Source organism: Heteronotia binoei, chromosome 1, assembly GCF_032191835.1.
Source record: "Heteronotia binoei isolate CCM8104 ecotype False Entrance Well chromosome 1, APGP_CSIRO_Hbin_v1, whole genome shotgun sequence".
Taxonomy (NCBI): domain Eukaryota; kingdom Metazoa; phylum Chordata; class Lepidosauria; order Squamata; family Gekkonidae; genus Heteronotia; species Heteronotia binoei.
The window spans coordinates 182,819,308-183,396,023 of NC_083223.1; the positions used below are offsets into that span (position 1 = coordinate 182,819,308).

The 576,716-nt window shown below is 43.5% G+C and overlaps 4 protein-coding genes across 4 annotated transcripts; 1 reads left to right on the forward strand and 3 right to left on the reverse strand.

Moving 5' to 3' along the window:
- Window positions 1-1,627: 1,627 nt before the first annotated feature.
- Window positions 1,628-351,169, forward strand: DAAM2 (dishevelled associated activator of morphogenesis 2). Its single transcript, XM_060245049.1, has 26 exons — window positions 1,628-3,098; window positions 120,262-120,467; window positions 182,791-182,880; window positions 215,556-215,630; window positions 221,425-221,519; window positions 236,252-236,585; window positions 248,907-249,017; window positions 253,764-253,867; window positions 255,366-255,432; window positions 260,158-260,275; window positions 263,570-263,708; window positions 264,035-264,093; window positions 264,600-264,784; window positions 265,661-265,978; window positions 278,172-278,279; window positions 282,694-282,726; window positions 283,577-283,683; window positions 307,586-307,670; window positions 308,621-308,727; window positions 309,367-309,455; window positions 310,739-310,907; window positions 311,289-311,396; window positions 313,052-313,112; window positions 323,333-323,464; window positions 343,645-343,815; window positions 348,730-351,169. Exons 2-26 carry the CDS (start codon window positions 120,294-120,296, stop codon window positions 348,946-348,948), a joined length of 3,258 nt encoding a protein of 1,085 aa, XP_060101032.1. The 5' UTR covers window positions 1,628-3,098; window positions 120,262-120,293; the 3' UTR covers window positions 348,949-351,169.
- Window positions 33,722-34,315, reverse strand: LOC132575225 (protein Tob2-like). The gene has a single exon (XM_060243856.1). It carries the CDS (start codon window positions 34,313-34,315, stop codon window positions 33,722-33,724), a length of 594 nt encoding a protein of 197 aa, XP_060099839.1.
- On the reverse strand, window positions 34,956-35,525 carry LOC132575299 (C-type lectin domain family 2 member B-like). The gene has a single exon (XM_060243992.1). It carries the CDS (start codon window positions 35,523-35,525, stop codon window positions 34,956-34,958), a length of 570 nt encoding a protein of 189 aa, XP_060099975.1.
- Window positions 351,170-375,342: 24,173 nt separating the features above from the next.
- Window positions 375,343-455,901, reverse strand: MOCS1 (molybdenum cofactor synthesis 1). Its single transcript, XM_060245063.1, has 11 exons — window positions 455,662-455,901; window positions 418,776-418,902; window positions 417,488-417,655; window positions 415,060-415,224; window positions 396,202-396,263; window positions 394,865-394,976; window positions 393,889-394,004; window positions 390,227-390,337; window positions 388,944-389,064; window positions 388,088-388,135; window positions 375,343-380,220 (listed from the first exon to the last, which is right to left on the reverse strand). The coding sequence occupies exons 1-11, from the start codon at window positions 455,818-455,820 to the stop codon at window positions 379,355-379,357; spliced, it is 2,055 nt and encodes a 684-aa protein (XP_060101046.1). The 5' UTR covers window positions 455,821-455,901; the 3' UTR covers window positions 375,343-379,354.
- Window positions 455,902-576,716: the final 120,815 nt, after the last annotated feature.

Sequence of the window (576,716 nt, forward strand, 5' to 3'; positions counted from 1 at the left end):
GTGTCAGCTTGAGGGCCCCCAGTAAGGGTTCTCTGACAGCCAACACAGTACAACTTAGTTTCCCCTGGAATGACTCTGCTCTACCCTTTCGGTTGCAATCTCTGGCCTCTTTCAGACAGCCTTTGTAATCTGTTTTAGTAACAGGTTGCAAATAGTTTTTTTGTGTCAGTTCAAACACAAGCACAGATTACTTATAACTTCATACAAAGCTGCTTGCATCCTATTAGCAAAGCGGGCCTGAGCTGTTTTTTGAGGGAAACTGCCCTCTTCTGTTTCTCTTCTTTTTCACTGTACGATCTTCCTCATCCTTTCCCCCCTCGAATGTTGTAAGTTCAGTGCTATAGCGCTAAACCAATATAGCACTTCAGTGTTAAAGCTGCACCATTAAAGTGCCTTGACACCATTGAGGCACTAACTATATTGGTTTAGCACTATAGCAGAGTCCGCATCTGCACTTTAGAAAGCGACTCTAGCCCCGGGATATTGAAAGCTAACGGGCTCCAGTTCTCCCCTTCCCCTCTGTTGCTGCCTCCTTAAACAGAAGGAAAAAAGAAAGAAGAGAACAGAAAGAGACCACCCCATCCTTCTCTCCTGGCCAGAGTGTAAGATTTCTTGTTTGTTTGTTTTTTAAAAATCAAGCATGTTCCTTATTCTTAGACCTTGTTCTAGTTCCTGCTCTTGTTAATGCAAAGAGTGACTGTGATGGAGTTTACTTGCATGTAAATATGCACAGGACTGTAGCCTTAAATTCCCTCCTTCTCCCTGATTCTTCCACTGCAGACAGGCCTGGCATGTCCGAGTAGGCCAGGTAGGTGGCTGCCTAGAGTGGCACCTGCCCTACAGGGACACTGGGCACCCCCTCCCCACTCAAGCAGCCTTTGTGGGAGACTGAGCCACCAGCACGGCTTCCCCAACTGTGTTGAGTAAGCTCGTAAATAAAAAACAGCTGGTGGCAAGAGGCGGTGCGGAGGGAAGGAAGCACCGTGCCCTCCTGGCCTTGCGACTCTTGGCTCCTCTCCACCACCACTCCACCTCTTCCTGCCTGCCTTGGCTGCATTGGCAGCTGGAGGGGCCTCTTCTTGCCATTGCCACTGCCAAGAGAGGGAAGCAGGCTGGAAGCAAGAGAGGAACCACCTGCCTCTTCCTGATGGGGGTGGCAGGGCAGCACAGCACAGTGGCAGGTGCACTCCAGTGAGCCAACTGGGGCCTGCCACCACCACACTCAGGTAAGGGGGAGGAAGGGCGCGTGAGAAGTCAGGGGCAGGGGGGCACCTTGCCTGGGGTGCCAGCACCCTAGCACTGGTGCTGACTGCAGATGCAGGATTCTGATCATCTGCCAGGACTCATTCATTTTTTCAGAAAAGAGAGACTGTAAAGGAAGAAGAAAGTGCTTGCTAAGAAACACACCTATGGATGCCATGGTGCCTATGAATGCCAGTGGGGGAAAAACAATACACCTGTTAGCTCTAATCAGCTTCTCCCTCCTTTTCTGAAGCAAGAGAGTGTGAGAGTTTGCAAAGTATGTGAGCTAGATTTCTTCACATTTGTCTCATCCCATTTAATGTTGACATAAACTAGGTGGTTGCTATTTGAAAAAAAATCACAATGTGCTCTGCGTAAATAAGTAAAATCTGTTCTTTAATAATCCTACCCATTTTCCTTTAATGTTTCTTCCTAACAAAGAATTAGTATTCTTTTAAGGGATGGTAATGGGCAGCTGATAATACTTGCTTTTGATCAGGGTCACATGGGAGATTAGAAGGAATTTTTGGGGCCCCATGGTGGCTCTCAGCAATCCTGAGAAGGCCAGCAGCACAGGGATGGCACAATCTGGTTGAGGGAAGCCAAAGAATGCTCATGTAAATTGGCCCACAGGGGACAGAATTTTCATGGTTGGTTTTCAGCAGGCCTTGCAAGCCTAGAAGAACTGTTCCCCTATGTCAGATGCTCCATGCTGTAGAAAGCTGCTTCTGTTGATTTTCTGCCTGTCATGCAGCTGTGAAAGACACAGGGAAATAAGGCTTGGTGCATACATACAAGAGAATGACATTGTAAGGGAGTGGAAGAATGAACAACACCACTTCAGCCTGCAGGTGATGAATTCCAACTCTGCATGTTCCATCGCCATGCACTAGAAAACTAGCATGGTAGGGAGAAAACTTCTGCATCTCTCTGGCTGCTCCGTGTTTGTTTCCTATCAGCATGGAGGTGTAGTGGAGCATCTCACTGTGGTGTAGGGGTTAAGAGTGTCATGGAAGTATCTGGAAGACTCAGGTTCGAATCTCCACACATGCCATGGAAGCTTGCTCGGTGGTCTTGGCCAGTCACACACTCTCAGCCAGCCGACTTCACAGGGTTGTTGCAAGGGTTAAATGGAAGAAGAGAATGAGGTAAGTCTCTTTGCCCCCCCCCCCAACCTGGGGGAGAAAGGTGGGGTATAAGTGGATTAAGTAATTTGTAAGAATCCAAAATGCGATTCTCCAGCAGCAGTCTAAGGCGGGAGGCGGCACAATCCATTTTCCTACCTCAAGTCTTTTGCCCCACCTCTCCATTAGTTACTCTTCTAAACCAGAATGGCAAGGTTGATCCAATCGGGGGCTGGCAGAAGGAAGGAGTGAAGCATACCGGCCATCCCCATGGGGTGATCCTGAACAGCCAGGACTGCTGAAAATCCCGTTATTTTTCCGCGAGCGACCTGAGCATCCGTCGTCGACGGTGGCTGAAAATGTAATTGTATCCGCGGCGCCGCGTTGAGTCGTAGCTTGTCTCTTTAAGAAAGTGTAGCACGGTAGCAGCAGAGGCAAGTCCTGCCGCCTAACTGAATGCGCTGCACTGGAACCGGTCACTAGAATAGCGAAGCCGTACGCGGCGCACGCAGACGCAGCCTCCCGACGTCCCCACTTCGCTGGCGATTAACATCCCGCGTGGAGGGAGAGCAGCATTCGGGTGCCTACTGTCTGGCTCCCTGCTCTGGGATGGTCGTTCCTGAGCGCTGAGTTCAGCTGCTGGGAAAAGCCTTCAGGAAAGTGACACCGCCGGATAAGGTTAGTCAGTCCCAGGAAAGTCACCTTCTACTCCTCCTCCCCGCACTTCTGCTTGTAAGTGTCTTCTTATTTTATTATATGATCTCTCTCGCGGACAGTTTTATTCTCTCCTGAGCAGAGCGCTTGGGAAAACACGAGGGAGAGTCGAGATTTAGGCATTTGTTTTTCCTCCTGATTTTTAAAGATGGTCTCTCTACATTATGAAGCTTTTGCAACAAGAGCGCAGAAGGGAAAGAGGACAAGTGCAGGTTCAGGGAGAAGGTGATAAGCAAAGCGCTTCATGCTGAAGTTCAGACAATATATGTTGCTTTAAAAAAAACCTATTTTAAGCGGCTTTGCTGTAAAGCAATTTGCCACTCGTCCTTAAATGTTGAATCGTATGTCGACACCCCCCCCCCCCGAAAGGGCAGTTGCAAATTGGTGAAGCAGATACAGATTATGTGCAATCAAGAGCGTGAACAGATTTCCAAATAACCTAGAGGTTAATCTGTGACCGCAGTTGGAATAGGCGGAACTGAACGCATGGACCGGGGAGTGGGGAGGGACAAGAGCGTCTAGGTGCAGTTCCAACGTGCATCGGATAGAGGGCACTGCTGCCGTGCCTAGCGATAATCCTCTGTAAAATGGCCTGGAAAGTTGGTAAAACTCAGTTAAGTGAGTAATTCAGTGGTGATAAGCTGGTAGAGGAATGATTCATCAGCTGAGCAAGCTCTGCAGTTTGGTGCAGCATCCAAAAGGCAACCCATTCACAATTTTTTAGTAGACTAAGTCCTCTGAAAATGTCATGGGAAGGAAGCCTTGACCAGCCTAAGCAGAATTTAATTAGGACTTTGAGAATTCTCATGAACCTTTATGCAGCATTGCACACAGAACTGCAGCATCTCAAGGCCCATCAAAGCAGCTCTCCATGGAGATAAGGAGGACTGCACAGGAGCAACCAGAACTGTGTTTCTGTAGTACTGTTTTGTGGCTGCATTGTTGATCAGGACTCTTGGGTTGGCTTGTTAATAGCTCAACAGATATTTTTCTCAAGGATACTGAACTACATATTTTGAGGATGGGGAGAAGTGTGATAGTAGAAGGATATGCCTTTTGTTAAGGTAGACAAATGAACAGTTTGTCTCTGCATTGCCAAATCTGATTGACTAGGTGATCTTGAATACCCATGCAGACATGCAGGAGATGTTTTCCATTGCCTGTGTGTGAGGCTTTGCACATGTAAAGCACACTTGAGATGTGGTCCCGCTCTGCAGCTCTATCCTGATTTGTGTTTAGGTTTCCTGATGGTGTGATGTTTGGGCAACAATCTTTTTGTCTGCTTCCTCTCCTTTGAAATAAGCCTCACACCCAGTATTTTATTCCATGATTTATAGCAGTAGACAAATGGCCTTTCATGCAAAAACCATTGAGGACTGGAATAAAAATATCCTCATTGTAGACATGAATTAATTGAGAGATACTCACATGAACTGAACCCCAAAGAACTGTTGCTGCAGTTGCTTAGTAGGAAAAGGCATCCAGAGTTACAGACTTAAAATAGGCCATCAAAATTTAATTGCTGTTGCAGGATCAGAGGTTTTGGGGACAAGCCTGTCTAGGACATTTTAGATGTGTGTCAAGCTTTAAAGTTACTAAATTGGGAGTGGATTTATGAGTCACTGTTGACAGCATGAGCAGGTTGTCTCTCATTCTTGGAAAAGCTGATAAAAATATTTTATGAGATCGGCTCATTCAGATGCTTAGAATTAGTGATTCATTGAAGATTTTTCAAGCTGCTCGTTATGGCTGCTGGATCACTCATGCACAGGCTAGTCTGGACACAGACATCCTTTCAGTTGTGTATAGAAAATTAGCAAGATGAATAAGTTCAAGCCTACCCAGGTTTATTAGATGTTAAAGAAATGTGTGTATCTGGATTCTGGAACTTATTCATTCTGTACTGCTGAGGAAGGATAATTTTGGAAGCCACCACAAGAAGTTCTGAGGAAAAAATGACTTTGGCATGCTGATGTCTGCTAATCAGAGGTATATTGGGAACTAGATGAACCATAACTTCTGTCACATTTTCATCCATGTTGTGAATAACTGGTCTTTTGAGATGATGTTTTAAACTTCCTCTTCTTATGGAAGAATCATAGAGTTGGAAGGGACCTCCAGGGTCATTTAGTCCAACCCTCTGCACAATGCAGAAACTTCACAAATACCTCCTTGTACACATACATCCTCAGTGACTCTTGCCTAGAAGATGGCAAAAAACCTCCAGGATCCTTGGCAAAACTGGCCTAAAGAAAAATTGCTGACTGACCCCAGAGTGTCAATCAGCATTTCTCTGGGTGTATAAGAAAGGGACACAAGACCTAAGCACTGATGCAACCCTTCCTCTCTCCTTCTCATGATCTGCCTAATTCATAGAATCAGCATTGCTGTCAGATGGCCATCTAGCCTCTGTTTGAAAATCTCCAAAGAAAGAAAGTCCACCATCTACCTAGAAAGCCTGTTCCCTGGAAGAACTGCTCTGTCAAGAAGTTCTTCCTGATGTTTAGCTGGAAACTCTTTTGATTTAATTTCAACCCATTGGTTCTGGTCTGACCTTCTGGGACAGCAAAAAACAATTCTGCGCCATCCTCTATATGACAGTCTTCAAGTACTTGAAGATGGTGATCATATCACCTCTCAGTTGTCTCCTCTCTGTGCTAAACATACCCAGCTCGTTCAGCCTTTCTTCACAGGACTTGGTCTCCAGACCCCTCACATCTTCATTGCCCTCCTCTGGGCATGTTCCAGCTTGTCTATATCCTTCTTAAATTGTGGTGACCCAAACTTAACACAATACCCTATGTGAGGTCTAATCAGAGCAGAGTAAAATGATGCCATCACTTCACTTGATATGGATACTATGCTTCTCTTGATACTGCCCAAAATTGCATATGCCTTTTTAGTCACCCCATCACACTGCTGACTCATAGTCAGTGTATTGTCCACTAAGGTCCCTAGATCCTTTTTGCACATACTACTGTCAAGACAAGTCTCCCCCATCTTATAATTATGCATTTGATACATTTATCCCCATTAAAATTCATTTTACTTGTTTTAGACCAGTTTTCCAGCTTGGCATGCAGAAGGTGCTGGATTCAATTCTCAGCATCTTCAGTTAAAATGATCTGGGAGCAGATGATGTGAAAGACCTCTGCCTAAGACCCTGGATATCTGCTGCCAGTCTGTGTAGGCAGTGCTGTCAAGATCATTCTATATCCTGTCTCTGTCTTCTACTGTATTTGCAACCCCTCCCAATGTAATATTATAATATAGTGGGTTCCATGTGATGATGAGGTGAGGTGGTAGTGATCATAGCTCTTTTATTAGATACAGCATAGTATAGCGCTGCACTCAAAGACTGAAGACTGGGCCAACTATATATACACTCAAAGTTCCTGTGCTAGCATGCTATTGAACCATTCAAACCAGCAGGGGACTCATGACTGGCGCAGGGCAGCAGGGATTTAGATCCTGCTGCCTATTGTTCCTGAGTCCCCAAGCTCAGTCCTACATGCTCCAATGAGCCAGGCAATAACTCCATATAATAGTCACAATTCAGATCACATATACAACAAGTTTCATTTGCAGATTTAATAAGCATTCCCTCTATTCCTTCATCCAGATAATTTATAAAGATGTTTAACAAAACAGGTCCCAGGACAGATCCTTGAGGCACTCCACTTGCCACTCCTCTCCAAAAGGATGAGGAACCATTCACAAGCTCTCTTTAGATGTGATCTGTTATGTTTATATTGGCAAGGAAGAGCTGTGCCTTTCTTCTATGCCTTTTTACCTTGCAGATCATCAGTTAGAGATTCTTAAACATACTTGCACAATGTTGCACTCACTAAGCTCAAGGTAGCCCACCAGGCATGTGCTGTGGTCTGTCAGAGGCTTGATAAGCTCTTGGCTTTTGTAGTTGAAAGCAGACGGGAGACTTGTCAACCCACGCTGGAAAAACATAAATAGTTGGTGAGTTACTTTTGGATTAATAGTAAAAGTGCAAGCCATCAAGCTGTCAGCATCCCTTTGTAGCCCCAGGACCATGGGATTTTCAAGGTAAGAGACAAGCAGGGGTGGTTTGCCATTGCCTTCCTGTGCATAACAACCCAAGTCTTTCTGGGTGCTCTCCCATCCTCAGCAGGCCACAAACTGGGGAGATGTACTCTGGACCCAGTCCCTGGGAAGGACCACTTTTCCCAGTCCATATACCAAGCCATAGGAATGGTAGGCATAGCAACAGTACTCACCCCATCACCATCCTCCAATCCCTTCTCAATGTTGTCCTGCTTTAAAACTAATAGCTGACCAGAGCTATACTTGTTCTTTTACCGAAGCTATCTGATCATTTATGTGACCGCATTTGCATTTCCATACTTTGTCTAGGGTTGATGCTCTGAGCCAGCTTGTCTCTGCTGAATGGACCTGACCTAATGAGTATTCTAACCTGGGAACCTACAGCCAGAGGGGGATATTACACTGGAGAGCCATTGCCAATCTGAGTAGACTCGGGGAGAGGGAGGGGGGGAGAGAAGCTTGCAGTGCCTATTATATTGTTTTCCCAGGCTCAGAGCATTTTATATTTTTGTTTCTGCTGTGATCCTTGTGCTTTTTCTTGATGTTTTATTTCAAAAATTGCATTGCCAGATCTCATTGCCAGATTTGGGAGGGACGGTGGCTCAGTGATAGAGCATCTGCTTGGGAAGCAGAAGCTCCCAGGTTCAATCCCTGGCATCTCCAAAAAAGGGTCCAGGCAAAGAGGTGTGAAAAACCTCAGCTTGAGACCCTGGAGCCGCTGCCAGTCTGAGAAGACAATACTGACTTTGATGAACCAAGGGTCTGATTCAGTATAAGGCAGCTTCATACGTTCATATGTTCACTATTCTTCACCTTTCCGGTAAAAAAAATTGGAAGAGTTTTAAACATGTTTGTATTTTAAGTTAAAAATAATATATTTAATTGAATTTGTCCTTTATAAAGTTTTTATCTCCACTACCTGGATTACATTTTATGACATGCATGGCCCAGCCCCACAGAGTCCCATTTGTGCCAGAGCCAGCCCTCCTAACAAATGAGTTAGACACTCCTGCTTTACTCTGTCATAGTTAGACCTCACTTGGAGTATTTCATTCAGATTTGGGCTCTGCAGTTTAAGAAGGATGTTGACAAGGTGTAATGTGACCAGAGAAAGGCAATGATGATTGTGAAGGTCTGGGGACCATCCTACAAGGAAAAGTTGAAGGAGCTGGGTATGTCTAGCCTGGAGACACGACAACTGAGAGGTGATATGATACCCATCTTCAAGTATTTGAAGAGTTGTCATATGGAGCGAAGTTGTTTTTTGTTGCCCTGAAGATCAGACTAGAACCAGTGGACTGAAATTAAATCAAAAGAGTTTTCAGCTAAATGTTAGGAAGGACTTCCTGACAGTGATTTCTCAGTGGAACAGGCTTTTTCAGAAGGTAGTGAACTCTCCTTCTTTGGAAGTTTTAAGCAGAGGCTAGATGGCCATCTGACAGCAATGCTGATTGGGTGGATTTAGGCAGATCATTAGAAGGAAGGCATAAAGGGATGAGTCAGTGCTTGGGTCTCATGGCTCTTTCTTACAGGCCCAGGGTAGTGGTGATCACCACTTTGGGGTCAGGAAGGAATTTTCCTCCAGAATAGACCAGGAATCCTGCAACTTTTAAACCTTCCTCTGGGCATAGAGCAGGGGTCACTGGGGGGGTGGGGGGTGTAGTTGTGAATCTCTTACATTGTGCTGGGGGTTGGACTAGATGACCCTTGACGTCTCTTCCAGCTGCATGTTTCTGTGTTTGAATTTGTGTTTGAATGTGTCTCCTGCTGATACTAGTCTTAACAGCCTGATTGTTCTTCCAAATAAGGATATGTAGAGCAACTTGTTTCTTGACATTATGCCCTGAAAAGAATCAATTTAAAATCCTTACTTTTTGCAGCCCACCACCTGTTTTCTTCACTTGCCTGCTGGTTATTGTTGTATGTGTCCTTTATTACAGTCCTGTTCTTAAGTACTGTTTTGATCATAGCAAAGGCATTGGCTACAGGTTTCTGTCCACTGAAGAGCTGTATTTTTAGCAAAAGAATAGATTATAGTTTCCTAGAAAAAGATTTTGGAAGCTGCGTCTCTTTGGATTTAACATGTTCTGTAGTACCACAGATATCACCATAAGTCTGCAAGTGTAGAATAAATGTTGCTCCCTGCTGGGGATTGTGTTGATAAGTTCAAAAACACCACACCTTTTCATTTTCTACTGGTGTGCAGTATCATAGATTGACATTTGTTTGAATGGTTTCCCTTAGTGCTGAGACCTTAGAGGTCACCAAAGCTTTTCCCCTCAGAAGTTGCTGAGAAGAGATCAGATCGACCAAAATGGCGGAGCGGAGCGGCAGGATTTCGGGCTAGCTCTGAAACCTGCCGACTTTTAGCCTTCAGGGGGGCCTCTCCGAAGGTCCGTACTCACCCCGTCGGAGGGTGATAGTACAAAGAAGGGGCGAGGGGAAGGAAGAACCAGGCTGGCTCTCCGTGTGTTCCCCATACCTTATTTCCCGAAGGCAGCAAGTGTCGCTAGACGTTTTAGCTCCAGCCACTGGTCACGGAGGTTGTGCGTGGAGGTCGGATGGAAGAGGCATGAATTTTTCTTTTTCTTCTTTTCCTCTATAAAGGCTTTTTTTCTGGACTTGATTGAAAGTGGGGGCCATGCTATTTGGCGGGTGCTTCTTGTCTGATTGTGTTGGGAAAGACTTCAGAACGGAGTGAGAGCTGGGCGGAGGCGGCGTGGGAGAGCTGCCGTGGAGCAACGCGACAAGGCAACGTGCAGGAGAACTCTTCGGTTTTTTTTTTTTTCTTTTTTTCCTTTCTTTCCCTTCGTTTCTTGCCTTTGGCTTTTATGCTTATTTGGAGTCGGCGGTGAAGGAGCGGCTTGGACTTATGCTGGTTTGTTTGTTTTGGCTGATTATCTGGGGCGTTGGCTGGAATGCGGAAGTAACAGAGAAGAGGCGACGGTGGCTCGGAGAGCTCACTTTGAAGCGAGAAGAGCAGAGAGAATAGGACAGTGATTTGTTGAGCCGGTGAAGGAACTTTAAGGAACTTTAAGGAATAAATCTGCCAAGTGGACTATCGGTTTATAGAACAAGAAAAAGGACTTTACCAAAAATAAGTTTTTTTTTTTTTTTTGTTTTTTTTTTTTTATAAGTAGGCTGTGTGACGTTATGTGAAGTTATTTTGGTTGGTTGGACATTACGCTGCTGGTTGGACATTACTTACTTGATAAAATTAGTGGGAAGTACAAGATATAAGAAAGCTCTAGTGAGCTGTGGCAGTGGGGTTTAGTCCACCCTGCTTGTTGTACTGAATGTTGGTTGTGTTATAAGTTTATAAGTTAAGACTGTGAATTCTTAAATGTACTATTGCACTATTGAGTACGATTAGCGCGTTTAGTATTGTGGGAGGTATTAATTGGAAAAAAAAAAAAATAAGTGTTAAAAGAATTTATTTTGACTAGCGCTGATAAAGTGTGATTATAGATTGATAGGATGTCTCAACAAGGGAAATTTAAAGCCTCTCCAGGGCAACCTAAAACGGTTGGGGCTGCAATTGCACAAGACTCAATTAAAGAGCTACAGCAGAGTTTTGCCGAGGCACTTAATCAAGTACAAGTTTCACTGTCTCAACAGATACAAGCGCTGGGAGAAAAATTTGATGGCCTAGACTATAAAGTTACGGATACCAAAAAAGATGTAGCAGAAGTGGTTAAGATAACTAAATCAATAGAACATAAAATGAAACAGACTGAAATTAAAATGGGAGATCTGGAACAGAAACAGAATGAATTAAATAATAAAATAGCCCAGATGGAGATGAGACAGGCTGAATATGTGCTCAGATTTTTAAATGTGCCTGAAGAAAAAAGTGAGTGTCTACTAGAAATGATGGCGGATGCATTAACAAGTAGTGTAGGTACAGAGAAGGAAGAAGTGGGAAAAGAGATTGATAGTATTTATAGGGTCAACACATTATATGCCAAAAAGAATGATCTCCCGCGTGAAATACATGTGCGATTTGTCCGAAGAGTGATCAAAGAAAAGGTTTGGAAGGAACTTAGGGATCGTCAACTAACGATAAAAGGAGTTAAAATCAAAATTATGAAAGAAGTGCCATGGGCAATAAGGACTCGAAGAAAAGAATATTCAAAACTAGCTGAATTTTTGCAGTAGAAAGGTATAATTTATAGATGGCTAATCCCTGAAGGACTAGCCTTCACATACACCAACTCCAGATTTAGAATAGACTCACTTTCGGAGATGGAAGAATTCATTAATAAATATGCAAAGAATATCCAGGGAAAGGGCTGGTCAAAAAATCATAGAGAACCACAAGAGGGAACCCCACAGTTTGAATTTGATCAGTACTCAAAAGAGCGGGAAGAGGGAGAAGTGGGCCAAGAAGAAGAAGGCTATTATAGAGAAACTAGGCTGCAGAAAAAGAAAAAATCTCAGTGGAGGGAGTGAAGATCAAATTTTAAAAATATAATAAAAATAAATTAAAGGCTAGAATTAACTGAACATAATGAAAATAATCTCAGTTAATATAAACGGCTTAAACGGCTTAAATCTGCCCCAAAAAAAGGAAACGTGTCTTTCATCAACTCAAAAAATTTAAGGCAGATATTATCTGCCTACAGGAAACGCATATAAAAAAGAAGGATGAGCATTTATTATTGAATAAGGGCTTAGGGAAGGCTATTTGTACATCTGAGGAGGGTAAAAAAAAGAGAGGATTGGTAACCTATATTTCAGGTGATATACAAGCGGAATTAATTTTTGAAGGGAAGGATGCCCGTTTTCAGGGCATTGAGATTGTTAGTCATGATAAATTTCTTCTAATAAATGTTTACGCACCCAATGAGTCACAAGGTACCTTCTATAGAGATTTATGTCATAAGGTGAGAAATTGTGAATATGAAAAGATAGCTATTATTGGAGATTTTAACGCTGTGAAAGATCCACAGCTGGACAGAAGTGTTCTGAACAAGGATAGGGGGAAAACTAAAAGGAAAGGAAGTAGTGTCCTCCCTCAAAATTTTATTAATTTGGCCGAAGACTATGGCTTGACCGATATTTGGCGTATATTAAACCCAAACAGGCGGGATTACACATACTTTTCAAATAGGCACAATTCCTGGTCAAGGATTGACATGATGTGGCTTTCAGCGGGTATGCTCAAAACATTACAAGAGGTAGAAATCCTTCCCTCAACGATTGCAGATCATTGTCCCTTAATGTGTGAAATGAGAAGTAAGGAGAGGAGATCTGGTTGGCGAATGTACCATAATTTAACTAATAATAAGAGGTTTGTGGAATTTATACAGAAAGAAATGGCGTTCTTCTTTCAAGTAAATGCACAGGCTGAGGTGTCTCAAACGACGTTGTGGGAAACAAGTAAGGCTTACTTTAGAGGATTGGTTATTAATTTTCTGGCAAATAAGAGAAGGGAAGATGCAAGATTAAGAACCGAGCTGACTGATCTAATTAAAAACAAAGAAACCCAATTTAAGCAAAATCCCCTACAAAGGGGAATTAAAGAGGAAATTAAGAACCTAAAACATAAACTACATTTAGTGATGTTGGAGGAAATGGAAAAGAAAATAGCATATTCTAAGCAACAGTATTTTGACAACGCTAACAAGCCAGGAAAATGGTTAGCCCATAGAATAAGGATAGAAAGGGAAAAAAGAATAATTAAAGTGTTAAAGGATAAAGAAGGAAGACCTAAAGTCGGTTTGGAAGACATAAAGATGATAATAAAAGAATTTTATTCAGCGTTATATAAAAAGGCGGATATTTGTAGGGAAGAACAAGAAGCTTACTTGAATAAAAAGCCATTGATGGAAATACCGGAAGATAAAATAAAAACTTTAAATGAGCCAATTACTATGTTTGAATTAGAGGAAGCCTGGTCTAAGTTAAAGAAGAATAAAGCGGCTGGCCCGGATGGTATTCCGGCAGAATATTATATTACTTTTAAAGACCTGATAATTAATCAATTCAAAAGTCTAATACAGGAGGTCTGGTGTTCGGCAAAAATACCGGACTCCTGGAGATGCAGTAATGTGACACTCATACCAAAAGAGAAAGGACAATTGGATGACATTAAATACTACCGTCCAATATCTTTGTTGAATGTAGATTATAAACTTTATTCTTTAATTTTGGCTAACAGGCTTAAAAAGATCTTACACACCACAATCCACCCAGACCAAACGGGATTTTTGCCATCCAGATACTTACGTAATAATATTCGTATTCTTGCTAACATTATGGAATATTTGGATTTATGTAGGGATAAGCAGGCTGCTTTTATTTTCATTGATGCTGAAAAGGCGTTCGACAATCTTGACTGGAATTTTTTATTTGAAACCTTTAAGAAACTTAAGTGTGGAGGAGATTTTTTTAGAAATATTCAAGCGATCTATGACAAACAATTGGCTAGGATTGTGGTGAACGGAGAGCTAACAGATGAAATAACACTCGAGAAGGGTATAAGACAGGGTTGCCCGTTATCCCCTCTGCTATTTATTTTCTCTTTGGAAGTCCTGAGTAATTCGATTCGGATGAATGATAAAATTAAAGGCATTAAAGTTAAAGGAGAGGCGTACAAGATTTTGACGTACGCAGATGATATGGTTCTGATTTTGCAGGACCCTCTTGATTCAGCTGAGGAAGCCTTAACAGAATTAATTAAATATGGTGAGGTGGCAGGCTTAAAAGTTAATAAACAGAAGTCAAAAATTTTAACGAAAAACATGCCTGGTTCAGCATCTTTGGAATTAGAAAGGAAGATGGGCTGCAAATTAGAACATAAAATAAAATATTTAGGTGTACACCTCACAAATAGATGTAGTACCATCTATGACAATAATTTTATACCGTTGTTAAAAGAAACGGAAATACTGCTTAAAAAGTGGAATAATTTAGGACTATCATTTATGGGGAGGGCAGCACTGATTAAGATGTGTATTTTACCAAAGATTCTATTTCTGTTACAAACGGTGTGTTTCGCTGTTAAGAAGCCGTTTTTTGCTAAAATGAATAAACAGTTCAGATCTTTCATATGGCAGGGTAAGAAACCCAGAATTAAGTGGAAAATTCTGTTGGATAACAAGCAAAACGGAGGTTTAGCCCTCCCGGACCTGGAAATATATCACCTAGCCTGCACGATTTTATGGCTTAAAGATTGGGTTCTTTTAGAGAACAGGCGGATATTAGCAATAGAAGGCTTCAATCTCCAGGCCGGTTGGCACGCTAACCTTTGGTATGTGGGGAAGCCACAGACTTATTTTAAAAACCACTTGATTAGAAAGTCCCTTTTGGAAGGCTGGATGAAAATCAAAAATAAGATTTATAGGGGGAAGACCCCTAGATGGTTATCACCGGAGGAAGCAGTAGTTCAGCCTAGCTTATGGAAAGTCACAAAACCAATTAGATATACTGATCTTTTGGATGATATGGATAAATTAAAAAATAACGAGGAGTTGGCCAACCAGGGAGTGAAAATTGACTGGTGGTTAATGATGCAGATTACCGCGAAATTTAACAGAGATAAAATTTCAGGATTTACTAGACCGAATTATGATTTTGATAAACTGCTACTATCAGGCTCATATAGATTAATTAAAAGGGTATACAATTATGTTTTACATATGGAACTAGAAGAGGAAGCAGTCAAGACCACAATGATAAAGTGGGCGCAGAATCTGGAGAAAAACATCATGTTAGACCAATGGGACATTTTATGGAAAAACAATTACAAAATAATCAAACCGGTCAGCTATAGAGAGAATTTCTTTAAAATGTTTCATAGGTGGTACTTTACTCCGTCCCGGTTGAGTAAAATGAAGACGGAAATGTCACCAAAATGTTGGAAATGTGAAGCTAAAATAGGTACTTTCTTCCACTGTTGGTGGACATGTGAACTAGCAAAAAAATATTGGGTTATGGTTTATAATTTATTAAAAGAGATCTTAAAGGAAAACATACAGCTAAAAGCTGAGATAATGCTTTTATCTTTAGTCCGGGATAATGTACCAAAAGAAGACGAATATATCACAGTTTACATTCTAACGGCCGCCAGAATCCTCTATGCCAAGGTCTGGAGACAAAAAATTATTCCCCAAAGGGATGAATTAATACAAAAAATTTTGAATATTGCGGAGATGGATATTCTCTCTAACATGATCAGAGGTTTATCAAAAAAAGAGGCAATTGACAAATGGAAAAAATTTCATGATTGGCTTGATTTATTAAAATGAATGAGGAAAGAGTGTAATAAGAAGATTGAAATGTTGAAATGGTTGCTAAGATAATGTATGTTGGAATTATCTATGTCTGTATACGCCACAAGCAACTTCAATTCGTGTAATGTATTTAGATAAAGTATTTTGTGCTCTAAATAAAATCTTAAAAAAAAAAAAAAAAAAAAAAAAAAAAAAAAGAAGTTGCTGAGAACTTGGCCCTGATGGGAAGACCAGCCTGTCCTCTGTTTGAGTGGCAGACGCACACCTCAAAGCCAAACTGTCTCTTCAGAAATATCACTGGGTACAGTCACTCTGAGGGTTTTTTTAATGCAGATGGACCATATTTAAAAGCTCTCCTTCAATAATTACCCCCACCTCTGAGCACAGAAAATTAGCATATCAGAATAAGTAATATTTAGACTTTGTTTTTGGCAGAGTGTTATAAAATGAAAAGATGAGTAAAGCAAATTTAATGTGTTTTTTTCCATGAGGAACAGGATTCTGTAAAAGTGACTGCAGTCTTTCCAGACCAATGGTCAATCCATCAAGTTGTGCTTTTCTCTCCCATCCAAATACCCGTTTAAGTCACTTTATTGGAAAGTATCTGGATGTTGCAGAGTATAATTCTGTGCATTCGGGCATAGTTCTCTACCTACCGGTCCACCTTTGTTCAGCTCATTTACCCTGCATTCTCCCTCAGCAGAGAAACTCATGTTTCCTAAGAACAGGAGCAAAGAACGTGCTCTTGTAGAGGCACTTAAATAAGGAATAGTTGCTACACATAGACCGATTTCCCACTAGCTTTACCTCACTGTCACTCTCCTCTTCTCAGCGGGGCTGCCCTCAGATTTTGCACAAGCTGCCCGAGGCTGCAACTTGCTCCGCCTCTTTCGCGCAGCAAACAAGATCCTCTAAAAACCAGTTTCTGTTTGCACCCAGAAAAAGGCGAAGCTAGCTGCAGCCCTGGAGCAGATAGTGTGAAATCTGATGGAAGCCCCATGGAGAAGAGGCGCTTTCGAGCGAGGTAAAGCTAGTGGGAAATTGGTCATAGTCTGTCTGGTGGGGAAAAATCCCCTTTTCCTCTAAATGAGGTGATCTGTTAGATGAAGCAAGTTTTTCTTTACTGAAGTTCCCCCAGTAGAAAAAGTTCTAGCATATCAAGGCCAGGCAGAGTCTTCTCCAGATGAAGGCTTAGAAAGAAGCAATTTCCCCCTGTCTCCTTCCGGTCTTCCATGCTACCCACACCACCATTCTCTTTGGACTTTAATGCCTCACTTGTGGTAGCTGAATTTAAAGAGCTCTGCTTCTTGGATCCAGTGGCCTCTTATTGGGAGGAGCAGTTCTGACATTTTTCGCTTAGACTTACCTCCCCGTTTCAATGGCCTGTTTGTTATTATTTAAGGTAGCTATAGCAAAATTGCTGACTTGTGATGCGGAGCATATAGGAAACACAACTTCAGGCCAGAACCGTCCATCATGCATAATTTTCTGCTTCCTGGCCTTTCCCTCCGGGGTCTCACATTTGGTCCTTGGCAGAGCTGAGAAGTTTAGGTGGTTGAAAGATTCTCTGATCACTGAATGCTCTGCTGTCAATGCTTAATGCAATATCCATGCACAATAAGGTAGGCTAAGGACAGGCTGGGAAGGGGGGGGGGGAACCTCTTTCCTGTTTGGATGGTTTTCTCATTGGTGTCAGCTGCATGGCTTGAGCCTGGCATTTAGTGGTTTAACAAATACACAATGTGGGTGCCATGTAGCAAAATATAGCGGGGTGTGCCGAAGTGTATATAGCTCTGTGGCCGGTAACCTTACCTAGATCTGGCTACTCTGCAGCACGATCGTATGGCTGTGTTTATTTTGAAATCTGCTGAAAGTCCTGCAAGTTCAGCTCTTGGAGTGAAATTTTTCCAGCAGCTGATGAAGCTAGAACACTCCCCAGATGACATGCTTTGGTGTTATCATTTTCAGTTAATTAAAAAATAAACCTTCAAATCCCTGATAGGGACAATTTTACAAATACTGTATATCTTGCTTAAGCTCAGTGCTGGCTACCCGCCCTTCCAGGAGAGTGCTGTCAGCATTTTACAATGTGGCTGAGGAGGAGAGAGGAAAATAAGTTGTTTCTCCTCCAGGCTTATTAAATGTGTGTTTGACTAGAGCTTTAAGAAGTGGCCAAATCCAGAGAACATGAACTGGAAACTCTTAGCCTTCAAGTCAGTTTCTGATGGAAATATTTTAAAGGATCAATTTTATCTTTGGGCAAGGAAGCAAAACGTTTGTGTAGCAAGCTGATAATACCAGTAAAATGAGTTTGGCCTGAGTAATTGGGCCTTTTTTGTCCTAAGCTAAAAAAAAAAATTAAATTTGCATTTTAAAGAAACAAGGAATGGTGGAATTTATCTTGATAGACAAACACCACTTACATAGAATGGCACTCTCATGCTCAGTTAATGTAATGTATGCAGACTCAAGTGAGAACTGAATGCGTGCTCCTGCCGGGCTTATTGGAGCCAGACAACCAGAGCTTGGGGACTTGGAAACAATGAGCAGCAGGATCCAAAACCCTGCTGCCCTGCTCCAATCACAGGCCTCCTGCTGGTTTGAATGGACCAATCAAACGCTTGCGCTGGAACACGGGTGTGTATATAGTTGGCCCTGTGGGCCGAGTTCATCAGTCTTATGCTTAGCCTTACTATGTAATCTATAAAGAGCTGATACTTCACTACCATCTCGCCTCATCGATCCATAGAACCCACTATATTATAGTTAATCAGAAGAAACGTCCATCCTGTAGTCTCACAGGCACATTCACTAATGAATCTCAACCCTGACTTCTCCCATAGGCTTTTAATTGAAAAAGTGAAGGAAAACCATTCTGATTCAAATTATTGACCTGCATTTAGTGCTGCCGATGACCCACAGTTGGAGTAGAATGTAAATTGCAGAGATTTATAGTGATGATTTTTCAGGAAAACTGTCCAGCATTACAGAGCGTGCTGACATGAATTGTGGTGAGGTATGCCAGCACTGGGACCAGTTGACTCAACCATGTAGATGCCAGACAACAAATGCAGCAAGTCAGCTAACCATCTCAGAGATGATGGCTGTCCTGTTTCCAGCTGCTGCCATGATAGAGATTGCTGACAACTCACTCTGCACTCTACTGCACAGTAATCTCTCCCAAACATGATTGGGTCCTGGGGAACACTTCTTGCTACAAAAATGGAAAAGCTTTATGGGCTATGCTTCCAAACAAAGCAGCCAAAAATACTTTTTCCATCTTCATATCTGCATTTCCACTCCTGTGAAAATTTTGCTTTGAGTTTTGAATGGCAGCAAGTGGCCTGATTGTCTTTATAAAATATTTAAATTGCACAATGACTGGTTAAGTATTGCTGTAGTTATAAATATGCAGGTGTGGTAAGGTTTTGGCAAGGACACTGGTGGATATGGTGGTTTGTAGAGCATTGTGTATGAGTACGGGTGAGTGGAAGGCATGGGAAATTACTGTACATACTTGGTTTACCGAGCCGTTCTTTTCCTAGTGTCTGAAAATGTTGATTAGCTATTCTGTGTGGTGACCCAGAACAGAACCACAGTTCAGTGTAGGTGGTTCTGCCAATCTTTTGGGAATGTTTGTCTGGTTTAAATGCCTGAAAATGAAATGTGTAATATAGGACTGTAGCTTTGAGATTGCATGGAAGAATGGATGTTGCGTGCTTCTGCTACAGAAAGAGAAAGAAGGCTTTCATGCATAGTATTATGATTTTTAGATGGATTCTTGTCTTGAATTTCTCAGTAGAATAGAAAGGGGCTGACTCTACAGGTGTCTTCTTGGTGGCACATTCCCATTCCCATTATGCTTCAGCATCAATGTATCTTGAAACATGTTTGGATAAACATATGGAGCAGAGGTCCATCAGTGGCTATTAGCCACCGTGTATTATTGAAACTCTCTGGGGTAGTGATGCTCTGTATTCTTGGTGCTTGGGAGGGGCAACAGTGTGAGGACTCCTGGTGTCCTGGCTCCACTGATGGACATTCTGATGGCACCTGGGTTTTTTGGCCACTGTGTGACACAGAGTGTTGGACTGGATGGGCCATTGGCCTGATCCAACATGGCTTCTCTTATGTTGTTAATCTAGGAGCCTTCTGTTCACCAAGAATTGTTAAAGTATAATTTGCTTCTTATCTTCCTTGTCTCTCTCCTTTTGACAGTTATTCCATTCAGTAGTGACTAGGCTCTTCTTTCATGATTTGAATGGGTAACAATTACATTCACCCAACCTACCTGCATATTCATCATCTATGTGATATAATGGTTGGTAGTTTATTGGATGATTCAAACTAAAATTCTCACTCTGCGTGGTACTTGCTGGGTGATCTTGGACTCATCACTCTGAGCCTCACCTACCTCACAGGATGGTTATTATAATAATATGACGTGGATGGAATGATGTACTCCATCTTGAGCTCTTTGGAGGGACAGGTGGAATAAGGTATTTAATACGTAAATACAAATGTGAACTCCACAAGAAAACAGCCTTCCATTCTGCAGGCAAGAGAAAGGCCTTTTCTGTTTATAGTCCAAATCTTTATGGTTGTAGGGTTTTTCCAGACAGTGGAAAGATACAGAAAAAAAAGAATTCAAAGCTATGCTTCTCAAACTTCTTGAATCCACTTCTAAAGTCACTGTACTTCACTTAGGTTAGAATGAAAAAGAAATGGGTGAAAAGTTTCTGGTTGTGCATGAGATTTTTTATTAGCTTTGTTTGCTTCAGTCTGCCTCATCTCTTGGATATGTAAAGAAATCAGGACTTGCAGCGAGTTCAGCGTGTGTCATCCCAGGACAGCTGATCATGTAAGAAGGGCAAGAATAAGCCCTGAATAATAAATAGCCATCCCTGGTAAATTTGATGCATAGTACTGTCAAAGAGTAGTGCACTGAACCTCTCCCTGGTGGTCTCTACTTTGCATTTCAGCCTAGATTATGTTGACCCAGAGGCAAAAGTTGATTGTGAAAAGAATGCGAGACAGTTCAGGGTCCAGAGAGAAGCTGCAGGCATTGCCCTTCTGGTCTCTACATTCTGAATGGCTGTCAGCAAGATCTATATCTTGAAAAAAGAAATAAGATTTATTGAACTACAGTATCCCAAAGAGACAGAAAAGATATAAAACCATGCCAAGTAAGTACACTGTAAAAGGATTTACCCATTGCATACTGTCCAATTAAGCATAAAACAAGAATGTCAGCACTGAGTGATTCTCATTTTACTTCGAGCTATGCTGTTGCCAGTTCCATTCTTTGTACAACTCCTGAATATAATGGGCCAGTCTTGTTTTTCATTAGATGTTAATTTCACCAAAATGTGAATCTTTTACTTTCAACAGCCAATCTTGAATATTGGGCAATATGTTTTTGTTTCCATTTCCTGGCAAAGCAAGATCTGTATCTTAATGGATATGTATTCCTTTTGGTATCTATCTAAAGAACAGCATAGGGCAACGGGTCAAACAGTACCCCCTCCTGGAGAGGTATTTGATCTTGAGAAAGGCAAGGTTTTGCTACTGGTTCCAGGGATAAATGGGGAATTTTTTTTGAACTGCTGGTAAATCCGAACAAAGTTTTTAAATTCACAAGGAAAATATCCAAAAGTAGAGGGAGTCTGGAAGACGAAGGGAACAGTGGTTTAAACTAGCTGAAGTCAAATGAATTTCTGTGCGTTTTGTTTCTTTGGAATATCTTCTTGTGTAGCTTTTGGCTTTTTGCCTCCTATGGCTCAGGACTTTCTTTTATTCGTGCTCTGAAAGAGAAGGAGTAGTGTAAACTTGAACTCTCAAGAAAACCAGCAAGGCTATTTTCCCCTTTAAGCCTGACTCTGCCTGCTATGATCCCTCCTTTCATTAAATTATGTGCTCGCTCAGATCTGACTCTGCCAGAAATATAGCAAAATAACTTCTAACAAAATCCCCAGCAAGTGTAAACCTTTTGCCCCATAATTTCTGTCCCAGTGGGTAATACAATATACAACAAAAGCTTGAAGAAGGAAATTCTGTTTGTCTTGTCAGCTTGAATGAGGCACAGCAGGGTTTTGCTGAGAATCTGTGTGTATGTGTCAACTATGGAGACTACGTTTGCAGACATACTCCAAAATCTTCAAAACAGAGGGCAGTAGTGTCTTGCATGAGCTATGGACTGAGGTGGCCTTTCAGAGTAGTCTTTAACAAAGTGTGTTGTCATAGGCATTTTCCACTACCATTGAAGAGGCTTTTGGAGAGGAGGCAGGAAGCTGCTTGGTGACCCTCACTAATGGACTCTGCTCAATTAAATCTCCTTCTGAGGAACATTTATATTGAATTTTAATGCCATTTGTCATATAAAAAATATTTTATGTGGCTAGTCAAAATAAAACAAATGGGTAACTGTGACTCAAGCCACATTTCAGTGCAAAAAGATGCACTGTACTGCTGATGTTCAAATCATTTTTTTATTACACGAAATATCTGAGAGTTCTGGAGAAATTGAGTGCATTGAGATTTGCCATCAAGCCTTGCTAACTTTATCTACTTTCTCCACTCCTCTGGTAGCCACTCCAGCTCCCTGAGTATCTCTTTTCTTCATCTCAGTGGACACGAGCAGAAGCCTGCTTATTCTTAACCCCAGTATTGCCTTTCTTCGGGGTGCGGGTGGGGAGAGGAAAGTTGTTCTGCCTAGGCATAATGTAGAACAAAGAGCAGAACAGATTGATGCATTGAGGTATGTGGAAGGAGAGGGGATAACAAGTGCTTGGGTTTCCATTTTTGAATGTGTTTGAGAGATGAAAATAACTTGTAGTCTTATGTTCTGTTATCACTTAGCAGGGAATGAGTGGAGGAAGCATTGGGCTTTATGAGTAGAGGGCTAATGCTAGTGGTCATTTAAATAATGAATCACCCAGACACACATTTACATAACGGGGCAGTCCTATGGTCCTTCCACACATAGTAGCCATTTATACTAGAGCTAATATCACTTGTGATGTTATGTACTCATACCAGAGTTCACAGTAGCTATAGAAATAAAAGTTAATTGAGCACAGGCCCATAGTTATAGAGGACCTGAGGGGCTGAGCCCCTCCAATTAACCCCCTGCTTGAACCTTAGGGCCCCTTCAATCGGAGCCCATCGAGCATGGGGGCCAGGGAGCATGCCGAGTGAGGGTGCTGGCGATCAAGCTGGAAAGCAAGCGAGGGGGTCTCCTTCCTTCCCTCACGCCTTTCCTCCCATTTGCCCCCCCCCCCCCCGCAAGTGCTGCTGCTGCCAGACCCACTTGAGAGGAGTAGCAGCAGTGGAAGCAGCAGAGCCATCCCTGCCAGGGGCAGGGGAACATGCCAGATTCCTTTCTCTTCCCCCAAACAAGCACAGGGCTGCCTGGCAGAGAGTCTCCCCTTCCTTCCCTCCCTCCTGCCTTCCCTCCCATCCGCTTCCCCACCCCCTGCTGCCAGGCCTGCCCAGCATTGCTGCTTCCCTCATGGCAGCTGTTGATGGTGCAGGGCTGAGCTGGCTGTGCTGCTGGGGCCCCGGATGGCTGGCTTGAGTGGGGAGAGGGAGCTCTTGATGCCTCCGTTGCTGGTGCACCAGCCTGGGGGTCTCGATCTGGAGTGTCTTCTTTCTCCTCTGCCTCTTCCTGCAGGGCCGCGAAAAGCCATCTCTCTCCCCTCCCCACCCGCTAGCTTGCTTGCTCAAGCAGTGTGAGTCCCTTGGGGGGGCGATGGTGGCGGAGTGGCGGTGGAGACTGCGGAGCTCCCTGCCACTGGATGCGGGCTCCTGCTGGCCCCACTACCTTAACATTTCTCTCCTGGACTCCTCCACCCAAAATTTTCTGACTACGGCCCTGAGGAGCAGCACCAACTTCAACAGTATCTGTGAAAGCTTGGCTGTCACTCATCACCTACAACATTATTCACTGGCTACACTCCCACATTAACCATGCACAGAGATAGTGATGGCCAGTCAGCCCTTTCACATCACCCAAACCAGTGTGCATGCTCTGTGGCAGACAGCCATGGGGACAGCATAACTTACCTTAACAAATCCACCCTTGTGTCTGCATGGGGAGGCCATAAGCTTCCCAAATGAAGGTCTGTCCCAAGAACTACAGCTGCATTTAACCATTTGTTGTAACACTAAATATGCCGCCTCTATAAGGAGAATTAGAGTTTTGCATTGGAATGGGATGGGAAAGGGTATGTGTGAGTGGGATATGCACAAGAAAGAATGGAAAAGACCAGAGTTAGCTCACAGCAGGCAGCATGGTACATTCCTTAGTATTGTATAGCCAGGGCCAGAGAGCAGGACATTTTCAGGGTTCAGACTACCCAAGCAACCACTTGAGGCCCTGCAATCCAGTGAGGCAGTGAGGCTAAGAAGAAGATGACGACTGCAGATTTACCGGTATATCCCGCCCTTCTCTCTGAATCAAAGACTCAGAGCAGTTTACAATCTCCTATATCTTCTCCCCCCACAACAGACACCCTGTGAGGTGGGTGGGGGCTGAGAGGGCTCTCACAGCAGCTGCCATTTCAAGGACAACTCCTGTGATAGCTATGGCTAACCCAAGGTCATTCCAGCAGGTGCAAGTGGAGGAGGGGGGAATCAAACCCATTTCTCCCAGATAAGAGTCAGCACAGTTAACCACTACTCCAAATTGGCTCTAACTCCCACACAGTGGTGGAATAGGGGGAAGTGATGAGCATGGCTTACACTTTTTGTCACCTCTCAGACCAACGCCACTGTTCTGCCTGGAAGATAGCAGCTGGTAGTACCACTTGGATGATATTTGTGGTTCTTGGAGCTGGCATCAGTACCATTTGCAGCCAGTTATATATTTGACTGTGGGCTTGTGTTCTTTATCTTCTGCCCTGAAGAGAGTTCTTATGGGAAATCTTATGTGAGTTATTTGGATGCTTACTGGATCTTTTGTACATCACTGTGGGACTTATTGACTGTTGTTTTTCCTATTTGGGAGCATAATTTCTGGTTGGCCCATTCCTTCAAGTGGTCTAAGCCCCAGAGCTCTGCAGTCTGTTATTTTCTCCCTGATTCCTACAGGGCTGGCTATTAATCAGAAAGGCTTTGTGATAGTCTTACATCAGAGCACTTGCTAACAAGGAATATGAGACTCTGTGGTTTTCAAAAATTGAAACTGACAATTATCTCCCCGTGTGGCTTTTTTCCCCCTGTGAGACTAGTCTGGAGTTGTGATCCACCATAGAAAAGATATAGATCTGATGGGGAAAACTGAACTTCAAGAAAGCATTGACCATGTTTAATTTCCTCTTCTTCCTTCTTTGTGCTCAAACATTACCTGCATTCTTTGCAATCCATAGGGTACAGAATATTTGGGAACTATATTATTTTAACATATACCTACATGGAGAATGAGTGAAGCCTGCCTAGTTAGAGGAGATCCTCAAATAAATGACTGGTTCTTGTTGCTTTAAGAGCTCCTGATTGATTAGTTAATTTTTCCTTCTTCTTCTTCTTCTTCTTTTTTTTTTGCACATATGGAGCTGCTTTATTATTATTTTTTTTAACTTTAAACATTTTATTAAGGCATAAAAGTAGCTTACAATCCATAGCGCAAGAAGTTTACCGTCAAGATTAACAGAAATAACATCGTAAGCTTAATAGACAGAATACAGAGCAAAAATAACCTTTAAAAACAAAATACAAACTGAAGGTAATAGTAATTATAATTATAATAACACAGTATTTGAAAATAAAATAAGATCAGGGAAAGGAAAAAGGAAGATATAATACACTTTAAATAACTTGAAATTAACTTGTTAAGAGAATTTTATAGCAAAAGGAAATCCTTATACATTTTATTTTTAGAATAAGAGTTAGCATAAAATGGATCGGTGTCAAGCTTTTCTAGAATGGGAAGCCAAGTTGCCAGATATTTAGCGTAGGCTTGGTATGGGTCTTTGTGGTCTATGGCTGCCTGAATTTTATCCATTACAATGTGTTCCCAGACTTTAAGTAGCCAGTTGTCAAGTGTCAAATTCAATGAGTTTTTCCAGGACTGCGCAATCGTGGTTTTAGCAGCTGTCAGGAGTTTAACTATCAAGGATTTTTTAGAAGATGAAAGACGGGTATCGGACCAATGATTGAGAAGTATCCTTGTTGGTTCATCTGGGATCAAGACCCCAGTTAAAGAGGAGAGATGGGCACAAATTGAGGTCCAGAATGGTCTGATTTTGGGGCAGTCCCACCAGCAGTGAAAATAAGAGGCTTTGAGCCCACAGTTTCTCCAGCAGTCTGAAGAGCCTAACTGGGTCATATGGAAGAACTGGTTAGGAGTAAGGTACCAACGTGCTATCAATTTAAAGTTTTGTTGAGATATATTTATAATGGTAGATTGTAGGGCATCACTAGCCCATATAGAGTCCCATTGGTCGGGAGAAAGGATGATGCCACAGTCTTTATGCCATTGGGTGGTGTAAGAGGGTAAGGTTGCTTCGAGTTTAGACAATAAGATTCGATACAGCCGTGAAATGAGACTTTTAGGCGTTCTCTCTTCGTGAAAATGAAGAACCAGATGTTCGTAGTCAGATGAAGGGCGAGAAAATGAAGAGATCACTTTAGGGTCCTGAAGAAAGTGCCTAATTTGAAAGTATTCAAACCAAGGTGCTGGCTTAGTCAAAACTTGGTCTAGATCATTTTTAGGTAGAAGTTGTTTAGAAGATGAAAGAAGATTAAAGAAAAAAATGTTTGAGGAGTCTCTCCAGACCTTGAAAGAAAAGGGTAGTTGGGCAGGAAGGAAATATTTTTGTCCTATAAAAGATGAGATAGTAGAGAGTCCTGGAGCCAGAAAATGACGCTCCGAATCCCATACTGACAAGAGTGCCCTGAGGAATGGGTTCATGAATTGCCACGGTGGGCGTTCATTTTTCTTGAGCCATAATAGTTCGTAGTATTTCAGTGGGGTAAAGTGAGCTTCCTCTATGGGCGTCCACGGCGGCGGGGGATGTTAGTACAATATTTTGGTCATCTGGGATAAAATAGTAGCTTTATAATACTTTGCAATGTCGGGAACTGCTAGGCCACCTTTTTGTCTTGATCGACATAAAGTTGAAACTTTGATTCTAGGCTTTTTATATTTCCAGATAAAGGAGGTCAGTATTTGTTGCCAGGATTTTAAGGTAGGCTAAGAGATCTCAATAGGAAGAGCCCGAAAAAGATGTAAAAACTTGGGAAAAATAAAGGATTTAATTACATGGATTCTTTCCATCCAGGATAGTTGCAACTTATCCCATTGCTTTAGCGTGGTAGTAATCTCAGAAGCCGTGGCCGTGTAGTTAGTTTTTAATAGGCCAGCTATATTTAAGGGGATTTTCAGCCCCAAATAGGACCAGGAATCAGAGACCCAATGAAAGGGGTAGTTTGCAACTATGTCTTTTTTAGAAGTATCGGAAATTTTAATCGGGTAGAGAATTGATTTCGAGTGGTTAACTGAAAGACCTGAAAGTTTACTATAATCAGACAGGAGAGAGGAAACGGCTTTAATAGACTGTAGTGGATTTGTAATATATAAGACTATATCGTCGGCAAATAAACTTATTTTAAAAGTAGAATTTTGGACAGAGATACCAGAGATCTCTGAAGAAAGCCGTATCAAATTTGCAAAGGGCTCTATGACAATGGCGAATAGCAGTGGTGATAGGGGGCACCCTTGACGAGTCCCTCTTTCTAGGATAAGTGAAGGGGACTGTTGACCATTGATTTGTATAAACGCGGATGGACAGGAATACAAAGAATCTATAACCGTTCTGAACCTAGGTCCGAAACCCATGTGATGTAAGACTTTTTTAAGGAAGAGAGGTTCTACACTATCGAAGGCCTTCTCTATATCTAAGGCAAGAATGCAGGAGTCGTATGGCTGAAAAGTGCAATATTGAATTAAGTTAATTGTTTCTCTAGTATTGTCCGTGATATCGCGATTCGGAATAAATCCTGATTGGTTGGTGTGAATATAGAGCCCTATGATTGTGTTCAATCTAGCAGTCAAAATGGAAGTAAATATTTTATAATCGTTATTTAGTAAAGAAATGGGGCGGTAAGATTTAACATTTAATGTGTCTTTGTCTTTTTTGGGAATCATAAGTATTTTCGCCTGGGACCAGGAGGGAGGCATACAGCCAGAGTCCAGAACAAGATTGCAAACAGTGGTAAGGTGAGGTACCAGGGAAAGATTGAATTTTTAATAAAATTCTGAAGGTAGTCCATCTCTACCTGGGGTTTTATTGATTTTGGAGGCCTTAATGGCGTCAACGACTTCAAGGGAAGAAATCGGAGAATCTAAAAAGGCTTGGTGTTCATGGGAGAGTTGGGTAAGGATCTTCTGGTTTTGAAAAAAGTGGTCTATTAGGTGAGAAGGAGGATTGGACGAGGTATATAGCTGCTGGAAAAACTGATGGAAGGTGTCCAAGATTTTTTTATTTGATGAGTGTATTTTGCCAGAGTTGCCTCTAAGACATTTAATCTGTCTCTCACCTAGCTCTTTCCTGAGTTTCCACGAGAGTAGCTTCAACGAACGGGGGTGGTTATACCAGTATTTTTGTTTCACGAATAGTAGATTTTTTCGAATATTAGATGTTTCCAATAAGTCTAGTTTCTGTCTTTCGAGAACAAGTTTTTGGTAAATTTTATTAGAGCAGGTTTGCTTGTGTTTTTGTTCCAAGTGTTTAATATTGTCTAAAATAAGTTGTTTCAGTTCTAATTTTCTTTTTTTGTAGGCCGAATGCAGGGAGATACACTTGCCTCACAGAACAGCTTTCATTGCGTCCCACACAATTTCTTTGGAAACCCCACAATCCAAATTGTTTTTGAAATAAAGATTAATCTCTTGCTCTAATTGTGTACAAAATTCTTGGTTCAGAAGGAGTGATTTATTTAATGTCCAATTAAATGAAGGCCTGTCCTGAGAACCAACATGCAGTGTGCACTCCAACCAGGCGTGGTCGGAAAGTGTCCTGAGGCCAATATTGGTGTAAGAAACCTGGTTCAATAAGGAGGGAGAAATAAGAAAATAATCAATCCTTGTAAAGGTATTGTGTAATGCCGAGAAGTAGGTGTAGTCCTTAACCCCCGGGTTATGCAGTCTCCAAACGTCACATAGGTTAAAATTTTGAAGGACAGATTGCATAGGTGCTGGGGAAGAAGTCGGGGGAGAGTGTGGCTTAAAGGATCTGTCCCACCTGGGGTCTATGATTTGGTTAAAGTCCCCCCCTATAATGACTGCCCCTTCTTGGAAAAGGGCAAGTTTAGAAAGCGTGTCTTTTATAAAGGTAATTTGTGAGGAGTTGGGAGCATATAGAGAAACCAGAGTGAAAGGAGAGTCATTAAGTGTACCTTTTATAAAGATATAACGTCCTTGGGGATCGACTTCTTGAGCCGACAAAACAAACCGGGTATTTTTTGAAAGTAGAATGGCGACTCTGCATGATTTAGAAGAACCAGGAGCTACGTACTGTGTATGGAACCATTTAGATTGAAGTATGGTGGAGCTTGCCGACTTAATGTGGGTTTCTTGTAGGAAAAGAAGATCAGGTTGTAATTTGGTCAAAGCGGAAGAAAGCCGCTTGGCTTTAATAATGTTGTTAAGGCCTCTGCAGTTGAGAGAAATTAACTTTAAGTCAGACATAATTTAGGTACATTAAAGTAAAAAAAAACATTGTTAAGATCCATATAACGCCTGTAGAACCCGGACTGGGGCTCTGTATAACAATGATGAGAAGAAGTAGAAAAAACAAGTAGCAATGACCAGATTTCCCTTGTTCTCACAACACAGAATAAACAAAGAGAGAACTTTGGGGTGGGAGTACCAGGATTGGTGACCTGACTGCAAAAATCTAGGTTCCCAACGGCAACCATATTTGTCCGAACCAAATTGAACAAACACAAACCACTTTTCAGTATAAATGTAAAAATTTCCAAAACCCCAAACACCGCTAAAGGGATCCACTGAGTTCGTGGATCATGGCCAGAGTATACCAGAACATACCAGTGCTGGTCAAAAAGCACCGTCTGAAAAGGGCCATAAATAAACACCAGTAAAAGGTACCTTTTCCCCTTAAAAAAACAAATCAACAATATTAACAACATAAATCTTACTAAACTGTTCATTGTTTCCAACCAGGAAACAATGCAACTTTACTCAGTATATAAGAAATATACAATCTAATATGGAGGGAGCAAAAAGAAGGAACATCCCGGCTGTTCCCTTAACAATGTGACATAATAAGAGGAAAGAAAGACCCCGCTCCCTTAAACCAGAACAAGATGGCATGGGTAGTGCAAATACAACTGTTCAGAAGCAGGAGATGGAAGTAGCAGGAGGTGAACTGAACGTCCGTGGAGAAGTCAGCGTCGTCTTCTTGGCTTGAAAGAAAACGGTGGGTTGGTTGAACGAGATGAAGTAGCCCTACTTGAGTCAGGAGATGAAGGAGAGTCAATGTTTAGTTGTTTAAGAAGATCACAGCCGGAGGTGAAATCAGAAGCTGTTAGCCGAAGGCCCTGGTGAACAACCAGTATCTGGATAGGAGAAGCCCAGCGGAAGCATATTTTGTGTTCAAATAGTGAGTTTAGAATCGGCTTCATTTCTTTTCTATGCTGCAGGGTTTCCGGTGAAAGATCAGCTAGAACCAGGATCTTTTTTCCCTTGTAGAGTAGACCCTCTTCAGATCGGGCTCTCTGTGAAATCAGGGTTCTGGTCCTGGAGTCTGGAACCGTGGCGAGTATGTCTCTTGAAAAGTCTTTTGACTTGGGCTGTAATGCCCCCAGACGGTAGGCAGAATCAATAAGAGGGGCGACTCCATCTTGGAGGTGGAGGGCTGAAGCAAGCCATGAGGCAATGAAGATTTTTACCTCCTGGTTCTCTTCCGCCTGTTCTGGCAGGCCTCTAAATTTCAGGTTAGCAGCCCTTAATCTGTTATCCAGGTAAAGCACCTTCTCATGGAGCCATAGGTCTGAGCTTTGCAGGGCTTGTACAGCCTCGTGGGCCACCGTAGCCATTTCCAGCGCTGAGTCTGCAGTTTGAGTGACTGCTGAAAGCGTTTCATTAATTTTTTTTAGTTCTAATTGTAAGGGGGTAATAGCTTTGCTGATCTTCTCCCCCATTGTGACCCCTATTGAGTCCTCCAAGCGTGAAATCGCCGCTTGAAATGTTTGGGTCGTTAATAAAGAGCCCTCTTCCTGAGCAGGGCCGGGGGAAGGGCTGGACTCCATTTCAGAGAGAGGTAAGGGCCCGGGGCTCGTTGGAAGAAAGTTTAGTACCTGCTGCGTCGGTGTGGCTTTCGCAGGAGTTTTCTTGGCTGCCTTGGTGTTCCCTGCAGTTCGTTTGCCCATGCCAGGTGAAAGAAATAGTTGGGAACGGGAACGGGAGCAGGAGAAGCGGGAAGGGACTGTGAGCCGGGAGCTGCCGCTTCAAGCGTCCACCATCTTCCGCGTCGCCCTCTGCCTCAATTTTTCCTTCTTTATGTATGTGTGCAATTTTAGTTTTAGATAATGAGAAATCATTTGGCTACCCAGCAACTTTGGCATTATTCTGTGCCATCTGAAAACCCTTGCTGATTCTCCTCTAAAAATTCTGTGCCTCTATTTCAAAATACATTTTGTTAATGTGCATTTTAACTTCTTCATGGCAAACTCTAATTATTCTAATGATGTTCTGGCCCTTTTCATGTTAACTTCTATAATATCAAAAATGAAGACCTACTAAATTGTTTCTACATAAAACCCGTGCTGCAGTGTAATTGCAAAGGACCTACACATGTGTAACTGGCACTAGTTATAAAAAAATCCAAGCTTTCCCCAACTAATGTCAGCCATGTGATTTATGTAAACACTTTGGGAAATCAGGCATATTAGTGCAGTATTGGAGGCAGTATCTGTCTAACTCAGCTGACAGAAAAATGTCAGTTACATTCAGTGTTCCCTCTAAGCTGAGTTAGTGTGAGCTAGCTCACAGTTTTTTAGTCTCTGGCTCACAGAGTTTTGTCTTAGCTCATGAAGAATGGCTCCAGAGCAAACTAATTTATGCAGTAGCTCACAACTTTAGTGCTAGTGTAGCAGGGAAACCCTATTTATACATTACCAAATTCTGCCGGATCAATAACGGAGGCCGCGGACACGAGGGATCAGGAAAACAGCTTCTTTATTTAACGTGCATAAGCGCTCTATACACGGGCATCAGAGAGAGGGTCTGAACTCTCAGCTCTGAGCAGCGAATTACAAATTTCTGCTTCTTTTTATTGGGTTTCTTCTCCCCAATTGCCAACTCAATATACTACGTCACAAATATACTACGTCACATTTTTCACCACAATTCGGGTTGTTTTTCAACCGTCAGGGCCTCTATTAGGGCCTTTCCTAGGGCCTCTGTAAACCCTGGTTCCTCTTTCTCTGGAAACATTTCAGGTTTCGTTCTATGTTTTTCAGCTTGTGGTTTTAACAAGGTCAATGACCTGTCACAGTTCCCTTTTTGCAAGCTAACACTCCTTTGTTTCAAGCTGCTATAGAAGATTATTTCTCAAAAGCACTCTTACATACTTCTAACATTGCTATATTGATTAGGTATTGGTATTAATTATTGATCCACTGCTATATTCCCCTCTTTCAAACGGAGTTTGATTACTTATCATTACATCCACAAACCATCACACACATACTAAAATCAACCTACTTAAAGCCAAACATCAAACCCATAATACATTTGATAATCAATCAGCTGGCTGTTGCTCGAGGAATTTCTTCTTCTTCCCGGAGTGTAGAGCAATCGAGCTCCCTAGCTGCAACCGCACAGGAGTTGACCGCTCCACGCCAAGGGAGAGTCATTTCTGATGCCTGTGGAATCCTGCCGTTTCCGGTAGGCCAGGATCCAGAGGGCGTTGCCTGTGGAACCTCACTACTGCCGGTGAGTGAGGTCCAGAGGTCGGGCTTCAAGCAATCACGTCTGGGGCCGAAGCTGCACCTAGAAAGCCTATCTAGGAAAGCTTTGGTTAAAATTGCATAGTAAAACAAAATCTAGTTCAATACAAGCCTATCCTATCATCGTAACATTTCTTTCCAGGGCTGGGTTTTCTCATCTTAACAATCTTCCAAAGGGCTTCTCATGAATAAAATCACAAAGAACTAAACCTTCTTTCTTACTTAAGCATCACAAGATATGAGCAAGGCACTAAGCAATGTGTCAAGCTAAAACTAGCTCAGAACACATTTTGACTACTTAACTCTTCCCAGGGACCAACCTACCTTTTCCCTTCTTCTGTGGCGAGTTCTTGCTAGCAAAGGAAAGGCAATATTTCTCTTTATTATTATTATTATTTTAAGCGCAGAAAGCAAATGAATCAAAACTACTTCAAAAGGGGTCCCCTCTTCGTGACTTCACATCAGGGTTTTAACAGGTGGATCCTCCTCCAAGCCTTCTTCTTCTTGGAAAAGCTTCTTGAGGTTCAAAAGGGCAGAAGCCGCTGCTTCTTCCTGGAGAGGCTCTTGTGGACTCACATCTATCTCAGGGGCCAGGCCGGCTGCTTCGTCTATGTCTTCTCCGTTTCCGTGCTCGTCTCTCTCTGGTATCGCCTCAATTGCAGCTCTTACGTCTGAGACCTCGTTCCAAGCTGTGTGGTTTTGCTTGTAGGGGGCTAGATACCATCCTGTGGCCACTCTCATGACTCTTGGTTCACGCATTGCATGCCAGTGGTGGTCGAGCACTCCCCTTCGGCCTCTTCCTCTGTCGCGGAATTGGGGAGGGGCGTCTGGGCACGAATGGATCCAGTGCCCCCTCCCGCGGCAAAAGGCGCACTCGTCGCGTGCCAGTGAGGGTCTCATAGCCCTGGGCCTACCCGGAGGTCGGGGCATCTTTTCTTCTTGATCGTCTGGGGGTCTTCTGCCTCTACCACGACCCTTTGAGGTCTTCTTCCCCGTTTCGAGGTCTTCCTGGGCATCTTTAAACTCTAGGGCTTCATTCAGCTCCTTAAACATCAGAAACCGTTCATGACCCTTGATTTCGAGGTTATAGGTACCCTCGTAAGTGCCGAAGGTCTTCGCAATGGTCTTCTTCCAGTGCTTCTTCCCAGCTGGAGCCGCTGTCTTTCTGGCTCGTCCCTTACGACCAACTTTAGGGGGACTATCTTCCTCCAGCTCCTGGTTCCAGTCAAGGCAGACGTCAATCTGGGCCTCCTGCGGCGGAGGGGACGGTGCCATCTTCTCCCACTCCTCCAGCAATGGCGTTTAGCAACTGTACAAGAGAAGAAGCTTATTTAAACAATTCTCACAGTCAGCCCTTTATTTTCCTGGGCAAGCAAGACCCCAATTCAGCCTTTTGCTGCTTTTCTTCACTTTTGTGGAGCCAAACTTGGTAGCTGCAAAAGTAGCCACGGTGAAAGTCAGACCAGAAGATTGGTCAGCAGATGGAGGTGGGGAGCCGGACAAGAAGGTTGTCTGACTCCTAGCGGGGACAAAAGCCGGAGCCTCAGGGTTGAGCCTGCTTCTGCTTTTGCTCTGTCCCTTGGCTGTGCTGCAGCCTTTATTGTCTTTCAGATACACGGTCTCGACTGGCCCTTCTTCCCCAAATCGGTAGGAGACTTCAAATGGGTCAATCCACACAGTCAATTCTGCAGGAATGCTGTCCTGGACATCCTCTACAGTCAGTCCACTTCTTCTGGCAGCCAATTCTACTACAGAGTCTCTGGTCTTCCCTATCCAAATACAGCGATAGGCGGACCCCCTTAGGGGTGTCTCTGGGTACCAGTGGCCTTCATATTTCCTCTCAAGTAGCTGCTCTAATTCTTCCCTAAAATGGTCAACCCTTCTCCGTGGGAGCCAATCGTACAGGTAAAAGGTGATAATACTCAAGGCTTCCTTCACCTCCTGATACATGCCTAACGGAGGTAGAGGTTGCCCTGAATGCCTCCAAGCCTAATCATGGGTCGGAAGTTGGGAAAGGGCATCACATGACTAACGTGGGTTTCCTGTGCCAACTGATGCAAGGGGCAGGGGTCTGAAGGACCAAAAAGGCGGGGAGCCTTGCATTGGGCTTAAAGGACCAGCTCCCTACAACTGAGGGCAGCAGAAAACACTGCTCCATGTCTTAAATTTAATTCCCAAGGGGTTCCTTAACTACAGTGCCTTGTCCAAGAGGTGACCATTCAGAGATGCCACACCCGGCAACTGCATACCACTCAAGCTACACACCCATATTCAATTAATGATGTGCAAGTTCAAGTAATACGCAGCCGCCGGATCCCTATGACATGAGCATGGCAATCCCATTACAATCATAAAACAAAGTAAAGCATAGTTTTCCTGGTTAACAGATAGCATCTTTGGGGTTCTCCAGGAATCTCCTGGGGTAAAAACACATACATTTTCATTGCCAGTTGCTAGATAACTGATTCATACTGGCACTTCCCGTTTTTCTAAGGGAGGGTTACGCAATACTGCAGAAATATTTCACATCACCACAAGCGGCCTTTTACACTGCCCTGCTGCTTCTAGTAATGTGAGGTTGACTCTGATCTTAATGTCTCCCTACACTTCCAGCACAGGCATCCGCCTGGCTACAGAGGAAGTTTTTCTCCAGGGAACACCTGGTACTACTTACACCAGTATCATCCAAATAAGCACATACATTATCTCCTCGCACAAGAAACTGATCAGCAAACTCTGTGCCATTTTGCCATTTCCACACTGGGCCTGTCTGTTTGGAGAGGCCAATCCAGTGGTGTACAGGGCGAGTCAGGTTCACTAGGAAACTCAGATCCCATTGTGAATCAATCAATGCCAAAGTGGCACCAAATGCAGAGCATTTAGTCTCACTGCTATTCCAATCCCTTTCATCTTCAGATTTATAATAACATTTCCCATGGTACCCAATCCAATGTTGTGGGCAGGCAGTGATGCCAAGAAAGGGGCATGGTGAGCAAGGCTGTGTCTTTTGGACAGCCATTACAATGATAGTTATAAGCAGAACTGCACCCACTACGGGGACTGCTAAAAACTTCTTCCACAATACACTTCGGGAGCCCACAGCTGCTGTACGCTGCTGCGGGGACCCTTCTGGGACATCTAAAAAATCCAGACTCCTCATTTTCCTCCAGGAGTCTATCTATGCCACAGTCCTATTTATAATCCACCCCAAACTCAGACCAATGATTTGACAAGCTGCCCTTGACTGCATTAGTCTGAGTTTGAAATAAACCAAAAAGGCGACTCGTCAAATCCTTAAAGGCGGCCCAAGGCTGGGTGGTAACTCAACCTCTAAGCTCCCTGGGGTGGCTGTCCGACCTTTGATCTTCCAAGCCAGTAGGGGACCCTCCCCAGTTTTCCTTAGGAAGCACCACCGTGTGCGTCCTACGCCTCCAGTCGGGCCCCTGATTTGACCTCCTAGCAACCAAGCAGTCGTCTCCCCCTGTTCTCCTGCCCACAGGCAGATATTATGCCTGTGCCTACGGGGCGCTGGAGTGCGCCAGCAGAGGGTCAGTAATCCAGGAGTGTAGACCCAGGGTCCTACCAACCTACGGAACCTCCGACGGGGGCTCCAGTGAGGCTGGTCCTGCAACTGAAAGTCTGGGGAGGGGTTCATGCGGTTGTATTAGCGAGGTATCGTCGAGGTACTGGCCGACTAACTGGCAGACCACCGCTTTGGTATTAAAGGGGTCCCATCCAGCATCCAAAGTCGCTATGTACCAGGCCAGTTCAGGCTCGACCTGTGAGCTAAGGCTAAGTGAGCTCTCTCCTTCAGAGCAGCGCTTACAATTTCGTGAGTGAAAATCCTTCACAGCTAGTGGGTGCTGGGCAATCAGAGGGGACCAATTCACCGCCCTCTTACTGATTACTGGATGGGCAGTTTGGGACTTAATCTTCCAGGCACAGATGCGATCCCCCTCTTTTTGTCTAAGAAAATACCACCGCGCCCAGGTGCCACCCCCCCCAGCGAGAGTCTTCGCTCGTCGCTTAAATAGCCACCCAGTGGTTGTATCGTTGGACCCTTCCCACAATTGGACCCGAAGGTAGGGGCAAAGGGCCTCTTCCCAACAGAGGGACAATTTATTTGGGGTGCGCACCCAGGGACGAACTATATAATAGAACTTATCGCCTGGAGCCCGAAAGTCACAATCTTCCCAATCGTAGAAATGCCTCCCCTCTTCCCTGGTAAGGGAGGGAGAACACATATGGGAGCTTATTCAGCCACTTCTCTGTGGTCCCGGCCCACCGTGCTTACGCAGGCGGGAAACGCGGTACTGACAGATCCACTATCCCTTCTTAAGTAATGATGAGGCACAAAAACCCTCCTTTCTTTCCCCACTTTTCGAAAGCTCTGAAAGAAGAGTGGGGCACCCTGCCAAAAACCTATAGCAGGATGGCAAACACAAAAAACAGCAGGGGCGTCCCCCAGAGTAGAAGTGCAGTTATGGTTAACCAAACAGGCAAAACATGTAAGACATATTGGACACACAGTTTCCCTAAACATTAAACACAGAATTTTCCCCAAATGGAAGAAGAGGCGGCCGCTCCCTGGCGGGTGACTCAGCCGTTTTATTTTTCTTCTTCACCCAGTACCCTACCTATAGGAAGCAGAAGGGTCGAAATCGTCCCTTCCCCTCTTCGAATGCAGCCCGTAGCCTAGTGCAGCGGCTGCATGCGGAACCGACTAAGGCCCGCCGGCAGAAGGGGCTAATACCTTCCCTTCTCCGTCGATCAGACACTGTTAGGAGGCCGCAGGCGGAAGGCGACTATGTCCCTTCCCGCTCTGTGGGTTCTGCGAGCGCTGCTGAAGCGGGGTGTTCCTGCCCGCCCCTCAACGGAGGTGGGCTGTCAGGCGACCCGGTATGGTCACCTACCCGACCATCTCGACGAGGTTCGTTACTGCAGTCAGAGGATGATACAGAAAAAGCTACGTTGAGCACAAGGGCCGAAAACAAAGTTGTCATGGCCTTGTGGTCAAGGTTCTAGGTTGGGGTTCAAGACTCACGCCCCGGGGTCTTCTAAGCAGGGCTGGTTCCTGGTGCCCCGTTCCGCTAGGTCGATTAGGCGTGGTCGAAGGCAGCCGGCGACGGGGGAGACTGAGGACGGTCAGCCCAAAAGAGGGCTGGTGGCGCCACTACCGTTGCTCTAGTCCCACCAGTCAGCAGCAGCCGCAGTCGGCCAGGCTAATAGAACCGGCCCAATGCACCACAATATGTAGCAGGGAAACCCTATTTATACATTACCAAATTCTGCCGGATCAATAACGGAGGCCGCGGACACGAGGGATCAGGAAAACAGCTTCTTTATTTAACGTGCATAAGCGCTCTATACACGGGCATCAGAGAGAGGGTCTGAACTCTCAGCTCTGAGCAGCGAATTACAAATTTCTGCTTCTTTTTATTGGGTTTCTTCTCCCCAATTGCCAACTCAATATACTACGTCACAAATATACTACGTCACATTTTTCACCACAATTCGGGTTGTTTTTCAACCGTCAGGGCCTCTATTAGGGCCTTTCCTAGGGCCTCTGTAAACCCTGGTTCCTCTTTCTCTGGAAACATTTCAGGTTTCGTTCTATGTTTTTCAGCTTGTGGTTTTAACAAGGTCAATGACCTGTCACAGTTCCCTTTTTGCAAGCTAACACTCCTTTGTTTCAAGCTGCTATAGAAGATTATTTCTCAAAAGCACTCTTACATACTTCTAACATTGCTATATTGATTAGGTATTGGTATTAATTATTGATCCACTGCTATACTAGTAGTTCACAAATTTAATGCTGGTAGCTCACAAAGTAGAATTTCTGCTCACAAGACTCCACAGTTTAGAAGGAACATTGGTTATATTATCTACTAATTTGTGTCTCCTTTCATGTCATCACTTTCACTTCCATGATCTATAAATCTATAAACTTATGCTTATGCTTTGCTTATGCTGATGACATGGTGATTGCAGTGAGGCACAAATCAATTGAAAGGACTGAGGAAATACTGATTAGGACCTCAGACTTTTGACTGACTACTATCGTAAATGGCGGATTATCCCAGGCCCAGGAAGAAAGAATGGTCTTGTTTCCATCTCAATAACAATATTGCCAACTGTGAGCTGAATGCCCACCTTAATGGCAACCAGCTTAAACACAACCATATACCTAAGTACCTTGGACAGGACCTTGAGTTATAAACACCATCTTCCCAGTGTAGCAGCAAAAATACATATATGAAAAACATTCTCCAAAAATTATGTGATACAACTTGGGGTGCGTCTGCTACAACACTAAGATACTCAGGTTTGGGGTTGGGTGTAATAATACTGTGGAATATGGTGCTTCAGTGTGGCTCAACAGCTCCCATGTCCACAAACTTGATGCCCAACTCAATACAACAGTGAGAACTATCAGCTGATGTATTAAACTCACCCCAACATATTGGCTACCCATGTTGTGTCACATCACTTCCCCACATCACTGAAGACAAGATGCTCTTCTTCATGAGTATAGAAAGAGCACTGAAAACAGAGTTGACGATTCACAACAACTTGGCTGACATGGGCCATTCCAGACTAAAATCCTTGTGGCCAGGAGGCTCTGCCTGCTTCTGTGGGAGAACCCTGCAAAGAGTAGTGGGGTTCCCAGTTTGGAACCAAAATGGATGCTGCTTGTCAGAAACAGGCCAAGTGAAACTACTTTCTGCAAAGGGTCCGAGAGACATGTCTGGGCTTATTCTAATTACAACATAAGGTATCCTCCTGGCTGGCTCCTCTCCCCCCTCCCAACAGAATGTTCATAACAATGGAGTCCTCAGGTAAAGTATGACTCATGATCTAATCACTGGCTAGCTGCTAATGGCCCATCTTCCTATCTTGCTACAACTGAGCTTCTTTTGTTTACCTCTATGCTAATATAGACCATGCTGCTAAATTCTTTGTCTTCTATTCTGACCCCTCAGAGTATTAAAACTAAATTAATACCAACATTAAACCCATCATCTTCAGTTATTGTCGAGCTGGGAATTCATTCAGGTACCCAGGAAAGACACATTTATGACCATCAGGGGTGGAATTCTAGCAGGAGCTCCTTTGCACATTAGGCCACACACCCCTGATGTAGCCAATCCTCCAAGAGCTTACAAAAAAGAGCCTTGTAAGCTCTTGAAGAATTGGCTACATCAGGGGTGTGTGGCCTAATATGCAAAGGAGCTCCTGCTAGAATTCCACTCCTGAAGACCATTAAGAGCCATCATAGCTCTGGGAGGGTCTCCACCCCTCCAAACCTTATTTAAACATGAGAGTAAGCCACACCTCCTTGTTCAATCTGGGCACATGGGTTGTTCCCCCATTACTCTAAGTAATGGGCCTCAGACATGGCACAATGGCAGTGCATGTCTCCATTTTTAATTTCTAAATGGATGTCTGCACATCTGGAACAGGTAATATCACCCTCTTTAACATTCCGTAAAATTCCCTATCACTCATATCTGTTTTTCTAGCTCTTGGTTGTGTGTTTCTGTATTTATTGCCTGCGTGTGTGTGATTGTATTCTTTGCATCAGGGGTGGGGAACCTTTTTTCTGCCAAGAGCCATATGGATATTTATAATACCATTTGCAGGCCATAAAAAATTATCAACTTAAAAAACAGTGCTCTGCTGAGGGAGAATGATTCAGGACAGCAAAATTAATACAAATAATTGATTTTCTATTTGAAGTCATATGGGGAGAGCCTAATCTGGAGCGCGCGCACACACACACTCAGTAGTATATTAGACCACATCCCCTAATATTAGCATATTAGGTCACACACTCATTAGCATATTAGGCCACACCATCTGGGATAATCAAGTGCAAACTGAACTGTGAGTAACTTTTCTGGGCCCTGCAGTAATTCTGGCCAGGCAGCCAGGCTGCCAGGCCCTAGGGAGGCTGTCACACAGTACATCTGAGCCCTGTGATCCCTGCCTGGCCCTGGGGAGGCTGCTGCACAGCGCAACTGGGCCCCACGATCCTCGCTGGCCAGCCAGGCCCCAGGGAGGCTACCACATGGCTTGGGTTGGTTCAGCAATCCCCAAGGGCCACACCAAGTGACCATGAGGGCCATATATGGCTCTCGGGATGGAGGTTCCCCACCCCTGCTTTACATATTTTTCTTAGTAAATATTTTTAAAACTATATTTTAGCTCTGGAGTTTTCTTTCTGAAACAGGATCTTCATATCATTGGTAAAAGATCCCTGCTACAAAATAGCTCTACCTATGTTCTTCGTCTGCTAATTCCCCCCATAAAAAGAAGAGACCCCCAGCATTTCCAGTAACATCCTGATACCAAGCAATAAGATCCTCAGAAATCCTGCAACCACAACATTTTGATCTAGGGAATGAATGGTTGTGAATATGAAGGTAATCTGTTCCACCTGATATCAGTAACCTGATAAACACCAATGAAAGGCCCTCAGATTTGACTTGCCATATACAGTATGGAAGATGGCTAATGGAATATGAACAGACTTTGCAGTTGTGCAGACTGTTGTTTAAATGGGTAAAAATACCAGGACTCAAATGCGATTGTGCTATGGCCTGTCAAACTATTTTCCATCTGTCACAGGAATGTGAGTATTGTGCTTTCCTGGGAGATGTGGAGCTTTTTGAACTCTTGAGTGGATTGAAAATCTAGATATTAATATTTAGGGGGATTGCCTGGCATCCACATGGCAGAATAGCATATATATGTATATATATATATATATATTACTGAAAGTTATCAAATATTATTTTTCCCTTTTGAAGACATGAATGAAAATGCTTCTCTCATTTAGTCACTTCATTTCCTAATATTAGAATTATACACCAGATTCTAGGTAGATTTTATTTTAAACTTGTTACTTACTATCAATAGAGTTGTTTGAATTGCAATATAGATTTTAAAAAGCATCTTGAGTTATTCATGCAGCACCATAGCTTGCCTCTGCTGTAATACGGTAATTAGTTCAGAGTGAGGAGGCTAATTAGTTAATAGGGAGAAGGCTGGCCACTTTGGCACTAACTGAAGCCTCTTGGTAGTCTTTAGAAACAGTTACATGGAGAGTGAATTGCAGTCGTAATTGTAAGAATTACATTTTTAAAAAAGGTCTACCTCTTAAAGATAAGATCAAATACTTTCTCAACAGTGCTTTTATGCAACATGACTACCCCAAAGACACAAGCGCATCCTGGACCTGTTGTCCAGAAACAGCAAGTATGAGTGCGTGATTAGGGACACTGAAACCCCCCCCCCCACTAAGGTGTAGTGGGGTAAGAACTGGGGATTCATTTATTAATTATTGAATGACTGGTAAGATCTGTAGTGACTTTTTCTTCGTTTATAGTGAAGCAATATGACATACTGACTAGTAATAAATGCTCCATCCAATAAGGCTATTCCATTTATCAATCATTGTGTCAAGGCTCTTCTACTTATGATAGTGTCTGTGAAGCTTATTGTTTGGTGCTTAATGCTTTCCAAACAGGATAGGAACAGTATCTGTGGCATCAGTTTCAGAAAAAAAGTATGCATCTGTGGCTCAGTTCAGATTTGGTGTGAAACCTTGGTTTAATTAAAGTAACTATGATTAATTAAGGTTCATCAAGCCAGAATCTGGAGTTGGTTTATTCACCAGATAGTGTTTTACATGATGTATGAATGCAGACACCCTGGCGTCTTCTTTGTGCCTGCCCCCTCAGGCTACAGAGAAGGCAATGAAACCAGACTTTGTCAAAGCAAACCAGCATTTGTGTGTCTGTGAAATGAATCCTGGTTTTACAGATTAACCATTTATTTTGTGTGTGGTTTGATCTGAGCTTGCATGTGTCTCTGACGGAGACACTTCACGTATCTTAAATTTGTTTCAAAATGTTTAACTGGAGTGGCCTTTAACCAACAGAGGGTTTGTGGCTATAGCTTCTAATTCCTTGTTTTAAATAGATGGCCTCTACAGCCTTTGTTTTATTTGATGGCTGCAGAAAAAATAAATGTGAAAGAAAAGGAGTTATCACAGGAAGAAGGCCATTGAGCTCCAGTTTAACCACCAAGTAGATTAAGAGCATGGGACACATTCAGGATCCACTGTGTTCTTTTAATGCTCTAGTTCAGGGGTGTCAGACTCATTTGTTATGAGCATGAGATCTGACATAAATGAGACTTTGTCTGGCCAGGCCATGTGTGTCATAAAATGTAATGCCTGGTAGCAGAGACATAAACTTTATAAAGGACACAAACTACACAATTAAAGATTTTTTAAAAAAATAAATAAAATAAATCATGTTTAAAAGATTAGCACTCTTGTAATATTTTGTTTAACAGTCTCTGACAACTGATACTTCTTGCTCTGAATTATTGCATCAAAATCTGGAGACAATGTTTGTGCTGTAGCAATCTTGAGTATGCTGTTCAGGTATTGTTCAGTTGTGTAGGCCAGTCAGTCTGACTTCAAAACCGGGAAAGTTGGTGGAAACCATTATTAAAGAAAGAATTAGTAGGCACATTGATGGACCTTATTGAGGAAGACTCAGTTATTGAGGAAGACTCAGCATGGGTTCTGTAAGGGAAGATCTTGTCTCACTAATCTGTTACAGTTCTTTGAGGGGGTGAACAAACATGTGGACAAAGGAGACCCAATAGATATTGTTTACCTTGACTTCCAGAAAGCTCATCAAAGGCTCCTTAGAAAGCTCGAGAGTCACGGAGTAAAAGGACAGGTCCTCTTGTGGATCAAAAACTGGCTAATTAATAGGAAACAGAGTGAGTTTAAATGGGCAATTTTTGCAGTAGAGGGTGGTAAGCAGTGGGGCACTGCAGGGCTCAGTACTGGGTCTGATGCTTTTTAACTTGGTCATTAATGATTGGAGTTGGGAGTAAGCGGTGAAGTGGCTAAGTTTGCAAATGACACTACATTGTTTAGGGTGGCGAGAACCAGAGAGGACTGTGAGGCACTCCAAAGGGATCTGTTGAGGCTGGGTGAGTGGGTATCAATGTGGCAAATGAGGTTCAAAGTGGCCAAGTGCAAAGTAATGCAATTGGGCCAAAAATCCTAACTATAAATACAAGTTGATAGGGTCTGAACTGGTAGAGACTGACCAAGAGAGAGATCTTGGGGTTGTAGTAGATAACTCACTGAAAATGTTGAAAAAGCGTGCAATAAAAAAGGCCAACATTACACTGGGAATTATTAGAAATGAAAATTATTTCAATTATTACAATTGAAAACAAATCAGCCACTATCATGATGCCCCTGTATAAATGGATGGTGTGGCCTCATTTGGAATACTGTGTACAATTCTGGTCACTACTCCTCAAAAAAGATATTTTAGCATTGGAAAAAGTGCAGAAAGGGCAAATAGAATGATTAAAGGGCTGAAATACTTTCTTACAATACAAGAACCCGTGGACATTCAATGAAATTGCTGAGCAGTCGGGTTAGAATGGATAAAAGGATGTACCGTATTTTTCGCACCATAAGACGCACTTCCCCCCCAAAAAAGTGTGGGGGGGAAGTGTGTGCGTCTTATGGAGTGAAGGTACCGTACGTACCTTCCTCCGGGATGGGGGGGGGGGCGATCCGCTGCCTCTGTCCCCGCGCTTCCCCGGCTGTGGAGGGGGCGGCGTGCTTTCTTCCTGCCTGTTTGCATGGCTCCAGCTCTGACGCTTACAGCAAGCGCCAGGATCGCTCCCTCCGCCCTCTGATCCCAGCGCTTGCTTTAAGCATCAGCGCTGAAGCCATGCAAACAGGGAGGGAGAAAGCACGCCGCCCCCTCCACAGCTGGCGCTCGCGAAGCGCTGGGTTTGTGGAGGGGGCGGGTGCTTCCACTGTGCCTGTCTGCCTGGCTTCAGCTGCTGCTTATAGCAAGCGCCGGGATCGTAGGGCAGAGGGAGCGATCCTGGCGCTTGCTGTAAGCAGCTGAAGCCAGGCAGACAGGCATGGAGGAATCACCCACCCCTTCCGCAAACCCAGCGCTTCGCGAGCGCCGGCTGTGGAGGGGGCAGCGTGCTTTCTCCGTGCCTGCGTGCCTGGCTGGGAGACAAGCGGCGAGATGGCTCCCTCCGCCCCATCGCAAACCCAGCACTTCGCAGGGAGCGATCTCGCTGCTTGTCTCCCAGCCAGGCATGCAGGTGTGGGGGAAGCAAGCCGCGCCTGCGTGCCTGGCTGGGAGACAAGCGGCGAGATCGCTCCCTGCGAAGTGCTGGGTTTGCGGTGGGGCGGAGGGAGCCATCTCGCCGCTTGTCTCCCAGCCAGGCACCTGCGTCTAATGGTCCGGAGCATCCAATGGACCGAAAAATACGGTACTTCTTCACCCAAAGGGTGATTAACGCATGGAATTCACTGCCACATGAGGTGGTGACGGCTGCAAGCATAGACAACTTCAAGAGGGGGTTGGATAAACATATGGAGCAGAGGTCTATCAGTGGCTATTAGCCACAGTGTATTGTTAGAATTCTCTGTGTGGGGCAGTGATGCTCTGCATTCTTGATGCTTGGTGGGGGGGGGATTCTAGTGCCCTGGCCCCACTGATGGACCTCCTGATGGCACCTGGTTTATTTTGGTCACTGTGTGACACAGAGTGTTGTACTGGATGGGCCATTGGCCTGATCCAGCATGGCTTCTCTTATGTTCTTATGTGCATTTGTAAGTTGCAAACCTGCTTTTGATTTATTGACGTTCATTACAGAAATCTCATGGTCAATGCTTTGAGCCTAAGACCCAGAGGAAAACATGAAATGGCTAGGCATTTCGAGCTTTTGTACTTAAGTTGCTTCTTGTGCTGATAAAGAACATGTGAAGGCACCATGACATAGACTGAGGGCTAAATCCAATATCATCTTCTTCTGTTTGTTTGTCTACAAAACTATAGTTTTCCCCAGAGAAATAACTACAACTTCTATGTGGCAGTGCAAAAATAGAGAGACATCATTGTGTAAGTGGTCAGTATCAGCTTACTTATACGGGAAGCCTAGGTTAAAATCTCCAGTCTACAAAGGAAATGTGCTGGATGATCTTGGTCTGGACACATACTCTCAGCCTAATCCACCTCACTGGCTTGTTGTTATTCCTCATCTAAATAATTCACATTTCTTTCCTACTGAGAAAGACTGGATCATGAAGGCATGACTACAGAGAAAAGGGAGAGGCAAAACGCAGCTGCTCCCAGGGAGAGCCCTGGCATAATGAGCCCACAAAGCACATATGCACTCTCATAGGCCTGACAGGAGCCCTCTGGGGGCCTGATCTGGCCCCTGAGCCACACATTTGACACCCTGCAGTTGATAGTGTCATATACAATTTAATGTGCTCAAACCGCTTCTGTTTTTATCAGAAAATGACTGGCTTACATGATAAATTTCAAAAGTCCCAGTTTGTTAATATAGCAAATGCAAACTGGATTAGAGCCTACCTTGCTCACAGCTAACAAATTACCTCATTGTGGTTTTGAGCTATTGGAGTTCATGAGACCATGGGTTTTCAAGATTTCTCTTGGAAGATGTTCACCCTGTGATTAGGCATTTATGTTCCACTCTAGTGCATGTTTTGCTCCCTTGCCCCTGTAGAAATGAATTGAGTGCTATATTCTGGAATGAGCTATTACTGCTTGCCTGTGCTATGTGCCAACATTTGTAGGAAAACTTTAAAAATCTATGGAATGATGTTCCTTAGTAAGGGGGTTTATGGGCCCTTACTGGGCTCACTGAGCCCCTCTGGATCTCAAAGTCCTTCCTCCTCCAAATACCATTGCATCTTCTCCTGTTTTCTGTTGCTTGTTGCTATTTGTTTCTTTGTCTTTGTGGCTATATTTCCTTATCATACTATGGATGTGAATATAGAAAGGTCATGTTACTGGTAGGTAAATAAGATGGGAGATAATCTCACATCTGATTAACACTGCTGTAGAATATCACCTGTCCTTCCTGTTTATGAATGGTCTTATATGTGTAATACCCAATACATCATCTTGTGAAGTCTGTCAAATGCACTGATGCGTTCAAACATATTTGGAGTATAAGCTTGAACATTTGCACAGCTGGTTTAATGTGCTCAGGCATTTTATTCTAAATTAGGATTTACAGACCAATGGCAAATGTATCCCAGTCTGCAAGGATGGATATACATTCCTTTGATGTTATCTTAAACAAAGATCCTAAACCATAGAAAATATTTTAGGGATGGTATGTTAAATCTTAGAAAATAATCTGATTGTATGCTGTCCCCCCCCCCCCCCCAAACATCAAATCAGGCATTCCAATTTATACAGAGATATCCTGACTGAGACATAGGAGTGATCCTTGCAAGACATCCATGGGATCTGGCCATTTTCTTTGAATGTGTACCATTGATAGGATGTATGTGAACAGGAGATTCAGCACAGTGTTTCCAGGAACTACATTCTTTATGATGGCCATATGGGCCGAGTGTTTTTATGATGTTGACTGGGTGATAAGCTTTGTTGCTTGTGCTGGTTCTTAAAAATGTTTATTGCATTTTGTTCTTACACATAGTTTCTTGTCTGCCAGAGCTGTAATCCAGGAGTTCCAACGTACACAGCATTTTGGAATGTTTTGTGTGTGCAGTGGAAACTTGTGTATGAGCAGTTTTTTTCTCGTAGAAAAGAACAAGATGTATGGGGTTGGTTGGGTTTTGAGACTAAAATCTGGAAATTCATATCTGTGTCTCCTGATTCCTTGAGAAAGGATATAATAGAGTATTTGAGGAGACTTTATTTTGCGCCCTGTAGATAATAGGTCTCCATTCCTTGCTTTATGTTATGGGAAATGGAGTTCAGGGTCACAGCTACCAAATCTGGAATTCAGTTACCTTTAGGGTTGCCAAGTCCAATTCAAGAAATATCTGGGGATTTTGGGGGTGGAGCCAGGAGACTTTGGGGGTGGAGCCAAGAGACATTGGGGTGGAACCAAGATCAAAGCTGTGCCAAGCATAATTGAACTCCAAAGGGAGTTTTGGCCATCACATTTAAAGGGACGGCACACCTTTTCAATTCCTTCCTTCCATAGGAAATAATGAAGGATAGGGGCACCTTCTTTTGGGGCTCATAGAATTGGACCCCCTGGTCCAATCGTTTTGAAACTTGGTGGGTATTTTGGGGGGAGGCACTAGATGCTATACTGAAAATTTACCCCAAAAACAGCCCCCCCCAGAGCCCCAGATACCCACAGATCAATTCTCCATGATTTTCTATGGGAATAAATCTCCATAGGGAATAATAAGAGTTCCCAGCAGACATTTCCCTCCCCTCCCCCCGCTTTCTGATGACCCTGAAGCGGGGGGAGGGCCTCCAAACCGGGGGATCCTCTGCCCCCACCTGGGGATTGGCAACCCTAGTTACCTTCTAGTAGACTTGTTTCTTTTTGGTTTTTACTCTGATGAAGAATTGTCAGTTTCATGCTGCTGCTTTTCTAAGTGTGTCATATCCTGTAACTTCTGCAGAAACCTGGCCAGCCTGGGTTACCAAATGAAGATGAGGGTGGGTTCTCTTACAATCTCTCTTTAATCCCAGTGTTCTTATAACAGACATTCCCAGATGCAGTTACTAGGGAGCTAGTATCTCACTTCTGCACTGTTGATGTGTTCTGCATATATAAAGCCCCAGATGGACAGAGAAATTGGAACTAGAGGTTTCCTTTGAAATGACCCATCTGACTACCACCAACATAGAAATCACTGTGTGTTAACTATTAACAACCACATGTTAAATGACCATTTAAACTAGCTTCTATTTAGCTACCCTTGATATTTCAGTTGACCAGGATTTTGTGAGGTTGCATATCCAAGACAAACTGAAACAATCAGATAATCGTGCCTCCCAGTGAAGTGGCACCTGCTCCTTCAGTTTTGTTCTGCTGGGCTCTCTTACGGGTAGAATGCACCTGGTAGATAAGAAAGGCCTAACACATGATAATTGTAACAATTTCCATGTTTGAAAATTAAAAAATAGAAAGGGTAGTTGAGAGAAGCCTAGATGATGAATCTGTAATAGGAAATTTTTCTGTGTAATAAGATATTGGTTAGACACAGACACTGAAAGAAGTAGGCATGCAAAAGGTAAACTGGAATACTGTTTCCCTGCTCTACCAGTATAGCCAGTTGGATCTATTCTGTTCCTCCTCACTTTGTTTTCATTCTCCCTATTGTCTAAGTCAGTTTTGCACTGATGTACCAGCATAGCTATAGAACTCAAACTACTGTTTACTTTGTTTGGATATGTATATGTTGTTTCTCCTGTCCTAGCAGCCAGCTGGGCCACTCTAGAGAGCCCATTTTTGAGGACATGGCCTAGAAGATTATTGCTCTCAGCCCATAGCTCAGATTCCTAAGTGCTTCTGTCATTCTTTTCTAAACAGAAGTGACAGAGGGAAAATGTGATTTTGTTTCCTAAACCTCTGCATTGCAGTCTGCCTGTCTGCTGTGAAACGTATCGTTTTCTGTTGGGTTTTATGCTGTGTCTAGCTAAAAAAGTGATGCAGATGCTATAGCATGAGATCCGAAATGCACTGTGATAAATATCTTTTTGAGATCCAAAGAGCGCTGTGAGACTTGTAAGTGCATTCTATGCTTTGATTTTACATTCCCTTTCCCCTTTGTCATATCTCTCCTGTCTCTCACCATCATTGGAATTGTGGACAAGGGATGTTCTTGATACCCTCTTGTCAGTGACAGAAGTAGTAAGGTTGCCTTGGCAAAAGGACATCAAGCTCTATTTAACAAGTATTGTAACAAAAATGTTTAAAACTTCATTTAAGCATGAGTTGAGCAGAGAGATGAGAGAAGATTTGAGACTTTGCAGGTAGAAAATTTCACTGGTAAAGAAGCTTGCAAGGGATGCACTGAGGAGTCCAGCAAGCCCTATGATTCAGGTTCCTTTACAGCAACCTCAGCTGTGAGCTCATCTTTGCGGATGTGTGGGGCCCTCATTATGTCAGAGAATGTGAGTAAAATGTGTGAATGAAAGAGTTTGGGGAAATGTCTCACTATAAACTCTGGCATGAAACTTCTCCAAGTGATTTGTGCTGTTATTGTAGGTCACATCCCATGTTACATTTTTAGATGTACAGCTAAGATGTTTTATGCATACTGTGCACCTGAAAATGTAATGTGTGAATGCAATAGATATGCCTTGATTTTTCACAGTGTATGAAATGAGCATGAGTCACACAGTGCACTGAGCACTTGGGGATGATTTGATGCATCCTTTCTGGTGGTTTTGAATTCCTGCTGCTGCTCCCTTCTCCACAAGAGTCTCATAAAATGTTGTGAGCTGGGTGGAGACTATCCTCTTCATTTTAAACTTTGAGGGTGCTGTAGAACTACAGTAGAAGTGCTTCAGACATTTCTCTTCTCTGATTTTTTGCCTGGAATTCAATTCTGAATTACCTGATCTTACTTCTGTAGTAGAACTGGTGCATCAGGAACTCTCAGTTTTAGTGTTATTTGTTTCTGAATTATCTATGTCATCATTTGCTGCAACTTTTTTCCTTCAGTCATTCTTGTCTTTTCCCTTCATCTGCATCGACTGTTGTGCAAGAGCACTTTGATATAATACTGCAGAGAGCAGTCTTGGTGTGATCATATCTGTGTATCGACATTCTTTTGTTTTGGTCAGGAGAAATCAAAAGAATCCTGCTGTAATTGTATGGACTGTTGTGTCAATATTATTTTAGTGTCGCATTTTAGATGTGCACAGAAGCACACATACATATCACTAAAACACCATTCCAAAATAATTTCAATACAATTTTTGTGTATGATCATATCTAGAGTGATGAAATGCTGCAAAAGCCTCAGTAGTACAAATAATACTTGAAAACTGTGACAAATTGCAGATGCTTCGATTCCAGGATTCATTTTAGAAGTTCTCCTAGTTAATATAGAGGAATAAAATTCAGGACACATCAAAGTTGAGGAACAGTAAAGGAACCAAAGAGGTTCCGTGGGATCCCTAAGATAAAATCCTCAACGTAAATCCCTTACTTGTTTATTGAGAGAATGAGGAGCTTTGATGCATAATGTTCAAGTTTCTTATAATGCTTTTTGTTTAATTAGGCGTTTGTATTGCCTTGCTAGCTTTATGGGGTTTTTTTTTCAAAAATAATCTATTTGCAAAGTGAAGTAATGCAAATGCATATACATGCCTGGTTGGATGAACAGTTCATTTTACCTTTATATGGATATGAATACAGAATCTTCCCAACATTTGCACTGAATTAATGCAGAAACTTTGAGTGCTTCATTCTCTAGCAATGTCCAGTTTTCCTGAATGAAAGTCTTTATTACTTACTCTGGATAATCCAGAACATTTCTCTAGAGGCCATATTTGCTTGTTAATTGTACAGCCAAGTACAATGTTCTTACCTGTGGTTTTGTTTAACCCCTCTCTGGTTTCTATTTGTAAGTTTCCTTCTTTTCTTTCTGTGGTTGGAACTGGCATTACTGCGTGTCTGAGGGCAACTGAAACGGAGATTCTTGCAAAACCATTACTAGAAATAGGAGCCAAGCCATAAAGGCATGACTGTACTGATGCAGGCATTGCCAGAGTCATAAAACACCCTGCACACCCTCTTATCTTTTACCAGAGCACAGAGCCAGATGGTTGACAGAACAGCATAACACTCATACTTCAGTGACTAGTGCAGCTGCTACTATTTGTTTGCTAAACATAAACAAAAGACACCATGCAGAACAATGCAGTGACACAATCTGTGTTCCAGAATGCCCATCATTTAACAGGTAGATTCAGGTGGGTAGCCGTGTTGGTCTGAAGCAACAGAACAAAATTTGAGTCCAGAGGTACCTTTAAGGAAGGTTTTATTAAAGGTTTAAGTTTTCATGTGTATGATGCACTCAAAATCTTATATATACCCTGAATAAAACTTTGTTGGTCTTAAAGGTGCCGCTGGAATTTTTTTCTATCATCTAAGAGGGTTTCCCAGAGTTTAACACAGATTAATTGCTCCTTATCACCCTTTAAACTCTCTGCCACTGAATGTGAACACAAAAAAAGACTTTTCCCGATGCTTTAGGACAGGGATGTCCAACCTTTTGGCTTCCCTGGGCCACATTGGAAGAAGAATTGTCTTGGGCCGCATATAAAATACACAAACACTAACGGTAATAATAATAATAATAATACATTTTATTTATATCCCGCCCTCCCCGCCGAAGCAGGCTCAGGGTGGCTCACAACATATAAGTTTCAATTTACAGTAAAACATCAGTACAATTAGATAGATAATTCATTAAATAAAACCCATCATATTTAAAACCATCATTTACAATTAAAATCAACATTTGTGGTGCTACATCTCAGATGTTTTCTTCAGTAAGTTTGGTGGCTGGATATGTCTATATTTAGGCGAAGGCCATTTTAAAAAAAGTAGTCTTGCAGGCCCTACGGAATTGATCAAGACTTCATCTGGAAGTTGATTCCACCAATGTGGAGCTACGATTGAAAAGGCCCGTTCTCGTGTGCTCTCCAATTTGGCCTCCTTCGGCCCAGGGATTGTCAACCAGTTCTTTCCCCCTGATCTCAGTACTCTCTGGACTCATATGGGGAGAGACGGTCCCTAAGGTAGGCAGGCCCTCGACCATATAGGGCTTTAAAGGTAATGACCAGCACTTTGTAACGAACCCGGTATACAACTGGCAGCTAGTGCAGCTTGTGCAGCCCCGGCTGTATGTGCTCCCACTTCGGGAGCCCTAATAGCAGCCTAACCGCCGATAGCTGATGATGAGCTTTAAAAGGCCCATGCATAATTTTCATGATATTTGCCACCACATATAAGCAGAAGCGGGGGCGGAATCAGTAAAAAAAAAATCATTCCATCCCTCCCAGAAACACAGGGCCTTAATGTCCTTTCTGCTTCCAAGTCCTGTTGCAGATGGCCCAGAGCTGAAGCAGGAACCTCCAACCTTCACAGAGAGGGGCCAGCAGCCCCCTAACTAGGAAAACTCCCACCCCACAAGTCTACCCAGGAGTTTGGGAGACTGGCTGTGCTACTCCCCAACTTTCCTAAAGAGGGGCCCACAGCCACCCCTGATACCTCCAGAGCACAGCCAAGGGCTCTTTGTCCTGGGTGAGAGATCCAGAGGGGGCACAGCAGGAAGAAAGAAGAGCTGGAGAGCACCCAGGAGCAAAGGAAGAGCACTCACACACAAATGCCCTGAGTCAGCTCTGGCGCCCTCTCTGATGGTGGGGGGGGGGGGGGGGGGAAGCAAGCAGGAGAAAAAAGCAATGAGATGTAGTCTCAGTCCCAGGATCTGCTGCCGCTGCAGAACACAATTCCAGGTGCTGTTTTAAGGAAGTTTATGAGTTTGTGTTGGGGCTGCATTCAAAGCCATCCTGGGCCACATGTGGCCCAAGCTTGCTTTAGGATATGCTTATGGGAGAAGCTGGGATTTTGATTTTTTGAGTTCTTCTACAATGGTTAACATGGAATATGGCAATATGTGTGGTGGATGAAGGGGAAAGAAGAGGGCTTGATAAATAGTAGTAAACACTGAGCCAAGGAAATTATAAAACGAATGTTGCTGATGCCAGCTAAAAAAGAAAGCTCACTAACTGGAGACAGTCACCTTTATTTATTTTTAAATTTATAGCTTGCTTTCTTTGCTGAGAGTCAAGGCAGATTACAGAATAAAAACAAGGAACTCATACTATGTAGGACAGTGGTCCCTAACCTTTTTGGCACCAGGGACTGGCAACGCAGTGCCTCCCTCTGTCGCCCCCCCATCAGAACATGCCTCGGCGGCACCTCCCACCCCCCTGCCCGAGCGTGCCTTGCTGTCGCCCCCTTGCCTGAGCATGCCTCGGTGCCTCCCGCCAGAGCGTACCTCAGCACTGCCCCCCGTGATCACAGCGCGCAGTGCTTTCAGCCCACTGGTTGCAATGCAGCATGCATCTTATTGTTCTTCGAAAAATGCACTGGAGGATGCTTCTCCCCCCTCCTTTCCAGAACTGGAAGGGAGGGGGAGCCAAGTGTCTTCCAGCGCATTCTTCAATGTTTGTTCTTATTTTTATGCTTTATGATTTTAAACTTTCAAATCAGGTTTGTTCAGTGTGATACCATGGTATAAAACGGGTGTCACGCTCATTTTGTTATGAGGGCTGGATCAGACATAAATGTCAGTTTATTAGGCTGAGCCATGCATGCCATACAATGTAATGCCAGGTTCTGGAGATATAAGCAATTGGTTCCTAGCAGTGAAAGCAATTGATTTACTGGGGAACCCACAAAAGCCTGGCTCTCCTAGATCCCCCCACCCCCAGTTCTCATCTTCTCCTGTATTTCCCATAGAACTGGCAGGGCTGAGGGGAAGATCTGATGGAGAGCCTGTTTCCCATACCTCTAAGGGGTCCTTTTGGTCTTCGTGCAACCCCTTTTCCTTCACAGGCTGAGAACAGCACTAATTGCTTAAGAGCCCTGGATGGGCCTGCTTCAGCCCATGGACTGTATGTTTGACACCCCTGGTAAAAGACTGGTCCTGTTTTTATACTGTATTCCTGCCCCTCAGGAAAAACAATGCACCAACATAAGAACCATTATTAGTATCTCATGGAAGGATTTTTGGCATGGCTACAGTTTTCATCAACTTCCACCTAATAATGGTTGTGAATTTTCAGACTTTTATAGTGGGGGAGGGGTAACAATCACTATCTTGCTGAATTTGATTAGCTGTGCTTGGATAGATAAAAAGGAAGATAAGGAAAAAAAGGAGTGGGGGAGTGCTTCTATCCAAGTGGGCTGGATTTTACATAATTTTCATTAATTCTGTTTCTGATAAACAGTATCTTCTAATATAACTATTCAATGCCTTATTCAACTTTTCAGGTAAGAGTGTCCAATCAATCCATTCAAGAAAATTCTTTAACAAGCTATAGTATGGAAATTCCATTAAATAAATTATAAAACTATTATAAATGATTGTAAGTTTATTTCTTTTTTCCTTCCCTGAATTAATCTAATCTTATTTGTTAATTTTTCAGGTACCACTATATTCCTTAGTTTAGTGTGCCACTTGCCGAAGGAAATAACTTTAGCATTCTTCTACCATTGAGTAATAAGTATCCTAGATGAGACTAAAAAGAGAGTAGACACTTTTGTTTACATTGGGAGTTTTCATTGATAAATAAGTTGAGCAGGGTCCAATAATAGGGTTTATTTGTTTCCAGGTTATTTTAACAATCTCTGATATTGATTTCCAAAATTTTGCTATAACTAGACAAGGCCACCACATATGAATAAACATCCCTTGTTCACTGCTGCCTCTCCAACAAGTTTTACTATCTATTTTCATTAGGCGGGCTAGCCTAACAGGAGTGAAACACCACCTTTGAGACTTCTTTAATGCATGCTCTATAGATCTCTTGAGATTAATTTGAAAAGCAAGCATTGAAACGTTTGTACCCAGTCCTTATTAAATGTAGTTTTCAGTTCTATATCCCAGTTCTTTTTAATTGTCTGCATGAGAGTTTGTCCCTGATTTAATAGTACCATATATATATACAGGGCTTTTTTTGTAGAAAGAGCCCAGCAGGAACTCATTTGCACATTAGGCCACATCCCCTGTCACCAAGCCAGCCGGAACTGCGTTCCTGTGTGTTCCTGCTTTTTTTTTTTTTTTTTTTAAAAGCCCTGTATATATGTGTGTGTGTGTGTATATATAAATAATTAATTTCTCCTCTTCGTTATTTATATTTTGAATTAATTTTTCAATTTTGGTTAATGGTCTATTTGATCTTAAATTTTCTTTTTTTAAAGAAAACTTAAAATTTGATGTTTCAGTAGCCATCTAGTCCCTTCAGGAATCCTTTCTTCAATCCAGAGTTTAACACCATTATTTAAGAGTGTAATATTTGCATCATTAATGTTATTTGATTAAGAAAAGAATCTCTGCACCTGGAACCATAGTTATTTGTACCTCTAGTAATCACAGCTGTTTTCTGCTTTGCTCATCTAACTAGAACCATTTTTCTCTGCTTTCATTTTTTTTATGGTTATGTTGATATATTTTATTTAGGTTTTTTGGAGTGGATATTCCAACATATATAAAATGTTATATTTAAAGTACAAGAGGATGTCAACTGAATTGTAGGAGGAATATTACAACATAGCATATTAGATTTTGCAAAGGTTTACCCTGATGCCAGAAATTTGATTGAATTTTAAAAGTTCCTCTTTTAAAGATTGTATAGCTTCTGTCAGATTTATTAGAAATAACAACATATCCACGTACATCATTAACAGATGTCCTTTTCCTCCACATTTAATCCATCTAATATCTTGGTTAGATCTTTGTTTATTAACCAAAGGCTCCAAAGCTAAGATGAAAAGCAGAGAGGAGAGTGGGCATCCTTGTTTGGTACCACAATATTTACTAAGTCGGAAACACAATTATTTACTGTTATGCTATCACTATATGGTGAATAAATAGCTGACATGGCATTATTGAATTAATTTTCAAATTAATACAAATGTAATACTTTTTCAAAATAATCCTAATCAGGGCTTTTTTTTGTAGAAGGAATTCCTTTGCATATTAGACTACACCCCCCCGCCCCGATGTAGCCAATCCTCCAAGAGCTTACAGGGCTCTTCTTACAGGGCCTACTATAAGCTCTTGGTGGATTGGTTACATCAGGGAAGTGTAGCCTAATATGCAAAGGAGTTCTTGCTATAAAAAAGCACTGATCCCAATTAATTGAATCAAAGGCTTTATAAAGATCCAGAACTATTAATGTTAACTCTTTCCTCCCCTTTGTTGGAGTGAAACAGAAGACCCACAGCCTTCCTGAGTCTGCAGTAAAGTGTTTAGGAATAAATCCATACTGATCTGGACTTACAAATGTTGGAATACAAGCTCTCAATCTGAAACATAATATCTTGGTAAGGATTTTATAGTCTATATTCATCAATGAAATTGGGTGATAAGATTCCCTAGATATAGGATCCTTATCTGATTTAAGTATTCAAATTAATTTATTTTCCAGCCAAGAAGGAAACTATGGAGATTCCTCCATGATCTCATTAAATAGAGTAAGAAGATGGCAGGTCAAAATATCTGTATAAGGCTTGTAAAACTCTTGATGTGAACCCATCTAAACCAGGCTCAGATTAGGGTTGCCAAGTCCAATTCAAGAAATATCTGGGGACTTTCGGGGTGGAGCCAGGAGACTTTGGGGGTGGAGCCAGGAGATATTAGGGGTGGATCCAAGATCAAGGTTGTGACAAGCATCATTGAACTCCAAAGGGAGTTCTGGCCATCACATTTCAAGGGACGGCACACCTTTTCAATTCCTTCCTTCCATAGGAAATAATGAAGGATAGGGGCACCTTTTTGGGGGGCTCATAGAATTGGACCCCCTGGTCCAAACTTTTTGAAACTTGGGGGGTATTTTGGGGAGAGGCACTAGATACTGTGCTGAAAATTTGGTGCCTCTACCCCAAAAAATAGCCCCCCCCAGAGCCCCAGATACCTGCAGATTAATTCTCCATGATTTTCTATGGGAATAAATCTCCATAGGGAATAACAGAGTTCCCAGCAGACATTTCCCTCCCCTCCTCCCCGCTTTCTGATGACCCTGAAGCGGGGGGAGGGTCTCCAAACCGGGGGATCCCCTGCCCCCACCTGGGGATTGGCAACCCTAGCTCAGATCCTGTTTTTAATGAATCTCTTCTAAGGTTATAATCATACTTGAAGAATCCCTAAACCCAGAGTCTGCTTTCAGGAGAGCAATGCTGTCTTTTATACGGGATTTACAGATGCAGGCCAGCTTGTACTATCTTTCATTGCAGAAAGGATGCAGCCTGGTGGTGATGCCTACCTGGAATCTCTCTGACCCATGGCACTGACACATGGAGAACAGTCGACTTGAGTGCAGAGGCCCCTGCCCAATCCAGCCCTTGAATCAGGGGGATGACTTGCCCCAGACTGGCAGTATGGGCACACAGCATGTTGGTGGTGTCTTGGAAAGGCTTGAGGACACACTCCATTTGGGAGAGGGTCAGCCAGTTGTTGGAGCTGATGCTGAGCTCCATTTTCCCCAAGCAGGATGGTTATGGAGGAGATGACATCCTGGGTGTCAGTCTTCTGTTCTACCAAATGCACAAACAGAGTGTAGGTGGTATTTCTCAACCCCCTGTCTCTTGTGCAGCAGATGGGCAGACTTGATGCTGTATGAGAAGTGAGTGGCCAGGTCTTGAGCAAAGACCACATCTCAAGGGAATTTTCTATTAATCATGAAGTCGCTAAAGGTCCATATAAAAGTTTCCAATATAGATGTGAGTGAAATTCCAACTGGAACTAATCATGCTTACTCCAGGAACGTTAGTTTCTACAACTGAAGGATTGCTTACTTGAGACTTCTGCCAGCTCAGGATAGTGTTTCACAGATGAGTTTCCTCAGGAGTTGTTCCTTAGCAAACTTCACAAATTTTTACAGTGTCTACATTCCAGTGCACACCATAGAATTCTCAACTGAATCTTCCTCTGGCACAAGATCATACAGCATCTTGAAGCTGTTTCCTCTGTACCTGGGAGTGCATTCATGAATTGCTGAAACTATTGATATAATTTGTATGGTTCTATGAAAAAATGAAATTGATATTTATAAGTTTGTAAACAAGTTTGTTTTCTTTGCAGTTTGTGTGCACAGTTGTTTTGTTCTCCTCTCCTCAGCTTGTTGGCACCAGCGTCTGTGACCATATAGCCGTGGATGATGTTGCTGCCATCCACCCACTCCCTTAGGCTAATCTTTATCACACAGTGGAGATGTTTTGTGTTGTGCGGTTTGCATCCATTCCCTAACCATAGAGCAGAACCACTTTGTATTCTGGTCACAGGACTGTCCTCTCCTGTGGCCTAGGTCGTGCCCTGACAGTCTTGCAGTCTGCTCCAGAGGTGTGCCATAAAGTGCATGGTTGTGGAGACCTGAGCCTTGAGCATTGCCACTGCAGCTAGCGAAAGGCTACATCTTCAATGAGAGAGAATGATTGACCATCCAGAGCAATAACCTTGCAGATAATGAGGCAAGTAAGAACATAAGAACTTGAACTAGGTTTCCACCACTTAAAGGAATCCTTCTTACCTTTTACAGCTTCCATTACTTTGTTTGTTAATCATGCAGGCCTTCTCTTATACCTGTTTGTGCCTTTCCTAACTTGTGGTATATATTTTATCTGAGCTTCTAGGATTGTAGTTTTAAATAGCCTCCAAGCTTCCCCAAGGGTTTTGACTATATTTACCTTTCCTTTCAGTTTCCTCTTCACATGCCTCCTCATCTCAGAGAATTTACCCCTTTTAAAGTTAAATGTGGTTGTGCTGGTCTTTTGGGGCAACTCCCTATTTATACAAATGGTAAAATCAGTAACGTTATGGCCCCTGCTCCCAAGTGGTGCGATCACTTTTACATCTCTCACCAAGTCTTGGGCATTACTTAGGACCAAATCCAGGATCGCCCCGTCCCTGGTAGGTTCTGTGACCATCTGCTCCATAGCACAGTCATTGAAAGCATCTAGAAACTCAATCTCTTTCTCTCAAACTGAACACATATTGACCCAATCAATCTGCAGGTAGTTAAAATCACCTATTACGACACAGTTTTTACGTTTAGCCACTATCTTTAATCCTTCCATCATATTATAATTGTCCTCTATTTTTTGATTTGGTGGGCGATAACAAACTCCCATAGTTAAATTTCCTTTTGGGCCCTCTATTTCGACCCAAAGCATTTCTAGAAGGGAATCAATTTCTCTGACCTCAGTCTTACTGGACCGTATACTCTCTGACATACAGAGCCACCCCACCTCCAACCCTTCCCTCCCTATCCTTCCGATATAACTTATATCCAGGAATCACCATGTCCCACTGATTCTCCTCATTCCACCAAGTTTCTGAAATTCCCACAATGTCTGTTTTCTCCCAACACTAAACATTCCAACTCACCAATTTTACTTTGAACACTTCTAACATTTGTATACAAACATCTATAATTTCGCAGGCAAGCTAGGCCCACAACTTTCCTCCTGCTGCCTCGAGACTTTGGCAGGCAGCCAATACTGTTTGTCACCATCTCAGTGGACAACTCTGATCCATTACCCGGTAAAAAAGTAACAGCTAACCCTTCATCTCCTTGAGATGAGTCCTCCCGAACCAGAGACATTTCATCTCCTGTCGGCTTTCCCCCAAGATTTAGTTTAAAAACTGCTCTGCCACCTTTTTGATTTTAAGCGCCAGCAGCCTGGTTCCATCTGGGGACAAGTGGAGACTGTCTCTTTTGTACAGCTCCCGCTTGTTCCAGAAAGCATCCCAGTGCCTAACAGACTTAAACCCTTCCTCCCTACACCATCGTCTCATCCACACATTGAAACTTCTAATTTGTGCCTGTCTCTCCTGCCCTGCACGTGGAACAGGTAGCACTTCTGAGAAGGCTACCTTGGAGGTCCTGGCCTTAAGTCTCCTGCCTATCAACCTAAATTTTTCCTCCAGGACCTCAAATCACTTCTTCCTCCCTCCGTCTGCCCCCTTCCCTCCAGTGGCAAATGGTGTTCCATTTGCAGGTGCCAGCAGGTGGCGGAGGACAAATGTTGGGCGTTTTTGTTCCTCTGGAAAGGGATGTGGCACACATGGCACTCTGCCACATAGGGGTCACTGGGGAGGGTGTGGAAATGTTTTCAAACTGTGGGTTCTCCCATACCCTCACTGCTGTCAAAGAATGTTAGCAACTTGTGGTTCTTCTGGGCAATGCTAACAACTCTTTTGCCTCTGTAGATAGCCCTAAACAGATCAGAAAGGAGGCTCCAAGACCTCTGGTGATGCCTTGCTAGGACTGGGCTCCAGTGGCCTGGCAGGATGGGTTTGGTGCCCTGGGATGGGGGTCTCTGGTACTCAGGGGGTGGAGGACTTCTTCCCATGATGAGTACCCCTTGCATCCACTTTCACCCTCATGGCACACAGAAGTGTTCACACTCAGGAGGGGTAGGAGGATATAAACATGGGAGGCCATTTTGGGGGGTCTGTAACTGGGATCCCAGAAATGTAATTCACTCCCAACTTCAGGAGGTTATTGAGGAGCCAGTCCTAACATCCAAAATGGAAGCAACCCTAGAGGTGCATCTATTACTTAGGAACATAGTCCCTGTATATTAGTTTTGTTTATGAACATGCATCAGCACTTCAATCCATAAACACTTGGTTGGGCAAGAAACTGTAAACAGTCTGCCTTTATTATGCATCACTAGTTTGCATCACTAAGGATTAGTGCATCACTAAACACAGTTTGCATCACTAAGGATTAGTGGAAAACTATGATTCCCCCTGAATAAAAGCAATCTAGTTTTTATATGGCTATATATTGAGATAAAAAGATTCCTGATGCGCAGAGTGGAAAAAGCTGCAGTACTGCAGTCGGAGCCCTCTGCTCACGACCTGAGTTCAATCCCAGCGGAAGCTGGTTCAGGTAGCCGGCTCAGGTTGACTCAGCCTTCTATCCTTCCAAGGTCGGTAAAATGAGTACCCAGCTTGCTGGAGGGAAAGTTAGATGACTGGGGAAGGCAATGGCAAAGTCTGCTGTGAAAACGTTGTGAAAGCAATGTCACCTCAGAGTCGAAAGCAACTGGTGCTTGCACAGGGGACTACCTTTACCTTTATATTGAGATATTTCCGAACAAATGGAAGCAGCCTTTTAAAACTTCTAACTGAATTATTTCCATTATTCTACAACTGGCAAGGGCACAAAACCAACATAAAGTTTTAACTTGCATTCACTTCAATGGGTCTTGTGTGAAGAATCTCACAGGAATGAATGGAAACTGTACAGCAGCAGTGCTCTTAGGATTGCTCCCAGTACCACAAAATATGGTTTGTGCATTACAAAGTGTTAAAAGCCACTCCTCTGCTTTCTTCAAATTTCATTTTGAACAGTTTTATTTTGTACAGTCAAAACATTCATTTTATTAGAGCTGAAATCCAAGTTCTTGGAGCATTTAGAACCACCTGGTAATTTAATCAGGCTACAGTGAGGTTGATGGAAAATAATAGGTTGAGAATTGGAGTTGCCAACTCCAGCTTGAGAAATTTTTGGAGAGCTGGGGGTGGTACCTGAGGAGGATAGAGATTTTTTTTTTTGTGGGTGGGGGAGAGTTTGCTGGCATTATTTATTTCATAGAGCCCACCCTACAAAGCTGCCATTTCTTACAGAGTAACTAATCTCTGAGCCGCTCCTTCTCTTTGCTCACACTGAGCAGTGGGGGCTTAGTTGCTGGGTGCCTTGGCTAAGGACCCATACTTCTGAACCTGTGCCTGACCTTTTCTCCAAAAGCACTTTCTTGCAGGTATCTTCTCTGGGGAACCATAACTCAGACCACTGCAGCTGATGGGTGTGCTCTGAACCTGTGTGTTTCAGCCCTGAAAGGGGGGCTATGAGAGTTGTGGGCACAGTTCCATTGCTTGTGTGGTGTGGCATGGGTGCCTGCCAAGCTGCCATGGGGTTATTTTGGGGAGCCCTGTCAGAACTCTTGGGATGTCTGCCTTTATATCATTCAAAACCTGCCTTTGGAGACTTGAAGTTGCAAGCATTTTCCCCAAAAACTTTCCTGGGGTACCTTCTTTGGAGGGGGGGGGCATAACTCAGACTACCTAAATCCAATCTGCACATGATATGGAGGGCATCTAGAGGAGTATCAGGGGGAGGTGCCCTGTGTGTTTAATGACTCTAGCTTGCATAGAGTCCATTCTATACATTTCTGAAACTCCTGAACCTGCACCTGTCATTTCCCCAGAAAGTGCTTTCCTGGGGCCACTTTCTTTTTATTTATTTATTTATAATTTATATCCCGCCCTTCCTTTAAATCAAACATAAAATTTTAAACATAAAATCAAACAAAAATTTTTAAGTTAGGTATCTAAGATATTTAAACATTTAAAACATTCAAAACATTTTTGGGGGCTGTAAATTAGTAATTTAGACTCCATAAATCCAGTACTCACAAAACTTGGCGGAGAGGTAAAGGAAAGTTAGCAGGAGATCTCCTGTGAGTTTGGTGTCTCTAGCACACCGGGAGACTTTTCTTACCATGTCATGAACCTCATGATCTGAGTTGGTTCATTTAGCCCCAAGACTTTTGTGATGGTTCATGGTTCATGAACTGAACACTGTTTCCTGATTTGTGCTCATCCCTAATCAAGATCCTCACTGAAATTCAGTATTGTGCTGCTGAATTGGTTTGAGTTTAGGATTATGCCTAGAGTTCTTTGTTTTTGAAAGTCTGACATGTAGTTTTCCAAGTATTTGCTACTTTATACTAATTTTTGGTTGTCCTTCAACTCTGGTAATATGAAATTTAAGGATCCCATTCCTGACATAATATGGATGCTTTTAAAAAATGCTGTTCTTTCTGCTGTTTTTGTTACAGAAGAAATAGGGAGGGAGATGACGTAAAATGAAGGGATGCATGTTGGGAGAGGTGTGATGGGGAAGAGCTGCAAAACAAGAGCAAACACAAACCAGAAGATTATGAAAATAACTTCATTTTTTAAAGTGTGAAATTGTAGTTTATAGAGGTTTATCTTCATCATGGCAAGACTCCACAATGTCACAGGACACAAGAGTTAGGGTTGCCAAGTCCAATTAAAGACAAATCTGGGGACTTTGGGGGTGGAGCCAGGAGACTTTGGGGGTGGAGCCAGGAGACATTGGGGGTGGAGCCAAGAACAAGGATGTGACAAGCATAATTGAACTCCAAGGGAGTTCTGGCCATCACATCACAGCACACCTTTTAAAATTCCTTTCTTCCATAGGAAATAATGAAGTATAGGGGCACCATCTTTTGGGGCTCATAGAATTGGACCCTCTGGTCCAATAGTTTTGAAACTTGGGGGGTATTTTGGGGAGAGGCACTAGATGTTCTACTAAAAATTTGGTGCCTCTACCTCAAAAAATAGCCCCCCCAGAGCCCCCAATACCAACGGATGAATTCCCTATTATTCCCTATGGGAATCGTTCTCCATAGGGAATAATAGAATGCCCAGTAGACATTTCCCTCCCCCCCCCACGCTTTCTAAAAGGGGGGAGGGCCTCCAAACCAGGGAATCCCCTGCCCCCTCCCTCACACACACACACACACACACTCTTACCAGATCTTCTTCCGGAGAACTCTTGCTGTGAAAGTGAAAGCAAAAGAAAGGGCGGGGCTGTTCTCCCAAGCCCTTCCTGCTCCCTGCCCAGCCTTAAAGCGGCAGACATTTTACAAATGGCTGAGGAGCTCTATAATGAAGCCTACAGGTATGTTCTCCCCCCCTCCACCCCCCACCCACCCCCACCCCCCACTTCCCACTTCTTGAAGACCGGGAGATGAGGCTGCAAACCCAGGGGACTCCCGCCAGAGCGGGAGGGTTGGGAAGCCTAACAAGAGTAGCTTAGAGATGGGAATTACAGTCTGTCCAAATTTTTGTGGAAGGAATCCTCTTTAAAATTGTTTTGTGAGAAGCTTTTAAAATCAAAATAAAACAAAACGAGGAAGCCTTCATTTTTCTTTTCAGTTACTCAGCTGGAATCCCCTGAGAATCTGACAGATGGGTAAGTGGCTGGGAAAGTACAGTTTGTCTTTTAGGAACCAGATTCAGTTCAGCAGTAAATAGATATACCATAGGCTCCTGAAGCTGGATGCCTTCCACTGCTTATGTTTCAGAGCTAGATTCCTGGCATGAAGAGTATTGTTGTTATGGAGTTATGATCAAATTATTTTCAATGCAAATTTACCAGTTTACCATTGTAGTAACTGAACTGTCTGTGGCTAACTGATTTCTTTGACCTTTTGGCTATAAGTTTTGTGTGTGTGTGTGTGACAAGCTCAGGATGGCACCCTCAGGTGGCTCCTGTTTAGGGTTTTGCAAGAAAGTGTTGCTATGGTAATGTGAGCACAATGGGTGAGGTTGGGTTCAAAGGCAAGTTAATCCTTCAGAGCCAGCAACTGCTGTAACTGATCACTACATTGAGAGCACAAGAGAGTATATTTAGGGTCAGTGTACATTTGATATGCTGTCTGAATCTCATAAAAGAATGTCATCATGCAAAGTCATTCTTATTGTTGGTTATCAAGCTCTAACTAGTAGGTTGGTTGATGTGGTACAAAAGATGATACAGTTGCTGCTCCCAGACAACCCTTTTATGAGTATGTTCTGTGGGATGACCAATAGCTAGCCACATCAGACTTTTCCCACATATGGACAAATACCAGCTCTGTCCTCAGCTACCAGATACTGCTGTAGCTGTGCAGAAGCCAAAGTCATATTAAGCATAAAGAGTATTGAACTGGAATGTGCAAACTGCCTGGAGTATGGCATTTCAGATACAAGACTCATGTCTGTCAATGCAGTGAATAATTGTGCCTGGAAATACTCTTGGCCAAGTCTAATTATCCTGAAAATCCCCACCCCTCTGTCACTAGAAACAGTTGATAACAAGTGATCCTACTTGGGTTGATGTAAACTACTCTCCTATCAATGAAGACCCACATAGACAAGTGTAGAAAGTCTTAATGAAGATATTTACAAGGTGTTCAGCTGACAGACACTTGTAGATATTATTTTTATATCAGTTCTATCTTCTGATACTGTGTACTTCACAGCAGAGCAGTGCTAAAGAGTTCCTTTGTTGTAGTGAAATGTTTAATTGCAATGATAGTTCATAACTTTCCTTAAACTGATGACAAGATATATTTTTTGAGTAAGATATATGTGTATTTTTTTAAAAAACAAATTGAACAGTTAGGGTAGTAGGAAATTGACATGAGTCAGTGGATGCTGGAGGTGTGAAAGGCCAATGCAATTGCCAGGTCTGTGGGCAGAAACATAGTGAATAGTGTTGGCATTAGGGATGGACATGAACCGATCCACGAATCACAATTTATGCATGAATTGGGCTGATTTGTGGTTTGTTTTGGACTAGTTTGTTTGCTCATGCCATGCCTGAACTGGGAAACAAACTGCCTTTTTCCCTTGGTGGTTCATTTGGTTCATTTTCCCAGACAGCCTGGTGCTGATTCAGTCAATTCCTAGGCAACGCTGTGGGTGAACTTTTGGGAGCCCTAGAAACACCCATAGCAGTTGTCCATAGCTTGATTGTAAGCTCTGGGAGCCAGTCACAGAACTCCCCTTTTGCTCTCTGGGAGCAGACACCCTGACTCCGCTGCTTTCACTTTGCTGCATGAAGAGAGAAGAGTTAGTTGTTCTGAGAGCTGAAGCTGTGCTTTCCTGGGGGCACCTGCTTTGGGGAGCTATAATTTGGACATCCCAAATTAAATTTTTGCCAGATTTGGAGGGCCAGTGGAGGAGAGCCTGCTGAAGGCTCCTGGTGAGTTGTACAGCTTCTATACCAATGAACCAATGAACCACAAACTGGTTCAGTCAACCATATGAATCATAAAACAAAATGAAGCACTGATTCAGGAAGTCAAACAAACCATGAACCAACATTTTCCCATTCTGTGCTCATCTCTAGTTGGCATATATGATATATTACATAACATCAGATGCAAGGCTTATTTCACTAACACAGCTTCTTAATAACTGCAGTTGTGGCAGCAGTATGACCTGATCCCAGTCTTTTGGGCTTAATAAAGACCATTCAAACCTTCTGTTGGTGTGATGTAGGATAGATTTATAGATTTTTGTCACGTGACAGTGAACCATGCCTTAAGAACGGTACCCAGAAAAAAGCCCACAGGAAAAAAGCTCACAGAAACCCCCCCACGGTCATAAATGCTCACAGGAAAAAAGCCCAGATGGAAAAATGCCCATATGGAAAACAGCCCATGTGGAAAGAAACCCACATGGAAAAATACCATGTAAAGCACCATAGATATTTATAATTGTGGATAAGCATTCACCTCCATTTATGAGAATGAACAGGTATTACCTATATTTGATGTTGTTATTGTAGAATTAAAATATGTCAGATTCACATACAACAATTTGTGTTGTGATTTTATCAAGTGTAATTAAATAATAATTTTGCTAAGTTATTTGTATATTTGGTGGACTGCAGAGGGACCTGGCTTGCCCATGGCTGGTATGTGGGAGTAGGTGAGGTAGGCGGTGGCCTGGGGCACTACCTCACCTATGGGGTGCTGCTAGGTGCCCCTTCCCCCACCCCGCTACTCTTGGCTTCCTGGATCACAGACCTGGGAGCTGAGAGTGGCTGGATGGTGCATTGACGGGGCTCTCCTCTGAGCCTGGCTTCCCTTGCAAGAGAAGTTGGGCTCAGAGGAGAACACACCCCACCCAGCTGCTCTTGCCTTGAAAGTGAGAGCAGCCAAGCAGGGCACATTCTTCTCTGAGCTCAGAGAAGAGTGCACCCGGCCTACAGGCAAGAACAGCCAAGTGGGGTGCCTTCTTCTCCTCCAAGCTCAGCTTCTCTTGCAAGGGAAGCCAAGCTTGGAGGAAAATAATGTACCAGGCCTCACCTGCTCTTGCTTTCAGGGCAAGAGCAGCTGGGTGGGGCATGTTCTCCTCTGATCCCAGCTTTCCTTACAATTGAAGCCGAGCTCAGAGGAGAATACCTGCAAGTGCACTCTTGGAGGCGTTCCAAAACTGCCCTAAGAAGGGCAGTCTTGGATTGCTTCCGAGAGCATGGGTGTGGCTCACCCAGAATCCTCCCTGCACTCCCCTGCCGCACCACTGCGTCTGCCCTCCCTGCAGGCAGGGGTGTGGCAGCAGGGTAGGTGCAGGTGGGGGGTGTCGGGGCAGGTGTCAGCCTGGGGTGCCTGAGGCCCTAGCGCCAGGCCTGGGCTTGCCACAAACTAACACTGGCTAATGCACAGGCAGGTCGCCTAGAGGTGAAAAAGAGGAAATATGAGGCACTACATGACATGGTTGCCATTTCTGTGTAGCAATATGAGCGGGTGAAAGATAAACTTAATTACTCAAGGAGACTGGCTAATTTGCAGTGAAGAATTATATCTGAGCTATTATTGTTGTTATTGTTCTGGGATAATTGTTGCTTTTAGTCTTTTGTTATGGTCACTGGGTGTGCCACATTGTATTTGTTAAAATATAAGTGGAGGGAAACTGAGCTAGGAAATTGACTTATTTTAATGTTATCTTATGGTTTTAATTTTTAATAACAAAATAAGTAAATTATTATTTGAAAAATTTTAAACCATATAGTTATTCAAAAGCTGTGAATACTAGACAGTACTTTAGAAATTACTTCATACCAACATTAAAAAGGTTGACAAACTTTAAATTTATTAAAGATTTCAGGGATTTCAGGTTTTCACGGCTGGTAACATCATTAGGGTTTGTAGAATCTTTCGGGATCAAGTGCCGTGTTCTACTGGAGAAAGTTTTCCTTCCAGACGTTTCGTTCTCAGCTGCGGAGAACATCCTCAGTGGCGTTGCAGCCGGAGCAGGCGCTCAGACCTTCTTGGCTGCTGTGCATTGAGTGGGGCCAGGGCTGCTGGAGAGCTGCTATTTCTAGGCTGGAGGGGGTGTGATGAAAGGGCAATTGGTTTGTGGATGAGCCCATTGTTAGGTGGGGCTTCCTGGAAGGGTAGTGATAAGGAAACTGGCTGTTGAATGTGACCATTGTTCCATGTTAATTGCTGGGAAGGTTGGAAGGGGTTTGAAGATAAGGAAGATGGTTGTTGACTGTGCTTATTGTTCTGTGGAATTTGCTGGTTGTTCTGAGACTTCCTGCAATTTATAGTCTGTAGGGTGTTTTGCAGAGCTGGGTACCAAGATTGGTGGATTTAAATTTATTAATTTACAATATTTAATTTTATTTAAAAATATTTCAATATAGAGTTTAATTTCAGTTATTATTGTTTTTCCTTCTTAATAAAGTTCATTGATAACAAAATGTTCACTTTTATTTCCTGTATTTTCCCTTCCAAACCTTTATACTCAGGAGCATTAAAACCCTCTTCATACAGGCCACTTTTGTATAGTAATGAATTAATATAATAACATAGTAAAATTATTATTTAATTATACTTGATAAAATCACAACACAAATTGTTGCATGTGAATCTGACATATTTTAATCCTACAATAACAGCATCAAATATTAGTAATACTTGTTTATTCTCATAAATGAGGGTGAATGCTTATCCACAATTATAAATATCTACAATGCTTTACATGGTATTTTTCCGCATGGGCATTTTTCCACGTGGGCATTTTCCAGCGAGGGCATTTCTCTGTGTGGGCATTTTCCCTGTGAGCATTTATGACCGTGAGGTTTATCCTGTGGGCTTTTTTCATGGAACCCTTAAGAACACATGCAACATCTAACTTATAAATTAGCCCTGAGAACACTGTGCCTCACAGGCATGGCAGTAAGGCCAGATGAAGCCCCACCTATTGAACCAAAAGCAGCAGTTGCTTCAGGACAGGACAAGGCATCAGTCAAGAAGACAGTAGCAGTCTGATGGTCCCGGCAGGAGTGGGGATTCACCACTTGCAGGAGAGTCCTCCCCACACCAGGCAGCGGCTGAGCATAGCAGCAGGGGCAGGAGGTTTGCCAGCTCAGGGCATCAGCCAGGGGCATGGGGACAGCCAGGACCTCAGTTTATGCCTATGCAAACCCAGGTGGGATAGGGCAAGGTAAGGAAGGAGTTAAGAGGTAAAAAAGGCACAGAGGATGGAAGGGTGGTGCTGGGCTTGGCCAGCATTGGTGTAACCCCAGGGATAAAAAGGGAGATGTCAGAAGGATGGGGGAGGAGAAGAGGCAAAACTAACTAGGAAAGACTGTGAAGGGAGTTGGAGGAGGAGGAGCCTGAAGGAGGAGTTTTGGGTCTTGCAGAAAAGAAGGCGGGCCTGGTGAAACTGTCCCCCACAGACACATGAAAGAAGAGTTGGTTTTATACCCTGCCCTTCACTATCTGAAGGAATGTCTCTAAGCAGCTTACTATTGCCTTCCCTTCTTTTTCTCACAACCGGCAACCTTGTTATGTAGTTGCGGCTGAGAGAGTTCTGGGAGAATTGTGACTGGCCCAAGGTCACCCCACAGGTTTCATCTAGAGGAAGGGGGAATCCAATCCACTGCTCTCCAGATTAGAGTCTTCCACTCCTAACCACTGTCTCATGATGGCACAGCTCAGCTTCCTGAGGTTTTAATGGGCCAAAGTGGGTATCCTTCATGTGGATGCATGTGTGGAATTTGCTTTTTTGCAATAAAGAGAACCTTAAGGATCACCACTGAGTTTGGGATGAGCTACTGCTGCTCTTGGACATGCAGGGTGCTCTGTTGCCTCTGGGCAAGCCACATACTACCTTTTAGAGAGGATGCTTCCAGCAGAGATAAGAGCTCCATTGATGTGCTTCCCTCATAAGGATAGGATATGCATTGTAGAATTACTCTGCATGCCGTAGCTGGTATAGCACCATTGCCTTCTGTTGGAATAATGTTGTTTTGGGTTGTAAAAAAAGTAGAGAAGTGCTATGTGTTCATGAGGAGAAGACAAGATGAAGACTTAGATGGTCCAGGGTACGATGTTGTGCTGCTGTTGAAGCTGAAGTACGGTAGGTCTGACTTATTTGGAGGCTGCCTAAAAGACTACATCAATGGCTATTAGCCACAGTGTATTGTTGGAACTCTCTGTGTTGGGCAGTGATGCTCTGTATTATTGGTGCTGGGGGGGGCACAGTGGGAGGGCTTCTAGTGTCCTGGGCCCACTGATGGACCTCTTGATGGCGCCTGGTTTTTTTGGCCACTGTGTGACACAGAGTGTTGGATTGGATGGGCCATTGGCCTGATCCAGCATGGCTTCTCTTATGTTCTTAGTTGAAGGCCCCTTTCTTGTCGTTCTTCAGGGTCCCTATCCACCAGGATCAGCATCAGTGGGCTGCACGTGAAGGAAAGGGCGGGGAAGAACGTTCTAGTTAGCTGATAAAAAATTTAGTCTGAATCTAACCCTATAATTTCCCAAATGTTTCTAGTTAGTTGGCATACCTTATTTTGAGGGGTAAATAAAACATAACAAAGCTCACACAGCTGGTGTGTAGATTTTAAAATAGAGAGTAAATTTAGAAGGGAACAATGTGAAATAATTCAAGATGTTGGGAAGTTTTCAGTTTAGAAATCAGTTTCTAGTTTAGAAATTGAACCTTTGGTTCTGAACAACTCTGACTCACATCCTGATTTTACCCAAGGTGTGTCTTCTGATTGTCTCCCTTGCTAGGACATGTTGACTTTTGTGGTGGTAGAACAAGTACAATCAAGGATTCATCCAGATGTATGAAATGTTGGCAGTCCCACCAGTATAGATGTCACATTTTCTCCTATGGTTCCAAAACCATGGAGTGTAAATGAGGAAAAGCATCCATCATTTGTCTTTACTATGTAACCACTTATGTGAGTACCCTATTAATATTACATTTCAGCTGGGATTCTGCTACTGGTTGCAGAGGGGAATGTATAAAGGAGTAAAATGAGGTAAAGAATGCTAACAGATGCCTATTAGACAGCTGCAAGAGATGCTTCTGTCCTGCATGTGAGGAAAAAGCAGAGCTCCTCCAGAACTTGCTGAGACAAAATTTATGTGTTCTGCTAAGGCACTCAATAATTATGCTAAATCTTGCAGCTTTCTGACCAAAGGGGAATTTGAGGGCACAATTCACATCTCAAATGCATGTTGTTTTGAGTTAAATGTTATATTTCAGCTCCGGTGGTTTACATCTAAAGAGCATTGAAAACTAAGTACAATGGCACTCTTGCAAATTGAGCTATTTTCTGCTGTCAGTCATAGATAGAGTTCTACTTTTTCACATAGACAGCTGAAGCTATTTTAACTATGCATAGATAGAACATGTTGCTTGCTCTCTGGTTAGTTCAACTGAGGAAGATGAAATCCCTTTATCAAAGAATGGGTTTTTTTTCCTACGCTAAGCCTATCCTTAGCATATTACTCTGGAGCCATCTTCTGAGCCAGTTTAGAATCATTCAATCAAACCAATTGTACTACATATCTTTGTGGCATTCTTGGACATTTGCAGAATCTTCTGGGAAAGATAGTCAAAGGTGACATTTGAATCCCTGGTGGGCTTTCATTGCTTCTCTAAAGTGACCATAATAATATTCCCTTCTTTTTCCCACAAGCACTCTCTGAGCACCTAGCTTCCTTTAATGCTCAAGAAATCATGTACTGGTATGATTTTTATTTTAAAACTTTCCTGCTTTCTCTAGGGAGTTTGCGTTGTTTGCAGAGAAAGGCAGATGAAGTCCTGATGCCATGATTCAGGACAGGAAGTGGACCAGATACTGCTTGTTTCATTACAATCAAAATGCATGCATGGGATCAATGAACAGTTATTGATGACCTGGCCCCAAAGGGTACATATGCCTACCAATAGAAAATGCTTTCTTATTAAGTGTTATAACATTAATTACATATAACTATTTACAGTTTTAAAGAATGTGAGATGGGATGTATTGCTTTGTAAGTGGGCTGTTTCCTTTACCCCAGTTTTTTAAATTTATTTTTTAAGCCAAGAGCACTTAGCTTCTGTTAAAAGAGAGTGCTAGGGGAGAAGATTGGCTGGAGCCCCAGATGGTTCTATTAACTTAGCCCATACATGTCCCATACTGACACCTTCCACTAAATTATAGTTGAACACATACAAATCAGATGGGGCTGGAGTGTGTAGTACACGCACAAAGGGTCAGCCAGAGAGTGATATTTTTGTTTATTTAATGCACAGGGTTTTTTTTTTTTGCCTATCTAGACTTTCAAAGCATTGACAGGATAAGCAAGACTGTTCTTCCTTCCTTCCAGGTCTGGTGTTGATATCCATTCCATCTTCACATTCTATCTAGAGGCCCTGTTTGAACCCCAAGGCTTCTGGATAGCACAACACACACACACACACATCTATTTTCTATATTTCACAGTGAGGTGAATCTAGACTAAACTTGCAGTTTCCACTGATCCCCCTTCCCACTGCAGTCACCCTCCTACCATTCTTTGTGACCCCAGCTCCCCAGGAACAGCACTTAGTGCAGATCTGTTGGCTGCAGAGGGAGGGGGCAGGCAGGAACGCTGTGTTCCTCTTTTGGAAAATTTAGTCTGGATCCAACTCAGTGTCATTGGGAGCTGTGAAACATGCTGGGAAGACTCCTTAGAAGTAACTCACTTGTTTTATTTCAGAACTTTTCATCTGTTAGGGTTCTTTAATACATTATAGTACAGGGTTGAAGAGTGTCTTATATTCTTCACAGTTCCCTTTATTGCTGTATGATGTCTGAAAAGGGATTTTGTTTAACTGAGAAGTGCATGTGAGGAACTTATGTTGTTGCTCTGCTGGGGAACATAAGCCTTTCTTTTTATGGATAATACGGTATTTGTAGTGAAAAGCAGAATCACGTGTCCCTTGCACATGTGTTTTTCTGCTACATGTTGCAAAGTGGGAAAAGAGCCTTGGGTAGTCAGAATGTATGATGCATGATAACTTAACAAACAACACTGGTGAATGATTAAAATGTAACTATAGGTTGAAGGGTTGTACGCAAACTTAATATTGGAATATGAAAGATGAAACAAAAATGATTCTAAAATTATCTTTACTCTTCACAGCTGGGCCAGTTGTGGGTAAAACATAGCAACTGTAGAGCAAAGTAGCACAGAAATCCTTGAAATGTCATTTGCTTGTGTTGTTCATCTATTCACCCCCTTTGGGAAAAGTATTTTGTGTGAGAGAGGTGGGGCTTGTTCAAAGGCAGTGACAGTTCTGTGGTGGAATTTCTCAGTTGTGCTCTCATAGGGGGATAGATGTTACTGGGCTTGCTACACTCTCCAGCTTATATTGCTGCCTCACCCACCTCTAGAGACCTTGCATCATGGTGACCTTTTCTGCTCTTGCTTTCTCCCTTTTCTAGAGTGACACAAAGAGATCTAATGATTATTATCACATTATGAAATGCTTAGGAGGAAAAGCTGGATTCTCAGAGTCTAAGAAATCAAAGGGAAATTTAAAGCATGATTAGGCATGCTGAAAGATGAATGTGAAAATACATTAACTGAGCAGAACAAAATAAAAAATGGAAACAATGCATTGAAGAGAACTGTTCAGAAGAGATGAAAGGGTGACAGATCCCTCTCAAGAAGAATCTTTTGAAGAAGATTAGAAATCTAATTGAAAGCTGCACTCAAAGCAATAAGAAAAAACAAATCGGCAGCAGTAGATTGGATACCATTAGAATTATTTCAAACCACATAAATTGAGTCCATCAAAATCTTAACAAGAATATGCCAGTTATGGAAAACAAAACTAGAAATTCTCAATGTATTCCAGTTCTGAAAAAGGTTATGTCGAAGACTGCAGCAGTTATCAGACCATCACATTAATTTCTTACATGAGGCAAGTGGTGCTCAAAATCTTACAGTGAAGACTGTTACCATATATGAAATGAGAAATTCCAGATATTTAAACTGAGTTTAGAAAAGGAAGAGGTAGTAGAGATCATATTGCAAATTTACATTGTTTACTGGAGCATATAAGATAATTTCAGAAGAAAATAAGTTTGTTTCATAGATTACAGCAAAGCTTTTGACTGTGTGCATCATGAAAAATTACAGTTGATCTAAAAAGAAATGTTGTGCCACAACCTTGGATTGTTCTGATACTCAACCTATGGTCTAGTCAAGAGGTTACTGTTAGGATAGAATATGGAGAAACAGAATGGTTTCCAGTTGGCAAAGGTGACCCACAAGGATGTATTTTATCTCCCTATATCTTCATTCTATATGCACAACATACAAGGAAAGCTGTATTAGATTTAGATGAAAGTGGGGTGAAAATTGGTGGAAGGAACATTAATAATTTGAAATATGCAGATCACACCATATTACTCACAGAAAATAGTGAAGATTTGAAACAACTATTGATGAAGGTTAAAGCAGAAAGTGCCAAAGCAGGATTACAGTTAAACACTAAGAAAACAAAAGTAATGATTGCTGAAGACTTACACAACTTTAGGATTGATGATGAAATTGAAATTGGTCAAGATTTTCTACTCCTTGGCTGTATCATCAACCAAAAAGGAGACTGCAATCAAGTAATCAGAAGGAGATTGAGGCTGGAAAGGGCAGACATGAAGGAACTAGAAAAAATTAAGTGTAAGGATGTGTCACTGTGATGACAAAAATCAAAATGATACTTTATTTTTATTTATTTATTTATTTATTACTTCCCATTTATATCCCGCCCTGTCCGCAAGCGGACTCAGGGCGGCTTACAACATTATAAAAACAATCAATCCAATATAACTTTAGTATTCCCCCTTAAGAACATAAGAGAAGCCATGTTGGATCAGGCCAATGGCCCATCCAGTCCAACACTCTGTGGCCCCCCCCCCAAAAATATATATATATATATATACACACACACACACACACACACACACACGCACGCACACAAACACACTGTGGCTAATAGTCACTGATGGACCTCTGCTCCATATTTTTATCTAAACCCCTCTTGAAGGTGGCCATGCTTGTGGCTGCCACCACCTCCTGTGGCAGTGAATTCCACATGTTAATCACCCTTTGGGTGAAGAAGTACTTCCTTTTATCCGTTTTAACCTGTCTGCTCAGCAATTTCATCGAATGCCCACGAGTTCTTGTATTGTGAGAAAGGGAGAAAAGTACCTCTTTCTCTACTTTCTCCATCCCATGCATTATCTTGTAAACCTCTATCATGTCACCCCGCAGTCGACGTTTCTCCAAGCTAAAGAGTCCCAAGCGTTTCAACCTTTCTTCATAGGGAAAGTGTTCCAGCCCTTTAATCATTCTAGTTGCCCTTTTCTGGACTTTCTCCAATGCTATAATATCCTTTTTGAGGTGCGGCGACCGGAACTGCACACAGTACTCCAAATGAGACCGCACCATCGATTTATACAGGGGCATTATGATACTGGCTGATATATATGGATGAAAAAGTTGGACAATGAAGAAAGCTGTTTCAGAAGAAAGTTGATTCAGTTGAAATGTGGTGTTGGAGGAAACTTTTACAGATGGCCAAAAAAGACAAGTGGGTTCTAGACAAAATCAAACCTGAACGCTCCATAGAACCCAAAATGACCAACCTGAGGCTATCAAACTTTCATTGCAGTGAGCTCTTTTGCAATTTCATTTTCATTGCTTGTGTGCCCCCATTACTCCAGTTTTTTTTCTTTTTCATATGTGTTTTGCTCCATCTAGTAGTTGCTTCAATATTATATCACTGCATCTCCAGCATATTTCCCTACACTTTAAAACTGCTGTGAAATATGCCAGAGATATAGCAATGTAATATCAAAGTGCCCACTAGAAGGAGCAAAACAAATGTGGAAAAGAAAAAGAAAACCAAAGCAATAGGGAAACACACAAACAATGAAAATGAGAGTGCAGAAGAGCTCATTATAAGAAGGCAAGAGTCTCTGGAAAAATCAATAATGCTTGGAAAATTTGAAGGCAGCAGGAAAAGAGGAAGTGGGCTGACCCAATCAGGAAGCCAAACCCCTCAATTTGCAAGGCCAGAGTAAGGCTGTTAACGATAGGATGCTTTGGAGAACATAAATTCATATGGTTTTTCCATGGGGTCAGAAGTGACTTGAAGGCACTTAACACACATACATTTCAGCCCTGAATTGAAATAGCAAAGCAGTACAAGCCAAAATTAAATATAGATTGCCTTCAGTTATAACATCTCCTGGATGATTAAAGGAAGTTCTCAGGAATTACAAGGACCACTCCTCTTGTACTCTGGCAGAATTATTTGAATATGAAAAAGCAGGGTTTGTTAATATTTTCCCCTCTTGCCCTCTTTCCTCAGAATCATGGCCTAAGCAAGAGGGATTCTTTGACTGCTAATCAGGTGCTTTGATGGCCTCAAGGACACCAGCAGCTGGTGCAGTTGCCACTTCCTTGCGTTTGCTTCCTAGGAGTTAGACATGGCCTAATCATTCAGATAAGTTAGGAGATGCTGGTTTGAAAACAGCTACTTTGTACATGCTGATTGTTGACTTCATTGCTGTACCAGTCAGATCCTCAGTTCAGATAATCGCTTGCTGAATATCCTCCTTTTTGAAGGTCACTTCTTTTGTTAAAGTAGCTGTGAAAGGTACCAAGGAGTTCTCCATCTTTTTGCATGCTTGTGACTCTCTCTCTGCCTTTCTCCCTCTCTGTCTGCCTGCCTCTGTCTCTCAGAAATAGTGATTGCCAGGCAAACACACTGTCTCCTTCCTTTTGCTGAGACAATGAAGAATACAGGGATGGGGAGACACACGAGCACACAAAGCTGCCATATACTGAATCAGAATACAATCTGAGAGAGGTCACTATAATGGATTACACAACCAAAAATGCAAGCTAGTGACCAATTTACTAAGAAGTATATAGAAATCAGTCCAAATATCCAAAACATGTATATTCAAGTCCCAAAGTAGTGTGGTGACAAGTCAATCGATTAAGTACTTGTTTCTTTCCAGTCTTCATCAGACCTGGGACCACTAACAAAAGAAAATATTATACAAAAATATCAGAAGGACATTCAGACACCACCAACCCTCTTCCAGTGAAAAAATATATCATACTTACATATTGAGTCAATTATATAGATTCTTTACACAGTTTTCAAAAAAGGAGGACGCAAAGCGTCTCCAGCAGCAATTTCACATCGGCTACAGCTCAGTATATGGCTTCTTGAGCACCCTAATGGTGCAACTAACATGTTTAAAAAGGCAAACATCTCATTTACAGCTGCCATTACACAAACCTCTTAAAGGTAAAGTAACATATTTCTAATGCAACATACTAAAAGATACAAACACCACAAACTATATCACAGCAGATACAACATACTACTTTGTCACCACACTACTTTGGGACTTGAATATACATGTTTTGGACATTTGGACTGATTTCTATATACTTCTTAGTAAATTGGTCATATACTGAATCAGGCCATTGGTCCATCAAGGTCAGTACTGTCTAAATGGTAGCAGCTTTCCAGATTTCCTGATATCTTGCTCATCACCTGTTACCTGATCCTTTTAAGTGAGAGAATTTTTCCAGGGACCTGCATACCAAGCAGAGATACTCTACAAATGAGCCATGGCCCCACTTAAGGTATTTATAGATAAGGCAGGCAGAAGGGAGGGTACATATCTCCCTGCAGTTGCTGATTTACAAATAATCTTTGAGGCAGGTTGTTCTACCCAGATGGCTTACTTCCAGTGTTGGAGTATTGCTGAGGGAACAAAGCCTGTAAAAATTACTTAGAGGGCATTTACAATCTTTTAGAGTAAAATAAGTTGATGGGGAGGGTAAAGATCTTTCTTGCCCCTGCCAGTAATTCCTTACTGGGTCCTCCAGTTCCCACCTTAATCTTACAAAGGAAGTACTGAGTTGGGAGCATATGGTGGCTGTTGAATCCCCAGTATAAAGAAATGGGCACAGCCTCTGAAGTAAAGTTGTTGTTGTTGCACACGTGTGTGTGTGTATGGTGCTCTAGATTCAGGTGGGTAGCTGTGTTGGTCTGAAGCAGCAGAACAAAGTTTGAATCCAGTGGCACCTTTAAGACCAACGGAGTTTTATTCGAGATATAAACTTTTAGGTTCAAGCACTGTATCTGAGGAAGGCGTGACTGGACTCAAACTTAGTTCTTTTGGTGCTCTAGAAATACAGTTCCCAAGGTTTTGGATAGGTCATGTGACCAAATGAGATGCTTTATGCCTGTTTTAATGCTGTGAGTCTCTGTCTGAACGACAATGCAAACCAGCTTTACGTCCAACGTTCTCTCCATTGGCTTTTTCATGCTTTCTTAAAATATAGGCCACAGTTCTTTGGAGGGGTGCTATCTTTAGTTATGATTATGAAATAATTTCTGATTCAGGAACAAAATATTGTAATTGTTTGTTTTTATTATTATTTACTGTAAATTTAAAGAGAAGCTTGCTAGTTTGCTGTTTTCATCCTGTCTTACTGGAAGTTTCCATCAATGTATGATTTTTCTCTTTCACCCTATAAAGCGCAGGCATCTGTACTGCAGTTATTTTACGTGGTTCTGGACAGAAAAAAAATAATGTGTTTTCTGTTTGCTATAGTTTCTCCAGAAAGTTAGGGGGTGGGGAGAGAGAGAATCTGCTGAAATGCTTTTTCATCAGTAAAGGAGGCTTGAGTGTCTGAGGCCTCAATACTGTGCATCTGCTGGATCAGTTTAAGTAAGTTCTCCCCCTTCCCTTCCATTAGGCAAGCTAGATGAAAAACAGAAGCCATTGAGTAAATAGGAAAAATGTGTAGCAGAGGAAACCCTTGCGATTAGGGAGCTGTTAACCAGTTAGTTCATGTCCGGTTTTCAGCATATTTATAAAAATGATCCTCTTTAGTGGCAAGAATGACTATAAATGGTGTCTTCACTGGCATTTTTCCCAAATAAGAATTCTTCTCCATTTAGTTTTTATCTGTGTTCCCGATGCAATTATTAATATGAACTGAATTCAGTATTATCAGGTATTAAGGCAGAGGAAGGCTGGACTTAAAGTTTGCTCTGATGTAATTTTAGGCTTACCTTTTACTGATAACTGTAATTGAACTGTCTACTAAGGAACATGCTAGACCTTGCTGGTGGCCAGGTGTATCCAACAGCCCACCCTCAAACTACATTTCCCACAGTTTGTTGGAGGAAGAGAGGTATCAGTTTTAAGCCTAGTAGAGCAAATGTACCCCAAATTTCCATGTCCATTCTCTTCATAATCATTCTGTTAAAACAACTGACAGATTTTGATTATTGCCAGCTGGTTAGGGAATCACAGAGAGGATTGTGAGACCTGAAATGCAACATACATGCTTTACATTGATCATAAACATCTGTGGTATGACAGCAGACACTTATAAAGCCCCCTTTCGAGATACTGAAGTGTTATGTATGGTTTAGGTCAAGTGGAAATGACATTTTCCCATCGATTTTGAGCATTTTTATTGCTGTGTTGTTGTTGTTTTTTTTAAAAAAACACCCAACATAGCACATGCTAACATTAAATGACAGAGGTGGAGAAAACCCAGCCCATGGGCAGAATGCCAGGGATGCTTCTGCCTCCATTCAATTGGAAGACTTAGTTGCATGCTCATATTGCATATAGTTTTACACCTGGTTGTGTCTGTCACGAAAGCAAAGTCCAGTCCTCTGGAGAATCCCCAAATTGCTGAGTTTGGCAGCACTGTGGCATTCTTACCATTGTCATTAGAGATATTAATAGTGTTCAGGTTGCCTTCTGTACACTGGAGCTTTAATACATTTTAGAACAGAGAATCGTTGATAGGAAGACAGGAATCAATACATAGTTTCTCTTATGGTCACAGTGGATAATCTTTGTCTCTTGCAATGCAGATCATGTAACTTTTGTATAGTGCATATATTCAGTTTGCCATTTGCATGCATATATAAAACTAATAATATAAAACTAATATAATGCCTGTTGTGGGGAGAAATACGGATGCTAGAAATTTGCTATGGGTGAGTGTTATGGCCTTGGGGGAACTGGGGAGAAAAGGGAAAGCTAGAGGGAGGCAAGGTATGTTGAGAAGGCAGCTGTAACCATCAGCCTACCTTTATCTGCCCCTCCCTGCAGCCTCCACTTAGGAAAAGGACAGTCTTTCTCTGCCGTGGGGACCAAAGCAGCTTACATCATTTTCCTCTCTCCCTTTTGATCTGCATAACAACCCGGTGAGGTAGGTCAGGTTGAAAGTATGTGGGTGGTCCAAAATCACTCATTCAGCTTCCACAGTAGGAATCTGGGTCTGGCTGATCCTTCTCTGAAGCACTGTCACATCACAGTGGCTGTCATAAGGGGGCTGCTGTTGAACAGGAGCAACCAGCAGGGCCTGGTTAAATCTTGTCAGTCAGATGGCATGAAGTCACCCAGAGGATGCTGCCAGGCTTAGGGTAGGAAACTTCCAGGTGGAGGTTGAAGATTTCCTGGTATCATGATTGAACTCCAGACAACAGATCTGTCCCCCCATCCTGGAGAAAATAACTACTTTGGAGGGCAGGGCCTCTCCCCTCCCAAAAATGTGGCTTCTGCAGACTCCAATGGAAAAAGCTCCAGGAATTTCCATCCCTGGAGCTGGTAACTGTAATCAGGAGTGGCCCAAATAGTTCTTCCTCAAAGGCCAAAATAGTTCTCCCTCAAAGGCCAAAATAGTTCTCCATCAAAAGCCAAAATTGAAAGGGCCTCCACCCACCTTATATTGACAGAACCAAGTTGGTTGGCTAACAACAGTGAAGGGAAAGTGAAGGCAGCTTCCCCAATATTAAACACAGGATGCCATATTCTCTCTTTCTTTCTCTCTCTCTTTCCCTCTCTCTCTGTATCTGCAATAAAACGTTGTTCTGCTTGGAAGGGATGCCATTTTTTTTGCCTATATCTCTTTGGCTGTTTGGTTCCCCAGAGGAGGAGGGGAGGAGCCCTCAGCCAATTGAGGGAAGGCTTTCTGTGGCTGCTTCCCTCCCCCCTCTCCCTCAACCAATCTGGGAAAGGTTTTCTCTGCTCTGTGAAGCAGTGCCTCAATCCTCAGCCAATGAAACGCAACAGACCTTGAGTGGCAGTTGATGGGGTAATGGTTGATGCACATCCCTCAGCCAATGGGAGACTTGCATTTGGCCACTCCACAGCGAGAGTAACACATATATTAATATTAGTCTTGCCAGCTTCAGGTTGGGAAGTACGTGGAGATTTTGGAGGTCAAACCTTAGGAGGCAGGATTTGAGGAGGGGAGGAACTTCAAAGGAGTATAATGGGCAATAGAATCCACCTTCCAAAGCAGCCATTTTCTGTAGGTGAATTGATTATCTGTCACCTGGCGATCAGTTGTAATACTAGGAGATCTCTAGCCATCGCCTGAAAGCCTACTTAATATCCTCACATTCCAGGTAACTTAAAGCCTGCTAAAATTAGGGGAGGCACAGAAGATTTAAAGATGGAGTGAGTCTTATAGGAATGAAACTGAAAGGCAGCCATTCAGAATGACTTAGTATATGCACTTTCATTTTGGAGAGGAGAGGGCAAGCTTTTTTGATCATAGATCATGGCGGAGCATGCTTAAGTGGGCAGTTTTATTTGATCATAGAGATTAAAGTAGAATTTAAGGATGGGAATGGTCCCAGATGCTCATGTTTTAGGTCAAGACCAGCACTGTCACCTTGAGGATAATTCATAACTTTGTACTTAGGTGGAATGCCATTTGCTGTATTTTTGTTGCCCATTTACTTGCATTGCCTAATGTGGATTCTCTATATTGAAGAAGAGGTCACATTATAGTAGTCTAGCGATAGAATTAAGAAGACATAAGTGATGATAATTAGGTATAGAAAGGGCCATATTTTTTTCTGAAGAAGCAATCTGAAATCCCTGAATATGGGGAACAAAGAAGAATCAAAGGCAATAGAGATTTAAATATTCTTTGTTCAGCCTCTGATTAACCCTATATCAAAACTTTCCTCCCACATGGATTGTCTGTGGTTTTGATGTGACTCATACTACCATTTTCTGTTTTAATACTGAATTTAAAGTTCCCATTGTGCTGGGTCACTCAGTAGGACATAGAGCGTAAAATACCGTAATTTAGTCTTTCTGGTTGTCAAATGATTCATGAAATGCTGGCAGAGATACAGGGTGATGAATGAAGGCACTATGGATTTCTGTTAAAATGTGATGTTTTATTTGTGGTTCAATACAATATTGGGGAAAGCCTCAAGTTGCATCCAATGTGTTGTCAAAGACTTTTACGGCCGGAGTTCATTAGTTGTAGATTTTCTGGGCTGTATGGCTGTGTATGGCCATACATACCAGAAAATCTGCAACAACTACTTGTATCCAATGGCTCAGGGGAATTTTGGATAATGTAATGAACACAGCCAGTACTCTCCTAATATTGGTAGAAGTCTGCCAGTAGCTGACACTCTCCATTCATGTATGTTTGATCATTATTACTTCTCAACGTATTTTAAGTTTGCAGTCGGGCAGAATTTATCTAAAAGCACTGAAACATGCAAAAGTGCTATTGTCAGCAGTACTTGGAATAAAGATATAGAGGAGAAAAAAAAACGAATCAGAAATCTCTTTTTCAAGTTTGATGGCAGAAAACATGGAGCAAGCAGACAATCTTGCACATGTTTCCTCATAAGTAATCCCCATGATACAAACAAGTGACTTTCCTATTACTGTTGAACATATGAGTCATACTGTTGGTTCAGTTAACTTCGTATTGTCTCCTTTGACTGGCAGTGGCTGTTTACAATCTCAGGCAGAGCAAGGTCTTTTCCAGCACCCACTACCTGAGATCCTTTTAGTGGAGATGCTAGGGGCTGAACCTGGAACTTTTTGTGTGCAAAGCAAATGCCCTGTCACTAAACCAGAGCCCCTCTCTAATTATAGTACATGAAATGTTGTAGAATATAAATTGCTCATTAGGCTCTTTTCTCCACTTTTTACACAAGCATCTAGATCTTCTCAGGTATTGCTGATCTTAAAGTCATGGGGCAACATTAAGAAAGTCAAGAGAATTAAATTAAATTCCTTGTGATTGAGAGAAGTATTAGCATTTTTGTTTTGTAGCAGTACTTTGTTTTATGATCAAGGAGCACCTTTACATGTGGAATTAAAGCAGTTTAGAGTAGAATGTAAGCCAGTTTCTTCATACAGAATTTAGGTCAAAAGTTACTGATCGAAATCCAGGAAGGGCCTTTTAAATTTACCCACACTTTTAATGTCATCTTCTTGTTCCTATATTGGACTTTTAAAAAACTTAATAACTTTCTTAGTTCACCAGTAGCCCTTGAGATCACTCATATAAACTGACATAGTTTGCATGCTGTCAGAAGCAATTGGGATGTATTTGTCCAGCATATCTGAATCAAAGCAATAGTTCTTATTTCCCCCAATGTTGAAGAGGAAGGTAGAAAGGAAAAATAAAAGTGTAGTATGTTCAACATCCTGTTCAGTGTTGTGTTTGAGTTCTGTTGATGGAATAGCTCAGCTTTACAATGTTTATTTCCTACTATATCTGCAATATAAACAGGACATATTTGGATGCTAATTTTGAAGGACAGGAAATGGTCATGAATTCATACATTAGGCTGTTGGTAAAACACAAGGTAAAGAGTTTTCAGTGGCCTGGTAGAAAAGCCTACTGAAGGTATCAGGATTTTTTTGATGTATAGTGTCATGCTTATAACCCTCTGTATGACTCACTATTACCTCTCAGTTCAAAGTCTTCACTGTAAAGATGGCTTCGAGTATTCCAAAAAAGCAGTAATTCAGAGAACATCAGGATATGTGTGCTTCAGACACTAACAAAAATTTGCTTAGAAACAGCACTTTTTGAGCAAACTGTAGCTACCAAGTAGAGAGAAAAATGCACCCTGCACATATTGGAGGCACTTTTGTTAGTCTTACATTTTTGGGCGAGCTCTGGCAGTGACGATTGGCACCCAGGTCTCTTGGGCTCTGGTTTGACATTCTAACCACTTCACTACACTAGCTGCCTAAAGATACCCACAGGAACACCTTTAGTATGGTTCCCCCACTCCCACGGATTATAGCAGAGTATCCTTTAGTGGTAGTTTAGGGAGACTGCTTCAGCTACTTCCTTGGTAGAATGCTGGAAAGAGTTTGGGAAGTATGAGAACAAGGTCAGTTTACTAGAAAAATACAGGCTTCTGGTCTTTCTTTCATGATATTTCTGTGGAATCAGTCTTGATTACATAAACTGTTAAATAGTTGGGGAGGTAAATGCCACTAAGCAGGAAATCACTTGCATTCTTTGTGTTCTACACAGCAAGCTCAAGTTAAGCTCTGCCAAACACACTGTTCTTGGACATCAGGGCCTGAACTCTGGAAAGGGTGGCTACTTTCTTTGCTGCCGTCATTGGGTGGCTCACATCAACACTGACAGTTTCCAGGGATTGAGTCTGTGAAGCATTCTGAGGTCACAGAGTGGGAGACACTTGATCAGCTGGCTTGAAGCTTTCCAGTGTCTTGTTCCTAGGCAAGAATATTTCCTTTAACTCGGTTTAGATTCAAATGAACTTGAGGTGGGCTCAAATTAGAGAATGGAATAACTGAAAATAGACAGTGTTTTAAAATCAGCTGTTACCTATGATATTCTAGTAATTATTATTATTATTATTATTATTATTATTATTATTATTATTATTATTATTATTATTATTTGAGCAAACAGAAGTACACTGCTTGCTTAGTTGGAAAACTCATGTGGCTAAAGGAAAACTAAATAAACCTGGAGAAAACCAGAAATACTTAAAACTTCTTATATGTCTACCGTAAAGTTATTGCTTCTTCTGTTGTATTTGGCATGATTTTTCATAAATAGCTACTTATAATGCACAAAATCAGCACCCAAAGATGGTAAGAGAGGCCACTGATGACAAAATGAGTTTACCTCATGCTAGTGTTAAGACCATGCTGTAATGTTAAAGCAACTTAAAGAGACCATTTCACCCTGTTAGTTTATTTATCACATACTGGAGGCATAACAACTTTCCACATGCCTTACAGTGCATTCTGAAGAAAACTTTATCCATGGTAATTTTGAAAGAAGTGACCTCATAATAGTCTCAGCACATCAATGTGAAAATCTTGCACAGAGGAAAATGAACATCTAAGAGAAAAATGATAACTTTATGACATTGGAAATATAAGAAATGCCTTAAAAGATGTCACTTCCCCTGAAAATTGCTTGCAAGCAGGGCATATCTCCATAATAAATTCTGCAGTGCGTCTTTCAGAAATATCCAGCTTACTGTGGTAATACCACTGCTAGAGTACTCTCTATTCTTCCATTTTCTGCACTTTTCTTTGTGTGACACAATTCAGTATTTGCTTGAACTGCATATCCTCCTAGGCTTGGCATCTTAGGAGAACAGAGTTTGGGGAGGAGAAAGAGCTCAGTGGGAATGTGATCCCTACGGTATACCATGGTCTACCCTCCAAAGCTGCTGTTTCCTCCAGGGAACTGACCTCTGCAGTCAGTTGAGGTTGGTAATCCTGTATGCTCCAGAGACCGCAAAGACATACTTGTGAGATTCTGCTCAAAATCATCCAGTTCAAATATACCAGTGGTCCACTTTAAGCTCCCAATAAGTACTCCTCTGACCTTTCTTTTTTAAAAAACATTTATTTCCACCTTATTTGATTCACATTCACTCCCTACTCTTGATGGTGTGCTATTAGCACTAACACTGAAGTCAAGAGTCTGGGTGTGATTCTAGATGCCTCCCTTTTGATGGAGGCCCAGATCACCTATCTCAGTTTAGGCAATTGGTCCTCTACCTGTTCCCTTCTGACTTAGCCATGGTGATCCATGCAACAGTCACATCTAGATTAGACTACTGCAACTCACTGTATGCAGGGCTACCCTTCAGGCTAGCCAGAAAACTCCAGCTGGTCCAGAATGCAGCGGCACAGGTTCTTACTGGAATCCCAGCAGGTGCTCCCAACTAGTGCTCCGCCAACTGCATTGAAAACTGGATCAGGATCAGGGTTTTGATATTAACCTTTAAAGCCCTAAATGGTCTGGAACCAGCATAACTACAGGACTGCCTCTCCTGGTATATCCCCCAAAGAGCATTGTGCTCAACCGACAATAATCTGCTGGTGATCCATGACCCAAAGAATGTTTAGCTGTCCTTTACCAGAGCCAGGGCTTTTTCAGCCCTGGTCTGGTGGAACTCTCTACTAAGCAAGGTCTGGGCCTTGTAGAATTTGATTCAGTTCTGCAGGGCCTGTAAGATGGAGATGTTCCGCCAGGTCTATGGTTGAGGACAGTGACAATTTTAAATTGGGTTGATTTCCTCCTTCCTTTTTCTCTCCCCCTTTCCCCCCTCTCTTACTGCCAGGATATGAGGCAGTATTTGTGCTCTCTTAATGTGCCATCTTACTGATTGCGTTAAATTTTAGAGTTGTTTCAAATGTTAAAGGTTTTAAACCTAAGTTATTGTTGTTGCCTGCCCTGAGCCCTGCTGTGCAGGGGATGGTGGGTTATAAAACCAAGCTATAAATAAATAAATGAGAACAAGTTATATGTTCTATTAGTAGTAAGCAGAGCTTTTATTGAGCAGGAACGCAGTTCCAGCTGGCTTGGAGTCGGGGTGTGTGGCCTAATATGCAAATGAATTCCTGCTAGGCTTTTTTTTGTAGAAAAAGCCTTGTGTGAAACAATAGTTATGTCAGGGGGGGTGTCCTAATATGCAAATGAGTTCCTGCTGGGCTTTTTCTACAAAAAAAGCCCTGGTAGTAAGTATGATGGAGTTTTGGAGTTACTAGACCAGCTACTCTCACAATAGTTGCAGAGTAACATTTCTGTCTCAGTAGGAATTTATGGGTATTTCTCCACTGTTTAGTTTCAGTAACCAGAAGACTTCTGTCATAAGAATATAAGAGAAGCCATGTTGGATCAGCCCAACACTCTGTCACACAGTCCTTCATGCAGCTGCTTGCATCATATCCTGCCCTTTTGTCCTCAAGTGTGCAATTTTTTTTGTCATATCTGATCTTGTATTCCCCTTCAGCAGTCTTTACTGAACTGCCATGCTCCATGAACCTCCCCACCCCAGGTTTTTTTTTTTTTTGTTTAAAGCCTATGACTGACTTTTGGCTGTTTGATGTTAAAATACAATGTAGCAGCATTTGCAAAACAATGTGCTGAGAAATTCCTTCTCTTTTTAGCTCCCTTTGCCTTAAACATGTATTTAAATTCATCATTCACATGTCTACATCTAGTCAAAAACAGGGTTGCATGGAATAGCACTGGCTGCTGAAACTAGCAAGAGTAACACAGCAGCATACTCTGAAACACAGTCTGCATGGGGCTATCTTCTTCATGCTCTCCAACACTTCAAAATGTGTCCAACTATTTACTCTCTGGGGACAACTGCTTCAATCATATAACACCAATTTTGAGCCACCTTTGTTGGCTCCCACTTCATTAATGGACTCAATTCAAAGGGATGGCTTTGATCTTTTGACAGTTTAGGTATCAAATTACCTGTGGGACTGCGTTCTCCTATGGGATGGTGAAAACATTGTTCTTCGTAATACTGCCAAAAGACATTTGTTAAGTGTCCATATATGATTGGGTCTTTTTGGTGGCAGTGCTATGATTGTGAAATGGCTTCCCCGTTCTGAATCATCCCTTCAAATTTTTAGGAGGTTGGCTAAAACTTTTTGTATTTTTGCAGTCCTTCAGTTTAGTCTATTATTTTGTGGTGTGGAGTTAGTTTAACTTTTCCCCTCATCTGATGTGTAGTACTATTTGGAGCATTTCTATAGTACCACATTATCTTATTTTTGAAGGGTGTCGAGGGTTGAGATAGTGGACCCCATGTTCATTTCTTTTTCTCCCCCCTCTTTCTTTTTGCTTTATCCCACATCAATTTGAAGACAGAGTTGGCTTCCTTTTGGAGTTAAAAAGTAAGTTAACTGTAGCCCCATTTCTAGTGCTGACCTTCTCCAAAGACCATAGAAATAAAACAAACATAGTAAAATCTTGGGGCTGTATGGTGACACATCATTAATACAGGGGAGTCTAGAGTAGGCACACAGTTTATTGTTGATATAAATTTTCTTTGTGTCATACAAAACTTGGACAGTTTTCAGAAAAATCATGAGCAGAAAAGAGGTCTCTCTAAGTGTGTATAATTTCTTTATTATAACTTATCTGGGATCCCTAGAAATTTAGTAACACTATAATAAGTTTTTATTATAACCAGGGGCTGTTTTGTAGAAAAATAGGAGGTGGAGCTCATCCAGGGATTGTTATGCAGCTGCACATACTATTCAATGGACAAGGAGTGGAACTCTCAGAAAGGTTCAGGAGCTGTGCTCCTGTGAGTTCCCACTGAATCTGAGGCCTGATTATAATTTATCTGAGAGCCGTAGAAGTATCCCCTTTCTTAGCATTAATCCAGAGATTAGATAAGGGATTCCCTGGCAGACTTCCTTAGCCTAAATATTTGAAGATCTTATTGCAAAGTCATGAAGTCAATTTCTGATTTATACTAGAGGCTTATTTGACCCATTTGTGTCACTTCCACATGTGGAAGGGAAAAAAGTCTGACTGCAGTATCCCCATTAAGGGCAGCAGCTTGCCAACCTGATAATTGATCTTTTCTTATTTCCCTTTGATATAATTGCCTGTGGATAAATGGCTTCTCTTTTTCAAAAGCACAGAGCACAACCCACACACCTTTAACTAGGACCAACCAAATGACAAACAGTGTGCAAGCTTTCACGTTCTTTAAAACTCCTCTTCAGGCTGGCTGTTAATAGCAAAATAAGAAAAATAAAGATGCTGGGACATGATGTAAAGTCCTGGTGTAGCTTGCATTGTCCTTAGATATTTGATATAGATCTGGTGCTGATATCCAGCTTTCTTTATGAGCAGCAGGCCATAAAATACTGCTTAGTGTGTTCTTAGCTTTCTCCTAAAAAGAGAGAGAGAGAGAGATGCTGGAGCCATGGTGTTGTTTTCTCTGTGTAATGTAACCAGATGTACATTAACATCTAAACATAATGCAGGCTGTACCAGGATTTTACATTATGTCCCAGCATCTTTATTTTCCATTATTTTCCTTTTTTTTTTTGTTAACATCTATCCTGAAGAAGATATCTGGAGAACTTAAGATATTGTATGCAGTTCTGTGTCATTTGGTTGGTCCTAATAAAAGGTATTATGTAGGCTGTGTTTGGGTTTTTGATTCTTCTTGTGGACCAGCATGGCTAAGAACTCCTTTATCCCCCCCCCCATATATTTTGTGACCTCATTCCTTTGAGGCACTTGTTCTGCTTCAGGCAGTTTGTTTACTTGGTCAGGAGTATCACTCATTTGAGATATTGGGAAACATCATTGCCAAGATGTCAGTCACATTAACCCACGGTTCATAAAATGAAATTTGACTGAATCGTGGTAAGTTGTGTTTTTTATATAGATGGTCCTAAAAACTAAGGTTTGACAAATGGTGCAATTTCTCTTTACTTTATCCATAGCCTGCCTTTCTCATTGAGACTCAGGGTGAAATACGTGGTGCAAATCAATGCAGTCAGTAGGATGAGACTTCTGATAAGAAATTTAATAAGACTGGGATTACAGCAATTTGAAATACAGTATAGAGTATTATGTGTGAAACAATGCAGAAAACATTGTTACATAAAAACAATGCATCAAGAGTAGGATAATACATAAAGGAAACAGATAATGCATACTATACTCAGAGGTATAGGTCAAAGTCTCATTCTCAAAGCACCTTATTGATTGGCTTTATTATAATATAGCCATTTTCCCTTTATAAAAATGCCCCATCTGAACAAGTCTGTTTTACATAGTTTGTGGAATGAAAGAAGTGTTGGAGCCTTCAGGACCACCTCAGGCAGACCATTCCACAAGGTGGGGGCCTTAACAGAGGATGCACGTGGATGGGCAGTTGATGATGATGTGTGGTTTCTTGGACTGAGAGAGAAGTATAGTAATATGCCTGCTGTCCAGCTTTGCAGCACGGAGGACAAGAGGCAGAATAACCAGGTTTATGCACAGATTCTTTATATGCTTCAAATTCTTTTATGCTTCAAATTTTTCGTAGACGAAGCAGGATGTGTCGCATGAGCCATGGAATATACAAACCATAATTTATCATGAGAATCATGTTTGAGTGTGGAGACAACATTGTGTTCTTAAGCTGTTGAGAGTGGGGAGAAGTAATATCTCTTAATAAAAAAGGCCTTGCTGAAAATGTTTTCCTTTCTCTCCTGCATTCATAAAAGAAGCTATACATTAAACCATTAAAACAAAAACATAGTTCCCAACAAAAGAGACAATAAACCCATTAATGGCTGAATGCCTTTTGGAAGAGAAGAGTCTTGCATATCCTGTGAAGAGGAGTCACAGTGGGACTCCTGAACCTCATCTGGAACATCACTGTATAATTGTAGTGCCATTGCAGAAGAACCGCCCATCCCCCTCAAGAGGTTTAGGGAAATGGTGGTGTCATGACCTTATTCTGGCTTTACTTCCTCCTTTACTCATTCTGGATTACTTCCTCCTAGACTTTAGGCTTCCCAATAAGGAGTGCCAGGTAGGCTGCACCTAACCAGGGTGAAAAGTATAAAAGAGGCAGAGGAAGCCATAGCAAGGGGTCTTGACTGGGCACTTGGATCTATAGGAAGAGAAGTCATTGTAAGAAGTTCCCAGTGACCAAAAAGGATGCAAGAAACTATATATTGTGGCTTATTTTTATTTCTCTGTAGTTCAAACTATATTTGTGTTACCAAGGTTCCTTGCCTCAGGAAAAACAGTGATCACTGGGAGTGTGGTATAACAAATAGAGCAGGTCGTATCTGCCATCCTGCTGGATTGAGAAGATCACCAGTTGAGTTTCCTGGGAAGACTGAAGCTGGTACATAGGCTCGTTCTAGGAGAGGCAGCCCTTCAAGGAACTGTTCAGGAAACTACTGTGTTTGATAATGCCTGAAAGTAACTATGAAACAGAATTGTTCCTACTTTGTCTGAGGAAGGTTTCCATGTCATCGTGTGGTGGAAATAGTAGAAGATGAGGGGGAGACTTTATGGGAGTATTGTAAATACAGTCTGTTGTACCAATAAGCCTCCTGTTAGTACATAAGTTTGCAAAACCAAAATTGGAATGTATATTGTCAGTGTACTCCAACAGATACAAAGTCAAATCAAAAACAAACTTTTTTAAAAAAAATACCAAATGTCCTTATAATACAAACTTTGCAACTGAATCCAATGCATGTTTATCTCCTCCCTAGTAAGTGTGAATATTTATTTTGCTTTCTTTATACCTTGTCTTTCTCCCAGTGGGGACCCAAAATGGCTTAGATTGTTTTCCTCAATTTCTTTCCTCACAACAACACTGTGAAATAGGTTAGGCTGTGAGTATAAAACTGGCCCAAGGTCACCTGTTAGCTTCCATGGCAGAGGGGAGATCGAACTTGGGTCTACTAGACTGACTAGATTGTAGTTCATACTCAGTCCACTATCCCATACTGGCTCTCTAATTGCAGCTGTCACTTGCTGCCCAGCCAGTTAACTTGCCCAGGAGACTTAAACATTTTTGTTTAACTCTCTCCCCACTCCCTCGTATACAGACAATGCAAGTCTAAATCTATTTGACAGGACATTTGCAACCAACAATTCATCACCAAGACTATTTAGGTTAAAAGTTCAACATTTTTACCAAGTTGTTGGCTTTAAGTCTAAACTTGCTTGCATAATATTGAGGTTTCAGGGTCATTGAACTTAGATTATCCCTTGTCAGAATGCTCAGTGAAAATAAAAAACTGTGCAATAAAATGCTTTGCTTAACCTTTTCTTAATAGTTTAATTTGTATATGGAATGCAGAGTTGGTTCTCATTTTGAGAGCTTTGGATGTTAGCATTTTCTGTTTATTAAAGCTATGGCTATACTTGATGGTACATGGAGCCTTAGATATGTTTTGTTTGCCTTTATATGCAGAAATAGCATCTAGGATTGTCTTGAGGTAATAGATTGTCCAGTTCATTGAATTCTTGCTGCTTCTGCTTAAGTGGACAAAAAGATGTCTGGTGATATTATTCAAAGTTTCATAGTGTAGCTGGCAGCTCTCAACCCAGTGGATTTCAGGAATAGCTCTCCTAGCTCCATGGCTGTATGAGAGAGGAAGGGGAAAGACAAAACATTTCTTTTCAATGAGAGTAGGATGAGAGTTGGCACAAAACAGAATTTTCATAAAATGAAAATATTTCCAAAAGAAAAATCAAGTCCCACCCCTGGCAATTCAAGTCAGATCATACAGAACATGTATTTTGTCTTAAGTATTGCAGGTAATTATCAAGTAAGTAGCAACTGAGACCAGAAAATGCATGAATCTGATGGTAAGCCATATTTCCAGTTGCAAAGGAGAGGGAAAGTTTGTATTCTCACTGCAAACAACCAGCATGGGCCAACCCCTCAATAGCTTTGCACTCTCCCAGTGAAGGAAGATGTTATAGTTAAAAATCTACCTTCATCTGAGAGCTGTCAAGGTACTGGTTATTCAAGAGTCAGAGTAGGAGATCCAGGTTCAGAGACCCAACTGTGTCATTTGCTTTTTTGTTGTTATGTATCTTGATGCTAGATCTTCATCTGGCTGATCTGAAAGAAATTGCCTGTCTGATTTAAGTGGGTGGTCTAAAAATGCTAGTTTATTGCACTTTTACTCAAGTCATCTGACCTTATAAATGGTAAGGATATGTAGATTCCTCTTAGCTATAGCTCAACAGTTGATGGCCTTGTCTTCAGAAACTATTCTATCCTTCTGGGCAGTTATCTGTAGCTAGGTGAAAAGGGATCTTGGTGAGTATTAAGTACAACCTTTTGGCATGTTCCTGCTTGAAGAAGGTCCATGCTACCTCATTCTGAATCCCTAGTCTTTTACTAGAGCAGCATTCTTTAGGAAAGAATATTCAGAAAGTTGAGTCCCTTATTAAAATGTGACAGGAATCACCTTGGTAAAGCACCTTATCAACCCTGAGCCCAGTTGTGGGAATGGCGGGTTATAAATCTAAAATAATAATAAAGGGGCAGTCCTCTCCTGGATGTTATTTAACATCTATATGGGCCCCTTTGCCCAGCTACTGTGGAGGTTTGGACTGGGATTTTATCAGTATACTGATGACACCCAACTTTACCTGTTGATGGGCGGCCAGCCAGATACCATCCTAGAAAATTGGGCAGAGAGATTGGAGGCTGTGGTGAGATGGCTAAAACAGTTGACTGAGACAATCCTTGTAAGATAGAGGTTCTGCAGCTGGGGCAGGGGCAGGGAGATTCGAGCTTGGGGTGTCAACTTTCAGCTCTTGATGGTATGCTGTTGAGATTGGCAACCACCATCAGGAGTCTGGGTGTGATCCTGGATGCCCCCTTGACAATGGAAGCCCAAGACACAGCTGCTCCCCTACCTGTCTTGCATTGATCTCTAGCAACTGTAATCCAGACTGTATGACTATAACTTGCTCTATGTGGGCCTACCCTTGAGGCTGACACAGAAACTCCAGCTGATACAGAATGTAGTGCATGGATCCATTCTGTGCTATATGAGTGGTATTGGCTTCTGGTGGAATACAGGATCAGATTCAAGGTGTTGGTATTGGCTTTTAAGGCTTTTAACAGTCAGAGACCTCCTCTCCTGGTATACTCCTAGAAGAGCATTATGCTTGACAGATCAGAACTTACTGGTGGTTCCCAGCCCAAGAGACATCCAGCTGTCCTTGTCCAGAGCAGGGGCTTTTTCTGCCTTGGCTCCAACCTGGTGGAACTCTAATGAACAATATCCATGCCCTGCAAGCCAGAGATGTTCTGTCAGGCATTTGGTTGAGGAGAGACGTAGCCCTATCTTGGCACTCCCATCCCTCTACCCTCTTCTCCTGGTGAGATAGCGGCACTGCTGTGGGTTTAGTGCCATCTTTAGGCACACTGCTATGCTTTTATTGTTTTATTTGGTGTTTTTATGAGATTGTGTTGTACACTGCCCTGAGCCTTGGTCCAATGCAGAAAGTGGTTGATAAATTAAATAAACAGTCTACAATCTTTTTGATGCAGCAAGAGGCAGGGAAAACTTTGGGGGGGGGGGAGGGGGGTGATAATTACAGTGTTTACTTTTGTGAACTCTATGTGCTAGGTTACATGACTTTATTTTAGTACATTTCTATTCTTTCCATTCCCCATAGGGCTCAGGGTGGAGTACAACATATAATAAAACAGTAAAATACAATAAAACATTTTATAAACAGATGGGAGGTGTGAATTACACAGGCCAAAGTTTTCATAACAAAAAGCAAATGACTTTTGATATATTGACGGAGCCTTGCATATTACCCGTTTCAGTTCCTTTTCAGGGTGGTTGTCATTAAAGTTGTTCCATCAAAGATGTATATAATATGCATTTAGGCATTAAAAGGATGTCCAAAGGAGAATGGGTAGCAAACAACTGAACTGCAGAGGCTTGTTTGTGTCTGTATGTTAAACCTATGGGAATTATGGCTTTGCCACAAGATTTCTTGCTTCAAGTCAAAAGATTCTGTTTTTCTGGAGAGCACCTGAATTGACTTCAATTGCTTGTAATGACTGTTATAAGGTTGGGTTAGCCATCAGGCAGCATCTGTGGATCTGTGGGAGTTCCTCTCATTTATTTGTGTTTTGTTCTCAGTGATCCCTCAAACACAGAGGTCCTGCAGGGAGAACAGCAACCATATTCAGTGGGTGCCTGGTATTTAAATCAATTTGACATATGTGGCCATGACAATACTTGTATTAGTTTCTTTCCATTGCAAAGCATGAAACTATTTCCAAGCATTATGTAAACTGACTTTATACAGAACTTGTTGCTATATAATTTCTGTTAATTTCTGTTTCTCACAATAAGTCATTATAGGGGTGTGATCCCCAGTGGTTACAATTTTAGGTGATTGTATTTGACTATATCTGCTGTTTATGTGTAGCATGACATCGTTCAAAACCAAGTAAGAACCACAGTTTGAAATTGTTGGTAAACAATGGGAAACTGTGTAGCATGATAATACTTTGTCAATAAGGAACAATTATGACAACAATTTCTGTATCAAACCTGTAATATATTGTAATAAAGAAAATAAATGTATTTGACAAATAGGCACTGTCCGTAAGATTAAACAAATAATGTCCATGAACAATATCAATGTACAGTCCAATACTATTCCAAAATTATCCTGAAGTGGATCATTGAAGAATAATAAAGGAATGGATGCTGCAGCCAAATCAAGAAGCTCAGGACCGGTTTCGGTAAAGACACCTTCTTCAACTTTTAGGTTCCACCTGCAGCCATTACAATCATGAATAGCTGTTGACTATGGAAGCTCCAGTCTATATTCATTCAAGTAGAAATAGTGCAAACACTTTGTAGCTAGAATTGCTTCTCTGTCAGGCAGGAAACAGACTGAGCCTAGAATATGTTGCTGTCTTGACAAAATTTATCATTGAATCAATTAGATTTAAGGTTTAATTATTTCTGCAAGAGAAGAAACTGGTGGCCTTCCAGGTGCTTTAAGATTCTAGTCCTAAAAGTAGGATGTGCAGAACCTGACCAGATACATTTAGCTTCACTTATTGAAATTATTTCCTTGTATTTTATTTAAAATAAAAAATAAACCCTTTTTTGCTTCATTTCTTTTAAGTTGACTTTCAAATTTTGTTTGAAATGGAAATTGGTGGCAGTGATAGATGCCACATTGTGTTGCATAAATGTGTGAGAAACTGCCTTGAATGACATTGGAAGCTCAATAAAAATTACTTAAAATTTAATATAGAATGCTCCATTGATCTCTTAATGACATGACTTTTTTGCAGCTTACTGCTGCAGTGCTGGCATAAATGAGTAATCCAATGATGCATATTCTGTCTTGTCTTAATAGCGCTGTACTGGATGGTATTTGAAAAACAGTGTTCTACAAAATGGTTTTTGTATTGGATGGTTTTGTATTAAATGACCATTGAGTATTCATTATACAGGATCAAACTAACTGCATGAAAAGACAAGGCTCCTACATATATGTTCCTCACACAAGGACTAAAAGATATAAAAGATCAATAGTGGCACTTTGAATGTTGGTATAGTGTAGGCTACTAGGACTAAGAAAATAGTTGAGATTCCTACTTGGTCGTTATTCTCATTGAATGATCTTGGGCTATTTGTCTCTCAGCTAATGTACCTCACAGGGTTGTTGTTAGTAGAAAATTGAATGAGAGATTATGAAGTGCAGCACCATGGAATCCTAGGTAGAAAAGTGGGCTATAAATGTAACAGATATTTAGTTTCCACGAATGATTCTTAAATGAATTTTTGTAGTTCTGTTTTGTAGTTTCTGTAAATTGAATGAAATAGCAGCATTGCTTAGGACAGGGGTGTCAAACTCATTTGTTATGAGGGCCGGATTTGACATAAATGAGACCTTGTTGGGCTGGGCCATGTGTATCATAAAATGTAATGCCAGGTAGAGAACATATAAACCTTATAAAGGGCACAGACACACAATTAAAGATTTTTTTTACTTAAAATAAAACATGCTTAAAATATTAGCACACTTGCAATATTTTGTTTTACAGTCTCTGATAAATGTCACCTCTAGCTATGAATTATTGCGTCAAAAACTGCGGACAATGTCTGTGCTGTACCAGTCTTGAATATGTGTTGTTCAGGTGTGCACATCTGTAAGTTGCAAATCTACTTTTGATTCACTGACATTCATTACAGGCATCTCATGGTCAGTGCTTTGAGCCTAAGACCCAGAGGAACATGAAGCAGCTGGGCATTGTCAGCTTTTGTACAGGAGTTGCTTCACATACTAGTCAAGAACATGTGAAGGCACCATGGCATAGACTGAGGACTATGTGCTTGTCTACAAAACTATCATTTCCCCCAGAAAAATGACAACTAAAAAAAAAATACAACTCCCCCCCCCCCAAAAAAACCAGCTACAATAATAGAGAGACAGCCATGTACAGTGGTCAGTGTCAGGCTACTGTCTGGGATGTCTAAATTCAAGACCTGCCATCAAAGGAAAATGTGAAAGAAAAAATAAGGAAAATTTGCTGGGTAAACCTGGGGTGGAACACACACTCAGCCTAATGCCGATATTTCTCTTCTAAATAGTTCACATGCTTTCCTATTGAGAAAGACTGGAGGGCATGAGTACAGTGAAAAAGAGGAGGGGAACCCAGTTACAACCATAACAAGCCCAACAAAACTCTCTCTTTTTCTCTCTGTAGCAAGGCAAAATGTTCATACCTTCACTAAAACGTTGCTAGTCTTAAAAGCACTCTTTGTAACTCTCTTGATGGTGGGAACTGGCAAAGGAAGCTCTGGCTCTTTCTTTCCTTCCCCGGGGCATAGGGTTGCCAAGTCCAATCCCAGAAATATCTGGGGACTTTGGGGGTGGAGCCAGGAGACTTTGGGGGTGGAGCCAGGAGACTTTGGGGGTGGAGCCAGGAGACACTGGGGTGGAGCTAGGGGGAGGGGGGGAAACAGCGCCGGGGAGCGTGGCGAGCCGCCCCGTCTCAGAGCGGGCGACGCCGCTGCGCGGCTGCCGCCTCTTCTCCGCTCGCTGTGGCTGCTCCTCCGAGATGGGCTCAGCCTGAGCCCATCTCGGAGGAGCAGCTGCAGTGGGGGGGCAGCGGCGCGGCGGCCTTGCCCGCTCTGCCTCTGGGGTGGAATCGGAGGGGGGGGGTGGAGGCGGGCCGGGGGCGTGGCGAGCCCCGAGTCAGGGTTCTAGAAGGGCCCAGATTCGCAGCTCACCATGCTCCTGGCCTGCCTCTGCCCTCTCCTTCTCTGGTTTTGCCTGCGCTGCTGCCGCCTCTTGGCTGCTCCTCCGAGATGGGCTCAGCCTGGGCCCATCTCGGAGGAGCAGCTGCGGTGGGTGGGGAGGGGGCAGCAGCGGTGCGGTGCGGTGGCCTCGCCCGCTCCGGGATCGGGTGGCTCGCCATGCTCCCCGGCGCCGTTTCCCCCTCCCCTGCTTCCATTTTTTGGGGGAGCGGGGGAAGAGGGTGGAAAGCTTGGGGTCCCCCGCCAGGGCGGGAGGGTTGGGAAGCCTACCGGGGCAGGAGAAGGGGGAGGAGCCTCAGCCATTCATTAGAAGGAAGAGAGGCTTGTCTCAGTAGCTCTGCAGGGTGATTAATTGAGCCCGACAAACTTAATCACCCAGCAGAGCTATAGAGCCAAGCTCCCTCACTGAGGCTGCTCCTCCCTCCTCCTCCTCCCTTTGGGAAAAGGGAGGGGGGAGAGGGAAAGGCTGCTTTGCTGCTCCGGCTTATTTGGGAAGAAACACAAAATGGCGACCGAAAAAAGCAGGCAAGGGAAGATGAAGCAGACGACAGTCAGTTGCTGGAGGGCCTGATGGGAGCCCTCTATGGGCCTGATCCGGCCTGCGGGCCATATGTTTGACACCCCTGGCTTAGGATGTCGCACAATATAAAACACTTATTTTCAGTTTTACGTAGCATATTAACAACACTGCAAACTAATACATGTGCCACACCAATAGGTGATTTTAGTGTGACATGGAAATGTCTCAGGCTATTGGAATGTTTGAGTAAAACTTTTGAACAATCAAATTATTTTACAAGTAGTTCCATTTTCAGATTTCTATTTTCAGTTCTTTCTATCTAGATACTCATGTGTATCTATATGTTCAATCATTATGCTGCAAATAACTTCCACCTCAGAATGAATGACTTCTTGTGCTTTCTGTAGTGGGTTAAGATTATGACTAGGGGCATAATCTTTCAGAAGTGGCCTCTTGCACTCTTTTTACACTATTCATAGTTCATGAGTCAGGAGGAAGAGGAGATTGGATTTATATCCCACCTTCACTCACTCTCAGGGGGTTTACAATCTCTCTTCTCTCAAAGATAGATCCAAGTGGGCAGCCGTGTTGGTCTGAAGTAGTAGAACAAAGCAGGAATCAAGTTTACCTTTAAGACCAATCAATTTTTATTCAGAACGTAAGCTTTTGTGCGCTCTCTTAAGCACACTTCATCAGACGAGGGGATCAGGTATTGTGAGCTGAAATACAAGCAGTCTGGCAATCTAACTGGTCACATGGTCACATAAAACAGTGTGGCTAGGCCATTTGGTCTGGATAGCCATAAAAGGTAATAAAATTCTCTGCCAAATGGTGTTTCTGCAAATCTAGGTGAATCACAAAAGGACATGTATATCCAGCTTGTAGTCCACCCAATCAACTTATCAACATCAGTCTATACACATTAAACATCATTCTAGTCTGCCATTAGAAAACAAGAATACATAAAATGAAAATGGGTTAAGTACATGTAATGAGATAAATAGCCAATATCCCTTATTTGAGTATGTCAGTATAAAACATTATTCTGATACACTATTATAAAAGAGAAATACATTGGAATTTTTGTGGATGTATAGCTATACTCACGGAGAGTGGGTTTAACATATGTAATGAGATAAAAAACCAATGTCCCTGTTCAGTCCTGGAGAGGTGTTTGTTCCAAGTTTCATAATAATTTGTAATTCAACAATTTCTCCCTCCATTCTGTTCTTGAAGTTCCTTTGCAGTAAACAGCTACCTTGAGGTCACCCATTGAAAGCTTTGGAAGGTTAAAGTGCTCTCCCACAGATTTCTCAGTTTTGTAATTCCTAATGTCAGATTTGTGTCCATTTATCCTTTGGCGTAGGATAAATGTAGAGAACTAAAGGGCATTGTTGGCATTTAATGGCATATATAATGTTGGAAGATGAACAAGTGAATGAGCCTGAGATTGTGTAGTTAATGCTGTTAGGCCCAGTGATTGTGTTGTCTGGGTGTATGTGGCAGCAAAGTTGGCACTTGGGTTTATTGCAAGCTTTGGTACCAGTGTCCATGCTCAGTTGTGATGCTGTATTGTTGTGGGTGAGGAGGAGTTTGAGATTAGATGGCTGTCTGTGTGCAAGAAAAGGTTTACCCCCCAGTACTTTTGAAAGAGAGTTGTCACTGTCCAATAGAGGTTGTAAGTTGTTGATGATAGGTTGAACTGTTTTAAGTCGAGAGTCGTGGGTGACCACAAGTGGTGTTCTGTTATTATCTCTTTTGGGTCTGTCTAGTAACAGGTTTTCTCTGGGTATCATTCTGGCTTTGTTCACCTGTGTCCTGACTTCATCAGGTGGGTACTTAAGTTTCAAAAAGGTTTGTTGTAGATCTCTCAAGTGAGAATCTCTGTCAGCAGGATTGGAGCAAATGCGGCTGTAGCATAGAATCTGACTGTATACAATGGATCGTTAGGTATGTTTGGGATGGTAGCTGGAGGCATGCAGGTATGTTTGTCGGTCAGTAGGTTTCCGGTATAAGGTGGTGTCAATGCGTCCATTGTTTATTTTTACAGTTGCATAGACTGGTTCATTGTCAGGTTGATGATGGGGTGAAAGTCATTGAAAGCCTGGTGGAATGCATCCAGGGCTTCTTTACCATGTGTCCAGACCATAAAGATGCCATTGATGTAATGCAGGTATAAGGTATGTAGGAGTGGGTGGGAGTCTAGGAAGCACTGCTCCAAGTCAGCCATAAAGAAGTTAGCATATTGTGGGGCCATGCGGGTACCCATGGCTGTACCATTGATCTGTAGGAAAAGTTCATTGCCATATCTGAAGTAGTTATGGGTGAAAACTAAATGGCACAGTTTGGTGGCAAAGTCAGCTATGTTTTTATCAGAGATTATATTACTTACAGTTTATAATCCATCTCGGTGTGGGATGTTGGTGTACTAAGATTCCACATCCATGGTGGCTAAGATAGTATTCTCTGGAATGTTGTTCAAAGATTGTATTTTCCTCAGAAAATCTGTAGTGTCACGAACATAACTAGGGGCACTGATGGCATAGGGTCTTATAATAGAGTCCATATATGCAGATACCCCCTCAGTGATAGTGCCTATCCCCGACACTATGGGACGTCCCGGGTTGCCTGGTTTGTGTATTTTGGGTAGAAGATAAAGTACTTGGTCGAGGTTCCTATGATGTGTCTGACAGGATCTGTTCCTGAATGCTCAGTGGTAATTCCTTTGTAATCTTGTTTAGTTCTTTTTTATATTCCTGTATGGGGTCTGAGTCCAGTGGTTTGTAAAGTGAAGTATTAAAGAGTTGTCTTTGAGCCTCCTTGATGTAGTCTGATGTATTCATGATGACAACAGCTCTTCCTTTCTCTGCCTCTTTAATTGTAATATCCATATTGTTCCTGAGACTGTCTATGGCCTTCCTTTCAGATGGTTGAGATTCTGCTGTGCGCGGTGTTTGTTGATCACATCAGTTTGAACTCTCTGGCGAAAACACTCAATGTAGTGATCCAGTGTGGCACTGCAACCCTCAGGCGGAGTCCATGTGGAGTTTTTTTTCTTGTAATGTTTTATTAGTATGGTGTGGCAGGTATCCTGTTCATTGTTGGGTTGGAGGGACGTTAAGTGTTCTCCAGTGGAGTGTGTATTGATATTTTGTGAAGACGTAGCATGTTCTTCCTTGTTCTATTCATGCGTATGTTGGAAATATTCCTTTAGGCGAAGATGATGAAAAATGGTTTCTAGGTCCCCACAAAGCTGAATCATTTGTGTGGATTTGGTGGGGCAGAATGAAAGTCCACGTGAAGGAACTGACTCCTCTGGAGGGCTGAGTCTGTGTTGTGACAGGTTGACAATATTCTTGGAGTTCTTGTCGTTGTTTTTAGCAGTCTGCAAGTTAGAAAGTTTTTTATTCTTTCATCGTTTCAGCAGTTTCAGTTGGGAGTGGTAGATGGCTTGTCTTGTAGAAATTTTGCCAAGTAGGTTGATTCCTTGTTGAAATGTCCAGTTCAGAGAGTTTGTCCTTGATCAGCTTCTGTTTCTGGTACAGAACACTGATTAGATGTTTAAGTAATTTCTTGGTAGGGTGGCCATAATGTCTGAAGGCCATCCAGGGACACCTTTGGGGGGGGGGAAGGTAGGGGCGCGCGCGCCGCCGTAAACAGGAAGTGACATCACTTCCGGTGACGGCACTTCCGGCGATGTCATGCGACCACCGGAAACAGGAAGTGACATCACTTCCCGTGTCATCATTTCCCCCGTGCCACCTGCCGGAAACAGGAAATGACATCACTTCCTGTGACATCATTTCCCCGCACCACCTGCTGGAAGCAGGAAGTGACATCACTTCCTGTGACATCATTTCCCCCAAATGACATCATTTCCCCCAAATGCCACTGCCGGAAACAGGAAGTGACTTCACAGCACTTCCTGTGACGTCCCCAAAAATCCCCCAAATATCACCGCTGGAAACAATTTTGTTCTCAAATCCTGTATATACTTCATCAGTATATGGGATAAGGCACTTTCTCAACTGTGCTGCATAATGCAGCCTATTTATTTTGTCCTGTTTGCTCTGTTGGCTCTATCTGCGCCACCTTCATCACTTTCGGGGTGTGGATCCCCCAGTGGGGTGGTCTCCCGACTCCCTTCGCCGGCTGTTTCTGATAGCCCTGCGCCCCCTCTTTCATTTGATATGTGTCCCGTGCGGGTGCCACCCTCCCGCCGGGAGATGCCGCAAAATGAGCCCCCTTGAGGCTTATGGCGACAGGGCTCGGGGGAAGCGAGCTAGACTGCTGTTCTTTTGAGGGGTTATAGAGTGTTTCGAGCCCGTCCCTGTGGCATCGGTCCCATCGTTGTGGGACCCAGGGGGCCGGCGCAGCGGCACGCCGAAGCAGCCTGTCACTAATAACACAGGTCGAGATGCAGGACAGGAACCCGGAAGTGACCGACAGGCTGCTTCAGCGTGCCGCTGCGCCGGCCCCCTGGGCCCCACAATGATGGGACCGATGCCACAGGGACGGGCTCGAAACACTCTATGACCCCTCAAAAGAACAGCAGTCTAGCTCGCTTCCCCCGAGCCCTGCCGCCATAAGCCTCAAGGGGGCTCATTTTGTGGCATCTCCCGGCGGGAGGGTGGCACCCGCACGGGACACATATCAAATGAAAGAGGGGGCGCAGGGCTATCAGAAACAGCCGGCAGAGGGAGTCGGGAGTCCACCCCACTGGGGGATCCACACCCCGAAAGTGATGAAGGTGGCGCAGATAGAGCCAAGAGAGCAAACAGGACAAAATAAATAGGCTGCATTATGCAGCACAGTTGAGAAAGTGCCTTATCCCATATACTGATGAAGTAAATACAGGATCTGAGAACAAAATTGCACCAGAAGACACAAACACAAAGCTCCCTTACACTGAATCAGTGCTTGGGTCCACCAAAGTCAGTATTGTCTAGTCCAGTCACAAACACAAAGCTCCCTTACACTGAATCAGTGCTTGGGTCCACCAAAGTCAGCATTGTCTAGTCCAGTCACAAACACAAAGCTCCCTTACACTGAATCAGTGCTTGGGTCCACCAAAGTCAGTATTGTCTACTCCAGTCATAAACACAAAGCTCCCTTACACTGAATCAGTGCTTGGGTCCACCAAAGTCAGCATTGTCTAGTCCAGTCACAAACACAAAGCTCCCTTACACTGAATCAGTGCTTGGGTCCACCAAAGTCAGTATTGTCTACTCCAGTCACAAACACAAAGCTCCCTTACACTGAATCAGTGCTTGGGTCCACCAAAATCAGTATTGTCTACTCCAGTCATAAACACAAAGCTCCCTTACACTGAATCAGTGCTTGGGTCCACCAAAGTCAGTATTGTCTACTCCAGTCATAAACACAAAGCTCCCTTACACTGAATCAGTGCTTGGGTCCACCAAAGTCAGCATTGTCTAGTCCAGTCACAAACACAAAGCTCCCTTACACTGAATCAGTGCTTGGGTCCACCAAAGTCAGTATTGTCTACTCCAGTCACAAACACAAAGCTCCCTTACACTGAATCAGTGCTTGGGTCCACCAAAGTCAATATTGTCTACTCCAGTCATAAACACAAAGCTCCCTTACACTGAATCAGTGCTTGGGTCCACCAAAGTCAGTATTGTCTACTCCAGGGGTGGCCAGAGGGAGGGAGGGAAGGAAGGAAGGAGGGAGGGAGGAAGGAAGGGAGGAGGGAGGGAGGGAAGGAGGGAAGGAAGAAAGGAAGGAGGGAGGGAGGAAGGAGGGAGGGAAGGAAGGGAGGAGGGAGGGAGGGAAGGAAGGGAGGAGGGAGGGAGGGAAGGAGGGAAGGAAGGAAGGAAGGGAGGAGGGAGGGAAGGAAGAAAGGAAGGGAGGAGGGAGGGAGGGAAGGAAGAAAGGAAGGAAGGAGGGAAGGGAGGGAAGGAAGGAGGGAAGGGAGGGAGGGAAGGAAGGAAGGAGGGGAGGGAGGGAGGGAAGGAAGGAAGGAGGGGAGGGAGGGAAGGAAGGCCGGCCGGCCGCCCCCCCCGCCAGCTGCCCCCCCGCTTACCTTGTTCCAGGGCGGGTGGCGGCCTCTCCTCCGGGCGGCTGGTGCTGCTGGCAGGGCTGGCGGCGGCTGTGGAGGCCGAGGAGGCGGCGGAGAGGCCGGCGCTGGTCTCTGGAGGGCCTCCAGGGACCAGCGCTGGCCTCTCCGCGGCCTCCGCTGGCCTCTGGAGGCCCTCCAGGGACCAGCGCCGGCCTCTCCGCGGCCTCCGCTGGCCTCTGGAGGGCCTCCAGGGACCAGCGGCGGCCTCTCCGCTGCCTTCGCGGGCCTCTGGAGGGCCTCCAGGGACCCGCAGGGGCCTCTCCGCTGCCTCCGCGGGCCTCTGGAAGCCCTCTAGGGACCCGCGGGGGCCTCTCCGCTGCCTCTGCGGGCCTCTGGAGGCCATCCAGGGACCTGCGGGGGCCTCTCCGCTGCCTCCGCGGGCCTCTGGAGGCCCTCCAGGGACCCGTGGGGGCCTCTCCGCTGCCTCCGCGGGCCTCTGGAGGCCATCCAGGGACCCGCGGGGGCCTCTCCGCTGCCTCCGCGGGCCTCTGGAGGGCCTCCAGGGACCCGCGGGGGCCTCTCCGAAGCCTCCGCGGGCCTCTGGAGGCCCTCCAGGGACCCGCGGCGGCCTTCCCGGCCTCCACCACCGCCGCCGGGCCCCGCGCACGGGCGGGGAAGGCGGCGAGTGAGGGAGCCAGCATCCCTGCGCATGCGCACACCGCCGTGCGCACGCGCAGGGACGCTTGCTCCCTCACTTGCCGCCTTCCCCACCCGCGCGCGCGTCCCGCCGGCTCCCCGCTGGCTATACCGGGACTTTCTAATGGTCCCGGTATAGCCAGTCCGGGAGCCGGGAATTGGGGGCCAGAACCGGGAAAGTCCCGGGAGACCGGGACGGTCTGGCCACCCTATTTCTTGGACAATGTGAGACATAGTCTTTCTGCATAGTTTGTAGGATAAGTGTTTTGTAGAGGTTTCTTAATTCTCAGTCCCTTAGGTATAATTTCCAAGTGTTTGCATTTTGTAAGAAAAGAAATATCAGTCTGTACCTGTGCAAGTTTCTTTGTATCTATCCAGACCAAATGGCCTAGCCACACTGTTTTATGTGACCATGTGATCAGTTCGTTTGCCAGACTGCTTGTATTTCAGCTCACAATACCTGATCCCCTCGTCTGATGAAGTGTGTTTAAGAGAGCGCACAAAAGCTTACGTTCTGAAGAAAAATTGGTTGGTCTCAAAGGTGTAACTTGATTTCTGCTTCCTTTCTCTCAAAGTTTCAGAGGGGTTTACAATCTCTTTTCCCTTCCTCTCCCCACAACAGACACTCTGTGAGGTAGGTGGGGCTGAGAGAGCTCTTTCAAGAATTGTGACTGCAGCAAGGTCACTCCAGAAATTACATGTGAAGGAGTGGGGAATCAGATCTGGTTCTCCCAGATCAGAGTCTGTGCATTTAACCACTGCACCAAACTGGCTATCTGAAGGAGTGAAGAGGCTAATTTAAGCCATTTTTTCTGAAGAATTAAAGGGGCTTTGTTGAGATAATGGAGTCCAGTGTTTCCATATTTATTAATAGGTCTTTAAGCACTCCTTAATTTTCTCCCACTTAGAGAGAAGCAAGACCTGTTCAAGCATTAATTTAATCAGATAGTGATGGACAAGTAAAGCACTATGTGATCATGTACAAATTCATACCCTTGTCATTGTCTTAACACTCACAGATAAACCTGGATCTGGAATTAGGTTACAGTTTATACTTCTCTCACTTAAAAGTTTCTTTGTAACCAATTCCTGTCATGCTGGCTAGAAAACAGGCTTAATATAGCAACAGGTAATTTTTTTGGGGGTGGGGGGAGGGATAACTCATGCATAAGTGTTTTGTACTTATTTTGATGTTCTTTCATTTATGTGGTCATATGTCAAAAACCTCTGCCATGTTCTTAACCTTTTGATGGCTCTCTTATTTGTGACTCTGAACCTTCTCAACATATTTAAAGAGCATGAGACATCCAAATATGTAATATTTCATCACATTAAGGGGTACTCCAAAAACACAAAACACTTGGGTGGTAGCTGAAATGGTCAAATTAAACAATGAAATGACCAAACTAAACAATGGTGAGCATCTTTTATATAAAACTGTTGTGTTGTTCAAAGGCCATGACTTCAAGAAAGGTGTAGTGGAGAATTCCTAATGAATGGTCAGTTCTAAGAAAGAGAAGATAATTTTGTTTTCTGGCTAGGGTATATGGGTGGTGTCAGAAGTGGAAGTGCCCTGCTCTTATGGGCACTTGGAATGGCTGTCGTCACATGTGGCTAAACCATCTGATAAGCCTTGTGGAAATTGCATTAAGCTAATTGTATTTGGTCACTGGGCCAATTGGATTAGAAATGAACACGTACTCCATGTCAGAGGAAGAGGATGTTGTTATAATTAGAACCCGGCAGAGGTCCAGGCTTCAGGCTGACCTGGGCCAGTCCATAGTCTTGGCTGAGATTGAGAAATAACAGGCTAAGAAAGGGTGGAAATGCTAGCCCAAGTGCAGTGAGCTGTTGTGTGTTGAAAGGAACACAAGACTATGGAGCCAAGAACAGTTCAGAGGTGCCTATAGTAAACAGACATTTCCAGAGGGAATTCCCATTGCTTATATTTCTAGAAAGTTGTGGGTGGAAATAAAACTCATAAGTGCTTTAGGCATGCATCACTCCTATACCCACAGTGGAAACGAGTGCCAGTTATTTTGACAGGAACAAATATTAAACAGCCAAATTTTGGGGGAAATGAAACATTCTTGGAGCAACATAGGAAGCTTTTAATTTGCATAGATGACAGTTGGTGAAGTTCTTATCTTATTAGTATGAACAATATCAAATACTCCCCAAATTCAGCAGTGTTTTTCTGTTTACAGTATTAACTTGTTCTGGACATTTGGTGTCCTTAAAAATAATAATTGTTTGGTACTATTGTTTTTAAAATACAAAAATCAAATAAACAGTAGAATTTACAAAAAAGGAGGAAGTAACTTAAAAGTGATCAACAAGGATTACAAAGGGACTAAATGATAAACCATACGAAGAAAGACTGAAGGACTAGGGAAAACTTTTAAAAGAAGATTTCTGGACATTATTCAGATGCAAAAATATTGGAGGGAGGCAATACTCAATAGATTTAAACTGCAGGAAGGTAGGCTTCAAGTAAATATTAAGAGAACCAATTAGGACGGATATGTGTGGGGATATTACAGAATCTCCTTTCGGTTAGCTTTCAAGTAGAATTCCATCCAACAGTTCCAACTTTTCATCTGGTCAGGTCCCATCTTAGCAAGATCTCACTCCTTTACTTTTATGCCCCTCAATGTCTTGTATGGCCTTTCTGAGGAAGTCCATAGAGCACCATCCCTTGTTGCCTTCTGCAGTGCTCATAAGGCTAGTTTGCTTCAGACAGAATTTGGAGAAGAGTGGTGAGGGTGATGCCTGACCACCATTACTTTGTGAACTCTGTTATCTGGTGCTGCATCCACTTGTTTGTTGTTTTGAATTATTTTACTGATAATATGCAGATGGATTTAGCAAAGCATCTCTGCAGGTGCAAGGATTTTTGCTTGCAGAGGGTTACTTTCTTGGCTCCCCCCTCCTGTGGTATCCTGAGATTTAAAAAAAAAAAAAAAAGGTAAAGGTAGTCCCCTGTGCAAGCATCAGTCGTTTCCGATTCTGGGGTGATGTCGCATCACGACGTTTTCATGGCAGACTTTTTACAGGGTGGTTTGCATTGCCTTCCCCAGTCACTTCCCCCCCAGCAAGCTGGGTACTCATCACTGATATTTGGGGTATCGTGGGAAAGGGGAGCCAAGAAAGTTGTGTTCCAAGGCCAGTGGTGTTTCCACCCCTGGAAACATTTTTCTGGATCATGCCTCTGAACAATACATTCCTGATTTTTTACATACTGTTTCAGACTTTGGAGAGGTTATACATAGATGTTTAAATAAATAAATACAATTAAGATATGCTGTAGATTGGAGCAGCCTTGGATGGGAAAACCTGCCTCAGTGCCTTGTACAAAGAACCACAAATCTGGGTGATTTACACACTTCACCTTTAATTTGTCCCTTTTCCTAACAGTTTTAAGAAGTAGGAGAGGCCATGTTGGATCAGGCCAATAGCCCATCCAGTCTGTGTCATGTAGTGCCCAAAACTCTGGTGCCATCAGGAGGTCCACCAGTGGAGCCAGAACTCCAGTAGTCCTCTGACTGTTGCTCCCCAAGCATCAAGAATATAGATCATCACTGCTCAGATAGTGTTCCATCTATATCTTGCGGCTGATAACCTCTGAAGAACCTCTCCTCCATATGTTTATCCAGTCCCTTCTTGAAGCTATCTATGCGTGTAGCTGCAACTACTTCCTTTGGCAGTAAATTCCACATTTGTTTCAGAGAGAATTTTTTTTGTTTCCTCTTTAATCCCAACAGCAAAATAATTTCTGTAGCAAGGTTCTCTCTTCTACTACCCTATCCCAATTGGCTTTCAGTGCAGGACAGAAAATTAGGGAGAAGTCACTCAGATAGGTGATTGGCAATCATTCCTAAGAGTCCTCCCCTCTTCTCCAGGGCTCTGAACCCTGTCCTTATGATTTAGGCCTCATGCAAATGCAAGTGATTGCCAGCCAATCATAGCATATGGTAATCCACTGGATCGGAGAGGGTGAGCCAGCCTCAGCTTAGGAAGGGTAAAGACACCCCCCCCCCCCCCCCCGTGGCTAGGGATTTTGTGGCTCTGGAAAGAACACAGCTAGGCTTGTATTTGGATTTTAAGTTAGGATTTGGGAGTTGGGTTAGAGAAGAAAGCTGATTTTAGTGGTGTGAGTAAATTCTGTAATGAGGTGCTCTGTGAAAGAAAAGAGCAACCTTGAACCTCCTATGGTAAACTGTCCAGAGAAAGGTAAATCAAATCTCCTTTCAGGGGTTATTTACTTTATCTGAGAATCACTTACGTTTTACACACTTCATTTTTACCTTATTAAATACTTTATTTTCTGTTAAATAAATCTTTGCTGTTCATCTCCAAGACTGGCTGTCAAGTTAAAAATTTAAGAAGTAGAAGTCTCTATTTACCTCACATATATGTACAGCATTAGTGTGACAGGTTTCCAAATAGGAGACCTTTAGGGAACAGAGTGTAGTACTGATCTTTAATTAAAAGTTTGTGTCCTCTTTATAATAATAATAATAATAATAATAATAATAATAATAATAATAATAATAATAATAATAATAATAATAATAATAATAATAATAATAATAGATTTTATTTATATCCCGCCCTCCCCGCCTAGGCGGCTCAGGGCAGCTAACAACATTTCACACAATTAACATAAATAGATAAAACTTTAAATTTAACAATTAAAAAGAAAGTAAACATAAAAACCAGTTCATTAAGTTAAAATACATAATTCAAATTACATTAAATATATCTGGCAGCAATAAAATTGTTTGGCGCTGGTTCTGCCAGTTTAGATAGTTCCGTGATCGTATTATAGATGGCGGTTCTTTATCCTTAGCAACTCAGCAGTCGATATCGGCATAGGCTTGTCTGAAAAGGGCGGTCTTGCAGGCCCTGCGGAACTGGTCAAGGTTCCGCAGGGCCCGCACTTCCTCCGGAAGTTGGTTCCACAGTGCCGGAGCCGCGGCTGAAAAGGCCCGTGTTCTGGTGTTTTGAAGTTTGACCTCTCTCGGCCCAGGGATGGTCACTTTATTTTTACCCATTGACCTCAGTGCCCTCTGGGGTTCATATGGGGAGAGACGGTCCCTTAGGTAGGCTGGTCCTCGGCCATATAGGGCTTTAAAGGTAATAACCAACACTTTGTACTGGACTCGGTAGGTAATTGGCAGCCAGTGCAGTTTGTGCAGCCCCGGCCGTATGTGCTCCCATTTCGAGAGCCCCAATAGTAGCCTGGCCGACGCGTTCTGCACCAGCTGCAACTTCCGGGTCCGGCACAGAGGTAGCCCCAAGTAGAGGGCATTACAGTAGTCCAATCTTGAGTTGACCGTTGCATGGATCATTGTTGCGAGGTCGCAGCGTTCCAGAAAGGGGGCCAACTGCCTCGCCCGCTTCAGGTGGAAGAATGCTGACTTGGCAGTGGCTGCTATCTGGGCCTCCATTGATAATGAAGGCTCCAGTAAAACGCCCAAACTCTTTACCTGGCGCACTGGTTTCAATGGTGCGCCGTCGAAGGTTGGGAGAGCTATTTCCCTTCCTAGCGCACCGCGACCCACACAAAGGACCTCTGTCTTCGCTGGGTTCAATTTCAGCCCACTCAATCTGAGCCATGTCGCTACAGCCTGCAGCGCCCGATCTAGATTCCCTGGGGCGAAGCCGGGCCGGCCGTCCATTAGCAGATAGAGCTGGGTGTCATCTGCATATTGATGGCAACCCAGCCCAAACCTCCAGACAATCTGGGCAAGGGGGCGCATATAAATGTTAAATAACATTGGGGAGAGAACTGCTCCCTGAGGCACCCCACAATCAAGTGTGTGCCTCTGGGATCGCTCACCCCCAATAGCCACCCTTTGTCCCTGACCAGAGAGGAAGGAGGAAAGCCATTGCAAGGCCAGCCCCCCAACCCCTATGTCGGCGAGGCGGCGCTTTAGCAACTGATGGTCGACTGTGTCAAATGCCGCCGACAGGTCTAATAACATCAGTACCGCAGTGCCTCCCCGATCCAGATGTCGCTGAAGGTCATCTACCAAGGCGACCAGCACCGTCTCCGTCCCATGGCCCGGTTGGAACCCAGACTGGCACGGGTCGAGAATGGAAGCGTCATCTAGGAACCTCTGCAGCTGCAACGCCACTGCCCTCTCAATGATGTTGGAAAGTGGGGTATAAAGAATCTGTAGGAGAGGCTGTGTGCGTGGGGGGGGGGGGAATGAATTGGATAGTCTTCATTCCAGAAGGCATGCCTCTCATCCCATAGCCACCACAACTTACCTTCTATGATTTGCAGAGGGATGTGTAGGATGAGTAAGAGGCTCTCAAGCTAGTATGCACATCTGTTCAGGTTTCACAAACATTATTCTTTAACCAAAACCTGTTAGTAGAGTCTATAGGGTTTTTTTTAAAAATCTCTCCTCACAGAACCACATTTTTTGTACTGTAGTAGTTTGATTTCTTGCTTCTGCAAAGAGAGAGTGTGTGTGTGTTGTATATTTCTCTTTCCCTTTTTACAATATATAGACATGTTCATTATTTTGATTCTAACCAGCCATTTTTGGGGGACATTACATATTATAAACTGTGTAACCCTACACAATCTGTTTGCATTCATACATTGCCAGTAATGTACTCCACCCTGTGATTCCTCCAGTGGTCTGTATTTTTAAACCCCCAGACACACACTTATATGCCTACGCTTTACAACAGTCAAAAGGTTATACTTTTCCTAGTGAATGCTGAGTCTTAGTGTGGTGGTGGGCTGGATGCTGGAAAATGTTAGTGTTTCCTAAATATAGATATGTAATAGAGAAGGATGCTGTGAAGACTTTATAGCTTTGCTTCTTGCAGTAACTGTGCTACTTGTGTGAGCTTTGTAGACTTTTCTCCAATAAATGGCTATAAAAACACTTACTCTAAGCCAGATAGCCACATGCTACTTATCTACATCGTTTTCCATGTCCATATTCTCCTTTATTCTATAGTGATTAAAAACTGCTGGAATCTGATGTACCAATTTGCAGATGTGAACTCCATGCAGAACTCCGTTCAGATTTGGACCGTGATTCTGTTGTCCTTCCCAGGAATAGGTGAATAGCTTGGGAACTAGGAGCAGATAGAGTATCAGAGGTGGGGCTGCTGTGGATCCTTCCACTGCCAGGTATCCAGGAAGAAATGGATCAGGATTGGTATTGTTTAAGGTTAATTGGGTCAGTGCAGATGCCTGTAGTGATCTGCAAGATACAAAAAAAAGAGAGACAAAATGATTCAAAGTTTTGACAACTGTTACAGTTTGGAGATGGAAGGAGAACAAGGACTAGACTGAGACCTTGGTGTTGGCATGATAAAGTTTGTTGTAGCTTGCATGGAGAACCTTGTGCTGTTGCTACCTGGATTGTAAAAGACTCATGAGAAAAAGGCATTTTTGAATCTCTTCAGTGCTGAGCTCACATTCTCATTCTGAGGGGGAGGGCATTTTTAGCCTGGCAATTCCCACCAATCAGTTAAGGTCTTAGTTTCAAACTGCCTGTCCCAGCAGGTGAGGATCATCCTACTCCTCAGTTCATTCCCTGCCAAGGAGTGCAGGGGTTTTTTTTGGTGGGAGCTCCCAAGTTGGGCCCCCAAAGTCCATTTTCTTCTTCTACATAGTTCCCCCCCTCTAATTCTATCTTTCCTCATGCTCCCTCTCCCTTCTGTAGAGCTATCAAGCTGAGGCAGCAGAAAGAAAACAGACTTTGTGGAAGCTATGGACAGTCTCATTTCCACAGAGGATGGGAACACCCTGTTCCTCCCCATTGTGTGCTGCTGTAGAGAGTCTGATGTGCTTGAGCCCCTCCCCTTGAGCACAAGCCCTGGATGCACAGTAGGAATTGCAGGCTGGGGGAGAGTGGCACAGGATGCCAAGACTGGGAATCAGCGTGGCCTAGATGGGAAAAACCCTGCAATGTGACAGTGTGCAATAGCACTGTATCTTCAATCGCATCTACTGCAGGCCAACCTGGTGTCTCTCCCAGGGGTACAGATGGGCACACAGGAGTGAGCATAAGGGCTCAAAAGCTCCACAACACCTTAACAGCTGCTACTGTTGCAAGTAGCCACATGACTCTGGAAAGCAAAATGAAGGAATTTACATTGTTCCTGGCAGGCACAGACCTGGCATCCTCTAGAGGGTGCCAGTGGCATAAAATTAAGTGTTATGTCCTTCCCTTCTCCTCGCCCCCTACCTCTTTCCCCTTGAGACCTGGAAATATAAGGGCAGATGCTAGACCTGGGGCCAGACTGCAGGCCTGTCTCACAGCATGAATCTAGGAATGCCGGATAAGGGGCAGTGCTTTTCCTACAATCCCCAAACATATGTACCTCTTCAAAATAACTCTCCACTTATGTAAGTGGCAGTGGCACAGGAGACCCTTTACCTAGCAGTGCTATGGATCTCTTACAGCTTCTGCTGAAGGTTGTATTTATTGTAACCTTTCTTTTAGGAGCTCTCTGGGATCATGAATAGTGAAAGTCCACAAGATCCATGAGTCATTGTAAGTCAACATCCCTCAGCTGCGTGTGGGTTTTGGTACTGGAGCCTTAACAATATCATTCTTTTCTGTCAGGACATGCATGTCCTGACAGATTTGAACTTCCCCAGAACAATGATCAATATCAAGTGTGTTGAATTCATTCATTATTAGGGCTGGATCTGACACAAATGAGGTCTTGTTGGGCTGGACCGTGTGTGTGTCATAAAATATAATGCCAGGTAGCAGAGATATAAACTTTATAAAGGACACACACACAAAAATTAAAGATTTTGTTTTAAAAAACTTAAAATATGCTTTAAAACATTAGCATTCATTTGTCTTAAAGGTGCTTTCTTTGTGTCTCTCACATACAGACCTGTAGCTACAGGGGTCTTGGCGGGGGGGGCTGGCCACTCTATTGAAACCCGTCTTCCCTCTGTAGGGCTTCTCCATTGGAAAGAAGAGAGAGCGCGAGAGAGAACATGGGGAAGGATGGAGCGGCCTCCCTTGTGAAGCCCAGTAGGGCCTCGCTCACGGATTCACCCTCATTCCAGCGGTGCCTGTCATGTTCTGGGGCCTGCCATAGCATCTCCAGTGCTGCTGCCGCACCCCAACTCATCCTCCTCCTCCTCGTTGTCCTCCCCCCCCCCATACTTAGCACCAGAGTGGAGGAGGTGCCTGGGGGGATGGGAGGTGCGCCTCTCTGCCACAGCGGCTGCTGGACATCCCCGACCAGCTGACCAGTGTACTGCCTCCCCAGAGGCAGCCACACTTTGCTCCTGCCCTCTGTCTCTGCTTGCCTGGGCCCTTTCCTGCATCTCCCCCACCCCAGATTCACCCCTGCTCCTGGGCTCCTTTCTGGCGGCTGCACCTCTGGTCTGTGGGGTCCTCCTCCCAATCTCTCTGGGTGCCCCTGCTGCACTTTCCAAGCAAGAGAGTGAGGGGGAGAGGGAGAGAGAGAGCTGGGCAAGAGCTCAGACAGGCCTCCTGCTGTTCTCTTTCTCACCTTATGGGGTGAAATAGGGCTCGGCGGAGCTGGCCTGGAGGAGGAGTGGGAGAGTGAGAGAGTGAGGGGAGAGAGAGCTGGAGCCTGGCAGGCCCCCCACTAGTTTTTTAATCTCCCGGGCCTCTCCACCCAAAATGTTCTGGCTACGGGCTTGCTTCCATGGGATCCAGGCAACTGGGCAAAGGAAGCTTTGGCTCTTTCCTTCCTTCCCCAGGGAACCAGGAGGTGGAGGAGCCTCAGCCTGTAGATGGAAGATGGGTTTGGCTCAGTAGCTCTGCTGTGTAATTGAGAGAGCCTGGCAAAGCAAACTATCCCACCCCCCTTCCTCCCCAAGGGAGAACCCTCAGCCAATGGAGAAAATAGAGACTTTGCTCTGTAGCTCCTATGTGATTGAGCAAGCCTGGCAAAGCAAGAGAGAGAGAGAGAAGGAAGCAGTCAACAGCCAGTTGCTCAGGGGCCTGATAGGAGCCTTCTGGGGGCCTGATTCAGTCCCTGGGCTGCATGTTTGACACCCTTGATCTATATTCTGTACCCTTGATGTGGTTGTTTTTCTGAGACTGACCAGATCATGGCCTGGTTGGTGCCTGGAGAGGGGAAACCCATGGATGTTGCCTCAGGTTCCAGGATGAAGATCAGGGTGTATATGTGTGTGTGTCTATATCTTTTATTTATTTGTTTGTTTGTTTGGATTTATATCCTGCCCTCCCCACCAAAACAGGCTCAGGGCGGCTCACAACATGTGGCATACAATAAAACATTTACATTGAAAACATTAAGAACAGTTTAAGAACAATTTGGTGCTAGTTTCAGTACAGATTAAGATGGTGTTCAGTGATCTTAAGCATCCACTAGATCTATCGATCTATGTGTCTGTCTCCTAGCTTTTTTTTGTAGCAGGAACTCCTTTGCATATTAGGCCACACACCCCTGATGTAGCCAATCCTCCTGGAGCTTACAATAGGCCCTGTGATCTTTTGAGTCCATATAAAATATGGACTCAAGAAATGGGGTCTGCTAAATTCAGGCTTACATTTTGGTTCATCACACTTCCAAATTATGGCTTCCAGAAGGTTCCCTGTACATTCTATCTTACCCATTGTCAAATACTAACTTGTGCACAGAAACAAAGCACATTTCCACATAATACTTCTTCACATGATCTGGAAAGTACTGCTTATGAGGTGGAGTTGTTCATCTATTTAGTATGTTCTAAGTCTCACAGTTTGCTTTTCTGCCTGTGATTACTTAAGAGTTTTTGCTGTGAACTGTAGAGTATGTTCTGCTCACATGGGGTACTGACCATGGTACTGCTTCCAGATTTGGCTAGTCAGAGTAACAACTCAAGTGGGGATGTCTTCTTTTAAGTTCCATCAGTGTTACTACTCTCCATTAACTCTGTGAGGAAACTGGACCCTTGGAGCAAGTGACCCCCAGGATAACAGAAGAAAACAAACTTGTAATGCCATTAGTAAGTATAACTGGTGTGACAACATCAGAGTAAACTCAAATATACATAGCAGCAGAGAGTCTGATTATATTAGCAAGTGTCCTTCTTGAAGATTCTATCTTTAAAGGATAACCATTATGTAGCAGCCCTTAAGGACCAAAGTGTGTTCATTTGTTTCCATTTGTCCAGGAGAAACACAGAAGGGCAGAAAACTAATTGCCATCTGTAATTGGAAAGAAACAGTACTCTCTTTCCCTTCCTAGCTGCACACATTATATTACAATACTGCATAATAACAGAGGCACTATGCATTTTTCTGTATGGGTTCTTGGAGAAATCATGATTTCTGGAGTTTTTTGCACTTCATTTCCCAGATTTGTAAGAATGTGCCTTGAAAGCCACTGAAACCATTCATGCTGCCTTGAAGCAATGAACCACACTTAGGCATGATTAGGTTTTATGACTTTCGTATTAACTGTATAAACGTGTCACCTGTGTTTTGGTAGGGATTTTTTTGCAATCAAGTTTCAACTAACTTATCATGACTCCACAGAGTTTTCAAGGCAAGAGATGTTCAAAGATGGTTTGCCATTACTTGCTTCTGCGTAGTGCCCCTGCTATTACTTGGAGGTCTCCCATCCAGATATTAACCAGGGCCCACCCTGCTTAGTTTTCAAGAGGACAAGCTCAGCTGTCCTGGGCTATCCAGATCAGGGCGATCTCATGTTTATGAATGGAGTAAAGAAGCATAGGGTATATTGACGGTGGGTTATGGAGAATGGGTCAGAGAAGCTGAGTCAAATAAGAGTATGGCTGCACTTTGAAAAGCTGGCATACTTGGCTATCCCTGGGGTGCAGTTCACAGTGGGGTATGTTAGTGCTGTTTTTTTTTAATTGGTTTAATTTGTAAAAACGAATGTTGTTAGCTGCCCTGAGTCCGCTTGCGGAGAGGGCGGGATAGAAATTTAAAGTAATAAATAAATAATAAATAATACTACTGTGAAGCTAACTTTTCTAGCCTGTGTGCTTTGCTTTCATGAGTGCACGAGGCAGCCTTGTTGAAGCAGATAAACAAGACAGTGTGTCCTGGGGCAGGTTAGGGTGAACCAACAAGGGCACCCTGCCTGACAAAACTCAGCTGTGTTGCTGTTGATATGCCAGAGAGTGACTCTGCTCACCTGCCATCTTCTGCCTCTGTCAGACGTTGGAGCTCAAAGTAAACGGACCATCTTTTGTTGCAAAAGTAGTAGCGTTTATTTGGTATCTCAAAGTTCTGAATGGGCAGTCATTGGAACTGATAGCAAACATTGAAACATACATGGGTTTTAAGGCCTTACATCAAAGCATTCATAAACAACCCTACATTCTCACACTCTAATGTTGCCAGTAACACTTTCCCTCCTTCTTATCGCTTGCGTCTCCCTTTCTCACAGAGGAGCCCTGCTGGCTCTCCTTGAGGTTTGCTATCTTCAAAGAGCTGTTGCTTTGTTAGTGTTATGCAGAGGAATTCACAGCCTGGGTTAGTAACATTTCTAAGACCGTTTGATATGCAAGGTCTTCTGCTTCATAGTTAGTAATAGGAGTTCAAAATGGAGTTAGTCATGTCAAGGAACAAGTTAGAGAATACATTCAGCATAATGACACGGTAATACTCTCCAATGTCTGACAGCCTCCTCCATTTCCTCCCTTGTACTTTTGAAAGAACACTGTAATTATTTACTCTCAAAATATGGTTTATTCAGCAGATTAAGTGAAAAAGATGAAGCTCCTTGGAAAAAATAATACAAATAAACTTTCAAACTGTCAAACAACAAGTCCCTTAAAAGGGCAAAATATGCAGCTTTTGTATGGACTGCACAGATCCTTCCTTTCAAACTCCTGGCAGGAGACTTCCTGTTTGTATGAATGGCTCACAGCTAATGTTGTGTGCTAAGATCTAAGGGCTTCCTTCTCTGCCCCCTCCTACCCTCTCTGTCAGCAGACTGGACTCCTCATGCCTGGTCATCAAGTGTAGATCCAGCACTAAAATGTTAGGCGCTGAACATCTCATCTTAGCCCTGCGAAGCATTGTCAGACCTTTGAGCCATGCAGTAACCTCCAGTTTTGTATGTGCATTGAGGAGTGCTGAAGAAATTGGCATAAGTCACATGACTGCATGTGGCTTGAAGACTTTCTTGTATCTAGAACTGCAGGGGGGAGCCCAGAGTTATCTGCCACAGGCAATGTGACTGTGATTTATCTGCAGAACAAAGCAGAAACTTTACTGTTACCGTTTTCGCACACAGCTTACCTCGCAGTCACAATTCTGTTCCCTCCGCAGCGTCTGTCGGATTTTCCACCATCTGCGCCAGAGTTACAGGAAGTGCCGTGGCTTTTGCGTAGCAAACGTAAACTGGGTTTTAGCGGTTTATGTTTGCTACGCAAAAGCTGCGGCACTTCCTGTAACTTCGGCACAGATGGTGGGAAATCTGACCAAATGCTGCGGAGGGAACAGGATTGTGACTGCGAGGTAAGCTGTGTGCGAAAACGGTCACGGTTGAACATTCTCAGAGTGACAGGAACAGGCTTCTTTCTTTCTTTCTTTCTTTCTTTCTTTCTTTCTTTCTTTCTTTCTTTCTTTCTTTCTTTCTTTCTTTCTTTCTTTCTTTCTTTCTTTCTTTCTTTCTTTCTTTCTTTCTTTCTTTCTTTCTTTCTTTCTTTCTTTCTTTCTTTCTTTCTTTCTTCTCTGGAATAGTTAGAAGCATGGAGACTGAGGATGTGCATTCATATATCAGCTAACCTAAACCAGTAATGACAATGATGCTGTTCATGGAGGTAGTAGTTATAGCTAATCCAAATGCAAAAAATTAATGATGGTTGGTAGTACTTGGAAATCTTGATGTCTAACTGTTGTTGTGATACCTGATCATTTGGCAGAATTCAAGATCAGAGGAAAGCGGGGAGTGAGGACAGTGTGATTCAGATGTTATTGACAGGGTTGTTTACTAGTCAGCAGAGCAGCACACAGATCTTGCTACAAAAGGCTATTGTGGCAAAGTCGTGTTTATATTATTTTTATATTTCCAAAGTGTTTATATTATAATACTGCTGCATCACTGATTTGGGAAAATCCTCGAGCGGTAGTTGATTTGTATCTACTACAACTTTTTATAAATCTTTCCTAACAAAACCATGAGACTTGCTTGTAAATTTTTCCTAACAAATCCATGGGCCTTTTAGGTGGGATACATTTTTTTCATGTGTGCATGTTCATTGCAAAAGATCTCCCAGTAATGGAAATGCTATATTGCTAGTAGTTTTCTGTGCATCTCGTACTATTCAGACTTTGTCTTTAATCATATTTGCAAGCAGTATGCAAACTGAGTTGTTATTGTCAATACTTAAGAAACCTGGATCAACTTCTATTTAAGTCAGTATTAGAAGCAAGTGCTTACTGGATCATGCTTGGCGTAAGAGGTCATAGATAATTTAGCATGATCAGAATTTTTAGGAAGGAAGAGTAGTACTTAAACATGTATTTATTAGCTTTGATGTTCTCAACTGCTGTTAAGCATCTAAAAGACTGAAAACAATCATCATAACTATTGGAGCTTCTGTTTCTAGAGTTTTTATATGACTTGTACTTTACCACAGGATTTATAATCTATGAAAGCTATCAGTATGTCTATTACTGCACCTGTTACATTGACCTCCTTTGATTGCTTCCCCCCCCTCCGTTTCCAACTTGATGTAAGAGAGCCAGTTTGGTGTAGTAGTTAAGTGCGTGGACTCTTATCTGGGAGAACCGGGTTTGATTCCCCACTCCTCCACTTGCACCTGCTGGAATGGCCTTGGGTTAGCCATAGCTTTGGCAGAGGTTGTCCTTGAAACGGCAGCTGCTGTGAGAGCCCTCTCAGCCCCAACAGGTGTCTGTTGTGGTGGGAGGAGATATAGGAGATTGTAAGCCGCTTTGAGTCTCTGATTCAGAGAGAAGGGCAGGGTATAAATCTGCAATTCTTCTTCTAAAACTTGTTATACTTAATTTCATACCAACTCTTACAAAGAGGGAGGGTCTCTTGTTTAGAAAATGAACCCTTGAAGAGCCTACTATTACTTTGATAAGTGTAACAGAAATGTTGGTTTAAAAAGGAGCTGAATTTGTCATTCTGTGTGATCAGTTTTAAGACACATGTTTCACACTCACATGCAACTTTTTTTTTAGTTTTTGGTTATATTGAAAAAAATCTTATTTTCTCCCCCCTGCAGATCATGATTGTTAGATAGCACTCTACACCACAATGATCATGGCTCCGAGGAAAAGGAATCGTCATGCTTTGGGGTTTCTTTGCTGCTTTGGGGGCAGCGATCTTCCTGAAATTAACCTTAAGGATAACAATCCCTTGCAGTTCTTGGAATTCTCTGTGCCAGTTCCACCTGCAGAAGAGCTCAATGCAAGATTCTCTGAGCTTGTGGTGAGTTTTTGCTTTGATCCTTATGTTTTATGGGAGGTCATAGTCAAAAGACATCCATAGGTGATTTGGTAAGTTTGCCTCTCTTTCCATGGTAAGGGGAACTCATGTGAATATTGTCTTACCCATTCCAGTGAAGACCAAGTTCATGTGAATATCATTTGCTTCTACTAGGCCAGGAGAACAACTTAAACTCAGCAGCTGGGAGACTAGTCATTAAGCACAAATCGTACCAACTCTTACAAAGAGGGAGGGTCTCTTGTTTAGAAAATGAACCCTTGGTACTCAGAATCCAATTTTGTGCTGTTTCCCAGAATATCATCACACAGCTCAACATTAGTCTATTGAACTGAGAGCCAAAGTGCACAATATCAGAAACATGGTACTGTGACCAAAATGGCAGACCTCCATATCATGTGTAGGTCAGTTGACCTCAGCTCCTTGATATCATCACATGGAAAGCCTCTCTGACTTAACCTGCAGCTGGCAATGTGTAGTAGGGATAGGGAGATACACAGGAATGTCATAACATGCCATATTAATTACTGAGTGGGGGAACTTTTCACAGGGCCACTGTTTTGGGTGGCAGACGCATATTTCTGATTCCTATGTAGTTCTTCCATGAAATAGGAGTTTATCTTTTCTTTAACAGAAGTCCAGCTTTGCTCAGTGTACAGCTTAAGGAAAGCATTAGTTTCTTCATAACAACAGCTTCTGCAAGAACAGCTAGAGTAATTTCTTTTGAGCAAACAATATCCAAGCCTAAAAGTGACCTTTGGTTAGACAGACAGTAGCATTTTGTTTACTTGACGCAAACTCCAATCTTCAGCATCGCTTCACTGGCCAAGCCTCTACTGTCAAGTTCGTATGAGCTTTGTCACATTTAGAATACTCATGCTCTATTTGTATTTCTCAAATCATATTTTATGTGGGCTTTTCCTCTATACTAAGATGATCTCCATGTAGGAAAAAGTCACATGTGAAGCAGCCTCTAGCTATTATTGTAACCTGGACTATATCCAAATGGAAAAAGCAGCAAATGTTTACAGTGGTAGATTGAAATGGAAACTAGTGTTGTAGGTTGCAGAGCTTGCCTTCTGGGCCTGGCTTGTCCTTAACTGTGTCCGCTGTTTTGTAGATATTAAAGTAAATCAGGCTACATTTGTATTGATTGGCTGGCCTGAGACTTTAATTGAATTAGAAGGGTTCAGTTTGAGTATGCCAGTGTAAATTGGTGACCTGGAAATGTTTGAAAAAGCCATGCATTGTATACTAGCAACTCAGTCTAATGTGTATGAGTATACATTGCAAAATCATTACATAGAGGAGGTTTTGAGATGCTGACAGAGAATCTCTAGTAAGCCAAGAATTTTGCTGGGCCTCTTGAACTGTGCCCAGAGGCTACAGTTTTTGATATCTGCCATCTCTTGGTTTAAAAAAGAAGGCAAAATAAAATACTGCTGCATTGTATGGCATTTATAATTGCGGAAGTCATAAATATACGGCACTAAGCACTAAAATGTGGGTAAGTGCTTCTACCTTTTGGTTACCATGTCAACAAAACCCTAACTTAACTGTACTAGAAGAGCCCCATAAACATTGTGTAGTCTGATGTTTTACCTGAGTTCCTGGAAAAACCTAAATCAACTCTTCTTGTGGTAGGATATGTTACACCAGTTCAATATCTTTTCTCTGTTGTATTTATCAGTTTACTTCTCCACAAAACCTTGCATAGACTATGAAAACTTTACTCTATGGAAGAGGAACACATTTTCTTTCCTCTGCATATAGTAATCAAGATGCCCTAAAGACTGACAGTTAATAGGAACTATTGCTATGAAATCCAGGATCTTTTAATCAGAGGACAGATTTTTTGCCCTTCTGCATAACTGCTCAAGTCCGTGCCTTTCCCTGGATTATAATTTTTTTTTTAAAAAAATCATCTCATTCCTGCTTCTTTATGCTTGTTGAGAGGCATCAGATCATATGATGGGAAATTAAGCCACTAGGTACTTTATCCTGTGTAAACATGCTATAGTTTCCCATTTCTTTTGTTTATCTTTTGAGAATTTTTCTCATCCCTTTTGTCTCCTAGTTTACCTATTTCTTCTGCTATACCATCATTTTGATTCTCCTGGTGCTAATCCAAATTTTATGACTTGTCACATATATGTCATATCCTCTAATAAGTGATGACAATGTAGTACTGTAAGGAAATGCCCCTAATTTCCAGAACATCATAGTCGCCCGTCTGGTTGCCAGAGTGCCTGGAGAGAGAGCTCTCACACATCTGCCAGAAGGACGTGGGTTTGTCTACCAGAATGGAAAGGACTTATGAGTACTAACAGCCACAATGCTAAAGCAGTGCTCCGTGTCCCTGGAAGAGCACCAGCAAGGAGAACGGATGGTTTCCAGTTGCTTCGGGCGAACACCATCTCTATCTTGGAGCGGAAGAAAGTGCGCCATTAGGAGCTATCCAGGCCATGCGGTTTTCAGCCTTGACCATAGAATCCACTTTGGGAGGCTAATACCTGCTATCTTCCAGCAGTGCCAAGACTCCATTTCAGCGCAGCGGGAAGCACACATACGCAACAGATGTTACCCACCCATGGAGCCATCAAGCTTATCCAGGTGTAGGCCCTGCTGAACCACTCAAGCATTTATCCAATGGAACCCAGGACAAAGACTGGTGGCAAGAAGAACACAGAAGAAGAGGAAGACTACCTTCAGCCACAGCCAAGCTCCTTTGTGTAAACCGGGTGTCACCTAGGTAGTAATTTGGCCATCTATTGTCACCTTTTTAGATAAGTTTAATAATCTTAAGCACCTCTCCACCCAGTAATTTCTCCCATTCTCCCCAACTGTCATTCTGGAGCCTCCTCCTTGGCCCATGGTTACCTGTACAGCCAATCAGGTAACCCGGGCCCAAGCTTGTTCATTGGTCAGTCATGGGTACCCAATTAGGTGCCACCAATTAACTTGCTATTGGCTACTGCAGAAGTCCAGCCCTTATGGTCACTGCAGAGCCTCCTCTTTCGCCTCCCTCATACCACCCATCCCCTGAGGGTCCAAGGTAGTCTATTTAACCTCTGACCCAGCTCTACTCATGTGTGAATCTAGCAGTATTCTATCTCCGCTGTCTAGATCAATCCCTGATTCTTGGCCAGTTGAGGGTCCCATTTCCCCCGTTCTCTTACGTTGCCATTGCAGCCTTCCTGGAAGACTACGATCGGTAATTATCACCCTGTTTGTCTACCCATGTGTTGTCGCTATATCTCTCTCTATTTTTCTTAGGACTGTATGGATGATTTTATGAATATTTTATCTTGTATGTAAGCCTATTTTTTTTGGAATAAATTTTAATTGTTTTACTTAATTAGAGTCCCTAATACTTTTAAGCATTAATTTCTGGACGTGGAATCCTGTATACACAGGTAAAAGATCCTGATTAAGCCAGGTGCCCACCTGACAATTTCCCATCCTCGTTTTGAGGGCATTTTGGCTTATAGTATGGACTATAAAACTACCCACCATCCCCAATCTCTGGCCAGTTTCTAACCTAGTCATTTGCACCTGCAAGGGATAATTTCTGTCTGCTATGTTTTACTGAGTATACGTCTTTAAGCATTCTAAACATCTTGTTTATGATTTGATCTTATATCTTGGGCTGTATACTTCAATACATGCATTGGCATTTGTGACTCAAGTAACAAGATTGCATTTCAAAATGCTTTAGCATTGCCTGTGGGTAAACTGTCATCCTTGAGTTTGCCACTTCTCTCCATATCCTAGGGGGTGGGGGGATTGATAACCATTTGAAATTTTATCTGAATTCTCTGTACTTCAGTCTATTCTGCGGACATGACACAGGCTACATATCTGTACAGGCTGTGTGGAATGATCTGCTTGAGTTAGTATTTTTTTCCTCTTCCTTTCCCCCCTTCTCTCTCTGTTTTGTGGAATAAATAAGTAAGGCCTCCCTGTACTTTAGGGAATGCTGGTATGGTAGATATGTACCCCATCAAAGGTGAAACTGGCCCACAGCCATTATTCCAGTCTGCTTTGGCTTCCTCTCCATTTTTCTTTTCCCATCTGGCACCGCACATTCTGCTTGTAATGAAGTGCTGCTGCAGTTGGTGGTCTACAGAGCATGGGCCAAGCTGGTTGTGTGCCTGCTGGCAATGTGGGCTATTGTAAGAGCATATGTTTTTCTTTGCACAGATTTATTGACTGAGCAGGAAACAGAAGGAAATCTGGAAGAACTCTTAAGATCAGCCACAAAGCAGAGAGAGAATTGCTCCCCAAATCCCTGGCCTCTTTCTCCAACATTGAAGGTGCTATAAGAGGACATAATTGATGGAGGGGCTGACTCTTTTTTTTCATGCCATGGGGGGGATATGTATGTTTGTGACAAGAATTTACTGTTTTGAGATCTTTGGGGTATTGCAGTACTCACAAATTGAGTTGATCACTTACTCCAGTGGACTGAAGTATGAAAGACTTACAGACTTGAGTCACTCAATGGCAAGGAATGTCCTTTAGTAGCCAACCCAGAAATATAGCATGATTCTTGATGAAGGACTGGGTGTCAAGAGACTGGCAAAGTGTAAGGATTAAGATTAACAGGGATTAAGGTTTTATACTCCTAGGCCTTCTGGCAATAACATATCTGTTTCCGTCAAAACTTTGAGTTTTCTCTTTTAAAAAAAAATTGAAGAAAGCAAGCAAGAAATGAAATATAGGCTGTTGGTAGTACAAATACAGGACACATTTTTCATAAACATCAGTGGTGGAACAAAAGCTAAACCATAATAATGGTATCAAGGGTTCTCAGTGGTTTAGAAATCATTTTTCCCCTTTCTTTTTGTGGTCCATCAAGCAAGTAAGGACATTAAATGTAATGTAAGTAGCTTTGCTACTGGCCCCGTGTTCACTTGAGACACTCCCACCCCCACGTCGGTAATTCTACCCATTGATTATTTGTTACAAACCTTTCTTTTGAATGGAGCCAATATGGGTTGATGGAGAGAAAAACCTGCCAGCTATAAGGCATATGCTATGGTTTCTCCATTTCTATTCTATTCCGCTTTTAGGAAACTCAGAGTAATTTAAATGGGGATCCCAGGAAACCTCCCTTCTCATATAGAAATCTTTATTACTTTAAAAGCAAGGTATGACAATTAATTGTTTGATTAGGCTGTAAAAGGCAGATTGTAAATGCTGCAAAATACCTGATTTTAGATCATTTTAATATATTTTATTGCTTTGACCACTGCTCTAAGGGCCTTCTAAATCTGAAAAGCAGGGTAAAATGTTTTGATAAGGTAACTGTAAAACTTCTGATTGATTAAAAAAGTGGCCCTCATTAAAAAGTGGCCCTCTAGAGAATTCTCTAGATTAGGTAAAGATGGCGGCGCGGAGCTCCGTTTTGAAGCTCCCACCATAACACCACAATATCGAAAAAACCTCGAGCTACACGCCTTTTCTAAACACCTATTCCACCTAACTAACTTTGGAAAGTTGAGACGACTTTAGAGTCCATCCTGCCTTCCCAACCGGTGAAAGAAACAAGAAACCTCCTACCAGCCGAGGCCAACGCCAGGACGACGCTGAAACCGCTGAGGCCAACGCCGAAACAGATGCCGAAGCGGGGAAGGGCGGCACGGCCTGAGAGCGAGAACCAGCGCGGCCGGAGGACGCAGGTTGACCGGGACCAGCTGTGACTGTGGGCTGGCTGCTGGGGCGCCTGGAGCCGGAGTTCACTGGTTGGGGACTAGGCGCAAGTGAGCGCTGGGCGCGGTCGGTGGACCAGACGAGGCCGGCAGCAAGGAGAGATGGGGCGACGCAGCAGAGAAAGACGGGGCGAAGTACCACGGCAGCCGGGCTGCTAGTGGGACGACGGCCCCCATCTCCCCCCCCCTCTCCTCCCCCCCCCCGTTGGGGTTGTGGAAAAGAACTTGGAGCCGGAACTGCTAGCGGGGTGAGCTGTAATCAGGTCGGTGGACGAAATACCACGGCAGCTGGGCTGCTAGTGGGACGACGGCCCCCATCTCCCCACCCCCCTCTCCTCCTCCCCCTAACGAGGGTTGTGGAAAGAACTTGGAGTTGTGACTGCCAGCGGGGTGAGCTACAGTCAGAGGAGCAAAACGGTCTGACAATACGCTGCACTCTGAGTAAGAACTTAGCTCCCCCCCTCCTCTCAATAGTAAGAACGAAGGGCTCCCTGTACCTTATAGGAACCCTACGGACACTGATGCACCTTAATACTGCTGCACTTTGAAAACTGATTAACTACAAGAACTAGAACTTGCACTTTATGACTATTGTTGTTGGCACTTTCCAAACTATAACATCTTCCTAAACTATAGCACCTTCAACCCTGAGAATTTTAATTGCCAATTTTTGTGACTGATTATTTATTAGTTAACTGCCATTCTGTAATTAAATTATTTATTAGTTATTTGATTCGTATTTATTGATTAAGCGGATTTATTATGGCAAATTAATTGGAGATAGAGGGTGGGTAAGGTTTTTAAATTAAGGAGCCAATAGATGTTTAACTAAATTATTGTTAGCTAAAGAGTTATAGGTGATTTTGGGAGAGGGATTCAAATTAAATAACTAGGGATCATTGGTAGTTGGCTAGTGGAAGGTGAATTGCTATTGGCAACAATAGGGCTGAAGGGGAAGAGGAATAGGTTGCATACTGCTGGTTGAGGAGCTGATCTCCACCTGTAGGAGATGGCTGGCCCGGGGATTCCAGTGCTCCTGGGGAGGGGAAGGTATGACGGTGGGAGCAGGCAGCTCTATAGGGGAAGGAGGTCGAGACATAGCAGTGCTCGACCACCTTCCTGCCTGCGTCCCATCCCAATGGTGACAGGTAGTGGGGCCAGGCGATCTTACCCACCTCCGACACTGGTGTTATGTAATGCCAGGTCCATTAATAATAAGACCACTGTCCTCCGGGATTTCCTACTGGAACAGGAGGCGGACCTGGCATGCGTGACCGAGACCTGGGTGCGCGACGGGGAGACCGTAGCTCTCTCTCAAACGGCGCCCCCGGGATACTCGGTCTTTCACCAGTCCCGGACTAGTGGGTGGGGGAGAGGAGTGGCACTTCTCATACGAGAGGCTTACTCCTTTAGGGCCCTCCCGGCCCCGGAGATCAGGGGTGTTGAATGTGTCGGCCTGATGTGGGACGTTGGGGAGGGGTTGGCGATCTGGCTGGTGTACCGTCCGCCTAACGCACCGGCTGGCGCCTTACCATCCCTGGTGGAGGCCGCGGCGGGCTGGGCGTTAGAGTACCCAAGGCTGTTGGTCTTGGGTGACTTCAATGTTCACGCCGATGACGCGGCCTCCACTCAGGCGTTGGACCTGGTGTCATCCATGGCGACACTGGGACTCTCCCAAGTTGTCACAACGCCCGCCCATCAGGCGGGGCACATGCTAGACCTGGTCTTCGCGGCGGGAGTTTTAGTGAACGATATTACTGCCAGAGCAGTGCCATGGTCGGATCACTATGCCCTCAAGGCTCGTGTGGGTATGCCACCCCAAACCTGTTTAGGCGGAGAGCGTATTTTAGCTCGCCTACGGAGCCTGATGGACCCGGAACGGTTCCTGACGGCTCTGCGGGATCCTGGGCCCCCTGGCGACTCCTTGGATGGCCTGATAGAGTCCTGGAACGAAAGACTTTCCAGAGCCATCGAAGAAATCGCACCTAGGCGTCCTCTGTGCCCCCGTCTGAAGTCGACACCCTGGTATAACCAGGGGTTGCGACAATTAAAACGGGAACTCAGACGACTAGAGAGGCAATGGCGGCGTACTCGAGACGAAGTGACTCGAACATCTTATAGAGAGATTATGAAGTCCTATGAGGTGGCAATCAAAACCGCAAAGAGAACATACTTTGCGGCTGAGATTGCGTCCGCAACATCGCGCCCAGCACAACTGTTTAATATAATTTGGAGTCTAACAACACTGCCGCAGGGCAGACCAAATTGTAAAGAATTGGAGATTGGCTGTGAGGCTTTTGCGAACTTCTTTGCGGACAAGATCGCGTCGCTCCGCCTCGACCTCCCTGCCACATTGGAGGCAGTTAGCGAAACCGAGGCTCCGGGCCTGTCTTCGGACTATGTTCTGGATGGTTTCAGCCCTCTCAGCCTGGAGGAAGTTGACAGGATCCTCTTATCTGCACGCCCAACAACCTGTAAATTGGACCCGTGCCCCTCCTGGCTTATTAAATCCTGCCAGAGGGAGCTTAGATATCCTGTACGGGATATCATAAATAGATCCCTCACGGAAGGGCAATTTCCAACACAGCTTAAAGAAGCGGTGGTCGCCCCCTCTTGAAAAAAACATCATTAGATCCGGCCCAATTGGCACACTATCGGCCGGTCTCGAATTTGCTCTTTTTGGGCAAACTTATCGAGAGGGCAGTGGCGTCGCAGCTACAGACTTTCCTGGATGACGCTTCTGTCCTTGATCCCCTTCAGTCCGGCTTCTGCCCGGGCCATGGGACGGAGACGGTGCTGGTCGCCCTAGTAGATGACCTGCAACGGCATCTGGATCGGGGCGGCTCGGCGGTACTGATACTGTTGGACCTATTGGCAGCGTTCGATACGGTCGACCATCGGTTGCTGGCCCGCCGCCTCGCCGACGCGGGGATTCAGGGGTTAGCCTTGCAATGGCTTTCCTCTTTCCTTGAAGGTCGGGGACAGAGGGTCGCTATTGGGGACGAGCTGTCCCGTAGGCACTCGCTTGATTGCGGGGTGCCTCAGGGTGCTGTTCTTTCCCCGATGTTATTTAACATCTATATGCGTCCCCTCGCCCAGATTGCCCGAAGGTACGGGCTGGGTTGTCACCAGTATGCTGATGACACCCAGCTTTATCTGCTTATGGACGACCGGCCAGTCTGCGCCTCAGAAAATCTGGACCGGGCATTACAGGCGGTGGCTGGGTGGCTCAGGCAGAGCGGGCTGAGGCTAAATCCGGCGAAGACAGAGGTCCTTTGCTTGGGCCGTCGGGGTCCGGGAAGGGAAATACCCCTTCCGGTTTTTGACGGTGCGCCGCTGAAGGCGGCGCATAGAGTCAGGAGCCTGGGGGTACTTCTGAGCCTTCCTTAACAATGGAGGCCCAGATAGCAGCCACTGCCAAGTCCGCATTTTTCTATCTTAGGCGGGCAAGGCAGCTGGCTCCCTTCCTGGAGCACGACAATCTAGCAACGGTGATCCATGCTACGGTCACCTCGAGGTTGGACTACTGCAATGCCCTCTACATGGGGCTGCCCCTGTGCCAAACCCGGAAATTGCAGCTGGTGCAGAACGCCGCCACCCGGTTGTTATTAGGGCTCCCAAGGTGGGAGCACATTCAGCCGGGACTTCGGGCTCTGCACTGGCTGCCAATATCTTACCGAGTTCGATACAAGGTGCTGGTCATTACCTTTAAAGCTCTATATGGCCTAGGACCTGCCTACCTGAGGGACCGTCTCTTCCCACACGTTCCCCAGCGAGCACTAAGATCAGGAACCCAAAACCTCCTGGTTGTCCCCGGGCCAAAGGAAGCCCGCTTGAAAGTTACAAGAGACCGGGCCTTCTCCGTAATGGCTCCATCTTGGTGGAACCAGCTGCCGGAAGAGGTAAGGGCCCTGCGGGATCTTACTCAATTCCGCAGGGCCTGTAAGACATCCCTCTTCCGGCTGGCCCACAACTAATCAGCACTGAGTACTGAATATCGAAGACTGAACATCAAATACTGAACTTGTAACCGATGAGTGTAGCTGTAGGACCGCCGTCTGAGTTTAATGTGTATGTATATAACAATTGTTTAGATTTTTAACTGTAAATTGTGAAATGTTTATTTTAATGTTTAATTTTAGATTCCATGTTAGTTTTATATGTTGTAAGCCGCCCTGAGCCACCTAGTGGGAAGGGCGGGATATAAATCTTAGATAAAATAAATAAATAAATAATTGGGCAGCACATTTTTTAAAAATTATTTTAAAGACCAGTGTTTATAAAAACTTGGACAGGAGAAACTGTCTCTTTTAAAATAGTAACTCCTGTGGCACCTCTATAACAAGAGAATTGCAATGCTCTTCATAATATAGAAATTTATGAAGGTTTAGTTAGGACTCATACAATTAAGCAGCTAAGATTTTTTGAACTGAGTGGCAGCCTTACTTATACAGGTCTATGCTTAATATGCATGCATTATGATGATTCTTTTCTTCTACTGGTCCCTGCCTCCCAAGATCTGGAAATGCTTGGCTCCAGTCTCTGAAATCAATTTTTGTGAATTTGTTTTTGTCCTGCAGCCTCTACACTTCACTTCAGCTGTACATTCTAATTAATAGCTAAAGAATCTATGATCACATGACAGCACCTCTACCCAGCCTAGGTCACGCATATAACAGGCTTCTGAGGACAGTGTAAATATACAGCCAGCATGCATACTGCTAACCTCATTCCTTACTGATTGTCCCTTTATCCCATGCTGTTCACAGTGGCATTTTTCTTGAAAGGAAACTCTAAAGTAACAGTGAAAGCAAAATGGGTTTCAAGAAACTCAGAACCCTAAGCACATGGTATCATTTTCCTTAGTTTTCCTCATATGCCTAAGGACTAATTTTAAAAGCTCTACAAGTCAGTTTTGACCTCTGGGCTTCTCTTATGTTCTTACAATTAAAATTTAAAAACTATTCCACGGTGCTGTACCATTACTATGTTGGCGGTTCTGATTTTCAGATAGTTGGTCACTGGGAACTCTAGCTGATGTCAGGTGGCAGCTCTCTCTCAGTTTAAGTATCGAAGACCTGTTGAAACAATTCGGTCTTACAGGCCCTGCTGAATGTAGGAAGGTCCTGCAGGGCCCTTATGGCCTCCGGGAGAGCATTCCATAACTCTGGTGCTGCCACCGAGAAGGCCCTGGCTCGTGTCAAACGCAACCTGGCCTCCTTTGGTCCAGGGGTGGACAGCAGATTTTTTGTCCTTGAATGCAGTGCTCTCTGGGGGATATATGGGGAAAGGCGGTCCCGCAGATAAACAGGTCTCTGACCATAAAGGGCTTTAAAGGTCAATACCAACACCTTGAAACGGATTTGGAACACAATAGGTAGCCAGTGCAGCTCTTTCAGCACTGGCTGAATGTGCTCCCATCGAGGGAGCCTCATTAACAGCCATGCAGCAGCATTCTGCACTAACTGTAGTTTCTGAGTCAGCGTCAAGGGTAGCCCCATGTAGAGAGCATTACAGTGATCTATTCATGAAGTGACTGTAGCATGGATCACCATTGCTAAGTCATTGTGCTCCAGAAAAGGAGCCAGCTGCCGCACCTGCCGAAGATGAAAAAAGGCAGATCTAATAGTGGCTGCTACCTGGGCCTCCATTGTAAGGGAGGAATCAAGGAGCACGCCCAAGCACTTGAACTTAGGGGCTGGTATCAATGGCATCCCGTCTAGAGCTGGCAGCTGGACCCCTCCCCTTGGACCACCCCGGTTTAGATAGAGAACCTCCGTCTTCGTTGGATTCAATTTCAGCCGACTCAGCCTGTACCAGGATGCTATGGCTTGAAGAGCCAGGTCCAGATTTTCCGGGGTACAGTTGGACTGGCCACCCATCAATAGATAGAGCTGGGTGTTGTCTGCATATTGGTGACAACCCAGTCACAACCTCCTGACAATCTGGGCAAGGGGGCGCATATAGATGTTAAATAACATCGGGGACAGAACCGCACCCTGAGGCACACCACATGTGAGTGAGTGGCTCTGGGATGACTCCTCCCCTATCACCACCCTTTGTTCTCGATCTTGGAGAAAGGAGGCCAACCACTGTAAGACGAACCCCTGAATCCCCACGTCGGCAAGGCGGCCAGTCAGTAGCTGATGATCAACCATATCAAAAGCGGCTGACAGGTCCAATAATAGCACTGCTGAGCCGTCCCGATCCAGATGTCGCAGGAGGTCATCCATGAGAGCAACCAGAACAGTCTCCGTCCCGTGACCTGGTCGAAAGCCGGACTGGAATGGATCCATTGCGGAAGTGTGCTCCAGGAATCCCTGTAGCTGAATTGGCACCGCCCGCTCTATAACTTTACTCAAAAAGGGAAGGTTTGATACTGGCCAATAGTTCGCCAATACGGCCGGATCTGCAGATGGTTTTTTCAAGAGGGGACGGACCACAGCCTCTTTAAGGGGCGTGGGAAAGATCCCTTCTATCAGGGATCTATTGATGATACCTTGCAGTGGTTTACGTAGCATCGCCTGGCTAGCTTTTATAAGCCAGGACGGGCACGGATCCAACCTACAAGTTGTAGGGTGAGTGGACTGAAGGAATCCAGAACTGGACCAGAAGACGTGCTCGGTGCCCAAAGTTCTTTCACTGTATCAAGTATGGCAGGAAGGTCATGTCGGAGCGACGAGACTTTATCTGCAAAAAAGCTCGCAAAAGCCTCACAGCCTATATCCAATTCTCTAATATTTTGTTTACCACGCTGTAAAATTGTTAGTGACTGAATTATACTAAACAATTGTGTTGGGCGCGAGGTTGCAGATGCAATCCAGGATGCAAAGTAATTCTTCTTTGTGGCCTGGGCTGCCATCTCATAGGTCCGCATAAATGACCTATAGGATGTTCTTGTAGCTTCGTCGTGAGTATGTCGCCATTGTCTCTCTAGTCGTCTTAATCGCCGTTTCATTGATCGCAGCTCCAGGGTATACCATGGAGCGGATCGTGAACAAGGATGAAGAGGACATCGGGGAGCGATCTCGTCGATGGCCGTGGAGAGTTCTCCACCAGTTCATCCAACGAGTCGCATAGCCATTTGAAGCCGCAAAGGGTCCATCTGGCTACATGGGTGAGCTAAAACTTGTTCACTGCCTAGACGGGGTAGAGGTGGCATAGTCACATGAGCCCTCAGGGCATAGTGGTCAGACCATGGCACCGCCTTGGCAGAAATCTGATCCACTCCAACTCCCGCCGCAAAGATCAGGTCTAATGTATGCCTAGCCTGGTGCGTGGGCGCTGTTACTATAGCAGCGCCCGCCTCACGGCCTCACTGGATCTCTTTAACTCAGTCTCTTCGGGGTATTTTATTTTTGTATTATCTGATGGAAATAGAATTCTCTTCGTAGGGGACCACAGCAGCTTTGTAGTTTTTCCCAAAAATATAGTCTCTCAAGAACTTTACCTCAAACCACAGATTTATTATATCACAAAGTCTTAAACTTGGGGATATGGGAGATATTTACACAGGCTAACACGTTGCTCAGTTGTTTCAGGCTTTACATTAACTTTTTCCTTCTTTCTTTGAGTCTCTCAGTTACACAGTTCACAGTTTCCCTATAACTCACTCTCCACCTCTAGCCAAGGTCTGGCCTCTTGGGAATGATGTGCCAAGTCTCACCCCTCGACTGGAGTCTCTCCTCTCAGCCCTTCTGGTGTCTCAGACCCACATCCACTCCCTCAACCACCTCACTAGATCTTCAGAGTTGTCTATAGGTGTCTGTGACCGTTCAGGTCTTGACTGACTCACACTTGTTCCTCACACACAGCCCTCTTGGCTGGTTTTGTCGAGCTTCCAGTCTCTGGAAGACTTTCCCGTCACTGTCTCAAGCTCCTTCACAGGATCAGCTGCCCCCTCAGCCTCGGTCAGGCACGAACTGACCCACTCAGTCTCTGTCAGGCCCCAACACTGATAGACTTCTGACAGGCATCAACTCTGTCAGACACTAACTGACTGAATGACTGCCCCAGCAGTTTCTGTCACTCAACCACTTTCCCTCCCTGAGAGCTCCGAGCACTTTGCCCCCACCCTCAGGTCACCTGACGCAGGTCCTGTGCGTCTTCAGTTTCTGGTTAACCTCTAGCTTTCCGTCACATATTACATAACAATGGGACTTGTTACCGAGTAATTCTCTTTGGGACTGTAGTTTAAATATTACTGGAGCACTGCAGGAGACCCATAGTTGTTTTTCTTAGGGTTTTACAGATATTTCCCCAATTATTTACATTAAAGTTACAGTATATGTGACAATTTTGAGCAAAAACTGAAAATGAGAGGCTCATTTGTGAGGATTCCGGCAATGCTGGCTCTTTGATTGTAATTCCAGATGGTTACCAGTGTCAGTCCAGTAGCACTTTAAGAAAATTTATACTAGCATAAGCTTTTGAGAACCAAAGCACCCTTCATGCATCTGACTTACAAAACTTTGTGCTGGAATAAATGTTAAGTCTTCAAGGTGCCACATTGTGTTCCTGTTTTATTGGATTCTTAGATCAGCTATTAGAGCCTAATAATTGAGAACCTGCAAGGACTTACAGGAGACATCTCATATCCCCCTCCCTCAATATTTCCTATTTCCCTTTCCTGAATAAATTTTCGTAGTCTCTTCTTTTTGTGCTTCCTTCTCCCCTTCCCACCCAACAGCCAACCTACATTTATCTGCTGTTTGCCTTCAGGTGTTTCTCTCCCCCATCCCCAGCAGCCTCTACTTAGGAAAACTATGGCCCAGTTGTGTGGTGCTGGTCACGTGCATGGTAGGGAACCCACAATGACTCATGGGGGGTACCTTACTTTCCCCTATATCCTCCTCCTCACACTATTTCCTACTTTCCTCTTTCTGTCAACCTGCATATCTTCTCCCCTTTCCTTGCCTCATTCTCTCCTTCTCAGCCATTCATAGAGTTAGAAGGGACCTCCAGGGTCATCTAGTGTAACCTCCAGCACAATGCAGAAAATCCACAAATACCTCCCCCTTACACTCCCAGTTACCCCTGCTTCATGCCCAGAAGATGGTAAGCCCCCCATCACCTCCTGAGGAAGCCTGTTCCACTGAGGAACCGCTTTGTTCCACTGAGGAATTGCTCTGTCAAGAAGTACTTCCTAATGTTTAGTCAAAAAATCTTTGGATTTAATTTCAACCCATTACAGGGTAACAGAAAATATGACAGCCCTTTGAGTACTTGAAGAGGGTTATCATATCACCTCTCAGTTATCTCATCTCCAGGCTAAACATTCTGAGCTTCTTCAACCTTTCCTCATAGGACTTGGTCTCCAGGGCCCTCATTGTCTTCGTTACCTTCCTCTGGACATAATTTTCTAGGTGAGGTCTAACCAGAGCAGAGTAAAGCATTGCTATCACTTTGCATAAACTGGACACTATACTTCGGTTGATACAGCCCAAAATCGTATTTGTCTTTTTAGCTACCACATCATGCTGCTGACTCATATTCAGTGTAAGGTCTACTAAGACCCCTAGATCCTTTTTGCAGATATTACTGCTCATACAAGTCTCCCCCATCCTATAATTATGCATTTGATTTTCCCTACCTAAATGCAGAACTTTACATTTATCCCCATTAAAATTCATTTTATTTGATTTAGCCCAGTTTTCTATCATCAAGATAACCCTGTATCCTGACTCAGTCTTCTATCGTATTTGCTACCCCTCCAAAGTTAGTATCATCTGCAAATTTCATAAGCATTCCTTCTATTCCTTCATCTACATCATTTATAAAGATGTCAGCAAGACAGGTCAGGAATTTATTTGACCTTTCATTTTTAGCAGAGTTGGACTTCCAACAGATATCTGGATAATTGAAATCTCCCATGACGACTGTGTCCAATCTCTTTGAGAACTTTGTAATTTGTTCTAGGAATGTCTCATGTAAGTCCTCTACCTGGCTTGGTGGTCTATAGCAAGCTCCTACCATAATATCACTATTATTTCTTACTCCTTTTATTTTTACCCAGACTCTCAGATGAACTTTCATGCTCAGATTCATGTACTTCCTCACAAGTACATATAAAGCTACTACTCTGCCCTTCCTTGTTTGTCCCTTTTAAACAAGTTGTACCCCTCAATCCTAATATTCCAGTTATGAGTGTCATCCCACCAAGTTTCAGTAATGCCTATTAGGCCATAGTCCTGTATTAGATCTTCCAGTTCCTCTTGCTTGTTTCTCTTATTCTGTGCATTAGTGTAGAGACAGCAGAATCCATGGTTTATGTGCCCTGCGGTTTTCATTTCTTTACTTAACTTGCAGGTAAATAAAGAAATGAAAACCTCAGGGCATATAAACTATGGATTCGGCTGTTTTTACACTGTTTCCTAGCATATGTGCCACTCCCTGAAAATCTTTTGTGTTGACAGTTACTGGCAACATACTAGGCTTTCAATTTTTGTCTTGCTCCCCCATAAGATTTAGGCTTGTAAGGCTCTTACCAAAGACATTTTCCTACCCTCATGAGGTGCAAGTTGTCTCCCAATGGGAGAACTTCATCTTCACCATTCACCAGCCTACCTTTTATCTTCCTCCCATCTTCAGCTATATTTGTTATTTATTTACATAATTTATACCCCACCCTTTTCCACAGTGGAGATCAAAGCAGCTACATTATTCTCCTCTTCTCCTTTTTTCTCCTCACAACCACCATGTGAAGTAGGTTAGGCTGAAAATATGTGACTGGCCCCAAATCATCCACTGAACTTCCACAACAAAATGGGGATTCAAACCTGGAGCTCCCAGACCGTAGTGTATTGAGAACTTCAAGTTTGACCAACTTCCCACTAGCTTTACCTCACTCTCACTTTCCTCTTCTCAGCAGGGCTTCCCTCGGATTTCAGCCCTGAGGCTGCAACTCCTTCTGCCTCTTTTGCACAGCAAACAAGATCCTCTAAAAACCATTTTCTGTTTGCTGCGCGAAAAAGGTGAAGCTAGTTGCAGTGTGAAATCCGACCGAAGCCCCGCAGAGAAGAGGAGCGTGAGAGTGAGGTAACGCTAGTGGGAAATTGGTCTTTGTTTGAGAGGTTCCTTGCAGCTGCGCTCAAATTGGCTGCTGTTGTGGAGCCAGCCAATCAGGTAACCTCTGTGGACTAATGCTCTAACAGATAGGATTTCCACAGCACCTGATGTTTCTCTTGGTGGGTTTGTATTCTGAGTTTTGGTGGTGAGTTAGGTGTATATAGTTATCGGCCTGCCACATGTGTCTTTCAGTGGTGTTTTTGCTAATAAAGAGCTATGCTGAAGTCACTCTAGCATCTGAACCCACTGCTTTACACAGGCCTGCTCTGATGCTCTGCTCCACCACTTTCATATGGGTCCCACCAGATTTGCTACCTTTCCATCGGACCTGTAAGACAGAGCTGTTCCACCAGGCGTTTGGTTGAGGCGGGTGGACGCCCTTTGTTTTATTGCCTATATTATCTACTATCCTCCCTCACAGTGATCTGTTATTGGATGATTGCATCTGGGCCACTGATTATACTCTGACCTACACTGTGAGCCCACCTTCCTTTGTATACTGTACTGTGTTGTGTTGCTGTTTTAATTGTATTTTATTGGTTTTATTGTATTGTATTTGCTTGCTTTTATTTGAGTGTAATCCGCCCTGAGCTCGCCTGGGAAAGGGCAGAATATAAATTAACCAAATAAATAAATAAATAAGGCATATGGTTTTCATAAGGTGGCTGCTGATGAACAGTTGCAAGCAGTCAGGCCTAGGTGAGACATGCAAGTCAGGTAGTCTCAAGTCACCTGGTGGTTGCTGTCAGACCTGGCTCTGATGAGTTTTCACTCAGAAGCCAAAACAGCCCTGGAAAGGACCCCTACCGTCCCCCTGCTTTTTACTCAAAGAAACCATGCCTTGGAATACTGTGGTTATCTAGCAACAGCCCGAGGGAACACATTTATTAAAGTTACAGGTGTTCCTTGTGTCATTTTGGTTTTTTTTTTTTAAATCCCCTAACATTTGTTTGTTTGTCTTGAATTTCAGATTTTTCTGCAAACCTGGGACATTGTTTTAGTTGTGGAAAGTTCTTGCCCATTCATAGCTCCAATGACCAGATATAACTATCCCCAAATTTGGTCACCTTTACTATTAGCCTATATGATGGCTGCATTTCTCAGTAATGATTATAGAATAGTATGGATTTCTCCTGCTGAGGACTGGTTAATTCACTTTTGATAACCGTTATTAGACCTCTCAGTCTCCTTTCAGCACTTTTACGAAATGTTGTTGGAGATATTTAGGGGTCACCCAAGGCCATGTCCTACTGCGAGTGTTTTGCTCAGCAGTTATTTAGTAAATAGGATTCAGGCAAGGGGACTGAGTTGCTGAGGAAGTGAGAGGGTGACACCAGTGTCCTGCCCAGGAAATACAGCCTGCTTCTGGCACAGGGCCCTAGCTAGGATACTGTGATTGACTTCCCTCCCTAAGCCTTTCCTGGCCCATGTTCAGTGCCATGAGCCAGCAAACTTTTGTTTGAACAGGAAGTGATCAGAGGGGTGTGTGCCTGTGTGCTTTGGCTGCAGCCAAAGTGAGAATTTGCCTGAGCCTTTTCTGAACTTATCAACATTAATGCTGAGCAGAAAAAGGTTGTCAGAGAGGAAGAGGGTGGGGGCAGGGAAGCCAGAAAAGTAGTGGCGATTTCCTAATAACCTTTCCCACACCTAGTTTCCCTAATAAGGGCTCATCTGAAGGGCTCCGGCATAAGAAAACAACAAGGGAGGGAGGGGCGGGAAGGAGAATGAGGGAAGGCTGAGGGGGAAAAAGGAAATGAAGGGCGGAAATAGAAGATTTCTACTGAAACAGCAGATGTTGTTCTACTACATTATTATTGTCCAGGGGCTTCTGTGAGATCAGGCAACACCACTTTGTGTTCAAAGCCCAGTATTGTTAGATGTGCTCCTTGCATCAGAGAACTGCTCAACTGTAATGGCACATAGAAATAAGCAACACATTTTTGATTCCTGGAACTGCTGGGCTGAGAGCTCTGGGGCCCCTGTTTTGGACTTTGAGCTAGCAACTAAGTCTCCAATAAAAGGCAACAATTTGGCTCTGTTACACCCGGAGTCTGCACTTCATTCCTGAACTGCTCCCAGTCAATCTAGATGTACCTGGAAATTAGAGATTGGCTCTAACTTTGAAGCATCATTCACAGGCTGAACTCCCTTCCCATCAGTTCTTTATAGGGTAGTATGGACATGGGTGAACATTTGATATTTTGAAATAAACAACTTTTAGCAAGCTAGTTTGAATACTCGGGGCTAGAGCAATTTTGTTGTAGGAACAGATTTTCCTGTGTACTTAGTGTTTCATCCCCACATGCTGCTCACTTTTTGTACTTACAAACAGAATATTATAAAGACACCCTCACCCTCTCTTCTTCCAAAGCAAATGGTGCCTGTAATGGCTGCCCTCTGAACTTGGAACAGAGAAAGACACAAGTGAGACTATGCCTGGTGTCCATGTGTATGTTCTGAATTAATAAACCTTCCACATCTGCCTTTCTGCCAGTACTGGATTTCGGCTTCTTTAAAGGTGGGTATTTTAGCCAGCCACCAAAGTTTCTGCCTCCCCATGCCTGCAGCCAGTCAGAGTGCAGCCTAGTGGGCTCTGCCTGCCCAAATGCATACTGAAAAACATACAGCATTTTCCAAAAATGACAGATTGGAGGGGCACAGATTAACTTTAGCTTGGAGAAACGTTGACTGAGGGGTGACATGATAGAGGTTTACAAGATAATGCATGGAATGGAGAAAGTAGAGAAAGAAGTACTTTTCTCCCTTTCTCACAATACAAGAATTCGTGGGCATTCGATGAAATTGCTGAGCAGTCAGGTTAAAACAGATAAAAGGAAGTACTTCTTCACTCAAAGGGTGATTAACATGTGGAATTCACTGCCACAGGAAGTTGTGGTGGCTACAAGCATAGACAGCTTCAAGAGGGGTTTAGATAAAAATATGGAGCAGAGGTCCATCAGTGGCTATTAGCCACAGTGTGTATATGTGTGTGTGTATATAATTTTTTTTGGCCACTGTGTGACACAGAATGTTGGACTAGATGGGCCATTGGCCTGATCCAACATGGCTTCTCTTATGTTCTTAACTAGCAATTGGGAGAATGAAAAGAAGCCATAGCAGAAGGCAGGGGATGTGACTGGCAAGAGTTCTATATTTATGAGAACAGTTAGAATTTAATTGGAGCCAGCAAACTCACTATGGCTTTATCATATTTTAGTGCCAGGATTCAGCCTTTGAATATGCTATGCACTTAAAAAAAATCAAGGAACTGTATAAAAAGAGATTTCCCCCACCTGACTGAGGAATGATATTCAGTTTTTCTGCATCTGGTGACATAAGGGGAAGGGTGGGAATGCTTTTTGAGTAGGCTTGATTCTTGCCACCTCTCAGTTTAGAAATCAAAATCCAGTAAGGAAGCAAGGAAACTTTGAGGAGGGGAGAACAAATGTGCTAATCCCCTGAAAGCTGCATTTACACTATATGAAAGTGAACACTCACTCATTCACAAAGCAGCCAAAATAAACAGTTTGCAAGCATACTTTTTTGTGTTCTGACTGGGGCAATTTACTTATGGGAGTTGCTGAATGTAACCATCTGCTGTTTTTCAACCAACTTCTTCAGACTAACAGAAAAATGAAAAGAGAGCAGCCTAGAAAGTGGAGTTTTCCGCCATACCTTAATCAGGTTTTAGTTAACTTCATTTTACTATACAAATGACTTCTGAAATGAATGAAAAACAGAGGGACTGTGCTTTCACAGCTTCATACACTCATTGGGAAGAGGCACGTGGCTCTGCCTGTTTGTCCCCCCTCCCCCATCCAGCTTTCCTCCTATTGAGATTTAAAGGCACACACACACAAAACACAAGCAGTCTCCAAGCTGCTTCTAAGCCTGCCGAGATTTTAAAGGCACATGATGGCCCACTCACCAGCTGGCTAGCCATGAGGAGGTGCCTGCAAAGCTATTGGATCCCCTGCCAGGACCTGGGGCTGGCAAGTCTACAATTAGAAGACAGTTCTAGAATGTAGGTGAATATCTAACAGGTATTGTCTGTATATGATTCAACTGGAATGGAAATGAGTAGACAATGTATGAATGGGATTCCTAAATTAACACACATACTTAGATCAGTTCCCAGTGATTTTTTTGAAGAAAGAGGGAGGGACTACTATCAACTCCTAGTGTTGGATAAAACATTTTCTCTTTAATATAGGATTATTTATTTATTTATTTATTAAATTTATGCCCCACCCTATCCCATGAATGGGCTCAGAGTAGCTTACAACATAAAACCAATCAAGCAACCCCCCCCCCAACAATAAAACAATGAATGGCCCAGTGGACAGTAACAAAGACTCATGGCTCATGTCAGGCAGAAATAGGTACCCCAAGAGACTCCAGTGCTAGGGTTGCCAAGTCCAATTCAAGAAATATCTGGGGACTTTGGGGGTGGAGTCAGGAGACTTTGGGGGTGGAGTCAGGAAACTTTGGAGGTGGAGCCAGGAGACATTGGGGGTGGAGCCAGGAACAAGGGTGTGACAAGCATAATAGAACTTCAAGGGAGTTCTGACCATCACATTTAAAGGGACAGCACACCTTTTTAAATGTCTTCCTTCCATAGGAAATAATGAAGGATAGGGGCACCTTCTTTTGAGGCTCATAGAATTGGACCCCCTGGTCCAATCATTTTGAAACTTGGGGGGGGGGGTACTTTGGGGAGAGGCACTAGATACTATACTGAAAATTTGGCGCCTCTACCTCAAAAAACAGCTCCCCCAGAGCCCCTGAAACCTCCAGATCAATTCCCCATTATACCCTATGAGAATTGATCTCCACATAGGGAATAATGAAGTGCTCAGCAGACGTTCCCCCCCCCCCCTTTCTGGTGACTCTGAGGCGAGCGATTGTCCTCTCTACTCACGAGTTGCTGCCAACTTCTTCAAAGTAACACAGACACACCATCCTAAGAGGAAGCCTTTCAATTGGAGACTGAAGCCTCTGGAGGTAGAAAGGCACATGGTCCTCTGGGGGCAGGGCTTCCCCCCGCTGGCCAGCTGACTGGGGGTGGGAAGGAGTCTGGGAAAGCGGAAGAACCCCCGCTGGGACCTGGGGATTGGCAAGCCTATCCAGTGCTCAAATAATATCCAGAACAGCAGGGCCCTGGAGAGGGGCCATGAATGGGGGAGGCCAGAATGGTTGAACATCTGCTGTCTCAGTCAAAAGCCTGGCAGAACAGCTCTGTTTTACAAGCCATGTGGAACTGTAGTAAGTCCCACAGGGCCCTGATCTTGAGTGCCCCTAACGCACTATGTCTTGTTCATTTACTGCGAGGATGTTGTAGTCACCATCACAAATAAACTCTCCAGTCTACATCTTGGAGATGGGAGTGGCATGGATCATAACACTCTTTGAAGGGAAATGTTCCTGGGTTTGTTACTAATGCAAGAATGCAGCTGCTAGGCAGACTAAATCATGTATTCACCATGTGGTCTTACTCAGTTGACTTGTTAACACTGTAACAGTTTTCTGGATTGGATCCTATTTTGGGAAGGACCACAGAACACTGTTGACAGCACTTTTCTACATTATATTCCCTAATTTCTGTTCTTTTTCTAAGCCCCATAATGTCAGGGCTTGGTTTAGTCAGCATTCATTAACCCCAAGGCACCCCATAAATGACAAGGCTGAGAACTTGTTCATGGGCCCCTGAGTCTTTGTGGTCATGGTGGTCGTAGGGTGGGAAGCTGGGGGAAGTAGATTGTTGAATACAGCAACTTCGCTAGCCAAACACTCTGCCTTGCCACTTAGGGACTTCAAAAAAAAGACTGGCATTTCTGTTGGTCTTTTTTTTTTCTGTTCAAACAATGACGAATACATATGTTTGCCAAACTTAAGCAAAAACCTAGATACTTTGATGACTTTAAAACAGAAATTAATCTTCATCTATGGTACTACTTTACAGTTTGTGTCTCCTTTAGAGAAAATCTGAGTAAAATGATTTGCAGATAGCATGTGTCTCCTTTAAGGTTGGCTAAGATCTATAAGACTGAAACCAGCAAATGGAGAAAACTTTTAAAATATGTGGTATGTATGCATGTCTCCAGCAATTATGAAAGTTATGAAAATTATATCAACTGGAATGAGAAACCAGCTACGCCACAAGCAAGAGACACTGCTGCTAAATTATCTACCTGATATCCCTAGTGACCAGTTAATAGTTGCCTTACACATGATTACTGCTGCCAGGTAGGTTTTTGCAAGGCCTAAATTACAAGATTGGTTGTTGAAAATAAATATCTATGCCCTTTTTAAATTAACAATACCAGAAAAGCAGGGGCACACTTGAATTACACCTGCTATGGTCAAGGGCTATGGAGATTAATAGAACCAACTGAATTAATACCGTTAATTCCTGTAAGCAGATAAAGTGTGTCTGTGTCCATAAATGTAAGGGTGGAAAGGGATGGTTATGTATTTTATGTATCTTTATATTTCTTTGTATTGTTTGTTTTAATAAAGATTTTAAGAATTGTTTGCTGCTCCATGGTACATGAAACTGGGAAAGCAGTTACAAACATTTAGCATGAGTGTTTCAATGATACTTCCTTTGAAACAAAGATGTTCTTACAGTACAGAAAGTGAGGCATATGTTATATCATATATGTCCCTTTAAAATATTCGGATAGAAGCCATGACTAGGAATAGCCATGACCTTGCTTGCCAAATATTCTAAATTGACTGAATGTTAGACTGTGAATCTTGGTCATAGGAAGTGTGTGTGTTGAAAGGCAAGGGGAAGAAGAGGAGGCTGATTGTATACAATATGAATGAGAACGGAGGAAGGGAAATAAATTTGTTTGGAAAGTATGATAGATGCAGGAGAGAAGGAAGTTAAAGGTACTTGGGCAGAACAGTTTCAGCCACTGACGCCAGGCTCTGGAATTCTCTCTCTGTTCCTGGGGATTCACCTGAGCTCATCCCACTTCACTTTAAAAGAAGTCACTATTTTCTATTTAGCAGATGGCCAAGATAGTTGTTTGCAACTGTTTACTATCCATACGTTGATTTGGTTGGTTTTTATTAGTTTTTATTAGTTCCTGTGTGTTTTTAATAATTTATTTTCTGTTGATTTTCCTTTCAGCTTTTACAGTTTTGTTGTTTATATCAATTTTATGATGTATTTTTCAGTTTTTCAGACTTGAGTCACTTGAGCTGCTAAGTATATAGAGGAAATGTGGCATATAAATATTATATATGTTCCATTAGGACGTCTTACTGCCAGTCCATGAGGCATGGCACTCTGCTTTCCTCTGTTATCTGTGACCATGTTCAAAGAAAAACAAAACAAAATAGGGCAATTGTGGAGTAGTCCATCATTTCCTGTTGGGTATCCATATTATTCTTTAGCAACAAAATAGCACAGAATTTTAGTGGCACTTCAGAAACTAAAAGAGTTTATTACAGCATAAGGTTCTGTGAGAAAGAACTTACTTCAGAAAATGCTTGCAAATCCGGGGGAGGGGGGGCTCGTTTAATGTAATAGAATAAATGTCAGGTGTTTGAGAGCCACAAGACATGAAAAAAATATTACATATATGTCTTTGTTTAAACTCTTAAAACTTTCTTTGAACAGAAAGAAGAAATACATATATGTATGCATTTTACAACATGACCATGCTAGAAGGAGACTTTTTAAAAAAACAAAAGCTGGGAATAACAGTCCCCACAAGACCAGTATAGGGTAAGGTTAGGGAATTATTTTTGGCACCAGTGGGAGAAGGAAACACACATGCACCACATAAATCACTGACCACCATTTGCATCATTATGCATCTCTCTTTGCTTTGACACCAATGTTAGCAAATACAGCTCTTACAAGAGCTATGAAACTAAGGGGGGACCCTGAACTGCCCTCTTTAATTCTGTCCGTCCTTTTAGTGGCTTCCCTGGCTCTTGTGCTCTTTTCTCCCTCTCTAGGTCTCCAGGTGACCTCTGTAGTGGAAGAGAAGAGCCTGCCTATTTCTCCCTCCTTCCCCACAACACATGGCAGGAATAGCCTACCTATTGGTCAACACTCAGAGGATAACTGAGGTCCTGATGCTAAACATGCTTACTTGAGAGTAAGCCTGCATAATGTTCCTCTGGGAGCTGCACAATATATGTGAAAGAGCTGCATGTGGCTCCTGAGCCACAGTTTGACACCCCTGCATCTATTGCAGGGGTGTCAAACTCATTTGTTATGAGGACCAAGTCTGACATAAGTGATTTCTTGGGCTGGGCCATGTGCAATGCCAAGTAGTTAAGATATAAATTTATTAAGGACACAGGCTATACAATTAAAGATTTTTTTTAAAAAACTCAAAATTAAATATGCTTAAAACTCTTGCAATGTTTTGTTTATTTAACCATCTCTGATAACTGACACTTCTTTCTCTGAATTAATGTATCAAAATAGACAATGTCCGTGCTGTAGCAATGTTATTCAGGTGTTTATCTGTAAGTTGGAAACCTACTTTTGATTTGTTGACATTCATTACAGAAATCTCATGGTCAATGCTTTGAGCCTAATATCAGAGGAAAACATGAAATGGCTGATCATTGTGAGCTTTTGTACATAAGTTGCTTCTTGTGCTAGTCAAGAACATGTGAAGGTGCCATGACCCAGACTGAGGGCTATGTGTTTGTCTACAAAACTATAGTCTTCCCCAAAGAAATAACTACAATTCCTATGCGGCAGTGTAAGAATAGAAAGACAGAAACATATGGTGGTTAGTATCAGCCTACTTGTATGGGAAGCCTAGGTTAAAATCCCCAGTCTACAAAGAAAATGTGCTGGGTGAACTTTGTCTGGACACACACTCTCAGTCTAATCCATCTCACTAGCTTGTTGTTATTCCTCATCTAAATAGTTCACATTGCTTTCCTACTGAGAAAGACTGGATCATGAAGACATGAATGCAGAGAAAAGGCAAAACACAGTTACACCCAGGACAGTCCTGACATAACAAGCCAAGAAGACACACATTCTCTCTCTCATGGTCCTGATAGAAGCCCTCTGGGGGCCTCATCTGGCCCCCACACCACATGTTTGACACCCCTGATCTATATTAATAACAAATGGCAGGAGAGAGAGAAGTGCAAACTGCTTGCTCGTTTTTACTTTGTTTGCAAGAAAGGTGTGGTGGAGACAGTTGCTTAAATAGGTAACCCCTCTACAACTTTACACTCCTAAAATTTTAACTTCTAAGTAACATGAACACATCTCAGGAAACTAGTACTGCTCCCTACAATTAGCTGCCTCCATGTAAAGTGGCTGGCCTTCATTATGATCACACAAATAGTAAAGCCAAGCTACTGATGGAAAAGAGATTTTGCATGTGCAGGTATGCAGAAAAATATGACTTTATATTGGAATATGACCAGAATAACTCTTTCCCCTCAAGCAAACAAAACCCCTGCCAGTTAAGGACTGAGTATACTCCAGGAGATATGGAATGTGGAGAGCAACTGAACATCAGTTAAAGTGGAAAATGGGGAGATGAAATTATCCTGTTTAAGCACCTGATAGGTTATAAAATCCTTGGGGGATTTTTGGGTAATTTGAAAATCCCCACAATCTTCATGGTCACTCATTTATAAATTCATTAACTGTATCTCTATATGTGTTCACATAACCCATATATATAGTTGTGTCACAAATGCTGGTGCTGTTTTGTTCCATCTTGGGGCCTGTTCACACAACAGTTGTGCACTTTGAGAACTTGTTTTTAGTTTTATGATGTTTTAGGTTTGGTAATGTCTCCTTTTTTACTAAGTCTTTCTCCATCAGTGGTAGGTTAACCAGCTCCAGGTTGGGAAATACCTGGAGACTTTGGGGGGTACACCCTGAGGAAAGCGGGGTCCTTAGCAGGGTACAGAGCCATAGAGACCACCTCCCAAAGCAGCCATTTTCTCCAGGTGAACTGATCTCTGTCACCTGGAAATCATTTGTAATAGCAGGAGATCTCCAGATACCACTGTAGCAGGAAACTTCTGCATTGAGCAGTTAATGGTTGGTTCAGTGACAGATGAGGCCTGAGGCAAGATCAGGAAAACAGGTTTCTCTTTATTGAAGTAACATGCGCATGGATCAGGCCCAAATGGCTCATGCCAAAAGCTATGGGTCTGATGACAATTACAGGCAAGACACCAGTTTTTATACTGTTTTAAAGTTATACATCAGCAAAATCAGATAAACTGGAAGCGCATCATAAACTGGAAATGCGTCACAAACTGGAAATGTGTCACAATACAAGTGGGACTTTTCGGTACATTCCATACATGGCATAACATGGGAACATTATTTGCAATCATCATATAAGCTAAACTGCAATCTTCCTGTTCAATAAACAGCCTCCAAGAATCCATCCTCTTGGGTCGCAATACATCTACTTCTGTTCCTTTAAGCTATGTGTTGTAATATCAGTTTTGCTAGCTAGCTAACCACAGACATATTTCACATTCAGTTAAGGCGTCCTTATGCTGCTTTGTAAGCAAATTTCTGCTTTCCATCTGCCTAAATAACTCTAATCCTACCCTACTACGTATCAATAATCACTTCAGAGCTTATTTTATTTTCATACCCTTCCTAGCACCTGCCACACCACTTGTGGGTTGGCAACCCTAAGAGGAAGTCTTGATCCAGTGGAAGAAGACTTCACAAAAATGAATCATTGGATACAATATGGCAGCAGGAAGCCATTTGATCCAGTCCATTAAAATCTTAGAAGAACCAAAGAACAGGGAAGGTGGCTCAGTGGTAGAGCATCTGCTTGGTAAGCAGAAGGTCCCAGGTTCAATCCCCGGCATCTCCAATTAAAAAGGGTCCAGGCAAGCAGGCATGAAAAACCTCCGCTTGAGACCCTGGAGAGCCGCTGCCAGTCTGAATAGACAATACTGACTTTGATGGACCGAGGGTCTGATTCAGTATAAGGCAGCTTCTTATGTTTATATGAGACTTCATATAACATCTTCCTGGATCACCCCCAGCACTGGCTAAAAGACAATGTTAGTTGAAGTGGATCTTTCAGGTTGGAGCAGCTCTATGAAACTAGTTGCCTCTGAGGCTATAAATGTTCAGAAGCTGGTCCAGGAACTCCTTTCCAAAGCGTCACCTAGGCTCCAGAAAATGACCATGTAATCATAAAAACTACTCATTAAAAGTGGAATAACTTGTCCAAGAAGTAGCTTCTTCTAGTAGGCACTGTGTCAAAACCACCTATAAATAGTCATTCAACACAAGCAGAATACCAGGTTGACAGAAGTATAGCACGGTTCCCAAACATGAAAAATATGTTTTGAACAAGAGCTGCAACTATGATTGGTAGAAGGAAAATAATAAAAAATATTGACTAAAATATAAAAATAATAAAAATATTGACTAAAATTAGAAAATAGAATGTGTTGAGATTCTGGACAAGTCATATAATCATTCTTGTTTGCAGCAGAAGGTAAAAGGATATGAAGTAAAACTCAACACAATAGACACAGTTCCCAGTCATTTCAGTGGGTCTTGCACATGAGAACTTCCTAGCTTTTAGCTTTTAAGAACTTTTAGCTTTTAAGATGCCTCTTCCTAGTCCATGGATGCTGGGATCCATCCCAGCATGGATGCTGCTGACTATAATTTGTACATCAAGGACAGCTGTAAAATGCAAAAAGAAGAAAACCTCACACTGGATTGTGGAAGTAATTTGTGATTAGCAATACGATGCTAGACTTGGATTGAGACCAAAGTACTCAAGGTATAGCACATTAAACTGGATTCAATCTCAGAATAAATACAGGAAGTGGTAGAGCATAGTGTTTTACAGGGCTGTTGTAGGAAGACCCAGGCACACCACCCTGAACATTTTTGGAGAAAGAGTGAATAATATGCAATATAATCTTGTCAGGCAATGATCATATGTGCCATAGAAGTATTTTTCTCTACATATCTGGGGTGGTGGGGAAGTTATTTGAGCAGGAAAGTGGATGTTCCTGTGTGGTACATTGTAAAGATAGAATGGTGTAGTGGTCAGAGTGCCTTAATAGGGTCTGGGAGATCCAGGTTTGAATTCCCACTCTGCCATCGTGATGTTCCCTTTTGCTTGCAAATCAGGAATAGGGTAGTCCTTTAGGTTCCTGCTCTTAGGTTCACACAAGAGAAGAGTGTGTTCAAAACAATACCCATGTATTAGCAAAAAGATAAACGGATGGGAGGACTGCAAGAGAAAGGAGCTCATGCAGTTTACAATTCTAACAAACCTAACCATCAAGGATTCCATCTCATTTGACTAAACCAACACAGAGAAGTATGGGAGAGGGAAACAACATACTGTTCTATTATAATTTATACAATAAATGCATCAGAGCCCTGGGTAATTGCTGAGTGATTTTTGGTCTGTTTCTGTTGGTATATTTGCTGGTATGCTCTGGAGTTGTGAGGCTTAGTAAAAGAAAGCAACTGTTGCACACTGACTTGTGCTAACTATTTACATTTATTTACAAGTTTACAAGTTTATAGTTATTCTGGTGTACACTTGACAAAGTGCTTCGCCAGACAACACATTTGAGAGCAGAGATGAACTGTACCGGCTATTCACAGTTATATGCATACAGCTATACAGAAGCAGCAATCAGCACTCAGTCCTGAGTCATCCTGCATAGGCACAATTACTCTGGACAGAACTGGTATGAACCAGATAAGGGAAGCTGTCAGGAACTGTCATGGATCATGAACTGTCATAGATCACTTGCATTAGACTCCAGCCTGAAGTCTTATCAAGCAGCAAGCATATGCTGACACTCCCCCTAAGACTCAGGCGGTGAGTCCCAGTCTTTGTTTCAGAGTTACAAATCTGTCCATACTCAAACACTTAGTGAACATGTCTGCTACGTTAACATCAGAAGAACAGTACTGTAGCATGATCAAACCTCTATGTACAGTCTCCCTGACATTCTGATAGTGAATGTTAATGTGTCTACTTCTTGTTTTGACACCCTATGCATTTGCCAACTGTTGAGCAGCAGTATTGTCACAAAATACACATATAGGTAAATTACATTGCATGTTCAGGTCTATTAGTAGCTGATACAACCATTGCAGCTGAACAACACAATCACTTAATGCAGAAAACTCTGCTTTACAAGTGCTTGTTGAAATGTGTGGTTGTTTCAAAGATTTCCACAACACAAGAGCCCCATGCATATACACAGCATAGCCTGTTGTGGACCTTCCATCTTTTCTATCTCCCCAGCTTGAACCACCTGTAACACTGTAAGCTGTTACTTGTGCTGAAGTAGTGTCTAGCACTAATTTGTTTGCAGCAGTACCTTTTAGATACCTCGGTACCCTTTTTGCAGCAGTCCAATCTTTCATAGAAGGGCATGCACACTTCTGACACAACATATGAACCGGAATTTCAGATATCTGGTCTTTACCAACTTGCTATATACAATAGGGATCCAATTAGTGATTGATACAATGCCTTGCTTTCAAACACTTTGTCATCAAGCTCTTTTCCATAGCCCGTGGTCATTGGTGTAGTAACACAGTTTGCATTTGCCATATTCTTCAAGCAGCTTTGTTATTTTATGCTCCTGACTGAGCTCAAAACATCCATTTGTGTTCCTTGTAATGTCTACACCCAAGTAATGCTGAATGTTGCCCAAATGTTTAATCTTAAACAGGCATTGAGTTGTATGTGTAAACCATTGCAGATGCATGTCATCATGAAACAGAAAACATAAATCATCCACAAATACAAACAGATAGCATTTAGTTTTCCCAATGGTTTTGCTGAACATACATGGGTCAGCAATTCCCCGTGTGAACCCAAGATCAGTTAAAGCTTTACTCAGACATTGATTCCATGCTCTTGCACTCTGCTTTAACCCATACAGGGCTTTGTTAAGTTTTAACACAAGGTTCTGGTTAGTGCTTTCAAACCCTGGAATTTGCTCCTCATGGAGCTCTTCTATTTGGGCGTTTAAATAGTGAAATCGAAATGGTGCACCTGCATCTTATCAAGCCCGGCCTTGCACAATGCTGTTTTTAGCGTATCAGAGTTGACCGTAGGAGCAAACACTTCATCATAGTCAAGCCCCTCAACTTGGAAAAAAACCCTTGCTACTAGCATGGCATCTTCTTTGTGTCTCTGTGCTTCACACTCATGGGATAAAGCGCCTGTGCTGATCCCCGAATCGGTATCTGAAAAGCCTGGGATTTTTCCGCGCTCGGCGCCTATGGGCATGCGCAGGTGTCCCAGTATTGCATGCTCGCCAGCGCAGGATCCCACCAGTTCCTTTCTGACCGCTACGTGGAGAGGTTTGCCTTTCGTGTCCCCGGTTGGTGAGATAATGTTTTTTTTGCCTTTATCGTTGTATATAGCCCGTTTGTTGTTTTTCTTAGCGTATGTAGTTAGATAGTTAGTTTAGATAGTTAGTAAAAAAAAGTTTGTGTGTGTGTTTGTTGGACTGCCCTTCGGGGCCCTTCCCCCTGTTTGTTTTCCCCCAAAAGTTTTTTCCCCCTCAGAGGACTCTGGGTTTTTTGGCGACTGGCGTCTATGGAAAGACGTTGGGGGGGTTTCAAACGCTGCCGCTCTTGTGGAAAGAAGATTGCCCCGCCAGACGGCCATTCTCTGTGTCTTCTCTGCTTGGGTGAAGCGCACCGCGTGAAGTCCTGCCCACACTGTCTCCGCTTCTCCAAGCAAACGAGGAAGAACCGGGCCGCGCAGCTTTCGGCTGCCTTAACTGAATCGGCACTCCACCCTCAGAAATTGGCATCGGGCCCATCGGCATTGACCATGGCAGACACTCCGGCCCCGATGGTCACATCGGCCAATGTGACCCCGATTGTGACCGAAATGCCGATCGAGCGAGGCTCCTCCACAAAATGAAGGATCAGTGGACACGCCCGCCAAGAAGCATCGGGATGACTCGGGGACCCGAGCATCCGCTCCGAAGAAGGCCAAGTCCGAGGAGAAGTGGAAGAGGTCCCGCACTCCATCGCCTTCTCGTGACGTTTCGGCACTGATGACTTCTGCTCTGCTGAGGAAGATCCTGGCGTCCCCGTGCCACAGCCCATCGACATCGAGAGGCAGTACTCAGCAGCCCCGTATCTCGATGTCTGAGCAGGAGATCGACCTCACTCAGCGATCCTCGTCATCCATGTCGCGGCGTCATAGTGGGAGTGGATCGATCTCCGAAGTAGAGGCATCAGCGCTGATGGACCCGTCTATCCTGATGGAACCTAGAGGCAGAGGGGAGCTAGAGCCCTCCATGGCACCACGCCGTTTCCCACTGCTACCACTGTGGGAGCAGCATCAGTGGCCACCCACCTATCCGTATCCTTATCCTCCGTATCAGTGGTTTCCACGGAGGGAGTTTGCGGAGTGGGATCAACAGTCGGAGGCATCCTGCATGTCGAGGCTTTCTCACCATTCCCGAAGACCATCGGCATCAGTATCCATCTCTCCGGAGAGGCGCACCGCCCCAGCGGCTGAAACTCGTCGGCGACCATCGACATCAACCCGTTCGCCCATCCGGGAATCGACGCCGATCCTCTCCGAGCACTCGGTGCAGCGGGAGTCTTCCTCGTCGGACTCTAAGGGCAGTGCCGACACCCAGGAAGGTGCTTTGGAGCCTTCGCCAGGGTCCCAGATGGCCAAGGATCTTCCTATCTCGCCATCGGAGGATCTGAGGTCCTATGGCGACCTGGTGAAGAGGATGGCAACCTCCCTCTCCCTGCCTGTGACGCAACCACAACCCGTCGTGGATGATAATGTCTTTGACATTATGCAAAGTGAAACATCCACAGCAATCGCTTTGCCGGTCACCAAAGTGATTCTGCAGGCAGTCAAGGAGCACTGGAAGAAACTATCTTCAACACCGGTGTCATCCAGAAGGCTGGACCACATGTATAGGGTCCAGGAGACGGGGGCTGAGTTCCTTTTCACCTATCCGAAACTGAACTCAGTGGTTGTCTCTTCTTCCTCTAAAGCACGCAAGGTCCACTCATCCCCACCTGACAAGGAGGGAAAAAAGCTGGACAATATGGGAAGAAAGGTATACTCGGCAGGGGCCCTAGGAGTAAAGGTATCTAACTATGCGGCTTGCATGGCTAGATACCAATACTCCGTATGGGAACAACTCACCCCTCTCCTCTCTTCCCTGAGCGAGGACAAAAAGGCTGCTGCTAGGAAGCTGCAGAAAGAAGGCTTTGCTGTGGCCAAGCTACAATTGGCTGCAGCAAAGCACATGGTGGATGTGTCGGCAAAGGCCATCACGTCCGCTGTGTGCATTCGTCGGCACTCATGGCTACGGTCAACAGCCCTGCAGCAAGATACTAGGGCCTTTGTTGAGGACTTGCCCTTTGAAGGGGATGCGGCTTGCATGGCTAGATACCAATACTCCGTATGGGAACAACTCACCCCTCTCCTCTCTTCCCTGAGCGAGGACAAAAAGGCTGCTGCTAGGAAGCTGCAGAAAGAAGGCTTTGCTGTGGCCAAGCTACAATTGGCTGCAGCAAAGCACATGGTGGATGTGTCGGCAAAGGCCATCACGTCCGCTGTGTGCATTCGTCGGCACTCATGGCTACGGTCAACAGCCCTGCAGCAAGATACTAGGGCCTTTGTTGAGGACTTGCCCTTTGAAGGGGATGGCCTTTTCAGCATTACCACAGACAGTGCACTGCAGGAAATAGATAAGAGCCTTAAGACCTCCAGGAACCAGGGTGTGCAGGCCACCTCCAGAGCTCCCAAGGCGAAGCAGTGGCACAAACCATGGGCCAAGAAGCCTTATCAAAAGTTCTCACCCAAACAGCAATGGTGACCTCATTCCACCCAGCCTGACAGCAGACCATTGTACTCAGCCAACAACAGGAACTGTTATGGTTCTCAGGCCACTGGCAAATCCAAGGGTCGCCCTCAAAAGCAGGGCCTTTGACTTTCTCATGGCATGCGTCATCATCCCTACTGGTTCAACATCTATCTGCCTCCGCCCTTTCCTACCTGCCTGGGAGTTGATCTCTACAGACAGGTGGGCTGTGTCCATCATAGAAGAGGGCTACAAAATAGAGTTTGTTCAGATTCCGAACCAATCCGTGGTGATCACCACTCCCCCTTCCCCACCTCTGCTGGCGGAGGTGAACAACCTCCTACCGAAACAAGCCATAGAAAGAGTTCCGATGGAGGCCAGGATGGGAGGTTTTTGCTCTCGCTACTTCCTGGTCCCCAAGAGGGACGGAGGCTTAAGACCAATTATGGATCTTCGGAATCTGAACAAATTTATTCTGTACAAGAAGTTCAGAATGTCCACGCTGCAAACAATCCTGCCCCTCATCAATCAAAGGGACTGGATGGCGACCCTGGATCTCAAGGATGCCTACTTCCACGTCAGCATCCATCCGCGTTCAGACATTTCCTTCCGTTTGCAGTGGGTTCCCAACACTTCCAGTTCAAAGCCCTTCCGTTCGGCCTGTCCACTGCAGCTCAGGTGTTTACAAAGATGATGAGCTTTGTGGCTGCCCATCTCCGTCTCCAGGGAGTTGTCGTTTTTCTATACATCGACAACTGGCTCCTTGTGGCGAAGTCGAGGGAAAGTTTGTCAACGCACATTGCCATCACTCTACGTCTTCTTGACACCTTGGGGTTGCAGGTCAATTTGGAGAAATCTCACCTTACTCCGTCAAGGACAGTGCAGTTCATAGGGGCTTTGCTGGAAACGAACCAGCATCGCACATACCTGCCTCCGCAGAGAGTGAGGGACATTATCTGTCTGGTACAACTGCTACAGAGGCGAAAGTGGGGCACAGTGCAGCAGCTTCAGCGGATGCTGGGGCTGATGGCGGTGATGACAAGCATGCTACTTTTTGCGAAACTGAGGATGAGAGGCCTACAGTTGTGGTTTCTTCGCCAGTTTCGTCCACTCAGAGACTCACCTTGAAAGAGGTTCGTCATCCCATCCGGGACTCTTCAGACGCTACAGTGGTGGGAGTCAGAGAACAACATCTGTCAGGGAGCTCCCTTCCATCTCCCGACTCCTACTGTGACTATCACAATGGATGCTTCCTTGTGGGGTTGGGGGGCCCACATGGAAGGCGTATGTGTGTGGGGCCAGTGGCCACCAAAACTGACTCAGTTCCATATAAACTACCTAGAACTGCTGGAGGTTCACTTTGCCCTACGCTCTTTTCACCCTTTAGTGGTGGGGAAGACTGTAGCGCTACTTACAGACAATACCACTGCCCTGTGCTACATCAACAGGCAGGGAGGGACAGTGTCTCGTCGGCTCTGTGCATTGGCGATGGATCTCTGGTTGGAGTGTCTCCAATACGACATCTTTGTGAAGGTGGCATACCTTCTGGGGGTCCTCAACATACAGGCAGACTCCCTCAGCAGGGGTGGGGCTTCCCCACACGAGTGGGAACTGCAGTGGCATTTTCTGAAGCCTATATTCCAGCTTTGGGGGTACCCGCAGCTGGATGTCTTCGCCACGGCCGAGAACAAGAAATGTCCCATGTTCTGTTCCAGAGGTGGAGCGGATCCAGCCTCTCTGGGAGACGGGCTTTTGCTTCCTTGGGAGGGCCGGTTCCTCTACATGTTCCCACCTCTGCCGTTGTTGACGAAGGTGGTCAACAAAATAGCAAGCGAGAGACCGTGCTGCATCCTGGTGACTCCCTGGTGGCCTCGCCAGAACTGGTTTTCGATCCTGTTTCAACTGTCGGGGGAGCGGGGGTCTTCTACCAGTTCCCAGCAGAACCGGACCTTCTGTCAGCTCAGGGCGGGCATGTATTCCATCACAACGTACCCCATCTGAAGCTGACAGCGTGGTTCATCGACCAGTAGGGTTCTCTGATAGGGTCCAGCAAGTCCTTATGAACAGCAGAAAACTGTCCACCCGCGCTTCCTATAACAGGAAGTGGCGGAGATTCACTGAGTTCTTAGTTGATCCTTCAGTCTCACCCAGCAGGGTGGGATTGTCGGCAATTTTTGATTTTTTGTTATCCCTAGTGGATGCGGGCCTCATTTTCTCCTCCATCAAGGTATATTTGGCGGCAATATCTGCCTTCCATGATCCGGTTGAGGGGTACTCTGCTTTCGCACACCGTCAGTCCAAGAAATTTTTGAAGGGGTTGTTTAGGCTGCATCCACCATCAAGATCGCCCATTGGTGCCGAGCGCGGAAAAATCCCAGGCTTTTCAGATACTGATTCGGGGATCGGTGCAGGCGCTCTATCCCATGAGTGTGAATGCACAGATGACCACTTGAAGATCTACAGTTACAGGTAAGCAACCTGTCTTTTCCTTTGCATCCCTCCATCCAGTAAGGATTTCAGTTTGAATACCCAGCGGCAACTGATAACATTTTTGTCAGCAGGTAAATTAGTCAGAATAAACACTCCATTTTCAGAAAGAGAATCATGTTCTCCTTGCATGGCAGTTTGCCAAGCTTGCCTTTCTGACTCAGGCAAGGTCAACACCTCTTGATAACTTTTCAACTCTTTTACATACACATGATTTACAGTAGTGGTATCAAACCCAAATCTGACTGGTGGTATACTCTTTGTACTTCTGGTAGAAACTCTAGGCACCTGTTGCTCACTCTGTTCACTCTCAGAGGATTGTTGCCTAAGAGAGACTATCCCCTGTTTTACACTTTCGGTTTCCTCTGATAAGGGGAATGCGACCTGTGGAGGCAATTCATTAGCATGCACTCTGTGCCAATTCTGGTCTTCACAAAAATTGGCAGACCTGCTAACGCTTAGCGTTTGATGTTCATTAGCAAACCTGTATGCTTTCATTCCTGTTTGATAACCTAGGAACAGAAGCTTTTTGGAGCAAGCTCCCCCTTTTCTCCTCTGGTTTAAAGGAATATTCACCCAGGCCTTGGTGCCAAAAATTTTTAAATGTTCCAAACTGGGGTTTTTATCGTACAGCACCTTGTAAGGAATGTTATCTATGGACCTTGATAAAATCCTGTTGCTTATGTAGCAACAGCCGTTAATGCTTCAGCCCAGTAAGTAACAGATAAACCAGCGTCATTAAGCATAGACTGCATCATATCTTGCAATACTCCCTCTTTCTTTCAGCCACACCGTTTTCCTGCGGTGTTGACACATTTGCCACTCTGTGGGTTATACCTTGTGCTTGCAACCATCTGGTAAATTCAGAAGACATGAATTCGCCTCCCATATCAGTTTGCAAAGCACACAATTCACCCAGTTGTTTCTGTACCTTCCGGGCATAATATTTTACTCTTGTGAACACCTCAGACTTCTTTATGAGCACATATACTCATGAGAATCTGGAAAAATCATCAACCAAGATTAGTGTAAACCTCTTATTAGAGTGGCTTTTGGGGTAAGGTCCTATCACATCTGCATGCACCAAAGCCAACGGTTTTGCAGACACTCACTTTTCACTTTTCCTGGCAACCGGGAATGCTTTTAATTTTGTGCGTTTGCACACTTCACAATCAATAAACACTTTGCATTCCTTCACTTCCTTTTGCCCCACTATAGCAAGTGTTTTGCTGGTTAAAACTGGCATGCCCCAGCATTCGGTGGAGTAAATGTACACAATCATCATGAGGTTTTGTGTTAGTTACAACCTGTGCTCCCATGGATAAATTTTCAATAACATAGACATTGTTTTGCAACCTTCCCACAGCAAACACCCAGCCACCCTTCATTATTTTGCAAGAGTTGCTGGCAAAAGTGACAGTAAAGCCAGCTTTGTCCAAAGCAAGCACGCTTAGCAAATTGTTTTCAAGAGCAAGGACACACAGCACTTCTTTGAATGTGTGTTGAAGTGCTGGGAATGTGACACTTTCCTGACACTGCACCTCAGAGTTTCTGCCGTCAGCTTAACTCACATGCTGCAACGTTAAGGACTGTCATGTATCAGGTATTCGTCTCTGCAAAAGTTCTGAGACACTCCTGAATCTAAAATCCACACCCCACATTCAGTAGCCACATCAGTGACCACCAATGTGGCCTAGCTGTGTGAAGAGTTGTGAGGCAGCCCCCCAGGTCTGCCTCTCTTCTTCCACTCCAGGCATGATTGTCTTAGGTGCTTTGTAGAGCCACAGCAGAAACATCTGCATACTTTCAGAGCAACTTGAGACATCTCTCCATGTTGCTTTGAGCTCTCTGATTGACTGGTTTCGCAGCTGGCCTTAGTCACCTCCCCCACTCTGGAACGTTGCCATGTCTCCGAGAAGCTCGACTCCCTCTGCCTGTTTTCTTCTTCCAGCAGCCGTCTAGTGACATAATTCAAGGTTAATCTGTTAGCTTCAGTAGACTCGAGTGATGTTATCAGCATGTTAAAATCCACCGACAGGGAACTGAGAATAATAAACACCTTATCCTCATCCGGCACAGTTTTTCCACGCTGTTCCAGTTGCTGAAAGCACTCAGCCAGAGTGTTTAGATGAGCCCTCACAGACTCCCCCAGTCTCATTACTGTCTGGTACATGCAATGGGTAATTGCTATCAGAGACCCAGCCATGCTTTGCCACTGTCCGACATTTGTTTAGCTTTAGTTTTACCAGACACATGCACAAGCTGGTCATCTGCCACACTCAAAACGATGGTCGCGAGGGCTTTTTCATCCTTGATGTTGTCTCCAGCAGCTGGAGGGTCTGGGGGAGTTTCGACATACAACCACAGACCTTCATGCTTAAGATAATGTTCCATATGAAGAGCCCACACATTATAATTAGTAGAGGTGACCTTCTCCACCAGCAGAGCAGTTGGTGCCTGGGCCATGCTGTCTTCGTCCAGCAGCTAGTCCTCAGAATCGCTCCAGTCCTCCGATCTGTTATCAGAAGCCTGGCTGAGCACGTCTTCCTCCTCAGCTCCAGAAGTGGTAGCTGCAGACATCCACTCAGTCACAGGTCACCACAGCAGTTCAGCCTCGTTCAGAACCTCCAGAGCACGGCGCAGCGGAAGTATGCTGGTCCCATAACCCTGTAGGCGTATTTGCTGGTATGCTCTGGAGTTGTGAGGCTGAATAAAAGAAAGCAACTGTTGCACACTGACTTGTGCTAACTATTTACATTTATTTACAAGTTTATAATTATTCTGGTGTACACTTGACAAAGTGCTTCGCCGGACAACATGTTTGAGTGCAGAGGTTAACTGTACCAGCTATTCACAGTTATATACATACAGCTATACAGAAGCACCAATCAGCACTCAGTGCTGAGTCATCCTGATTGGCACAATTACTCAGGACAGAATCGGTATGAACCAGATAAGAGAAGCTGTCAGGAACTGTCATAGATCACTTGCATTAGACTCCAGCCTGAAGTCTTACCAAGCAGCAAGCATATGCTGACAGTTTCACACTCTCAGACTAACCTACCTCATATTTTTGTAAGGATACAATAAAGGGGAGGAAAACAATGTAAGCTGCTTTGTATTCTCATTGGGGAGAAACGTAGGGGGCATAAATTAAGTAAATAATTGTTGCCTTACAGAATATTTGTTTATACTGTTTTGTTATTTCATATAAATAAATGTTTCTCAGTGGAGCTGAAAGATTTGTACATGTTTTCAGGGCTTTTTTGTAGAAAAAGCCCAGCTGGAACTCATTTGCATATTAGGGCATACCCGCTGTTACCAAACCAGCCAAAACTGTGATCCTGCTCAAGAACATGTTCTCATCAGATAACCAAAGCTATTATCCCCCAAGCAGAAGACTTAAAGCAACTTTAAATCCTTCCAAAGACCTTTCAGTATTTCCTTGCCTGTTCAGTATGTCTGTCCTTTTGAGTGCATGGTTTTTCAGCCATTTTGAATCAAGGCCACCTTCTATTCTGGCTTGGAAATCAGAAATGGAAACACTGTGCAACGCTCAAACGTTTCAGATGTTTTATCACTGAAATTTAACCTCTGTCAGTAAAATGTGGCCATATAAAAAGTGAAATTAACTGACCATGTCTCTCAGTAAATATTTTTTTAAAACAAGGAAACAGAAAATGGAGCCAAATGTAAAGAACATTAACTGGACCTTTCTTTTTAATATATCTCCCTGGGGCTATCGCAGCAAATGTCTTTTTAATCTGCACTTTACTATAGCATTTGCATTTTGAAGTGCTTTCTTGAGAGTCAGGCAGCCTGCAAATTGGCACAAACTGCTGGAATGAAGCCTTCCACTCAAGATGTGGGAAATAAGTTAACATACTCTTGGAATTTGCCATGACAAATGGAGAAGAATGTTTTGGGGTGTCTTTTTTGGTGTGTAAAGAAAACCTCTTTATTTGTTGTTGTTTTGTACTATTGTGGTTGTTGGGCAGCCCAACTTGAAGTGGCTAAAGAGATCTGTAAACTTATCATGTAGAAATTACATGTTGGGAGTGGGAGGGAGAAGATGGTTCTCATGGTCATTTCTTTTTGGTAGACAAAAAGATTAGTAATTAGATTAGTAATTCTTAATAGGGTTAAGTCTATGAATCCTAGGAGGCAGTCCTTGGGGTGAGGGAGGCATTGGAATTTTAGGATGCCTCTTCTCTCCACTAGCAGTGGCTTCTGGCAGAAAGACAAGGCAAGCTGATTCCTGTAGCTCCTTGGTTTTTATTGGTAGATTTCTAAAATGTGTGAGTATATGCTTTGTTATTTTTTCTTGTTGCTGTTTTTTACACCTTTAATCATAATTTGTTTTTAATCATATCAGAGATGGGTGGGCTAGAAATTTTCCCAAATGAAGTAAAGAGAGAGAACTTTGCAGGATGTTTGAGGGCTCACACTGGTTGGTGAACCTGAAGTTGGAAGAGAATGCACAATTAAAGCTGAAGGGCAAAATATTACATTAAAATGCACAATTAAAGCTGAAGGGCAAAATCCATCTCAGAGAGGCCTGAGAGGAACAGAACAGAGCAGAGCAGCTCTGATAAGCTGAGACAGCTGGAGAAGTTGCTAAGAATTTCTGCGTTTTGAAAGACTTCATTCTGAGGCTTGGGTGACTGCTGAAAAGGCTGAGTTGTGATAGCTGGGGAACTGCTGTACGTTTGGGTGAGTGGGCTAAAGGTGAAAGTGATTGATTGATTGAGAGTAATCGTTGATGATTGCTTAGGAGTGGTCTGCTCCACCCTCTTTGCATTTTAAGCTGCGCCTTGCCAAAGGCTGAGCACATCTCAGAGAGGCCTGAGAGGAACAGAACAGAGCAGAGCAGCTCTGATAAGCTGAGACAGCTGGAGAAGTTGCTAAGAATTTCTGCGTTTTGAAAGACTTCATTCTGAGGCTTGGGTGACTGCTGAAAAGGCTGAGTTGTGATAGCTGGGGAACTGCTGTACGTTTGGGTGAGTGGGCTAAAGGTGAAAGTGATTGATTGATTGATTGAGAGTAATTGTTGATGATTGCTTAGGAGTGGTCTGCTCCACCCTCTTTGCATTTTAAGCTGCGCCTTGCCAAAGGCGCGAGCCGAAGGGCGAGAGCTAAAGGGCTCTTGGCCTGTGGCTCTTTGCCTGGGGGCTTCCTAAGGACCAGGAACCCAGATCCCTGATTTCCTTGTTCTCCCAATAAGGTAAGTTGACCTTCCAGAAGGGGAGCCACGTAAACAACAGCATTTAAAGAGGACTGTATATTTAATATATATATCATGAAGGTAGAATGCCAGCAGGGGGGTGGGGGCTTTCCAGTGTTTTGCACTGAGTGTCACATGTATGACTATCTGCCCACAGGACAGAAGTCTTGGGTGTGTGCTCGATGCAAGGAGCTCCTGGTCCTCAGGGAACGAGTTCGTACCCTTGAGGCCGAGGTGACTGCCCTGGAGAAGCAGAGACGGTCAGTTAGGCAATTGGGGAAGACTCTTGGGGGCGTATTAGATGAGCCCCACTCTGAATGTGGCAGCCCCGTTGCTGCCAGAGAGCGTGAGGGTCTAGAGGGAACAGGGCACCTTGCTGAGGATAAGGGGAATGCGCCCTCAGAAGGGACCTCTTCTTCGGTTGGTGAGCGGGTATCCTTTCGCGCCAAGGAACCATCCCTGGGCAGGGGGAGAGGGGGGGTCTTGGTAGTTGGTGATTCGATCCTTAGGCAAGTAGACAGCTGGGTGGCGAAACCGCGTATTGACCGTATGGTGACTTGCCTGCCTGGTGCGAAGGTAGCGGACATTACGCGTGTAGTAGATAGGCTGATAGACAGTGCTGGGGAGGAGCCTGTGGTCATGGTGCATGTTGGCACCAACGATGTGGGGAAATGCAGTCGTGAGGTCCTGGAGGAGAAATTTAGGCTGCTAGGTGGGAGACTTAAGGCCAGGACCTCCAAGGTGGCCTTCTCGGAAGTGCTACCTGTTCCACGTGCAGGGCAGGAGAGACAGGCGCAAATTAGAAGTCTCAATGTGTGGATGAGACATGAGGTGTATGGATAAGACGATGGTGTAAGGAGGAAGGGTTTAAGTTTGTTAGGCACTGGGATGCTTTCTGGAACAAGCCGGAGCTGTACAAAAGAGACGGTCTCCACTTGTCTCCGGATGGAACCAGGCTGCTGGCGCTTAAAATCAAAAAGGTGGCAGAGCAGTTTTTAAACTAAATCTTGGGGGAAAGCCGACAGGAGATGGAATGTCTCTGGTTCGGGAGGATTCGTCTCAAAGAGATGAAGGGTTGGCTTCTATTTTTCTACCGAGTAACGGATCAGAGTTGTCCACTGTGATGGTGACAAACAGTATGGACTGTCTGCTAGAGTCTCGAGGCGGCAGGAGAGAGGTGGCGGGCCTAGCTTGCTTGGGAAATTATAAATGTTTGTATGCAAATGCTAGAAGTGTCCGAAGTAAAATTGGTGAATTGGAATGTTTAGTGTTGGAAGAAAACATAGACATTGTGGGAATTTCAGAAACTTGGTGGAATGAGGAGAATCAGTGGGACACGGTGATTCCTGGATATAAGTTATATCGGAAGGATAGGGAGGGAAGGGTTGGAGGTGGGGTGGCTCTGTATGTCAGAGAGGATATACGGTCCAGTAAGACTGAGGTCAGAGAATTAGATTCCCTTTTAGAAATGCTTTGGGTTGAAATAGAGGGCCCAAAAGGAAATTTAACTATGGGAGTTTGTTATCGCCCACCAAATCAAAAGAGAGAGGACGATTATAATATGATGGAGGGATTAAAGATAGCGGCTAAACGTAAAAACTGTGTCGTAATAGGTGATTTTAACTACCCGCAGATTGATTGGGTCAATATGTGTTCTGGTCGAGAGAAAGAGATTGAGTTTCTTGATGCTCTCAATGACTGTGCTATGGAGCAGATGGTCTCAGAACCTACCAGGGGTGGGGTGATCCTGGATCTGGTCCTAAGTAATGCCCAAGACTTGGTGAGAGACGTAAAAGTGATTGCGCCGCTTGGGAACAGTGACCATAATGTTATTGATTTCACCATTTGTATAAATAGGGAGTTGCCCAAAAAGACCGCCACAACCACATTTAACTTTAAAAGGGGTAAATTCTCTGAGATGAGGAGGCATGTGAGGAGGAAACTGAAAGGAAAGGTAAATACGGTCAAAACCCTTGGGGAAGCTTGGAGACTATTTAAAACTATAATCCTAGAAGCTCAGATAAAATACATACCACAAGTTAGGAAAGGCACAAACAGGTATAAGAAGAGGCCAGCATGGTTAACAAACAAAGTAATGGAAGCTGTAAAAGGTAAGAAGGACTCCTTTAAGCGGTGGAAAACCAGTCCAAGTGAGATTAATAAAAGGGAACACAGGCAGTGGCAAATCAAATGCAAGACTGTGATCAGGCAGGCAAAAAGGGACTATGAGGAGCATATTGCAAAAAACATAAAGACCAACAATAAAAATTTCTTCAAATATATTAGAAGTAGGAAACCAGCCAGGGAAGCAGTGGGGCCCTTGGATGACCATGGGGTAAAAGGATTACTGAAGGAGGATGGGGAAATGGCTGAGAAGCTGAATGCATTTTTTGCCTCCGTCTTCACCGTGGAAGATGAGAAGTGTTTGCCCGCCCCAGAACCACTAATATTGGAAGGGGTGTTGAAAGACCTGAGTCAGATTGAGGTGACAAAAGAGGAGGTCCTACAACTGATAGACAAATTAAAAACTAATAAGTCACCGGGTCCGGATGGCATACATCCGAGAGTTCTGAAAGAACTCAAAGTTGAACTTGTGGATTTTCTAACAAAAATCTGTAATCTTTCATTGAAATCTGCCTCCGTTCCTGAGGACTGGAAGGTAGCAAATGTCACCCCCATCTTTAAAAAGGGTTCCAGAGGAGATCCGGGAAATTACAGGCCAGTCAGTCTGACTTCAATACCGGGAAAGTTGGTAAAACCATTATCAAGGACAGAATGAGTAGGCACATTGATGAACACGGGTTATTGAGGAAGACTCAGCATGGGTTCTGCAAGGGAAGATCTTGCCTCACTAACCTGTTACATTTCTTTGAGGGGGTGAACAAACATGTGGACAAAGGAGACCCGATAGATGTTGTTTACCTTGACTTCCAGAAAGCTTTTGATAAAGTTCCTCATCAAAGGCTCCTTAGAAAGCTTGAGAGTCATGGAGTAAAAGGACAGGTCCTCTTGTGGATCAAAAACTGGCTGAGTAATAGGAAGCTGAGAGTGAGTATAAATGGGCAGTCTTCGCAGTGGAGGACGGTAAGCAGTGGGGTGCCGCAGGGCTCGGTACTGGGTCCCATCCTCTTTAACTTGTTCATAAATGATTTAGAGTTGGGAGTGAGCAGTGAAGTGGCCAAATTTGCGGATGACACTAAATTGTTCAGGGTGGTGAGAACCAGAGAGGATTGTGAGGAACTCCAAAGGGATCTGTTGAGGCTGGGTGAGTGGGCGTCAACGTGGCAGATGCGGTTCAATGTGGCCAAGTGCAAAGTAATGCACATTGGGGCCAAGAATCCCAGCTACAAATACAAGTTGATGGGGTGTGAACTGGCAGAGACAGACCAAGAGAGAGATCTTGGGGTCATGGTAGATAATTCACTGAAAATGTCAAGACAGTGTGCGTTTGCAATAAAAAAGGCCAACGCCATGCTGGGAATTATTAGGAAGGGAATTGAAAACAAACCAGCCAGTATGATAATGCCCCTGTATAAATCGATGGTGCGGTCTCATTTGGAGTACTGTGTGCAGTTCTGGTCGCCGCACCTCAAAAAGGATATTATAGCATTGGAGAAAGTTCAGAAAAGGGCAACTAAAATGATTAAAGGGCTGGAACACCTTCCCTATGAAGAAAGGTTGAAACGCTTAGGGCTCTTTAGCTTGGAGAAACGTCGACTGAGGGGTGACATGATAGAAGTTTACAAGATAATGCATGAGATGGAGAAAGTAGAGAAAGAAGTACTTTTCTCCCTTTCTCACAATACAAGAACTCGTGGGCATTCGATGAAATTGCTGAGCAGACAGGTTAAAACGGATAAAAGGAAGTACTTCTTCACCCAAAGGGTGATTAACATGTGGAATTCACTGCCACAGGAGGTGGTGGCGTCCACAAGCATAGCCACCTTCAAGAAGGGGTTAGATAAAAATATGGAGCAGAGGTCCATCAGTGGCTATTAGCCACAGTGTGTGTGTGTGTGTGTGTATATATATATATATATATATATATATATATATATATATATATATATATATATATATATATATATATATATATATTTGGCCGCTGTGTGACACAGAATGTTGGACTGGATGGGCCATTGGCCTGATCTAACATGGCTTCTCTTATGTTCTTATGTTCTTATTTTGTTTTAATTGGCTAAAAAACCCTTTATGTGCTGATTTAGCATTCAGAGTTACTCCAAAGTACATAACAACACAAAACAAGATTTTAGTTTATTTGGGACCAACATGGCCTACCTGTGTGCTTTTAAACCTTCATGCTTAAGTCACCATTTCAGAACATTATTAATCTGTTTTATACCACTACTTTTCCTTCAAAGAACACTTGCCAACCCTGTAGTGAATTCCTTGAATTCTGCTTGGGGAAGGCAGAGTTCAAACAGTACTGATGATGGCTTCAAAAGCATGGCCTTCCTTTTTTAAAAAAAATAATAATCATCATCATAGACCAGCAACTTAATTGACTAACAATGAAGTGCTACACTGAGTTACACTCTTCTGAGCCCCTGAGGTCAATAGGCTTGGGAGGGTATAACATTATGTAGGGTTGCACTGTAAGTGCTTTGTAGTCTTTCCCTTTAGATCAAGGGTATGAGTAAAGTCCTCGTGATGTCTGTTTGAAGTCTGGATACAGAGGCTGAAAGAAACTTGTCCAAGATTCAGGTGAGCAGATGGCAGAGCAACAAATAGAACCTGAAGTCCAAGTGTATTCACTGATTCACAGGATCACAAGGGCTTTGCTTTCATGATTGTTAAGGTCACAAAAGTCAGCAGAGCTAAGGAATAACGTGGGAGTGTTTAATGTAGTCCTGTAATTTACTCAAATTTAAGACTAATCCCTCCCTCTTTCCGGGAGGCCATCAAGAGGGGCGGTATCTTAAATTTGTATTATAAAGTACAGTTATATCCAATAATAATAATAATAATAATAATAATAATAATAATAATAATAATAATAATAATAATAATAATAAATCGTTCTTTGTGAATCTGGCCTGAAGGAGGAGGTGGACTGCCTTGGTTGGCCCACTATGATCCATATAGACTTGGACTCTACATTAGCAGTAGCAGGGTCAGATGGTGCCAGAGTGCCAGCTTGTCCAGCTGTTTGTTTATTTTATTCGATTTTTAGCCCGCCCTTCTTGTAGGACAGGCTCAGGACGGGTTACACCATAAAAACAATCAACAATAAAAACAATAAAAGACCAATTTAAAATATATAAAATCTAAAACTACAGAGTGACAATAGAGACTAAAATGGCAGGTTCTGCCTCACAGACATGGCCTATTTTCCAGGTCCAGCAGATTCTTATTGGTTTATTCAGATTGAGGCTTAAATCTTACCACCTGCTTATATGACTCTTGCCTTTCCTGGCTACTTAAATGGCAGCATTTGAGGCTTGTCTATAAGCAGGGGTGTCGAACTCATGAGGGCTGGATATGACATAAATGGGACTTTGTCATAAAATGTGATGCCAGGTAGTGGAGATATAAACTTTATGAAGGACACAGACAAACACAGCTAAAGGTGTTATTTTTCCTTATCATTTGGAGAAGGCTGCCCCTTTCAGTGCTTGGAAGGGAAGAGGGGGTTTCACTGCACTTACATAGGCAGACTGGAGAGTCAGCAGTACAGCACAGGGTCAAACTGGAGTGGGGAGCAAGCCCCTTCCCTAGCCCACTCTCATGATCAATGCAGTGAACCTAGGACTCAGGGGAAAACATGAAATGGTTGGGCATTGCGAGCTCCCCCCACCCTCTCAGAATTGAAGTAGCTCTCAGATTCTCAGGCTGAAGTCTTTCTCTTAAGCCACAGCCTGGTCCTTTGGACGTGTCAGGGATAGAACCTAGAACTGTCTGGATGTCAAGCAGACACTCTTCACTGAGCCACAACTCCTCTCCCCCAATCAAACGAGCACAACAACAACAACAAAAACAAAACTAGAAAACACACACACGCGATTGTAGCAAGGCAATGACAGAGGAGATGAGGGGGGAATTACAACTGATCAGCAAATGATATTTATTTATTATTTATTACTTTAGATTTTTGTCCTGCCCTCTCCACGAGCGGACTCAGGGCAGCTAACAGTCAGTTCAACATCTATAGCAATTGATAGTGATTGATAGCGATTACTTCCCCTGGAGAAAATGACAGCATGGGAAGGAAAAATCAATGGCACCACAGCCCCACTGAACTCCCACATCCCTACTGAGGACTGATATTTTAAAAGGTGATGCAGATTAAGCAGGGAATGGAAGGTGTAGATAGGAGCAGCTGGGCAGTAGGGACTGTGGGGTCTAGGCGCTCATTTGTTCCAAATATACCTTTGCTTTTAACATAAGAACATAAGGGAAGCCATGCTGGATCAGGCCAATGGACCATCCAGTCCAAAACTCTGCCACACAGTGGCCAAAAATTTTATATATATACACACTGTGGCTAATAGCCACTGATGGACCTCTGCTCCATATTTTTATCTAACCCCCTCTTGAAGGTGGCTATGCTTGTAGCTTCTACCACCTCCTGTGGCAGTGAATTCCACATGTTAATCACCCTTTGGGTGGAGAAGTACCTCCTTTTATCCGTTCTAACCCGACTGCTCAGCAATTTCATTGAATGCCCACGAGTTCTTTTATTGTGAAAAAGGGAGAAAAGTACTTCTTTCTCTACTTTCTCCATCCCATGCATAATCTTGTAAACCTCTATTATGTAACCCTGCAGTCAACGTTTCTCCAAGCTAAAGAGCCCCAAGCGTTTTAACCTTTCTTCATAAGGAAAGTGTTCCAAATCTTTAATCATTCTAGTTGCCCTTTTCTGCACTTTTTCCAATGCTATAATATCCTTTTTGAGGTGCGGTGACCAGAATTGCACACAGTATTCCAAATGAGACCGCACCATCGATTTATACAAGGGCATTATGATACTGGCTGATTTGTTTTCAATTCCCTTCCTAATAATTCCCAGCATGGCGTTGGCCTTTTTTTATTGCAATCGCACACTGTCTTGACATTTTCAGTGAGTTATCTACCACGACCCCAAGATCCCTCCCTTGGTCAGTCTCTGCCAGTTCACACTTTATCAACTTGTATTTGTAGCTGGGATTCTTGGCCCCAATGTGCATTACTTTGCACTTGGCCACACTGAACCTCATCTGCCACGTTGACACCCACTCACCCAGCCACAACAGGTCCCTTTGGAGTTCCTCACAATCCTCTCTGGTTCTCACCACCCTGAACAATTTAGTGTCATCTGCAAACTTGGCCACATCACTGCTTACTCTCAACTCTAAAACATTAATGAACAAGAGCATGGGACCCAGTACTGAGCTCTGCGGCACTCCACTGCTTACCGTCCTCCACTGTGAAGACTGCCCATTTATACTCACTCTCTGCTTCCTATTAATTAGCCAGTTTTTGATCCACAAGAGGACCTGTCCTTTTACTCCATGACTTTCAAGCTTACTAAGGAGCCTTTGATGAGGAACTTTATCAAAAGCTTTCTGGAAGTCAAGGTAAACAATATCTATTGGGTCTCCTTTGTCCACATGTTTGTTCACCGCCTCAAAGAAATGTAACAGGTTAGTGAGGCAAGATCTTCCCTTACAGAATCCAAGCTGAGTCTTCCTCAATAACTCGTGTTCATCAATGTGCCTACTCATTCTGTCCTTGATAATGGTTTCTACCAACTTTCCTGGTATTGAAGTCAGACATTAAGACCAACAATAAAAATTTCTTCAAATATATTAGAAGCAGGAAACCAGCCAGGGAGGCAGTGGGGCCCTTGGACCAAGCGGTCAAAGGATTACTGAAGGAGGATAGGGAAATGGCTGAGAAGCTGAATGCATTTTTTGCCTCCGCCTTCACTGTGGAAGATGAGAAGCGTTTGCCTGCTCCAGAACCACTTATTTTGGAAGGGGTTTGGAACCATTATCAAGGACAGTAGTTTCCCGGATCTCCTCTGGAACCCTTTTTAAAGATGGGGGTAACATTTGCTACCTTCCAGTCCTCAGGAACGGAGGCAGATTTCAATGAAAGATTACATATTTTTGTCAGAAGATCCACAAGTTCACTTTGAGTTCTTTCAGAACTCTTGGATGTATGCCATCTGGACCTGGTGACTTATTAGTTTTTAATTCGTCTATCAGTTGTAGGACCTCCTCTCTTGTCGCCTCAATCTGACTCAGGTCTTTCAACACCCCTTCCAAAATAAGTGGTTCTGGAGCAGGCAAACACTTCTCATCTTCCACAGTGAAGGCGGAGGCAAAAAATGCATTCAGCTTCTCAGCCATTTCCCTATCCTCCTTCAGTAATCCTTTGACCGCTTGGTCCAACGGGCCCACTGCCTCCCTGGCTGGTTTCCTGCTTCTAATGTATTTGAAGAAATTTTTATTGTTGGTCTTAATGTTTTTTGCAATATGCTTCTCATAGTACCTTTTTGCCTGCCTGATCACAGTCTTGCATTTAATTTGCTACTGCCTGTGTTCCCTTTTATTAATCTCACTTGGACTAGCTTTCCACCATTTAAAGGAGTCCTTCTTACCTTTTACAGCTTCCATTACTTTGTTTGTTAACCATGCAGGCCTTCTCTTATACCTGTTTGTGCCTTTCCTAACTTGTGGTATATATTTTATCTGAGCTTTTAGGATTGTAGTTTTAAATAGCCTCCAAGCTTCCCCAAGGGTTTTGACTGTATTTACCTTTCCTTTCAGTTTCCTCCTCACATGCCTCCTCATCTCAGAGAATTTACCCCTTTTAAAGTTAAACCTGGTTGTGCTGGTCTTTTGGGGCAACTCTCTATTTATACAAATGGTGAAATCAATAACGTTATGGCCACTGCTGCCAAGCGGTGCAATCACTTTTGCATCTCTCACCAAGTCTTGGGCATTACTTAGGACCAAATCCAGGATCGCCCCACCCCTGGTAGGTTCTGAGACCATCTGCTCCATAGCACAGTCATTGAGAGCATCTAGAAATACAATCTCTTTCTCTCGAACTGAACACATATTGACCAAATCAATCTGCGGGTAGTTAAAATCACCTATTACGACACAGTTTTTATGTCTAGCCACTATCTTTAAGCCTTCCATCATATTATTGTCATTCTCTATCTTTTGATTTGGTGGGCGATAACAAACTCCCATAGTTAAATTTCCTTTTGGGCCCTCTATTTCAACGCAAAGCATTTCTAGAAGGAATCTAATTCTCTGACCTCAGGCTTACTCGATCGTATGCCCTGACATAAAGAGCCACCCCACTTCCAACCCTTCCCTCCCTATCCTTCCGATATAACTTATATCCAGGAATCACCATGTCCCACTGATTCTCCTCATTCCGCCAAGTTTCTGAAATTCCCACAATGTCTATGTTTTCTCCCAACACTAAACATTCCAACTCACCAATTTTACTTTGAACACTTCTAGCATTTGTGTAGAAACATCTATAATTTCCCAGGCAAGCTAGGCCCGCCATCTTCCTCCTGCTGCATCGAGACTCTGGCAGGCAGTCAATTCTGTTTGTCACCATCTCAGTGGACAACTCTGATCCATTACCCGGTAGAAAAGAAACAGCTAACCCTTCATCTCTTTGAGACGAGTCCTCCCGAACCAGAGACATTTCATCTCCTGTCAGCTTTCCCCCAAGATTTAGTTTAAAAGCTGCTCTGCCACCTTTTTGATTCTAAGCGCCAGCAGCCTGGTTCCATCTGGGGTCAAGTGGAGACCGTCTCTTTTGTATAGCTCCCGCTTGTTCCAGAAAGCATCCCAGTGCCTAAGAAACTTAAACCCTTCCTCCTTACACCATCGTCTCATCCACACATTGAGACTTTTAATTTGTGCCTGTCTCTCCAGCCCTGCATGTGGAACAGGTATCACTTCTGAGAAGGCTACCTTGGAGGTCCTGGCCTTAAGTCTCCTGCCTAGCAGCCTAAATTTTTTTTCCAGGACCTCACGACTGCATTTCCCCATATCGTTGGTGCCAACATGTGCCACGACCACTGGCTCCTCCCCAGCACTGTCTATCAGCCTATCTACTACACGCGTAATGTTCGCTACCTTCGAACCAGGCAGGCAAGTCACCATATGGTCAGTACGCGGTTTTGCCACCCAGCTGTCTACTTGCCTAAGGATTGAATCACCAACTACCAAGACCTCCCCTCTCTCCCTGCGCAGGGATGGTTCCTTGGCGCAAAAGGATTCTCGCTCACCAACTGACCTTTACTCTTTGTCCTTTATTCTGCACTTTGAATCTTTTAAAAGTGGAGTTCATCACTCCTAGTTATGGGACTGAAACAGGCTTGGTCACTTTGGTGGATGACTTGCACTGGAAAATGAACAGAGCAACTCTGTTGATTCTCCTGGACCTTCTACTGGCTTTCTAGACAATCAGTCACAGTATCCTTCTGAACAGTGCTTTTGGGCTGGGACTTGGGAGGCACAGTTTTGTAGTAGTGGATGCTGGGGCACAGCTGCTTGGCCCCTTGGAATTTGGTCTGCAAGATTCCCATCTTGTCCCCTGTGTTATTCAACATCTACATCAAAATGTTGGATGAGATCATCTGGAAATTTGGAAAGGACTGACCCTCCACTCTATAGTATGCTTCCAGCAGATCCCAGGGAAGTTGCAGAAACCTTGAACTGGTATCTGGAGGCAGTTTTTGAGTGAATGGGAGATAATACAGTGAAACATAATGCTGACAAGATGGAAACGCTACTGGTGAGCAGAAGGTCTGGCAAAGGATTTAAGGTATCACCTTTTCTAGATGGAACTGTACTCCCCTTGAAGGAACAGGTCTGTAGTTTGGGGATACTCCTGGACCAAGGCCTACTGATGGATAAGCAGGTAGCAGTTGTGGCTAGGAGGGCCATTTACCATCTTCATCTGATTAGCCATCTGTAGCCTTTCCTGGGCAGAAAAGATCTGGCTGCTGTGCTGCATGCTCTGGTTACATTTAGGTTAGATTACTGCGATACTCTCTATGTGGGGCTTCCTTTGAAAAGTGTTCAGAAGCTTAAGCTGGTGCTGAATGCTGCATCCAGTATGCTGACTGCAGTGGGTTGTAGGGACCATGTCACTACAGTCTTGCACCATCCATTGAATCCCAGTCTGTTTTGGGGCACAATTCAGGGTGCTGGTATTCATCTTTGAAGTTCTTTATGGCTTGGGACCAACATGCTTGGGGGACCACCTAATCCATGGGTGGTGCCCATGGACAGCTTTCTTAATCACCACTGTTTTTAGAAAGTGGGCAGGGCCAGGTGTGCTCCTGACCATTAGGGCTTCTGATTGGCAATGCAGATTGAGCTGCCACCACAATGTTGGTTCTTTGCTGACTCCTCTTTCCAGGCGTATTTTTAAATTATTCCTCTTGTCCCTTCCACTTAGACTTCCCCTCTGTGTGTGTGTGTGTGGCCCTACCTCCTTTGCAGCCATTTTGTGGTTGCACCCACCATCCTGTGTTAGAATTCCTAAGGTGCTCTGACCTAATCCCTTATGAACCTACCTGACCAACTCTGCAAGAATTCCTAAGGACCCTTGACTTTATCCCTTACAAACCTACCTGACTAAATGCTGTTAACTTCAGAAGCCCTGCTTTGGGTGCCCTACCTTTCAAGATTAGACAGGCAGCAACCTGGGAGAGGGCCTTCTCAGCACTAGCACCGAAACTCTGGAACTTTCTTTCCAGGGAGATCTGATCCCTTTTGTTTTCATTTTTGGCCGGTGGATGAAGACTTTCTGGGTTCATTTGGCATTCCCTCAATGATCCCTCTTTACTGCTTTATGTTTCAATTGTTGCTTTTATTTTTTGTTTGTGTATCTAGGGTTGCCAAGTCCAATTCAAGAAATATCTGGGGGCTTTGGGGGTGAAGCTAGGAGACTTTGGGGGTGGAGCCAGGAGACATTAGGGGTGGAGCCAAGATCAAGGCTGTGACAAGCATAATTGAACTCCAAAGGGAGTTTCTGGCCATCACATTTAAAGGGACGGCACACCTTTTCAATTCGTTCCTTCCATAAGAAATAATGCAGGATAGGGGTACCTTCTTTTGGGGCTCATAGAATTGGACCCCCTGGTCCAATCTTTTTGAAACTTGGGGGGTATTTTGGGGAGAGGCACTAGATGCTATACTGAAAATTTTGTGTCTCTACCCCAAAAAACAGCCCCCCCCCCAGAGCCCCAGATACCCACAGATCAATTCTCCATGATTTTCTATGGGAATAAATCTCCACAGGGAATAATAGAGTTCCCATCAGACATTTTCCTTCCCTCCCCCCGCCTTCTGATGACCCTGAAGCGGGGGGGAGGGTCTCCAAACCAGGGGATCTCCTGCCCCCACTTGGGGATTGGCAACCCTATGTGTATCTTAGCTCTGGTTTTAATTGTTCTAACAATGTGTGTGAGTTTTCTGTTGGTTTTATTTTTTTTTCAGATGTGATTTTATTATGTATGTTTTTAATTTGTTAGCTGCCTTGGAGGCCCTAATGAAGGCAGATGGTTGGAATAAAAATTTTGTAAAAATAAACATAACATTTTGGGGAGGAGTTGCCTTACATTTAGGGTCATTTTCCTTTTGTGTAAGTATGGTACTGTCTATAAACCCAATCAAGTCTGCACCTGGCCAGCCCTTGGATTGCTGAAGAACCCCATACATGGTAATCAGAGGCAGTGTTGGACTATTAACATGTATTAAAAATTGATGCTGTATAAGCTATAGCAGCCTTGATAAATTTTCTTTGGATCTAGAGCCAGCTCAAAATTTTTAGGGGCAAGCAGGCCTCATTTTGGGCAGGAGCTCACAGGAACGGAGCTCCGGAACCTCTAAATTTTATTGTGCTCTTTCTTTCTTAACCCCCCTCCTCATGCTTGCTTCTGGGAAAACCCCCTGTAAGAATTTTGTTGATCTCTACAATTTGACAAACTTTCTAATTTTTTTTTCTCCACAAAAAATGAGTAAATAACCAAAACACATAAAGCAGACAGATTGAAATTGTCATCATGCCACTGTGGCCACATAAGAGAAAGTAATTTAAAAAGTATGATGAGAGTAAGGTTTTATTATGATAATTATAATTCAAGAAGCATTTTAAGGTAGATGCTGAGCTGATATAATTTAGTACACCTTCTGGTGATGTCAGGGGTGTGTGGCATGTGCCAATGAGTTGTGCTAATGAGCTCTGGTATCTCTTTTTCTATGAAATGGCCCCTGGGGGCTAGTCAGCCATAACAAATACAGTATTTTGGGTGGTGTATGAGTCACCTCTAGCTGGTTCCAAGTGAGACATTTGGTTCATTATTTATTTATAAAAAATCTTTTTACCATGCAAAGAAGTTAAATACTTACAGATACTTAATTTTAGTAAATATTATTAATCTAATTATAAACAAAACACAGAATAGTCTATATTTTGATAGAAAGACTGCAGTAAATTATTAGAAAACTTGTAAAATGGATATAGTTTTATTTAGCTTTTTATTTATGCTTCAGTGTCTTCTTTCTAAATGAGTATCAAATGTGAAGATGTGTAAAACAAATGCTTAAAATATTTTTAAAAGTTGAAAACAGCAACACAAATTTAAAAACAGCAAGATTAGAGTTGCCAGGTCTAACACAGAAAATATCTGGGGACTTTGGAGGTGGAGCCAGAGATTTTGCCATTCCCTAAAATCCTTTACATATAAAAGCCCTGTTGAGGTGGCCAAATGGAACTCTCCCATTGGCTTAGGGGTACATTCCATTCATAAACCATTGGCCCATCACATTGACTCAGTCAGCATCTCTTGGTTCCCATTGGCTGGCTTCCCTGCCCCCACCTACTGCAGGCCTGGGAATGTTGAACAAACTGCCAAAGCAGTCTTACCTTGGAGACCAACACATATCCAATGCTTCTCTGTGCCCTCTATGTCAATTCACCTCAGAAAGGGCTGCTGCTCTACTGCAGCTTCACAAAAGGTGTCACAACCCGTGGCAGTAACAGACCTCTGCCGCCCCATCAACAGCCCACACAGATGATCTCCCAGCACACGCAGCCTCTGAAGCCCACCGAAATAGCTAGGGAGCTGCCACCCCCGCTGTAATGTGACTAGGGAGCAAGGCCTGGCCCTGCCAGGAGCATTTCCTCAGAGGTCATGGCTGCCACTTCTTTCCTTTCACTCCCTCTCTCCTCTCCTCAGCCTCGCCCCAGGATAGACAAAGATTGGGCCACTGGGGAAGCTGCTAGCCAGATGCTGTTGGTACACAACCAGGTCACAGACTTTTAACCTAACATATTTCACAGCGTTGTTGTGCAGATCCAAATGGGGAGAGGAGAATGTTGTAAGCTGCTTTAGTCCCTACTGTGGAGAAGGACTGCACTTTTCCTAGGCAGAGGCTGCAGGGAGGGGGGAGGAGATGGAAAGCTGAAGTCAGATCAGTTCCCTACAGAAAACACCCACCTTGAGATTCATACTATATGGTATACTGTAACACAGCCATGCCAGGCCAAAAGACACAGATCACGCCACAAGCTCATGCTGATGCTAAATGCCACAAGGCTGAATATTACAGGAAAAGGTGGCAACAATACACTGCAAACAAAAGGAAATGCTGAGCTTCAGTGTCTGTATGACCACCGTCATGCCTCCCTGAGCTTTCTTTCAGTTAAATGAAAAGGAGGACATTCAATTCCAAACTGTGTGGGATGCGTATAAAGCAGTAATGAGAGGTATTTTAATTACAATGAACAACAAAGATAAGAGAGCCAAAGAGAAACAAACGCTGGACATTCAAAAAGAAACTGGGAAAAAAAGAAGGGGAACTTAAAAAAAGATGGGGGAAAAAGAAGATAATAAGGGAGATTACAATATTGCAGAATCAATTGAGACATTTGTTAAATAAAGAGGTAGAGTGGAATCTTAAGAGGTTGCAACAAAAATACTTTGAAGGAGGAAATAAGCCTGGAAAATACTTGGCTTGGCAAATGAAAAAAAAGGGAAAATAAATTTATTAATAAAATTGTATCGGGAGGCAAAGAAATTGTTGACCAAGAAGGAATAAAAAGGGAATTTTATAAATATTATGCTAAGTTATTTCAAGGTCAAAAGGTGGAGAAAAGGAAAATAGATGCATATCTATAGAAAATTCAAGTAAAACCCTTAACCGAAAATATGGAAAAGGTCTTAAATGAACCAACTGAAAAAACTGAAGTTGAAGCTGCAATAAATTCAATGAAAATGGGGAAGGCACCGGGTCCAGATGGTTTTACAGCAAAATTTTATAAAGTCCTCGTAGAGACATTAACACCAAAACTTCAGAAGTTGATGAATACTATAAGGATTGATGGGAAAGTACCAAATACATGGAAGGAAGCAGTGATTTCATTGATATCGAAAGAAGATAGAGACACTACAAATTTTAAAAACTATTCATTACTTATAATGCCTATAAAATATATGCTAGGATACTAGCAGAATGACTCAAACAGCATTTGAATAACTTTATTAAAGAGGAGCAAGCAGGATTTCTTCCCAGGAGACAAATCAGAGATAATATTAGAACTGTTATAGATATTGTTGAATATTATGAGAAACATCCTGAAAAAGAAGTGGCATTATTCTTTGCAGATGCAGTGAAGGCTTTTGATAATGTGAATTAGGACTTTATGTTTGCAGTGATGGAGAAATTGGGATTAGGAGAAGACTTTATAAGAATGGTTAAGGCAATATATACTGAACAACAAGCAAAACTTTGTATAAATGCAGATTTGACAGAAAAAATGGTAGTTAGTAAAGGAATAAGACAAGGTTGCCCTCTATCTCCATTGATATTTATAATGACTTTAGAGATTTTGCTTATGCAAATACAAGAAGATAAGGAAATAGAGGGACTGAAATTAAAAGGTTTTTCGTACAAATACAGAGCATTTGCTGACGATGTAATGTTTATCAACGAAAATCCCATACATGTAACACCATTGCTGCTTCGTGAGATACAAGGATATGGAGAATTGGCTGGTTTTTATGTAAATAAAGAAAAATCAAAAATTTTGTGTAAAAATATGACAAAGAGCTATCAGGAAGAATTACAAAGTGTAACAGAATGTGAAGTTGCGATGAAAGTAAAGTATCTAGGCGTGGAAATTACCATGAAAAATACAGACTTGTATAAAAATATTTATGAGAAGCTTTGGAGTAAAATTGATGAAGATTTAATTAAATGGAATAAATTGAACTTGTCTATGCTGGGCAGAATTGCTGCAATTAAGATGAATGTTCTACCAAGAATGATGTTCTTATTTCAAACAATTCCAATTGTGAAGGACAATAAACAATTTAGTAAATGGGAAAGGAAGATTTCAAAATTTGTATGGGCCAGGAAAAAACCAAGAATTAAAATGAAAATTGTAACTGATGCAAAAGAAAGAGGAGGTTTCCAATTGCCGAATTTAAAATTGTATCATGATGCAGTATGTTTGGTGTGGATCAAAGAATGGATAATGTTATTAAATAAGAAATTATTGGTTCTAGAAGGTCATGGAAATGTTTTTGGTTGGCATGCTTATATGTATTGTGAAAAAAAACAAGATGGATGGTTTTTTTCACATCACTATATAAGAAGAAACTTGTTTAATACTTGGTCAAAATATAAAAAATATGAAGATGAGAGAAAGCCATTATGGATTGTGCCAACGGAAGTAATAAAGCTATCATTAGATACGGAAGATGAGATGCGGTTAACATTTAAACAATTATAAAAAATAAATGGAGGAAAAATAGAATTAAAATTGGTTGAAGAACTACAGTATAAATATAATTGGTTTCAACTGCAACAAATTAAGAGTTTGGTGGAACAGGACATCAAAAATGAAGGAATAAGGCAGGAGAGAAACTGCAGATTCAATGCAATTATCAAGTCTCTCTGGTGTCCTGGCTTTGTAGAGGCCTGCAATATAGTGTCCTCACTCTTCCTGTTCTTACTCTAGTCAGATAAATTTTTTGTCATTCCTTGTGGCTGCTCTGTTTTGGGTTTGGGCTGTTCCGTGAAAGCTGCTATGTTAATTATGCTTCCATTACATGTGTGTATGATAATGCTTTTAGTGAGATTCCTTGGTTTTATCTGGGGACCATTTAAAAAGCCTATCTATCTAATAAGCCAGTTATGGCCCGAATCTCAATAGGGAGCTGATTCCACCAGGTCAGGGCCAGGACTGAAAAAGCCCTGGCCCTAGTTGAGGTGAGGCGGGCATCTCTTGGGCCAAGGACGGCCAACAGATGTTGGGAGGCCAAACGTAAAGACCTCCTGGGCATATATGGAAGGAGATGGTCCAGCAGGTATGTTGGTCCCAGGCCGCATAAGGCTTTAAACATTTGTCAGTAAATATTGCCATGAGCTTTGCTTTTTCCCATTCTGTTTCACTTCACGACTTCCTCTGTTGTCAGTTCTCTCAATCACACAGCGAAACTACTCAGCCAAGCCTCTCTTTCTTCTATTGTTCAAGGCTCCTCCCCCTCCTGGTTCCCTGGGGAAGGAAGGAAAGAGCCAGAGCTTCCTTTGTCCAGTTCCCTTGACCCCATGTGAGAAATACAAAGAAAGCACCTTTAAGACCAATGAGTGCTAATGTTTAAGGGGTTTTTTTAAGTCTTTAATTATGTTTGTCTGTGTGCTTTATAAAATTTATATCTCTGCTACCTAATCTTAAATAGGTCCACACATGGCCCAGCCTGACATGGCCTGCCCCAACAAGATCTCATTTATGTCAGATTAGGCCTTCATAGCAAATGAGTTTAACACCCGTGGCCTAGAGTGTTGTGGTGCGTGAGTGTGAGCACCTAGGAATAGGCTTTCCAAACCTCCCGCCCTGGTGGGGGCCCCCCTGATTCACAGCCTCTTCCCTCGCTCTCCAAAAAAACAGAAGCGGGGGGAGGGGGGAACAGCACCAAGGAGCGTGCTGAACGGTGAGTCCGGGTCCTTCGGAGGCTGCTGAGCCCGTCTTGTAGAAGCAGCAGCTAAGGTGAAGGCGAGAAGAGGCGGCAGCAGCGCAGCGGGTCGCCGGCTCCGCTCCCCTCCCCTCTGAGGTAAAATTAGAGAAGGGGAGGGTGGAGGCATTCAGGCGGCACTTCTGTCGCCGCCGCCTCTGCCTCTTTTCCCGGCTCCAGGCCCGGGGTGGGGGTGGGAGGGAAAGTTGGCCGACGCTGCCAGCGCCTCACCTTGACCTGGGGGTGGGAGGAGACAGCCTCCTGGCGCAACCCGTCCCCCACCCAAAGCAGAGGCAGCCAAACGCGCCGCCTCCTCCTCGCAACAGGGCCGAGCTTTGCAACCCCCTTTTCCCGCCCTCCCCGGGGCCTGAGGAAATAGGTGGGTACAGCAAGAAAGAAAAAAAAGAGCATTGCAAAAAAAGAGGCGGGGAGGAAGAAGCGCCCTCTTCAGCGGGTCGCGCCTTTGCAATGGCGGGGCTTTGCAAATGCAGGAGGAAGGAAGGCGTGTTTTTTTTTTGTTTGTTTGCACGGAGCGGCTGGGGGGGGGAGGCAGAGATGGCATTGCAGCAGTGTGTGTGGGGTGCAATGCCCGAGGGGGCGTCGCGCTTGGGCCTGTTGTGGGGCTGCCCCCCCCTCCTCCTCCTCTTCCACCCGGTCCTGGGGGGGGGGGGTTTGCAAGGCACTGCTGGGGCTTTTGCTCCTGGTGCCGGCGCTTGCGGCGACAGCGGCTGAGCCCCTCCGCGATTCCTTGAGAGAGGAATTATTGCTTAGTCCCCTCCCTTCCGGTGACCTGGCCGCCACTTTTCAGTTCCAGACGCGCTGGGACTCAGACTTGCAGCGGGAGGGCGTTTCTCACTACAGGCTATTCCTAAAGCTTTGGGCCAGCTCATCTCTAAGTATTCAGTGTGCGAGTTGCATCTCTCCTTCACTCAGGGCTTCTGCCGAACACACAGTTGGGGGAAACCATACCTACAACTCCTGCTGGAGCTGAACTCTGGGTCTAGTTTCAGGACTCTGTTGCTGATGTCAACAAGGCATGGAAAGATCTCAGTAACATCCTCTCAGGGATATTCTGCGCTTCTCTGAACTTCATTGATTCCACTAACACAGTCATTCCAACAGCATCCTTCAAACCTCTGGGATTGGCTAATGTTACAGATCATCATTTTAAAAGGTGTGCTGTCCCTTTAAATGTGATGGCCAGAACTCCCTTGGAGTTCAATTATGCTTGTCACACCCTTGTTCCTGGCTCCACCCCAATGTCTCCTGGCTCCACCCCCAAAGTCTCCTGGCTCCGCCCCCAAAGCCCCCAGATATTTCTTGAATTGGACTTGGCAACCCTACCTAGGAATAACATCGCATTGTCTGTGACACTTCCCCTCCTAGGCCCAACTCCACCAAAGTTCCCAAGATTTGAATGTATTAGCCAGGCAGCTAGGGCTGCTAACCAGATATTTGTCTCTATGGCAAAATGACTTCTGGTTTGGAGGCCCTCCCTCCACTTCAGGGGTATCAGAAAGCGGGGGGTGGGGATGTCCACTGAGTGCTCCATTATACTATGTGGAGACTGGATTACAACAATAGTCATCAAGTTGTGCTCTGCCATTAAGAACAGCTGGTCAATCCTTAAGGTTTTAACTGATGTCTTATTGGCTAGGTATTCTGTCATTAGAATTCTCTTCCTCCCCATCTAACAGTGGGCTGGACCTTTATGAAAACTCTTGACTTGCTCTCAGCAGCTGAATTAAGCTTCCCAATAAAACTCTTGTTTGTGTAGCATGCTGCCAATTTCTCCTATGTTTTTATTGCATACAGAATAAAATCCAGTTAGTTGTTTCTTGTCTCTCTTTGCCAAGTAAACAATAAGTTGGCTAGTTATTTCCATAGAGCAATGATGCCTTTGTGAAGAATTTTGCTGAGGCAGTCCCAGCTCATAGTTTATAAGAAAGCATGCAGGGTCGATATCCACATCTTCACCAGTCCAACTCCTTTCCACACACTTGGCCTTCTGCAGCATTCTGTTCATAATGCCTTATATGCAATTCTGCTGCTCCTGCCCCAAAGAATGTGATCCTGGCTCAAGTTTTCTAATTGTATATTGCAAGAATAAAACTCCTTGCCTTGCTTGGCTGCCTTCTTGTTTCGAAGCTCATTCTAAATATTCCCACATGGTTTGCCCTCTTCACTTACAGCGCTCTCTCTCTCTCTCTGTGTGTGTGTGTGTAAATCCCCCCTCCACCTTGGGCTGCTGGCAATGACCTAACCTTGTTACTGTTTGTGTTTCTTTTGTACCTTTCTGCGGATGAAATCTCAGTGGGCCTTTAAATCTGTCAGCAGCCGCTACCAGGCTCAGTATGCAATTTTAGCTCACTGTTTTCACAAGTTTCTCAACTCAGAAAGTTTTTCAAATGAGCCATTGTGGAGCTGTCTTACGGAGGTATTGTCCCTGCTTTATTGTCCACTATTTAACAATTCAGTATACTTCACAAATGTCACTTTAATATTGCTTCCCCTTGCTGTATCTCCCTTCTACAAAAATGGACTTCTGTAGAATGAAATAATAGGAATTCAGGAAACAGCAAATTTTCTGTAGCAAGACCGCAGTATCCAGCACGGCAGTCAATATACATCAACACAGTAGAACTTAATAAATGCTATGTGACCAAAAACAATGGAATCTTTAGTTTATATATTTGTCTGAAATGTGTCTGGAAGGAATTGGGAGGAAATAGTGGTTTGAGAAGATGGTTTTGTGAAACACTGGAAGATTTAACAGTCTGCCCAGTCTTTCATTTTTGTTTTCAGTCATGTTTTTATAAGAGGTACTGAGTTCACTGTGAATGAGGTAATTCATATATACATGAGAATAAGCCGTTAGGGTTGGAGATAGCTGAGTACTTTGCAAAGACTAGGGTCTGGAAGTTTCTTACAACCATTGATTATGCATGGGATTTTTTTTATCATCTACAGGATGAATTGGATCTCACAGATAAGAACAGAGAGGCGATGTTTGCACTCCCTCCAGAGAAGAAATGGCAGATTTACTGCAGCAAGAAGAAGGTATTGTTTCTTGGTTTAATTGAGTAACAACTCTGTGTTCCAGTGTACTTTGACTATAGGATATGACTGAGCCATGTAAGTTTTGTGATGCTTCGGTGGAGAAGAGGCCTGAACAAGGCAGGAATTAGGACAAAATGGTAGATGTTACCTTTAAAACTAATAAGTATATATGTGTGTATGTTTGTGGACATTCATCCCCAGATTTCTGTATGTAAATTCAAACACTTCCAGCTTCAGCCACATTGATCAATTATGTAGTTGAAGGCAGGGTGAACTTTTGGATCTCAATATTCTGATAATAAGAGAGATGTCAGGTCTAAACCTTGAGTGACAACATGGGTCTTTCTACTATGTTTGGTGGTGTGATTGATGCTTGAGGTAAAACAGTGATGTTTGTTGTTTATGGTGCTCTAGGTGTTAGCAATAGTTATGCACACGGCTTTCTTTGTAGAAAAAGCCCAGCAGGAACTCATTTGCATATTAGGCCATACCCCCTGGCACCAAGCTAGCCGGAACTGCATTCCTGTGCATTCCTGCTCAAAAAAAGCCCTGGTTATGCAATTGTCTTTGTAGGAATAACCTAAAACCCAGTATTCACTCTCATAAAATCCCTCCTTAAAGCATGTCTCCCACTGAGATTTCAAAAGAATTGCCTAGATTTTCAACCAGTCTTGTTTAAAGGCATAATGAACCAGATGAAGGTCACATCTGTTCTGTCATTACATCTGTGTGGGGGGGAGATGTGGGTGACTGAAACTTATTAATGTATTGTCTGTTTTGGATTCTGTGGCCTTTACAGAGAAACTGTGGCTTCCATTATGTTTGCCCATTGTCAAACAAAATATGGATACACAATAAATATTGAGTGCCTCAGTATTTGGTTTTAACATCTAGCTGTCATTTTTAAAAGGACTTGCACAGCATCAGTTATTGAGTCTGCATGCTAAACAGATTTTCTTCCTGATGTATTTGGGCTACATATTCACAACTTATTTTTCTTCTCTGCTAGGAGTATCTTGGCAACCTGTGATTGCCCGCAGTAATTTATTGGGCTTCTGCTCTTATAACCACTGTGACTTCTGATTATACTGAATGGGAGAGATCTTGAAATACACTGAATTAAAGGGTGGTTGTTGGAGTGGAGAAGCATTGCATATTGTGGAGAAATTGCTTTCAGATGAAGACCTAGAAGTGTCTGGTCTAGGAATTTACCCAGTATGAAGGGGAGACCCCTGAATAATTAATGAATAACTCTATAATAATAATAAATGAAAATATGCTCTTGTCTTTAAAAAGCAAAAAGGGCGTCTGATGTAATGTTGAATTTGCAATGTGATAAGAAACCAGACAGCCCAAATGAGTGTGAGTCACAGATGTGTATTGATGGCAGACACATTTCTATAAGGAAACTCCTTGCTGAATAGATAAGTAGACACACTGGAAAACTACCAGGGAGAAAGGGGAGGGGGGAAGTGAATCTGATAACTATGAGGGCCAGCCCGCAGGCCTGCTTTGCTTAAAAAAGATGGTTTGAGAAGTGAGCGGGGGTTCATTATTTTTGGGAGCTTTGCTGCTCAAATGAACCTTTCTATTGGTGCCAAATAATAAAATACCTCGTTTTCAATCAGTAAGTGTGCGGCCTCGTTATTCTACTGCTACAAGTATCTATGATCTTCAGCCAGAAATGACATCACCATTACTCAACATTGTTCCCCCCCCTCATTCCCCTCCCCGCATTGCTCTACTGTCAGGGAAGAGGGAATACTGGCAGGCGTTCTCCAAAACAAAACAGATAGTCTGATACTGATTAAAAAAATTGCTAAGATTTTTTAAAAAATGAAAATATTTTCTTTAAAAACTTTTTATCTTTGTTTAAAAAACAAGCAAGCAGTTACTCTTTGTGGACTGAATGGAGTGAAATGGAGACGTATTCTGGGTTGTTAAAAGGTACAAGACAGAGGAATGAGTCCATCCTTTCTCCCTTCTTCTCTTCCTCAAATCCTTGCCTGCTTCCAAGCTGGGGCCAGTTCCATGTTTTGGGGGCCTTCAGTCCTGTAATTCCCACTTCCAGATACAGCTGTGGCCTAGATACAAATTATGAAAACCATTGTGTTCTATTGAATAGTTGGACTAGGATCTGGATCCCCACTCTGGCATAGCTCTGCCTCACAGTGCAGCTGCTGGTGGCTGCTTTCAATAGAGAGCTGAAGGCCTAAAAAGTAGGCTGCTGCAACATGCATGCCTCCAACAGAATGGCTCAGCCAGCTAAAGAGGTTCGTTGGCATGGAAGCTTGCTGGGTGACCATGGGCTAGTAGTATACTCTCAGCCTAACCTACCATGCAGGATGGTTGTGAGGTTAAGATAGAGATGAGAAGAACAATGTGAGTTGTTTTGGGCCCTCATTAAGGATAGGGTATAAATAAAGTAAATAGATAAAGGAGTGGCTATTGCTTCTTGTAAACCATTGATGGTGCTTAGGAGGAACAGCTACATCTCACTTTCCTATCCTTCCTCCCAGACTGGTGGCTGCTGCGGATGTTCTTAGGGGCCAGCATTACTCAGATCCAGATCTGGCATTGTGAAAACCACTGATCTAATCATTTTTTAAAAGTGCAGGTCTGCCTCTATGAGACAAATGCTCAAATGTACAACCTAGATTATTTGGATCACTTTGTTATTAAAGCCTTTGTTAGATAGAAAGCCAGTGTGGTACAGTGATTAGGGTGTTGACGTAAGACCCAGGGTTCAAAATCAGCACTCAGTTATGAAGCTTGCTGCGTGACCTTTGGTCAGTCTCTCTTTTTCTCAGTTCCTTGGAGAAAGGGCAGTATATAAATGTTATAGATATTCAGAGCACATGCAATGAATGCAAGTGTGGAGGAGGTATGAAAAAGGCAGCAAGATGAACTCTTCACTATAAACTCTTCACCTACCTATGTTCCTTGGAGTGTGTCCATAGACCCTACAGCAGGGGTATCATTCGGGGGCCAAATCAGGCCCCCGAAGGGCTTCTACCAGGCCCCCAAGCAATTGGCTGTCATCTGTTTCTTTCTCCCTCTCTCTTGGTTCCTTCTGCATAACAGCTTGCTTTGCCAGGCTCCATCAATTGCATAGGAGCTACAGAGCAAAGCCTCTGTTTTCTCCATTGGCTAAGGCTCCTCTCTTGGGGAGGAAGGGGTGGGGAGGCAGAGCTTGCTTTGCTGGGCTCTTTCAATCCCACAGCAGAGCTACTGAGCCAAGCCTCTCTTCCATCTATTGGCTGAGGCTCCTCCCCATCCTGGTTCCCCGGGGAAGGAAGGAAAGAGCCAAAGCTTCCTTTGCCCATTTCCCTGGATCCCATGGGAGAAATACAAAGAAAGCACCTTTAAGACCGAGTGCTAATGTTTTAAGCATGTTTTAAGTTTTTAAAATATCTTTAATTGTGTGTGTGTCCTTTATAAAGTTTACATCTCTGTTACCTAACCTTAAATAGGTACACACATGGGCCAGCCCAACATGGCCTGGCCTGACAAGGTCTCATTTATGTCAGATCTGGTCATCATAAGAAATGAGTTTGACACCCCTGCCCTATAGGTCTTCTACACAATCAGGATTCAGGCTCAGGACCCCTGCGCTTTCTGTTCCTTATCATGTAAGTTATAGCATGAAAACTGCTTCCACAATTCTGTTTCTTCTTCTCCTCATCCCAAAGTACATATGTTGTATATGCAAACGGCTTGAGTAAAAGAGGACAAATATTTTCCTGGCGCGCTCTACATGAGTTAGTCAATGTATGCTTGCTGATGTTATGGATCTCCTGAAAATTCCACTAAAGTTGCCAACATTGCACTGGAGAATATCTATTCTTGGATAAAAGTCTAAAATGTTAACCCTGTCCGAGAGAACAACAGAAGGATGAGAGTTCTGTTTTTTCTCCTGCATTCTCTAACTTTCTCAGCTTAACTCACAGTTTCTGTTCTGTAATGGCTCATTTGTTTATTTTAAGAATAGAGGTCATTGAGGGTCAATCCCTTGAAATTATATATTTATTTTTAAATCTGAAGAATGTCTTTTTATGCCATGGGAAAAGCAGAAAACATTTGTAGTTTCTTTGCTTTTGTTTTTAAACAACTCAGTGCTACAGTTATCTGAAAAATTTCAGTCACTGGAATAATTTCTCTTAGTAGTTTGGGTCAGGTTTCTAAATATATAGTTCCAAGCTATGAACATAGTTGGTTAGCATGATTTGGTAAGCCTTCATGAAGTAATGATTTCAATTTGGGTAGATAAATTTGTGTTTGTTTATAGTACTGCAGGTGGTCAGTTCCTTGACACTCATGGTAACGTTTGAAGGAAGCTAACCATACAGAGTGACAGCAGTTACTTCCTGCACCAGTGTTGTTGGCATCTATGGGATGCAGTCATGTTGTTGGCAACACCAACGCAATCTGTTACTGGGAGTAGCAGGAGAGAAGACACACATTAATGAGCATAACATATGAATGATCCAAATAACAATGATTTGAAATTATAGTTACAAAGCAAAAAGGCTATGACTACCAACACTCCCATTGATATTATAAATTATAATTACTATAGTTAATATTCTGTGGCACAAAATGTAATCCAGGAATCATTGTTTCATACTGCCCTACTGCCCTTAAAATGCTTGTATTATTTCATACTGCCCATACTGCAAGTGAACTGCCCTTAAAAAGCTTGTACTTTTGGTATTAAAAGCTTTGTATTTCATCCCTAAGGGCAGTGGCAAGCTGATGCCCAAGACAGCATCTGCTGCTTTAGTGTGTTGTCTGGGAGTTCCAGGAATGTGTCGGATTCTGTAGCCTCACAAATAACAATGATGGGGAAGTCTGGAAATTAACTACAAATTTGGGGATTAACTGTTTGGGCTTCCAAGCTTGTTATCTGTTCTGAGCCAGTACTAGAAAAAGCAAGGTGAATTTTCATGTGTTCTAAGCAACAAGCCAGGTGAGTAGGCCAGTAGCTGATTTGTAAATGGATATGACAAGGGGCAATAATGGAAGATCACGTGGAAGATGTTTTTCACAGTTAAAATGTGCTCGGTAGTAAAATGTGCAGAAAAGGATGGGTGTTTGTTCTGGTGTTATAAATATAAATGAGGCTGTAGAATTGAGTATGGAGCTGAGAAGTGATGTTAATGGCAAGAGTTAGCAGAGAAGGGAAGAATAAAATTAGAGGTTCTGGTTGTATACATATTGAGTTGAAGGTGTTGGCATATCATCTGGATTGAAACTTTAGAGAGGCAATTGAAGATGTAGGATTAGGTGGAGGAGGAAATTTTGATGTCATCAAAGCAGAGGTTGTTCTGGAAGCCAGAGAAGTTATTATCTGGGGAAATGTAGCAGGAGAGAAACACGGGGCAGGTCAAGACCAGCATTTGAAGCATGTTGGCAGGGAAAGTGGTTAACAGGACATGTTGCTGTCAGAGAAAGTGAGTGAAGTAAATTTCCAGTACATGTTATATATGGTTGTCATGAACACTTGTGTGCTATCTTAACAAGATTAAGAACTTTTAAAGAACTGGACCATGTGATCATTTGATGCATCTGTTACTATACTGAAGCATTTCAGACTATAGGTTGGGGATCAAATTCTTTAAACTCTTCTGCATTAAAAGTATTTGCAAATTCAACATTAGTTCTGTATGGGGAAGGGTTTAACTACAAATTTGGGACAACTTTATCTGAAACAAACTAGAATACATATTAACACGTAATATACTGAATCAGACCCTTGGTCCATCAAAGTCAGTATTTTCTACTCAGACTGGCAGCAGCTCTCCAGGGTTTCTGGCAGAGGTCTTTCACATCACCTACTGCCTTGTCCTTTTAACTGGAGATACTGGGGATTGAACCTGGGACCTTCTGCATGCCAAGCAGATGTTCTACCACTGACCTATGTCCCTTCCCCACTGGTTATTATCTTGCAACCAGTTTCCCTTTTATTGCCTCTGTTGAATGTGCATGGATTGTCTGCCTGAAAGATACTAATGTAAACTAGACTAGTGCAAATTAAGTTACAATTCCATATTTTTCATGTTTCTAATTTGCGCTTTACCTAAAGAGCAGGAGGGATTTCTGAGACTTTAAAAAACAAGCATTTTGAGGTAGTAAATTAAAAGTTAAGAAAAATCCCAGTGTCAGCCGTTTCCACATCTATACAGTGAACCTCTGCTTAACTATATTGCTTAGTGCTTCTTGCAGAAAATGCCTTCTAACGGGGCAGTTCCAGAGACAGAAAGCTGTTGGCAATAACTGTTCTTGGTGTCTTTATTATCCTTTTTTAATGTGTGGAAAGGGTAAAGAGGGAACACATGGGGTGAGGCAGTCTCTAAAAGCAGCTGTACTGTTTATGCAGAAAGCATTATCACTGGGTCTAAATATTGATTTCTCGTATCAAGTTCAGTGACATACCAGCATCTTTAAGCATGTGTCCATGAATGAGCCAGTGTTTTCAGGAACATGTCATAGAGGATGAAAGATACATGCAGTCCAAGAAATAGGCATGTAATGCAGCTATTTGCTGCGTGAGATGTAGAGTTGCCCCAGTGTGTTCTGATTTATGTCAACCTCGCAAATCGGTTGATGTGTTAGTTATCCACTTTCTTTAATTGACTTGAGGAATTCACTGCCAGGGGATGTGCTGATGCCTGTTAGTTCAGTTGGATTTAAAAAGGAGATTCAACATATTCATAAATGGTACTTCTTCCCATGCTGTGAATGATGGCGACTAAATGTAGCCAACCATGTTCAGAAGTGGTAACTGTGAATACCAGTGCTAGGCAGACCTGTAGCTACAGTGGGCCGAGGGGGTAAAGGCCTATCCTTTCAACCCCCCTTCTAACTGTATGGCCCCTCCATTGGAGGGCCCCCAATCTGTCCCCTTTGCTCACCTCCACTCTGAACAAGTAGTAGCATTGCTGCTGGTCTCTCTGCCATGAGAGGGGCACATAAGAAAGTGGTGGGGGGAGCAGAGCTGCTGTAACTGTCCAGGCAAAGGGAGGGTTAGCTTGTGGAACTCAAGGTAGCTTACAATGCTGAGAGACTAGGGCCGCCAAACTGGATGGCCCCCTGGCCTCCCCAAATAACAAATTCTGCTATGGGCCCCACTAAACATGAAATCCTGGCTACGGCCCTAATGCTAGGGACAGCAGAATGGAGGGAGGCTTTGGCTTCCAAGTCCTGGTTGTAGGCATTCTGGGGATGTTTGGTTGGCAGCTGTGGGAAGCAGGATTCCTGATTACATGAACCATTGTTCTTGTCCAGTGTGTCTTCTATTATGCTCTACTCTGGTATGTGAGGGACTTTTAGAAAGTAAAATACAGAGTGCAGTTTTGCAGTAGTTAAAAGTTTCCTAAGATGGGATTGTATCTGAAAACCTATAGAAGGGTCTGCACCCAGATACAGTGATTGTAAAGTTTAAGTCTGATTTAAACTGCAATTATACAGTTTACTTAAATCAATGTCTGAGGGTCTCTGCTTGGTTTTATGAAAATATGACCCTAGTCTTCAAATTTCTCATAATGGACCCAGACATTAGCTCCATCTAGAACTGGGATGCAGAACTTTTTCTGAAGCCTACTTGGCTGTTAGACAAGCCTGCTTTTTTTTTTAGGCATGTTTGAGGGTTAGGGACTACTTTTATTTATATTTTGGCTAGTTAGAACTAATTAATTTGAGACAGAATTGTGATTAAGTAATGTAAGAGTTGAACTCATTGTACATGTGTATAATCTTGAAACAATGCATAACTGTCAACCAACATGTTCTGGAAAATGTGATGAGAAGAATTTTAAGGAGCAATTGGGATAAAATTGGGATAACTGTGGGTTGCATTTTATGTATACTCATTGCCTCTGTATTTTGGAGAAAGTGATCTCTTTTTAGCGCTTATTGTCCTGTCTCAATACTTTATGGGAAGGTCCCTAACAGAAAAACTCAGAGATAAGTTTTATCGTTTTGTATTTTCCTCTGTTTTACAGAGAAAGGCATCTCTCTCTCGCATCTTGTGTTCCCCCAGGAGCTCAGGATCGCATACTCAAACTCCTGTGGGTTTGGATCATCTCATAATCACAAGTTGCAAATATCTCCCTGATTTTTTCCTGCAACCATGTTTAAATCTAGCTTTAAAAATAAATTAATTTTAAAATAGATACTGTCAAAGGGGTGTCAAACATGTGACCTGGGGGCCAAATCAGGCCCCTGGAGGGCTCTTGTCAGGCTCTCTCAATTGCACAGCAGAGCTACTGTGAGCCAAGCCTCTCTTCCTTCAGTTGATTGAGGCTCAGAAAGCCGGTGAGGTGGATTAACAATATGAGGTAACCACCGGAAGCAATGAGATTTTCATGCAAGGCGTGTAAATATGTGTATTTAGTGAGATTAAACAAAAACAGAACTAAGGAACACTGAACATTCTTGAAATTTTTCCCACAAAGTCTCTCAACAGTCACAGAGAATGATAGCCTCTTCAAATAGGACTTAGTGAAGACGTGGGTGAAGTCTTTAATTTCTTAGTGTTCCACTCGTGATGGTGTGGAGAGAATAAGAAACCACTTTTAAAAGGACTCCTCATGGTTTCAATAGTTAGTTCTTCCTCAGCCTCTTTCTCTCAATGTTACAAGGAGCCACAGCTCTAAGCTTTACAAAATGGATCCACGCATGCTCTAATTTGCTGCTGAGGAGTCCTTTTCTTTGTGAGTGTTGAGAGACTTTGTGGGAAAAATTTCAAGAATGGTCGGTGTTGCTTAGTTCTGTTTTTGTTTAATCTCACTAAATACACATATTTACGCGCTTTGCATGAAAGTTTCATTGCTTCTGGTGGTTATCTTATATTGTTTATCTTCACACCGGTTCCAGTTGTATTTACTATTACTAGTGAGGTGGATTAGACTGAGTGTGTGTGCACCCTGACTTGGCATTACATTTTATGATGCACATGGCTCAGCTCGACAAGGTCAAGATCCGGCCCTCATAGCAAATGAGTTTAACACCCCTGTACTATCATTTATAATTCTCATTAATGAATTCAAAATATAACTAGCTGGTATCCTTTATTGCTTTCAAAGGAGCTCAGCATAGTGGTTATGGATTACCCCTGCTTCATGCCCAGAAGATGACCAAGAAAAAAAACCCCCACCAAATCTTAGCACAGATACAACCCTTCCTGCACTCCCTCTCATAATCTTCCTAAGTTCACAGAATCAGTTTATATTAGGATCTTCTTCGTGGTCTCTGTGCTTCATACTCATGGGATAGAGCACCTGCGCCGATCCCCAAATCGGTATCTGAAAAGCCCGGGATTTTTCCGCGCTCGGCGCCAATGGGCATGCGCAGGTGTCCCAGTACGCATGCTCACCGGCGCCAGCGCGGGGATCCCACCAGTTCCTTTCTGACCGCTGCGCGGAGAGGATCTACCTTTCGTGTCCCCAGTCAGTGAGATAGTTGGTTTTTTGCCTTTATCATTGTATATAGCCCGTTTGTTGTTTTTCTTAGTGTAGATAGATAGTTAGTTATTAGATAGTTAGTTAGTTAGTTAAAAAAAAAAGTTTGTGGTTGTTCGACTTGCCCCTCGGGGATCCCCCCCCTCGTTTTTTCCCCCCAATTTTTTCCCCTCGGAGGACTCCGAGTGGGTTTTTTTGTGTTTGGCATCTATGGAAAGACATTGGGGTTTTTTCAAACGCTGCCGCTCTTGTGGGAAGAAGATTGCCCCCCCCAGACGGCCATTCCCTGTGTCTTCTCTGCTTGGGTGAAGCGCACCGCGTGGAGTCCTGTTCGCATTGCCTCTGCTTCTTCAAGCAAACGAGGAAAAACCGGGCGGCGCAGCTTTCGGCTGCTTTAACTGAGTCGGCACTTTGACTTCAAAGATCGGCATCGGGCAGACACTGCGGCCCTGACAGTCACATCGGCCGATGTAGCACTGGTCTTGACCAAAATGCCAATTGAGCGAGGCTCCTCCACAAAATGATCCCACGAAGGATCAGTGGATACGCCCGCCAAGAAGCGTCGAGATGACTCGGGGACCCGAGCATCCGTACCGAAGAAGGCAAAGTCCAAAGAGAAGTGGAAGACGTCCCGCACTCCATCACCTTCTTGCGACGTTTCGGCACCAATGACTTCTGCTCCGCCGAGGAAGATCCTGGCGTCCCCGTGCCGCAGCCCATCTGCATTGAGAGGCAGCGCTCATCAATCCCGTCTCTCGATGTCCGAACATGAGATCGATCTCACTCAGCGATCCTCTTCTTCCGGGTCGAAGCGACGAAGTGGGAGTGGTTCGATCTCTGAAGTAGAGGCACCTAGAGGCAGACAATGGAACCTAGAGGTAGACGAGATCTGGAGGCTTCCATGGCACCATGCCATTTCCCACCGATACCACCATGGGAGCAGCGTCAGTGGCCACCCACCTATCCGTACCCTTTTCCACCATATCAATGGTTTCCACCGAAGGAGTTTGCGGAGTGGGATCAACAAACGGAGGCGTCTTACATATCGAGGCTTTTGCACCATTCCAGAAGGCCTTTGGCATCCGCATCAATCCTTCTGGAGAGGCATACCGCGCTAACAGCTGAAACTCATCGGCGTCCATCGGCATCAATCCGTTCACCCATTCAGGAATAAGAACATAAGAGAAGCCATGTTGGATCAGGCCAACGGCCCATCAAGTCCAACACTCTGTGTCACACAGTGGCAAAAAATTTTATATACACACATACACTGTGGCTAATAGCCACTGATGGACCTGTGCTCCATATATTTATCTAAACCCTTCTTGAAGGTGGCTATACTTGTGGCTGCCACCACCTCCTGTGGCAGTGAATTCCACATGTTAATCACCCTTTGGGTGAAGAAGTACTTCCTTTTATCCGTTTGAATCAACACCGATCCTCTCCGAGCACTCCATACAGAGGTAGTCTTCCTCGTCGGACTCTGAGAGCGGTACCGACAACCAGGAAAGAGCCTTGGAACCTTCGCCAGTGTCCCATACGGCCAAGGATCTTCCTATCTCGCCATCGGAAGATCTGAAGTCATATGGTGAGCTGGTGAAGAGGATGGCATCCTCTCTCTCCCTGCCTGTGATGCAACCACAACCCGTCGTGGGTGATAATGTCTTTGACATTATGCAAAGGGATACATCCACAGCAATCGCTTTGCCGGTCACCAAAGTGATTCTGCAGGCAGTCAAGGAGCCCTGGAAGAAACCATCTTCTACGCCGGTGTCATCTAGAAGGCTGGACCACATGTATAGCATCCAGGAGGCGGGTGCCGAGTTCCTTTTCGCCCACCTGAAGCCGAACTCAGTGGTTGTCCCTTCCTCCTCCAAGGTGTGTAAGGTCCACTCATCCCCACCTGACAAGGAAGGGAAGAAGCTGGACAACATGGGAAGAAAGGTCTACTTTGCAGGGGCCCTAGGAGTAAAGGTATCTAACTATGCTGCTTGCATGGCTAGATACCAATACTCTGTATGGGAACAACTCACCCCTCTCCTCTCTTCCCTGAGTGAAGACAAAAAGGCTGCTGCCAGGAAGCTGCAGAAAGAAGGCTTTGCTGTGGCCAAGCAACAGTTGACTGCAGCAAAGCACATGGTGGATGTACCTGCAAAGACCATCACGTCCGCTGTGTGCCTCCGTCGAAACTCATGGCTAAGATCAACAGCCCTTCAGCAGGACACTAGGGCCTTTGTTGAGGACTTGCCCTTTGAGGGAGACTGTCACGGGCTGGGGCCAGGCCAGGTGAAGTCCAGGGGCAGTCCAAGGTCTGTAGCTGGGTAGCAAGGAGGGTCCAAAGCGCCAAAACCGAATCGCAGTCCAGGTATCGTAGGTCAGAGGTTCAGAAGCCGAAGTCAGGGGGTCCAGAAGTCAATGCCAGAGTCAGGGGGTCCAGAAGCCAAAGTGGATGCTAGAACGTCAGGTAAGTGACTAGTTGCTTTCACAAAGCCTTCTCTCAAAGCCCACAGCTATATAGCCCTCTGCTGTCTGTTGCCCATTTGGGCTAATTGCTGACTCAGAGGGCAGCCAGGATCCTGCTGAGACTCAAGCACCCTCGCTCCTAGAAGGGCCAGAATCCTTTCAAAACTCAGGGCTCAGGGAGCATCTTGCTCGTGAGCGTGCCGCCCTCCTCCGATCCCTGAGGTCCTGACGAAGGCGGTCACGCACACGAGCCACCCAAGAGGGCGAGGCAGGGGGGCTTGGATCTTCTCCAGCAGGAGGCAGGGGCAATGGTGCAGGTGGCAGGGGCACAGTTTCTTCTGCAGGCTCGGCTTCTTCTGCAGGGCCCCCAGCACCCATGACAGAGACGACCTTTTTAGCACCACCACAGGAGATAGACAAGAGCCTAAAGACCTCGAGGAACTTGGTGTTCAGGCCACCTCCAGAGCTCCCAAGGCAAAGCAGTGGCACAAACCCTGGGCCAAGAAGACGTATCAAAAGTTTTCACCTGAGCAGCAATGGAGACCTCGCTTGGCCCAACCTGATAGTAGGCCCTCATATTCAGGCAACAACAAGAACCATTATGGCTCCCAGGCCACTGGCAAATCCAAGGGCACTCGCCCTCAAAAGCAGGGCCTTTGACTTTCTCGTGACACGCATCGTCCCCACTGGTTCTACATCTATCCGCCTCCGCCCTTTCCTACCTGCCTGGGAGTTGATCTCTACAGACAGGTGGGCACTGTCCATCATAGAAGAGGGCTACAAAATAGAGTTTGTTCAGATTCCGAAACAATCCGTGGTAATCACCACTCTCCCTTCCCCACCTCTGCTGGCGGAGGTGAACAACCTCCTACAGAAACAAGCCATAGAGAGAGTTCCGATGGAGGCCAGGATGGGAGGTTTTTACTCTCGTTATTTTCTGGTCCCCAAGCGGGACGGGGGCTTAAGACCAATCATGGATCTTCGGAATCTGAACAAATTTATTTTGTACCAGAAGTTCAGAATGTCCACTCTGCAAACAATCCTGCCCCTCATCAATCAAGGGGACTGGATGGCAACCCTGGACCTCAAGGATGCCTACTTCCACGTCAGCATCCATTTGGCGTTCAGGCGTTTCCTTCGGTTTGCAGTGGGTTCTCAACACTTCCAGTTCAAAGCTCTTCCGTTCGGCCTGTCCACTGCACCTCGGGTGTTTACGAAGATGATGAGCGTTGTGGCTGCCCATCTCCGTCTCCAGGGAGTTGTTGTCTTTCCATACATCGACGACTGGCTCCTTGTTGCGAAGTCAAGGGAAAGTTTGTCAGCTCACATTGCCATCACTCTACGTCTTCTCGACACCTTGGGGTTGCAGGTCAATTTGGAGAAATCTCACCTTACTCCGTCAAGGACAGTGCAGTTCATAGGGGCTTTGCTGGATATGAACCTGCATCGCGCATACCTGCCTCCATAGAGAGCGAGGGACATTATCTGTCTGGTACGACTTCTATAGAGGCAAAAGTGGGGCGCAGCAGCTGCAGCGGATGCTGGGGCTGATGGCGGCGACGACAAGGGTGCTACTTTTTGTGAAACTGAGGATGAGAGGCCTACAGTTGTGGTTTCTTCGCCAGTTTTGTCCACTCAGAGACTCACCTTGAAAGAGGTTCGTCATCCCATCTGTGACTCTTCAGACGCTGCAGTGGTGGGAGTCAGAGAACAACATCTTTCAGGGAGCTCCCTTTCATCTCCCGACTCCCACTGTGACTATCACAACAGATGCTTCTTTGTGGGGTTTGGGGGCCCACATGGAAGGTCTGTCTCTTGGCCGCCAAAACTGACTCAATGCCACATCAATTACCTAGAACTGCTGGCGGTTCATTTTGCCCTGCGCTCTTTCCGCCCCTTGGTGGCAGGGAAGATCGTGGCATTACTCACGGACAGTACCACTGCCCTGTGCTACATCAACAGGTAGGGAGGGACAGTTTCTCGCCAGCTCTGCGCATTGGCGATGGATCTCTGGTTGGAGTGTCTACAATACGAATCTTTGTGAAGGCTGCACATCTTCCAGGGGTCCTCAAAATGCAAGCAGACTCCCTCAGCAGGGGTGGGGCTTCCCCACACAAGTGGGAACTGCAGTGGCATTTTCTCAAGACTGTATTCCAGGTTTGGGGGTACTCGCAGCTGGATGTCTTTGCCACGACTGAGAACAAGAAATGTCCTCTGTTCTGTTCCAGAGGGGGAGCGGATCCAGCGTCACTTGGTGACAGTCTCCTGCTTCCTTGGGAGGGTTGGTTCCTCTACATGTTTCTGCCTCTGCCGTTGTTGACGAAGGTGGTCAACAAGATAGCAAGAGAGAGACCACGCTGCATCCTGGTGACTCCCTTGTGGCCTCGCCAGAACTGGTTCTCGATCCTGCTCCAACTGTCAAGGAGGGTCTTCTACCAGTTTCTGGCAGAACTGGACCTTCTGTCAGCTCTGGGCGGTCACGTACTCCATCACAACGTGCCCCACCTGAAGCTGACAGCATGGCTTATCAACCCTTGGGGTTCTCTGACAGAATCCAGCAAGTCCTCATGAACAGTAGAAAACCCTCCACCCGCGCTTCCTATGACAGGAAGTGGCGGAAATTCACTCAGTTCTTTGTTGACCCTTCAGTCTTACCTAGCAGGGTGGGGTTGTCAGTAATTTTTGATTTTTTGTTATCCCTAGAGGATGCTGGCCTTGTTTTCTCCTCCATTAAGGTGTATTTGGCAGCAATATCTGCTTTTCATGATCCAATGGAGGGATATTCTGGTTTTGCGCACCCTCATTCCAAGAAGTTTTTGAGGGGTTTGTTTAGGCTGCATCCACCATCAAGCTCGCCCCCACAGTTGTGGGACTTAATTTTAGTGCTGGACAAACTAGCTTGTCGCCCCTTTGAGCCGATGACCACATGCTCTTTGCAGCTTCTATCATGGAAAACTGCATTTTTGGTTGCTATCACGTCAGCACGTCGTGTAGGGAAGCTCACGGCGATGCGTTGTGATTATCCCTATCTTGTTTTTCGGGAGGCTGGAGTTTCCTTAGCTCCTGACATTACTTTTCTTCGTCTCCCAGTTCCGCCTCAACATAGAAGTTTGGTTGCCCACTTTTTACCCTACCCCTTCCTCGGATGAGGAACGTAGGTTGCATGCTTTGGACGTAAAGCGTGCTTTGCTGTTTTATTTGAACCGTTCAAAGAGTTTTCGTAAGGACAAGCAGCTTTTTGTTTCATATGCTGCCCCCAAGTTAGGTTCCAGGTTTCGTTTCAGAGGCTCTCAAAATGGCTCACTGAGACTATTAAACTCTGTTATTTGTTGGCAAAGAAGCCGTTACCTGGGCATATTCGTGGACACTCCACAAGAGCGATGGCTATTTCAGTGGCATTCCTGAAAGGCATGTCCCTTACTGATGTCTGCAAGGCTGCCACCTGGTTTTCTCCGTATGCCTTCATGAAGCACTACGCGCTGGACGTGCATGCTCAGCAGAGGACTCGGTTGGGAACTGCGGTGTTGCAAGCTGTTTCTTCCGGTTGACCGTCTTCCCACCTCCAGGTATGTCTTGCTTGCTAATCTCCCATGAGTGTGAAGCACAGAGACCGCGAAGACGATAGACAGGTTGCTTACCTGTAACTTTAGAGCTTTGAGTGGTTATCTGTGCATTCACACTACCCGCCCTCCTTCCCCACTGCTGATGGTCTCCTTCCAGTAGGGGCTTCCAGTGGTCAGGAAGGAACTGGCAGGATCCCTGCACTGGCGCCGGTGAGCATGCATACTGGGACGCCTGCCCATGCCCATTGGCGCCAAGTGTGGAAAAATCCCGGGCTTTTCAGATACCGATTTGGGGATCGGCGCAGGCGCTCTATCCCATGAGTGTGAATGCACAGATGACCACTCGAAGATCTACAGTTACAGGTAAGCAACCTGTCTTTTTCAGGTAAAATATGATTGGGGGTAAAGGGAAAGGGGGGAAAGGTAAGGGAAATTATTCAATATTATTACAGTATTTCTGTTTATACATTATTCCTTTCATATCTCTACAGTTATCGTCAACCATCTTATAAAGTTTTTTCTGCATTTTCATCTTGTAATTCATTAATCATTAACATCTCTTAAACTCCTACTAAGACAAGAATATATTTTATATGCACATCACATTTTTATCTTATTTTAGGAATTTATGTAGTATACTGTAACCAGCTATATAATGGTTTCCATGTTTTCTTTGTTTCATATAAATTAACGTCTTTCAACCTTCTTGATAAGGTGTCTATTTCTACAAGGTCTAGTAGTTTAGCTAACAGCTCATCTTTTCATATGATTTCCAATATTTAGTAAAGGTCATTCTGGCTGTAGTCACCGCTTGTATCAAAAACACTTTAATCTGTCTGTAATAATCCTCTGGGAGCATATTTAATAAGAAGAGTTCTGGTGTGAATCTAATGTGTATCTTCAAAATCTTTTGTAATTGTCCATGTAGCATCTTCCAATGAGATTTTGCTCTATCACACTACCACCAGATATGATAAAAAGTTCCTGTTGCAGTCTTACATTTCCAACACTTATTTGACATATTCTGATAAAATTGCTAGTTTGTCTGGAGTTAAGTACCATTTATAAAACATTTTGTAAATATTCTCTTTTAAGTCCATTGATTTAGTCATTTTTATATTATGTTTCTAAACTTTCTCCCAGACTTCCAAATCTATATTATGTCCCACGTTTTGAGCCCATTTAACCATACAGTCTTTTAAATTCTCATCTTGCATCTTTAGGCTTAAGAGAAAGTTGTACATCGTTGTTATTATCTTATTATCATTATCTTATTGAAAGGAGATTGTTTTTTGGTAAAACCTATCACTTTATCCTTTGCATATCCAGATTTTATTGAAGCTTCGTCCACCAATCTAATAATATATCTTGTCGGCTTAATTCATCATCAGGTCATCTGTGTCTGAAAGGAGGGACTCGTATCTCCATATTTTTTGAAAATCCAATAAGTTTGGTGGGGTAAATGCTTCTATGGGAGAAAACCATTTGGGCATCTTTATATATTTGGAAGTTTAGCCATCTCCAGACATTAAATAAAGAACTTCTTATTACATGATTTTTTAAAATTTTTATATCTTTCTGGTTTAGCATACCAAAGGAATGCATTCCATCCAAATTCAGGTCTGAACCTTCTAGTAACAGCAGTCTTTTATTTCGTAACAAATTCCAGTCTTGTAGCCAAACCAAAGCTGATGCCCTATAATATATTTGCCAATCTGGGAGGGCCAAACCTTCTCTTTATTTATAATCTTGTAACACTTTCAGTTTTATTCTGGGCTTCTTATTTTGCCAAATAAATTTAGCCACCAGTCTGTTCAGCTCTTGAAAGAAGATCTTAGAAAGTTTAATTGGAATAAAACAAGTATTCTTTGTAGAATATTCATCTTGATTGTTGCTATTCTTCCTAATAAAGGAATTTGTCTTTCCATTTCTCTAAATCGCCTTTTATTTCTTTCAACAGTTTATCATAATTTTCTGTTTTTAGTGTTCTACATTTTGCAGAGATTTGAATGCCCAAATATCTTACTTTTATCTGTCATTTAAATCCTGATTTTCCTTCAAATTCTTTTATAGGTCCTTCTGTCATATTCTTAGTTATGAACTTTGGGTTTTGGTAGTTTATCTTCAAACCAGCCACTTCTCCAAACTTTTCAAATTTTTCTTTCACAGTTGTCACAGATAATAACGGATCCTCTAGCACCAGTGCTAAATTATCTGTAAAAGCCAGTAATTTGTAACTTTCATGTCTAATTTTTAATCCTTTGATTATTGTTTCTTTTCTGATCTGAATATTTAGTAGTTCTAATACTAAAATTAATAGTAAAGGAAATAGAAGACAGTCTTGTCTTGTACCTTTCTCATTCCTGATAGGATCAGATAAGTCGCCATTCACAGTAAATCTAGCCTTTTGTTTGTAAATATCATTCAAATTTGTCTAATAAAGGTTTCTCCACACTTTATTACTCCCAGTTGACATAGCATAAATTCCCAATTCACATTATCAAACGCCTTTTCCGCATCTAAAAAAATTATCGCCATCTGTTTATCTGGATGTTGTTGGTAATATTCCAAAACATTCCATATTGATTTTACATTGTTTCTCATCTGTCTTCTCCGTAAAAAACCAGATTGGTCTTAATGTATCACTGCTTATAAGACTTTTTTCCTATGTTGTGTGAGCATGAGCTCCCTCCTCCATCTTTAAATGGACTGTATTTACTTTAGCCCTGTTCCAGACTCCGTGAACCCCCTTTTTGTCACAATTTATGGACTAAGTTAACTCTGGCCTAGTATCAGAGATACAGGACTCTTATTGTTATGAGCTTTTATTATGTAAACACAGGCAAACTGCATTTATGGACGTCAATAACAAATACCCACTTGCATAGTGTCTATAGGTCATGTGTGGTTCTAAGCATTTAGCAACTGTGCCAGCTTCAATATAGACATTTTACTCTGTGGAACCAAGCAGCAAACTTTACAGCTTGACTAAGAGGCCTCCCTGCTTGTTCTTGCCAGTGTTGTAACTATGCATTCCTCCTGCATAGAAGGATTTCAGATCAGGCTTCCCCAAGGAGCTCCCAAGGTACACAGAATAGAACTGCACTTCTGTCCAAGGAAGACAGCCTATAAGAATAGTTTTCAGCAGGAGCCATGATGAAGGAGGCCCTGAATCCATTTTGTTCTTGTACAGCCATGAAGTTATAACAGCAGCAGCACATATGCTGGGTGGGTCAAGCCAGATGCAAAAGGAGTGGCCCACAGCTGAACAAAAGGACTTGCTACGACGCCCTCACATAAAAAAGAATTGTTCCTGTCAGTGTTAAGAAGATCACTGGAAACAAAGAATTAGCCCAAGGAAGTAACTGCTGCTGGGAATTAAGCCCATCCTGCAGGAGAGCCCCATTGTGGTAGCTATGGTGTTACAGAAGGTTAACAATGTGACTCTAAATTGACCGATTCCTTTTCTTTGTTTAAGGTAGTTTTTCTTTGTTTAAACCACTCCAGTCCCACTAACCCCATTAAGCTCTGGAACCTCCCACTGTCCGGCCCTCTTGGTGGCATCAGCAGTCACATGTTCTGACATCACTGCAGTGTCACAGATCAGCTGGCCTCCTTGTCATATGACCTCATCCCCTCAGGGAACAAATCAGGTAATATAAGGCCAAGCACATGGCAGTTCAGTGTGTCTTGTCTCACCATACCACAGACTTGTGTCAAGAGCCATTCCATTTTGTTCCTCCTGTCATATGTATCCAATTATACAATGCTATGCTTGTGCTAGCTATGCTGCCTTTGATGTAACCTGTTGCTTGCTGCTTATCTAAAGGGAGGATGGCATGTCTTGGGGTCTGACAACTTGCACCCCCCAAACTCTGTTTGGGCCACTCTCCACCATCATGTCTTCTGCTTCAAGGATCCATGGATCAGGTTGTATCAAACCCCACCCCTCTGCAATTTTCCTAAATGTCCCTATATGTTTCATCTCTATTTTTCCTTAGTTCTGTTGTGTATGAATGTTTGATTGTTTATGTGTGATTGTGTTTTTATATATATTTTTCTATAGTAAACATTTTTATTTTAATATATATTTAGTCTGGAGTCTCCTTTATGAAAGCTGCACCTCCATATCATAGGTAAAAGATCTGCTCCTATGCTCTGCCAGGTTCCCCTCTGCTAATTCCCCCATTCAAAAGAGGAGATCCGTAGCAATTTGGCTAACAGTTGGGCTAAAATTGTTGCAAAAATTGAGTAGTCCATGTTCAACAAAGAAATAGGTCGATAATTTTTCACCTCTCATAAATCAGTTCCTTCTTTAGGAATTAGCGAGATAGTCACCTCTCGCCATGTATCTGGTACTTCTCCTTTTTCACTTATACACTCCAACAGTTGTTTATAAAGCAGTGGTAATACTTCCTCAAATTTCTTATAAAACTCTGCCGGAATCCCAGTTCACAGAATCAGCATTGCTGTCAGATGGTCATCTTGCCTCCAAAAAAAACCTCCAAAGAAGAAGAGCTCATCACCTCCCGAGGAAGCCTGTTCCACTGAGGAACTGCTCTAACTGTCAGGACAGCAGCCAATCAGTTGTCTTGGAAGGCCAGCAAATGGCATGGAGACCCAGTTTTCTCTAATGTTGCCTGCTAGCATAGATATTTTAAAGACAGCAGCCTGTGAATGCGGAGAGATTCCCTTTAGTCTCTGTGGCTGGTCATTGATGGACCAATTTGAAGAAATCTGTGGCTGGTCAGGGATGGACCTGTCGTCTATGAATCTGTCTGTCTCAATTTGAAGCCATTTGTACTGTACACCCCACTATCTGTGATCTGGACCCATGTCCGTCCTGGTTGATATGTGCTTGCTGGTTGGAATTGAAAGCCCCACTGTAAGTGATTATCAACAGGTCTTTGATTGCAGGAACCTTTCCCATGACCCTTGAGGAGGTAGTGGTACGCCCTCTCCTCAAAAAACCATTTCTGGACCCGGCCATATTACCAGCCGGTGTCGAACTTGCCCTGTTTGGGTAAAGTTACTAAGAGGGCAGTGGCAGTACAGTTACAGGGATTTTTGGATGATGCTTCTGTCTTAGACCCATTTCAGTGCGACCTCCGGCCAGGCCATGGACGGAGACAGTGCTGGTCGCTCTCATAGATGATCTCTTGAGACATCTGGATTGGGGCGGCTCAGCAGTGCTGCCGTTGTTTGATCTGTTGGCTGCATTTGACACAGTTGACCACCAGCTCCTGTCCTGCCACCTCGCCAATGTGGAGATTCAGGAGTCTGACAAAGGGTAGCTATAGGGGAGCAATCGTCCCAGAGGCACCCTCTTGTATGTGGTGTTCCTCAGGGGGCAGTTCTCTCCCTGATGTTGTTTAACATTTACATGTGCCCCCTTGTCCGGAGATGGGCCGGATTGTCCGGAGATACAGGCTGGGTTGTCACCAGTATGTGGATGACATCCAGCTCTAACTGTTGTTGGGAGGCCAGTCCAGCTGTGCCCTGGAAGATCTGGACCTGGCATTGCAAACTGTAGTGAAATGGCTCAGGCAGAGTCGACTGAAATTGAATCCAGCAAAGACAGAGGTTCTGTGCCTAAGTCATGGTGGCCTGGGTAGGGAAATCCCTCTGACGGCCTTTGATGGGACATAGCCTAGGACCTGCCTACCTTAGGGACCGTCTCTTCCCATATGTCCCCCAGAGAGTACTGCGATCTGGCTCTCAAAATCTGCTCGTAATCCCCGGGCCAAAGGAGGCCCGCTTGAAGTCAACCAGGGACAGGGCCTTCTCAATCACAGCCCCTTGCTGGTGGAACCAGTTACTGGAAGAGGTCAGGGCCCTGCGGGATATTGGACAGTTCCACAGGGCCTGTAAGTCAGTCCTCTTCCGGTTGGCTTATAACTGACCGGCACCAAAATACTGAAGGAAGTCTATAGATAGCACACTGTTGGATTGATGTATTGATATTAATGTTTTAATTATGTAAATTGCTATTGTATTTTTTGTATTTTAATGCTATTGTATTTTTTGTATTTTAATGCTATTGTATTTTAATTTTGAATTTTATTGTTAGAAGTTTTATGCTGTGAGCTGCCCTGAGTCCACTTCGGTGGGGTAGGGCAGGATATAAATCAAATCAAATAAATAAAAATAAATAAATCATTTGCACCAGCATCAACAGTCAAGAGCTTGGGGGTGCTCCTGGAGCCTTCGCTAACAATGGAGGCCCAGGTAGCAGCCACTGCCAAATCCGCATTTTATAATTTTAGGTGGATAAGGCAGTTGGTTCTATGCCTAAAGTATAATGACTTGGCAACAGTGATTCATGCGATGGTCACCTCGAGAATAGACTATTGTAATGCCCTCTACATGGATTTGCCCGACTCAAATTCGGATGCTGCAATTGTTGCAAAATGCAGCAGCCAGATTGTTAATGAAACTACCTGTTCGGAAGCACATTCAACCTGTGCTGGAAGCATTACACTGGTTGCCTGTGGTGCTCCTGATTCACTTCAAGGTGCTGGTTATAACCTTTAAAGCCCTATATGGCCTGGGACCTGTCTGCCTTCGGGACTGCCTTTCCCCAAACGTACATCAGACAACACTACATTTGGGGGCTCAAAATCTCCTTAAGATACCTGGACCAAAAGAAGTTTGATTGTCTGCCACCAGAGCATTCTCGGTAATAGCCCCTGCTCTGTGGAATGCCCTCCCTGAAAACATCAGGGCCCTGCGGGACATGCCACAGTTCCACAGGGCCTGTAAGATTGAATTGTTCAAATTTGCCTTCAACAGTTAATGGGGAGGTGGCTATTATTCCACAGCACCGATAATCTCACTGAACTAACATAGCAAAGCAAAGCAAAGCAAATTTTATTTTTATATCCCGCCCTCCCCCACCAGAAGGCGGGCTCAGGGCGGCTCACAGACATGACAAGCATGATTCGGTTAAAATAGACAGCAATGGTTTAAATAATACAATTACATGAATTAATAAAGTTTAAAAATATAAAAATAAGAGAATAGGAGATTAAAAGATATAAAAATATAAAGTAGGTAGAAATAGGTGCTATATTTCTGTCGGTCATAGTTTACATATTGTCATACATCAGTTCCAATTTCAACATAAAGTGGCTAAAATTACGATAGTTAGTCAGTTTGGTCAGGTCCTGTTCCAAATGAGAGCTGAAAAAGATGGGTTTTGCAAGCCCTGCGGAACTGATTCAGATCCCGCAGGGCTCGCACCATCTCTGGGAGTTGGTTCCACCAACGAGGGGCCATTAGTGAAAAGGCTTGCTCCCGGGTTATCTTAAGTCTGGCCTCTTTTGGCCCAGGGATTTGTAGAAGGTTTTGGGAGCTGGATCTTAGTGCTCTCTGGGGAATATATGGGGAGAGGCGGTCCCGTAGGTAGGCAGGTCCTCGGCCATATAGGGCTTTAAAGGTGATAACCAGCACCTTATAGCGAACACGGTAGACAACCGGCAGCCAATGCAGATCCCGCAGCACAGGCTGCACGTGTTCCCATCTAGGTAGTCCCGCTAGCAGCCTGGCCGCCGCATTCTGCACTACCTGGAGTCTCCGCGTTCGACACAAGGGCAGCCCCATGTAGAGGGCATTGCAGTAGTCTAATCTTGAGGTGACCGTTGCGTGGATCACAGTTGCTAGGTCGTCGCGTTCCAAGAAGGGAGCCAACTGCCTCGCCCTTTTAAGATGAAAGAAGGCGGATCTTGCGGTGGCGGCTATCTGGGCCTCCATTGATAGCGAGGATTCCAGTAGCACCCCCAAGCTCTTGACCCTGCGCACTGGTATCAGTGGCGCACCGTCAAAAGCCGGCAGAATGATCTCCCCTTCCGGTCCGTCCCGGCCCACGCAAAGGACCTCAGACTTCGTTGGATTCAGCTTCAGCCCACTCAGCCTGAGCCAGTCAGCCACGGCCTGTAACGCCCGGTCCAAATTTATAGGGACATCGCCAGTCCGGCCTTCCATCAATAGATAGAGCTGGGTGTCATCAGCGTACTGATGACAACCGAGCCCATACCTCCGCGCAATCTGGGCAAGGGGGCGCATAAAGATGTTAAACAATATCGGGGAGACATAATGGAAATCAGAAACTTGCCACCTTGGACTTTTAACAAATGGATTGATGATTGTAATATGCATGGAAATGCTTTTATTACATATTCTTTAATGTTTTTTGTTTTTAACTGTTGTTAGCCTCCCTGAGCCCATCAGGGGAGGGCGGGATATAAATCTGATAAAATAATAAATCTTATGCTTGTTGCTATCGTTATATCCACTGGCAGCAAACTGCACCATTTAATTAAACAATGAGTAAAGAAGTATTTCCTTTGGTCAGTTCTGCATCTACCACCTATCAACTTCATTGGGTCTCAACTTCAAAAATGGTTGTGAAAGATGCAAACATGCTCAAATACAACAAATCTCTTTATGTACAATACAATTTGTTTTCTCCTTTCTGGATCCTCTCTCTTACCTATTTTTTAATTTAGTGTTTACTGTTACATATTTAATGGTTATTGCAGAAGAAAAAGAAGAAATTGGATTTATACCCCACTCTTCAGTACCCAAAGGAGTCCCAGAGTGGCTTACAAATCTCCTTCCCCTTCCCCTCACCACAGCAGACACCCTGTGAGGTAGATGAGTCTGAGAGAGCTCTCCAAGAACTGCTTTTGAGTAGAACAGCTCTGAGAGAGTTATGACTGACCTAAGGTCAGTCCAGCAGTTGCATGTGGAGGAATGTGGAATCCAACCTGGTTCTCCCAGATAAGAGTCCATGCACTTAACCATTAAAAAAAACTGATTAGTTCACCACAATGTGCTTAACTTTGCCATATCCCTTTGTTTTATGGTTATCTATGTTACTCTATTGGTTTATACAATAAAATGTTAATTTGCAAAAACAACCCAGAACCCCTCATTGTGTGATCAGGATGCTTGATTCAAGAACATCTTCACTGTAAAATTCAGTTTGAAGATATATATATATATATATATTTTTAAACCCTAGTATAACAAAACTCTTACCCAAAGGGAACTTCTCAGAACTGTCTGGCTTGGTCTGAGGGTATTTGTTTATTTCATTTGATTTCTAACCCACTGTCCTTGAAACCAGCTCAGAGTGGGTGACAGCAATTCATGACTATAAAATAAACCCTTTTAGAAACAACATAAGTTAATAAAAAATAAAATCAATAAAACAGTATACAGTTTACAGTTTAAGAGGTCAAAGGGCGACAGGTATGGGGCCGACTGTTTAACCTGGCGAAGATGGTAAAATGCCAGCTTTGGACCAGCTTTGTAACCAGGGCCTCCATTGAAAGGGAGGCATAGAGCATCAGCCCCTATCTCTTTCCCTTTATCTGCTCCTTTGACTTAAGGTTTCCATCGCCTTCCCCATCCATGCAGTCTCTACCTAGGGAAGAAGAAGACTGCAGATTTATACTCCACCCTTCTCTCTGAATCAGAGACTCAAAGCGGCTTACAATCTCCTATATCTTCTCCCCCCACAACAGACACTCTGTGAGGTGGGTGGGGCTGAGAGGGCTCTCACAGTAGCTGCCCTTTCAAGGACAATTCTTGCGATAGCTATTGCTAACCCAAGGCCATTCCTGTATAATGCCCCTGTATAAATCGATGGTGCGGTCTCATTTGGAATACTGTGTGCACTACTGGTGACCGCACCTCAAAAAGGATATTATAGCATTGGAGAAAGTCCAGAAAAGGGCAACTAGAATGATTAAAGGGTTGGAACACTTTCCCTATGAAAAAAGGTTAAAACGCTTGGGGCTCTTTAGCTTGGAGAAACGTCAACTGCGGGGTGACATGATAGAGGTTTACAAGATAATGCATGGGATGGAGAAAGTAGAGAAGGAAGTACTTTTCTCCCTTTTTCACAATACAAGAACTTGTGGGCATTCGATGAAATTGCTGAGCAGTCAGGTTAAAACAGATAAAAGGAAGTACTTCTTCACCCAAAGGGTGATTAACATGTGGAATTCACTGCCAAAGGAGGTGGTGGCGACTAGAAGCATAGACAGCTTCAAGAGGGGGTTAGGTAAAAATATGGAGCAGAGGTCCATCAGTGGCTATTAGCCACAGCGTGCCATTGGCCTGATCCAACATGGCTTCTCTTATGTTCTTATTCCAGCAGCTTGTGGAGTGGGGAATCAAACCAGGTTCTCCCAGATAAGAGTCCACACACTTAACCAATACACCAAACTGGCTAGAAAAGGACACTCTTTCTCCACAGTTTGCCTCCACAGTCTCTCTCCACAGTGGTGGGGACCAAGCATCTAACATTATTCTTTCCCCGCTTTGACCTTGACAGCAACCCTATGAGGCAGGTTAGGCTGAAAGTCAGTGACTGAAAGTCTGAAACTTTGTGACAGGTCCGATATAACTCAGTCAGCTTCCATAGCAAGAACCTGTGTCTCTCAGACCCTGCTCTGAAGCCCTAACTCAGGGGTGTCAAATGTCTGGCCTGCGAGCCAGAGCTGGCCTACCCAGGGCTTTAGCAGCCCCCTGGGGCTCTTTTCTCCCTTCTCCCCTACTCCTGTCCTCACCGTTTGAAGCGCCAAGGCTGAGGAAGTTCCCTGCTCTTTCAGTTCCCTGCTGTCATGTTCTCAGGGTGCAGGCAGGCAGGAGTCCAAAACCAGTCCAAGGTCAAAGTCCAGGAAGTCAAGCAGGAGCCAAGTCACCAATGCAGAATCACAAACCAGAATCAGAAGTCAATGTCCAAAAGCCAAAAGGTCAGGGTGCCAAGGAAATCCAGCAGGTCAGGATCAGGAAGGAGCATGGATGCAAGCCAGAGAATAGACTTGTTGCTTCCACAAGGTTACCAGGTCTTGGGTTGGAGCTATATGGGAGCCTCAATCAGCCTGCTCCCTGGGTAGCAGTGACTCTGCTAGAACAGAGCTGAGAGATCTGAAGCATCAGTGTGCCTCATGTCTTCACTCTGTCTTCGCTCTTTCCAGAGCCTGCTTCGAACTCTTGAGATGGGAGGGGGAGAGCTTGGAGGAGATTGATCGTCAACAGCTGACACTGCTGCCTGGGGAGTGATTGCTGGGCCAGCTGTTGTTTGTTCTGCTGAGGAACTGGCTGGCAACTCTTCCAGGTCTGTTAACCCTTCCAGCTCCTCCTTGTCAGGGCTCATGACACCTGCCTTTTCTGCCTTGTCTTTGCAGGTTGCAACACAGATAAAACTGCAAGGAAAATGTGGAACGGACACTCCATCAAAGCTCTGGGAAGAACATGGAGTAGATTTTCCATTAAGGTCTCTGAGTCCAGATTGATAGGGCCCGGGGGTCTTGATGGAAGATCATTTCATGTTTTCTTTGCAGCTTTGTCTGTGCTGCAATGTGTTTCAAATTCCTATATGGACAGATGAAGCTCTGGCTTCCTGGAGTTGTGCCCTTCCAAATAAAGAGCTGATGCTTTGAGCCAACTTGTCTTTGCTCAATGGACCTGGCTTAGTGAGTGCTCTATCCTAGGAACCTACAGCCAAAAGGGGATATTGCACTGGAGAGCCATTGCCAATCTAGGTACACTCCGAGAGGGTGGAGGAGAAGCTTGCAGTGCCATTTCATTGTTTTTAGAGGCTCAGAGCATTTTATATTTTTAGTTTCTGCTGTGATCCTTGTGCTTTTTCTTGATTTTTATTTTTAAAATTGTATTGCCAAATCCCACTATTCCTCACTTTCCATTATAAACAGAATATTGCAAGAGTTTTAAGCATGTACGTATTTTAAGTTAAAAATAATATTTTTAGTGTGTTTGTCCATGGTCTTTATAAAGTTTATATCTCCACTAGCTCACATTACATTTTATGACACACATGGCCTGGTCGCACAAAGTCCCATTTGTGTCAGATCTGGTCCGCCTAACAAATGGGTTCGACATTGCCCTAACTCCTGTGCCCTCGTCAAACTCCACCACAGAATCTCCAGGAACTTCCTACCAACCTGGAACTGGCAGCCATAGTTAGGACAGGCCCCAGTGAGCTCTCCCTAAGAGGCCTTTAATTATACCTTTCAGACCAACACTCTCTCTCTGATAATGTTTTTGGTCTTAAGCACAGGACTTAAGTCTGTCTCTTGTAGCGTTGCCAGGTCCAATTCAAGAAATATCTGGAGACTTTGGGGGTGGAGCTAGTAGACATTGGGGGTGGAGCCAGGAGCAAGGTTGTAACAAGCATAATTGAACTCCAAAGGAAGTTCTGGCCATTACACTTAAAGGAACTACACACTTTTTAAATGCCTTCCCTCCATTGGAAATAATGAAGGATAGGGGCACCTTCTTTTGAAACTTGGAGGGCGTTTTGAGGAGAGGGATTGGATGCTATGCTGCAAATTTGGTGTCTTTATCCCCCCCCTCTCTGAGTCCCAGATACCTGCAGATCAATTCTTCATTATATCCTATGAAAATCGGTCTCTATAAGGAATGATGGAGTGCTCAGCAGACATTTCTCTCCCCCCTCCTATTTATGACCCTGAAGCAGGGGAGGGCCTCCAAACTGGGGGATCCCCTGCCCTCACCTGGGGATTGGCAACTCTAGTCTCTTGCTTTCCCTCCCTATCTCTCTCTTTGTATCTAGCCAGCTGGTACAAGATGCCACCCCCCCCCCCGGTCTCTTTTTCCCCTTCAGAGGAGGATACGGAGGAGTCCTAAGCCAATCAAGGGAGTCCTCAGCCAATTGGAAGAAAGCCTTCCATCCTCCTCCCTCAGCCAATTGTGAGAAGGCTTTCTTTATGGCTCTTTCCCTCCTCCTCTTTTCCTCAGCCAGTAGAAGGAAAACTTTCTTTCTCTCCTCTGCAAAGCAGAGCAACAGGCAGCTTAGCCAATGGGAGAGAAGGGAGAGCCGTAAACTGCCAGAACCAAGGTTGGTTGCCTTTGACTCACAGAAGAAGCTTGGCTGACTAGCAACAGCCTCACGGGTGGGAGGGAGGAGCCAACCTAGCCAACCAATTAGTTCTTCCTCAAAGGCCTCTCCCACTGCCTTTTACTGAGAGAAGCAAGGTTAGTTGCCTAGTAGCAGCCACTGCCTAGCAGTATGGGCTGTTTTCTAAATGTATGGAAACTGTTTCTGCTTTAAAAGTAGAATTGACTGATTGATTAAGTGACATTTGTTTTAGTTGGCTGCCTGGAAGATAATTTTAAAAACATTTATTTGCTGAGTCTTTCTTCCTGTACTAAGTTGGGGGTTGTAGAAGCACTGCAGTACCTAGAATTCCTGTCTACAGATTGATAAAAGAGTGGGAAGTATAGAGAACATCTCTAAACTAGTCTCTGTCCTTTGTTGGACAAGTTTGAAGTCTTCTCCTCGGCCTTGCACATATATAAATTGAGAACTGCACATGACAGAGTATAACGTTATATTGCAAAGAAAAATCTTTTCTCCTGCTTCTTCCATCTTCCCTTTGCCCGTGCTACATATCAGTAAGGAACTCATGCTCTACTGGTGCTGCAGGCTGACCAGATATGATGAAGAGGAGAAATAGTATTGGCTCCAGTAATCCAGATTAGCAGTGATACCAGACATGAAAAATAGATGAGAAAGAGAGGTATGGGAGAGGCTGGTAAAAGGAAACAAGGTGGGGAGATGGAAATCATTTACATGGTAAAAGATTAAGTACAGAGATCCAGAACGTGGAAGCTCTGTTGTTCCAAGAATTTGCTATATGCTTTAAAAAGGCCATCTTCAGAACACCACAGAACCTGAAATACTTGTGGTTTCTGTGGGCAGGTCAGGGATTTCATCATTTTCCCCATTTCACCTAGTGAGCAGGACTAAGTAGAGATAAACAAGAAGAGAAAAATCACCACATTCACAGAGAATTCAACTGACCTTCCAAATCTCTTCATTTCTGTCTACTTTAGTCTGCAGTCAAGATTGTGATACTGACTTTAATTTTTTGTTGGCCTTAAATTTAACCAGTGATGATGTTGCCTTGATTTTTTTTTTAAAAGTTTTGAATATTCCAGGTATCATGGAGAAAATATTAATGCCTGAAAGAGCAATGGTCAGATGATTGGTTTTTTTATTTGTTATGGTTCTTCTGAATATCTGAGGGACTCTATGAATCGCCATTTTAGATGAAGTAATTTAACTCTCTGTTCCTAGTTTCCATGCTGGGTTGGGGCCTGTAATTAAAAAAAAATTAGCTGCCGTATTTGTAGAATATGTTGACTGCATTACAGTTGAATGATATTGGAAAACTGTTCTCATGGTGGTTATGGAGTTGTTGCTCTGGTGAAGAATGAGGCAGCTGCTTATAAAATCCTACAGATTGACATCTGTTTTTGAATTTAATATTTACACTGTTCACTTGGAGCTAAAGTGGGCTTGGCTCTAATATGTTCCTCCTTATGTAGTCTACTCATACAATTGGGTAATTATTTCCATGCATTCACGCCTATGTGGCTTTGGAGAGTAGCACCCTTGCATTCCTTCAGCATCTCCTGGAGCATGAAAGGATTTTTTCACCCATACTAAGTTGTCTTGCCGCCATTTGACATAAGATTTTTCTTCCTGATTTAGAAAACTGAATGAAGTTTTGTGTGTTCCATTTCTCTACAACAGTAGTTTTAATTTGATTTTGGGGCCTTTCCCGACAAATTCTGACAGTTTGAAAATGTTCACCAAGGCTGAATGAGCCATCTTCAAATAGCTGATGATGAGTAGTTCACTCTCGAATACATCCCAGACTCCTGTGTTGGCAGAACATCTCTTGAATTTGCCAAAGGGGGTATATTGTATTTAGTGTAGAGCAGGGGTGTTGAACTCATGAATCATAGAATCATAGAGTTGGAAGGGACCTCCAGGGTCATCTTGTCCAACCCCCTACACAATGCAGGAAACTCAGAAATGCCTTTCCCCAAATTCACAATACTCAATGCTGTCAGATGGCCATCTAGCCTCTGTTTGAAAATCTCCAAGGAAGGAGAGCCCACCACCTCCTGAGGAAGCCTGTTTCAATGAGGAACCGCTCTAACAGTCAGGAAGTTCTTCCTAATGTTGAGCCGGAAACTTTTGATTTAATTTCAACCCATTGGTTCTGGTCCTATCTTCTGGGGCCACAAAAAACAATTCCACACCATCTTCAGTGTTCATTGGTGCCATGGGGTAGAATAGTAAATGTTCTTGCATGAAGCAGGATGTCCTTAGGCTGCACAAAATATTTTTTTCAATTCTCTGTTTTTTATTGAATTTTAACAAGATATACAGCCATTGCAGAATCATGTTCACAAAAATTTCACTAAATATTGATGGAGTGTTTGTGAAGTTTTCGGAGATGCAGTTATCTGGTCTAACTCCAATGCTTTGCTTTAATATTTTTCTAAAACCACTACAGAATGTTATGTGGAGTACTATTAGGGATCAACAAATGTTTTCTGTTATCGTAGTTTTTAAATATTGTTTTATATTTTAACTATTCCCAGCTTTTCCCTTGCACATTTCTTTGTAGTGTGTGTGCAAGTTATATAGTGTTGAGGTAAAATTTCATAGTATTTATACAAACAAGGTATATCAGGCACAATATTCATTCAATATAATGTTGTATATTGATTTACAAAGAATGTTGAAAAAATCTCTACATTTTATGGGAAAATCTGATGCAGGGACAAAGAAAATGATGTTCTGTATGAAGAAGGAGCAAAATTGAAACTGAGGTTATGGAGGTCAAAGTAGCAGGCATGAGAAATTTGAAATCATCTCTAAATGTAGGATATAATCAGAAAATGGTGGTTTAACTACTACTGCCTCCTTTGCCTACAGAGCTTTCTTTGTGTTTTTAAGGAGAATAGAGTTACCAATTGAGAACTATGGATTATAAATAAATAAATAGAATGGCATTCAAGGGCAGCCTTGTCCCACTCAGTTCATGCTACTCTTGCCTTTAGATATTTTTGGTGTGTGTTTTAATAGGGACTTGCTTGCTATCTTGGCACTAGCTGGAATATAATATCTTTCACAAATGTGTGTACAAAAAGCAATGCCAGTCTTTGAAAGAGAAATTAGTGTAGAATTCCAAAGAAGTTCAGTGAAAATTAAATAATTTAACATTTGTCATGTATTCTTCTTGAATACATGACAAATGTTACAAACACAAACATTTATTGCCAAGGCTTTTTTGGTGTAGTGGTTAAGTGTGCGGACTTTTATCTGGGAGTCTGGGTTTGATTCCCCACTCCTCCACTTGCACTTGCTGGAGTGGCCTTGGATTAGCCATAGCTATTGCAAGACTTGTCCTTGAAAGGGCAGCTGCTGTGAGAGCCCTCTCAGTCCCACCCACCTCACAGGGTGTCTGTTGTGGGGGGGAGAAGAAATAGGAGATTGTAAGCCACTCTGAGTCTCTGATTCAGGGAGAAGGGTGGGGTATAAATCTGCAATTCTTCATCTTGTAGAAAAACCCCAGCAGGAACTCATTTGCATATTAGGTCACACCCCCTGACACCAAGCCAGCTGGAACTGCGTTCTTGCGTGTTCTTGCTTTTAAAAAAGCCCTGTATATAACCTGGATGCCAGTATACATCCAGACATACCGGTAATTCAAGATGCTGGAATTAATCTTTAGAGAACATTTGTAGCATAGGCTCCATGTATATTAAAGACTGCCTCTCCTTTTGACAGCCACCATGCTAGTTGTGGACCTTGAGCCAGGTACTCCTTTGTGTTCAGTCTGTTCTGTTGAGAAGCAGAGTCTTGACAGCAGTTTCCTGCATCTGTAAAATGGACTGTCCCCAGAAATCCATGGCTTCTCCTCTTTATCTTCTTTTAGAAAAGGGTGGATGCAAGATGTCCACCTTTTAATGTGAAGTTATTTCAGATGTGAGGGCGATCTGGCTGCAACATGTGTCACCCCATTGATCACCAGGGTTGATTTGGCTGATCTGGCTGGCTAGGCAGATGTCCTCTACCTCCCTCACCATTCCATGTGCGTCCCTCCCAAAGCTGCACACTTGGTGGAAGAGGACGACCATTCTAGTTAGGAGTGTACCATTCTTTGGTCAAGGGTATATGTTAGCTGCACCCTCCTGCTAGAACCTCCAAGCAAGTTGTTATTTCGTAATGGTTTTGTTCTTTCTTTATTGTTGATTTTATATTGTTGATTTTGTAAGCTACCTTGAGCTTTGGCAGTGTTTTAACTAAATGATTTTTTTCCTATTTCAGGAACAAGAGGATCCTAATAAACTTGCTACAAGCTGGCCAGACTATTACATAGACCGTATCAATTCCATGGCTGCTGTGAGTATCCCTCTCATTGTGAAAACTTTCTCAGAAAAACAGCAGGATCTTTGTTTATGTTTAATTTGATTTATACCCTGCCCTCTCCACTGTAGCGGGCTCAGGGCGGCTTACATCAAAATCATAGTGTACTATGATTGCAATAATAAAATCAATAAAACCATTAAACAATATAAGTTAAAACAATATACAGTTGGTGCTAACAAATTACATGTTACTCATATTCTCAGGACAACAGTTCCAGAATTCTCTTACGGTTGACTGAAGGCTTGCTTGAAGAGAGCGGTCTTACAGGCCTTGCGGAACTGAGCGAGGTCCCGCAAGGCCCTAACCTCTTCCGGCAATTGTTTCCACCAGGAGGGGGCTGCCACTGAAAAGGCCTGATCCCTGGTGGTCGACAATCTCACCTCCTTCAGCCTGGGGATCACTAGGAGATGTTGAGATCCAGATCTTAGTACTCTCTGGGGAACGTGTGGGGACAGTCAGTCCCTAAGGTAAACAGGTCCTCGGCCATATAGGGCTTTAACGGTGATAACCAGCACCTTGTAACAAATCTGGTACACTATTGGTAGCCAGTGCAGTTCCTGCAGCGCTGGCTGTATGTGCTCCCACTTGGGCTGTCACAATAGCAGCCTAGCAACTGCGTTCTGCAGTAGCTGAAGTTTCTGGGTTTGCGACAAAGACAGCCCCAAGTAGAGGGCATTACAGTAGTCCAGTCTCGAGGTGAGATATCTTTGATATCTTGTTTTACTACTTATTGAGGTTATGCCTTTTAGCTCTCCCCGGTTGTGGTTCCACAAATCAACAACCTTCAACTATTCAAGTGCCATAGCAATCTCTTCCAGGCTGGTAATGCAGAAAAAAAAGAGATGTTCTTTCCTAATGCAGCTGAGGGCAACAAAGAGACAGGCTACAAAGGATGCCTTTTATTTAATCATCTTCCTATAGCCTTAATCCAGAGAAAAAGTGGAAGTGGACCCAACTACTTTATACTGCTTGCATGGTCATCCTGGGAGAACAGATCTTGGCTTCTCTTGGCTGGTTTTAGCATATGAAAATCATTATACCTGCCTCCTTTCCTTTCTTTCTTCGTCCTTCAGCAGGGTGAGCATGTGAATGATTCATGCATTCTTCTTTCTATGGTTAGTAATCAAAGTTTAACAGCACAAATAAACCCTTTCCTTACTTTACTGAGGAATAGAAAGCTACTTCTATTGCACATTGTTGCTTTTGGATGGTTGTCAGTATTTGCACTCAGTATATATATTTGTACTATAGAAGGGTTTGCAAATGAATGATAGCTTCAAAAGCAATTATTCAGAGTTTAAAGCTATACTCAGTTGTACATACTGTGTGTGCATGGGTGTGTGTGTGAGAGAGGTAATCAATGAAGTGTGATTGATGCATCACTTTTCCTTGTGTTGGAAATAATTTTTGTGAAGCACAACGATAAGATAGAAAGGAAAATATAACTTTCAGCACATGTTACAGCTGAATGTTAACTATACTTGGATAACTTTCTAATACCTACCTACAAATGATACTCTTTTCATCCGTAATTTATCGCACAGACAGATTAAAAGGAAAAAAGAGATCTCCAGGGCTATTTTTGCTTTATTATTTATTTATTAAATTTATACCCTGCCCTTCCCAAAGTGGGTTCAGGACACGTAACATCAAATTATATAAACATTAAAACCCAGTCATCACATAATCATTAAAGCCAATAAAACAATTAGACAATTAAAAGATGGCAATATAGATGCAAGAATTCAGAATCCACCCCCCTCATATGCTGGACATATGGCAATGGGAGTCACACTAACTCATGTCATATTAGGACTCCACAAAAGGTGGATGGTCAGGGCAGTTTCTATACAGGGAGGCCAGATAATTAGTGTCTACTGCCTTAATCAAAAGCCTGAAGGAACAACTCTATTTTACAGACCCTGCATAACTACAGTAAGTTCCACAAGGCCCTGATCTCAGGTGGGAGCATGTTCCACCAGGTAGGGGTCAGGACAGAAAAAAACCTGGCCCTGGTTGAAGCTAAGTGGATGTCCTTTGGGCCAGGGTTAACCAGTAAATGTTGATCAGTGGAGCACAAGGCTATAGTTTGACATTCAGATATTTTCAGTCAGGAAATATCTATATCTAATCATTGAGTTTTTTCCACCATTTACATGTAGGAGCTCTACTCTCTTTACAAAGGACTCCTCTGTTGCAAACAAACAGACAAAAACAATTGACAACAACCCTCATCCCCCCTCCCCTTTAAACCTAGGTCTATACAAAGCTCAAATCCTAGACAAAAAAAATCACCCACCCAAGAACAAAAAACCCACCACAACAACCCAGCATCGGGAGCAACATAGAAGAGTTACTTTTCATAACTCCATAGTGGGATTTTGGAGAAGTCCATGAGTTATTTAGAATCTCAGAGAAAAAAGGTTGTGCAATCCAGGACATGTCTCACCAAGCTCTTAGAAAATCCTTAATCCCCAAAGGCAAAGGCTTTGTTTTATTTTTTCCTCCTCTTATCCTTATATTCCTTAGCTTTTTTGGCTTATGGTGAGGGGGCAGAAAACTCTTAACAAATCATGCTCCTTGAGATTCTGAGCTAGAAAGTTACTGTTCCAGTAACTTGCAGTTGATGTCATATACAGCATGTCACAGAAGTGAGTTTACCCCCTCACATTTTGTAAATATTTAAGTATATCTTTTCATGTGACAACACTGAAGAAATGACACTTGACTACATTGTAAAGTAGTGAGTCTGCAGCTTGTATAACAGTGTAAATGTGCTGTCCCCTCAGAATTACGCAACACACAGCCATTAATGTCTAAACTGCTGGCAACAAAAGTGAGTACACTCCTAAGTGATAATGTCCAAATGGAGCCCAAAGTATCAATATTTTGTGTGGCCTCCATTATTTTCCAGCACTGCCTTAACCCTCTTGGGCATAGAGTTCACGAGAGCTTCACAGGTTGCCACTGGAGTCCTCTTCCACTCCTCCATGACGATGTCACGTAGCTGGTGGATGTTAGAGACCTTGCGCACCTCCACCTTCCGTTTCAGGATGCCCCACAAATGCTCAATAGGGTTTAGGTCTGGAGACATGCTTGGCCAGTCCATCACCTTTACCTTCAGCTTCTTTAGCAAGGCAGTGGTCATTTTGGAGGTGTGTTTGGGGTCGTTATCATATTGGAATACTGCCCTGCGGCCCAGTCTCCGAAGGGAGGGAATCATGCTCTGCTTCAGTATGTCACAGAACATGTTGGCATTCATGGTTCCCTCAATGAATTGTAGCTCCCCAGTGCCAGCAGCACTCATGCAGCCCCAGACCATGACTTTCCCACCACCATGCTTGACTGTAGACAAGACACACTTGTCTTTGTACTCACCTGGTTGCTGTCACACACGCTTGACACCATCTGAACCAAATAAGTTTATCTTGGTCTCATCGGACCACAGGACATGGTTCCAGAAATCCATGTCCTTAGTGTGCTTGACCGTTTTCACACACAGCTTACCTCGCAGCCACAATCTTGTTCCCTCAGCAGCGTCCGGTCGGATTTCCCACCATCTGTGCTGAAGTTACAGGAAGTGCCGCAGCTTTTGCGTAGCAAATGTAAACCGCTAAAACCCAGTTTACGTTTGCTACGCAAAAGCTGCGGCACTTCCTGTAACTCCGGCACAGGTGGTGGGAAATCCGACAGACACTGCGGAGGGAACAGGATTGTGACTGCGAGGTAAGCTGTGTGCGAAAACGGTACTTGTCTGCAGCAAACCTTTTGCGGGCTTTCTTGTGCATCATCTTTAGAAGAGGCTTCTTTCTGGGACAACAGCCCTGCAGACCAATTTGATGCAGTGTGTGACATATGGTCTGAGCATTGACAGGCTGACTCCCCCACCCCTTCAACCTCTGTAGCAGTGCTGGCAGCATTCATACATCTATTTCCCGAAGCCAACCTCTGGATGTGACACTGAGCACAGGCACTCAACTTCTTTGGTCGACCATGGCGAGGGCTGTTCTGAGTGGAACCTGTCCTGTTAAACCGCTGTATGGTCTTGGCCACCGTGCTGCAGCTCAGTTTCAGGGTCTTGGCAATCTTCTTATAGCCTAGGCCATCTTTATGTAGAGCAACAATTCATTTTTTCAGACCCTCAGAGAGTTCATTGCCATGAGGTGCCATGTGGAACTTCCAGTGACCAGTATGAGGGAGTGAGAGTGATAATCTGCTCCCCCATCACATCTGATACCTTGTACCACTAACAAGTCACATGACACCAGGGAGGGAAAACGGCTACTTGGGCCCCATTTGGACATTATCACTTAATTCTCCTGAGCAATTTGGGTGAGATGAGGACTGTTCTGTATTTAGAGCCTTCTGATAATCGCAATGTTCATATTAAACACTGTATTTATTGCATTTGTATTTCATCCTTTTGTGACATGTGGTAGAAGTGAAGAGCTTGAGGCTTTGTAATGATAGAAATTCCTTTGTAGGTTATTCAGACAACCAGTTACCTTCACAAAACTCAAATGGCAAAATCTCTGTGTGAGGCCAGAGAGGCCACAGCCAGTTTGGTGTAGTGGTTAAGTGTGCGGATTCTTACCTGGGAGGACTGGGTTTGATTCCCCACTCCTCCACTTACAGCTGCTGGAATGGCCTTGGGTCAGCCATAGTTCTCACAGAGGTTGTCCTCGAAAGGGCAGCTTCTGTGAGAGCTCTCTCAGCCCCACCCCCTCACAGGTCTGTTGTGGGGGAAGAAGATAAAGGAGATTGTAAGCTGCTCTGAGACTCTGATTCAGCTTTCTTTCTTTCTTTCTTTCTTTCTTTCTTTCTTTCTTTCTTTCTTTCTTTCTTTCTTTCTTTCTTTCTTTCTTTCTTTCTTTCTTTCTTTCTTTCTTTCTTTCTTTCTTTCTTTCTTTCTTTCTTTCTTTCTTTCTTTCTTTCTTTCTTTCTTTCTTTCTTTCTCCCCCCCCTCCTCCTTGATGTTGCCTCTTGTGTTGGGTCTTAGCAGTTTTTAGCCTCTTTACTCACCAATGCTTATAGCAAGCAGTTGACCTATCTGCCATGATTCTGTCTAATTGCCTTTTAAGCCATCTGTGCTCATGGACATCACTATCTCCCCTGGCAGTGAATTCCATCATTGACTGAATTGTTACTGAGACATTTTGTTCATCTGTGTTCTATAGGGTCTACTACTGAGAGATAGAATATATTCAACTGATTTCAACCAAACTGCAGCACAAACACATCAGTTTGTTCAAGGCTTTTCAAAACAAGGTTTACAATTTTTTGTTGTGTGGGGAAGAGGAGTTAGATTTTCTACTGAGCAATTTTGTGTATCTTAAAGGATCAAGTTTGTTAAGCAAAACTATTTGCTAGTCCTGTTTAGGTATTTGCAACTGCCTGAGTCTAACAATAGTCTCAGAGTGGATTGGCAGACTTTGCTGTGCTGAGTGGTAGGACAGTTATAGGATCAACACCAACAACTGTAATTGATGACAATACAGTATCTTTTACTACATGCTGCATTTTTAGAATGCCAGTCTCTAGTTATATTAAACATCTATAGTAGTTGAGCAAAGCAAAATCTCTGTTTAAGAACCATCCCTACCCAGCTTTATTACTGTACATTCTATTTTCTTAGGGAACACGTCAACTGCATATCCAATTTAGCCTGTCAGATGGCTTTTGCTGATTAATTCAGTGATCTCAGTAGTCTCAATTTTCTCTGATCTGGTGCTGGATTAGTAATAATTTATCTGTCTTTTTCAAATAGATGCAGACCCTGTATGCTTTTGATGAAGAAGAAATGGAAATGAGGAATAAAATAGTTGAAGACTTGAAGACAGCTCTTCGGACACAACCCATGAGGTAATTATCTATTCCCATTGCCCACATTGTGTTCTTCTTGAACTGAACTTGAACTTCTTGAATTGAAAGCAGCTAGGTGCTGTCTTGAAATCACACACAATGGTAGAGGAGAGAATCTATGTCTGTCATATAAGTGGCATCATATTTTCATTTCTGTCTTAAGTTAGCCAGTACAGAGTTTAGAGAACTTGTAACTGTACCTTCAAACCAGCAGCTTTCTCCAGGTTCTACAGGGCCATGTTTTTCAAACTTTCTATTTTATAAACTTCTTTAATCTGAAATTACTTGACCTTTCCCTTAAAGCTTATTGAGTAAATCCATCCAATTTCTGTAGCTCTGTTCCTAGTTGTCCAACTCATGCATCCTCCAAACCTCCTTTCTGCCTTCTTTCTCTACCACTTTCTCCCTTGGTTTCCTTCATGTCCTTTTCGCTTCCACTGGTGCATCTGAATGTGACTGCATGACTTACTACCATTAGTTCCAGTAGTTGTTATCTACACTTTGTGAAAGCACATGTGTGCAGCCTTTTGGGGGATTTAGTTGGGTGGGAGGTTTGGAGCTCTTACCTGTAGTGGATTTCTTGGCAGAAACAGGGAATCTCTTCCAATTAAAGTGACCCTGTTATATCTTGTCAGCCCCCGTTTGCTACCATCCATGGATTTGGAAAATGTCCAATCAATAGACCATTTTTTCCCAGTAATTTCAAGGCTGGCATTTGGATATTGGATATTGGATATACATACCGCCCTATACTCTGAATCTCAGAGTCTCAGAGCAGTCACAATCTCCTTTACCTTTTCCCTTCCCACAACAGACACCCTGTGAGGTAGTTGGGGCTGAGAGACCTCTTACAGCAGCTGCACTTTCAAGGACAACTCCTGCGAGTGCTATGGCTGACCCAACACCATTCCAGTAGCTCCATGTAGAGGAGTGGGGAATAGAACCCAGTTCCCCCAGATAAGAGTCCGTGCACTTAACCACTACACCAAACTGTGCCCTTAACCACTACACCAAACTACACCAAAATTGGCATATAATAAATTGAAAAGGAGCAGTTTGTGTTCTCTACCACAAAATTTTTAGAGAAGTGATTATTTCAAATATATAACATTCTGATGGAAGCCAAACTAGAGAATATGTACACACCGAAAGGGGATAAAGTAAAAGACTTAAAATAACAAACACATTTTATTGGCTTAGTGGAAATGTATATATTGTCAAGATCTTGACTATTTGTTCGCTGTTTTCAGGAAAATTCTGTAAAATGCCTTTTCTACAGGTTCCTTATGGCACTTCTTTTTTCTTTTCTTTTCCTTATATATATATTTAATGTCAGTATTGACTATCATATTCGTTGACTACTCTTTCAGTCTTCAGGTGAATTAAAATTCTTAACTTTGACTGGAGTGTGCTCAGAATCCTTTAATACCTTTAATACCAGGAAAACTCTCAAGAACACTGGTGGCCAGGCAGACCAAGCCAAATCCTAGTAATGCAGGCAGCGCCTGTTCAGCTTGGATCTAGCCAGTGGTAGGCTGACAGTAAGTGACAAAGAAGCCTACCTTCATTATTGTTGATACTGACTGAGTCTGAGCCAACAGGTACCACCTCTCAAAAGAAATCTGTGTAGGAGGTTGTAGCCTTCAATGAGGGGACGGGGGGGGGGGGGGGCAGCAGGACTGTGTACTTTTTTCATGGTTGGTGAGTTTTTCACCACAATCAGTGGTGCTCATTGAGGTTCCCTTTATGACAAAGAACCAAGTCCACAGGAGCATGGTTCCCTCCATCTGTCTGCTTTGTCCCTTTAAAACCTCACAAACTGAGTTGTGCTTGTAGAATTTTGTTATATGTGGAATTAATTTACTTGATACTACTTCATTCAACAAAGTTCGGTACAACTTGGAAATTTCAATAAACCTATCATATATTGTTTTTTTTTGGGGGGGGGGGGAACTGAGTTGTGCCTCTGGCATGGGTTGTTTCACCAGGCCTGAGCAGATCTGGTTGTCAGTTTGGTGTAGTGGTTAAGAGTGGCAGACTCTAATCTGGGAGAACAGGGTTTGATTCCCCACTTCTCCATATGCAGCCAGCTGGCTGACCTTAGGTTGGTAACTCTCTGAGAACTTTCTCAGACCCACCTACCTCATAGGGTGTATGTTGTGGGGAGAGGAAGCCACTCGGAGAAGCCAAGTGAAGGGTAGGGTATAAATCCAACTCTCCTCCTCCCCCCACAGCTCCTTTTCTTGGTTTGTCTTTCTCCCTTCTCAGCCCTTCCCAGCCAGCCTATCTTTCTCTCCTTCCCCATCTTGGTTAACAATTCCCTTCTTATCCCTGGGGTTCCACCCATGTGAGCCAAGCCTAGCACTGCTTCTCCCTTCTCTGAATCTATTCTGAATCTGAATTATTTCTTAACAACTTCCTTGCCTTTCACTGCCATAGCTGGGTTTGCATAGGGCTAGCCAGAGACCCTGGCCATTGGCAGGGGATGGTGCGTATAGGGTTGGGAAACTCCAGGAGATTTGGGGATGGAGCCTGGGGAGGACAGAGACCTGCCTCAGTGAGGTACAATGCCATAGAGGCCACCTTCCAAAGAAGCCATCTTCTCCAATGGAAGTGATCTGTGTAGTCTGGAGATGAGGTGTAACTCTGAGGGATCCCCAGGTCCCACTTGCGGATAGTATTCCTATTATGTGCCCCAGCCAACACCTTGGGCATTGATGTGCAATATAGCTTTAGGCTGAAAGCTGGCAAAATTGTTTTGCATACTTAAACCCCACTGGCTTCAATGGAATTTCACATACTATATTGCTCAGCAACTGCTTGGTGGAGATGAGCTCTCCTGCTGGTGTTTCACTCCCAACTCCTGCAGGGGCCATCATTCTGCTACTGCCATCTCAGCTGTGCCTCACTCTGTTCTGGAGCAGCTTCTGCCTTTGGCCCAGAGGTTGGGGCTCCCCTGGCCTCAATTGCCAGTTCTGTGCCACAGAAATAATCTGGGGGGGGGGATATCCTTAAATGTCTGAGACCAGCCTATCTTAAGGGTGGTTCTTGTTATACCCATGCATAAGAATATTAAAAGACACAAAAAGTGGTATTTCCCTCACCAAATATCTGAGGCATAAGGCAAGAGAGAAAATAAGGAGCATTCTCAAGGACTACCTCCTCCCTTAACAGCCCGCCTAGTAAGATCTGCCTTCCCAGCTCTGCTTTTGGTGCTCCCACCTTCAGGGTTTTTTTTTTTAATAGTTGTGGCACCTTGCTTGTGGAATGCCCTTCCCCTTGAGGCTTACCTGGCACCTATGTTGCCTCTTTTAGGCATTAGGCCAAGCCTGTTCACCAAGGGTTTTAGTTAAAAGGTTGATTTTTTTAAACACTATTTTATTATGGATACTTATATTAAGCTGTCTGTGGTCTGTTTCCATGGTCTGTGTTTTTTGTGCTGGCTGCCTCCCCCCCCCCCCCCAAAAAAAAAATGCTGGAGTATAATTAATATATTTTAATGGGGAGGGTGTTGGTTGTTTTGTAAGCTACTTTGGGCAAGTTCAAGGAGAGACAGCATTAAAATTTTCTGAATAAATCAATGACAGCAAAACTGAAGTATAAAAAAGCATGAGAAGGTATATCAGTAATAGGAGTGCATTGTAAACCACAGATTAAAAACACTACCTGAATTCACAATATGAAAAAAGTGACAAGCATACTATTGTAAATAATACTCAGTGTACCAATAAAGGCCATATAAATACATAGGAATTCATTATAAAATGGACAGCATAAATGTACACTTCATCAAAAAGGAGTTAAAACACATGACAAAGAGATAGATTGTCAAGCCAAACTCAGTTTCGAGTTAGTTTCAGAGGGTAGCTATATTAGTCTGTAGTAGAGTGGCTAGATTTGAGTCCAGCAGCTCCTCAGACCAACAAGATTTTGAGGGTATAAGCTTTTGAGAGTCAAATCTCCCTTCATCAGTTTGGAGTGAGCTTTTATCAGAACATTATTGTTTTGCTGTGTAAATTCTTATTCATAATTTTACAGCCACCAAATCAAAGCATTGAGCCAAATAAGGTCTCTCTACTGTGCTGTGTAAGATGCAAAATAATATCAGATAATCTTGAGCAAGATCGACTAACATTATGATAGGAACCGTGTTTGCTACAGTGGAGTAATCATGTAAGTTTGTAAATTAAAAAAAAAAATCTGCAATATTTTTGTAGTTTTCTTTAAAGGTGTTGTAGCCTACACTTTGCCACAGCTCATTGCTACAGCTGTATCTTGCTGCAACTAACTGTTAATCAGCTTCCACAGTTTCCATCAGTTGTTCTGCCATGCTCAAGAGAGAAGAACATGTTTCCACTTTGCATGCCAGAATCCTCTGGTCATTATAATAAATATGTGGCCCATACCCTTCGCAGTCTTAATTCCCTGTCCTATTCAATTATACCAGAAAGGTCTTATCTAGTATGACGGCCCCCCTTTGGGGGTCTGCAGGAGTGGAGTATGGGAAATCTCTTTCTCAAGGCCAGGTTTCTCTGAACAAGCCCTGTATTGCTTTTGCTGGATACCTCTGACAGCAGGCATTTATTTCCTCTGTTTATAATAGCCCTAATGAGTGTCAGCACCAGCATTCACGAACTGTCACATAAAGCCTTTGCTTTAAATTTGCTGGCAGCAGTGCTAAGAACTCCCCCCGGCGCCCCCCCCCCCCCGTGTAGCTATAGCCAAGCCAAATTTTGAGTTAAGTCCCCATGTCTCAACTAATTTCCAGCGACTCAATTTGTTAGTTGCCAAGTGGGCAATATGCCAATGCCTGATGAGTGAGCCAATTCCCTCTTTGAAGGAAAGGATGCAGCAGAGAAGGGCCCATGGCTATATCAAATCCTTTTCGTAAGCAACTCCATACATGGGTTTTCAAAATACAAGTTTTAGAATTAGGTAAGAAATATGTGTCCCTTCATCAAATGATGGTATTGCCAATTCAGAAGCCATAAAGCCACACAGGGAAAGGGGAATGAAAATATCAGTGATGATTGATAGATGTGCATGTTTTTGAATCATCTAGTGGTTGGGAAGGCTGAATATATTTATTGCTAGTACAATTTTTTCACCTATAAATCCTCGTGTAATAATTGCCAAAGTTCTTAACGGGGTTATGTGACTCACCTTTATTATGATTGGGACTGTGCAAACTTTGCCAGAAAAGCAAATAAAAAACTTAAATCGTGAATAAATACAGCAAATCAAGCACATTGGCTGGTTCTGCTCTGCTTCCAAGGTGATAGGGTCCAAAGGGCTAGTTTTGGGGAAGCAAAAGGTAAGATAGAGGGAAAAAATGAAAATTTAGGCATCAGGAACAGAAACAGCCTCTTAAGAGCAAAGGGGAATAAAGTTCAGTACCCCACACAGGATACCACTTTCTGCTTTTGAAGCATTTACCAAATGTACCAAGTTCTTTTCTAAGTTCAGCCCTGATTTATTTCCAATTGTGTCTCCTGTCATTTCCTCATGGATTTAGTCACACATATCACTATTTGGGATATGAGATGAACCTTGGGCGTACGTCTTCCTCTGACTTCTTCTGTCCAGGAACAAAAGAAGAAGTACGTATGGAAGGGAATATCTCACTGCCCACGCTAATGAAATCCATTTATTCTTTCTTGGAGCAGATTGTCTGAGAGCAACCATGTCTGGATCAACATGGTACAACTGGGTTCACTTCTTACTTTATTCGAGTGTCTGTGACAGAGAGCCTGTAAGTCTTACTAGGCTGTGATTTCTCCCTCAAAAGTAATGAACAGACAAGTCTATTGAGAAGAATAATATTGTCTTTTGAAATTATGTTTGACACAATTGAGAACAGCTGTACTGTAGAACATAAGCCTCTGTAGGTGTGTTTCAGTGATTAGATTCAGTTCTTTAATAACCTGACCATTCACTGCACAGCTTAAGGATAAATCCTTGGCAAAATGATTGGACTGAAGAGAAATCTTCCTTGTGGATTGTACCCATAAACAACTTTGAATATTAAAATGTCAGGCTAGAAACAACTGCAAAAGCCATTACTGCTAGTAGATGTCAGTTGATCTGGGAAAAGTAGTGTAAGGAACAACAGGCAAACAAAAGTTTGTTGGATCTCAGCAGAGATTTGTTAAAGTTCTAAGAAAACGGGCAAGAGTATTATTTCAAGAAAATATTTTTTTCCTTTTGCTTAGAACTGTTTCTATTCTCTAGCTTACCTGTCTCCTCCTTTATTTTGGCTTGGTTTTGTCTTGTCATGGTTCTGATAACCTCTAATATCTCTGGTAAATAAAACCTATCTCACTTCCTTCTATAGGCAGGCATCCAGCCTTCATTATTGACAATGATGGGAGTACCTTCTGATCCAAAGATACTTGTCTCAGCTAGACTGGGAAACCAGTCTGAAGGGTGGAAAACCTGCTGCTAGTTATCAGACAATGTGCATAGAACAGGGGTAGCCAACCTTTCCCCTCAAAAGTGTGTCATGAGTCCAGCCTAAAACAAAGCCAAAACAGCAATATTCACCTCACCTCCATTTTATCCTCACAAAAACAACCTTGTAATTAGGCAAGCATGAGAGAGAACAGAGGGTCCAGTGAGCTCCATGGCATGGTCAGGATTTAAACCTGGGTATCCTAGATCAGGGGTGTCCAAGGGTTGCTCTCCAGATGTTTTTTTTTGCCTACAACTCCCATCAGCCCCAGCCAGCATGGCCAATGGCTGGGGCTGATGGGAGTTGTAGGCAAAAAACATCTGGAGAGCTACCCTTGGCCATCCCTGTCCTAGATCATAGTTTGATACTCTAACCACTACTCCACACTGGTGTTTAATCAACTATTTTACCTAAAGGCTATAGTGGAGGCCCCAGATGGAGACATCTAGGGTCTTAGCCAAGAGCCTACACCCTCCTACAGTACATTTACATGGCTGTGATTCTACCAAGGAAAACTTTTAGCACCCTTGTCTCAGGCTGACTGTAGGATATGCCAGATGGTAGCAATATGTGGAAATGTTCATGCTGTAGAATGCAGTGATCCAACACTGATCTCTGGGAGTTTGCAGCTGTATCCAAAAGGATACATATGCACACATCTATAAAGGCACAGATGTGCATCAGCCTTAGAATGTAAAGATGGAAGTGTTACTAAATACATATGCTGCACTGAATAGCCTTGGTTTGTATTCCGAATTGTTGATTTTTCTAGGGATGGAAAATGTAACTCTAGAAAGTTTTTTTTTTTATGGTCTCCCCCTTGCTTATGTCAGCTAAGGTTGGAAAAAAATCTTATTGTGCTCCAATAAAGAGCACTGCCATTTAACACATTTGACTGTAACCATTTGTGGTGTGCTGCCTTCATTCTTCAAGCATGCATGCATGGACCAACTTTAAAATTCAGATTTGAACAGGCACCAAACCTCATACTGAATTCCCTTCTTACTTATGTCCTTGGTTTTTCCTGGTTTCTGGTCAAAGCCAATTGGATGAAGTTACTAAAGGGGGGGATAATGGACCCTCCAATAAATCTGGCCCAAATTCAATATAAGTTCTCAAATTCTTTTTTTAAGAGTGAACTATATATAGATCTAGCCTTCATTCTACTTGTCTATCATTTGTTTATACACTACTGCAAGGCTCATAAATACTATGTTAAGACAGTACCCCTGAAAGAATAGTATGTTGGGAGCTTTGTGCCTTAATGCTGCCAAATCTGTAGACTGCAGAAGTGTGAATCAGATACAGCACAACCCTATACAGAAGCTGCAGCTATGCCAGTGGTTCATTGACACTGTGTTGGCTCCACCTGGTATTTGAAATGCTTCATTGTTCAGGTTTCTATTTGGAACTTATCAATAAGTTATAACCAGTTGTTCCTTTTGCCTGCAATGAGAATAAAGCTACCTGCCTCTCTCCATATCATCTGGAGGGGCTTTGCCCATAAATGTTACCAAACACAAATTGGTTCTTAGCCTTATGAAACAAAGCACATTTTACATGGTTGTGGCTCTTGTCATAACACATCACACATTTGTCTTCCTAAGTGGAATCCCCATCTAAAAGCATAGAACTAGTCTATGCAAATAGACTGTTTGCAGCCCTTGACATATTTGTTTTCTTTGTAAAGAAGAAGACGACTACAGATTTATACCCCGCCCTTCTCTCTGAATCAGAGTCTCAGAGCGGCTTACAATCTCCTTTATCTTCTCCCTCCACAACAGGCACCCTGTGAGGTGGGTGGGGCTGAGAGGGCTCTCACAGCAGCTGCCCTTCAAGGACAACTCCTGCAATACCAAACCAACCAAACCAGGCTCTCTACTGGGTCCACTCTACCCATTTAGATGGAGTGTTGTCTTGGCCTGTATTTGGTTAGGCTAACCCAAGGCCATTCCAGCAGGAGCAAGTGGAGGAGTGGGAATCAAACCCGGTTCTCCCAGATAAGAGTCCGCACACTTAAGCACTACACCAAACTGGCTCTCTAAAGTTCTCCCCCCCCACCCCAGTATGGGCCCAACATGTGGCAACTGCAATGAGAACCTGAGAAAGGTACGATCCCAGCATAGTTTTACCATTTTATTAATTGGCCATAGTTCTAAGTTTGGTTTCATTCTTTATCTCACCCCCCGGAAAATATACTGTGCAGTGCTCAGACTAATCTCTTCACAGTATTTAACCCTTCATTTCACCAGCCATCCTTTTAACAGTCATCACTGAGAGTAGCCCAGGAAACAGTATGACCATAGACCTATTCAAATCTCCCGGAGGTCCTGATTGTCAACAGCATTGTCTTGCACTGAAGACACTAGTCACTGTGAGCAAGTGTGTCTGAATGCTTGCACATCTTACGCAGATATTTCTGCAGATTATCTGTGAGCCGGTTTAGTTTAGTGGTTAAGAGCGGAGGATTCTAATCTGGAGAACTGGGTTTGATTCCCCACTCCTCCACATGCAGTTGCTGGGTGACCTTGGGTCAATCACAGTTTTTGAAAGAGCTGTTCTCTCAAGAGCAGTTCTCTCAGAGCTCTCTCACCCCACCTACCTCACAGGTGTCTGTTGTGGGGAGAGGAAGGGAAAGAGATTGTTAGCCACTCAGAGACTCTGAATGAAAGGTGGGGTATAATTCAACTCTTCTTCATGCTGTCTTTTAAAAGAACTTCAAATCTTGCCCCTTTTTGTTTTATGTCAGTAGATAACAAAAATAGTCTGGAAAGTGTTATGGGAGTTTTTTAGCATCAATGCAAGTTTAATCTCAAGAAGAGTCTATAAAACCAGGCCTTCAGCTTTGTGTCAATTTCCACCGGAATCAATATTTTAACCAAACAGCAACCCTCCAGTAACTGTACTTGTGGAATATAGAATTGTTTAACAGCACACAAGAAGGCTACTCAGGTACCTAGGACAGGGTTCCCAGCCTCCTGCTGGGGGCAGGGTTTCCCCTGATTTTGGGGCCTCCAGCCTACCAGCACAGGATTGTCCAGTAAGTGGGGGGGGGGAACCCCACCCTGAGGAGCTCCATTGGCACCCAACATGCCCGGCACAATGACGTCACCTGGAAGTGATGTAATTGCACTGGGGATGCTCTTTCATTTTGGTTAAAAACTCTATAGTATCATAAGTTTTTACGAAAATATTAGAGCATCCTTGTGCAGTGTGTCTGGTGTGATCATGTCAATTCCGGGTGGTGCCATTGTGCTGCTCATGCTTTGTGCGCATGAGGGAAGTCCCCCCATCGGCAGCCAGGCAAGACTTGGCAACCCTAACTAAGGGTAAGTGCAAGAAAGTAGATATTCTTTAAAAAGTAACATGACTGACTTTAGTGTGTATGGAGGGTAAAAATAAATGAGATATTGCAAAATCCATGAATGGATTTTATAAGCAGCTGCAGGTCCCCTGGTTTGGGTTATGCAGAGTTTTTGAGGTCAGTGTCCCAATCTCAAACAGCTTAACTGAGCTGCTGACTGCTTCATTGGGAAAGTAAGGCCAGTTGTCTGGGAAGACGTCAACATTCATGCCAAGGCTACCTTGTTGGGAATGGCTCAAGGTTCCATGGTTTCCATGACAACTGTGGGCTTGCCTCGGGTAAAAATAGGTCCTACACACTGTGCAAGTCACACTCTTGATCTGGAGTTTTGTTCCGGGCAGGAAGAAGGTAGTCTGAATGTGTGGGGAATGAAGACTGTCCCTTCTTCATTTCCCACACATGTCATGAAGAGATCACTACTTGCTGTGGTTTAGACTTACAGGGATACCAATACTCCTCAGGGGTGGAGGATCAATCAAGATGATCTGCTCCTGTAGCCTGATGGATCCAATAGGTTTTCAGATGGCATTGGGGATTTACTGCTGATATGGTTGGTGGTTCTGTTCATGCCCTAGTTGACCTCTGGAATGGGGAAATGACCCAGACAATTGGCACAATTGCACTTAGACACCTTATTTTATGTTGATGAACCTGTGTAGCCCCTTCGGTACAGAGGAGCTGTGGACTATGAAAGCACAGGGAAGATGGCTAGAGCAACAGTGTAGAAAGATTCAGGATGAATCTCTTAAGGCACAGGCTAGAGCTCATTTTAAAGCCTACCTGGTGGCAGTGATGGTGACAAAAAAACAATGCCTTCTTGGTGGTCAGGGGTGTATTGGGTTTTGGCCAGTGGGAGGAGGTGGAGTGCTCTGCAGCCTGCTATGAGCATTCTGCCAAGCACTTTGCAAATAAAATCTCTTGCACCCATTCCAGCTTGGGCTCTATGTTAGCAGCAGCAGGATCAGATTATCAGGAGAGCTGAATATCTACTGTCCAGTTTCAGATGTACTGTTTTTGAACAAGATGATTCCATGAATGGTGGCTGGCCAGCTTCAGAGATTAGTGAATGAAGTGGATTGCTTAGCTCCATTCCAACATGGTTTGGGCCTGGTTATGAGACTGAAACTGCCTTGTTGCCCTGGTGCCAGGAGATGGACACAGAGAGTGCAACCTTCTTAACTGTCCTGGAACTCTCAGTAGCTTTTGATACTTCCTTTGGGAAGTGTAAAAGACTGGGGAAAGCAATGGCAAACCACCCTGTAAAAAGTCTGCCGTGAAAACGTTGTGAAAGCAGCATCACCCCAGAGTCGGAAATGACTGGTGCTTATACAGGGGACCTTTCCTTTTCCTCCTTTGGGAATGAGACTGGGAGACACTGTTCTGTGCTAGTTCTGGTCCTACCTCAAGGATAGGTTTCAAGTGTGCTGCTGAGGCTTTTGCTCTGCCCCTTGTCTGCTGGCCTATGGAGTTAGCCAAGGTTCCATCTTGTCTCCCATGCTTTTCAACATCTTTGTAAAGCCAATGGGAGATATCATCTGAAGATATGGGCTGAGCCATTGCTAGTATGCAGATGCTACTAGCAGATATCAAGGTGGCTGTGGGAACTATTAAAATTGGAGGCAGTTTTGAAATGTGTGAGGGCAAACAAGTTGAAACTTAAACTTAGCACAATGGAGGTGCTATTGGTGAGAGGAAGATCTGACCCAGGAAATTGTTATCCCCTGTTCTGGATGGGATTGCACTCCCCTTAAAGGAACAGCTTAATACCTTAGGAGTGTTCCTGGACCCAGGCCTCCTGTTGGATAAACAGGTGGCAGAGATGGCCAGGGGTGCCTTTCAGCACCTTTGGCTGTAGAGCCAACTGCGGCCCTCCCTGGACAGAAAAACTCTTGCCACTGTGGTGATTACTGTAATGCGCTTTATGAGGCACTACTCTTGAAGACTGTCGAGAAGCTACAGTTGGTAACAGAACATTGTGGCTAGAATGTTGACTGGAATGTGTCATATGGACTATATCACTCCAGTCTTATTCCACCCACACTTATTTATTTATTTATTTATTTATTTATTTATTTATTTATTTATTTATTTATTTATTTCTATTTGTATCCCACCCTCCTCGCCTTGGCGGGCTCAGGGCAGCTCACATAGACATGCATGTGCATGAGTAAACACAGTAATACATTAAAACCATAAACCGTAGAATAATATAAAAACCATAAAATACATAAAATATTTCGGTGCTATAATCTTAGTTTTCGATTCTCTTCAGATATCTTTGGATGCCATTCTTTGGTTGCCCTTGCTGTCCGAGGCTAGTTAGGTGGCTACCCAAGAAAGTATTCTCTGTCATGACACCAAAACTTTAAAACTCCTTCCCTAAGGATATTCATAGAATTATAGAGTTGTAAGGTACCTCTAGGGTCATCTAGTACAACCCCATGCACAATGCATAAAATTCACAAATACGACCCCCCCACCCACAGCCAGTGACCTTTGTTCCATTCCCAGAAGTTGACAAAAAACCTCCAGAATCCCTTGCCAAAGTGGCTTGGAGAAAAATTGCTTCATGACCTCAAAGTGGCAAGCAGCATTATCCTGGGCATGTAAGAAAGGGCCATGTGAACAAAACACTGATGCAGCCCTTTCTGCCCTCCCTCTGATGATCTGCATAAGTTCACAAAATCAATATTGCTGTCAGATGTGTATCTAGCCTCTGTTTAAAAACCTCCAAAGAAGAAGAGCCTCTTGAGGAAGCCTGTTCCACTGAGGAACTGCTCTAACTCATGAAGTTCTTTGCAATGCTTAGCCAAAAACTGTTTTGTTTTAATTTCAACCTGTTGGTTCTGGTCTGACCTTCTGGGGCAACAGAAAACAACTCTGCACCATCCTCTGTATGACAGCCCTTCAAGTACCTGAAGATGGTGATCATATCACCTCTCACTCATCTTATCTTCAGGCAAAACATACTGATTCATCTGTCTCCTTCTACCAGTATCTTTTGCCAGCAGGTGAAGATTTTCTTGTTTTCTCTGGCATACCCCTACTAATGGTCTTTGGACTTCCTTCTAGTGTTGCTTGTGTTTTAAATTCAATTTTACGTTGTTTGTGTTTTTAATTCAATTTTAGTTGTTTAAATGTTTTCATGTTTGCCACATTGTGGATCCTGAATAAATGTTAGGTGGCATCGCAAAGCATGGAGGCACACCATCCACCAGGCTGTCTCTTCCTTTGAGATTGCACGCATAGCTGGTCTTGAGGACAAAAGGAGATTGAGGAAGAATCGCACTGCTACAGGACCAACCCTAAATCAGACTTTTCCCTGCAGCTGCTGTGGCCGGACCTGCCTGTCCCGCATTGGTCTTGTCAGCCACCAGCGAGCCTGCAGCAAACGTGGACTATTGCACCCTTCTTAAATCTTCGTTCGCGAAGCCAAGCCGAGAGAGAGAGAGTTGTTTAAATGTTTTCATGTTTGCCACATTGTGGATCCTGAATAAATGTTAGGTGGCATAAAAATATTTTAAATAATAAATACATAAAAATATAAAAGTTGATTTATTTAAGTAATTTACCATATTCATTTCATATATAGTCTGTCTTTTTCACTGGGACCAAGGCAGATTACAAGCATGATTAAAAAACAACAGCAACACCCCACCCTTTCAGTTAGTGCATAAGCAGATCAGACGATATGGCAGCACTTGAAACTAACAGCAAAGGTTCCAAGAAGACAAAAATGCAGTTGGGCTAGAATTGTAGGACATGGGGGAAACCAGAACACCACTTGCAAACATATCTGTTTGGGGCACCAAAACAATTGGTGTAGGAAAGACTTCGTCCCTAATAAAAATAGTTTCCTGAGCTGAACCATTGCAGAACTGCTTAGCTCCTTTTCCCTTCATTTACTAATTCATTTCATTTATATCTGCAATTCTCCCCAGTGGGGACCCAAAGCACTATACTGTATTATACTCTGAGGTTTGGCTGAGGTTGAGTGACTGGCCTAAGGTCACACAGCAAGTTTGCATGGCAGAGTGGGGATTTGAATCTAATCCGGTATTGTAACCACAATACCACACTTTTATGTTACCTCTATCCCTCCTCCTTACACAGACATAAGACACATACTTCCAGTGAAGCAAAAAGCAACTCTAGGGGACCATTTTAAATTGGGGAGGGAATCCTTTTTGTATGTGTCCGCCCCAGACAAAGAAGAGAAGTTGTGTTTTATACCCCATTTCCCTCTACCTTAAGGACTCTAAAAGCCGCTTACAATTGCCTTCCCTTCCTCTCCTCACAACAGGCACTTTGTGAGATAGATGGGGCTGAGAGAGTTCTGACACAACTGTGACTGACCCAAGGTAACCTAGCAGACTTTATGTGGAAGACTGAGGAATTAAACCCAGCTCTCCAGATTTGAGTCTGCCACTCTTAACTACTACAACACATTGGCTGTCCCATGTACATTGAACCCCCCGTCTGCTGTTTACCAACGAAAAAAGCATAGGAAGCCTTTTAATAGATCTTTCAGTGTCTTCTTTAGTTTGTCCCTACATGATTGCTAGACCAATCTCTATGTTAACTATTTGTGTAATCTAGATAAATAGTTAGTTCTTCAAATTACTTTCATATAATTTTGCACCCATTCTTGAATATCTTCAGTAATGTAATACTGGGATCAAAATGCATATTCCCTTCTAATACAAAGCACATGAGTGGCAGTCTTTTCAAAATATGCATGTATGGTGTAACTCTGATAAAATGTTGGCAAGGATCTTGAGGTGTACATATGGCTCCTGAGTATCTTAATTTTTAAAAAAGTAATATGAGAAGCAGCTGTTTAGTCCTCTGTTCCACTAACCTGATGCCTCCTATGCAAGGAGCTTCATCCTATTTTCCTCTCTTTCATCTATTCAGATTTGTGACAAGGTTTATTGAGCTGGATGGCCTGACCTGCTTGTTGAACTTTCTCAAGAGTATGGATTATGAGACCTCAGAGAGCCGCATACACACATCCGTTATAGGATGCATCAAAGCTCTGATGAACAACTCCCAGGGACGGGCACATGTACTGGCCCATCCAGAAAGCATCAATATAATCTCTCAGAGTTTACGGACTGAGAACATCAAAACCAAGATTGCTGTGTTGGAGATCCTTGGGGCAGTTTGCTTAGTGCCAGGAGGTCACAAAAAAGTTCTGCAGGCTATGCTTCACTACCAGGTCTATGCAGCAGAGAGGACAAGATTCCAGGTAAAACCAACATGTTGAGCAAACATTGCAAATGTGATATCAGTATCCTATCTTATTGTACAAAACAAAATGAACAACACTTGCTTTTTCTGATCAATTCAAAGAGTAGATGTCAATGTTGTTGCTTGCTTCATTCATTTAATATCATACCCTATTATCCCATCGAGGCAGCAGGAGGAAGGTGCGGGCCTAACTTGCCTGCGAAATTATAGATGTTTGTATACAAATGCTAGAAGTGTTCGAAGTAAAATTGGTGAGTTGGAATGTTTAGTGTTGGGGAAAACATAGACATTGTGGGAATTTCAGAAAGGGTGTACAGTCCAGAGAGGGTATACAGAGAGGGTATGCAGTCCAGTAAGACTGAGGTCAAAGAATTAGATTCCCTTCTAGAAATGCTTTGTGTCGAAATAGAGGGCCCAAAAGGAAATTTAACTATGGGAGTTTGTTATCGCCCACCAAATCAAAAGATAGAGCATGATTATAATATGATGGAAGGATTAAAGATAACTGCTAAATGTAAAAACTGTGTCGTAATAGGTGATTTTAACTACCCGCAGATTGATTGGGTCAATATGTGTTCAGGTCAAGAGAAAGAGACTGAGTTTCTAGATGCTCTCAATGACTGTGCTATGGAGCAGATGGTCACAGAACCTACCAGGTGTGGGGCGATCCTGGATTTGGTCCTAAGTAAGATGTAAAAGTGATCACACTGCTTGGAAGCAGTGACCATAGCATTATTGATTTCACCATTTGTATAAATAGGGAGTTGCCGCAAAAGACCAGCACAACCACATTTAACTTTAAAAGGGGTAAATTCTCTGGAGAGCCAGTTTGGTATAGTGGTTAAGTGCACAGACTCTTATCTGGGAGAGCCAGGTTTGATTTCCCACTCCTCCACTTGCACCTGCTGGCATGGCCTTGGGTCAGCCATAGCTCTGGCAGAGGTTGTCCTTGAAAGGGCAGCTGCTGTGAGAGCCCTCTCCAGCCCCACCCACCTCACAGGGTGTCTATTGTGGGGGAGGGTAAAGGAGATTGTGAGCTGCTCTGAGACTCTTCGGAGTGAAGGGCGGGATATAAATCCAATATCATAATCTTCTTCTTCTTCTTCTGAGATGAAGAGGCATGTGAAGAGGAAACTGAAAGGAAAGGTAAATACAGTCAAAACCCTTGGGGAAGCTTGGAGGCTATTTAAAACTACAGTCCTAGAAGCTCAGATAAAATATATACCACAAGTTAGGAAAGGCACAAACAGGTATAAGAAAAGCCCTGCATGGTTAACAAACAAAGTAATATAAGCTGTAAGAGGTAAGAAGGACTCCTTAAGCGGTGGAAAACTAGTCCAAGTGAGATTAATAAAAGGGAACACAGGCTGTGGCAAATCAAATGCAAGATTGTGATCAGGCAGGCAAAAAGGGACTATGAGGAGCATATTGCAAAAAACATAAAGACCAACAATAAAAATTTCTTCAAATACCAGTATATTAGAAGCAGGAAACCAGCCATGGAGGTAGTGGGGCCCTTGGATGACCAAGGGGTAAAAGGATTACTGAAGGAGGATAGGGAAATGACTGAGAAGTTGAATGCATTTTTTGCCTCCATCTTCACTGTGGAAGACGAGAAGTGTTTGCCCACTCCAGAGCCACTAATTTTGGAAGGGGTGTTGAAAGACCTGAGTCAAATTGAGGTGACAGGAGAGGAGGTCCTACAAGTGACTGACAAATTAAAAACTAATAAGTCACCAGGTCCGGATGGCATACATCCAAGAGTTCTGAAAGAACTCAAAGTTGAACTTGTTGATCTCCTGACAAAAATACGTAATCTTTCATTGAAATTTGCCTCCGTTCCTAAGGACTGGAAGGCAGCAAATGTCACTCCCATCTTTAAAACGGGTTACAGAGGAGATCTGGGAAATTACAGGCCAGTCAGTCTGACTTCAATACCAGGAAAGTTGGTAGAAAGCATTATCAAGGACAGAATGAGTAGGCACATTGATGAACACAAGTTATTGAGGAATACTCAGCATGGGTTCTGTAAGGGAAGATCTTGCCTCACTAACCTGTTTGAGGGGGTGAACAAACATGTGGACAAAGGGGACCCAATAGATGTTGTTTACCTTGACTTCCAGAAAGCTTTTGATAAAGTTCCTCATCAAAGGCTCCTTAGTAAGCTCGAGAGTCATGGAGTAAAAGGACAGGTCCTCTTGTGGATCAAAAACTGGCTAATTAATAGGAAGCAGAGAGTGAGTATAAATGGGCAGTCTTCGCAGTGGAGGACGGTAAGCAGTGGAGTGCCGCAGAGCTCAGTACTGGGTCCCATGCTCTTTAACTTGTTCATTAATGATCTGGAGTTGGGAGCAAGCAGTGAAGTGGCCAAGTTTGCAGATGACACTAAATTGTTCAAGGTGGTGAGAACCAGAGAGGATTGTGAGGCACTCCAAAGGGATCTGTTGAGGCTGGGTGAGTGGGCGTCGACATGGCAAATGAGGTTCAGTGTGGCCAAGTGCAAAGTAATGCACATTGGGCCAAGAATCCCAGCTACAAATACAAGTTGATGGGGTGTGAACTGGCAGAGACTGACCAAGAGAGAAATCATGGAGTCGTGGTAGATTTCACTGAAAATGTCAAGACATTGTGCGATTGCAATAAAAAAGGCCAACGCCATGCTGGCAATTATTAGGAAGGGAACGGAAAACAAATCAGCCAGTATCATAGTACCCCTGTATAAATCGATGGTGCAGTCTCATTTGAAATACTGTGTACAATTCTGGTCACCGCACCTCAAAAAGGATATTATAGCATTGGAGAAAGTTCAGAAAAGGGCAACTAGAAGGAATAAAGATTTGGAACACTTTCCCTATGAGGAAATGTTAAAACGCTTGGGGCTCTTTAGCTTGGAGAAACGTCGACTGCGGGGTGACATGATAGAGGTTTACAAGATTATGCATGGGATGGAGAAAATAGAGAAAGAAGTACTTTTCTCCCTTTCTCACAATACAAGAACTCGTGGGCATTCAATGAAATTGCTGAGCAGTCCGGTTAAAATGGATAACAGGAAGTACTTCTTCACTCAAAGGGTGATTAACATGTGGAATTCACTGCCACAGGAGGTGGTGGCGGCTACAAGCATAGTCAGCTTTAAGAGGGGATTGGATAAAAATATGGAGCAGAGGTCCATCAGTGGCTGTTAGCCATGTATATACACTATGTGTCTGTGTATATATATATGTGTGTGTGTGTATACACACACACATATATTGGCCACTCTGTGACACAGAGTGTTGGACTGGATGGGCCATTTCCTGATCCAACATGGCTTCTCTTATGTTCTAATATGTGAAGAATAGCACTGTGGCTGAATGAATGCTGAATTTCAAAATGTCAAAATATAATTACATGTAATAACTACAGTTATTGAAATGGTATACTCCTTAGGCACCTTCTGTGCTCCCTTATGTTTCTCATTTCTATATCAGTGTACCCCCAAATTACAGTTTTATAATGCCATTTTATACAATGCTTGCCACATACACACACACACACAAAAGTTTCTGGAGGGGAAGATAAGGTTAAGGTTTTGTTTTGTTTTTTAAAAAAATCAGATCAATCCATCTCTGGTAAATTAGACACAGATGTTTGACATGCATTTGATAATGACTTATATCCTTAGAAATGCACAAAAGAGTTGCTCAAGTTGCTCAGCTTCTTGGCAGTAAAAAATAGTTCACCTGAAGTAAAACTGGAAACAATTCTAAATAGAGTAAGTTATCACTATATAGTCTTAGGTTCTAGATTGCTAGATTTCTTTCAGACTGTTTGCATGACATGAAATCATATGTGGTCTTTGTCCATCCAATGCTGTGGTAGAACAGCCTTCTTTATCCAAGTGAGCCATACAGGAAAAAGCACAACTTGATTATTGACTTTGCTATTGTTATTTGTTGCCACCATAAAGGTTTTTTGGGAGTTCTGTAAAATTTTGCAAATTAATTCTGTGGCAGAATGTGATATACAGAAATGAAGTAACAGTTTAGCAGTTATACAATACATTTTGTAAGGTTCCTGGGTTTTCCTCTTCATTATGGACAACTCTTGTTATAAAGAATCATTTACAATGAGTTTAATGTAGCGATGATGCAACTGATTGAAGAATCAAAGAATCATATGACTTTTTTGATGAGTTTTGAGTCAATTTGTTTGTTTGGGGTTATGCAATAATAAAGTTGTTAAGGTTTTTCTTTTTCTTTAATGTGAATTGAAGATGCATGAGTACCTATTTATGTAAAAGAAAATCTAGGAGGTTTTCCACATTTGCTGTCATGAAAAAGAGCCTTTTTATATTCTTATACAAGTTACAGTAATAATAGTATAAGTAGTAATAATAATAATAATAAAACTTTTGTATATAACTGTTGTTTAGGGGAATTGCCTTATAATCAGTGTCAACTTCCTTTTGAGTAAATACAGTAAAACACATAACAATGTTTAATCTGTAAGTGTCGTGTGTATTCAGATACTGCAAACAAAACCCTCTATATTTTGAATGTATAGAAAATCAGCATGGTTTTCTACTGCAGCAAAGCACATAGGGAATGCCAATTGCTTGGAGAAAATAATGTATCCCTTTAATAGAAGCTTAACAGGTAGGGTTTCCATTTACCCGCTTATGGTAAATGTAGCCCTTGTAGTCTAGCCAATTGCAGTACTTGCCTGCCGATGCTCAGCTGTTCAGTGCATGGAAACTGGGGCCCAGGGTTTGATCATCCTGGAGAAAAACCTTAAAAAGAGAATAAGGCCTTGCCTGTTTAAAGTCCTGACCATAGAGTTCCTGGCTATTAGTTTCTGGTGATTGCTAGAGGTACCCTTGTCACTTCTGGATAGCTCTAGCAGTAACTAGGAATTCTGTGGTCAGAACTTCCTGTAAGTAGACAAGGCCTTAATTTTCTTTTTAATTTTTCTCCGGTGAAGCTGCTCCCTACTACAACCCTCCTGCCGGTTGCTAAGCATTACCTGGCAAGCCTGTTAAGAGGAATCTGTTCACCAAGTGAATGTCATGAAAAGCTTCACCTGCCGCTTTCTGAACATTAAGACTCTGTTAAAGAGCCTGATGGCAACCTTAGAAGCACAGTGCATACATATAAGGTATGCAGAGAGAGGCTATGGTCATACAGTATGTGCAGTTAGAATCACAGTAATGAGGATATGTATGTGCTATATCAGTTAGAATCCCATGCGTAGCAATATGAGAAGCTAGGGTCAAATGTGATGTGAATAAATAATAAATAATCTGCTCCAGAATATCTACTATTTAAATTACTTTAACACAACGTGCATATGCATGTAAGCCAAATGGCATAAGAGCCCAGAGATTCATCTCCTTTCTGTGAAAAACAGGGCTTGCTTTGTTAAGCAACCATTACCAGTTATCCATTAGAATACTTGTGTATGTTTACTTGTATATTACATTTAAGAACAAGATGGTTCACAAAATTTAGGATATAGTTACAAGGCTTTAGTTCTGGCAATGTACTTGTTCTTTCTTGAGAGGCAACCCCACCCCCTTTTGTATGGTGCTAGTGGAATTCTCCAGCTAGAGGAGCCTTTTTCATTGGTATGAATTTGTGTGTTTAGCATTGCTACAGTTTTGTGTGTACTAACACATGCAGGCAGTATTCCAATTTATGTGAAGAAGGCAAAAAGGCCAGAGATGTAGCAGCAGAAACTGAATGTAATGTTATTTTTTTAAAAACTGAAATTATGGTGTGGTTGGAGGTGACAAATCCAATGAAAACAAACTTGAGACCTATCTTTAAGGATGACAGCATAGAACCCATTGAATGCCATTACAAATAGTCACATGACCCCATAGTCTTGTGACAGGAAAAGGCGAGGCCAGAGTTATCTTTCTCATGACAGAGGGTGCAAACTGTGTGCAGAACGTAAGAGGACAGAATAGCAGTTCTGGAGGTCTCCAGGCTGGAGTATGCAAGGGAAGGCAGAGAGAGTGCAGGAAGGCAAGAGAGAGCTTGTTGGTGCTGTCTCTAACTATACCTGGGCTAACATGGAATTCTCCCCACTACATACTCTATGTCTCAGAGGCCACAAATATTACTTGTTTATTGGTTAGTTTGAGGTAATCTTTCTGAAGTTTGTCTTTGTTTATTTGAAAGGTGGCACAGGCTGACCTTGCATGCCTGACAGGGAGTTTTAATAGTGCATGGCCCTGATAACATTCCATCTGATTTTAATCCCTTGTCCCAACTTGACCGGGTTGCTATGCCAAATAAATCCGTATGCTGCTGTGAGTCTGACCTTGCTGAAGTGCCTTTTCCATATCTCAAAGTCTTTCTCTCTTTTAAAGTCTACAACAGAGTGAAAATAACTTGGGAGATAAGTAATTTCTGAGCTAGCGTATAGAGTAGCACAATTCATACATTGTACAGCAGGGCCTTAATAAGTTGCTGCTAATAGTTTGCAGAAGCTTTTATAAGCCTCTAAGGAACCAACTTACTATCTCATCCATGAATGTGTGGAATGCACAAATAATTACCCTGTCAATGTTTTTTGGATAGGGAAAAGGAATTAAAGATTAATGTTTGTCTCCTTGTTTTCTTAAGAGCAGTGAGGATGTGCTTCTGTTTGCTGTTTTTTCCCCTTAGTGCTTTGGGTACAGATGCCAGAATTGTCTTTTCCATGTAGTTACTTTCAAGAGACTAAAACTAAAGTGCTCTTCTTTCCAAAATTATGTGAAAGCTTTCAACCTTCCTTTCTTTAGTGTCTCTAGTGGCTTTGGTAATAAATGGTGCAGGGAATTCTAATCTGATTATTTAGGTCTTTGTGTCATTCTGCTAACATGCTAGTGGCGACTGTCAGGCTTTGGGATTGGAAGTCATCTGATTAATATAATTGTTGTATCGAAATAAGCCTTCTGTCCTGAAGAAATAATAAATCTGAAGCTAGGAATAAAAAGAAGTCTAGTGGCATTCTCAAATAAATTTTGGCAAGGAATGTGTTTGAGGTAAAAATATATCTCACACTTGTCCTGAGTACAGTTCTACTTCCCACAAACCATATTTATTAATTCAAGGGGGTGGGGGGGTGTGCTGAAGTTCCTGTTCAAGCAGGTCAAAATCAAGACAATTTTATGGCATCTGAGGTTCAAAACTCTTACATACAGGGTTTTGGGATGGCACTTGAAAACCAGTCAGTGTACTAGGTAGAGAATCATTCCTGTATAAAATCCTGACGCAGACACTTTTCTCATGAATCATCTCCCTGGTTTTTGAGGTTTGACTGTTGTAGATCAGGTTGTGTAAATACCTGGAACATCCCCTCACATCTCTGAGACGAAATGTCTTTTGTCATCTGAACAATATCATCTAGATTCACCCCAAAAAGTGTCCAAAGGGTTTTGGAATCTTGCAGACTGAAGCAGATTCCAATCAGTAAACATGTTTTCCTCCCCCTGCCCCACATTGTCTCAGTCTCAAATATCAGCCTGGGACCTACAACATATATCTGCTATTGATAGCAAGATACGTTAACAACATTCTTCTTCAAAAGTAAAAATTAATAAAAAGCAAACTCTCTGCTGGAATAGCAGAAGTAGAAGTGAATTGTTTTGGCTTTGTTTTCATGAGTAAAGATGAAATTGTGGGTTGGTTTAATAGAAATCAAGGAATTCTGCCTTCTTACATGAACAGGTGAAAGTGACAAACTGTTTTGAAAGCCTGTGGGAGTACTCCAAGAGTATTTGAAGCTGTCAAATTAGAAGACAAAATAGGATCTTCAAAGTAAGGGGAGGATGACTTTCTTTGTTTACTACCAGCTTGATCCATCTTAGTTGCAAGGAATTTTATTTCAAACCAAAGCAAATCCTGGCTGATTCTAATAATGATAATACTGTAAAGGCATCTTTACCAACTGAAATTGCTGTATGAATTCTCGACATTTCTACAAAATTTCATACATTCTCAGTGTGCATGCTTGGAAATTATGATTTCACTTTCCTGATGCCTCTCTCCCTTTCCTGTCTTTTACTGTGGAATCAGCTGTGCCCCTTCGTGGCACTTTAGACAGTAAGGTGTTCATTTTTTCTTAAATTGTTTACATGGAGCTACCTTATACAGAGCTAGAACACTGATTTGGTATTGTCAAGTATTGTCTGTTCTGTCTGGTGGCAGATCCTTGAAGTTTCAGACGTTTCCTCAGCCATGCTAGCTGGTATCCTCACAATTAACGATGGTAGAACTGAATTAGGGACCTTATGTATGATCCCTAGATCTTTCCATATTCTCCATGCAAGAAATATTTCATGTAATAATATGCTCTATACAGAGAGAAAAATTAGGCAGTCCTATATGGTCTGTATATTTTAAGCTTTGACTTGTGTGTTCCTTCTTTCGGAACCTGGGTGTGGGGGTAGAAGAGAGCACAATGTGCCTAAGAAATAAAAGGAAAGCATTGCTAAGTCATCAGTCCATGTATTTTTCTTATTGGCTAATGATTCTGGGGATTAACTGAAACAGTATTTGAAGCCAATCTGCAGTCAGCTTATGCTAGTGCAAGAGCCTTCTAACTATTTCTGTTTTTCCAAAAGTAATGTTGTATTTCAAATTTGTACCTTATGGGGAAGGTGTGTACATGATGTTAAGCTCTTAGAGGCTGCTTCCGCACCATAATTTCTTCTCAGTTATATTTTGTACAAAAATTTTGCACATTTTCCTGAGGGAGGCTGATCCATAGTCATGTAATTGGCCTCCACAAGAGACTCCCAGACTGGAAACCTTTTACTGAGTCTACAGGAAGATTGTTGGCTCTCAGGCTCACTCTTGCCGTTACTGCAACTTGCTGAATCAGTTACTTTTACTTGAATTACACTGTTTGAATTGCTTTCTCCTCTTTTATTCTTAAACTACCAAGCAGGAATGACAACTTGAACAAACGGTTGCAGCTAATGGAAAAATATTGAATTTGGTTAAAGACCAAATAGCTTGGTTCAGAGGAATTTTGGATGGCAGTGAATACAAATTGTCTTGTTCCTAGTTACTCAGTCTTGTTCCTAGTTACTCACTGAGGAATACAGAAGTAACATTCACAGTTTGTGGAACAGGCTTAAAGGTGAAATCTGAAGTTGTGTGGAAGTGAAATCTGTTGAAGAGAATGTGCTGGTGTGTACTTGAACAGCTCAAAGTGGTACCATAATTTTACTTTTTGAAAGAGTTATCTCCCCCACATTTTTATCATACCCTGTGTCCAAAGGACTCATGATGGCCTACATGGTCTTCCCACCTCCATTAAAAAAAATTGCCTGCCATTCTCTTCAAATATTTTTTCTAGCATCCCACCTACCTCTGGTATATCTTAACTTAAAGATTTCATTTTCATCTTTGAAGAGACATATTTGGTTCTGTACTGAGTCACATTTGACTCTGGAGCTATAGGTTGCAGCCCCCTCTCATAGAGAGGGGTGTGCAGGCAAGGAGATCCATGTATGCCTGAACTCCTTGGAAGAAGGGATGGATAAGTGCTGCAACTCAGGGGGTCACCTGTGAATCTGGCTGGTAGCAGATTCAAGATGGAAAATAAGAGTCCCCCCCCAAAAAAAAAGTTTAATTATTTTATGGATTTTATTGTGATTTGTGATTTTATACTGATTGCATGAATTTGTTTTAATTTCCTTTTAAAACTATCAATAGCTATTAGCTATGATAGACAAATGGAACTGTCCATTTTCAGAAGGAAACTACTTTTGGTGCTGGAGGCATACAGTGGGAGAGAGATGCTGCTTCTATGTTCTGCTTGTAACTTTGGAAATATCTGGCTTGCCAGTGTCAAATACCGGACAAAAAGGACTTTTAGTCTAATCCAGCATAATATTTCTTGTTCTTAGAACAGTGCAGAGGGGAAGTGTCAAAGTTACAGTATTAGAAAACCTCTCTAAAACAGTGGGAAACAGTAATATCAGGGTCCTGGCAACAGACAGACCAGTATGTTGGAATACCATTGTCAAATCAGACAGTAGCAAGGGTAAAGAAAAACTGAGCAGAGATTAAAAAAAAAACCCTTATACAACATCCCTCTTCCTTCTGAAGTATTTAGAGAAAGTAGTTGACTTTCTACTATCAGTAATTTGACTGAGTGCTCCTGCTTCTCCAAGTCAACTTTGAAGAAACATGCTGTATATTAACAGTAAACTTCCCAGTTACTGAAAATGGTGAGAAGTAAAAGTAGTACAATTTACTCTTTTGATGTTTTATCATTCTAAGGATTTGTGAACTGCCCTATCTGATCTGACTCCCTTGCAAGAGGATTAATATGGAGTGATACTATCTAACTTGCCAGCTGGGTTCTCTAAATAGAAGATGTAGCTGATTCTCTATTACCTTTATAGGAACCAGTATATCAACTGCAAAGTTGTGGCTAAAATTTTTGTTGTGTAGTATAATCTTTGATGGACATAAAGCCCACTTTGTCAGATTGATGAATGTGAATATTAATTGGGAAATGGATATACACATGTGTGTATAAGGGCCTGGGTTCTTTTATAGATTTAAAAAAATCGAAATGTAGTCAGATTTCTATGCAGAACCCAGATGTATACAACAAAAACAAAAAACAAATGTGACCTGTTCACAAAATCAGTAACTGGTGAAACTGGCATACCAGACTTTATTGTTTCCTCTGAACCACAAATTGTTTTCTTACCTCCAAACTGTATTTCCAAAGGGAGAACTAATTGTATTTTGTGGCTAATATAAAATGAGAAATCATAGTTTGCTCCCCAAGGATGGAATAAAGAGTCAGATACAGAGTATTGGTATAAAATTGGGCCACTTTATTCAATACTCTAATAAACAGCAAGGGTACCCCACCAGCAGCCTGGCCAGGGCTAGGGGTCACCGCGACCACTCCCCTGCCATTAACGGGCGAGAGACCCAGCCCCCCCAGCAGGAGCTGAGTGTTACTCAGCTCCCTCCAGGCAGGCCCAGCAGGGAGGCACGCACCAGAGGGCCCAAACCCAGACGCACGTCTCGCCAGAAAGGCACCCTCTACCTGAGCCTCCCGGACAGTCTGCATTCTCCAAACCCGGGTCTTCAAACCCGAAGGCTGATCATGCCAGGCCCCAAATTCCCCAAAAGGGGGATGCTTTACAGTCCTCCCCTAGCCGCATAGTGCCCTAAACCCCAAAAACCTGCCACTAAAGTGATTGCCTATTTAACAGCGCCTCCCGATAGCCAAATCCTCAGCCAACAAGGACAACGCCACGTCCTCCACAGTCTCCAATGCCGCCGCCAGCCCGCAGCACTGCAGCCGATGCTCCAGCCAATGCTTCACCCGCCGCTGCCCAGTCGACTGCCCCAACAAACCCCGACGGCCAACCAAAAACAACAAAAGAAAAGCCTCAGCCGATCGTCTGCCAAGACAAAGGAGCTGACGAGGAGCGCAGTTAGACTGTCAGATCCCGCCTTTTTCTCTGCGCGCCGAAACGGGCGGCCCCTGACTCTTCCCATCTAGGGAAACAAACTCTGCTCATGCAGCCTAGCAGCTACGCTGCAGTCTGTAAGCATAAGATTGTTGTGAACACAGAGTGTTTAATTTTCAGAGCCATAGATCCTACAAACTCATGAATGTAATGAAAAATCCCCAGGGGATTTTCATTACATCTAAACTGTGTTACTGTTAGTAAGAGAGGCCCATTTTTGATATTTTCTTGTTCTGTTCTTTCTTATTGTAAGCCATTAAAATTGTAATAGACATAAAAAAGGAACAGTCATGCCGGTAACTCAGCAATTAAAATTTGCCTGTCAAAGTAAAAACTGATCCGTAATGGATAATCTAGCTAAAATTTCACTTGGTTAACTTACCAGTTAGAAAGATGAATCCCTAATGTATTAAAATGGTGGGGTTGGAGAATGATTGGGGGCTGGACAATTGTCTCCAGACAAACACTATTGTAGCCAGTTGCCTGTGCATTATGGGCAAACTCCACCTCCCCCTTTTCCTGGTCTTAAAGGGGTAGGTTAATGCTTAAGCCTTTCTTGCAGCCTTTATTAAATTCAAATTCAAATACCTTTAATGGCATATCAGTAAAATACATGGTAGGATAAAAACATAAGCAAGAAGGCATTACAGAGACGGCAAAATAAGGCAAATCGTACAGAATTTTTTTGTCTTATCTTTAACAGCTTCAGCCGAGAACTTGGCAACCAGAGCTGTAAGCAGTCTTTATTATCTTGATAATAACATTTTTTCATGTGGTCTGTATTGAAGAGACAATATTACCATGGTAGTTTGTGTGATTCTTACTCCTGTTGCTTTGCAGTCATTGCTCAATGAGCTAGATAGAAGCATGGGGCGCTATCGAGATGAGGTGAATCTCAAAACTGCTATCATGTCTTTTATTAATGCTGTTTTGAATGCTGGCACTGGTGAGGTAAGTATCTCTGCTAGAATCTTTCATATAGTTAATGGTTTCGGGGGGTTTTTTTTGTACTTTATGTTTATATTTGAAATTACTAACAAATCATTTATGTAATGATTTGTGAAGTGCTTGAATCTTTTGGCCCCCAAGATCTATACTGCACTGTCTCCATCCCACCACAGTATTGGTTTAATTCAACAGCATCACTAAAGTAGAGAAGCTGTTTAAATGTTAATATCAGTCTCTGCCTTTACACCATATCAGACCAAAGATCCATCTAGTACAATGTAATTTATTTAAAGAAGTTCAACTTCTTTAGCTTGGAGAAATAATGATCAAGGGGTGACATGATATTGGTTTACAAAATTATGCATGGGATAGAGGGTTCTAGGAAAAAATCCCAAAGGAAAAAAAAAACCCCACAGACATAAATACTCACAGGAAAAAAGCCAACATGGAAAAAAGCCCATACTGAAAGACGCTCACATAGAAAAAAACCCACATGGGAAAAAGCCGCCATGGAAAAATATGTAAAGCACCATAGATTTTTATAATTGTTGATAACCATTAATAATATCTTGTTATTTTAGGAGTAAAATATGTCATATTTATATGCAACAAGAAGTGACCATTTTGTTATCAATGAACTTTATTAAGGAAAAACAATAACAATGCAAATTAAACTCTACATAGAAATATATTTAATTAAATACTTTAACTTTATTAATTTACAATTTGTCAAACTCTTTAATGTTAATACTTTAATACTTCACAAAGTACTTGTCACCTGCTGGGAACAAGGCAAATTACCACAGGACTTTCGCGATGCAATCATCATCACCCTATACAAGAACAAAGGGGAAAAGTCAGACTGCTCCAACTACCGGGGGATAACCCTGCTCTCCATCGCAGGCAAAATCCTTGCCAGAATACTCCTGAACAGACTGGTGCCCACCATTGCAGAAGAACTCCTCCCAGAGAGCCAGTGCGGCTTCAGAGCTAACAGGAGCACCACCGACATGGTATTTGTTCTCAAGCAGCTCCAAGAGAAATGCAGGGAACAGAACAAGGCTCTGTATGTGACTTTTGTCGACCTTACCAAAGCTTTCGATACCATTAGCAGGAAAGGCCTGTGGCAAATCTTGGAACGTTTAGGATGTCCCCCAAGGTTCCTCAGCATGATCATCCAGCTACACGAAGACCAGCGAGGCCAAGTCAGACACTGCAATGACCTCTCGGAGCCCTTCCCAATAGGCACAGGTGTAAAGCAAGGCTGCGTTCTCGCGCCAACTCTCTTTACGATCTTCTTTAGCATGATGCTTCAAAGAGCCGCAGTAGATCTAGATGATGACGATGGTGTATACATCCGCTATCGCACCGATGGCAGCCTGTTCAACCTGAGGCGACTAAAGGCACACTCCAAGACAATGGAAAAACTCATCCAAGAGCTACTGTTTGCTGATGATGCTGCACTCGTCTCCCACTTGGTATCAGCTCTGCAGCATATGACGTCCTGCTTTGCAGAGGCTGCCAAGCTATTTGGCCTAGAAGTTAGTCTGAAGAAGACAGAAGTTCTCCACCAGCCTGCACCCCAGGAAGATTATCACCCCCCCTGCATCAGTGTGGGTGAATCAGTTCTGAAGACAGTCCAGCAGTTCAGCTACCTGGGGTGCATCATCTCCTCAGATGCCAAGATCGACAAGGAGATTGACAACAGGCTGGCCAAGGCAAACCGTGCATTTGGCCGACTGCACAAAAGAGTGTGGAGCAACAAGCATCTGAAAAAAGGCACAAAGATCAATGTTTACAAAGCGGTTGTGATGACAACCCTCATCTACGGCTCCGAATTGTGGGTTTTATACCGTCACCACCTGCGACTCCTTGAGCGCTTTCATCAGCGCTGCCTTCGCACCATCCTCAACATCCACTGGAGTGACTTTGTGACCAACACTGAAGTCCTCAAGCGGGCGGAGGTTACCAGCATTGAGGCACTGCTGTTGAAGACGCAGCTGCGCTGGGCAGGGCATATTTCTTGGATGGAAAACCACCGCCTTCCCAAGATTGCCCTGTATGGCGAACTCTCCACCGGCCATCGAAATAGAGGGGCACCAAAGAAGAGGTACAAGGACTCCTTGAAGAAATCCCTTAGCACCTGTCACATCAACCATCACCAGTGGTCTGACCTAGCCTCAGATCGCAAAGCATGGAGGCACACCATCCACCAGGCTGTCTCTTCCTTTGAGAACGCACGCATAGCTGGTCTTGAGGACAAAAGGAGATTGAGGAAGAATCGCACTGCTACAGGACCAACCCTAAATCAGACTTTTCCCTGCAGCCGCTGTGGCCGGACCTGCCTGTCCCACATTGGTCTTGTCAGCCACCAGCGAGCCTGCAGCAAACGTGGACTATTGCACCCTTCTTAAATCTTCGTTCGCGAAGCCAAGCCGAGAGAGAGAGAGAGAGAATACATTGTGGTACACCTAGTGACTACGACAAAAAGCTATCTAACCCTAATAGTAAAAGCAACAATTATTTAACAACAATAATAACTCAAATATAATTCTTCATTGCAAATGAGCAACTCTTTAAGCAACTAAGTTTATCTTCCACCTGCTCATATTGCTGCACAGAAGTGGCAACCATGTAATGTAGCATCTCATATTTCCTCTTTTTCACCCTTAGGCGACCTGCCTGTGCATTAGCTAACGTTAGTTTGTGACAAGCCAGGTCCCTTTGCAGTCCATCGAATAGAGACCACACACTGGGATGACTGAAATGGAACAAGGAATTAAGAGCATTGTGAAATCCCTCACAACAGTTTATAGTCTTTGGTGACCATTCCAGGGCTGCATCATGATGGTTCCATATTCTTATAGGAAACTGAGGATCTTTACCTGCTGCACCCTCAATATATGTCAAAAAGAAATATGTGAGCACTGCATTGTAGCTGTCGTCATCTGGAAATGTGGCATAAAAAACAGGTCTCACATCATTGATTGGGACAAAGGCTAATGCAGCAAAAGATTTAAGTGTATTTATGTTCATATTCGTTTCATATTCAGTCTTCCAGCCAACACTGTTGATTTTCCTAATAAGACTCTGACACAGGTGAAAATAACACCCTTTGACCTCAGCATGAGGAAAGGCAATCCTCAATGCATTCATAGAAGCCTTCTCAAAATCCACTAAAACCTTTTGCGGTGACATATGTGGAATCAATAGCTTAATTATTTCAAACATTCTATTATAGGTGTCCATGTTCTTTTTTTGAAGTAATAAATAAATAAATAAAATGTAAATACATGGTGGATATGAATTACCCACCTTGGCATGTCATATGTACAGTTGGTAAAACATATTTGACACTTTATTAATGGTGCCATCTCTATAGATGGTATCTTTGTTTAATTCAAGCATAAGATCTCTATCACCTAAAACCAGGGTTCTGTCTGGATTTTTCCACACTGGGATTGTGAAGTATCAGTTGCCTATACTTTTCAGGAATGTAAAAATGTATGATTTTGGGGTTAGGCAAATTACTCCCTGCTCTGTGATAGCTTCTCTTTCTTAAATAACAGAAGTAGATAAGGCCTCATAGATCTAAGAAGCTAAGCAAGTATCTGGCAAGTATCTGGAAGGAAGAAAACAATAAACATAGTTGGAATTAATTAAAAAAATGGTATAATAGAGACTTGATCCACGGGTATCTGGGGTTCTGGGAGGGCTATTTTTTGAGGTAGATGCACCAAATTTGCAGCATAGCATCCAGTGCCTTACCCCAAAATACCCTCCAAGTTTCAAAAGGATTGGACCAGGGGGTCTAATTCTATGAGCCCCAAAAGAAGGTGTCCCTATTCTTCATTATTTCCTATGGAGGGAAGGCATTTAAAAGGAGCTTGGTCCCTTTAGATGTAATGACCAGAACTTTCTTTGGAGTTCAGTTGTGCTTGTCACAATCTTGCTCCTGGCTCCACCCCCAAAGTCTCCTGGCTTCACCCCCCAAAATTCCCAGATATTTCTTGAATTGGACTTGGCAACCCTATTTCATGTGGGCTTCTTTCAGTATGGGCTTTTTTCCCATGTGGGCTTCTTTCCATGTGGATTTATTTCCATGGGGGCTTTTCTCCTGTGAGCATTTATGTCTGTGGGGTTTTTCTTTGGGCTTTTTTCCCCTTTGGCTTTTTTTCCGGTTACCGGGATAGAGAAGGTAGAGAAAGAAGTCTCACAATACAAGAATTCATGGGCACTCAATGAAATTAATGAGCAGTAAGCTTAGAACAGATAAAAGGAAGTACTTACCCAAAGAGTAAGATCAAAATGGGTAACCATGTTAGTCTGTCCATTGGTGTCTTTTAGCCACAAGGTATAGATGCACCACTATGTTGGTTTCTCCAGAAGCCACTTGGTTTCTGTATTCTAAGTTTTCTAAGCAATAGCGGGAGGGCTTCTGGAGTTCTGGCCCCACTGATGGACTTCCTAATGGCACCTGGGCTTTGGCCAACATGTGACACAATGATTCATTGGTCTGTTCCAACATGGTTTCTCTGATGTTCTTATTCAGATAAGCAATAAGTCTTCAAGCTTTCAAGTAGTGAATTCCTCCCATTATTACAACTAAGGATTCTGATAAGATAACCTCAGTCTTCAATGCAAAGTCTTTGCTTTCTTCTTCTTCTCTCTCAGCTTCTTCTGATGCTGTTTTGAAATAATACAAAAGACTCAGAACCTAATGGACTAATTTATTTTTCTCTCCTTTAGGAAAATTTGGAATTCCGTTTGCATTTACGATATGAATTCCTAATGTTGGGTATCCAGCCCGTTATTGACAAGCTAAGGGGACATGAGAATGCAACATTAGACAGGTAAGAAGCATCTGTTGTGGAGGTACACATGATATGAGATCACATGTATTAACATCACACTTTGGACTGCCATAAGTTGAATGGTGAAGGGGGGGTCAACATGAGCTGTGCATTACAAGGCTTCAGTGCTTAAGGGAATGAGCTGTGCTGTTTCAGTGCTTAAGGGAATGTATTTGATTCCTCTCACTCCAAAATATCCTGCACACAGGCACCTTCAGTTGCCTACAACTTCCTCTAGTTTTTACTATCTATTGATGCTTATAGTGATATTTTTAAAGGAATTCTCAGTGGTACCCAACTGATTTGTTTGCTCTTTTTTTTTAATATCTATACTTTGGCACCTTGCGGTTTCAGTAAAACTGATGACAGAGGGTCACATGAAAAACACCAGTCCTCTGAAAAGTACTGTATATGGGATCAAGAGATAGGTTTATAACAGGGGTTGGGAACCTTTTTTGTGCCAAGGACCATTTGGATATTTATAACATAATTCACGGGCCATACAAAATTATCAGCTTTAAAAACAGTGCTCCACCAAGGGAGAACAATCTAGGCCAGCAAAATTAATGTAAATAATATTTTTTTCTATTTGAAGTCATGTGGGGAGAGCCTAATTTAGCACGAACACACCCTGACCCCACTGCCCTAGGCAAATGTCTAGGTCCAGGACATAAGGAAGGAAGGGAGAAAGAGAAAGAAAGAAATGGGAAATGAAATGGAGGGAAGAAAAGGTAATAAAGGAAAATAAAGAAATGGGGAGAATAATGAGAAATAAATGGAAATAAAGAAATGGGGGGAAGAAAGGAAAATAAAGAAAGGGTAAGAAAGGGGAATTCAGGGAAATAAAGAAATGGGAAGAAATAGAAAGAAAGGGAAATAAAGAAATAAGGGGGAAACTTACCTGAACCGTGACAGTGACTTTACCAGGCCCTGCAGCAATCCTAGGTGGCCAGCCATGCCCCAGGGAGGCTGCCATGCAGTGTGGCTGGGCCCCACAATCCCTGCTGGGCAGCCAGGCCCCAGGAAGGCTTCCATGTGGCTTGGCATGGACCAGCAATCCCCAAAGGACGTACCAAGTGATCTCATTCCCCACTCCTGGTTATAACCTGGATGGAGAAGAACAAGCACATTTTCAGGACAGTTTTACATGCTGAATCAGCTGGGAACAGCCTCCTGATTCATATTATATAGCCATGTATTATGAGCTGGATGAATACTATTCCACACTAGATATTTCTGAACTTCTGCAAGAACACTCATCCTCTGTTGAGAGAATATCAATTTTAGGTTATTTTGGTCAGCACTTTCAACATTTAATCCTGTGAGACTAATTTTATGAAAATCAAATCCTCAGAAGCTGATCAACTCAAATGGATCTCTTCACCTATCATTATCCCACTCTTTAGTAGAGAAAGGATTTACACCCATCATCCAGCTATCACCACTCTAAATTAGAGATGGGTTTATGGATTTGTCATGCTTTTTCTCTGTCCTTTAGGCACTTAGATTTCTTTGAGATGGTCAGAAATGAAGATGACCTGGAACTTGCCAAAAGATTTGATGTGGTGAGTTTCTATTCTAGAAAGGCTTCTTTTGCCTGTTTCTTTGACTGAGTGTAAATATCTATGCATTTTCACTGTGGCAAGGACCCTATTTTCCTACATTAAAGATGAATGAGATTTATTTTAAATTATAGTATAGGGATTAACAGACCTAATTGGTGGCACTGTGAATTTAGACAACAGTATGTCTCCCAGCTGGGTCTCTGTGGCATTCATGACTTTAAAGTGCCTCAACACTATGCTTGCTGAGAACTTTGCAACAAACATCATGTTCTTGATAACTAACAAGCTGAACCTTGGGTGGTTTCATCTTGTCTTTGATGTTTGCTGCCCAGTTCAAGCAGTGAAGAGAAGGAGGAGGACTGTTCTATGAGACAGTGATTGTGTGGCAAGATTTATTGCAAATATGAGTAATAGGTGCTATTAGGTGTCATTGTGCACAGTGTATGCCTGCCTGCATGGAAAGTAATGCAGCAAAGAGGCTTGAGAGCAACCCAAACTGTTTCCTAAACAATTGACTCACTGTTCATATGTGAGAAACATGAGCTGAACTGGCAAACACTTGAGCATCTCTATTTAGTACTAGTTGTTCCTTGTCAATCGGCTTATATACTAATTAGCTGTAAGGAAGACTCTTAGAGTATCCAAGTACACTTGAACATCTCAGGCTTCTGGCTTGTGTCTTCAGGTTGATCGTATTCTGCGCAGTGGTACCCAGATTTTTGCACTCTGCCTGTATTTTATTTTTTTTATTTTATTTGTATCCCGCCCTCCTCATCTTGAAACTAGTACTTGCATAGATTCTTGATCTCTGTATCCATGTTATTCCTCAAACTGTATTGAGGCATTTATTAACCTGGAGCTGGGAGATAGTCTGAAATAAGTGAGCCTTTGGGCTTATAGGCCACAGTGCCTAAAATGGCATTGCTCCAGTTTTTCTGACTGTGGTTCAGGATTCCAGCATGTAACCCTATCAAGAGTTCATGGCTGCTGCCAAACTCAGCACCATCTGTTCTAGGATCCCAATGGACAGCTCCCTGCTCTCTGAGGCAAGCAGGTAGATTTCCCAGATCGGATTTTGGTCTCCTATGGGAACACCCCCTTTAATAGGAAGTCTGCAGATTAAGAGTTTTGGAATGGTCAGTAAACTAAAGTCACATCCTGTGATAGTTTAACCATTTCAGGTACTACTAAGCCTGTTTGTATGAACTACAATTTGCTGCTTTTAAATAGGTTGTGATCTTTTCTAAGATTACTCCAGGTGATACTGGAGTCTTACTTTTTTCTAAGATTACTTTATATAAAGTTGATGTTAAGGATCAAAAGAACACAAGGTAATGGAAACTGTATTAAGGTTAACGAGCTTTGAATACTTTGGCTTCCTAAGCAATTCAGAGTCTGTGGGAGGGTAAAAGTAATAAGTGATGCTCTAGAACAGGGGTGTTCAACTTATTTGTTATGAGGGCCGGATCTGACATAAATGTTACCTTGGCTGCCAGGCCATGTGTGTCATGAAACACAATGCCAGGTAGGGGATATATAAACTTTATAAAGGACACGGACAAACACACACACTCAGCCTTATCCACCTCACTAACTTGTTGAGCCTCAGTCAACAGAAGGAAGAGAGGCTTGGCTGAGTAGCTCTGCTGTGCAATTAAGAGAGCCTGGCAAAGCCAGCTCTCCTTCCCTCACTTCCTCCCCAAAGGAGGACCTTTGCTCTGTAGCTCCTGTGTGATTGAGCAAGCCTGGCAAAGCAGAAGGAAGCAAGAGAGGGAGAAGGAAGCAGATGCCACCAGTTGCTCACGAGCCTGATAAGAGCCCTGGGGTCTTGATTCGGCCCCCAAACCACATGTTTAACACCCAAGCTCTAGAATGTGATGAGCTAAAGTAGCAAATCGCATATAACTGCAGCAAAATGCCTCAGCAGCAAAAGGGTAAAGGATCAGGTCACACATGCATGAATATTTATACTGCGGTTCCATTCATAACTGATTCACATGTAACCAAAGTGGTGTGGAGACTGGTTCCCTCTTGTGTGATCCTTCCTCATTCTAAGAAAGTGTATATTGAAGAAACTGTATAGTCAGATGTATGGTTCTGTATGGTTCTTCCTTTTATAAATACGGTGTGGCTTAGAAAAAGACATAAGTCTTGAACCCTGCTTCCATGATTCCTTCCTTTATTCACATATTTTATTTTATTTATTGCATTTATATCTTATTGTACAACCATGTGAGTCATCAGGATAGCTCATAACAGTACCACAATATCAAATACCACGAAGAAATTATTACAGTTTAAAACAACAAGCATAAAAATGGTATTAAGCTTACATAACTAGAAAACACAACTGTTCCCCAAAGATTCTCTTTAAAAGAAAGGTATTTACCAGTTTTCTAAAATTAACTGGAGAGCTTATCTGATGACTTTCTTTAGGAGAAATAGTTCAGAAGCAAAGTTGCTATCACTGAAAAGACCTGGTTCCTTGTCATCATCTTTTTTACAGGGTTTTTTTTGTAACATACAACAGGTTCTATTATATAATTATGTGAACTGTGTTCCTTTTAATTGCTTGTAATAAGATGGGTTTTTCCTAAATGTACATTCAATTATCTGGTGGTCTAGGGCGGGGCAGTCTGAACATGTGGGAAGTAGTCAATTGCTGATGATTTTTGATTCTGTAGGTGAGGGGCTTCTCTCGCAAGCTCCCCAAGTCGGTCCTGCTTGCAGAGCAGTTAGGGGTCTCTGGTTACACTCTTGTAAGAGTGCCACGATTTTATTACTGACGGCCTTTTTTCTCCCCCCTCCCTTTTCTCATTGTTGAGTCTCCCTCCCTCTAACCCCTTCCTTTGCTTTTAGGATAGTCATAGCAGGGAGACAGCTGCCTCCTGCAGCTGGCTGGGGGGAGGGAACTTGCCTCAGGGAATTTCCTCCCTCACTGCTGATCCTCCTCTGGAGTAGAGGAGGACCATTTGCAAGGGGAACAGAATTGTCCTTCAGGGCAAGTTGATGCAGGATATTGCTTAGGTGAGACAGTCGCCTTTTGCCTTTGGTCCTCTTTGTTAGGAGAGATAATCCACAAGTCAAGAACTTTGGGTCAGGAGCATCCCCAGTCACTCCAAAGGCCTCCTCTCATGGATCAGAGGTGTTAGAAGCTTCTGCCCTGGATCTCTCGGGGGGGGGGCGGGGGGGGGAATGCACATTCTAATTTGTTAGCCTGGATTAAGGGGAAATGTAAAAGGAGGTCTTCATCCTTTGAGATTCTGCTAGGTCCTCTACCACTCACCCTCTATTTCTGGATCTAGGAAGGGGGGAGAGCAGGGACCTTTCTTCTTCCCCTCACTCAAAGAGATGCACATGAAAAAAGGAAGGGAAACCCAGAAAACAAGGCATTCAATCAGGCTTCTAGACACTCTGCTTCAGGATTTTCAATGATGGCTATACATGTCTAGATTGCTAGAAAGGACTCCTCTCATTGAACTTAGCAGGATGCTTCTGACTATGGATGCCAGCCTTCAGGGGTGGAAATCCCACTCCAATGGGAAAGTAACAAAGGCCCTGGTCCCAAGAAGAAGCCACTCAGAGCATCAATTTCCTGGAATTTAGAGAGATCAGGTGGGATCTCTTAGCTTTCCAGGATCTCCTAGTCAAGAAAGATGTCCTAGTCCACACAGATAATACTACTGTCAAGTCTTACATCAGCCATCAGGAGGGCATGAAATCCAGTTCTCTGCATGCAGAGGTGACACAGATCTTGCAGCGGTCAGAGACCCACCTACAGTCTCTCAAAGCTGTTCACGTGGTAAGGATGTCTAACACCTTGGTGGACTGGCTCAGTAGGAGATTCCTGGATCAGTCAGAATGGATGCTGAACAAGGAAACCTTCCATCAGATCTGCCACAGGTTTGACATGGTAAAAGTGGACCTCTTCACATCAGAATTCAACCATAAGGTACCCAGGTTCATCACAAGAAGGAGATGTCTGGAGGCCATAGGAACAGACACTCTAAGCTGTGCTTGGTCAGACCAGCTGCTTGTATGCCTTCCTTCCTATCTATTTCAAAGAGTGATTCAGAGGACTGTAACTCTAAAAGCAGACGTCATTTTAATAGCTCCATTTTGTCCATGCAAGTCATGGTTCCAAGACCTGGTAAGACTAACCTCCAAGGAACTATGGTGCCTCCCAATCAGGAAGGGCCTTCTTCGTCAAGGGCCCCTCCTCCCTCCTCAGCCTGAATTGCTAATCCTCAAAGCCTGGAGGCTGGATAAGGTTATAGACATCCTAGTCACATCTAGGAAGGTCTCAACCAATTACTGTGAATCTCCTGTCTTGGTGATCCTAGACTGAGGCAGTCTCTTTCCCTCCCAGGGGAAGAGCCTTATCAGTTTTAGGAATGACCTTTTTGTCTGTAGGATACCCTGCAGGTCCTCTGTTTGATCTTTATTTGTTGTTCTCTTTGCACTCAGTTCTGGAATGAATATTTTGGTTGGTTGTTGGTTTGGTGTTTTGTCTGTTGTAATACTTGTGAATGGGGGATGGACTGCTTTGAAACCAGCCTGAGAGTTTGGGAGAGAAGCCCTTCCCCTTTGGAATAAAAAATCATCATCAGCCCTGTCTGCCCTCCAGGGAGGGGCTTCCCACATTTTCAGATTGCCTCACTTTTTGCTTAACATGCACTTTGTTAACACTGTTTATGTTTTTTTCCACTTTCTTTTTTGTTGCAGGTACACATTGACACAAAAAGCGCCTCACAGATGTTTGAGATTATCAAGAAGAAGTTGAAACACACAGATGCTTATCCATATTTGTTGTCTGTCCTTCAACACTGCTTGCAAATGCCTTGTGAGTGTACCTAAGGTTGCCTGTTTGATAGTCAGTTTCTCCAACTTTCGTATTCCATTTCCTTACTTGAGAATAATATCCAGGTGTGTTTATATGGTGTGATTTTGCACAAATGCAGGGGGAAAATACAGAATTTGATATAGGGTACAAAGTTCAGCTTCATTAGAATCTCAACATTTTCTTTCCTTTAAAAGAATATCTACCCCTTATGACTATGAAGATAAGTTTAAGAATACCTGGCATTTTGATAGCAGAATCTTAAAAGCGAAGGAGTAGTTGGAGGCTAAACTGGACAAGATGTTAGAAAATCCAGGCCTCAGATTCAATGGGAGCTCACAGGAGTACAGCTCCTGAACCTTTCTGAGAGTTCCTCCTCCTCCTTCTGAGAGTTCCTCCTCCTCCTTCTGAGAGTTCCGCCTCCTTGTCCATTGAATAGTATTGCAGTTGCATAACAATCCCTGGATGAGCTCCACCACCTATTTTTCTGCAAAATGACCCCTGAGAAAATCCATTATTGGATGGCCCCATTGCTTGGGAACAACTGGTTGGGGCTCAAGACTATGATGCTAGGCAAGAAGGCATTGATGTTTCTTAGCTGAAAACATAGGACATCCATGGTGTCAATTCACATAAGGTAAAAGGCAAAGCACCCAGGGTCACCAGACTATTGAGACAGATGAGACACCAGTGTTAGGAATGGGAATTTTCCCATGATTGTTGATTTTTTTTTAAGAAGGGGGAATTCCAGCCATGTAGGGCTTCTGTTACCTGTAACTAAACCCCTGTTTCTGTTATTGTTTGATCTTGGTATTGGATTTTTTCCCTCTGGTGCGTGTTATTTGAGCAACTTACAGTCAGTTGAAACTTACATAAAATGATGTGTAACATAAGTCAACAAACATGAACAGCTGTTTGATAATGTCAAAACTGTGCATGCTTAGCACATTACTGAAGACATCATCCTAAATGTCCCTTGATAGATCCCTCAGTGGCTTGAGAGTGGAGACTGGTACCCATCCAGTGGATTTGAACTGTACTTGGTAGTCAGCTGCACTGAAATGCTTAAACAAAAATAATCATATTAGTGCTTAAAAACATGTAATAGCTGTGACTTTTCACGAAGTGCTAATCTGTATGATTTGGTGATACACAATGCAATCCTAGGCAAAGTAAAACCTTTCTATGTTCATTGAAATCAGTGGGCTTAGAAGAGTGTAACTCTACTTAGTATGGCCATGAATGTTATGATGCTCGCACAGTTATAGGGAAGCTATGGGTATACTAATGCTGAGCTAACCTCAGAGTTGGAGTTGACAGACAGCAGGCTTTCCTTGCATTGGTTTTTGTTTCCATTGAAGGTCCCCTTAAATGGCTCTTCCTTGCTTAAATAGCATTTAAATAGTGAATAGCTGAATACTGTCCATCTGGAAACAAAGTCCCCTTTTATTAAATTATTAGTTTTTAACAAGAAAAAAAGAACTTTATCCTTTGAGAGCTCTTGAAACAGGTGCTGTTTTAAATTGACATGGAATAAGGATTTCTGTAAACCCATCAAGTAAAACTCTGTTGTTATCATTAAGAGCAAATTTCACATTTTGCTTCACCTTGTGGGAATACTTAAGCTGGAGGTTCTCAGGCCCTAATTGGAAAATCAAATTAGCAGTTTCTCTTCAAGGAACATGATACAAATTGGGGCTATTAAAGCTATTTGATTTAATAATCCAGTAACAGCTATGAATGTTTTGCTTCTAGGCAGTCCAAGTAAAGGGAGGAAGTATTGCTGTCACTCTGATTTGGCTTTGTTGTGTTACGAAGCAGCAAAATCTGATTGCCAGATTCCTTCATGCCTTATGCAGGATTCCATTTTACTTGCCACCATATGAGCCGTAGTAGCTAAAGCTGGTCCATAGGTCTAAGATGTCAAAATACAATCTTATGTCACAAAAGCACACTTATCACAGTGGAATCAGGGATAAATCTGTTGAAGAATTTAAATGTTCTTTTTATTATAATTAATTTACTGGACAACATGGAAATAGCAAGTATATTTGCATATTATTTCTTTCCAACCAAGTATAATAAAAGATTTCCAATACATGGTAAAATGATCAGTTTTATGACTTAGATCCTAATCTCCTTCATAGCTTGCAAAAGGTGCTTCTGCTTAATGAAGGACATATTTTTAGTGTAGATCTCCACTTCATTCCCATCTTATATCTGGATCCACTGACTGCTGGAGACCATGACTGCAGAGTGTACAGAACAAAGGGGAGGAATTCTAACTAAATAAGATTGACCTGAGTATCTTTCATCTCATCCTAATACAGGGAACAAACTGCAGGTTAATTTAAACTACATGTTAGGGACCTATGTCACCTCTCTGCATCTCCCAGGATAGTTTTATTAAAGCAGACGGATTAATCCTTTTCTAATGGGAGAAGGAATACATATATGGGTGGGGAAAGTAGGATCATGAAGGAAGCTCCTTACCAAGAATGGACAGATCTGCTCACACATATGGCTCTCTTTGCATAACCATGAAGCCTGTTTTTTCAAGGTTCTTATCATGCAAACAAACCTTATGTACCTATAGTTGTATATATTTAGGCTCTTAAAACTTGTTCTAGTGATTATGTATAAGCTTGCCACCACAATCCTGCCGTGCTCCCATATGTGTTCACTCTCCCCAGTCAGAATACCTTTAATGTAATTGGGTGATTGTGTCATATGGAAAGGTTTGTTTCAGGAAGCAGAATTTACTTGTACCTCATGCTTCTTTATCTTAATCTAGGGGAAAGCTGACCTTTCTTCATCCCACCCAGCACCAAGATGTTCATAGTGAGAAGGCTGCATGTCTTTCCAAAGGGGAGAAACAGAACTTTTCTTCAAATACAGTAGAAAAGTATAGGGAACTGGAAGTACAAATCTGCATCCTTATCCTTTTATTTTATTAATTTATTTTACTTAATGTGTATGAACTATCTTGCCACCCAGTTGATCTTCAAAATGTATAATGAGTAAATTGAAATATAAGTTATTAAAGTAAAATCACAATAAAACCCAAAAACATCCCATCCAAAATGACTGAAACTGACAACCCCTGGAAAAAAAACAGTGGTTGGCAACTCAGAAAATGGAAAAACGTGAAGGTATCTAGAAGCTAAAGGAACTTTACTGTTACGTCAGTTCAACAGAAGCCAGAAGGGACTGTAATTATGTCACTAGCAAAGCCATTGTCCTTTTTTTAGCATCCCTACTGCTATTTTTCATTGCGCATTATATTTTTCATTGTAGATAAACGGAATGGGGGAAATTTTCAACAGTGGCAGCTGTTAGACAGGATACTTCAGCAAATTGTTCTTCAGGATGAGCGAGGTGATGATCCAGATATAGCTGCTTTGGAGAACTTCAATGTCAAGAACATCATTAAGATGTAAGAATCCTGTTAACTGCTGCTATAGTTCAGCTACACAATGTGTTAAATATAAGAACTCCTTTATATGTGACATTTCCTCTACATGGCGATAATCTTTAGGCAGAATAGTGTATTGGTTTTATTATTTTTTTAACAAAAACTTTTCTATCCTGCCTTATCGTCTCAGACTTTCATTTACATGTAGTACAATTTATATTCAAATAACAGATAGAATGCCAGTTGTGCTTTTGTGGTATTCTGTTTTCTTCTAATGCCATGGAAATATTTTCGTATTTAATTGTTTTGGAATGGATCTCAAATGATCTTTCTGTATGTCCATTTAGGTTGGTAAATGAGAATGAAGTGAAGCAGTGGAGGGATCAAGCTGAAAAATTTCGGAAAGGTATTTGGCCATTTAGGGTTGTTGAATAGTACAGAGGGATAGATAGATTGATTAATTGAACCACTGAGTCCAATGTGATGGAAGGATAAGGTCTCAGCCTGTTGCATTGTACAGGTCATTGTTGTTGCCATTTTACAGATGGTGAACAGATGCAGGAGGATTGTGAGTTGCCTAAGGTTTCCAGTGAGTCTGTGGGTGAGCTGGAGTTTAAATGCACAACATTGATAAAGCTTCTAGTTTTTCTCTGCAATCTTACTGTAGATTTGAAAGACTCATTGTTAGAAGGTATTTGATAATTCTCACCCAAACCATCTTTCAATAATAACCTGTCATTCCTAATTTTAGTATAACCCCCTTCCTTCCCAGGACAATTAACTCCTTTAAATGTTTGCAGTTATGCATCTTACATGTAGTTTCTTCTGGTGATGATTCATGGCTTTTGAAGTCATCTAAATTGCCTGAAATAATCCATCACTTTTCAATCTTGTCCCCATTGCTGTTCACAGAACATACTGAGCTGATGAGCAGGCTAGAAAAGAAAGAAAGGGAGTGTGATATAAAGACTCAGGAAAAAGATGAAATGATGAAGACATTAAATAAAATGAAGGACAAGCTGCAGAAAGAAGCCTTGGAGCTACGCCAAACCCGGGACCAAATGACTGACCTTGTAGCTCAACTCAGTGAATTCTCGGTATGATATGGGACGTTTCCTTCTTTTGTAATCTATAAAATCAAATAGAGAACAGAGACAACCAAGCTGTAATCTTGTGCATGTACCCTTTATGAATGGAGAAACAAATTTGCGTAAGGTTGCAGGAAAGTTCACAAATGCCCTAGTATGGGATCAGTGTCTACAGAACTTGTGCTTTCCATTCTTTCTTTTCACTGTCTCTAGTGGATATCTTTCTTTATTGGGATTTTTCACACATTATATTGTACCACAAATTGGATGCTATGATTAATTGTAATTAGATGCATAGAGCAATATCCCAAAAGGATTCAATCAATTAACTGTTAACATGCAAAATAAAAGTTACCGCATGTAAAGCAGAATTCAGCTAGGACCCAACCTCTATGAAAACACTCGTGAAAAAGGTATTTGAACTATATATAATAATAATACTAATAATAATAAATTTTTATTTATACCCCGCCCTCCCCGCCGAGGCAGGCTCAGGGTGGCTATATGTAATTTCTTTATTAGCTTTATTTATAAGGTTTCTTTCCAATGGGTAATTTTCCTGACCTGTCCAGATGTTATGGATTCATCTTTATTTTGCTGCTTTCCTTTGCTCTTCCACTGAGGAAGTTAGTATTGAAAATTCCAAATCAATTCTATGGCAGTTTGGTACCCTTTCCCCCTTTCAGCACAGAAAAGAAAAATAAAGGAATGAAAACTCCAGCTTCTGTTAAAATATACCTCAGAGTCAGAAAGCTCAATTAGAATTAACCATAATTAATGTTTGGTACTGTGGTGGAAGCAGAATATGAAGGACTGTGTTATGTCAACAAAACAATGTGATATATACTGAAAATATGCATTCTAAATGTCATCTTTCTCTCCCAGCATGGTGGCAACATTTCCTTCACATCCTCTCCTCAACTGCCTCCAGGTGGCCCATTTGCTCTTTCTTCAGATATACCATCATCAGAGATTTTGCCTCCTCCTCCGCCGCCTCTTTCTTTCTCTAGTCCCCCTCCACCAGCTCCACCACCTCCTCCAGGAGGTCCCCCTCCTCCTCCTGGAGCTCCCCCATTTTTCAACATGGGGATGCCTCCAGTTTCTACCACCGCGTTCAGCACCAGTGGAACAAGTCTGAAAAAAAAATCAATCCCACAGCCATCTCATCCACTGAAGTCCTTCAACTGGTCCAAGCTGAGTGAGGTAAGAGTCTAACTTGTGCTGCTGATTAGAGTGGACTGTGGTTCAGTGGTAGAACATGTGTGCTTGGCATGCAAAAGGTCCATCATCTCCAGCTTTTAAAAAGATCAATCAATCAATGATGTGAAACACCTCTACCTGAGATCCAGGAGAGCTGTTGAGTAGACAGTACTGATGAACCAAGGGTCAGGTTCAGTATGTGGCAGCCATGTGTATTTATGTGTGTCCAGTGCTTGAGACAATCTTGTCACTGTTAATGTGGTTATGGAACAAAAATTTGATAGTTTAATAGCTTTCTTATAATTGTACTGTTCCATTACTCCCTTAGGTGGCTCTGTAATTTATGCAGTTGTGATTCCTGTAAAAGATCTGTAGTTCTGTCAAGTTTTACTAGACATGTGGACATTGGTGCTTCAAGACAGTAATCATAGAATCATAGAGTTGGAAGGGACCTCTAGGGACATCTAGTCCAACCCCTGCACAATGCAGGAAACTCACAAACACCTCCCCCCTAAATTCACAGGATCTTCATTGCTGTCAGATGGCTATCTAGCCTCTGTTTAAAAACCTCCAAGGAAGGAGAGCCCACCACCTCCCGAGGAAGCCTGTTCCACTGAGGAATCGCTGTAACGGTCAGGAAGTTCTTCCTGAGGTTGAGTCGGAAACTCTTTTGATTTAATTTCAACCCATTGGTTCTGGTCTACCTTCTGGGACCACAGAAAACAATGCCACACCATCCTCTATATGACAGCCCTTCAAGTACTTGAAGATGGTGATCATATCACCTCTCAGCCGTCTCCTCTCCAGGCTAAACATGCCCAGCTCCTTCAAACTTTCCTCATAGAACTTGGTCTCCAGACCCCTCACCATCTTCGTCGCCCTCCTCTGGACTCGTTCTAGCATGTCTATATCCTTCTTAAAACGTGGTGCCCAAAACTGAACACAATACTCCAGATGAGGTCTTACCAGAGCAAAGGAAAGCGATACCATCACTTCAAGTGATCTGGACGCTATACTTCTGTTGATACATCCCAAAATTGCATTTGCCTTTTTAGCCACTACATCACACTGTTGACTCATGTTCAGCGTATGATCCACTAAGACCCCTAGATCCTTTTCACACCTACTACTGTTAAGACAAGTCTCCCCCATCCTATAACCATGCATTGGATTTTTCCTACCTAAATGCAGAACTTTACATTTATTCCCATTAAAATTCATTTTATTGATTTTAGCCCAGTTTTCCAGCCTGTCAAGGTCATCCTGTATCCTGTTTCTGTCTTCTTCTGTGTTTGCAACCTCTCTCAATTTAGTATCATCTGCAGATTTAATAAGCATTCCCTCTATTCCTTCATCCAAATCATTGATAAAGATGTTGAAGAAAACAGGTCCCAGGACAGATCCTTGAGGCACTCCATTTGTCACTCCTCTCCAAGAGGATGAGGAACAATTCACAAGCGCTCTTTGGGTGTGATCTGTCAACCAGTTACAGATCCACCTAATGGTAACAGAATCCAAACCACATTTTACCAACTTGTCAAGAAGGATAGTATGGGGAACCTTATCAAAAGCCTTACTGAAGTCAAGATAAACGATGTCTACAGCATTCCCTTGATCCAGCAAGGTAGTCACTTTCTCAAAAAAAGAGATCAGGTTAGTCTGACATGACTTGTTCTTGAGAAAACCATGCTGGCTCTTAGTAATCACATCCATTCTTTCTAAATGTTCCAGGACTGACTGGAACAAAAATATGACAGTTTAATAGCTTTCTTATAATTATACTATTCCAAAGTTTGTTCTAAATCTTTTTCAGGTATAGACGTCAAGCTGATGGGTTGGTGGTTACCCGGATCGTCTTTTTTCCCCTTCTTGAAGATGGGGACAACATTCGCCTGCCTCCAGTCTTCTGGCACCTCACTTCTCCAAGAATTCTCAAAAATATTAGCCAGAGGCTCAGAAATTACATCCGCAAGCTCTTTCAGAACCCTTGGATGCAATTCATCTGGCCCTGAGGACTTAGTTTCATTTAAAGAAACTAGGTGTTTATGTACTACCCCTATGCTGATCCTAGGTTGGAACTTCATACCCTCCTTATATGTTCTGTTTTTGCCATGTTGAGCACTGTTTCCCTCAGAAGAGAAGACTGAGGAAAAGTAGGAATTGAGCAGTTCCGCCTTCTCTTCATTACCCTTTACAATTTTACTTCCTTGCCCTCGCAATGGGCCCACCATGTCCTTTCTCTTTTTCTTACTCTGAACATAAGAAAAGAACCCTTTTTTGTTGTTTTTAGCATCTTTGGCCAGCCTAAGCTCATACTGAGCTTTAGCTTTCCTAACTTTTTCTCTACAAGCACTGGTGATTTGTTTATATTCATCCTTGGTTATAAGGCCCTCCTTCCAATTCCTAAGGGAGTCTTTTTTATTTCTCAAGTCTTTAGAGAGCTGTTTATGGAGCCACTTTGGCTTCTTTAGGCTTTTTCCATTTTTTCTTCTCACAGGAATCGTCTGTGATTGTACTTTCAGTATTTCGCTTTTAAGAAACTCCCACCCCTCCTGCACCCCCTTCCTCCTAAGGATTTTACCCAGCATAGTTCTAAGTTTATCAAAGTTTGCCTTTCTGAAGTCCAACCTATAAGTCTGACTTTTCCCTTCCCTAAGACTGTAAATTCCAAAATCACATGGTCACTACTGCCCAGGGAGCCCACTATTTCCACTTCTTCAATCAATTCTTCCTTGTTGGTGAGAATCAGTTCCAAGATAGGAGATCCCCTTGTTTCCTTCTTCAATTCTGGAAAAGGAAGTTGTCAGCAAGACAAGTCAGGAATCTATTTGACTTTTCATTTTTAGCAGAGTTGGACTTCCAACAGATGTCCAGGTAATTGAAATCTCCCATGATCATGGTATCCCTTTTCTTGGAGAACTTTGCAATCTGCTGTAGTAGTATCTCATCCAAGTCCTCTGTCTGACTTGGGGGTCTATAGCAGACCCCCACAATAATATCACTGTTATTTCTTACTCTTTTTATTTTTACCCAGAGACTCTCAACTGAGCTGCCATGCTCAGATTCACATATTTCCTTACAAGTATATACCTCCTTCACATATACTGCAATGCCTCCGCCCTTTCTCATTTGCCTGTCCCTTTTAAATAAATTGTACCCCTGAATCCTAATATTCCAGTTGTGTCATCCCACCAAGTTTCAGTAAGGCTTTGTCAAGCATCGATATTTCTCAATAATCAGTCTTTTGTTATTTAATCAAAAGTTGCTTTATTTAAGAAACTCAGAAGCTTTACCAAGGACACAAGCCTTGGAAGTAATGACATTCACAGTGTTACATAGTTGCTACATAGGATAACTTCAAAGGGTATCATACAGATGCAGCTTGAGTCACGGGTTCAGAGGTTACTACATACTATCTCTTTTACTGCTAAAGAATTTAGGCTATTAAAAACATCTCCCTTTCTCATACTTCTTTCAGCTCAGACTGTCTGTGTGAACCTGGGAGGAGAGGCAGCATGAAAGTGGTATCAGCCAGGCTGTAGTGTAAACATGGATTTATTACTTGCCCAAAGGTTGTAAAGGAAGGGGGAGCAGTGGAGGATGCGTGACCTGTTCCTCGTCGAAGGAACCATTATGTTACAGAAATATGCATGCTTGACAGGCCTATTATGTCATAGTCTCCTTCCTTTATTAGGACTTCTAGTTCCTCCTGTTTGTTTCCCATACTCTGTGCATTAGTGTAGAGACATCGGAATCCACGTTTTATGCATCCTGAGGGTTTAGTTTCCGTACAAGCCTGCAAGTTAACATTACCTAGCGTATGCGCCACTCTTTGCAAATCTTTAATGTTCTTATCCCCAGTTTCTGGCATCATACGAGGCTTTGAATTATTGTCTCACTCCCCCATACAATTTAGTTTAAAGTCCTCCTTATTAGGTTAGCAAGGCTGTTACCAAACACCCTTTTCCCTATCGCCGTAAGGTGCAAAATATCTCCCGATAGAAGACCACCATCCATACTTCATGTGCATGTAATGTCATCCATACTTTATGTGCATGTTTCAGGGAACACCAAATGTAACACCAGTATATCTTTAGCAGTCATATTTGTTGAATAAAACATGGATGTACCAACAGACTTAAATGTAGTACTGCAAATATTACAGTACAAATACTCAGCCATATCCTACACGTGCTATATTAAGCTAGGCAGAAGGTGTATGTGCTATGTTGCATCTTAGAGGGATTATCATGAGACCAAGAATATGAGACCAAGAGACCAAAAATGCCACAGGAGGTGGTGGCGGCCACAAGTATAGCCACCTTCAAGAAGGGTTTAGATAAAAATATGGAGCACAGGTCCATCAGTGGCTATTAGCCACAGTGTATGTGTGTATATAAAATTTTTTGCCACTGTGTGACACAGAGTGTTGGACTTGATGGGCCGTTGGCCTGATCCAACATGGCTTCTCTTATGTTCTTATAAAGGGTTCAGGTGAAGAATTGCAACCTGGGTGTGGGAGGGATGAAAGGGTAGAGTACACCCTGTCTTTATAGCTTTTCATCAAAGACTGTATATTGTTAGCTTATACTAGGGGTGGCCAATGGTAGCTCTCCAGATGTTTTTGCCTACAACTCCCATAAGCCCCAGCCTGCATGGCCAATGATTGGGGCTGATGGGAGTTGTAGGCAAAAAACATCTGGAAAGCTACCATTGGCCACCCCTGACTTATACCACTGTAGCAAACTAGACTTTTATCTGTTCACTTTCCTTTGCATCCTTCTACTGCGAAAAACGTTTTTCCTCATGGCAGCCCTCCTATGTGGAAATGGTTATGTTTAAAATCTTAATATCATCTGAACATATAGAAATCCCCACCAGTGCTGTACTTCTGTGGAGATTGAAGGTGTTGGTGTTCAGATGTGGCCTGTATGTAAGCAGGCTAGCAACTTTTAGATTCTAGTACTTCCAGGAGGAATTTATTTGGGATGGTGATCTAATGATGGCAGTAATATCTGAACCAGCCCTCAGGCTATAAGCATTCCAAGAACAATTTCTAAGAGAAATCCAGCATTGACACACAGCTCATTCATTGCATACCCATATTTGAACACAATCACCCTCTTTTTCTATTTTTTTCATAGAGCATCCATAGCACATCCTTCTGGAGGAGTACCCAGACTGATTTTTTTTCATGCCTTGCTCCATCTCTCCCAGCTCAGCAACTTCTCCCACTCTTATACTCCCCACTACCCCTATTTCTTTCTTGGCTGCTAAAAGAGTACAGATAGAATACTGTCTGTGTTGAATTTGGACAGCTGCCTAGAAATCCACGCTCTTTTTAAGACTCCAAGTCACTCAGGGCTCAACTCAGGCATTTGGAATGAGTGTCCTGGGACTTTCGGAATGCCAAAAGAATTCTCTCTCTTGTTCTCCTTTTCTTTTAAAATAAGATGAAGTGAAATATTTTCTGCACCGCCTGTTCTTGTCCGTCAGAGCCACATGGGGCTGTGGGAGAGAATGTAAGAGAGGGATTTATTTTCATTTTCGGAACATGAGACTTAGTGCTTCGAAGAAAAGTTATAATAACTACATATATAAATATATATGTATGGTATATTAGTGTGTGCGGGGGGAGGGAGAAAATTAAGAGGGATGCAGGTGTTTCTGTTTAGTGTACAGCAACCAAAGACTTATTTTTCTCCCTGGTTAAGAGTGGAGGCAGCTGTGTTAATAAATGGGGATTTGGGAGGTGAATAAAATGCTATTTTGAAGCATGCAGAATAGTTTTGGGGCTGCAAGGAAGGATACAGTTGAGTATGCCATGATTAACATTCCCGGCTAGTGAATACGCTATAACTTCTGGTGGCTATTCTAATGACAGAAATTCAGTGTATCTGTTTATTGGGGTATATTTTGCATCTTTTATATTCCACAAGTCTTTTTTTTGTTTTTGTTTTACTGTGGGGGAACTTCAGTCATGCATCTCTGCAATTCATATTTGAAAGAGGTCCACTACAGCACATTCATGAGATGTGGCTCATTTTTGAAAACAATAGGTTTGATTCTGGTTTGTCATGTGAAAGACTTGGCCACTGTCTAGTGGCACTTGTTTACTGCCAGTTATTGAGAAGCCAGATACCTCGTTACCATTGATCAAAGCATCTCACAATATTACTAATTTTAGATCTTAAGAATATATGAATTATATTGAGTCAGAGCTTTGATCAGTCTTGTCTAGTACTGTCTATTCTGAGTGACACTAGCTTTCCAAGGTCTCAGGCAAAATCCTAGCCAGCCTTCCTTGGTCTATGGGGCTGCCATGTTATTGGATGTGACTTTAAAGGACTGAAGGAAAAATCAAAGTTTTCATCTTAATCAGTGAAAACACCCCAAACCCTGTGCATATGCAACCAGTAGTGACTAAGCTGGTGATCTTCATGACCAAATCTGACAATGGGAGTCAGTTTCCTCCAGCCTCTTTACTTGATGGTAATTACAGAGACCAGTAGAAGGGGCTGGGGAACACACTGCAAGGATCAGATTGTCCAAGGCAGATGGCACCTGTTGGAAGAAATGAACAGTATGAACTGGCTGCATCATGGGGCAATCAGACTAGCATTGATTGCCTTCCAGAACCTATCAAGGAAAAAGTGTGTGCTAGTGCATACAGTCAATACTACAGCCAAGGCACACATCAGTTGGCTAGGAGGCACCAGATCAATGGTGCTCTTCCAGGAGTCCAAAAATCATGTTTGATTGGTCAGAGAAAAATTTGGTAGGTCTGAAAGTGGAACACATACGTGGTCTTACAAACCTCCAAGGCAATTGACTGAGCAGGAAGGATTTAGACTTAGATCCAGGTGAATGGTGTCTAAATAAAAAGATCTTCTGGCAAAATCACACTTAGGTTTGGGATCCCTATATTACAAAATTGTTTTGGGATCCCTTTTTACAAAATTGAACAACAATCAAGTTGCTAGGTTTCTACAATCCCAGGGCAGAGGGTGAGGACATGCACTTGCTATTGATCCAGTGGTCTACTGTACGCTTTCCCTCAGACCACACTGATTAGCAGAGGCTTGAACAAAGTGTCAAAAGAGGTAACTGAGGTGATTTTCTTCAGTCACAGACTTTTTTGGGTTTCAGAGCTAGAGAATATGTCAGTATCTCAGAAGAAGAAGAGTTGGATTTATACCCCACACTTCACTCCGAGTCTCAGAGTGGCTTACAATCTGCTTCTCTTCCTCTCCCCACAACAGACACCCTGTGAAGTAGGTGAAGCTGAGAGAACTCTGAGAGAACTGCTCTTGAAAGAACAGCTCTGAGAGGACTGTGATTAACTCAAGGTCACCTGGCTTTATGTGGAGGAGTGGGGACTCAACCCAGTTCTCCAGATTAGAGTTCACAACTCTTAATGACTACACTAAATCAGGGATTGCCAAGCAAATAGGTTCTCCTTGTACAATAATCAATTTGCCACCCAGGTTCCATTTGTCTCCAGATGACATCTTAGAGATTGAACAGGTGGATTTAGAAGATTGGGCCTTCCAAGTTAAGCAATTGGCAATAGACTTCCATGACAACCATGCAGTTGGCACCTCCCATTAGGCATGGGTTGCCTACTGGGAACCTTTCTAAAGTGTTACAGGCCTTGAGCAAGCCTCCATTTGAGCCTTTCAGATCATCAGAATCTAAAGTTTCCTTCTCAGAAGACATATTTTTTCTTATGGAGAAAAAATCCTTTTGCAAGAAGGATTTCTGAATTAGGGGCTTTATTGGCCAGAAAGGAATTGTGTATATTTCACAAGGACTTGGTGGTACTCAGGATGGATCCTTCCCCTGTGCCAAAGGTATTCTCCCCTTATCATATTGGTAGGTCTGATACTACTGTCCTTTTGTCCTACTCCATGTCATCCCAAAGAGAGAGTCTGGTACTAACTAGACATGTGCAAGGCTCCATGCATTTGCTTAAATAGGATGGCACAGATTAGGCTAAAGGATTTTCTGTCTGTGTCTCACAGCTCACAGCTGCTAGGTAAAAAGGTCTCAAAATCCATTATCACCTTGCAGATTAAGCCATGTATCTAAAAGGCATATGGAATGCAAGGCCTGGAATCTCCAGAGGATATTACAACCCTCTTTACCAGATCTGCAGCAACATCAATGACTTTTTCCATCAGGGATCTGGTGAAAGAAATCTGTAGAGCTGCAACCTGGTCTGCCTTTTATACTTGTATGAAACACTAGAGGTGGGACCAGTTGAAGTCTGAAGAAGCTTCATCTGGTAGAAAGGTGTGCAACATAGTGGTGGAACAAAATATAAATAAGATTGAGGATTCTATCCAAGTTGTAGTTTGGGCATGTACCCAGAATAAGAAGAGATTGGATTTAGGCCCCACCCTTTGCTCAGAGTGGTTTACAATCTCCTTTCCTTTCCCCTCCCCACAACAGACACCCTGTGAGGTAGGTGGGGCTGAGAGAGCTCTCAGAAAACTGCTCTTGAGAGAACAGCTCTGTGAGAACTGTGGCTGTCCCAAGGTCACACCAGTAGCTGCATATGAAGGAATGAGTAGTCAAACTCAGTTCTCCCAGATTAGAGTCCACACTCCTAGCCACTACACCATACTGGCTCTTCGGCTTGCATGACTTCCCCCACTAAAGGAGAATGAAACATTGGAGCGTACCTGAAGGCTTCTTTTCAGTGAGGCAAAGTCATCCACATCTCATTACAACCCCCCCCCCCCAACTTCGTCACACAAAATCTGTTGTGGAGCTGGGCTATAGTAAGACTGGAGGGCCAGCTTCACTCTTGAGCCAGTACAGTCTGCACAAATTTGCACAACTCTGCTTGGAGCGAGAGGAGGCATGACTAGCTTGGATGACTTTGTCCCACTAAAGAGAACAAACCTTCAGGTACATTCCAATGCTTTGTTCTAAAAAAAAAAATCCTCTCTTAAATGGAGCAAATCAGTATTCTTTGTGGGGATGTGTAGCCACTGACCCTATTCTAGCTGGGGCCCTGGTCTCAGGCAGAGGTATTTCCCAATATCTTTAAGTGGGCCTGATGCGCCCAAAATAAATTGTCACTGCAGTCCAAAACCTTTTCTGTTGCTGTTAGTTTAGAAACAACAATGAGCATGTTTAGTACAGGTAGCAATCCTTACTTCGGCCGTTATCAAGATTAATATTTAACAAAAAAAGGAAAAAATAACATTGTGTGTGTGGGGTTTTTTTTTTAATGCAGTTTCCAGCTCTTGTTGATGCAGCATTTGATAATATAGAGTTATGTGCCTGCTGAGAGGGAAACCAGGAAGAGTGTTGGGAGGAGGATATTCTTGTTTTTAAAGAGGAGACTGTGACAATTTGTGAATTTCCTCTGAGATGTTTATTTGTTACCTATTGGATGCTTGGAAGTCTTATGCTAGCTAGCTTGCAAATGCCTTTTAATTTCTGGGAAACAGAAACAGTATTTAAGTGAGCTACAATAATAATTCTCACTTGCTTCTGAGAAAGATAGGCAACCTATACATTTCACATTAAACTCTTAAAGGTGCCATTGATTACAAAGTTGAATACAAAGACCTTTGAAATCAGAGGTCTTGCTGAGAGAAGAAAAGATGTTAGGAAAAGCAGTGTGAGTTTGTGTACAAGAGAGGGATCCTTTTGAAATGCAAGATCTGTAGAGTTAGCTGGAGCGGCAGCTTCTCTTTGTGAGATCTTTTGTTGGTGTGAAGCAGGTGTAGACCTCCTCCCAATGTATGCATGGCTAAAATGTCTAAAAGACAGTTTTAGGTTCTTGGGCTAAGTGCCAGATTTCTCATGCTGTCTAATAAGGTAGAAAGCTAATTGATAATGCTGTTATATTCTTTAGAATGGAAAGTGGGGATATATTTCAGGATTTTTTAAAGTGTCATGGTTTTTCTTCTATTGCAAAATAGTCCTACTTTAAAAAATTACTTCAAAGCAATGACTTTCATCTAAAGCAATGCCAGTGAAGCTGTAATGTGTAAGCAGCAACTTTCCTGCCTGCTCCATCTTGCTGAAGTTTTCTGTGCCTACCTATATGCTTCTGTAGATCAGTGGATCCCTCAGGAGCATCAAGGGGGTTGGAAAGGGGGAGACCAGCAAAATTCATCCTTCTCTTCATCTGTGAACAAGAGGAGATGATTCAGGCATCATTTATTCATGGGGAGTTTGGCTTTGATTTGTAATGCCAGATAGAAACAAATGGGGGGAATCCCTGTTGATGGCCATTCTTCGTGCTTCATGTTTCTGGTTTCTTTCTCAGTGAATTGTGCTTCAGTTCTAGTATTTAAGTGCAGAATGACATGATTACGGTGTGATTGTATAATGCATTTAGGGAACAGATGCTCTCAAAAGGGCCAGTTCCTTATAAAGACAAACTCTGGCTAATTGCATGTGCTCCAAATACTTTCCCCCTTATGTCTTAGACAATCTCTGGGGAATCCTGGGAAATATTGTTCGCAGGTCAGATTTCTCATAATGGACTATGACTTTTGCATAGCAGAGAAACCAGATAAGTAACTTGACTAGGTTCACTTGGAACTGAAACCTCTCATTAAGAAGAAGGAAAAAAAGATATACTGATAATGATGAAGTAATATATATATATATTTTTAAAAAGTTTTGTTTTATTTTTAAATTGTTGGTTAGGGACTATAAATATTTTTATGGAGCAAAAGGAATCATCTTAGCAACAACAATAGGTGAGACTCAATAGGGCCCTCCCCCAATGTTCCTCACCACATTGGCTCTCCAATAGGGGCAAACCAGAAGTTTTCACAGTACTTTTGATAACTCCTTGTTCTTATACAGCACAGCTTCATATAATGACATGCCACTTCAAGAGAATCAACACAAGGCACTGCTGGTGTTTTTTTGTTTGTTTTTTTTAAAAATGCCTGTCCTGGATTCCCTCAAGATTTCCCCCCTTCCTTTGATCATCTCTTCCCTCCATCCAGCAACCCTGCTTTTTGCTCTGTCCGTGTCCTGTCTGTTTTAAGTAACACATTTCTCTTGCTCTCTTTAATGTCTGTGAGTGGGAAATGGAGACTGTTCCTAATTAGTTCAGTAATGAAGTGTTAATGTACTTTGCTGCATGAGTGCACTTCAGGAACTGCAGCCCAGGAGAGGTCTCTTTGTTGTCATTTAGTAATCCTTTCTTCTGGACTACAAGACAACACCTGCTGTGAAGGCCTTCCTGGTTGCCAATTGGATTTCCTCTGTTTCTTTTCATGTTTTTAAAAGGACTAAAGCAACCACTTCTGTAGCATAGAAGTAATAATTATTTTATTATATTTTACTCTTAAACTATTGATGTTTCAGAAGTTTTATGAAGAATACAGTAATTTACAATAAAATGCAATATTCATTTATAAAGTATATTTTAAGATGTTAAAAAGTTGAGTGAAGAAAATAGTGTACTAAAAGTGTCTTCCAAAGGTACCCAGAAAACAAACAACTCTTCAGCTGATGTTGAAGAATGATGGTAGAACGAAGAGTAAGGCTATGCCCAGACATCATGGTTTCTCATGATGTCTGAACATAGCCTTACTCTTTGTTCTAAATTCCGGTTACCTTATGTGAGTAATGAAGCCTAGTTGTACCTAACCCTGGTTTGCCTGTTCTCAGTTTACCAATTGAGAAGTCATCTTGCTATACTGTTGTCTCTGTGGCCAAACCAAAGCAGGATATGTTGCCCCTCAACAAACTGTGGTTTGTGAATTCAGATGTCATAGCAATAGTACTAAATGTGGTTAACAAGTGACTACAAACTGTCACTTGAAATCCCTTTTTTGAAGCCATCTGAAAACCCTGGTTTGTTGGCCTGCCTGTATTTAGAGACTTAATCATGTGGAGACTTGATCAGACTGGTTTATCATGACATCTGAATGAACCCTTTAAAGTACTTACAAGATTTTCACAGATGTAACATTGACAGTGTCTGAGTAAGAAATTTGGAGAAGTCTTACAGGATCATATTATTCTCCTCCTGCTAAGAAAACTCCCCAGTAGTTCTGAGCTATTGGTACTAGGCTGGAATCTAGCTACACTACTGCAGACCAACATGGTTACCCTCTGAATATCTTTATTGGCTGACCTCAGTTTCCTTTTGTCAACAAGGTTTCATTGTATGGTCCCCTGAATGTGCGTTCATCTCTTTTGACCGCAGGAGAAGATAAATGGCACAATCTGGCATGAAATCGATGATTTAAGAGCTTTCAAGATGTTGGATCTGGAGGATTTTGAAAAAATGTTCTCTGCATATCAGAGACACCAGGTAAGGAGTTCCTCCCCCCACCCCCTATTATCATAGACTCGGAGTCCCCTATGATACTGGGCAGAATTACTTCCAATGTCTGGTGCACACTTGAGGAGAGCTGACTGGGGGAAGAGTTTTCTTTCATGGATTTAATGCTTTCAAAGTAAAGATGAGAGCAAAGCTAAACGACTGGGTTATTGCTTTAGCTCAAACTCTGACCTGCAGTTGCCTTTGTCATTAGTATAAAAATGTATATCCTGAAACCTGGAAGGTAATATTCAATTTTGTTTGGAGAGTGTTAGTTGCTTTGTAACTTGTGCTGTTATTTTTTCCCTCTTTCCCAGCGCATTTACCCTGACATCCCCCACTCATCCTGAGTAAAATTTCCCAAGCAACTAAAGAGTTTTGAGTAGTATAATTGGATTAACCAAACTCTTTTTGTTTGTTTTACTTCTCTTTCTTTTTCCTTCCAACAGTTCTATTAGCTAAACCTGGCTGAGTTACAGATTGTGACACTGACAACATATTTTAACAGCAGCTATTTATTAATCCCCCCCCCTACTCTTCTTGGAAAGCAAATCACCTGCATTCTGTTGGTATCTGATGAATGAGATTCAGCTGGAAGGGAGCCGGGTTTTTTTATTACCCCTCTTTTTCCCTCCAGAATCCCCCCCCCTCAAATTATTGGAGTAGACTCTGCAGGCTTGATCTTTTCCAGCCTTCTTGAAGCAGCCTGCTGCTGTTAAAATGACAGCCCAAAGCTGCTTTGGAGTCTAATAAACATTTAGCCAGTACTGTTTAATTGGGACACTAAACTGTTTTTCCTTTTTATGCTGTATTACAAACAAGTTACAACTTATAATTGTAGAACTTTTTATCCTGCAGCATTTTGCCCTGTCCAAGTGGAACCAATGAAAAACATCAGACCCTCTACTAACCTAACTACAACACCTTTTAGTTGTCCTCAAAATAGTCTTTTTGGAGTGTGTCACAGGTAGAGGGTATCATAGGGAAAATGATCCATTTCCATTTTGTCCTGGATTGTAGCTCTCACTGTCCCAGTCTTCACAGACCCAGGTGCCTCTCCTTGTCTCTAATACCCAGCATCACACAACCCTTTCTGTTTAGGCCATTTTTTCTTCCAAAGCTTCTTTGCACAACCTAGTCTGCTGCTTTGCATGAACATCCATTGTTGAGTCCTGTGTTTCTCCACAGTGTTTAACCCAAAGATGAACCAAGAGATCTTATTTTCCTAGGCATTCTGCACTGACAGGCTTAAGGGATGTGTAAAAAAATTATTACTGTTCATTTTTTTTTAGGTTTGAATAAGTTTTTTTTTTCATTTTATTTTAATATTCATTTATATTGGTTTCAATTGGTAAGCACATTTGCACTGTAAATAAGTCTCTCCCTCCCCATCAGTTGGGCTAAAATTCACAGGGATTGTGCCTGACCCCAGGAATCCTACCTGCCAAATTTCAGACAAATTGGAAAAAACATTTTCATCTTAAAAGGAATTAAAATTGATGCTTTCTCAGCAGAGAAAAGCAGGCACTGGCCACCTAAGAAAATATTATTATTATTATTGTCCACTTCTTCAAAGTGCAAAACAATTTACATAGCTTTAGAAAAAAAACTACAGTAACCCTCAATAAAAATTACATTTTAACAATGAACTCACAACGCACTATATATTCAGAACCATAGCAAAAAGAGAACTTGCCTTGAATGGTTCTAAAAAGTTCAAAGGCCACCTAGCCTAACAGTCTAAAAAACCCATTACCAAAACTTATCAATCAATCAAATCAATATCCAAAGGCTCATGGGAATAAAGTTCTTTATCAAGGCTTCTTGAATTTCACCAGAGAAGGTGCCCTACATGTCTCCTTTGGCATACCATTCAGTGGAATGAATACTACTATGGAGAAAGCTATGGCTCTCACTGAAGACAAAATGGACTTCCTGAAAGGATGGAACCACTTACAGAAAGTATTGTACCAGCCTTAGCTGGCATGAAGGCATATCTAGGATGGGGAAGCCTTCAAGTATGCAAGTTACAGGTCTTGAAGAACTTTATAGTACCTTGAATTTAGCCAGGAAAGAGACAGAACACAAATTAGGAGAAGAAAATGCTACTCCATTTCATCTCACTATCATCTAGTGCTTGAATCTTTTTTCCCCTCCCAGTCCTGCTCCAGTATTGGAAGTTAACCTTCCTGAGAGAAAAATGCTAAAACAGAGGTCAGGCAGTGTTGCTTGAAAAAGGGGTTGGTGGCTAGCTTTCCTCATCTAAACAATCCATTTTTGTGTAGCTATCAACTGCTTTAAATGTGAACACAAGACTCATTATTACAGGTAATAGCAGCTGTGGGGTGTGGGTACATTTTTCTTTTTTAAAAAAATAGGACATGGACCCCATTACACAACCCCAATCCAATTTTGGCCCCCAAAGATGTTGAGATGCCCTTATTTATTTATTTATTTAATTTATTTATTTAGAATTTATATCCCGCCCTTCCCACAAGTGGCTCAGGGCGGCTTCCAGCATTAGATCCAACATAAATTAAACAACATTTAAACATGTAAGGGAATAACTTTAAAACAGATAAAACAGATAAAACCATAAAAATTAATAAATATTCCAATATTTACAGAGATCTGGCAGGTTGCATTAAAATTCTCAAGCTAGGTGTAGGCTAACCGGAAGAGGGTTGTTTTACAGGCCCTGCGGAACTGAACAAGGTCCCGCAGGGCCCTCACCTCTTCCGGTAGCTGATTCCACCATGTAGGGGCCATAACAGAGAAGGCCCTTTCTCTTGTAGCTTTCAAGCGGGCTTCTCATTGATCATATGTGTTGGTGCCATCTGTGCATCACTCGTTACAGCATACATCCTCTCTCCACACACAACACTGATCTGTGTGAACTTTAAGCAAGGTGTCTATTTTTTTTTCTTTTTGGTGGTTTTTTTCATTTTTTTTTTGTGTGTGCACATGTGTATGTGTCCATGCCTGGAAGTCATGGCGACCTCTGGTGATTCCTACTGGGCCATGGAGGACATTCAGAGAAATGGCCTGCCTCTGCCTCCTAACTCTGGTATTCTCTGGTAGTCCCCCATCCAAATACTTGCCAGGGTTGGCCCTGCTTTGTTTCCATTAGAGTTCCATTAGAGTTCTGATGAATTTGCATGGGCTATCCAGGTCAGGGCTATGCAGGGTGCCTGACTAATGACCAAATTCAAACTTTCTTGAATATCATGGTCAGTAATTTTCCATTTCAATCCTAATAATTTTTATGAACATCAGCACATTTTGGGGGGTTAGGTTTTGTTTAATTTATATCCAAATGTAGTTCCCTGAATGTTATGCTTTGATGACTGACTGTTCCCCGTTAGCAACTCAAATGTTTCTTTCACATTAGAGTAGCTCAGCTGGTCAGAAATGAAATACAGAGCAAGACAGACCAGTGCTATAGCCTGATATTTATTTATTTATAATTTATTTGTGCCCACCTTTCTCCAAAGGCATTTTCACATGTTCATATACATTTTTGTTTCTGTTTGACACCATTTGCCTTTTAAAACAGAAATTTATTCTGTGTTTCATCTAAATTTACCTTGAAGCAACTGAAACCTTAACTAACTGATGTGATAATTAAAAGTATACATTGACCATTTGGAGGGAAAGAAAAAAGGAGCAAAACATCAAAATCTGTTCTTCAACTAAAAATCTGACAAAAAGTTTCCCATTCTTATTGTTTCCCTTCTCATTTTTTCCAAAGTTTGCCAGTAATTACTAACCCAGAATTTGCAACTATTTAGCTTCAACCAAATGCACCCAAATCCAAATGTCAATGCAAATCCCTATTCTTTTGTTCTTCAGAAAGAGAGCATGAACAAGACATTTTTCTCCTGCTACAATTAACATGGTATTAATATGGTTTTCCAGTTTCTTTTAGTTGTTAAACTCCTTCTTCTTTCTTTGAAAAGACAATGGGTCTGTTCTCCCCTCCTGAGAAATGGTGTCTGCTGTTAGTTATACAGGGATGAAGCAAGATTGTCCAACCATTCAAACAGAAGAACTCATAACCCCTTCACTGATGTTTATTTTTAAGACTTATTATATAATTGTAGAACAAATTGAAGCAATGGTTAATTATGTTTTGTGGGAACCTTGCAAAAAAGCACTAAGCACAATATTACATTACTTGATTATGATTATATTGACTGTCCATTATACATATTAATTATATCCATTATACATATATAAGGAAAGGAGAACAGACCCCAATGTGTTCCTCTTCAGAGCTCTTAATCACTTAGAAAACCATACAGTGCTCAATATTGTTAGCTTTGGTAAACTCTGTACCTTTACTGCTGTGGCTAACTGTTGGCACATTTCCCTTCTCTGTTATCTTCGACTGCTACCTGTATAGGACCTGCTAACTAACCCTTCCTCCTGTAAGCAGGTAAGTATCACTGCCTGTCTCCTGTCTGGCTTGTGAAATTTTATTCCAGTAGTTTACATTAAGATACCACATGGCAGTACTGATCACACAAACTGGTTACTGCATGAATAACATTTAATTTTTATGTGCACTAAAGTGGGTTGTTTATAGTGGGACGGAGATAACATGGTTTTGCTTGCATGAATTTCTGAGAGGAATATGGAAAATGGTCACTGTGCTTTCACTTACCTGAATCCATGAGGAATGGAGAGAAATACCAAGAAAATGTGAAGGATATGACTGTGTTTTTTACTCATTGGACAGAAGGGGAGAGGTATCACTGCTCCTAAGTAGTGACTTTAATTGTTCAAGCTCCCCAGCTGGGGTCTCCCCCACACAGCTGTTTCAGATTTTCTGAGGAGCAATGTGTTTCGTGAGATGCACGGCACGCACTGCACCATATGCATGATACTTTTTAAAAGGTTTTATTTTATGCTATAATGTTAATTATGCTATAAAATTTTATTCAGCTGGCTTAGACAGTCCTGTCTACAGTGGTAGAAATAAGATGAGAACCAGACCCCAGTAAAGGCACATTCACACAGAACTGTGTGTAACTGGAGCAGTGACCACAAGTAAATATATCTTTGACTTAACTATGAACTAGGAGCAAGAGAACCATCATGTGTTGCCTTAATATTCCTTTTAATGTTTGTTTTGTAGCATTACAGGTTCTTCACAGGCTCAGTTCTTTGGACTTAGAGCATTGGGGTTATCTAATAAAGTTGTCCATCTGGTTTGTGCACAGAAAGGGAAAATTAGGAGAGAAAAATCCATGGCACTGATTTTCATGTCCTTTAACTGTTTATAGAAGGAAATGGGATCAACTGAAGACCTGTACCTGTCCAGTCGAAAAGTCAAAGAGCTTTCTGTGATTGATGGCCGGAGGGCCCAAAATTGTGTCATCTTGCTTTCTAAGTAAGTGTTCGTAATCCTGCATTTGTCTGAGATTTGGTTTCTGGGTGTTTAGAGACTATGCAAAGTAAACTGATATTTAGCAGCCCACCCACAGATGTTCTGATAGAAAGTTCTCTGAAATGCCATTAACATAAGAGAGCGAATATTTAAAGTACGTATTAAAAGGTAAAGATAGTCCCCTGTGCAAGCACCAGTTGTTTTCGACTCTGGGGTGATGTTACTTTCACAAGGTTTTCACGGCAGACTTTTTACGGGGTGATTTGCCATTGCCCCCCAAGGTCGGAATAAAGAGTCAGACACAATGCATTGGTATAAAATTGGGCCACTTTGTTAAATATCATAATAAACGGCAAGGGCACCCAACCAGTGGCCTGGCCAGGACTGGGGGTCACCGCGACCTCTCCCCTGCCATTAGCGGGCGAGAGACCCAGCCCCTTAGCCGGAGCTGTTTGACTCAGCTCCCGCCAGGCAGGCCCAGCAGGGAGGCACGCACCAGAGGGCCCAAACCCAGACACACGTCTCGACGGAAGGCACCCTCAAGCTGAGCCTCCAGGACGGTCTGCATTCTCCACATCCGGGGTCACCAAACCCCAAGGTTGATCATGCCAGACCCCTAATTCCCCAAAAGGGGGATGCTTCACAGTCCTCCCTAGCTGCATAGTGCCCTAAACCCCAAAAACCTGCCACTACTAAGGCCAAGTCTCTACTTAGGGCTTAGCGCCCACCGGGAGGCCCAAAGCCACCCACAACCTTTGCCGCTAATCTCTCAGAAAAAACATATTACCCTGAGAGATGTACCCCATCCCCTCTGTAGAGGTCAGGAAATTTCGACGAAATGTCCGGATGGGGCAAATAGTGGCCCAACCCCCCTTCTAACACCTTCTTAATCTCCTTATTAGCCTTATACTGAGCCTTCTCAATAGCTGCAGGGTCCCAAGCATAGCACCAAACAGGGCGGGGCAGCATGGCTGACCAAACTATGCTGGTCCCAGGCCATCGCTCCCTGATGTGCTGAAAATCATCATGGGCCTCCAAACTAAGGCCTTGCCCTTTAAAAGCCCCAGATCATTGCCTCCCAGGTGAACAATTAAAACCTGAGGAGGAGGACACACACTATCTTGAAATAACAAGGGCAGCAGGCCCGGCCACTGAAGGCCCCAGTGCCCCCGCCATTTGATACAAATATGTTGACTAAGTTCCAGCTGAGAGCTGACCGACATTCTCCATGCCTGATGAACGGCCCAAAACACGTGGCTATGGCCATAGATGAGAATTCGGCTCCTCTGGCCAGGAACAACATCATCTAAAGAGAAAAAACAGTTAAATGAGAACATAACCAAACAGCCCAACAAACAAGCTACTTAAGGCCTGAGGAACTGTTGAACATAAGACTTGTAGGCCATTGAACGCCAGCGGCCCAAGCACTGAATGGCGGAGGACAGATACCCCATGGCAGCAGCTGTTGAGGCTGCCCCAGTTCTAAAGGAATTCTAAACCGCACCCCAGTCAACCCCAATTCACCTAAAGCCCGTGACATCACCGCCCAAAATAGATGTTTTGTCAACGAGCTACCATCAAAATGGGAAAACAAAAACCGCTCCTTGGGCCCCCGGACTGCCAAATAAGCAGCCAATGCGATAACTGGACACAGCTCAAGCTCAGAACAACTACCCAACTCAAGTACAGCACCTTTTTGCAACTGATCTGTCTTAGAGCGATGGACAGTAATCACTGCCTTACCCTCAGATAGCCTTAAATTCTTCAACAATAGAGCCCTGCCAGAAACATCGTTTCTGGACTGTGCCACCAGCTCGCTGACTCTAAGGGCCCCCCAAAAATGCTACTAAAGATGCGGAATGAAACAAACATGCTTCAAAAGAAGAAGCACACACCACATCCAAACCCCTCTCAAACCCCACAGAATCGACGAAGACATAAGATTCCGTGTGTCTACTCTGGGTCCGGCCTCTCTGGCCCACCCCTCCAGCATCTTTCAAAGATGAAAGTCAGCTATTTCCTCCCTATAACCCAGCACCTTACTGGCAAAAGCCAATGCAGACAGGCGCCCCCTAATGGATCGCACGGCCAATCCCTTACCTCGCAGCGAAACTCAGTAATGGAGCAGCTGCTCCACCGGGAGGGGCCAAACCATGCAATACCATACCTCAGCCCTAAAGTCTTCAAACTGCCACACAGCCCGTTCTTAAGCCTTCCTGGTGCTGGGCGCAATGGCTATCACTCTGCAGGCCTTGGCTCTCCAATCAGCCATAACTCCTGGGGCATTGGCACCGCCTCTCTGTCGGCATCAGGGGCCAGCTGACGAAACCTCTCCGTCTGTTTATAAGAGAGAGCATCAGCCACCCCGTTCCTCACCCCAGGAACATGCCTGGCTAAAAATAAAATATTAAGCCGCAAACAACGCAGAGTGAAGGCCCTCACCAACTTCATAAGCTGCCAGGATTTGGATGAAAGGGAATTAATGACATGGACTACCACCATATTGTCACACCAAAAATGAACAGTGTGATTGGCCATATCCTTCCCTCACAGCCAAACCGCGACTAAAATGGGAAAGAACTCGAGAAATGTAAGGTCTTGGTTCACACCTACCTTTACCCAGGAGTCAGGCCAACTTTCTGCGCACCAGTGTCCGCAGAAATAGACTCCAAAACCCAAAGACCCAGCAGCATCAGACATGACTTGGAGCTCAGCTTAGAGCCTCATGTCCTCTCTCCAAAAGGAAACTCCATTGAATGACTCCAAAAATTCCTGCCAAACCTTCAAATCATCCCTCATGCTGCAGGTAACCCCAGTTCTATGCTGAGGCAAGCGTAAACCTGCCATAGCATCACAAAGCCTTCTGAGAAAAGCCCTCCCCAGAGCAACCACTTTGCACGCAAAGTTGAGGTGTCCCACTAGCTGTTGCAACTCCAGCAAGGTAACCTTTTTAAGAAGGCAAAAATCCTAGCCCTCAATTCAGCTATCTTCTGAAGAGGTACCCTAGACAGCTGCGCAACAGTATCAATCTCAATCCCCCAAAAGGTCAGTTTTTGGGCCGGACCTTCCGTTTTCTCAGGGACCAAAGGGACCCCAAACTCCGCCGCCAGCTCAATAAAGCCTGACAGGAGCTGCCCACAACACCCAGTCCCCTTGGGACCCATGAAAAGGTAGTCATCCAATTAATGAACAATGTCCTGTAAACCTACTTTCTCCCGCACAGCCCATTCCAAAAATGTGCTGAAGCACTCAAAAGCAGAACATGATACAGAGCAGCCCATTGGCAGTGCTCTATCCATGTAAAATTGGCCTTCAAAAGAAAACCCCAAAAGCTCAAAATTATCGGGATGCACTGGTAGAAGGCGAAATGCAGATTTAACATCGCATTTTGCCAACTCTGCGCCCACCCCACAGCGTCTCACCACGGCAACAGCATGGTCAAAGCTAGTATACCTAACTGAGCATAAGTGCTCAGGAATCCCATCATTCACAGACTTTCCCCTGGGAAAAGAGAGATTGTGAATCAAATGAAATTCACCAGGCGCCTCTTTTGGCACTACACCTAACGGCGAAACCCTAAGAGTACCCACTGGAGGATGTGAAAAAGGACCCAAGATCCTACCCTCCGCCAACTCCTTGGCTATCTTGTCCCTAACAGTATGTTCCAAACCCTCAACTGACTTAAGGTTCCCGGACATAAAAGGAACCCGAGGCCCCTGAAAAGGGATCCTAAAACCAACTTTAAAACCTTCCAACAAATACAAACTGTCAGCCCTTCGAGGATACCTCGACAGCCAATGCTCAAGAGGCCCCACCCTTATCGGGCTGGGCCCCTTTTTTAGCTGGATAGGATCCACCACCCCCACCAGGCTTCTTTGCGTTCTTATGTCCCCGAGCTCTGGGGCAGCTATCAAAGGAGTGTGACTCACCACACATGGGGCATTCGTGCTTGAACTGGCAAGCCTTCCTGCTACATACTCCCAAAGAGCCAAATTCCCAGCAGAGCAAGCGGGGTTGAACCGCCTGCCCCGCTGAACCGTGGGGAGAGCTAGATGAAGTCGAAGACGATGCAGCTGACCTGCTCACCAGGTGACCGCTGTCAGAGCGATCACCCAAGTTAGGCCTAGCCGGGGACATAACCTGTAGCCACAGCTGCTGATGGATACGGTCCCACTGAAGAGGGCAGCCCTCATCCGAAACTCCTCATCGTACTGCAGCCAGGCGGGGCCGCTGAAGGCCATGTAGCCCTTGTAAATAATATACAAATATTGGTAAAGGGCAGCCACCCGCCAAAGCTGCGCCCAGGCAATCACACCGGCATAAATACAAAACCCCGGAAGCCAGTTTGCCCAGGTCCTATCCACCTTACGCTTTTTAAATTTTTCCTTCTCATCCAACTCCTCCTTATCTGTTTTCTCCAATTCCCTAAAGAGCAGAGAAAAAATGTCTACATACTCCCCTTTCAGGATTTTTTCCCTGGTTGCAGGAAGCAAGTGATCCCCTAACGGTAAGTCAACATCCCCAAAGGGCAAAGATGTAAAAGGCACCATCCCATACGGAGAAGGTGCGCCCATGAAGGGACCTGCCATACCCAGGTGCCCAACACCCGTGCAACCCCTGCAAGGGCCACCTTGCCCGCTAGGCCAAGTCCTATTCAACAGGGACCCCGACCCGAAGGAAGCAGGCACCCCTGGACTCACAGCAGGATAACCCTGCCCAGCCGTCAAGGCAGGACCCCATGGTCCCCATAGCCACGCCTGCCCCACTCCAGCCTGCCAGTTACTCCCTGACTTACCAACAATTCCGGAGGGAACCAAAGATGCTCCAACTCCAGATGCTCCAGCCGCCGACACCGCACCCGCATCTGCACCACTGGAACCAGCATCCCTGTCCACTACCACTCCACCAGACCTGCCCTCAAGAATAAACAGTTAGAATATTAGCTTGCTGCCCCCTCTAGAGGCCCTATCCCCTTCCAACCCTCCTGGATAGGGAATACCCGACGCCTGCTCCAACGCCCGCAACCTACTCAAAATATTGGCCTCAACCACCACATCCCTTTCCTCGTCAGATGAGGATAATGGGGTGAGGGCCTTTTAGCAGGTGCCTTAGGTGTCTTAGGTGCAGGCTTCTTTCCTTTGGATCTGCCAGACCCCTTACCACCAGACATGGTCACAGGCAATAAATAAATCTAAAATGGTATCTCGCAAGTACTCCTCAAAATAGCTGCCTCTCTTCCCACCCCATGAAAAGGTAGGGAATTAAAATGGCTACCTCCACTCCTTCTAACAGAAGGAGACATAAAATGGCTGACACCACCCTTCACAGTGAAGGAGACCTAAAATGGCCAACACCACCCTTCCCAGAGAAAGAGACTTAAAATGGCCACATACACTTCTCCACAGCAAAGCGGCCCCAAAGACCAAAACCAAGCCACACCCTTGTGTGACTCGGACCAGCCGCTACACACCCTCCTTGCCATTAGCCTACCACCCCAATCCTCCTTCCCAGAGAAGGAAGAGGGCAGACCACCCCAGACTGGGCCCAGCAGACTCCCCCCAGCCCAAGGAAAAAAACCCTTAGCTGTTTGCAGAAGGATCGCCAGGCCCCAGGGAACCACTCAGCCTCCGTCCACAGATCAGACCACCCCAGGCTGGACCCACAAGCAAACCAGAGTCCCCTGCAGACTCCCCCCAGCCCAAGGAAAGACCCCCCCCAGATGTCCGCTTAAAGAAGCCCCCCTAGGAACCACTCAGCCTCTGTCCACTCCTCAAACGCCGACGAGCCAGGCCTCCGCATGCTCCCACGCAGCCCTCAAGACATCCGACGATGACGCGACCCCAGCACGCCTCCCCAAGGCCGACACGAAGAGAAAGGAGCCGCACGCAGTCCTGAAGAAGCCCGATCTTCCTCCTGACTTATAGAAAGGAGCGGGGATCTGGCCATTAAAAACAGCCAGACCCCGCCACCAATATTGCACGCCCAAACAGGCGAACCCTGACTCCTTCCTCCCAGGGAGGCAAACCAGGCTAAAGCAGCCTAGCAGCTATGCTGCAGGCTGCAAGCCCCAGATTGCCTTCTCCAGGCATTTACACTTTCACCCCAGCAAGCTGGGTACTCATTTTACCGACCTTGGAAGGATGGAAGGCTGAGTCAACCTGGAGCCGGCTACCTGAACCAGGTTCTGCTGGGATCGAACTCAGGTCGTGAGCAGAAGGTTCCAACTGCAGTACTGCAGCTTTACTACTCTGCGCCACGGGGCTCTTACTACATATTACGTATTACATGATACTTAATTTCAGACAAACTGCATCACATTACTAGTCAATATCCATTGTTTTTCTGGGAGAAGAATGACAAAACTCGTTCTAGTTTTCATACCTGATGAGACTGTTAAGATTCTTTCTTTTGGGACCGTAATCATATAATGTGTCAGTAAGGTAACAGGTTACTTAATTCTCCTGCAACGATGTAATGGTTTTGGGCAGGGCGTTTTTTGAGAAGGAAAGCAGAGGAAAGCAGTTCCAGCTGGTCTGGCATTAGGGTGTGTGGCCTAATATACAAATTAGTTCCTGCTGGGCTTTTTCTACAAAAAACCCATGTGAAACAATGGTGATGTCAGGGGGTGTGGCCTAATATGCAAATAAGTTCATGCTGGGCTCTTTCTACAAAAAAAAAAAAGCCATGGTTTTGGGAGTCTTAGGCCATGAAACATATCAGAAGAGAACTCCTAGTATTGTTATTAACAGCAGCCTGATTCCTAGTGGCAAAAAACTGCCTTCCATTACACTAGTGTAATAAAATTTGGAAAATCATGATAATTGACAAGATCTCAAGACAAGTAAAAATATGGAGAAATATAATATCTTGAACTCTTAAGAAAAATGACTCATCTTTGTTTCATATGCAGAATCAGTGAAAAGATATGGTCTAAGTCCACCTAACTTTAAGGACACAGAGAGAGAGAGATAGTTATTTTGTATTGTATGGCAGTACCAGGCACTGCTGAAAAATACTTAATTGTAAGATCTTGTGTACTATTTTTAAAATAGTGCAAAAGATTCATGTCTTTGTATAAGTCCTGTTCCCTGTTTAGGATCCCCTGTTGTTGTAAATATTTCAATTTCAAATTCAGAAGTTAAAAGTTAAAAAAGGAAAAGAGATTTGAAGAATGCTATGGTTTATCTTTAATTCTTGATTCTTTCACTTGAATCCAGAGCAGTAAACTTGGACTGAAACTAATTTAAGCAATAGAGTTCTAGAAGTGAGTAACATGATTTGGCTCTTGAATTTGGAAATTAATATTTTGTGTACTAATTTTCAGTGGAAAATTAAGGTTAGGCATGGCATGAACTTTGACATGAGCGCAGTTACCTTGCTTGTAATCAGAAGGGAGGAAAGTCAAGCAATCTCCCAGTTTAGAAGACAAGCAAGATCCTAATTTAGTCACCTCGATAGTAATTCCAAAAGGAACACATCCAAGTTTGTTTAGACATATCCAAAGCTTATCTGATGATTGGCTCTCTGTTTGTAATTGGTGAGTAGGGTGTTAACTGAACTAGAAGGTGCTGGAGTTTCAGAGCCAAAAAACCAAATTGGTGTCAAGGTGATTCAGAAACAAAATGCAAGTTTTACGTGTTAATATTTTTAAAAATCTGTATATTGCAGATCAGGGAAGCGTCAAATACTAGGTTTAGGTATACCTGTTTTCCAGATTTTCCAAAGCAGAAAAGATGCAGGTAATTATGTGTTAGTTATATATTATGATCCAACAGGGGGGGTTGCAGGAAGGTTCAGGTAAAAAGCAGAGGACAGGGAAGGGCGAGAAGAAGGAGTTTTGATCCTACTTGATTTGACTGTGGCCTTTGATACAGTAGATCCATTTATCTTATTGTATCATAAACTAGAGTGGGGTGAAGTGAATGGCACTTCGGTGATGTCAGTATTCCTTGTCTTTTTATATTTAAAGACAGTTACTATTGAAGATGCTCAGTCAGCATCATTCAGTTTAGTGTGTTAAGTTTAGCAGAAGATTGTATCCTTTTACTTTGTTAGGCTGCTGAATGAAATTGTCCATAACATCTAGAATTCCAATATGTGGAACACCTTTATCTGGCATAAGTGGCAGTTTTGAAGTCCATGTCAGCAATATCCCACTATGGCAGTAGCAGTACATGAAAATGTTGGTTGAGTGGTACATGGTACAGCTTAGATGAGCACTTTAGAAGGTGAAGGGGCTAGAAGACTTGATCCCCTATGCGTTCATGGACCTGCGACAGGAACCCTCGAGGGATGCTATTATACCTGACTCATAGACCTTGTGGCTAGAGGGAGAGAATGTGGCACATCTCCCCTGAGCACTAAAGGAGACTTAGCGAGGAGGAATATGACTGTACTCATGTGATGGCTCAGGGCTTGGAGCCAGGGTGGCCTTATCCATAAGATCAGGGATTCACAAACTGAGGAGGCCTGACTGTTCTTCATCCCAACAGTTACAAACCCACACTGCAATTAGGTTGAGAATGGGGTTTTGGCTTGTGTGCCCTGCATTTTCCACCTTTGATCAAAATAAAGTTGGTCCTTTCATTATCCCAGCTACTCTCAACTCATTCTTTTCCGACCTCAAGATACTATTGGTTGAGTGATTAGCCTTAAGTTCTTCATGTGGTCCTGTGTAGTTTCATCCATAAGAGAGAAAGCTTTCTCATTTTGGTGCAGGGACTCCTCCTCTGTTGCCAATATTTATCTTATTTCCAAGCAGCCAGGAATCAATTTTGAGTGCATCCTTATGGGGATATGCAGCCAAAGAAAGATAGTGTCTCCATGTAGTCTCATGTGGGAGTTCTTTTTTGACACCTTGTGCATCTCATTGGCTTAGTCCATATTTCAACAAGGGAAGTCTGAATATGTTAGAATATGAATGTACTCATGTGATGGCTCAGGGCTTGGAGCCAGGGTGGTCTTATCCATAAGATCAGGGATTTACACACTGAAGAGACCTGAGAGGTAGGCAACAAAATTGTATGATGACTTAATTGCTCACCTCCTTGACTTCCTTGGCTCTCTTTGCTGATTCCTTTTCTCTTTCTGTTATTCATTGACATGTGACAGCTATGGCCATGGGAAAGATGACATCTGCGGGGGGGGGGGGGGAGGGGGGGCTCCGTGAAAATGCAAATGTGTGTAAGTGAATAGTTACTTCTAACTCTGAATATCAGGCCGTGCTTTCAAGTTGCCCCCTCATCTGTTCTAGCAGCTGTTTTCAATTGACTGTAACTTTGCATATATCCTTGTAGCTTACTTACTCTTTGTTTACACTAAACTGTGCTGTCCTTTAAAGGAAATGGTTCTACAGAGGGGTTCCCCTCAACTACTTAAAATGTTTTTGTTTTACTAACACTGTCTTAGAAAGGGTCATGCAGGGCTCATATTTCATAGGGTTGAAGAAGCTAAAAGCTAGCTGGAGTGGGAAGTAACCATCTCTGCATTTTCTTTAACAAGGCTGTGTGAGAAGGCATTGACCAGGGTGGATTATTTGCTGGGCTGTATCAATGCTGAGATAAGTCTATAGCTTTCTTCCAGAGCTGCCCTTTTTGTTTCTCAAGTTGTGCCTTTTCAAGGAGTTGAAAAGTAATGCATCACTGCATGTTACTTAGTTCTCAAGCAAGTACTTCTGCTCAAGCATACTGTGAAATTGTTTCACACATGCACACCGTCTTCAGCATCTGTATGTGTGCATACGTCTGCTTGTATCAATTATTTCTGTGATTATGTTCACATTTATAAATTGCCTTTCTGCAAGCATTCAATATGATTGGTCAGATTGTTAATATTAACATCTAGAAATGTTTATGTATTGTCAGTTTCCTTCTAGCATTTCCTTACAAGTATGTGGGGGGAGGGGGAGACAGAAACTTGTGCAACTTAAATAGAATTTTAAAAAAGAGGGCCACACTTAAATAGCATTTTTTTTAAAAAAGAGGACCACAGGTAGTTAAGCCTACTCACTCTTGGCGCAACGGAAAAAATGAAATCTATAAAATATCTTAGTGGTTACTCTTTGTTAAATAGCTAGTAACTTCAAGCTAAAACCTTGTGTTGTAAAGAGATTTTTAAAATGGCCATATTGCTTTTTTGATGCTACTGAGGTGATGTTGCAAAGGACTCCTCCCATGGCATATGCTCATAATTTGGAGCCACTTGTGTTCCATCGCAGTTTCCTTAGATCCCAAGATATTTCCACAGTGTTACCAAACTTTGTAATTTACTTGGCTTAGAATACACATTTGATGAGATTGTAATGCACAATTGTGTTACAGTTTGAGCAGCATTTTGCCTCAGAGTCTCTTCACTAGATCATAACATAAAATAAAGTTCTGTGTATGTGCAGTTGCCAGTCAGTAAACCAGATGGTCAAAACCAGATACTTCGTAGGAATGTGCACAAAAGTAGGTTACGCTGCTTATTATTGGTGAAGCTCTAGCTGATGTGTGACTGTGAAGTACAAAGCCAGACTTTCTTTAATAATGATACCATATAAATAGTTAGAAATTATGTGACCACACCATCCAACCCACGTTTTGTTTGGTGACTGTCTTATCTACTTTAGTTAGTTCTCTCAGTGTGATTATTGCAAGTATCTGATTTGGTTGTTGAGCCACATTTAGAGCTAAAATTCTCTCTTGTTCTCAAATATTTTGTTTTAGAAGGGGGCTTTGTTGAACTTCCAAAAGGAATGAGCTCAGTACTCAGCTCCCTTTTACCAACAGAGGAAGACTTCCAACAATAAAAAAAAGGCTTGTTTCCATCAAAGGAAGATTTCCTGCTTTAGAAAAAGGCATTTTTCATTGCAGGAAGTCTTTCTCTGTTGAAGGCAGAAATAGTGGAAGAGAGTCATAGGATTCAGCCCATAGGTGCAAGTGCCAGCATAGCAAATCAAGAGGGAGATCTAGAAAACAGTCACATTTTTTTCAAATGCTTGGCAAGAAAACCTGTAATAACCACACTAGTTCTGAATTGATTGACATTTGCTCATTACTAGCCTGTAAGTTTTCCCAGTTTTTTCCACAGTTGCACCAGCCAACACCTTTCCTAGTGTTTGCCGAAAAATTTTCAGGAAGTGAGTGGGGCCAGGCAGGGCTTTTCCCCAACAAGCCTGATTGGCCTTTCGAGATCTGATTGACTGAACATAATCAAAATACTGTTACTTCCACAGCAGCTGCTACCACCATACAAGGATCTTCACTGCATAACTTTTCAGTTTTTAGCTATGTATCGCATGCTATGTATTGCAATATTTTTAACCAATACATTTATTTTAAAAGGTATCCTGTTAGAGATTAAAATACTGAGATGTTAGAATTATGCATGACCTCAGTTTCTGACATTTTGTGGTTGGCTCTGCCTCCTGTGGCAGCCAATTTGGAGTTGGCTGGGTCTCCTCCAGCAGCCATTTAGTGGTTATACTGACCACCTTATGTTAGAATTCCAAAGGTGCTGGCAGACTGAAAAAGGTTTGGGAGTCTATTGTGTGTGGTATTCCCTCCCACACCCATGAACAGGTAGGCAATTGTTGCATGCTTGCATAAACTGTGGTGATCAGCTGTGCTTATTTTGCTCATGGTTACCCTACCTTTCCTCTAGTGGACCCAGTGTACATGATGTTTCCAAAGACTTATATTATTTAAGCAAAACCAAACAGAACTTAATTGACATTGATTACATTCTGTTTTGCTTTGCTTAAGTAATATAAGCTACCTTTAGAATGTATCACATATCACTTTCAGATAAAAAATACTGCACATCTCTGGATAGAAATCTGCTATTTTGGCAGTATCAGGGGATTGGGAAAGAATGAAGCTGAGACTTGGCCTAAGGCATTGACTTGGGTCAGTGTAGTTTTGCAAATCAGTTCAATATGTACACATTCTTACTTTTTAAATAAAAGGTGTAGGAACCAGCTTCTCTCCATATCAATTATCCATGTATTTGGTCATCAAGCCCCCTACTCTCTCCATTGCACACTAAAATCAGTATGTTATCATCAGATATCAGTATAACAGCAAGAGAAGCCAGTAATTCAGCTGTGATTTCTAATAACACTACTTTTAAAAGAGAAACAGCTGCTTTGACACAAAAGCCCCTCTTTTGTAGGTGACAGGAATATAGTTACCTCATCCAGTATCTGGAAGTATGCTTACCTCTCAGATCTGGTTTTTTCACTATCAATAATGATAGTATCACTTTTGATACCAGGGATCTGCTATATCTGTTCAGAAGATATTTCTGTGTTTACTCCAAGATAGCCTATAGTTCAGGTGGAATGAATAATAGGCAGTATTACAACACAGAAATGGGACTGGGAGGGGAAGTCTGAGAGCAGATGAGGTTGTGTTAGGAAATTGTTTGCAGGAGGTAGGTCATGAGAAGAAATTTGGGAATGGAGGAGGAAACTAAGATTATGGGAAAGGAAGAGTAAGATGAGATGATATCTTGATGCCATCCCAGCATGCAATAAAGAGGTGTACAAAATTGTTGGGGCAGATCACACAGCCTCTTGACATTTAATGTTGGAATTCCAAAAGCTACACCTAAAAACTTGTTCATACCAAATGGGATTCTTCAAATTGATTTTCCTTAAATAGCAACCTCTCATGTCACATCACAAACTGCTTTTGAAACTTCCTTTGGCATCGAGTGCTATTTAAGATATACAAGTCCAAAGTCCCTCTGGGCATGGGACCTTAGTGACATAGTGCTTTGGATCCTAGCTAGTGGGATAGAGTGCCTGTTGGATCCCAGCTAGTGTAAAATGGAGTTACTGTTGTTAACTAGGTTTTTTGGTCCAGTGTAGAGTCCTTTTAAATTTCATAATCTGAAGCAAACCACACTATTCTGCTCAGTGTTGAGCCTGCCATACTCTATTGAGCCTTTCTCTACTCATTTTTTGAGAATCCGGGCTGTCAGACCATTTTCCCAAGAATAAGAGTTGAGAATTTCTATTTTAAATTCTGCTTTGTAAATGTGATTACTGAAATGTTGTTCACTGCCTTGAGCCCTGTGTACAGGGGAGGGCAGTCTACAAATCACGTCAAATAAATAAGAGCCAACATAGTATATATGAGATGCACTGATTGGCGAATGATGGATTACAAGCGGGCTGGCTACTGGAAGATGGTTTCTTTCTTTCTTTTTCTTCTTCATTGAAAACTTGGGGGGGGGGGGGGTTGACTTTATTTCAAGTTCAGTGTGCAATAAACTGTCTGGTTAAATCGAGCATACCATATGGAACTATCCTGTCTTAAATCTCTAACAGCAGTCTGTGCATTCAGCTTTATTCTCTATATATCACAAACCTACTTAGGCTTGTGCTATGTAGCAGAGAGAGACACACACACAATGTGAGCCAGAGGACCAAAGGCAAAACTAGACAAGCTGAAATTAAAAATGAGGCAAAAATGACTGGTCCTGGCATGAGATGACCAAGAGGAAGGATAATGGATTGTGCATCATCTACAGACTTCAGGTCTTCAAACAAAGTGAGTCTGATGCAATAATATCTGCCTGAAATAATATGTAATTTTAATTCCCATTTGAGTCTGTAATAGTCTGGGAAGTTCTGAATTTCCCAGACTTACTTTGAACTTCCTTACTTTGCTCCACAATTCAATAGATTTTTTTTTTCAATTGGCACTTAAGGGATCAACTTTGACCCAGGACTCAGAACATTTCTATAGTCTAGCCAGAGAGTGGAAAAGTTTTTTGTGGTGGGAATGGAAGACAGGATTTGAATATTGCCTTACCTTGATAGATTCGTGGCCAGGGTGGGTACACCAATGAGTTGATGTAGAAGTAAAAATGAATTCTTTTTTATTGTAAAATTGTAAATGTGTATATCCCACCCTTAGTGTTCCACTGAATGAAAGTAGCCTGCATGCTAATTTCTTTGTCAAGCAATAGATCATAGTATATATTTTTGTTTTTCGATTCATTCACAAAAAAGGCTTTTTAAATTGCCTAAAGTTGCAGGAAAAAACCCCGAAACATCTCCTGCCTTTAACCACTCTATATCCACTGCTGCTTGGAATTGTATACTGCAGGGGTGGCCAATGGTAGCTCTCCAGATGTTTTTTGCCTATAAACTCCCATCAGCCCCAGACAGCATGGCCGATGGCTGGGGCTGATGGGAGTTGTAGGCAAAAAGAAATCTGGAGAGCTACCATTGGCCACCCCTGGTATACTGCATGTGGTGGCGAGACAGCAGGAGTGTGCAAGGCCCTGGAGCAGGGCCGGATCTAGGGAGGGGCAGAGGGGGGTGCTTGCCCCAGGAGAGGGGGCACCAAATTGGGTATGGAGTCCATTGTGTTCTATGGGACCATAAGATAGAATGGCCCAAAAAGGAGCAACATTTTTTTTATTTTGCTCCTCCTCAAAAAACATGTAGATCCGGCCCTGCCCTGGAGCATTCCAGGCTGGGCAGCCAGTACAGCAAGGGTCACTTAGCTCAGTAGCACCAGTACCTATTGCTTCCTCCAGCAACCTGGCAGCAGTGAGGGAGGAAACAGTCGATTGAAGGAGGAGGTATTTGTGAATTTTCTGCTTTGTGCAGGGGGTTGGACTAAATGACCCTAGAAGTCCTTTCCAACTCTTTGATTCTATGAATTCCCATTTAAGATGAAGGGTCTGAGACAAGTAGGCCCTGAGGCTGGGGCTTGGCTCTATGTGCTCCTGGACATCAGTGAATATCTAGGGCAGTAACCCATCCCTGACTTAAATATTAGAGGTTACTAGTGCATGTTGTTTGCACCAAACCTATACCATTTTAAGAAATGTTTAATTTTCTTTTCTGAATTGTGTTTTTAAAACTATTACCATTACCATTATCACCAGCTGGGTTTCTTTTCCCCTCAAAAAGGACTTTCCCGTACTTCCACAAGCATTGTTTCTCTGTTCCTTTTAAAACACTGCTCCAAGCATTCTGTGAGCATTTTCACATGTGAGAGTTGAATTCTCTTTCAGCCTTTCTTTCCCCCCTTCTCTATTTATCTATCTATCTAATTGTCTTCTGACACTTGGTTCATAGGAGCCAAGAAAATGAAAGGGGAGCATTTGCAGATCAAAGGAAAATTCTGGCTAATGATGGTTTAATCCTCATTTTATGAACACAGCTTAAGGAAGTATTCCTCTTAGTGACATGTATGCAAATATAAGAATATACATAAACAATTGAAAACACACACACAAAACCTGCCAGTGTTAATTATTTCCCTCCTACCCCTAGCAGTGCACCTGTGTCTTCCTGTAGGAAGGGTACTAAGCTAACTTTACCTACCCCCGTGAATCTATTGTGTGATCAGTGTTCCCTCTAAGCTAAGTTAGTGTGAGCTAGCTCACAGATTTTTAGCCTCCAGCTCACACATTTTTGTCTTAGCTCAGTTTGAATAACCCCAGAGCACAATAATTTCTGCAGTAACTCACAACTTTAATGCCAGTAGCTCACAAAGTAGAATTTTTGCTCACAAGACTCTGCAGCTTAGAGGGAACATTGTGTGTGATAAGGCTTTATGACTACCTAGTTCTTGCTATTATTGTTGTAACATTTGTAGTAAAATCCATGGGTTTTCAATATATTTTTTCCCATCAAATAGCTCTTGCAGGCACAGAGCCAAAGGAGCAGTGGTGAGATATGAAGGCCCAGTGACAATTTTTCCTTTCTCTCAACCCCCATATTCTGCTCTCTGATCCTATGCTTAGTCATTCATAAATCAGATGAAATAAAGACATTTTTAACACTGGGAGATAGTGAAGGTATCTTTTGAATAACTATATGACTCATATAACATTTGCCCATCGGACACTACGGTCCCCTTTCTGCAATCTGTCAAATTCTGGCTACGAGCTTGCTCTTCTCTGTGAGATGAACTGAGCTATATCAAATTGGGAATTTTAAGAATGCATTAGCTGGTGGTTTGCAGCCCTCTGCTCAGCTTTCCTTTGCAGTCTTAAGTGGTCTTGGGAACAGGAGATTGTGCTGCCAAACCTTCCAGTAAGCAAACTGGTATTTATCCTTATATTATGCATGGCTATTGCAAAGGAAGAAACTGACTTCTAAGATTGCAAAGAAAAGACTTTCAGGTGTGAAGACAAGGTGTATGGAAATGGTAGAAAAGAAAATCGACAATCACTTGAAAATTTGTTTTTAGCTATATAACCAGGATTCAGCTCTAAGCTATTTTTATTACAAAGGTCGCCAAATGAACAGGTTGTCTTGTAATCAGGGCATGTGCTTTTTTTTGCCAGATTGCCTGTTTTGCTTTCCTGATATTTTGAGGACTGCTTCTTTCTTGAAATGTAGGAGAAAATCAGTATGTCCCTTTACAGTACTTGAAAGAAAGGCCCTGATCCTTTGCCAGAATCCCTACACAGAAGGGTGTCATTCCAGGCCAAGTTATAAATCTTATCTCAGTCCTGTTACCTCCCCTCCCCCCCAATCTGAGGGATCATTCAGGCATACAGTCTCCTATCTTGGCTGAAGTAAAGGTTGCACCATATTTTTCCTTGTACTTGTACATATCAGCCACATAATTGTTTCTTTTGAGGCAAATGTGGCTTTGTGATGGTCCCTTGTTGAACATTATGAAAGAGACTGAACAGTTTATGAAAACAGTGTTCATCCTGGAAGTTAAAGCTATGGTCCAGCATACATGTAGTGAGGAGGGGGGCTCTGATGATTTCACAGTATTTCTCTGCAAGAAGAAGAGATTGGATTTATACCCTGTCCTTCACTACCCAAAGGAGTCTCAGAGCAGCTTACAATCTTTTTTCCCTTCCCCTCCCCACAACAGACACAATGTGAGATAGGTGGAACTGAGAGAGCTCTAACAGAAACTATTATTGAGAGGAACAACTCTGTAAGAACTTGTGACTGACTCAAGGTCACATCAGCAGGTGCATGTGAAGGAGTGGGAAATCAAACCCAGATAAGAGCCTGCTCACTTAACCACTACACCAGGCCTTCCTCTTTGTGAGCCAGGGAATGCTCTTTGGTCCGCCCCCCCCCACAAAAAAAACATCCCTAATTGTGCAGGGAACACTTTTGACCTTAACAACTTCATGTATGCATTCCCACCCTCTACCCCTAAATCCGTTGTTCATTAATGATTTAGAGTTGGGAATAACTTGTTCATTAATGATTTGGAGTTGGGAGTAAGCAGTGAAGTGGCCAAGTTTGCAGATGACACTAAATTGTTCAGGGTGGTGAAAACCAGAGAGGATTGTGAGGCACTCCAAAGGGATCTGTCAAGGCTGGGTGAGTGGGCGTCAACATGGCAGATGAGATTCAGTGTGGCCAAGTGCAAAATAATGCACATTGGGGCCAAAAATCCTAGCTATAAATACAAGTTGATGGGGTGTAAACTGGCAGAGACACTGACCAAGAGAGATCTTGAGGTCATGATAGATAACTCACTGAAAATGTCAAGACAGTGTGCGGTTGCAATAAAAAAGGCCAACACAATGCTGGGAATTATTAGGAAGGGAATTGAAAACAAATTGGCCAGTATCAAATCAGCCCCTGTATAAATCAATGGTGCGGTCTCATTTGGAGTACTGTGTACAATTCTGGTCACCGCACCTCAAAAATGTTATTAGAGCATTGGAAAAAGTGCAGAAAAGGGCAACTAGAATGATTAAAGGTTTGGAACACTTTCCCTATGAAGAAAAGTTAAAACGCTTGGGGCTCTTTAGCTTAGAGAAACATCGACTGCAGGTTGACATGATAGAGGTTTACAAGATTATGCATGGGATAGAGAAGGCGGAGAAAGAATTACTTTTCTCCTTTTCTCACAGTATGAGAATTTGTGGGCATTCAATGAAATTGCTGAGCAGTCGGGTTAGAACTGATAAAAGCAAGTACTTCTTCACCCGAAGGATGATTAACATGTGGAATTCACTGCCACAGGAGGTGGCGGCGGCTACAAGCATAGACAGTTTCAAGAGAGGAATGGAATAGATAGATAGATAGATAGATAGATAGATAGATAGATAGATAGATAGATAGATAGATAGATAGATAGATAGATAGATAGATAGATAGATAGATAGATAAATTTATTGTCATTGTTCTCAACAAAAAGAGAGCAACGAAATGAGGTGCTCTTCCACAAACATACCAACACATCAAACACACATATTCATAAACCATTTAAAATACATCTAAAACCATTTAAACCATTTAAATACATCTAAAACAGATAATCCTTCATAACCCTGCATTTAACCTAACCACAGCACTTGGATAGAAACTGTCCTTAAATCTGTTTGTCCTAGCCTTCAACACTCTATATCGTCTACCTGACGGTAAGATCTCAAATAGCAAATGGCCCAGATGTGAAGGGTCCCTTAGGATCATTTGTATCTTCCTTTTACATCCCATATTATACAGATCCACCAATGAGGGGAGAGAATATCCACAAATCTTTTGTGCTCTTCTCGTCACTCTTTGGAGCACCCTTCTCTCTGCTTCCGTGCAGCTCCCAAACCACACGCAGAGGCAATAAGATAAAATGCTCTCAATGGAACTACGATAAAAGGCAACCAGCAGACTCCCTGACAGTTGTAGTGATAAGCATATGGAGCAGAGGTCCATCAGTGGCTATTAGCCACAGCTTATTGTTGGAACTCCCTGTCTGGGGCAGTGATGCTCTGTATTCTTGTGCTTGGGGTGGGGGGGACAGTGGAAGGGCTTCTGGCCTCACTGGTGGACCTCTTGATGGCACTTGGGGTTTTTTTGGCCACTGTGTGACACAGAGTGATGGACTGGATGTGCCATTGACCTGATCCAACATCTCTTATCTTCTTATATGCAACAGAAGGACATGGTAGAATACAGTCTGGACCACTTTAGACAAGGTATAACAATTTGATGCTCCCCTATGTAACACTTTAATAGGAAGTTTTAAAAAAAAAGTTCTGGCCTAGACTTTTGTGCACTGCGCTAGTTTTATGCCTGCAGGTAGTTATTAGTGTAGGAATACTTTGAAAAATGTCTGTATGAGGTTGCCCATTCTACCACCTCTCTGACATTTGTGGATAAAAATCAAGGCTCATTGCGGTATGTTGGTAAAAGGCTATGTGTATCAAAATTTTGCCTGGTTTTAGTGCTATTGACTCTGATTATTTGGCTTTGTGATAGTAAGGCAAATATATTGATTTCAATTTTAAATAATATTTTTTCCTATTATGTGGATTTAAAAGCAACAAAGTTCTCTTTTCTGATGGTGTTGAAAATGGAGGTAACTCTTGAATCAGTCGTCCTAAAAGCATTTGTGACAGGACCTTTTCCATGAAACATGAGCAAAACTGGAAATATGAAGTTTCATAGCACAGTGTTTTTTCTTTCTTTCTTTCTGAGGATATATGGTTGATGAAGGCGAGTCTTTTCTGGCCTAAACTTGGGGTGTTAGCTTAAGCCAAACCAGTTGCCATCCTTAAAGAGGAAAATTAGAGAGTTGAAACAAGATTTATGCCAAAAATACAGTATGTCTCCTTGTCATGTTTGGAATAAGCCAGAGGCTCTCTCTCTCTATCTCTGAGATGGCCAAACAATAAGTCACTTGATGTCTGCTGGTGTTAAATCAGTTGAGGTGTCCTAAGAAGATTAGTGATTAATGAGTCTGCAGAGTCAATAGGGATCATTTATATGTCTTGAGGGGATCAAGGGAGGGGACCAGCATAAGTATCATGTTTGAAACCATTTTATAATCGTGCAGCTTCATTGTGGCATGAAGATTACCCAGACATTTGACTTTCCTCACTCCAGCATGAGTTGTGATGGAATAGAGGAAGGGAATATTTTAATGTGTGATTTTTCAGGAACATATCAGGCTAAGGCTAGAAATAACAATAATTAAAAAAACCCTGTGCCACTGCAATTGAAAGTAAAAACAAACAAACAACTCCCTCAGAGAGTGTTCCAGTGAACAAAAGAAAATGAATGATTGAGATACCCATAAGTACACAGTGCTGGAGTTATGCATCCCATCTGAATGAGTCCAAAGGTCAGTGGCAAATGCTGTTACAGATCTTGCAAGAATCTGAGGCTGGATGGGGGAAGCAGATGTACAGAAAGACTGCAGAATAAGCAAGTGAGCCAGAGAACCTAAGAACTCAACAAATCATGCAGGTGATACAGCGGCTGAAGCCTGAGCTGCATTTTTTTCATAGTTGTCCCAAACCGGGGGGAACCAGTGGGTAGTTGGTGTGATGATGAACCTGGGAAGATAATACAGTACTGTAGCTCCTGCTTCTCTCTGCGGGCTTGGTGTCTCTTCACAAAGGGCTCACAAAATGCAGATAAGGGACTGTGCTATTTTAGACCTAGTCAGACTCAGCAGCAATAGGAAACCCTCTTGTAAAGGCTTTTAACCCAGAAAAAATACTCTTACTCTGAAATGGCTTCATCATTTTGTAACATAGCTAAATAGAATCAACAGTATAGCATTGTGACATCACTACACTCAGTACATAATCCCTGATTGATTACAATCGTGTTCTGAGGACAAAGAAGTGCTCAAAATTGGCACTAGAGGAATAGTGAAAAAAGAGTAACATATTTCAAGAGGGCATGTTGCATCTCCTAAAAATGCTCAGAGGGGGCATGTTTTAGTAAAAAGATGAGTGCAAGAAGCAGGCCTACTCTCTGCCTTCTACCTTTGTCAGCAGCAGAAATGTCTAACTGTTTTTGTACTCCATGCTTTTCATGAAAAGAAATGTGAACCAGAGATGGTGTTTGAATTAAATATACAGCCTGGGGTTTGTCAGTTTAAGTATACAGCTCTGAGTTTGTCAGTTAAGACAAAATTATATGTAGTTCTTACATGATTAGCAGGGAAATCATTGATGATGCATACCCCACAAATGAGAGATAAATTATTTCGTTCCTCTTCTGGTCACAGTCATATTTTAAATGTGGCATCAGTGTTAAAGCCAAACACACACACCAGTAGTCATCTTCCTTCAGCCTGAGTGGAAAGATTTTAGGGATTTGTTTTAGGTTTTTGTTCATTCCAGTCACCTGTTTTTGTTTTAAAAGTCACACATCTGCTTTTTGTTACTGTTGGCTGTTTTGAGGTCCACTGCACAGTTGGTAAGGAGTTTTGAAAAAATGAGAATAGGATAACACTTGATTAATAGTCCTTTGGCCTGGTTATTCATCCAATGTCTTGCTGTTACTGGGTTATTGCTATGGACTGTGACTGTGTGGTAAACTGGTATAGACAGTTCTGGAAAAATGTAGCTGGATCTCTGTGATTTTGGAGGCATACTGCAGTCCCTTTGTAGACCCCTGTAGGCTTGCAGTGTGATTCCCTCTGAGAAGAGGACAAGGCACCCAAACCAGGTGTTTCCTAAAGCAGTTGCTATGCACATTTCCTCAAATTTTGATTTCTTGGACTGCTGCTTATCTTTTCACTGTAGTAAACCATTTTTCTAGTTAACCAACTAGTTGCAAAAGTGCCAAACAAAGTGATGCTGGAAACCTGATGGAGTCACAGAACTGATTACCAGAGATAGAAATTGAAAAAGTTCTCAAGTGTTTACTAAATCTAATGCCATTTGGAAGGATATGCTGTTTTTTTCCACATTGAAGCAGCAACCATTATCCATTCAGTATGAAATATTTGGACAAAGAGAAATGGCAAAATTAGAATAGTAGCAAAGTCTTCTGACAGCCATACTCTTGGCTTCAGTGCATGATTCTTGAGTCATTGCTCAAGCACAAGCAAATGCCCTTGTTCTAGAGCTTTAACTTGTCCCTGGGCCCTCAAACTAGAACTGCACTTAGCGTTGATTGACTGAGCATACAAATGTATCTTTATATTTTTTTAATATCTGGAAGGAGTAGAGCTTTAAGAAACTGGTTGTAACATATAATTTCATACTTTAATTTCCAGATGCCAATTATGTCAGACAGCATTACAACATGTGAAGTTTCTCAGATGTTATTACTGTTTCCTGTGTGTGTAAAAATTAAATGCTATTTGATTGATTTGAAATATTTATATCCTGCCTCTTTGTATATAATGTTAGAGGTTACTCATGATAATTCAGTAGAATAATAAATATATAAGAACAGCCACTGCTTAAACATTTAATAGTTTTTGTTTTGGGTTTGGGCTATTAATATTTTTAAAATAATCAGCTAAAACTATTAAAGCAGCAGTAGGTAAAAACATGTAAAACAGAGGCAAATAATAACTCAAAAACTGAAATAATAAAACTACACTAAAAACTCTGCACTAGGAAGAAGAAGAAGAAGATGATATTGGATTTATATCCCGCCTTCCACTCCGAAGAGTCTCAGAGCGGCTCACAATCTCCTTTACCTTCCTCCCCCACAACAGACACCCTGTGAGGTGGGTGGGGCTGGAGAGGGCTCTCACAGCAGCTGCCCTTTCAAGGACAACCTCTGCCAGAGCTATGGCTGACCCAAGGCCATGCTAGCAGGTGCAAGTGGAGGAGTGGGGAATCAAACCCGGTTCTCCCAGATAAGAGTCCGCACACTTAACCACTACACCAAACTGGCTCTTCAAAGCAAGTGGGGGGAACACTATTTAAAAGATTTTTAAATACCAGCTATTACCTCTAAAGCCACAGGGACCAGAATTCTCAAATGGCCACTTCCTCCTGCATGAAGGGGGGGGAACACTAACCAAATATTGCAATAATATGCTAAAACCTCAGGGGATAACATTTTCTTTGCTAGACCTCAAAAGATTGTAAGTTCAGCATGATGGAAGCTGGAGAGAGTTCCAAAACTTTGGTGCCCTGAACAAAAACAGTTCTCTCTCTCATGTTCACCAACTTTGCCTCTGACACACAGCAGGACTTCTGACAATGGTAATAACTGGTGGACAGATTCATGCAGGAGGAAGTGGCCATTTGAGAATTCTGGTCCCTGTGACTTTAGAGGTAATAGCTGGTATTTAAAAAATGATACTGGCAATTAGTCAAGATCTTTAAAACAGGAGAAAATGTGATCCTTGTAACCTATATATGTGAGCACCCTAACTGTCACACATTGGTCCTGTTCAAACTTCTAGACAGTCTTCAAAGGCAGCCATGGAGTCCACTGAAGCAGCCTAACTTGAAACATTCAAAATGTTCAAAAATTCATGATCGCATCCAAAAGATGCCAGAACATCTGATATTCTATTAGTTTCTTGGTAGCTGTTTCATTAGTAGCCTCCTCCCTTCTGTTTACTATACAACAGTTTATAGGTTTTGAAAAAAAAAATCATTAAGAATTCTTACTTGCTCTAATAGATATTTCCTTATGCTAGCCCAGTTCACATAAAGAACGTAAAAAGCCAGACAAATAGGCCAAACTGTAAATCTTTTAAGAAATTTTAAAGTGACTTTTTAAAAAGGTTTAAAGGGTTAAATAATAATCTTTTATATTCTTTTTTACTGTTATAACCCCCAGGTCATCAAATCTTAATATGTAGACGCTTTGTGGGACTTTTTATAAGGTACTTTTAAGGTTGTTCTAAATGACTTACATGTTCTGGTCAATGACTGTAATAACAAACTGAGTGACTATGCTAGCCCAGTTCACGTATGTAATGGGCAGCATAATGGATGTTTCAAAATACAGTTGTATGAAAACTTTTCTGTATGACACACCATTCACGACAAGGTAATCTACAATAAATATGTTTATACATCACTATTCATGTTTCAGCCATGTATTGGAAGGACTATGTGTATTAACTATCAATAATTGTATGATAGAGAAATATTCTTCGTAAACCTTGTAATGGGATTTGTTTCCAGGAATCTATTTTCCCCCAATGAAATGTTGATTGAATTTGTGCAATCCAAGTAATGGATCACCATTAATATTCAGGTTGAAATTATCTAATGAAGAAATCCGACAGGCAATCTTGAAAATGGATGAAGAAGAAGATCTGGCTAAAGATATGCTTGAGCAGGTGAGTCACTTTCAAGGACTCTTAAAAATGTTGGCTGCAAAGGAACACATTCTCCTCTTTTTTCACTCATAGCACCTTATTCATTAGCTGCAACATAGATGTCTTTGAAGGAATGGTCTGTGCCTTATGGTAAGTGTGAATATAGCTTTGGAATGTAATGATGTAGCAATGGAATTTTTCTAGCTAGGCATATTCACAACAGGAAATTCAGTTATTTGCCATGGAATCCCTCTGCGACTGTTCAGCCTCTAAGCCATACACTGTATGATAAGGCCAATATTGTTATCCAAGCACTGAACTTGAACACCCACACACTATTTTGTAATACTTTATTTGATGCTATTAAAAGGTATTACATTATTTTTGTCTTTTGAAGAAGGATAAGACCTGAGATTGATAAACCAAGAAGGAGAAAGACTATGCGCAAAAAGACGTTAAATTTAAGGAACAAAGGAAGCACTCTCACCTTTATTTTAAGCTGGTTATTGCATGGTGTTCTGCAATAGAGTCGGATAGTATGTAACTAAGTGACAGCCTCAGTTGATAATTTGACTTGGCCACAAACTTACTAGCTGACTTCAGGCAAGTCCCTGTTCTTCACTTCTCATTGTGGGACATCCTGCTTTCACCCTCTCTCCCTTTTGGCCATTTTCCTGTCTTTCAGCTAGTGTGCTTGGAATGCAGGATCAGACCTCTGTACAGACTTCTGCAGTACTGTGCTGCCTATACTACTTAATGAAGTCATAGAGAGGAGGGTGAAGACAGAAGAGCAACCAGATGTTTCAGAAAGGGCACTCTTGTAACTACAGCTGCATTCTTTGCAACTGTTCTCATATGGGGAATTTGGAGCAGTCCTTTCTTGCAACAGCAATTCTTGCTTGCATCCTCCCTTCTCTGGTTGGTTCCCTCATGCTGGGCTTTGTTTGTTTTGTTTGCACTTGTGGTTCTAGCTACTGAAGTTTGTTCCAGAGAAGAGTGATATTGACCTTCTCGAAGAACATAAGCATGAAATTGACCGCATGGCTCGGGCAGACCGTTTCCTTTATGAAATGAGCAGGTATGTGTGCCTGTAAGAAAGACAGAGAACAGGGTTTTCTTGTTTTGTTTTTTAAATGACATTAAAAACATTTATACCCTACTGTCTCTTTCTGTAACTGATCTGCATGACAGGTTATGAAACACAAAAACAACATAAAAGCACAGTATTACATATAAAATGGAATTTTGTTCAGAATCTTCCATTTTCTCTTTGAACATGTTGTAATGGTCATTATGAATTAATACCATGAATCGTGATTCCTTTTAATTAAATAAAATTTATACTACAAATAAAAAAAAAATATGACTTGGCCAGCTGTTCAGTGAGTTACCTGCAAAGTATGATTTAACTTCAACCTGATTTGTTAAGCAGTGGCTACAATGTATTGCAATATACTGCAGTGAGTCCTTGTGTCCAAATGAAAGTTGCTAGTAAAGTTTCTTATATTTGCTTAAAACATCTATTCTCCCCCCCCCCCCCCAAAAAAAAAGAAAAGAAAATTATAACCAAGCCACTACAGTCTATCTGATTCTAATCACTGGATCATTGAGCAACCTTTATAGTAATATAAGGCCAGTTGGAGTTTGTAGTTGTTCTGCCTTTTTAGGTTCTCATTGTGAGATAATCCAAGTCTTCTGATTCCTCTTTCTTCTTCAGAATTGATCACTACCAGCAACGACTTCAAGCCTTGTTCTTTAAGAAGAAGTTTCCAGAGAGGCTTGCAGAAGCCAAGCCAAAAGTGGAAGGTAACTCCAGGGTCTTCCTATAGAACGTCTTATTATTGATAGTCTGTCAAGAGGCATATTTGGCAAAATAGATCATTAAACAAAGAGTTTTATATTACTAGATGAGTAATCCAAGTCCATTCTCTCTTGGTAGCTAGAGCAGCATCCTGGACAGCTCTACCTCATTTGGCAGCAAATGCTAGGAAATTTCCTGGCTAACTTAAAGCCTGGACTGAAGGGAAGAAGTCCAAGGCTTCTCTGGCAGTACTTTCTATAGGAACCATTCCTCCCTATATTATGCAATAGTCCTTTGGTAGCACTTTTGCACCTTGCATTTTGATGTGTATTTAGGGCATCCCTGATTGGGGCTCAGTTCAGAAATCACGCCAACCCATGGTTTAATTAAATTTACTGTGGTCAACGCAATCATATGATTCAGTGGTCAGCACATTGGACTATGATCTCAAAGTCTTGGGCTCAGTCCATGCTTTGCCCTGAAGCTTCAGGGTGACCTTGGGCCAGTCACCTATCTCGCAGGGTTGCTATGAGGATAAAATGATGAAAAGTTTTACTGCCAGGTGTTCGCCTAAGTCTGTGTAGGCAAGGCAGAAGACAAGTAGGGGAGAGAGGCTTTCTTCCCCACTGCCATTGAGTTTTTACTTATGCCAGTGTTTTTGCTGGTAGGACATGGGCCAGAAAGTGTTATCAAAATTATTTTGTGCATGTACTGTAAATTTTTTGCACAGTTTTATCTAATGCACAGGTCCAAAAATGCCTGTAAGGCAAGGAAATGAAATTCCATCACCACAGCTAATCTGTATCCTCAAAACTGTTGGTTACTGCTTGATTTTGAAGATAGCAAATGGAACAGACTGGAGTCTCACTTATGAGGGTCATAGAAGTTGAATGTTTGCCTGCTAAGCCCATTTGCTGCCAAATTCATGCTTGCTCCTCAGCACCACCCTTGTGTGTTCCCTGGCCACAGACATACCTGAAAGGGACAAAGGCAAACCAGTATTTGAGTGGATCATTTGCAAGTCGAATCCTGGTTTCAGAAAATCATAGTTATTTATATATTTACTTACTTACTTCATGTATGGTCTGTGTTTCTCATTGAGACGAGGTCTATAGAATTAGAGAACATTTTTTTAAAGGCTAAAATAATACATATATCAAACAGTGCAATAAAACTGAATAACATTAATTTGTTAGAGGTATTCTTTTTTTGCCACCTGATGTGTTAAATGTTTTCCCTATAGATTGTTATGTATGCTAATCTACAGATTCCTGTGTCTCTCTTTCAGCAATTCTTCTGGCCTCCAAAGAGCTTATCCGTAGCAAGCGCCTAAAGCATCTTCTAGAGGTTGTTTTAGCCTTTGGCAATTACATGAACAAGGGCCAAAGAGGAAATGCATTTGGCTTTAAAGTCTCCAGCCTGAACAAAATAGCTGACACCAAATCTAGCATAGATAAGTAGGTTTGAAAATCACATTCTTTTTTACATGGGGAATATTGTTGGGGTGAGGAATTGAGGGATAAGACGTGGATCAGTTTTGTGCCCATTGTGCTCTTTTGAATCATGTAGGGATGTGACAAGCATGAGACCTTTCAAAAAGAACTTGGTGCTATATGGACTCTTCTTACTTGTTATCCACTCTTCTTTTATACGATAAACATAAATGCCGAAATTATTATTTGTTATCCACTGCTTTTATATGATAGACATAAATGCTGATACATACATCTGAAACTCTGGCTGGTTGAGCCTGATTTCACAAACTCTTTGTATCTGATGGCAACTAACCCCCTCCCTGCTTTTGGTTTCTGTCTGGTTTTGCCTCTCTTTGCCCATAGGAACATTACACTTCTGCACTACTTAATTATGATCTTTGAGAAGAACTACATAGATATTCTGGACATACAGTCAGAACTGCAACATCTTCCAGAAGCAGCGAAAGTCAAGTAAGTATGTTTGTGTCTGCGTGTTTTTTTTTTTTATTTAGGGATCTGTACCCTACCTTTCTTGTGCTCAAGGCAGTTCATGAAAAGTGAAAAATAAATAAATAATGGACTAGAACTGAACATTCTACTAAATGCCATTCTGGTTAGTAAAAAACTTTATCACCTCCAGTCCGAAAGTAGCAGATCTGCTCTAAAAACGTCCACTGCACAACTCATGCCCACCCCAATTATATCTTTTAAAAAGGAAGGTTTTACAGACTCTGCAGTATCACATGAGAGCCACATGACAACCTGTCCCTTTGAACTTTGGGCTGTGTCTTACCTAGTCTTTGTTAATAAACACATCAAGGAATTAACTGGCTGTCATGTGACTCTCATGTGACATGGACTCTTGATTGGTATACTGGTGGATGAAAGCTAACAGACATTTATCATTCTTCATTAATCTTGTAACCATAGAAAAGAGTAAGAGTTCAATAGCACCTTAAAGAATAACAACATTTGTTGTAGGGTGTGAGCTTTTGCAAGTCACTGCTCACTTCTTCGGATAACTGTACTGATCCACAATAATTTTTTTGGAGGGAGAAAAAAATACAAAAAATATTTGTATGTGTCGCCACCTGGAAGTCATGTTGACCTCTGGTGGGGGCCTAAAGGATATTCAGAGAGATTGGCCTGTCCTCCTGACTGGGTATTTCAAGGAAATCTCTCATCCAAGTACTAACCGCAGTTGACCCTGTTTAGCTTCTGAGATCTGACAGGATTGGGTTTGCCTGGGCTATCCAGGTCAGGGCTTCTGTAATAACTCTTTATTCAACTGATTGGGCAGGTTTGGCTTACTCAACAGGTGTTGACTGGCTTGTTGTGATTAGCTGTTTTAACTGCCAAGGCTAGGTTTATTCTACACATAAGTGGGTTGGCTGCACATGTGTGAAATTTGGGTTTCTGATGTAAAATCTGGCCTCAAAGGAATCATTTTTCATTCTTCCCCCCTTTTAAAAAAGCAAATGTATAATCCATGAGAAGAAATTGATACTTTAAAACCATAACATGAGTAATTGCTTGTGCAGCAGAAGGGAGAATTTAATGGGAAGAGCCTTGAAGATGACCATTGATAAGACTTCTTGAAAGATAAGTTTCTTTAGAAATCATCAAAAGGGTAAACTGTAGTCAACTTATAAATTGTTAGCATGTTTGAGGGAGAAGAATGGAATAGGGTGCATGTGGGGAGGAGGAGGAATCTAATCTGATTGTTATAGATATTCTGGTAGTGAGTTTTTTGCATATGGGTTAGGCACTTATGTAAGACTGGCCATGTGGCTAGCACAACTTATTAAAGCATCCAGTGTTTATAAGTTTGGCATCTTGCTTTCCTTTTACAGATGGCCTGTGGCTAAAATACTTAGGCCTATTCTAAATTGGATGAGATCTTTAATGTCTCTCTAAGCAGTGAGAGAAGTTGGTCTTAAACCTATTAAAATCCAGTTCAAAGAAGAGTGGACTCTTCCTCCCACCTCTGTGCATCTGGTTTGGAGCTGGTGCCGGAGGGAGGATACCAGACGATGGACCAGGGAATTTTTTTGCTTTAGCAATTCCTGTATCCACATGTAACACTGCCCGTTTTGTTTTAACTGCCATGTCTTGTCTCCTTTTAGCTTGGTGGAGCTGGAGAAGGAAGTTAATAATATAAAGACTGGATTGAAAGCTGTTGAAGCAGTAAGTATGTAATCGTTTTCAAATACTCCATGTTAAAAAAAAATTCCTCACTTGGGATCTGGGGCACTGTATTTTTGGTGACAGAAGAAGGAGCCTTTCTTTCTTTGTCAAGCACAGTCTGTTTCCCTAGGATTGAAAGCATTTTAATGTCTCCCCTAGAAAGGCCAGGCTGATGATATTAACAGATGTGCCACTTAACAAGACACTTGTTTGATCTGCTGCTGGGGTGCAGGGGGTGGGGGTGGAGAGAATGAAACAGAAGTCTGACAAATGGTAAGCATAAAAAAATGCTGAACACTTCCATCCACTTTTTTGAAAGAATTGCAGCCCCAGCATCTATTTGGTGGTGGGAGGTGCAGTGAAGTTAGGGACCCTATCCACTGTCCCTTGTCCCATTAAAACCCAAACACATAACATTCAGAATAAATGTAAAATAAAATGGTCACAACTTGCATTAGTTACAGCTGTAAGTAGCATTCATGAGCCTATGGATCCAGCATCAACTGATCCTTCTGCTAGTCAATGAGCCTCTAGCTAGGGGTGGGAAGCCCATGGAAGAGCAGGTATCTGGAATTCCACCAGGGTGGTCACCACTAAGTGGTCTCCCCTGCCACCTGAGCATGAGAGTGACCTGTGGAAAACAGCAACCAAGTATAAAACAGTGAGTCTCAATAGTGATTTCAAGTGCGGGGTGGGGGGATTAGCTTTGCCAGAAGTTGGATGCACTCACTCCTGATTGCTACTTTCAATCGAAGTGACACCCATCCACACATATTGTATATTTGATACCAGTGCAGAACCATTTAGTGAGCATGTGTGGTTCCTATGAGAGAATATCTATGGCCTGCAGTAAACTTTCAGTAATTGTACAACATATGAGAAAGCACCACCCGAGTTGCAAGAAAATCTTTTCCTATATATATACTTCTGGATGTGTGGTGTTTTATAACAGAAATATTGACCCTGGCCCTGGGGAAGGCCTTAAGGGGCCAAAACATGTATGGTCTGCTTTTCTGCAGAGGACCCCCCTTCTGCACATTGCTACCTGTGGCCACCTTACTGCTGAGGGAAGCATGAAGGGGACTTCAGTAGGCCATGTCACATGGTCACCCAGCAGCAGACTATAGTGGCACCACACCATGGGATGAATGCTGAGTGCAGAGCTATCCTGATGGCTGCGACTGCCTGATGAGATTGGAGAGCTGTAAAGGGATGGGGGCAAAGGCAGATGCTGTCCTCTGATTCTAATGCTTAGTGCGCCAACTAGGTCAGTGAGCACATAGACCCCTTCTAACCCCAGGCACCTATAACAGGGCACTGTAGAAGGCCTGATGGTTCTTCCAGTTTGTCAAACCTGGCCTGTTGTAGCATGCTTCTGTAGGTTGCTGCTGGAGCTCAGTTGCTCATGGCGCTCCCAATGGCAGCTGCTGGTCCTCACCCCAGGCACATAGCTCCAACCCCTTCCGAGCTCCCACCAGATGTTTAACACAGCATGCTTCAAACAAGGTAATCAAAAAGGGGTACATTATATGATTGGTGAAGCCAATGGCAAACCACCCCGTAAAAAGTCTGCCGTGAAAACGTCATGATGTGACGTCACCCCAGAGTCAGAAACAACCAGTGCTTGCACAGGGGACTACCTTTACTTTTAAAGTCCATATAATGCATGTATAAGATTCAATGAAACCTTCGTTTCATTGAATCTTATACATGCATTATAATGGCTTTTGTGTCCAGAGACACTTAATTAAACTGTCATATTGTATGTTAGGCATTCAAACTGAAGAGCTCAGTATGTAGCAGATATACACACCTTGCAGGCACCTTTTAATCAGCCCATGTATACCCTAATTCGCTGGAATTAAATAATGCTTTACCAAGAAAGAGCAGTGTCCCTCAGTCTGGATGAGATGAGCTCTGGCCCCATACGGTTTGCAAGGAAAGCTCTAGTTCAGGCTGTACCTGGAGATGACTGAGCTCCCTTCACATACTGTGCTTGATGGGGCAAGAGGATGAAACATTAAAAACTAAATGTACAACCACCCCCTGCCCCCAAGCAGCTAGAATCTATTCCCTTGGAAAAGAAGAGACTCATAAACACTCATGAGACCAGCTTGCCACAGAAACCCATGTCTCTTCAGGTCTCTCCCATAGATAAAATACCCACTTACTCCCACCCCCATGATGCTGGGTAAGCAGGCATTTGTTATAGGAAAAGTACTCTTCAGATCAGGCTTCGTCCTCTTCCTTTGACTGCAACCTGAATGGGAACTGAAAACCACTTGAATAAATGCAAATTTATCTTTTGTGCAATATATATCTTGGGAGATTTATTTACTGCACTTAGAAACATGCTACTCTAATTGGGCAGACACTGCTGTATTAACCAGATATCCCATTACTGTCACCATGGAAGTCAACACACATCTAGCAAGTCCCCCTAGGCCTCCTTCCCCAATTCCTTACAGTAACCGCAACCAGGAATGGTGCCATCCAGAACTCCTTGCCCTTAGCAGAGAGCTATAAATGCAAGGCATATGTTTCCGGGAGGATGGGGGGAATGCCAAATTGGGTTCGTTGGGAAGAGATGCTGAATGTGTCCAATGGCCAGGAGAAGAGAAAGAGAGAGAAGGGGGCACCAATATCCCACACTGCGCCTTAACCCTGCCCCAGTGACCAATCTCTCTTGCAAGCCTCATGGGCTGCTGTAAGGATGGCCAGGCACAAGAGAAAGCTTCTCTCCCCCACATCTCCCCAGATGGAGTGGGCAAGGGGTCGCTATCAACATCTGTGGCCCGTGGCGTGCCACTGGTCTCAGAGCCAGCTGAAGTATGAGAGGGGGTGAGCACTGCCTTGTGCTCTGTCCCCACTGCTCCTGCCGACCGCCTAATGTGCTTGTCTTGTGGCTTGTGCAGGGACCCCACTGCGGGCCACAGAAGAGGGTCCAGAAGTGTCCACTGTCACCACAAAGTGAGGTGCCACCCCTGGCCGTTTTGTCTGCTGCACTCAGCCACTGGCCCACAGTTGCAACTATCCCCATGGGCTGCCGATGGCCCACACCAGGAGCCTGAACAGCCACTGATATAGAAGGCTGCTTCTCCCCAGCACAGGAGAGTCAGGACGCGGGCAGGAGAACTGGGGCAGCGACACCCTACGGCCCAGGAAGGAAGGGAACATAACATGGCCAGCCACTTTTCCCCAGAACAGGAGAACCGGGGGAGTTAAGGCCCTGCAGATTCCATCTCAGGGAGTGGAAGGCGGGCAATTGCTGGCAGCTGCGCAATGGCCACCACTGGTTTTGCAGCCACTATTCAGCCTTTGTGCTTACATATTGCTATATGGAGTGCTCTCTGTTTCCATGGCTGCTGTCCTATGCTTCCAGTTGAGCATGGGAATTTCCATTTGTTTATTTATGCTAAACAAACCCATGGCTCCCAACTTCTGCCTTGCCCCAATATCTCACTTGTACATTTTACCGCAGTGCACAGGACTGTGTGTTGCTCACTCAGTAGACCTTACATACAAAATTCAATGACAAAGAAATCTTGTACTTAAGCTTAGATAGAATTATATATGTACTAGAGAATAATCCTAAATTTTAAAAATCCTCTTATTTTCACCCCTCATTTTTATAGGCTTTTTACCTTGTAGGCAAAAAAGAAAGAAAGAAAGAAAAAGAAATGAAGCCAAATAGGCTCTTGCAAAACAGAAAGGTTCAGTCATACTGGTATTCTCCAGGGTATTGTGGTCTGGTGGGCTGAATGGAGGATTTGGAGCCAAGAACACCTCCTTCCTCATCTTGGCTGTGCCACTAGCTCTCTGTGTGGCCTTCAGTGAGTCACTCTCTCTCCCTCTCCCACCTGCAAATTGGGATGGCCTTTAATGACCTCCCTAACAGGGTCAGCTATGTATGAGTAACTATGTATACAGTACTTTGGAGAGAGAATAGTGTTATGTAGGTGCTGAATTGGAGGGCAGGTATTAATGTTCCAGGTAGTTTTGGCAATTACTCAGGGTTGGTCTGTTATGTATACCTGCTAGATATGCATTAAGAAAAGTTCTGTGTTCGCAGACAGAGGTCACCTGTCAGCCGCAGAACTGAATTATATTTCTCCCTCCCTGAGGGTAACTAGTTACCATAAATCATTTCACTTGCCGATTCAAGAGAACTATTGGCTGAATTAAAATACACATTTCAATCCAGAGTTTTTTGCTAATGGCCATTTAAATGACAATCATAATTTCATGAACCTTGAAGCAATTTGTTGTGCTAATTTGGGAATATTTTAGTGATAAGAAGTTTGGATGGATTAGCATTGGGGATTGTTTTAGGCATGTTGGGATTGCCTCTGTGGGGGTTGGTTTATGCCTATTTTGAATTTTCAGACAACTTAATTTAGATAATGGTTTGTGAATGCTTAAATATGTAAACATAAACTTTTGAATAGGTCCATCACCAGAGTTGCCAAAGTCTCTGCAATAAATAGATATGAAGACAGTTGAAAGGATGAGGGTAACTAAGTTACAGATATTAACAAATACATGAAAATACATGTATTTATTTCACAATAGATTAAAAACAGATACTGGCCCTTACAGTGGTCTCAGTTATCATTAACAATCTACAATGACATCCAAAAGTGACAATATTGACCCAAGTGTTGACCCAATATTGACCCAAACCCTGACCAGACACATTTTGACCCAACTGACCTTCCGCAGTGGCCCCTCTGCATGTCCTCAGGGTAGATTGTCCTACCCGGGAGTCCTCAACGCCCAGGCTGTGGACTGGTCCCGGTCTGTGGCCTGTTGGCAAGCAGGCTGCGCAGCCGCGCCGCACCCCCCCCCCCCCCGCAGCTCCTCCTCTTCCTTTCGTTTTTACAATTTTAAGGCCGAGGAAGGGGCAGTGACATGCCTCCCAGGTTCTTTAAAGGCCGACCCTCCCCCCCATCAACTGATCAGCAGGGGAAACTGTGGCAGCAGAGGCGAGCGACCTCTGAAAAAACAGCGCTGCCCTTGCCTCCTCCCCACTTCCTTCCCATGCCCAGGAAGGAAGTGGGGAGGAGGCAAGGGTGGTGCCACTTTTTCAGCCGTTGCTCGCCGCTGCAGCAGAAGAGGTTTGGCCTTTAAAGAGCCCAGGAAGCGCCTCACCACCACTTCCCAGCCTTAAAATTGGGAAAACGGAGGAAGGCGGAGGCGCCGCAGGGGAGGCCAAATTTGGTGCCCCCACCCTGCTGGCCCTGAGGGTTGGGGGCCGCTGGTGGCTATTAGCCACTGTGTGTGTGTGTGTGTGTGTGTATATATATATATTAATTTTTTATTTCTATCCCGCCCTCCCCGCTGAGGCAGGCTCAGGGCGGCTCACAACATAAAATACACTGTACATCAATTATACTTACAGAATCATGGTTAAAACAAATTACAAATTATTAAAATTAACATTAACAATGTGGCATTATATATATATTTGTGTGTGTGTATATATATTTATATATATAAATTTTTTTGCCACCGTGTGACACAGTGTTGGACTGGATGGGCCATTGGCCTGATCCAACGTGGCTTCTCTTATGTTCTTATCCCAGATTCCACTGCCCCAGTCTAGAATTCTGCCAACTGTGGCTCATAGGAAGAGCCTTTGCTTTGCATGCAGAAGGTCCCAGGTTTAGTCCCTGGCATTGCCATTTAAAAAGGACTTTGCCATTTAAAAAGGTAAAAATTTCAGCTAGAGATCCTGGAAAGCTGCTGCCAGTGTAAGTAGACAGTACAGACCTTGATAGACCAATGGTCTTATTCATTATAAGGCAGCTTCATGTGTATTCCAAGTGGAATTGAACTTAATTACAGACCCAGATCTGGTGCTTGCAGTCAGGAATGCAGCTAAGAATCTCCATGTCATTCAGAAACATGCTTGGGAAGGGTAGGGGAAAATCTATCAATTTCAAATGTGAGCATGAAGAGAATTTTAAAGGAACTTATAGAGTATTTAAACTTCTTTAAACATGTGCTTGTGCACTTTAATCAAGTAGTCGTATGTATCACAGGGTTCATTCATGTGAAGTTATGGCAACCTTATCCTTTGACAAGGTTACCCTTTGCCACACGCTTTCTCTCATCATCATAGGTTTTCTCATGGAAAAACAGCTGTTTGCCTTCTTGCCTTGGTGCTGGCTGCTTCAGGCAGCCTAGGCATTGCAAGACAGTTGCCGCCAGTTTGGTGTAGTGGTTAAGTGTGTGGACTCTTATCTGGGAGAACAGGGTTGGATTTCCCACTCCACTTGCACCTGCTGGAATGGATTTCCCACTCCACTTGCACCTGCTGGAATGGCCTTGGGTTAGCCATAGCTATCACAGGAGTTGTCCTTGAAAGGGCAGCTGCTGTGAGAGCCCTCTCAGCCCCCCCCCCACCTCACAGGGTGTCTGTTGTGGGGGAGGAAGGTAAAGGAGATTGTGAGCCGCTCTGAGACTCTGTTATGGGGGAGAAGATATAGGAGATTGTAAGCCGCTCTGAGTCTCTGATTTAGAGAGAAGGGCGGGGTATAAATCTGCAGTCTTCTTCTTCAGTTTGGTGTAATGGTTAAGTGTGCGGACTCTTATCTGGGAGAACCGAGATAAGTTTGGTGTAATGGTTTGGTGTAATGGTTAAGTGTGCGGACTCTTATCTGAGAGAACCGAGTTTGATTCCCCACTCCTCCACTTGCACCTGCTAGCATGGCCTTGGGTCAGCCATAGCTCTGGCAGAGGTTGTCCTTGAAAGGGCAGCTGCTGTGAGAGCCCTCTCCAGCCCCACCCACCTCACAGGGTGTCTGTTGTGGGGGAGGAAGGTAAAGGAGATTGTGAGCCGCTCTGAGACTCTTCGGAGTGGAGGGCGGGATATAAATCCAATATCTTCTTCTTCTTCTTCAAGTGATCAAACCATTGCTTTGATTTGTTTTCAGCTTGTGGACTGTTTGCCCAGTATCCTTGCAAGTCCCTCCTCCTGAACAAGATCTTTTTTCTCATTCATGTACCAGTCCCCCCCCCCCCCCCCAAAAAAAAAAAAAGTTTTCTTAGCCTTGGCAGCCTCCACCTCACTACCCTTGCTCGTTCATTTTGCATTTTTGGCATGTACAAATGCAGCACTATAGTAACAATGAAAGAGCTTGTTGGGAGGGGACAACGGGAGGAGGGGAGAAAGAAAAAAGGTGCAACTCTTGACTGTGTTCCAGTATGTTCTCGCCACAGTCCTGGCTCTGGCTGCTGAGAGGTTTCTTCAAGGCCCCTTATTACAAACATAAGACTAAAAATAGGTTCACAGTCAGCTGCTCACAGAGGCACTTTGTAATCCTTTGCTTCCAAGGGCTGGCAGCACCATTTAAAAATGACGAGATGTGAGTCCAGCTTTCAGAAACTTCCCAGAGTGAAGCCAGCTAGTATCACAAAATGAAAAGTTGTAAATTTGCACTGCTGTTTTGCCAGCAGGGCTTGGGCCTTGTTGTCAGTACCACCTATTGTCCCAGCTTCTGTCTTAAACCTAATCTGGGAGAGAAATTGAACAAGTTTTGGTTCAACACATTACCATGGAATATCCATTCTTAATTTTCATTCTCAGTTAGAGGTAATAATGTCTCAAGCAATCCCAGAACAAGTTGATGCATTGGTTTCTTTTAAAGGGGGCACAACTCAGGCCAATATAATCCATATCAATGTACATGCATATGGGATCTTTCAGCAGAGCATAAGAGTGTTGCCTTGAGAGTGCCCCAAGAGACTTGGACTGTGGAAATATGTGTTCAAATCCCTTCTTGCTATGAAATGTACTGGGTCAGTACTAGGCCAGTCATGCTTTCTCAGCCTGATCTAACTCACAGGGTTATTGTGAGGATAAAATGGAAAATGAAGACTCATGTACACCACACTGAGCTCCTTGAAAGAAGGCAGGAAAAAGATGCACTAAATAAATTTAAACCGAAAAAGCAGAGGTGGATGGGGTGGAAGGGAAAAGAGGAGCAAGAGTAACTAATTGTTAACGAAATTAAAGGGTTTTTTTCCTGTCCTCCTGGACTAAATATTATTTTAATATACTTTTTTGTTTCATAACACCATACAGATACAAGATACAAAAGAGTTCATAATTCAGTCTGCACACTAGTAGATTTGTCATATCCAGTTCCCTGTACATGGAGTATTGTTTCAGAAAAATAGCTACATTTGGTAAATAACCTTTGCTACTGAGGAGAAATTCAGTATACACCAGCAAGTGTGTCCATATTGAGGACAATATATTTGATGGCTGATAGCAAATTGTTACTTAATTACCAAGTAACTCAGTTGTATCTCAAAATAAGTGGAAGAGATGACTGAACATGATGAACAATCATTTTATTTGGCTTGGAGAAAATTAATGCACTGTACACATGAAGGCAGCAGGAGTTCTGGGGGTTAGAGTAAGTATTAAAATTGCTATGGGAGCAAGAGTCTTGAAGACTTGAACTGAGTGGTAAGGAATACTTGGATAACTGTGCTTGACTGACCTCCTGAGGTCATTTAAAGCACTGACAAGCTCTTAAGAAACATCCAGGCTCTGCAGATCACATTACAGGTGGGCCTTTCAGAAGAAAGGGTGTTCAGTCTGAAATAAATTATGTTGAACATTTGTTCTCCCCTAAGAACGAAATTATGTCACCTCATATATTTTCATTGTAGGGCTAGCTGTCTCAGTACAATGTGAGAAGCTCTAGATGTTCACAAGGATCACCTAGCATGTGTAACACTTAAATGAAGATGCATGAGTATGAATATATACATTGCATGGGGTCACACTATAGCAGGGGTGGCCAAACTGCAGCTTGTGGCTCTTTCACACATATTGCATGGCTCTCAAAGCCCCTACCATCCCATCTGCTGACTTGGAATGCATTTCTCTCTTTAAATCGCTTCTTCAAGCCAGCTAGTGGCTTGGAAAAATGTATTTAAAGTTAAAGTTGCTTTCTTTCCACCTCTCTATTCCTCCTTCCTTCCTTCCTTCCTTCCTTCCTTCCTTCCTTCCTTCCTTCCTTCCTTCCTTCCTTCCTTCCTTCCTTCCTTCCTGCCTGCCTGCCTGCCTGCTCTCAACACCTGATGTTCATGTCTTGTGGCTCTCAAACACCTGACATTTATTCTGTGTGGCTCTTACATTAAACAAGTTTGACCACCCCTGCGCTATAGGCTCACCTTTTACAATATTGCCTGTGCCAATCAGGTCTTTACCAGCCCTGCTGAGAGCTTCTCCATGGAGGTGTAGGAACTGGGGAACATTTGTGTGTAAAACATATGCTTTACCTCTGAGATGTATACTCTACAGATGTGGTTAGAATGGTGTCTGGTCCTAACAGTTACTGCACTGCTATTCTTACTATGACATTTTGATTTCCAAGAAAATGCTGAAAGAGTTGAACCAAGATGAAGCATAATGAAGCACCGATTTTATTTTATTTCCTGATGACAGTCATTTGTCTGGTGGGGTGGGGCTTACAAGATCAGCACACCACCTTTAACATAGAAAAAGGCATAAAGTATTCCTAGTAATGGAAGATACACATGTCTGAAATCAATTGCACAATCTATTATTTTTAATGTTCTACCCATCATTAAAAGGACCATAGCTACAGTTTCAACGGGTAAGTCATTAAAAAAGGTTAATAGCATTAAAACAAGTGCTGAAGTCCCAGGGCATTTTCCGTTACTGGTTAGAACAGCAGAAACTTTGTATGGGCTTGCTTCTTTTCCCTGTAAGTAAAGTGGCTAGAAACTTTGATTTTTAAAACAAACAAACAAATAAATAAAATAAAACTGAATCTTCATTATTATCTGTGATACAATTGGGCCCCTGCAAACTCCCCTATCACTACAGTTCTTGGCTACACTGGGAATTTGCATTTTTTTAAAAAAATGATTCTGCACGTTCAGTTGCCATATATAATTTTGTGTTCCTCAGCTAGAAACACTAAGGAAGCACCTTTTCATACATTCCAGTAGTTGCTCATCCAGAACACACTCCAGCAGGCTAATGGTTGTTCCAAAAAAAAAAAAAAATGGATCTTGGACTGTATTACAACTGAGCATGTAGATTCCTAGTGTTTTTGTTATGACAGATTTCTATTAAGCATTGGAGGAGAAATTGCTTGATTAAGCATTGTTATTGCATCAGCTGTACTTTATTACTAGCTATCAATCAACTGTTCTAACTTTTCTTTCTTCAGGAGCTAGATTACCAAAAGAGACGTAAGCGGGAAGCCGGTGATAGGTTTGTTCCTGTTTTGAGTGACTTCATCACTGTAGCCAGTTTTAGCTTTTCAGAGCTAGAAGACCTTTTGAATGATGCAAGGGATAAGGTAGGAAAACGCTTCTAAATTTCTATAATATTGAAGTTCATTATGACAAGAGGATTTCTTCTTTAATTGCCTGTCTCATATAGCAGATATTTCTCTTATGTTCATCATTTTAAAAGAAATCAGTGATGTGGAGAAAGCAAACACAGTTATTTTTTCTCTGTGTCCTATAATAGAAATTGTAGTCCTTTATTAAAATTGATGGGCAGTGGATTTGGGACAGATGAAACAAAGTACTACTTTGCACAGTGCATTATTTTATTTTATTTACAAAATGTGTATCTTTCTGCCTTCATCAGAACTGCAAAAGTAACTATTAAAAACATACATAATAAAAACTTGTCTTAAAAGCCATTGAAACTGAATAAAACCATCACAGTTAATACAAGTAAAGCCAAGAAAAAATACACACACAAACCCATTAAAACAATTTAAAAACTTCACTGCAGCTGGGCATGGCTTAGATGGCTTTAATAAGGGGTTAATATATTAATGGAGGACAGTTCCATCAATGAATGTTCACCACAACAGTTAAATAGAAGCTACTTATTCAGAAACAGAATCACATGGAAACCCAGTTGTTGAAGGATAACAGCAGGCAGAGGCTTTGGCCTCTCTGCCTCTTCTGGTTTTTGGAACACGAATGATAGTGGACTGGACGAATACTTGATATGAACCATCAAGGCTGCTGCTTATATTGGAATTTTTAGTGGTTAGTTAGTTAATTGATAAGATAGATTATAACTAGGGAAATTTAGCTGTGGAAACTGTTTAATTAATTAATTATTGTACATATTAATGGGATCAAATTAGATTTTTAAGTATAGATTGTAACGTGGTTTTTGCTAGCTAGTGCATTGAATTTGTTGGGAGAGTGAGAAGGGTAGATTGTGATTGTCAGGGGTCGGTGGGGAGTGGGTATAGGAGGAAAGTGGGCAGAGATATAGAAGGCCCACATTTTGACCTACCAGTAAATGTTAGCAGAGTCATTGCCTGGCCTGATAGCACTACGCTGGAAAGGCCATGTTAGGATCGGGGATACTGGTCATTGAGGGGCAAGGAAGGTATGGCGGTGGGCATAGAGTGTAAAGACAAGGAAGGGGCCAGAGATATGGAAATGCTTGAGCCTTTCCCACCTATGTCCCATCCCAAGGCATATTGGTTGTGGGGCTAGGAAGATCCCATCTCTGACACTGGTGTTGATTAATGCCAGGTCCATCAATGATAAGTTCGCTACTCTGCGAGACTTTCTCATGGAGCAGCAAGTGGACCTGGCATGTATGATGGAGACCTGGGTGCAGGAAGGTGACACTCTTGCCTTGAACCAGCTTACACCGCCGGAGTTCTCTGTCCTCCACCAGTCTCAGACAAATGGGCGGTGAGGGATGGGGAGTTGCTGTGTTTGTCTGGGATTTTTTTTTCAGGGCGCTTCCTGCCCCAAACATTGTCAGCATAGAGTGTGTTGGCCTAGTGTGGGAAGCTGAGGAGAGTTTGGCAATCTGGATGGTGTACCGACTGCCTACTGTACCACCAGAAAGCCTGCCTGCCCTGTTGGATGCTGTGTCCACCTGGGCATTGGACTTCTCCAGGCTATTAGTTCTGGCAGATTTCAGTGTCCATATTGATGATCCAGCATCTCAGCAAGCGCAGGACCTGGTGTCGTCCATGGAGACACTAGGACTCAGCCAGTTTGTATCGGCTCCCACACAACAGGCCAGTCACACGCTGGATTTGGTCTTTGGGGCAGGTATATTACCAGATCTGGTGATGGCGGAGCCAGTTCCATGGTCAGATCATTATGCCCTGAAAGCCCAGTTAGACCTGAAACTTCCTTGCTGTTTAGGCGGTGAGTGGATTTATGCTCGCCTGCGGAGCCAAATGGACCCAGAACGGTTTCAGGAGGCTCTGCGGGATCCGATGCACCCTGGCGGGTCATTGAATGAGTTAGTGGAGGACTGGTACTCCCGGTTTTCCACTGTCATCGATGACATCGCTCCCCAGCACCCTCTTCATTGTCGCACCAAAGCTACCCCGTGATATACCGTGGAGCTGCTGAGGATGAAACGGCAACTTAGATGGCTAGAGCGAGTGTGGTGACGTGCTGGTGACGAAGAGTCAAGAACCTCTTATAGAACATTTATGAAGGTCTATGAAGGGGCTATGAAGTCCGCTAAGAAAGAGTTCTATGCGGCCTCCATAGAGTCTGCAAAGTCACACCAGCCCAACTTTTTCGAGTAATTCGGTCATTAACAGTCTTGCCATCAGGCAATCCAAATTGTAGAGAATTGGATATTGGCTCTGAGGCTTTTGCGACATATTTCACAGATAAAATCCTGACTCTCTGCCAGGACCTACCCACCACGATTGATACAGTACATGAGCTGGAAGCCACTTGGCCATCTTCTGGTCCTATATTGGACTGCTTCAACAGGCTCTTACCAGAGGATGTGGACAGGATCCTGGCTGCAGTGAAGCCTACCACTTGCCCTCTGGATCTCTGTCCATCCTGGCTGGTGAAAGCCAGTTGGGATGGTTTCAGGGATTCTCTGGGTGATATTGTCAACTTGTCCCTTTCAACAGGAACCTTACCAGAGAAATTGAAGGAGGCAGTGATTTGTCCGCTTTTGAAAAAAAATCATTAGACCCTGGGGTCTTGGTCAACTACCGCCCAGTTTCAAATTTATCATTTCTGAGTAAGGTAGTTGAGAAAGCAGTGGCGGAGCAGTTACAAGTTTTCATGGATGAGACATCCGCCTTGGACCCATTCCAGTCTGGCTTTCACCCGGGCCATGGGATGGAGACTGTCCTAGTCGCTCTCACAGATGACTTAACACGGCATCTCGATCAAGGTAGGTCAGCGCTGCTGATACTTCTTGATCTGTCAGCAGCATCTGACACGGTCAATTACGACCACTGCCTAGCCATCGCCAAAGTTCAGGGGGTGGCCTTACAATGGTTTTCCTCCTTCTCCCTGGGGACATGGACAAAGGGTGGTGCTTGGCGAGCAGACTTCCTTATATGTGGAGTGACACAGGGAGTCATTTTCTCGCCAATATTATTTAACATCTATATGCGCCCCCTTGCCCAGATTGCCCGAGGTTATGGGCTGGGTTGTCACCAGTACGCTGATGACACCCAGCTCTATCTGTTGATGAGTGGCCGACCAGTCGCCACCCCTGACCAGTTGTCCGAGGCATTGGGAGCCGTGGCTGGGTGGTTGCAACAGAGCCGGCTGAAGCTGAATCCAGCTAAGACGGAGGTCCTGTACCTGAGTCAGGGTGGGGTGGGTATGGACATCGAGCTCCCAGCTTTGGATGGTGCCACATTGGTGCCAGCTCAAAAGGTGAGGAGCTTAGGAGTGACCTTGGATGCCTCCCTTTCCATGGAGGCCCAGATCACGATGGTTGTCAGGTCTGCCTTTTATTATCTTCAGCAGATCAGGCAGCTAGCACCATATCTATCCCCCCAGGACCTGGCTACAGTGATCCATGCAATGGTCACTTCCAGACTAGACTACTGTAACTCGCTCTATGCTGGCTTACCCTTGAGACTGATCCGGAAACTGCAGCGGGTGCAGAATGCGGCGACTCTCCTGCTGACTGCACCACCTTTACGGGTGGGCATTTGGCCGGCGCTCCATAGTCTGCACTGGCTGCCCATCGAGTACTGGATCTGGTTCCAGGTTCTATTGCTAATTTATAAAACCTTACGCAGCCTGGGACCAACATACCTGCAGGACCGTCTCTTTCCGTATATGCCCAGGAGGTCGTTACGTTTGGCTGTTCCCGGCCCAAGAGACGCCCACCTCACCTCAACTAGGGCCAGGGCTTTTTCAGTCCTGGCCCCGACCTGGTGGAATCAGCTCCCTATTGAGATCCGGGCCCTACCTGGCTTATTAGCCTTCTGTAGGGTCTGTAAAACGGAGCTGTTCTGCCAGGCTTTTAGCTGAGGCTTCGAGGATCTATTCTTGATCTGGTTGGCCTCCCCGGCCAGCACTGTCATCTGTGCTAGGAAATGGAATAAAAACTGCCATCTCTATGAGATATCATGATGTGAGATAGCTAGGCTGGGCAATATGTGATGTCAGGGTAACCTGAGTGCTGTTGAGCTGTCTGTTTATAAAATGTTTTTATTGTATTTTATTGTTTTATTATATGTTGTACTCCGCTCTGAGCCCTACAGGGAATGGGCGGAATAGAAATTTACTAAAATAAAATAAATAAATATATCCCTTAGTGTTTATGCAACATAGAAATGAAAACAGCAGTTTTATCTAATAGGGACTTTTAAAGGTGTTGCGGATCTAGAGAAACCTGGTCAGATACTGCCCATTGCCTTTTTAGCATAATTCTGTTCTATAGTGGCAGAATATAGAATGCAGCAGGGATGCTTGCCAGATGAGTTGCGGAAAATGTTACATTCTAAACAAGTTAAAGGGTAGCTCTCTCAGTACTGCTCTCTTAGAAATCTGTGCTGTGGAATTGTTTTAGGAAGCTCTGAATCCTTAGGAACTTGAAAAGGAATAATGGAGTCTGCAGGTAATTAATGATTGTATGGTACATTTTGCCTACTCTAGGAGTATTGGAGAGACCTACTATTCTAGCCAAACATAGCTGCAGCCTGCCAAACTAAATGCTTCCTCCAGTAACAACTGGAAATGTTCATTCTCCATTTCCTACCCCACTTCCCAAAATAGCAGGTTTCCTGCTAGCCGAGATATGTTCAGTTGCCCCAAGTGTACAATTTGTAAGGTACTTGAAGTGAAGAACACATTAAAAAAACCCTTTTAATTGCTAGTGTGATCAGTTTCAGTGTGTAGAGCAAGGTCTGTTTTCTTCCAGGGTACATAGATTGAGATGGTGCTGCAGATGTCAGCTTCCCAGAAACTACAGCAAAATGGCTCCTTTTTCTCTGGCCTGATAGCTAACACATATGTCAGGAAACAGTATGGACACCATGTCCAAAAAAGTAAAGTAGCCTGGACGATAGGCCTTCAGTTTATTTGCTCCTGACTAGAAGTTGGCACTAAGCCCTCAGTCTCTGGAGTGGGGAATGAACCTGCAATAAATGATAATAAAGGCAAAGCAAGCATTTCAAAGAGAAGGAACTGTAATGTAAACAGGGTGTATAAGCAGCAAACCTAGCCTGCTTGGTTGGTGTGATATAACTAGTCAATAGAACTAGGTAAATATGCCATTTTCCAACCATTTTCCTCCTCTTTTGTCAGTAACTTGAAAAAAGGTGGAGGCTTCAGGCATTAATCTTTTTTTGAGTTGCTGGATTTCATGACTTTCTGATAATTTAACTTCAGGCCATTCCATTCCACATGGATGTTTTCGCACTGACCTTAATCAGCAGCGACGCCCCTCTTCACCGCACAGGATCGGCGCGGATTTCGCACTAATTGCCGCGGAGCACCCGGAAGAGCCGGAAAGTCCTGCGGCTTTTGCGGTGCAAATGGAAACTGGTTTTTGGCGGTTTCCATTTGCGCCGCAAAAGCCACGGGACTTTCCGGCTCTTCCAGGTGCTCCGCGGCAATTAGTGCGAAATCTGCGCCGATCCTGCGCGGTGAAGAGGGGCGTCGCTTCTGATTAAGGTCAGTGCGAAAATGCCCCATGTTCCAGCAAAAGAGATGGGATTCCAGGCTTCCATTGTAGATAGATTACATCATATCCATGGTGAAACCTTTTGAGAGTTTAAAGCACTGGTCCCCAACCTTTTGAGTGGAATCCTGACACAGTGTGGTAGGTGCAGTACCAAAATGGCTGCCACAGGAGATAGAGCTGCCCACAATAGAGGTTATTGTAGTTAGGTGTAGCTCTTTAACGTTTCAGGCAGAAGCTGTATTTAACAGGTTGCCCTTTAAAATGAGCATATTGTTTAAAAATATTTCCTTGCATACAAACTGCTTGCCTTCAGTCATGGAGTAAAGATCCTTATGCTATGGTGGCAATTTCTGCTAAAGCAACATTTTTAAAAAAACCTTCTCAGTTAATTACATCTCCAGTGGCCAGTTAGAAGCCCTGCTGGACAACGGACTCTTCTAGCCACTCCCAATTTCTAAAAACACTTGGTGGTAGTAGGCATCACTTTTTTAGTAATAAAATAGATGCCAGGCAAGCCTCCAGGACAGGGGTGTCGAACTCATTTGTTATGAGGGCTGGATCTGACATAAATGAGACCTTGTTGGGCTGGGTCATACGTGTCATAAAATGTAGTGCCAGGTAGCGGAGATATAAACTTTATAAAGGGCACAGAAAAACAGAAATATATATATTTTAAAAAACTTAAAACATGCTTAGAAGATTAGCACTCTTGCAATATTTTGTTTATTTAACAGTCTCTGATAACTGACACCATTTGCTCTGAATTATTGCATCAAAATCTGGAGACAAGAACCGTTTTCCCACACAGCTTACCTCAGAGTGACGTCCCTCTTCACTGCGCAGCGTCTGCTCGGATTTCCCACCATATGCTCCGCAGAAGCAGGAAGTGCCGGGGCTTCTGCGTCGCAAATGTAAATCGCTAAAACCCAGTTTACGTTAGTGACGCAAAAGCCACGGCTCTTCCTGCTTCTACGGAGCAGATGGTGGGAAATCCAAGCAGATGCTGCACGGTGAAGAGGGACGTCACTCCGAGGTAAGCTGTGTGGGAAAACGGTTAATATCTGTGCTTTAGCAATCTTGAGTATGCTGTTCAGGTGTGTATCTGTAAGTTTCAAACCTATTTCTGATTTATTGCCATTTATTACAGAAATCTCTGTGCCCAAGGGCCAGGGGAAAACATGAAATGGCTGGGCACTTGTGAGCTTTTCTGCGTAAGTTGCTTTGTGTGCTGGTCGAGAACATGTGAAGGCACTATGACACAGTTTATCTACAAAGCTATAGTCTTCCCCAGAAAAATAACTGCAGCTCCTACAAGGCAGTGTAAAAACAGAGAGACAGAATGTATAATGGTCAGTGTCAGCCTACAATCTGGGAAGCCTAAGGTCAAAATCCTCAGTCTCCACCTCACTGACTTCTTATTATTCTTACTTACCTTGAATAAAACTGTGTTGGTCTTAAAGGTGCTTTTTTATTTTGCCAGTGGGTTTGAGACAGCCCAGCAAATCTTTTACCCAACGGAAGAGGAGCCTCAGCCAATGGAAGAGCTTGGCTCTGTAGCTCTGCTGTGCGATTGAGAGAGCCTGGCACAGCTCTAGGTTTTATTGAGACAGCTCTAGCTGTGCCAGGTTTTCTCAATCACTTAGCAGAGCTACGGAACCAAGCTTCTCCGATTGCTGTGACTCCTTCTCCCTCCCTTTCCCTTGGGGAAGAGGGAGGGGGAAGAGGGAAAGAGCAAGGAGAGGCTGCTTTGCTCAGCTGCCTCAATCTCATGGAGAAAAATGGTGACGACAGAAGCAGGAGAGAGGGAGAAGGAAGCAGACCATAGCAGGCTGCATAAAAGCCCTCTGGGGCCCAGATCAGGCTGGACATTTGACACCCCAGCTCTAGGGGGAGAGTATTCAAAATGTGAGGTGTCAGCACTGAAAAAACACTTTCTCTGGTCCTGGTCTGCCTTATCTCAGCAGACTGAGAACAGAAAGCAAGCCTTGGGTAGAGGATTGTAATGGTGGGCTGGACAGCAGAGGACAAAGCAGAACTTCAAGTTACTTGGTTAGGGCTTTAAAGGTAAAAACCTAGCACTTTAAACTGGTCTGAGAAATTATTGTTGTATTCCTCCTTCTTTACCTGCTACTGGCTTTTTTTAAATGCTTGGTGCACACCACTGGAACCATGGCTACTGCTCTGCTACCATGAAGATGATAGGAAAGACAAAGAATTAAGTAGTGTGGGTAATTTGAAAGGAGTTTAGCAGGACAGCTCCATTCTCCACCCAGTGGTTCTTTCATACAATTACACCAAAAAATGGACCCCAGATTGACCTTAAAAGCAGAGCAAACTTAACCAGTTGCTTAAGCCAGCTATGCCTTTATATATTACCATACATACACTTGCTTTCTGTGTTTATTATTTCATATTGTTATGCCACAGATCTGCTCTGCCTTTACAGTTCAAAATTACCCCTTCTATTTGACAGCATCTGTTTTTCATGGCTAAAGTTTTTTGCCTTACAGCGAACAAAAAATCACAAGATCTCTGCGAATGCAAAAGGGAATGGAATTTTAAGAGGGGGACAGGGAAATGTTATAAAAATTAAATGTAAAGATAATTTTATCTGGCTTGGCTTTACTCAGAATTAATGTATTTTATCTTAAAATAACAAGCCTGTTGTTTCAAGTGTCAGATATCTGTCTTGGAACCTGAGTTACTATCATATAGGCTTGGATACTGATGGTGTTTTAATGGTTTGCTTCCCAGACCTTTCAGGTTTTGTTTGGTTTTTCTTCATTAACAGGACCTTTGTTCTTGGGTTGTTTTCTTGCTTCTATTTCTGTCTATAACCAGTGACCTGAGAAAATAAATTATACCCAACAAGAAAAAGGAAGTGACAAATAGTTAGCCAAAATTTAGTTCCCTGAAAGGTTTGATTTTATCTGTTGACCAAATTTAACATTGGGCATATTGTTTTTTGAGACTGTACTGGTTAGGAATTGAGTGGAGTGTGATTCCCTCCCCCCCCCTCTAAAGCAGGATTTAATTGTACCAAAAAAGGAAAAAAACATTCCTGCTTGGCTAATTGAAGAGTTTTCTCTCAGAAAAGCAAATCACATCTGGAAGTGGCTGCACACACTTTTACATTTTTGCCAAAAGCATGGTTTCTACTAGAGATGTTTAATTCTAATTATTCTAACATCCCTTCAATTTTGGGGGTTGTACTATCTTTTTCTAACATGCGCACGCCTACTATTCTTGTCCTAGTTCCTCTTTGGCTTCTGCTGGAGAAGCTCACAGCTTTCGCTCTTCATCAAGTCTTGAGCTGCTGCCTTTGGAGCCTGGAATAGGAATTCTCCGAACTGAAACTATTTCTCATGCTCACTTTGTTTTTCCTCTCTTCTCCCTCATCTGCCTCCTCCCTTTTTCCTTTTTAGCAAACCAGATGTGCTTCTCAGGGCCCAAAACTGCTCCATTCCTCAATGGGTTCTCTGTTTGTTGAATCACGAGTGCTGTCCCTGCCATGGAAACTTATTAGAACAGGGCCAGTAAGGGAGGAGGCCAGAATACATAGAAATTCCATAATCCTGGTCCTCTTAAGGTTTCAGCAACAACACACACACAAATATGCATTATCACAGTGGAAACCATTGGGCCATTAAACTGACAATCAATGACAGCCATTGGGATTAAATACCTTTCTAAATATGGACCTAACTAAATGAATGTCAAGGCATAATGAGAAGTCATTTTTTAATAGTTTGGTTTAAAACAGAGAGCAGGGAGATAACTTTGTAAATAATTTACTGGCTATTTTGACAAACCTGATCTCATTAACAGAAAGCTAATGCTACACAACTAAGGTACCTGTGTGGGGAAAAATCTGGGTTGAATGGACCTGTGCACAAGTTTGGCACATCAAGAAGCAATGATATGGCTACTCACAATGTACCCAGTGCACAGTTCAACCCATATTTAATATGCAGCTTTTCATTGCACCCTTGTCTTTGCAGTGGTAGAGATATGCATTGACCACCCCCCCCCCCCAAGCTGCCTGTGCAGAAGCAAGCAAATAACTTTCAGCATATTGTACACTTGTGCTTGGTTCTGGCCAGTCCACAGTGATCAAACAGGCAGTTACTGTCCTTCTTTTGGGGCCAGCAAATGGATTGGCCAGGGATACTTGTCTGTGATCTTTGGGAGGTAGGTGGTGACCCCAGGAAGTCCTTTGCCTATACCAGCCATTAAACTGAAGCAGGAGAAGGCATCAAAACACTTGCACCATGTAAGAAAGAATGCATCCGTCCATTAAAAAAGGACATGTATGAGGAAGGTGTGCTTGACTCAAGTATAGGAGTATTTAAACAAAATCCATGCAGCAAATATTTGAGGGGGGGGAATAAAATGTTATATACTTTTTAATTTTTTGACACATTTATATTTTAATGTAGGCGGGATGTTCAGATTCATGTATTTAGACACTTCTATCTTGTGGGCAACCAAAGCAGTTCGTAGCATCATTCTTGAAATATTTATTTCTTGAGCCTACTTGACATAGCTGGCCACTGAGGGCCAAACAAGTGTGTTGATCTTTAAATTTGCTGAGAGAGTTATTGGGGGGAGGGGCTGCTGTCCAGGAGGGCTCCTGGCACCAATGAGCAACCAAGCTGTACCCCAGGGGCACTGGCAGCACCATTCAGACCCAGCCAGCAATGGCAGATTGTAGGTTCACCTGTCAGCTCCTCCAGTGCCTTTTGATCTTATGACACCATTGGCTTACTTGGCCCCAAACATTGGTGGCTTAAAAAAAGGCTACAGGTAAGCCTGTGGCTGTCTTCACTACAGCTGCCTGACTTGGCTTGATCCTAGGCCATTTTAACATCTCCCATCTACCTGTGGGCTAAACATAGTTTTTGTGAGCCACTCTCTTACAGATTTAACTGCAAGTTTTAGAAGCCCACCTTTCTCCCAGAAACCATCTTCCATGAGTTCCTTCCACTGTCATTACACTGTTCACATGACCACTCAGATGAATAGTTACATGAGCTGCTTCATGGAACTTATACGATTTAAGGTCTCCTTGGACTTCTGGATCATCAAAATGGATTTTAAAAAACAGAACCATCGGTAGTTTCAGAGGGTAGTTGTGTTGGTTTGCAGAATAGCTGGATTGGACTCCAGTAGCACCTTAGAGACCAACAGGATTTTCAGCATATGAGCTTTTGAGAATCAAAGCTCCCTTCATCAGAGGAATGTTCAGTTTGTTTAGACAAGATGCTGTGTGTGTCATTCTTCTCTTTCCTTTCCCACCCCAAGTAACAGTGCAGCATTGTGGGACTGTTTCCATCGTTGCTCTTTTCCTTCCAGTTAGATGGGCCCCCTTCTGGCTATCTCAAATAGAGTCTCTGAAGCCACTTAATTTCATTGGCAGGAGTAGCCGTGATCATGTGCTGCTATTCCACTTTCCATCTCCTTGTTGAAACAACTTTATAAAATAAACAACTGTCTAAACTATTTGCTTTGGCTGAAAGGGAAATTCAGTGGAAAGTTTGGCAGTGGGAGGGATGCTGGCACTGAACTACAGACCTGTTATGTCATCAGATGGGGGAGTGATAACGTGAGGAAATTAATTTACTTTAACAAAAAATATATCTACTTCTCTTGTTTTACAAAGTAAACCAGCATGAATCCTGTGTTACATTTTGCTATGTTTCTAGTCATGGATGATAGGTCAGGACATGGTGGTAAAAGAATTGTTCTCCCCCTGGGGGAGCTGAGAACGGATGCTGGAGTAAAGGAATCAGTCAGGTAGGGGCAATCAGAAGGGTGTGTTCAGCACGTCTTCTTGAGTCAAGAGAATAGAACAGTGGCAAGAGAGATGGTCACCAATTCCTGGATTACTAGTACAAACCTGTCGGTTCTAACATTATATTGTTGAATATATTCATGGTTATAAGGGTGCACGTTTCTATAACAATCTTAACTATGAGATCTTCCTCCCAAAGCACATGCCATGCACAGGACAAAATCCAAACTGGTAAAGATTCTCCTTGATAAGTATTCTTAGTAAGTGGAGTAACCATCCAACTATAGCCATCCCAAACAATGGCTGAATATAACACAGTAACTGGCCAAGAAAACAATGTCTAGATTTGGGAGAGGGATAGAATATAGACATGATGACTGAATGAGAACTCTTATTTCAGGAGCAGTGTATTGTAGAGGTGTACACATAACACACAAAACCCAGAGTACATCTATCAAACAGGAATCCATGAACTTCATAACTTTTCAGGGCTAGATCAGCTTGGCTGATTATATGGTCCAATAGAGACATAGGCTGACAAATATTTAATACATAACTGCCACCAAAACAGCAGCCAAGCATCTAGTTCCCTCCTCCTTCCTTCTTTTCTAGTAGCACTTACATCCATGCATCATTCCACTACACTGGCTACTTCTAACATGCTGGGGAAACACTGAGTGCCATCGTATCGTAATAGGATATTTTGTACTAGAATTAACAGTAGTGATAGATGTGTAGCTGCTATTTTTTCCACCCATTTAACATCACATCTAGGTTGAGTCTAATAACACATAACAGAAAACGTAGAGGACCATGGAAAGAAGAGGAAAACATGCACTTACAGTTAAAAGTATGTTTGTTTTTAAAATGAGCACCGATGAAGTCTATTCTAGGAGAGAAGTTGACAGGACCTAACTGTCTCTCCCTCTGCATTTTTTTAGTTATTGTCCAACCATTTTTCTTCAACATGGCTTCAGAATCATAACCTCCCTCAGTGTTTCAGAGATAAGAAGCAGGAATGACAGAGTCAAGAGACTAATTGCAGCTGTCTCAAGTATAAGATGCATAGTTCACAATCTCAATAAAGATTGGCATGTTATTTTCAGTATGTGTATAATGCACACATCATCTCAGAGTTAATGTCGAGTTACCAAGTTGATATGTAGAGACTGATAAGGAGACCTGTTTATGCTTAATGATTTTACTTCCAAGCTGTTATTGGAACAAACACTGGTATAGGAGCAACCATGCTAGATCAAAACAATGGTTAATTTAGTCCAGCATCCTTTTTCACACAGCAGCTAATCAAATGCCCTTGGAAGGCCTACAAACAGACCGTGGAAGTTAATGCCTACCCCTGTTATTGGTCCCTGTTATTCAGGCCTCGGATTCAGTGGGAGCTCACTGGAGCGCAGCTCCTGAACCTTTCTGAGCTTTCCACCTCCTTCTTCTAAGAGTTCCACCTCCTTGTCCATTGAATAGTATGTGCAGCTGCATCCCTGGATGAGCTCCAACACCTATTTTTCTCCAAAATGACCCCTGCTGTTACTGATATTCAAACATGGAAGCTACATTTAGTCACTGTGACTAGTGGTAACCGATGGAACTTACCTTCCATGAATTTGACCAAGAGTGTGGTCATACACAAACTAAACAATGCACTTTCAAGGCACTTTCCAACTGGATTTTGCTGTGTGAAATGGCAAAATCCACTTTGTTTCTGAAGTGGATTGAAATTGCATTATTTAGGCATGTATGCCTGCACTGTGATTGTCCTTTACAGCCAAATAAACTAGTGACCATCACTGCATCCACTGGCAGTGAATTGCACAACTTAGTTAATCTTGGTATGAAAAACTACTTTGTTTTGTCTATCCTGAATCTACTGTACATCAGCTTAATAGGGTACATGTGAATTCTAGTATAAGGGGAAAGGAAGCAATAGTTCTTTGTATACACTTCCTCCCCCTCATGCATAATTTCTCGTCATGTCATCTTTTCTCTTAGAAGTTCTAAACTGCTTAGCCTTTCTTTGTCATAAAGGTGCTCCAGCTCTTCTATTTTGATTGCTCTTTTTGGCACTACTACAGTATCCTAAATGCTGCTGCACTATAGATCTATACAAGGACATTGCAATACTGGCTGTTTTGTTTTCCTTCCCTTTATTAATAATGTCTGGCATAGGTTTTGCTTATTTTACTGCTGATGCAGACTGAGTTGACCTTTACAGTGAGCTGTCCACCACAACCCCAAAATCTTTCCTAATCAGTCATCACCAGCTCAAAGACCCTATCACGGTATATTGAAAGTTATTTTGCCACACTGTACATCACCTTACACTTATTCTTACGGAACCTCACAGTACCATTGTTTTTGATGCCTGGGACTGGCACCTTATCATATAAGGGGGTAAAACAGAGTTCCAGGTGGCAGAAAACATATGAAAAGATAGCCTTTGGCTAATGGCTCTGAAATTGAGAGATGCCCTCTCTATCCACCTGAGTATGACCAACTGCTGTTTGACTTCCTTCCTCCCAGAGCAGAGTCTAATGCTCTGACTTCCTTACCCTGCTGATAGACTTGCACAGTTGCTTAACACTCATGCCTGTTAGCCTTTTATCCCAGATGTTTTGTTGCCATGATACTTCCTTGTCACTGGGGCTTCCTTGTTCAGTGAGCTCATAGCTGAGAAGTATCATGTGCTGTTCCTAGTGGTGTTGGAAGAGAGGTTACAAATCTGAACATCCAGTCTAAAGAAGAGCTCTAGAGAACTGAAAAACTTGCATATGACTTTGTAGTGTTATTGACAATCCTAATAAGCCTGTTAGTATTGTTGTTTTTGACATTCTGGGTTCTTTGGAAATGATAAAGAAATAACTGGCATGCACTTGTATGTGCAGCTAAGGGAAAATGGTCCATTTTTTATTTTTATTTATTTAAGATTTATTTAAGATTTATATCCCGCCCTTCCCACAAGTGGCTCAGGGCGGCTGATCTGTGATCTGTCCATAGCTATCTATCAGCTCTGTGCCATGTAGAAGCATGTGACCATCAAACTGATTTTGCCTGGCAAGACAGGCCACAATAACCTGCAGGCAAGACAATGACTGCCACATTGCAAGTGTCCTACTGTGGCCTTGTAAACATAGCAAGTATTAGTTACATTATTGTTCTTGGTTGCATACAGTTGAAATGGTTTAAGGAAGGTATATGATGTGGAATGTATTTGTATTATGATCTTGGTATAACAAAGCCTTTGAGTTTGAATATTTGCATCCAAGTCTAAACCACACAGGTGGATGCATGTGCATTTCAGAGGACTGATGCTTCTGTGATTTCACAAACTCCAAATCATGGCTGCCCTGTGAGTGAAGTCTTGCCAGTTGGCAGCTACCAAAGGCTTCTCACAGCCCTTGCAAAAGAAAGGCCACTTAATGATGTTTTCACACTTTTTAAAAAAGTAAGCATGGGAGTACTGTGCTCTCTTCTCCACTCATCATCTGCATGACCTGTTCATTGTATCATGTCTCCTAGGAAGCAGTGACTATAAAGTCACTTGGGTGATAGATTGCATGGCAGAGTGCCAAGACAATTAGACATTGTTAAAGTATCTCTTAAAATTAGCTTTGCCCCTGCTTGATGTTGAAGACACAGAGATTGGGGGCGCGGGAAGAAGTAAGGTACTGCTGAATTATTGTCCTCCCCCCTTGCAAATAAATAGCACTTCTTTCCTGGATTAGAGCTGCTAACATCCAGGCTATTAAAATACCTGATCTGCTGCTATGTGTCTTTCTCCAAAGCAAACAAAACAACTCAAGTTTTATATTTGATGATGACTTCAATCCAGCAAAGGAGTTCTGTGAATTAAGGGAAGGCAAATATTGCCAAACTTCCCCCTAATGTTGTTTCTGAGGGCCCCATTAGGGGGTGGGGGTGGTTGGGGACTGTAGAGGAGTGTGCGTGTGACAGAAATCACCATCAGATCTAAGTCCGTAGGCTCAGGATCACATGCTATATTCAAGGGTTTTTTTCAGCCCACAGCTCTTTTGGTGGTAGGGTGACCATAATGTCTGAAGGCCAGCCAGGGACACCTTGGGGGGGGGAAGATAGGGGTGCGCACGCCGCTGGAAACAGGAAGTGACGTCACTTCCGGTGACGTCACTTCCGGTGATGTCATGCCACCGCCGGAAACAGGAAGTGACACCGCTTCCTGTGACATCATTTCCCCGCGTCACCTGCCGGAAACGGGAAGTGACATCACTTCCTGTGACATCACTTCCCCCAAATGACATCATTTCCCCCAAATGCCACTGCCGGAAACAGGAAGTGACTTCACAGCACTTCCTGTGACGTCCCCAAAAATCCCCCAAATATCACCGCCGGAAACAATTTTGTTCTCAAATCCTGTATATACTTCATCAGTATATGGGATAAGGCACTTTCTCAACTGTGCTGCATAATGCAGCCTATTTATTTTGTCCTGTTTGCTCTGTTGGCTCTATCTGCGCCACCTTCATCACTTTCGGGGTGTGGATCCCCCAGTGGGGTGGTCTCCCGACTCCCTCCGCCGGCTGTTTCTCATAGCCCTGCGCCCCCTCTTTCATTTGATATGTGTCCCGTGCGGGTGCCACCCTCCCGCCAGGAGATGCCGCAAAATGAGCCCCCTTGAGGCTTATGGCGGCAGGGCTCGGGGGAAGCGAGCTAGACTGCTGTTCTTTTGAGGGGTTATAGAGTGTTTCGAGCCCGTCCCTGTGGCATCGGTCCCATCATTGTGGGACCCAGGGGGCCGGCGCAGCAGCACACCGAAGCAGCCTGTCACAGGTCAAGATGCAGGACAGGAACCCGGAAGTGACCGACAGGCTGCTTCAGCGTGCCGCTGCGCCGGCCCCCTGGGCCCCACAACGATGGGACCGATGCCACAGGGACGGGCTCGAAACACTCTATGACCCCTCAAAAGAACAGCAGTCTAGCTCGCTTCCCCCGAGCCCTGCCGCCATAAGCCTCAAGGGGGCTCATTTTGCGGCATCTCCCGGCGGGAGGGTGGCATCCGCACGGGACACATATCAAATGAAAGAGGGGGCGCAGGGCTATCAGAAACAGCCGGCGGAGGGAGTCGGGAGACCACCCCACTGGGGGATCCACACCCCGAAAGTGATGAAGGTGGCGCAGATAGAGCCAACAGAGCAAACAGGACAAAATAAATAGGCTGCATTATGCAGCACAGTTGAGAAAGTGCCTTATCCCATATACTGATGAAGTAAATACAGGATCTGAGAACAAAATTGCACCAGCAGACACAAACACAAAGCTCCCTTACACTGAATCAGTGCTTGGGTCCACCAAAGTCAGTATTGTCTACTCCAGTCACAAACACAAAGCTCCCTTACACTGAATCAGTGCTTGGGTCCACCAAAGTCAGTATTGTCCACTCCAGTCACAAACACAAAGCTCCCTTACACTGAATCAGTGCTTGGGTCCACCAAAGTCAGTATTGTCACATAAGAACATAAGAGAAGCCCTGTTGGATCAGGCCAATGGCCCATCCAGTCCAACACTCTGTGTCACATAAGAACATAAGAGAAGACCTGTTGGATCAGGCCAGTGGCCCATCCAGTCCAACACTCTGTGTCCCATAAGAACATAAGAGAAGCCCTGTTAAATCAGGCCAATGGCCCATCCAGTCCAACACTCTGTGTCCCATAAGAACATAAGAGAAGCCCTGTTGGATCAGGCCAGTGGCCCATCCAGTCCAACACTCTGTGTCCCATAAGAACATAAGAGAAGCCCTGTTGGATCAGGCCAATGGCCCATCCAGTCCAACACTCTGTGTCCCATAAGAACATAAGAGAAGACCTGTTGGATCAGGCCAGTGGCCCATCCAGTCCAACACTCTGTGTCCCATAAGAACATAGGAGAAGCCCTGTTGGATCAGGCCAATGGCCCATCCAGTCCAACACTCTGTGTCACATAAGAACATAAGAGAAGCCCTGTTGGATCAGGCCAGTGGCCCATCCAGTCCAACACTCTGTGTCCCATAAGAACATAAGCGAAGCCCTGTTGGATCAGGCCAATGGCCCATCCAGTCCAACACTCTGTGTCCCATAAGAACATAAGAGAAGCCCTGTTGGATCAGGCCAGTGGCCCCTCCAGTCCAACACACTGTGTCCCATAATAAGAACATAAGAGAAGAAAGACTTACCTATTTGATGTGTGGCTGGCTCAATGGAAGGTCCCAGCTGCTGAGCAGGGCAGCGCGGGGAGCGCAGCCAGGCAAGGCCGGGGATCGCTGGGCGGCCTGCGCCGCCACGCCCAGCGCCGCCGCGCCCAGCCACCCAGCAGGGAGCGGGGCCGGGCGGGCAGCGCAGCCAGGCCAGCCCGGGGATTGCTCGGCGCCAGGGCCAGAGGGCTCAGCCGCCGAGCAGGTGAGTGGGACAGGGGCGGGCAGCGACCCACAAGGTGAGCCGGGAAGGGGAGGGAGGGCCTTGGATCGCTGGGCTGGCGCCGCGCCAGCCCAGCGACCCACTAGGGGAGCCGGGAAGGGGAGGGAGGGCCTTGGATCGCTGGGCCGGCGCCGCGCCAGCCCAGCGACCCACTAGGGGAGCCGGGAAGGGGAGGGAGTGCCTTGGATCGCTGGGCCGGCGCCGCGCCAGCCCAGCGACCCACTAGGGGAGCCGGGAAGGGGAGGGAGGGCCTGGGATCGCTGGGCCGGCGCCGCGCCAGCCCAGCGACCCACAAGGTGAGCCGGGAAGGGGAGGGAGGGCCTGGGATCGCTGGGCCGGCGCCGCGCCAGCCCAGCGACCCACTAGGGGAGCCGGGAAGGGGAGGGAGGGCCTTGGATCGCTGGGCCGGCGCCGCGCCAGCCCAGCGACCCACTAGGGGAGCCGGGAAGGGGAGGGAGGGCCTTGGATCGCTGGGCCGGCGCCGCGCCAGCCCAGCGACCCTCTAGGGGAGCCGGGAAGGGGAGGGAGGGCCTTGGATCGCTGGGCCGGCGCCGCGCCAGCCCAGCGACCCACTAGGGGAGCCGGGAAGGGGAGGGAGGGCCTTGGATCGCTGGGCCGGCGCCGCGCCAGCCCAGCGACCCACTAGGGGAGCCGGGAAGGGGAGGGAGGGCCTTGGATCGCTGGGCCGGCGCCGCGCCAGCCCAGCGACCCACTAGGGGAGCCGGGAAGGGGAGGGAGGGCCTTGGATCGCTGGGCCGGCGCCGCGCCAGCCCAGCGACCCACTAGGGGAGCCGGGAAGGGAAGGGAGGTCCTGGGATCCCTGGGCCGGCGCCGCGCCAGCCCAGCGACCCAGTAGGGGAGCCGGGAAGGGGAGGGAGGTCCTGGGATCGCTGGGCCGGCGCCGCGCCAGCCCAGCGACCCACTAGGGGAGCCGGGGAGGGGAGGGAGGTCCTGGGATCGCTGGGCCGGCGCCGCGCCAGCCCAGCGACACACTAGGGGAGCCGGGGAGGGGAGGGAGGTCCTGGGATCGCTGGGCCGGCGCCGCGCCAGCCCAGCGACCCACTAGGGGAGCCGGGAAGGGGAGGGAGGGCCTGGGATCGCTGGGCCGGCGCCGCGCCAGCCCAGCGACCCACTAGGGGAGCCGGGGAGGGGAGGGAGGTCCTGGGATCGCTGGGCCGGCGCGGCGCCAGCCCAGCGACCCACTAGGGGAGCCGGGAAGGGGAGGGAGGTCCTGGGATCGCTGGGCCGGCGCCGCGCCAGCCCAGCGACCCACTAGGGGAGCCGGGAAGGGGAGGGAGGGCCTTGGATCGCTGGGCCGGCGCCGTGCCAGCCCAGCGACCCACTAGGGGAGCCGGGAAGGGGAGGGAGGGCTTTGGATCGCTGGGCCGGCGCCGCGCCAGCCCAGCGACCCACTAGGGGAGCCGGGAAGGGGAGGGAGGGCCTTGGATCGCTGGGCCGGCGCCGCGCCAGCCCAGCGACCCAGTAGGGGAGCCGGGAAGGGGAGGGAGGGCCTTGGATCGCTGGGCCGGCGCCGCGCCAGCCCAGCGACCCACAAGGTGAGCCGGGAAGGGGAGGGAGGGCCTTGGATCGCTGGGCCGGCGCCGCGCCAGCCCAGCGACCCACTAGGGGAGCCGGGAAGGGGACGGAGGGCCTCCGCGCCGCGCGCACGGCTGTGTGGCGGGCCCTACGCATGCGCAGAGCCCGCCACACCGCCGTGCGCATGTGCAGGGACGCTGGCTCCCTCACTCCCCGCCTTCCCCGCCCGCGCGCGCGGCCCGCCGGCTAAACCGGGACTTTTTAATGGTCCCAGTATAGCCAGGGCGGGATGCGGGAATTGGTGGCCAGAACCGGGAAAGTCCCGGGAGACCGGGACGGTCTGGCCATCCTATTTGGTGGTGAAACATATTCCCTTTCATGTCCTAGCACATGAAGGAGTGATATGCCAACACCAGGTTTAGACATTGTACCGCTTGCAGGGAGGGTGGGATATAAATGGAATAAATAATTAAATAAATTTGCTGGAGTATTCCACCCTGCAGACTGTGCTTCTGCCTGACTGAAGCATTTTGCTGTTTCTTGCAGGCTTAGCCAGGGTCCTTATTGTATGGCCTTTTCTAAATTTATACCATCTCTCTGAAACGGGGATAACTGTCCCAGCAGAGATACATAAAACGATGTGTGAACTCTCTTGTGCTGCAGAGCAGTAAAACAAGTCTTCAGCAGTGATAAAAGGAATACAAGACTTGTTCCAGTTCATATGCATTTATGCCTTTTTTTTCTTTCTAGTTCTAATTATCAGTGTATATGTTTCCTCCCCGCCCCCTGTCTTCCTTTCCCTAACAGTATGCCAAGGCGCTGAAGCACTTTGGAGAGAGTGATGGTAGGATGCAGCCAGATGAATTTTTTGGCATCTTTGACACCTTCCTGCAGTCATTCACAGAAGCCAAGCAAGATCTGGAGAATATGAGGAAGAAGAAAGAAGAGGAGGAGCGCAGGGCACGCATGGAAGCTATGGTGAGGGTTCAAGGGCTGGGGTAGAACAGAGAGATTAATCTTCTGTTTTCTTCTGGGAAGCCACGTATTCCTGCAGCTCAGGGAAAACAGAGGGACTTACCTTTCCTTTGCACTGCCAGCTATTCTGCTTGCTTGCCTGACCTGAGTTTACATCATGTTTCCATCAACGCTGCATTAATTCTTTGGCAACACAGAGCACTTGGGATAGTTTGTTCCTTTCACTCATTCCTAATAGTGTGATGGCTGCATGTGAATAAGAGACTATGCTCTCCAGGAGTACACTGCAGGCAGTATGGAAAATAACACTAGTTGCAGTGGAGAGGTAGACACCAGTGGAAGAATACAGTATCTTTGCACTAGGAAGCACAAGAGCAATAAAGCAGAGAAATCAGTCACTGACCCTGAATCACTTGGTGAAAAGTGAATGATGCCATTTTTGACATTACCAGATTCCAAATATTCAGTCTGTCTGGCACATGAAAGCTGAAATATTGGTTCCAGAGAATTGCATCTGTGACTAGTTATTTTAGGACCTAGTTTGCTTTGAGGGTCTGTGCTGTACGTTACTTGTATATAATGAAATTCTTCATGGCAGTGTCTGTGTAATACTGACAGAGTTACTTGGAGATGCCAACAAGTGAGAGTAATTCCAAATAATTCATGTCCCATACAGTGAGATTTTTTCTGGGCACTTTCTCTAGGAGTGCACTTCTTTGAAACTGGCAAAATGTAATGCAGCAATAAGAATTTTTAGCTTACATCTCAGCCAAAGATTTACAGAATGGCTTTGGACAAATCTCTCTTTTTTTCTCTTTGTAACAAGGAAATAATAGTGGCCTACCTCAAAAAGCCCTTATGAAGGTGAATCTGGGCAGCATAAGGTACATAGCATGCTGAATGTATCGGACAGATATTCAAAAACAGAAACAGAAACAAGGCAATGAATCACCTGCTGATATAAACAACTTAAATGCATAGGTGAACCATGTTACCATAGTTAGCCTTGGGGAACTATGAGCAAAATAGGGATTGGATATCAGTCCTTGGCCTGCAGTAAGCACCTGTCCACACTCTTTTTTCCGAACAGAATTTCTCCTACTTCTTAGTGTTATACAGTAGCTTATGCAGGGAGTAGTGGGAGGGAAAAGCTGGCTGCTCATGGGGTTGAATGTTGTATGGGGAAGGAAGCTCCTAAATTTGATGTATCCCTTGCCTGTCTTCCTACTGTACAGAATATGCGTCTTTCCGGAACTATTTCCCCTCATCTAATCCCATTTATCCCATGCTTGTGCATCCCATTTGGTGACCCTTTTTCCATAGCATGAAGCGTCCCATTTCCATAATTGAAGGTAGAAGTGTTTGGAGCTGGATCTCTTAGACACACTGTGTGGGTAGGACAAAAGTTTTCAATGACCTTTTGAGCATCTAACAAACATTTTTTTTACTGCTGTCTTTAATAGCAAAGCTACTGTGTGTGGTTTGGGGGCTCTAACAAACAAATTCTTTAAGTTCTACTGAGCTCCTTAATTTGCTTTGTGGATTCTGCTGCTGAGGCTCTGATGCCTGGATCCCTGGGGGAAATGGTTCATGTGAACTAACTAACCTCCTTTTCTAACCTTCTGGTTTCCCAAAGCGTGAGAACAGCTCCTCAGCATTCTTTTGCCTCCTTTTATGTTATCAGCACTTTTAACCCTAACAACTATGATAACTGTAGCCTTGCTAAGAATGAGGGCTGCATTTCTACTTCTTGGTGTTTCCAAAATTTCTCTGTTTTCCTCTGCCTTAGTCAGAAGGATTGGGCGGGGAAGTCTGTTTCCAAGAAATTCCGCAGGTCTTTTACAATGAATGCTCTTACAATTGTGCATAGTATAAAAGGTCAAGACTTGGCTTCAGTTCGTGAGCGTACAATAATAATGAACAGTTTTACAGTCATTGCAAGGAATAAATGCTGGCATGACCCACATATGGCGGCTGGGGTGCAGGAACAGAATTTAATTCCCAAGAGTGAGGGGCCATTGGTTGGGAATACAGGACAGTTAGATGGTTATGGAGCAGAATTGTGCATAGCCAGCGAAGGGAGGGTGATGGGTCATGATTTAGGATGCATTTTTTACTCCAGTGAAATCAGTTGATAAGCTCCCACTGAATTCAGTAAGTCAACAGGTCACATCGTCCACTTACTTCCTGTGTGGGTAGGAGGAATATTTTCTTAATTCTCTTCTTCTGTCAAATTTTCAGTCTCATGGGGATGCCTTGGATTTAAGGTCTTGCTTCTTTGTGTTTTCATCATGGAATGATGTGTATTTTTGCAAATTGAGCTATAATTTACCACTCATTTATCCAAGAGTGATCCCAGTGGCTTTAGTACAAAGTTTATGCCAAAGAAATAGGCTGTGGTTTGCAGACTGAATTATCTTTTCAAAAGGCCTTTTCAATTTAGATTTGGCATTTTTAAAGGGCCAAGGCAGATATGAAACAAGAGATTTTTGATTAGATCACTTGAATTATTTTTTTTTTTGTTCACTTTAAAGCTGCCTTTGGGGTTGCTAATTTGATGACGGAAGCAGTGTTGGGGAAAGGAGGTTTAATCTCACTTCCCCCTTCCTGTTTCTCCAATCAGCTTTGCCTCCCTCCCTTTAAAGCTGTTAAGTACATGGAGAAAATACAAGTACAGTGACTGTCCCTTTATTTCCCCCTTCCCTGAGCTAGTAGCAGCTTGGGAGGGAAGAAATTGTGGCAAATAACACAAGAGGAAGTGTTGAACACCTTTGTCACCAGTGGCACGTCTTTAAACAAAGATGTACTGTAAATGGCTGATTTGAATGTTTTTAAAAAACCTTAAAAATCAGCAACATTGAAGATCTGATCATAATTTCCCACATTATGTATTGTTTGCTTCTCAGAGTATCTCCTGCTCTGAATTTAAAATTAAGATCTGTTGTACCACTGTTTGATCATTTTGCAGTTAACATTTTGCTCATTAATGTCTCAGAAATCTCACAAATCCTCAGTAGGGTACCTTGTTCCTTACTCTCTCCCTTTTCTCAAAATCAAATGTGGATATATTTAATAACGCTGACTTTTTACATGACCTTTTTGAATATGTACCTTTTTAAAAAGCCAGCAATTATGGGAGTGGAATTTCTAAGTCCAGAAGTAGTCTTCTTTGAATGATATGTGTTTAAGACAAACAATAAGAACCTAGGAAGAGCCCTGCTGGATCACACCAATAACCCATCTATCCTGTCTTACACAGTGGCTAAATAGTTCTGCTGGAAGGCCAGCAGCAGGGCATAGAGTCTGAGGCCTTCGCCTGCTGTCGCCTCCTGGCTCTGGGATTGAGAGACTCAGTACCTCTGAATGTGAAGGTTCCCCTTAGTCACCATGGCTTATGTTTCCCATTTGCCAGTGGTGTCCAGGGAAACTATTAGTCAACTCAGTGGACTGTTTGCAATCTGTCAGTGTGTATTCATAGGAGCAGGCTACATGCAGCCATTAAAAAGCCAGCTGAGTCAGCTTCTGATCTCCTACTGGGGAAATTTTGGTCTGTACCAAAATTGGGGGTGGGGCATGGGGGTCAGAAGCCAATTCCTAGCTGATCCACTAGAAGTCAGTTTCTTTTCATCTACCTATCTAGGAAATCGCTTTCATAATAACCCCTACCAGGACTTTTTACCAGTGCAGCACACTGGGTTGACATTTTCATTGAACTATATACTGTGACACCAAGATATTTTCCCCCCTCAGTCTCTGCAAGTTCAGACCCCATTAGCTTATACTTGACGACAGGATTTTTTTTTGTACCCATGTGCATTACCTTGCACTTACCAACAATGACTTCATTTGTCATATTGTTGCCCATTCACCCAGTTTGTGGAGATCGTCTTGGAACTCTTCTCAATCAGCCTTGGTTTTCACCATCCTGAATAACTGGGTGTCATCTGCAAACTTGGCTACTACATTACTCATCCCTAATTCCAGATCATGTATTTATTTGTTTAGAATTCTATCCTTCCCTCCCTCCCTGCAAGTGGGCTCAGGGCAGGTCACAGACAACTATTTTACAAGAGCATTAAGCAATTATACAACTATAAATAATTAAACAGTTAAAAACAGGTAGTACAAAGATAATAAAATTATGCAGTGTAAAATCAATGGAAGCAAGCTAGGCCATAATCAAAACAATAAGGTATAACTTTATGGGGGCAACATGCAGCTAAAAGCTTCAGCAAGGGAGGCCAAATAATTGGGTGCCCACCACCTCTACAGAAGGCCTCGTAGAACAGCTTCATTTTACAGGCCTTTGAAACTATAATATGTCCCCAGGGCCCTGATCTCAGCCAGGAGCATGTTCCACCAGGCCAGGGCTAGGGCAGAAAAGTGGTCTGCCGAGCACAAGACTCTTCAGGGCACATATGGGGAGAGATGGTCCCTTAGATATGTTGGTCCCAGGCCTCATAGGGTTTTAAAGGTCAGTACCAACAGCTTGAAATCAATCTGATACTCAATTGGTAGCCAGTGCAATTGGCATAGCACTGGCTGAATGTGTGCCTGCATAGACGTTATAGCAAGCATGCTGCTGCATTTTGCACTAGCTGGAGTTTCCAGATTTATTTATGAATAAGATATGGCCATCACCTTAATGCCCTTAACCATATGTGAACTTTCAGAGCTATCTGGCTGGCCAATTGCTAGAAGCAGGATGGTGGAGTAGGTGACCACTGCTCTTGTGATTCAGCTGGACTTCTCTTAAATTCTCTTTGAGCAGAACTCCAGATTACGTTGATCATTAGGAATAATTTTAAACTGAGGCAGTGAATATAGGAGGGCATTTAAAGCTATCCTAAGGAATGAAGAACAGTATGTTTTCTGCTAAGTTGCTGCGAAATCTCAATCCATCTATCTTCCCAACAGCTAAAGGAACAACGAGAGAAGGAGAGGCGACAAAAGAAAGCAAAGGGCAGCAGCATCTCTGACGAAGGAGGAGGGGAGTTTGATGATCTTGTGTCCGCTCTGAGGTCAGGCGAGGTCTTTGACAAGGACTTATCAAAGCTCAAGCGTAACCGCAAGCGTTCAGGAAACCAGAGTTTGGAGACAAGCCGGGAACGGGCTGTGACTAAGCTCAATTATTAAAGGAGAGCACAAGAGAAGGATGGAAAAGCCAAGAGAACCATGAAAGAAAGAAGATCACAGCAAAGAGCCAGCAAGATTATGGAGACTGGCTAGTGTATTTTTCCAGGCGATGTGGCTAACCCATGGCTTTGTTTAATTTTCCATGTCCTCTCATTTTGCTGTCTTCCTTAGTCAACTAATTGGAAATGGTTCTAAAAGTGCCTCTGTATAGTCCAAGGGATTTGTCACAGTGATGTTGTTTTTGATGGATACATTTACCTTCTTGACACTTTCTGTGCAAATTCAGTTAAGCCCTAAACTGTTGGGTCATGGAAGCCAAATGTGAAGAGGATGGGAAGAACATGATTTACTCTGTGCCAAAGTATATTAAAAACCCACTCTCAGTCTTGCTGAGAAATGCAAGTCAATCTCAGGCTGGTTCTGAAACTCCATACTCCTTATTCATAGTTTGGCTTGGCATTCAGGAGTGATGGAATGGTTCTAGAGTACTACAGTTCCATTCTTCCACTGGATTTACAGAAGGCCAGTGATCAGAACCTGAGAAATGTTTTTGATCTCATGGATCGTGATGTTGTGACTTATGATATGCAAAGCAAGTGCTATTGTGTCAGAGGAAGTTGATATAACTGTTTAGCTCACAGTTATACAAACTGTTTGCAAAACTCTTTTTTTCTGAACCATTTGAGTCTTCAGGGATATATTGAGTCTTCAGGGATGTGCCAAGTTATGATAAATTGAGAAAGAATGAACCACATATTTTAAAACAAAAGTTTTGCCTTGGTGTTTAAGGAAGAGACACCACAGTTGGTCCAAGCCAGATCTGTTGTCATTGCTGAGCAATGTGGTCCATGAATAATCCCACATGCAAATCTGCATGACTTGTATTAGTGCAACAAAGTTGTTCATTGAACAGGAATTAAATAGACAAATGAAGCTGTTGGATGGTTGAACGTGGTAGTCATTTCTGGGTAGCCATAACTTCACTGGGATGAACTGGAGCTTTCATTTAATGGGCTGGCAATCTCAAAAGCTCACAATTCCTGGCAAGTGCTGCATAACGTTAATAATGGTAAATGCAGTTATTGGTTGGTAGCCCTGGAACTGAAGGACTTCTTCATTAGGTATGGAGAGATAAGGCTAAAAAGAATAAAACAGATGAAAGACCTAAATGTGATTCTTGAAAAGAACTCTGAAGATCACAGATAATAAATCCAGTAATAATTGATTATGCACACACACACACATACACACAAATCTAACGTGCACAGGAAAAACAGAGAAAGAGCCTTTGGTTTGGATTTCCTTACTGTTTCAGTGAACTCTTATGGTTATGCAGCAGTAGAAGTGGACCCTGCAAGATTTCCTGGCTCCTTTTTTAATGTGAACATTAGATTATCTTCCCTCCAGTGGCCAGAGGAAAATGAGGGGAGATAGGACTGGATACGAGACACTTCAACCATATTCTAGCAAAAGACTGCACTTAAGAAAGAAGGAAACCCACGGGATCCTGGAGAATCCAACAGAGGCTCAAATTGTCACTTTAAACTCCTGCTTTAGTTTGTCTCCAAATGTTATTTAATTTCAGGCTTAACCTTGAGTCTGTAGAGTAGCAAATTCCTGTATCTCAAGCACTGTCCAAACAGTATTCTATGCAAACAGTATTTAAAGACTGTAAGGGTGCGTGTATTTTTGATCATACAACGTAACCAAATACTCAGCTCTGGGGATAAGCAAAAAATAATAATCTGTCCAAACTGTAATTTTTTTATACTGTGTTTTGAGTTTCTCACCTCTAAATCTTCCCACTCATGACATTCCACAACAGGACGTTTCTGCTTTATATAATGGTGATGAGCTGGACTGTACATGGGCTGGGCACATTGCTCTCCACTTCATGACTTCTATTCTTAAGAGACCTCATTTGAAACACCTCATTTAAAACCTCTGTTTGTAAACAGACAGGCACCTTTTAAAGGGTTTTTTAAAAGCTTTCTTTTAGAGAAAAAAAACTTTTCCAGATTTTGAAGGTCTGTGCTTTTTGAGATATTTTTCCCTGGGTGGTTTTTTAAAGGAAAAAAGTGTATTTTTAACTCTTTGCTGCTCTCAGCAGTAGAGATGTGGTATTTTGCTTCTACTTGTGTCATGGACATTGCATTGAAGCAATATTTGCCAAGGCAAGGTTAAAATTTGCTAGAACATAAACTTTTGTGTTTTCTTCTGTGATGCTGCTTCTTTCTTTCTCTTCCCAGCCATATAGGCCCTGTAAACAGACATGATTTGTGAAGGAAAGTTCTCAACTTAAGTCTCCTGTAAGTAGAGGGAGAAAGTAAAATCTGGCCAAGCCTGTATCACATTAATTTGATTTTGCTCTTTCTCCTAATGCAACAACTGCTTATGGCTCAAATTACTTACTCAGATTACACAATTCTTATTTGCTGTGCCAAGGCAGTGGGATGGACTGTGTGACAGCCAGAGGGTTTTTACCAAGTTAATACCACAGTTCTATGCACACTTACACCATCTTAAGCTCACAGTGAGTTTCAACTGATGCAGCTCTGCAGAGGATACACAATTTTTTTACCATTCAACAAGTCATGCCCAAGAGGCTCTTGTTTCCATTATCATTTGCCCAGAGTCCTCAACTGGTCCCTCCCCCCCAATATCCTACACTATCCATAGCAATCTGCATCAAATTGGGCTGGGCTCCAGTCTAGTTCTGTTGGTGGAACTAGTGTTTATATGGCACTTCTATTGATGTCATCGCAGGGGACTCCAGCAGGTAGCTTGTGCATCCCCTAGAAAATCCAGGAAAAGATTGTAAGAGGATCTCCTCTAGGCATTTTTTATAAAAGGCTTTTGTTTCCTAGAATTTTTGCTTAGCTGATGAGCTTCATTTTTATTGCTCTCCATACTCCCAAGTTCTGTAATTAGGAAGAACAAAACTTGGTAGCATAGTGGTAGGCAATAGCTTGGAATATTTTCCATTTCTGAGAAATAGCTTTTATTAAAGAGAAGGTTGGTGACCCCTGTTTTAAGGATAATGGATCATTTCTTTGGGTCAAGCTAAGTGAGCTTGTTAGAGTCTTTGCAATATGTGTATAACAGTACAGCTAAAATGGAATCACGCTTACTGTAGGTTTCATTCATTTTTTTGTCAAAAAATTTGCTGGACTGGCATTTCTCTATTAATAAAATATGCCAGCCTATATGAATAGCTCATAAAATTAAGCTACCATTTCCAACAGAATGAACAGTTTGGAGGGTCAGAAACTGTAAAGGTAGGTGCAGTTGAGTTATAATACAGAAGACATGAGTGCTTATCAGGGACCAAAAACAACATCCAGATTGTTTGTTTGAGAGCAAGTGCCGCTGCTTTCAGCAGAAGTTATGACCATGTAAGAATTCCAGCCTTAGATGCAACCACAATGACCATCAGTACTACCGAACGACATTTGCTATTTTGATATGCCCACATCACTTAAGCCATCCACAACACATGCACTTGCGTAAATATAGCAGCTTAACTCTGAATACTCTTTCTCTGCGGATGGGGGTTGTACATTCTGTAGCTGGAGAGTGGATTGCCCTTCTCTGTCCATCTCTGGAAAGTTCCCATTTTTACTGAGTTTTCCCCAAAGTATCTAATGATTGGCTTTTCCTGGTTGCCTAGAAGGGGTTAACATACATCTTATCTCTCTCACCTGCTGTAGACTTAGCCTTTCACTGGACTCTTAGTTTAATGCCAAGCGGAACTTCTTCCAGCCTGAATCTTTCTAATGATCACATGATGACAACTCCTAAAGTCTAAGGTGTGTTTTCTGAGTGGCTAGATTCTGTATCTTATACTGTTTCTGAAGTGGCCCTCAGACATTCACCAAGGGTACTCATAGTACTTTCTCACTACCTTAGCAACTGTGGTTCTGAGTTCCAGTTCTGGTTGTCAGTTTCTAAGCGATGGACAGCATCTGCATCACTCCGGACTAGGCTGTCCTTTGACTCCTATAAAGGATAAGGCATAAATTTCATTTCCTCCTAAATCTACTTTTTAAGTGAAACAAATTGTGTAAGGAGTGCTAACTTCTCAGCAGCTATTCTTTCATTTGTATCTTTGTAGAAAGGTAGCAGTATAGTAATATTTTAGTGCCATCAAGGGCTGTTCTAATCCATCACTTTGCTTCAGTACAGATGACAGCTGTGGCATTCCATGCTCAGGATACCTACATACACATTCTGTCTCCGCCATTTCCTTTTCAGCATAGCTTCAAGAAAGGGGAGTCTACCAGCACCCTCCTCAACATCTCAGTCCTGGTTTAAATGTTACACTTACCCTGTGGAGTTTTCTGTTGTCATGTGCCACATTTGTTGATATGTAGAGGTTACCACATGTATTTGGCATGTTATGTTGTTCGCTTACTACCTCAAAAATTCCATGATGATTTGATAGGATTATTTTAACCCATGGCATATGTGTACATTATGCTCAGAGGAGACAAGGCCTTTTTAGAGACAGATTTTCTGCCGAGCCATTGTACTATGACTCCAAACCCTCTGAAAGAATAGAGACTATTTTGCCATCTCTGTGACTGTGGGTCTTTTCAAAATCACTGGCTTCTTGATGCAGCTTCAGTGATTTCCTTAGGAAGTTAGTACTGATTCATAGGATACAAACTGCCAGAATTTCATGAGAGAGGATACAGAAAGCACGTGATAATGGATTTTTTTTTTAAAAGAAAACATGAGTAAATGCTATAATCATGTGCCAACACACCTGGCAAGTACACCACACATCATAGCACTAACAAGGAATGAGGTAAGTGTAATGTTTAGACTGGACTTCACTGAGAGGTCCACTGATAGCATTTGCTACAGGAAGAAAGCCAGAACCAGCCAAGGATACAATTGGACAAAGAAAAGGGAGAGACAAGTGCCACTTGGCCAGAGCTCACCTAATTTAAGTTTATAGCTGCATATATGTTGGCAATATTCTCATAATGGGATGTGACAGGTGCAATCTCTTTTCTGTGAGGGTAGGTGTTGGTTTACAGCTATTGGCAATTTGCTTGTCTAAAGGAACCAGAAATCACCGTTTCCAGATTACACTCTTTGCCATGTTGTATCAGGTCTTCACTATTTCAACCTCATGTATAAGTACAGTAACAATCTACAAATATGTTAGAAACAGGACATAATACATATTTATCTTATCTTATCCAGTCTACCCTTTTTTAATCATGTCAACACACCTGGCAAGTACATCATAGCACTAACAAGGAATAGGGTAAGTGTAAAGTGTAATGTAATAGTGAAGACCTGATACAACATGGCAAAGAGTGTAATGAGCCTGCTTTGGCAGGGAGGGCGGGATATAAACTAAACTAAACTTATTTATTCCTATGAAGCCCTGCAATTATTGTGGTTGTGTAAATTGTTGCTAGTGTTCCTGCCCCCATCACACATGCAGCTTTTCAAATCACGCAAGTGACACAAAGGGATCTCCTGTATTACAGAAAAACAATTACAGAAAGTTTGCTCCTGATTAAGTCAAATGTTTCTTAAAGTATTGCTGATTAATAGTGAAAGCTGAATGCTAGAAATTCAAGCCAGTAGATTTACTGGTTTGAGAGATCTGAATTAATAAATTCCTTCCATCTTCTACAACAATTCTGTCTTTCTGAAAAGGCATTCCATGTGCTGCAAGGAACAAGAAAGCCAAATCCCCCCCCCCCCGCCCCGGTCCGGGAACAGTGTGGCAAGTACTTACTTCAGTTTGTCATTAGAAAAGTCCTGTTTCCATGGCCTTCAGAAGCACTTCAGTAACATGTTCAGTGTTTGAGACCAGGGTTATAGGAAAGGGTGAGAGGGGAGGTTATTCTAGAGATTACTTCCTCAACATTCACCACTTTGTGTAGACTTTTTTCCTATTTAGTCCGATAGCTTAAGAGCTTCCATGAAGGGAAAGGACAGTTGTATAGTTCTGTGATGTACATGATGTATGCAGGTTTTGTTTTTTTTTTTGTTTTTTTTTAAAAAAACATTTTAATTAAAAATTACATTTTTAGGGGAAACCTGTAAATGAAGCACCTCTATTTATTTTGCATTATAGTTTGCTATTTTTGTGTATACGTTACATTGCAGCTACGACTATTGAGACTACACCAGGGCATTAGAAGCAAGTAGGGCGTTGTACTTGGCAATTCTGAGACAGGCTGGATGAGGGGGTGGGTATGTCAACTTGTTATATTGCTCTTATGAGTGTGGTCATGCTTCTCCTGAAGAGCAAGTTTATCAAGTTCAGAAGAGCTTCAGAAACCATTCATCTATCCAGTAGAGGCCATCCAAAGTATCAGTGTCACTCTAATGCATACTACAATGCATAAGCAGCCTCTGAGTCCCTTGCGGTGGTGCTTGTTTCTAGCCTTAACTGAGGAGAGACAAGAACTGTCAGCCACATCTACAAGGTCCATAATATGTTGAAGACTTGCTGCTTAGCCTGTTTTTTCCACCACATTCTGTACTATAATGCAATATTGGAAATAGACCATGGTATGACCACATTCTCATTTCACCTTCAGTTGCTCAAGCTTAATACCAACATTTTGGTTCCATCTTCCTCAAAAGCAGTAACAAAGGCTTCCATCGCTATTTTGCCCATGCATATGTATTTATATTAGCAAAAAAAAAAAAAATCAAAATCACAGTTTTCTGAAGTGTACTCAGAGGTTAATAACCCTGCCTTAAGTGATGTTGTATATTTAGAGTGTCTCCTTCCACACTAAGAAAGCCCTACAGTGGGATGGTCTTGCTTCTCTAATGCTTTGGTGTCTCCTCATTTGTTGGTCAAATTAAAAATATAAATGAATTAAATGTAGAAAACCTGTAGCATCCTTTTTATCTGCACCTTTTTATAAGAATATAATGTAATACTAAAAAAAATAAAGATATATTGTCCCTATTTCATTCCTGTGAATTATTTTGTTAAGTGAACCAAACATAGTTAAACAATAAGCTCTCATGTACCCTTGCTAGGATTATTTTATTCTTCAACTCAAGCATCATATTATGTAACATCACCATTTTCAGGGTGAACTTTGAAATATTCTATATTTCATTATTTATTACTGACTTTAGTACATACAAACTCAAAACATGTACACACTCTCTCCTCGAGTTCCCCTAAAAAATGCATCAAGACCGCCTAGAGTTTTCTCCGAGATATCCTCATAATCTTCCACAAAGTTTTCTGATGTACTTCCAAACAGCCACGTCCAGTGCTTTTTACAGTGTTTAGAGGCATAGCAAGGGAGGATTCCAGAATGCAGAAAATAAAGGTAGACATAGGCATTGCTAGGTCTATGAATACTCTGTCTCACCAGCAATCCAAGGTTCAATCATTTAATTGGTTTGGAATATGTGCAAAGAGAAGCACTACCTCTTACCAAACAAGATATTCTTCTTTACTTATTCTTTCCTAACTTAGTCATCTCAGGTTTCAGCTACAGCGGTCTGCATATCCCTTACCCACTGCTAAGCACAAACAGTTGGTGAACAAATAAATTCTGGTACTGAGACAGAACTATAACCCAACAGTGTTGATAGAAGAAGCCCCCAAACCTGCAAACTTAATCTAATTCATCCTCCTTTACTTACTGCCAGTTTTCTTCATTAAGGGTCTCCCCCTTCCCATGACCCAAGGATGTGTATTAGTTTATAGAGTGCAGGAGGGATAAGTTGGTTAGGCACTGAAGCCATTTTAGTTAGGCAATGCCAACCCAAACCAGAAACTTCCAGATCCAAATTGTGCAAAGGAAATTAACTCAAAGCCAGAGAGTAAATCCAGTAATTTTCTAAGACAGAAAATTAAATGAGTCAATAGTTAAGTAACAGTTATTAATTTGTTGAGACTGAATCACAGATTGTCAAATTCCTATCAATTCTCAATCCAAACCTCTACCCTTCATAGCACTTTCAGAATGGCTGAATGACCCTATCTGCCTTTATTACTCTCTGCCACCTCCAAAGACACTCAGGAACTGGTGGTAAGGTAGCCAGCTGTTTTACAAGTCCCTGCAATTTTCACCTTAGCAGTTTAGTTCTCAGCAATAGATATTAGTATTATAAAAATGTTTGCCTGTTGATTTTGGCAGATCCTGTTGTTACTGAAGGCACAAACAGCCACATAATTTTTTCCTGATCAGTTGGCTATCTTAAGTAGGGCAGAATAAAGCTCCACAGTGCCAGGATGCAGTAGGATGGGATAAGCTCCTCCTCTTTTTCCATGGAAGGACAAAAGCATTTGGCAGCAGAAAAACCATCTCAATAATAGAACTGGAATTGAATCCATGAACTTGAAAAAAAAAACTATTGTCTTTTCACCCTCAAATCACACAAATGGAGCTAGATGAATTCCAGTTTTAAAAAGGAACAGACTAAATAGCAAGCACAGAAGACTGCCTTTGAATAATTACTTTTACAAATGGGATGAGGCACATTATTTACCAAAAAGAGATATGCTATCTTTCTGCTGCTAAGATTACTTAAAAGGTTACCAGCTCTTGACCAACACAGAATGGAATCTAAAGCAAATCTAAAGTGCAGACTATCATCTCCACAGGCAGAATCTTGCCAGCATATTTTTTTACCTGCTGAAGTTTTGAAACACCTTTCAGAGGCAGCCCCACGTAGAACAGAATGTGGTTTGCCATACCATATTTCATGGTGGCCAGACCCTTGAAGAGGGTACAACTGATCCTGGATGTCAAGTAGCAAAGTCATTAGCATCAAACTAATTTTGATTGTTTTAATTATAGAATGAGTAATTTTAAAATGTGTAATTTATAATATGTATTGTTTTAACTGTTTGTAGTGATTTTAGGTTGTGAGCCACTCTGAGCCTGCTTCGGCGGGGAGGGCGGGATGTAAATAAAATAAAATAAAATAAAATAAATGCCTGCTCCTTCAGGAGCAAAGTCACACCTCCTTTGTCCAGAACTGGCTGAATACTGGACCAATGTCACCAGCTCTCAGGTCTTCCTTTGGATTGAGCTCCAGTCTGTCAGGCTTCATCCTGCCCGTTATTTTTTAATAATAGTTTCTGAATGTCTGAAGGGGAGGTAACACAAAGTGGAGAATCCTATATATAATGAGATGTAAGTCCCCAATCCTCTCCCAACAGCTTCATGTGGATACTTTTGATTCCCCCACCCATGTAATGTCACAAGCAGAATTAATTGCACAAAATGAAGCAATCCAATTTGCTTCATTTACTCTATAGACAGGATTTTCCTTAGTATGGAATATGGATGGATCCTCCTCTCTTTGGTTGCATTATGTGATCTTTTGGCAGTGATTTCATTATGGGAGGAGAGGAAGCATGAAGTCGTTAGCATGTTTTTATTTCATTGCAGTGATAAATCTGCCATCATAAAAGATGCTAATCAGGCCTTAGATTACTAAAAGGGCCATGGTTGAATGCAGAGCTCAGCTCATGCGTTGCATTTGTGAACTCTCAAATTGCATGAACCCAGGAATTCTAAGCAGCAAAGCTGGAACTCAGATAAACTGTGGCCAGGATCAGAGAAGTCATTGATTGGCCTGATTCTGCTTCATAAAGGCAGCCTCTTAAACCTTAAAGACAGAGTTTCTTTTTCCAGGGTTCAATCTGGCAAATACAGAGCAGAGAAATGTGTTTCAGAAGCAACAGCAGTATCTTTGCAGGCCTTGTTCTGTTCACTGAGTAGATCTCCCTCTTTCTGCATTCCTGCCAGATGTATTTAATTTTAGCAATAATGCTGTCTTGGGGCATCTTTTCCCATGGAATGCAAGTTTCAAAGTAAATAAATAACAGCTTGTTGATGTGGAATGACTGCTCAAAACCATACAGCAAGATGCACAGCAACCAGTTAGGGCCTGGTTAACTCCATGTGGTACCATGTTAAACAGATGCAATGGTTCTGCAGTGTTAGCCAAATTGCTGGGGTCACCTCTTTTGATGGGGGGAATTAGCAAGAGGTACAGCCTGGAAGCTGATCTTTTACCAATAACACGAAGGTCCGGGATCAGAAGGAAGGAAAGGTCCCCTGTGCAAGCACCAGTCGTTTCTGACTCTGGGGTGATGTTGCTTTCACAACGTTTTCACGGCAGACTTTTTTACAGGGTGGTTTGCCATTGCCTTCTCCAGTCTTTTACACTTTCCCTCCAGCAAGCTAGGTACTCATTTTACTGATCTCAGAAGGATGGAAGGCTGAGTCAACCTTGGGCCTGCTACCAAAGAACCAGTTTCTGCTGGAATCAAACTCAGGTTGTGACTCGTGAGCAGAGAGTTCAGACCACAATACTGCAGTACTGCTGCTTTACCACTCTGTGCCATGGGGCCACCTTCAGAAGGAAGACTCCAGAGTTAAAAATATTTAAAATGTTTACAATATATAAAAATATAATCACACATAAACAATCAAAATACACACAATCAAGAGGCTAGGAAATCAGGGGTGAGGAATAGAGATTTTTAGGAATTATACTAGGTGTGGTCCAGGGATCCATGAAGCAGAGGTGGTGAATGTGGAAGTGACCCAAACAGTGTTTGGGGGTGCAAGTCTCTAGCTGGACAAGACACACTTAGCATGTCCAGAGTGTCTCCTTAAATAGGCAAAGAACATAACCTGGAGCTATGGCTGGGTGTGTAAAGTGGTTTAAACAATACCTTGATGGTTTTTGGAGATCTTAACAAAAGCAAGGTCTGAGTTCTCCCAGGTGTTAGACAAAAAGTGTAATGTTCTGTTTGCTCAGAGAATGGAGCCAGGGTGAGATGAATAGATTCCCAGTTTAAGACAAAAGGATGAGAATGACCCTTAACGTTTGTCATGAAGGGCCATTATGGACTTAATGTTAGATATCAGTTTGGTTTCAATACTCTGAGAAGTCAAGAATGAAAACAAAAGATTTCGGCAACAGGGTCTGTATTAGCATGGAGGTAAAAGATGCTAAATTGTAGCAGGAAGAAAGATTAGCCATTAGTTGCTAGCCAGAGATGAGCGATACTTTACCTTCGAACTCTTTTGTTCTACATATTCCATTGCAGAGTAGGGGGAAAGAAACTTTGTGTTGGTCAAGAAATTCTGTGTTGGTCAAGAGCCAGGGTCTGCTGCTGTTCTACTGAGCCACCAGCACTGTCTACATGCCGTATTTCCATTCCAGCATGACTTTTCTCTCTTGGCCTGCTTTTTACAATGAATCATGGTTCAAAGTGAAAGACTGGAAGCCCCCATCTCTTAGTGGGGTGCTTCCCCAGGTGTAGGCAGCGCCCCTGGTTAACAGCAGTGTTACCACCACCTCTTCTGCCAGCTCTTGAAGCCCCCTTCCCATTTCAAATCCTGAAAACCAACATTTAGAAGAGATACAATGATGCAATATCGATTTGCTTTTGGGGAGAACAATCTTCCCAAATCTGGATTTTGTATAATCTGTTCTCCCAGTACTACCGTCATTGTCTAAACAACATTTGAAATTGCAGAATGTGTTCTGAAGCACTTTCCTGGAAATCATGAGTATTTCTGGAGCTCTGGGCATTGCCGGCTTGTCCTGCAAACAGACTGGAAGTAGTCTTACAGTTGCTAGGCAACCTGCAAACATGTCTATTCACTACCTTATCAAGTGGCACAAATAGGGGCACATTAGCTATTGGAGTGGTGGCAGTGATTTGCCACCTTATGCTTATATTGTTTAAAAACTGGGCTATCTTCAAATTACCATAACCCAGAACTTTTGTTTTTGAAGAGGTAGGAACATAATATATTTGAGGGTATTTTTTTGAATGTCATGCCTCTCTCAAACAAAAAAAAAAACTGGCTTTGGTGTAATCAGCCTTTAGTCATGAGACAACCCTGGTGTAGATCACTGTCTAGTAGCTAAAGCCTAATGGCATATGTTGGCTGTCTCTCATAGAAAATAAAAATATTTTTTAAGGAATCACTACACTCCAGTAGCACTTATGTGCAATCGTGATGCTTTCTGCCTTTCATTTATCATCAGAATGGAGACGTTCTCAAGATATGCCACTTCTGTGTGATTATGAGACATTGGGCTTCACATCAAGAACATTTTTAAGCCCTTGTGGTTCTCCAGATTCTTGCTTTCTCTGTCAATGCTAATGTTAAGACTAATGCTGCTTTGCCTGTATTCTCTTTGTACCCAGAAGCACCAAGGCTTTGGCAATATTTTGCCTTTTCCATTTATCACAACTTTGGAAAAAAATTGGACAGAATTGTCTCTCTCAAATTGCCAGTTGTAATAGGAGACACGAGACTTTGCGGGTAACAAGAATTATTCCCTCCCCTCAACTGCTTTTAACGCTTGGACTTTGTGCCCTCTTTCCCTCTTGGAGTCTCTGTGAGCCAGCAGCCAATGCCACACACAGTGATGACTTGAAACATTTCAGTTTAGTACCACATCTTGGTTGCAGAAGCACACATTATTGAAATGGGGAAAGAAAGGGGAACTTTAATAGGAGACTTTGGCCTGCATGTTTCTACAAAGAAACTGAGGTGCTCCATCAGAAATTTTATTTTATTTTTTCAGGATAAAAGGCAACACAGAGATACTCATAGAATTGGAAGGGACCTCCAAGGTCATCTGGTCCAACCCCCTGCACAATGCAGGAAATTCACAAACACCTCCCCCTAAATTCACAGGATCTTCATTGCTGTCAGATGGCCATCTAGACTCTGTTTAAAAACCTCCAAGGAAGGAGAGCCCACCACCTCCCGAGGAAGCCTGTTCCACTGAGGAATCGCTCTGTCAGGAAGTTCCTCCCAATGTTCAGTCGGAAACTCTCTTGATTTAATTTCAACCCATTGGTTCTGGTCCTACCTTCTGGGGTCACAGAAAACAATTCCACACCATCCTCTATATGACAGCCCTTCAGGTACTTGAAGATGGTGATCATATCACTTCTTAGCCACCTCCTCTCCAGGCGGCTCTTCATGGAAGTATTGGACTGCTTACCTAGCTTGGTCTAAGTAAATAGAAATTCCAGGGATCTCTGTACCCTGGGACACTTGAAAGCAACTTTCCCATTTCTTCATCTAAATATTTCCAAACATTGTCTAGCTCAGGATGTCAAGAGGTGCCTTTGAATATTGAAGTGTTTGATCCAATTATTCTTGTGGGCAAATGCAAGAATTGCCCTGTTTTCTTCTGTGTTCATAGTGTCATCATGCTACAATGTGGTACCTGCCCAGTGTTTCAGAGAAGTGAGAGAGACAATTTACCCATTTACCAATGTGTGCTATTATCATTTGGCAGTTCTAGAGGATGCACTGAATTGAGCTTCATTATCAATTGCAAGTTTCAAACAATTTTATTAGTAACATATGGTAGTATATTCAATTTCTTACATCAATAACTACTTTTTTCCTCTATCCCATACATTACTTTCTAACCACCCCTCCTCCTGTTACTTGACCCCCGCCAGTGTACTATACTTAAAAATATTAGTAATAAAGGTACCCTTAATTAATAAGAACCAAAATTCATATCCTCCTCCCTCTTATACTTAGTCATTATCAAAAATTGTCCAGTGTCCTTTTATTTTCCACTCTTTTTCTACGTATCTTCTGAACTTTTTCCACTCCATCTTAAATGCTTCTAAATCATAGTCTCTTAAGGTTCTTGTTAACTTGTCCATTTCACTCCATGTCATAACTTTTACAATCCAATCCCATTTCTCTGGTATTTTTTTCTTGCTTCCACAACTGCGCATACAGTGTCCTAGCAGCTGAGAGCAAGTACCAGATTAAAGTCCTATCTTCTTTTGGAAATTTTTCCATTTGTAATCCCAACAGAAAAGTCTCTGAATTACAGAAAAGTTGATTACAGGGATTACAGAAAAGGGATTACAGAAAAGTTGTAATCCCAACAGAAAAGTTTCTTGAATTCATATCCCAAGAGCTTAGAAATTTCTTGCTGAATTATCTGCCAATACTTTTTTGCCCTTTCACAAGTCCACCACATATGGTAGAAAGAACCTTCATGTTTTTTACATTTCCAACATCTGTCTGGCATCTTATTATTCATCTTTGCCAACTTTTCAGAAGTCATGAACCATCTATACATCATCTTAAAACAATTTTCTTTGATACTCTGACATGTTGAGAGTTTCATAGAATTCTTCCACAGATATTTCCATGTATCCATCTGTATTTCTTTAAATTAATTGCCCACTTAATCATTTGAGATTTCACTACTTCATCTTCCGTAGACCATTTTAATAGTAACTTATAAATTTTCAAAATTAATTTTTCATTATCTCCAAGCAGAACTTTTTCCATTTCCGTTTGTTCTCGTCTTATTCCTTCAGTTTTAAGATCACTTTCCACCAAACTCTTTATTTGTTGCATTTGAATCCAATCATACTTATAATTCAGCTCCTCAGCAGTTTTCAAATCTATTTTACCGCTTTGTATTTTTAATAGTTGATTGTATGACATCCATTTATTCTCTAACTCAGCTGTTATTTTTATTACTTCTGCAGGCACTATCCATAGTGGTTTTCTCTCATTACCATATTTCTTATACTTCATCCAGATATTTAGCAAGTTATTTCTTATGTAATGGTGAGAGAAAAAAACATCCATCTTTTTCTTTCCATAGTACGTATAAGCGTGCCAGCCGAATTTATTTCCAAGCCCTTCCAATGTTAAAAGTTTTTTATTCAATAACGTCACCCAATCTTTTATCCACACCAAACAAACTGCTTCATGATATAGTCTTAAATCTAGTAATTGAACTCCTCCTCTTTCTTTAGCGTCTGTTAAAACTTTCATTTTAATCCTTGGTTTCTTTCCAGTCCATATAAATTCTGAAATCGTCCTTTGCCATTTATTAAATTGTTTGCTGTCTTTCACAATCAGGATAGTTTGGAATAGATACATTATTCTCAGCAAAATGTTCATCTTAATTGCAGCTATTCTCCCAAGCAATGACAAATTAAGCTTGCTCCACTTTATCATATCTTCATCCATTTTACGCCATAACTTTTCATAATTATTTTTAAACAAATTAATGTTCTTGTTATTTCCACACTCAAATATTTTACTTTAAAGGTAACCTCACATCCCATTAGCTTCTGCAGTTCCTTTTGTTTATTTACTTGCATATTTTTACATAAAAGTTTTGATTTTTCTTTTATTAACATAAAGTTCCACCAATTCTCCAAAATTTTGTATTTTAGCTAACAAAGGTGTTACTTGTATAGGATTTTCATTTATAAACATTATGTCATCTGCAAATGCTCTATATTTATAGGTAAATCCTTTAATTCTCATTCCTTCTATTTCTTCATCATCTTGTATTTGCATCAATAAGATTTGAAGAGTTATTATAAACAAAAATGGCGAAAGCGGACAACCTTGTCTTGTGCCTTTGCTAATTTTCATTTCATCTGTGAGATCTGCATTTATACATAACCTTGCACGTTGTTCAGTATATTGCCTTTATCATTCTTACAAAGTTTCCCCCCAACTTTATTTTTTCCATAACTGCAAACATAAAAGTCCCAGTTCAGATTATCAAAAGCTTTCTCTGCATCCACAAAAAATAATGCAACTTCCTTCTCTGGATGTCTTTCATAATATTCTACAATATTTACAACAGTTCTAATATTGTCTCTTATTTGCCTTTTGGGGGAGAAAGCCCGCTTGATTTGCCTTTATAAAATTTATTAAATATTGTTTAAGCCATTCTGCCAGGATTCTTGTGTATATCTTATAATCATTATTTAATAATGAAATTGGTCTATAATTCTTTACATTCGTGACATCTCTATCTTCCTTTGGAATCAACGAGATTACAGCTTCTTTCCATGTATTGGGTATTTTCCCATTTAGTCTTATCGCATTCATCAATTTTTGAAGTTTCGGTACTAATAATTCTTTAAGCATTTTAAAATTTTAAGCATTTTTTTTTTGAGAGAAGAATTTTTTATTAAGAAAATAGACATACAAAGAAAAAAGAATAAAAGACATGACATACAAAACAAAAAAGGAAAAATCATACATTCCTAACAAATCCCATCAGAACATCTACATACAAACAATTAACATTTACAACTAAGCCCAGCCATACCACTGGGAGGTGGAGAGGTTAAGTATCAAAGGAAAAGCTAAAACATGATTACTCCAATGTAAAGCCACTACTTTTAACCTATTTATAAACAGGATCCCAAACCTCTTGACATTTTTGTACATTACCATTTCTTAATCTTGCGGACATTAGATCAGATTCTGCAGCGCCCAGCAACTTATTAATAAATTCATCCCTAGTGGAGGTTTTATCACTTTTCCAATATTTAGCATAAACTATTCTGGCAGTAGTAACTATATACAACAACAGTTTCAATTTGGACAGAGGTAAGTTTTGTCTACAAATATTTAACAAATAAAGTTCCGGTACATGCTTAATTTGTACTTCCAAAATTTTTTGAATCCATATATTAACCTGTGACCAGTATTTTTTAGCCTTTTTACATTGCCACCATATATGAAACAGAGACCCTTTAGCTTCATGACATTTCCAACATTTATCAGAATACATGGGGTAAATTCTAGCCAACCTGTCTGGTGTAAGGTACCATCTATATACCATTTTATATAAGTTTTCTTTCAATTCTGCTGGCTTAATCAACTTTAGGTTCTGTTTCCATAATTTTTCCCATTCTTCCAAATCTATGCTGTAACCAAAATCTTTCAACCAACGTATCCATGCTTCTTTCACCACCTCATCTTGCATCTTAGTTTGCAATAGCCAATCATAAACTTTAGAAATTATCTTCTGTTTGGAATCCAAAATAAGATCTAATTCCATCGGCGTATTCGTGAAGCCTTTTTCCTTGTCCTTACGAAATCTTGATTTAATTTGACACTGAAGCCACCAACTTAGCTTAGGAAGCTCCTCCTCAATCAGTTCATTCTGGTCATTCAACAAATAAGTGTAATCTTGTAAATTGTCCCAATTATACAAGTTTGGATGAGTCAGAGCTTCTATCGGAGAGAGCCACTTGGGAGTATAAGTGTATTGATCTTTAATTTCATTCCAAACCTTGTACAGAGATCTTCTTATTTCATGTCTAAAAAAAAGACCAGTTTTAACCGGAGCACGATACCACATATAGCTATGCCAGCCTTCACCCAGGCCGGCCCCTTCAATAGCCAGTAATTTTCTATTATCCAACTTGCACCAAACTCTCAACCAAGCAATACAGGAAGCCTTGTAATACAAATTCCAATCTGGTAGGGCTAGGCCACCCCTTAGTTTACTATCTTGTAAAACTTTCAGTTTGATTCTAGGTTTTTTGCCTTGCCAGATCAAAGTCTTAATCATGGAGTTGAGTTGCTGGAAAAAGGATTTAGGTAGAGTAATTGGAATTGTTTGAAACAGGAATAAAACCCTCGGAAGAGTATTCATTTTAATTGTAGCAATTCTACCTAAAAGTGAGATTTGAAGATCTTTCCAGTTGGTTAAGTCCTTACGAACTTCCTTCAATACTTTCCCATAGTTATCTCTATATAATGACTTTAAATCACTCGTAAAATAGATTCCCAAGTACTTTATCTTCTTTTCATGCTTAAACCCTGAGAGATGCTCTAATACTTCAATTTGATTTTTGTCCATATTTTTCGTTAAAATTTTGGTCTTAACAACGTTCAATCTAAATCCGGATACTCCTCCAAACTCACTTAACCGCTGCTTTAAAGGAACAATCGATGAGGAGGGGTGTTCCAAAGTAATTACAAGATCATCTGCGAACGCCATAATCTTAAACTCTATGTTGTTGATTTTGGTCCCTTGAATTTGGGTATCTTCCCTAATCTTCTTGATTAACGGTTCCAACGTCAGGATAAAAAGTAAGGGGGATAATGGGCACCCCTGTCTGGTGCCTTGTTCAATTTCTATTGAGTCAGACAATACTCCATTAAAGCTCACTTTTGCTGTCTGCTTAGAATAAATCGCTTCAATCATTCTGGAATATCTTTCACCACAGCCAATTGCCCTCAATATCGCTTTAATAAAGTGCCAGTTGTCGAAGGCCTTTTCTGCGTCTACGAAGATGGCCGCAAATTCTTTATCGGAATGTTCTTTGTAGTATTCTAGTGCACTTAATAACAATCTTACGTTCCGGTTCATTAATCTACCTGGGACAAATCCAGTTTGATCTTCGTGGATTAAACTCGCAACTACTTTCTTCAATCTATTAGCTAATATAGCTGCGTAGATCTTGTAGTCACTATTCAAGAGCGAGATTGGTCTATAGTTTTTAATTTCTGAAGGGTCGGTTCCTTCCTTGTGAATGAGTGTGATTAAAGCTTCTTTCCAGGAATCCGGAATCTCAGCTGTATTATAAGCATTCTCCACTACTTCCTTGAAAGGCAGCAATAGTAAGTCTTCGAAGGCTCTAAAAAATTCAATCGGAAGTCCGTCTGGACCTGGTGTCTTGTTACTTTTTTGGGTTCTAATTACATCAACTATCTCCTGTAATGAAATAGGATTCTCCAAATTTGCTTGTTGTTCTTTTGTTAGTTGTTTCATCTCAACCCCTTTTATATACTCTTCTTGTTTAGATAATTCAATCTTCTGCTTTTTATATAAATTTCGATAGACGTCTTGAATGATTTCTTTCATTTGAGAATTTTGGAATACTTCTTCCTTAGCTTCATTCTTCAGCATTTTTATTATCTTCTTCTCCTTCTCCTTTCGCAGTTTATAAGCCAACCATCTACTCACTTTGTTAGCATTTTCAAAGTAATTTTGTCTTGTCCATTTCAGTTTTTTCTCAATTTCTTCCGCCAAGAGTGTGTTTATTTGATGCTGTGTGAAAGTAATTTTGGCCTGTAGCTCCCTAAGGTTTCCGGCCTTCTGTTGTCCCTCAAAGTATTTCAGTTTTGTTATCAGATCATTATAGGCCTTCCTTTGGTCTCTCTTCCTCTTCGATGAATATCTAATCGCGATTCCTCTGAAAAAGGCTTTAAATGCATCCCAAATAATTGGAATCTTCGTATCTTTTTTCAAGTTAAGTTTAAAAAACTCCTGGATCTCTTTCTTGGCTTGATCCAAAAATTGAGCCTCTTTTAAAATTTGTAGATTCAGAGACCATCGAAGACTTCTTGGCTGTTCTTGCAATATCAACACAATTGGGTTATGATCTGCATAAGACTGAGGAAGAATATCCGCTTGGTTGACCGACAATATCATACTCATGGATATCCAGGACATATCTATTCTTGACCACGATTTATGTGCATGGGAATAAAAAGTGAAGTCCATTGTGGTCGGGTTTTTAGTTCTCCAGGCATCCAGCAAACTTAATTCTTCTGCCATTTTCAAAAAGGAAGGAGGTAGTAAGTTCCGATTTTTCTTCTTTTTCCGCGGGTCATCGTATTTTTTGTCCATTTTAATATCAAATATCGCATTGAAGTCTCCAACGATACAGTATCTATCTGAGTTGAATTGCCTGAGTTTAAGGTATAAAGCTTGATAGAATTTCTCTTGGTTTTCATTAGGGGTGTATATATTTCCAAGAACTGTTTTAAGACCGTTTAGTTCCACTTCAACTATTATGATTCTCCCTTGTTCATCCAAATATAAACAACTCGACTTAATATGATGAGATACGAATATGGCAACCCCCTTCTTTTTTTTTAGAGAGTCACATGATGAATATAGAGTACCTAATTTCTTGTTCTCCAAAAACTTGACGTTGTCTCTTCTAATATGGGTCTCTTGCAGACATGTAATTTGTGCACCCGATTTTTTCAATTGTTGAAAAATTCTCTTTCTCTTTCCAGGTTCATTCAAGCCGTTGACATTTAAAGAAAGTATTTTAGTACTTAATTTGGAGTTCATTTTGCTGAATCGATACTACCAGGTATTTTGGCCGCGTCTTTCTTAGTTTGGAGTCTGGTTCTAACCTTCTCTCGCTTCTTTTTGGGGGAATCCTCATCCGTGGATTTCCTGGCGCCATCCTGATCTTCTCCTGATTCAGAACCATCTCGCTTAACACACTCATCCCAGAATTCTTCCATCTTCGCCTCAGTGGTAATGTTGTACCGCTTGGTTTGATATGTAAAGAACAGTCCTTGAGGGATAAGCCATCTAAACTGTATTTCGTGCTGAATTAACCAATTGGACAATTTCTTAAATTTAAATCTTCGCTGCCGGACACTCCAAGGTACTTCTTTCAAAATTTTTATACTTGTTCCTTTCCAGTTCATATCGGACTCTCTTGTTTTTCTCAAGACCCTTTCCGCAGTTTCAGGACGGACAAATTTTACCTGGACCTCCCTAGGAAGTTTAAATTTCCTTATATAACTTGAAGAGACTCTTTTGGCCCAGAGAATATCTCTTGGACCTTCTTCCAATAATTCTTCCTCATCGACTTTTAAAATCTCTGTGATCTTACTAGTTAGATAATGAGTTAGATAATGAGCATTTTAAAGGTCCAGGAGCCTTTCCAATTTTCATTACATTAATCGCTGCTTCAATTTCTATTTTTTCAATTGGATCATTCAAAATTTTTTCCATATATTCAATTAAGGGTGCTATTTTGATCTTTTGGAAATACGTTTCGATCCTTTCTTTTTTTACTTTAACACCCTTAAATAAATTAGCATAATACTTAAAAATTATCTCTTTATTCCTTCTTGGTCCACCATCTCTTTCCCATCAGGCACAATTTTGTTAATAATTTTACTTTCTCTCTTTTTCTTCAATTGCCAGGCCAAGTACTTTCCAGGTTTGTTTGCACCCTCAAAAGATTTCTGTTGCAATTTTTTCAAATTCCATCCCATTTCCTTATTTAACAAATGTCTCATTTGTGTTTGCAATATTGTAATCTCCCTTATAATTTTATTTTTCCCTGGCCTTTTTCTTAATTCCCCTTCTTTTTTCTTAATTTTATTTTAAATGTCCAAGATCTGTTTATCTTTTGCTCTTTTTCTTTATTATTCAGTGTTATTAGTATTCCTCTCATTACAGCCTTATAGGCATCCCATTATGTCTGAAATTCTATATCTTCTCTTTCATTAACTTGGAAATAAGCTTTAGTTTCATTTTCTAAAGATGTCACTATTTCTTTATTTTGTAGTAAATCATTTATTCTCCATCTTCTCGACTTTTAAGACAATTTTGTAATCCACATTATTGGGTTGTGGTCAGCTCCTATTTTGGGTAAAATCTCTATCTTCCTTGTTATAAGTCCCAAATCTGTGCGTTCTTGTTGTTAGCCGCCCTGAGCCGCTTTGGCAGGGAGGGCGGGATACAAATAAAATGTGACTGACTGACTGACTTTAGTACCCCACAACATGTCAATTCTAGAGAAGGAATTATGTCTGGCTAAAAAAAAGGTGTAGTCCCGTACTTCAGGATTAAACTTCCTCCATATATCCTCCAAATTCTCTTGTTTAACCAGCTCAAAAAAAGATTTTGGCAATTTCCCTTCTTTATCAATTTTTTTCTTCCCAGTTCTATCTATTGTGTTCTGAATTAAAGTCCCCCATCAACAAAATTTGCTCATAAGTCACTTCATCCAGATGTTGCATAATATTTTTAAAGAAAATGTCCTTTGCACCATTTGGAGCATAAAGTCCCAACAATAGAGTCTTTTTAGCATTCAATAAAATTTGCACTGCTATGTGTCTTCTATCTTTATCTTTAAAAACCAATTTCAGGTCTAATTCTTTTTTAATATAAAAAATTACTCCTCTCTTCTTCTGTTCAGCCAATGTATAAAATTCTAGTCCCAATTGCTTATTCCATAAAAATTTATAAGCCTTTTGTCTAATATGCACTTTTTGTAGACAAACTATATTATAATTTTGTTTTTTTATCCAATGAAATGTTGCCCTTCTTTTTTTGTGGTGAATTTAGTCCATTTACATTCCAAGAAATCAATTTGTAATCCATCATGGTGCAAATTCTTTATTTTCTCCCTAAAATCTACGCAGTTCCTGTGTGTTTGTAATTGTAATCCTTTTCCCTTGAAGTTCAATGCTCAAACCTTCAGGTATTATCCATCTGTATCTCATTCCATTGTCACGTAGATTTTCTGTCAATTTTTTATATGCATTCCTGATAGTTAACACTTGTCTTGGCAACTCTTTCATAATTCTTATTTCTACTACCACCCACTATCAATGTCTTTTCAAAATTTTTATTCATGATTTTTCCCACCATTTCTTTTGTCATAAATCTTATAACCACATCTCTTGTTCTTTTTTTGCATAGAGTGAGTTCACTGTATACCTATAATCATACAGATTTCTATTCCCTTCAGGATCTTCCTCCAAAAATTCTGCAATTATTTTTATTATGTATTCTTTCAAATCAGATTCTTCATCTTCTAGTACACCTCTCAGACGAATCTGTATCTCCATCAACTTGCAGTCATGTATTATCACTTTTTCTTGTAATTTTAACAAGGTGGAATCATGTGTTTTCACTCTCTCTTCCACCTCTTGTACTTTTTTTGTTATTACTACAGTCTCATTTCTGAGATTCTCTATCTCTTTTTTTAATTCTTTTTTTGAGTCCTCAATGTCCTTTCTTATTTCTTTTTTAGAGGCAGTTATCATTTCTTTCACCCTCTTCATTATCCTGGCTTCCATTACATCTAATTGGGCTTGCATTTTCTCCATTGAAGCAGACCTTTGCTTCGGGTCTGACATGTAAAAAAGATCGAAAATTTTTATCTCATCAAATTAAATTTGGAACATCAGGTTTAATAAAGTGAAGCTTGCCCTTTCTAATGAACCCAATCTCGCCATCCTCTGGGCCTCCAAGGCTCAGATATTAATGTTTAAAGTTTTTATTTCCCCCCAAATGGCAGTCGCGACTTTTACTTCACTTTAAAATTTTTTCCTTCTTTTCCCTTTATCCAATTCAGATCTTCTTCACCACTGTCCAATAGTCCTTATTTTAAAATTACCAACTCAATTAACTCCACAAATTTTTATTGTCCCAATCACTTTAAAAATGTTGTTAAAACTTTGTCCTCCCAGCAGTGGCCGACGATGTTTCTAATATTATAATCCTAGAGTAGGCTGTTTACTTCTTACTTCCTTCTTCTTCCTCTGGTACTTCCTGCTTTTCCTGCCACCAAGTCTCGTTTCACTGGTAGAGAAATCTCGCGATGTCTTACGTACTTCCTGTGTTGACTGTGGGTGCTGCAGATCTATGACAATGGGGCTACTTCCTCAACCGCAGATAGACTAAACAATAAATTCCTTTCTCCTTTTAGCACTGCCTTTTAAATTTACGTTCAAATTTAGCCCCTTTTCTTCTCCTCCTTTCAGGCTTCCAATATATCCAACTCCCACCTTTTAATTTTGTTTTGTTTAGCTTTAGTTAGTCCCAGTGTGAAAAGATAGCAATCAATACCTTTTTTTTGTAGTTTATCCAAATCGACACCAGTCTTTTGTAGATTAGTGTTTAAAATTATAAAAGAAGACTCGGATCCTGTCGAGCTTAAGTCAAATAAATGATTGGAAACTTCTGTAGATGATGAATATGCAACTTCTCCTTGGGGATCCCTCAAAGGAGCCCCCTCCGGGACACCTTTTCAGCCAAGGTAAGTCTCCTCAAAGTATCTGTGCATATCTTGGACAATTCTCTAGCTGAGAAAAGTAGGCAGAAGGCATTAGTTTGCCTTTTACTACCCCGAACAGAAATGCCAGCCTGCCCCCGTTAAGGAAAGCAGCTCAGCTCGCCATTTTCTGATTCCGGAAGTCGAGCTTCATTATCAATTGCAATTCATCAGTCTCTCTAACCTCCCTTTGAAATTCCTTTGTAAGAGCATTGCTACTCTTAGGTCAGCAACTGAATGTTGTAGTTAGTAATGTCATAACTTATGTCCATTTATTATTTCCATCCTCTTGAACTGAATTCCTCCTGGATGGAATTGAGACCTAGGTTTCCTGCCTCATTACCAACGCCTGGTATCTCCACGCCTACTACTCCTCTGCATATCACACCTAATCCAATCAAGCTTGCTACTGTCATTTACCTACTATTGCCATTTGAAATCACCTTTATAAAGTTTATATTTCCAGTACCTTGTGTTGCATTTTACGGTATGCATGGCCAGGCCCAACATTTATATCAGATCCGGTCCTCATAACAAATGTTTGACCTCTATCAGATAGCTTTGTGAATGGGCAGTTAGACACAAGACTTGGCAAGAGTTCTCAATAAGGGAAGCTTTGTAAGCATTTTGGGCTCATTCTATCCATGCAATGGCCATGTCCTTTGTTTGGGGCGGGAGTAGCAAAAAAGCAACCACAAGTTTCAGTCTGGCCGCCATTGACAAACTTGCATGTTTCTCAGTGTACATTTGAGTGCCTACTTGAAATTTTACTAATTTCATCCATGTCTTAGAACTGGTTATACCACAAGCATAGCTTTGAAAAATCCCAAAAAAGCTACCTTGAGGGCCCTGATAGAGCAGGACCTCCGTTTCTACTAACTCAAAGAGCAAATATTTACATCTACACACAGCACTAAAAATCAGTCTTCACATAATTTTGCAAACCTCTAACTGAGGTGTGATTAGTGTCCAGGACAGGATTAAAAACTAATGAAATTTAAGTAAAGGAACAGTTTTGATTAAGCTGTTTAACAAAATGGTTCTCCCTTAAATAGATTTTGACCATGAAAATCACCCATGAATATTTAATTCAGCCCTAGTTTTTAGCAACAACTTTGTATTTAGCAGAGATAACGTGTAGAATTTTTTTTACTGTTAGTCCTTCCTCATGGGTATGCTGAAGCAAGTTACTAAAAAGTAGATCTGGCTATCCCCCATTAGATATTCCTATGTCCTGAAGAGCTGCAATCCTTTACAAAGTTACCACACAGTACATATTCATGTTATAGCCACCAATTTGGGAACCCTAGAAATTTAGCCTTTAGTCCAGGGGTGGGGAACCTTTTTTCTGCCAAGTGCCATATGGATATTTATAACATCATTCGCAGGCCATAAAAAAATTATCAACTTAAAAAACAGTGCTCCACCGAGGGAGAATGATTTAGGCCAATAAAATTAATGCAAATAATTGTTTTTCTATTTGAAGTCATGTGGGTAGAGCCTAATCTGGCGCACACACACACACACGGCCCACTGCCTTAGGCAATGCATAGGTCCAGGGCTTTTTTATAGAAAAAGCACAGCAGGAACTAAGTAGCATATTAGACCACATCCCCTAATATTAGCATATCAGATCACATACTCATTAGCATATTAGGCCACACCATCTGGGATAATCAAGTGCAAACTGAACTGTGACAGTAACTTTTCCAGGCCCTGCAGCAATTCTTTCTGGCCAGCCAGGCCCGAGGGAGGCTGCCACACAGAACATCTGAGCCCTGTGATCCCTGCCTAGCCCTGGGGAGGCTGCTGCACAGCGCAGCTGGGCCCCATGATCCTCGCTGGCCAGCCAGCCCCAGGGAGGCTGCCACATGGCTCAGTTTGGTCCAGCAATCCCCAAGGGTCACACCAAGTGACCTTGAGCGCTGTATACGTTGCTTGGGACAGAGGTTCCCCACCCCTGCTTTAGTCAGTGCTCAGAAAGTAGGAAGCTCTTAATATAATTGATTACCATATCACTATGATCCCCCCCCTCAAGCTTTCTGAAAGCCCCGGCTGAGGGGTATGGAAAAGGTCACAAAAGTTTGGATGTTTTACCTGCCCCACTGTCCCTTTTTGTACCTTTGAGCTCCTCCTTGTTCTCAGGACACCTTTCCTTTTCTTGTCCATCAAGTAAAGTTACTTCCATTGCTAGCATCTCCTCACACCTCAGGCTTTTCCATAGTCTTTCCTAGACCATCAGAGGCTTACCCATTTGGTTACTGACTACCAATTAATCCGGCCATGATGACTTCAACAGTCCATCCTTATCTTCATTCTGCACTGAGTCAGCTGTTCCAATAGGCAAGAATATACAACCTGATATACTGTTGGTAGACACCCACAAATATTGCTTAGTTCTAAAGAGACAGGCTGCTTCAAGATGTTTTGGAAAAGGATGTAAACAGATACTCACTGGGTAGAGTCTTCAGAGTCACTGTTTCCCCCAGTGACTTTTTACACTGACCTTGAGCCAGTTACAAGTTCTCACAGAGCTGTTCCGCTCAAGAGCAGTTCTGGGAGAGCTCTCTCAGCTCCACCTACTGCACAGGGTGTATGTTGTGGGGAGGTGAAGGGAAAGGTGATTGTAAACCTCTCTGAGACTCCGTCAAGTAGTAAAGGGTGTGGTATAAATCCAATCTCTTCTTCTTTCTACTTTCATATGCTTGATGCTTCATTCACAGTTAAAAGAGACAGATATGAAAATATGCATGCATGTCCTGTTACTGATTGCAAGTACAATTTATTAAAAGTCTAGTACAATTTAGAAAAGTTTCTCAATAATATCACCACAGCAAAGTTGAGTGTAAATAATTATTCCCCAATTCCATCACTTATCTAGAAAACATACTTACACTATATAACATTTTAATGTCAAAATGGTTGTGCATAGTTGCCAGAGTTAATCAGAGTGTTCAGTTATGGCATCAAAAAACACCATTAAGTCACTTGAAAAGTAAATAGCCTCCTCCTGACACCAATCAGAAGGTCACTTTGCCAAATTCTTAAACCATATAGCCCCATGTACTCATCGACAGATAAAGTTCAAGTGCAACTGAATAAAGAGCTTCATGTCTTGATAGAATAGATTTGTGAGATCCAAGTCATGCTAACAGCAGTGCCTTCTTCTGATGCAAGGAGTCTTTGCCAGAAGAAGACTCAGCCATTACCAAAGAAAGGCCCACATGAGCCACCATCACTGTTAATGCACAACATGTTCAACATGTTCAGAGCCAGTTCCTACATTAAATTTTCTTTTCATGAAGTCAACTGTATTTGTAAGCCCTTTAAAAAGATGTTGTGTCACTGCATTTAAATAAACTTTTTAAAAACCCACAACATGTACACCCTTTATAGGTTTCTCATAGAGAAAAGGAAGTCCTTGGCATATGTGGGAACTATATGATCTTGATCATTTTAGAACCTAATCTTTGGAACACTACTAAACATAGCTTTGTGATGTTTGCAAGTTCAAGTTCCACATCATGCCCATGGCTCTTTTGTTACACATTGAAATCAGATCTGAATTGCAGCTTTCCATCTGTAAGCAACAGGGACAAGACTGACCAGGGCAGACTGGCCCTTAAACTTACCAGGAAAGTTACCGCTAGCTGGCTAGAAGCAAGCTGGCCTCTGTGATTGCTGGCAGCAGTAGATGCGTTACTAGGCTGAAGAAAAGATAATTGATGTAGGCCCAGTCTAAGCTGAGATGCTCTTGTGGTGCTATTGGGGTGGACTGGAACCCCCCCAAAAAAGCTCTGGAGCAAGGACAAGTTACTCTTGTAATAACTTATCAACACTGATAATTTATCAACCACAAAGAATACTCCACTGGGAGCAGCATTCATAGAAACTCCACTTGTATATCCTTGTGCAACTCAGCAGCCTTATACTGATTCAAACCATTTGTCCACCACGGGCAGTACTTTCTACTCATACTGGCAGAGGCTCTCCAGGGTCTTAGGCAGAGGTCTCACACATCAGTTACTTCCAGATTCTTTAACTGGAACCAGAGGTTGGTCATCAGGACTTTGCACAGCCCTTCCTTGTGGCTTTCATCAGATTTGCATAGGAACCCTTTCTGGTGGATCCTGTATGCTTCCGATAGGCATTCAAAGCATTTATTATCTGACAGAGGAGATCAGGACTAGGACATCAGAGCCTAGAATAAAATTTTGGCCTAAATATCACATTTCTTTCTTAGCTACAGATGATCTCTGTATTATTTAGCTACCCAAGGAGTGTACTCATGGAAGAAGACCTGTGCTGCTCTTCAATGTACATTCCTCCTACATCAAAAATTGCTATGTAGACAATAATGCAACATGTAAAGCAATCTTGATAACCCATTTCCATTCAAGGAGGCTGGCCTATTTACTTAACTCTTACTTATTTCTGTTCGGAAAGATAACTGGAGTAAAAACGAATATGGAGGAACAGACACAGGAAACTAGGTTTTTTTTCTTTTAAATATCATTAACTGCTTTTTCAATCACTTTAGTATTTTGCAATAGCTGTATCCTAAAATAGAAACTTTAGTGCATAAAATCCTGATTTCACCTATGAATCAGAGTGCTTTCAGCTCTCTAATTTATCTGCTTTTTGACATACACACTCTGATAAAGTTTAATTTTCCATTTATAAGCAGAATAAACCACTTGAGGGTTTAGGAAGAGATAAGAGCTTTGCAGCAACATTCAGATGCCTGTACTTGGATACACTGGAGATTAACAAAACAAAAGTATATTATAAGAGCATTTACTCTGGTGATTGGGTACCCTTGGAGAAGGAGCACAGCCCCCTCATAACAGCACTCCCCCCACCCTGAGATGGAGCTACATAAACAAATGCTGATCTTGGTTTAGTTTACACTTGGTTTAGTTTGCAACCATAACATGGCATGGGCCAAGCTGTACTGAGTTTGCTGGAGCTTCCTGATAAGAAGCTCCCCCTAGCCTGACTTTTCCCTGCACTATTTACAAGCACTGAAACATTTTTTTCTAAGGGTTTCTATAGGGCAAAGCATAAAAAGATTGCTCAACCTCTTGGCTCAAGACCCTGGAACATCCTTGTTTGTTGCACACTGAGGGGCCAAGATTTGCCATACACTCCTATTAAGATAATTCCCTGCCGCTCACTAATTGCTTCATGGGTATGTCAACACTGTTCAAATATCTCACAGCAGGCAACTTGAGATGTAACATATGCTTTTATGAAAAGTTCCTTGGTTACTCCCAGAACAAACCATCATCATCTCAAAGTAATTTATTTGCAGTTAACTGAAGTGTATATACAGAAAGTAAAGAGTTGTGTGCTCAACAAAAGGAAAAAGACACCAAAATGTCACAGCTGCCCTTTATTAAGCACAGCCCTCAAACTGCTTTATACTCAGTCATATTTGCCTGAATGCATTCAGAGCAGCCAAGAGGTTTCAAGAATCACCCATGTAAAATCAGGATGAGTCTTCCTCATTATCAGCCTTAAAACTAGCCACACACTTCACATCTCAATGAAGGGACTGGGGCAGCTCCCGAGTAGGTGGTAGAGACTCACCTGCTGGGTTGCAAGTCCCACAGAGCTGGCATTGTTGTTGTTGTTTGCTGCTGCTGCCTTTGGGAAGGACCTGCTGCTACTACCCATGAGGAGCTATCAAAGACACTGTCCTGCCACCTCTGCCCTTGCTCGCCAAGACAAACAGAAGGATGACAAGGAGAAATCAGGGAATGCTGGAGAAAATTCTGATGTTGAGAAGGTTCTAGGGAAAGAGAGTGAAGATGATTTTGAATAATGTTGGGAAAGGTAACCTTGTGAGTAGCTTCATCTCAAAAAGTATGGCTCCCAGCACAGTATTCATTTCACTGCTGTAGAGAAGACAAATAGGACTATTAACTTGGAATACTGCTTCCAGAAGTGTGGGAAGATTGGAAGAGGGAGACATCATCTAGCACTGCCAGATTTTGGGCTATATTAGGCACAATTTTATTGCCAAGAAACACTATTAATTGTGCAAGTTATTTAGCCTTATTAACACTGAGTGCCATTTTTTGTACAAGTCTCTCCACACACACAGCTGGGGACTGTGTCTTGATTATTTAGTATACATCTCTCCCCAGTGGACAAAGGATTTCCTGTATTGAGGACAACACTCTCTCATCTCAGTGTACTAAAAACTGCATTGGGCCCAAGTGGTCTAGGAAACAGCACCTAGTTTGTATTTTCTCATCTTGGGCCTAAGCAAGGCATTCATATAACGGCTCAGTAAAGAATCCGAACTTCCACTATTTTTGTTCCAGTCAGAATCCTTACAGCTAACCCTTAAGTAATGGATTCTAGTTGAAATCCAGTTGTGCTATGAAAGAGAGAAAGAGTTGAAATTCTGTTGTGCTAATGAAAAAGAGAACAACTCCAAGACTGTGAGACTGTAACCCTGTACAAAGACAATACATGAGGTGTACAGTCCAGCTGCACCTCAGTAAATTCCACAAACCTGAATACTTTAGCAAATAATCTTAGTAATCTCCTCCTCCTAACCAGTAATCTCTATGAGAAGAAGGCAACCAACCAGCAAGATCCAGGCCTTTCTATACAAGGAAAACAAGTGATTTAAGTGGATATCAATTCTATAGTAAAGTGACTGGGAGTTCAAATCACAGTTGTCAAAACCCTGATCCCTAGTTTGTGCAGCTGAAGCCTTTGATGCCAAAAATGACCTCTTGGGTCAGAATCTTCAGATACTTGCTAGCTTCGCTGGAAGTTTCCTCTCTGCCCTCCTTCCTTGCTGAGCAGTTTCACCTCTTCAATTACCATGTCGTGAGTGACTGCTTTGCACATATCATACACCGTCAAAGCGGCCAGGCTGGCAGCTGTCAAGGCTTCCATCTCAACACCCGTTTTCCCGTAAGTGCGGCACAAAGCCCAGATCACTACTGCATGCCTGCTCTCATCTAGACTCAGAGAAACATCCACCAGATTCAGTGGGATGTTGTGGCAAAGCGGGATCAGTTGACTGGTCAACTTGGCACCCTGAATCCCTGCAACCTGGGCAACTGCCAGCACATCCCCTTTTTTTATCTGGTTCTGACGCACCAATTCAAACACCTTCTTACCCAGGTGGACCACAGCGCTGGCAACTGCGGTCCTTTCAGAATCAACCTTCCTGCCCACATCCACCATGGAAGCCCGGCCCTCCTGGTCAATGTGGGTTAGGCAGTCTGAGGCACCAAGTATTTTGGCAGTGGACAGAGATCTTGAACCCTTCTCTTCAGGCTGGTTTCTCACACGGGTGTGAATGTCCCTAATCTTGTAGGATTTCTGCTTGGAGGGAGATATTTCTGCCCTAAGGCACTTGATGTCCAAACCAGAGCACAAGTTCTTTTGGAGAACACAATTGCTACTCAGCTGAGCTTGCAGAATTCCTGCTCCAAGCTGTCGTGCTGTGTGAGATCCTGGCAGGGCATGATGTCCTGTAAACAATTTTTTCTTAAATGTTTTCCCCACTGGCTGGAATAAACTTGCTCTTGCAGTCAGCCAGTGGCCCCCACCATTTGAAGTTCCTCGGTCCTGTAGGGCATCTTGGAGCAGGGGGAATGACCTTGATGCTGATTCTAGGAAAAGAATGACAAACAGAATATTCCAGAATCTAAAACATCAAAAGGTATTAAAAATTTTTATATGGTACTCTATAAATTACTATACAGCATGAAAATTCTTCAAGTGCTCAAAGCAAAACTGGATAAGTGTTATAGACTTGATTATGGTCAGTCTATCAACCCTGAAGTGGTAGCAGTTTATTTTGCCACCCGCTTTTCTTTATTCTAAGTGGGAACCTAGAAGATTAGCAGAAAGGCCTTACTCATGTGAGACTAGTGACAATTAGGCAAGGACAAGTGGGTTAATGTCAAAGGCAAAAGTGAAAAGCTCCATTAGGCTCTGTATTGCAACCCACAGACAGATCACTCATAAGGCTGATCTCTTTCCACTTCCATTCTTAATATACACCAAAGCATGGGAGAGGAACATCACAGAGTCAACTTCCCCTCTTTCAAAGCGAAGAACCAGAAATAAACCAGTTCTAACTACCTCAATAGTCTTTCCAGCACATCACACTTAGACCTTCTGAACAAAACTTCTGGCTGTTGCTTCAGACAAAGATACACAGGAAACAGTTTCAGAAGAGCCACATGCTCTTGCCAGCTCTTGCTGTCTAACAACAAGACACACCATGCTAGGAGCTTTGCTGCAGAGAGCTTAGATTCCCTCAATGACACAAGTTACTTCAGCTCTGGCTGGGCATTGTGCCATTTTAAGTTCCAAGTCCACTGAGAAGTGGCTCTCTCTCTGCCCTTCTCATTAATCCCTTGGCTGTGTCAATTCTAGAGGCCAGTGCCAGGGACCAACTCCAAAGCAGCATGTTAAACATAGTGGAAGCAATTCTCTTTATGAGCAGAAGAGGAAAAAGAAGAGAGAAAGCCATAGCTAAATCTCTCTTAATAATGATCTACAGAAATTAAGCAAGGCTTGATACAAACTTGAGTCACAGAGCAGCTCTTTAAGAGGAAGACATAAAAGGCAAATTTAAATATATCATTTGACAGTTGTTGACTAAGGGGAATGTGGTACTGCTTTGGAAACTCAGGAGCACTGCATGCTTCAGTCTCTGCAACTGAGGCACAGAAGGTATGTCAGCTAAGACTGATACTTGCAAGTCCGCTGGCCAATTGTGACTAATCAATGTGGAGTCTGTACAGTTGTCTTCCTAGATCTATTGCAAGCACACTACAGGGGGAAAAAAAAAAACTCTGTCTGGTCATTTCAACATGTCCAGTTCCTATTGGGAGCATCCAACCACTCAATACTCTGGAAAAGTTTGCCCAAAAAGCAATTCTTGTTTCAGTTTCTGAACTTTTTCCACTCTATGGATTTATGAAGCCAGCTCCTCCACAGATCATGAGCCAGAAGTTTCTTGCAATACTTTGTGCTCTTCCTCCTGAGCTTACATTTAAAGGTGCAGCCCCCAGTTAAGCTCTGGAAAGCTTCTCCTGATGCAGTTTGAAGCCAAGAACTTGGGGGAGGGGAGACTTAAAAATCAGCAGAGTACCCAAATGATCAGTAGAGCAGATGCCTTTTATACACCAAGATATTCCTTTCTTAACCTGCTCTAAGGTGAAACAACCACTCTCTACTGAGGTGCCACACTCAAGGCTGCCTAACTGAACTGAACGGAATTTCTAGAGGCCTAGCTGAAAATGCTCTGCTACAACTACAGTCTCCTGGTTTCTACCTTCTCTGTGCTGTCCAGCTTAAGGAGACTCATTTGGTATCTACTTAATTTAACTTAATTATTTTCTGTACTGGTTCCTACCATGCAGAAAGTGCTCCCTGAGGAAGTATGGGAGGGGGTTTAAAGTGGTTTTATGGCATTTTGGTGTTTAGAATTATAAGTCACCTTAAGCCAGGGGTGTCAAACTCATTTGTTAGGAGGGCTGGATATGACACAAATGGGACTTTGTGGGGCCAGGCCATGAGTGTCATAAAATATGCCAGGTAGTGGAGATATAAACTTTATAATGGACACAGACAAACCCAATTAAAAGATATTTTTTAAAACTTAAAATACAAACATGCTTAAAACTCTTCCAATAGTTTAAGTTGGAAAGGTGGGGGACTAGCGGAATTTGGCAATGCAATTTTTAAAATAAAACATCAAGAAAAAGCACAGGACTCTGACTCTGTGGAAACAATGAAATGGCATTGTAAACTTCTCCCCACCAGTCTACTCAGATTGGCAAAGCCTTTCCAGTATAATATCCCCCTTTGGCTGTGGGTTCCCACATTAGAGTACTCACTAGGTTTGGTCCATTCAGGAGAGATAAGCTGGCTGAAAGCATGAACCCTTGTTTGCAAGGACACAACTCCAGGAAGCATGAGTTTCAGTTAGCTATAGGAAAGCTGAAAATGTAACCATCTCCACTCCATTTGAAACCACTGCAGACTACAGACAAAGCTGCAAGGAAAATGTGGAATGGATCTTTCTCCAGGGACACTTCAGAACTTTCTGCTAACATTTCTTCTCAGGTTAGCATGCAACAGAGTAAGGCTCCCATGTAGCTTGGAGTCATTGCTACATAATGCGCTTATTGGCTACGTATGCAGGACCGGTGCATGGCCAAGTAGGCACCATCTGGCCTAGGGGCACCACAAGACACCCCCTCTCCTCACGCCCCACACCCACTGCCTTCCGGACTTTGCAGAGGGTTCCCGAGGCCTCGGTGAAGTTGGGGAGCGTGGCAGTGAGTGCGCTCAGAGCCCAGCTCTGAGCACGCCCACTGCCTTCTGGACTTCACCGAGGGTTCCTGACGCTCAGGAGGCCTCAGCGAAGTCGGAGGCGTGGCAATGAGCATGCTCAGAGCCCAGCTCTGAGTGTGCCCATTGCTTTCCGGACTTCACCAAGGGTTCCTGAGGCTTGGGAGGCCTCAGCAAAGTTGTGTGTGTGTGGCAGTGAGTTGGGTGTGTGTGTCAGCAAGTGCGCTCAGAACCCTTCTGGATTTTGCCGAGGCCTCCCGAGTCTTGGGAAGCCTAGGCAAAGCTGGGAAGCGTGGCATCATTGGTGACGTCATCAGGGGGGCATATTCCACCCCTACCCCGTTTAGGCAGTGAGCAAGTTTTAGCTCGCCCACGAAGCCAGATGGACCTTCTGTGGCTTCAAATGGCTTTACGAGATCCCTGGCCCTCTGGTGACTCGTTGGATGAGCTGGTAGAGATCTGGAATAACCAGCTCTCCACAGCCATCGATGAGATTGCTCCCCGATGTCCTCTTCATCCTCGTTCACGATCCGCTCCGTGGTATACCCCGGAGCTGCGATTGATGAAATGGCGATTAAGATTACTAGAGAGACACTGGCGACGCACTTGCGACGAAGCTACGAGAACATCTTATAGGTCATTTATGTGGACCTATGCGATGGCAGTCTGGGCCACAAAGAAGACTTACTTAGCATCCTGGATTGCATCTGCGACCTCGCGCCCAGCACAATTGTTTAGTATAATTCGGTCACTAACAACTTTACCACAAGGTAAACCAAACGTTAGAGAATTGGAAATTGTTTGTGAGGCTTTTGCGAGTTTTTTCGCAGATAAAGTCTCGTTGCTCCGACGTGACCTTCCCGCCATAATTGATACAGTGAAAGAATTTGGGGCACCGAGCGCGTCTTCTGGTCCAGTTCTAGATTCCTTCAATCCACTCAGCCTGGATGAAGTCGACAGGATCCTTTTTGCTGTACGCCCTATGACCTGTGGGTTGGACCCATTTCCATCCTGGCTTATAAAAGCTAGCCAGGCGTTGCTACGTGAGCCACTACAAGGTATTGTCAACAGATCCCTGGTAGAAGGGATCTTTCCCACACCTCTTAAAGAGGCTGTGGTTCGTCCCCTCTTGAAAAAAACATCTGCAGATCCAGCCGTATTAGCGAACTATTGGCCGGTATCAAACCTTTCCTTTTTGGGTAAGGTTTTAGAGCGGGTGGTGGCAACTCAGCATCAGGGATTCCTGGATGACACTTCCTGGATGATCCATTCCAGTCCAGCTTTCGACCAGGTCACGGGACGGAGATGGTTCTGGTCGCTCTCATAGATGACCTCATGCGACATCTGGATTGGGGTGGCTCAGCAGTGCTGTTATTATTAGATCTGTCAGCCGCATTTGATACGGCTGACCATCAACTACTGACGAGCCACCTTGCCAACGTGGGGATTCAGGGTTCCACTTTACAGTGGTTGGCCTCCTTTCTCCAAGATTGGGGACAAATGGTGGTGATAGGGGAGGAATCATCCCAAAGACACCCACTTATATGTGGTGTGCCACAGGGTGCAGTTCTGTCCCCGATGTTATTTAACATCTATATGCACCCCCTTGCCCAGATTGTCAGGAGGTATGGGCTGGGATGTCACCAATATGCAGATGACACCCAGCTCTATCTATTTGGTTAAAACATTTTTTATTTAGTAACATATGGTAACAATATCTTATTCCTGCATCATTAATAACTTCTTTTTATCTATCCCATATATTACTTTCTAACCACCCCTCCCCCTGTTACTTGACCCCCCGCTGGTGTTATTTACTTATAATACTAATATTAAAAGGTACCCTTAACTAATAAAAACAAAAATTTACATTCTTCTTCCTTCTAAGACTTAATCATTATCAAAAATTGTCCAATGTCCTTTTATTTTCCACTCTTTTTCTACATATCTTCTGAACTTTTTCCACTCCATCTTAAAAGCTTCTAAGTCATAGTCTCTTAAAATTCTTGTTAATTTGTCCATTTCACTCCATGTCATAACTTTTACAAGCCAATCCCATTTCTTTGGTATTTTTTCTTGCTTCCACAACTGCGCATATAATGTCCTAGCAGATGAAAGCAAGTACCAAATTATAGTTCTATCTTCTTTTGGAAATTTTTCCATTTGTAATCCCAACAGAAAAGTCTCTGCAATTTTCTTAAATTCATATCCTAAGATCCTAGACATTTCTTGTTGAATCATCTGCCAATACTTTTTTGCTCTTTCACAAGTCCACCACATATGATAGAAAGAACCTTCATGTTTTTTACATTTCCAACATCTGTCTGGCATCTTATTGTTCATCTTTGCCAACTTTTTAGGAGTCATATACCATCTATACAACATTTTAAAACAGTTCTCTTTAATACTATGACACATCGAAAGCTTCACGGAGTTCTTCCACAAATATTCCCAAATTTCCATCTGTATTTCTTTTAAATCCAGCTCTATCTATTGATGAGTTACCAGTCCGACTGTACCCCAGAAAATCTAAACCTGGCTCTTCAAGCCGTAGCATCTTGGCTCAGGCTCAATCGGCTGAAGTTGAATCCGACGAAGACAGAGGTTCTCTACCTGAGCCGGAGTGGTCCGGGGGGGGGAGATCCTTCTGCCGGCTCTTGACGGGGTGTCACTAATACAGGCCCCTAAGGTCAAGAGCTTAGGGGTGCTCCTTGAGTCCTCTCTTACAATGGAGGCCCAGGTAGCAGCCACTACTAGATCCGCCTTTTTTCATCTCCAGGAGGTGCGGCAGTTGGCCCTTTTCCTGGAGCATGACAACTTAGCATTGGTGATCCACGCCACGGTCACCTCAAGAATAGATCACTGTAATGCTCTCTACATGGGGCTACCCTTGACGCTGACTCGGAAACTATAGCTAGTGCAGAATGCTACAGCATTGCTGTTAAGGGGGCTCCCCCAATGGGAGCACATTCAGCCAGTGCTGAAAGAGCTGCACTGGCTACCTATTGTCTTCCGAGCCCATTTCAGGGTGTTGGTATTGACCGTGAAAGCCCTTTATGGTCAGGGGCCTATCTATCTGCGGGACTGCCTTTCTCCACATGTTCCCCAAAGAGCACTGCGTTCAGGGACAAAAAATCTATTGTCCATCCCTGGACCAAAGGAGGCTAGGTTGCATTTGACATGAGCTAGGGCCTTCTCGGTGGCAGCACCAGTATTGTGGAATGCTCTCCCGAAGGTCATAAGGGCCCTGAGGGATCTTTCCATTTTCTGCAGGGCCTGTAAGACTGAATTGTTCCGACAGGCCTTTGATATCTAACTGGGAGAGAACTGCCACCTGACATCATATAGAGTACTAGGTGATCACCATCAAAAAAGAAGAACTCGTTTATATTGTAGTGATACAGAACCACGAAATGGTTTTAAAATCTTAAATTGTAATTATGTTTTATTGGTTTTAACTTGTGAATATGAATGTTGTTAGCCGCCCTGAGTCCGCTTGCAGAGAGGCCGGGATAGAAATTTAAAGTAATAATAATAATAATAATAATAATAATAATACCGCTTTTGGGGGGCAGCGGTGTGGGTTTTGGCCTGGGGCGCAAGAACCCCTAGCTCCAGGCCTGAACGTATGCTTAAAATTTAGGCAATTACTCTGGCTTTTGGGTAGGTTTCTCCACACCTCCTTCCAATTTTAGTATGTGTGCTGCCAAAGCAAGCACAGGTTTCTCCACAAGTCCTCATATCCAGAACAGAATGGGTTGAACCCTGATACTCAATACTTAGAGACAAGGCAGTGATTGTTTGGCATGAACAGAAAAAAACAGAGTATTAGTATGCTTTACTGGGCATGAGACACAGATAGGCAGGGAAAGATGCCTCTAGGATGAACACAGGTAGAGGAAGGATTATGGCAACATGAGGCACCCATTTCCTATAGTCCAGAATTGCTGGCTCACAAAACCCACTGGCTTATCTCCTGTACACAGCAGCAGCAACTCCCAGCTGCATTTTTTTAGCTTGCCAAAGTCCTACAAGTGCAAATTAACGTACAATAAAAACATACCAAGGGGGAAAATACATCTTTTAAAGTAAGCACTGATGTCGGACTAGTTAAAATAATCTGGCTAAAACAATGAAGGAAAGTATGGCAATATGTTACAATTAATTCTTTTCATAGCATTTAATTTGTGTGCAATGGAGGCTACATTCCCTCACATCCCTAACCCCCAACCCCCAGTGTGTTCCCCACCCGCTTCTATCTGCTTGTTCACACACTAGCTGGCTTCGTTATACAATAAAGCCTGAAGTCCAAATTAGGAAGCCTCTCTAGCTGTTCTCTGTATGGGTGCGCTAGCCTGCGTGTCAAGACAAAGCTGGCTCCTGCCTCTGCTCCGGTCACAGAACCCACAGTGTTTGGACAGAGAATGCCAGTGGTTAGTTTTCCCAGGATGCAGAATGCATGCCTGTCAGACCATATCCAGTTCTGAGCTACGTAAAAGGCTATAGGAAGACAGCACGCCATTCCAAAAGCAGCTGGAGGGACCCTATCTTTGTATCTAGCTCCTTCTTTCACCCCCCAATGTCTCACTCAATTAAAGGCAACCCCCTCCCCCTGCCCCAAATACATCTCAAAGTGCTAGCAGAGTGGAGCCTTTATTACCAGACAGTTCTTATATACCATGGAAGGAATAGCAGTGGATTGTTCCTGTGCCCGTAGTTCTCAATCCCTACTACATATTGATTTTTAAAATGATTGAGGGAGAATGAAGGGTCTGATCATTTTAAGATGCTCAGATATTACAAGGAGAAAAGCAAAGCAGCACACAAACTTTTATGGAATTGACAAGTGTCTGTCTGTCTGTCTGTCTGTCTGTCTGTCTATCTATCTATCTATCTATCTATCTATCTATCTATCTATCTATCTATCTATCTATCTATCTATCTATCTATCTATCTATCTATCTATCTATCTATCTCAAAAACATTCTGAGATAGTTGCTAAATTATGTATTTTCTGCCTGGTTTGGCTTACTTTCCTATCTCATCTAGAATTCAAATATGCTTAGTCTATGTTGGCGGTACAGTCACAGTTTTTCATGAGTTAGCCTGAGTTCCTTTCCAAGAGACAGGAGAATGGCATGGTTTAGTACGTACTCACTGTTCACCCACCGATGAGGATCATTGGTCTGTTCTTCATCTGAGAAATGTTGAACATGCCTGGGAATAAGGGAATGAATAGGCAAGAATTATGGACTCTCACAGAGTTGTAGCTGTGTAAGTATTTTACCATAAATGGAAATAGAAGAATGAATGTAACAGTGCAGATGGTGGCATTCAGAGTATCTAGGTTCAGAGCAAATTATATGCAAAAACAAAACAAAGTGGGCTTATATTAACAATGTATGTGCAAGACATGCAACTAGTATTATACTTGCAGGAAAGGTGCAGGAATTCTGGCCTTTGGGCCAGTCAGGATATCAAGATTCTAGGAAAAGCTTCAGACCCACCACCCTGTGTCATTTGCATCTACTCACAAAAATCCACCTCACTCGTCTGAGAGGTATGGCAATAAAGCTCTCTCTCTCACACACACACACGCACACAAAATACAGTTCTTTTTCCCTGTGGCAATGTCACGTGTTACTGAACATGATTTTTTTCTGCCTAACCTTCCAGTATTTCAAATCTACAGACAACGTAATTATTTGCCACTTGCTGGGGTAAAAAACCCTGCAACTGGAAAATGGAAAAAATCACAAGCACCAATACCTTACCAAAATTAAACCTCATAGTGTCATGACAAAGTATTTTTATATTGCTAGGTATCTTAAAGGTCCCAGGTGGATCTAAAATGCAGGACAGAAGTATAATGTGACCCAATGCCATTTGGAGCATTTTATACTGTAATACAGTATCTTTTTCTTTGAGGGGTCCCATCAAGTCCTACATATCATGCATCCCATTATAGGCTGATGTCTGAATTTGCTCTTACATGATGGGTAGAATTCAGACTAGAATACCATACCGGCATGTTGTTTCTTTTTTCTGCTAACAGCTGCACCAATGATTTGAACCAGTTCTTCTTTTGTAGCATTGGATCGTAAATAATCCCGCAAGGACACTTCTGAATTTCCAAAAAGGCACACCTTTAAAAGAAGAAGAAGGGGGAGGAGGGGTTGGAGAGAAAAGAGTAATAGTGCTTGGCCAGATGCTAGTTCAAGGATAGGGACTGTGGTCCTTGCATGTGGAAGGCTCCAGGCTCAATCCCTTGGCAAAGTTTCTGAGGCTGCAACAATTCGGAGAGACTCTTCTCTGTTTGAGACCTTAGAAAGATGCTTTCAGTCAAAGCAAATACCAACTGAAGTGGACCGATAGTAAACAAGCAGTATTAGTGCCCTTTGAGTAACTATTCACTATGCTTTTGAACAGCTACTTTGTGTAGCAATTATCTGATTATGTGAAAGCCTTCTCTCTGGCTACTGTGTTTCTTAGGTAGTGTGAACAAATCAAACTGAAGTTTCAACCTACCAAGTTATGGACAATTGTTGACTTCTAAATCCACTCCAGGTCTTACAGATACCCAGTATCTCTGAAATCCCTGCCTTGTACATTCCCAAGTGCTAAAGTTTAGTTCAGTAATCAGGTTAAGCTGTTGAATACACTCCAACTTGATGTCAGAAAACATTAATAAGACAGTTGCTGTCATTGCTGAGTGGAGGAATGTTAGTGCCAGCATTTAACTGAAAACTAATTTTAAATATACAACAGTTTAACATGGCAGGAAGTGTTGATCATCCTTCCCTCCACCACCCCCAACAGTTTTTAGTCTGTGCAACATATGTTTGAATTGACAGATCACGCAGAGCTATGCAGAGAAACTGAATAGTGGAGGGAAAGCCCAGCTTCCACAGTCCCTAGCCACATGATTGGGAACAGCTTGCCTGTTGCCAATTTAAGATAACATAAAAAGCTAAACAGTGTGTTTAATCTCCGGCTTCTTACCAATTAGTTTTACAGCTCAAGTATGCTACATTATAAAACCAGAGACTGTGGAAAAGCTTTTCAAAAAGGAAGAACTTGGCAAAAATAAGCACAGTTGTTCCTTCAGGCAACAAAATGGGATTACAGTAGGATGCAACAGGGATGGTCACATGATGCACTGCTTATGCCTAAGAAGCATCCCTTAAATAACTCTTGGATTGGTTTTGGATGCAATTCCACCTCTGAGCATGCTTGATTCAGTTCATGTAATGAAATATTAACAGACATAAAAATACAGGGGTTGGGTCTGGAAACAACAGTGAGTACCTTCAAGTTACCATCAGCTGTAATCCTCAGACGATTACAGGAGCCACAGAAGTGCTCAGACATTGAGGTGATGAAGCTGACTTGTCCCTGAAAATCTGGCACCTTGTAAGCCTGGCGGGGCCAAGGCAGAGAGCATGAAAGAAAGCAGAGACAGCAGTTGGAATACATTACTGAGAACACTTAAGAGTCAAAGCCACCTCCCTCTCTTTCACAAACAGAAGGGATTCTCTACATTTGGAGGCAATAAACCTCAAAATAAACCTCAAACATTTGCCAGGAGGCAACATCAGGGGAAGTCCTCAGTCTTTATGCCCTGCTCTTGGCCCTCCGGAGGAATTGGTTGGTCTCTACTTGAGACAGGAAGCTGGACTACTGGTCCAATTCAGCAGGGCTCTTATGTGCTGCTCTCTTGCAGGAACTGCAGTTCTGCCAACAGAGCAGCACTTTTGGTAACCAATGCCATATGTCCAGACTGAATCGTATTATATACAATATAAGTAATAAGTATAAATAAACATAAAATTAAGCTTAATCTTAGGCCAGTTTTTAAAGGAAAAGGTCATGGTAGATTAAAGATATCCACTCACTATACATGCCTGCTTACGTGGTTCTTTCCCTGTGGTATGCCACTTTTTCACTGTGGGATAACATTACAAAGAGTGACCTTTTAACTGACATCTTCTTATATTGCCATTTCCCTGTAAAGTGTGTTTATGCTTAAAAAATGAACAAGTGGATGACTACACAGCAGCTATTCATTATCCCACCTATATGCCCTGTTCATACGCATGCTTTGTGGAGGGCAAGTCAGGCTGCCCCGTGGCATGAACACCCGTCAATAATACTTGGTACCTGTGTCACTGTTGTACTCTGGACATCCTGTGCCAGGCTTGGCCAAAAAATGGAGTCTGACTACACTTTGGACAACCTGCCCCAACTCCAAACATGCTGTAACCACTAGGCTCAGCACATACAAGCAACTAAGTATGCCTCTCTTTGACTCTGGCTAAGGTGTGGTCCCAGGACTCAGGAGCAAACACACACCTAGCTAATATAATCATCCTCTCAATCTTCAAGAAATGAATAGACTAAGACAAGTCTCTCCACCGGAATTTCAGTTCTCTCATCAAACTCTTTTGTCTCTGTCAAAAACCTACCAATGTTTTCTGTCAAATTTCAATTTCTGATTCCACCTACCTCCATCCCAGAAACTTCCCACCCACCTAATCTAACTACCCTACCATCCTTCATTCTTCTCCCAAGACTTCTCCTGCAAAAGGGCTATCAGCACCTAGTAATCACACCCAAATCCATCATCCTGGCTTCCAGAGACCCTTTGCATGTCTCAGCAACACCTATCTGCTCATCTTAGCATACACTGTCTTACAGCCACATACTCTAATCTTACATTGTTTCAAGGAAGATCCTGACCTATGCCTCAGGATACGTTTTTGGCTATTTAAAGAGTCACTCTGGACATGCTCAGTGTGTTCTGTCTTGGCGCCTTCAGACTCAAACCGCCAAATTCTGTTTGGGTACCTCCAGAGTAGAGCTCTGGCCACTCTATTGTTCTTCTCCACAGACTTCAAAACTTCACAGGTAGCTATATAGTCTTACACACACACATCCCACCAACTACATCCCCTATCTGCTCTGCTATAACCTATTTTCTGGTGTTCGTGTGTGTGTGAGTTTAATTTTCTCTGTGTGTATTTTTATTAAATTATTCTTTCAATAAAATTTCTTTTCTTTATTAAATTGGTTTGGTCATTCCAAAACCTTTCTCTCTGAAGTTATTATTGGTATACACTTTGTGGAGATTCTATTCCATAAGAGCTCTACCTGGGTCTGCTTCTGCTAAATTCCACATAAAAGGAGACCCCCCCCCCAGCATTTCTGGTAACAATTCTGGTGATATTTGAGTAAAAATGTGCTCAGATTCAAGTTAATTCAAAATACTTACAAAGAAAGTAGTTGCACTGAAAACAGCATACAACCCAAGTGAGGTTAATGTACATATTTTGGCATATGTGCAGACACCAGAAAGCCACAATTAGCTATGGATTCCAAGAGTCTACATACCACATGTACAGGCATCAAGATTCATACCTGCAAATTCATTCTGTATAATAATGAAGTGCCTTATTGCAGTATATAGACTGCTTATATGTATCCTCCAGGAAAAGCTTCAAGGTCCGCAGTTACTAAATGCAGGGTTTGAAGCACTGAAGATGTAACCAGCCAAATTATGATTTCTGTCTCTCTGTCCATCCCTTCCCTCTTAGTTGTACCTGGTTTAACTGAAGTTAAAGCTGACTTTATAATATGCTTAATTGCTTGCAAAAAAAATGGAATACTGCAATGCAAACACAATGCAGTGATGATTGAAACAATTTTATTCGTGGAAGTTTCAGTGAAATCATTTTCACTGATTTTTGAGGATGTTACTTAGGACAAAATAAAAACTGAAATTGTTTTCCCCACATGCACTATGCACTATGCATATCTGATATACATAGTTGTCTACATTTTTATAATCTTACAGGGGGAAATGCCATATCTTAATGGCCTTTATTTCAACTGCCAGCACAGGCCCATAGCTATGAAAAGCTTCTGGGGGCCCCACCCCCAACTTCCTGTTGAGGCCCCCCAACTCAGGGTCCCTGACCAGGTGGAGCAGAAAGGGAGGACAAGAGGAAGCTGTGATGGGTTTTTGTGCTGCCTCAGCCAGCTTCAAAGCCAGCTGCAAAAGCAGGAAGACCTGGTTCAAGGAGGCCACCTCTTGTCCTCTCTTCCTGCTTGGCAGCAAGTCTTCATGCTCTCGCAACCAGCTGAATATGAAAGCAGGTAGACCTGGCCTGCTGGCCCCCTCTCTCTCCTCTCTTTTGCTTTGCCAAGCAAGATGGAAGGGTGAGAGGCAGTGGGTCTTTGTGCTCTCATAGCCAGCCAGGTGTGAAAGCAGGAAGGCCCAGCCTGCAGGCTCCACCTCTCCCCTCCTGCACGACCAAGCAGGACTGGAGGGTGAGAGGTGGCAGGTCTTTGTGATTCTTACAGCCAGTTTTGAAACTGGCTGTGAAAGCAGAAAGACCCAGCCCAGGGAGGCTTCCTCTTATCCCCTCCTCCTGCTTAGCCAAGCAGGCGGGAAGGTCAAGAGGTGGCGGCTGTGGTAGCTCTTTGTGCTCTCGCAGCTGGCCAAGGAGGCCTCACCTCTCTCCCCCCTCCTGTTTGGCTGAGAGAATTGGAAGGTGAGAGGTGGTCACAAGTGGCCAACCAAAAAAATCCTGGCTCCACCCCAGGGCCAGCATGGACAAGACACATGAGTGACAGATTCATTTCAATACCCTGGGAAAGAGAGGAAATAGTCACCTTATCCTCTCATACCCAAACTAAGTTTGTAGGATATCACACCTCATTCATTCCTTTTTTGTTACCAGCCCTCAACTCAGTCTACAATCTGCATTACTTCCACATCCCTACCTCTACAACCACATAGAGTTTGGCTTCAGAACTATCTTGGATGCTGTGACTGACTTCAAGCGACTTCCTTATATAATAACTCTTTAGTTATGACAATTTTAACTGTCAGATATATGAGGTAATCTCACAGACATGGGCCCTGTACTTTGACAGCACAAGCAAAAGCAACCTAAGAGATTAAGTACCTTGGCAGTGCTAGAGGCTTCTTCACAAGGCAGCTCTTCAAATTCTGGCCATCTTTGCTTTATTGTATCCAACATCTCCTTGTAGCTCACCATTTTCTTGAAATTCCATTTATTGCCTAGAATAAGATGAATATATTAAGATCATAATATTAATTGGTGAGGGGCTATAGCTCAACTCTAAAGGACATGCTTTGCACACAGAAGGTCCAGCTATTTCTTATCTATCTCCAATGAAAAGATCTTAGGTGGCAGCTGTTAGGAAAGACCCCTCCCAGTCCAAGACCACACAGAGCTTTTGCCAGTAAGACAGAGCGCCTGACATAGAATAAGGCAGCTTCATACATTCAACCATATGTACTGGTTAGCAAGTCTGGCAACAAGGAGAGGAGGACCCAGACATTCTACAAAGCATATTTTGTAGTAAGAGAGATTTAAGCCCTGTTAACACAATGCAAAATTTGCATGTCTGATGAATTTTGAGTCAGCTACAGTAGCAAAAGGGGCCTGCAGAAGAACAGTAGTGCGAGCTTTCATACAGAGTGGCAGAGGGGAATCCGGCACAGGCTCCACTAAGGTGAATGAAAGCTGTTTTAATTTCAACACAGTTTGTGCAGGAGAAACTCCCAATGAATTCAGTCCTCTTCATCTGAGCCTGGGTTTAAACTTCAGTCTAACTACAATACTGTCAAATAAGGAATGCATAAAGCTAGTTAACAGTTTGTTTTAAATGTTCTAGCTGCCTTTATGATAAAATGTCCCAGTGTCACAAAACAGCATTACTCTGCCACCAGCTATGCCAGTGGTTCCTACTTGTATTATCCTTTTCCAAATCAAACCCTCTTAAAGGTCACAAAAACTTCTGAAGTCTGCAAGCTGACATTTCATCACTGTATTCTGGGAGAGAGAAATGGAAACTTCCTATTTTAGTACCAGTCACTCCCTCAAGCCAAGCACAACTAGAAGCTGAAATGCTCACCATCAAAAGGCATGTACTCTATGAAGCGAACATCCAGGGGCTGCTTCTCTGTAAGAGCCACAAAATCCACCAGTTCATCTTCATTGAGGCCTCTCATAACCACACAATTCACCTAGAGGAGGGGGAGAACAGCTGATTGAACATAGGCATGGACACAACATCACCTTCCTCCCACACAAATGAACATGTTAACTGAAAAAGACAATTTTTAATGAGCTATCTGGAAGAATTTTTTTTTTAAAAATCTGGGTGTTGGGAATTTATTTTGGAATGGATAGATGGAACCCACCCTGAGCCTGCTTGTGGGGAGGACAGGATACAAATGGAACAAAATAAATAAAATAAAGACTCTATACTTAAATCTGTTTTCCATTTGAGAATAAGGAATGATAATTCAAGCAACAAATTGAAAACTTAAACAAATCACAGAAATATATTTAAACAGACATTACTGATTATTAGATAAGAGAATTAAAATATAAGATCTAAAATAAAAATCTGAAAACTCCATAAAGTAAGCGTCAAACAGCATCTGCAGATGATTCTATGTTCATCCAGTACAAATCTTGATTTTGCTAATTTCCCAGTAACCCATCTCCAGTTCACTTCTTCCAGTTATTAGCTAACATGCAGTCCAACTGCAAACGTAACAAGATCTAAATACTGAAACCTCTCTCCACAATAGTAAATGTATTTGGGAAATGTTCAAGTTTGGTCAGATGCTGCAAATACCTAAAGACAGCTATACTATTTGCAGACAGTTTTAAACATGCTATCCTAAGACACATTCTCAAATATTGATTCTGACATTGAACTGGAGACGAGAAATGGAAAACACAAAGCCTGCTCCAAGCCACAAAAGCAGCCAGTGTACGACATGTACATGCCACAGGGAACAATGGGAACAATAAACAGAGGAGGCTGCCTTGTTATAAGTCAGATCATTGGCCCATCTGGTTCAGTACCATCTACTCCAACTGGCACTGGCTCTTCAAGGCCTCAGGCAGAGGTCTTTCCCAATTTTGTTACCAGATTAGCAGTAGCTGTCAATGCTGAGGGCTGCATTTGGGATATTCTGCAAATTATGTCCTCTTTGCCTGGGCAACAATTCCTCCTTGCTTAAAAAAAGGAGGGGGCACAGCCCTCTTTTCCCCAGATCAATAATTTCCAGCCCAGTATTTCAAACACTTAAAAGGTATTTTTAAATTATCAGAGAGTATACATAATTTCCACTTGTAAATGCTGCCTAGTTTCAAGGATAAGAAGGGAAAACTTCATGCATAGATCTGTGATTAATAAATTGAGCCTGAAGACTAAAAATATGGATCATATCTCACCTTAACAGGATCATATCCAAGTTCAATGGCTTTGTGGATCCCTTCCATTACCTTGTGGAATCCTAAGCAAATAATAATCACATGGGATATTGGGAGGATTAAAAAACCATACTTTTAAAAATAGTTTTTGGAATAGATTTTGGGATAATATTTAACCAGTTTAATTTAACATACATGTGTATTATAAAGAACAACCGATGTAATATTTTTTGCCGTGGAGATTATAGCACATGTCTTGGGGAAAGGAACAGAATGATGGTTGTATTGATAGTTTATTCTTCTTTTAAGATTTTGTATGTGTTGTTACTATTTGGTTCTATTTTTTTTCCTCCAATAAAAGATTTTTAAAACAGTGATCTTTTGAAATGAAGATATGGCATTGCCCTGCCATATAAACTATATCACAAACCAGGGCTTTTTCTTCTTTTTTTGCAGAAAAGGCCCAGCAGGAACTCATTTGCATATTAGACCACACACACACACACCCAATCCCAAGCCAGCTGAAACTGTGTTCCTGTGCATTCCTGCTCAAAAAAAGCCCTATCACAAACTATTTGGAATCATCTTTCCATTCAAAAAGCTGATACACTGCATGGCATGGGGCTGCCTGATGTTCCTTGAGATCATAGTACTATCTGCATAATTCTTTGGATCCTGCCTATAGTTTTGAAGTACATGATTTTGCATAGTGTCCTTGCATAAGTAAAGAAAGGACCAAATAGAATTTATCAATGTCCACATGCCAGCTTCTAGGTGGGACCAGGAGATCCCCCAGAATTACAACTCCTCTCCAGGCTACAGAGATCAGTAAAAATATTCAGGTTGCATGACCAATGTTTTTGGATTATGTTCCTGAATAGCATGAACACTGTTCAGTTGCAAACTGCTTAATATCAAAGCAGTGATAATAACATATGAATGGCCAGTTAGAAAGCTCCATTTCAATCAATCAATCATGGCATAATATCATGTTTCCTTTCTCTAACATAAGGAAATAATTGGATTCAATCCGAGTAAGCAGTAGTCAAAGTTTCAGTCGCAATGAAGGGAAGGAGTGGAGCACAGAAAATTAAAGTTTTCCTAGCCATTTTTCAAGGGGAAAAAAACATTTTTAAAACCTGTTTCCCAAGGGGAGGAAAGGTGGTAAGTTTCATCTTAAGAATACAGGAAACATTTTTGAGATAGATGTTCTTTAAACATATTCACAGTAACTAAAGTGCACTTTGGGCTGCCATGGCCTTTGGGAACTCCCAGATAGGATGAGATCAGCAAATTGTATCAGGGGTTATCTCCAGATTGCCCTCACTTCCCCCAGCATCTACACACTGTGGGGATAGCTTCATGACTATCTGACCCTATGGTACATTTTAATCCCACCCAGAGAAGCACATATCACTCTCCCATCTTTTTTTTTATTCTCACAACAACTCTGTTATTTAGGTGACAGAAAGGTGTATGACTGGCCAAGGTCACTTTGATCCTCCAAGACCACTATACCAAAATATTAACATGAGCAAGCACCTATATGATTTGTGTTTCAAGAATTCCATAATACTGAACAATTCCTGGAGCCCTTGAATACATCCCATCTCAAAACCAGAGACTGAAAATTTACAGTTAATTTTATTTACATTAGGATAATAGCTACAGAGTAGATATTTGATGGCCTGTGATGCGGAACTTGTGTGCCTATCAAAGGCATTCAGGATAATTACTACTAATTGCACTTCCATTCTGTTTGCAGCATGTATAGGGAGATCAAAGGCTGACAAGATGAGCCTCAGAGGCAGAATTTCTACCCTGCAGGGTGCCTGTTAAGTCAACAGAACGTTTTCTAGTAGAGGAGGATGAGCATATGTGAAAATACAAGTGGACCCTCTGAACCTATTTCTGAGAATTGTCCCTTAGTTACTGCTTATCCCTTTAGAACAGCAACTCAGGCTGTTTGGAAATGCTCCACAGGGAGCTTTTCTGCACCCTCAGTGTTATTGCTGTTTCTCAATAAGTTGAATCTCCAACTTTGTAGCACCCCTTCTGCAAAAGGGCATTTATTTGGGGGGACTTTTTCTTGAATTTGGATCCAACCCTCCCCATGTGTTCGGCACTTCCTTTTAAAAAGACGGTGTGAAGCTATGTTGTCATGTTCTTCATCAGCAGTGGAATCTCCTCTTTTTTGTGCATAACATTACAATATCTTTAACATTGCAAAAAAAAAAAAGGCTGGATGTATCATGGGGAACAGCACTGCTGCCACCATTTCAAAGGTCTCCCCTGCTCCTCCTTAGTCATCAACTAAGAAAATGGCCAGCGAAGATTCCCACAAAATCCAAATGAAAATGGTACTTCGTTTGTAGATACATCAATTCATAAGTGTTATTGAATAATTATGAAGCATAAAAACATGGCACAAGTTGAGTTTCCATGATTATCAAATCAATTACATAATTCCATTATCTCCAGATGTTTAAAAGACTGAATTGTCATCAAACACACCAGGAGGTATAAAGGAAAAGGGGTGGGGTAAATGAAGAAACAAATACAAGCACAAGGTGACCAAAAAAAAAAAAAAGAGGAACTTCATGGATGGATAACTGCAAGGAGAAAGCTACATTAAACCTCACGGCTCATTTTGTCCCTGGGTTACAGCACAATTATATTAAGTTTAAAAAAATCAGTGTCATAACACAAAACTACGCTTAAAGATCAGTCTGTTGTTCAGGGGGACAGGAGCAGGATGTTCATGTGATGCTAACACCACAAAAGGGGCAGTGGGCAACAAAATTCAATATCAGGAATTCCACACTTGAAAACTGCAAGTTAATTCTTGGAGGGGAAAAAAATCATGGGATCTGGAAAATGCGGGGTAATGGGGCAGTAAATTCAGAGCTACTCCTGGAGAAGCCAAAAATTGTGTGGAAAGTTTTACAAACACAGATTATTTAAGAACACCAATGCAGCAGTTTCTATGTGTGCAGAAATCGTTTCAGGCACACTTCTCTAGAACTCTTAGCAAAGCCAATGCTGTGCTAGAAGGATTAATCCATTCTCATCCCATAGGAAAGGAACATATCTATGAGACATTGTTATTGGGGAGAAGGCAGAGAGCAAAACAGAGATCACCAAACTTCCCACCAGCACTAAGCCTCCAAATCCCAAAGCCAGAAGGCAACATCAAGGGAAGGCCTTGGCCTCTATGCCCTGTTGTTGGCCATCCAGAGGAACTGGCTGGCCACTGTGTGAGACAGGATGCTGGACTAAATGGAGCAGTGATCTGATCCAGCAGGACTCTTCATATGTTAACAGGAAGAATAATTTTGAGTGCGCAGAAACAGTAATAAAACTAAAAGAAACTAAAATAAAAGTTTATTATGCTTTCTTCCTGTGCCTCTGAAAGTCTATGACATCAGCTGCAAAGTCAACTTTCATACTGACACTGTAAAGATGAAGTTTATATATGGCAGCCAGAAGCATAACATACTATGTGACAAATGTTTTGGAGTATGCTCCTAAGTAGACTGTTTAGAGAGGAGGAAGACATTTTTTCATCTACTGAGTCCTCCTCTTATTTCTGCATTCAACAATTAGCAGTGATCATGACTTATCAATAATTGAACTTAGTTACCAACCTCCAGGTGGGGCCTGGAGATCTCATAGAATGACAGGTGATCTCCAGACAACAGAGATCAGTTCCCCTGGAGAAAATGGCTGCTATACTCCTGCTGAAAACCCCCTTCCCAAACCCCACCCTCCCTAGCCTCTACCTTCAAACCTTCAGGAATTTCCTGCTCGAGAATTGATAATTAGATGGGCCATTGGCCTGATCCAACATGGCTTCTCTTATGTTAACCCTACCCCTCAAAAGTTTTGGGAAGGCAACACATCTTAACAGCTTCCAGACTCCAATCCATAAGAATTCATATAATTTACAAAGCTCTTGTTGGGTCAGAATTTTAGAACAGCAAAGCAATTTGGAGTCCCTTGTGCTTGATTGCCAGTTCTATCCATTTAACCAAATTATGATTCTATGTCTGGCAATACATGCAGAATTACTTTCTTCAACAGTGGAGTGATGGAGTATTATTAGTTTTACTTGACCTGTATTTGAACATGATACATTTTCTGAATTTTAATATATTGATCAAATATAGACTGTCATCAAAAGTTTCTCCATGTATTCAAAGGTTTGCCTATGCAGTACACTCCATATTTAGAATCAGCTAAATATAAGCATAATGAAAATATGCAAACATCTTGAATCCATCAAAGTTATTTTTCTATTTCTACTGACTGAGGTTTTTTTTTTAAAGTACAGTTGATTTAACTGATACTGCTCTACCCTCTAGTGGCTAAAGAGAGGCACTGAGTCGAAATTGCTTTCAAAAGACTTGTTTCAGCTTTGCTGTTCATGTGATTTTGAAATATTAATCACACTCCAATGCTGCTTATCATTGCTGTGAAAATATTATCTGTCTTTTAACTGTAAACAGCCATTTCTGAGTAGAAAAAGGCTTACTCTATATCTATATGAATACCATTTAAGGCAAAATTAGACATTATGGCAATTTAAGAGCTGACCAAGCCATTTAAGAATGCTGAAGGCCCTAAAAGAGTGTTTTGGCACATGGAGGAGGGGAGAAAGAAGATCGCCTGATCCCACCATGCTGTGGGCTCTATTGAGATCAGAACCTTGTAGTATTTTTAAATAGCAGAGTTTGGCTGAAAAATGGCATTGGCTTTCACAGGTCAGATATAATGTCTAGCTTGGCCCTTAGATCAAAACAGGGACAGCTACACATTCACTAGAATTTTTATATCATTCAAAAATTAAACTGGATTGGTTCTCAACACCTCCAGTGGAGAAGTTACAGAAGGTGTTCTGTAAATACAGGTTCTGAAACCATACAATATATTGCTCCCATCTTCGATTAATAAACAGGGGCAATCATACCAATAAAACTTTTTTGATTGCCAACAACAACAAAGGTCAACTGAATTCTAGCTACATTTGCTTTGGCTGCCAACAAAAATAATTCATACATTGACAAAGGTTTATTATAAATTGGATGTTTCAACGTGTTATCAAGTGATACTTCAATTTTATGCTGAAGAGCTTTTTTTTAAGTTTTAAAACTGATATTGATGTTGAAATGTTTATTGTTATGTTATTGTTTAGCCCAGATGTCAAACTTACAGCCCGTGGGACACAACTGGCCCAATCAGGGCTTTAATCAGGCCTGCAGCTCTTTCCCCCCCCCTCCCCCTCCTGTCTTCACCATTTGAACCTCTGAGGCTGCCAAAGTTTCCAGCTCCTTCTTCCTTGTCTTTGCAGGCTGAAGCAGGAAGCTCTTCTGCACTTGCAAAGCGGCAAAGAAAATGTGGAATGGATTAAGGTCTCTGCATTCAGATAGATTACTCTGGGACTGGAATAACAGCCCCCAGAGTAGAATGACGATCCCTAGCAAAAGAATCTGTGTTCTGGGACTGGAAAGACAGTCCCCAGAGTGAAATGATAGTTCCTGGGAGTAGCAGCAGCATTCTGAGAATGGAATTCCACTTGGAGGCCCTCATCCAATCCCAGAACATTTCTGCCACTCCCAAGGATTGTCATTTCACTCTGGGGGCTGTCATTTCAATCCCAGAGTAGTCTATCTGGGACCAGATACCTTAATGAAAAATCTATTCCATGTTTTCATGCAACTTTGTGCTACAATATATTTCAATGGAGTGGAGCTTGAGTAGTTTCACTTTCCAGTGTTTGTACGGCTAGTTGAAGCTGTTGCTTACTGCAGTTGTCTCCTCGCAAATAAAGGTTTGATGCTTTGAGCCAGGTTGTCTCTGCTGAATGAACTTGAGAAGTTGTGCCTAGTGAGTATAACCTGGGAACACACAGCCAAAGGGGGATATTACACTGGAGAGTCATTGCCAATCTGAGTAGACCTGGAGTGGGGGGAGAAGCTTGCATTGCTAAGCCATTTCATGTTTTCCTAGATTTAGAGCATTTTTTATTTTTAGTTCTTGCTGTGATCCTTGTGCTTTTTCTTGATGCTTTATTTTAAAAATTGCATTGCCAAATCCCACTATTCCCCCACCTGTTCATTTTAGACAAAGTATTGCAGGAGTTTCAAGCATGTTTGTAAGTAAAATGATAACTTCAATTGTGTTTGTCTGAATCCTTTATAAAGTTTATATTTCTACTACCTGACATTACATTTTATGACACAAAGTCCATTTATGTCAGATCTAGCCTTCGTAACAAAAGACTCTGACACCTCAAGGTGGCCATTTTCAGTAGGAGAAATGAATATAAGAGAAGCCATGTTGGATCAGGCCAGTGGCCCATCCAGTCCAACACTCTGTATCACACAGTGGCCAAAAACCCCAAGTATCATCAAGAGGTCCATCAGTGGGGCAAAGACACTAGAAGCCCTCCCACTATGTCCCCCCACAAGCACCAAGAATACAGAGTACCACTGCCCCAGACAGAGAGTTCCAAAAATAAGCTATGGCTAATAGTAAGTAAGTAAGTAAGTAAGTAAAATTTTATTTATATCCCGCCCTCCCCCGCCAAGCAGGCTCAGGGCGGCTAACAACAGCAAAATAATAATGCATTTAACAAAACATTAAATTAACCCCAAACCGATTAATACATTAGTTAAAACAGTTACTAAGTCTAAAAACATTAAGTTAAATCTGACAGTACCATTATTAATCGACGCTATGCCTGTCAATTTGTGTAATGATGGCGGATCTTCAGACTGGACCATTTTGATGTTTCTTTGTGGACTTGGTCAGCCGTTCATGAATGCCTGTTTGAAAAGGGTGGTCTTGCAGGCCCTGCGGAACTGATCAAGGTTCCGCAGGGCCCGCACCTCCTCTGGGAGTTGATTCCACAAACATGGGGCCGCGGTAGAGAAGGCCCGTGCATAGGTAGTCCGAAGTTTAACTTCTTTTGGCCCAGGGGTGGTCAATCTGTTTTTACCTACTGACCTCAGTGCTCTCTGGGGCTCATACGGGGAGAGACGGTCCCTCAGGTAGGTCGGTCCTCGGCCATATAGGTAGGTCGGTCCTCGGCCATAATAGCCACTAATGGACCTCTGCTCCCAGTCTCCTGGGAGACAAAGAAACATCAATCTTTCATTGAAATCTGCCTCCATTCCTGAGGACTGGAAGGTAGCAAATGTCACCCCCATCTTTAAAAAGGGTTCCAGAGGAGATCCGGGAAATTACAGGCCAGTCAGTCTGACTTCAATACCAGGAAAGTTGGTAGAAACCATTATCAAGGACAGAATGAGTAGGCACATTGATGAACACGGGTTATTGAGGAAGACTCAGCATGGGTTCTGCAAGGGAAGATCTTGCCTCACTAACCTGTTACATTTCTTTGAGGGGGTGAACAAACATGTGGACAAAGGCGACCCGATAGATGTTGTTTACCTTGACTTCCAGAAAGCTTTTGATAAAGTTCCTCATCAAAGGCTCCTTAGAAAACTTGAGAGTCATGGAGTAAAAGGACAGGTCCTCTTGTGGATCAAAAACTGGCTTAGTAATAGGAAGCAGAGAGTCAGTATAAATGGGCAGTCTTCGCAGTGGAGGACGGTAAGCAGTGGGGTGCCGCAGGGCTCGGTACTGGGTCCCATGCTCTTTAACTTGTTCATAAATGATTTAGAGTTGGGAGTGAGCAGTGAAGTGGCCAAGTTTGCGGATGACACTAAATTGTTCAGGGTGGTGAGAACCAGAGAGGATTGTGAGGAACTCCAAAGGGATCTGTTGAGGCTGGGTGAGTGGGCGTCAACGTGGCAGATGCGGTTCAATGTGGCCAAGTGCAAAGTAATGCACATTGGGGCCAAGAATCCCAGCTACAAATACAAGTTGATGGGGTGTGAACTGGCAGAGACTGACCAAGAGAGAGATCTTGGGGTCGTGGTAGATAACTCACTGAAAATGTCAAGACAGTGTGCGTCTGCAATAAAAAAGGCCAACGCCATGCTGGGAATTATTAGGAAGGGAATTGAAAACAAATCAGCCAGTATCATAATGCCCCTGTATAAATCGATGGTGCGGTCTCATTTGGAGTACTGTGTGCAGTTCTCGTCGCCGCACCTCAAAAAGGATATTATAGCATTGGAGAAAGTTCAGAAAAGGGCAACTAAAATGATTAAAGGGCTGGAACACCTTCCCTATGAAGAAAGGTTGAAACGCTTAGGGCTCTTTAGCTTGGAGAAACGTCGACTGCGGGGTGACATGATAGAGGTTTACAAGATAATGCATGGGATGGAGAAAGTAGAGAAAGAAGTACTTTTCTCCCTTTCTCACAATACAAGAACTCGTGGGCATTCGATGAAATTGCTGAGCAGAAAGGTTAAAACGGATAAAAGGAAGTACTTCTTCACCCAAAGGGTGATTAACATGTGGAATTCACTGCCACAGGAGGTGGTGGCGGCCACAAGTATAGCCACCTTCAAGAGGGGTTTAGATAAAAATATGGAGCACAGGTCCATTAGTGGCTATTAGCCACAGTGTATGTGTGTATATAAAATTTTTTGCCACTGTGTGACACAGAGTGTTGGACTTGATGGGCCGTTGGCCTGATCCAACATAGCTTCTCTTATGTTCTTATGTTCCTCTTGAAGCTGGCTATGCTTGTAGCCGCCACCACCTCCTGTGGCAAAGAATTCCATGTTTATCACCCTTTGGGTGAAGTGCTTCCTTCTATCAGTTCTAAGCCAGCTGCTCAGCAATTTCATTGAATGGCTACGAGTTCTCGTATTGTGCGAAAGGAAGAAAAGTACTTCTTTTTATGCCTTCTCTATCCCATGTATAATCTTGTAAACCTCTATCATGTCACCCTTCAGTCATCATTTCTCCAAGCTAAAGAGCCCCAAGCATTTTAACCTTTCTTCATAGGGAAAGTGTTCGAACCCTTTAATCATTCTAGTTGCCCTTTTCTGCACTTTTCCCAATGCTATAATATCTTTTTTGAGGTGCGGTGACCAGAATAGTACCCAGTATTCCAAATGAGGCCACACTATCGATTTATACAGGGGCATTATGATACTGGCTGATTTTTTTTCAATTTCCTTCCTAATAATTCCCAGCATGGCATTGGCCTTTTTTATTGCAACTGCATAATGTTGCGACATTTTCAGTGACATTTTGCCACGACCCCAAGATCTCTCTCTTGGTCAGTCTCTACCAGTTCACACCCCATCAACTTGTATTTATAGTTAGGATTTTTGGCCACAACTTTGCACTTGGCCACATTGAACCTCATTTGCCACATTGACGTCCACTTGCCCAGCTTCGACAGATCCCTTTGGAGTGCCTCACAATCCTCTCTGCTTCTCACCACCCTGAACAATTTAGCGTTATCCGCAAACTTAGCCACTTCACTGCTTACTCCCAACTCCAAATCATCAATGAACAAGTTAAAAAGCATCGGACCCAGTACTGAGCCCTGCGGCACCCCACTGCTTACCATGCTCCACTGAGAAAATTGCCCATTTATATTCACTCTCCGTTTCCTATTAATTAGCCAGGTTTTGATCCACAAGAGGACTTGTCCTTTTACCTCATGACTTATTGAGCTTCTTAAATCTTCGTTCGCGAAGTCAAGCCGAGAGAGAGATCGAGTCTCCTGCCTAGCAGCCTAAATTTTTCCTCAAGGGCCTCACAACTGCTTTTCCCCACATCGTTGGTGCCAAGATGCACCACAACCACTGGCCCCTCCCCAGCACTGTCTATCAGCCTATCTACAACACATGTAATGTCCACTACCTTCGCACCAGGCAGGCAAGTCACCATATGGTCAGTGTGCAGTTTTGCCACCCAGCTGTCTACTTGCCTAAGGATCAAATCACCAACTACCAAGACTCCCCCGCCCTGCCCAGGGATGGTTCCTTGGTGTGAAAGGATACCCGCTCACCAACTGAAGAAGAGGTCCCTTCTATGGGTGCATTCCCCTTATCCTCAGCATGGTGCCGTTCCCTCTCGACCCTCATGCTCCCTGGCAGCAATAGGGCTGACATGTTCGGAGTGGGGTTCATCTATCAAGTCCTCAAGAGTCTTCTCCGAGTGCCCAATTGACTGTCTCTGCTTCTCCCAGTCAGCCACCTGACTGACTGATCTGACTTCAGCTTTTCATCTCCCCTCAACTGCAGCTCTTCTTCAGAGTGGAGAGTCAGAACTGAAGCATCTTACATCATTCTCCTCTCTCCCCCCCCCTTTTGATCTGCACAACAACCATGAGGTTGGTTAGGCTTGAAAGTCCATGACTGGTCTCAAATCACCCAGTCAGCTTCCATAGCAAGAACCTGGGTCTGGCAGACCCTGCTCTAAAGTGCTAACTGCGATGCCACATTGGCTGCCATAGAGGTGCTGCTGCTAAACAGGAGCAAGCAGCCAGGCCTACGTAAGTCACGCCAGGATTTCCATCTCTCTCTGCGTCTTGCTTTCCCTCCATTTCTCTCTCTGTGCATCTGGTCTGTTGCCACAGGATGCCAATTCCACCCCCCCCCCCATTTCCAGAGGAGAATAGGGAGGAGTCCTCAGCCAGTTAAGGGGAGCCTTTCTCTGGATGTTTCCCTCCTCCTCTGTCTGCCTGCTGCAGAAAGAGTTTCTTTCTCTCCTCTGTGAATCAGTGAGACAGGTGGCTCAGCCAATAGGAGAGTAGGTAGAGACAGTAAGTAGAGACAGTGACCAAGTGCAAAGTAATGCACATTGGGGCCAAGAATCCCAGCTACAAATACAAGTTGATGGGGTGTGAACTGGCAGAGACTGACCAAGAGAGAGATCTTGGGATCATGGTAGATAACTCACTGAAAATGTCAAGACAGTGTGCGATTGCAATAAAAAAGGCCAACGCCGTGCTGGGAATTATTAGGAAGGGAATTGAAAACAAATCAGCCAGTACCATAATGCCCCTGTATAAATCCATGGTGCGGTCTCATTTGGGATACTGTGTACTATTCTGGTCACCACACCTCAAAAAGGATATTATAGCATTGGAAAAAGTCCAGAAAAGGGCAACTAGAATGATTAAAGGGTTGGAACACTTTCCCTATGAGGAAAGGTTAAAACGCTTGGGGCTCTTTAGCTTGGAGAAACGTCGACTGCGGGGTGACATGATAGAGGTTTACAAGATTATGCATGGGATGGAGAAAGTAGAGAAAGAAGTACTTTTTTCCCTTTCTCACAATACAAGAAGTGGGCATTCATTGACATTGCTGAGCAGTCAGGTTAAAACGGATAAAAGGAAGTACTTCTTCACCCAAAGGGTGATTAACATGTGGAATTCATTGCCACAGGAGGTGGTGGCTACAAGCATAGACAGCTTCAAGAGGGGGTTAGATAAAAATATGGAGCAGAGGTCCATCAGTGGCTATTATCCACGGTGTGTGTGTGTATATATATATATAATTTTTTTGGCCACTGTGTGACACACAGTGTTGGACTGGATGGGCCATTGGCCTGATCCAACATGGCTTCTCTTATGTTCTTAAGTGCCAGAACTAAGGTTGATTGCCTTTTACTGACAGAATCAGTTTTGCTGGCTAGCAACAGCCACAGGCAGGAGAGAGGAGTGAACTGAACCAGTGGCATGCAACTACTCTTGATTGAAGGTTTGATGACGGGTCAAAGGTTGATGCACCACAGTCCCAACCAATGAGGGAGCTCTGATTTGCCAAGATGAAAGGGGTTTTATTATATAGATAGGATAACATATAGAGGTAAGTATGAAGAAGATGATGATATTGGATTTATATCCCACCCTATACTCTGAATCTCAGAAGCCTCAGAGCAGTCACAATCTCCTTTACCTTCCCCTCCCACAGCAGACAGGTGGAGCTAAGAGAGGCAGGTGGAGCTAAGAGAGCTTTTTACAGCAGCTGCCCTTTCAAGGACAACTCCTGTGAGAGCTATGGCTGACCCAAGGCTATTCCAGCAGCTTCAAGTGGAGAAGTGGGGAATCAAGCCCAGTTCTCCCAGATAAGAGTCCACGCACTTAACCACTACACCAAACTGGCTGTATAAACAAGTATGAGTTTAGAATGTAGAAATGTAAGAAAAGTTTTAGAATTCAGAGGTTAGGTGAAAGCAAAGCCTAATCTAAGTTGCGCTCCCTACGAGGCAGGAAAAGAACTGAAGAAGGTAACATCCATGAGCTGGGGACAAGAAGTTGAAAATTTGTTCCTGCCTCCCACCAAGATGTCCTCAGCCTCAGAGGTAGAATGTTTCTAGTTTTTACCATTTGAAGGTTTCTACCATTCAGATCCTGATTATCTCTTCCTTTTCTGTGAATTTATTCTGAATTCTCTGGGACTCCTACTTGATATTCCTACCCCTGTGTTACTTCATTTATCTGAAACAGCCCCCTAGCCCCTCTTTGCCAAACTATGTCCCATAAATCCTTTCAAGAATCATAACCCATCACCTGCAGAAAAGGCTATTACAGAGGTCCACACCACCCACTTTTAAAACACTCACCTACTCTTTCTTTCCAGCCCTTTATAACATCCCTTCCTCTGCTCCGTTTGTGTCTTGTGCCTTTTGCCTAACACAATGACACTGCTAAAGACAGGTTGCTTACCTGTAACTGTAGATCTTCGAGTGGTCATCTGTGCAGTCACACTTGTGGGATACTGCGCCTGCGCGGGTCCCCGATCGGTATCTGTAAGAAGCCCGGGAATTTTCCGCGGTCGGCGCCACTGGGCATGCGCAGGCGTCCCATTGCGCACGCCCAACGGCGCCACCGCGGTAATCCCGCCAGTTCCTTCATGACCGCTGAAAAAAAAGCCCCCCATAAGAGGGAGACCGTCAGCAGTGGGGAAGGAGGGCGGGTAGTGTGACTGCACAGATGACCACTCGAAGATCTACAGTTACAGGTAAGCAACCTGTCTATCTTCTTCGTGGTCTCTGTGCATCACACTTGTGGGAGATTAGCAAGCAAGGCGTACCTGGAGGTGGGAAGACGGTCAACCGGAGACGACAGATTGCAGCACCGCAGTCCCCAACCGAGTCCTCTGCTGAGCATGCACGTCCAGCGCGTAGTGCTTCATGAAGGCATGCGGGGAGGACCAGGTAGCAGCTTTGCAGACGTCCGCCAAGGATACGCCTTTCAGGAACGCCACCGATGTCGCCATTGCTCTGGTGGAGTGTCCTCGAACAGGTCCCGGCAGCGGCCTCTTTGCTAGGAGGTAACAGGTCTTGATGGTCTCCGTCAGCCACTTCGAGAATCGCTGTGAAGAGATCCTAGACCCTAGCCTGGGCGAAGTATATGAGACGAACAGCTCTTGGTCCCTGCGAAAGGCTTTAGAGCGCTTTAGGTAAAAAAGTAAGGCACGCCTGACGTCTAGGGAGTGCAGTCTCCGCTCCTCGTCCGAGGAGGGGTTAGGGAAGAAGGTGGGTAGGCAAACCTCAAGATTGAGGTGGAATTGGGAGGGTACCTTGGGGAGGAAGTTGATATCTGGGGCCAGGGAGACACCAGATTCTGTAAAAGCTAGGTAGGGGTAGTCACAGCGCATCGCCGTGAGTTCCCCCACGCGACGAGCAGAGGTGATGGCCACGAGGAAGGCAGTCTTCCAGGACAGGAGCTGCAGAGAGCACGTGGCCATAGGTTCAAAGGGACGCCTGGTTAGCATGTCTAGGACCAGAGTCAAGTCCCACAGCTGAGTGGGAGGTCTAGATGGTGGATGTAGTCTAAATAGTCCCCTCATAAACTTTTTGGACTGAGGGTGGGCGAAAACTGAGTATCCGCCCACAGGGTCGTGAAAGGCAGATATTGCTGCCAAGTAGACCTTGATGGACGAGAAGACTAGGCCTGCGTCGACTAGAGACAATAGGAAGTCGAAGATTGCCGGCAGGCCTGCCCTCTGTGGTGTGCCTGGCCGGTCGGCCAGAAAGTTGGAGAATTTCTTCCACTTTCTATCGTAGGAAGCCCTGGTAGAGGGTTTTCTGCTATTTAGCAGGACTTCCTGGACCCTGCTGGAGAAGTCTAGGGGTCTATGAGCCACGCTGTCAGTTTCAGGTGTGGCACATTGTGGTGCAGCACTAGCCCCCCTTGAGATGACAGGAGGTCTGGGTCCGCTGGGAAGTGGTAGAAGTTCCTCCCTGACATGCGTAGTAGGGAGAAGAACCAGTTCTGACGTGGCCACCAGGGGGCCACTAGGATGCAGCGTGGCCTGTCCCTGGCTATCTTGTTGAGTACCCTCGTCAAAAGGGGGAGGGGCGGAAAGAGATAGAGAAAGCGGCCCTCCCAGGAGATGAGAAGGCCGTCCCCGAGGGATGCCGGGTCGGCACCCCCTCTGGAGCAGAAACTGGGACACTTCTTGTTGTGTGCTGTGGCGAAGGCGTCCAGCTGAGGGTAACCCCACAGCTGGAAGACTGGCTGCAGGAAGCGCCACTGGAGTTCCCACTCGTGCGGTGAGGCCCCCCCTCTGCTCAGGGAGTCCGCCTGTATGTTGAGGACCCCTGGGAGGTGCGCGGCCTTGACGAAGATGTCCTGCTGGATGCATTCCGCCCATAAGTCCATTGCCAGTGCGCAAAGGCGACGGGACACTGTTCCACCCTGTCTGTTGATGTATGCCAGGGCGGTGGTGTTGTCTGTGAGCAGAGCCACCGTCTTCCCCGTCAGCTTCGGGCGGAATGAACGCAGAGCAAAGTGGATTGCTAACAGTTCCAGGTAGTTTATGTGTTGCAGGGCCAGCTTGGGTGGCCACTGGCCCCCCACGCACAGTCCTTCCATGTGAGCGCCCCATCCCCACTGGGAAGCGTCCGTGGTGATGGTCACTGTGGGGGCCGGAAGGTGGAAGGGCGCTCCTTGGCAGATGTTGTCCTTTGACCCCCACCAGTGAAGCGAGTGGAGCGCCATGGGGGGAATAGTGAACCTCTTTCGAGGTGAGTCCCTGGTTGGGCGGAACTGACGTAGGAACCATAGCTGCATGTTCCTCATCCTCAGTTTCGCGAAGAGAAGCACGCTTGTCGTCGCTGCCATCAGGCCCAGCATCCGCTGGATCTGTTTGACTGTGCCCCATCCCTGCCTCTGGAGCAATTGTACAGAGCTGGTAATGTCTTTTGCCCTTTGGGCGGGTAAGAACGCTCGGTGCAGGTTTGTATCCAGCACTGCTCCTATAAACTGCACTGACCTTGATGGGGTGAGTTTCGATTTTTCTAGGTTGACCTGTAGGCCCAGGGCATCCAGGAGGCGTAGCGTGGACGTGATGTGAGCAGATAGGCTTTCCCTTGAACTGGCTACCAGGAGCCAGTCGTCTATGTATGGGAAGACCATCACCCCTTGTAGCCTGAGGTGGGCAGCCACTACGCTCATCATTTTTGTAAACACCCTGGGTGCTGTGGAAAGTCCGAATGGTAGGGCCGTGAACTGGAAGTGCTGTGGGCCTACCGCAAACCTTAGAAACCGTCTGAACTCTGGGTGGATGCTGATGTGGAAATAGGCATCCTTGAGATCTAGGGTGGCCATCCAATCGCCTTGGTTGATGAGGGGCAGGATGGATTGCAGTGTGGACATCCGGAACTTGCGGTATAGGATGAACTTGTTCAGATTCCGAAGGTCCATGATGGGTCTCAGTCCCCCATCCCTCTTGGGAACCAGGAAGTAACGGGAGTAGAAACCCCCGGGACTGTCCTCTGGAGGTACTTCCTCTATGGCTTGTTTCTGAAGGAGGGTGGCCACCTCTGCCAGCAGCGGTGGGGAGGGGGGGGTGGTAACCACCACGGACTGGTTTGGAATCTGAGCAAAGTCTAATTTGTAGCCCTCTTTGATGATGGAGAGAGCCCACCTGTCTGAGGAGACCTGCTCCCAGGCAGGGAGGAAGGGGCGGAGGCGGATGGTGCAGCGGGCAGGGGCGACGATGCGTGGGACAGAAAAGTCAAAGTCCCTGCTTGGAGGGGCGGGCACCCTTAGGTTTGCCTGAATGCTGGGTGGTGTAGCGCCCCCTGTTAGTGTTATTGCCCGAATAGGCCTGCTTGTCGGGCTGCGAAGGGCGTGGGCGCCACTGTTGGTCTGTGGACGGCTTGTGGGAGGGTTTCCTAGTCCAGGATCTACTCCACTGTCTAGCCCTGGGCTGTCTGGAGGGTGCCTGCACTCCCAGGCTCTTGGAGATCTTAAGGTTCTTATCTAGTTCCTGCAGGGCGTTATCTGTAGTGGAACTAAAGAGCCCGTCCCCTTCAAACGGCAGGTCCTCGATAAGTGCCCTGGTGTCCTGCTGCAGGGCGGTGGACCTCAGCCAGGAGTGCCTGCGGATGGCGATAGCGGACATGATGTGTGAGGCAGAGACGTCCACTAGGTGCTTTGCAGTTGTCAATTGCTGCTTGGCCACCTTCAGGCCCTCCTGCTGCAGTTTCTTGGCAGCCGCTTTTTTGTCCTCAGGCAGGGCGGATAGGAGCGGGGACAACTGTTCCCACATGGCGTATTGATATCTCGCCATGCAGGCTGTGTAGTTGGAGGCCTTGGCACCCAAGGATGCTGCAGAATAGATCTTCCTGCCCATGGAGTCTAGTTTCTTCCCCTCCTTGTCAGGGGGGGCAGAGTGCACCTTGCGCGACCTCGAGGAAGACGAGACGATGGCTGAGTTGGGTGTTGGATGAGTGAATAAAAACTCAGCCCCCGCCTCCTGGATCTTGTATATGTGATCCAACTTCCTCGAGGACACCGGTGCCGATGATGGCTTTTTCCATGGGTCCTTGAGTGCCTGCAACATGACCCTGGTCATCGGTAGGGCTATGGCTGTGGAGGCGTCGCGTTGGACGATATCGAAGACGCTATCGTCCACCACTGGCTTGGGTTGCGAGATGGGTAAAGCGATGGTCGATGCCATCCTCTTGATCATCTCCGCATAGGAGCTCAGGTCCTCGGAGGGTGAAACCGGGAGGTCCTCCGCAGTATTTGGGTCGGGCGAGGGTTCCCAGGTCCTCCCCTCGTCGCTCTCCGAACCCGATGGCTCGGACTCTTCACAGTCCGAGTGTGTCGACAGAGGTGGTGTTGGCTCCCTCTGCTGGATCGGCGTCAGCGGTCGGGTCGGGGGGTCTGTCGCGGCGGCGCGTTCCTCCGGCGGGATCGAGAGTGATGCCGATGGTTGCCTGGGTCGGTGCGATGTCCTAGAGAAGGAGGACGTATCGGACCGACGCTCCCATTCCTGGTGTTCCGGTGGCTGGTACCAGTGGTAGGGCGGGCAGCAGGGATACGAAGGCTGCCATCTGTGCTGTTCCCAGGGGGGCATAGATGGGAAGCGGCGCGGGTCGGCCGATGGGTCCCTTCGTCTCACGCGCTCGACCGATGGGTCGGTTCGCCTCACGCGCTCGACCGACGGGTCCCTTTGTCTCGGTCGCTTGGGCGCTGCAGGCGTCGCCTCGTCAGCCGATGGTAGGGGCTCGACGTCCGATGCCGAGTCGATGCTCCTCCGACGAGAGGCCACCGAAGGGGATCGACGGGTTAGGTCGATCTCCGCTTCTGGTGCTGGAATGTGCTGCCCCTTAGCGCTCGGGTCGAGGATCGGCGAGGTGTGCTGCCGATGAGCGCTAGCCCTCGGAGTTGAGGGACTGCGCGGCCGATGGACGCTAGCCCGCTGAGTTGTAGGGCTGTGCGACGTATGCGCGCCGACCGCTGGAGTCGAGGGGCTGCGGAGCGGAGAGGGAGGAACCCTTCTGCGCGGCTCAGTGGCGGTCGATGCCGCCGTGTCCGGTGGCGGAGGAGAGGAGCGAGGTCGCTTTTTCTTTTCTTTACTCTTCTCCTTCTTGGAGGACTCGCGGCCCGCTTCCTCGCGTCGCTTCTTCGACGGCTTCTCGGTCGATAGCTCGAGGGACCGTTTCGCCGAGTGCTGATCTCTCGGCGTTCCCGTGTCGACTACGGGGGCATCGACCGATGGACCCGTCGACAGTTGGGCATTTGCCATTTTCGGTACCGAAGCCGAAACTGGAGGTCTCAGTGCCGAGGCGGTTAGCGCTGCCGAAAGTCTTGCCGCCCTGTTCTTCCTTGTCTGTTTGGAGAAGTGCTGGCAGTGTGGGCAGGTCTCCACGCGGTGCGCCTCTCCCAAACAAAGAAGACACAGGGAATGGCCGTCGGGAGGGGCGATCTTCTTCCCGCAGGCCTGGCACCTCTTGAAGAAACCCCAGCGACTGTCCATAGACAGTGGTCGCTAGGAGGGTCCTCTCAGAGTCCTCTGAGAGGAGAAAAAATTTAGGGAGCAGGGGAGGGGGGGGAGTCCCGGAGGACAAACCCCGCGACACGCACCCTGAGAAAAAACAACTTTTTTTTTTTTTTTTTTTTTTTACTAACTAGCTAACTACTAAGAACTAACTACTATTCTAAGAAAAACAATAAACAGGCTAATATATATACAGAGGCTAAGGGGGAAAAAAGGGTGAAAAACCCCGAAGCTCACCGACCGGGAACACGATGAAAACGCAGCTTCTTCGCGCAGCGGTCAGAAAGGAACTGGCGGGATTACCGCGGTGGCGCCGTTGGGCGTGCGCAATGGGACGCCTGCGCATGCCCAGTGGCGCCGACCGCGGAAAATTCCCGGGCTTCTTACAGATACCGATCGGGGACCCGCGCAGGCGCAGTATCCCACAAGTGTGATGCACAGAGACCACGAAGAAGATCAAAGGATCACTCAGCCACAAAGACTGAATAATCCTGTGTTTTAGCCATATACATTCATCTTCATGTACTGGCTACAATAAAGAAGTCTTGCTTGTGAAAGAGAATGGAAAAGATCATTAGCAATGGAAGAGATAATTTCTCATTCCACATCACTGGGAAATCAGATTGATATCTATGGAGGATATAAAGATAAAACACTACACAAATATTATTTTTAAAATCCAGCAAGGCTGTAACTGTACCTTTTCGACGAACAATGAATTCATATTTGGCTGGGACTAATGTGTCCAAGCTAATGTTAATGGCATTCAAGCCGGCCTCCTTCAACCGGGGCAACAGTCGGGCTAAATTGATCCCATTGCTTGTGATGGCGATGGTTTGTAACCCTTCCAGCTTTCGCAGCTGAGCTGGAAAACAGGAGTAACAAGAAAGGGAGTGTTATGACAAATCGCTCCTCCATTCTCTGTTGCTAGTAAGACCCACTGAGCACAGTGGGGCTTATTTTCAACTGAACATATCCAGGATTGGCTGTTAATTCTAGAAAATTAGATGTATCAGAAAGAAACAGATCCTGGATGACACAAAACAACAAACTCAGGGAGGCTGAAACAATATCAACCACATTGGGCTGGATAAAACAATATCAACCACATTGGGCTGGATAAGAAGTTCCCCTCTGGTCAGTCAGATCTCGTCCATCCATTTATATCACACATTTCCAACCTGGTACTTTCATGAGCCTACATATAAAACTTTGAGGTGCTTACTGTGGGCCAAGTTCTTAAATATGTCTATAGAAGTCTGGGTTTTGCTGCCTAGTCTCCTTGGAAAGACAACATCTACTGTTCCATCTCCTCCCCTATACGCTTCAATGAAAACATCCACATCCTAATGATATTTCTGTCTATGAAGGGGAACAACACCTTCATGGACAAACACTAGAACCACAAAAGAGGATAGCCACTGTACTGCAGAACACAGATTGTGCTTAGTATGTGGTATTCCCCATCCCACCCCCACAATGCAGAGATTATGATCAAGCCAGATGAGACAATCAAAACCTATGACTGGATGTTGGTTACGTTTATGAAAACTAAATTGCAGCAGTGGGTGATACTTTTTCATCACCTGTTTTTCCCTTCCAGGGATAACAGAGCATAGATGGCAATTTTGCCTATTTCCCAGTGCTTGGACACTAATCGGAATCAAAGCTCTTGGCAGCTACAATCTGCCAAAAGTGCTGGAAAGATCTGAAAACCCATTTATCAGCATTCAATACAAGGTAAAATATAGAGCATGCACAAGCTCTTGTACTGATGGGAAACAAGACTAGTATGAGATTTATTCTTCTCATGCATTCAGATATGTGAAATAGTCACAGTACACCTTGACACCCTGATACCACAGCAATTACACGGGTTATCAATCCACTATGAAGTCCAGCTCAAGGTGATGATTTTGTCCTTTAAAGCCCTACATGGCTTGGGACTGAGGTATCTGAAGGACCATTTTCTCCATCTATGTATACCAGGCTTTCTCCCTTAAAAGAACTCTCAAATAAACTAGGCAGATGTTCAACTGGAAATGTTTTTATTTTTTAAAAAATAGAAATGGGCAAAACACATACACACATGCTAAAACATACAAAAGAGCTAACTAAGGAAAAAACAGGGAGGAAATGGGAAAGCTTTTTAGAGAAGGGTGATATTTACCAATCCAAAAGTAGCAAAGCTAGAGAGAAAAATGGTCAATGTTTTCTTTGTGGAGGAAAGAAACCCACAAAGTGGAGGCATATGTGGTCGCACAACACATATTACTGGGGCAGGAGGGTGGTCCATTTACAGGGCAAAATGTACACTTAGGCAGGGATGACATGTTGGTCAGAAAACTGACTAAATGGATTAACTGGAATTAGAGAAAAAAGTAGAATAAAATAGTGCTGTGCTCATCAAATATTGGGCTGATATTAAGAGGGGTGTTTTCTCTCACTACCCAAAACCTGCTTAATAACTGTTTGATATTTAAGAGGCAGCTGAAGACAGTGTTATTTAGAAGACAGCATTTGACTGATTTAGTTTTTATTTATTGGCAATCTTATTCGGAATGTTTAAATTGTGACATTTTATGTGCTTTATAATTGTTGGTTGTTATTCGTATTGTTTTTCTTATTGTTGTTGTTTTATTTATACTGTAAGCTGCCCTGAGTTCCACAAGGGATAAAGGTGGCTGTTTTATATGAAATAAATAAAATGACGTAAGCTTACATACCTGCCTTCCGAATATATTTTATTTATTTACATTATTTATAGCCCATCTTTCTCACATGGACTCAAGACAGATAACACATAGTGAGTCATTACAATCAATAAATTGGGACATTCAATAACTAATGCATAAGGATTTTAGAAGACTGACCAATATTCTTAAGGACACAGTCTTGATATTCTTGTTTTAGGACAGAGTTAAAAGAAATACACATGTGCACAGGAGAACTGTCCTTTCTACATCCAGCCAGCACTTTGCCACCAGAGCATATATCCAGAGCTGTATGAATCGGCAAAAATACTCTGGGTGACAAGTTTCCCATGGCATGGCACAATATGTGTAAATTAAGCTTCGTGCACCAGAGAACCTCACAAACATTACATATAAAATGTATAAGGAAGACACCTATAATATCAACCACATCGGGCCGGATCAGAGGCTCCCCTCCAGTCAGTCGGATCTTGTCCACGCCTTCATTCACAAAGAGTCTGGCAAGTGTGATTATCTCCTGCGTAGTCAATAGTTCAGCCCTGGGAGTTAGCTGGACTCCTTCCTCTGGCATACAGTACTGACCTGAAATATACAGCAAAATAAAACATTCATGTTTTTACTAATTTTTTGCTAGAATTAAAACCCTTCATTTATTCTCATTGCTGCTGTAATGCAGACTCATTTGCCACTGAATCCACACAGCAGTTTCCCCCCACAATGTGGCATAAAAATGTATGCCTTACCATTCACACAGCATACACAGTTGCCTTGACTGTGAGGGAAAATACAGAAGCAAGATTCATTTAAGAGTTTCATGTGGATGCTCCTGAAAACAGCACCGTTTTACATGGATCAACACACCCATGTGAATAACAGCCAAGGTTTACTTTGGAGAGCCAGTTTGGTGTAGTGGTTAAGTGTGCGGACTCTTATCTGGGAGAACCGGGTTTGATTCCCCACTCCTCCACTTGCACCTGCTAGCATGGCCTTGGGTCAGCCATAGCTCTGGCAGAGGTTGTCCTTGAAAGGGCAGCTGCTGTGAGAGCCCTCTCCAGCCCCACCCACCTCACAGGGTGTCTGTTGTGGGGGAGGAAGGTAAAGGAGATTGTGAGCCGCTCTGAGACTCTTCGGAGTGGAGAGCGGGATATAAATCCAATATCTTCTTTAGTAACAAACAGCTATTACAATACTTCCATGTGTTTTCCTAGGCAATTTTTCTAGCCAGTGACAACAAATTATTTTGTTTGTACCTGGAATACAGTTGCTTCTGTGATAGGAAACAGATAGGCATAATCCTGCTTTACCTTTGTCATCAAATTATGTGTTCCCATAGTGATTGTAGCTACCACTGAAAACACTTTTGTATCATCAGGATTCACCATCATAATGTCATCCATGTGAGTCAACTGGATTTTTAATTAGGCTCTCTGCTTTACAGAACATCATATACAGATCTCCATTTCAAGAGCCAAAATGCAAGAGATGCACGGTACTAGAATAGCAATTTACCATACAAGCCAGCTAGACAATGTGACTGCCACTTGTCTGTCTTAGTTAACAGCAGTATACAGCCAGTCACACAAAAGTGTTAGTTCAATGGAAGCCATGTTGCCATTGTATTTAAAGATAGGCTCAGTAATTGCTTGGCATGGCAACATAGCTTGGGACTCTACAAGTATGCTTCTATAAAAGAGAGACTTACATCTGAGGTTGCATTTCTCAGTGAGTGAGATCCTCAAGTAGTTGTGCGTGCGACCAAACTGATCAGTCAAGAAAGCAGAGAAAGGGGCTATGTGTTCACTTAAGAATCCCTTTCTTCTTGCAATCTCCTGTATTGAAGACAAAGTTATGCTCACTTTTAAGATCAGATCATTTTGCAAAATTCCTTCAATTCATAATCTTGTTCTCATAAAGAAGCAATCAAGCAGCCAGGCTATTTCATTTGCCTATCCTCCCCTGGCATTTCGAGTGCCAAGCTGCTTCCTTGCCATAGTACAAACTATAACCCCAAAGACAAAAGTTTTATGCAAATGCAACTTGATGAGAAAATAGCACACTGCAGCTTCTAGAGGAACACTCTTGCAAAGATTTGCTGTTTTATAAGGAATTATACAAAATGTCACCCCCTTCAGTATGAATGTTAAACTCTAGAGCAGTATAAATATCCTGAACAAGCTTGTAGCCAACTACTGCTACTCTTTGTAAGTGGTACCATCCGAAACATACACACGAAACAGCTAAGCATGCAACTAATCAGAGGACAATTTTATAACATTCTATCAGGTAATAACGGCATTTATCACGTGTCACATGCATTTTTCCACATAATTGCATGACTAGAAACTAGCTGATGCCTCTGCACTGGGGATGGGCATGAACTGAACCATGAAGCAAAATTCATCACAAATTTTGCCTTTTTAGTGGTTCACAAATTGAAGTTCATGATGGGCCTACCATCACAAACTTCTATGAACTAAAGCACTTTGTGATGGCTTGTTGATAGGGCATTCTGTTCCCTGTGAAAGCTGCAAAAACAGCTGAGCAGCAGGTAGGCCCTTCCCACTGCTCAGCTGTTTTTCAGGCTGTCTTCTGAAGTCCCTTTAAAGTAAACAGTCCCAAAACAGCTGAGTGGTGGGGAACAAACTGCTCCCTGTTACTCAGATGGGGTTTTTTGGCTTTCTGGAAACTCCATTTAAAGGAACTGCAGTCACTTCCAACAGGGTTTGCAGGACTACAAATGAACAAAAAATGCATTTTTCTGGTTTGAGCCCATCACTACTCTGCACAGATGCAGGATCTTTACTACCCTAAATAAACTTTAACTGATGACTCCTGATTAGGAGAGAGCAGGACAGACCAACATGGCCTCTACCCAAAGTATCTGTAATTCAAGCAGCAGAGTTAAGTGGAAGACAAAACAAAAGCATATCACTGGCCTATAGCACTGACTTCCTTTTCTGCACATCAAGATCCTTTAAAAAAATTTGCCATATATTTTTAATACCACACTTTCATTCTAAAGATGATATCCTATAAGTAGTTCAGTCCAGCAGAACAGTTCATTGGAGAAGTTAGCATATCTTTTCCCACCTTCCCTAAGTAGAATCATAGAGTTGGATGGGACCTTCAGGGTCTAGTCCAGGGTCATAATCCTCCTGCACAGTGCAGGAAACTCACATATACTTCCCCCCCCACACACACAAACATGCACCAGTGACACCTGCTCCACACCCAGAAGTAGCCCAAATTTGTGCAAGAGAACCATAGAAACTGAGGGATGGGATACTGAAATAATGTGGAGGTAAAAGTTACCTTTGTCTCCATCCTGCACTAATGAAAGCCAAGATCTCTGAAAGCAATATAAGAACCTCCATTTCAGTGTCCCTGTAAAGCAATATCAAGAGCATTCTTATTGTAGCTCATCCTTATTTCAATAAGAAACTTTCAGCACAATGCTCCTGCACAGGCCCAATGTAAAAGCAAGAGGTGCTGAAGGCCACAGTAATGGCTTTGCTCATGTTTGTTTTGGCGGAACTCTGAAAAAACTGCTGCAATTTGTGCCTTTTGGGGTTCCTGATCTGCACAGGTCTTTCACTGTCACTTTCCGTAGAGCATTAACCATGTCACCGTGTTATGCACCTCAACACAAGTTGCACTTTTTCAGCTGTTTGACGAAAAAGAAAGTCCTCTGGTAGAAGTAAGTGTGTCTTCTTTATCTTCTGCTCATAATAATCTACCATTTATAGTCATTACTACTTCAGTTGACTTGCCTAAGATGGTATGCTTCTCACAAACAGAACACTGGTTACTTCTGAGTATTCAGACTCAAAGGCACACAATTGCCAGCCTCATTTTACTTCTGAGAGTAATGGTTAGAACTGAAAATAAACCAACATTGTGGACCAGGACTTTTTTTTAAAGGCTCAAAAGGAACCTCATGGTAAAATTAGACATACTCATAACTTCAGGGGCGGGGTGGGGTCACTGCTTTAAGTTACAAGATAAAGGACTGAAAATACTTACATTATCCCCTCCCCCCACAAATGCATGTCCATGCCAGCACAAATTCACATGTCTTCTACAGGTTTATCCCACATAAAACACACAGTGAAACTATTCTCCTGATCAAAATTAAAATAAAGGACACCAAGGCTTTTTTTGTAGAGAAAGCCCAGCAAGAACTAATTTGCATATTAGGCCACACCCTGACAGCAAGCCAGCTGGAACTGCATTCCTGCTCAAAAAAAGTCCTGAAGGAGCCAGAAGTGATACTTGACCATGAAAATGTACTCTGCTTCCAAGCAGTGCTGATTTTCTCTGTGCACATCATTTGCCAAAGACATATTATTAGCAATGAAATAAAGAGAAAACATCTAGTTTACATTTGATATGGCTGCACAAAAAGCAAAGTATCATCTAGTGAGCTGCCCTAGATAAGTAGAATGATTAAATTACTCAGTTCAGATGAAACTATCGCTCAGTTAAGCTATGTTAATGCAACTGTCTGACTGCAGGCTCCTCTATGAAGAATAGCTTATTGTTAGCATAAATGTATGATGCTGCCTTGTATTGTATCATCCCACTGGTCCATCTAGTCCAAGGCAGTGGCTTTTTAGAGTATCAAGTAGAGATCCTCTAAGGAGCGATACTTACTTAAGTTGATGATGATATTGGATTTATATCCCGCCCTCCACTCCAAATCTCAGAGTAGCTCACAATCTCCGTTACCTTCCTCCGCCACAACAGACACTCTGTGAGGTGACTAGGACTGAGAGGGCTATCACAGCAGCTGTCCTTTCAAGGAAAACCTCTGCCAGAGCTATGGCTGACCCGAGGTCATTCCAGCAGGTGCAAGTGGAGGAATGGGGAATCAAACCCAGTTCTCCCAGATAAGAGTCCGTACACTTAACCACTACAGCAAACTGGTGGAATGCAGTAGCAATGTAGTAGATGCAAAATATATATGCTACTGTTAAGTTATGCCCTGCTCAGGATATGCTCCACCCTGAAATTCTACTTTGGAGTCATTTGAGGAAGCCATAGGAAGCTTTCCTATCAAGATTCAGATTCCAACACGCTCTTATCTATTCAACTTAATTAGGGTCTAAAGATCCTTCACAGGTGATTGTAACTTTGAAAAACTTTCAGTTAATGACCTCAAGAGTTTCACTTGAAGTGCCTTGATTTTGAATCTGATCAAGAATCTGAAAAGCCTATAGACAAAAAATGAAGAAAATCTTCTGACCCCTGTATTTTTCCTAAGCATGTGTTAATCAGAATTATATTTCTTTCTATGCAATTGAACTAGTAGTTATTAGTAGAACAGCACCCACTAGTTTGTCTAATTCTTTTCAAAACCCATTAAAGCTAATGAAAGCATACTGGGACAGGTGCTAGGATACACATAAACAAATAACACCTATATTATTTGGCTAGGAATTCCACAAACTAATTATGACCAACTTGTGTGTTTCTATAACTATTCTGGATTAGTTACACTGAAAAAGCAATATACTGTGTAAAAAAATCCAGGGAAGGAGGGAAGAATAAGTGAGGTTATTTACAAGAAAAGGCAAACATAATTCTTCTCTTCTGTCTCTGAAAGTTTTCCATACACCATCCTCTTTTGAATTATTTGCATTAGGAACCTATTACAGCAAAAGTTTGGATATCTGATACCTATGGAGAATGAGAGTCACCAATTAATCAAATGTGTCTACTACATACTCAAGCTTATTATTCTGTACCACCCCCACCCCAATCCAGAAGACTGCGAAACAGCCAAAGCCACCCCATTGGGAATGTCGAGGCAGAGTACTTCCCTCTAAGCCACAGAGCTCCAGAAGAGCTGGATCCTGATGACAGCTCAAGACAGGCTGAACAGAAAGGAGGATGATATTAGGAGGCAATGGCAGCCATCAGAAGCCCAGCAATGACTGGAGGCATAAAACTGGCAAGCAAGAGAGCAGCTGGAGTGAGGTGCGTACTCAGTGGTATGGTGGCTCAATGGGAAGAGCTTGCCTACTGGGTGATGCTGGTGAACTGAAGGCTTTTCAGCATGCTTGACTTGCTCCTGATTTTCTTGGCAGTTGATCTGCAAACTCTTGAATCAGTTTGAATGTAAGAACATAAGAGAAGCCATGTTGGATCAGGCCAATGGCCCATCCAGTCCAACATTCTGTCACACAGTGGCCAAAAAAACAGGTGCCATCAGGAGGTCCACCTGTGGGGCCAGGACACTAGAAGCCTTCCCACTGTTGTCCACTCAAGCACCAAGAATACGGAGCATCACTTGCCCAGAGAGTTCCATCTATAATAGCCCCTGATGGTCCTCTGCTCCATATATTTATCCAACCCCTCTTGAAGCTGTCTATGCTTGTAGCTGCCACCACCTCTTGTGGCTGTGAATTCCATTTATTAATCATTCTTTGGGTGAAGAAGCACTTCCTTTTTATCCATTCTAACCCAACTGCTCAGCAATTTCATTGAGACAAGTTCTTGCATTGTGAGAAAGAGAGAAAAGTTATCCTTTCTCTATCTTTTTATCCCATGCATAATCTTGTAAACCTCTAGTATGTCACCCCTCAGTTGTTGTTTTTCCAAGCTAAAGAGCCCCAAGCACTTTAACCTTTCTTTATAGGAAAAGGGTTCCAACCCTTTAATCATTCTAGTTGCCCTTTTCTGGACTTTTTCCAATGCTAGAATATCCTTTTTGAGGTGCGGTGACCAGAATTGCACACAGTATTCCAAATGAGACCGCACCATGGATTTATACAGGGGCATTATGATACTGGCTGATTTGTTTTCAATTCCCTTCCTAATAATCTCCAGCAAAATGTTGGCCTTTTTAAAATTGCAGTTGCACACTATCTTGACATTTTCAGTGAGTTACCTATCATGACTCCAAGATCTCTCAGTCTCCGCCAGTTCAGACCCCATCAATTTGTATTTATAGTTAGGATTTTTGGCCCCAATGTGCATTACTTTGCACTTGGCCACCCTGAACCTCATTTGCCAAGTTGATGCCCACTCACCCAGCCTCAACAGATCGCACTGGAGTGCCTCACAATCCTTCCTGGTTCTCACCACCCGGAACAATTTAGTGTCATTTGCAAACTTAGCCACTTCACTGCTTACTCCCAACTCCAAATCATTAATGAATAAGTAAAAAAGCAACGGACCTGGTACTGAGCCCTGTGGTACCCTACTGCTTACCACCGTCCACTGTGAAAATTGCCCATTTATACTCACTCTCTGTTTCCTAGTAATTAGCCAGTTTTTGATCCACAAGAGGACTTGTCCTTTTACCTCATGACTATTGAGCTTACTTAGGAGCCTTTCATGAGGAACTATCAAAAGCTTTCTGGAAATCAAGGTAAACAACATCTATTGGATCCCCACTGTCCACATGATTGTTCACCCCCTCAAAGAACACAGAGAGATAAGTGAGACAGGATCCTTCCTTACAGAACCCATGCCGAAGCTTCCTCAATGTGCCTAGTAATTCTCTCTTAGATAATGGTTTCCACCAACTTTCCCGGTATTGAAATCAGACTGACTGGCCTGTAATTTCCCGGATCTCCTCTGGAACCCTTTTTAAAGATGGGGATGACATTTGCAACCTTCCAGTCCTTAGGAATGGAAGCAGATTTCAATGACAGATTACAAATTTTTGTCAGGTGATCCACAATTTCGCCTTTGAGCTCTTTCAGAATTCTTGGATGTATGCCATCCAGGCCTGGTGACTTATCAGTTTTTACTTTGTCTATCAGTTGTAGGACCTCTCTTGTCATCTCAATCTGACTCAGGTCTTTTAACACCCCTCCCAAAATCAGCAGTTCTAGAGTGGACAAACACTTCTAATCTTCCACAGTAAAGACGGAGGCAAAAAATGCATTCAGCTTCTCAGCCATTTCCCTAGCCTCCTTCAGTAATCCTTTTACTCCTTGGTCATCCAGGGGCCCCACTGCCTCCCTGGCTGGTTTCCTACTTCTAAAGTATATGAAAAAGAAATTATTCTTGGTCTTCATGTTTTTTGCAATATGTTCCCTATAGTCTCTTTTTGCCTGCCTGATCACAAACTTGTATTTGATTTGCCACAGTCTGTGTTCCCTTTTATTAACTTCACTTGGACTAGCTTTCCACCATTTAAAGGAATCCTTCTTACCTTTTACAGCTTCCATTACTATGTTTGTTAACCATGCAGACTTTTTCTTATACCAAAATCAGCAGTTCTGGACTTCCGGGGGAGGAAAATGCCGAGCTGAGCTGCTTCTCATAATGGGAGCAGGCTGGAACTTCTGTTTGGGGTATTGGAAGGCAAATTAATGCCTACTGCCTACTTTTCTCAGTTAGAGATTAGTCCAAGATATGCACAGGAAACTTTGAAAAGATTTACCTTGGCTAAAAGGGAGTCCTGGGGGGGAAAAGCTCCTTTGAGGGGGTCTCCGGAGAAGAGTTGCATTTTCATCATCTGCAGAAGTTCTCAGAGTCTTTTATTTGACATAAGCTTGACAGAATCCTAACCTTCTTGGGCTTTGCTAAACATCTAAAGCTACACAAGACCGGTGTGTATCTGAATAATTGGCAGAAACGGTACAGATTACTACCTTTCATTCCGGGACTATTTACAGTTAAACAGAATAAATTCAGAAGGTGGGAAATGGAATTTTAGAAAGCTTCGAAGAAGAAGGGAGGAAGAGGTGAAATTTGGACTTTGTAAATTTAAAGGACAGTGCTAAAAAGTGGAAAGGAATTTATAGTTTGGTCTACTTGAGGTTTTGAAAAAAGAGCACCATCGTCACAGACTTGCAGCATATACAATCAACACAGGAAGTACGTCCAGCATCGTGAGATCTCTTTACCAGTGAAAACGACATTTGGTGGCAAGTAAAGCAGGAAGTAGCGGATGAAAAGCCTACTCTAGGACTATAATACCATTGAGAAACAGTGGCGGCCATTGCTTGGAGGTCAAAATTAAAATAACGTTTTTAAAGTGTTTGGGACATTAAAAATTGTTGGAATTAATTGAGATGACAAGAAGATAAATACTATTGGACATATTGTTTGTAATGGACTTTAGAAGCCTTTAAAAGAAAAAGGGAAAAAAGTTGCAGAGAGAAGCAAAAAGTCACGACCACCATTTTGAAGGATTTAAAATTTTTAAAAATTAATATCTCGGTCTGGGAAGCTCTAAGGACAGTGAAATTAGGCTTGTTATAAAAAGCAAGTTCTAATCTTTTGAATCTGATAGTTAAATTTGAAATTGGTGAGATCAAAATTTTCGGTGTTTTAAATGTCAGAGCACAAGCAAACCTGTACAAGGGCTACTTCATTGGAGAAAATGCAGGATCAGTTAGAGGCAATGGAGGCCAGAAAGATGAAAGGCATGAGAGAGATGATAACTGCATCAAAAAAAAAGAAATTATAGAAGAGATTAAAAAAGATATGGAAGATCTCAGAAAGGAAACAGAGGAAACATCTAAGAAAGTGCAGGAGGTAGAAGGGAGAATGAAAGTACATGATTCCACCTTGTTGAAAATGCAAGAAAAAGTGACAATCCATGACTGCAAATTGATGGAGACTCAGATACATCTGAGAGGAGTACCTGAAAAGGAAGATGGTGACTTGAAAGAATATATAATAAAAATAATTGCAGAATTTTTAGAGGAAGATCCTGAAGAGACTAAAAATATGTATGACTATATGTATAGAGTGAACTCACTCTATGCCAAGAAAAATAATTTACCAAGAGATGTTGTCATAAGATACATGACAAAAGAAATGGTGGGAAAGATCATGAATAAAAACTTTGAAAAGACATTGATAGTAGGAGGCAGCAGAGTAAGAATTATGAAGGAGTTGCGAAGGCAAGTGATAAATGATAGAACATATAAAAAACTGACAGAAAAAGTACGGGACAATGAAATGAGGTTTAGGTGGATAATACCTGAAGGTTTGAGCTTTGAACTTCAGGGGAAAAGAATCACAATTACAAATGCACAGGAACTGTGTCGATTTTATGAAGAACACAAAGAATTTGCACCATGATGGATTACAAATTATTGTCTTGAGATGTAAATGGACTAAATTCACCACAAAAAAGAAGGGCAACGTTTCACTGGATTAAAAAGCAAAATTGTAATATAGTTTGTTTACAAAAAGTGCATATTAAACAAAAGGATTACAAATTTTTATGGAATAAACAATTGGGGTTAGAATTTTTTTCATTGGCTGAACAGAAGAAAAGGGGAGTGATTTTTTATATTAAACAAGAATTGGAGCCAAAATTAGTGTTTAAAGATAAAGATGGAAGATTTGTAGCAGTAGAAATAATATTAAATGCAAAAAAAACATTGTTATTGGGATTGTATGCGCCTAATGATGCAAAGGATGCTTTTTTAAAAGACATTATACAACAATTTGATGAACTGACTTATGACCAAGTTTTGATAATGGGAGACTTTAATGGAACAATTAAGAACTCTTTGGATAGGTCTGGGGGGGGGGGGGAATAATAACAAAGAAGGAAAATTGCCAAAGTCTTTTTTTTAATTGGTCAAACAAGAAAATTTGGAGGACATATGGAGGAAATTTAACCCAGAAGTGCGGGACTATACCTTTTTTTCAGCAAGACATAAAGCTTTTTCCAGAATTGACATGTTGTGGGGCACTAAAGATTTAGGTCTTATAACAAAGAAAACAGAGATTTTACCTAAAATTGGGGCTGACCATAACCCAATAATGTGGATTACAAAATTGTCTAAGAAGTTGAGAAGATGGAGATTGAATGAAGATTTACTACAGAATAAAGAAATAGTGACATTTTTAGAAAATGAAACCAAAACTTTCATTCAAATGAATGATAAAGAGGATATAGAATTTCAGACGGTCTGGGATGCCTATAAAGCAGTAATGAGAGGAATATTGATTACCTTGAATAACAAAGATAAGAGAGCAAAAGAAAAACAGCTGTTGGACATTCAAAATAAAATAAAGAAAAAAGAAGGGAAGTTGAGAAAAAGGCCAGGGAAAAAGAAAATTATAATTACAACATTATATTTACATTATAATGTAAATATACATTACATTATATAATTACAAAATTATATTACAATATTACAAACGCAAATGAGACATTTGTTAAATATAGAATTGGAATGGAATTTGAAAAGACTGCAGCAGAAATCTTTTGAGGGAGCAAATAAACCTGGAAAGTATTTGGCTTGGCAACTGAAGAAAAAGAGAGAAAATAAAATTATTAATAAAATTGTGGTAGATGGGTGGTTAGCCAAGAGGGGATAAAAAGAGAATTTCTTAAGTATTACGCCAAGTTGTTTAAAGATGTTGAAATAAAGAAAGAAAAGATGGATGAGTATCTACAAAAGATAAAAATAGAACCCTTAACAGAAAATATGTGAAAAGTTTTGAATGATCCAATTGAAAAAATAGAAATTGAAGCAGCAATTAATGCAATGAAAAATGGAAAGGCACCTGGACCAGCTAAATATTTTAAAACCTTTAAAGATGAGTTAACACCGAAATTGCAGAAGTTGATGAACATGATAAGAATAAAAGGGAAAATATCAAACACATGGAAGGAAGCTGTTATTTTATTGATATCAAAGGAAGATAGAGGTGTCACGAATGTAAAAAATTACAGACCAATTTCACTATTAAATAATGACTATAAAATATGTACAAGAATCTTGGCAGAATGGCTTAAACAACATTTGATAAATTTTATAAAGGAAGATCAAGCGGGGTTTCTTCCCAAAAGGCAAATAAGAGACAATATCAGAACTGTTGTAAATATTGTAGAATATTATGAAAGACATCCAGAAAAGGAAGTAGCATTATTCTTTGTGGATGCAGAGAAAGCATTTGACAATTTAAACTGGGACTTTATTTTTGCAGTAATGGAGAAATCGGAGTTGGGAGAAAGCTTTATAAGAATGATAAAAGCAAAATACACTGAACAACGTGCAAGGCTATGTATAAATGCAGACCTTACAGAAGATATACTTAGCAAAGGTACAAGACAAGGTTGTCCGCTTTCCCCATTGTTGTTTATAATGACTCTTGAAAGATTACTAATGCAGATCCAAGAAGATAAAGAAATAGGATTAAAAATAAAAGGATTTACTTACAAATATAGAGCATTTGCAGATGATATAATGTTTATAAATGAAAACCCCATACAAGTCATACCTTTGTTGTTAGCTAAAATACAAGAATACGGGAAGTTGGCGGGACTTTGTATTAATAAAGAAAAATCAAAATTTCTATGTAAAAATATGCAAATAAATAAGCAACAAGAATTACAGAGACTAACGGGCTGTGAAGTCACCTCCAAGGTAAAATATTTGGGTGTAGAGATAACAATGAAGAATATTGATCTATTTAAAAATACCGTAATTATGAGAAGCTATGGCATAAAATGGATGAAGATGTTAAAATAGAACAAACTTAATTTGTCATTGCTGGGTAGAATAGCTGCAATTAAAATGAATATTCTACCAAGAATAATGTATTTGTTTCAAACTTTTCCCATTGTGAAAGAAAGTAAACAATTTGATAAATGGCGAAGAAAAATTTCAGAATTTGTGTGGGCTGGGAAGAAACCAAAGGATCAAAATGAAAATTTTGACAGATGTAAAAGAGAGAGGTGGATTTCAACTACCGAATTTAAAATTATATCAGGAAGCTGTTAAACAAAAAACTTTTAGTGCTGGAAGGTCACGGAAATAAATTTGGCTGGCACGCGTATTTGTATTATGGAAAAAAGAAGATGGACTTTTTTTCTCTCACCATTATATAAGAAATAACTTGCTAAATACATGGATGAAAGACAAGAAATATGGGGATGAGAGAAAACCGTTATGGATAGTGCCAGCTGAAGTAATAAAAATAACGGCTGAGATAGGTGAAGAAAAGTGGTTGTCATATAATCAATTATTAAAAATACAAAGTGGCAAAATAGAACTGAAAACTGCTGAAGAGTTGAATAATAAATATGATTCGTTCCAAATGCAACAAATAAAGAGTTTAGTGGATAATGATATCAAAACTGAAGGAATAAGAAAAGAACAAACAGAAATGGAAAAAGTTCTGCTTGGAGATAATGAAAAATTAATTTCAAAAATATATAAATTACTGTTAAAATGGTCTACGGAGGATGAAATAGTGAAATCTCAAGTGATTAAATGGGCAATTAATGTAAATGGAGAGCCAGTTTGGTGTAGTGGTTAAGTGTGCAGACTCTTATCTGGGAGAACCGGGTTTGATTCCCCACTCCTCCACTTGCACCTGCTGGAATGGCCTTGGGTCAGCCATAGCTCTGGCAGAGGTTGTCCTTGAAAGGGCAGCTGCTGTGAGAGCCCTCTCCAGCCCCAACCACCTCACAGGGTGTCTGTTGTAGGGGAGGAAGGTAAAGGAGGTTGTGAGCCACTCTGAGACTCTTCGGAGTGGAGGGCAGGATATAAATCCAATATCTTCTTCATCTTCTAAATAAAGAAATACAGATGGAAACTTGGGAACACTTGTAGAAGAATTCTATGAAGCTTTCGACGTGTCATAGTATTATAGAGAACTGTTTCAAAATGATGTATAGATGGTATATGACTCCTAAAAATTGGCAGAGATGAACAATAAGATGCCAGATAGATGTTGGAAATGTAAAAAACATGAAGGTTCTTTCTACCATATGTGGTGGACTTGTGAAAGGGCAAAAAAGTATTGGCAGATGATTCAGCAAGAAATTTCTAAGCTCTTGGGATATGAATTCAAGAAAGTTGCAGAGACTTTTCTGTTGGGATTACAAATGGAAAAATTTCCAAAAGAAGATAGAACTGTAATTTGGTACTTGCTTTCAGCTGCTAGGACAATATATGAGCAGTTGTGGAAGCAAGAAAAAATACCAGAGAAATGGGATTGGATAATAAAAGTTATGACATGGAGTGAAATGGACAAATTAACAAGAATATTAAGAGACTATGATTTAGAAGTTTTTAAGACGGAGTAGAAAAAGTTTAGAAGATATGTAGAAAAAGAGTGGAAAATAAAAGGACATTGGACAATTTTTGATGATGATTAAGTTTTAGAAAGAAGAAGAATATAAATTTTTGTTTTAATAGTTAAGGGTACCTTTAAATATTAGCATTTTAAGTAAATAACACCGGCGGGGGTCAAGTGACGGGGGGAGGGGTGGGTTAAAAGTAATATATAGGATAGATAAAAGAAGTTATTAAGATGTAAGAAATAGATTTGTTACCATATGTTACCAATAAAATTGTTTTAACACCAAAATCAGCAATTCTGGAGTGGGCAAACACTTCTCTTCTTCCACAGTGAAAACAAAAGCAAAAAATGCATTCAGCTTCTCAGCCATTTCCTTATCATTCTTCAGTAATCCTTTTACCCGCTTGGTCATCCAAGGGCCCCACTGCCACCCTGGCAGGTTGCCTGCTTCTAATGTATTTGAAGAAATTTTTATTCTTGGTCTTTATGTTTTTTGCAATATGCTCCTCATAGTCCGTTTTTGCCTGCCTGATCATAAAATTGCATTTTATTTTCCACAGTATGTGTTCCCTTTTATTAACCTCAATGAGACTAACTTTCTACCACTTAAAGGAATCCTTCTTACCCTTTTATAGCTTCTATTATTTTATATGTTTATCATGCAGGCCTTTTTCTATACCTACTTGTACCTTTCCCAGCCAGCAGTTTATATTTTATCTGAGCCTCGAGGATTGTAGTTTTAAATAGTCTCCAAGTTTTCCCAAGGGTTTTGACCCTTTTTACCTTTCCATTCAGTTTCCTCTTCACATGCCTCCTCATCTCAGAGAAGTTACCCCTTTTAAAGTTAAAAGTGGTTGTGTTGGTCTTTTGGGGCAACTCCCTATTTATACAAATGTTGAAGTCAATAATATTATGGTCCCTGTTCCCAAGCAGTTCAATCATTTTTACATCTCACCAGGTCCTAGGCATTAGTTAGGACCAAGTCCAGGATAGCCTCTCCCCTGTTCTGTGACCATCTGCTCCACAGCACAGTCATTGAGATTGTCTAGAAACTCAATCCAGTCAATGTGTGGATAGTTAAAATCACCTATTATGACACAATTATTTCATCTAGCCGCTATCTTTAATTCTTTCATCATTTTATAATCATCCTTTATCTTTTGATCTGGTCAGCAATAACAAACTCCTAGAGAAGCTTCCTTTTGATCCCACTATTTCAACCCACATCATTTTCAGAAGCGAATCTAATTCTCTTACCTTCTCATTCTTACTGGACTGTATATACTTTCTGACATACAAAGCCACTCCACCTCCAACCCTTCCCCTCCAACCTTCTGATATAATGGGCCCAGTTTGTCCACACATCTGCTCTCCCACTGCGTTTTCACAGTTATGGAGGCAGTTTCCTCCCCAAACCTATCTTGAATAATCAGGATTTTCAAGACAGGGGGCTGTCAGAATTAGTGGCATCGTAGCTCCCCTTCTATTCTTTGTGCATACTTGTATCAATAGGCCATTTTAATGATAGGTTTAGCAGGTTCTCTGAATTCCCAGCTTTCCCAGCCCTTTTGTGCTCTGAACAAATATGAACCCATATGAAGCTGCCTTATACATAATCAGACTCTTGGTCTATCAAGGTCAGTATTGTCTGCTCAGACTGGCAGTGGCTGCCCAGGGTCTCAGGCAGAGGGTTTTTTTCCACATCATCTGCTGTCTGGCCCTTTTAAACTGGAGCTGCCAGGGATTGAACCCTTCTGCATCCCAAGCATATCCTCTACCACTGAGCCACAGCCCCTCTCTCTTCAGTGCACTCCTTCTAAAAATGTTGTTCATTGGATTACAAAAACGTTATAGGGAGCCTTACTGGCATCAGTTCAGCTACTTTAATATTTACTCCCGTCTCCTCAATCTCCAAGGATATCCTGGTAATAGGCTTGTCTTAATTTTAAACTTTAGATAATTTTGTATTTGCATTTGTCTACAGAATTGGTATGACAACAGCAGCTATAGATATCCTTACAAAAGTAGGGGCTGTCTGTCATCAACAGTAATTCAACACTGCATGATTCAATGAGACACTGAGCTGGAACGCACAATCATTCCCTTTCCCCTCCCAACTGCAGCTTCCTAAACTCATCTGGCTTTTAGACTCTGGGAGTAAAGTTTCCCAGGGTTAGAGAGGACCTACGGGGGAAGGAAATAGTTACTCAATAATGACACCTTCTACTGACAATTCACAAGAGCCAATCCATTTTTGTGCAGACAAATCTTTTACTTGTTCAGAGCCTGTCAGATAAATCAGCAATGAAGTTGGAAAGTGATTAGTTCCATTGGACTCTGAAGAGTAGGCAGGCTTAACTTCATCACTGCTTGCTCTAGCTTATACTTGTGCTGCTATGCATTCAGTACTGTATTGTACTCACAGAATCATAGAGTTGGAAGGGACCTCCAGGGTCATCTAGTCCAATCCCCTGCATAATGCAAGAAACTCACAAATACCTCCCCCTAAATTCACAGGATGTTCATTGCTGTCAGATGGCCATCTAGCCCCTGCTTAAAAACCTCCAAGGAAGGAGAGCCCACCACTTCCCGAGGAAGCCTGTTCCACTGAGGAACTGCTCAGGAACTGCTCTAACGGTCTTCCTAATGTTAAGCCGGAAACTCTTTTGGTTTAATTTCAACCCACTGGTTCTGGTCCTACTTTCTAGGGCCACAGAAAACAATTCCACACCATCCTCTCTAATGACAGCCCTTCAAGTACTTGAAGAATACTTTGCTGTACTCCTATACAGCAAAGGCATTCCAATTCCACGTTCCACTCAGAATACCTATTGAGGGATTGCTTTAATTCACAGGCACCATTCTTCTAACAGAAGGCTATTATAACGGTCTTATCTATCAGGTTTGATTGTACTATGCAGCAAAATTCTTTCAGTGGGATGATCCCATCAAGGATGGAAGAAAGATTCAACATCACTTGTTCTGAACTGAAGGATTCAATCCTTACTTCATGCCTGACTGTCCTTACTTCATGCCTGACTGTCCTATTTGGGTCTACACTAGGGATGGGTGCAAACTGAGAAAATGGTGGTTTGAGTTGGTTCATGGTTTGTTTGAATGCACAAACCACAAACTTACATCAACTTTTCCATTTCCCAAACCAGTTTGTGGTTTGTTTGGTTCATTTGGTTTGGGAGGTGGTAGAACAGCCCCCTCATGATGCCAAACTCAAAAGGAGCCTTCAACAGGCTCTTCTTCACCCACCCTCCGTTCAGCAAAGACTGGATTTGGGATGTCCAAGTTATAGCCCCGCAAAGTATGTGCCTCCAAAAAAAGCTCAGCTCTAGCTTCAGGTTCGGTCCCTGAAACCACAGAAAGAAATATCTTCCCAGCTGGGAGAGGTGTTTAAAAAATTGACCAACTATGTGTGTGTGCGTGGGGGGGGGGGGGAAGGAGTTCCTCAAAGCCTCCCCTAAATCAGCCACAGAGCAAACAATTCTTCTTCTGCTCTCATGACAACTAATTCTTCTCTCCTCATACCGTAAAGTGAAAGCAGCTGAGTCAGGGTGTGGTAATATATTGGTATACAATCTATTCCCATAAAGCAGAATGGAAGCTCTGTGGTTGGTTCTCAGAGCTGTCAATTCAGCTATGGACAACTGCTTTGAGTGTTTCTAGGGCTCTCCACAAGTCACCACCTCCAAGCGCTGCCTAGGAATTGACTGAATCACTGTGTCACAACTCAGGGGGGTATTACCAATTGCTGCCACCACTCTGGGTTAAGGGTCTCCCTTGAAAAGGCCCAGAGTACCCTCCCAAGCCTCCCTTAGCTTAGGCCAAGTAATAGGTGTGAGGACCAGGCTGAGTGAACAACAACAACAAAAGGTTTATTTAAAAGGTCAGTGCAATATAACAAACAAAGTGCATAAAGCAGTAAAAGGAGTGAAGGGAAAAATAAACAAATGCCCTAATGCATCTGAACTTACTGTCCCTACTGTCTCAGTCAGACCTAAACTACTCGCCCTTCCTCTAAGGACAAGGGCCTCTTCCTGGCAGCAGCTCCTCCTCAGCTCTGCCTCCTAGGAAAAGGACACCCCCTTCCTGGGCTTGGCCCTTTTATCTTCTCCTCCCAGGCCCCACCCTTCTCTGGGTCAGTTTCCCTCCCAAACCCTTGCCACCCAATCAGAGGGATAGAGGGGATCCTGGGAAATGTAGGCTCTTCCCAGTACTCCTAAACAGACTTCCCTGGGGCCTGCAGGACTCACTAGGCCCAGGATCATGACACACTGTCAGGCTATCTGGAGAACAAGCCACAAAAACAAACCACCCAAACCTCCATAGGAAAAGGCAGTTTGTTTGAGGTTCGGGAATGATGCAACCAAAGAAAATGAACTGCAAACTAGCCCAGTTTGTGCTCAAACTATGGTTTGTTTTTTGGTTCATACATGTTCCTAATCTGCACTCTGAAGAAATATCTAGTTATATGTCTCTAAAATGCACAGCACTCTTCTTTTTATTGTCACATGTGCCTTTCACCAATTTTAAAAAAGCTATCAAGAACAAGGTGGCAGAATAGAAAGGCAATGAGGCTACTTCAGTGTACAATCTAAGAATCTACTAGGAGTATACATGAGATTGACATCTCTTTTCCCTAACTGAAGGTCTATTAACTTAGTGCAACTGCCTATTTGTACAGTTGATTCCCTGCAAATTTTTAATCTATGCTAGCACTTGAAAACATGTTATCATTTGAACTGCTAAGAGCTGTGTCATCCTGACATGGTAAGATTTCTCTGAAATTAAACACAAACTGTCTAGTACAGAACAGCTATTTTTTCCCCCCGATAGAGGATTGCAAAATCCCATCAGGGTAGATTTCACAAATGAATCTTAGTGTCCTCCCCTTGATCCACTCTTTGGACAAAGCCTGTTCTATGCAAGTTTCAAAGAGCAGTCCAAGGCAAGTTCTCCTCCCTACCACCATGACCAAAAAGCTTTTCAAGTACCATGGATCACACTTCTGTGGCCCCAGGGAAAAACTTATTTATGTGTTACAACACAGAGAATACCCTTTTAAGTTAGCCCTTTTTGGAAAGCAGAAATGTTTAGAGGTTTCGAATAGGCTTCTGTTTCCCTTTTTGCTATATATGGATGAACTAGTAGGGTTGCTAGTTCCAGGCTGGGAAATAAATACCTGGAAATTTTGGGGGTGCAGCCTGAGCAGGGCAGGGGTGGGGCATAGTGCCATATAGCCTACCTTCCAAAGAAGCCATTTTTTCTAGTTAAACTGATTTCTGTTGCCTGGAGATCTGTTGTAACAGGAGATCTCCAGATACCACCTGGAGGCTAACAACCCTAGGGAGCCGGCACTCACAGAGCTTTAAAAAATCATCTAGCATTCTCATTCCAGAGGGAAAATGTGAAGGAGAATTTTCTTTACTTTTTGGTTCTCCTCTCGAAGTTTCACAAAAATTAATCACAACAGTGTCAGACTGAAACCTGAAGAGAGAACGAATCTCAATTGGGACAGCACTTCAGAATACCTTTTACCCAATGTTTAAAGTACCGTAATACATTGCTCAAGATATTTTGCAAATGCAAAAGCTGTCCAGTAATCTGTGTCATAACAAAGAATTTAGTAAGTAGAAGTAGTCAGAAGCCCAATTTATAATTATACAGTAGCTCCCATTACACAAAATTAATGGCTGGATTTTAACAGCACCCTAGCTGGAAATTTTGACAGAAAGTAATAAGAATCAGAAATCACAGAGTTATTGCCACCCGCCCTGCAAACAATTAATCAGTTGAAACTGAACCCTATTCTGAGGACAAAGCTTGGGAGAAATATACTGCCTTTATAACATCACTGTTGACTCAAGTGCACCTTTTTTGTGAGCATGGACATTTCAATCTCCTTGACATTCAGCAAATTAAATATCATTTTTCTTTGGGACATCTACAGCTATTCTTGCAATCTTCCACGACAGGTATCAAATTCACATCCTTCAAGTACTCCTTGTAAAGTTACAGAAAACTCTCAGACTATTGTCCCCAAACTGTCACTATTAACCTTTATGAGGGCTGCTACTTATTTGCTAAGTATTGAGCTACTCAGGGGTTATTTTGTAGAAAAAAAGGTTCAGGAGCTCAGTAGCATATCTCATTTGCATATGCCCCAGGATCTATGTGCAGTGGGGAGAGACCCTAGCTGGAGGTTCAGGAGCTGTGCTCCTTTGAGCTCCTGCTGAATTCAAGACCTGGAGCTACTCCACATGTCTCCATGGGAAGCTTTGTCCATGTTAGAGATTACACAGCAAGGAGTGCAATACTAAAGGTCAGGGGGAGTGATCAGTGAATCCTTTTGTTGATTTATTAACTACTGTTCTTATGCCATGCCAGTGTTTAATGAAATGGAATATATCACAGGGAACTGCTTAGCTTCTAGAACAAAGGACAACATGTCAGAACATGTGGCTGGTCTTGATTTAAACTCCATCAAATTCAACTTCAAGTATGTGTTTCTTTTTATTCAGATTCATATTAACTTTCCCACATATAGCAGGACTCCTGTTTTATCCCAGACTTGTGAATGCAAAGAAGCTTTGATCACCCAGGAGGCACAAGAAGATGGACTGAAGATATCAGTAGTTCAGATGCAGGAGCAGGACAAAATGAACTACAGTGGCATTCACCTGATTAACAGATTCTGAAATAAGAAAAGAATGAATGATGTGCACGATGTTTTAGCACACTCCTGAAGATCCTTGTGGTAAATAGTGCTCATACAAACACAAGCATGAAACTGCCTAACACAGGGACCATTGGTTTATCAAGGTCTATACTATCTACCCTCCAGTACCTGAAGCTGAGGTCTTTAAAGCTGGAGATGCCATGGGTCGAACCTGGGAACTTCTGCAAGTCAAGCAGATGCTCTACCAGTGCGCCACAGCCTTTCTTCAGAACAATGGATGCCACCTTTGTTCCAAAGGCAGCTTTGGTAGTGATTAATGAACATTTTAGATTAACAAAATCACAAGTTACTAAACTGCCAAAGGCTGCCTTGCTTTGAAGAAATTAAGCCTTAGGACAATTGCTAGACAGAGTATAACAAACTGGTGAGTGATGAATTAACTGCCTGCTTTCATATCATATGTTGCCTCAGCATACTAGCCATACAAGCAGTTATCAGCTCAAGATATTGTCGGAGCGGGAGTAGCAGAGTGAGGGAGATGACTTGCCCGACACAGGGCTTCAGGAAAGAAAATCAGGCAGACACGTGCAACTAGTGCCAAAAGGTGTATTAACATATATACACGACAAGTGCTCTCTTGTGCAGTCTATACAATATCACCTCCACGGACAAAGTGCTTCGCCTAACCACCATCTCACAGGGAGAGACCTGTGTGATGCACACACAGATCATATATAGTCCAAGCAGCCAATCCTGGCCGTGCTGACTCAGCAGATTGCATCACTTGGCTTCTGCCGGCTCAAGCCGGTCTGCTGATCAGGTCACTGTGACCTAGCCTGGCAGCTAGATCACCAGCTGTCATACTGTAGCTGTCAGACTGGGTTTATGTAGATTCTTGCTCCAACACACCTCCTAATCTATTTAAACCCAGTATACCCAAACACTTTACACAGTTTTCATGTTCACTTGCAGTTAAACATTTCGTGAATATATCAGCGGCATTCTCATCCGATGTACACTTTATTATTTTTATGAGGTTTTTAGCCGCTGCTTCCTTCACATTTTGGTACCTGATAAGTATATGCTTGCTTTTCCCTCGAGCAGCTTGGTTCTCCGTCAGTTCTTTGGCTGCTGAGTTGTCAGTATATACTGAAACTGGCAAATTTACAGGTATGCTAAAGTCCCTCATCAGTTGTACTGCCCACTCTAGGTTAAGTACACATTCGTTTATGGCACCGTACTCTGCCTCACACGTGCTACATGCCACCAGGGTCTGCTTGGTGGCTTTCCATACTACTAGGGCATCTCCCAGAAATATTCCAATTCCTGTGGTTGATTTTGCCTTGGGCCGGTCCCCCCAGCTTGCGTCAGCATAGGCGCGTAGTTCAGGTTCAGGGGTGCTGACTTGGTTTGCACTTGGGAACCCGTATCTAGCAGGAGGGATGCCTTTTGTGGCTCTAGCCGACACCCGTGGCCCTGTGCCAGGATTCGGCTCACCTTCTCCAGCCCCACTGGGTGCCACCTCCTGGGCTGGGCTTCTGGGCTGCGCTCCAACATTCTTATCAGTACTTGGCAGCATTCCCAGGTCTCTTTCCGTAGAGTGCAATCTTGCCCAGCTGGACTCACTAAATCCAGCGGACCTACTAAAGGTTAGCTTCGCCCGCTTATCACAAAAGCGATATGATTTGGTTTCTGGCTGGTAGCCCAGAAAGGTTAGGCTCACTGCCCGGTCACCTCCTTTCCTTCTATGTTTCAGAGGAATATTCACCCAGGCTTGGGTTCCAAATACCCTCAGAAAGCTCAAATCTGGGCAGTGGTTATATAGCCGCTTATAAGGCAAATCATTTACAGGCTTACACCAAACCCTATTATGTACGTATGCCGAGCAATGCATCGCTTCCGCCCAATAACGAATTGGCAGCTTTGCATCCTCGAGCATGCTGTGCATTAATGTTTGTAACACGGCGCCTGTTCGCTCGGATAGCCCATGTTCTTGGGGCGTTGCTGGGTTCGTCAGACGGTGGGCAATGCCCTTGTTCTCCAGCCAACGTTTCATCTGGTTAGATAAGAATTCCCCCCCTCTGTCGGTTTGTACAGCTAGGAGATTAACCCCTAATTGTCTCTCCACTGCTTTGACCCACTTGGTGAATGTCTTATACACCTCAGACTTATGCACCATGGTGAAAACCCACGCGTACCTCGTGTGGTCGTCGGTGGCCACCAAGCAGTATCTCCTCCCCGACAGACTCTTTGGCAATGGGCCAATAACGTCTAAATGGACTAGTTCCAGGGCTCGTGTGCTTTCCCTTGAGCTTTCTTTAGCAACAGCACACGCCTTGCTTTTGGTCTTCTTGCAGACCTGGCAATCCAAGTAACATTTGCAAGGATTTACTTTCAAACTAGGCACAAGCTCCAGGGTTTTCTTTAACGCCCTAAATCCGCAGTGCCCAAGTCTCCTATGGAGCAAATGTATACAATTATTGTGCACAGGCTCATTCGACACCTGAGCCACCTGGGCACAATCACTCTGGACCACATACAGTTTACCTTCCCTCTTTCCTGTCACAAGCAACTTTCCCCCACCTCCCAGGATTTTGCAGCAGGTTTTCTCAAATCTCACCTGGTATCCCTGGTCAAACAGTGTGCTAACACTCAACAGGTTAGACTGCAGTGAGGGTACATACAACACATTTTGCAACATACATTTCAGTGCAGGAAATTCCACATTGCCTGAGCAAACAGAATTGGCAGTGGTCCCATCAGCCAATCTCACATACTTATGCTCAGGACTGTCAATGTTTTTCAACAACTCCTTCTCGCAGCAGAGATGGCTCGTTGCCCCGGAGTCTAAAATCCAAGCAGACCCTGTGCTCTCTACTGCAGACGTGACCAGCCGGGTTGCTTCCTCACACGGGCTGGCGGTCCTCCGCTCTCGCCGCACACGCCCCCGCCTCTTCTCCCTCTCAGGGCAAGCTCGGAGCAGGTGCTGCGACGACCCGCATCCATAGCAGCGACGGACTGCAAACGCAGTCGGCTCCACTTCCTCCACCTTCGGACGCCTGCCAGCAGCAAAAGCTGGCTCGTTCTTGGCTGTCTTCCCGGACACACCGATAACAGCACGCTGCCTGGCCGACACCCCCGGACAGCTCACGGCCGCAATTCTCTCTTGGAAGTCAAGCAGGTGGGCACAGACGTATTCCATGGTCAGGGTCGCTACGTCCACCGTCTTCAGAGAAGTTATCAGGGGAGTGTACTCAGGTGGCAACGACGACAGCAAAATGTACACTCTGTCGTCTGGAGCTACAGTCTTGCCTCTTGCCTCCAGCTCAACGAAACAGTCCGTTAGCCGTTTGATGTGATCTTTCACACACCCTCCAGCCGGCATAACGGTGCGGAACATCCTCCTTGTCAAGGCCATGAGGGAACCAGCAGTGGTGCTAACATGCACCGCACTCAACGCGTCCCAGGCAGCCTTGGGAGTGTCCTTCCCTCGCACATAAACCAGCTGGTCATCTCCTATAGATAGCACTATGTTGGCCAGTGCCTTATCCGATAACACAGTCTCGGCAGGAGATAAGTCAGCAGGGGGGTTACTCACGAACAGCCATTGCCCTTCACGCTTGAGGTAGTGTTGCATTCTCAGGCTCCACACCGCGTAGTTGGCTGAGGTGAGCTTCTCAACGGCTACTCCAAGCTGTTGCTGAGCCATCGTGCCGACTCCTCCTCACAGCTGGCTGCCGACGTCCCTCTGGCTCTCAAACAGAGAACGGTGGTGCTTCTGTGTCCTTCACCGGCGTTCCTCGCCTCCGGCTCTTTCCAAACTCACAGTCAGCTCAACTCTCAACTCTCTCCTCCGCGCAGCGGAAGCGTGCTGGGCCCATAACCCTGTCGGAGCGGGAGTAGCAGAGTGAGGGAGATGACTTGCCCGACACAGGGCTTCAGGAAAGAAAATCAGGCAGACACGTGCAACTAGTGCCAAAAGGTGTATTAACATATATACACGACAAGTGCTCTCTTGTGCAGTCTATACAATATCACCTCCACGGACAAAGTGCTTCGCCTAACCACCATCTCACAGGGAGAGACCTGTGTGATGCACACACAGATCATATATAGTCCAAGCAGCCAATCCTGGCCGTGCTGACTCAGCAGATTGCATCACTTGGCTTCTGCCGGCTCAAGCCGGTCTGCTGATCAGGTCACTGTGACCTAGCCTGGCAGCTAGATCACCAGCTGTCATACTGTAGCTGTCAGACTGGGTTTATGTAGATTCTTGCTCCAACAGATATAACACCCATGCCTAAGGAAATACCTGCTTTAAACCTACCTAAGCAATTTTATTACTGAAGAATATACACAACGGGAAAATTTCTTCCCTGCTGCTGCCTCCCATTGCTTGTTCCTGTCTGCTCTTCCTGACACTCAGCAACTGGCCCTACAAAAGCCAAGCCCTCTCAAAGTAACCCTGAAGATCTAGTTTCAAAAAAGCTCAAGCAGGATCAAGCCTTTCAACCACTTGAAAAGAGATGATGTCAGGGCTGTGAAACTTCTCATGGATATACTGTTTCAGCTCCAAACTCTGCTGGTTCCTCACTCTGACTGTATGACACCTGAGAGCTTACCTAATTCAATCACACTGGCCTTATTAACTTGAAAACCAAAAGACAAAATATGTTCATGATTTTCTGTCCAAAGATCATACTTATTCTGTAGGCACCCATAAAAATACATGCAAAAACACCTTGGCAGAGAGAATTAAGCCAACAGGACACACATTTCAAATGACTAAAACAAATATGATGGGCTTACATTACAGTGAGGTAGACCTGGCTCTTGTAGTTTAACACTATGAGTCCTCCACAGAGCTCAGGGCAACATATATTTGAATGCTTTGGTAGTTTTGAAGTAAAGACCGGGCAATTAGACTATATGACTGTAAGACCGAGTTGTTCAAGCAGGCCTTCGATGCTTGACGAAAAGACGGCTGCCACCGGACATCACACAGAATGCCGGTGATCACTGTTTGGAAATTTAATGCCACCTATAATGTATGGATTCAGCACTATATAATGGTTTTAAAAATTGTAATATGTTTTTAAAAACTGAAAAATGTAAATTATGGTTTTATATGTTTTATTGGTTTAATCGTGTGGATATGATGTTGTGAGCCGCCCTGAGTCCGCTTGCGGAGAGGGCGGGATATAAGTCGAACGTAATAAATAAATAATCAAAATGGCTATACATTCTCATTAGATTTCTGCTGCTGTTTTGATTCATCTACACATGAATGCCAGCTCACTTTCCCTGTAAGCCCATATTTTCATCACAACTCCATTTTTACTATTTCCCAACTATGCATGGACTCAATGGCAAAATAAATCCAGCAGAGCCCACTAGGACATGAGTTGCTGGTTTCACAGAGGTCAGCTTTCTTGCAGCATCTCTTATGAGGGAAACCAAATTCATATGGTTGTAAATCAAGGCTTTTGTTGTAGGAAAACCGCCCAGCAGGAACTTATTTTCATATTAGGCCACACCCCCTGACATCACCATTGGTTCATACAGGACTTTTTGGTAGAAAAAAACCAGCAGGAAGTAATTTGCATATTAGACCACACCGTGACACCAAGCCAGCCAGAACTGCGTTCTTGTGCATTCCTGCTCAAAAAAAGCCCTGATTATACCAGAAAATCATGATATAAATCTAGTCTTACTGACTAGTGATTTGAATTGAATCAAATCTACCCTGTGGGATAATATAAGAGGATTTCAATAGAAGATAATGAAAGATTATATTCTTATTTCTAACAGAGACACAGAGTAAGGAATTACCTTATTATAGCTTATCAGTTTTTATAATATGAAGCCTGGACTTGTCCCAACTATTCTAACAGCTGACAGAATCCATGTCTTTTATTGTGGATACGAATTGGGAGACAAATAGTGAAATATTACTGCTGAATATTTTTGAAATGTTATATTTTCCATAGATTTTTTCTTATCTGATTTCTTAAACTATACCCATGCATGTAAAAGTATTTACACAAGAACTTGTACCATCAAAATCAGTGACATGATAAATAACTGACTTTGATCAAACATTTCTCTGCAGGGACAGCAATGTCATCTTATGTTTAAGATCAACAGTGATGAGTTGGTTGCTCTGCAGCTCTCAAGTTTCTCAGTCCAAAAGCCAACATTACATCTTGGATGACAGTTATTCAATCATCATTTAACTGCCTTGGTGGCCCTAGTAAATTCAGTAAGAAAGATCACTCTACACTTTTCTCCAGCATTACTACTAGCCATGTGTGGGGTCAGTGTCCAAAAGCAAATTTGCCAGAGTCATGATGCAGTGGGTGTGAGTGCATGTTAACTCTGTGTGTTATGCTATTTTCACAGCCTCAGCCACCATCATCCTGTCACCCCATCATGCAGGTTAAGCTAACAGAGATACTCTTAGAGTTCAACTGTGGGGAAAGACTTGCTACTTAATGCTGCAGTCCTATGAGAGCTGGCTGTACACCTGAAAGCAAAACCACTCTGTTGTGGGAAACAGCTCCAAAAATAATTTCACACAAAGAATCAGCAAAGGCAACTGTAATGAGATACAAAATGTCATGCTTCATGCTCAGGTAGTTACTTTAGTCACTGCCCCTCCCCCCAATTTTAACATTTTCATATTATTGTAGAGAAAGGCAGTGTCAGCTATAGAGTTATTAGAAGAATTGCAGATTTATACCCCGCCCTTCTCCTTAAATCAGAGACTCAGAGCGGCTTACAATCTCCTTTATCTAACCCAACAACAAACACCCTGTGAGGTGGGTGGGGCTGATAGGGCTCTCACAGCAGCTGCCCTTTCAATGACAACCTCTGCTATAGCTATGGCTAACCCAAGGCCATTCCAGCAGGTATAAGTGGAGGCGTGGGGAATCAAACTCAGCTCTCCCAGATAAGAGCTCATGCACTTAACCACTACACCAAACCGGCTAATTTTTTTTTTTTTTTTAAATTTTGAATTTTATTAAGAAAAGGAAAGATACAAACAAAACAAAACACTAAAGAACTAAAAAACACTAAAACGAAAAAGGGCACAAAACACAATGAACATGACAACATACAGCTTCTAACTATAAACAACTACAACATAACTACAAATACCCCCCACAGGAGAGGGAGAGGATTAAGCTTGTACATAAAGCATTCATTACTCCATCACCACTTTAAAGTTGATATAATTATTTTATATCAAAACCTCTATTTTTAACCCACTCGTATACAGGGTCCCATTCCTCCCGGCATTTCTGCACATTACCACTTCGCAGCCGGGTAGTCAACAAATCTGATTCCGCTATTTCTAAAAGTTTAATAATAAATTCTTCTCTATTAGGGGTTCTATCTTCCTTCCAGTATTTTGCATATAACATTCTGGCAATTGTGACTATATACAACAGTAGTTTCAGCTTGGACACAGGTAAGTTTTGTCTACAGATGTTTATAAGATACAGTTCCGGGACATGTTTCACTTGTATATGTAGGATTTTTTGGATCCAGATGTTGACCTGTGTCCAGTATTTTCTAGCCTTTTTACATTGCCACCATATATGGAACAGAGAGCCTTTAACTTCAGTGCATTTCCAGCATTTGTTAGAATAAGAAGGATATATCTTTGCCAATCTATCTGGTGTTAGGTACCATCTATATACCATTTTGTACATATTTTCCTTAAGATCTGCCGGCTTTATTAGCTTTATATTTTGCTTCCATAGCTTTTCCCATTCTTCCAAATCTATATTGTAGCCGAAGTCCTTCAGCCATCTGATCCATGCTTCTTTAACCACCTCATCTTGCATCTTAACTTGGAGCAACCAGTCATATACTTTGGTAATTAATTTTTGTTTAGACTCCAGGATCAAGTCTAAGTCCGAATAAGAGTTCAAGAAGCCGATCTCTTTATCTTTCCGGAATCTTGATCTCACTTGACATTGTAGCCACCAAGATAACTTTGAAATCTCCTCCTCAATCAGTTCGTTTTGGTCATTTAGCAGGTAAGCATAATCTTGTTGGATTTCCCAGTTATATAGTTTGGGGTGTGATGCAGCCTCTATCGGGGATATCCATCTTGGAGTGTGTTTGTACATCACTTTAATTTCACTCCAGACTGCATACAAAGATCTTCTTATTTCATGCCTAAGGAAGCGTCCGGTTTTGATAGGAGTTTTATACCACATGTAGTTATGCCATCCTTCTCCTAACCCATCGCCCTCTAAAGACAGTAATCTTTTATTTTCCAATTTACACCAGGCTCTCAACCACGCAATATTGCACGCTTTATAATACAGTTTCCAGTCAGGAAGAGCTAGTCCTCCTCTTAATTTAGAATCTTGCATAACTTTCATTTTAATTCTGGCCTTCTTACTCTGCCAAATAAACATTTTGGTCAATTCATTAAGTTGCTGAAAGAAGGATTTAGGTAGTGTAATTGGAATCGTTTGAAATAGAAACAGCACTCTCGGCAAAATGTTCATTTTAATCGTTGCGACTCGACCAAGGAGCGAAATTTGGAGATCTTTCCAATTAGTTAGATCCCTCCGGATCTCTCTCAAAATTTTTTCATAATTATCTCTGTATAAATTCTTTAAATTATTAGTCAAGAAAATTCCCAAATATTTCACCTTCTTTTCATTCTTGAATCCAGACAGCTGTTCCAGCCTTTCAGTTTGGTCCTTTTCCATATTTTTCGTTAAAATCTTGGTTTTGATAGCATTTAGTTTAAATCCAGATACTTCTCCATACTCTCTTAATCTTTGTTGTAAGAGCTCAATCGATGATATGGGTTGTTCCAATGTAAATACCAGGTCGTCTGCAAACGCCAACGTTTTTAATTCTGTATTATTTATTCTAATCCCCTGAATTTGAGAGTCTTCTCTAATCTTCTTAATCAGCGGTTCCAAGGTCAATATAAACAGTAGCGGAGATAGTGGACATCCTTGTCTTGTACCTTGTTCTATTTCTATTAAGTCGGTCATTACTCCATTAAAGTTAACTTTCGCTGTCTGCTTCGTATACACTGCTTCAACCATTGAACAATATCTTTCTCCACACCCAACTCCTGCCAAAGTCTCTTTAATAAAATTCCAGTTAACATTGTCGAAAGCCTTTTCAGCATCTATCAGGATCGCCGCAAATTCTTTATCTGGGTGTTCCCTATAGTACTCAATTGCGTTCAAGAGCAGTCTCACATTCTGATTCATTAAGCGTCCTGGAACGAATCCTGATTGATCTTCATGAACTAAACTTCTAATGACTTTCTTCAATCTATTTGCTAGTATTGTCGCGTAGATCTTGTAGTCACTGTTCAGCAGAGAAATTGGTCTATAATTTTTAACTTCTGCTGGATCAGAGTCCTCTTTATGTATAAGAGATATTAGAGCTTCTTTCCACGATTCTGGGATATCACCTGTATTATAAACATTTTCCAATACTTTCTTGAATGGAAGGAGTAACACATCTTCAAAGGCTCTAAAAAATTCAATCGGCAGTCCATCTGTACCTGGCGTCTTGTTGCTTTTTTGAGTTTTTATGGCATCCACTATTTCCTGCATTGAGATTGGATTTTCTAAGCTTGCTTGTTGTTCCTTTGTTAATTGTTGCATCTCCACTTCCTTTATATAAACCTCTTGTTTTTGTTGATCAAGTTTCTGTTTTTTATACAGTTTCCGATAAAAATTCTGGATAATGGTTTTCATTTGAGAGTTTTGAAAAATCTCCTCTTTCGCCTCATTCCTTAGCATCTTTATGATCTTTTTCTCCTTCTCTTTTCTCAATTTGTACGCCAACCATCTACTCACTTTGTTCGCATTTTCAAAATAATTTTGTCTTGTCCACTTTAATTTCTTCTCAATTTCTTCAGCCAAAAGAATGTTTATCTGATGTTGGACAGCTATAATTTTTGTCTTGATCCCATTTGGGTTCACCGTTTTCTGTTGTTTCTCGAAATGGTTCAACTTTGTTAGAAGCTCATTATAAGTCTTTCTTTGTTCTCTCCTCCTCCTTGATGAGTATCGGATGGCAACCCCCCTAAAGAAGGCCTTGAATGCATCCCATATTATTGAAATCTTTGTATCTTTTTCAAGGTTGCATTTAAAAAATTCTTGTATTTCTTTTTTAGCTTCTTCCAGAAATTTAGTTTCTTTCAAAATTTGTAAGTTTAAAGACCATCTAAAATTTCTTTTTTGTTCCTGAAATGCCACCGAGATTGGGTTATGATCCGAATACGATTGGGGGAGAATATCCACTTGATTAACTGCCAACATCATATCTAGAGACACCCAGACCATATCAATTCTTGACCAAGACTTATGTGGTTGTGAGTAGAAGGTGAAGTCGGCTGTGCTCGAATTCCTTGTTCTCCAAGCATCTACTAAATTCAGTTCCTCAGCCATTTTTAAGAAGGAGTTGGGTAATAAATTTCGGATCTTCTTCTTTTTCTTTTGTGAGTCTTCATATTTTTTATCCAGTTTGATATCAAATATCGCATTATAGTCTCCTATAATACAATATCTGTCCGATTTCAATTCTCTTAACTTAAGGTACAAATCTTGGTAAAATTTTTCTTGGTTTTCATTGGGGGCATATATATTCGCCAAAATTGTTTTCTGACCATTTAATTCTACTTCAACGATAAGAGTTCTTCCTTGCTCATCCGAATACAAACAGCTCGATTCAATCTGGTGAGAAATAAAGATTGCTACCCCTTTCTTCTTCTTCTGCGAATCACATGATGCGTACAAAGTTCCCAATTTCTTATTTTCCAAATACTTTACGTTATCTTTCCGAATGTGGGTTTCCTGTAAACAAATAATTTGTGCATCAGATTTTTTCAGTTGTTGAAAGACCCTCTTCCTCTTGCCGGGTTCATTTAATCCGTTCACGTTCAAAGAAAATATTCTAGTCTCTGCCTTGGAATTCATTTTGCTGGTTCCTTACTATCAGGTATCTTGACTTCCTTCCTGCTCTGAAGTCTTGTCTTCATCTTTTCTCGTTGTTTTTTTGGGGATCCTCCAGCCGGAGATTCCTCATCACCTTCTAGCTCTTGATCGCCCCCTGACTCCGATCCACTCCGCTCCACGTACTGGTCCCAAAATTCTTCCATCTTTGCCTCAGTGGTAATATTGTACCTCTTCGCTTGAAATGTAAAGAAAAGACCTTGTGGAAAAAGCCATCTAAACTGAATTTCATGTTTAATTAGCCACACTGACAATTTCTTGAATTTAAACCTCCTCTGCCTTACACTCCAAGGTATCTCTTTTAAGATCTTTATTTTATTTCCTTTCCAGTTAATTTCACATTCTCTTGTTTTTCTCAGGACTCTTTCCGTTGTTTCAGATCGCAGAAGTTTGACTTGAACCTCCCTGGGGAGTTTGAACTTTCTTATGTAGCTTGATGAGACTCTTTTGGCCCATAAGATGTCTCTTGGGCCTTCCTCCAGTAATTCTTCATTGTCCACTGTTAAAATATCCATTATTTTACTAGGTAGATCTTCTTCCCTCTCTTCAGGTATGTTTTGGAAACGCAGAATTGTTGCTGCTTTCTCCATTTCAAGTCTCATCAGACGATCTTCCATCTCTGTCAATTCCTTTTGGTTCTCTCTAGCTATTTCACTTGTCTGCTTACTCCGTTCTTCCATTCTATCTACTTTGGCAGTTAAACCATGGACCTGTTGCGTATTTGCCAACAATTGTTTTTGAAATTCTGCCAACTGGTCATTTGTCTTCTTTACCTCACTCATCAAATCGGTTCTTAGCTCATCCAATGCTTCATGATTTTTCTTAAATCCCTCTGTTACACTCTTCTGGAGTTTTTCCAGTGCATCTTGGTTACCCGAGCCTGGAGTCATTTTTGTTCCCCCCGCCGGTGGGGTACCTTGCTGATATTTTTTAATCTTCGCTTCTGTCATTCTAATTTTACTGGACCAGATCTAGTGAGTACTATACGATCCAATCTCCCAGTTTCTTCTTGACAAAACCAGATCCCCTCTTATTAAGAATAAACTATACCAATTCAATAATCAATAGTCCCCTCCAATCATTAATTTACCATTCAAAATTCTGTTATACTAAATCAACTCCCCTAAATAGATTAACCCTTAAACATCAATATTTCAGTTCAATTAAAATATAGATCAAATATTTCAATTAATTTCTTATTACTTTATGATTAGAAACTTCAGTTGTTTGATAAAATAAACCCTTTCAGCAATCAGTTCAAAACAATGGCAAAATACAATTTCTGAAATAATAAAACAGTTATGCAATTGTGGTGTTGTAAATATTCCACAGATGAATGAAAGTTTTATTCACAGTCTTATCTTGCCTGCTTCTTGTCTGCCTCTTCTTCTTTTCTTCTTCCTTCTTTCTTCCTTACCCCTGCTTCTTTTCTTCTGCCTTCTATATCACTGAGTCCCCAGTCCTGTCCTATTGTTCTATCAGGCTGAATCCAATTTTTAAAAATAGTTCCTGTTAAGTTCTGTTGTACTCAGTCTACCCCCAGAGTTCTGACAGTCTAGTTGTTATGGGCAAGACCACGGGAGAAAAGAAAATCTGGGCAAAAAGCCAAAGTAAGCTACAACAAAACAAAATAAATCCACCGCCAAGTTCTCTCCGCTCCTGTTAATTGTCAACACCGACACAGACACAACACCTAGATCTTCGATAAAGTACGGCCGCGGCTGATGCCGCTAAGAACCGCCACTTTACCCTTTACGTTGTTCAACTCCAGCACCGGATACAAAAACCAAACAAGAAAAAGAAAAATATGTTCCAACAACCACCAAGCACCGTCAAATCTTGCCAAACGAAGTTTTCAATAGGGGGGGGGGAAATTCTTCAGACCCGGGGAGTTACTGACACTTCTCTTTAATCACTGTAAGTTCCATCCGCCATTCCGGCTTACTTCCGGAAATGCCTCTCCCGGACCCTCAATGATCTAGTCTCTCCTTTCCCCCTCCTCACTCCTGCTTCTCTTCTTGTCTTTGAATCTTTGAGACCCCTTCTGCCAGCTCCACTCACCCGATCACTCTCATGCTCTTATTCGTCTCCACATCCACCCTCAATTCCGCTTGCGGCTTCGGTCAGCCTCCCGAAAAGCGCGCCGCCACTTGCCACCACTCACCGCCGTTTTCTCCTCACCTCCGCTTCCGCGCCTCTCGGACCACCGACCCAGAAAGCCTTCTCTTCAACCGCTGAGTATTCAGGAACGGAGAGGAAGCGAAACTCCCATTAGCTGTACCCACCTTCGATCAGTCTTAGGGTACAGCTAATGGGAGTTTCGCTTCCTCTCCGTTCTCCCTCACTCCGGCAGCACAGTTAAGCGCCTAAGCGTTGAGGGGCAACGGCCAGGAGGAACCGGCGCTGGGTGGGGAACCTCCGCTCCCCCCCATCAACCAGAAGCCCTCCAGACTCCGGAGCGTCACCTGACAGCTCCGATAGGGGTGTTTCCCGTCCGGGAAACCCCCTCTGTCGCCCCCCAAACAGAGTCCCTTCTCGAGCTAGAGAAAGGAGCTCCGCTTCACTCCGCCATCTTCCGGAAGCCCCAAACCGGCTAATTTATGCAGTAGCTCACAACTTTAATGCCAGTAGCTCACAAGTCATTACTTTAATGACTTGTACTTTCATTAACTTAAGTGGTTTTATTTCTCTGTGTACTGCTACTTTTCTGTGTTCTGTAAGCTTCTCCCCATGGGGGGTGGGGCGGGCTCCCTCTGGGAAAATGCATGCGCAATACATCGCCTCTCCTTTCCCGGTGTAGTGAACGCTGCGTGGTCACTGTCTGGCTATGCCTGGCAGATGGTCATTGCAATGGCCTCTCCTACATTACTGCATCCGTGGCAACACCTTCTCGCTGGTCCCCCCCGTTTTCACAGAGTTTGCCACGTTATGGTGTGACTGAATGTCCGGCGGTATAACCGGATGGGCAGGCTGGGCTCACCAACCTTGCCAGCCAAGAGAAGGAAAACTCTAACATCAAGCCCGGGCAGACAGAGCTCGTTAACGTAACATCTACCGCCTGGAGGACTCGCTGCCGGCGTCCCGGCTTACTGGGCCATGGCAGATGACCCCATGGTGAAAGGGTGGAGCCAGTACTGCGCACACTGCGCTTCACCTAAAAATTCCTCTGCGCAGGCCTGAAGGGCATCCACATCCACAACCCACAACATACCAAGTCCTGCAGCGATGGGCAAGGGGCGAAAAGGCAGGTGGAAGATGCCACTGGAAGCTGCATGTAGGCGGTTCAGGGTATTGGTCGCCTGATGCTGACCCGGAGACGAAAGCATTTTTCGGCAGCACCCTGAACAACCAAGCAGCCTTATTTAGGGACAGCACTGCTTGCTCCGTATGGAGAGGGGCCTAGAAAAGGCGGCCTAAACAAAGCTCGTCTCCCCCCCCCCCCAGTTGGCTAGCCGCGGTCAACGGGCATCCTTACTTGCGGTCGAAAAATACAGCGGCAACCCCAAATCAGACTTTTCCCTGCAGCCACTGTGGCCGGACCTGCCTGTCCCGCATTGGTCTTGTCAGCCACCAGCGAGCCTGCAACAGACGTGGACTACTGCACCTTTCTTAAATCTTCATTCGCGAAGTCAAGCCGAGAGAAAAGCTTCTCCCCATGATCATCTTGTTTTTACTTAAACCAAACACAGGATTTTGATACTTTCGGCTCCAGCAGCTCTTAAAAGACTTGTGCATTACGCACACACTTTATTATTCTGAGCATATTTGCTTCATTTCACAGTTACTCACAAAGCACGTGGATTAGAATTATTATTATTATGAATTGAGCCATTCAGACTTCTAGGATTGATGCAACAGAAGATTGTACTAAGTAATTATAAGCAGGTGCTTCTAATCTCAGTCAGTTGTTCCTCTTTCAACTGGCCCAGTGCCTCTGGGATAACCCTCTGTACTCTTTATTTACATTACAGTGGTATCAAGAGCCATAATAACCGGCCACATAACTATAAACTCCAAGAGAGGCAAGCAACCCCCCCAACCCCTGGAATGATGGATTCTTTAAAATGGAATTGCTATTTTTACTACTGGCAAGCTCTTTCTGTTTTTCTTGATCCATTTGAGAAAAGCCTTCCAGTGAGAGAGTGGTAAGTTTGGTTCCCAATACAGCAGTTTCCCACAAGTGCAACATTATATTTTCTTCACAAGACTGAATGGCAAAAAGTGCACATCTGGTCAGCACCACTGTACTGTAAATTCTGCTTCCTGCAATCCCAGGTGTGGAGCAGTGTTTCCTCTAATCTGAGTTAGTGTGAGCTAGCTCACAGATTTTTAGCCTCTAGCTCACACATTTTTGTCTTAGCTCAGGAAGGATGACCCTAGAGCACACTAATTTATGCAGTAGCTCACAACTTTAATACCAGTATCTCACAAAGTAGAATTTTTGCTCACAAGGCTCCGCAGCTTAGAGGAAACGTTGGTGTGGAGCCCTTCAACCCGCTCCCAAGCAGTGTAGCACAGCTCATTTACAAAGACTTACTTGAGACTTAACTGCCTAGTCATGATAGAATGTCATATAGCCATTTAAACAGAGAACATGAAACTATCCTCATAAACATTTAAATCTTGGCTGGGGGCTGGTGCTATTAATACACATCCCCTGCCCTCTGTGAACGTTATCTGAATCTGTATCTCAGTGCCTCAGTGGCAACTAGACATTGCCAGATCCCTAAAATGACAAAAGTAGCAAAAATAACTTTCTCTAGGAGATGAACTTCACACCTTCCAGCTTGCTGCAAGGAGATATTTGGCCGAGGACCTGCCTACCTCAGGGACCGCCTCTCCCCATATGTTCCCCAGAGAGCACTGAGATCTAGTTCTCAAAACCTACTACGAATCCCTGGACCAAGAGAGGCCAGACTGAAGGCAACTAAGGAGCAGGCCTTCTCCGCAATGGCCCCCAAATGGTGGAACCAACTACCAGAGGAGGTGCAAGCCCTGCGAGACCTAAATCAATTTCGCAGGGCTTGCAAAACCACCTGTCAACTCGCATTTAAGATGGCACCCGGAGATGATACCTAGCCATCCTATACACATTCTGAACTGTGGCACTTTAATTTAATTTATATTTGATAAATTTTGATTGTTAATTAACTTAATCTGAATTGTATCTAACTATTTTAATTGTTTTAATGTATTGATGGATATTAGTGCAATCATGGTGTAAACCAGGGGTCCTCAAACTACGGCCCGCGGGCCAGATACGGCCCGCTGAGGATGTTTATGCGGCCCGCCGGGTTATGGCAAAATCAGACCGGAAGTGACGTTCGACCTAAACTCGTGTTAGCAATGCACACTTCCGGCACTGGGCTGAGGCGGTGGAGACAGAGTGTGAGGTGATACCGAGGTGAGGTGAGTTCCCAGGCCGGGGTGTGTGGTGTGGGGAAGGGAGAGAGATGCAGAAGACGGAGAACTGACGGCCCGCGGCCTTGTGTAGTAACGGCAGTCCGGCCCTCCAACAGTCTGAGGGACAGTGAACTGGCCCCCTATTTAAAAAGTTTGAGGACCCCTGGTGTAAACCATGCCATGTGAGCCGCCCTGAGCCCGCTTCGGCGGGGGAGGGCGGGATATAAGAATAAATTTATTATTATTATTATATTTCATAATAGACTTCACACCTAAGATCTGGCATACTTGTAATGCTTTCATGGCACACTGGGGGAAGATTAAGAAGTTGTGCAATAACCAGACAGTTGTTTCTTTGTACTTTCATCTCTTTGAAGTACAATCTTGGATCTAAACTGCAGCTATAAGCAGAAAACAAATGTGATATGGGAAACAGCTCCAAAAAGAATTTCACACAAAGAATCAGCATCTCTGTCCTCTTATTAGTTAACATTTATTCCTTTCACTCACAACACACTATGAAATTGACAAACTGGTTCTTACATCCATGATATCTCCAGTTCCACACTTGTCAAAATACATGCAGGGCTTTTTTTTTTATAGCAGGAACTCCTTTACATATTAGGCTACACCCCCCTGATGTAGCCAATCCTCCAAGAGTTTACAGTAGGCCCTGTAAGAGGGAGTGTAGCCTAATATGCAGAAGAGTTCCTGCTACAAAAAAAGCCCTGAATATATGTGAGTGTATTTTAACCAGCAGCCACTCTACAAAGCACATGTCTCATACCAGTATTCACAGAAAAACATTTGTTCATATGCAATATAGCTAATATTACGTCAGCTTGTGGATTTCACTGAAAGTACTGCAAATAAACAATGCTGCCTTCACTGTTTTAAAAAAGCATTGCTTTAGATAACACAGACCAACTTTCAGCCCTTCATGCCTTTCGCATTTCAATCCACATACATCGACATCTCTATATCACTGAAAACATGCATCCTACCACCAAGATATGGATAAACAAGTAGTCACCTGCCCTCAGTAATCTCCTTCTAGTTTATGTAGATTGCAATTTGATGTGGCAATAGTGCAACTATGGTTCGATCTCAGAATCAATTTTAAAGGCCGAAGGCTCAAATTAGTATGTAGAAGAAACTGCTTCTGGACATGGGCAGAGTATGATTCCTTCTCCACCTCAGCCCACATATATAGGGTTAGGAAGGCAATACTTTTAGATGACAAGATGTGGCTTTCAGGTGCGTTTCAGTCCCCATACTTCTTCTGCAGACATCATCAACGCTGTTCCAGCAACTTTACTTATGCAGTTCAAGGCATTCTAAATAAACCGCTACTGCGCCATCAACCTTCCCTTCCTTCCTACTCAACACGCAAGGTTCCAAAAGCTCCAAGAAGTTTAACCTACGCGGCCTCAACAGGAGTCCTGCACCCGGCCCCCTTTACTCACCTGAGCTGAGGTGGAGGGAACTTGGAGCGCTTGCTGCTGCCTCGCAGGCACCCCGGAGCGGCAGCCTCTGAAGCCCAGCTGGCCGCGGAAGACGGTTCGTAGGAATAAACACCGGCGCCCGCAGTGAGCTGCTGCTGCTGCTGCTGCTGCCGCCGCCATGGAGCCTGACAAGTGTCGACTTTCAGATACCTTCGCCTGTCCTCACCAAGCAGCAACATGGGAATACCAACCGGCCGGAGTAACGTGAGCAGAGAGGGAGGGTCGCCCTCAGCCAATAACAATCCTCCGCCGCCAGGACTCTTCGCCAGGCATTTTGGGACTTGTAGTCAATTTGCTGCTGAGAAGGCTTTAGAATAGTTCCTTGGTTGGATCTTCTCAATTATTTCTAGCTCCCTTTTGCTATTTTGGAACAAACATATAATATAGTAGGTTCATACACAACAAAACAGGATTGATTTGGAACACTTTTAGCTAGAAGTGCTTCACGATATTTATTCCACCGTGCTTTCTCGAGGAAGTTTCCTAAGGTATGTTTATACATTTGGGGGGGGTTTTGTTAGTTTATATGTACTTGTTTTTTCCCTCTCAGTCTCTTCTTGGTAAGACGTGAGGACATTTTTTCTGCGATTTAACAGCTGCCTTAAATTCCTATAACTGATTAAACTTTCTTACCTGGCAGTAGGATAGGAGACGTTTCTTCTACTAAATTTTCGCTTGTTAGTATCATAGAATGCCTTTTTTAAAAAGCAGCACATGAAGACAACAACCTTCCTGTCGGTGGTCCCCACCGCACCCCATTTAAGGTGGTCCCTCTGGCTGTGCCTTTATGGGTTTGATCTGCAAGCAGAGTTACCAACCTCGAGATAGTGGCTGGCTGGGATTACAACCGATCTCTAGATGACACAGATCCGTTCCGGAAAAGTGTAAAAGTCGGATCTACACGGATCTTCATGAATTCATATGATTTTTACATTGAAATGAAATCAAACCACTTTAATCCTATAGATCCTGTCTTAGACTATAGGCAGGACCACAAAAATCATGCCTCCACGAATTCATGGCGCCTCAGCAATGCAAAAACTGGCTTCCAAAGCACGGATCCTCATGAATTCATATGATTTTTATGGTGAAATGAAATCAAAGTCCATCATGTTGTAGATCCTCTCTTAGACTATAGGCAGCACCAGAAAAATCATGCCTCCACGAATTTGTGGCGCCACAGCACTGAAAAAACATGTTTCCAAACCACGGATCCTCATGGATCCTCATGATTTTTGCTTTGGGCCACCCCAAGATAACCAGCCAATCACATATCATGTCCATGGGCAGATGTTGCACCACAGAAATCGTGGATCCACAGCTTTGTGGCAGCGCCAGGGACCAAAAACTTGCTTTTGGACCATGGATCCTCATGGATCCACATGATTTTTGCTTCGGATCCCCCCAAGCCCTCCATACAGCCACATATCATGTCCATGGACACAGTTTCCACCACAGAAATCATGGATCCACGATTTCGTGGCAGCGCCAGGGACCAAAAACTTGGTTTTGAACAACGGATCCTCATGGATCCACATGATTTCTGCTTCGGATCCCCCCAAGCCCTCAACTGAATCACATATCATGTCCATGAGCAGAGTTTGCACCATAGAAATCATGGATTCACAGCTTTGTGGCAGCACCAGTGACCAAAAACTTGCTTTTGGACCACGGATCCTCATGGATCCATGTGATTTTTCTTTGGATCCCCCCCAAGCCCTCCATGCAATCACATATCATGTCCATGGGCAGAGTTTCCACCACAGAAATCGTGAATCCACAGCTTCATGGCAGCACCAAGGACAAAAAACTTGGTTGTGAACCACGGATCCTCATGGATTCCCATGATTTTTGTGTTGGATCCCCCCAAGCTCACTATGCAATCACATATCATGTCCATGGGCAGAGTATCTACCACAAAAATCATGGCTCCATGGCTTCGTGGCAGCACCATGGAACAAAAACTTGGTATTGGACAACGGATCCTCATGGATCCACATGATTTTTGCGTTGGATTCCACCATGATTTTTGGCAGACCTTGCACCACAGGAATGACAGGTCCATGGCTTTGTGCCAGTACCAAGGAGCCAAAATATGGTTTCAAAGTGTGGATCCTTCTTGATCTTAAAGTTATTTGCGTTGGATCAAGGAAAACTCGACATTATACCACATGTAATATCCATGGTCATAGCTTGCTGAACAACTATCACACATTCACAATTTTATTGTTCACCACACTCATTATCCATCCAGATGTCACATCTATGTCCAGCGTTTGCAAAATACAAATTGGATTTCGAGTACCTTGTATGCTGTCACAGTGTGCTTACATACTTTGAAACACTTAATCTTCATGAATTCTGTGACTTTTCATTTTTGAATAGTTGGGCTCATCATGCATGGTCCCCCTGAGTTTTCTTTCACATCACACAGCACGTCCATGACCACAGAATAACTCACGAAAACCTCAGAACACTGCCAAGATGCCAAACACTGCTTCAAATACTTTGAGGTTTGTGCATTATGATATCACACCAATGTCTACAGGATGACCAAACAAAAAAATATCTGTAATGTTTCTACCATACCATGAACACCACAGTAACATGAGAAATCAAAATCATGTCCATACCTTTCACTGCAAATAGCATTCTGAACTTTCTGATGCCACCGAGTTGCAAAACTATCCAAGGCAGATATTGTAATGGTCTTATCTTTGACTGCAAAACATCTTGCTCACTAGATAGAGGCCACCAAATTAGAATAATGGAATCATAGAGTTGGAAGGGACCTCCAGGGTCATCTAGTCCAACCCCCTGCACAATGCAGGAAACTCACAAACACCTCCCCCTAAATTCACAGGATCTTCATTGCTGTCAGATGGCCATCTAGCCTCTGTTTAAACACCTCCAAGGAAGGAGAGCCCACCACCTCCAGAGGAGGAAGCCTGTTCCAGTGAGAAATCGCTAACGGTCAGGAAGTTCTTCCTGATGTTGAGCCGAAACCACTTTTGATTCAATCTCAACCAGTTCTGGTTCTGGTCCCACCTTCCGGGGCTACAGAAAACAATTCCACACCATCTTCCATATGACAGCCTTTCAAGTACTTGAAGATGGTGATCATATTTATTTATTTATTTATTTATTTATATTAAGATTTATACCCCGCCCTTCTCACCTAAGTGTCTCAGGGCGGCTTACAACATGATAAATTAGACAACTTCAGATTGAAACATTTAAAATACAATTAAACTATAGGTTAATAAAAAGCAGGATAAAATAGGATAATTAAAACCGGCGGCCTATAAATACATTTTGTTCCATCCAGGATGTTTTCATTGTCAGTTAATGTCATAGGCCTGCCGGAAGAGGACTGTCTTACAGGCCCTGCGGAATTGCCCTAGATCCCGCAGGGCCCGTACCTCTTCCGGCAGCTGGTTCCACCAGTAAGGTGCCGTTGTTGAGAAGGCCCGGTCCCTGGTGGATTTTAGACGGGCCTCCTTTGGCCCGGGGACTACCAACAGGTTTTGTGAGCCTGACCGTAGTACTCTCTGGGGAACGTGTGGGGAGAGACGGTCCCTAAGGTAGGCAGGTCCTAGGCCATATAGGGCTTTAAAGGTGATGACCAACACCTTGTACCGGACTCGGAATATTACTGGCAGCCAGTGCAGACTCTGGAGCCCCGGCCGAATGTGCTCCCATCTAGGGAGCCCTAATAATAGCCGGGCAGCAGCGTTCTGCACCAACTGCAGCTTCCGGGTCCGGCACAAGGGTAGCCCCATGTAGAGGGCATTACAGTAGTCCAGCCTCGAGGTGACCGTAGCATGGATCACTGTTGCCAGGTCGTCACGTTCCAGGAAGGGGGCCAACTGCCTCGCCCGCCTAAGATGAAAAAACGCGGACTTGGCAGTGGCTGCTATCTGAGCCTCCATCGTCAACGAAGGCTCCAACAGCACCCCTAGGCTCTTGACCCTGCCCGACGCTGTTAGCGAAGCGCCGTCAAAAGCTGGCAGGGGGATTTCCCTTCCCGGGCCGCAGCGACCCAAGCAAAGGACCTCTGTCTTCGCCGGGTTCAGCTTCAGCCCGCTCAGCCTAAGCCACCTAGCCACTGCCTGTAACGCCCGGTCCAAGTTTTCTGGGGCGCAGGCGGGTCGGCCGTCCATAAGCAGATAGAGCTGGGTGTCATCAGCATATTGATGGCAACCCAACCCATACCCCCGGGCCATCTGGGCAAGGGGGCGCATATAGATGTTAAATAACATCGGGGAGAGGACCGCCCCTTGAGGCACTCCGCAGTCAAGCGTGTGTCTCCGGGACAGTTCCTCCCCAATCGCCACCCTTTGTCCCCGACCGTCAAGGAAAGAGGAAAGCCATTGCAAGGCCAACCCCTGAATCCCTGCGTCGGCACCTCTCAGCCTCTCAGCCACCTCCTCTCCAGGCTAAACATGCCCAGCTCCTTCAACCTTTCTTCATAGGACTTTTCATTAATAATTATTTTCATTAATAATGAAAAGCTCTTACATTAATTCAACTGTAAATGGTTTAAGGGGGACAGTTTGTTGTTTAGGGGTGAGTTTGTCTTGTACTCATTAACGTAGGTGCAATCACAACTGCTTATGGTCAACAGATTTTTTTAATGTTGTTCAGTTGCACAGTCGAGTCTGACTCTTTGCGACCGACCTCATGGACAAAGTCATGCCAGGCCCTCCTGTCTTCCACCATCTTCCGAAGTCTGCTCAAATTCATGTTTGTTACATCAGTAACGCTGTCCAGCCATCTCATCTTTTGCCGTCCCCTTCTTCTTTTGCCTTCTGTCTTTCCCAGCATCAGGGTCTTCTCCAGGGTGCGCTCCCTTCTCATTTGGTGGCCAAAGGATTTGAGTTTCAGCTTCAGCATCTGACCTTCCAGGGAACAGTCTGGGTTGATTTCCCTTAGGACTGACTGACTGGATCTTCTTGCAGTCCAAGGGACTCTCAAGAGTCTTCTTTAATGCAGCCTTCTAAAGCAGGAGTCTCCAAACTAGTGATGCCTATAGGTGCCATGGTGCCCAGGAGCACCTTTCCTGGTTACAATGGAGTGGGTTTTTTTTAAATCAGGTGGCAAACTGTGCCCAGCTTGGCTTCTGATTGGTTGTTGTACATTTGATTGACTGTGTGGATTTTGGTAGATGTCGCTTTGGCAGCAGCTGACTCCCAACAGTACAAGGATATTCTCTGTGTGACTGAAGGTAAAACGTGGCATCCATTCTTTTGCCCCTGCAGCAGTTGTTTTGTGACAGTCGTTTTATTGGTTGCAGTGTCATGATTCCAAAGATGCAGAAAGGCTTAGGCAAGTCGTGCACCCTTGTTCTACATGCTGTACTCTTGGCTCGCCAGGTCATGCAAAGCCAGTATGGTGTAGTGGTTGGAATATTACATTAGGATCTAGTAAACCTAAGTTCAAATCCTGACTCCCATGGAAGCTTGCTGTGTGACCTCAGGACAGTCATGCAGTCTCTGCCTAACCCACCTTGCAGGGTTTCTGTGAGCATAAAAGTGGAGGACAGGAGAATGATGTCAGCCCCTTTGCTTTCATTGGGGAGAAAAGTGATACATACACAAATCCAGCAAACAAAGGTAGTTTTGGAGACTAATGGAATGAGATGCAAAAGGAGAATCCATCCATGAGTCCTCCCATATACATGTGGAATGCAGGGTGTGGCTGGGCCTTTTCCCTCATCAAATTGGAGAGCATATGACTGAGGACAGAAGTGTTGTCATACATATGTTATATGTGTCTTGATGGGACACCTTGAGAGTGAAACAGGGTCAGTGGCAAAGGGTTGACTTTTTTCCATATATCACTTACCTGCTCAGAATTAAAACTTATTGAGTCTTCTTTTAATTACAATAAAAACATAGTGACTTTGCATAATATGTGGTTTTCCCATGAAAGAGCAAGCTGTGCACTCTGCTTTCTATGCCTGAGGGCAAAAGAGCTTCATAGGTTCATTTCTGAAACGAGACTAGGGATTTCAAGGCCTGCTCTGTTGTGTGATATTCTGATGAATCCATCTCTCTCCCATTAGCTGAATCAGGACTGGATGATGTTACCGAATCACCATACTTTTCCTTACAGATATTCAGACTGGAGTAAAGCTACCTATTCTTTGATTTAGTGCTTTTGGGAAGTATACAGAAATGACAGCTGCTCTTGCATAAGAACATAAGAGAAGCCATGTTAGATCAGGCCAATGGCCCATCCAGTCCAACACTCTGTGTCACACAGTGGCAAATTTTATTTTTATATATATACACACACACACACTGTGGCTAATAGCCACTGATGGACCTCTGCTCCATATTTTTATCTAAACCCCTCTTGAAGGTGGCTATGCTTCTGGCCACCACCACCTCCTGTGGCAGTGAATTCCATATGTTAATCACCCTTTGGGTGAAGAAGTACTTCCTTTTATCCTTTTAAAACTGTCTGCTCAGCAATTTCATCGAATGCCCACGAGTTCTTGCATTGTGAGAAAGGGAGAAAAGTACTTCTTTCTCTACTTTCTCCATCCCATGCATTATCTTGTAAACCTCTATCATGTCACCTCGCAATCGACGTTTCTCCAAGCTAAAGAGTCCCAAGCGTTTCAACCTTTCTTCATAGGGAAAGTGTTCCAGCCCTTTAATCATTCTAGTTGCCCTTTTCTGGACTTTCTCCAATGCTATAATATCCTTTTTGAGGTGCGGCGACGAGAACTGCACACAGTAGTCCAAATGAGACCGCACCATCAATTTATACAGGGGCATTATGATACTGGCTGGTTTGTTTTCAATTCCCTTCCTAATAATTCCCAGCATGGCGTTGGCCTTTTTTATTGCAAACGCACACTGTCTTGACATTTTCAGTGAGTTATCTACCACGACCCCAAGATCTCTCTCTTGGTCAGTCTCTGTCAGTTCACACCCCATCAACTTGTATTTGTAGCTGGGATTCTTGGCCCCAATGTGCATTACTTTGCACTTGGCCACATTGAACCGCATCTGCCATGTTGACGCCCACTCACCCAGCCTCAACAGATCCCTTTGGAGTTCCTCACAATCCTCTCTGGTTCTCACCACCCTGAACAATTTAGTGTCATCTGCAAACTTGGCCACTTCACTGCTCACTCCCAACTCTAAATAATTTATGAATAAGTTAAAGTGCATGGGACCCAGTACCGAGCCCTGCGGCACCCCACTGCTTACCGTCCTCCACTGCGAAGACTGCCCATTTATACTCACTCTCTGCTTCCTATTACTCAGCCAGTTTTTGATCCACAAGAGGACCTGTCCTTTTACTCCATGACTCTCAAGCTTTCTAAGGAGCCTTTGATGAGGAACTTTATCAAAAGCTTTCTGGAAGTCAAGGTAAACAACATCTATCGGGTCTCCTTTGTCCACATGTTTGTTCACCCTCTCAAAGAAATGTAACAGGCTAGTGAGGCAATATCTTCCCTTGCAGAACCCATGCTGAGTCTTCCTCAATAACCCGTGTTCATCAATGTGCCTACTCATTCTGTCCTTGATAATGCTTTCTACCAACTTTCCCGGTATTGAAGTCAGACTGACTGGCCTGTAATTTCCCGGATCTCCTCTGGAACCCTTTTTAAAGATGGGCATGACATTTGCTACCTTCCAGTCCTCAGGAACGGAGGCAGATTTCAATGAAAGATTACAGATTTTTGTTAGAAGATCCACAAGTTCAACTTTGAGTTCTTTCAGAACTCTCGGATGTGTGCCATCCGGACCCGGTGACTTATTAGTTTTTAATTTGTCTATCAGTTGTAGGACCTCCTCTTTTGTCACCTCAATCTGACTCAGGTCTTTCAACACCCCTTCCAAAATTAGTGGTTCTGGGGCGGGCAAAAAGTTCTCATCTTCCACAGTGAAGACGGAGGCAAAAAATGCATTCAGCTTCTCAGCCATATCCCTATCCTCCTTCAGTAATCCTTTTACCCCATGGTCATCCAAGGGCCCCACTGCTTCCCTGGCTGGTTTCCTACTTCTAATATATTTGAAGAAGTTTTTATTGTTGGTCTTTATGTTTTTTGCAATATGCTCCTCATAGTCCCTTTTTGCCTGCCTGATCACAGTCTTGCATTTGATTTGCCACAGCCTGTGTTCTTTTTTACTAATCTCACTTGGACTGGTTTTCCACCGCTTAAAGGAGTCCTTCTTACCTTTTACAGCTTCCATTACTTTGTTTGTTAACCATGCAGGCCTTTTCTTATGCCTGTTTGTGCCTTTCCTAACTTGTGGTATGTATTTTATCTGAGCTTCTAGGATTATAGTTTTAAATAGTGTCCAAGCTTCCCCAAGGGTTTTGACCGTATTTACCTTTCCTTTCAGTTTCCTCCTCACATGCCTCCTCATCTCAGTGTATTTACCCCTTTTAAAGTTAAACGTGGTTGTGGCGGTCTTTTTGGGCATCTCCCTATTTATACAAACGGTGAAATCAATAACATTATGGTCACTGCTCCCAAGCGGTGCAATCACTTTTACATCTCTCACCAAGTCTTGGGCATTACTTAGGACCAAATCCAGGATCGCCCCACCCCTGGTAGGTTCTGAGACCATCTGCTCCATAGCACAGTCATTGAGAGCATCAAGAAACTCAATCTCTTTCTCTCGACCAGAACACATATTGAGCCAATCAATCTGCGGGTAGTTAAAATCACCTATTATGACACAGTTTTTACATTTAGCCGCTATCTTTAAGCCTTCCATCATATTATAATCGTCTTCTCTCTTTTGATTTGATGGGCGATAACAAACTCCCATAGTTAAATTTCCTTTTGGGACCTCTATTTCAACACAAAGCATTTCTAAAAGTGAATCTAATTCTCTGACCTCTGTCTTACTGGACCGTATATCCTCTCTGACATACAGAGCCACCCCACCTCCAACCTTTCCCTCCCTATCCTTCCGATATAACTTTATCCAGGAATCACCGTGTCCCACTGATTCTCCTCATTCCACCAAGTTTCTGAAATTCCCACAATGTCTATGTTTTCTTCCAACACTAAACATTCCAATTCACCAATTTTACTTTGAACACTTCTAGCATTTGCATACAAACATCTATAATTTCCCAGGCAAGCTAGGCCTGCCACCTTCCTCCTGCCGCCTCGAGACTCTGGCAGACAGTCCATACTGTTTGTCACCATCACAGTGGACAACTCTGGTCTGTTACCCGGTAGAAAAATAGCAGGCAACCCTTCAACTCTTTGATACGAGTCCTCCCAAAGCAGAGACATTTCATCTCCTGTCGGCTTTCCCCCAAGATTTAGTTTAAAAACTTTAGTTTAAGCACCAGCAGCCTGGTTCCATCCGGGGACAAGTGGAGACCGTCTCTTTTGTACAGCTCCCGCTTGTTCCAGAAAGCATCCCAGTGCCTAACAAACTTAAACCCTTCCTCTTACACCATCGTCTCATCCACACATTGAGACTTCTAATTTGTGCCTTTCTCTCCTGCCTTGCACATGGAACAGGTAGCACTTTTTTTTTTTTTTGCGTTTTTTTCCCCCAACATTCATCATTTATTGAGATTAGCATATATAACAGATCCATAGTAATAATAAGTATTTAACAATTAAACAAACAAAAATTACGTCGTTCATAATTATCCACTCATCCAACACCCTGTGACCCATCACCCTTGTTGCCCATACTTATCTATCACTTCTGAGAAAGCTACCTTGGAGGTCCTGGCCTTAAGTCTCCCGCCTAGCAGCCTAAATTTTTCCTCCAGGACCTCACGACTGCATTTCCCCACATCGTTGGTGCCAACATGTACCACAACCACAGGCTCCTCCCCAGCACTGTATATCAGCCTATCTACCACATGCGTAATGTCCGCTACCTTCGCACCAGAAGGCAAGTCACCATACGGTCAGTACGCGGTTTCGCCACCCAGATATCTACTTGCCTAAGGATCGAATCACCAACTACCAAAACCCACCCTCTCCCCCTGCCCAGGGATGGTTCCTTGGCACGAAAGGATTCCCGCTCACCAACCGAAGAAGAGGTCCCTTCTGAGGGCGCATTCCCCTTATCCTCAGCACGGTGCCCTGTTCCCTCTCGACCCTCACGCTCTCTGGCAGCAACGGGGCTGCTACGTTCAGAGCAGGGCTCATCTAATACGCCCCCGAGAGTCTTCCCCAAGTGCCTAACTGACCGTCTCTGCTTCTCCAGGGCAGTCACCTCGGCCTCAAGGGTACGAACTCGTTCCCTGAGGACCAGGAGCTCCTTGCATCGAGCACACACCCAAGACTTCTGTTCTTTGGGCAGATAGTCATACATGTGACACTCAGTGCAAAACACTGGAAAGCCCCCAGCCCCCTGCTGGCATTCTATCTTCATGATATATATATATTTTAAAATATACAGTCCTCTTTAAATGCTGTTTGTTTAAGTGGCTCCCCTTCTGGAAGGTCAACTTACCTTATTGGGAGAACAAGGAAATCAGGGATCTGGGTTCCTGGTCCTTAGGGAGCCCCCAGGCGAAGAGCCACAGGCCAAGAGCCCTTTAGCTCTCGCGCCTTTGGCAAGGCGCAGCTTAAAATGCATGAGCTCTCTGGATGTAAGTGGGGGCAGAATATAAGGATCATGCTAAAGTTACATAAAAACAGTTTTGTGGATGGCTGTCCTATCTATAGTTCCTATTTACAGTTCTGGGTTTTATTTTCGAAGTCTCAAACAACTGCAGGATTCTTTTTTTTGAACCTAGTTGCATATTCATTATAGCAGGGGGGAGACTTATCTTTGCAGTACTGTGTATGAAACCAATCTAGGGGGCTTTGTGGACCACACGCTGAACATGAGTCAGCTGTGTGATGTGGCAGCCAAAAAGGCAAACACAATTTTGGGCTGTATCTCCAAAAACCAAGTGTCCACATCATGTTCAGTGATTGTGTCACTTTACTCTGCTGTGGTTAGGACCCTACCAGACTGCTGCGTTCAGTTTGGGGCACCACAGGTTAATAAGGAAATATGTCCAGAAGAAGGCAATGGAGATGATGAGGGACATGGAGACCAAGTCCTATGAGGAAAGATTGAAGGAGCTCGGTCTGTTTAGCTTGGAGAGGAGACAACTGAGAGGTGATATGATCATCATCTTCAAGTACTTGAAGGGCTGTCATATAGCGGATGGTGTGGAATTGTTTTCTGTGGCCCCAGAAGGTGGGACCAGAACCAATGGGTTGAAATTAAATGAAAAGAGTTTCCAGCTCAACATGAGGAAGAACTTCCTGACCATTAGAGCGGTTCCACAGTGGAACAGGCTTCCTCGGGAGGTGGTGGGCTCTCCTTCCCTGGAGGTTTTTCAACAGAGGCTAGATGGGCATCTGACAGCAATGAAGATCCTGTGAATTTTGCAGAAGGTGTTTGTGAGTTTCCTGCATTGTGCAGGGAGTTGGACTAGATGACCCTGGAAGTCCCTTCCAACTCTATGATTCTATACAATTCTATGATTTTAGTGTAGAACAGGGGTGGCCAACAGTAGCTCTCCAGAAGTCTTTTGCCTACAACTCCCATCAGCCCAGCAAGCATGGCTGATGGCTGGGGCTGATGGGAGTTGTAGGCAAAAAACTTCTGGAGAGCTATCGTTGGCCACCCCTGGTGTAGAATGTCAATTTGGGGACACTGCTAAACCAGGAATAAAGGTCTACTGTGAAATTGTTTTCCAAGACTCTGATCTTCTCATAAGAGGACCCATGAGAATCCGTGCCTCAAAATCATGTTCTGGATCCATGGTGCTGCCACGAAGCCATGGATCCATTATATCTGTGGAGCAAGCTCTTTCCATGGACGCAACATGAGATTGGATGGTGAGCTTGGGATGAGCCAATGCAGATATCATGAGGATCCATGAGGATATGTGCTTCAAAGCCATGTTTTCGCTCCATGATGTTGCGACGATGCCAAGGATCCATGATTTCCTGGGTGTAAACTCATGAGGATCCATGGTGCAAAACCAAGTTCTTCTTTCATGGTGCTGCCACGAAGCCGTGGATCCATGATTTTTGTGGTGGAAGCTCTGCCCATGGACATGATATGCGATTGGATGGTGAAGTTGGGGGGATCCAAGGCAAAATTCATGAGGATTCAAGAGGATCCGTGGTCCAATGCCAAGTTTTTGGTCTCTGGCACTGCCACGAAGCTGTGTATCTATGATTTCTGTGGTGCAAGCTTTACCCATGGACATGATATGTGATTGGATAGTGAGCTTGGGGTGGCCCAAAGTAAAAATCATGAGGATTCATGAGTATCCGTGGTCCAAAAGCAAGTTTTTGGTCCCTGGCGCTGCCACGAAGCTGTGAATCCACGATTTCTGTGCTGCACATTCTGTCCATGGGCATGATATGTGTCTGGATGGAGGGCTTCGGGATATCCAAAGCAAAAATCATGTGGATCCATGATGATCCGTGGTCAAAAACCAAGTTTTTGCTCTTTGGCGCTTCCACGAAGCCATGGATCCACGATTGCTGTGGTGCAAACTCTGCCCATGGACATGATATGTGACTGGATGGTGATCTTGGGGGGATCCAAGGCAAAAATCATGTGGATCCATGAGGATTCGTGGTCCAAAACCAAGTTTTTGGTCCCTGGCGCTGCCACGAAGCTGTGGATCCACGATTTCTGTGGTGAAAACTCTGCCCATGGACATAATATGTGACTATATGGAGGGCTTGGGGGGATCCAAGGCAAAAATCACATGGATCCATGAGGATCCGTGGTTCATAACCAAGTTTTTTAATTCTGCCGCTGCTATGAAACCGTGTATCCATGATTTCTGTGGTGGAAACTGCCCATGTACATGATAAGTGACTGGATGGAGGGCTTGGGGGGATCCGAAGCAAAAATCACAGGGATCCATGAGGATCTGTGGTTGATAACCAAGATTTTGATTTCTGGCGCTGCCACAAAACCGTGGATCCATGATTTCTGTGGTGGAAACTCTGCCCATGGACATGATATGTGACTGGATAGAGGGCTTGGGGGGATCCAAAGCAAAAATCGCAGGGATCCATGAGGATCTGTGGTTCATAACCAAGTTTTTGATTTCTGGCGCTGCCACGGAACCGTGGTTCCATGATTTCTGTGGTGTAATCTCTGCCCATGGATATGATATGTGACTGGATTGAGGGCTTGGGGAGATCTGAAACAAAAATCATGTGGATCCATGAGGATCCGTGGTCCAAAAGCAAGTTTTTGGTCCCTGCTGCTGCCACGAAGCCTTGGATCCACGATTTCTGTGGTGGAAATTCTGCCAAAGGACATGATATGTGACTAGATGGAGGGCTTGGGGGGATCTGAAGCAAAAATCACGCGGATCCATGAGGATCTGTGGTCCAAAAGCAAGTTTTTGGTTCCTGGCGCTGCCACGAAGCCGTGGATCCACGATTTCTGTGGTGGAAATTCTGCCCATGGACATGATATGTGACTGGATGGAAGGCTTGGGGGGATCCAAGGCAAAAATCACGTGGATCCATGAGTATCTGTGGTCCAAAAGCAAGTTTTTGGTCCCTGGCGCTGCCACGAAGCCGTGGATCCACAATTTCTGTGGTGCAACATCTGCCCATGGACATGATATGTGATTGGCTGTGTGGAGAAACGCCCTTTTAGTCAGTGGTGGTGCTTCATTTGGCAGGGGTCAGTAAATCCCTCAGCAGGCTTTGTAGCCTTCCCCTCACTCCCCCCTCCCTTCCAGAGCCAAACCAACAACGCTAGGGGGAAAATCTCCTAGAGAGACAGGAAGTGTTTTTGTTCTTGGCATGGGTGTTAGCAGGAAGAGACGGGCAGTTGGAAGCCAGCGCTCGAGCGAGCATGTGGTGAGCAATGGAGGCTCCTGCCTGGGAGGCCCCAGGCAGGCAGACTAAGTAAGTAATTCACAAGACAGGGCAAGTTTAGATCAGGGCCAGCAGGACGCGTTTATAACACATTTTGTTTGTCAGGCTGTTTGCTGTGCGTGTGCTGTGCTGTGCTAACCTTTTAAACGCAACTGTTTTTGTTTTGTTTTTCTTTTCCTATCTTTTTCTCTTTTTAAATAAATATATTTTTACTGTTTAAATGCTGGCAGTCAAACTCTGTACCACATAGATCCCCAGACCGCTTTAGACCACGCTGTGTGGAGAAGGGGGCCCCGGGGAAGGGGGAAGGCATGCAGTTGGATAAGGTGCCAATCCTCCAGGGGTGCCCCAAAGAAGCGCTGAGGTCTCTGTGAAACCCAAGTGCAGGGTGGCAGAGGACCTGGAGGCCTAGCCTCATAGCGGAAGAGGGGGATTGGGAGTCCTGTTCCTCTCAATCTGAACCCCGGGACTGAGCAGGTGGTGGCAGCGAGCCCAAGGGGCAGGAGGAGAAATAGCTCCCTCCAGGAGTTGGCGACTCCATAGGGAGCTGACGGGACCGGGTCTGAAGGCAGAATCGGGCCGGTTCCGCCACAGGCTGGTTATCTTGGGGTGGCCCAAAGCAAAAATCATGAGGATCCGTGTTTCGGAAACATGTTTTTTCAGTGCTGTGGCGCCACAAATTTGTGGAGGCATGATTTTTCTGGTGCTGCCTATAGGCTAAGAGAGGATCTACAACATGATGGACTTTGATTTCATTTCACCATAAAAATCATATGAATTCATGAGGATCCGTGCTTTGGAAGCCAGTTTTTGCACTGCTGAGGTGCCACGAATTCGTGGAGGCATGATTTTTGTGGTCCTGCCTATAGTCTAGATGATGATGAAGAAGAAGAAGATATTGGATTTATATCCCGCCCTCCACTCCGAAGAGTCTCAGAGCGGCTCACAATCTCCTTTACCTTCCTCCCCCACAACAGTCACCCTGTGAGGTGGGTGGGGCTGGAGAGTGCTCTCACAGCAGCTGCCCTTTCAAGGACAACCTCTGCCAGAGCTATGGCTGACTGTCACGCTCTGGGTACCTCTCCCGGTCTCCCGGCGCCGCCGGCGCCCCTCCCGGGCACTCTGGGGCGTTCCCCGGAGGTCTCAGAAACAGGGGTGGGAGCTAGGTTACTTCACCTCAGGCCCCCCGTTCCCCTCTGGCTGTGCACGGACTCCTTTCTCTCTCTCAGGAGGCAGCCCCACTGTGCACTTGCCAGCTTCCTCCCTGACCTCCTCCTTCCCTCCCTTTATCCCCCCGTCTCAGTCCTCCCCCCTCCTGGGTTCTGCCCCTCTCTGGCTCCTCCCCCCCTTCAAAGCCCCAGACGCCCGGGAGAGGCGCGCCGGGGCTGGGCTGCCTGGGCGTGCCTCGGGCGTCTCGGACTTCTGCAGCATGCTGGGGTGTGGCGTCTCTCACCACCACGGGTCAGGCGGCTCTCCTCCTCTCTGCCCAGCGCTGGGCTCAGCTTCTCCCTCTTGCTCCCCGACGTCTCACTCTGGCCAGGCTCCTCGGACCCGGAGACGGGCGCGGTGGCTGAGAGGCATCGTTCGGGCGGCTGTTGGCACTCTGTCAGCCCAGGTGAGGGGTGGGGCCGCCGCGGGGGCTTGGGAAGGTGTGGGAGGCTCTCGGGGCGGCGGGGGCCGGGAGTAGCTGGCAGGCGCCGGGGGGTCCCCCTTGCGTAGTCCTCGCCCGGGCTGGGCGGGACACCCCCCCCCCGTGTCCCTTGCTTCTCAGCCTCCTCCTCGAAGATCCGGGAGAGGTAGTCGGCCATGCGGTGGTCCGCCCCAGCCTGATGGTGCACTGTGAAGGAAAAGGGGAGAAGAGACATGTACCAACGAAGGACACGGTCGTTGGAGTCCTTCATTCTCGACATCCACAGCAGGGGGGCGTGGTCCACCACCAACCGGAAGGGGTTGTTGGTGAGGTAGAACTTCAACGCCCCAACGGCCCACTTGACCGCCAGGGCCTCCTTCTCCACGGTGGAGTACGCCCACTCAGCGGGCATGAGCTTGCGGCTGATGAATAGCACCGGGCGTTCGTCCCCGGGACTCCCCTGGAGCAGGGCCGCCCCGATACCGGTCCCTGAGGCATCGGTGTGCAACACAAAGGGCTGGGAGAAGTCCGGGTTGCGCAGCACAGGGTCACGGGAGAGGCTAGTGCGCAGCGTCTCGAACACTGCCTCCTGGGCTGGCCCCCACTGGAGGACGTTCGGACACGTCTTCCGCAGGCTGTCCGTCAACGGGGTGGCCACAGCCGCAAAGTTGGGGATAAACTTGCTGTAGTAGCCCGCGACTCCCAAGAAGCGCCGTAACTGCTTCTTGGTGCGCGGGCAGGGCTGTTGTTCCAGGGTGATGACCTTCTCTGGCAGGGGTCGGAGCTGGCCCTTCTCCACTAGGAATCCTAGGTATTTTAGCTCCTGGAACCCAAGGCGGCTTTTCCGCGGGTTGGCGTGGAGCCCGGCGGCTCGCAGGGCTTGGAGCACCTGGCGGAGGTGGAGCAGGTGGGCCTCCCAGGTGGGGCTACACACCACGATGTCGTCGATATAGGCCCGGGCGAAACCCTCGCACTGGGCCAGGGCCTTGTCCACCAGCCGCTGGAACGTGGCCGCAGCCCCATTCAAGCCAAAGGGCATGCGCTTGAATTGGAACAGACCTTGTGGGATGGCGAAGGCGTTCTTTTCCCTGTCAGCCGGGTGCATGGGCACCTGCCAATAGCCCTTGGTGAGATCCAAGGCGGAGAGGTACCGGGCCTCCCCCAGCTGGTCTATCAGGATATCCGCCCGTGGCATTGGGTAGGCATCGAATTTGGCCAGTTTGTTCACCTCCCGATAGTCCACACAGAAGCGCACGCTGCCATCGGGCTTTGGCACCAGGACCACCGGACTGCGCCACTCGCTCTGTGATGGCTCGATGACGTCGAGGCGCAACATCTTCTCCACCTCCCGGGCGATGACGTCCCAGCGCTTCTGTGGCACGGGCCTCCAACGGGCGCGAGCCACCTGGCCGGCGGGGGTTACTACTCGGTGCTTGACCAGGGTGGTCAAGCCCGGCTGGTCGGAGAACACCGTCGGGCACTCGGCCAGGACCTTCTGCAGATCCCGCTGGTGGCTGGGGGTGAGGGCGGCATCCAACACCGGGCCTCCCCCGGCGCCCTCCGCGGTCGTCCAGGGCAGGGTTCCATCCTGGAGCTCGCCTGGATCTTCGGCCAAGAGCCCCTGCTCAGTCCCTGCCTCCCGCTGCACCCAGGCCTTTAGGCTGTTCACGTGGAGGGTCTTCTTTTGGCGGGCCCGGGGCCCACATTGGACCTCGTACGTCAGGGGGCCTAGGACTCGGGTGACTTGAAAGGGTCCCCGCCATGGGTCCCCTTGGGTCTGGCCCATCACTCCCCTGTGGACCAGGACGTTGTCTCCCACCTGGAACCCCCGGGCCCTAGTGCCCCTGTCGTACCGCCTCTTCTGGGCCTCCTGGGCCTGTGTGAGGTTCTCCCGGGCCTCCCACCGCACATCTTCCAGGCACTCCTGCAGCTGCCTGACGTATTCCTCTGGGGTCTCCTCTGGCCCTCCCCTGCCTTGTACCCACTGTTCTCCGAGCAGGCCCAGGATCCCCCGAGGCTGCCTCCCATACAGCAGCTCGAACGGGGAATACCCCAGGGACGCTTGGGGCGTCTCTCGGATGGCAAAGATCAGCGGATCCACATAGAGATCCCAGGTGGTGGGGTGGTCGTATGCTGTCTTCCTCAGCATGGCCTTCAAGGTCTGGTTCATCCGCTCCACCAGCCCATCAGTTTGGGGGTGGTGGACGGAGGTGAAGAGCTGCTTGATGTGCAGCGCCAGGCACACCTGTCGCATGAGGCTCACCGTGAAGGGTGTGCCCCGGTCTGTGAGTATCTCCCGAGGCAGCCCTACATGTGCGAAGTAATGCATCAAGGCCCTGGCCACGCCAGCACTCTTCATGGTGGGCAGGGGAATAGTCTCAGGATAACCGGTGGCGTAGTCCATGAGGACCAGGATGTAGCGGGCCCCCTGAGGGGTGTGGGGTAGGGGCTCCACAAAGTCCATGGCCACCCGCTCAAACGGAACCCCCACCACCGGCAAGGGGGCTAGGGGGGCTTGCGGCTCTGCCCTGGGTGTAAGGCGCTGGCAGATGTCGCAGGAGCGACAGTAGGCCTGGACCTCCCGCGCTACGGAAGGCCAGAAGAAGTTGACTAACACCCGAGTCAGAGTACTCTTCACCCCCTGGTGGCCCGCCCATTGGTGGTCGTGGGCGCCCTTCAGGACCTCGGGCCTGTACCGGTGGGGGACCAACAGCTGTTTCCCGGGGCCCAGCCGCCCTTTTACCTCTCTGAACCAAACGCCTTCTTCCCGGATGATCCGAGGCAGGCGCTGGCTCCGGCGCTCATCCACGACCACCCCGTCCCGGACTGCTTCGTGCCGTCGCAGCACCTCCAACTCCTCGCCCTGAGCCTCCACGAACTGCGGGTCCGCTGGCCACGTCTCTCGGCCGCCCGTCGTGGGGCGCTCTGCAGTGGACGGGCCCTCACCGGGGTCAGTATCCTCTGTCTCCCCCGCAGGGGCGGCGGCGTCATAGCCGGCCCTGGCAGGCTGGCCCTGCTGGCCTGGGCTTGCTGCCTCCACCACGTCTCCAAAACATGGAGCATCCCGCCCAAGCAGTACTGGGTAGGGCAGGCTGGTTACTTTGGCGACCGGCACGCTCCAGTAGCAGCCCAAGTACTTCAGCGGGATGGACACCACTGGGCTCCTTTCAATGTGTCCACGGACACACTTGATGGCGGCGGTGCGGATGACAGGCAGCGGGGCGGTCACCAGGTGGGCCTGTATCATGGACAGTGAGCTGCCGCTGTCGACCATGGCCTGCAGTTGCCGCCCTCCCAAGGATACCGGAATCGTCCGGGGGGGGGGCGAGTCCCCGTCTTGGCCGCCTGCAAGGACTCTTCCCAGCTCACGTCGCACTCCATCAGGGGGCACTCCCGCTTGAGATGGCCCCACTGGCCACAGGTGAAGCAGGGCCCTATGTCTCCCACCGTGCGGCGGGCCTCCGGCGGCGGGCGTCCCTCCTTCTCCCCCTCGCAGCCCCCGGGGCGTAGACTCGGTTCGGGTAGCGTCGGGCGTCCTCCGGGCCCCCACCATCCAGGCGTGGGCCGGCAGCAGCCGCGCCCGGCCTCCGCGGTCTCCGGTCCCGGGCGCCTTTCCTGGTGTTGCTCCTGGGGCGGCCCAGCCGCCGGGCTGGGGAGAGCCCTTCCCTGGTTTGCCGCCCTCTGCACGGGGGAGCAGGCTGCGGTGGTCAGCGGCCTGAAAGTTCTCCCACAGCTCCTGGACTTCACTGAGGTGGGTTGGCTTCCAGCAGGCCACCCAACGGCGGGTACACGGCGGCAACACCTGCAGCAGCTGCTCCACTACCACCAGCTCCACGATGCGCCACCCGTCGCTGGTGGTGGGGTTGAGCCAACGGGTGGCAGCATCCTTGAGGGTCGCTATCGCCGAGCATGGTCGAGTCTCCCCCGTCGGAAGCCAGGAGCGCAGCTTCTGGTGGTGGGCCTCGGGCGTGATCTCCAGGCGGTCTAGGATGGCTGCTTTGAGTGCTGTATAGTCCGCCGCCTGGGCCCGCTCCAGGGCTTTCATGGCAGCCTGGGCCTCCCCTGTCAGGTAGGGTCCCAAGATAAAGGCCCACTGCTCTCTGGGCCAACGAGCGGCCTCAGCCACTCGCTCAAACGCCTCCAGGTAGGCCTCAACATGGTCCTCCGCCCCCAGCTTCGTCAGAGGGGGCCAAGGGCTCCTTCCGGCGCCAAATGGTGGTGGCCCTGCCGGCTCCGGGTGGGCCAGGAGCGCCTGGTGGAGGTCCCGCACCAGGGTGGCCTGAGCCGCCATCTGCTGCTGGGTGACCTCCCGTAGGAGCTGCGCCTGGTGGTCTGCCAGCCACTGCCCAAATTGGGCCAAATCCAGGGGGGCGGGGTTAGTGTCCATAGCGGACGTCAGTTCTAAGTTTATCACGGAGTCCTCACTCGTTTCGTCCGTTGACGAGTCGCTGGACTCCGGCTCGATGTGTGGGGTCGCCACTCGACCTGAGTGCCACCCGGGCAGGGCTGGAATATGGGGGCGTGGCCGTCTTAGGCTCGGGAGAGTGCCCGCCTCCTCCACCACGTTGTCACGCTCTGGGTACCTCTCCCGGTCTCCCGGCGCCGCCGGCGCCCCTCCCGGGCACTCTGGGGCGTTCCCCAGAGGTCTCAGAAACAGGGGTGGGAGCCAGGTTACTTCACCTCAGGCCCCCCGTTCCCCTCTGGCTGTGCACGGACTCCTTTCTCTCTCTCAGGAGGCAGCCCCACTGTGCACTTGCTAGCTTCCTCCCCGACCTCCTCCTTCCCTCCCTTTATCCCCCCGTCTCAGTCCTCCCCCCTCCTGGGTTCTGCCCCTCTCTGGCTCCTCCCCCCCTTCAAAGCCCCAGATGCCCGGGAGAGGCGCGCCGGGGCTGGGCTGCCTGGGCGTGCCTCGGGCGTCTCGGACTTCTGCAGCGTGCTGGGGTGTGGCGTCTCTCGCCACCACGGGTCAGGCGGCTCTCCTCCTCTCTGCCCAGCGCTGGGCTCAGCTTCTCCCTCCTGCTCCCCGACATCTCGCTCTGGCCAGGCTCCTCGGACCCGGAGACGGGCGCGGTGGCTGAGAGGCGTCGTTCGGGCGGCTGTTGGCACTCCGTCAGCCCAGGTGAGGGGTGGGGCTGCTGCGGGGGCTTGGGAAGGTGTGGGAGGCTCTCGGGGCGGCGGCGGGGGCCGGGAGTGGCTGGCAGGCGCCGGGGGTCCCCCTTGCGTAGTCCTCGCCCGGGCTGGGCGGGACACTGACCCAAGGCCATTCCAGCAGGTGCAAGTGGAGGAGTGGGGAATCAAACCCGGTTCTCCCAGTTAAGAGTCCGCACACTTAACCACTACACCAAACCGGCTCTCTAAGACAGGATCTATAGGATTAAAGTAGTTTGATTTCATTTCAATGTAAAAATCGTATGAATTCATGAAGATCCGTGTAGATCTGACTTTTACCCAGACCCATCAGTTTCTCATTTAAATCCATTCCCTCCCCAAACCCCACCCAGGACTTGTGCTAGGGTTTTTGGCGCCCTAGGCAAGCTGCCCACTAGCACCACCCCCAAAATTTAAGAAAACAGAGATAGGTAACTAAGTTGATATAACAGGTACACAGACCAACTGGGCAATTCCCGTAAATGAATATCTAAATTTTCAGTCCACTCAGTCACAGATGGGGAGAGTTCAAAGAGCTCTATGACATCACCCTGGAAACAGCCCCCCCTCCGGCGCTATGGCCTCAGGCGCCCCGGGCCCTCACCTGCCCCTGTGGCCCCCCACCCACGTCAGCCCTGCTGCTGCCACCCACCCTTGGGGAGGGCAGGCGCCATGGTGTAGCAGGGGAAGGCGGGCTCCAAGCAAGTCGTGCCTGCACTCTCGAAAGCAATGGAGTGCCTCCAAGAGCACACTCGCAGGCATTCTCCTCCAAACTCGGCTTCCCTTGCAAGGGAAGCCAGGCTCAGAGAAGAATGTGTTCATCCCTGCTGCTCTTGAAGGCAAGAGCAGCCAGACGGGACCAGGTGCACTCTTCTCCGAGCCCTGCCCAGCTGCTCTCACCTTTTGCTTTGTCACTACCTGCCCTGCCTGGCTCAACTGAATGGGCTGGAGAAGTGGGAAGGACAAGTTAGAATTTGCATTCAAACACTCTGCTTGTGTTTGAATCAGTGAGTTGAACAACTGAGTTGATCTAGTTGTGCATGTCTACCATTCAACAAGGTGTATTGTGAATATCACATTACAGACTTTTCTTGGGGGAGGGGGAATCCAGCTTTGCTAGAAAAGATCCTGGTGACCGGCCCCTGATTATCAGACAGCATTCTGGAAACTGCTGAGCTTGATTCTGGTTGGTTGGAAGCACTGTTCAGCTACCGTAATTATTGGAGCTTTGCCAGGAACAAAAGAAAAAGTTGGCAGCCTTCAGTGATTTAAGGCTTAACTAGAAAAGATGTTGGGTAATCATCCCAAAATTTTAAAAGGCAAATAGCAGTCAAGCAAGATCCTGATTTGAATCACAGCCATGCCACAGGGGTTGAATCCCCTTCTCCCACAAGACCTTCTTTTTGCCTCTCTTTTTTCTTTTTTTAAATCCAGGGCTAATGTCAGTGGGAGCAGAGGAATCAAATTGCACTGGCAAAACTGTGCAAGAGTTGAAGGGCTAAGCACTTTTCCTGTGGTGCCATGGCCCTATGCTGATTCCTATTTGTTTTTTAGGGTTGCCAGCCTCCAGGTGGGACCTGGAGGTCTCCCACATTTATAACTGATCTCCAGAGAACAGCTCCCCTGGGGAAAATGGCTGTTTTGAAGGGTGGACTCTATGGCATTGTGCCATGCTGAGGCCCCTCTCCTTCTCAAACCCCACCCTCTCCAAGAACCACCCCCAAAATCTCCAGGTATTTTCCAGCACTGACCTGGCAACCCTATTTGAAATGCTGGGAAGAGTTCCAAGCATCCTGTATTGTTAGAAATTGGTACTGTACTTCCCAATGTTCTAAAAGCCTACAATTTGATACTTGTGTGGTCCAGTATTGCAGTCCTAAGCCCATTAACTTCAATGGATCTGGAAGGCTATAATTCCACTTAGAACTTTACTGCAGGTCACTCAATTACTAGAAAAGTCGAGACTCGGAGGAAGGCAGATGCTTGTTTCTTCGCTCCTAAAAATGCTAAGTTGTTCTCTTTGGTCTTGCTTTGATAGAAGGAATTGTTTTTAAATAGTCTTATCTTATCACCTCACTTTTAATTTTTGGTGCAGCTGTTTCATCTTTCTCAAGCTCTGGCTGTTTAATCATTTAATAAGCTTCTACTTTTGCTTTCTGACTCAGAAGCTGCTGCAGCTAACAAACTACAGCTGATGTTTTATAAAGTTTTACAAAGTCTTATGTTGTTCCTCAAAGACAGGGTTTTTTAGAGTCTCTTTTGAACTGTGAATCTAACTAAAGGTTGAAATTAAGTCAATTCCTGCAAAGCAACATGGCGGACTGCAGTTGGCTACAGTGTTGGCTCTGACAAATTTGGCTTTTAAAGACATTTCATGATATTCTTAGCAGACGTTGTGGCTTTTATCTGTAAGTTTTAAGACATTAGTTGTCTGGTATTTGTTTTATTTATATATTTTTTATTTTTTTATCAGAACAGTGCCAATTGCCATCCAACAGAACCCTCTTAATGGCATCAGGCAAGTGGCCAAGAGAAGTGGAGGAGGAATCTGCTTCTTTGCCAGTTTGCAAACAGTTTAGGATAGAGGACTTTTTTACCTTAAACAACAAGTCCAAATCTGCTCTGCCGTCATTTGCTATTAAAACATCAAATCACTTCTCCCCTCTAGAAGACGAGTTAGAGCCAGCAGAAAAGGAGGAACTGACTAATGAGTCTGACCACGAAGATGTCGTAGACTCTCAACTCCAGTCTGGGGTGGGGGCTTTAAAGGTGCAGCAGAGACAGCATGAGTTACAAATATGCTGTGATAATGAAGAAAGATCCATGTCTTCTGATGAGTTCACCCCAGTTACCCTGATTGCAAGCACAGTGGAATGTATCTTTAAAAAGTTAAAGGGATTAGAAGATCAAATTCTTGACCTTTCTTTGGAAATAAAGAGACAATGGATGAAGTTCACTTAGCCCAGCTGGATGATACCTCTATTGGAGCTTTAACCCCTTTAAAGCGGTGTCCATCTGCAGCACAGGATGTGGATCCCCAGAGCTCCTTTACGGAGTCTAAGGTTAGCGTGGGCCATGAAAGGAATGTACAACAATTGGTTCTACAGCCCAATAACGTTTGTCCTTATGGCAGGAAGACCCCATGCTGGAGAAGTAAACTTTTAGTTAAATCTCATCTCTGTGAACTTCTTCATCTGAACTATCATAAAATTGACTTGATTACCATCGAATCTCTTAATGATCAGTCTCAAATGTAGAGTATTCTGCTTACCTTTCAATCCCCCAACATTCCTTCACTAATTTTGAGGTGAAAGAATTACTTGTGGTTGAAGGGGGTTTTCCCTGTGCGATCCTTTATTAACTCTCAAACTAATGCTTTGCTGCCTAACCTGTCAGCAAGGGACAGTACACAGAGTAATCCTCATCTTTTGAAGAAGGCATCAACTTCAGCAGCAAAATATAAGGCTTTGATGTGTTTTAAGGTATCCAGAGCATGCTCTGGTCAGTTCCAATCAACCCCCAAGTTGGATAATGAGTCATCAGTGCAGCCCTCTATGGATGCGATGCATAGTCCCCTTAATGTTTCAATAGAAGATGACCTTCTGCAGTCATTTGGGAGCCTTCCAGCAAAAGAACAACAGGTGATCCTTGTAAGACTTGAATGTACTAAGCGGCAGCTGCAAAGGTCTTTAGAGCCGAGGAAATCAGTTCCTTCAATCAACCTGGATCCTGCAGGCAACCCCCTGTCCCCTTGCCCCCCTCAGCTGACTTAATTGATCTAACTATGGAAGCCTCTCTAACTGGCTCAAGGGCACCCCAACATAATGGCTGTATTTTCACTGATGATGCCAGGGTGCTAGAAAGGATATCCATTATCGATTCACTACCAGCTAGGGAAGCCACAAGGAATATCAGGAATATCCACATTGTCTCCTGGAACATAGCTGGGTGGAAGAGTAAAGTGAATGACTCAGATTTTTTGCACTTTTTGAAATCCTTTGGTTGTGTCTTCCTTCAGGACACAGTTTTAGACTGATGGATTTTAAAGTTTTTAATCTCCCTGCTTATAGAACTCATTCTAAAGGTCGCAGTAAAGCAGGCCTGGCTGCTTTGGTGAAATCCAATTTACCATTTAAGGTGGTCCTCTTGGATCCTTGCCTGCCATTTGCCCAGGCTTTATTGCTGTCCTCTCCAGCACTGACTCTAATCATGATTAATGTTTATTTAGCCCCTTCTAATGGAAAGCTGGAGTTTGATGCTGTCTGGGAGAAATTTCTGATTATGTGATGTCCTTATCTAGGAAATTCCATACTGCTCAGCTCATGATTTTTGGTGGTTTTAATGCTCGGATAGGCAGTAATAATCAGAAATGGATCTCTCATTTTGCCTTTGAAGCGTCTGAATCCCTTCCACTTATTCCAATTATGTTTGCGCCGTTGTTCTAAAGATACTTTAACCAATAAGGCAGGTCTTAGATAATTGAATTCTGCATAGCACACAATATTTAATGGTGTCTCCAAATTTCCGGCTGCAACTGATTTTACTTTTTTTTCCACATGGGGTTGCAGTGTGATAGATTTTTGTTTGGGTTCACGCAACCTTCTGTCATCTATTGATAATTTTTACATTGATTCGTGCACGGAAAGTGACTACTTGCCCCTAATTCTATCTTTAAGATTGAAGCTGGAGGTTAATATGGTATAATCTTCTCAATCTGTGAAGGCCTCTGAGAATGTTCTAAAAAAATCAAGTGGTTCCCGGCCCTAGAAAGGACGTTTTCTTCTATCTTTGGCTCTGAAGCACTGTGCAGATTAAGGAATTCAATCATAAATTCCAATTCAGATGATACAGTCCTTTCAGGATTCTCATTATTAATTGGTTACTGTAGTGCTAAAGCTAAACCTGTGATCTTGTCTAGGTCCAGTTTCTCTAGCTGGTCGATACAGATTGTTTAGCTTGGAAACAAGAACTGAGAGCACTATTTAAAGAGACCTGTCACTCCAAAGATCCAACAAAAATTAAGACCTATATTGCTTGTAAGACAGCCTTCCTGGAGCTTATTACATCCAAAAAGAAAGTTTTCTTTCAGAATAAATGGAACCAACTTTACCACTCGATAAAATCTAATGCTAATAAGGCTTTCTGGAGAATCATTTCGGGTAATCTAAAAAACAATTCTGTTACTGACCCAAATATTTCTGCGCAAACATCGGTTGACTACTTCTCTAATACTTTTGCTGTTCCATGTGTATCCCCTCCTATCTTAGCAAACCCCACAGTTACGGATATACCGGTCTGGCCTCCAGTAACTCTAGAGGAAATCAGTGATTTATGGAAGAATTTAAAAGCGGGTAAAGAACCAGGCCCTGATGGCCTTCCTGCTGAGGTATTCATAAAGTTTGCCGATTGGTGGCTCTTGCCCCTTGCAAAATTGTTCTATTTCATTGATCTGCATGGCTCCATCCCTGATTCTTGGCTTGATTCTATAATTATCCCAATTTACAAAAGGGGGGGGGGGGGTTGGAGTTACCAGAAAATTTCCGCCCCATTAGTTTATTATCTATAGTGGGCAAATTGTATGCCAAACATTTAGAACTCCGATTAACTGACTGGATGCGCCTAGGCAACATCATAAGTCCTGAACAAATTGGCTTCTCCAAAGGCAAATCTGCTATGGACCATTGCTGCACTCTGGCCTTCCTTGCTGAAAAATATATGCATACTGGTACAAAAAAATTATATGCTGCCTTCATCGACTTGAAGGGCGCATTTGATTCAATAAAAGAGCCCAACTATGGATTAACCTAGGTTACCTGGGAGTGGACCCTCATCTGCTGTTTCTCTTGAGGAAACTTCATTCTAATACTTTTTGCCAAGTGAAATTTTCTTCTAGTGGTGACTTGACTAGCAAAATCCCAGTGTTAAAGGCCTCGCATCTTTTTAATTTATTTTTAACTGATCTGGTACAATTTTTGAACACTATTAATGGTCATCCGCCTAAACTAGCAGGCCGAGCAGTCCCCTTATTACTTTATGCCGATACTACCATCCTCTCTTGCACTAGTGTGGACCTACAAAGGTATTTGAATGCCTTCTATGACTACTGTAATTGTAATTCACTCTCTATCAATTATGCCAAATCTAAAGTAGTTGTCTTTGCAAATTGCTGGCGCCCACAGAGATGGTTTATTGGCAACTCAACAACTGAGCAAACAATTTTTTTAAAATACTTGTGGATCACTTTTAATCACAAATTAAGCTGGGTTTCACATCGTAACAACACTGTCAACTTGGTTAAATGTTCGGTTGCTCAAATTAAACAGTTTTTCTTTGCAAGGGGCAACCAATTAGTTCCGGCAGCAATTAAGCTGTTCAAAGCTAAAATGCTAGCCCAAATTCTCTATGGTATCCCTATATGGATCTCAGCATTTACCTGGAAAGTGAAGGGCATTCAAGCCTCATTCTTTAGACAAATTCTTGGTATGCCAAAATGTGTGTCCTACTTTGCTATCTACTCTGAAGTGGGTCAGTCTTTGGTGGGGGCAAAAGCCTGGATTGCAATGTTTAAATTCTGGCTCAAAATTTACTTTAGAACAGATCCTAACAGCCTTCTTGATTGTATGAAAAGAGACCCATATATTTCATCCTGATCAGCAGTTCTTATGTCCAAACTTAACCAGTTGGGGTTAAAGGTTGATGATTTTTTTACTTCTGACGAGTCATATTTCTTCAGATGTATTAAATTGAGACTGTTGGAGTTGGAGGAAATGAAACTACATCCAACAGACCCTTATATTTGCTCCCCAGCTTCCTTAGGTCTTTATGCTTTCTGAGGCAAAATGCTCCATTATCTATCAGACTTAACCATTCCAAGTCCTCGCAGGGCATTTATGTTGGCTAGACTAAATGCGTTTCCCTCCAAAGTTTTACAAGGAAGATAGCATTGAGTCCCTTTAGGCGACAGACTCTGTTCCTGTGGAGCAAATATTCCCGACTCAATTCAGCATATATTGCTTGATTGTTCCTTTTATCATAATCTCCGTAAAGATTTATTTTGCAAGCTTTCTTTCTCCCCAGATTTATTTATACTGCCACCCTGTTATTATTTATTGAATGATACTGAGGGGGAGGTTAGCGAGGCTGTGGCAAAATTTTTGGCTGACATCCTTAAATTTAAATCTGACCATGTATGAATGCATCTGTAAGCTTGGTTTCATTTTGATTTTATCTCCAATGTTTAAATTTTTATATTCTGTGTATTTTTATTTGCAACTGTTATGCCATTAAAGGTTTGGTATGGTACTAGAAAAGTCTGAACACTACAAAACAGTTCTTAGCATAGGGGGTTCAAAATGTACTGTAATGTAGGATTGTGCTGTTTTCAAAATTTTGTAATAATGAGTGGAGTGTATTGCTCTACTTCCTGCATGTGGCAGATTTCAAGTTTGTAGGTCACTGAGACAAATCTTTACAATTCTGAACCCCTGTGAGTGATAACTCTTACCTCTCTTGGCTTCTAATCTGTTTTCCAACAGTCATTTATTTATCTGTATAAAACTTATTATTTAAAAAAAAAACCCAAAGCCAACTCGTTCAAACTTGGATTCCTTTTTCATTTTATCTTAAATGCTTAGAAGTGGTTTGGCCAGCATGGTTTCAAAAGGAATGAAAATTAGTTGTTAGCATAGTACAAGGCATGAGAGATTCAAGTTGCAGCAGAACAGGTTTCCAATGAACATCAGGGGAGACTTCGTTAGAACTGCTTGGCAAGGACACTCTTCTAACCTGCTTGACTATTGTTTCAAAGAAGCTGATACAGCATAGTGGATCACAAAAGAATCTCATAAGTACGTGTTCCATAATTTTTTGAGCCTTCTCACCTGAAACTTTAGGAATGTGTACATTGTGAAAGGAGATCACTTCTCACTGGTAGAGCTGCCAACTACCTGTTCCTTTAACAAAGGGTTAATGGGATGTTTTCAGAGGGCAGCTGTTCTGCTTGACAGTAGAAGAGCTAGATTTGAGTCTAGTAGCACCTGAGTCAGACCTGGCAACCCTCAGTCCAGTAGCACTTCAGAGACCAACAAGATTTTTGGGGTATAAGTTTTCAAGAGTCAGTGGTCTTTTCAGAATCTGATGAAGGGAACTTTGACTCTTGAAAGCTTATACATTGGAAATCTTGTTGGTCTCTGAAGTGCTACTGGACTGAGGGTTGCCAGGTCCACCTCAGGAAATATCTGGGGACTTTGAGGGTGGAGCCAGGAGTGAGGTTGTGACAAGCATGACTGAACTCCAAAGGGAGTTCTGGTCATCACATTTAAAGGAACTGTGCTCCTTTTAAATGCCTTCCTTCCTTTGGAAATAATGGAGGATGGTGGCACCTTTTGGGGCTCATAGAATTTGACCCCCTGGTCCAATCTTTTTGAAGCTTGGATTTTTTTGAGGAGAGACACCAAATGCTATGCAGAAAATTTGGTGCTTCTACCTAACCCCGCCCCCCAAGCCCCAGATACCCACAGATAAATTCTCCATTATACCCTATGGAGATTGGACTCCATAGGGAATAATGGAGTGTCCAGCAGACATATTCTTTCTTGCCACCTGCTTTGTGATAACCTTGAATTGGGAGGAGGACCTCCAAATCAAGGGATCCCCTGCCCCCAACTGGGGATTGGCAACCCTATGTCTGGACTTGTATCTAGCTCTTAATGGGCTGTTGTTAACCAGATGATATTATTTACCTTCATGCCATCAAAAGCTTCAGCTGTCTATTTCCCCACATTAAGTCTCTTGAGAGGACAGGCCTCCTTATAAGGTACCACAGATAAAGATTAATAATTGATAGGTTTTTCTCTTATATATTGATCTTTTTCAAGGGTAAAGCAATCTCTACTAATGAGGAAAGTTGTTTGTTACTGAAAAAAAAATAATGATGTTGAGAGAACAAGTTCACATGGCTTTGTGTTCTTGCAGGGTAAAAGGGCCGAGACAGAACCTTGAGGGCTTTATGAGGCTTGAACCCACGTTCAAGTCCGTTGCAGCTCTCCTCTCTCTTGCATCTCTTTTCAATCAACATATCCCTTTTCAATCAACTGACATAGATTTCTAAAACAATGAGCAATTGGCAAATTTCACGAATTTACTCAATATCTAAACATCAAACAGGAATGTTCCAACCCTCCTTCAGGCATCACAAGTACCCAACTATCGATCTAACTTCCCAGTCTCCCAAGGGGCCATGTCGGAATCAAAGAAGTCAGCCAAAGCCCAGAGCATAGAGAAGAAACTGGGCGGTAGATGCTGCTACCAGTGTAATGCCATGGACCAGCTGGCCAATGAGTGCCCCGAAGGACCTCAAGGCCCCCATTCCCCCAAAGACTACCAACACACCCAAGCCCAAGAAGGATCAACCAGGGGAGAAAAAGGCCAACCAACCCAAGACTGCTTCTGCTTCAGAGAAAGACTGCAACCTGACCCTACTGCTGACAGGATCTGGAGTGTCCTCCAGTGAATCAGATGGGGAGTCAGAAAGGGAATCAGTGGCGGAAAACAACAGCCTATCATTGGCCTGTCATGTCTCCAATCTGGGAGGAGTTTCCAGAATCCTTGGGAGAAGTGGCCCTTGACTGAATCCCTTTTAGAGTGGGTTTTCACAAGATTGCTAGGGGAACTGCCCTGCATTCCTTTCCTCCTTTGGCATGACTCGCTGCCCTTTGATATAATTTTAATTCAGGCTACTACTAGCAATCCTAGGCCCACACTGAGGTGTACGTGTGTACAGAAAGGGAAACAAACTCTGACAAAAATGGGGGTCCCACTATTAGGGGCATAATTTGTTCCACTTTCAGTTCCTGACCTCTACTGTAAAAAGATAAAAAGTGCCCCTGAATTGACATTCTAGGTTGAACATTTTTAGATGAAATATTGTAACAGTCTTTAGAAGATCTATTCTGTATTTTTAATGTTATTTTTTAAAAAAAAAATGTGAATTGACTATATTGTATCCAGAATCTTAATGTAATCTCACCACAAATGTTTGAAATTGAGTGTACATTTATTTTCTTAATTAAAATTCAAAGCATGCCTTAATCTTGCACACCTACCAACCCCAAATTTGAGTTCGTAATGTGTATGAATAACTAGTACCTGCTCCAAGAGAAGCTCATGGCCTATGTTTTTGCTTGTTACCAACCTAGGGGCCAGCTATGCCTTCTGATTGGAAAAAGGCAAGTCCAGGGCTGTAACTCATGCAGAAATATACTGGATAGTTTCTGTATTGGGAGTGATTAAGTAATTCAATCATACACACGACGCAGAGCGGGCAGATGGGCTATTTATTTATTTTTAATTATTATTTATGTTATTCATAGTCCACCTTTCCTACTTGGATTTAAGGCAGATTACACAGAGTGAATCAATACAATCAGCAACATGGGACATTCACAGGAACATTTAGCTTTTTAATTTTTCACAGCATGCTAGCAGTTCTATAGCAGCACAGTAGTATGTGGGGATTATTGTTTCAGCTTTCCAATAAAGGGCCATGAACAGCAGTCACACATTTGTATTACAGCAATACAGCTGGAAAGGATTGTAAAAAGCATTCATCCATGGGTTCACCCACCTGTTTACATAGGTTTTTGGTTTTTAAAATACACCTTTGGTCTGTATGCCTTAGTTTTATTTTTGATTGAGCTGCACAGAGTGCATTGTATCCCCAAACACTTGAAAACTGCCAAATGTGGAACAAATTGAAAACTGCTAGACTTAAAACAATTTTAAATACGATAGATTTCAGTGATTTCACATACATGTAACCCAAACAAAACCAAATGCATTTTGGCTGTGAGCCCTTCCTCAGTGGTTTAAATCTTTGTCATACTTACCATATGCTATTTTTGTTAACATTACAAGCTTGACCAAGGCACTAAACATTCAGATGTAATTTTTTTTAAAAGGACGAAGTAAGTATCTCATTTTGTTGTTTATTAGTATCATTAAATATAATTATCTAGATAGCTGATGTTAGTGGCCCAAATTTCTCCATAAGCCAGGTCAGTATCAAGTGTTGCCCCATGGTGTGTATATCCACATACAGAAAACCAAATTCACCTGACCTGGCTTATGGAGAAATCTGGGCCACTGATAGTATGGTGTCTATTTTATATGGTGAATATGTATTTTATATAATTTTTAAAAGTACCTGGTCATAGGAATGATGCTTGTAACTGTGTGAATCCCCTTGTATATAAGTGGAATGTTACTTAAACATTTTGTTATATATGTAACCAAATATTGTGGTTTTGTGGTGCATGTTTTTTAATATTTGCAATTTTATTAAAGCTTTTTTATTATTTTAGCTTTTTTTCTATAGACATTGATTACTCTAGACATAGATCCCCCCCCCTTTTTTCAAGCTTTTGGGTACCTAACCAGTGAACAGACCATGAGCTGAATTGTCAGGTGCTTGACCATTCTTCGATACAGCTAAATGTATCTACAGGCTGAGGCATTAGGTTTCTAGTTTGCTTTTTCTCACTTTTTCTTTCCATAGCATCTAATTTATACCGAAACAAACACCATGTTCCACAGTGACAAAGGTGCATGACAGAGCTGGTCACATAATGGAAGAGCACTTTTGTAACTCTGCATGAGCTGTCATTCCTAACTCTCTGCTGCCACCATGATGGTAACATAGGGAGAAAAGTTCCTATTCTTCATAAATTCCCCTTAAAGCTACTTTGCGTGGTGACTGAAGCAATTCATACACCCTCATCTATAGGAGGAGATGGAAATGGCATGCTTCAAATGTTGCTTCTAGGGCAGGATCTAGGAAGCCTAATTTGGTGCTTTTAACATACACAATTTTACTGCAGAACCCTCTGTGGCAATTGAGACTTTATTTTATCTGTTACGCCACACGCTTTATCAGCCTTTTGATGTTCTGTTGCACTTCAGCAAATATAAGAATACTCAAACTGAAACACAGTCCCCCATCTTTCAACATAGTTATTCCATTCATGTAAGGATCACTCTCTTAAGAAACTCTCCAGAGTATGCTACTTTTATACAAATTCAGAACTAGATTTTATCACAGGTATGCCATCAAAAAAGAGGAGGGTCATCTTAGTTCATATAATAGAGTTATGCTCAATAATAATTTTCATCCTACATTCAAGGTCATCTTCCTTTCAAGTAAATACAGTATTGTTCTCTTGGTGATTGTATGTGGATCTGCTGGTTAAATAGAGCAACAATTTTATAATTATTCCATCATACAGGGCTTTTCTGGGGTAGAAAAAGCCAGCAGGAACTCATTTGCATATTAGGCCACATCCCCTGATGTCAAGCCAGCTGGAGCTGCATTCCTGTGCATTCCTGCTCAGAAAAAGCCCTGCCATCATACATCAGGAGTAGCTAAGGGTTGCCACTTGAGGCTGCTGCCCCCATCCCCTCTGACTGCCTCTGTCTTCTGCCTCCACTTTGAACAACTAACAAGAATCTCATAAAGGACTGGGGAGCCATAGAGGGCATGAGCAGCCTGATATGCCCGTGTCTCAAGTTGCCTGAGTGAATGAAGGAGCTTTCACTGCTTCATGATAAGAGTGGGCTCAGAGATGGAGGATGAGGAGATGGTAGTGACAAGAGCTACTGGACTGAGGGTTGCCAAGTCCAATTCAAGAAATATCTGGGGACTTTGGGGGTGGAGCCAGGAGACATTGGGGGTGGAACCAGGAGCAAGTGTGTGACAAGCACAAATGAACTCCAAAGGGAGTTCTGGCCATCACATTTAAAGGGACCGCACACCTTTTAAAATGCCTTCCTTCCATAGGAAATAATGAAGGATAGGGGCATCTTCTTTTGGGGCTCATAGAACTGGACCTCCTGATCCAGTCCTTTTGAAACTTGGGAAGTATTTTGGCAAGAGGCACTGAATGCTATACTGAAAATTTGATGCCTCTATCTAAAAAAACCCAGATCCTATGAGGTTAGTGATGTTATGGCATTTTTTTGTTTCGTGAAAATGTTGTGAATCTGCTATGTTCTCCAAGATCTTTCTTTGACCAAGATTGGGAATGGCACGACAAGACAACAGCCGGTTTCTGGCTCCATCAGAGGTGGCTCTGGGGAGTCTACAGAAATTCCATTTCATAAGGATTGCAGTATACAAGAAGAGGTTTTCCAGTTACAAGTTTACAAATTTGGACAAGCACTTTTATGCACTGGCACTTTCTTACATTAAATAGTTATATTGGATATTATAGTAATTGATGAATTGTGAAAGGTGCTAGCAGAGTTTTGTATATATCACCCCATCGAAATGATTGTGGTGTAAAAGGCTTGTGAATTATATTTATTGGATTGTTATAATGATCGTGGTCTGAAGAATTAGCTCAATCTGTCCATGATTCTCCTGGTGTGTATTCATTCACCCACCTGGGGATTGGCAACCCTAGAGCAATTTCATTGGGTGTCCACAAGTTCTTGTAGTGTGAGAAAGGGAGAAAAGTACTTCTTTCTCTGCCTTCTCTATCCCATGCATAATCTTGTAAACCTCTATCATGCCACCCCTCAGTTGACTTTTCTCCAAACTAAACAGCCCCAAGCATTTTAACCTTTCTTCATAGGGAAAGTGTTCCAACCCTTTAGTCATTCTAGTTGCCCTTTTCTGCACTTTTTCCAATGCTACAATATGCTATTACCTATTTAGAAGATTTCCATCTTGCCTTCCACATCGGTGAGGTGCTTAAAATGACTGCTCCAAGGATTTTTTTAAAAGTCTAAGCAACACACTGGAAATGAATGGAATGCAATGTAAAATGATTTTAGCAAAGCTTAAATTAAAAATGGAGTAATTAAATAGAATTAAATTCACAACATCAAACAGTGATAAAACAGTGGATAAAGAAATGACTAAAACAACAAGAAATAAGGAGCAAGAAATAATTTTAAAAGCCATGTATTTAGGGGAGGGGGTAAGGCCATATGGAAACTAGGTGACCTCCTAAATATTTGAACTGGCTCTTGATGTTTAAAACACAAAGAACTGCTTGACAGCTAGATGGAGACATTTGCTTGTAAATCACAATAAAGCCTTCATTCCTTCCCTCCAGCAACCCACACACTGAGAAAATTCAAACAATATAAGACATGTCTTAAATAGGCACTTAATCACTGGCTCAATTATATATTATTAAGAATTTATATACTTCCATGGAGTGGTTCTGTAAGTACACTGGTTCTGTAAGTACCACTGGCTCAATTATATATTATTAACAATTTATATACCTCCATGGAGCAGTTCTGTAAGTACCAATGGAGAAAAGAAAAAGCAACCTGAGTCAAAAGGCCAAAATAGAATTTCCAAGTTTCTTACTGAGGAGGTGGCAATTGTGCTGCTACTTCAGTATACAGAAGCCCTCAGGCTGTAAGAGATGAAACTCAGGATGTCCCAGAACCTACTAGGCTTTGAGACTTCCAGTGTACAGGAAAAGGTGTCACTGCTGACCCATAGTGGTAGTAGAAAGAATCCAGGCATGTGAGGTGGGCAGGGATTGACTGGGACATTAAAACTGCCCTGGAACAAGCAGAGAGATTTTGAGGGTTCAGGTGCTCCTGGACTTGGACCTGGGCTATGGCAACAATTGGTCATGGATGTAAACTTTCTGGGCAGCCCTACAGCCATTGCTACCATTTTCAGTGAAATCCTCTTAATGTACTTCAAGGTCTTGATGTTCCAAATCCAGTACTGGCATGTTTCAAATCAAACCAGCAGAGATTATTGGAGGGATGGGGCTGCTGCTGTCCTTTATGCCTTGGACCGCAAGCCTGAGGATCTGTTGCAGGTGGAAGAGCCAGAGAGGGAATGATACACCTCACTTATGTTGCAAATATTCTTGCTTGGCTTTGTCAGCTTTTCTTACAAGCCAAGTAGGCCTGTCTACCGGGAAGAGGATTGGGTAAAGTTGCCTTCTTCTCTGCTCCACTCAGAAACTTTTGACAAAGCTCTTCTGCAAGATATTTAGGTGAGATCTGGACAGCTGGCTCAACCTGCCCCCCCCCTGCTGTATATTGATCTGACCTGCCTTTTCTGCTTATTATCTGGAACATCTGTGTTGTTAGCTACTATCACCAGTCTATCACCATGTTTGTTAGCCGCCCTGAGCCTGCCTAGGCGGGGAGGGCGGGATATAAATAATTTTTTTTTTAAAAAAGTCTTGTGCAGAATTATGGAATGTAGCCGTGTTAACTAATATTGTTAAATTGTACTTTATTTGTTGGTTTTAGAATTTTAAATGAACTAATGTATAGGTTTTTATGTTGTTACCCGCCCCGAGCCTGCCTTGGCGGGATGGATGGGATATAAATCCTATAAATAAAATAAAATAATAAATTGAAAAATAAATTGTGGATGAGGAGAGCTAGCAAGTCTTGGCTAGGCCAGTAGGGAAGGGAGAATACAGCAGATAGATAGATAGATAGATAGATAGATAGATAGATAGATAGATAGATAGATAGATAGATAGATAGATAGATGAATTTATTGTCATTGTTCTCAACAAAAAGAGAGCAACGAAATGAGGTGCTCTTCCACAAACATACCAACACATCAAACACACATATTCATAAACCATTTAAATACATCTAAAACCATTAAACCATTTAAACCATTAAAACCATTTAAATACATCTAAAACGGATAAACATTCATAAAACCATTAAAACCATTTAAACCATTAAATAAACATTCATAAAACCATTAAACATTCATAAAACCATTAAAACCATTTAAACCATTAAATACATCTAAAACAGATAATCCTTCATAACCCTGCATTTAACCTAACCACAGCACTTGGATAGAAACTGTCCTTAAATCTGTTTGTCCTAGCCTTCAACACTCTATATCGTCTACCTGACGGTAAGATCTCAAAAAGCAAATGGCCCAGATGTGTATGGTCCCTTAGGATCATTTGTATCTTCCTTTTACATGCCATATTATACAGATCCACCAATGAGGGGAGAGAACATCCACAAATCTTTTGTGCTCTTCTCGTCACTCTTTGGAGCACCCTTCTCTCTGCTTCCGTGCAGCTCCCAAACCACGCGCAGAGGCAATAAGATAAAATGCTCTCAATGGAACTACGATAAAAGGCAACCAGCAGACTCCCTGACAGTTGTAGTGATCTTAAGAGTCTTAAGTAGTATAGTCATTGCTGGGCCTTTTTCTCTAGAGCTAAAGTATTTGCCCCCCATGTTAGATCCTGTTTCATGGTAATTCCCAGAAACTTCCATTCTGTCACCTGTTCTACCATAACACCATCAATAAACAACGGCTGGGTGTCCAAACTACTCTTCCTGTAATCCACTATAATTTCCTTCGTCTTATTTATATTTAAAATAAGATTATTTACTTTGGCCTCCAGGCAAGAAGCAACTTTAGGCTCCCTCACTTACCTGCTTTATTCCACCTCATTGAGCTGGGTTTTGCCTCAGACTGCTTCCCATCTCCCAGTCTCTTTTGGCACTTTGGAGGCACCCCAGCCTTTCTCTTTCTTCACTGGGCTCAGAAATGCTTGCTGCAGAATCCCAGGGGGAGGTTCAGGATTAGCTGTGCTCTGCACATTCACTGAGGCAGACTATTACTCATGGCATGATCTTGCACTTTTAGGAGTGGGCTTCTGGACCAAAAGAACATCATCTCTGAAAACACTTTCTCCCAGAGCCAGCTGCAATCCCTGGTTACCCATTGTGGCTTTCAGAAAGGTTTGGAAGGGAGCACTATCCTAGTCTCTTCATTTCCACAGCCCAGGTCTGAGCTGAGTATTCTCTCTGCTCTTGGCTTTTACTGGCTGCCTTCTCTCCCCAGACTCTACCTTTCCCAGGCTCTGCCCCCAAATCTCTAGGAATTTTCCAATCTGAAGTTGGCAACCTTATCTCCAGTAGGGTTATCATATTTTGAAAAGCAAAAAAGAGAACATATTTCCCAACTGACTACTTCAAACAAGTGATCACTATGACAAATCTCATTTTAAATACCCCTACTATTCAACCTGCAATAACTAGGAATATTCCTAACCTTCCAACCGAAAAATAGGACATTTTCATCATTTTTTTTTCAAAAACAGACCAAAATAGGATGGACACACAAAAAGAGAATGTCTGCTAATCCTACCTCCAGCCTCTTACTGGGAACTATCCTGAAAAATTAAATGGCCAGTTTGCCTCTGGAGGTGGGTAGGATAAAGGGTATCCTTAGAGAAGCTATGCCTAATTCCCATGTTACTGTTATTGGTATTTTAATAATTTGTTTTACTCAGGACTTTTTTTGTAGCAGGAACACCTTTGCATATTAGGCCATACACCCCTGATTAGCCAATCCTCCAAGAGATTACAGGGCTCTTATTACAGGGCCTACTGTAAGCTCTTGGAAGATTGGCTACACCAGGGGTGTGTGGCCTAATATGCAAAGGAGTTCCTGCTGCAAAAAAGCCCTGGTTTTACCTATATATTTAAGTCATATTAAGAGCCAAAATCATTTGGAGAGTTTGTGAAACTGAAATGTTTAAAATAAACAAAGAAATGCATGTTTCTGGAATGGTCCAGAATTCACTTGAAAGCAACCTGCACTAGTCTCTTCCAGAAGTGTTCTTCTCCTATCTGTGACCCATAGCTCCAGCTCCAGGCCAGATGCACTTAATTTCAGTAGACTATTATCTGGGTGGGAAATCTTGTAAGAGTGTTGTGTTATCTCTGGGAAAACTGCTTAACATCAAGTAGATTTTCATTCTTTTTTACTCCAATTATATTTTATTATGGTCTGCCTTTGAAAATGACTCCAACAAATAAGAGAATGCCCCAAAATTACAGGAAATGAAAAATATAATAGCTATCGTTACACTCTTGGTCACATCAAAACATTCTGTTTCATGTCACACTGTTCAGGATGCACAGGTTACACACTAAGCATAAAATATTGATGCATGATACGTAGTAACATTTATTTCTCAACACACTGACACTCTTTGAAGCAGGCAATGTCCTCCTAGAACAATTTTAAAGCCAGTTTCTAAACCTGACAGTATGATCAATCCTGAGAAGCAAACAGGATGACACTGGTGAGATAGAAGGTCATTGGATGTGACACGGAGTGCATCAAAGATACTCTGGACTTAAGGTAAAATCAATATGTCCTGTATGTACTAAAATGTATACAGTACTATACTACTTACACAATATTAAAACAAATGAGAAACTTTATGGTTTATTGACAAAGGCATAGATAAGTATTGGGGGGGGGGGGCAGAAGAAATCCTTCTGTGACTTTCCTCCCTTCTCCTGATCAGTGCTTTCTTAATGTAGCAGTCCCTTTATCTATTTTCTTCTTCCCTGAGGATCTCTGCCTGTCCCATCCTGTCACATTATTGTATTTTTATGCTGTCTCAGCCCAGGATCTTGAGGGAAGAGATAAGTTCACCCTCTTTGGCAATGGCACAACATGAGAGGCTTTATAACATTCAAAAATAAACAAAATGTTTTATTCAGTGTAGAGGGGGGAAAGCTCAGGTGAAATCAGGGGCAAAATGTATGTGGTAAATCAATAAGAACTCTGAGGTAGCAATATTTTCACAAACTACAGTTCATATGTTTTCAGCAATTGAGAGTATTAAACTTTTCACACAGTCTTAGAATCTTTGAGATGAGAAGCCTTTGTTTCGGTGTTTCCTAAATGCTCCAATATACTTTCTTGAGTTTAACTGATTCTTCAGATTTCAGAAGGCAGGGATACACTACCAAGCATCCAAATTCCTTCTCTGAGCACACCAGGGAGCACTTCACTTTTTAGCGCCAGGGATGGGATTCTAGAAGGAGCTCCTTTGCATATTAGGCCACACACCCCTGATGTAGCCAATCCTCCAAGAGCTTACAAGGCTTGTAACGGTCCGACCCTTATGACCGAGACCAGGTGGGCCGTTAGAATGGTGGCTCAAACAAAAATCCAAATATCCAGGCCCAAAACCGGATCCTGGGGTAAACTGCCACCAGGCTGGATTACTTTTTACACTCTGAGATCCCAGCCCAACCTCAGAGTTTTATCCTCTAAGACCAGGGAAAGCCCAACCACAGCAGATGTGGCCGGGAGTTCCCCAGACAAGGTATTTTTTCTTATTTGGTAGATTAGGCGACCTTCGGGGTGGTCGAGTAAGCTTTTGGCATGTTGCTACAACCCCCCACACAAAGCGACAAGAAAGCTCTTTTTTAAAACCAAAAAAGAGTTTATTTAAAGATAGGCTTAAAAATTATCATTAAGAGCAGTGAGCCAAAACAATAACGTTGCAAAATATACTTAACTAAAGGCACCATATGGTTCCAAAGAAATCAGGCAACAAAGTCCATTGAATCCACAAACAAAGAGCCCCAGCATAGAGTCTAGGGTCCCAGAGTCTAGTCCAATCGTCCCGTAGAGGGCCCAGAGCAAAGAAAAAGGTAATCTTTTATTCTTAAGGAGCCCTCGTGGGTAGATTCGAAAAACCCAATCAGAACTCAACTCCACAAAATAACATTAATGAGACCCAGATATGGGTGTCAGCCACAGGTGTCTCCCTTCAGTTCCCTGGGCAACAAATCTGCAGGTGCACCAACTCAAGGCCCTTTCTAATGGGCCTGACCTTTAGGTTCTAGGGCTTTGCCAAAAATATATATAAAACATTTAAAAATTTATAAGCAGGCCTCAAGCCTGCCCAAACTTAAAATTTAAGAGGATCCATATATAATCTTGGTCCACAGCATTACAAGGCTCTTTTTTGTAAGCTCTTGGAGGATTGTCAGGGGTATGTGGTCTAATATGCAAAGGAGCTCCTACTAGAATTCCACCCTGTTTAGCGCTATTTCCCTGTCAACTGTGCAGGGAATCTCTTCTCTAACTAAAAGTTCTATCCCTTCTCCTGGCCTGAACTGGGGTCTTCATTGATCCACCCACTCCTCCTTGCCTACCTTCTCTGTCTTTAGTCAGTATGAGACTGTTTTCAGTAAAAGCTAAACTCTCCTAAGCCAGAGTGAAACTTTCTATACATAGGTCTAAACTCAAACTGAGTTCGCTTCAACAGTCAGTTCCCAAGACTTTATGTTCAACTGACACTAACCAATCAAATTCTTTTGAGCAGCCTGTCACTCAAGGCTGTCTGGCTCTATGAGGCATTAATCCTTCACAGCCCATTACATGTTTATAACTGCATGTATGAGTTTATAAAGTGCACTCCATCACAACTGCCTTTGGCCTACAGACAGCTAGGTGGACTAGGAAAGGAGGAGGAGATGCCGTCAGGGCTTTTTTTTAGTGGGAACAGGCAGGAATGCAGATCTGGCTGGCTTGCTGTCAAGGGGTGTGGCCTAATATGCAAATGAGTTCCTGCTGGGCTTTTTCTACAAAAAGCCTTATGCAAAACAATGGTGACATCAGGGGATGTGGTCTAATATGCAAATGAGTTCCTGCTGGGCTTTTTCTACAAAAAAAGCCCTGGATATGGTTATTTGGGAAATTTGGGAGCAATAAGGGAAATGTAGTGATGTTTGGAGAAGGGGGAGAAATATGGCAATTGGATAAACTAGGGGAATTAGGTGGATTGAGGTAGTAGTTGGAAATCCTAAGAACGACCAAATGGACAGGTGGATGAGGGAGTGAAATGGGGCCCACAAGGAGAAGGTGATTTCTCTTGCCCTTTCCCAAAACAAGTCCTCATAGTTCCCCCTCTTGTTCCAGTCAAATATGCAGCTCTCAGTGGCTGCTTTTAATTAAAAATAGACAGTGGACAATCTGTTAAGAGATATTCCATGTCACATCTGTTTATTAATTAAAATATTTATTGACTATCTTTTCCTGTATAGCAGACCCAAGACAGTTTACAAAAGTATGCTCAAAGCATACATAATAATAATAATAATGAAACATAAAACCACAATACACATCACCATTGCCAGGACTTGTTTTGAGCAGGAATGCACAGGAACACAGTTCCGGCTGGCTTGGTATCAGGGGTTTGTGGCCTAATATGCAAATGAATTCCTGGTGGACTTTTTCTACAAAAAAAGCCCTGACCATTAAAGCAGCAATCCATAGCCATATCCAGAACAAAAAAAACAACTAAAGGCCATCTGGAGTGGTATCATCTTACAACTGCTCCTTTTAAAAAAACCCATGAAAGGACTATTTTTACCTCTTAGCTTAACCCAATCCAGTGATTGAAATAACAATCCAATAATGATGACTGAAACTGCTGTTGAATGGACCTCAACAGACTGCACATTGCAGGTTGTATTTTGGACTTGAGTGAGCTCTTGGCACTTATTTTTGGCACTATTATCTGTGAATGACACACACTTAACTCTTTGACCATCCTCTCCTGTTACTGCTGCTCTCTCTTGCCTTTTGCCTGGCAATTTCTTCCATTACCATAGCATCAGACTGTTCATGAGTTCCTTGTCCTCTGTTGTTTCTAAACTGAGAAGCATAGGTTCAAAAATCACAGAAAGGATAAGCTCTTCCATCTGAGCATCCTGTGAGAATAATACCCCTATTTCCAGAACATCATAGTCACCTGTTTGGTTGCCAGGTTGTCAATTCCCCAACCTCGTTTTGAGAGCATTTTGGTTTACAATCCATAAACAGAAAGTTTAGGATTGCTTAGTGGTAAAATCAGCCAGGTAAGAGAGCATTTATCAAGATTAGAGCCTCCATTATTCTTATCACAGGGAACCTGAGAAGGCCAGCCAGATTACAAGTTAAAGATGGTAATGACTCCTTTAGAGTCAGAACCTGCTGCCAAGATAAATTTTCTAAAGATATTTGTAATTCTGGATCTCATTGCTACCAGCACATCATTGTTATTAATTTAAAACACGTTTTGTCTTTCTTACTGTGGCAAGAATCTTATTGATAAAAGTGGAACAGGTGGTATTTGAGAGGAGTGCATAAAGTGAGCTGAATGAAAAGGAGAATGAATAAATTGAAGAAGAGGAACTTGTAAGACCTAATTAAAAGGGAATGAAAGAGAAGAAGAAAAAACCTAGCTGTGACATATTTATGAAGCATATTACAGTCAACCTTGCATGCATCTGTGCTAATGGATACCACTGGTTCTACAGGTCAGTTTCAGAATGTTATCAGAACAGTGTCTGGTCATAGCTTGGTGGATCAGTTTCAATCTGGGCTATGGACAAATTGCTTGGAGATGTGTGGTCTGCCTTTATGCTTGACCCTTGCCCATCCTGGCATGTGACTTTGTGTCAGTAGTAAGTACTTCCTTAAAGGAGGAAACAGTACCAATGATCTGGAAGAAGGTGGTTATGAAAAACTATTTTTGGACCTGATATCTTTAGGGCAGGAGTCAGACTATCAGCAGAATGGAAATTTCCTGCCTGTCCCCTCCCATAGCAGGCTATTGATCTCCAAGAAATCCTTCTCCTAGAGGATAGAAGAACATGAGTGGGGTCTACAGCAGACAAAGGGAATTGGTAGAAATTTCCCATTTAGTCTGGATCCAACCTATTACTTGGTGGTGAATATTGCATTCTTGGGCAAGGCACTTAAACATGTGTCGCTCATACAATTCTGGGCATTCTTGGATGACACAAATGATTATAACTCATTTTAATCTGGTTTCAGTCTAGTTCATTTCCAAAATTAAACCTGTCTTGCTCAGATGGCAGCTGGATGACCTTTGCCAGGAGACAGTCAGGGAAAGTGTGTCCTTATTGGGTCCTTTTTAATTCTCCTGGATGTGTTAGAGGGCTTTTTTTTAACCATCTATTATGGTATCATTCTAGACCACCTGGATGAAATGAAGAGTGAGGCACATGCTCCTTTTCCTGTCTGGCTTATGGATCCCAGAAGATGTTATCAGGGGACCATCTTTGGCATGTAATACACAGGGTTCAATACTGCTCCTCCCCCTAATGCAGTTTACGTGTACCTCAAAATGCTGAGTGGATTAAGTTGCCTGGGACTTTGAAGTGAAAATGTTATCAGTACACATGTGACATTCAGCTCCATTTCTGTTTAAGAACAGAATCAAGATAGTCAGTGGAAATCCCAATTTGACTTTTGAAGGTAGTAATGGATTGGAAAATCGAACAAATAAGGCTCAGTGATGTTGATTAATGTTAAAGAATCCATCAGTTCTGGATAAGATTACATTCTCCTTGAAGGAGCAGGTTCACAGTTTAGCAATGCTATTAGATGGAGGCATACCTTTACTCTATAGGGCACAGTGCCACTTACCAGTGCTTGGATTAGTGAGCCTGGAGCCAACTGTGGTCTTTCCTTGCAAAGTAAAACTTGGCTGCTGTTATCTATCCAGGTTAAATTGCAATCATGCTCTTTAAATAGGATTGCTTTGAAGACAATCCTGATATTTAAAACAGTACAACATGCAGCAGTTATAGAGAACATGTCACAACAGTCTTTAAAAATCTACAATGACTGGTAATTCATTCCTGAATTCAGAGTACTGGTTCTTATCTTAAAAGCCTGAAATGAATTAGGGTCAGTGCACTTGAAAGACACCCCTTACCCATGCCATGCTGCCCATCTACTAAGGTCAGCATCTGAAACTCTTCTCTGTTTGCATTCATCTTCTAAGGAAAACTGGGTGGCAAGCTTTTTTTCTGATGGTGCCTCAGTTATTTACCCAGTCCTTGTTAGTTTTATTCCAAATGGCCTTCAGAGTAGTTTTTATATTGTGGAATTTGACCTGTTCTTAACCTTAAATGATGTCTGTTGAATGAACCTCCTGTATTACTAGGACATCTGTTGTATTTTGGATAATCTTGCCAATTCCATTTCCCTGCAGCCACTGTGGCCGGACCTGCCTGTCCCGCATTGGTCTTGTCAGCCACCAGCGAGCCTGCAGCAGACGTGGACTATTGCACCCTTCTTAAATCTTCGTTCGCGAAGCCAAGCCGATATATATATATATACTCTTTTGTGGTGGCAAAATGGAGTACCCTGGTTGGTTGGTTGGTACTGTACTGCATCAACTTTTGGCTCGTCAAAGCATCAATCAAGGTCTGTTGCATTCCATTGGCTGAAGGTGGGGGGAGGAGGGAAACAGCCACAGAAAGCCTTCCCCCAATTGACTGAGGGCTCCTGGATCTTCCTGGTGAGTGTATAAAAGGAAGAGAAGTGAACAGAGTCCCTCTGTTTGTTTGGTGCTGCTCTGCCTTCATTTTCCTGTTAGTCTTAAGAAGTTAATTGAAATACAGCAGATGGTTCTGGTGAGTAAATTGCTCCAGTGAATAATTGCCCAGTGAGATCACAAAAGAGTGTGCTTGCAAGCTGCGTTTATTTTTTTTATAGAAAAATATCACCCCAAGCACCCTCCTCCCATGATGACCATGCCTCTTTGCTTTGCTACCCAACTTCAACTCAGCTCACACCACACAACATGTATCTGGAAGGTGATGGCCATTGCCACATTCTAGGTGCCATCCTCTGCTGCATGGGTTGCTTGTCATTTCCTGGACACATACAGAGACAGCAGGACATAAACGCAGGTTTCATTATCTGTTCTGTTTTATTTGCTCCTTGACAAATGGTGCTAGAGAAGCTTAGAACTGCTGAAGGCTGCCATCACCTCTTAGAGGTCACACTTGAAAGAGGCCTACTCAGTCCAAAGCAGAAAATGTAGTATGAATGGAGTTTATCCCAGTTATTTTTTGTTGTGACAGTACTCAAAAGAGATGAAGCAGAATGAAGCTACCAATGAAGAAGATAGAACGGTATCTTTAAGGACACTTCAACCACCAGTCCTGTCTTCATTTTTTTTAAGGAAGCGGGGGGGGGGGGGAATGGATAAAAGCAATATGTTGTTTTGTAGAAAACAATTGTTTTTGTTCATCTTATCCGCTCTGAAAAATGAAATTGCAGACTCAGGTAATATGGACTACTAGGCATTTGTGGCCTGTTTTATATTATATATTTAATACAAGAAAATAAATTAAAATGATGAGTCTGACAGTGCAATCCTAAAAAGACTTAAGACCTTCTAAACCCACTGAATTTTAACTCTGTTTGAGACTGCATGGCGAAAGTAAAATTACTGAGGACCTGATGAAATAGCTAGAGTATGCTTAAGATAGCATTTGATGGCTACTGGACTGTTAACTGCATTATCATCATTATCTGGTAGAGTTTAAATCCTCTTGTTACCCTCTGATTATTTATGTGTGGCCTGAGATGAAACCAAAGTATTAAGACACATTTCTGATACTAGTAAGACATCATTTGCCCTCTCAATTGTATTGTCTCACACTAGAATTGCCATCCCCAGGTCCGGAGGGGGGGGAAACCCACAGTTTTGCAGGCTCCTCCCCACTGCCAGCCAGCTGGCCAGTAGGGGAAAGCTCCACCCCAACAGTCACTATGTGCCTTTAAATCTGTGCAAAAGTACAATGGCAGCACAATATATGGAATACAAAAATATCAAAAATATTGTGCAAGACGCACACTTGAATAGTTTATACAAAATTAAGTATATTGTATTGTGTCATAAAATGAACAGCATACAAAAGTAGGCATACATTCATACAATCAGAAATTAAAGCCAAACAAGAGTTTCAAATACAGTATTTCAGGGAGGACCCCTCACAGTCTCTTAATTTTCCAAATAGAGTACTAAGACTCAATAATAAAGTTCCACAGGAGTCCCTCCGTTGCTTGTTGGCTTCTGAAGGAAATTAAGGGACTGTGAGGGGTCCTCCCTGAAATACTGTATTTGAGACTCTTGTTTGGCTTTAATTTCTGATTGTATGAATGTATGCCTACTTTTGTATGCTGTTCATTATATGACACAATACAATATACTTAATTTTGTATAAACTATTCAAGAGTGTGTGTCTTGCACAATATTTTTTGATATTTTTGTATTTAAATCTGTGCAGGCTTAAAAGAAGCCTGAAAACTGTGTTTTAGATGATGTGTGCCTTTCAATCTGAGCAAGAGGAAAGCTGAATGGGCAGGGTGAGTAGGCAGAGCCATGTGGGTTTTCCTGGTGAGTCTGTGAAGCATTTGAGAAAAGAAGAGAAGCCAGCTGAGTCCCTCTGTTTGTTTGGAGGAAAACTCCACCCCCTAGGCTACTCTGCTTTTGTTTTCATGTTAATTTGAAGAAGTTGGTTAAAATACAGTAGATGGCTACACTCAGCAACTCCCACGAGTAAATTGCCCCAGTGAGATTACAAAAGTGTGTGCTTATTAACTGTGTTTATTTTGGCTGCTTTGTGAGAGTGGGTGTTCACTTTCATTTTGTCGAAGTGCAGCTGCTGAGGGATGAGGAAATGAAGACTCTATGCAGGGGAACTGCACTGCTGTATTTTTATTTATTTGTTTTAGGGAATAGGAAAGGCTCTTGGCTCCACCCTCAATGTCTCCCAGCTCCACCCCCAAAGTCCCCAGATATTTTCTGAGTTGGACCTGGCAACCCTATCTCATACACATGCTCTGTTGATCAACAGAATAGCTAATGAGTTTTGTATTCATAGTCCTGTCTCTCAGTTTAATATGATTGCCACCAACTGATGTTCAGTTCCATTGGAGAAAATGGCTGCTTTGGAGGGTAGGTTGTGGCATTATACCGTGCTGAGATTCCTTCCCTCCCCAGACTGCACCCTTCACAGGCTCAACCTCTAAATTTCCAGGAATTTTTCAGCCCAGAGCTAGCAACCCTCATGGAGTATTGTGAGGATAAAAAGAGGGAGGGAAGAACTACCACTACTCTGACCTCTTTGGATGATGGCTGGGATAAAAACGGAATAAATAAATGTGCTAATTTAAATGCATAAAAGATATTTTTAAGAATCTGGAGTCCCTTACAAATCTTAACAAGGATTTGTTTGGCCTATATCTTGAATTTTCTCTCTTTCTCGGTGTTCTTTGATCACCAGTCTGTCTTTTATACAGCCTTGCTCTTTTTAATGCAAGAATCTTTCTTTCTGCAGTGCATATTGCCATTTCCTGGATTATGCCATGGAATCAATTTACCTTTGTATATGTCATTGAAATTATGCTTGTTCTCCCAATGGGCATGAATTTCTGCCTCTTTACATTTTGATCTAAGATTGTCAATTAATGGCTTGTTTACCTGGCTCCTATTTTTTAAATCCTATTAATTCACAACCATGCTTATCCAGAAATCCTTGGTATTGTTGTGTTTCTTGCCTTGTCTTTCAAAAAATTGCCTGGTAGGGTAGAAAACGTACCTGTCTTTTAAAATGCCAGTGGTTGAGAATTTGATGCAAGACAGTTCACTTATTTTGGCTGGTTGTTTACAAACAGAAGCAGGTTCATTTGATGATAGGAACCTTTTCTGCTCTTGTTACTTTGCATTTCTGCCTAGGAAAAATATATAGAAAGCATCAAATTGTCAGTACCTAACAACCAATCCCCTGAATTGTTTTTTCTCATGTTATATGAGGCATTGTACTGTGGCACTGCAGTGACCTTCCATGTGCTCAGTTCCCCATCTACATAAACAAAGGAAATCATGACCTTTTCTTACCATCTTTGCTTTCTTCGGTGACTATTTCCCAAGTTACCCATCTCATATTCACCCACTCATGCTGCTCTCCTGATACACACCTTATTATTTTGGCTTCCTAAGCATCTTCCTACCTTATGAGTGCAATTATAATACTATGTTTTATTTATAAGTGAGGGAAAACAACATTTCCTGCTATATTATCTCAGCTGGACTCATTCACTTCCCTTCACCTCTGATTTCTGTTTCATGTTGAATTTTCATCTTTCTAGTTTCTGCTTTTGGCAGCTTCGTCTGATGATATTTACTTATACTTTAATCCTAGCAAAACACAAAGGGGTCAGTATTATGCTTATCAGACTCCTGATAATGTTGTTGTTTATTAGAAAAGTGTTTTCTGCTTCCTCAGTTTTGTGATTGTAATGCTTATCCAAAAATGAGGCAGGCACTCACAATGGCTTTAATTTTGCATGAGGCAGAACAAGCAATGCTATGTTTTTTAGCCTATCATTTTCTGTGGTTGGCAGTGCTTTATGGTGGTCCAGTGCTTCTAGCTCTCTGGACCTTCCCTTTTGGGAGTCACAGGATCTCTGCTGTTGATGTTCTGAGCTTTCACATTTTGGGTAGAAGGTTTAAGATCCTGTGATCATTTGGGAAGATGTGAACGGTCTTTTAAATAAACATATGGTAATTTTATTCTGGAGAAACCAATAAAGGAACACAAGGCCTATTAGAGTCTTTCATGGCAGTTCCTTTAGCCAGTTTTTCCAGACTCTGATTAAAACCTGGACTGGAACTACTCCAGATTCTAATATCCTGGAATTAATATAAAACATGATATGTCATGCTGAGCATTACAGAAACCAGGGCTGAGGATGATCTCCACCAGAGCCAAGGATTGGCCACAGAAACTGTTTGCAAAACCAACACTGCTCAAATACAACAAGAAGCACCTTTGGTCATTTGCAGACCAATTGTCCCATGGTAACCAAGTATAGTCAGTCCCTGACTCTTTATTTATTTATTTATTTATTTATTTATTTAGTGGACTTATATCCCGCCCTTCTCACCGAAGCGTCTCAGGGCGGCGTCTTTGGGACTGGGAGGCATCCATAGCAAAAAATGCAACTTCTGGGCACCAACCACGTTAAATCAGTATTATAAAGTTTAATTCAAGGTATAAGCTTTCGTGTGCAAGCACACTTCCTCAGACCAAGATGGCTACCCACCTGAATCTATCTTAAATCAGTACTGTGTGTGTTCCAGTTCCAGTGAATATTGTGCTTGGGATTAGTGGACTATTGAGACATAGGGCATTTTCGCACTTACCTTAAGCCGGAGCGACGTCCCTCTTCACCGCGCAGCGTCTTTGCGGCTTTTGCGGCTCTTCCAGGTGCTCCGCAGCAATTAGTTCAAAAACCGTGCAGACGCTGCGCGGTGAAGAGGGACGTCGCTCCGGCTTAAGGTAAGTGCGAAAACGCCCATATACTACTTGTGCCAATTGTCCCCTCATCTAGTAGGTTCTCCAAATAGGTCTCCAAGAACAGATTTTGGCTTTTCAAACTAGATTGCTGCTGGGAGTGTGAGAGAACCCCTAGATTACAGAGGATAACATGATATGGCAAAATGTAGTCTTGACTAAATTCCATTCAAGGAAGGTGTGAATGACAGCCCAGTCATATTCAAATTTAGTGGAGATCCGTCTAAGCATTATTAGTTTTTAGCATGTAATTGTATTTCATTGTTCTAATGACTGTAATGGGATACAGTCCAGACTACAGTAAGTTTACCTGGTAGAAGAACATTGAAGGTACAGACACACCTTCTCTCTGACATGAACAATTTACAACCTATATATTCCATATAGACTATGGCTGTGATCTTATGAACACTTGACTGAGGCTGTGATCTTATGAACACTTTCCTGAGACACAGCCCTATTGCATAAAATAGTAGACCTGTTTAGGATCACTCCCTTAGCCATGTCCAACTTTACTGCTTTTTCTTTCAAAAGTTTTAATGGCACATTCATAAAGTGAATTTATTTCAACATCCAACATCATTGCTTTTTCTGTGCAGATGATTTCTTTTTATTATTTCTGTCCCATCAAAGTGATAACAATTAATTTCTTTCAGTGCTTTTTATTAAGAAGTGTTTTTGACCATTAATTCTAGGGAAACAGAAACAAAAACAAATTATTATATTTATTTCACACCTAAAGGATGTAATCTCCCAGAATGCTAAAATGTGTTAGAATTCTCTTCAATCTGTTCTCTTTCCCAAGTGACAGCTGATTCCTCCACCAACTGAAGGCCATATTTTATAGAATTTGATTACCCCAATAATTTATTTTTGGCTTCTGGGGACTTCCATAAGGGTTTTTTACTTAAGAACTAGAGCATTCTTGAGTCCGTCTGCTAATAATTATATAAATGACATATAAGGCACTGTTGAGCTGTTCAATTTATTTGATGGGTTTTTTTGAGTGAAGCCATGAAATGTCAGATGAGGTGTTAATAGGGTGTTAATATCTCTGTAGGTAGCTCTTAAAAGGGCTTTAATGATAAGAGTGGTGTGCAGATGGAAAGCAAGCTGTCATTGTCCAGATTGCTTGTTCCACTCTGTGTGTATATGGGAAAGAGAATGATGTGTTACTGCAACCTTGTGCCCCTAAAATAACTACTATCCTGGGCCAAATGTAATGCCATCATCATAAAGTGGATGGTGCACATTGTGATCAAGAAAGCAGCAAAATCAGACTAACCATCAGCAAGCTAAGTGTTTCTATATGCTTGAGGAACTTCCAAGATACTGAGAAAAATATGAATTTGCACATTGAACCAAGAGCTCCTTTAAACAGGTGAGGATTGAGCATGCTTCCAGAGGCATGGAATGTTAAGAGAAACGGATAGAACAGATTGCTTTGGGAGATGGTGAATCCAACATTTGGGATCTTTTAGCAGGCCCTGGATGGCCATGTGTTGAGGACACTGTAGGATATTAGACGACAGGACCTCCAAGGTATTATCTAAATACACAAAACAGTAAACAGCATTACAATCACAAAATAACATTACAAATAATACATATCATAAACTAGTATAATCTCAGAGCTGGCTCTGGTGTTTTGGTTCCTGAGATGATGATCCAAATGGTATCTCTTTGCAGCAAAACCACAATAATAACAGTCAATCTGTCAGTTTTAAATGCTCTCACAATATGATGCTTGAGGAGGACACCTCACTTTGCCTTTTAGCAGAGCTGACTGTGAATGAAGTCTTGCAAGAGGAAAGAATTCTTGAGGATTGAAGCTCTAAACAAGAAAGCAGGAGCTGTCTGTAATCTTTTAATGGGGAATGAGTTGCGGCTCAGTGACCTTTGGTTTGCATGCTGAAAATCCCAGGTTCAGTTTTAGGCATCTCCAGTTAAAAAGGACTGGGCAGTAGGTGGTGGGAAAGACCTCTACATAGAGAATTCGGCCCTTCCCCAGCCAGGCGGTCCATGGACCGCTGAGGCTGGGGGCCGCCCATTGCCTCCCCGTGCGGAGGAGAGGCAATGGTTCTTTCCAAGGGTGGGGGCGAGGAGCGGCCTTATAAGGCTGCTCCCGCCCCCAAACACGCAGTTCTATTTCTGTTGTCGGCCCGCCCGCCCACCCGTCAAGCAGTGCAGGCAGAGGCTGGTCGCTCATTTAGGGGGCCGGGTAGGAATTTTTCGCCCTCAGACGTATTGGCCTTGTCTGGGGGTGTTTTTGCCTACCTTGCACTGCTGATGTTCGGTGCTGGCAATTGGATTGGCAGAGCCGTTATAGGTTGGTCACTGGCAATTTGTGTTGGGTTATGTTTTGGGGATTGGTGAGCTCCTGTTGCATCGCGCCGTTTTGGTGCATGGCTTCCCTGGGGAACTGCAAGCTGTACGGCCCAAGGTTGCCCCAGGAAGTCTTGGGATCCCGGCATGCGGTGAGTGTCCGCATCCTAGGCTGCAAGACTGTGGGGATGGCGGAACTCAGGTGCGGTGATCATGTTGCCGGGCCGGCCGGGTCTGAGCCGTTTAGTTGGCTCATACCCGGGGCTCAGGGGGCTCGCCCAGTTTCAGGTCTAGGAGGTGGTCGCGTTGACCCCTGGCTTTACCTTCTTCCCCATGTTTGCCCTTGCCGTTGTGTTTAATAAAGTGGCCCTTTAATCCAATCTGGTGTATGTCTCGTCATTCCGCCTGGGGGGGCAATCACTGCCAGTTTGAATAGACAATACTGACCTTGATGGACTGATGTGATTCAGTATAAGGCTCCATTATGTGTACTTCTGTGCTTAGATCCCTGCAAACTGGGATAAAGGTATATAGTAAAATATAAAGCAACAAAGTAGAGATGGAGGGCAGCGAGCTCAGATTAATGTTGGCTGGTGGGAAAAAGAGATTGGATGAGACAGAAGTTGGTTTCATTTCTAGGAAATGTCAGAGGAGATTATCAGGAGTCTGAAAGGGAAGACCAATAACCCTTTCTAACCTAAGTCTTCTGGACTGGATTTGTAGCATTTATTATTTCTTTATTTTAAAGATAGTTTATTAACATTTTCCTGCTGTTTTCTTTTAAAAAATTAAAAGTTAGCAAATGATCAAATAATTAAAAAAGATGTTTTGATGATAAATTTTGCTTTTAAATATCCAGCTGGTAACCAAAATGTATTGGAAAAAATCCCAGCCATGCTAACATTTAAAATTAAAACCATAAATGAATGCATAGACAGTTCTCATTGAATTGCTTCAGTCAAGGGTCACACCAATTATAAGCCACCCTTTGAAACAGCAAGGAAAAAAATGGGCATGCAGCCCAATTCTCAACCAGTTATATTGCATGAGTATCAGGGCCATTTGCCATATTGGTTTTGAAAACAAAGATCTACACTCATTTACAAAATATAGTCATGTACAGAGTTACACAGAGTATATATAATGTGTGGATTCCCATGCTCCAAATTTAACCCTGTGGGTCACAACTGGGAAAGTGGGGAGGTAGGGTTGCCACATCCCTCCTGCCCACTAGTAGAAGTTAGGGGATAGGGTTGCCAGATCCAGGATGGGAAACTCCTGGATATTTGGAGATGGATACTGGGAAGGACAGGGACCCCATAGAGTCTGCCTTCCAATGCATCCATTTTTTCCAGGGGACCTGATCTGTAGAATGGAAATGTGCTGTAATTCAAGGGGATCCCCAAGTCCCACCTGGAAGCTGGTATCCCTAGTTCCTAAATTGACTTCTGCAGAACTGTGATAAGAACAACCAATATTTCTTCAAACACCCCCCCCCCCCAAAAAAAAAAAAAAAACCTGCCCAAAGCGCTACTGGAACCATGGAAGATTTCTTCCAGACTTAGAAACATAGAATCATAGAGTGGGAAGGGGCCTCCAGGGTCATCTAGTCCAACCCCCTGCACCATGCAGGGAACTCACAAATACCTTCCCCTAAATTCACAGGATCTTCATTGCTGTCAGATGGCCACCTAACCTCTGTTTAAAAACCTCCAAGGAAGGAGAGCTCACCACCTCCTGAGGAAGCCTATTCCACTGAGGAACCGCTCTAACGGTCAGGAAGTTCTTCCTAATGTTGCGCTGGAAACTCTTTTGATATAACACCTTCCTTATGAAGAAAGGTTGAAACGCTTAGGGCTCTTTAGCTTGGAGAAACGTCGACTGAGGGGTGACATGATAGAGGTTTACAAGATAATGCATGGGATGGAGAAAGTAGAGAAAGAAGTACTTTTCTCCCTTTCTCACAATATGAGAACTCGTGGGCATTCGATGAAATTGCTGAGCAGACAGGTTAAAACTGATAAAAGGAAGTACTTCTTCACCCAAAGGGTGATTAACATGTGGAATTCACTGCCACAGGAGGTGGTGGCGGCCACAAGCATGGCCACCTTCAAGAGGGGGTTAGATAAAAATATGGAGCAGAGGTCCATTAGTGGCTATTAGCCACAGTGTGTATGTGTGTGTGTATATATATATATATTTGGCCGCTGTGTGACACAGAATGTTGGACTGGATGGGCCATTGGCCTGATCTAACATGGCTTCTCTTATGTTCTTAATTTCTACCCACTGGTTCTGGTCCTACATTCTGGGGCCACAGAAAACAATTCCACACCATCCTCTATATGACAGTCCTTCAAGTACTTGAAGGTGGTGATCATATCACCTCTCAGCTTCCTCCTCTGCAGGCTAAACATGCCCAGCTCCTTCAACCTTTCTTCATAGGACTTGGTCTCCAGACCCCTCACCATCTTGGTCGTCCTCCTCTGGACCTGTTCCAGCTTGTCTATATCCTTCTTAAAATGTGGTGCCCAAAACTGGACACAATACTCCAGGTGAGGTCTTACCAGAGCAGAGTAAGCGATACCATCACTTTGCGTGATCTGGACAGTATACTTCTGTTGATACAGCCCAAAATTGCATTTGCCTTTTTAGCCACCAAATCACACTGTTGACTCATGTTCAGTATATGATCCACTAAGACCCCTAGATCCTTTTTGCACCTACTACTGCTAAGACAAGTCTCCCCCATCCTATAACCATGCATTGGATTTTTCCTACCTAAATGTAGAACTTTACATTTGTCCCTGTTAAAATTCATTTTATTGGTTTTAGCCCAGTTTTCCAGTCTGTCAAGGTCTTCCTGTATCCTGTTTCTGTCTTCAACTGTATTTGTAACCTCTCCCAATTTAGTATTATCTGCAAATTTAATAAGCATTCCCTCTATTCCTTCATCCAAATCATTTATAAAGATGTTGAACAAAACAGGTCCCAGGACAGATCCTTGAGGCACTTCATTTGTCACTCCTCTCCAAGAGGATGAGGAACCATTCACAAGCACTCTTTGGGTGTGATCTGTCAACAAGTTACAGATCCACCTAATGGTAACAGGATCCAAACTACATTTTACCAACTTGTCAACAAGGATAGTATGTGGAGACTTTTTTGATCTGAGTGGAATTATGGCAGATCCATTATTTCACAACTACATTTGTCACAGAGTATGACAGCAAAATGTCTTCTGTGCTGCTTAAGAAAGTAGATCATTACTGCACACACATGTTGATCAAGTTTATGGGCATGCATTTACTATGAAAATATGTAATGTTCCTTTATGTAAATCATGGGCAGCTCCACTCTGATGCTGGTGTGGTATTGGCATCACTTCTGGGCATCTTATAGTTGTTCTGCAGAGGGGAAATCAGGGAAGGACCCCCTCAATGAGGCTTGGACCACACTGTGATTGCATCAGGGCTTATCTAAATGTTGTAAGTGTTTTGAATCGTGTTGGCATGACTTTCAGACACATGTGAATAAGGGGATTCACCTTTTCAAAGGGTTCTACCTCATGGTGCATCTCTGAGCACTGCAAATGAGAGAAGGGGCTTCAGGGTTCCATCCAACACCATTTTCATTTTTAGGATACACTAACAGATCTTGGGGATATGCAGGCATAAGCAGGAATGCCAATTTCCAGTTGGAGCTTAGGATGGGCGCTGGTTTCTTTCAATATGAGTGTGGGTGAGGTTTAATTAAGATAGCATAGATCTTAGTATGGCTGACAGAATATTGTTTCTGTTAAATTCAGTACTAGACAGACCCTGTGTGTTTCATATTATGAAGGGGCCACTGCTGTCCACATGGACTGACACTAAAAGAATTGGGGCAGAAAATAATGTGTGGGGTGGAGTGGCTGAATGTATTGAAACAGAGCATCTGATCCCCTGAAGCAGCACTATCTACAGCTATCCTCAGAAACAGTTTTTTGTTACTCTTTTCATGTTAAATATTTGTATTTTTAAAAATCTATCTCAGGAAAATAATGTGGGAGCTTGCCTACCTTGAAATAAACAGACTTTGCACCAGCAGAATATTTTTGAGAACTGCAAGTTGTGCCAGGATTCACCAACATGATTCATGTCACTTATATGCCGGCATTGGAACAGAACTGCCCATGATTTATATGAAGGAACATTTGTGTGTGTGTAGAAATTAAAAACTGCATGTTTTCACTTTGGTATAATTCTGTTCTGTGCTAACTAACTGCCTCCATTCATTGTGACTCATTTTTAACACCAAGTTGTTAAACTCATGCTGTTATATGCCCTATTTGACCAAACCCTAGTTTCCGTTAGTCATTGTGGCATGCTGTGAAAAAAGGCATAAATTCAGGAGCATTTGGATAAACAAATGTTTAGCATACAACTGAAATACAGCATTATAATCTTGATCCTGATCTCACTTACTGCATAACTGGAAACGAAAGAATAACTCCAGACCCAGACAACTGTAAAAACAGTATAGTATCAGAATGAGAATGAGACTTCATTCAGATATTGCATGAAACAATAGTTTAATAAATAAAAATTAAAAAAAAAATCCAAAGATCTCTGGTTGGGAATGTACTGTTAGTGTGATTGTCTGCATTTGCTATAGTTAGTTAGGGTCCAACAAACCTGGATCTGAAGCCAGAATCTGAAGTTGCTGGGGGGGGGGGGGAGTGTAGATGACTGGAGAAGGCAATGGCAAACCACCCCATAAAAATTCTGCCATGAAAACATCATGATGCAACATCATCCCAGAGTCGGAAACAACTGGTGCTTGCACAGGGGACTACCTTTACTTATATATAGTTAGTTAGTATAGATACTAGTTAGTATATATAGTATATATAGTTAGTTAGTTAGTAAAGGGGCCTATATTTAAACATTCAAATTAACCATAGTTAGCTTAATTAAAACATGTTTTCATGTTATGTCTGAGCCTTTGTCTGTCTAATGTGCTAGATGAGTCAATGTATCAAAATAACAAGGAGCCTTGTTACCAAGGGCTCCCAATATAGCCTCACTGATGTCAGCAGAACTGAATACAGGTTGCGTTCTCGGTAAAATGGTAGGGTTAATTAGTAGGTTCCCTGAGGCATCTAAGAATAAAGGGCCACTCCTAAGCTAATGCATAATTGGCTCAAGTGTCTGGATGGGTTGAGGAAGGGATACCCTTGGAGCTGAACAGCATCAACCCAGCTCTTAGTTGCTGGAGCAGCACCTTGAAAGAGGGAAATCTCTGACTGTTGTTTACATACAAGTAAGAATAAATGAGACCTGACCTGGATGACCCAAGCTAGCCAGACTTCATCAGGTTTTGGAAGCTAAGCCAGGTCCATCCAGGTTAGAACTTGTATGGATAGCCACCAAATAAGTCCAGGGTTGCTGCGCAGAGGCAGGAAATGGCAAACAAATTCCATTTATTTCCTTGAGAACCCTATAGGGTCACCATAAGTCATCTGAAACTTGATGGCACTTCCTGCCAAAAAAGATAAATGAAGCCAGAGGTAATATTGGCCAAGTTTGGAGCCATTGTGGGTTTGTGCCAAGATGCTGGTAGATATGGTAGACTCTTGTTAGCTGCAACTACAGCTAAAATTAGGGCTGTTTACTGAAGTAGATCAAATATTAATGAAGTTAGTTTAGGCTTGTGTTTTCATTTAGGGTAGTGGTACATCTGCAATGGCCTCTCCTGCATCACTGCAATGGCCTCTCCTGCATTACTGCATCCGTGGCAACACCTTCCCGCTGGTCCCCCCGTTTCTCACAGAGTTTGCCACGTCATGGTGTGACCGAATGTCCGGCGGTATAACCGGATGGGCAGGCTGGGCTCACCAACCTCGCCAGCCAAGAGAAGGAAAACTCTAACATCAAACCCGGGCAGATAGAGCTCGTTAACGTAACACCTACCACCTGGAGGACTCGCTGCCGGCGTCCCGGCTTACTGGGCCATGGCAGATGACCCCAAGGTGAAAGGGTGGAGCCAGTACTGCGCACACTGTGCTTCACCTAAAAATTCCTCTGCGCAGGCCTGAAGGGCATATCCACATCCACAACCCACAACCCACCAAGTCCTGCAGCGATGGGCAAGGGGCGAAACGGCAGGTGGAAGATGCCACTGGAAGCCGCAGTCCCGATCCTGCATGTAGGCGTTTCAGGGTATTGGTCGCCTGATGCTGACCCGGAGACGAAAGCATCTTTCGGAAGCACCCTGAACGACCAAGCAGCCTTAACTAGGGACAGCACTGCTTGCTCCACACGGAGAGGGGCCTAGAAAAGGTGGCCTAAACAAAGCTTGTCTCCCCCACCCCAGTTGGCTAGCTGCGGTCAACGGGCATCCTTACTTGCGGTCAAAAAATAACAACAAAGAAAAGGCATGCACCTGCCTCACAAAGTGTGCAAAGACTTAAGCTTGCGTGTTGGAACATCAGAACCATGCTTGACACAGTAGACAGTGGTCACCCTGAACGACGCTCTGCTCTAGTTGCCCACGAACTTCTCAGGTTGAATATTGACATAGCAGCTCTCAGTGAGGTCCGTTTCCCTGAGGAAGGTAGTTATAGCAGCGCCCGCCTCATGGCCTCACTGGATCTCTTTATTTCAGTCTCTTCGGGGTATTTTACTTGTTTATTAGATGGAAATATAATTCACTTCATAGGGGACCACAGCAGCTTTGTTTGTTTTTCCCAAAAATATAGGCTCTCAAGAACTTTAACTCAAACCACAGATTTATTATAACACAAAGTCTTTAAACTGGGGATATGGGAGATATTTACACAGGCTAACACGTTGCTCAGTTGTTTCAGGCTTTTCAAAAACTTTTTCTTTCTTTTGAGTCTCTTTGTTACACAGTTCACAGTTTCCCTATATCTTGCTCTCTCCACCTCTAGCAAAGGCTGGCCTCTTGGGTATGATGTGCCAAGTCTCACCCCACGACTGGAGTCTCTCCTCTCAGCCCTTCTGGTGTCTCAGACCCACATCCACTCCCTCAACCACCTCACTAGATCTTCAGAGTTGTCTATAGGTGTCTGTGACCGTTCAGGTCTTGACTGACTCACACTGGTTCCTCATACACACAGCCCTCTTGGCTGGGTTTGTGGAGCTTGCAGCCTCTGGAAGTCTTTCCCGCCACTGTCTCAAGCTCCTTCACAGAATCAGCTGTCCCCTCAGCCTCTGTCCGGCGCGAACTGACCCGCTCAGTCTCTGTCAGGCCCCAACTCTGTCAGACACCAACTGACTGAACGACTGCCTCAGCAGTTTCCTGTCACTCAACCACTTTCCCTCCCTGAGAGTTCTGAGCACTCTGCCCCCACCCTCAGGTCACCTGACGCAGGCCCTGTGCGTCTTCAGTTTCTGGTTAACCCCTAGCTTTCCGTCACAGTAGTCTTCAAGAACATGGTGCTGGCTATACCCTCTACTGGTCGGGTAAGTCAAAGGCTGAGAGTCGCCTTTCTGGCGTTGGCTTCATGGTCAGGAACTCCATTGCCTCCAAACTCGAAAACCTGCCAACAGGTCACTCAGATCGCATCATGTCCATGCGCCTCCCACTTCAAAACAAGCAGCATGCAACATTCTTCAGTGTGTATGCCCCAACCCTTCAAGCAGATCCTGCAGAAAAGAACAAGTTCTATGCTGATCTACGCAACCTCGTACGGAAGACCCCTACAGAGGACAAGGTGATCATCCTTGGCGACTTCAATGCTGGAGTAGGTAAAGACTCGGAAGCCTGGAAAGGAGTACTTGGCAAACACGGCATTGGCAACTGCAATGATAACGGGCGCCTCCTGCTAGAATTCTGCACGGAGCACCAGCTCACCATCACCAACACTATCTTTCAGCAGAAGAACAGCCTGAAGATAACGTGGATGCACCCACGGTCCAAGCACTGGCACCTTATCAACTACATTCTGGTGCGCCAGAGAGACCTTCGAGATGTCTTACACACCCGAGTAATGACCAGTGCGGAATGTCATACGGATCATCATCTTGTATGCTGTAATCTCCGTCTTCACTTCAAACCCACACCCAGGAGAGGAGGTATCCCTCGGAGGAAGCTTTAGGTTGGCAGCCTTCAGTCAGCCGAAGTTAAAGCTGCCTTCCAGGCAAAACTCCAGTCAAGAATTGAGGACCCCAGTTGCCCCACAGACCCTTCTCTAGAAGCACTCTGGGAACACCTAAAAACTACCATCCTGTCGATCTCTGAAGAAGTCCTCGGGTTCTCCACAAGGAAAATCAAGGACTGGTTTGACGAGAACAATCAAGAGATCCAAGAGTTACTAGCGAAAAAGAGATCTGCCTACCAAGCACATCTTGCTCAGCCCTCCTGTCCCGGGAAAAATGCAATCTTTCACGCTGCATGTAGCATCCTTCAACGCAAGCTTCGAGACATTCAGAACGAGTGGTGGACCAAGCTTGCAGAGAGAACCCAGCTGTGTGCAGACACTGGTGATTTAAGATGGTTCTACGAAGCCCTGAAGGCAGTATATGGCCCATCATATCAGGCTCAGAGTCCCTTGCGTAGTGCAGACGGCCAAGTACTCCTCACAGACAAGGCATCCATACTGAATCGGTGGTCGGAGTATTTTCAGGCTCTCTTCAGTGCCAACCGCATAGTTCAAGATTCAGCAATCCACCTCACCCCACTTCAACCAGTGAAAACAGAGTTGGATGAGATCCCCACCCTAGAAGAGACTGTTAAAGCCATCAAGCAACTGAAAAGTGGCAAGGCAGCGGGAGTTGATGGAATCCCACCAGAGATCTGGAAGCATGGAGGCACAGTACTACATAGCACATTTCACAAAGTACTTGTCACCTGCTGGGAACAAGGCAAACTACCACAGGACTTTCGCGATGCAATCATCATCACTCTACACAAGAACAAAGGAGAAAAGTCAGACTGCTCCAACTACCGGGGGATAACCTTGCTCTCCATCGCAGGCAAAATCCTTGCCAGAATACTCCTGAACAGACTGGTGCCCACCATTGCAGAAGAACTCCTCCCAGAGAGCCAGTGCGGCTTCAGAGCTAACAGGAGCACCACCGACATGGTATTTGTTCTCAAGCAGCTCCAAGAGAAATGCAGGGAACAGAACAAGGGTCTATATGTGAATTTTGTCGACCTTACCAAAGCTTTTGATACCGTTAGCAGGAAAGGCCTGTGGCAAATCTTGGAACGTTTAGGATGTCCCCCAAGGTTCCTCAGCATGATCATCCAGCTACATGAAGACCAGCGAGGCCAAGTCAGACACTGCAACGACCTCTCGGAGCCCTTCCCAATAGGCACAGGTGTAAAGCAAGGCTGCGTTCTCGCGCCAACTCTCTTTACGATCTTCTTTAGCATGATGCTTCAAAGAGCCGCAGTAGATGTAGATGATGACGATGGTGTCTACATCCACTATCGCACTGATGGCAGCCTGTTCAACCTGAGGCGACTAAAGGCTCACTCCAAGACAATGGAAAAACTCATCCGAGAGCTACTATTTGCTGATGATGCTGCACTCGTCTCCCACTCGGTATCAGCTCTGCAGCATATGACGTCCTGCTTTGCAGAGGCTGCCAAGCTATTCGGCCTAGAAGTTAGTCTGAAGAAGACAGAAGTTCTCCACCAGCCTGCACCCCAGGAAGATTATCACCCTCCCTGCATCACTGTGGGAGAATCAGTTCTGAAGACAGTCCAGTAGTTCGGCTACCTAGGGTGCATCATCTCCTCAGATGCCAAGATCGACAAGGAGATTGACAACAGGCTGGCAAAGGCAAACCGTGCATTTGGCTGACTGCACAAAAGAGTGTGGAGCAACAAGCATCTGAAAAAAGGCACAAAGATCAATGTTTACAAAGCAGTTGTGATGACAACCCTCATCTACGGCTCCGAATCGTGGGTTTTATACCGTCATCACCTGCGACTCCTTGAGCGCTTTCATCAGCGATGCCTTTGCACCATCCTCAACATCCACTGGAGTGACTTTGTGACCAACACTGAAGTCCTCAAGAGGGCCCAGGTTACAAGCATCAAAGCACTGCTGTTGAAGACGCAGCTGTGCTGGGCAGGGCATATTTCTTGGATGGAAAACCACCGCCTTCCCAAGATTGCCCTGTATGGCGAACTTTCCACCGGCCATCGAAATAGAGGGGCACCAAAGAAGAGGTACAAGGACTACTTGAAGAAATCCCTTGGTACCTGTCGCATCAACCATCACCAGTGGTCTGACCTAGCCTCAGATCGCAAAGCATGGAGGCACACCATCCACCAGGCTGTCTCTTCCTTTGAGAACGCACGCATAGCTGGTCTTGAGGACAAAAGGAGATTGAGGAAGAATCGCACTGCTACAGCACCAACCCCAAATCAGACTTTTCCCTGCAGCCACTGTGGCCGGATCTGCCTGTCCTGCATTGGTCTTGTCAGCCACCAGCGAGCCTGCAGCAGACGTGGACTACTGCACCCTTCTTAAATCTTCGTTCGCGAAGTCAAGCCGAGAGAGAGAGTGGTACATCTTAAGCTTGGATTGCCAGTTCCAGGCTGAGAAATATCTGGAGATTTTGGGAGTAGATCCTGGGGAGGGCATGGACTGGGGAGGAATCTTAATGGGTATAATGCCATAGAGTCTACCCAAACTGAGAACTAGTATGTAGTGGTTAAGTGCATGAACTCTTATCTGGGAGAACTGGGTTTGATTCCCCAGTCCTCTACATGCAACTGCTGGAGTGACCTTGGGTCAGTCAACTCTCTCAGAGCTGTTCTCTCAAGAGCAGTTTCTGTTAGAACTCTCTTAGCCCCACCCACCTCACAGGGTGTCTGTCATAGGCAGGGCCGGCCCTAGGGTGCCCATGCCCCAGGCAAAGTTGCCCTGCTGTGCCCCCTCCATGGCGGCACCCTGCAGCGCCGAGCCTTGATGTCCCTCCCCTCTGCCTGCCCACCTACGCCAAAAGAGAGTGAAGCCTCGTCACACAGCATTCTCTCTTAAGAGAACGCTTTACGGAAATGCCTGGGTCGAAGCAGACCGGGTAAGAGGAGGCTGGTATGCTCCTCTGAGTGTGCCGGGTGGGGGTGGTGGGCAGGCCATCTTCCACCCCCCCTCTGGCATGCTGAGAAGAGCAATGCCAGCCTCCCCTTACTGGCTTCGATGCCCACATCGAAGTGGGTAAGGGGAGGCTGGTGTTGCTCCTCTCAGCATGGTGGGGGGCATGATGAATTAGGCATTTGTCTGGGGCACCGGAGGTGAGTCCAATTCGGTGGCCCCTCCTGGCGCCCTTGGCAAATGCCTAGTTTGCCTAGTGGGTGAGCTAGCCCTGGTCATAGAGAGAGGAAGGGAAGGGAGATTGTAAGCCGCTCTGAGTCTCCTTTGGGTAGTGAAGGGTGGAGTATAAATCCAACCTCCTCCTCCTTCTTCCAAAGCAATAATTTTCTTTAAGGAAACCGATCTCTTCAGTCTTGATCAATTGTAATTCTGGGAGATCTCCAGGCCTCATCTGGAGGTTGGCAACCCTAATTTAATCAGAGGTACATATTAACTTTTAAAATTTTATTTACATTATTTATAGTTTGCCTTTCTCACTTGGACTCAAGATGGATTACACAAAGTAAATATGTATATGAAGGCCCTTTTGGACCTCCATATATATGAGCCTTTGTGACTTTATTATATTGAAGCATGCACACTATTCCATTATCAGAACAGCCTTGTCAATCAACTAACCATATAAATAGGCCCTGTGTTGCAATACTTTCCAGAAGGAAGCTAGGCAAGGCTATAAATTTATTTTCATATCAAATTGTTTACCTCATTGAAGCAAATGAAAAATAGTTTTTTTACAGAATATAATGGAATAAATCTGTTGCATATTATATTCATGACACAGCTTTTTTGCCCAGAGAAGTTATTAGTTGTGTCCTCTGGTTACAATGTCAATGGAATGTTGACATTCTTACTTGTACAGTTGACTGAACTATTTCCCTATAGGGCTTGATTAATTAATAATTATATCTTCAGGCTTTAAAAATCCTTTGGGCAGTAGTGCTCTCAGAAAATTATTATTTATGATATGTGTGAGCAGGGTGCTCTGCCTTCCACAGAGACTCACAGTTCAGCATCTAGGAGCTTTGCAGTTGTTAACCCAGCTGCCCTGTGAGGTAGGTGCTATTATCCATAGCTGAGAAGAGATGACAGCAAAGCCCAGGAAGACAGAGAGACTTCAGCAAGGTGCATGACTGGAAGCAACACTTCACAGAGCCAGTGCTAATGTCCTGAGTTCAGCTTATTTATGCTACTGTTAGACTTGAGAAAACATTGTTTATGTTATTCAGTGTTTATTTTTGTGAGTTGCTTATCTATATAAGATAGGGAGGGGAAGAGACATAGCTTACTGACAGACTACATGTTTTGTGTGCATAAGAGCTCAGGTTCAGTCTTCAGCATCCCAGGCTAAAGGACCTCTCCTAGCAGGATTGGGAAGAACTTTTACATGACATCTGGGAGAGCCCTCATTCATCAAAGTATCAAATATGAAACTAAATGAGTCCCTTTATGGTCAGGGACCTGCCTATCTACGGGACCGCCTTTCCCCATATATCCCCCAGAGAGCACTGCGATCAGGGACAAAAAATCTGCTGTCTGCCCCTGGCCCAAAAGAAGCCAGGCTATGCGCAACAAGATCTAGGGCTTTTTCAGTGGCAGCACCAGAACTTTGGAACACCCTCCCAGAAGCTATAAGGGCCCTGCGGGATTTGTCGGCGTTCCGCAGGGCCTGTAAGACCGAACTGTTTAGACAGGCTTTTCTGGTTGATTGAAAATGGGCTGCCACCGGACATCCTACAGAAGCTGGCGATCATAGTCAGAACCCAATACCGCCAGACTGGATTGAGACAGCGCAAATAGTTTTAAACTGATAAGTGTATTATGGTTTTATATGTTTTATGGAATTGATTGTTTTTATGATATTGTAAGCCGCCCTGAGTCCGCTTGCGGAGAGGGCGGGATATAAATGTAAAGTAATAAATAAATAAATAAATAAATAGTTGAAGCCAGCATAAGGTGGCTTCATATGAATTACTAATAGGTTTCATAATTTTAGGATGTTTGATTTTTAAAAAACATAATTTTAGTCTGGAAATTATTTTAAGCTATCAGTGGTCTATTTTTATGATTTGTTTTTATGCTGGGCTGGGTTTTTAATTCTGGGTTTTAATTAATTTTTTTTTTAATATTTTATTTTTATTATTTTTATTTGGTAAGCCATCTCAGAGAGGTAGAGGCAGAATAAAATTTTCTAAATGTAAATAGAATAGTAGGTAGAAAGCTCAATATTATTATGCACATAATACCAGACACCTTGAATATAAATCAGATTTGAAAATAGCAATGAACAGACTTCCATGGTTCCATTCCTTTATTGTTCTGGAAGTTTATGATGTGCAGTCCTCCTTAATTCCAGTTTAATTAGGAACATTTCTAAAAATTAATGCCTGGCTTGGAGCATGCTACAGCTTTTTGTTCCTTTACTTAGATTTTTTTTTTGCATTTGTGTTGCTTATGTGCATGTACACATCTGTAAGACATTTGATATGCTCATGTCTATGATTGCACCAAGATTCTTTTTGTATAATAATTTACTGATGCACATATGCACTCCAGTTCAGTAGCAGAACTGAACAGGAGGGAAAACAATGTACATATGGACACTTATACCAAGGTAACTTCTGTGTGGTGTTTTATCAACACATATAAGTACAGATGCACATTACACATACATACAGCCATCGAAAGAATTTTAATTCAGTTGATTGTATGATCATATGATGGGCTTTTTCTGCATTGAGTTTTTGTTGCACCTCAGCTTCTTCAGCTGCCTTCCTCCCTTACAGACAGTATCATTTGCTGCCCAGTTTTAAAGTTTTTCCTGTGTTTTCTCAGACTTGCAATGGTGTGAAAAACCCAGAGTAAATTTGGAGGAAAAAAACCCTGTGAGAGCAATTACTTACAAATGATACTGTGTATAAAAAAGCAGAAAGGCTGAGACAATAAAGAAGCCAAGCTGCAGCAAAAACTTAGGTGGAAAAGTCCCAAGCCTTTGTATGTGTGTAGTTTATTAGTGTGCATAATGTCTGCATTGGTAGTAGAGGAGAAGGGAAAATATGAAGCAACTAAGAGCTGTGACAGAGGGCTCCATAAAATAAATAAAAAAATGAAAAAGAGGAGATTTTCTAAAGTATTAGTTCTTTTTGGAGAACAAGATGATTTGGACTATGCAAAAGGTGGAGAGAAATGTATATAAGAATTTCAAAAGCATAACTGCCTGACACATACAACATAAAGGTAAGTACTCTAGGGGACAACAATACAGGTTTAGGGTTGTCTATGTCCAGGTGGGACCTGGAGATCTCTCAGAATTTTAACTGATCTCCAGACACCATATTATGGCAGTTTGCCCCTCTGAGGTTCCTCCCCTCCCCAAACATCCAGGAATTTTCCAACCTAGAGTTGGCAACCTTAGTCATGCTGTATTTTCAACAGAATGCACTTTCCTGTTCATGTAGCTTAATGAGCCTCAGGCTTGAGGAAGTGAGATTTGCTGTGCCTGTCAAAAATGGATGTCTGAAAATGGACTAATTATTAAATCTGACTGATTTTGGTGTTCCTCCTCAACATCTTTTCTTGCACTGGGACAGCAGAGATGTCCAGAGGCAGCAAGAAATGTATTCTCACAGAATGTATACTTTATTAAGAGAAACAGCATTTATTTTCAGCACCAGGTAGGCAAGAAGAAAACAATGGGATGTTATAAGACAGAACAAAACAAAACTGACTCCTATACTAGTTCTTGGAAGAGAGGTCACATGATTGTCTGCATGGCATATAACCAACTGGATTTTTTCCGTTACAGAATGCAATTAGTACTTGACAACTGTGAGAGAAAGAGATACTGGGGAAAAGCAAAGTGTGTAAAATTACCTCAAAGATGAAGTTGGAGCATCTAACTTCTGTTGGACTGAGGAGCACATAAGTCTGGAGTCAATCATTTTGCTTTTCATCAAGCGCCATAATTTAGCTGACAAGAATTTCTGGTGTCTCCTTTAGTTCTGCTGTGGGGACTTATTAAATCACCTCCCTTTACTGAAGTTGTAGAATAAGCTTAAGATCCCACACTCTACATGTTAGTACCAGTAGTTCCATACATCCCAGAGATGCCACAGAGCTTCAGAAATCCATGCCCAGTACAGGTTTTGCCACTAAGATAAAATGATGATGGAAAGAAAGTTATGATTTCCTTAGAGAAGAAAGGAGACCTTGTGAGCCTTGTAAATGTGAAGCCACTTCTAATTATATCTATTTGAAAATAACACAAACCCGTAACTTAACAAAACCCAAAGCAATGTGCTTCCTAAAAATGTGGAACTCTGACTGAGTCATCACGTCACTCTAATGCAGCTGTTTGTATGTATATATAAGAAATATATGGGCTCTGGCTGCCCTGGTGGTAGATGAGAGCGTGAGGGTCTAGAGGGAACAGGGCACCTTGCTGAGGATAAGGGGAATGCGCCCTCAGAAGGGACCTCTTCTTCGGTTGGTGAGCGGGTATCCTTTCGCGCCAAGGAACCATCCCTGGGCAGGGGGAGAGGGGGGGTCTTGGTAGTTGGTGATTCGATCCTTAGGCAAGTAGACAGCTGGGTGGCGAAACCGCGTATTGACCGTATGGTGACTTGCCTGCCTGGTGCGAAGGTAGCGGACATTACGCGTGTAGTAGATAGGCTGATAGACAGTGCTGGGGAGGAGCCTGTGGTCATGGTGCATGTTGGCACCAACGATGTGGGGAAATGCAGTCGTGAGGTCCTGGAGGAGAAATTTAGGCTGCTAGGTGGGAGACTTAAGGCCAGGACCTCCAAGGTGGCCTTCTCGGAAGTGCTACCTGTTCCACGTGCAGGGCAGGAGAGACAGGCGCAAATTAGAAGTCTCAATGTGTGGATGAGACGATGGTGTAAGGAGGAAGGGTTTAAGTTTGTTAGGCACTGGGATGCTTTCTGGAACAAGCCGGAGCTGTACAAAAGAGACGGTCTCCACTTGTCTCCGGATGGAACCAGGCTGCTGGCGCTTAAAATCAAAAAGGTGGCAGAGCAGTTTTTAAACTAAATCTTGGGGGAAAGCCGACAGGAGATGGAATGTCTCTGGTTCGGGAGGACTCGTCTCAAAGAGATGAAGGGTTGGCTTCTATTTTTCTACCGAGTAACGGATCAGAGTTGTCCACTGTGATGGTGACAAACAGTATGGACTGTCTGCTAGAGTCTCGAGGCGGCAGGAGAGAGGTGGCGGGCCTAGCTTGCTTGGGAAATTATAAATGTTTGTATGCAAATGCTAGAAGTGTCCGAAGTAAAATTGGTGAATTGGAATGTTTAGTGTTGGGAGAAAACATAGACATTGTGGGAATTTCAGAAACTTGGTGGAATGAGGAGAATCAGTGGGACACGGTGATTCCTGGATATAAGTTATATCGGAAGGATAGGGAGGGAAGGGTTGGAGGTGGGGTGGCTCTGTATGTCAGAGAGGATATACGGTCCAGTAAGACTGAGGTCAGAGAATTAGATTCCCTTTTCGAAATGCTTTGGGTTGAAATAGAGGGCCCAAAAGGAAATTTAACTATGGGAGTTTGTTATCGCCCACCAAATCAAAAGAGAGAGGACGATTATAATATGATGGAGGGATTAAAGATAAACGTAAAAACTGTGTCGTAATAGGTGATTTTAACTACCCGCAGATTGATTGGCTCAATATGTGTTCTGGTCGAGAGAAAGAGATTGAGTTTCTTGATGCTCTCAATGACTGTGCTATGGAGCAGATGGTCTCAGAACCTACCAGGGGTGGAGCGATCCTGGATCTGGTCCTAAGTAATGCCCAAGACTTGGTGAGAGACGTAAAAGTGATTGCGCCGCTTGGGAACAGTGACCATAATGTTATTGATTTCACCATTTGTATAAATAGGGAGTTGCCCAAAAAGACCGCCACAACCACATTTAACTTTAAAAGGGGTAAATTCTCTGAGATGAGGAGGCATGTGAGGAGGAAACTGAAAGGAAAGGTAAATACGGTCAAAACCCTTGGGGAAGCTTGGAGACTATTTAAAACTATAATCCTAGAAGCTCAGATAAAATACATACCACAAGTTAGGAAAGGCACAAACAGGTATAAGAAGAGGCCAGCATGGTTAACAAACAAAGTAATGGAAGCTGTAAAAGGTAAGAAGGACTCCTTTAAGCGGTGGAAAACCAGTCCAAGTGAGATTAATAAAAGGGAACACAGGCAGTGGCAAATCAAATGCAAGACTGTGATCAGGCAGGCAAAAAGGGACTATGAGGAGCATATTGCAAAAAACATAAAGACCAACAATAAAAATTTCTTCAAATATATTAGAAGTAGGAAACCAGCCAGGGAAGCAGTGGGGCCCTTGGATGACCATGGGGTAAAAGGATTACTGAAGGAGGATGGGGAAATGGCTGAGAAGCTGAATGCATTTTTTGCCTCCGTCTTCACCGTGGAAGATGAGAAGTGTTTGCCCGCCCCAGAACCACTAATATTGGAAGGGGTGTTGAAAGACCTGAGTCAGATTGAGGTGACAAAAGAGGAGGTCCTACAACTGATAGACAAATTAAAAACTAATAAGTCACCGGGTCCGGATGGCATACATCCGAGAGTTCTGAAAGAACTCAAAGTTGAACTTGTGGATCTTCTAACAAAAATCTGTAATCTTTCATTGAAATCTGCCTCCGTTCCTGAGGACTGGAAGGTAGCAAATGTCACCCCCATCTTTAAAAAGGGTTCCAGAGGAGATCCGGGAAATTACAGGCCAGTCAGTCTGACTTCAATACCGGGAAAGTTGGTAGAAACCATTATCAAGGACAGAATGAGTAGGCACATTGATGAACACGGGTTATTGAGGAAGACTCAGCATGGGTTCTGCAAGGGAAGATCTTGCCTCACTAACCTGTTACATTTCTTTGAGGGGGTGAACAAACATGTGGACAAAGGAGACCCGATAGATGTTGTTTACCTTGACTTCCAGAAAGCTTTTGATAAAGTTCCTCATCAAAGGCTCCTTAGAAAGCTTGAGAGTCATGGAGTAAAAGGACAGGTCCTCTTGTGGATCAAAAACTGGCTGAGTAATAGGAAGCAGAGAGTGAGTATAAATGGGCAGTCTTCGCAGTGGAGGACGGTAAGCAGTGGGGTGCCGCAGGGCTCGGTACTGGGTCCCATCCTCTTTAACTTGTTCATAAATGATTTAGAGTTGGGAGTGAGCAGTGAAGTGGCCAAATTTGCGGATGACACTAAATTGTTCAGGGTGGTGAGAACCAGAGAGGATTGTGAGGAACTCCAAAGGGATCTGTTGAGGCTGGGTGAGTGGGCGTCAACGTGGCAGATGAGGTTCAATGTGGCCAAGTGCAAAGTAATGCACATTGGGGCCAAGAATCCCAGCTACAAATACAAGTTGATGGGGTGTGAACTGGCAGAGACAGACCAAGAGAGAGATCTTGGGGTCATGGTAGATAATTCACTGAAAATGTCAAGACAGTGTGCGTTTGCAATAAAAAAGGCCAACGCCATGCTGGGAATTATTAGGAAGGGAATTGAAAACAAATCAGCCAGTATCATAATGCCTCTGTATAAATCGATGGTGCGGTCTCATTTGGAGTACTGTGTGCAGTTCTGGTCGCCGCACCTCAAAAAGGATATTATAGCATTGGAGAAAGTTCAGAAAAGGGCAACTAAAATGATTAAAGGGCTGGAACACCTTCCCTATGAAGAAAGGTTGAAACGCTTAGGGCTCTTTAGCTTGGAGAAACGTCGACTGAGGGGTGACATGATAGAAGTTTACAAGATAATGCATGGGATGGAGAAAGTAGAGAAAGAAGTACTTTTCTCCCTTTCTCACAATACAAGAACTCGTGGGCATTCGATGAAATTGCTGAGCAGACAGGTTAAAACGGATAAAAGGAAGTACTTTTTCACCCAAAGGGTGATTAACATGTGGAATTCACTGCCAAAGGAGGTGGTGGCGTCCACAAGCATAGCCACCTTCAAGAAGGGGTTAGATAAAAATATGGAGCAGAGGTCCATCAGTGGCTATTAGCCACAGTGTGTGTGTGTGTGTGTGTGTGTGTGTGTGTGTGTATATATATATATATATATATATATATATATATATATATATATATATATATATATATATATATATATATATATATATATATATATATATATATTTGGCCGCTGTGTGACACAGAATGTTGGACTGGATGGGCCATTGGCCTGATCTAACATGGCTTCTCTTATGTTCTTATGTTCTTATGTTGAGAGTCATGGAGTAAAAGGACAAGTCCACTTGTGGATCAAAAACTGGCTAATTAATAGGAAGCAGAGAGTGAATATAAATGGGCAGTCTTCGCAGTGGAGGATGGTAAGCAATAGGGTGCCGCAGGGCTCAGTACTGGTTCCCATGCTCTTTTACTTGTTCATTAATGATCTGGAGTTGGGAGTAAACAGTGAAGTGGCCAAGTTTGCAGATGACACTAAATTGTTCAGGGTGGTGAGAACCAGAGAGGATTGTGAGGCACTCCAAAGGGATTTGTTGAGGCTGGGTGAGTGGGCGTCAACATGGCAGATGCGGTTCAATGTGGCCAAGTGCAAAGTAATGCACATTGGGAACAAGAATCCCAGCTACAAATACAAGTTGATGGGTTGTGAACTGGCAGAGACTGACCAAGAGAAAAATCTTGGGATCATGGCAGATAACTCACTGAAAATGTCAAGACAGTGTGCGATTGCAATAAAAAAGGCCAACGCCATGCTGGGAATTATTAGGAAGGGAATTGAAAACAAATCAGCCGGTATCATAATGCCCCTGTATAAATCGATGGTGCAGTCTCATTTGGAATACTGTGTACAATTCTGGTCACCACACCTCAAAAAGGATATTATAGCATTGGAAAAAGTGCAGAAAATGGCAATTAGAATGATTAAAGGTTTGGAACACTTTCCATATGAAGAAAGGTTAAAACACTGGGGCTCTTTAGCTTGGAGAACGTCAACTGCGGGGTGACATGATAGAGGTTTACAAGATTATGCATGGGATGGAGAAAGTAGAGAAAGAAGTACTTTTCCCCTTTTCTCACAATACAAGAACTTGTGGGCATTCAATGAAATTGCTGAGCAGTCAGGTTAAAACGGATAAAAGGAAGTACTTCTTCACCCAAAGGGTGATTAACATGTGGAATTCACTGCCATAGAAGGTGGCGGCGGCTACAAGCATAGCCAGCTTTAAGAGGGGATCAGATAAAAATATGGAGCAGAGGTCTATCAGTAGCTATTAGCCACAGTGTGTATATATACGTGTGTGTGTGTGTGTGTGTGTATGTATATGTATATGTGTGTGTTTGTGTATGTATATATATATATATATATATGTATACACACACACATATATTGGGCACTGTGTGACACAGTGTGTTGGACTGGATGGCCATTGGCCTGATCCAACATGGCTTCTCTTATGTTCTTATGGAAATGCAGATGTGAAGGCATAGCTGTCAACAAAGGAATGCTGTAATATCATTTTCCCTGAACAAAATAATTTTCCTGCCACCCATCAAGACTGACTTCTAGCTCAATAGAACATCGTTGAAGAAAATCACCAGTCATCAGCTATATCCTGCAACCCATCTACTCTCACTTTGACCAAAACTCAATGGTTTGACCATGGTTCCCCCATCATTTTTCTTCTGCCATCCATCTGAGCAGAAGTGGAAAGAGCCTGCTGAATGCATGGATCCTCCATTCTCAGCAGAACATAACAATCCTGGTAATTACATGAACATTTGATAGAATCAAAGAATCATAGAGTTGGAAGGGACCTCCAGAGTCATCTAGTCCAACCCCTTGCACAATGCAAGAAACTCACAAATACCTCCCCCTAAATTCACAAAATCTTCATTGCTGTCAGATGGCCATCTAGCCTCTGTTTAAAAACCTCCAAGGAAGGAGAGCCCACCACCTCCTGTTTGAGCTGTTTGCCCACACAGCCTGGGTATTTTGAAATTACAAAATTGCACCCCCTCTTTTTGGTGATTTGCATTGTGGAGAGCTGCTCCCATAACATGCTTGCCTTGTAGAGTTGCATCTCATGGTTGCCAGTTGTGATCTCATGTATGAATCTGGCCTAAATGTATTTTATAGGTTCAAGATGATACCCACTTTGTACTTTGTTCAATTTTCACTATATCATAGACACAGTGAAATAAATAAAATGAACAACAACAACAAAAAGATTGATATTTGAGGTTATTTGTGCACAGTGAGTTCAGGTGTAGTTGTAAAAGGAGTCAGAACTCCCTGCTAATAAACAGAAGAAAATACAAGCTACCAACAAAAACCAATAATCTTAATGCCTGATTCAAACAAGTATTGTTCAGTCAGAAACCTTATATAACTACACAAGATTATATCTGATCAAAATGTCAAGCAAAGATACTGCCCCCCCACCCTAAACCCAGAGTGTTTTGAAATAATTTCCTTAACATACAGGATGAACTGCAAAACTCACATGAGCAGGAAATTTAAAATGGTTTCTAGTGATAATCCGAGTCCACTATTCACTTTCTGTATAGTTTTGCTCTTGTAATGCTCAGCCACACTCATGTTCCAGGAAACATGAACACAAAAGAACTGGCAGAAAGAGGACACAAAAGAATGTGTTTCAAAACAAAAATGAATATTCATGGGGATTTCTCTGCAGTTTCACTGAGCTTTGCATGACAGATAAAAAGAAAATGATTCCTGTTTGGGTTCATGAGCAAGCGTCTAGGCTTGCCCTCACAAGGAGAGAAAGACATTTAGGATTTTACTAAATGGGAAACCCTGGATGACCTGTTCAAGAGAGAGAGAGAGGGGGGGGGAGAGAGAGAACACTCATTATCTTTGAATTGTATAATCCAGAAACTATTTCTTAGATAGATAGATAGATAGATAGATAGATAGATAGATAGATAGATAGATAGATAGATAGATAGATAGATAGATAGATAGATAGATAGATAGAATCACACATAACACACACATGTGTGCATATGTATTTAACTTTATTAATGGTGGCAAAATGTAGTCTTTGTGATCCCAGAGTGACTTTTTGAGCCCCATTGTGATCCCAGAGTGACTTTTTGAGCCCCACTGGAGACTAATATTCATAGATTTTAAACCCTCTGTGGACAGCCAGCCTATTCAGCTTTTCTCCAGTTTTTGGAACTCTACCATATTTTCTCTTTTGCCTTCAAGACTAATTTATCCCATTTTATCCCAATTTATCCCAGCTACATGTTCAGGACTGTAAACAGCTCCATCTGCATATGGCACCATCTCAGCACAAGGGAACTATCCAGACATGGCAACTCAGTATATGGAACAGGAGTTGTTTATCCACGTTATTGCAAATGTTAGCCATAATGCATGATGAAAGGGCATAAGGAATGAATTACTTTCTTGAGTAAGCAGTTCATGCATGAACATCACATGTCATTTTTGCTATCAGTTTGAGACAAGTTTTTGTATCAAAACATGAAATTAATGAGACAGCTGAATTCTTCTAAAACAGAAAAGCTGAGAAATGCTACAACAGACCCCTTGGATCAGGGAACTCTTACAGACTTTCTCCTTTTTCAGCTGTTGCCATCATATTCTGAGAAACCAGGATTTGAATTTTTATCCTACTGCTATTCTGTGTGATGCCACCTTGCTTTCTGTGTCAGCTAATATCTATTGATTGTCTCAGCTTCCACAATAGAAATAAGTATTGACAGCGTTTTCTTTTTTAACTTCAAGATTCCAACCATTTTAAATGTTTCTGCTACCTAAAATAATTGTCTCTGAAAGTGTGTTCAATCATCCTTGACTGGACTAAATTGTTGTTACTCTGCAATTTCTGTCAAATGCTGTCTATTGGGATCTCGAGAAGGCTGGATACCCCTGTGCCTTCATTTGTTTCATCTTATGTATAGGCAGACCTAGGCCTAGATTGAGACATTTAGATGTAGTAAAATTTTTGTTCAAAATATGTTATTGCAAGCAAACAAAGACATACCTTGGAACTTCACAGAGGTCAACTGCTGAGCAACATGATTGCTTAAAAACCTTACTTTGCTCAGATTCAGAATTGAGTTATTTCTTGGTTTTGTGGTTGATAGTGTAATGCTGTTTTAATTGTAGCACTCAAAGTAGTGCAATTCCCAAACAACTAGCATCTTATTTTTTACACGGGACCACAGGGTCGGCGTGTGAGAGTCGGCAAAATAGGCGACAGCCTAGGGTGCCAGCTCCCACAGGGGCGCCTCCCTCCCACTGGCACGATCGACTGTGGTTGCCCACTGCTGCCCTCCTCCCTCCCTTCGCGGTGCTGGAAGCCAGCACCACACTCCACTCGCCCCGCCTCCCCCCGCAGCCTAGCCTGGTCCTTACCAGCTTCAATGTGGCTGCGCACAGCTTCTAAGCCTTGAAGGTCCCGCGATAGGGAAGTTCACTTCCAGTTCCAGAAAAGAGGGGGAACGAACTCTCCTCCCGCGGGCCCTTCAAAGACTTAGAAACCGTGCACTCTTGCATTCTTCTTCTCCTCCCTCCTGCCCCATCCTTCTCGCTCTGATTTCGAGGCCGGGGCTTCTGGGGCTGGGAGAGGACCAGCCATCGCAGCACTCTTCCCCATGCCCTTGGTTGCCACCTCCCCTGAGGGTCCTCCTGGGCTGTGGCCCAGCGGGTGGCTGAAGCCCATCGGAGGGGCTGGAGAGGGAGAGAAAGAAAAGGAAACCTAACATGAAACTTGGACAGACAAGAAAGACGAGGCAAATTCTCTGACTTCTTCCCCAGCTATCTCTTTTTCCTTCCTCAGGCACTGGATAGTGAAGCAGCGTGAAAGGACTGCTGATAAAATGGTAGGTGGGAGGGGGAGCAAGAGAGTGTAAGCAACTGCACCCACCCCACCTCAAAGCAAAGAGCAAAGCAGCAACCTTCCCTTCTTTCCCCCCTCTTTTTCTCCTTCTCAGATCCCCCCCCCTCTTCTTCTTATGTCTTCCCTCCACTGGTGGATGAAGGAAGGTCATGAGGGAGCAGAGCGGGACGCAAACGAAAACATCCCACGCGGGAAAGAAACTTCCTCCCCCAGGTCCGCCTCCTGCTGCTGTCCTTCTGTGAGGAAGACCAGTGGATCTGAGGCTGTCACAAAGCAACACATTGCCTGCCTAGCTGTCTCTCTATGCCTGTTAGCATTTTGTAAACATGCACAAGATGCAGCTGAGGCTCGTCGTAAAGGCAGCACTAGGACGGGGCTAACACTCAACACCAACACATACATTTCTCTTTTTTGGGCAAGGGAGAAGTTAACAGGTTGCTGGAGCCTGACTTCTCTTCTCCCCCTTCCACATGTTTCATTGCCCCACACTGTGTTGTTGTTCCTGCTTTTTACAGATTAGCCCCAAGACTTTATAACTTTTTTGCCAGCCCCAACCTATTCTATGGAAGGTTGATATTAGCTGCCCCAGAGCTGCAGATGTACTGGTGTGTTTGGGCAAGGGGGGGGGGGTCTTTTACACCACAGAGGACTATCTGGCTCAGGCCAAAGTGTTGCCAATCTCCTTTCTGGTTCCCTGCTGGCATTGTTGAACTGTCTGTTTTCCCAATGTGTTCTCAACCAGTTCAGTCTATAACTTCAATGTGATACAGTCCCTGCACTTTGTGCACACAGGGTACATTCCAGCAGGTGCACAATTTCATTCATTAGGAACAGAATTTTAAAAAATCACAATTTAGAGATATTCTATATTTTACTAAGACAAAGTCCAAATAAGATAAAATATGTAGATGTGTGTGTCTTTACCTTCTAGATTGTACCATTTGTTATGGAGCCTGAACAATTATGGAGGGTTCCATTTGAGTGGCAGACTTTTGACATTTGATCCAGTCTGGAGAACAGTAAACCTCAGGAACAACAATGCTGGCCTGTCTTGATTTAGACTTTTAATGCTAACAGAAGGATCAGACTGGATAAGTTACTACATTTACTATGCCAGAACTGCTGTGAAAGCTGGTCTAATTATTGAATAGTATTCAAAGGGAGAGGGAGAAGGGGCCTGAGAAACTTTCAGGGTTGCTTATGGAATGACAAAGCATGGCTTGACATGATCAGTCATGCCATGTCTGAAGATACAATAATTTATTTTAGATTTTGCACAAAATAGCAATCAAGAATTTCAGGTATTTGCAGAGAAAATTGCCTTTGGAATGAGTAATTTATCTTGGCATTGAAAGTGACATTGTTCTTGACCTGTAGTGCTTGCAGACTATTGGAACAGAAAGGAGAATATGAAATTGTCAGCCAAAGTGGGAAGAGAGAGAGATGGGAGGAGATCAGTGGAAGAAGGAAGCCTGGGTTAGCTATATGGCTTTGGACCAAGCTGTTCAGTTGTGGTTCTGTTCTTCATATGAAGTTGCACCCATCAACCACAAGTGTCAGCATGTGGCTGTTTTTATCTTTAGCAAGAGGATAAAATCAAACCTATTTGCATGGAGATGCCTCCTCTGTATTCCACCACTAGATGTCCTTAGTGTTCTTTGTTTCTCTGCTACCCTACTGAAAACGCAATGGCTCAAAAACATAGATAGCTCTGTTGGAAAGGATCTTGGCTACTGGGGCACAGTTTTAAGATTATAAGCAATATTTACTGTATGAATGTATTCAGTTTAAAAGCTGAAAGGAAAGTGCTGTGATAATAGGGGACTTACTAATAATGGGAGATCTGTATCAAAAGAAGGAAAGATGGTTGCTTAGGGCCATGCAGATGGAGGCTGAGAAATTAATATTACAGAGATAGGAAGTATGCGATTACTCAGAATAAAAGATGGGTTGTGTGGTATCAATGAAAGGATTAACAAATCCATGAAAAACGTCCTTCAAGCAGCAGAACAAGATAAAGATAGTTACAATCCAGAGAACTAAACTTTGCTCCCGGTTATATACTAGAGTAACCCATATATCTTAAACGAAACAATTCAGAGCACAGGCCAATTCATAATGCCTTTCAGTGGCCTAGCACTCAAATAGATGCAGATGGCCATTTTGGTTATATGGTTAATTTATTAAAAACCCCATCCACATTACCATTTGGGGAGGGACGGTGGCTCAGTGGTAGAGCATCTGCTTGGGAAGCAGAAGGTCCCAGGTTCAATCCCTGGCATCTCCAAAAAAGGGTCCAGGCAAATAGGTGTGAAAAACCTCAGCTTGAGACCCTGGAGAGCCGCTGCCATTCTGAGAAGACAATACTGACTTTGATAGATCAAAGGTCTGATTCAGAATAAGGCAGCTTCATATGTTCATATGTTCACCATGTGCCCCATAGGAAAACACATTGTCATGCCTTTTTTTTTTTTTTAAAGAAATGTTTCTGAATTTGTACCCCCCCCCCCCCACGTGAGTTTAACTGCTGTCTCTGATAGCCTGGAAGAGGTTGCCCCCCATATCCACTACAGGGTCATTTAAACTAAGGATGCTTGGGATTGAACCTGGGACCATTTGTGTACAAAATATGTACTCTACCAGTGAGTCTGAACCCCAACTTCAAATTCCAAAGAGCAGCAATATGAATTTTAAATGTACCTTTGATAGCTTGGAACTACCAAGCTCAAGTACTAGACAGAGAGAAGAAGAGTTAGGCCGTTTTCCCACTGACCTTACTCTGGAGCGACGTCCCTCTTCACCGCGCAGCGTCTGCGTGGATTTCCACCAACTGCTGCGCACAACCAAGAAGAGCCGCGGCTTTTGCGTCACAGATGTAAACTGGTTTTTAGCGGTTTACATCTGCGACGCAAAAGCCACGGCACTTCCTGGTTGTGCGCAGCAGTTGGTGGGAAATCCACGCAGACGCTGCGCGGTGAAGAGGGACGTCGCTCCGGAGTAACGTCAGTGGGAAAACGGCCTTAATGTTTGTACTCAGGGGGTTTTTTGAGCAGGAACACACAGGAATACAGTTCCAGCTGCATCAGGGGTTGTGGCCTAATATGAAAATAACAATATTTTTAATTTTTTCAGTGTTACAGGGACAAAGTATGTACTCAAAATTAATTGCATATTTAATTTTTTTATGGGATCCAGATGCATTAATCTCAACATCTTGCATGACTGAGCGCCAATGATGAAACACAGGGAGGTGTGTTACAGGTTTGGCTTATGTTTAATGATCCTGTAATTTTCTTAGTCAAGCTGTGTCTGATTCATGTACAAAAAATGCCAGTTTCTCTGGACATCTTAAAGTAATAATAATTATTATTAACCATCTTTACTTTATGAGCCCGCTTTGGCAGGGAGGGTGGAGTATAAATCAAATTAAACAACAACAAACAAACTTTAAGATAAATTATTATTTATTAAATTTCTGAATTGCCCAATTCCTGCTACTGCAGGGCACTGGGTGATGTACATATGAAAAAAACATCAAATACCATTGGATAAAATAAATAAACAATACTAATACAACAAATCTAAAACAATCAGATGGTGATTTTCACAATTATTTCCCATTCCAGACTGCCAGCCATTTCATGGGTAGGAGAAAAGAGGAGCAGAGCAAGCATGGAGAGCAAGAAAAGGATGCCATCCAGAATAGAAACCATTGCTGTCCTCAACCAAAAGTCTGGCAGGGCTGGTGTGTGGGAGTCAGTGGGATAGATGGCGGCCTGGGGCACTACCCCACCTAGGGGCTCCACTAGGTGCCCCCTTACACTCACAGAGCACTCCTTCCAGCCTGCCTTGAAGGCAGGATCAGAGGAGTGCTGCACAGCGCACTAAGTTCTTCAGAGACTTCTAAGGAAACCTCGGAAGAGTGCACTGTTTTAGCGGTGCTGGTCACTTTTGGGTTGAAAGTGGCCAAGCAGCACCTTCAGAAGGTTCTGCTCGGCCACTTTCAACCCGAAAGTGGCCGGCCAATGCTAAAACAGAATGCTCTTCTGAGACTTCTTCACCCAAAGGGTGATTAACATGTGGAATTCACTGCCACAGGAGGTGGTGGTGGCTACAAGCACAGACAGCTTCAAGATGGGAATGGATAAGCATATGGTGCAGAGGTCCATTAGTGGCTATTAGCCACAGCTTATCGTTGGAACTCTCTGTCTGGGGCAGTGATGCTCTGTATTCTTGTGCTTGGGGGGGCAGTGGAAGGGCTTCTAGCCCCACTGGCAGACCTCTTGATGGCACTTGGATTTTTTTGGCCACTGTGTGACTCAGAGTGTTGGACTGGATGGGCCATTGGCCTGATCCAACATGGCTTCCCTTATGTTCTTATGATCTTAGTACAGGGGAAAGTGGCAGTGCAGCAGCACTCTTGTGCACCACCCATCGCTCTCTTGTCCCTTGCCACCCTGCATGATGACATCACTTCTGGTGACATCATCATACTGAATGTGCAAAGCACATGTGTGCAATGAGCTCCCTAAAGGGAGCTTGCAGGGGGTGGGGTGCAGCACAGGGGTCTGCCTCTAGCAGCAGAACCCCTAGCGCCAGCCCTGAAGTCTGGTGGAACATCTCTGCCTTACAGGCCCTGAAGCATTGCATAAGACCCCGCAGGGCCCTGAAGGGGCTTGGCAGAGAGTTCCACCAGGTTGGGGCCAGGACCAAAATGATATCTTTGGGGGCCAGGGACCACCAGAAGACTATCTTGACAGACTATAATAAACAAAGAAGGTAAGGATCAAATTTACAGGTGGTAACTTCCACAACGTCAATGAGCCCAATGACACAGGGAAATTACTCTAAAATGATCCACAGAAATCTGTCTAGTACCTTTTTATTCCACACTTTCTCCAGGGTGCGTTGAGTCGTGCTTATGAATTTCCCTTTCCTATTTCAAGATCACAACAACCCTTGTTAAGTGGTTTGACCAAGAGAAGTAACTGGCCTATGGCCATTCATTTCATGGCAGTCGGAGGGCTTGAGTTCAAGTCTCCCTAGCTGAAGACTATGAACACTGTGTGATGCTGACAGGAATATGGTTTCATTATAACTTTACCCAATGAATTAACCCCAGCTTGACCAACAAATTAGAGCAGCTATGAAATTTTTCTTCAGCAAATTGAAAGTGGACAGCACAATTTTCATAATTTCTCAGGTCAACTGAGAAATTCTTGGACAGTCTTTAAAAGTTCAATGGGATCAGTTTGAGCTGATGCAAGGTAGTGCATGAGTGTGTTTTTGCCACCATCACTGTCATAAGCTTCCTATGAGACTGTCTATCCACATTTAAGGTAAAAGTAGCCCCCTGTGCAAGGACCAGTCATTTCCAACTCTGGGGTAATGTTGCATCACGACATTTTCATGGCAGACTTTTTTTACAGGGTGGTTTGCCATTGTCTTCCCCAGTCATCTACACTTTCTCCCCAGCAAGCTGGGTACTCATTTTACTGACCTTGGAAGGATGGAAGGCTGAGTCAACCTTGAGCCAGCCACCTGAACCCAGCTTCCGCCGGGATTGAACTCAGGTCGTGAGCAGAGAGTTCGGACTGCAGGACTGCAGCCTTACCATTCTGCTTGGTAGGAAATCAGAATGAATTCAGCAAAACTTCCCAGTATGTATGCATAGCCCAGAAACCCCAACTGATATGTGGAACATCCAATGATTTGCCTGGGCAGCATCTTCTTTCAGGAGAAGATAGATCTTGGCAACACAGCAGTAGTTTGGTCTCTAAGCCACCTGCTCCTATAGGAGCAACAACTGCGTGTTTACAGAATGGAATCCTCTTCCCATCACTGTTGTTTGCAGAAAAGAACAGAAATATTTAAAGTATTTGAAGGCAAAGAGACAATAAAATATTTGAAGGCAAAGAGACAATAAAAGCAATCCAGTAATTTAGTTACTGTCAGGTTGGAGTAACTAAGACTAATTTGCACATATAATTGGAATTTAACAGTGCAATCCTAAACACAGTTGTACCCTTTTAAGCTTTTTGACTTCAGTGGACTAGGAAGGGTGTAACTTTGCCTAGGACTGCACTGTAAATATATCACATTTGTGATACTTTACAACAGAACCTCTCATTTGCATCTCTAAGATTTTCAGTGACCCAGGCACATACTGAGAAGCATGCAAGGCAAATTTGGTTTTATTAAAATAATCTATAAATAACTATGTAGAGTGAGGTCTACCATGGTCTGTCATGGCTGTCTGAGTAGATTCAGCTTGTACCAGACATGTGGAAGCAATCTATTTTCTAGGGTTTGATGGGACTGATTGGGGGAAAGGAGTATGGGAAAGAGCTATGATGGCTCCTGAGCCAACCCTTTAGCTGGAGGAGAGATTATCCCAGAGTAGCAACAAGCACGCAAAGACAAGTGTATGTCACTAATTTGTTTATTTAAAATATGTCTCACCATTCCATTTACATTCATACTCTGGGAGGCTTACATAAGGACTAAAAATTCAATCCAAAATCTAATTAAAACATCAAATAATTCAATTTAAAAATACAGGACCAAAAAGCAGTTTACAGCAGTGATGTCTGAATGTTCCTCTTGTCAAATTACATGTTGATTGTAAATTGCAAGCAGCATCCTCAAATACTTTAATAAAAATAAAGTGCTCATAATTGCTTTAATTGTATTGCATTTTCCCACTTATTTTCGGTGACTGGCCCCCTCCTGTATTTGCTATTTGTCTAGCCCACCTAGCAGAGACTATTAACAATAAAAAAGTTCTTTTCTAGGTTGCCTTGATCCTGCTAGCATGATGATAGAAGGGAGAAATTTGCATGGTTAGTCTCCCTAGTATTGCAGCCTTGTCCATTTTGCCTGCTTACTATCCAAAGATAAGCACATTCATGTTTTCCAAATAAACTAAATCACAAACAGCATGTGAGTTCTCACACTGCCATCTGGGGTCTGCAGTTTGATCTAGTAAGTTCTGAGTGTGTGCCAACATAAAGAATGCTGACGAAAGCATGGATAGTGCATGTGAAGAAAAATCACATACCATATAACATATAGCTGATTTTAAAGGATGCATGGCCACCTGATCATGATGACCCTAGGGCAGGGTTTCCCAAACTTTTATTTCCTGTGGCCCAGTTATTTTTACACTTCTCCTTCGTGGCCCACTAAAATTTGGGGTTGGAGGCTTGGAGCCAAGAGACTTTGGGGGTGGAGGCGGAAGACAGGAATTATGTCATTTCCTGTGGTGTCAAGGGCCAAGTGATGCCCCTTCCAGGGCACACTGAACCAAAACTCCTCCTTTTCCTGTGATGTCACTTCCAGGGCACTCCCCCAAACCTGCCTCTTCTTCGGAAGTAAATTCATTTTCAGAAAAATCTCTCTGAAACTCATGCTGAGCCAGAATGGGGGTGGAAAGTGGGTGGTCCTCTCTTTCCACTCCCACACCTGCATGCACCTATCTGTTTGTGTGTTCTTCTCCAGCTTCCAAGCATTCCTAATGCCCATGTTTAATTGCCTGCACCACCTACACACCCCTTCCTCAACAGCACTGGCCAGTGTATGCAGCTGGGAGTGCTGTTGCCATTGCCATCAGGAATGACAGCACTGTGTATCACCCACACTGGGCCTGGCAGCTGCTCTACCTCAAAATATGCTGAAACATTTAGTAGGCCCTTCCTTCAGCTGCTACTACTGGAACCCTGACTCAAACTATAACCAAGCTTGCTTGGTTTCAAGAAAATCTTTTCAACAGCTATTTTTCATACTTTTCTTTGGCTGAAACACTGGGAAATTGCTGTGAAAGGTAGCAGATGAATTAATTTCTAGTTATATAGAGTTCATACAAGCTTTTCTGTAGTTATCTCAAAAAGGATATTTATGAGGGGTCTACAGCTTTTTACTGGCTGTGTTTTCCATGCCTTTAAAAGCTACCTGTTTTGCAGATATTTAGCCAGTAAACATCTTTCATCCTTTTTAATATCTACAGGAGGAGCTTAATTTTGGTGTCAGATAGCTGTTAAAAGCAGGACTACTCAAATGTTGCCAAGTTCATAGTACCATCACTTCCAGTGCTATTGAGCTATAATGCAGTAATCTCCAATAATCTCTTTCTGCCCCATGCCTCTCACTCTCACTCACTCACACAGAAATCTCATAGATAGGCCAGCTGGCTACAACTGGGAGTGCCAACTTTTCATTGGCAGAGCTCCTATGTTTGCAACAACAGTATGATGAACAGAAAAGTCTCATCCAGTAAAAATGGAAGGAAGGAAAGAAAGGGAAAGAAAGAAAGGGGAAGAATGAAATGGAAGCAGAAGAAAAGATGACATGGAAAGAAAGAACATAAGAGGAGCTATGTTGGATCAGGCCAGAGGACTATCCAGTCCAAAATTCTCTCATACAATGCCCCAAAAGCACCAGAATGTCCACCAGTGGGGCCAGGGCACTAGAAGCCTTCCCACTGTTGCTTCCCCCCCTCCCAGCACCAAGAATACAGACAGAGCATCACTTGTAGGGAAAGAACGAAAGAAGGGGAGGGGGAGAGAGAAAAAGAAAAGCCTTTCTCACCAACAGATGACCCCGGCCAGCAACAATTCTGCCCAGGGGTCATTTGGGAAAAAAAACAGTTACTGGAATGCCCACTCCATGCCCTTCCTGGCTGAAAAAAACACACACACCCTTCTTTGCCGCCCAGGCTTCCCAGGGAAGTCTTCCCAAAAGAGCATACTGCAAGGCATATGAAAGCTCATACCTTGAAGAACACTTCATGGGTCTAAAGTGCCAGTGGACTCCAGCTTTTCTCTTAACTGGGAGGGGGGGAGAAGGAAGAAGAGGCAGCCCAGCTCCTCTCTGCACAACACAGAGACAGGGGAAGGAAGGAAGCCAAACAGAGCTCAGACTTTGCAGCCTGTGTCAGTCTTCAAGGCTAGCTTTTTTCTGCACAACAGAGAGACGGGGGAAGGAAGGAAGCCAAATGGAGCCCAGGCTTTGCAGCCTGTGTTAGTCTTCAAGGCTAGCTTTTCTCTGCGCAACAGAGAGACGGGGGAAGGAAGGAAGCAGAGCAGAGGTCATGCTTTGCTGGGGGCAGGGCTAGCGTTGCTGGGGGTGGGACTAGCTTTGGCTTTTATTGTGACCCGGTAGTGAGGCTTCTATGGCCCGGTACCGGGTCACGACCCTGCAAATTGGAAACACTGCCCTAGGGTATATGTAATCTAAGCAAGCTGGCAAATTGAGACATGTGTCATTAATGGGTGCCCTGCCAGCCATCATGGATGCTGACAACTGAACTACCACTGACACTGAAATAGCAATTCATTTTATGGAGTACTCTGTTCAAGAGGAATTATTCAGGTTAAGACAGGTAAATTTGATTTTTTTACCACATTCACAAAATGAAATCATCACCAGATCACAGGGAAAATAGTTGACAGACTAACGAATAGGGGTGTAAATAACAGAACTCCCAAGCCAAAAATATACATGAAAATTACTGTTTCAGGTCACTATTTTGAACTTCTGGAAATGGCAGTAGGAATCTGGGATTCTGATTGAAATGAAGCTTTTTGTTGTTCAGTCAGACAGTCAAGTCCAACTCTTTGTGACCCCATGGACCAAGTCACGCCAGGCCCTCCTGTCTTCCACCATCCTCTGAAGTCTGCTCAAATTCATGTTAGTTACATCAGTAACACTGTCCAGCCATCTCATCTTTTGCCATCCTATTATTCTTTTGCTTTCTGCCTTTCCCAGCATCAGGATCTTCTCCAGGGAGTGCTCCCTTCTCATTTGGTGGCCAAAGTATTTGAGCTTCAGCTTCAGCATCTGACCTTCCAGGGAACAGTCTGGATTGATTTCCTTTAGGACTAACTGAATTTATCTTCTTGCAGCCCAAGGGACTCTCAAAAGTCTTCTCCAGTACCACAACTCAAAAGCATCTATTCTTCTGCGCTCGGCCTTCCTTATGGTCCAACTCTCACAGCCATACATTACTACTGGGAATACCATCACTTTAACTATACGGACTTTTGTTTGGCAGGGTGATGTCTCTACTTTTTATTATATGGCCTAGGTTTGCCATAACTGTCCTCCCAAGGAGCAAACGTCTTTTAATTTCATGGCTACAGTCACCATCTGCAGTGATCTTGGATCCCAGGAATGTGAAGTCTGTCAGTACTTCCATGTCTTCCCCTTCTATTTGCCAAGGAGTGATGGGGCCGGATGCCAAGATCTTAGGTTTTTTTGATGCTGAGTTTCAAGCCTACTTTTGCGCTCTCCTTTTCACCCTCAACAAGAGGTTCTTTAGGTCCTCTTCACCTTCTGCCATTAGAGTGGTATCATCTGCATATCTGAATTTGTTGATTTTTTTCCGGCAATCTTAATTCTGTCTTGTGCTTCATCCAGGCTGGCATTCCGCATGATGTACCCTGCATATAAATTAAATAAGCAGGGTGACAATATACATCCTTATCGAACTCCTTTTCCTATTCTAAACCAATCAGTTGTTCCATATCCCATTCTGACAGTTGCTTCTTGACCCTTTTTCTGATACTTCTGTGCTTTCTCCATAATCCAGTGAATGCTGGCAATTTGATTTCTCATTCTTCTACCTCTCCGAAACCCAGTTTGAACTTTTGGTAGTTCCCGATATACATATTGCTGAAGCCTAGCTTGTAGGATCTTTAACATGACTTTGTTGGCATGTGAAATGAATGCAATGGTGCGATAGTTTGAACATTCTTTGGCATTACCCTTCTTTGGGATTGGAATATAAACTGACCTTTTCCAATCCTGTGGCCACTATTATGTTTTCCAAATTTGCTAACATAATGTGTGCATCACTTTAACAGCATTGTCTTTTAGGACTTTGAATAGCTCAACTGGGATACCATCATCTCCGCTCGCTTTGTTGTTAGTAATGCTTTCTAAGGCCCATTTGACTTCTCACTCCAGGATGTCTGACTCAAGATCAGCGATATCACCGTCATGGTTGTCAAGGACATTGAGATCCTTCTTGTATAATTCTTCTGTGTATTCTTGCCACCTCTTCCTGATCTCTTCTGCTTCTGTTAGGTTCCTACCATTTTTGTCCTTTAACATGGCCATCTTTGCACGAAACGTTCTCTTGATTTCTCCAGTTTTCTTGAAGAGATCTCTTGTCCTTCCTAGTCTATTATTTTCCTCTATTGCTTTGCATTGTTTCTTCAGGAAGGCCTCCTTTTCTCTCCTTGCTATTCTCTTGAAATCTGCATTCAGTTGGGTGAATCTTTCCTTTTCACCTTTGCCTTTTCCTCAGCTATTTGTAAAGCCTCATCAGAGAGCCACTTTGCTTTCTTGAAATTCTTTTTATTTGGGATGGTGCTGATTGCTGCTTTCTGTACAATGTCATGAACCTCTGTCCAGGGCTAGCTGGCCCACTAGGCAAACTAGGCAGTTGCCTAGGGTGCCGAGAGGCCAGGGGTGGCAAATTGGGCTCTCCCCCCCTCCAGTGCCCAGGCAAGTGCTAAGTTTGCCTCCCTCCCCCCTCCCTGCTGCTGCTGTGGCTGCCGCTAGCCCCCTCTGCTCCAGAGAAATCTCTGTCCCAGGTGGAAACCTATTGAACCTCTAAAGGAGGAAGCAAGCCTAAAAAGACACTCTTTTAATGAGATAAGGTTCGCTTACCAGTGTATTTCAGTGCTTGAGTTAGCTGCTATTGTGCTGACATGTGAAAGCATTTTGATCAGGGCTGGAAACCAGGGAGAAAGCCTCTCTCTCTCTCACTGCCCTTTCCTTCACTCACTGTTTGCTTATGGGATGAGCAGAGGTCCAGAGGCTCTCTCAACAATACTCTCTTATTGCCAACAACCAAGATCTCCTAGGCAGTAACAGGGGTTATAGGTAACTAGATGCACTTTAGCTGAGGAGTAGTGGCGGTGGCTGGGCAAAAGATTATAGCTGAAATAGCCAGGAGTCAATGCAATAGAAATATTATTTCAGTAGTGATTTGACAGGAAGATAGCTGGAGTATCAGAAAGAAATACAAATGGGGCCATCTTTCAGAGCTAGAATGGTTTCTTAAAGGGCCATAGTTAGCATTGGTGCTTTTTTCACCTTGACAAAGTTCCTTAACCTTTTAGCTACAGAAGAGCAGAAATTCAAGAGACACAGCTTTAGAACAGATAGAGAAATTTATAGGGAAATTTGTCAATTTAAGTAGCTTCAGACTCTTAAGAGTTTTTTGCATCATGGCTAATAGTTTTGACAAGAAAGCACAGGGGATATGATGTCTGGAAGGTAAGTGGGATTCTCGGAGCACTTCTTTTCAATTTGTGAGATAAGGTTTCTTTCCTTAGTGTTGGCTGTGGGTTACAAATGATGATGGCACATGTAGATAGTTGTCTGTATATTTTTATATATATATATATATATATATATATATAATGAAGATAGAATGCCAGCAGGGGGTTGGGGGCTTTCCAGTGTTTTGCACTGAGTGTCACATGTATGACTATCTGTCCACAGGACAGAAGTCTTGGGTGTGTGCTCGATGCAAGGAGCTCCTGGTCCTCAGGGAATGAGTTCGTACCCTTGAGGCCGAGGTGACTGCCCTGGAGAAGCAGAGACGGTCAGTTAGGCACTTGGGGAAGACTCTCGGGGGCGTATTAGATGAGCCCCGCTCTGAACGTAGCAGCCCCGTTGTTGCCAGAGAGTGTGAGAGTCGAGAGGGAACAGGGCATCGTGCTGAGGATAAGGGGAATGCGCCCTCAGAAGGGACCTCTTCTTCAGTTGGTGAGTGGAAATCCTTTCGTGCCAAGGAACCATCCCTGAGCAGGGGGAGAGGGGGGGGGGGTTGGTAGTTGGTGATTCGATCCTTAGGCAAGTAGACAGCTGGGTGGCGAAACTGCGTACTGACCGTATGGTGACTTGCCTGCCTGGTGCAAAGGTAGTGGACATTACACGTGTAGTAGATAGGCTGATAGACAGTGCTGGGGAGAAGCCTGTGGTCGTGGTGCATGTTGGCACCAACGATGTGGGGAAATGCAGTCGTGAGGTCCTGGAGGAAAAATTTAGGCTGCTAGGCGGGAGACTTAAGGCCAGGACTTCCAAGGTAGCCTTCTCAGAAGTGCTACCTGTTCCACGTGCAGGGCAGGAGAGACAGGAACAAATTAGAAGTCTCAATGTGTGGATGAGACGATGGTGTAAGGAGGAAGGGTTTAAGTTTGTTAGGCACTGGGATGCTTTCTGGAACAAGCGGGAGCTGTACAAAAGAGACGGTCTCCACTTGTCCCCAGATGGAACCAGGCTGCTGGCGCTTAAAATTAAAAAGGTGGCAGAGCAGTTTTTAAACTAAATCTTGGGGGAAAGCCGACAGGAGATGAAATGTCTCTGGTTCGGGAGGACTCGTCTCAAAGAGATGAAGGGTTAGCTGCTATTCTTCTACCGGGTAACAGACCAGAGTTGTCCACTGTGAAGGTGACAAACAGTATGGACTGTCTGCCAGAGTCTTGAGGCGGCAGGAGGAAGGTGGCGGGCCTAGCTTGCCTGGGAAATTATAGATGTTTGTATGCAAATGCTAGAAGTGTTCAAAGTAAAATTGGTGAATTGCAATGTTTAGTGTTGGGAGAAAACATAGACATTGTGGGAATTTCAGAAACTTGGTGGAATGAGGAGAATTAGTGGGACACGGTGATTCCTGGATATAAGCTATACCGGAAGGATAGGGAGGGAAGGGTTGGAGGTGAGGTGGCTCTGTATGTCAGAGAGGATATACGGTCCAGTAAGACTGAGTTCAGAGAATTAATTCACTTTTAGAAATGCTTTGGGTTGAAATAGAGGGCCCAAAAGGAAATTTAACTATGGGAGTTTGTTATCGCCCACCAAATCAAAAGAGAGAGGACGATTATAATATGATGGAAGGCTTAAAGACAGCGGCTAAACATAAAAACTGTGTCGTAATAGGTGATTTCAACTACCCACAGATTGATTGGGTCAATATGTTTTCTGGTCGAGAGAAAGAGATTGAGTTTCTTGATGCTCTCAATGACTGTGCTATGGAGCAGATGGTCTCAGAACCTACCAGAGGTGGGGCGATCCTGGATTTGGTCCTAAGTAATGCCCAAGACTTGGTGAGAGATGTAAAAGTGATTGCGCCGCTTGGGAGCAGTGACCATAATGTTATTGATTTCACCGTTTGTATAAATAGGGAAGGCGCAGTCCTGATCCTGCATGTAGGTGGTTCAGGGTATTGGTCACCTGATGTTGACCCAGAAACGAAAGCATTTTTTGGCAGCACCCTGAATGACCAAGCAGTCTTATCTAGGGACAGCACTGCTTGCTCCGCACGGAGAGGGACCTAGAAAAGGTGGCCTAAACAAAGCTCATCTCCCCCCCCCCAGTTGGCTAGGTGCGGTCAACGGGCATCCTTACTTGTGGTCAAAAAATAACAACAAAGAAAAGGCATGCACCTGCCTCACAAAGTGTGCAAAGACTAAAGCTTGAGTGTTGGAACATCAGAACCATGCTTGACACAGTAGACAGTGGTCGCCCTGAACGACGCTCTGCTCTAGTTGCCCACGAACTCCTCAGGTTGAATATTGACATAGCAGCTCTCAGTGAGGTCCGTTTCCCTGAGGAAGGAAGTCTTCAAGAACACGGTGCTGGCTATACCCTCTACTGGTCGGGTAAGTCAAAGGCTGAGAGCCGGCTTTCTGGCGTTGGCTTCATGGTCAGGAACTCCATTGCCTCCAAACTCGAAAATCTGCCAACAGGTCACTCAGATCGCATCATGTCCATGCGCCTCCCACTTCAAAACAAGCAGCATGCAACACTCTTCCGTGTGTATGCCCCAACCCTTCAAGCAGATCCTGCAGAAAAGAACAAGTTCTATGCTGATCTACGCAACCTCGTACAGAAGACCCCTACAGAGTACAAGGTGATCATCCTTGGTGACTTCAATGCCAGAGTAGGTAAAGACTCGGAAGCCTGGAAAGGAGTACTTGGCAAACATGGCATGGGCAACTGCAATGATAACGGGCGCTTCCTGCTAGAATTCTGCACGGAGCACCAGCTCACCATCACCAACACTATCTTTCAGCAGAAAAACAGCCTGAAGACAACCTGGATGCACCCACGGTCCAAGCACTGGCACCTTATCGACTACATTCTGGTGCGCCAGAGAGACCTTCGAGATGTCTTACACACCCGAGTAATGCCCAGTGCGGAATGTCATACGGATCATCGTCTTGTACGCTGCAATCTCCGTCTTCACTTTAAACCCACACCCAGGAGAGGAGGTATCCCTCAGAGGAAGCTTCAGGTTGGCAGCCTTCAGTCAGCTGAAGTTAAAGCTGCCTTCCAGGCAAAACTCCAGTCAAGAATTGAGGACCCCAGTTGCCCCACAGACCCTTCTCCAGAAGCACTCTGGGAACACCTAAAAACTACCATCCTGTTGATCTCTGAAGACGTTCTCGGGTTCTCCACAAGGAAGAACAAGGACTGGTTTGACGAGAACAATCAAGAGATCCAAGAATTACTAGCGAAAAAGAGATCTGCCTACCAAGCACATCTTGCTCAGCCCTCCTGTCCTGGGAAAAAAGCAATCTTTCGCGCTGCATGTAGCAACCTCCAGTGCAAGCTTCGAGACATTCAGAACGAGTGATGGACCGAGCTTGCAGAGAGAACCCAGCTGTGTGCAGACACTGGTGATTTAAGAGGGTTCTACGGAACCCTGAAGGCAGTATATGGCCCATCATATCAGGCTCAGAGTCCCTTGTGTTGTGCAGACGGCCAAGTGCTCCTCACAGACAAGGCATCCATACTGAACCGGTGGTCGGAGTATTTTCAGGTTCTCTTCAGTGCCAACCACGTAGTTCAAGATTCAGCAATCCACCTCACCCCACTTCAACCAGTGAAAACAGAGTTGGATGAGATCCCCACCCTAGAAGAGACTGTTAAAGCCATCAAGCAACTGAAAAGTGGCAAGGCAGCGGGAGTTGATGGAATCCCACCAGAGATTTGGAAGCATGGGGGCACAGTACTACATAGCACACTTCACAAAGTACTTGTCACCTGCTGGGAACAAGGCAAACTACCACAGGACTTTCGCGATGCAATCATCATCACGCTACACAAGAACAAGGGGGAAAAGTCAGACTGCTCCAACTACCGGGGGATAACCCTGCTCTCCATCGCAGGCAAAATCCTTGCCAGAATACTCCTGAACAGACTGGTGCCCACCATTGCAGAAGACCTCCTCCCAGAGAGCCAGTGTGGCTTCAGAGCTAACAGGAGCACAACCGTCATGGTATTTGTTCTCAGGCAGCTCCAAGAGAAATGCAGGGAATGGAACAAGGGTCTATATGTGACTTTTGTCGACCTTACCAAAGCTTTTGATACCGTTAGCAGGAAAGGCCTGTGGCAAATCTTGGAACGTTTAGGATGTTCCCCAAGGTTCCTCAGCCTGATCATCCAGCTACATGAAGACCAGCGAGGCAAAGTCAGACACTGCAGCGACCTCTCGGAGCCCTTCCCAATAGGCACAGGTGTAAGGCAAGGCTGCGTTCTCGCGCCAACTCTCTTTACGATCTTCTTTAGCATGATGCTTCAAAGAGCCGCAGTAGATCTAGATGATGACGATGATGACATCCGCTATCGCACCGATGGCAGCCTGTTCAACCTGAAGCGACTAAAGGCTCACTCCAAGACAATGGAAAAACTTATCCGAGAGCTACTGTTTGCTGATGATGCTGCACTCGTCTCCCACTCGGTATCAGCTCTGCAGCATATGACGTCCTCCTTTGCAGAGGCTGCCAAGCTATTCGGCCTAGAAGTTAGTCTGAAGAAGACAGAAGTTCTCCACCAGCCTGCACCCCAGGAAGATTATCACCCTCCCTGCATCACTGTGGGTGAATCAGTTCTGAAGACAGTCCAGCAGTTCAGCTACCTGGGGTGCATCATCTCCTCAGATGCCAAGATCGACAAGGAGATTGACAACAGGCTGGCAAAGGCAAACCGTGCCTTTGGCCGACTGCACAAAAGAGTGTGGAGCAACAAGCATCTGAAAAAAGGCACAAAGCGGTTACAAAGCGGTTGTGATGACAACCCTCATCTACAGCTCCGAATAGTGGGTTTTATACCGTCATCACGTGCGACTCCTTGAGCGCTTTCATCAGCGCTGCCTTCGCACCATCCTCAACATCCACTGGAGTGACTTTGTGACCAACACTGAAGTCCTCAAGAGGGCGGAGGTTACAAGCATCGAGGCACTGCTGTTGAAGATGCAGCTGCGCTGGGCAGGGCATATTTCTAGGATGGAAAACCACCGCCTTCCCAAGATTGCTCTGTACGGCAAACTTTCCACTGGCCATCGAAATAGAGGGGCACCAAAGAAGAGGTACAAGGACTCCTTGAAGAAATCCCTTGGCACCTGTCACATCAACCATCACCAGTGGTCTGACCTAGCCTCAGATCGCAAAGCATGGAGGCACACCATCCACCAGGCTGTCTCTTCCTTTGAGAACGCACGCATAGCTGGTCTTGAGGACAAAAGGAGATTAAGGAAGAATTGCACTGCTACAGCACCAACCCCAAATCAGACTTTTCCCTGCAGCCACTGTGGCCGGATCTGTCTGTCCCGCATTGGTCTTGTCAGTCACCAGCGAGCCTGCAGCAGACGTGGACTACTGCACCTTTCTTAAATCTTCGTTCGCAAAGTCAAGCCGAGAGAGAGAGAGATAAATAGGGAGTTATCCGAAGAGACCGCCACAACCGCATTTAACTTTAAAAGGGGTAAATACACTGAGATGAGGAGGCATGTGAGGAGGAAACTGAAAGCAAAGGTACATACGGTCAAAACCCTTGGGGAAGCTTGGATACTATTTAAAACTATAATCCTAGAAGCTCAGATAAAATACATACCACAAGTTAGGAAAGGCACAAACAGGCATAAGAAAAGGCCTGCATGGTTAACAAAGTAATGGAAGCTGTAAAAGGTAAGAAGGACTCCTTTAAGCGGTGGAAAACCAGTCCAAGTGAAATTAGTAAAAGGGAACACAGGCTGTGGCAAATCAAATGCAAGACTGTGATCAGGCAGGCAAAAAGGGACTATGAGGAGCATATTGCAAAAAACATAAAGACCAACAATAAAAGTTTCTTCAAATACATTAGAAGTAGGAAACCAGCCAGGAAGGCAGTGGGGCACTTGGATGACCATGGGGTAAAAGGATTACTGAAGGAGGATAGGGAAATGGCTGAGAAGCTAAATGAATTTTTTGCCTCCGTATTCACTGTGGAAGACAAGAACTTTTTGCCCGCCCCAGTACCACTAATTTTGGAAGGGGTGTTGAAAGACCTGAGTCAGATTGAGGTGACAGAAGAGAGGGTCCTACAACTGATAGAAAAATTAAAAACTAATAAGTCACCGGGTCCGGATGGCATACATCCAAGAGTTCTGAAAGAACTCAAAGTTGAACTTGTGGATCTTCTAACAAAAATCTGTAATCTTTCATTGAAATCTGCCTCCGTTCCTGAGGACTGGAAGGTAGCAAATGTCACGCCCATCTTTAAAAAGGGTTCCAGAGGAGATCCGGGAAATTACAGGCCAGTCAGTCTGACTTCAATACCGGGAAAGTTGGTAGAAAGCATTATCAAGGACAGAATGAGTAGGCACATTGATGAACACGGGTTATTGAGGAAGACTCAGCATGGGTTCTGCAAGGGAAGATCTTGCCTCACTAACCTGTTACATTTCTTTGAGGGGGTGAACAAACATGTGGACAAAGGAGACCCAATAGATGTTGTTTACCTTGACTTCCAGAAAGCTTTTGATAAAGTTCCTCATCAAAGGCTCCTTAGAAGGCTTGAGAGTCATGGAGTAAAAGGACAGGTCCTCTTGTGGATCAAAAACTGGCTGAGTAATAGGAAGCAGAGAATGAGTATAAATGGGCAGTCTTCGCAGTGGAGGACGGTAAGCAGTGGGGTGCCGCAGGGCTCGGTACTGGGTCCCATGCTCTTTAACTTGTTCATAAATTATTTAGAGTTGGGAGTGAGCAGTGAAGTGGCCAAGTTTGCAGATGACACTAAATTGTTCAGGGTAGTGAGAACCAGAGAGGATTGTGAGGAACTCCAAAGGGATCTGTTGAGGCTGGGTGAGTGGGCGTCAACATGGCAGATGCGGTTCAATGTGGCCAAGTGCAAAGTAATGCACATTGGGGCCAAGAATCCCAGCTACAAATTCAAGTTGATGGTGTGTGAACTGACCAAGAGAGAGATCTTGGGGTCGTGGTAGATAACTCACTGAAAATGTCAAGACAGTGTGCGTTTGCAATAAAAAAGGCCAACGCCATGCTGGGAATTATTAGGAAGGGAATTGAAAACAAATCAGCCAGTATCATAATGCCCCTGTATAAATCGATGGTGCGGTCTCATTTGGAGTACTGTGTGCAGTTCTCGTCGCCGCACCTCAAAAAGGATATTATAGCATTGGAGAAAGTCCAGAGAAGGGCAACTAGAATGATTAAAGGGTTGGAGCACTTTCCCTATGAAGAAAGGTTGAAACGCTTGGGACTCTTTAGCTTGGAGAAACGTCGACTGCGGGGTGACATGATAGAGGTTTACAAGATAATGCATGGGATGGAGAAAGTAGAGAAAGAGGTACTTTTCTCCCTTTCTCACAATACAAGAACTCGTGGGCATTCGATGAAATTGCTGAGCAGACAGGTTAAAACGGATAAAAGGAAGTACTTCTTCACCCAAAGGGTGATTAACATGTGGAATTCACTGCCACAGGAGGTGGTGGCGGCCACAAGTATAGCCACCTTCAAGAGCGGTTTAGATAAAAGTATTGAGCAGAGGTCCATCAGTGGCTATTAGCCACAGTGTGTGTATATATATAAAATTTTTTGCCACTGTGTGACACAGAGTGTTGGACTGGATGGGCCGTTGGCCTGATCCAATATGGCTTCTCTTATGTTCTTATGTTGGAAAAATTCCTCTAATGACAACCTGTGGTAATCTTTCTGGTAATCGATACTCAAGAATGTAATAGAAGACAAGTGACATAATATGTATGCCATACATGAGTGGGTTTCTGAAAGATACTGATATAATAAAAAAACAAGTGATTTTATTGTCTAGATTAGGGATAGGTATGAACTGGAAAAATGCTGTTTGTGTTGGTTTGTGGCCTTTGGCCAAACCACGAACTGAACCACAACTAAACCAGGAAGTTCATTTGTGAACCAAACCAGTTTGGGGTTTTTGACCCTGCAAATCTAATTGAAAGGGATCACAGTCCCTTTAAACAGGGTTTGCAGAAAGCACCCCCCAAAAAACAACAACAACAAACCACTGAACGAAGGAGAGCACCTTGCCCCCTGTTGCACACAGATGTTTCAGGCTGTTTTGTGTAGTCCATTTAAAGTCCAAAAAACTGCTGAGCAGCAGGGAGTGCCTGCTCTGGAGCTGTTTTGAGCTGTCTTGAACAGGGAATGCCTGCTCCCATCATTCAGCTGTTTTTACGGCTTTTGGGGGAGAACATTTACAGGGATTGAGTCCTTTTAAACCTCTGCTTTCTGCCGGATCCACAAACTTCCATGAAACAGCACAAACTGCTTTAAAAGTTTGTGACAGGAGACTCATCACAAACTTTGGTTTGTGAACCATGAAGATGGCAGAAATCATGATGAATTTTGCTTTGTGATTCAGTTTGTGCCCATCTTTAGTTCAGATAGGTCAGTATGCAGAGAAAAGCAGTAGCACTGGAACTGTAGTCTCTCCATTCTGAGGAACCAATGGACCATCACAGGAAAGAGTGGCAGGCAAGATCCACTATATGCTGAATGTTGCTACCTCTTCCACCACTCTTGGATACATGCAGAAGTTTCAAAGTCACATGCAGGACAGAAGGGACTCACTAAGCCTGTGACGTTCTTCATTGGAATAGAATGCTTAGTAGCTAAGCCTCCTTTTACTGCTTTTCTTCCCTTCTTAAACATGTTATTATAAGGAATGGATTGACCTGATTCTTTCCCTTGTCTTGGGTTTATTTTTGTGTGTGGAAGCACTGGAGATTGTTCTTTGCTGTATATATGTTGGATCCCACACAAAAATTCCACTAAGGGCAATTGAGCAGGATTTTTGTACTGCCTACTTCTGGTGCAGCCCCAGATGCCTCTGAAATACTGCTCTTGGAGGATACAGAATCCCCAGAAATAACATTGGGAGGAACTGGCAAAAATCACTCCACCTTCTAATAGTGGAAATCTTCATGGGTGATCCAACCCTCTGTTTCTTCAAGATTCTTGACCTGCTGGTTTTCTGTGGTCTTCTCATTGTCTAACTGTTGACCTGGTGCTTAATTTCAAGGAAACCTCTTCTTCCACAAGCTACTTTCCTTTAATTGTTTTGTATGCAGCTGCATTTCAAGACAGACAGGTTTAAAAGAAGATTAGATAGATTCATAGAAGACAAGTCTGTTAGTGCCTGTTAGCATGGTGACTAAAGGGAACTGTTACATTCAGAGGCAGTAAACCTCTGAATACCAGTGCCAAGAGGCAATATCAAGGGAAGACATTGGCCCCTGTGCCCTATTGTTGGCCCTCCAAAGTAACTGGGTGATATTTGTGTGAGACACTATGCTAGACCAAACGGACCACTGATCCAGCAGGGATCTTCTTATGTTCTTACTACAGGAGAGGGGCACAATGAAAATAATTATAGGCAGGGGACCCTCTAGAAAACAAAACCTGTCAGTCTGTCTAACTATATAAACAGTTTAACTATATAAACAGTCTGCTGTTTATATAGTTAAACTGAACTCTCAATAAGCAGCATTTATTATTTTCTAATTCACCCCAAGACTTTTAATACCATTACTCCAAATACAGTAATGTTATTTGAAATAACAAAATTGGTCACACTTTTCTTGCACTGGTGTTCTGACATTTCTAACAACTACTATGTGTGTAGGCTGAATTTCCTGGCACCATTTGTTTATAATTTGTAGTTTCTGTGCTACCAATTGTACTGTCGATATTATAATACAAAATATAAAGCAAGCATAACAAATTTAGGAATGGCCTTCTCATAGCTGTTGGTTTCTTTTGTTAAGATGCTTGGACAATAGGTCTATGATGGTGGCTAGCCATGATAGGTAAATGGAGTCTCCTTGTACAGAGGTACTATGTCCATGAATGTTGCCACTGAGCAGGGTCTGACACATTTCTATGTAGAGGCTCAAGAAATGAATGAAAATAATATAAGCAGCATCAACAACACTATGGTCCTGTTCCCAAGAGTATATGAGTTCAGATACAACATAAAACCATGGTTTACTTTAACTGTAATTAGTTTGGGAAAACTAAAACAGGAATTGGCCTGAGATCACGTGAATCTCTGTTTCTTACCAAATCCTGTTTTTAGCACCATTACTCTTTTCCCTGCTTCTGAAGCAGAAACCAGGCTGCTATCGCAGTCTGATTTGCAGTGCCCAGATGACAGTCTTGATGTGTCATCAACTTATGTATCATTAATTGCTGGTAGCATGAAGTCAGGGGAGCCATACTGAGGAATCATAGACTGCTCTTGAAACAGTGAGCAGCTGGGGATTCGTCCCCAACAGGTCCTGCCAGACCAACCTCGTTTCCTTCTTTGATCAAGTGATGAGCTTACTGGATCAAGGAAATGCTGTTGATGTCATTTACCTAGATTTCAGTATAGCTTTTGACAGGGTTCCCCATGATGTTCTGATGGGTAAACTAGAGGACTGTGGACTAGACTTTAGGATAGTTGGGTGAATAAAGAACTGGTTGGAGAACCACACTCAAAGAATAGTTGTCAATGGCTTTACATCTGAATGAAAGGAGGTGTCCAGTGGGGTGCCACAGGGCCCAGTACTTTTTTGGGTCTGGTACTTTTCAATATTTTTATCAGTGATCTGGATGAGGGTGTGGAGGGGCTACTCACTAAATTTGCAATGACACCAAATTGGGAGCAGCAGCAATTACACCAGATGGTAGAATTCAATGAGATTTGAACATGCTGGAAAAGTGGGCAGAGGTGAACAAGATTCAATTTAACAAGGATAAGTGCCAAGGTCTACTTTTCAGTAACAAAAATGAGAAACACATATACTGGATGGGGGATGCACTTCTGGGTAGCAGTGTGTGTGCGAACAAGATTTTGGGGTACGGGTGGACCATAAGTTAAATATGAGCAGCCAGTGTGATGCAGCAACAAAAAAAGGCAAATGTCATCTTGGGGTGTATCAACAGAGGCATAACATCCAGATTGCAAGATGTCATAGTTCCACTGTACATTGCATTGGCCAAAGTCTTATTGATATTATTCAAGCAGACTTTGCATTATAGCCCTGACGGCTCGAGCTACATCTCACCTCAATATTAGAACAACTCAATTTCTTCTGTGTTTGTCATTTTCCAAGTAAAACACTTTTGTAGTTTTCTGACTGAAAATGTGCTAATCCAGTCCACTTAAGTTTACTCGCTACTAGGATTGCAATGTTTAAACATTCCACTTCTCATTTTATGATTTCTTTCTTACCTTGATTGATGCCTATCACATACCATGCTCTTATTATATTAATTGAGCAGCTTTGGACTTTCCTTTGGCATCCATTCAGTTCAATAGCTGAACATCCTTTTGGCTTTAGTCCAGTTGTGTCATTAAGAATAATGCTACTTGTACATATCCTCAGCTGTTCCCCAGTAGCTGACAGACTACCATTCAGCCTGGAGGGTCCATCTTCCAACACTATCTTTTTTCATTTTGGATTGTCTCATCATAGGGTTTTTGAGGTACTTTGGCAATGCAGGATATCACCTCAGCAATATATGTGAAGGTCTCTTGAGACATATGGAAGGTCATGAAACTCCTGCAGGTTGCTTGCAAGTCATCCAAGGCCTTTGTGCAACACAAGTGACCACCAACACATAGAGGTGTCCAGTTCTTCCATTAGCAGCTACTTTGAGAAGATTATAAAATTCCTAGTTTCATCTGTCCATGAAAAGCCAACTTGTATTATGCAAGCCACCACCTTAGTCCAGGTGGCTGTGCTTTCTACAATTCCTTCTCCACTGTCTTTTCCATCAAAAAGTGCTCTGCTGGACTGAATTTTTCTCTCCATCACCTTTGCCAATATGCAACACATTTCAGAAGGGTAATTTTCCAGACTGTGTCTTTACTCCCAGCCATGGCTGCTTGAATAAAGACACTCCTGGGGCACTGAAACATTAGCTGTATATTCAGTGCTTTGGTGGTAGACTTTTTGGATTTTCCCAACTGCTTAGCTTTGCAGTATCATGAGGGATGGCTATGGATGAGACTATGCTAACACCCACCACAGGCAATTAGATAATTACATCCATTGTTGGCCAGACATCTCCGTTCTGTCCTATCATAGCAGGTCCACCAACATATGGCCCATCCCTCCCCCATTTTTGTCTTCTAACTTATTCTTGCCACCTCCTGCTATTGTCAGTACCATATATTTGGGAGATGATTTTGTTTTTAGCTTTTGTGTGGGAAGGAAAGCAATTGCTGCCAGTGTAAATTACTTTTGATGAGAAAACAAAAAAAATACTCATACCCTCAAAGTGCCTTCTGTTTGACATCCCAGACTAAGAAGGCATTGCACTTTATTATTTATTTATTTTTTATATTTATATACCTTCTTTTCTCTTGACCACTAGGAATCCAAGGTCAATAACAACAATAAATTGTATACATTAAAACTGTATACATTAAAACATTCAAAACAAAATAATAAATACATTAAAATCACATTAAAACAACCTGTTTACATCTGGGAAAACATGCCTTTGTTCCTAGGATCAGACTGTATCCAAAGCTCTCTGGAATATTTCCATTTTATACCTGTGGTGGGAAGGCATGAGGGTAGAAGACTCCTCTGATCTCCTTTGCAGGACTGTTCCACAAACATTATGCAGCCTCCCCCCCTCCCCCCCCCAAAAAGGCCTGAACCTAGGGCCTTTGCAGAGTATATTGTAGACAAGGGGGTAAAAGAGGATAGGCCTTGCTAAGAAGAGTGAGGGTGCCCCAAGGGAAAATACAGGGAGAAGCATTAACTCAGCTGTGTAGGCCACAAGACAAGAAGGACTTTAAAGGTAAAAAACAACACTTTGAATTGGACTCTGAAACAAACAGGCACCCCATGAAGAGCCCTCAGAATAGCTGCAACATTATCCTGAGACCTGACCTCTGTTAACAAATGGACTGCCACATTTTGCACCCACTGAAGTTTCTGGATCACCTTCAAGTGTATTACAGCAATCTAGGCTTACAATTGAACTGCCCTGCCAAAAGTTAGGGGGCTACTTAATCTGCTTCTGGATTTGGGTACAGCTTGGAGAGCTGTTTTGATCAAGTGGGGAAATGATGAATTAGAATAAGAAGCAGCATTTATTCCCAATGCAGCTATTGGTCTGGTCATGTCTGTGAGGTTATGGTCTAGGAAAGCCCTGTAGCCTGGATTTTATGGGGGGGAGGTACCAGGGCCCCCCAATTTAATTAAACTAAAGTAAAATTAACAAATAGTGTGGGAATGCCTTTGCAGATCCAGCCCTTAAAGGTCTCTGCCTTGCTGCTCTGCTCCTGGCCCTCCGAAACTGGACTTTCTCCAGCCTGTGCACTCCTCTCCCCAAGTTCAGGCTTTGCAGCATCCAAGCGAGGCTGTACAAGCCAGGGGTGTGGAGTTCAGCCTTGGCTTGTTGGTTTGCTCATTCAGGATGTGGATGAGAAGTGTGGGTGAGTAGGCTGGTGTGCCTCCCACTTGTAAGTCACTGTGGGGGGCTCACCCAGGAAGGAGATCTGAGCCTCAGGCTGACAGGAGGAAGAAATGGCGGGGGTTGGCTGTGGCAGGCTCTTGGTTGCAGCAGAATCCTGTGGGCTGACAGGAGAAGCAGCAGCAGGGGTGGGCTGGTGCACTGGGAGGCTGCAAGGAGCAGGCTGCCTTTCATACCTTGTGCTGTAGGTCTCTTAGGTGCACAGCAGCTAGGGGGAGTACTGTGGCACCTTCAAATGCACATCCTGGTCCATGGAAGGTATGCCCACTGCTGCTGGGGCAGGGGCACTGCAGAGGCAAAAGGGGTAGAACCCTGTGTGCCCTGCCAGTGGCTACAGCCCTGGTTCAGGGTGGAAGGTGAATATTCATTTGGCCTGCCCACCCCTTAGGATTTTTGGCCCCAATGTGCATTACTTTGCACTTGGCCACGCTGAACCTCATTTGCCACATTGTTACCCACTTGCCCAGCCTAGACAGATCCCTTTGGAGTACCTCACAATCTTCTCTGGTTCTCACCACCCTGAACAATTTAGTGTAATCCACAAACTTAGCCACGTCACTGCTTACTCCCAACTCCAAATCATTAATGAACAAGTTAAAAAGCATCGGACCCAGTACTGAGCCCTGTGGCACCCTACTGCTTACCATCCTCCACTGAGAAAATTCCTATTTATACTCATTCTGTTTCCTATTAATTAGCCAGTTTTTGATTCACAAGAAAACTTGTCCTTTTGCTTCATGACTCTTGAGCTTCCTAAGGAGCCTTTGATGAGGAATTTAATCAAAAGCTTTCTGGAAGTCAAAGTAAACAACATCTATTGGGTCCCTTTGTCCACATGTTCACACTCTCAAAGAACTCTAACAGGTTAGACAAGATCTTCCCTTACAGAACCCATGCTGAGTCTTCCTCAATAACTTTTGTTCATCAATGTGCCTGCTAATTCTCTCTTTGATAATGGTTTCCACCAACTTTCCCAGTATTGAAGTCAGGCTGACCGGTCTGTAATTTCCCGGATCTCCTCTGGAACCCTTTTTAAAGATGGGGGTGACATTTGCTACCTTCCAGTCCTCAGGAACGGAGGCAGATTTCAACGAAAGATTACAGATTTTTGTCAGAAGATCCACAAGTTCACCTTTGAGTTCTTTCAGAACTCTTGGATGTATGCCATCTGGGCCTGGTGACTTATCAGTTTTCAATTTGTCTATCAGTTGCAGAACCCTCTCTCTCATCACCTCAATCTGACTCAGGTCTTTCAACATCCCTCCCAAAATCAGCGGTTCTAGAGTGGGCAAACAGTTCTCATCTTCCACAGTGAAGACGGAGGCAAAAAATTCATTCAGCTTCTCAGCCATTTCCCTATCTTCCTTCAGTAATCCTTTTACCCCTTGGTCATCCAAGGGCCCGACTGCCTCCCTGGCTGGTTTCCTGCTTTTAATGTAGAAGAAATTTTTATTCTTGGTCTTTATGTTTTTTGCAATATGTTCCTCATAGTCCCTTTTTTGCCTGCCTGATCACGATCTTGTATTTGATTTGCCACAGCCTGTGTTCCCTTTTATCAACCTCACTTGGACTAGCTTTCCACCGCTTAAAGGAATCCTTCTTACCTTTTACAGCTTCCATTACTTTGTTTGTTAACCATGCAGCCTTTTTAAAAAATACCTATTTATGCCTTTCCTGACTTGTGGTATGTATTTTATCTGAGCTTCTAGGACTGTAGTTTTAAATAGCCTCCGAACTTCTTGACCCTATTTACCCTTCCTTTCAGTTCCCTCTTCACATGCCTCCTCGTGTCAGAAAATTTACCCCTTTTAAAGTGGTTGTGTTGGTCTTTTGGGGCAACTCCCTATTTATACCAATGGTGAAATCAATAACATTATGGTAACTGCTCCCAAGTGGTGTTCTAACTTGTGTGGGGAATAGCAGGCAAGGCTAGCAAACCACTCCCCTCCCCCAATACTTTTTCTTGGGCTTCCAGCTTACAAGCACCTGTTTGGGTTTTTGGGGTTTCTTTTCTTTTCTTTTTCTTTTTTTTTTTGGAGCTGCAGCAGGAGGGAGCAGTTTCTTAAACTGCCCCATTGCTTTTCCTGCTGGCAATGTGTGCTCTGGGGCCAAAAAAGGGTTCAACCCGACACCTCTCAGAGGACATGGAATAAATAAACTAACAAACAAATAAATAAGTCTATATGCAGAATAAATGCAAAGAAAAATATAACAAATAGTAGTCAATAGACTAATAATAATAATAATGTAGGTTACCTCCAAGTAACAGGCTGTGGATGAGTTCCATTGGTGAGCAGTTTGGTCACCTGATGCTGGGATCCATGCTGTATGACTCTCCATTGCTCTTGTTCCTGTAATCAAAAAAGCTGTGGCCTATATCACCCAACTCTGTATGTTTCATTTCACCCAATTCTGTCTCTGCATGATTTGAAAGGAGCTGCCTCATTTCCAGCACTTCTGCTCTTTGGACTGCAAGATAGGGTTTCTAACCAGTTCACTGCTGTGAGCTTGCGAGAGTCTTTCATTTGAAGCAAGCATTGTTCTTTGCTGTCCTCAGCATCCATTCCTTTGCATTTTCTTCCTAGGAGTAGGGACCTCCGGGACACCATCAGAGCATCTTTTGGCCAAAGCTATTATATGTCATGCTGTTTCAGATACTGTAATACCTAGAAAAATTACCTTGAACCTAAGGTATCTTGAGAATGGTGATAAGACCCTTGTTTGTTACAAGCTGTAGAGTGAATAATACATGTGGTGCTGGAATGAAAGCAAAAGCATATTGAGTTATGCAGCAGAAACTGAAACAATGTGATGAAGGTAAACTTGGCAACATTTTAACATGCACATACTCCCTAGAAGGGAAAAAAATGAAAAGGTGGTTTTAGTCTTATCAGAAGTCACAGCTGGAAATTAAAATCTGGACATTTTAACCTCTGTGCATGAAAACACAAACCACCACAAGCTCAGAAATGCAAGGGCAACAGACAGTCAACAACATTCCTTTGCTAATCAATCAAGCAATATTTTACTCTGCTCCAGAACTACTCTGAGGATCTTTGGTTGCTAAGGGGGTGCCTGGCATCTTGGGTCAAGGTGAAGTGGCAGGCTGATTGCTATTCCCCCCCCCCCAGTTGGTCTGGGTATATCTATTGGCTCTGGTGCAGTCTCTGATTTATGGGCTGCTTTCCCAGATGCTGATGGAGGCCTCAATGGCTATGTTGGCAGGAGAGATGGTAATTCCTGAGAGGCAGAAGCCGCTGAATGAGTGGCAGTTGTTGAATATAGGGTTGGGGTAATTCATTCCATCTGTGCTATTTGAGCAGTCATGGCATATTCAAAGTAGGGTCATCAGAATCCCTCATGGCAGCACCTTCAGTACAAGTGGATTCACCTATGCTTCCACATATTTGTTTAGAAATATGTCACATCATCTACCTGTCGCCCATCAGCAGCTGTAATTCTGAAATGTCTATGTTTCCCTCAGAAACTAGCATGTTTCAGTACTCAGGCAGGCTGTTTCTGCAACCCCACATGCACTTCTGTTTTTTTAAAAAAAGATCAGATAGCAGGTGACACGAAGGCAATCCTGAGGCTCTGAAGAGATGCTGTCAGTCAGAGTAAAAAATACTGAGTGTGACAGAGTAATGGCCTGACTCTGTAGAAGGGAATTTCCCGTGTTCGTGCAACCCTGTCTTTGACTGGCTGTAACCAATTGTTACTCCTGTGATTGTATAGATGTGCAGCATTCTGGGCACTAATAACTGGCAATTGTGGACTCCCCACCTCTTTTGTGGCATTTGTACAAATGCAATCTCCCCTCACATGCAAGAGCCTGATCATGCACCTGAGCCTAGGGTGGCCATAATGCCTGAAGGTCAGCCAGGGACACCTTTTTTTGGCGGAAGGCAGGGGTGCGCGTGCACGAAGCGCATGCGCCGCTGGAAACAGGAAGTGACGTCACTTCCGGTGGTGTCACTTCCGGTGACGGCGTGCCGCCGCCGGAAACAGGAAGTGACACCACTTCCTGTGACATCATTTTCCCCCACGCCACCTGCCAGAAACAGGAAGTGACATCACTTCCTGTGACATCATTTCCCCCAAATGACATCATTTCCCCCAAATGCCACTGCCGGAAACAGGAAGTGACTTCACAGCACTTCCTGTGACATCCCCAAAAATCCCCCAAATATCACCGCCGGAAACACCAAGATTATTTATAGAGAGGGAAAGGGGGAAGTAAAGTTAAATGAAACTCTTTTTTTACTTTTTTCAAAGTGAGAAGACTAGAGAGAACGGGTTCCATGCTGAGAAGCCAGTCAGATTCCAGTGAGATTCCAGTGAGACTGTGCTGCATAATGCAGCCTATTTATTTTGTCCAGATTGCTCTGTTGGCTCTATCTGAGCCACCTTCATCAGTTTCGGGGTGTGGATCCCCCAGTGGGGTGGTCTCCCGACTCCCTCCGCCGGCTGTTTCTGATAGCCCTGCGCCCCCTCTTTCATTTGATATGTGTCCCGTGCGGGTGCCACCCTCCCACCGGGAGATGCCGCAAAATGAGCCCCCTTGAGGCTTATGGCGGCAGGGCTCGGGGGAAGCGAGCTAGACTGCTGTTCTTTTGAGGGGTTATAGAGTGTTTCGAGCCCATCCCTGTGGCATCAGTCCCATCGTTGTGGAACCCAGGGGGCCGGCGCAGCGGCACGCCGAAGCAGCCTGTCACTAATAACACAGGTCGAGATGCAGGACAGGAACCCGGAAATGACCGACAGGCTGCTTCAGCGTGCCGCTGCGCCGGCCCCCTGGGCCCCACAACGATGGGACCGATGCCACAGGGACGGGCTCGAAACACTCTATAACCCCTCAAAAGAACAGCAGTCTAGCTCGCTTCCCCCGAGCCCTGCCGCCATAAGCCTCAAGGGGGCTCATTTTGCGGCATCTCCCGGCGGGAGGGTGGCACCCGCACGGGACACATATCAAATGAAAGAGGGGGCACAGGGCTATCAGAAACAGCTGGCGGAGGGAGTCGGGAGACCACCCCACTGGGGGATCCACACCCCGAAAGTGATGAAGGTGGCGCAGATAGAGCCAACAGAGCAAACAGGACAAAATAAATAGGCTGCATTATGCAGCACAGTTGAGAAAGTGCCTTATCCCATATACTGATGAAGTAAATACAGGATCTGAGAACAAAATTGCACCAGAAGACACAAACACAAAGCTCCCTTACACTGAATCAGTGCTTGGGTCCACGAAAGTCAGTATTGTCTAGTCCAGTCACAAACACAAAGCTCCCTTACACTGAATCAGTGCTTGGGTCCACGAAAGTCAGTATTGTCTAGTCCAGTCACAAACACAAAGCTCCCTTACACTGAATCAGTGCTTGGGTCCACGAAAGTCAGTATTGTCTAGTCCAGTCACAAACACAAAGCTCCCTTACACTGAATCAGTGCTTGGGTCCACCAAAGTCAGCATTGTCTAGTCCAGTCACAAACACAAAGCTCCCTTACACTGAATCAGTGCTTGGGTCCACCAAAGTCAGTATTGTCTAGTCCAGTCACGAACACAAAGCTCCCTTACACTGAATCAGTGCTTGGGTCCACGAAAGTCAGTATTGTCTAGTCCAGTCACAAACACAAAGCTCCCTTACACTGAATCAGTACTTGGGTCCACCAAAGTCAGTATTGTCTACTCCAGGGGTGGCCAGAGGGAGGGAGGGAGGGAGGGAGGAAGGAGGGAGGGAGGGAAGGAAGGAAGGGAGGAGGGAAGGAGGGAAGGAAGGAAGGAAGGAAGGAAGGAAGGAAGGAAGGAAGGAAGGAAGGAGGGAGGGAAAAAGGAAGGAGGGAGGGAAGGAAGGGAAGAGGGAGGGAGGGAAGGAAGAAAGGAAGGAAGGAAGGATGGAGGGAAGGAGGGAGGGAGGGAGGGAGGGAAGGAAGGAGGGAAGGAAGGAAGGGAGGGAAGGAAGAAAGGAAGGAAGGAAGGAGGGAAGGAAGGAAGGGAGGGAAGGAGGGAAGGAAGAAAGGAAGGAGGGAAGGAAGGAAGGAAGGAAGGAGGGAGGGAAGGAAGGAGGGAAGGAAGGAGGGAGGGAGGAAGGAGGGAGGGAGGGAGGGAAGGAAGGGAGGAGGGAGGGAGGGAAGGAAGGAAGAAAGGAAGGAAGGAGGGAGGGAGGGAAGGGAGGAGGGAGGGAGGGAAGGAAGGAAGGGAGGAGGGAAGGAGGGAAGGAAGGAGGGAGGGAAGGAAGGGAGGAGGGAGGGAAGGAAGGAAGGAAGGAAGGAAGGAAGGAAGGAAGGAAGGAAGGAAGGCCGCCCCCTCCCGCCAGCCGCCCCCCCTGCTTTCGGCCCCCTCCCTGCTTACCTTCATCCAGGGCGGGTGGCGGCCTCTCCTCCGGGCGGCTGGTGCTGCTGGCGGGGCTGGCGGCGGCTGCGGAGGCCGGGGAGGGCCTCCGCTGGTCTCTGGAGGGCCTCCAGGGACCAGCGCCGGCCTCTCCGCGGCCTCCGCTGCTCGCTGGAGGGCCTCTGGAGGGCCTCCAGGGAACAGCGGAGGCCGCGGAGAGGCCTCCGCTGGTCGGTGCTGGTCTCTGGAGGGCCTCCAGGTACCAGCGCCGGCCTCTCCGCGGCCTCCGCTGCTCGCTGGAGGCCCTCCAGAGTCTCTGGAGGGCCTCCAGCGACCAGTGGAGGCCGCGGAGAGGCCTCCGCCACCGCCGCCGGGCCCCGCGCGCGGGCGGGGAAGGCGGCAAGTGAGGGAGGGAGCGTCCCTGCGCGTGGGGACGCTCCCTCCCTCGCCGCCTTCCCCGCCGGCGCCCACGGCCCACTGCCTCCGGGGCTGGCTAAACCGGGACCTCTAATGGTCCCGGTATAGCCAGCCCGGGAGGCGGGAATAGGCGGCCAGAACCGGGACATTCCCGGGTGCCCGGGACGGTCTGGCCACCCCAGCATCACCCACCCCACTTTCTGGGTATTCTTCCTTCGAATTGTTATTATCCCAATCTTCCTTCTGACTTTGTCTTTCCATCATGCATTTATCCATTCTTGATCACAAAGTTCCTTTCCAGCAGAGGCATGCCATGATTCACACATGCAGGGAAAGGAGTTGCTTTTAGGTGCCTATCAAAGGTTTTTATTTAATTGCATTGTTTTAGCCATTCTTGAATATAGTATTAAATATAGTGTTTGAATATAGTATTAAAATTAATGTCAACAATGAATTTAATTAAAAAAAAATATTGTAGTTCTTCTAGTCAAGTTATGCTTTGGCTTTTAGGGCTTCATATCAGAGCATTTCGTGTTGGGGGATATAATATGGTACAGAAAGACTGTGGATCATTACAGGATTTGTAACCAGTCCTTTTTCCCAACAAGGAGGATTTATGACTGTTTTGAACTCACCTTCACCCTGGCTTGTCTGGCTCATTGATGTAGCACTCCATCTATCCTGGGTGGGAGAAACAGTCTCCTGGGTTTGTTATCCATCAAAGGATGAGGTGCCTCATGCATTAGAGCAGGTCTAAGATCCTCAAAGATATATAAGGAGTATTCACAAAGGATTCTACAGCCCAGTGCAGATTCTGACATTAAAGAGTCCTTCTTCAAGACTATTTGTGTCATCTGCCAAGGAGGCACCCCAACCCATTCCCTTGTCCTTCTGAGTGCATGTTAATGTGGCCCAAGATATTTCTCTGTTCATCCACCAGATCCATGCTAAATTGCACAAGTATGGATTATTCTATGGCTCAAGATATGGCTTCTTTGTGAGAGAAAAGAAGTATAAATGGTCATATTTTGAGACATGGAATATAGATCCCATTAACATAGGTTGTTATGAGATTGTGCTTCATTGAAACGCTTACAGGCCTGCTTCTTGAACGCACTTGAACCTCTCTGTGGAGACAGCCCCTCCCCCTGCCCCAAGCCAGCATAGCAAGATAAGGAGAAAATAACAGAAACAATTGATGAGCCTGGCAAAATGGCAAAAAAAGATATCAAGAGGGAGCATGTGGTACTGAGCAAGAACTTGGGTACTTGCACTTTGTAGAGTAAGAGGGAAGGGTAAAGATGAGGTGAAGGAAGAGCAGAGAAGGGCCAGAGATACTGTGATGTCATCAGCCCTACAAAAGAGAGGCCAAGATGAGTCTGAGTCTAGTTTTTGACCGATTTCCCACTCACCTTGTTTCGGTCTGTTTGCTCCTTTTACCTGCAGGGCTGCTGCTGGATTTTGCACAAGCTGCCCCAAGCCGGTGAGTTGCCCCACCCCTTTTCAAGTTCCCTCCGCAGCAGACAGAAACCAGTTTTCAGAGGATCCTGTCTGCTGCAGAGGGAACTTGAAGAGAGGCGGAGCAACTCACTGGTCCGGGGCAGTTTGTGTGAAATCCAGCAGCAGCCCCACGGAGAAGAGGAGAATGAGAGCGGCATAAGTTTAGTGGGAGATCAGTCTTTCTTTCCATCATCAACAGAGAGCTTTTCTGTTTGAACAGCTTGTGTATACCATCAGATATGGTCAAATTTGGAAAAGGTGGGGGCGAGGGATAGCTCTCACACATAAACTATCATAAATATCTACATTCTCACAGTGTTATCAGGACTCTGTCCTTGCTTCCCCCAGATGTGTCGCACTCCCTACCAGGAATGTACGGGAAGGTGCTGATTACTTCTTCTCAAGTTAATTTCGTTTCTCTCTACTTCTACTTTGCAAGCAATAAAGCAGGAAGGGGGAGGGGAAAGAATAACAGAGCTAACAAACCTTGGTCCTCCAAGATACTTCACAGACCAGTGTTATGGAGAACCCTAAAACAATCAATTATCAATGGAATTTTACCATGCTTGACAGTATTGTGTTTGAAGTCTTGGAGGACTGAGCAAGAGACATTGCCAGTCTGTTCTAACAGGGATGTGTCTCCTCACCATGTAAATTGAGGTGGTGATTTCCTTGAAGCAGGATGTTTGCCAAGTTATTGAAGTATAGCTTGGTCCTGGGTTCCAGTGCAGCCAGGTACCTATCAACAACCTCCCTGATGCTATATCTTGCTTACTACCATTTCTAGATGGTCCTATTTTCTTCTTCAGGGAAAAAAAAACTAAGGCAAAATAGGCACCGCACCTTTCTGCTTGGAAACATGGGCACTACTACTGAGATGGTTCTGGAAATTTGGCATATGCATATTAAACCTCCTTTAAAATAGACCTGTGTCTTTAACAGAGGGCACAGAGGAACATATTGATGTAACAGAGAAAAAAATGATGCAGAATCATGTGAACTCTCCCCCTGCCCCCTGGATTCAATCCCAGGATCTCCTGTTTACCAGATAGGTGCTTTAAACCACTAAGCCACAGTGCCAGTTGCTGAGAAGAGAAGCAAGAGCAACCAACAGATAATCATGGCTATAATAAGCAGAAGAGAAGCAAAGCAGCCATTTTCATTGGAAATCACTGCATAGAACCTTATTTATGGAAACAATTTGACCGTTTCAATGATGTTAATGTGTAGTGTTTAACATGACAGCATTGTAATACAACCAAAATAACATTTTTAAGAAAGGGGGGGGGGGAGTCTCCATGGCTTCCTAGGTGGGGAAAGTGGGCTGGATGAAGCAAAATAAAAAGGAAGGCTCTGTAGATGATGTAAATGATGCAGTGCATAGTAGGAGCCCCATTTCAAAGTTACTGCGGAATGCTAAGGGTGGTCCGATCCTGGATCTAAAGCCCTATTGTGGAACTAATGAAAGCATCTGACAGATTCAACTCATGAGCAACAGGGGGAAAATGTGCACTGTGGAAATGGTTCCTGTCCTCTGTCAGAACTTCACTTTTTTTTTTTTTTTTACCTTTGTATCGGAACTAGACATCTTTGCTTCACATGCTGGGTTTTACAAACCCTAGCTAACACAGCTCAGTCAGTCAGTTAATGATGGTTAGTTTAATTAAATCATTTTTAATAGGGGTAACATTAACAAAATGGAGTCAGTTGAATAGCAAGGGTTGTGGGATTGATAGCCAGTGGCTTGGCCTTTTTTTCATTATTGTATTTTTGAAGACAGATTTCTTCCATGTCTCTGTAGTTGTTAACCCTATTGTACATCTTATGCTTGTTACTTATTTTGTTAAGTAAAAGTTTTGGATGATTGTTCTGAATTTGACTAAAGCATATCTGTGTTCTGAATTTGATTAAAGCATATCTGAAAATGCCAGTAATTTGTTTTTCTTTCAGAGGGAAAGTGGAGAAGTGTGGCAACCTAAGAAGAAACATTTTTTAGAAAATTGCACAGTTCTGGGGTGAATATGCCTATTATGCAGTCTTGACTCCAACAGTGTTGTCATCATTTTTTCATGTTTCCATAGCAACAAGTCTTACAGCTACAGTATCTTTTGAATACGTACTTGTCACTGAAGATTAAGCTGATCTCCATGTTGAGAGGAAGAACATGGCATGTGGAAATTATATCCAGTATTAAAACCTTGCCATGTCAGTGCAAATGTTAGGCTAGGGGTCCTCTTTCATCGCCATAACCAGTGGCATAGAACCCACATCTTCCTATTTTCTCCATTTATGGAGACAGGGTCATTTTACTCAAGGTCAAAAGGGTCATTTGTCCAGGGCCCACCACCATCAGGGACACAGTTTGACCTCTTGTCTAATGCATAGTTCCATGATATACATTTAATACCTGAAGTGGCCACTGATTTTTAATGTTAACCTGTGCCTGAAAATAGCATTCTGTGAAATGTAGTAGCTCGTTTACTATTTTCATTTCACAGTGTTTAATTTGGTGGTAATAAATGGGGCATTATCATGCTGTCATTGCCCAGTTCTGTGCATGTCTACTTGGGAAAGTAGTCCTTGTCAGTAACATGATTGCATGCATGTTTAGTTTTTTCACAACTTCAGCTAGCAGATTGGGTATCTCACTTCTCACCAATAAATAGTAGGACCGATCTCTAACTGTAGGACCGATCCCCCTCACCCCCCCTCCCTGTATGGGAGTGTGACTTTGACTGGGGGGGAGTGTGGGACGGATTGGTGACTGAAGGGTCTGAAGAACATTGGAAGGGCTGAATTGAGTTGCTGACAGGCGGATTAGGGCGGAGGCCGCGGGACGAAGGGGACGCGGAGGGCTCATACCCACCGGGCCCCCTGAGTCTGCACGGAGGGCTGCCCGAGTCTGCCGGTCGGCCAGTCGGCCGTATAACCAACATAAGAACATTCCAATGACCCTTACCCAGCTATCTGTTTTTCGGCAATCCCCCCCCCTTACCGCTCGACAAGAAGCAGGCTCCATATGGATACCAGTACGCCAGAAGGAAAAGGATAAGAACACGGCAAAAATAAGAACACTGCACTCATAGGCATTAGCACTTTAAAATCATTGCTTAAAGGCATTAGCACTTTAAAATTATCGCTTGTTACTCAACTGTTTACATCCCCCTGTCCCCAACCCCCGTCCCATCAGATCTGAACTGCCAATTGAGAGATATTATTTATTATTAGTTGTGGTTTATAGGCTATTTAAATTGGAAATTATTTATTGGCTAAAGTGAGAGTTGACTTATAGCGAATTAATTAAGGAAGAATTTATTGGGAGGGGTTTTTTTTATGATTAAGGAGCTTTTGAAACTAAAAAATTGATCTGAGGCAAATTGATTAAGGAAGATAATTATTGGGGAGGGTTTTATAATTAATAAGCCTGTAGATTAAATTAATTTAAATTTAGCTAATAATTGTTGAGAAGTTTAGAGGGGATTTAGTTAAATAGCTAATTAGTAAATGGCAGATTAGTTAAAATAGATAGATCAGCTGGGAGGAGGGGGTGGAAGAGAGGGTAGCTGGACGGTTCCATCAATTTAAGGGGACATTAATCGGAGATGAATGGCCTGGGGATTCCAGTGCTCCTGGGGAGGGGAAGATATGACGGTGGGACGAGGCAGTATTATAAAGGAAGGAGATCGAGACACAACAGTGCTCGACCCCCTTCCAGCCTTCGTCCCATCCCGACGGTGACAGGTAGTGGGGCCAGGTTGAATTACTCGCCTCCGTCACTGGTGTTATGCAATGCCAGGTCCATTAATAATAAGACCTCTGTCCTGCAGGAGTTCCTGACTGAACAGGATATGGACCTGGCTTGCGTGACCGAGACCTGGGTGCGCGAAGGGGAGACGGTAGCTCTCTCCCAGACCGTTCCCCCGGGATACTCGGTCTTTCACCAGTCACGGACTAGCGGGCGGGGGGGCGGGGTGGCACTTTTCATACGAGAGGCTTACTCCTTTAGGGCTCTTCCGGCTCCAGAGATCCCGGGTGTTGAATGTGTTGGCCTGATGTGGGATGTTGGGGAGGGGTTGGCGATCTGGCTGGTGTACCGACTGCCTAACGCACCGGCCGGCGCCTTACCATCCCTGGTGGAGGCCGCGGCGGGCTGGGCGTTGGAGCACCCAAGGCTTTTGGTCTTGGGTGACTTCAATGTCCATGCCGATGACGCGGCATCCAGCCAGGCGATGGACCTGGTGTCATCCATGGCGACACTAGGACTCTCCCAGGTTGTCACAACACCCACCCATCAGGCGGGACACATGTTAGACCTGGTCTTTGCGGCCGGAATATCAGTGACTGATATTGCTATGGAAGCAGTGCCATGGTCAGATCACTTTGCCCTCAAGGCCCGTATGGAGGTATCACCCAAAACCCGTTTAGGCGGAGAGCGTATTTTAGCTCACCCGCGGAGCCTGATGGACCCGGAACGGTTCCTAACGGCTCTACGGGATACCTGGCCCACTGGTGATTCCCTGGATGGTCTGGTAGAGTCCTGGAACAATGGGCTCTCCAGGGCCATCGAGGAGATCGCACCCAGGCGCCCTCTGCGCCCCCGCCCGAAACCGTCCCCCTGGTTTAACCGGGAGCTGCGGCAACAAAAGCGGGGGCTCAGACGACTAGAGAGGCAATGGCGGCGTACTCGAGACGAAGTGACCCGAGCATCTTATAGAGAGAGTTTGAAGGCCTATGAGATGGCAATCAAATCCGCAAAGAGAGCATTCTTTGCGGCTAAGATTGCATCCGCAACTTCGCGCCCGGCACAATTGTTTGACGTAATTAGAGGACTTACTACGCTGCCGCAAGGCAGGTTAAATTCTACTGAATTGGAAATAGGCTGTGAGGCTTTTGCGAAATTTTTTGCGGATAAAGTCGCATCACTCCGCCCCGACTCCCCTGCCAGTTTGGAGACAGTTAGCGAACCTGAGGCCCCGAGCCTGTCCTCGGATTATATACTGGATGGCTTTGACCCCCTCAGTCTGGAGGAAGTTGACAGGATTCTTGTATCTGCTCGCCCAACAACTTGTAAATTAGACCCATGCCCTTCCTGGCTTATTAAATCTTGCCAGGGGGACCTTAGATATCCCGTGCGGGATATCATAAATAGATCCCTAACGGAAGGGCACTTTCCAACGCCACTTAAAGAGGCTGTGGTCCGACCCCTCTTAAAAAAGCCATCTCTAGATCCGGCCCAATTGACACACTATCGGCCGGTTTCAAATTTGCCCTTTCTGGGTAAACTTATTGAGAGGGCAGTGGCGAAGCAGTTACAGACCTTCCTGGATGACACTTCCGTCCTCGACCCATTTCAGTCCGGCTTTCGCCTGGGACACGGGACGGAGACAGTGTTGGTTGCCTTAGTGGATGACCTTCAACGGCATCTGGATCGGGGTGGCTCGGCGGTGCTGATGTTGTTAGACCTGTCGGCGGCGTTCGACACGGTCGACCATCGGCTACTGACGTGCCGCCTCGCCGACGCAGGAATTCAGGGGTTGGCCTTACAGTGGCTTTCCTCTTTCCTGGAAGGTCGGGGACAAAGGGTCGCAATTGGGGGGGAGCTGTCTCGGAGGCGCTCACTTGATTGTGGTGTGCCCCAAGGGGCGGTTCTCTCCCCGATGTTATTTAACATCTACATGCGGCCTCGTCATATGCTGCAGAGCTGATACCGAGTGGGAGACGAGTGCAGCATCATCAGCAAACAGTAGCTCTCGGATGAGTTTTTCCATTGTCTTGGAGTGGGCCTTTAGTCGCCTCAGGTTGAACAGGCTGCCATCGGTGCGATAGCGGATGTAGACACCATCGTCCTCATCTAGATCTACTGCGGCTCTTTGAAGCATCATGCTAAAGAAAATCGTAAAGAGAGTTGGCGCGAGAACGCAGCCTTGCTTTACACCTGTGCCTATTGGGAAGGGCTCCGAGAGGTCGTTGCAGTGTCTGACTTGGCCTCGCTGGTCTTCGTGTAGCTGGATGATCATGCTGAGGAACCTTGGGGGACATCCTAAACGTTCCAAGATTTGCCACAGGCCTTTCCTGCTAACGGTATCGAAAGCTTTGGTAAGGTCGACAAAAGTCACATACAGACCCTTGTTCTGTTCCCTGCATTTCTCTTGGAGCTGCCTGAGAACAAATACCATGTCGGTGGTGCTCCTGTTAGCTCTGAAGCCGCACTGGCTCTCTGGGAGGAGTTCTTCTGCAATGGTGGGCACCAGTCTGTTCAGGAGTATTCTGGCAAGGATTTTGCCTGCGATGGAGAGCAGGGTTATCCCCCGGTAGTTGGAGCAGTCTGACTTTTCCCCTTTGTTCTTGTATAGGGTGATGATGATTGCATCACGAAAGTCCTGTGGTAATTTGCCTTGTTCCCAGCAGGTGACAAGTACCTAGCCTCAGATCGCAAAGCATGGAGGCACACCATCCACCAGGCTGTCTCTTCCTTTGAGAACACACGCATAGCTGGTCTTGAGGACAAAAGGAGATTGAGGAAGAATCGCACTGCTACAGCACCAACCCCAAATCAGACTTTTCCCTGCAGCCGCTGTGGCCGGACCTGCCTGTCCCACATTGGTCTTGTCAGCCACCAGCGAGCCTGCAGCAAACGTGGACTATTGCACCCTTCTTAAATCTTCGTTCGCGAAGCCAAGCCGAGAGATGCGGCCTCTTGCCCAGATTGCCCGAAGGTATGGGTTGGGGTGTCACCAGTATGCTGATGACACCCAGCTCTATCTACTGATGGATGGCCAGCCTGTCTGCGCCCCGGAAAATCTTGACCAGGCACTACGGGCCGTGGCTGAGTGGCTCAGACTGAGTGGGCTGAAGTTAAATCCTACGAAGACAGAGGTCCTTTGCTTGGGCCGCCGCGGCCCGGGGAGGGGGATCCCCCTGCCGGCTTTTGACGGTGCGCCGCTTATGGCGGCGGACAGGGTCAGGAGCTTGGGGGTGCTGTTGGAGCCTTCTTTAAAGATGGAGGCTCAGATAGCAGCCGCTGCCAAGTCCGCATTTTTTCATCTTAGACGGGCAAGGCAGCTGGCCCCCTTTCTGGAGCGCGACGACCTAGCAACAATGATCCATGCTACGGTCACCTCAAGGTTGGACTACTGCAACGCCCTCTACATGGGGCTGCCCTTGTCTCGGACTCGGAAACTGCAGCTGGTGCAGAATGCCGCGGCCCGGCTGTTATTGGGTCTCCCAAAGTGGGAACACATCCAGCCGGGTCTTCGGACTCTGCACTGGCTTCCAGTGATATACCGAGTCCGGTACAAGGTGCTGGTTATTACCTTTAAAGCCCTATATGGCCTGGGACCTGCCTACCTGAAGGACCGTCTCTCCCCACATGTTCCCCAGAGAGCACTGAGGTCAGGAACACAAAATCTCCTCACTATCCCCGGGCCAAAAGAAGCCCGTCTGAAAGCCACCAGGGAAAGGGCTTTCTCCGTGATGGCCCCCGTATGGTGGAATCAGCTGCCGGAAGAGGTGAGGGCCCTGCGGGACTTGGCGCAGTTCCGCAGGGCCTGTAAGACGACCCTCTTCCGGCTAGCCTATACCTAGCCTACATTTAGCTAGGATAACAACTTGAGGAAACTGGCCAGCCATCTGTTCATAGGAAACTGAATTACTCTGTTTTAATATTTTAACTGTTTAACTATTTAACTGTTTTATATTTGAAATTGTTTAATTTTAAGTTTGATTAATTGTTGGAAGCCGCCCTGAGCCATTCGTGGGAAGGGCGGGATATAAATCCCAAATAAATAAATAAATAAAAATAAATAAATGTAGTTCCTCAAATTTTTTCTTTAAAGCAAAGGGTTCCCTAGGTTTTACTTCATCCATAGCATTCACCAACCTAGCACTTGCTACAGCATGAGTATCACATGAGTTTTCCCCAGCTAATTTCTGGCATGGCCCTTATAGGTCCTGCGCCACCCACCACCACCCTGTTTATAATATCAACTGTCGCACCCCTGGCGCCCCCCGCGGTCCCCCAGTGTGGCCGTCGTACCTCTGCCTGCGGCTGCCCCTTTTAGGGCTCGTGCTGGTGTCCCCCTGACATCTCAGAAATTGAAGGGGGGGCGGGGTTACCGCACCTCAAGCCCCCTTTCCCCTCCGGCTGTGTTTGGGCTCCTGTCTCTCTCAGTCAGCTTCCTCCCCGACCTCTTGGCCCTCTGCCTTTTATCCCCCAGCAAGTTCCCTCTCCTCTCCCCGGGTCCCACCTCTGGCTAGCTCTGCCCCCGTTGATAAGCCAAGGAGAGGCGTTTCAGGGCTTGGCCTCTCTGGGGCTGCTGGGTTGTCCCTGGTCCTAGTGGAGCGTCAGGGCATGGCAGCACTAGCTGCCGTGGCTCAGCCTGCTGCCCCTCCCTCCTCGAGCTCCTCTCTTGCCTCTCCTCCCTGGCTGCCACTGATGCTGCAAGGCAGCAGATCTCCCCGCGCCTGAGGACGGGCATGCCGGCTGTGGGGGCTGGGGTGTGTTGCCAACAGTTTAGCTCCACTGCCAGCCACTGAGGTACAGTGGGGTGCAGCGGTGGGGGCTGCCAGCATCGCCCCGGGTAGCCCCCCAGGCACCAGTGGGTGGGGAGGGAGGCTAGCGAGTGTGAGAGGGGGCCCCCCCGCAGAGTCCCGGCCCGGCCAGGGCACACCCCCTTCTGTGTTTCTTGCTTCTCTGCCTCATCCTCAAAGAGCCTGGAGAGGTAGTCTGCCATGTGGTGGTCAGCCCCGGCTTGATGCTGCACTGTGAAGCAAAAGGGGAGAAGTGACATGTACCACCTGAGGATGTGGTTGTTGCTATCCTTCATCCTGGACATCCACAGAAGGGGGCGTGGTTGACCACCAAACGGAAGGCATTATTGGTTAGGTACAACTTCAATGCCCCGATGGCCCATTTTACCGCTAGGGCTTCTTTTTCTACTGTGGAGTAAACATGCTCCGCGGCTGATAAACAACTCCGGGCGGTCTTCCCCGGGGTCTCCTTGGGACAGCGCCGCCCCGATCCTGGTCTCTGAGGTGTCTGTGTGTAATGCAAAGGGCCAAGAGAAGTCTGGATTTTGCAGCACCGGTTCCCAGGAAAGGCTGGTGCGGAGCGCTTCAAAGGGCATTGCCTGGGCTGCCCCCCACTGGAGGACATTCGGGCATGCATTCCGGAGGCAGTCCCTCAAAGGGGTGGCCACGGCTGCGAAGTTGGGTATGAATTTACTGTAATACCCTGCGAACCCTAAGAAGTGTCACAGCTGTTTCTTGGTGCACAGGCGTGGTTGCTGCTCCAAAGTTATGGGGTTGTAGCTGCTCCTTCCCAACCAGGAACCCCAGATACCTGAGCTCCGAGGTGGCTTTTCCAAGGGTTGGCGCGGAGCCTGGCGACATGCAGGGCCTGCAACACTTGGTGCAGGTGGATCAGGTGGACCTCCCAGGTCGGGTTGCACATGATTATGTCGTCGATGTAGGCCTGGGCAAAGCCCTCGCACTGGGCCAAGGCCTTATCCACCTGCCGCTGGAAAGTTGCTGCTGCCCTGTTCAAGCTGAAGGGCATTCTCTTGAATTGAAAGAGTCCCTGGGGGGGTGGCGAAGGTGATCTTCTCCCTGTTTGCCGGGTACATGGATACCTGCCAATAGCCCTTGCTGAGGTCCAGTGCGGAGAGGTACTGGGCTTTCCCTAGCTGGTCAATAAGGATGCATGGGGCATTGGGTAGGCGTTGAATTTGGCCAACTTATTCACCTCCCAATAGTCCACACAAAAACGCATGCCGCCATCGGGTTTCGGCATGAGGACCACTGGGCTGCGCCACTCACTCTGGGATGGTTCATTGATGTTGAGGCGATGCATCTCATCCACTTCCCGGGCGATGATGTCCCAGCGCTTCTGCGGCATGGGCCTCCATCGGGCCCGAGCCACTTGACCCAGGGAGGTTACAACTCTCCACTTGACCTGGGGAGGTTACAACTTGACCAGGGTGGTCAAGCCCGGCCTGTTGGAGAATACTGAGGACCGCTGGGAGAGCCTGTTGCTGTTCCGGTGTAAGTGAGGTGCCAAATACGTGAGGTTCCCCTCAACGTCCCCTGGTAGTCCAGGGTAGGGACCCATCCCATAGGTTGCTCGGGTCCTCTTCCAAAAGCCCCTTCTTGTTGGGTGGCTCTCGCCGTATCCACCCCTTTAGGTTGTTTATGTGGATGGACTTCTTTTGGCGGGGGCAGGACCCACATTGCACCTCGTACGTGAGGAGACCCAGTACCTGTGTAACCTGGAAGGGCCCTCGCCAGGGGTCTCCCTGATTCTCGCCCATTACCTCCCTGTGCACCAGGACTCTGTTTCCCACCTGGAAGCCCCAGACCTTGGCAACCCTATCATACCGCCTTCGCTGAACTTCCTGGGCCCTTTCGAGGTTGCCCCAGGCTTCCCGGTGTATGTCCTCCAGCCGCTCTTGTAACCGCCTAACATACTACTCTGGGGGCTCCTTGGGCCCCTCCCCACCTTGCACCCATTGATCCTCCAGCAGGCTAGGATCCCCAGGGGCTGCCTCCCATACAGCAATTCGAAAAGGGAATACCTGAGTGAGGCTTGGGGTGTCTCTTGGATGGCAAAGACCAGGGGGTCCAGGTAGAGATCCCAGGCAGTGGGGTGGTCATAAACCATCTTCTTCAGCATTGCCTTTAAGGTCTGGTTTATCCGTTTCACCAACCCATCGGTTTGGGGGTGGTGGACGGAGGTGAACAGTTGCTTAATGTGCAGCGTCTGACAAACTTGCCGCATAAGGCCAGCTGTGAAGGGCGTTCCCCAGTCTGTGAGTATTTCTTGGGGTAGCCCCATGTGGGAGAAGTAGTGCATCAGTGTCTGGGCCACGGCAGCACTTTTCATGCTAGACAGGGGGATGGCCTCCGGGTAGTGGGTGGCGTAGTCCATTAGGAGCAATATATACCATGCCCTCCTTGGCGTTCGGGGTAGGGGC

Excerpts from the sequence above, each read along its gene's own strand:
- MOCS1 (XM_060245063.1), bottom strand. The coding sequence starts at position 455,820 with ATGGCGGCGGCAGCAGCAGCAGCAGCAGCAGCTCACTGCGGGCGCCGG. Across the intron at positions 418,903-455,661 it reads TTCCCTCCACCTCAGCTCAG|GAGATTGCAAGAAGAAAGGG; the intron begins GTGAGTAAAGGG and ends TCTTCAATACAG. Across the intron at positions 396,264-415,059 it reads ATTCATTGTTCGTCGAAAAG|GATTCCACAAGGTAATGGAA; the intron begins GTACAGTTACAG and ends TTATTTGCTTAG.
- LOC132575299 (XM_060243992.1), bottom strand. The coding sequence starts at position 35,525 with ATGAGGAGTCTGGATTTTTTAGATGTCCCAGAAGGGTCCCCGCAGCAG.
- DAAM2 (XM_060245049.1), top strand. The coding sequence starts at position 120,294 with ATGATCATGGCTCCGAGGAAAAGGAATCGTCATGCTTTGGGGTTTCTT. Across the intron at positions 120,468-182,790 it reads CAAGATTCTCTGAGCTTGTG|GATGAATTGGATCTCACAGA; the intron begins GTGAGTTTTTGC and ends TATCATCTACAG. Across the intron at positions 249,018-253,763 it reads TGAATGCTGGCACTGGTGAG|GAAAATTTGGAATTCCGTTT; the intron begins GTAAGTATCTCT and ends TCTCTCCTTTAG.
- LOC132575225 (XM_060243856.1), bottom strand. The coding sequence starts at position 34,315 with ATGTATCAGGAGGTGAAGGAAGCCTTGAGTATTATCACCTTTTACCTG.